Source organism: Primulina eburnea, chromosome 13 (genome assembly GCF_022965805.1).
Source record: "Primulina eburnea isolate SZY01 chromosome 13, ASM2296580v1, whole genome shotgun sequence".
Lineage (NCBI taxonomy): Eukaryota > Viridiplantae > Streptophyta > Magnoliopsida > Lamiales > Gesneriaceae > Primulina > Primulina eburnea.
In genome coordinates, this window is record NC_133113.1 from 31,971,370 (window position 1) to 32,452,039 (window position 480,670).

At 35.3% G+C, this 480,670-nt stretch overlaps 67 protein-coding genes, 6 long non-coding RNA genes and 9 pseudogenes across 121 annotated transcripts; 52 read left to right on the forward strand and 30 right to left on the reverse strand.

Annotated features, from left to right (window-relative positions):
- The first annotated feature begins 11,747 nt into the window (after window positions 1–11,747).
- LOC140810489 (cytochrome P450 76T24-like) lies at window positions 11,748–13,835 on the forward strand. Its single transcript, XM_073168339.1, has 2 exons — window positions 11,748–12,706; window positions 13,233–13,835. Exons 1-2 carry the CDS (start codon window positions 11,813–11,815, stop codon window positions 13,833–13,835), a joined length of 1,497 nt encoding a protein of 498 aa, XP_073024440.1. The 5' UTR covers window positions 11,748–11,812.
- A 2,488-nt stretch (window positions 13,836–16,323) lies between these two features.
- LOC140810491 (calcium-dependent lipid-binding protein-like) lies at window positions 16,324–21,936 on the forward strand. Its single transcript, XM_073168340.1, has 13 exons — window positions 16,324–16,669; window positions 16,896–16,997; window positions 17,185–17,235; window positions 17,417–17,537; window positions 17,821–17,942; window positions 18,097–18,195; window positions 18,382–18,462; window positions 18,571–18,656; window positions 18,741–18,966; window positions 19,486–19,650; window positions 19,738–19,804; window positions 19,851–20,258; window positions 21,350–21,936. Exons 1-13 carry the CDS (start codon window positions 16,565–16,567, stop codon window positions 21,934–21,936), a joined length of 2,220 nt encoding a protein of 739 aa, XP_073024441.1. The 5' UTR covers window positions 16,324–16,564.
- A 2,227-nt stretch (window positions 21,937–24,163) lies between these two features.
- Window positions 24,164–28,424, forward strand: LOC140809652 (calcium-dependent lipid-binding protein-like). The gene is made up of 11 exons (XM_073167353.1): window positions 24,164–24,509; window positions 24,735–24,836; window positions 25,026–25,076; window positions 25,258–25,378; window positions 25,673–25,794; window positions 25,949–26,047; window positions 26,234–26,314; window positions 26,423–26,508; window positions 26,611–26,836; window positions 27,364–27,528; window positions 27,804–28,424. Exons 1-11 carry the CDS (start codon window positions 24,405–24,407, stop codon window positions 28,173–28,175), a joined length of 1,530 nt encoding a protein of 509 aa, XP_073023454.1. The 5' UTR covers window positions 24,164–24,404; the 3' UTR covers window positions 28,176–28,424.
- Window positions 28,425–31,903: 3,479 nt separating this feature from the next.
- On the forward strand, window positions 31,904–33,151 carry LOC140810715 (probable carboxylesterase 8). The gene has a single exon (XM_073168594.1). The coding sequence runs from the start codon at window positions 31,993–31,995 to the stop codon at window positions 33,049–33,051; it is 1,059 nt and encodes a 352-aa protein (XP_073024695.1). The 5' UTR covers window positions 31,904–31,992; the 3' UTR covers window positions 33,052–33,151.
- A 3,009-nt stretch (window positions 33,152–36,160) lies between these two features.
- On the reverse strand, window positions 36,161–38,882 carry LOC140810777 (gibberellin 20 oxidase 1-D-like). Its single transcript, XM_073168670.1, has 3 exons — window positions 37,261–38,882; window positions 36,822–37,143; window positions 36,161–36,593 (listed from the first exon to the last, which is right to left on the reverse strand). Exons 1-3 carry the CDS (start codon window positions 37,758–37,760, stop codon window positions 36,336–36,338), a joined length of 1,080 nt encoding a protein of 359 aa, XP_073024771.1. The 5' UTR covers window positions 37,761–38,882; the 3' UTR covers window positions 36,161–36,335.
- Window positions 38,883–45,604: 6,722 nt separating this feature from the next.
- Window positions 45,605–51,174, forward strand: LOC140809672 (agamous-like MADS-box protein MADS3). Its single transcript, XM_073167370.1, has 8 exons — window positions 45,605–45,899; window positions 47,804–47,882; window positions 48,047–48,108; window positions 49,744–49,843; window positions 50,047–50,088; window positions 50,299–50,361; window positions 50,607–50,746; window positions 50,856–51,174. The coding sequence occupies exons 1-8, from the start codon at window positions 45,718–45,720 to the stop codon at window positions 50,941–50,943; spliced, it is 756 nt and encodes a 251-aa protein (XP_073023471.1). The 5' UTR covers window positions 45,605–45,717; the 3' UTR covers window positions 50,944–51,174.
- Window positions 51,175–55,591: 4,417 nt separating this feature from the next.
- LOC140810761 (subtilisin-like protease SBT4.14) lies at window positions 55,592–59,021 on the forward strand. Its single transcript, XM_073168644.1, has 10 exons — window positions 55,592–55,695; window positions 55,796–55,890; window positions 56,049–56,146; window positions 56,257–56,400; window positions 56,543–56,648; window positions 56,762–57,275; window positions 57,361–57,683; window positions 57,787–57,895; window positions 57,972–58,185; window positions 58,304–59,021. Exons 1-10 carry the CDS (start codon window positions 55,630–55,632, stop codon window positions 58,852–58,854), a joined length of 2,220 nt encoding a protein of 739 aa, XP_073024745.1. The 5' UTR covers window positions 55,592–55,629; the 3' UTR covers window positions 58,855–59,021.
- A 768-nt stretch (window positions 59,022–59,789) lies between these two features.
- On the forward strand, window positions 59,790–66,501 carry LOC140809222 (phospholipase D gamma 1-like). Of its 2 annotated transcripts, XM_073166753.1 has the most exons (10): window positions 59,794–62,208; window positions 62,916–63,032; window positions 63,240–63,434; window positions 63,762–64,010; window positions 64,111–64,179; window positions 64,267–64,414; window positions 64,646–64,794; window positions 65,049–65,219; window positions 65,293–65,490; window positions 66,025–66,501. In XM_073166753.1, the coding sequence occupies exons 1-10, from the start codon at window positions 60,451–60,453 to the stop codon at window positions 66,316–66,318; spliced, it is 3,348 nt and encodes a 1,115-aa protein (XP_073022854.1). In that variant the 5' UTR covers window positions 59,794–60,450; the 3' UTR covers window positions 66,319–66,501. The 2 variants fall into 2 exon arrangements, with proteins under 2 accessions (XP_073022855.1, XP_073022854.1); XM_073166754.1 differs by lacking the exon at window positions 66,025–66,501 and having other exon boundaries at window positions 59,790–62,208; window positions 65,342–65,482.
- Window positions 66,502–67,055: 554 nt separating this feature from the next.
- On the reverse strand, window positions 67,056–71,742 carry LOC140809223 (ATPase GET3A-like). Its single transcript, XM_073166755.1, has 7 exons — window positions 71,366–71,742; window positions 70,142–70,266; window positions 69,305–69,455; window positions 68,010–68,120; window positions 67,606–67,744; window positions 67,398–67,513; window positions 67,056–67,303 (listed from the first exon to the last, which is right to left on the reverse strand). The coding sequence occupies exons 1-7, from the start codon at window positions 71,624–71,626 to the stop codon at window positions 67,127–67,129; spliced, it is 1,080 nt and encodes a 359-aa protein (XP_073022856.1). The 5' UTR covers window positions 71,627–71,742; the 3' UTR covers window positions 67,056–67,126.
- Window positions 71,743–72,300: 558 nt separating this feature from the next.
- On the reverse strand, window positions 72,301–75,826 carry LOC140810492 (UDP-galactose/UDP-glucose transporter 4-like; annotated as a pseudogene).
- A 3,921-nt stretch (window positions 75,827–79,747) lies between these two features.
- Window positions 79,748–83,558, forward strand: LOC140809206 (serine/arginine-rich splicing factor RS40-like). Of its 7 annotated transcripts, none has more exons than XM_073166713.1 (7): window positions 79,748–79,872; window positions 80,585–80,694; window positions 81,745–81,857; window positions 81,993–82,231; window positions 82,645–82,908; window positions 82,999–83,100; window positions 83,206–83,558. In XM_073166713.1, exons 2-7 carry the CDS (start codon window positions 80,586–80,588, stop codon window positions 83,243–83,245), a joined length of 867 nt encoding a protein of 288 aa, XP_073022814.1. In that variant the 5' UTR covers window positions 79,748–79,872; window position 80,585; the 3' UTR covers window positions 83,246–83,558. The 7 variants fall into 7 exon arrangements, with proteins under 7 accessions (XP_073022814.1, XP_073022816.1, XP_073022817.1 ...); XM_073166715.1 differs by having other exon boundaries at window positions 79,757–79,872; window positions 80,578–80,694; XM_073166716.1 differs by having other exon boundaries at window positions 79,771–79,872; window positions 80,575–80,694.
- On the reverse strand, window positions 83,289–83,745 carry LOC140809207 (uncharacterized). Its single transcript, XR_012113083.1, has 2 exons — window positions 83,484–83,745; window positions 83,289–83,424 (listed from the first exon to the last, which is right to left on the reverse strand). It is a non-coding gene; the product is annotated as an uncharacterized lncRNA (long non-coding RNA).
- Window positions 83,746–84,768: 1,023 nt separating this feature from the next.
- On the forward strand, window positions 84,769–87,389 carry LOC140810113 (peroxisomal membrane protein 11D-like). 2 transcript variants are annotated; one of them, XM_073167929.1, is made up of 8 exons: window positions 84,769–84,921; window positions 85,735–85,943; window positions 86,136–86,210; window positions 86,294–86,368; window positions 86,442–86,522; window positions 86,632–86,706; window positions 86,864–87,037; window positions 87,150–87,389. In XM_073167929.1, the coding sequence occupies exons 2-8, from the start codon at window positions 85,752–85,754 to the stop codon at window positions 87,183–87,185; spliced, it is 708 nt and encodes a 235-aa protein (XP_073024030.1). In that variant the 5' UTR covers window positions 84,769–84,921; window positions 85,735–85,751; the 3' UTR covers window positions 87,186–87,389. The 2 variants fall into 2 exon arrangements, with proteins under 2 accessions (XP_073024030.1, XP_073024031.1); XM_073167930.1 differs by lacking the exon at window positions 84,769–84,921 and adding an exon at window positions 84,939–84,963.
- Window positions 87,390–89,626: 2,237 nt separating this feature from the next.
- LOC140809878 (F-box protein PP2-A13-like) lies at window positions 89,627–91,331 on the forward strand. Its single transcript, XM_073167647.1, has 3 exons — window positions 89,627–90,257; window positions 90,339–90,457; window positions 90,607–91,331. Exons 1-3 carry the CDS (start codon window positions 89,946–89,948, stop codon window positions 91,049–91,051), a joined length of 876 nt encoding a protein of 291 aa, XP_073023748.1. The 5' UTR covers window positions 89,627–89,945; the 3' UTR covers window positions 91,052–91,331.
- A 38-nt stretch (window positions 91,332–91,369) lies between these two features.
- LOC140809877 (glutamate receptor 2.8-like) lies at window positions 91,370–94,858 on the reverse strand. Of its 2 annotated transcripts, XM_073167646.1 has the most exons (6): window positions 94,679–94,858; window positions 94,339–94,621; window positions 92,776–94,112; window positions 92,381–92,681; window positions 91,883–92,289; window positions 91,370–91,798 (listed from the first exon to the last, which is right to left on the reverse strand). In XM_073167646.1, the coding sequence occupies exons 2-6, from the start codon at window positions 94,598–94,600 to the stop codon at window positions 91,370–91,372; spliced, it is 2,736 nt and encodes a 911-aa protein (XP_073023747.1). In that variant the 5' UTR covers window positions 94,601–94,621; window positions 94,679–94,858. The 2 variants fall into 2 exon arrangements, with proteins under 2 accessions (XP_073023747.1, XP_073023746.1); XM_073167645.1 differs by having other exon boundaries at window positions 94,339–94,858.
- A 7,099-nt stretch (window positions 94,859–101,957) lies between these two features.
- Window positions 101,958–105,318, reverse strand: LOC140809668 (glutamate receptor 2.9-like). Of its 3 annotated transcripts, XM_073167367.1 has the most exons (6): window positions 104,932–105,318; window positions 103,407–104,737; window positions 103,003–103,303; window positions 102,518–102,918; window positions 102,331–102,430; window positions 101,958–102,240 (listed from the first exon to the last, which is right to left on the reverse strand). In XM_073167367.1, exons 1-6 carry the CDS (start codon window positions 105,191–105,193, stop codon window positions 102,179–102,181), a joined length of 2,457 nt encoding a protein of 818 aa, XP_073023468.1. In that variant the 5' UTR covers window positions 105,194–105,318; the 3' UTR covers window positions 101,958–102,178. The 3 variants fall into 3 exon arrangements, with proteins under 3 accessions (XP_073023468.1, XP_073023467.1, XP_073023465.1); XM_073167366.1 differs by having other exon boundaries at window positions 101,958–102,430; window positions 103,045–103,303; XM_073167364.1 differs by having other exon boundaries at window positions 101,958–102,430.
- A 6,034-nt stretch (window positions 105,319–111,352) lies between these two features.
- Window positions 111,353–117,282, forward strand: LOC140809008 (homeobox-leucine zipper protein ANTHOCYANINLESS 2-like). 2 transcript variants are annotated; one of them, XM_073166452.1, is made up of 9 exons: window positions 111,353–112,363; window positions 112,464–112,681; window positions 112,760–112,877; window positions 112,987–113,679; window positions 113,863–113,964; window positions 114,061–114,264; window positions 115,353–115,527; window positions 115,891–116,255; window positions 116,582–117,282. In XM_073166452.1, exons 1-9 carry the CDS (start codon window positions 112,145–112,147, stop codon window positions 116,906–116,908), a joined length of 2,421 nt encoding a protein of 806 aa, XP_073022553.1. In that variant the 5' UTR covers window positions 111,353–112,144; the 3' UTR covers window positions 116,909–117,282. The 2 variants fall into 2 exon arrangements, with proteins under 2 accessions (XP_073022553.1, XP_073022552.1); XM_073166451.1 differs by having other exon boundaries at window positions 111,355–112,363; window positions 115,888–116,255.
- A 3,016-nt stretch (window positions 117,283–120,298) lies between these two features.
- On the forward strand, window positions 120,299–123,623 carry LOC140809580 (E3 ubiquitin-protein ligase At1g12760-like). The gene is made up of 5 exons (XM_073167258.1): window positions 120,299–120,869; window positions 121,804–121,923; window positions 122,032–122,164; window positions 122,936–123,100; window positions 123,207–123,623. The coding sequence occupies exons 1-5, from the start codon at window positions 120,313–120,315 to the stop codon at window positions 123,381–123,383; spliced, it is 1,152 nt and encodes a 383-aa protein (XP_073023359.1). The 5' UTR covers window positions 120,299–120,312; the 3' UTR covers window positions 123,384–123,623.
- A 4,360-nt stretch (window positions 123,624–127,983) lies between these two features.
- Window positions 127,984–129,629, forward strand: LOC140810593 ((+)-neomenthol dehydrogenase-like). The gene is given in 6 exon segments (XM_073168436.1): window positions 127,984–128,098; window positions 128,168–128,417; window positions 128,494–128,571; window positions 128,882–129,061; window positions 129,175–129,348; window positions 129,350–129,629. Coding segments are annotated over 6 exon segments (915 nt in total). The 5' UTR covers window positions 127,984–128,075; the 3' UTR covers window positions 129,560–129,629.
- A 5,070-nt stretch (window positions 129,630–134,699) lies between these two features.
- On the reverse strand, window positions 134,700–137,196 carry LOC140810199 (bifunctional protein FolD 4, chloroplastic-like). The gene is made up of 5 exons (XM_073168067.1): window positions 136,863–137,196; window positions 136,137–136,459; window positions 135,611–135,847; window positions 135,361–135,528; window positions 134,700–135,221 (listed from the first exon to the last, which is right to left on the reverse strand). Exons 1-5 carry the CDS (start codon window positions 137,065–137,067, stop codon window positions 135,051–135,053), a joined length of 1,104 nt encoding a protein of 367 aa, XP_073024168.1. The 5' UTR covers window positions 137,068–137,196; the 3' UTR covers window positions 134,700–135,050.
- Window positions 137,197–137,880: 684 nt separating this feature from the next.
- Window positions 137,881–139,848, reverse strand: LOC140810919 (LIM domain-containing protein PLIM2c-like). 2 transcript variants are annotated; one of them, XM_073168843.1, is made up of 5 exons: window positions 139,452–139,848; window positions 138,860–138,959; window positions 138,732–138,757; window positions 138,509–138,598; window positions 137,881–138,401 (listed from the first exon to the last, which is right to left on the reverse strand). In XM_073168843.1, exons 1-5 carry the CDS (start codon window positions 139,587–139,589, stop codon window positions 138,093–138,095), a joined length of 663 nt encoding a protein of 220 aa, XP_073024944.1. In that variant the 5' UTR covers window positions 139,590–139,848; the 3' UTR covers window positions 137,881–138,092. The 2 variants fall into 2 exon arrangements, with proteins under 2 accessions (XP_073024944.1, XP_073024942.1); XM_073168841.1 differs by having other exon boundaries at window positions 138,732–138,760; window positions 139,452–139,844.
- Window positions 139,849–144,688: 4,840 nt separating this feature from the next.
- LOC140808969 (acetyl-coenzyme A carboxylase carboxyl transferase subunit alpha, chloroplastic-like) lies at window positions 144,689–148,698 on the forward strand. Of its 2 annotated transcripts, XM_073166386.1 has the most exons (11): window positions 144,689–144,855; window positions 144,966–145,356; window positions 145,493–145,567; window positions 145,857–145,964; window positions 146,041–146,201; window positions 146,448–146,562; window positions 146,711–146,865; window positions 147,018–147,069; window positions 147,152–147,220; window positions 147,365–147,442; window positions 147,544–148,698. In XM_073166386.1, exons 2-11 carry the CDS (start codon window positions 145,000–145,002, stop codon window positions 148,564–148,566), a joined length of 2,193 nt encoding a protein of 730 aa, XP_073022487.1. In that variant the 5' UTR covers window positions 144,689–144,855; window positions 144,966–144,999; the 3' UTR covers window positions 148,567–148,698. The 2 variants fall into 2 exon arrangements, with proteins under 2 accessions (XP_073022487.1, XP_073022488.1); XM_073166387.1 differs by having other exon boundaries at window positions 144,705–145,356.
- Window positions 148,699–149,386: 688 nt separating this feature from the next.
- On the forward strand, window positions 149,387–155,761 carry LOC140809144 (DEAD-box ATP-dependent RNA helicase 6-like). The gene is made up of 9 exons (XM_073166638.1): window positions 149,387–149,746; window positions 150,575–150,635; window positions 151,429–151,663; window positions 152,156–152,394; window positions 152,846–153,097; window positions 154,123–154,303; window positions 154,885–154,973; window positions 155,055–155,128; window positions 155,209–155,761. The coding sequence occupies exons 1-9, from the start codon at window positions 149,469–149,471 to the stop codon at window positions 155,285–155,287; spliced, it is 1,488 nt and encodes a 495-aa protein (XP_073022739.1). The 5' UTR covers window positions 149,387–149,468; the 3' UTR covers window positions 155,288–155,761.
- Window positions 155,762–156,598: 837 nt separating this feature from the next.
- Window positions 156,599–160,003, forward strand: LOC140809037 (uncharacterized). Its single transcript, XM_073166493.1, has 6 exons — window positions 156,599–156,944; window positions 157,240–157,787; window positions 158,698–158,890; window positions 158,989–159,053; window positions 159,144–159,354; window positions 159,467–160,003. The coding sequence occupies exons 1-6, from the start codon at window positions 156,753–156,755 to the stop codon at window positions 159,827–159,829; spliced, it is 1,572 nt and encodes a 523-aa protein (XP_073022594.1). The 5' UTR covers window positions 156,599–156,752; the 3' UTR covers window positions 159,830–160,003.
- Window positions 160,004–162,315: 2,312 nt separating this feature from the next.
- LOC140809973 (FT-interacting protein 3-like) lies at window positions 162,316–166,359 on the forward strand. Of its 4 annotated transcripts, none has more exons than XM_073167762.1 (2): window positions 162,316–162,450; window positions 163,362–166,359. In XM_073167762.1, the coding sequence occupies exon 2, from the start codon at window positions 163,420–163,422 to the stop codon at window positions 166,354–166,356; it is 2,937 nt and encodes a 978-aa protein (XP_073023863.1). In that variant the 5' UTR covers window positions 162,316–162,450; window positions 163,362–163,419; the 3' UTR covers window positions 166,357–166,359. The 4 variants fall into 4 exon arrangements, with proteins under 4 accessions (XP_073023863.1, XP_073023865.1, XP_073023864.1 ...); XM_073167764.1 differs by lacking the exon at window positions 162,316–162,450 and adding an exon at window positions 162,456–162,535; XM_073167763.1 differs by lacking the exon at window positions 162,316–162,450 and adding an exon at window positions 162,485–162,583.
- On the reverse strand, window positions 166,258–167,547 carry LOC140810493 (kiwellin-1-like; annotated as a pseudogene).
- Window positions 167,548–168,516: 969 nt separating this feature from the next.
- LOC140809976 (kiwellin-1-like) lies at window positions 168,517–169,480 on the reverse strand (annotated as a pseudogene).
- Window positions 169,481–169,671: 191 nt separating this feature from the next.
- LOC140809977 (kiwellin-1-like) lies at window positions 169,672–170,406 on the forward strand. Its single transcript, XM_073167768.1, has one exon. It carries the CDS (start codon window positions 169,837–169,839, stop codon window positions 170,404–170,406), a length of 570 nt encoding a protein of 189 aa, XP_073023869.1. The 5' UTR covers window positions 169,672–169,836.
- On the reverse strand, window positions 170,372–173,996 carry LOC140809975 (uncharacterized). 2 transcript variants are annotated; one of them, XR_012113213.1, is made up of 4 exons: window positions 173,258–173,996; window positions 172,997–173,056; window positions 172,394–172,846; window positions 170,372–170,534 (listed from the first exon to the last, which is right to left on the reverse strand). XR_012113213.1 is itself a non-coding variant. In XM_073167766.1 (3 exons), exons 1-3 carry the CDS (start codon window positions 173,717–173,719, stop codon window positions 172,460–172,462), a joined length of 909 nt encoding a protein of 302 aa, XP_073023867.1. In that variant the 5' UTR covers window positions 173,720–173,995; the 3' UTR covers window positions 172,274–172,459. The 2 variants fall into 2 exon arrangements, 1 of the variants encoding a protein (XP_073023867.1); XM_073167766.1 differs by lacking the exon at window positions 170,372–170,534 and having other exon boundaries at window positions 172,274–172,846; window positions 173,258–173,995.
- A 410-nt stretch (window positions 173,997–174,406) lies between these two features.
- On the forward strand, window positions 174,407–177,573 carry LOC140810968 (kiwellin-1-like). Its single transcript, XM_073168904.1, has one exon. It carries the CDS (start codon window positions 174,731–174,733, stop codon window positions 175,289–175,291), a length of 561 nt encoding a protein of 186 aa, XP_073025005.1. The 5' UTR covers window positions 174,407–174,730; the 3' UTR covers window positions 175,292–177,573.
- Window positions 177,574–177,817: 244 nt separating this feature from the next.
- LOC140810969 (uncharacterized) lies at window positions 177,818–178,792 on the reverse strand. Its single transcript, XM_073168905.1, has 3 exons — window positions 178,637–178,792; window positions 178,439–178,500; window positions 177,818–178,132 (listed from the first exon to the last, which is right to left on the reverse strand). The coding sequence occupies exons 1-3, from the start codon at window positions 178,692–178,694 to the stop codon at window positions 177,992–177,994; spliced, it is 261 nt and encodes an 86-aa protein (XP_073025006.1). The 5' UTR covers window positions 178,695–178,792; the 3' UTR covers window positions 177,818–177,991.
- Window positions 178,793–178,918: 126 nt separating this feature from the next.
- On the forward strand, window positions 178,919–185,930 carry LOC140810966 (protein pleiotropic regulatory locus 1-like). Of its 2 annotated transcripts, XM_073168902.1 has the most exons (17): window positions 178,919–179,194; window positions 179,315–179,339; window positions 179,846–179,963; window positions 180,187–180,274; window positions 180,519–180,581; window positions 181,098–181,182; window positions 181,327–181,419; window positions 182,439–182,502; window positions 182,581–182,666; window positions 182,747–182,848; window positions 182,929–183,012; window positions 183,580–183,640; window positions 183,726–183,792; window positions 183,902–183,979; window positions 185,236–185,300; window positions 185,438–185,515; window positions 185,598–185,930. In XM_073168902.1, the coding sequence occupies exons 1-17, from the start codon at window positions 179,058–179,060 to the stop codon at window positions 185,768–185,770; spliced, it is 1,467 nt and encodes a 488-aa protein (XP_073025003.1). In that variant the 5' UTR covers window positions 178,919–179,057; the 3' UTR covers window positions 185,771–185,930. The 2 variants fall into 2 exon arrangements, with proteins under 2 accessions (XP_073025003.1, XP_073025004.1); XM_073168903.1 differs by lacking the exons at window positions 178,919–179,194; window positions 179,315–179,339 and adding an exon at window positions 179,342–179,473.
- A 1,966-nt stretch (window positions 185,931–187,896) lies between these two features.
- On the forward strand, window positions 187,897–190,718 carry LOC140809469 (rop guanine nucleotide exchange factor 3-like). Its single transcript, XM_073167110.1, has 8 exons — window positions 187,897–188,058; window positions 188,338–188,692; window positions 188,940–189,056; window positions 189,163–189,317; window positions 189,413–189,487; window positions 189,576–189,878; window positions 189,994–190,338; window positions 190,428–190,718. Exons 2-8 carry the CDS (start codon window positions 188,377–188,379, stop codon window positions 190,542–190,544), a joined length of 1,428 nt encoding a protein of 475 aa, XP_073023211.1. The 5' UTR covers window positions 187,897–188,058; window positions 188,338–188,376; the 3' UTR covers window positions 190,545–190,718.
- Window positions 190,719–191,610: 892 nt separating this feature from the next.
- On the reverse strand, window positions 191,611–194,437 carry LOC140810957 (protein DETOXIFICATION 34-like). 3 transcript variants are annotated; one of them, XM_073168888.1, is made up of 8 exons: window positions 193,871–194,437; window positions 193,326–193,602; window positions 192,977–193,217; window positions 192,714–192,770; window positions 192,387–192,625; window positions 192,188–192,306; window positions 191,917–192,003; window positions 191,611–191,787 (listed from the first exon to the last, which is right to left on the reverse strand). In XM_073168888.1, the coding sequence occupies exons 1-8, from the start codon at window positions 194,198–194,200 to the stop codon at window positions 191,749–191,751; spliced, it is 1,389 nt and encodes a 462-aa protein (XP_073024989.1). In that variant the 5' UTR covers window positions 194,201–194,437; the 3' UTR covers window positions 191,611–191,748. The 3 variants fall into 3 exon arrangements, with proteins under 3 accessions (XP_073024989.1, XP_073024988.1, XP_073024987.1); XM_073168887.1 differs by having other exon boundaries at window positions 192,977–193,220; XM_073168886.1 differs by having other exon boundaries at window positions 192,977–193,602.
- Window positions 194,438–201,382: 6,945 nt separating this feature from the next.
- On the forward strand, window positions 201,383–203,227 carry LOC140810494 (uncharacterized; annotated as a pseudogene).
- Window positions 203,228–203,356: 129 nt separating this feature from the next.
- LOC140810614 (uncharacterized) lies at window positions 203,357–205,822 on the reverse strand. Its single transcript, XM_073168464.1, has 9 exons — window positions 205,641–205,822; window positions 205,367–205,447; window positions 204,746–204,835; window positions 204,449–204,615; window positions 204,260–204,329; window positions 204,016–204,095; window positions 203,861–203,923; window positions 203,686–203,762; window positions 203,357–203,600 (listed from the first exon to the last, which is right to left on the reverse strand). Exons 1-9 carry the CDS (start codon window positions 205,716–205,718, stop codon window positions 203,500–203,502), a joined length of 807 nt encoding a protein of 268 aa, XP_073024565.1. The 5' UTR covers window positions 205,719–205,822; the 3' UTR covers window positions 203,357–203,499.
- Window positions 205,823–206,604: 782 nt separating this feature from the next.
- LOC140809581 (origin of replication complex subunit 5) lies at window positions 206,605–209,510 on the forward strand. 4 transcript variants are annotated; one of them, XM_073167261.1, is made up of 5 exons: window positions 206,605–206,666; window positions 206,820–207,694; window positions 207,784–208,203; window positions 208,719–209,031; window positions 209,122–209,510. In XM_073167261.1, exons 2-5 carry the CDS (start codon window positions 206,856–206,858, stop codon window positions 209,170–209,172), a joined length of 1,623 nt encoding a protein of 540 aa, XP_073023362.1. In that variant the 5' UTR covers window positions 206,605–206,666; window positions 206,820–206,855; the 3' UTR covers window positions 209,173–209,510. The 4 variants fall into 4 exon arrangements, with proteins under 4 accessions (XP_073023362.1, XP_073023363.1, XP_073023360.1 ...); XM_073167262.1 differs by having other exon boundaries at window positions 206,645–207,694; window positions 208,719–208,802; window positions 208,902–209,031; XM_073167259.1 differs by having other exon boundaries at window positions 206,645–206,719.
- Window positions 209,511–210,251: 741 nt separating this feature from the next.
- LOC140809582 (uncharacterized) lies at window positions 210,252–214,317 on the forward strand. 2 transcript variants are annotated; one of them, XM_073167263.1, is made up of 9 exons: window positions 210,252–210,349; window positions 210,593–210,661; window positions 211,306–211,367; window positions 211,938–212,023; window positions 212,499–212,605; window positions 212,826–212,875; window positions 212,994–213,076; window positions 213,162–213,254; window positions 214,085–214,317. In XM_073167263.1, the coding sequence occupies exons 2-9, from the start codon at window positions 210,604–210,606 to the stop codon at window positions 214,140–214,142; spliced, it is 597 nt and encodes a 198-aa protein (XP_073023364.1). In that variant the 5' UTR covers window positions 210,252–210,349; window positions 210,593–210,603; the 3' UTR covers window positions 214,143–214,317. The 2 variants fall into 2 exon arrangements, with proteins under 2 accessions (XP_073023364.1, XP_073023365.1); XM_073167264.1 differs by having other exon boundaries at window positions 210,265–210,338; window positions 214,085–214,316.
- An 8,598-nt stretch (window positions 214,318–222,915) lies between these two features.
- LOC140810579 (pumilio homolog 12-like) lies at window positions 222,916–224,873 on the reverse strand. Its single transcript, XM_073168422.1, has 5 exons — window positions 224,587–224,873; window positions 223,800–224,415; window positions 223,554–223,719; window positions 223,291–223,457; window positions 222,916–223,219 (listed from the first exon to the last, which is right to left on the reverse strand). The coding sequence occupies exons 1-5, from the start codon at window positions 224,840–224,842 to the stop codon at window positions 222,919–222,921; spliced, it is 1,506 nt and encodes a 501-aa protein (XP_073024523.1). The 5' UTR covers window positions 224,843–224,873; the 3' UTR covers window positions 222,916–222,918.
- A 2,261-nt stretch (window positions 224,874–227,134) lies between these two features.
- Window positions 227,135–230,762, forward strand: LOC140809880 (uncharacterized). The gene is made up of 3 exons (XR_012113189.1): window positions 227,135–227,400; window positions 227,503–230,055; window positions 230,300–230,762. It is a non-coding gene; the product is annotated as an uncharacterized lncRNA (long non-coding RNA).
- A 352-nt stretch (window positions 230,763–231,114) lies between these two features.
- Window positions 231,115–233,843, reverse strand: LOC140809047 (zinc finger CCCH domain-containing protein 12-like). The gene is made up of 2 exons (XM_073166514.1): window positions 232,298–233,843; window positions 231,115–231,562 (listed from the first exon to the last, which is right to left on the reverse strand). Exons 1-2 carry the CDS (start codon window positions 233,079–233,081, stop codon window positions 231,294–231,296), a joined length of 1,053 nt encoding a protein of 350 aa, XP_073022615.1. The 5' UTR covers window positions 233,082–233,843; the 3' UTR covers window positions 231,115–231,293.
- Window positions 233,844–234,431: 588 nt separating this feature from the next.
- LOC140809337 (ferric reduction oxidase 2-like) lies at window positions 234,432–238,640 on the reverse strand. Its single transcript, XM_073166932.1, has 7 exons — window positions 238,273–238,640; window positions 237,980–238,082; window positions 237,577–237,768; window positions 237,160–237,394; window positions 235,897–236,471; window positions 234,980–235,686; window positions 234,432–234,890 (listed from the first exon to the last, which is right to left on the reverse strand). Exons 1-7 carry the CDS (start codon window positions 238,436–238,438, stop codon window positions 234,751–234,753), a joined length of 2,118 nt encoding a protein of 705 aa, XP_073023033.1. The 5' UTR covers window positions 238,439–238,640; the 3' UTR covers window positions 234,432–234,750.
- Window positions 238,641–243,052: 4,412 nt separating this feature from the next.
- Window positions 243,053–244,834, reverse strand: LOC140809427 (probable receptor-like protein kinase At5g24010). The gene has a single exon (XM_073167047.1). The coding sequence runs from the start codon at window positions 244,765–244,767 to the stop codon at window positions 243,298–243,300; it is 1,470 nt and encodes a 489-aa protein (XP_073023148.1). The 5' UTR covers window positions 244,768–244,834; the 3' UTR covers window positions 243,053–243,297.
- Window positions 244,835–245,844: 1,010 nt separating this feature from the next.
- On the forward strand, window positions 245,845–249,121 carry LOC140808725 (protein BPS1, chloroplastic-like). 3 transcript variants are annotated; one of them, XM_073165925.1, is made up of 2 exons: window positions 245,845–246,045; window positions 247,916–249,121. In XM_073165925.1, the coding sequence occupies exon 2, from the start codon at window positions 247,928–247,930 to the stop codon at window positions 248,990–248,992; it is 1,065 nt and encodes a 354-aa protein (XP_073022026.1). In that variant the 5' UTR covers window positions 245,845–246,045; window positions 247,916–247,927; the 3' UTR covers window positions 248,993–249,121. The 3 variants fall into 3 exon arrangements, with proteins under 3 accessions (XP_073022026.1, XP_073022025.1, XP_073022028.1); XM_073165924.1 differs by lacking the exon at window positions 245,845–246,045 and adding an exon at window positions 246,054–246,216; XM_073165927.1 differs by lacking the exon at window positions 245,845–246,045 and adding an exon at window positions 246,239–247,573.
- Window positions 249,122–249,347: 226 nt separating this feature from the next.
- Window positions 249,348–251,959, reverse strand: LOC140808724 (probable polygalacturonase). 2 transcript variants are annotated; one of them, XM_073165923.1, is made up of 6 exons: window positions 251,761–251,959; window positions 251,256–251,597; window positions 250,792–250,912; window positions 250,506–250,680; window positions 250,322–250,392; window positions 249,348–250,144 (listed from the first exon to the last, which is right to left on the reverse strand). In XM_073165923.1, exons 2-6 carry the CDS (start codon window positions 251,595–251,597, stop codon window positions 249,444–249,446), a joined length of 1,410 nt encoding a protein of 469 aa, XP_073022024.1. In that variant the 5' UTR covers window positions 251,761–251,959; the 3' UTR covers window positions 249,348–249,443. The 2 variants fall into 2 exon arrangements, with proteins under 2 accessions (XP_073022024.1, XP_073022023.1); XM_073165922.1 differs by having other exon boundaries at window positions 251,256–251,959.
- A 2,188-nt stretch (window positions 251,960–254,147) lies between these two features.
- Window positions 254,148–262,467, forward strand: LOC140810703 (uncharacterized). Its single transcript, XM_073168584.1, has 10 exons — window positions 254,148–254,620; window positions 254,717–254,815; window positions 254,964–255,175; window positions 256,063–256,256; window positions 256,944–257,049; window positions 257,145–257,461; window positions 258,519–258,842; window positions 259,573–259,654; window positions 259,750–261,312; window positions 261,924–262,467. Exons 1-10 carry the CDS (start codon window positions 254,553–254,555, stop codon window positions 262,073–262,075), a joined length of 3,117 nt encoding a protein of 1,038 aa, XP_073024685.1. The 5' UTR covers window positions 254,148–254,552; the 3' UTR covers window positions 262,076–262,467.
- An 878-nt stretch (window positions 262,468–263,345) lies between these two features.
- Window positions 263,346–266,712, reverse strand: LOC140810658 (protein REVEILLE 6-like). 3 transcript variants are annotated; one of them, XM_073168523.1, is made up of 8 exons: window positions 266,306–266,711; window positions 265,920–265,977; window positions 265,264–265,387; window positions 265,011–265,142; window positions 264,843–264,926; window positions 264,305–264,414; window positions 263,934–263,993; window positions 263,346–263,611 (listed from the first exon to the last, which is right to left on the reverse strand). In XM_073168523.1, the coding sequence occupies exons 1-8, from the start codon at window positions 266,554–266,556 to the stop codon at window positions 263,540–263,542; spliced, it is 891 nt and encodes a 296-aa protein (XP_073024624.1). In that variant the 5' UTR covers window positions 266,557–266,711; the 3' UTR covers window positions 263,346–263,539. The 3 variants fall into 3 exon arrangements, with proteins under 3 accessions (XP_073024624.1, XP_073024623.1, XP_073024625.1); XM_073168522.1 differs by having other exon boundaries at window positions 265,011–265,148; window positions 266,306–266,710; XM_073168524.1 differs by lacking the exon at window positions 264,843–264,926 and having other exon boundaries at window positions 265,011–265,148; window positions 266,306–266,712.
- A 749-nt stretch (window positions 266,713–267,461) lies between these two features.
- On the reverse strand, window positions 267,462–270,849 carry LOC140810893 (uncharacterized). 5 transcript variants are annotated; one of them, XM_073168800.1, is made up of 7 exons: window positions 270,501–270,849; window positions 269,770–269,860; window positions 269,620–269,682; window positions 269,503–269,550; window positions 269,358–269,441; window positions 268,714–268,765; window positions 267,462–268,616 (listed from the first exon to the last, which is right to left on the reverse strand). In XM_073168800.1, the coding sequence occupies exons 1-7, from the start codon at window positions 270,584–270,586 to the stop codon at window positions 268,558–268,560; spliced, it is 483 nt and encodes a 160-aa protein (XP_073024901.1). In that variant the 5' UTR covers window positions 270,587–270,849; the 3' UTR covers window positions 267,462–268,557. The 5 variants fall into 5 exon arrangements, with proteins under 5 accessions (XP_073024901.1, XP_073024899.1, XP_073024898.1 ...); XM_073168798.1 differs by having other exon boundaries at window positions 267,462–268,601; window positions 268,708–268,765; window positions 269,770–269,868; window positions 270,494–270,849; XM_073168797.1 differs by having other exon boundaries at window positions 269,358–269,411; window positions 269,503–269,682.
- A 1,250-nt stretch (window positions 270,850–272,099) lies between these two features.
- Window positions 272,100–276,128, reverse strand: LOC140809474 (uncharacterized). The gene is made up of 9 exons (XM_073167113.1): window positions 275,985–276,128; window positions 275,058–275,325; window positions 274,881–274,982; window positions 274,629–274,711; window positions 274,418–274,534; window positions 273,593–273,695; window positions 272,912–273,515; window positions 272,500–272,696; window positions 272,100–272,254 (listed from the first exon to the last, which is right to left on the reverse strand). The coding sequence occupies exons 1-9, from the start codon at window positions 276,119–276,121 to the stop codon at window positions 272,132–272,134; spliced, it is 1,734 nt and encodes a 577-aa protein (XP_073023214.1). The 5' UTR covers window positions 276,122–276,128; the 3' UTR covers window positions 272,100–272,131.
- A 3,637-nt stretch (window positions 276,129–279,765) lies between these two features.
- LOC140810495 (uncharacterized) lies at window positions 279,766–282,522 on the forward strand. The gene is made up of 4 exons (XM_073168341.1): window positions 279,766–281,601; window positions 281,668–281,822; window positions 281,969–282,410; window positions 282,505–282,522. Exons 1-4 carry the CDS (start codon window positions 279,766–279,768, stop codon window positions 282,520–282,522), a joined length of 2,451 nt encoding a protein of 816 aa, XP_073024442.1.
- Window positions 282,523–287,125: 4,603 nt separating this feature from the next.
- On the forward strand, window positions 287,126–288,908 carry LOC140810741 (WRKY transcription factor 22-like). The gene is made up of 3 exons (XM_073168624.1): window positions 287,126–287,705; window positions 287,816–287,926; window positions 288,072–288,908. Exons 1-3 carry the CDS (start codon window positions 287,230–287,232, stop codon window positions 288,532–288,534), a joined length of 1,050 nt encoding a protein of 349 aa, XP_073024725.1. The 5' UTR covers window positions 287,126–287,229; the 3' UTR covers window positions 288,535–288,908.
- A 633-nt stretch (window positions 288,909–289,541) lies between these two features.
- Window positions 289,542–293,724, forward strand: LOC140809113 (uncharacterized). 3 transcript variants are annotated; one of them, XM_073166596.1, is made up of 10 exons: window positions 289,542–289,954; window positions 290,825–290,961; window positions 291,047–291,220; window positions 291,542–291,778; window positions 291,879–291,979; window positions 292,063–292,135; window positions 292,282–292,350; window positions 292,510–292,617; window positions 292,833–292,958; window positions 293,405–293,720. In XM_073166596.1, exons 1-10 carry the CDS (start codon window positions 289,564–289,566, stop codon window positions 293,597–293,599), a joined length of 1,611 nt encoding a protein of 536 aa, XP_073022697.1. In that variant the 5' UTR covers window positions 289,542–289,563; the 3' UTR covers window positions 293,600–293,720. The 3 variants fall into 3 exon arrangements, with proteins under 3 accessions (XP_073022697.1, XP_073022696.1, XP_073022695.1); XM_073166595.1 differs by having other exon boundaries at window positions 291,590–291,778; window positions 292,282–292,617; window positions 293,405–293,724; XM_073166594.1 differs by having other exon boundaries at window positions 292,282–292,617; window positions 293,405–293,722.
- A 1,745-nt stretch (window positions 293,725–295,469) lies between these two features.
- Window positions 295,470–296,372, forward strand: LOC140809477 (late embryogenesis abundant protein At1g64065-like). Its single transcript, XM_073167117.1, has one exon. The coding sequence runs from the start codon at window positions 295,574–295,576 to the stop codon at window positions 296,240–296,242; it is 669 nt and encodes a 222-aa protein (XP_073023218.1). The 5' UTR covers window positions 295,470–295,573; the 3' UTR covers window positions 296,243–296,372.
- A 4,299-nt stretch (window positions 296,373–300,671) lies between these two features.
- Window positions 300,672–302,020, reverse strand: LOC140809509 (probable membrane-associated kinase regulator 6). Its single transcript, XM_073167164.1, has 2 exons — window positions 301,181–302,020; window positions 300,672–301,073 (listed from the first exon to the last, which is right to left on the reverse strand). The coding sequence occupies exons 1-2, from the start codon at window positions 301,884–301,886 to the stop codon at window positions 301,066–301,068; spliced, it is 714 nt and encodes a 237-aa protein (XP_073023265.1). The 5' UTR covers window positions 301,887–302,020; the 3' UTR covers window positions 300,672–301,065.
- Window positions 302,021–307,227: 5,207 nt separating this feature from the next.
- On the forward strand, window positions 307,228–311,897 carry LOC140810855 (uncharacterized). Its single transcript, XR_012113330.1, has 3 exons — window positions 307,228–307,446; window positions 307,753–307,779; window positions 311,867–311,897. It is a non-coding gene; the product is annotated as an uncharacterized lncRNA (long non-coding RNA).
- A 2,112-nt stretch (window positions 311,898–314,009) lies between these two features.
- Window positions 314,010–316,701, forward strand: LOC140810659 (protein ABIL1-like). The gene is given in 10 exon segments (XM_073168525.1): window positions 314,010–314,335; window positions 314,833–314,915; window positions 315,192–315,264; window positions 315,266–315,343; window positions 315,419–315,518; window positions 315,609–315,698; window positions 315,786–315,870; window positions 315,980–316,032; window positions 316,137–316,213; window positions 316,366–316,701. Coding segments are annotated over 10 exon segments (873 nt in total). The 5' UTR covers window positions 314,010–314,257; the 3' UTR covers window positions 316,522–316,701.
- A 973-nt stretch (window positions 316,702–317,674) lies between these two features.
- On the forward strand, window positions 317,675–320,730 carry LOC140810666 (uncharacterized). The gene is made up of 9 exons (XM_073168533.1): window positions 317,675–317,923; window positions 318,017–318,082; window positions 318,180–318,285; window positions 319,254–319,296; window positions 319,616–319,688; window positions 319,931–320,018; window positions 320,099–320,155; window positions 320,251–320,329; window positions 320,448–320,730. The coding sequence occupies exons 1-9, from the start codon at window positions 317,853–317,855 to the stop codon at window positions 320,459–320,461; spliced, it is 597 nt and encodes a 198-aa protein (XP_073024634.1). The 5' UTR covers window positions 317,675–317,852; the 3' UTR covers window positions 320,462–320,730.
- Window positions 320,731–327,681: 6,951 nt separating this feature from the next.
- Window positions 327,682–329,198, forward strand: LOC140809550 (F-box/kelch-repeat protein At3g61590-like; annotated as a pseudogene).
- A 1,717-nt stretch (window positions 329,199–330,915) lies between these two features.
- LOC140809869 (uncharacterized) lies at window positions 330,916–334,467 on the forward strand. Its single transcript, XM_073167634.1, has 3 exons — window positions 330,916–331,836; window positions 332,380–332,496; window positions 332,714–334,467. The coding sequence occupies exons 1-3, from the start codon at window positions 331,480–331,482 to the stop codon at window positions 334,205–334,207; spliced, it is 1,968 nt and encodes a 655-aa protein (XP_073023735.1). The 5' UTR covers window positions 330,916–331,479; the 3' UTR covers window positions 334,208–334,467.
- A 1,412-nt stretch (window positions 334,468–335,879) lies between these two features.
- Window positions 335,880–337,264, forward strand: LOC140808934 (eukaryotic translation initiation factor 1A-like). The gene is made up of 2 exons (XM_073166323.1): window positions 335,880–336,210; window positions 336,929–337,264. The coding sequence occupies exons 1-2, from the start codon at window positions 335,956–335,958 to the stop codon at window positions 337,109–337,111; spliced, it is 438 nt and encodes a 145-aa protein (XP_073022424.1). The 5' UTR covers window positions 335,880–335,955; the 3' UTR covers window positions 337,112–337,264.
- A 303-nt stretch (window positions 337,265–337,567) lies between these two features.
- On the reverse strand, window positions 337,568–339,786 carry LOC140808933 (uncharacterized). Of its 4 annotated transcripts, none has more exons than XM_073166321.1 (3): window positions 339,654–339,786; window positions 338,394–339,187; window positions 337,568–337,850 (listed from the first exon to the last, which is right to left on the reverse strand). In XM_073166321.1, exon 2 carries the CDS (start codon window positions 339,133–339,135, stop codon window positions 338,401–338,403), a length of 735 nt encoding a protein of 244 aa, XP_073022422.1. In that variant the 5' UTR covers window positions 339,136–339,187; window positions 339,654–339,786; the 3' UTR covers window positions 337,568–337,850; window positions 338,394–338,400. The 4 variants fall into 4 exon arrangements, with proteins under 4 accessions (XP_073022422.1, XP_073022421.1, XP_073022420.1 ...); XM_073166320.1 differs by having other exon boundaries at window positions 338,394–339,211; window positions 339,654–339,752; XM_073166319.1 differs by lacking the exon at window positions 339,654–339,786 and having other exon boundaries at window positions 338,394–339,625.
- A 3,539-nt stretch (window positions 339,787–343,325) lies between these two features.
- Window positions 343,326–347,683, forward strand: LOC140810156 (common plant regulatory factor 1-like). The gene is made up of 12 exons (XM_073168002.1): window positions 343,326–343,554; window positions 344,397–344,482; window positions 344,715–344,759; window positions 344,876–344,968; window positions 345,076–345,156; window positions 345,482–345,642; window positions 345,808–345,865; window positions 345,972–346,020; window positions 346,315–346,541; window positions 346,734–346,811; window positions 346,941–347,066; window positions 347,230–347,683. The coding sequence occupies exons 2-12, from the start codon at window positions 344,423–344,425 to the stop codon at window positions 347,359–347,361; spliced, it is 1,110 nt and encodes a 369-aa protein (XP_073024103.1). The 5' UTR covers window positions 343,326–343,554; window positions 344,397–344,422; the 3' UTR covers window positions 347,362–347,683.
- Window positions 347,684–350,688: 3,005 nt separating this feature from the next.
- Window positions 350,689–354,156, forward strand: LOC140809563 (putative glucose-6-phosphate 1-epimerase). Its single transcript, XM_073167233.1, has 8 exons — window positions 350,689–351,832; window positions 351,997–352,071; window positions 352,324–352,380; window positions 352,468–352,631; window positions 352,831–352,965; window positions 353,153–353,255; window positions 353,348–353,447; window positions 353,618–354,156. The coding sequence occupies exons 1-8, from the start codon at window positions 351,722–351,724 to the stop codon at window positions 353,824–353,826; spliced, it is 954 nt and encodes a 317-aa protein (XP_073023334.1). The 5' UTR covers window positions 350,689–351,721; the 3' UTR covers window positions 353,827–354,156.
- A 1,705-nt stretch (window positions 354,157–355,861) lies between these two features.
- LOC140810048 (ubiquitin-conjugating enzyme E2 28-like) lies at window positions 355,862–358,639 on the forward strand (annotated as a pseudogene).
- A 1,606-nt stretch (window positions 358,640–360,245) lies between these two features.
- LOC140810647 (ethylene-responsive transcription factor CRF6-like) lies at window positions 360,246–361,583 on the forward strand. The gene has a single exon (XM_073168507.1). The coding sequence runs from the start codon at window positions 360,436–360,438 to the stop codon at window positions 361,378–361,380; it is 945 nt and encodes a 314-aa protein (XP_073024608.1). The 5' UTR covers window positions 360,246–360,435; the 3' UTR covers window positions 361,381–361,583.
- A 191-nt stretch (window positions 361,584–361,774) lies between these two features.
- On the forward strand, window positions 361,775–366,435 carry LOC140810646 (mitochondrial carrier protein MTM1-like; annotated as a pseudogene).
- Window positions 366,436–366,706: 271 nt separating this feature from the next.
- Window positions 366,707–367,341, reverse strand: LOC140809750 (uncharacterized). Its single transcript, XR_012113164.1, has 2 exons — window positions 367,028–367,341; window positions 366,707–366,892 (listed from the first exon to the last, which is right to left on the reverse strand). It is a non-coding gene; the product is annotated as an uncharacterized lncRNA (long non-coding RNA).
- A 650-nt stretch (window positions 367,342–367,991) lies between these two features.
- Window positions 367,992–369,732, forward strand: LOC140809733 (uncharacterized; annotated as a pseudogene).
- Window positions 369,733–370,977: 1,245 nt separating this feature from the next.
- LOC140809346 (mitochondrial adenine nucleotide transporter ADNT1-like) lies at window positions 370,978–375,736 on the reverse strand. The gene is made up of 8 exons (XM_073166940.1): window positions 375,360–375,736; window positions 374,554–374,602; window positions 374,295–374,458; window positions 373,682–373,719; window positions 373,017–373,129; window positions 372,811–372,924; window positions 371,822–372,169; window positions 370,978–371,420 (listed from the first exon to the last, which is right to left on the reverse strand). The coding sequence occupies exons 1-8, from the start codon at window positions 375,515–375,517 to the stop codon at window positions 371,337–371,339; spliced, it is 1,068 nt and encodes a 355-aa protein (XP_073023041.1). The 5' UTR covers window positions 375,518–375,736; the 3' UTR covers window positions 370,978–371,336.
- A 6,300-nt stretch (window positions 375,737–382,036) lies between these two features.
- On the forward strand, window positions 382,037–386,078 carry LOC140808909 (jasmonoyl--L-amino acid synthetase JAR4-like). Of its 3 annotated transcripts, none has more exons than XM_073166254.1 (5): window positions 382,037–382,202; window positions 382,830–383,184; window positions 383,262–383,363; window positions 384,085–384,872; window positions 385,420–386,078. In XM_073166254.1, the coding sequence occupies exons 2-5, from the start codon at window positions 382,889–382,891 to the stop codon at window positions 385,956–385,958; spliced, it is 1,725 nt and encodes a 574-aa protein (XP_073022355.1). In that variant the 5' UTR covers window positions 382,037–382,202; window positions 382,830–382,888; the 3' UTR covers window positions 385,959–386,078. The 3 variants fall into 3 exon arrangements, with proteins under 3 accessions (XP_073022355.1, XP_073022354.1, XP_073022353.1); XM_073166253.1 differs by having other exon boundaries at window positions 382,847–383,184; XM_073166252.1 differs by having other exon boundaries at window positions 382,868–383,184.
- Window positions 386,079–393,603: 7,525 nt separating this feature from the next.
- Window positions 393,604–395,416, forward strand: LOC140809065 (uncharacterized). The gene is made up of 4 exons (XM_073166530.1): window positions 393,604–394,451; window positions 394,547–394,607; window positions 394,696–394,919; window positions 395,207–395,416. The coding sequence occupies exons 1-4, from the start codon at window positions 393,604–393,606 to the stop codon at window positions 395,274–395,276; spliced, it is 1,203 nt and encodes a 400-aa protein (XP_073022631.1). The 3' UTR covers window positions 395,277–395,416.
- A 12,004-nt stretch (window positions 395,417–407,420) lies between these two features.
- On the forward strand, window positions 407,421–408,948 carry LOC140810791 (hydroquinone glucosyltransferase-like). The gene has a single exon (XM_073168683.1). The coding sequence runs from the start codon at window positions 407,470–407,472 to the stop codon at window positions 408,856–408,858; it is 1,389 nt and encodes a 462-aa protein (XP_073024784.1). The 5' UTR covers window positions 407,421–407,469; the 3' UTR covers window positions 408,859–408,948.
- Window positions 408,949–411,671: 2,723 nt separating this feature from the next.
- Window positions 411,672–413,503, forward strand: LOC140810679 (NADPH HC-toxin reductase 1-like). 2 transcript variants are annotated; one of them, XM_073168550.1, is made up of 5 exons: window positions 411,672–411,863; window positions 412,099–412,265; window positions 412,363–412,575; window positions 412,746–413,136; window positions 413,234–413,329. In XM_073168550.1, the coding sequence occupies exons 1-4, from the start codon at window positions 411,746–411,748 to the stop codon at window positions 413,118–413,120; spliced, it is 873 nt and encodes a 290-aa protein (XP_073024651.1). In that variant the 5' UTR covers window positions 411,672–411,745; the 3' UTR covers window positions 413,121–413,136; window positions 413,234–413,329. The 2 variants fall into 2 exon arrangements, with proteins under 2 accessions (XP_073024651.1, XP_073024650.1); XM_073168549.1 differs by having other exon boundaries at window positions 411,673–411,863; window positions 412,746–413,116; window positions 413,234–413,503.
- A 536-nt stretch (window positions 413,504–414,039) lies between these two features.
- Window positions 414,040–415,690, forward strand: LOC140809982 (uncharacterized). The gene is made up of 3 exons (XR_012113217.1): window positions 414,040–414,129; window positions 414,247–415,351; window positions 415,538–415,690. It is a non-coding gene; the product is annotated as an uncharacterized lncRNA (long non-coding RNA).
- Window positions 415,691–416,131: 441 nt separating this feature from the next.
- LOC140810078 (probable WRKY transcription factor 53) lies at window positions 416,132–418,088 on the reverse strand (annotated as a pseudogene).
- Window positions 418,089–432,557: 14,469 nt separating this feature from the next.
- LOC140810701 (histone H3-like centromeric protein CENH3) lies at window positions 432,558–436,376 on the reverse strand. The gene is made up of 7 exons (XM_073168582.1): window positions 436,267–436,376; window positions 436,135–436,166; window positions 435,983–436,022; window positions 435,586–435,710; window positions 434,253–434,327; window positions 433,142–433,217; window positions 432,558–432,916 (listed from the first exon to the last, which is right to left on the reverse strand). Exons 1-7 carry the CDS (start codon window positions 436,319–436,321, stop codon window positions 432,861–432,863), a joined length of 459 nt encoding a protein of 152 aa, XP_073024683.1. The 5' UTR covers window positions 436,322–436,376; the 3' UTR covers window positions 432,558–432,860.
- A 1,205-nt stretch (window positions 436,377–437,581) lies between these two features.
- LOC140809120 (uncharacterized) lies at window positions 437,582–438,651 on the forward strand. The gene is made up of 2 exons (XR_012113079.1): window positions 437,582–438,229; window positions 438,523–438,651. It is a non-coding gene; the product is annotated as an uncharacterized lncRNA (long non-coding RNA).
- Window positions 438,570–441,729, reverse strand: LOC140809118 (rhodanese-like domain-containing protein 4, chloroplastic). 2 transcript variants are annotated; one of them, XM_073166604.1, is made up of 8 exons: window positions 440,839–441,729; window positions 440,233–440,335; window positions 440,050–440,124; window positions 439,833–439,907; window positions 439,684–439,758; window positions 439,372–439,452; window positions 439,046–439,220; window positions 438,570–438,908 (listed from the first exon to the last, which is right to left on the reverse strand). In XM_073166604.1, exons 1-8 carry the CDS (start codon window positions 441,438–441,440, stop codon window positions 438,901–438,903), a joined length of 1,194 nt encoding a protein of 397 aa, XP_073022705.1. In that variant the 5' UTR covers window positions 441,441–441,729; the 3' UTR covers window positions 438,570–438,900. The 2 variants fall into 2 exon arrangements, with proteins under 2 accessions (XP_073022705.1, XP_073022704.1); XM_073166603.1 differs by having other exon boundaries at window positions 439,014–439,220; window positions 440,839–441,728.
- A 2,638-nt stretch (window positions 441,730–444,367) lies between these two features.
- Window positions 444,368–446,470, forward strand: LOC140809146 (protein WHAT'S THIS FACTOR 1 homolog, chloroplastic). Its single transcript, XM_073166640.1, has one exon. The coding sequence runs from the start codon at window positions 444,565–444,567 to the stop codon at window positions 446,173–446,175; it is 1,611 nt and encodes a 536-aa protein (XP_073022741.1). The 5' UTR covers window positions 444,368–444,564; the 3' UTR covers window positions 446,176–446,470.
- An 8,520-nt stretch (window positions 446,471–454,990) lies between these two features.
- LOC140809430 (phospholipase A1 PLIP1, chloroplastic-like) lies at window positions 454,991–458,009 on the forward strand. Its single transcript, XM_073167051.1, has 5 exons — window positions 454,991–455,858; window positions 456,012–456,530; window positions 456,724–456,783; window positions 456,877–457,293; window positions 457,451–458,009. The coding sequence occupies exons 1-5, from the start codon at window positions 455,235–455,237 to the stop codon at window positions 457,859–457,861; spliced, it is 2,031 nt and encodes a 676-aa protein (XP_073023152.1). The 5' UTR covers window positions 454,991–455,234; the 3' UTR covers window positions 457,862–458,009.
- Window positions 458,010–459,438: 1,429 nt separating this feature from the next.
- On the forward strand, window positions 459,439–467,150 carry LOC140810830 (uncharacterized). 3 transcript variants are annotated; one of them, XM_073168727.1, is made up of 9 exons: window positions 459,439–460,399; window positions 461,031–461,219; window positions 461,813–461,905; window positions 462,031–462,213; window positions 462,299–462,401; window positions 462,491–462,676; window positions 463,082–465,540; window positions 466,012–466,592; window positions 466,715–467,150. In XM_073168727.1, exons 1-9 carry the CDS (start codon window positions 460,172–460,174, stop codon window positions 466,773–466,775), a joined length of 4,083 nt encoding a protein of 1,360 aa, XP_073024828.1. In that variant the 5' UTR covers window positions 459,439–460,171; the 3' UTR covers window positions 466,776–467,150. The 3 variants fall into 3 exon arrangements, with proteins under 3 accessions (XP_073024828.1, XP_073024829.1, XP_073024827.1); XM_073168728.1 differs by having other exon boundaries at window positions 459,440–460,399; window positions 466,009–466,592; window positions 466,711–467,150; XM_073168726.1 differs by having other exon boundaries at window positions 459,440–460,399; window positions 466,009–466,592.
- A 1,540-nt stretch (window positions 467,151–468,690) lies between these two features.
- LOC140808620 (DEAD-box ATP-dependent RNA helicase 31-like) lies at window positions 468,691–474,255 on the reverse strand. Of its 4 annotated transcripts, none has more exons than XM_073165740.1 (10): window positions 472,817–474,255; window positions 472,508–472,614; window positions 472,045–472,100; window positions 471,393–471,617; window positions 470,709–470,915; window positions 470,553–470,639; window positions 470,375–470,467; window positions 469,497–469,712; window positions 469,108–469,247; window positions 468,691–469,013 (listed from the first exon to the last, which is right to left on the reverse strand). In XM_073165740.1, the coding sequence occupies exons 1-10, from the start codon at window positions 474,124–474,126 to the stop codon at window positions 468,932–468,934; spliced, it is 2,523 nt and encodes an 840-aa protein (XP_073021841.1). In that variant the 5' UTR covers window positions 474,127–474,255; the 3' UTR covers window positions 468,691–468,931. The 4 variants fall into 4 exon arrangements, with proteins under 4 accessions (XP_073021841.1, XP_073021843.1, XP_073021840.1 ...); XM_073165742.1 differs by having other exon boundaries at window positions 468,691–469,038; XM_073165739.1 differs by having other exon boundaries at window positions 468,691–469,038; window positions 469,108–469,290; window positions 472,817–474,253.
- Window positions 474,256–480,670: the final 6,415 nt, after the last annotated feature.

Below are 480,670 nucleotides of genomic sequence, written 5' to 3' on the forward strand. Positions count from 1 at the left end.
ATTAGCCTTGGTGGTTTAATAACATCAAAGATAAACTCGTGAGAAGCAGTAAATTCAAATGCAAAATACTCGAAAGATAGGACCGCAAGAACGAACAAGTACTGAGCCCGGGCAGGCGCGCTGACGGGGGCGAGCACTCAGCGCTTGGTTGGGTGAGCGTGGCACGGCGTGGGCGAGGGGCGAGCACTCAGCGCTTGGTTGGGCGAGCGTGGGCACTTGGCCAGGCGAGCGTGACAAGGCGAGCAGATGCGTTTGGGCGAGGGTGGAGCGGCGTGAGGCGAGCTGGGGGTGCTGGACGAGCGCTTGGCGGGCGAGCGTGGCGCTCGGCGAGGACGAGCGCTGACGGGGTCGAGCACTAAGCACTTGGTTGGGCGAGCGTGGCACGGCGTGGGCGAGGGGCGAGCACTCATCGCTTGGTTGGGCGAGCGTGAGCGTTGGGCCAGGCGAGCGTGACTGGGCGAGCAGACGTGTTTGGGCGAGGGTGGAGCGGCGTGAGGCGAGCTGGGGGCGCTGGGCGAGCGTGACGCTTGGTGAGGGCGAGCGCTCGGCTGGGCGAGCAGGCGTGCTGGGGCTGGGCGAGCAGGCTATGGCAATAAACTATATATTATCAAAATTTTACTGAAAAAGATACCGACATATAAAATATATGGTATAAATAACACAAGTGTGAGAAGTGACATTTTCGGTGGGTAATAATAAATTAATTGATTTTCTATTTTTATTTCTTATTTATCCGAAAACATGGCTCACAAATCGAACCAAGTACTTCTATTTCCTTTCTGGAGAAAATGAAAAATTAGAACAGATGAGCCAAGTTTGCTTGCTTTTATATGTCCCAAGTAGGGATGACAATGGGTAGGGTATGGATCAGATTTCATACATCCATTCGCATACTCATTTATTAAATTCATCCTCATACCCATCCCCATACCCATCGGGTATTGAATTTCATCATCATCCCCATAACCATCGGATTATCGAATACTCATACCCTACCCAAATACCCTATTATCATATACAATTGAATTTTTTCAAAATTAAATTGTTTCAATGAAGTTATGAATATTTAAAAAATTATTTAAATGAACAATAAGAAAAATTATTAATGATAAAAATTTGCAAAATAAACTTTATAGAAAAAATAACAAAATATTAAAAATAATTTATATTAGTTGAATAAAAGTACGCAATTCAACAAAAATAAAGTATTTTTCAATTTTTAAAGTCAAACATGAAATAAACTTACCAATGGAGAAAATGAGAAATTGAATGAAAAATAAAAGAGCGGTAAAACTTTGAAACGTAAAAGTGAAAGTGAAAGGGAAGAGGAAAAAAAATATCGATATACTTGGATTTGAGAAGATGAATCTTTAATATAAATAAATATAATTACTATAATATACATATATACATATATATATATATATATATATATATATATATATATATATATATATTTATTAATTTAAACGAGTATTCGGGTCGGGTGTGGGTCGTATTATATCAAACCCGCCTCCATGTCCGAACCCGAAAATCCCCATATTCAATTACCCAACTATTTAATCAGGTCTAAAAATCCCTCCTTACCCTCTTCTATTCGGGTCGGGTATCGAATCTTTCAACGGGTTCGGAGGAAATTGTCATCCCTAGTTCCAAGCCTTTTGAGATCTCATTCTCCAAAATAAAAATAAAAAAAACAAATTTAAACACCCTTTTTCGAACAGTTCTTTTCCGATAATAGTCTTAAACCTCTTAAAAAATAGTGCCATATAAATCACTGTGTTTCTAGATTAATTCACTAAAAATTAGGATTTGAAGATTAAGTGTAGTGACCCGTTCCAGAATCACCTACTAGTTGAGAACTAAGCATGCAATTAACTTAATTAATAAAAATCAGAGATAACAGCGGAAATATGGTTAACAACAATAGTTTATACAACCCAATCGAAATCCAAAATACTCAACTAACTGAAAGTATCTGCTACAATCATATCAAATCAAATGGAAAACACTGAAAACTAAACCAACCAGCTACTCAATGTCCTCCTCCTGCTCCTCCTGAGCCATCCAACCTGAGGCCTGCCCCGTGGAATTGGGGTGTCCAAGATAAACAAAACCTAGGACGTGAGCGATAAGAACGCCCAGTACAAAAGCATGAGTATACAAACCTATATGAAATGCACATGCTATGATATGATACCAGGGTAGTCAAGAAACAGGAGTCACAAAAGATCTCAAAATGCTCAGTCTAGAGGCGCCAAGTGGATAGTGCCGCGCGGTACTACCTCTGGGTCACTGCATCCACTGCAAGAACAGACGTGGACCTAAAATGTCCCGGATCACCGAAGCCCTCCGGACCCGTCGGCCACTGTGTACTCTCGGTGTCCATGCGTCCACAAGACAAGACAGGGCTGAGCGGCCCCACAAGATATATATAGCTTATCTCGAAAGGGATACAGCTCAACAGTAAAGGCTATCTCGAAGGAGATACGGCTCAACATGAAATGCAACATGCATCATAAATCGTGACATAATAGCATGCATCATATGACATATAACAATGCACCACATAATCATGCAACACATATAAGAATGTATACTCGACCAGGATATCTCGGATAGTACTTTCGTACCTCTATCACAGCAAGCCTAGCCTTACGCAACACCTCTACTCAGGTCTAGAACAAGCCTATGCATCAAGTGAAAACCATCACTAAAACTTATCTACCAGCCTTAACTAGATAATCCTGAAATAATAATGATACAATTCCAAACCTTCGTCCGTCGCTAGCCCACTGATGCCGCTAGCTCCCAACTAGAGCACAGCTCCGCTACAAGACCAGCAGCTCCCCGCTAGTGCCCGAACCTCGGAAAAAGACTAGAATCTCACAGAAACGACTGAAATGCTATGGAACTCTCTGAATTGGCGAGTCACAAATGAAGCCTCGCGCCTCTATTTATAGCCAATGTTCGGACGATCCGAACCATTTCGGAAGCTCCGATCCGGCACACTTCGGACGGTCCGAACTCTGATCGGACGATCCGATCCTTGCATGACTTCCACGAGTACAGCCACCTGTCTCGGACGATCCGAACCCCAATCGGATGATCCGAACCTTACCACGTGTCCAGAACCCTTCCACGTGTCCAGCCACCTGTCTCGGACGGTCCGACACTGGCTCGGACGATCCGAACTCATCGGACGATCCGAACTCATCGGACGATCCGAACTTGTTCGGTCCTTCCGATCCCACCGAAAATATAATTAATCCGATAATTAACTCAAATTAGGAATCGGGTTACTACATTCTCCCCCCCTTAAAAGATTTCGTCCTCGAAATCAAGTTTATAGGATGAACAAAACTGAAATAACAACATTGTTATTACATCTCAATTGTTGCCAAACACAACTGATAATTGGATTACAACGGAAAACATACATACATCCATAGTACAACTACAGTACAACTCAAAAGAGCTCTGGATGCTCCGAACGCATACGACTCTCTAGCTCCCAAGTGGCTTCTTCAGTGCCTCTACGCTGCCACTGAACTAAGACAAGAGGAGTGATCTTATTCCGCAACACCTTATCTTTGCGATCGAGAATCTGAACTGGTCGCTCCACGTAAGACAAATCCGATTCAAGTTGAACTTCAGATGGATGTAAAATGTGTGATTCATCTGCCACATATCGTCGCAAAAGGGATACGTGAAACACGTCATGAATCCCAGACAGATACGGAGGTAATGCTAACCTGTAAGCCAAATCTCCCACACATTCCAGAATCTCAAAAGGACCAATAAATCTCGGAGATAGCTTACCCTTGAGACTAAAATCTCAAAATCCTGCGAAAAGGCGAAACTCGGAGAAACACTTTCTCACCTGGCTGAAAATAAAGAGGTCGCCGCTTGGTGTTCGCATAACTAGCCTGTCGATCCTGGGCAATCTTAATCCGCTTCTTGATTACTGCAACTTTATCAATAGCCTGCTGGACTAACTCCGGTCCCTCAACATGTCGTTCCCCAACTTCATCCCAGAATAATGGAGTACGACAACGTCGCCCATACAACGCCTCAAATGGTGCCATACCAATACTACGATGGTAGCTGTTGTTGTACGCGAACTCAATCAAAGGCAAATGATCCTGCCAAGCGGGTCCGAAATCCATAACACAGGCTCGCAACATATCCTCAAGCGTACGGATAGTCCTCTCTGACTGACCGTCAGTCTCCGGATGATAAGCAGTACTCAGACTCAGTGAAGTGCCCAATGCTGACTGGAAACTACCCCAAAATCGTGAGGTAAAACGAGGATCCCTGTCACTAACAATACTGACTGGCACTCCATGCAAACGTACAATCTCTTGAATGTACAAGCGAGCCATCCGATCGAAAGTGAAGTCACGGTTATAAGGCAGAAAATGAGCAGACTTGGTGAGTCGATCCACCACTACCCAAATAGCATCACTATTCCTCGAAGACAATGGCAAGTGAGTAATGAAATCCATCGTGATATGCTCCCACTTCCATTCAGGAATAGGTAGATTCAACAATAATCCTCCAGGTCGACGGTGCTCTGCCTTAACCTGCTGACAAACAAGACACTTGGAAACAAACTGATAAACACTGCGCTTCATCCCTTTCCACCAAAATCGTGTCCTCAAGTCTTTATACATCTTATTGCTTCCTGGATGGACACTCAACTTGCTTCGATGAGCCTGAGACAAGATCTCTTCCCTCAAATTATCATCCTCTGGTACTACAACCCGATTAGACAAACATAGAAGACCATTAGACTGATAATGGAAACCGCTATCTCCACCCGCTAACCGAGCTAATCTCTGAGTCTTCAGATCAGACATCTGAGCATCTTGAATCCGAGCGAACAAAGCTGGCTCAGATAAAATGGTAGCAACACGAATGCTCTCCATACCTTTCCGATGTTTGAAGTTAAATCCCAACGAACAACAATCCTGAATAGTACTAATCATAGCACTGGTCTGAAGTGCAGAGGCTCTCACCTTACGACTAAGAGCATCGGCTGTGAGATTCGCAGAGCCTGGATGGTACTTGATCTTGCAGTCATAATCTTTCAGTAGATCCATCCAACGACGTTGTCTCATGTTCAACTCAGCCTGAGTGAACAGATACTTCAGACTCTTGTGATCAGTAAAGATTTCAAACTTAACCCCGTACAAGTAATGACGCCAGATCTTCAGTGCGAACACTATAGCTGCCAACTCTAGATCATGAATAGGGTACTTCTCCTCGTTAGATTTCAGCTGCCTGGAAGCGTAAGCGATCACATGACCATTCTGTGTCAACACACACCCTAAGCCTTGAAAAGAGGCATCGGTGTAAACACTGAAACCATCATATCCTGACGGTAACGCCAAAACAGGTGCAGAAGTCAGAAGTCGACGAAGCTCTCTGAAACTATCTTCGCACTCAGATGACCACTCAAATGGAACATCCTTCCGAGTAAGTTGCGTCAAAGGTCTAGCTACCTGGGAGAAATTCACGATGAAGCGACGATAATACCCTGCCAGACCTAGAAAACTACGGATCTCGGCCACCGTCGTAGGACGTGACCAATTCAGCACTGCTTCAATCTTGCTGGGATCCACAGAAATTCCTTCCTTGGAAATCACATGACCAAGGAATACTACACGATCAATCCAGAACTCGCACTTACTCAGCTTAGCATACAATTGCTTCTCGCGAAGAATCTGCAACACAATCCTCAAGTGTTGGACATGCTCCTCCACACTGTGAGAATAAATCAAGATATCGTCGATGAAAACCACAACGAACTGATCTAGAAAATCACGAAAGACTCGGTTCATCAGATCCATGAACACCGCTGGCGCATTCGTCAATCCGAATGGCATAACTAGAAACTCGTAATGCCCGTAACGAGTACGAAATGCAGTCTTGGAAATATCATCATCTCTGACTCTCATCTGATGATAACCCGATCGCAAGTCAATCTTGGAGTAAACAGAGGTACCCTGAAGCTGATCGAACAAGTCATCGATACGAGGTAATGGATACTTGTTTTTGATCGTCACACGATTCAGCTGGCGATAATCAATACACAATCGCATCGATCCATCCTTCTTCTTGACAAACAAAACTGGAGCTCCCCAAGGTGAAACACTCGGGCGAATATAACCTTTATCAAGAAGATCCTGCAATTGCTGCTTCAGTTCCCTCATCTCTGACGGCGCAAGACGATAAGGGGCACGAGAAATTGGTGCAGTCCCTGGCATTAACTCAATGCCAAACTCCACCTCTCTAACCGGAGGAAAACCAGGAATCTCATCTGGAAAAACATCAGGAAATTCACAAACCACTGGAATATCCTCTATACCAACACTACCCGTGGATGAATCAATCGCATAGATGAGGTAGCCTTCCCCGCCCGACTCTAAAGCACGACAGGCTTTCAGAGCAGATACCACTGGCATTGGAGGTCGCGCTCCCTCACCATAGAAAAACCAACTAGAGCTCTCAGTCGTACGAAACTGAACAAGCTTCTGGTAACAATCCACGGTAGCTCGGTAGGTAGTCAATAGGTCTATACCTAGAATACAATCAAAATCTTCCATCTCCAGGATCATAAGATTCGCAGTCAACTCGTTACCCTCAAAATCTAAAAGACAACCCATCACTAGACGCTTGGCTAAAACCGAATGACCCATCGGGGTAGAAACAGAAAGAATAACGTCTAGAGAAACATACGGCAACTTATGACGCTTAACAAATCGTGCAGAAATGAATGAATGTGATGCTCCGGTATCAATAAGAACAAAAGCAGGAATACCGCATAAACAAAAAGTACCTGCTATGACTCTCCCGGTCTCATCTGCAGCCTGATCCTGGTTCAGCGCAAACACCTGACCTTGGGCACGAGGTCGAAGATTCGAACTACCCACTGCCTGACCCTGCCTCCTCTGCTGAACAGTCGTCTGAGATCCAGAACTGGATCCTGCTCCACCTCGCAACTGAGGACAATTCTTCTTAATATGCCCCATCTCTCCGCACTGATAACAAGCTCCTGCGGCTGCTCGGCATTGCTCCGATGGATGGTTCTTCCCACAATGCGCACAAGATTCCTTCTTCTTACCAAAACGGAAAACACCGCTAGATCGAGATCCAGATCCAGAAGAAGACGAACCAGATTTCTTGAACGACTGAGATCGAGGCCTCAAAGTACTCGGAGGTCTAGAAGAAAGAATAGCCCTACCACGCTGGAGACTGATCTCTGCCTGGCGACACCGGTTCACTAACCCATCATAAGAAGTAGGATTATCACAGACAGTGACTCGGTCAAAGATCTCCTGGTTAAGACCCTGGAGGAAATGGTCATACTTGGCCTCAGAACTGCCACTGATATGAGGAGCGAAGGGTAACAACTCGAAGAATTTCTGCTGATACTCATCAACAGACATACTCCCCTGCTTAAGGTTCAGGAGCTCAATCGTCTTCGCCTGGCGAAGGGCTGGAGGAAAATACAGCTGCATGAAAGCTGCACGGAAATCGGCCCAAGTCACCCTACCCTGGGACTGGACTATCGGCGCAGAAGTCGATCGCCACCACTTGCGCGCACGGCCCTCGAGAAGAAAGCTAAGGGTCTCTATCTTCTGCTCCTCGGTGCACTGAAATGCACGGAAACAACTCTCCATGCGCTCTAACCAGTCCTCAGCATCATCGGGAGTCTCTCCACCGACTAGAGGCTTAGGCCCCATCTGAATAAAACGATGCAACTCAAAACGCCTAGGACCATCCCGACGATGACGATGCTCACGATGACGCCTATGATCATCCTGGTCGCCCCAACGACCTACACTCCCCTGACTACTCTCGTCATCAAAGTGGTCAGCCATCGCTACAAGATAGAATGGGATAAAATGGTCAACGAAAATCCCAAAACAGAAATCTATATCCCAAAATCGTAAGCATGCTCTGATACCATAAATGTAGTGACCCGTTCCAGAATCACCTACTAGTTGAGAACTAAGCATGCAATTAACTTAATTAATAAAAATCAGAGATAACAGCGGAAATATGGTTAACAACAATAGTTTATACAACCCAATCGAAATCCAAAATACTCAACTAACTGAAAGTATCTGCTACAATCATATCAAATCAAATGGAAAACACTGAAAACTAAACCAACCAGCTACTCAATGTCCTCCTCCTGCTCCTCCTGAGCCATCCAACCTGAGGCCTGCCCCGTGGAATTGGGGTGTCCAAGATAAATAAAACCGAGGACGTGAGCGATAAGAACGCCCAGTACAAAAGCATGAGTATACAAACCTATATGAAATGCACATGCTATGATATGATACCAGGGTAGTCAAGAAACAGGAGTCACAAAAGATCTCAAAATGCTCAGTCTAGAGGCGCCAAGTGGATAGTGCCGCGCGGTACTACCTCTGGGTCACTGCATCCACTGCAAGAACAGACGTGGACCTAAAATGTCCCGGATCACCGAAGCCCTCCGGACCCGTCGGCCACTGTGTACTCTCGGTGTCCATGCGTCCACAAGACAAGACAGGGCTGAGCGGTCCCACAAGATATATATAGCTTATCTCGAAAGGGATACAGCTCAACAGTAAAGGCTATCTCGAAGGAGATACGGCTCAACATGAAATGCAACATGCATCATAAATCGTGACATAATAGCATGCATCATATGACATATAACAATGCACCACATAATCATGCAACACATATAAGAATGTATACTCGACCAGGATATCTCGGATAGTACTTTCGTACCTCTATCACAGCAAGCCTAGCCTTACGCAACACCTCTACTCAGGGCTAGAACAAGCCTATGCATCAAGTGAAAACCATCACTAAAACTTATCTACCAGCCTTAACTAGATAATCCTGAAATAATAATGATACAATTCCAAACCTTCGTCCGTCGCTAGCCCACTGATGCCGCTAGCTCCCAACTAGAGCACAGCTCCGCTACAAGACCAGCAGCTCCCCGCTAGTGCCCGAACCTCGGAAAAAGACTAGAATCTCACAGAAACGACTGAAATGCTATGGAACTCTCTGAATTGACGAGTCACAAATGAAGCCTCGCGCCTCTATTTATAGCCAATGTTCGGACGATCCGAACCATTTCGGAAGCTCCGATCCGGCACACTTCGGACGGTCTGAACTCTGATCGGACGATCCGATCCTTGCATGACTTCCACGAGTACAGCCACCTGTCTCGGACGATCCGAACCCCAATCGGATGATCCGAACCTTACCACGTGTCCAGAACCCTTCCACGTGTCCAGCCACCTGTCTCGGACGGTCCGACACTGGCTCGGACGATCCGAACTCATCGGACGATCCGAACTCATCGGACGATCCGAACTTGTTCGGTCCTTCCGATCCCACCGAAAATATAATTAATCCGATAATTAACTCAAATTAGGAATCGGGTTACTACATTAAGTGGTTAGTTACTTGCTATATGATGCTAATATTACAATTTTGAGAGTTATAATAACTATTTTATAAAATATCATGAATGTTGCATATTTTAATAAAATTTTATCAATGTAAGGGTTATAATTTAATTTATATAATTTTTAAGTAAAGTTATATAAATTTTATTGTCTATATATAACAAGAAGTTTACGTTTTTATTAGAGAAATGAAAACAAGGATCGAGGGTATGTCTGTTTTTAATGGAAAAAGTCAAAATAGAGTGTATTTAACAAATTATAAATGGGATGTTAATATTATATTCCAAAAATATATTATTATAAGAAAAAGGTAGAATGTGGGTAAAATTATGTCAAGAAATACATGTTTAGTAGAAAGAGAATTAGGATCAATATAATTTCAGTTCCTAAGCTAGTGATCCTTTAAAGGCCATTAATTAATAATGTTTTAAGTGGGAAATGGTTTAAAGTGTAATTAATGTCTAATATAACCAAACATAAAATAAAGATGAAATAATTTAATCTTGTTGATTCGATTTTCTCTTGTTTGTTTAGTTTTAATAATTAACTCAATTGTGAAATGTAAAACTGAAAACAAAATTAAGAACATAAGCAATTTTGACTTGGTTTGGTCAACAGATCTACATCCACAAAATCACGTTGAGCTATCAATCAAATTCGCTTAATATAAATTTTATGATCATACAATAACTTATTAAATAAAAGACTATATTTTTTCTAACGTCGTCTCTATAACGTATCATTTTAAAGGTTATTTTACATTTCTACGAAAATCATTTTCTTTATCATTTACTTACTAATCATTAGTTTATTTTATTCTTCAAACCAAACGCAGCCTAATATTATTACTTTTTATTGTGAATATGGGTAGGGTTGACCCGTCTCACAGATTAAGATCCGTGAGACGGTCTCACACGAGACTCACTCATTATAAATATATACACACACATTATCATCTTATTTCATTCCACCAAACACGCTCTTAATATTTTAAATAAAATATTATTGTCATGAAAATTGAAATCACTTTGTAATTATAATTTATACTTGGATCAAATAATTATTTCAACGACAGAAATTTAGTATCATATATTTTGTTAGTCAAAATTTTATCTTTCTCCAATATGAAAGTATACTTGATTATCTTAATTTCCTGTACACTCGATTGGCGAAAATTGAAATTTTAGTCTTGAAAGTTGATATATTTTGAATTTTATTATTTCAAATTATCAAAATTTGGTTTTCATATAATAACAAGAATTTTTTTAATCCAAAACCAATAAACCTATCGACTATGATTTTTTTGACATTGATTATCCTCTACGTAATACATGTGGAGAGAATAAAAGATCATATTACTCACATTAAAATTCACCTGATAAAAAGTTTGAAAAATACATCAAAACGACTTTCAATGCTTCAAAATAAAGGAAAAATGTTTGTCGTTTTTTTATTTTTGTTTATGTATATTTTAATGTGTATAATATTAGCTTTATTTTTATCACATCCTCTATGTTGGGGAGTATCGGTGTCAAATAACTAATATTCGACGAATTTAGTGATTTTTGACCACATAAATCAAGACAAAAAAGTTCAAATTACTATATGAAACCAAATTTTGCTAATTTACTAAACCATAACTCAAAACGTACTAATTTATAGAATTAAATTCTCAATTTTTCCCACTTGTTGGCAAGATCACAAGCCTCTGACGATAGAATCATAATAAATTCGTTCGTGTATTACATGTTTATCCCCGAATCTTCTCCGTCGGAAATTTTTTAATCGAAAATGATAGATTAAGAGGCAACATTTTAATCATTTTCATTTTTTTTAATATTAAATAATAATAAAAGTCCGCCGTCTATAATAGGAGGGTATTAGAGGTGCCGGTGGAATGGAAGGAAGAAGGAAGATAAAGTGAAAAAATAGAATCAAGCAAAATATGATAATAAATTGAAGGATTGAATTCGACCCGAATTAATTTTATTCGAGTTTAGCCCCTTTCTAAGTTTGAAAATTTAAAAATTGTTGGCTCGAATTAAAACTCTAGTTCGAGTTTGGCTTGAAATATTCAAACATGTTCGCGAACTATTCAAAATAATACTTTAAAATAAATAATGGGAAGGTTAAAACATAATTATTTAATATATAATATATTATATTAATAAAATATTAAAATCACCAAGTGTAAAACAATTTTTTTTTTTTTTCATTTCGATTCGAAAACTCAACTAGTAAATCAAACCGAATGTGATATATGCTTAGCATCTGTCTATAAATAGCAGAAGCAAGTCTTTCAAATTTCATCGGAGAAGAAACTAATATATATGGATTTAATATTCTCAAGTATCCTCCTTCTCTCTTTCGCGGCCTGGGCGTGGATTCTTCAAATTCTGAAATCAAAATCCAGGAAACCAGGCAAACTCCCTCCAGGACCGAACCCATATCCCATAATCGGAAACATTCTCGAACTCGGCCAGAAACCCCACCAATCGCTCGCGAAACTCTCCCAAATCTACGGCCCCTTGATTCATCTGAAACTCGGAAGCTTAACAACTGTAGTTGTATCCTCTCCTGAAATGGCCAAACTCTTTCTGCAGAAACACGATCAATTCTTCTCCGGCCGACACCACCCCTGCTCAATACAAGCGCTGGATCACCACAAGCTGTCGCTGGCGTGGATCCCAGCAGAAAACCAATGGCGGAAGCTGCGGAAAATATGTAGAGAACAGATGTTTTCGGCGTCGAGTCTTGATTCGAACCAGGGTTTGAGGAGGGACAAGTTGCAGAAACTGTGCGAGTATGTGCGTGGGTGTTGCACCAATGGCAAGGCAGTGGATATCGGGAGAGCTGCATTTACGACGTCACTTAATCTGATGTCCGCGACCCTTTTTTCTAAGGAACTTGCTGCTTTTGATTCGGGTTCGTGCGATGAATTCAAGGAACTAGTGTGGGGAATCATGGAGACTATCGGGAAGCCGAATCTTGCAGATTATTTTCCTGTGTTTAGAGCGTTGGATCCGCAGGGGATCTTGAGGAAGAACACCGTTTATTTCAGGAAATGTTTCGATATATTCGAGGAAATCATAGAGGAACGGGTGAAAACTAGGGGAGGATCGGTTAAGGATTCGAGGAAAAATGATATGTTGGAATCTCTAATGGATATTAACGAGAGAAATGAGTCTGATCTGACTATTCTAGACATTAAGCATTTACTTCTGGTGAGTATCCATAAATACATACTTTTTTTTTCTTTACAAAAATTATGCATAATTTTAAAATAAATAAGAGCAAATACTGATAGGGTATTGATTAAAAAACTAGTTAGTTTGGTTTTTCCATTTGAATCCAAATATTTTTTTTAAAAAATAAATAAATATTTGTAATAAAATATGATTGTAATTTTATGAGTTTCATTCAAAATTCTTAAAAACTCATATATAAAAATAAAATTTAATATTTTACAAATTTTTCAAAAATATTTATAAAAATTAATAATTATTATTGAATATAATAATTTTTAAAAAATACATATATCAAATTATAACTTTAAATCATGAATAAAAAATGAAAAATCATGTCAATTTTCCTTCTGGATTTTGGTTAAAATCACATAAGATAAAACAAAAGTTGGCATTTAGAAATACCTCAAAATATTTTCATCCAGCTAAAATTGAACAAGTCTTTCCTCAAAGCTCCTCTATACACTACCTCGACATGCTTGTATCTAACTAGTTGCCATACAAGGATTTATTTGTTGCAGGTTCAGACACAACTTCAAGCACGGTGGAATGGGCTATGTCAGAGTTGCTTAGGCATCCAGATGAAATGCTAAAACTAAAAAATGAATTAAAGGAAGTGATTGGAAAGAATGAACAAGTTACAGAATCAGATATTTCAAGACTTCCATATTTGAGAGCAGTGGTAAAAGAAACTTTTAGGGTTCACCCGGCGGCCGCTTTGTTGGTACCTCACAAGTCTCAAGAAGATACAGAAATCAACGGCTACATCATCCCGAAAAACGCTCAAATTCTCATTAATGCATGGGCTATTGGCAGAGATTCAAGAACATGGTCGGATTCTACGTCGTTTACCCCTGAGAGATTTTTTGAACGTGAAGCTGACTTCAAAGGTCAGCATTTCGAGCTCCTACCATTCGGTGCAGGTAGGAGAATTTGTCCAGGCTGGCCATTGGCGAGTCGTATGGTGCACCTAATGGTTGCTACTTTGGTGCATAACTTCGAATGGAAACTTGATGGAGGACTAAAACCAGAAGAAGTGGACATGGGTGAAAAATTTGGACTCACGCTACAAAAGTCTATACCTCTCAAAGCTCTGTCAAGTATATAGCTACTATTGTCTGCTCCTTCTGTTGATGTTGTATGCTTGATATCTCAATTGTGTTGTGATCATTTAGTTACTGTTGTCCACTCCTTTCGTTGATGATGAATAAGAGAAGTTATCTATCTATTTGTGTAAATTGTCATGTCTGGACAAATTTCTTTTTTGTTTTGGAAAAATCTAAAATCCCATCATACATTCAAGACAGAACCATTCAATAGCAAAAAAATCACCTCACAAGAATTATATTCATCCACAAAACCATGGTTTATGAGTAATTTTGAATTAGGTCGTGGTCCACATCTAGAACAAAAGAAACTCTAAAATGAGGGTCCTCGTACATATGAACAAACCAAAAAATTACTAAAACAAATTTCCCGACCTTCCACCCACCAGAACCCTGCCTTTTTTGTGGATCAGAGGGAGAGCGAAAAAGAGTTATAACCAGAAAAAATAGGTTCCTCGGATTTATAGGGACGAGTACAAGTTGCACAACCCCATCAACAACAGTTAACATCGCCTTGCAGTTGCTTCTATACGATAATAATGGTGATCCAAGGGGAACCAGTGCAAATCTCCCGGCCAAACTGACTTTCTGCATTGAAAGGGATCTAGCCTTGTCCACCTTGAAAGGGATCCCGCCGAGATGTGATCTAGCCATCTGACGTCAACCTTTATCCTACTTATATCGAAAACACACGCATTAATTACCGTCGCAGTATATATCCTGCAGACGTCAGGTAAACTCCAATTACTTCTCCAGCTTTGGCTCAACCACCTCGGACCTCTACATTGAGCTCGGACTTATCCCTTGAAAACTCAAACCCAATCTAACTCGAGTCATGTCTTGCCATTAGCTAGATAACCCACCGAGGTATCACAAAGGTTTTGTTAATGTATGTCTTGCATCTCGTTTTACGTAATTATCTTTTTGGCGTCATGAGATAAAATCATATAAAAATAATTTTAGCATATCAGTAAATCTTCGATGAAAATGAAAAACAAATAAATGAACTGACTCAGCGAATTTTTTCATATCTTTGCAAAATTTTATCCAAAAAATAGTTCAAAACCTGAGTTTTTTTTTCTTTTCTAAAAATTAATTTTCACATCTCTCAACATCTATACTATCTATTAAGTGTGAGGCATTGATAGTAACTACCTAGAGAGGACACCAACTTTTCTTCCAATTTTACCCCTTATGTGATATTAATATTACACTTTTGTTTTTTTTTTTTTATTTCAACACACACTTTTATTTATATTTTTTTTATTTCAACAATTCAAATATCAATTTAGTCTCTCTTTGTCAAATTTCACTTTAGTCCATCGATAATGATAAAAAAGATTGTACACACACGCATCGCGTGTGCCGAGTAACTAGTAACTATTAATTTTAAATTAATTTAACACTCTTTTCAAAAAATATTCTATTTTCTAAAAGCTGAGTTTTTTTAAAAAAAAATTAATTTTCACATCTCTCAACATAATTATTAATTTTAAATTAATTTAACACTCTTTTCAAAAAATATTCTATATTCTATTATGATATTTTTTTAACAAATATAGCATATTTTAGTATATAAAATATCCGATATTATATTAAAAAATCAATCACTCGATGAAAATACGATGTCATCGCTATAATAAATTGTGGTTCCCTTCAAACATATAATAACCCAATATATATTTTAGTGAGTGAGTTTCATGTGAGACCGTCTCACGGATCTTAATCTGTGAGACAGGTCAACCCTACCCATATTCACAATAAAAAGTAATACTCTTAGCATAAAAAATAATACTTTTTCATGGATGACCCAAATAAGAGATCCGTCTCACGAATACGACCAATGAGACCGTCTCACACAAATTTTTGCCATTTTATTATTATCTTTAAAAAAAAAACTTACGTTTGAAAAAAACCTGCGAAAAATACCAGACTATATTCAAACAAAGCCTAAAAGTTTTATGCATACATTAATATAAGGGATTTTTTTAAAAAAAATTAACAAGGAAGATTAGAAAAAATTAAAGTAGAAAATTGTAAGTTTAGTCGTATATTTGTTGTTTTGTGATTTTGTTATGAGTTCAAATGATAGGCTTAGTTTTATATCTTTCAATTTTTGAGACATCGAAAATGTATTTGTGTCACGTCAGAAAAATAACTAAATTTAGTATTAAAAAAAACAAATATAATGATCGAATACTAAAATTTTTCAGTACATAAAATCGCAAAAACGCTATCATCAAAAAAAAAAAAAAAGAAGTGATTTTCCCTGAATTCAATGGTCTCTATTTGCTCCGATCGAACTTTCAACCTTCGAACCCTCCCGCCTTCCGGGGCTTTAGGGTGACCTTGCAGCCCAAAATTTTTTAAAGGTTTTACGCAGAAAAAAAATTAAAAAAACAATAATAAAATAACCAACTTAAATTATAGTAATAAAAAGGCACATAGATCAGTAATGCGATCAAGGCCATAATTTTCCGTAATGCAACTCATTGGCTCATTTTTACATCTATATTTTCATTCACGCCATCTCCATCGTTTCCTTTACTCTAGTAAATCACATCTCGGCGGATGTAATGGTGTGATCATGTAGAGATTTTGATCTCAGATTGACAGTTTTTTGCTGCATTAATTAGTTTCCAATACGGTATTGCCATTGCTGGTTGTTGTAACGTGCGAGTGCGTGTGAATTCATATTGATCGGGTCTTCGAAATATCAAAAAGATCAAATATGGGTTTGATATCGGGAATGTTTATGGGCTTTCTCTTCGGGATCGCGTTGATGGCTGGTTTGCGGGAAATGATGCACTACCGTGGCAGAAAGCGTATTACCAAGGTTCTGTTTGAGTCGCGCTGTAATAAAATTTATAAGTGTTTTGGAGGCTTGGAATGCTTTCATTTTCATGTATTTTTTCCCAATTCATGAGCAGAATGCACAGTTTTTTGTCGATTGGACTGAATTTTTATATAATGCACGTGATTTGTGGAGCAAAGCAAATCTGTTGCATGCAATGGTATACTGACTATTTGAATTTTTTTCATTTTCGGGTCTGTGTGGACAGGCAGCTGATATTAAATTACTCAGCTCACTGAACAGGGATGATCTAATCAAAATCTGTGGTGAAAACTTTCCAGAATGGATATCTTTTCCTGTTTTTGAGCAGGTTAGCATATTGATGTCTTTTCTTATGACATACTTGCCAAATATGTATTTCTTTGCTTCCCTAATATTAGCTTTCGGGTTTTCACTTCATGAAATTTGTTTACATAAAAATGTTCATCCTTCTCCTTCTTGGGTATGTAGAATTGGTAGTTTTTATTCAACTTATCTAGCTCAGCTTATTCTTTTAGGTTAAATGGCTGAACAAACAACTGAACAAAATGTGGCCGTTTGTTGCTGATGTAAGTTCTCTTGTTCCCATAATAAGCCGGGAGTTGATTAGTACTTATTAGTTTTTTTCATTATCCCTTCATTCCAATACGTACGAAAACTTTGATTTCATCGTGATGTTTGACTTGAGTTTTACAGGCTACAAGATTGTTTTATTCACATCGCGGTATTTGTTGGTGGCTTTTTGGTCAGGCTGCTGAGGCTGTCATCAAAGAATCTGTCGAACCCTTGTTGGAAGAATATCGACCCCCGGGAATTACTTCCTTGAAGTTCAGCAAACTGTCTCTTGGAACCGTGGCTCCAAAAATTGAAGGTCCCAATATATAGGACAAAGTTTTAATATACCATGTGTAAAGTTTTATTTTATCCTCTTTGACGGCTTTAATCACTGGCCAGAGCTTACATTCTTCCTGTTTGGCTTTTTTTGTAAGTGTTACTTGATTATTGTTCTGTTATGGAAGTTCTATTCTCTAATCAACCTGTTGGGCTTTTCATTTAACGAACTTTGTCTTGAAGACGCTTTTCCCTATTGATTGTCCTATTTATGACCTATGTTTCTTTCCTTCAATTTATTTAAATTATTTTACATGACACAGGGATTCGTGTCCAGAGCCTTAAACAAGGTCAAATCATCATGGATATCGACCTCCGATGGGGTGGTGATCCGGATATCAGTCTGGCTGTTGAGGCTGCACTTGTTGCTTCCATACCCATTCAGGTTGGGAAGCCAACTGCACAACAGGAAACTTATGTTTTCTTGCTGCTGTAGCAATTTTTGTCGCTGCTGTAAAATATACTTTTCCCGCTGTTATTTATGAATTTGTTGGATGATGAACTTAACACAGCACATTCCTTTTGTGTGTCATTTTCAGTTGAAGGATCTTCAAGTTTTTACTGTAGTTCGTGCTATTTTCCAACTTGCAGATGAAATTCCTTGCATCTCCGCAGTTGTCGTCGCTCTGCTTGCTGAGGTAAACGTTTAGATTGCAAATCACCCATCTCACAGTTGTCTAGGTTCAAATAGATATAGAAGTCACTAATCAAGCTATGCAAAATAGTACACGACACTTTATTTTTCAATTATCTTTGTTTTTCCACATCCTTTCTTTTTTGGCATGATTGAATAATTAATGTGATTTGTGCTTCATGTTATTCAGCCAAAGCCACGGATAGATTATACTTTGAAAGCTGTCGGTGGAAGTTTAACTGCAATTCCCGGGCTTTCAGACATGATAGATGTAAGTTTTGTATATTTTTGTCGGCGAGATTTTTCATTTTACCTGGACTGATTATGTTTTTCTGTTCTTTTGTTTTTTTCTTGTGTTTATTTTGTTTTTTTCTGTAAGGATACCGTTAATTCTATCATAACAGATATGCTACAATGGCCCCACAGAATTGTTGTTCCTATTGGTGGCATACCTGTAGATACCAGGTGAATATTTCTGCCAATTTTACTCTAAAAATTCATTTCATATTCTTGGATCGGCTTGGTACAATCAGCTGAGTTTCTTTGCAGTGAGTTGGAGCTTAAGCCAGTGGGGAAGGTTACAGTAACTGTCATGAAGGCAAACGAACTGAAAAACAAGGAGTTGATTGGAAAATCTGATCCCTATGTTGTTTTGTACGTCCGTCCATTGTTTAAAGTCAAAACTAAGGTTATAGAAAACAACCTTAATCCTGTCTGGAATCAGACATTTGAGCTAATCGCCGAAGACAAGGAGACCCAATCGCTAATCGTTGAGGTTTTAACCTCTCTGCTTTAAACTTCTCTCCAAATCATAGATTCTTAAGATTGATCATGCCAAACTCCTTGGTTTTGGGGAAGCAAGATAGAAATTATGAGGAATGCTGGATGTAGTGAAATTATTGAAATTCATGCATGGTTGAGTAGTAAATAATTTCATCCTCGAATTTTTTTTTATCTTTAACCTGCATGATCTATATGACATTTATGTTTGGATGTTCAATGAGCAGTTGTTATATATCATTCGTCTTTCTTAGCCCAGTGATGAAACTTGAGCTCCTGTGTTTGCAGGGGTGAGGGGGAAAGGGTAGGGGATATTCAATGATGTTAACTTTTCATTTTTTTCTTTTTCTCGATCTGAAATATTAGTCACAAATTATCTAAGAAATTTTTGGATAGTTCATCAGCTTCTGTATTCCTTTGAACTCCTCTTCAGTGTATGTTGCTGTTTTATTGTCTGGAAAGCTGCATCAAGTGAATGCCAATTCTTGTTTTTTATCCTGTATTTCACGAACAGGTTTTTGATAAAGACATTGGGCAAGACAAGCGATTGGGTATTGCGAAGTTACCTTTAGCAGAGCTGGAAGCGGATACAGCAAAAGAGAATGAATTAAGGCTGCTACCATCTCTTGATATGCTTAAAACTAAAGATAAGAAGGATAGAGGGACAGTTACTATTCAGGTAAGCACTTTGTAATTCGGACAGAAAAATCCGGCAGATGGGTTCTACAAGAAATTATATGCATTCATTCTCTACTTTATGAAAAAGATTAACCCAGTTTGTTATATAAATCCATTATATGCTCTTATAAATATGATGAAGGATCGTGGAAAAGGTGTGAATAACTTTATCTCCATTCCTATTTACACTTTGCATTGAAGTTCTTTCTCGATCGCTGAAGCGCATGTCAAGGAATGTGAGGTATGGTTTCCACCCTAAATGCAATAATCTACATATTACTCATTTGGCTTATGCGGATGATTTGTTACTACTTTCCCGAGGTGATGTTGATAGTGTTGGCTTGGTGATGAAATGTTTGAATGCTTTTGGTGACATGGCTGGGTTGAGGGTGAACTTATTAAAATCGAATATCTATATGGCTGGGGTGGATGATAGAAGTAAACAGGATATTCTTCAACTCACTGGTTTCGCTCCTGGTACACTACCTTTTCGATATCTTGGTGTTCCCTTAGCGGCAAAAAAACTGCGATCATCTGATTATTGCAAGCTGGTAGATGCGGTTGCTAGTAAGATTAATTCTTGGCCGAGACACTCACTTTCTTATGCAGGTAAGATTGAGTTGATCAGATCTGTGGTTCAGGGTATTGAATGTTTTTGGCTAGCAATTTTGCCGGTACCATTTTGTGTGATTAATTCCATTTACTCGCTGTGCCGAAAATTTGTTTGGCCCACAAAACACCCCCCGATAGCTTGGAATATTCTGTGTAAACCATTGGAAGATGGGGGCTTGAAGAGCGTGGAACAAGGCTTTGATTGCTAAGACGCTGTGGAAAATACACCTGAAGAAAAATAGTTTATGGATCAAATGGGTTAATCACTACTTCAGTAGCTTCGGTGATGTTTGGAATTGGGGTTGGCATAAAGATGAGTCTCCATTGATCAAGCAAATTCTTTTAATTAGGGATGAGCTTATTGAGTGCACATGATCAAAGAATGCAGCTGCCATTACATTGGAGACATGGTTTGGGAAGAATGATAACCTCTCCTTAGCTTATGATTGCTTCTCAAACAAGCGAGGTAAATGGCCTTGGAAACCACTACTCAATCGAGCTTTCATTTTACCGAAGCATAGATTCACACTATGGATGATGGCTCATACGAAGCTACTGACAAGAGATCGATTGCCATTTGTTGTGGATAAGTCATGCGCCCTATGCAACGAAGAAGCTGAATCAATCAATCATCTTTTCTTCTTATGCAAGTTTTCAAGTGCAGTGTGGGGTGAAATACGAAATTGGTTGGGTATGATGAAGATGATGCGCTCACCAGCAACTGTCCTAAAAGCTTTCAGAACTTGTTACCGTGGGAACTCATCTATATCTCGGATGCGTTTATCATCGCTAGCGGCTACAGTTTATTGCATTTGGACTTCTCGCAACAGGATGATTTTTAATGATGAAAAGCCGAAGGTCGAAGCTTTAGTGCATAAGATTAAAATTATTGTTTTGCGTTGTATTCCTACGTCGGTAGATGTGTTTCATTGTGTAGAGTAATTGCTTGGGCTATTTTTATTTCGCATTCATCATGTCGATGAGCGTCTTTCTTGTACTTGAACTTTTTACCCACTCTTTTTAATGAATTAATTTCGTTAAAAAAAAAAAAAAAAACTAGTTGCCATACAAGGATTTATTTGTTGCAGGTTCAGACACAACTTCAAGCACGGTGGAATGGGCTATGTCAGAGTTGCTTAGGCATCCAGATGAAATGCTAAAACTAAAAAATGAATTAAAGGAAGTGATTGGAAAGAATGAACAAGTTACAGAATCAGATATTTCAAGACTTCAATATTTGAGAGCAGTTGTAAAAGAAACTTTTAGGGTTCACCCGGCGGCCGCTTTGTTGGTACCTCACAAGTCTCAAGAAGATACAGAAATCAACGGCTACATCATCCCGAAAAACGCTCAAATTCTCATTAATGCATGGGCTATTGGCAGAGATTCAAGAACATGGTCGGATTCTACGTCGTTTACCCCTGAGAGATTTTTTGAACGTGAAGCTGACTTCAAAGGTCAGCATTTCGAGCTCCTACCATTCGGTGCAGGTAGGAGAATTTGTCCAGGCTGGCCATTGGCGAGTCGTATGGTGCACCTAATGGTTGCTACTTTGGTGCATAACTTCGAATGGAAACTTGATGGAGGACTAAAACCAGAAGAAGTGGACATGGGTGAAAAATTTGGACTCACGCTACAAAAGTCTATACCTCTCAAAGCTCTGCCAAGTATATAGCTACTATTGTCTGCTCCTTCTGTTGATGTTGTATGCTTGATATCTCAATTGTGTTGTGATCATTTAGTTACTGTTGTCCACTCCTTTCGCTGATGATGAATAAGAGAAGTTATCTATCTATTTGTGTAAATTGTCATGTCTGGATAAATTTCTTTTTTGTTTTGGAAAAATCTAAAATCCCATCATACATTCAAGACAGAACCATTCAATAGCAAAAAAATCACCTCACAAGAATTATATTCATCCACAAAACCATGGTTTATGAGTAATTTTGAATTAGGTCGTGGTCCACATCTAGAACAAAAGAAGCTCTAAAATGAGGGTCCTCGTACATATGAACAAACCAAAAAATTACTAAAACAAATTTCCCGACCTTCCACCCACCAGAACCCTGCCTTTTTTGTGGATCAGAGGGAGAGCGAAAAAGAGTTATAACCAGAAAAAATAGGTTCCTCGGATTTATAGGGACGAGTACAAGTTGCACAACCCCATCAACAATAGTTAACATCGCCTTGCAGTTGCTTCTATACGATAATAATGGTGATCCAAGGGGAACCAGTGCAAATCTCCCGGCCAAACTGACTTTCTGCATTGAAAGGGATCTAGCCTTGTCCACCTTGAAAGGGATCCCGCCGAGATGTGATATAGCCATCTGACGTCAACCTTTATCCTACTTATATCGAAAACACACGCATTAATTACCGTTGCAGTATATATCCTGCAGACGTCAGGTAAACTCCAATTACTTCTCCAGCTTTGGCTCCACCACCTCGGACCTCTACATTGAGCTCGGACTTATCCCTTGAAAACTCAAACCCAATCTAACTCGAGTCATGTCTTGCCATTAGCTAGATAACCCACCGAGGTATCACAAAGGTTTTGTTAATGTATGGCTTGCATCTCGTTTTACGTAATTATCTTTTTGGCGTCATGAGATAAAATCATATAAAAATAATTTTAGCATATCAGTAAATCTTCGATGAAAATGAAAAACAAATAAATGAAACGAGTCAGCGAATTTTTTCATATTTTTGCAAAATTTTATCCAAAAAATAGTTCAAAACATGAGTTTTTTTTTTCTTTTCTAAAAATTAATTTTCACATCTCTCAACATAACTATTAATTTTAAATTAATTTAACACTCTTTTCAAAAAATATTCTATTTTCTAAAAGCTGAGTTTTTTTTAAAAAAAATTAATTTTCACATCTCTCAACATAATTATTAATTTTAAATTAATTTAACACTCTTTGCAAAAAATATTCTATATTCTATTATGATATTTTTTTAACAAATATAGCATATTTTAATATATAAAATATCCGATATTATATTAAAAAATCAATCACTCGATGAAAATACGATGTGATCGCTATAATAAATTGTGGTTTCCTTCAAACATATAATAACCCAATATATATTTTAGTGAGTGAGTTTCTTGTGAGACCGTCTCACGGATCTTAATCTGTGAGACAGATCAACCCTACCCATATTCACAATAAAAAGTAATACTCTTAGCATAAAAAATAATACTTTTTCATGGATGACCCAAATAAAAGATTCGTCTCACGAATTCGACCAATGAGACCGTCTCACACAAGTTTTTGCCATTTTAGTATTATCTTTAAAAAAAAAAAAACTTACATTTGAAAAAAACCTGGGAAAATTACCAGACTATATTCAATCAAAGCCTAAAAGTTTTATGCATACATTAATATAAGGGATTTTTTTAAAAAAAATTAACAAGGAAGATTAGAAAAAATTAAAGTAGAAAATTGTAAGTTTAGTCGTATATTTGTTGTTTTGTGATTTTGTTATGAGTTCAAATGATAGGCTTAGTTTTATATCTTTCAATTTTTGAGACATCGAAAATGTATTTGTGTCACGTCAGAAAAATAACTAAATTTAGTATTAAAAAAACAAATATAATGATCGAATACTAAAATTTTTCAGTACATAAAATCGCAAAAACGCTATCATCAAAAAAAAAAAAAAGAAGTGATTTTCCCTGAATTCAATGGTCTCTATTTGCTCCGATCGAACTTTCAACCTTCGAACCCTTCCGCCTTCCGGGGCTTTAGGGTGACCTTGCAGCCCAAAATTTTTTAAAGGTTTTACGCAGAAAAAAAATTAAAAAAACAATAATAAAATAACCAACTTAAATTATAGTAATAAAAAGGCACATAGATCAGTAATGCGATCAAGGCCATAATTTTCCGTAATGCAACTCATTGGCTCATTTTTACATCTATATTTTCATTCACGCCATCTCCATCGTTTCCTTTACTCTAGTAAATCACATCTCGGCGGATGTAATGGTGTGATCATGTAGAGATTTTGATCTCAGATTGACAGTTTTTTGCTGCATTAATTAGTTTCCAATACGGTGTTGCCATTGCTGGTTGTTGTAACGTGCGAGTGTGTGTGAATTCATATTGATCGGGTCTTCGAAATATCAAAAAGATCAAATATGGGTTTGATATCGGGAATGTTTATGGGCTTTCTCTTCGGGATCGCGTTGATGGCTGGTTTGCGGGAAATGATGCACTACCGTGGCAGAAAGCGTATTACCAAGGTTCTGTTTGAGTCGCGCTGTAATAAAATTTATAAGTGTTTTGGAGGCTTGGAATGCTTTCATTTTCATGTATTTTTTCCCAATTCATGAGCAGAATGCACAGTTTTTTGTCGATTGGACTGAATTTTTATATAATGCACGTGATTTGTTGAGCAAAGCAAATCTGTTGCATGCAATGGTATACTGACTATTTGAATTTTTTCATTTTCGGGTCTGTGTGGACAGGCAGCTGATATTAAATTACTCAGCTCACTGAACAGGGATGATCTAATCAAAATCTGTGGTGAAAACTTTCCAGAATGGATATCTTTTCCTGTTTTTGAGCAGGTTAGAATATTTATGTCTTTTCTTATGACATACTTGCCAAATATGTATTTCTTTGCTTCCCTAATATTAGCTTTCGGGTTTTCACTTCATGAAATTTGTTTACATAAAAATGTTCATCCTTCTCCTTCTTGGGTATGTAGAATTGGTAGTTTTTTTATTCAACTTATCTAGCTCAGCTTATTCTTTTAGGTTAAATGGCTGAACAAACAACTGAACAAAATGTGGCCGTTTGTTGCTGATGTAAGTTCTCTTGTTCCCATAATAAGCCAGGAGTTGATCAGTACTTATTAGTTTTTTTCATGATCCCTTCATTCCAATATGTACGAAAACTTTGATTTCATTGTGATGTTTGACTTGAGTTTCACAGGCTACGAGATTGTTTTATTCACATCGCGGTATTTGTTGGTGGCTTTTTGGTCAGGCTGCTGAGGCTGTCATCAAAGAATCTGTTGAACCCTTGTTGGAAGAATATCGACCCCCGGGAATTACTTCCTTGAAGTTCAGCAAACTGTCTCTTGGAACCGTTGCTCCAAAAATTGAAGGTCCCAATATATAGGACAAAGTTTTAATATACCATGTGTAAAGTTTTATTTTATCCTCTTTGACGGCTTTAATCACTGGCCAGAGCTTACATTCTTCCTGTTTGGCTTTGTTTTTAACTTTTAAGTGTTACTTGATTATTGTTCTGTTATGGAAGTTCTATTCTCTAATCAACCTGTTGGTCTTTTCATCTAACGAACTTTGTCTTGAAGACGCTTTTCCCTATTGATTGTCTTATTTATGACCTATGTTTCTTTCTTTCCTTCCATTTATTTAAATTATTTTACATGACACAGGGATTCGTGTCCAGAGCCTTAAACAAGGTCAAATTATCATGGATATCGACCTCCGATGGGGTGGTGATCCGGATATCAGTCTGGCTGTTGAGGCTGCACTTGTTGCTTCCATACCCATTCAGGTTGGGAAGCCAACTGCACAACAGAAAACTTATGTTTTCTTGCTGCTGTAGCAATTTTTGTCGCTGCTGTAAAATATACTTTTCCCGCTGTTATTTATGAATTTGTTGGATGATGAACTTAACACAGCACATTCCTTTTGTGTGTCATTTTCAGTTGAAGGATCTTCAAGTTTTTACTGTAGTTCGTGCTATTTTCCAACTTGCAGATGAAATTCCTTGCATCTCCGCAGTTGTCGTCGCTCTGCTTGCTGAGGTAAACGTTTAGATTGCAAATCACCTATCTCACAGTTGTCTAGGTTCAAATAGATATAGAAGTCACTAATCAAGCTATGCAAAATAGTACACGACACTTTATTTTTCAATTATCTTTGTTTTTCCACATCCTTTCTTTTTTGGCATGATTGGATAAATAATGTGATTTGTGCTTCATGTTATTCAGCCAAAGCCACGGATAGATTATACTTTGAAAGCTGTCGGTGGAAGTTTAACTGCAATTCCCGGGCTTTCAGACATGATAGATGTAAGTTTTGTATATTTTTGTCGGCGAGGTTTTTCATTTTACCTGGACTGATTATGTTTTTCTGTTCTTTTGTTTTTTTCTTGTGTTTATTTTGTTTTTTCCTGTAAGGATACCGTTAATTCTATCATAACAGATATGCTACAATGGCCCCACAGAATTGTTGTTCCTATTGGTGGCATACCTGTAGATACCAGGTGAATCTTTCTGCCAATTTTACTCTAAAAATTCATTTCATATTCTTGGATTTGCTTGGTACAATCAGCTGAGTTTTTAATGTTTATTCTTAATCTTTGCAGTGAGTTGGAGCTTAAGCCAGTGGGGAAGGTTACAGTAACTGTCATGAAGGCAAACGAACTGAAAAACAAGGAGTTGATTGGAAAATCTGATCCCTATGTTGTTTTGTACGTCCGTCCATTGTTTAAAGTCAAAACTAAGGTTATAGAAAACAACCTGAATCCTGTCTGGAATCAGACATTTGAGCTAATCGCCGAAGACAAGGAGACCCAATCGCTAATCGTTGAGGTTTTAACCTCTCTGCTTTAAACTTCTCTCCAAATCATAGATTCTTAAGATTGATCATGCCAAGCTCCATGGTTTTGGGGAACCAAGATAGAAATTATGAGGCATGCTGGATGTAGTGAAATTATTGAAATTCGTGCATGGTTGAGTATATAATTTCATCCTCGAATTTTTTTTTTTTATCTTTAACCTGCATGTATCTATATGACATTTATGTTTGGATGTTCAATGAGCAGTTGTTATATATCATTCGTCTTTCTTAGCCCAGTGATGAAACTTGAGGACCTGTGTTTGCAGGGGTGAGGGGGAAAGGGTAGGGGATATTCAATGATGTTAACTTTTCATTATTATTTTTTTCTCGATCTGAAATATTAGTCACAAATTATCTAAGAAATTTTTGGATAGTTCATCAGCTTCTGTATTCCTTTGAACTCCTCTTTAGTGTATGTTGCTGTTTTATTGTCTGGACTCTGGAAAGCTGCATTAAGTGAATGCCAATTCTTGTTTTTTATCCTGTATTTCACGAACAGGTTTTTGATGAAGACATTGGGCAAGACAAGCGATTGGGTATTGCGAAGTTACCTTTAGCAGAGCTGGAAGCGGAGACAGCAAAAGAGAATGAATTAAGGCTGCTACCATCTCTTGATATGCTTAAAATTAAAGATAAGAAGGATAGAGGGACAGTTACTATTCAGGTAAGCACTTTGTAATTCGGACAGAAAAATCAGGCAGATGGGTTCTACAAGAAATTATATGCATTCATTCTCTACTTTATGAAAAAGATCAACCCAGTTTGTTAGATAAATCCATTATATGCTCTTATAAATATGATAAAGGATCGTGGAAAAGGTGTGAATAACTTTACAAGAATGTGTAACGTATTTTGGGTGAACTCTATATAAAACAAGAATAAATGCGAGTAATTGCTAGCAGCGCAGTGTTCTTAACGAGTAGTGACTCAACTTTTCAGGTGTCATATCATGAATTTAACAAGGAAGAGCAGCTAGCTGCCCTTGAAGATGAGAAGAAAACCTTGGAAGCAAGAAAGAAGCTTAAAGAAGATGGAGTCATAGGGAGCACTATGGATGCTCTGGATGACGCTGCCTCTATAGTCGGTTCCGGAGTTGGTTTGGTGGGCACGGGTATTGGTACCGGAGTGGGACTTGTGGGAAGTGGTTTGGGTGCTGGAGCTGGTATTGTTGGTAGTGGATTCGGTGCTGTTGGTAGCGGCCTTACCAAAGCTGGAAAATTCATGGGCTTTGGCGGGTCTAAGAGAAGTGGATCCACCACGCCAGTTAACTCTATCCAAGAAAATGAAGGAGCAAAGCCTCTACAGACTTGATTATGTACGTGAGTCGAGCAAGCTCGTTCTGATCAGTTTCATGATTCTTATTTTTCTTGATTGCGTTTCCCATATGCGATGAAAGCATCTGTTCGTTCTTCTGTTATTTGGTAGAATTTTTTCGGTACAGAGAGTTTTAACTACTCTGTGTGGCTTTATTAGAAATGTTGCTCGATTCTCCGATCCTTGCTTTTAAACAAAAGAGATCAAGCAAGCACCTTTTCCAATAACATTCTATTAAATCCGCAATGCAACTAATATATTTTCAAATGAATATTTTTTCCTCAATCTAAACGTAATCTTAGTTATTTATCAACAATAGCCACCAAGATCAATGTATTAGTTTGACTACATTTTTTCTTACTTTAACGATCATATAATACTAGTACATCTACGCACGCATTCCGTGGTTGTACGATATTTTTTTTATAATTTATTTGATTTATATTTAAATGAGGATCAAAATATATTTATAAAAAATAATGGGTGGCTACATTGTAATTTTGATATATGAACTAAAAAAAGGAATAAAAAATACCCAAATAAGAATTGAACTTGCAACCCAAAGGGGAAGCTCTCTTGTCCAGCTAGGAAAAGAAAATATTAATTAATATACTATATATATATATATATATATATATATTAAAAGTTTTTCGTAATAAATATTTTTTATAAATTTTATTTTATAATTTGTAAAAATAGTTTGTAATTAATATTTTTAAAGAAAGAAAATATTAAGATATTTGAATTGGGCGTGATGTTCATAAAAAAAAATTTGTTTTGGGAATTTTGTATTATAGCTAGATTGATTTTCTTTCTTTTTTTTTTTTTGACACGACATCGATGACAAGACGAGAACTACAAGAAAAAATCTTGTGAACTGTTGATGTCCTTAGGCAATCTCCAACCCATAAATCTATTTTGGTGCAATTTCTGCACCAAAATAGTGCAGTTTCTGCACCAAATATTACATTCATCTCCAACCCATTTACTTCAAATCTTACACTAAAAAGTATATTCCTAGAATCTTTTTTTAGTTTACTATTTAATTATAAATTTAACAATATAATTATAATTAATGTTAATATTAGTATTATAATTATAATATTTTTTTATTAATAGTTAATAAAATTTATTATCTTCGGATTTGTATTCCAATTTGTATTTCAAATTGCATTTGTATTTCAATTATCTTTTTCATTTTAGTTATGAATTGTATTGTTATATTAATATTTTGTATTTGTATTAAATTATTTTAATTAAAAATCATTAAATCAAATTAGTTTTTAAATACTAATAATTAATATAAATAAATAAATATTTTAAAAATCAACAATTATATTTTTAAAAATTTTTAGGATTAAATATCTAATTATTAAAATAAATATTATACTTTTATTTTATAATATTTACAATTTTTAATATAACATTTACAATTTTTAAAACACAAAATTAAGAATAAATACACATTAAAAAAATTAAAAAATAAAAAAAAAAAAAATGACCCCTGCGCCAATTTGGCGCAGTGGTCTCTCCTTGCGCCAAATTTGGCGCAGGGAGAGAGGGGCTGCGCTATTTTGGTGAAATAGCGCAGCCCCGTTGGAGCTCCAAAAGCTGCGCCAAAATGGTGTTTTACACCATTTTGGCGCAGCGTTGGAGTTGCCCTTAGTAATTTATCATAATACAATCTGATGGATAATGATTCAATTTAATTATTCAATTTATTATTGAGACTCAAATTAATTATAAAAGCACAAACCCGCTATATACTCTAAAAAAATCTATAAATAGGAGATGATTCTCACTATTCAAGGGAGGATGATTTTATACTTAAAACTTTTTAGTTTTAGATTAACATCTTTAAATTATTTTCTGACTTGAGCGTCAGAGTTTGCTCGGCGCCTTTGACGTTTGTTTGTGACGCATGTGATAACCCACAAGGATTTCTCTCTACCAACTACTTGGACCTGTTTACGAACCTGTTCAGTAATTCTGATAATCACCATTTTGGCTATATCACAATCAATAATAGAACATTACAATTATTATAATTAACTTTTAAGCATAAATACAAACAACTCCACAATAATATCACTTGTTATGTAAAAATGATTTGAACAATTTCTTTTATTATTTCAAATTTAATTATTTAATGTTGTTGAAGCTATGCGTTGAGTTGAACATGGAGATCTCATTTTTATTGAATAAAAAAAAAACTGAATTACAGTTAACTCTCTAACACTATTTATAGACCTACGATAATTGGAAAAGTGCTAAGTCAATAAAAACGCTTTACTACACTTTACCATACTCAACAAATGTGAATTATTGAAAGTGGATATAATAAATCTCTTCAAAAAAATCCAATAAAATTGCTTTCGTACAAATAAATCCTCACCATATTCAGATGCTATCATATATTGTTGTATCTTAGATTTATAGCCTCAAAATACATGAAGTACTAAAGAAACTAAAACATGTTCCACTGAATTTTTTTTTTTAATAGAAAACATCAAATATCAAAGTTCAATTACTATCATCCTTGTTCATTACACTGAATATTATTTCATGATGCAATAAGAGTATAAAAAAAAAATCATTTTCTCCCAAGTTCATCAAAGGTACATAACAACCACCACAAATATAACTGACTTTTGTGTGCCGACCTAGTCATTATTTCTTAGTAAAGAAAGCAAATCTTTTGAATTTGTATATCTCTATTTTCGTGAGAAATGATAGAACACAACCCAGAATAGGAAACAAACTTTTCACATTAATTCCCAGTAACTCAAAGTATGAGTTCTTACATCTCTTTGTGATTTACGCAAAGCATATCAACTTTTTAAGACAAAATGTTTTCTCAGACTGAAAACATGTAAGAAAATGGAGAATTGTATGGAGAAGTTCCTGTTAGAAAATGTTTTACAATTTTGCAGAAGAAGAAGAATTGCGGTATGTGAGACCACGGAAAGAAGCAAGGGTATAATTGTAATAACTATTCGTATGTACAATATTTTTTATAATTTATTTGATTTATATTTAAATGAAGATTAAAATGTAATTATAAAAATTAGTGAAAGATTATTAATTTTAATATATGAATTAAAAAAATAAATAGAAAAAATAAAAGAAAAAAAGCAAACTAGGAATTGAATATACTGTTTTCCATTGAGTTACATGTAATTTTAATTACATTAAAATTTTAACATTTTATTAATATATATAATTATTAAAAAAGACTATAACATCAAAAGTTAGTTATTCTAAGTGTCTTAAATTTAATAATATAATATATACTAGTGAACTGACGCATTAGTTGCGTGTTTGTATAATATTTTTATAATTTATTTGGTTTATAAATAAGGATAAAAATATTAGTATAAGAAATAGTAATGGACTATATTATAATTTTAATATATGAATTCAAAAAAATAAAAAAAAATGAAAAAAAGACCAAAGTAAGAATTGAAGTTACATCTTAATGTTAAAAAAACAGAAACTTTATACATAAATGTAATTTGCATTAAATTTTTACCAATAATTTATATATATAATTATTAAAAAAGATCTTAACACCAAAAAACTATTACTATAATGATCTCAAACTTAAATAAATATATATAGATTTGTTAGAAGTTACGAAGGAATGTTCAAATTGTACACGTAATGTGTAAAGTATTCTTTCGTTTGGGAGGTTACCGCCATTGTTTACCATATCAAAATTAATAAAATAATATGATAAATGTGAAACAGTAGCGAGAAAATTGGGGCCAATAGCTGCCAACGACCACGCACGCTCACCTCGTACCTTCTGTATATGACCATAGCTTCAAAGTCTACCTTTAATCTTCTTCATCTCCTTTGGCTCCAAATTGTCAAACAAACAACAATGTCCTCTGAGCAACAGACTGCTCCGACACTTCCGTCCATGAAAGACGCCTACAAATTCCTAAATCTAGTCCCGAACCCAGACGGTACACTCACCAGGCCCGATATTCCAAGCGTCCCCACATCTCCCGACCAGACCCTCTACAGAGACATACCTCTCAACCCAACAAATGCAACCTTCATTCGACTCTATCGTCCCTCCGCCGCTCCTCCAAACTCCAAATTACCCATCGTTGTTTACTTTCATGGAGGAGGGTTTGTGATTGTCAGCGCCACGTCCAGCGTTATTCACGAATTCTGTACTGAAATCGCGGAGCAGGCCTCTGCCCTCGTCGCGTCTCTTGAGTACCGTCTCGCGCCGGAGCATCGTCTGCCGGCGGCGTATGAAGATGGGGTCGAAGCCATTTCGTGGGTCAAGACCCAAGCAACAATAGATGGGGAAGACGGTGCGTGTGAGCCTTGGATGAAACAGTACGCCGATTTTTCTCGGGTTTTCGTGATGGGCGGCAGCGCAGGCGGGAATCTGGTGTACCACGCGTGCCTCCGCGCGCTTGACCTCGATTTACAGCCACTCAAAATCGTAGCGCTGGTGACGAACCAGCCCTTCTTCGGTCGGGTACGAAGGACTGAATCGGAGCTCAGGTTCTTCGACAATCACGTCATTCCTCTGCACGCGACCGATCTGCTGTGGTCACTGGCACTGCCGGAAGATACCGACCGAGGGCACGAGTATTGTGATCCAACGACAAAAGGGTCCCGCGATGGGAACATCGGACGGCTGCCAGTGTGTCTGGTGAGAGGGTATGCAGGAGACCCGTTGATCGATAAACAGAAGGAATTCGCGAAGATGCTGGATTCACATGGAGTGCACGTGATAGGGCAGTGGATTGATGGAGGGCACCATGGCGTGGAGATATATGATCCCGTCGTTGCTTGGGCACTCTACCACGATTTTAAGGACTTTATTTGCTCTTTTCAAGCTGCATAATTTCCTTCCAAAATATTCTTTCACCTCATGTGTAAATTTATCGATTGAACATGTACTAATAGTAACTAATAAATCCTTAATTTGGTGCAATGTTCGTGTTTATTAATCAAGGGATACGCTTATTTAATAAGTTGGTATCTTTAAATCGTTGAGTAGACATGTCAAAACTGGCTGATCGACACACATTTTTGACCTGTCGAAAATCATCGATCCAACTCATCTAATTAAGGTGAGACCTAGTCAATTTTATGTGTAATTCGATGGATTCGGTGGAGTGGCATGCGACCCACCGGTGTACCTAGCCCGTTTTTACATCTCTGTTTTTATGTGACGATTCCCATATTTCAAGAAGAGTTCCGATTTATGATTTAAGTTTCAATAAATAATTTTATGCACCAATGAATGAAAGTTTAGTTTTGGCCCAAAGCCCAAAATATAAAAACCCTGAAACAAAAGTAAGCCCAAATTTACTAAAACTAGGCTCGATAAAGTATCCATTAGCAGCCCAGCCCGACGGCTGTACAATGTGATTGCTTCATGTCACCACAAAATAAAATAAAAATACTTTTCATTAGTTAATAATTTAAAATGACATTATAGATTACAAAATATGAAATGAAATCATTAATTAATAAAAAAAAATTTAAAAGCAATTTCAAGTTTTCACATTTTTAACTTGAAAAAGCACTTTGTCAATTATACTAATGAAATATTTTTTTTTCAGTTCGAACTATTTTTTGGCTACCTATAAGGTATAGATGCAGTCAAATTACTCTTTTAACATTAAGATTTATTTTTCCGAAAATTTATAAATATGTTATTATTTACAGAACATTATAATTCAAGAACAATTAATATTTCAGTTACATTTTTATTCAAAACTATTTGAAATTTTAATGAAAATATTATTTCAATAATTTATTAACATTAATGTCCTCACTACTCCCAATGAATTATTCACTATATTATCTGTCCATGTTTTCACAATTTGGAATTATTATGCCTTTTCCAACAGCTCAAATTTGTTTCATCGTATGATGACAACCAAATAAAACATTTAGCCGCATCACATTGACCCTTGTACAATATTAAATTGATTAAAAAGATTTAATTCTGTCATGTTCTAGTTTAGGAATATTACAAGAAAAAAAATTGATTCAAATTTACATTTTTTTAAAAAAAATTAAGTGCAAAATTTGGAACGTTATTTTATTTTTAATCGTATTTGTTTATACTTAGGCACTATGTGAAAAATGATCACGAGTTTTCATATAAAATATGGTCCACGTGTATAATGGGTAAATCTACAATTAAATAGAAAGTAGGTCTCTTGTGAGACGATTTCACGAATATTTATCTGTGAGATGGGTCAACCCTAACGATATTTACAATAAAAAGTAATAATCTTAACATAAAAAGTAATATTTTTTCATAGATAACCCAAATAAGAGACCCATATTAAAAAATACGATTCTTGAGACCGTCTCACACAAGTTTTGCCTTCATTTAATTGAGATTAAATCAATTTTAATAAACCAATATAACGTAAAAAAAAAATCTGCAAAAAAATAACCAACTCTCATAAGAATATATATTTTTTAAGATAAAAAAAGTATGAAATATTGAGATTTAAACTTACTTAATTATAAAAACAATCGGACCCCGTATTAATCTCAATTATGACTCGATAATGTGACAAAGCAGTTTCTTGTTTTATTACAATTGGATTGGAACTTGAAAATTTGGATACAGCTTGATTTGATTGGCATCTTGTTCGCATATCACAATGGAATCTTCACAAAATCCAACATTATATATATAATTATTTAATTACGATTATTTAAACTCTATCAAGCTATGGATTAATGGACTGTTGCCATCGAGTTATTCTTTTTAGTTATTTGTCACTTAGCTCCGTGTTCAAATAATTAATGTAATTTAAAAAAATGTGATCGGTGTAATAATTTCAAGAACGATCGAATTATATCGTTATCATCAATTATAATTTTATTAAAATAACATATGTTCGATTGTATAAATTATAAAACAAAAATGATATTAAACATCCCAATATGCAACTGGTTGCGACTTATTCTTATGAATCCAGAATTAGATAAGGGTTCGCTGTCAAATCTTTAACGAAGAAAAGTGATTGTCGTAATCTCTAACTTCCTGGATTTTCTTTAATTCATGGATTTATTTTTTTAAAATGTTATTAATATTTTAAATTTTTATTCACATTCAAAAATATACAACAAATATACCCATTATCAAAAAAAAAAAAAACTAACTGATACACAGACACGACACACTTTATATTGTCTACACGCTCACAACTATGGGAGGAGATGTTATTTTATAATTAAAATAAATAAGACAAAAAATTGTGTGAAACGGTCACACGAGTCTTATTTTGTGAGACAGATATCTTATTTGGGTCATCCAAGAAAAAATATTATTTTTTATGCCAAGAGTATTACTTTTTATTATGATTATCGATAGGATTGACCCGTCTCATAGATAAAGATTCGTGAGATCGTTTAGTAATAGACCGACTTAATATGATTGTTTTTCCCCCCAAAAAATTTGAGTGGAGATTATTTCTTTAGGCTTTGTGGTATCTATATATGTGTGTGTGTGTGTGTGTGTGTGAGAGAGCACCGATGTGATGTCACTCATCTATTAGATTCGCAATTTTTTTATATTTCATCACATCCAATGGATGAGGTGACACCTCATCAGTGCTCATATATATATATATATATATATATATATATATATATATATATATATATATATTTACATTTTATTTTGTGTGATCTATATTTCATTTTATATTAAATGTGTCAAATTTATTCAAACATGAATAAAGTGTAAATATCAACTTTAAAAAAAAAAATAAAAATACTGATTCATATAAAAATATGTGTAGACTGTAGTTGAGCCATAGCTTGTTCTTTGTTTGGTACTTCTTTTTTTCATTAATTGAATTTGTTGATAACTTATACGAAATTAGGTTTTAAAATTAGTATTCGATTTTGATAGCACAATATAAGTAATATCTACTTTATTGGAAATTAATAACATAAACGATGATGACGAAATCAAATAATCTAATAACATGCACGATATTATTTCTACGTTATTGATGAACAAAATTGTTGAAAATCTCAAAATCCAGACGACTGTGCACAAATATGCTTATTGCATGGCTTGCCTTGTTTAATTTTCTACAATCGATCCTCCTTTTACCTCTAAACTAAAGCCGACTAACCCTTGCTCCATTAATTAACACCTAACCATGTGACAAAAGCTTGGAGAGTTTTCATGTCAGCCCGGTAATGTTTCTGCGTAAATTCGAGTAGAAGCTGCCACGTGAAATCTGGATAGTTTCTTGGGTTTTCTTCATCCACCAGTTGTTCTGGAGGGCTCACGATTTTGTTCATTCTTGGGCTGAGGAAGAATGCGAGAGATTTTCTTGGGTGTCTACTGTTTACTACAGCTCTGTGCAAGCAGCTCTTGTAGATCCCATTTGATAGAGCCTGCAAGATTTCATTCGTTAGTTTAACATATATGTTAATATATAGTTTTTTTAAAACAAAAACATAAAATGTACACCTCATTTTTAGATGATGCATCAAGTTATTTAGAAAAAGATTTGATCGAAATCGAAGATATAGAAACTTTCCACACTCGTATATTAGCAACATGGAGTCCATCACAATGATTCAACCAGCACTTACAAACATATAATGCATTTTTGAACTTACCATGAACGTGTCTCCGATGTTGACAACAAAAGCTTGGGGATTTGGAGGTATGGAATGCCATTTTTCATCGACAAACACTTCAAGTCCACCAACTTCATCCTGATGAAGAATTGTGAGAGAAGTAGGATCGCAATGGGGTCCTGTCCCGAGAGCAAGATCAGGTTGTTGACAAGGAGGATAATAGTTCATCCTCATTATCGAATCATTTCCTTCAAAGAATTCTCGAAAATATCTTGGTCCAACTCCAAGGCTCATTCCAAGAAGCTCCATAACATTTAGAGAAAGATTACTCATGGCATCACAATACTTCTGGTTCACCCTCCTGAGAAACATTAATCAAACATGCATCAATGTATATTTACACACAACAAACTACGGAACTTTACATACACACGCACGCAAAAGTATATAGGCTTTTTTTTGGGGATTGGATGAGTACCCAAATGTCACGTAATCTTCGCCCATTAACTCCGAGAAATAGCTTTGAATGATGTGGGAGAGATGAGAATCCGCACTATAACGAAAAGATAGCGTCTCTTTCCATGGAAGTTTTGACGAGAATCTGTTGGTGAAGCTACTAGCATAGCCACAATGGTCCCCTGGTTTTCTTAAAGCTTTTTGTTTCTCCTCTAGAGGTTTTCTAAAAAAGAAATCTATGCCTTTATGAGCTTCTTCAATGAGCTTCAATTCAGTGCCATGGTTTATGACAAGAAAGAAGCCATGCTTTCGGCAGGCTTGATCGACTAGTCTAGCAGCATTAGATACAGCCTCCGGATCACCGGACAGAAATCCTCCCAAATCTATGGGCGGCACATCAAGTATAGGAGGGGGCTCCGAACACGGTTTTTCGTGATTGGGCCATACGAATTGTGGTGGTATGTGCGATTGGTGTTGCAAGATCGATGCATCAAAGATAAAGGGTTCACCTTCAAATTGCATTATGTCTTACGAAGTTTATTGTTTTTTTATGTTAAGATGTGGATGCTGAAGGGAGAAAAAGTGCGTAAACTTTATAGTGAATTGGAGGGAAATGAAGTGAAAAAAGACATGGAAAGAGTTGTAAGAAAAAAATTGGTTGAGAAATGCAAGTGGGAAGAAAAGTCAAGGATGTTCATTAATAAACTAATGTTGGAATCTTATATTTTGTAGTCATTCTTGCGTCATTTAACAAATGATTGGAAGTTAAACGAATTAGTACTGTTACTTGATGTACCTTTGTTTAAAAGATTGCCAAGATTTGACAACATCTTTTATACAAAAATTCTTACCTCAATCATACGTAAGAATGTAACCTCTAATTTTTCCCAGAAAATAAGAGACGTGTGACTAAGGTTGAATGTAGATATTTATATTCTATGATGCACAAGTGTTCAAGATTTGGTTTCTTAAAAGTGTTTATATAGGCCCCGTGAGCAGAAAACTTTTTCTATTTCTCCCATTTTTACTCGAATTCATAATCTTAAGAAATAGGCAAGAAATTCATGCAATGGACACGATATAGGAGGAGAATTTAAACTTTTGGAAACCGGGGAGCAGAAGAAATCCACGAGAAATCCTCGGTGCACATTCTGCTTTGTGGAAATGACCAATAAAGTAGATCCAATGGTGGTGGACTGAAAAGGGATGTCTTATTCTATAAAGATAAGCAATTTGGAGCAATAAAAATATGCAAAAATGCAGAATAACATCACATCATGCAGAAGAAGAATAGAGTAAAAAAAAAAACTTTAGCTTTATTGCAGACATCGAGTAAACATATAAAAGAGAGGGGGGGCCTAACCTGTGCTTAGTTATATGCTGGATCTGTCAAAACACAACTAAGTACGTGCAGCGGCGGCGTGTTTACGCACAACGTTCATTATAACGGTTATTATTATTCGATTCCAGTTCTTAGGAGCAGAATTATATATGTAAGTGCACATGGCACTGTAAGCATCAGAACTGCAGCAACAGTCAGTGCCAAACAAAAACTAGATTTTAACCAATCAGTTGCTTGAGAAAAATTATAGGTCAATACAATCACCAAGCAGCAGGTTCAATACCCTGTAATTCTAATGCTCATACAATCACCAACCAGCAGGTTCAATACCCTGTAATTCTAATGCTCATACAATGAAGATTAATCGTAAATATTCTACCAAGATCTACAATTTTGTGGAAGTTAAACATGTCACATCAAAGGTGAAAAGAGACAATCGACACTCCTTTTCTTTTAACAAGTTCAGTCAAGTAGCCAACCAAACTATTTGCAAAAGTTTACACCTTCGTTAACTCTTACAAGACCAAGCGCTAAAAAAAACGCAGCAAACAGACTGCACTTTCCCAGCATAAAAACAACAAACAACCAAATTTCATAAAGAACTATTCAGAAATACGCACGTAGAGGTACCATGGACCATGCAAGTGTCTGCTTAGCTGCCGCTAACAGGAAGGCAATCGCAGTGATATTGATTTGATATCTCACATAACCAAAACTCGGTTACAAACTTCATTGCATGGCTCCACTTTTCACACCTGCATAAGTCTTTGAATTTTGTATCATCGTAATTTTAACTTGAAAGAAAGGTCAGTCCTTTCATAGATTTACATCCAAAATAAACAAGCTGACTTTGGGGTAACAACCAAAGGATTTAGTCAGAATGGTGCACATGAAAAAATGAAAACATGAGAAATATACTTTAGAATTATCGAGATTATTGACATATGTGCACACACACACACACACATATAATCAACCTGCACATCTCAAATAATCTACGAAAGTTCTTAAAAGCACGCCAGGCATGATCAAATTTCGTGAATTAAATGAATAAACAAGGAATAAATAACAGTGCATGAAACGGGCAAGAAGGAGAGTCAAGAGTTGTCTCGTTCGACAACTCAAACGACGGAACGAAGAAAACTAATAATATAAAAATGATGGATGTACAATATCTGTATAGAGGCGGCTGCACGAGATTTCGTCGTCCAACTGGCCGGAAAAGGAGGCGGCGGCCTTCTGCAGTCTGCCGTGGATACCAGCTTGCCCTTTATCTGGGCCGTTATAGTACATGCAGTCTTGTTTGGAAAGGCCCAATAGAACCCAATCAGAGCTTGACAAGACTACCAAAACCAAAAGAATCAAGCCCACTACACTTTTGTCTATCTTGTTACTGACATTAGATTTTTGAATTTGGGACCAAGTTTCGAATTTGTTACTCAACAACAACATAAATCTTTTTGCTCAATTAAAAAAATTTAATTTTATTATTACTAAATAAAAAATTAAAAATTTTCACATATTTTATAGATATTTATTATTATAAAATGTAACCGAGGGTCATTAGCACAATCTTTGAATGAACTAAAAGCCGCACAGAAGCAACTCAAAGATGTCAACTTTTGGTGTAGAGGGAAGGGAGGGCCCTTCTGTTTTTGCGTCCTAAAAGTAGTACCGTTCACCAATTGGTTAGTGTCGAAAAGTCGCATTGCTACATTTCCCGATTACTATTTAGAACTGACGGAATGAAACAGTAGGAGCGGGTCAGACTTTCGTACGGACGTTTCGGAAAGAAAGAATAAAATAAAAAAAAGCTTTGAAGTTCCAAGAAATGCTTTCGGCTTCCTTTTCCATTGCAACACTATCAGAAAAGTTTGCTCAAACCGGCCATCATATCTTTGCAATATCATAGATTTTTTTAATAATGTATATGTCAATCCTGTACTTCATATTCACAATAAAATGTAATATTTTTAGCATAAAAAACAATAATTTTTCATGGATAACCCAAATAAGAGATTCGTCTCACAAATACGACCCGTGAGACCATCTCACACAAATTTTTGCCTATAAAAAATCTACCTTTAATACTAACTAACTTGGTCTCTTGATATGACCATTTTTTTAAATTTAAATACTACCTTTATCTAATTCAAAAAATTAATTTTCAAATGAAAATACTACCACCACCGTATCACAAACAATACGTCGTCAATTTTTTTTTTTTTAAAAAAACAACACACGATCCACACTATACTTTTAAAAATAATAATTAAAAATGTTTTCAATGCAAATTTTTGGTAATATAATAAATATTAAACTAACTCAAACAGCAATTATTCAATATACACAAAAACTCTTGTGAGATAGTTTCACAAATCAATTTCGCGGGTCGAATATCTTATTTGGGTCATATATAAAAAAATATTAATTTTATGCTAAGAGTATTACTTTTTACTGTGAATATCGGTAGGATGTACCCATCACACAAATAAAGACTCGTGAGACCGTCTCACAAGAGACCTAATCTTCAATATATATCAAAATTTTTAGTGGTTAAGTGGGAAATTTTTTTTTATCGGAGTTAAATGGGAATTTTTATTGCTCTTTTTCCATAGTTTTTTTCCTTTCTTTTTGTTGTTTTTTTTTTACATTGTGTCAGTTTTAAGACAATGTCTTGTTCAAATAATTTTCTCAACTCAATAAAAATTCCCATTTAACGCTGATTAAAAAAATAAAAAATTCCCACTTAACCACTAAATTTTTTCTTTATTTAGGAAGTGACTTCCACGACAGCCTAGCAATACCCCACTATAGATGGAGGACTAAACGAATATGGCTCATCAACCTTCAATGCTGTGGACCACAAACTTTTATACGTACACCTCTGCTTTTATAAATTTTAAAAATAATATTACGTAAAATTCTTCAAAAATTTACTTCCAACGTTATATTTGGTCAAAGTCTTGTTTCCGCATGTTTTCTTCCGAATGAAAATTAATTTTTTCTGATCCTAGCTTGGTTTTTAAAGTCAATGTAATTCCGAACAATAGTTTAATTATTCCTTCGATTTTGAAACATATTCCAACCCTTTGTAGTAAATTTGAGATGTGATCGCACACTCTAACACGTTGTCCAAATGTAAAAATATGGCATTGCCATGGGGACAAATTGGATATTCTTAATCAGGTGAAATGGTTGCAAAATGTTTTATTTAATTTATTAAATAACAATGACGATAATAATCAAATGAACATGGTAGGTAAATTAAAAAGGTCATGTCGAATATATATTTTAACTAAGTATTCTCGATCGATCGATTCATATAACGAGCAGAGATCGTCGTCCTTCTCCGCAAATCAAAATTTCTGGATCCTCTTTCGATTAACCTTCACGAGTCTTATTGATGTTATCCAAATCTTTTTCCTGAATTTTCAAGGGCTGAGAATTAATTTTTACAATCAATTTACGTACCACGTACATAATGTTGATCTAATTACATATATAAATATATTCTCAAGATATCGAAGGAAATATAATGGATCGTGAAACATGATCATATCTAATTGTTGTATTGTACAAAAGTGTAGTAATTTCAAAGAGAAATAAAATATTTAAGCTTAGCATATTGTCCCAATAATTAAGCACGATGAGACTGCACCAAAATTTTCAAGCAATTGGAAGTCACATATATAAAAGCTATTTCATAACTTCGTAACCATAACAGTAAACTAACTATAAGTGGAATACAAAATAAAAAAAAATAGAAAAAAAAAGACTAAGAAAATCATGAGATAAAAAATGAGGTTTTTAGGAAATATTATTTCAATTAATATTTTTTGACTTGAAAAAAGCAAAGATCACTTTTGATTTCGTTATTTAATAAGTATATATATATCAACCCAATGATGTTTAATTAGATATTTTATATGTAACATATGTTTTGATTAATTTTTTTTTTTGTAAAAAAATCCAATAACATGTGATATATTTATAGTTTATTCTCAATTTTTTTCTGAAATAAATATTCTAATATGAATTTATATTTATATCCATATCCATAATTTATAAAAGAAATTATATTCCATATAAAATGAAATATACATGTATATTTATGGAACATTGACAGCTAAACTTGAGCAGCCTTCCTGCACATCCCTGGTGAGTTGGTTTAGCTAGTTTTGATTTCTAGTTGTATTCCTACCTAACATTCTTTTCTATAATTCTATCCAAATTTATTATCACCGACCGAGTACTTGATTTTTATTGATGGAATATTTGGAACATGTATGAGTCATATATATATTTCATCCCATTATATATGAACTATTTTTTTTTTTAGAAAATTACGTTTGGCTCGTCCTTTAGCAGTTAAGTTTTTCTGCTGCTGTTAGAATTAATATTAAGATAAATCAATTATTTCACATAAGTTTGCATAATTCTAACATGTTGCCGACAAAATATATAATCTCTTGCAGTATAAAATATATCGTAAACCTATAACATCTATATCTTGATTGTCGTCTACAAGTAGAAGATATAAACAAATGCTATTAAGATTGGAATTTGGACCTAACTCAATCCCAAAACCTAGCTCAAGGGGAGAGGATATACCACCCAAAGGTTATTCATTCAATCGATGTGGGACAATTAACACACCTCTCTCACGCCCAGGAATGAACATATAGAGCGTGTAGTTTACAAATGACCCAATTGTGGGTAGAACGGATGGCCTAATTATAGACAGTCCAACACATAATGGTGGAACTCGGGCTCTGATACCATGTTAAGATTGGAACTTGAACCTAACTCAACCCCAAAAGCTAGCTCAAGGGGGGAGGATTGTCCAATCTCATATATACCACCAGGGCCGTCTTCAGAAATTTGGAGGCCCTAGGCTATTTTTTTAGGTGAATGTTTTATATAATTTTTTTAAAAATTAAATATACAAATATCACATAAAAACTGATAATTAAAAGCCCAAAACTAAAGCCCTAATTATATTAGAGGCCCTAACAAAAAGAGAGGCGCCTAGGGCGCCTACCCCTAGAGCCGGGTCTATATACCACTCAAATGTTATTTATTCAACAGATGTGGGACAATTAACAAAGGCATGTAAATAAATGTTAACAGATGTGCATTAAACTCACAGCATTGAACCAAATACATGTCCACGTGCAAATTAATATTCAGAATACAGGTTGAGTTAAACCTACCCTAAGACACCATTTGCTTCAAAGAGTATCGAGATGATAAATGATATATAATATATGGATGATAAGGACTGCACGTGTGGAAATAAACAAGGATCATTTGATGCAAACATAAGATAATATCATAATGCTAGCATCTTATGCCAACACATTTTACGCATTATGTAATCGAGCATGGACAAGGAAAAATAATCGAGATAAAATTCGTATTGAACTTGAAAACATATTTTTGGATCATATAATAAAAACCTCATCAACTACTCATTACCATATTTCAACTCCCATCTGTAAATTGAGGCATCTTTCATATCGAATAGGGTTCTTTGATGAAATGCGACGAATGACGTCTAGGGGTGGGAAAAATATCGAAAATTTCGGTATGCCGCACATATCATACCGACACACACCGAATAAACCAAAATTAACGGTATACTGAAATTTTCGGGCATTTTAAGATTTCAATTTCTATTTTGTTGTGTTCGGCTTCAGATATTTCGGTATATCGATATTTAGGTAACTTACTGATATAGTGCCGAAAGTTCGGTATTGGTATATATTTATTCATTACCGAAATTCGGTTCGATATCAGTATCCGATATTCCAATACGTATTTTTCGGTACAGTATTTGGTATTGTTTGGAAAATTCGGTATGCCGTACCAAACCACCCCTAAATTGACTTCACAATGACCTATGGGTGCGATACCACTATTGACTCATAGAACAACTCAAATGTCTACTGGGGAATTGATGTTGTGCAATCACACATTAAATGTGAAATTAATTTTTAGTTCGAAATAACTGAATTTCTTCATATTAATCTTCACAAGTTTTTAGACAATTTTCTTATTTGTTGGTAAGCCCAAATCATGAATAAAAATAAAAATGGTGTTTGATTTGATTATTTTTTTTAATAAAAAAATTGTTTAAAAAGGTCAGAAGTAAAGAATGTGGATTTTAGAATTCGTGATTTTAACCAGAATTTCTCCTCAAAATTGTAAAACTTTTCTTTTTCGGTACTTATAAAATACATTTTCTTACAAGAATCTACATGGTACATAACACAAATGAAATATCTAACTCCACATTTTAAAAGAAAGAAAATCACCAGCCAAATTAATACATGATTGATGATATTTTGTTTGCAAATGATAAAAATAAAGCCACACACACACACACCCCTGAAATACCTAACTCAATACTCTCCTTTGAAAAGAAATACAACTAGCTAGGCTCCAGCATTACTAAAACGGCTAAGTACTTGTCAAGTTGAATATCATCAAACATTCTTGTTTTTCATGCAAATATATGAAATCATCCTTAATTTGTGCCCATTTTCACATGGCCAGGCCAACTCGCTTTAAATTTTCAAACCACCATTTACTTTTTCTTATTTCGTATAAATGCCAATTGTACTGCTCTAATTATATTCCTACAATGACCAGTAGCCAAGAAGTGTACTGTATTATTCAGGAGTTACAAGGAAAGAGCGCGCGTGAACGTCAGTCTTTACCCAATAAAACACTGTCACACGAGAAGACTGAGTCTTTTTTCAGAAGAATTAATGGAAAGACAAAGAACACAAGTAATGTTTTGATCATGCATCTTCCATAATATGCAAAAAATTGTTGCTAAATGTGAGAAAAAGAAAAGGTGTGAAGATTAAGAAAGAATTATTTGTTTACCATTTTCTTGCGAGAGTAAAATCCAGGAACTAAGAGTTCCACGTTTAAAAAGAGAAGGAATTTCAGTACGCTTTACTTTATTACATACACATACAAATATACATACACTCAGACTCGATATTATTATATCCCACCTCCATCTTCCCTCAATTCCTTCTGCTATATATACATTCACTCGTCACACACAATTTACACAGATTTTTCTTGTAACACTGTGTGAAAAAGCAACAAACGGAAAAAATGGGAAGAGGGAGAGTGGAATTGAAGAGAATAGAGAACAAAATTAACAGACAGGTGACATTTTCTAAGAGAAGAAATGGGCTGTTGAAGAAAGCATATGAGCTCTCTGTACTTTGTGATGCTGAGGTTGCCCTAATAATCTTCTCTAGCAGGGGAAAGCTCTATGAATTTGGTAGCAATAGGTATATATACTATATGCATATAATATATACAAACATCTTTAAAAACAGGCATAACTCGCATAATTAAGGTTATTATTCTATGTGTGTACATCAAAATATCCATTCATATTATTTACATATATATGATGATTGTGTTGAACTTTGGTTTTCTGGTATGTTTTCGCATGTTTGATCAAATGGGCTTTCTATAAAATACCTAGAAACGCAAAAGATTGTAAATTGTGTCACAAAAACCTTCACAAAACGAAGAGATAACAAGAACTCCAGATCATGTCAAACTGGAGAACTCCTGTTAAGCTTTTGCAGCCATTTTCCCTGGGTATTGCTTTATTTCTTTAATTTTGTGTTGAACGTACCGCTTCTATTGTCTTCATCCACTTGTTTGGTTTTTGGAATTATATTTTTTCTTATGGTTTCAAGATTGATGCTTTTTCCTGTAAATCTTCCAATGAGAGATCGACACGTTTCATGGGTTTTCTGATAATCCCATGGATCAAGAGATCACACTGACGAGGTTCGTTGTGATTGTAAGGTGGTTGTTTAGTTTTGCTGAGGAGACTTCTCCTTGGACCTCTGTGCAAAATCTAGGGTTTCTCTCTCTCCTCTTTCTCTCTCTGTATTCTCCCCCTTTTCTTTCCTCCTCAGTTCTTAACATTTATTAGGGTTACCCAAAAAATGAAGCACTTTTCAGACCCTCTACAGAAAAAAGCTTCAGATGTTCTTCTTTCTTTATAATCCTCAGATTCTAGAGTTGATCTCTTCACGGGCTTTTGCCCTTTAAATCATGCTCTAGCACTTTTATCCATCGTTACATCGTGTACGATTATCAACAACCTGCATATTTTTATGATTCCGAATTAATAATTATTAAGACGGAGACTTGGACCTAACGCAACCCAAAATTAACTTGAAGATTTGTGTCCATATATAAAACTCTCGGAAATTTTATCCAACCGATCTGGTTCAACTAACAATAATTTGACCATGTTTTTAGAACGATTTGGATCTTTCAATATTAAAAGAGTTGAATATGCGTGTCTTGTGTGCTTTGTGAAGCAATGATTTCTGCTGTTACATTTTTTCCACATCTATCAGAACAGAAGGTGAGTGTTTTGGATTTCAAACAAGAACTTTAATATTTATACGTTAACAGAGTCACTGTGAAACGAAGTCATGTTTCCTTCCCCCTCCCCCCCCTGCCTGTGAATCGAAGTCATGTTTCCTTCCCCCCCCCCCCCCCCCGGCTATTTGATTTTATTTCCAGATTTTCAAGCCAAATTATGTTTCGGAGAAATATTTATCCCTTTTACTTCTTTTTTTTCTTCGGTTTATATATGGAATGTGATATTTTTTCATCATGATGAAAGAATGGGAATGGGAAGGAGGGCAATTCCGGCGAGGAACCCTCTCTCTCTATTTATCATTTTCTTATGATGGAATGCACATATTTTTTCCTAAGAAAAATATGATTTCTACCTTACTTTTTAAAATATAACTTTTATTTCATTCCTCTTTATTATATTTCTGCTCCTTTTTCTCGGGAGGGGTGTATGCTCCAGTTATTCTTACTTCTTTTCTCAGAATTTCTTGTTCCTCGTATGGATTTAGGCAACTTATTCACTCACTGGTTTTTGTCACACATTTTAGGATAAATTACCCTTTTTTTCCTGAAGGGAGGAAACAAAGAGAGATATGAAGCTAAATGTTAAAATGGTTCATCGTATACATATTTTTTAGTTTAATTTTTTCATCTCCTTACATTATACAATATGCTTTTGTTTTCTCTTCCATGTAATTCTCAATATTTCTCGTATATTAATAAATTAATTTATAGGATGTCAGAAAATTAGTCTTTATATCATTAATAATTTGCGAATACTGAAATAATATTTTATTTTTTGCAGTATCATGAGTACCCTTGAACGCTACCAGCGATGCTGCTTCAATCCTCATGACAACAGCATCGAACCAGTTCAAACACAGGTTTGCTTTAATCTGAACTTTCCTTTATTAATTTAATGCAATGATATATATTTTTTTTATAGTAGAAAACATCTGAGGTTGATAAATATTTTACATGGTTGAACTAATTTCATCATTTTGAATTTCGAAATTCTCGTTTAATTTATTTTGCGGTGTCAATACAGAACTGGTATCAAGAGGTCGCAAAATTAAAGGCCAAGTATGAATCGCTTCAACGGACTCAAAGGTCGTGTCTACGATTCTGTATCTATTATATTTATTTCTCTTTCGAAATTTTCTTAGTGTAATTTATCACTATTTTGCTATTTAGAAATTATAATTAGTAACGAGTTCAATTCTTCAAACAATATTAAATGACGACAGAAGCAAAAATTCCATTGAGATTTGAAGTTTTTACATTAATCATGATATAATCGATAAATTAATTAATATAGTAAAATACCTAAACTAAGATCATTAAATTCCTGCACAACTGAAACTCCGATCCCTTAAGGTGCATGTGCTTTTATATGTACATGAAATTATCTGAAACTGTATTTCTTAAAGTTGAAAATATTATTATAAATGAAATATATAGATTAAAATGTGAATATATTTAATCCTTTTTCTTTGTTTTAATTTTACCATAATCTCTGTATGAAAATTCTTGAAGCTTTTTTTTACAAGTAAATTCTTAAAGCTTTTGGTGTGCAGTAAAGTGATGAAGAAAATATTCATATTTCTGCTTTTATTATGCTTAAAATGATAATTTCGACATTGATAACTCTTGATTATATCATAGAGTAATTTCAGGTGCAGTTAAATAAAAAAGACATGTACTACAAAAAAAAATCAGTAGCTATTTAGAATTTGTTAATTAAAAGTTGTCTCCCTATTTAGTTCCTAAATCTTATAATTGTTTGTAATATTTTTCGGTCTTGGTCTAGTCTCCCACTTATAAGTTTTGTTTTAGCTAGAAGAATCAAGTAGGGTATTGTTTGGTACACTGGGTAAGAAAGTGATTGATAAATAATCATCATTATCCCACATTTGGTAACTTTTTAGAAAGCCCATGATAATATTATGAAAATGTGATAACTAATTTTATACAAGGATAAAATATCACTTTTATGATATGTGATAATTTTAATTTAATGATAAAAAACACCACAAATGACTTAATTGCCCTCAATATATAAAAATCATAAACACTATCGTTCTATTTTGTGAGTCAAGTCAAATATCAATTTTTAATGTTAATCGAGTGATATAAATAATTTTATTGATATTTATAAAAATCATTTATATAATTATTTCGAGTTCATTTATATAATTATCATATTATATAATATATAAAATTAGGTAGAAATAAATAAATCATGCAAGCAATGTCGGCGCATGAACAAATATGAAATATGAACTCAATCAACACCTTTGAAATTATAAAATTTATTATGATAAGGTTAATTTTGTCGTTACGATCTAATGTATAAATTTAATCACTCTTATTAAAATCATATCAAACATTAAATATAATATCCTACATCTTATTTATCCTTAACTTATCTTTATATTATATATCATATGTTTATCCTATCATGTATGTATAGGGATTTGCCAAACTCCCGTGCATTCGATGGTGGTGTTCTGCTGACTTATTAGATAGCAAAGTCTATATAGTATCTAATAATTAAGTTCTTTACGCACCCTCCCTAAATTTTTCAATACATACAGAACAAAAATTTCCTAAGAAATATACTCATGATTAATGATGCACATTAAGCAAAACCAAGTACTTAATATAATTGATAATTTTAACTCAATATTAATGTATACATATATGTGTGTGTGGGTGTGTTAACATTTAAACTAAATAATGAAGGCATCTGCTTGGGGAAGATCTTGGGCCATTGAGTGTGAAAGAGTTGCAGAATCTTGAAAAACAACTAGAAGGAGCTCTTGCCCAAGCCAGGCAAAGAAAGGTACTGATTATTATTTGCTAGGCGCTATGAGCTAAAGATCATGAGTTAAATCGCGATGAAATATATAATTTGATTATTTTCGAATCTAGAAGAAAATCATCGATCAAAATACCAATAATAAATAACATATAACAAGAATTATTTATTTATATAAGTGCACTTGATAATGAGTCTCTTGTTCTCCTTTCATAAAACATGCGCAGACACAAATTATGCTGGAACAAATGGAAGAGCTTCGCAGAAAGGTGATCCTAGGAAAATTCTCACATTGTTACTCCACTTTCGTGTTTCAAAATCTTAGATTTATTTCTAGTCGATCGATGAACAACTTATAAAGTATTTTCACGGGACAAAATCTATGCTGGAGATTAATAAATCTTTGGTTCGCTAGCGAAATTCCGAAACATCATCTACTACAAGCCAATGTTAACGATAAACTTGACTGATACTTGCAGGAGCGCCAACTAGGAGACATGAACAAGCAGCTCAAGATGAAGGTTTCACAGGAAATGTCATCGGTATATGAATTTTTACTGGTTACGTTATAAGTAAAATTAATTACGAAAATATCTACACAAATCAGTTTTTTACATGAATGAAATAAATTAAACCAAAATTAAACTACAAAAATATTTTATTAGATATAACTTCTTAAAATATTTTAATTTTTAAATGAAAGTAAGAATAATTTTCTATTTGGATGTAACATATAATTAACATATAATATAACTCATGTATCGGCTTGCCATTAATGCAATTGCAGCTAGAGGCTGAAGGACAAGGTCTGAGAACACTCCCCTTCCCATGGAACACCGACCCGCCGGTTGGAACCAGCAATTGTTTCGTTCAAATTCCGGCATCCAACCCTATGGAAATCGAACAGGAGCCTTTCCTCCAAATAGGGTATATTCAAATGAGTATATACGTAATATGTGTGTGCACATATAAACCCTACTTCTATATCTGTTGTAGGCGATCGACGAAAGGATGACCCTTGAACTTTTTCTTATAGGTATCAACACTATAATCTTGGAGAAGCATCGTCCGTTCGAAGAAACATGGATGTTGACAATAATATTATCCAGGGGTGGACGCTCTAATAAAATCTGGTTAATTTAATTTTGAAGTATTAAAATGCTTGTGGTTATGAATCCCATTTGACTGCTTAAATGACTGGAATGTATTCGAGTCTTTGTTGTACGTAATTATGATCAAGCAGCATATATATATAGAATATTGTTCTTGTGAACCGAAGAATGAATATTTGGCTTTTGAATAATCAAGGAAGTTGGTGACCCGATGACAGAGGAGCCGGCTGCCAAAGCCCCGGTGAACGAGTTACGTTGCATCTAGATCATTAGACCCTTCTCTTAGAGTTAATCACTACTCTTCGTGCCGGCGCTGGCCAAAGCATCAGGATGATATGACAATTGTTCCGGCACCGTGTACCACCAGATTTTACTTTCATATAATTTGTCCTTAAAGGTCATAAATTTGTTGGGTTGAAATTAATCTTAACTAATTTAGTATACATCCCAAAGGTACATGCAAAACAGGCCGTGCCAAATATTTTTGTTTTCCTCTCAAAATTAATAATATCGTCCAATGGAATTAATGCCATAACATGGAAAATACATTTTCATAAGGCCAAGAATTAACATGCATGGAAAATACATTTTATTTATATAGTATTATTATATATTAAATACAATAAATTTCCAGGCTTTCGTGTACTTATTTTCGAGCAATAGTTCGTGAATATGTTTGAATATTTCATACTGATTCAAATTCGAGCTTTAATTCGAAACTAATTAAATGATTTTTTTAAAAAAATTCGAGATTTGAAGCGAGCTCAAACTCGAATCGTTTAAATCTGAGTCGAATTCGAGCTATAAATTTTTCGTCATATTCAACTCGATCCTTTTTTTTTTCACAACTTCAAATTGGTTCACAGTTCTCATATTATTTTTATGACAAGGGAAAATTGTAGTTTTAATCTTATAAATTTAGCTATTTTGGATTTTTTATTATGTAACGTGTCAAAATTTGAATTTTATATAGTAATTTAGATTTTTTTGGGTTTAGTTTTTACACGAAGCAATTAAATATATTGAATATTGTTTATTTGACACTAATGCTTTCCTAGATGACTTATGTGACGAGAAATGAGAATAAAGCCTATAAAGAATGATGTTACACGACGCTTCGATCAAGATTATCTTCTATAAGCATATAAAGAATGATGTTTGTGGTATATATGCCAAGTTAACTTGTAGCTTGAACAAGTAAAAATCATTTAAAAAAAAGTCACTAATTCCTATAGATAATACAAGTAATTGCATTTTCTTATCTGATAATCGGCTTGTCCTAATAAAGTAATATTCTTACCAATTGAATCAAAAGTTGTTACGACGTATCATCAATACAAAATATATGAAGTCAATTTCATTTATTAATTTAGAAGAGAAAATTCCAAGAAATATAATTACACATGATAAAAGTAGGTTTGCGTTATATAAAAGAAATCGATGACTTGTTCCACTCGTCCTTGCTAAATTCTCCCCCCTAAGCTCCTTGTTTGTTTTCTTTTTCTATGTAAATTTTGTGTTTGCAAATGCTTAATTTTATTTATTTATTTTTAATAATGTATGTTAAACCTTTCAACCTAAATTATGAGATATCCATCGTTATCCTAGAAAATATTGTTAGCCAATTAAGGTTATCGAAATATTATCTTGACTATGGTTTTAAGTTTGAAGCAGCAGATTGTTATTGCTTGAAAGTTACTGCAAAATAAATAAAAGATAAAATTACAATTTTGGTATCATATGTTTGCTTCGTTGAGAATTTGGTCTTCAATTATATCAAATTTCAGTTTTAATCGTCCATCTTTTTATTTTTTTTTACTATTTAAGTCATTTTTAATTTGGAACGCCGATGTGACATTACAAATATCAACGTCGCACATGTGTTATATCGGGAAAAGAGGTTAGGCTACAAAAAAAACAAAAAAAAAACAAACAAACATAGCGGACACAAATATAATTTGATAACATAAACCAAGAAAATCGCAAAAAGACATATATAGGACCAAAACATACAATTTTCCCGATCATATATATTTCTTGTCTTTTATTTTTTAGGAAAAATTACAATTTTAGTCCTGTAAGTAGGCTTATTTGTGCTTTTAGTCCTTTAACTTGTTAATGTTTGGTTTTAACCCAATAACTTGAATTTTTTTTGTCTTTTTTTTTCACTTGCAACCACTAAATCTATTAAATATTACATATTTGACATAGATGATATCCTACATGGTTCATATTGCTAGAATAAAAACTATATTATACACATTAAAAATGTCTAAGAAAAAAATAAAAGGAAACAACAAATTTTTTTCTTCTCATTTTGAAATATTATTTATCGTTTTGCTTTATTTTTCCTCTTTTTAGGAAATCATTAGTGCCAAAAAAGCAATATTAGATGTGTTTAATGACTTCTAGCCTGTGAAAAAATGACTAAAAAAAATTCATGCTATTGAATGAATATCAAACATTGTTAAGCTCCGGACTAATTAAACTCAAAATATGCCAAATTACAAGACTGAAGTGCAATTTTATTTTTGTTTACCAAAGAAACGTCAAGATGGGATTATTTCGAATCCTTTGAACAAATACTTACGTGCATTTGAGTTGTGGTTATTTTTCACATAATTAACATTGATTTAAATTTGGAAGTCTCTTTCTGAAATTTTATGGATTATTCTGTACGCCTTAATATTACTTTCATTTTAATCCAAGTTTTTCTCCGATAAACTAGTTCTTTTTTTTTTTTAAATATTTGTGTTTGATGTTGGATTTGTAAGCTTTGATTTTGTTTTTCAAAAAATTTGTGACTTTATTTTTAGCACATAGTTTGTGATTAATATGGCTATTGATTTATTTGATGCCAAAGTGACCTATTTATTTTTACATCTTCATTTCTATATAAATGCTCATAAACCCAAAAATAAAGGGTTGTAAATTTAATACACATGACTTTGATATGATATAATATTTTAATATTCTTTAACTAAACAGATAAATCTTATTGCTACATCATGACGAAAAAAGGGTTTTGAGTGCCTTTTGTACATGTTAAAAATTAAGAAGTCACCTGAGGTTAATGATCATAATTTATACTATATATAATGGTAGGGGTCCGTAGTGATACGACTTTGTAACACAAATTAATTTTTATGAAAATATCATTATCTATTTAGATAATTAATTTTTTAATATAATGTACTTATAACTACAATTTCTATTTCACTTAAAAAAATCAAACATTCATATATTATTTTTACAAATTATATGTTTAATATAATTTCATTATCTTTATCCAAATAATAATTAAAAAATATAAATAAATTTTATAATTAACTCAATCTATTAATAATAACGATAATTATTCATATATATATATATATATATATATATATATGTAATAATCAGTGTGTTTATATAGTATTAATTAAGATTGTGTCAACTGATACAAACTCTAGGCTCTAATCCCGTACATTTTATTTCTCATTCTTATAATTGACACGTACAGAGAGATACATATATATAGCATATCTATATCTATATAGGATTTAGGGGCATGCCGATACTTTTTCTTCCCAAAATAGCATTTCCCCTTTAATATTTTTTGGGAAAATAACCTTTTTTTGTTCAACAACTTATTTTTTTTTAAGTTTATCAACTTTTCAATTTTTGGTCTTGGATAACTCCTAAATTTTGGTTATTTTGATGATCTATCTACCACTGGAATGTTCATTTTTTGTCCAAAAACACTGATTAGACGTTGGTTAAAGCCAAAATTGCAAAAAATTTGCAGATTTCTTTATTTTGAAGGAAAATCAATTTATTTGGAAGCTAATTGACACAAAAAATATAACTAATCAAAGAAACTTTTTAAGTTTTATGCATCCATCAGAACCATACAAAGTTTGTGACAACAAATTGTGCTTTAATCATCATAAAATCAACGATTTTTTACGAGAATTGAACATTTCAGTGGTAGATGAATCAAAACAGCCGAAATTCAAAAGTTTTTATACAATTAAGATTTAAAAAAAACTGAAAAATTAATTAACCTAAAAAAAAAAAACAATTTGCTGGACCATAAAAATATTTTCCCTTGTTTTCAAAGGAAACAACATAGGTATACTATTTTATAAAGCTTTTAATTTCTTCCCAAAATACTCTTTCCCCCACAACAACATTTTCAAAAGAAAACGACATAGTAAAGCAAAAAATGAAACTGAAACATTAATTTTGCATTAAAAAGTTTACTCTAACCACGCTATAATTTCACACAAATATTATATACAAATTCATCTTATATATTTTATATTAAAATTTAATCTACGTGAATGTATATGAATTTATTATATTTACAGTACTATTTTGATATAAAATTTATTACGTATTTTACAATCGTTTATGGTTGCAATATTGGATCAAATTATGGAAATGAACAATCAGGATTGTGTAGGAATTAAGAGCTTAAAGATTACTGTCCCCTCATAATCAAGCTTTATTGATCTTTCTTCTAAGGTTTCACAATCCTCTTCCTAATCTCTTTCAATGCATGACTAAGAGTAAAGCTATAGTCTAATAGATTACTGTTCATGGAAAGTTCTGTTGCTTCTTCCCCTGTAATTCCTTCAAACCATATTATTTAAATGCCAGTTCGTTCACTCTTCAACAATAACATCCAGGGAGATTTGAATTCAAAGGCTAAAAATGTATCTTTTACTTCTCTTCACCTTTACATGTCTTTTACCAGCAAATTATGGGAATGTGCAGAAGGTCGTCACCTATTGCAGCTTCATTTTCTTGGATGATTTAGTGTTATTTTCTACGTTTTGTGGGATTTGCCATGTTACGCCATGTGTTCTAGTTTTTGCAGGAATTCTACATCGTTTTCTTGAAAGACCATCCGGTGAGTGGAAGATCGATTCTTGACACACATCTCAATGTCCTCTCGTCCATAAAGGAAATTAGGTGGGTTTTTCTACTAGTCCCTCTCCATGTTCAGGTGGTTTTCATGCAATTATACATGCAAGAAGCTTCTATTATATCACATAATTGAGCGGGAATGTCCAAATAGACTCGTTGTTTAATCATCTTATTATTTACATCAGTATGTTTCGCTGACACAGTGAACAAGGTGCTTCCGAGTCTCTTGTTTATAGCTACACAAGAAGTTTAAATGCATTTGCAGCTAAGCTTTCTGAAGATGAAGCCAGGAAGTTGTCCGGTATGTGACATATATATATTTTTGTGTGGTGTGTGTGTACCGTGTGTAGTACATCTTGAATACGTATTTTTTGTTACACCTGTGTTGAAACGGCTGCGGGATATTTTTAGACATGGATGAAGTAGTTTCGGTTTTTCCTAACCGATACCGGAAACTACACACCACCAGATCATGGGAATTCCTAGGACTGACCCCAGATTCGAAAAGGAAGTTAGAAGTTGAGAGCGATGTCATAGTAGGCCTATTAGACACAGGTAAATTTAATGTCATTTCAACAATTTTACTTTTTATGTATCATCATTCAATCTAATCCATGTGTCGACATGTTGCAATTCTAAGTAGCACATGCCGCTGAGTTAAGACATTGAACAATATGCAATCTCACTTCTGTGCCAGGAATCACCCCACAATCTGATAGCTTTAAGGATGATGGTCTTGGCCCTCCACCAGCAAAATGGAAAGGAAGTTGTAAACATTTCACAAATTTTTCAGGATGTAACAAGTAACTTCATGCTCATCTGTTAATTCATTTCGATTTGTCGTATTTAGATTTACTTCGAATATAACATGCAATTTTTTTTTCATATTTTATGAATTTATAATGTGTCCCTGAAGCAAACTTATTGGAGCAAAGTATTTCAAGCTAGATAAACAACACGACCCCAATGATATATTGTCGCCGGTAGACGTAGATGGCCACGGCACACATACTTCATCTACTCTAGCTGGTCGTCTCGTTCCAAATGCTAGCGTTTTTGGGCTACGACAAGGCACAGCGCGTGGGGGGGTGCCTTCTGCTCGGGTGGCTATTTACAAAGTTTGTTGGGCGAACTCGGGATGTGCAGATATGGACATTCTGGCTGCGTTTGATGCTGCTATTAGTGATGGAGTAGACATAATTTCCATCTCAATAGGAGGGGCAACGGCAAGTTACACAAACGATTCAATATCAGTTGGAGCTTTTCGCGCCATGAGGAAAGGGATTCTTACTGTGGCTTCGGCTGGGAATGATGGACCGAGTCGTGGCACTGTTGCAAATCACGCGCCTTGGATCCTAACAGTGGCTGCTAGTGGGATCGATCGACAGTTGAGGAGCAAAGTAGTATTAGGCAATGGCCTGACTGTATCAGTAAGATTAGCATCGATAAATATAGTTGAAACAGCTCAAAAACCATTCCTCAAAACGTAAATCTGATCATGTATCATGTATGCAGGGAATCGGGGTAAACACGTTTGAGCCAGAAAAAAAGTCGTATCCTCTAGCAAGTGGGGTCGATTTGTCTATGAATTCCGAAACTAAAGAAGAGTCGAGGTACTGTCTCGAAAATTCGATGGATCCGAGAAAGGTAGAAGGGAAGATTGTTTATTGCAAGCTACAAGCTTGGGGTGCCGATTCTGTGATCAAACGTTTGGGAGGGATTGGAACAGTGGTCGAGAGTGACTTGTTTCAGGACGTGGCACAAATATTCATGGCTCCGGCGACTATGGTGAATACGACCATAGGGAAGCAGATCAACGACTATATTCGTTCGACAAGGTAAATAAATACATTAACTTGTTCTGATATCAACCAGAAAGCAAAAGTTTGTAAATATTTTTAAGTCTTTAGTTTAGAACAATGTTACTCTTGCCGATTACAGATCAACGTCTGCTGTTATATACAAATCGGAGGAAATTGAAATCCGTTCTCCTGTCACAGCCTCATTTTCGTCCAGGGGTCCAAATCCTGGGTCACAACACCTTCTCAAGGTATGAATTGAATATATGAAAGTTGCGTAGTTTATGGTCTTTTTTTGTAACTAGCTTCTGATAAAACAAGGAACAGCCTGATATTGCAGCTCCTGGAATTGATATCCTAGCATCATATACTCCATTGAATTCGCTAACCGGATTGAAAGGCGACACCCAACGCTCGAAGTTCACCTTCATGTCCGGTACCTCGATGTCATGTCCACACGTAGGTGGCGCAGCTGCCTATGTGAAGTCATTTCACCCTGACTGGTCCCCAGCAGCAATTAAATCTGCCATCATGACTACGGGTATATCTTGAATCATTTCTTTGCATTTTCGACTAGCTAGCAACTAATCCACGCGCAGTTCATTATCAAAGTTCACCCCTGCTTTCATTAATCGTCCAACATCGATTCCTCTTTGCAGCAACACAAATGAGTTCAAGACTAGATAAAGATGCAGAATTCTCATATGGGTCAGGCCAGCTCAATCCCACCCGAGCAAGATCCCCTGGACTAATATACGACTTGGATGCAATCTCGTACATTCAGTTTCTGTGTCACGAAGGCTACAAGGAGTCGGAGTTAGGGACTTTACTCCACCAGGGACCGATAAATTGTTCAAAACTGATTCCACCAGATGGGGAAGATGCTCTAAATTATCCCACCATGCAACTTTCATTGAAGAGTGATAAGGATACAACGATAGGCGTTTTCCGAAGGAGGGTCACCAACGTTGGGCCGCCTGTTTCTGTGTATAATGCCACTGTCAGGGCTCCATCAGGAGTGGTCATAGTGGTGAAACCAATGATTCTGTCATTCACTCGGGCGCAGCAGAAACGAAGCTTCAAAGTGGTGGTGAAGGCGAAACCGAAAACGAATCCCCACGCTGTGCTTAGATCAGGTTCACTTACATGGAGAAGCTTTCATCACAGTGTGAGGAGTCCCATTGTCATTGCTGATACATTGGATGAATAGATATATATATCTATGTGTACACAAGGCCTATCAATATTTGCAAGTGACATGAATGGCTCTCTTGATTGAAGCTGCTTTTACAAAAATCAGGCAATGTTTGGTTAAGCCATTTAAAATCTTAGCATTTTCCCTATCAAAAACAAACGAAGATCATTTACTATTTTCAATATGTCAATTAAGTACAAATTAGTAAATAAGAATTATTTGATATGTGTTAGAATGAGTAATTAACTTTTAAATATTAGCTTGTCATATTAGATTCATTTCATTTTTGCTTCAAATATTTTTTCTCAATCTCAATTATTCAAGCATTACTAATGAAGAAAGTGAAAAGTACTGTTAATCAATTTTGCAGAATAAAATATGTAAGATATTAGTAAAAAAAAAACCGTTATGCAAATCTTAGATAAAAAATATATTTTGAAAAAATTTAAAATAATCTACATAAAACAAACAAAGATTATTATCCGAAATTATCCATTATTTTAGAAAAAATGCAAAAATTTGTGTGAGACAATATCACATATCGTATTTTGTGCGACATATCTCTTATTTGGATCATCCATGAAAAAATATTACTTTTTATATTAAGAGTATTAATTTTTATTGTGAATATCAGTATGGTTGACATGTCTCACATATAAAGATTCGTAAGATCGTCTTACAAGAGACCTACTCTTACAAAAGATAAACTATATACGAAATTTGGAATATAAGAATCAAATTTGTTTTTTAGTTAAAAGAAATAATTGTTACATTCGCATTTTAAATTCGAAAACTCGTTTCAAACTTGTGACGATAAAAGAATTATCGAGTCCGTTAAAATTTGAAATATATAGTCGAGAAATATCATTTAAATAAAATATAAAAATTGTTATTACGTAAACAAATGTGTTACTGCTTGTGATTACACGTCACACACGACCTGGTTTCATATTACCTATTTAAAACCCGAACGATTTGTTCAAATTCATGTCGCTTTTTCCTCCTTTTGGGGTCCTGGATCTCGTTGAAAAGTACTCATTTCCTTTCCGATCAACTCAATAGAGGAGTAATTATCGGGTTATTGGAGGTATTTAGAAAGTCCCTGTTCGATTTACGTTTTTTTTGGTGTTCTTGATTCCCTCAGCAGAAAAGATTTTGTCATTCTGCCATAGGCATTTATTGTTCTCCATTTATCGGGATCATTTGTTCCATTTAGGTTAATTCTATCAAGGAAAGATTATTCTTTGATGGGAACTTTTGTTGAATGTGCAGTTCATTGAGTTTTGTAGGATCCAGTTTGATTCTTTTGCCAGGAAAGATCACCCTTGGATTGAAATTGAGACAACCTTTCGACAAATACTGAGATTTTCCGGTTTTGTATTATCGAGTTAGTAATCATTTCGCAAGGAAAGTTAAATATTTGATTTAAGTTGTTAGAATATTTTGATTAATATTCAGTTTGTTTACTTGTGCATGATCAAATTAACAATATGCTCTTAGGAGCTATGAGACCCATTTGATTCGAATTTTTTCCTTATCTTTTCTTAATTTAATTTGTAATAGTTTTGCCTGTATATAAGAATAAAAAATTAAGAACAACTTTGTGCATAAATGGATGACAACAATAATAGTTACCCTCCATCTCCATACCCTTACAATCCCGCCTATGGTTATACTCATACTCCTGTGCCTCCAAATCAGTACCCACCTCAACCTTTGCATCTTCCTCCTGCTTCTGGTTCATACCCGTATCTACAGCATTCACATTATCCTACCACGCATAACACTATACATTCCATGCCCCTGAACTACCAGTATCCTGGTTCAGCACCACCACCGCCACCTCCTCCCACTCCTGCACCTTACCACCCACTACAGCATAGTTCCTATCCTTACCAGTACCATTCATACGCGTCTCCTCCTCCACCACCATCCGCTCCTCCTCAGCCGAACCCAGAGACCTTTGGGAGTTTCCAAAATGGTTCGTTTAGTTACCTCCATCATCAGTCATCTGGGAGGTTACAACTTCCAGACATTCAATCTGATATTCCTCCTAGAGTCAGCAGCGATTACTCCACTCACCATCAGTATCAGCATAGTTCATCATCTGTCAGTGATTCCATGTCGCATTATGATCATCAAAACGATAGTTCCCAGACATATCCTCCGCTTTACCCACCTATTGACGATCAATTGGCGTACATGAATTTATCTGATGATCACAGTAAGCCATCTGTATCTGCATCCCCTCCAGCCCCTTCATCTTCATCTAACGCCACCCCCCCGCAAAAATATCACTCGGGACCCTTGCCAATGACTGATAAATTTGATGGTTCTGGGATAATTTATGGGTATCCTAATACCTCATTTTCAAGTTTGGAAACATCTCCTGTCGCCCAGGGGCTGCCCTCTCATCCAGTATCATCACATGTATCAACACACTCAAATCCGTCACATGGTCAGGGTATGCAGCTAGTGCAAGTCTCACCCACAAAAACATCTTTGAAGGTTTTACTTTTACACGGGAACTTAGATGTATGGATATATGAAGCGAAAAACCTTCCAAACATGGATATGATTCACAAAACATTTGGGGATATGTTTAAATTTCCTGGAAACACGAGCAACAAAATTGAGGGGCAAGCACATAGTAAGATTACTAGTGATCCCTACGTCTCCATAACATTAATCGGAGCCACTATTGGAAGGACCTTTGTTATTGAAAATGATGAAAATCCTGTTTGGAGGCAAAATTTTATTCTCCCAGTAGCTCATTATGCTGCTGAAGTGAGCTTTGTTGTTAAGGATAATGATGTTGTGGGGTCACAGCATATAGGAACAGTGTCTCTTCCAGTTGAGCACATATATGGAGGAGGAAAACTTCAGGGGCAGTTTCCAATCCTTAATGCTAGTGGTAAACCCTGCAAGGCTGGAGCTGTTTTGAGTTTATCAATTCAGTACTACCCAATAGAGCAGCTGAGTATTTACCATCATGGAATTGGAGCCGGTCCCAATTATCAGGGAGTTCATGGGACATATTTTCCTCTTAGGAGAGGTGGGACAGTCACCCTTTATCAAGATTCACATGTACCTGATGGATCCCTCCCAAGTCTAAAACTAGACAATGGAATGCAATTCATAAATGGAAAGTGTTGGCGTGACATTTTCGAGGCAATACGTCATGCTCGGCGCTTCATTTATATAACCGGATGGTCAGTGTGGCACAAAGTTAGACTAGTTAGGGATGACAGTTCTATCTCTGATTCCACTTTGGGCGAACTGCTGAAGTCAAAGTCACAGGAAGGAGTAAGAGTGTTGCTTCTCGTATGGGACGACCCTACGTCAAGAAGCATATTGGGCTACAAAACAGTAAGCTTTACATTGCTCCAAATATTTAGAATAATACTACTGAGCTTACACCATCTGTAATGTCTCAAACAAATATATGAATTTGATTTTCTTTGCTAATTTTTGGGCACAATGCATCATTATTGTGGTTTTTTGCTTTCAAGAAAATCTTAAAATATATGGTTGTAAGGTTAGGTAGTCTTTAATATTTCTCGCCTTGCTATATAAGAATTGTGGATTTTCTAACATGGAAGCGAAAATCACAAATGTGCTATAGGTCATGGTGTAACCGTCCAAGATTTCTTTTAATTGATTTATCGAATGCTTGAAAATTGAGATGACACTAAAACAGAACAAGAAGCAAAATAGCAGGTTGGTCCAAGTAGACATTTTTTTTATTTAAAAAAGAACTGAACTCAAAATACTATTTTGGAGATCCTCATTCTCCTGGAGAGATGGATAAAATATTCCGACCTAGTGGCATTTTGATACCACCAGCTGCAAGTAAACAAAATTATAAGTAATCTAAAAATTGAAAAATTAAATCTACTATCCAAGGTTAATCGGTGTGCTTTGCTTGAGTTGCTGGCACGCATTGGCTTTTAGGGTATCTCCTACGGCTTCATTGAGTTTTCATTTCTCATACGCAATTTTTTAGAGGTCAATTTTCCTTACATAGTTTATTTGAAAGTTATCTCATTCTTTATAATAATATTCGGTGTGGGCAGGATGGAGTTATGCAAACTCATGATGAAGAAACTCGTCGATTTTTCAAGCACTCCTCTGTTCAAGTGCTACTTTGTCCTCGAGTGGCTGGAAAGCGTCACAGCTGGGTAAATCAGAGGGTATGTTTTCGGATGAACGAGTTCACTTAAATAATTTGTTATGCCAAATGCATTTGCAGCAGTCAAGTCTGCTGCTTCAAAAAGTTGTGTATACTTTATGTCGTATTTGAAATTTTTGGTGTTATAAAACTATAGATTTTGCATTGTTATAGTGGTCGTTCATATTGTGCAAAGGCGAACTGTAATTTTTTACAATTTGTTGACTAGGAAGTTGGAGTCATTTATACTCACCATCAGAAGACTGTGATTGTGGATGCTGATGCTGGAAACAACAGAAGGAGGATCATAGCTTTTCTAGGAGGACTGGACTTGTGTGATGGACGATATGATACTCCTCAGCATCCTATATTTAGAACACTTAATACTTTGCATTCAGACGACTATCACAACCCCACTTATACGGTAATTCATGTTCCTGTCTTCAGTGAATGTTTTCTCTGGGCATCTTAGGCTGCTATTCACTGCTGTAAATTTTTGTCTATTTACCAAATCTATGAAAAGTGGAACACCTTTAGATTCCCTTTATAGTCTTTCGCTGTTTTGTCAAGGACTGATTTTTATTATCCCATTTACATAGTAACCATTACAGGTGTACCCACTTGTCATGAGCTTTACCTGCCTGAAATTGAGACTTGTGTACAAGCTTGTAAGCTAATACGTGAAACTTTTGTGATAAAATGAAACGTTTTGACTTTTGCAATATGTTGGTATGAATTTGTACTTGAGCAGGGAAGTACTACTGGTTGTCCAAGAGAACCATGGCATGACCTGCACTGTAAAATTGATGGTCCCGCAGCATATGATGTTCTGACTAATTTTGAGGATCGGTGGAGAAAGGCTTCGAGACCCCATGGAATTAAAAAACTGAAAACGTCATCTGATGATGCTTTGCTCTCTATAGAAAGGATACCTGACATATTGGGGTTGTCCGATGCTCCTTGTGTAAGTGACGATGATCCTGAAAGTTGGCATGCACAGGTACATAATCAAGAAATTTTGACAGATTGCAAAAGTACCTTTTGTAACCGCCTACCGGTAATATGGGATCATTGTTATTGTGCTGTGATATGTTATGCAGGTATTTCGGTCCATCGATTCAAATTCGGTCAAAGGATTCCCAAAAGATCCTAAGGAGGCGACAATGAGGGTGAGCTGAAAACTAAATTCCTTGTGCTCAAATTATTGGTTACATATATTTTTTTACTAAATATTTTGTTAATTTTTTTGGAAATAGAACTTGGTATGTGGAAAGAATGTTCTTATAGATATGAGCATACATACAGCATATGTGAAGGCTATCCGTGCTGCCCAACATTTCATCTATATCGAAAATCAGTACTTCATTGGGTCCTCATACAACTGGAGTTCATACAAGGACATTGGTGAGAAACTGCCTTTCTTGTGTCGTTTTCTTAGCCCAAAATGTTCAGATATGTTTATTTATGTCACATGTTGCACACTCTAGTTAAAATTAATCCTATTGAAGTTTTACATGACACGTGTTCTGAACTTACCTCTTCCTGCCTGATCATGTGCCTGATCATGAGTTTGCGATAACCAGCTTGACCGTGATACCACAGCTATGGACATTAAATGCGTTGTCTTTCATGCAGGTGCTAATAATTTAATTCCAATGGAAATTGCTCTTAAAATTGCTGAAAAAATTAGAGCACATCAGAGGTTTGCTGCTTATATTGTTGTCCCTATGTGGCCTGAAGGTAATCCAACAGGGGCTGCAACACAGAGGATTTTATTCTGGCAGGTATGCACTGCCTGTAGTGATGAACTTTTATACAAATCAAGAAGATCAAAGTTTCATCAACACTTTCCGATCATCTAAATATGTGTGGCTTATGCTTGATTCCTAATCATCAGGGTTCGAATAAAAACATTTTCAAATTTCATGTGTCGCTTCGCCTTTCTAAAAAATTGTCTCCCTCCCTCAACTAATCTATGGATCTGCAACCTATAATCATTTTGTGTGGAGTTCTGTTAATTGATGATCTTTTTTCCCAGCATAAGACAATGCAAATGATGTATGAAACTATTCACAAGGCTTTAGTGGAGGTTGGGCTTGAGGACGCTTACTCGCCGCAAGATTATTTAAATTTTTACTGCCTTGGCAACCGAGAGACTCTCGATTCCTGTGATCTCTCTGAGAGTGTTACCTCATCAAACACTCCCCAGGTACTCCATTCTCTATGATATTTCAAGTATTATGATTTTTTTTATATTGAAGTTTTATTAACTTCATTTCCAGGGACTTAGCAGGAAAAACCGAAGATTTATGATTTATGTTCATTCTAAAGGTATGATAGTGGATGATGAATATGTAATACTGGGATCTGCAAACATTAATCAAAGATCGATGGAGGGTACTCGAGACACGGAGATTGCAATGGGTGCTTATCAGCCTCATCACACATGGGCAAGAAGATTATCGAGCCCCCGTGGACAGGTATCCTCATAAAATCTGAATGTACACTGCTCACAAATCTGCATAATATTAACGATGGGAAAGTTAATCAATATGCTAAAAATCTGTGAATCAAGAAAATTTATCAAAGTTGGCCATTAAATTGATTGAATGCTGATGAGTAAAATAGAATACCAGTTTTTATCGAAAAAGGTCCTTGGGTGACCCCCTTTTCTTGGTGGTTCTTGCTGTTAAGAAAACCGAGTGGGGAATTCCTTGTATGTGCTTATTTGTGCCTTGGTCGAGTGCCCCCACCCTGTTTGCTTGGTTGTGAAATTTAATAAATGAGACAAAATAGAGGTTCTAGAAAATTAAATTATGGGCCGGGGAGTTATCAGTTTTTTCTCCTTTTCAGTGTAGCAGAAATGTACACCTCCATACGAAAATTTAGGAGGGCGGCAGCCCCTTTTGGTCACCCCTTGTTTTTCAGTGGCCATAAGCCACCAAAGCTTCAGAATTAAATTAAATTGCATCTTATTAGACTCTCACTCGTACTTCGCGTGCCTTTTTCTACAGATATATGGATACAGAATGTCTCTGTGGGCTGAACATATTGGAGTACTAGAGGACTGCTTTACTCGACCCGATTCTCTCGAATGTGTTAGACGTGTTAGATCGATGGGGGAGGCTAACTGGAACCAGTTTGCATCAAATGAGGTATCAGAAATGAGGGGACACCTTCTTAAGTATCCAGTTGACGTTGACCGGAAAGGCAAAGTGAAGCCGCTCCCCAACTGTGAGACATTCCCTGATGTTGGAGGGAACATAGTTGGATCGTTTCTTGCCATCCAGGAAAATCTGACGATTTAAGACACAACGCCATACTTAATTGGAAAGCAGCGTCCTTTTTGGTTGGTTGTACGCTTCTCTGGCAGCAGAAGTGTCGAGGATGCTTTCAAGGGAAAAAAGTTTCAACGTTACATTTAACTTCTCTTCTGAGTCTACTGTGTAATTAATCTCTACTTTCAGGAAAATTTCTTATTTTTGCATGAATGATCCAAATCTTGGTTATCCCGGATTGAATGTTTTGAGTATTGCCAAATTTTGACTAAAATGATTGGCAAAAAATGCATCCCGATCAAATCACTGCACTGTTTTACGTGGTTTGGATCTGCACTCAAAATCTCAGGTACCGTCCCTTCGAAATAAGCGAGGTAGTCCATGCACCACCGAGTTAAATTTTCTCTTATAACTTTCATACGTTGATTATTCAAGTACTAAGATTTCGCCGCATCCGATTATGCTCCGGCATCACAAAAAAAAAGGTACCGCAAATGAGATATTTAGTTTCAAGTTTATACGTCCTGTGATCATCATGAACGATCATCAACCGAGACTGTCGACACCCTAAAAAAATAAACAAATATTAATTGTTCGATTTATTAATAATAACAAAAACAATAATGTTGATGATTAATAAACCATTTCATGATGATAAGAACCCCGATTTATTGTCCTCAAAAAATTTAAGAATTGATAACTAGTTTCGACCTTGGTTTTGGTATGAATTATACATATAATATATGATGCCTTCATAATTAAATGTCGACACAAATTGCTACTGTGGCAGTGAACATTTGCGTTTATCTGATATTGGAGAGCACTCGTTTGCTTTTTATCAAACCTTTTGTTTCCCCTTCTTGAGTTTATCAAGTTCTTCTTCAGCATTCTGCAGCTGTACTCTTAGACTTGACACTCTCTGCTCCAGCTCTTCTACCGTTCCTCGAGGTATGGATGGTTGATAAGGTGATAAGAAATGTTGTGAAAATGCTTTCAAGGCCTCAATCCCACAAACCTGTTGAATATGGAGACCGGTCCATCACAGAAATATTAGATGAATTAAATAAAATCAATCTGGAAAAAACTACGGTATTTTGTTATTTATCTACCTCTTGTGGAAGCAAAGGTAACTTGGTTATGTTAAAATCGTCATATAACATGTAAAACTGATGCATGTACTTTTGTTGCATTCGCATTCTAGCTTGTAGCAACTTTGATTCGACAGCTGAAAAAAAGTAAGACAGAACAGGAGTGATTTTAGGTAGTTAAAGTTTACTGTTTAAACTAAAGGACTGCTCCACCATGTTTCAGCGGTACCTTCTTCATCAAAAATTACTTGATTAATGATGATATTATGTGTATCAATCTCAAATTTAGTAAGTTCTTGAACAAGCCGTTCAGTTTCGTACAAAGACAGGAATTCTGGTATGCAAACGCAGACAAAAGTAGTCAAATCCTGCAAAAGACAAAAAGAGGCATCACTTCGAGGAATAACTGAATGCTACAAAAATGAAAATTAACTGTGAGCTTCGCCTACAGGATGATGTCTGGTCAAATTTTAAATTTTCAGCTACTCCAAAGAAATGATTAATTAATATGCATAGAATTGTGGAATTCATAAGTTTTAACTGTTGTACGACCCCAGATTCCACAAATCACTTTCTATAGACATTGTGATAAACCAGAAATGTATATCCCGAACAACGCAAATATCATCTTACAGGATCCTTGAACTGCTTGTTCACTTGTTCAATCACATCTTTCATGCCCTCGAGCTTCCCTAAAATGGCATCTTCACCAAATTCATCATCAACACCAAAAAGGCGAGTCATCTGCCAATTAAAAGATTGAAGCAACTTATTAGCGTATCAAAGCAAAAAAAAAAAAAAAAGATAGTAATGAAACACCTGATTCTGAAAAAATGTAGCAAAACTCATTTTTAAATAAGAGCTATAAAGGATGTAAAATAAAGAAAATTGGTTGTGCTCATCCTGGACGAGGAAAAGCGATATAATCTATCAACCAAGCCATGGGTGTTTGAGCGATTGATAAATGTTGCTAGTGTTTCAATGTCAAGAGTCGTCCATTAATGCGACCCAAAACAAAACCTTAGATCATTATCATCAATTTGTATCACCAATATTTAAGACAGAAACAAATGCATTAGGCATGTTTTTGCAGTGTGTGAAAAAACCAGATTTAACTTTCGGTCTTACTCCCATTTACACGATTAGCATCATCTGATGAGGTTACCATAAGCATACCTCAGAAATTTCAAGTTTGGGAATGCATTATAGAAAAAACTGAACTTGATTGACCTTCAAATTAAACTTCACCAATTCGTTTTATACATCATTAGCTTTCCTTGAAAATTCAGGTTTGCCTTTCATCTTTGTTCTAATTGGGTAAGTGTCATTTAAAAAAAAATATTATGTGTCATCTGTCAACAGAAAAAGTGAATATCGAGCTCAAACCCCTAAAAAGCTCAAGATCCATACAAAAAGAATCATAATAAACCAAAGAAAAGATGGTGTATTTGCAAATCTTGATTGGAGGGGGAAAAGACAAACTTTGGAGAGGCTGGATTGATCCCTTCCATTAACTGTACTCACAATGGCCCACACCCCACTCCAAAGAGAAGCAAAAACAAAATAAATTTGCCCTTTATTATCATTTTTGGCCTTTCGGTTCCATCTTCTATTTGATTTCATCAATTTCATCATATATGCAAAACCTCCCAGCATTACCACAGAGAACATGAAAAAAAAACTACATGCCATGAGTATGTATATGTTCAAATAACCTGAACCTAATACAAAAGCAGTCAAGTACACAACTACTTCAAACATTTGGCAAACATAAACTACTTGATCCTTGAAGAATATGAGTTGCACTCACATGTAGAACTACATTTCGATTTCAATGCATGAAAACTCTTTTAGAAGAACATTTTGGTGTTAGTTTGTGAATATTGACCAACTGTCTTCGTGTTAAAGCTATTCTAATACAAGCTCACCTGACTCAACAAGCCACCAAATTTATTTTTCAAACTCATCATTTTTGCAAGCCCTTTTTCTAGTGTTGAAGGAAATTGTAGCAGGCGAAGAGTATGGCCAGTTGGAGCAGTATCAAACACTATCACAGAATAATCCATAGTTTGCACTAACCTGCATAAGATATTTCAGGACAAGTTTGAAATATGAGATGATCGATAAACAAAAATAATATGTGATCCATGATAAATATCCAATTAATAAATTGCAGCCCAAACTTGAAATTTGGAATATTTCAAAACATCAAATCAAACAATCATCACGCAAACTATTTTCAATCAAAATGTAATAAAAGGCAATAGATCAGATAAAAGAATCTAAAAGGCTTCGTAAGAGCAGTACATAATGAAGATAAATGTGGCTGGCCAGTATACAAGACAAAGTTGGAGTTGACGTCATCTTATTTTTAACTTGATATCATTAACGACTTGAGCTACACATTTTTAACTTCACACGTGGAAGAAAAACTTACAAGGAGTGCCAATTGAATAAAATTCCATAATTCTTGTCAGATAATTTCAAAATACAGGCACTCCATCACAAGATCTAATGTTTGTATTGAAAAATTTTCAGCAAACAACATGAACAAACGAGGTCAGGCAGCACATACTTCTTTGAAAAGAACTTCATGAGAAAGGACTAAGATTAAAAAAAGCCCGAACACACAAAACTCAAAACTGAACTGCATAAAGAATACGTGAAAGTAGAAAGAGCAGACCAAGTTGTGGTTTCTAATTCACTCAAATATATCCCAGACATCAAAAGTTTATAATTTCGAAGCACTAACAACGTGAGCTTACTTCAGCATTTCTGCAAAACTCATAGCCTCATCGATTCCTGGGATAGAATTTGCTAAATCTGATAAAAATCCATCAGTCATATCCGACCCGAGACTTTCATCGTGTTCCACGTTTGGATCAACTTCCTAAAGAAAGAGCACACTTAATCACACTTTAAGAAGCAATACTTTGCAGAAACCCAGCCATACCCAGACAAACACAACGCGCGCATGAATTTTCTGCATGACAGACTGAACCAAACCAGATTACTTCTATTCTACACTACAGACTGAACCAAACCAAAATCTAGTTTGATACAATAACTTGCCTTCTAAAATCTATCCAAAGACATGAATTGATCCAAGAAAAAGGTAGGAATTACTCTTGTTTGTTGATTAAACCTTGTTAATGATTAATATGTTATGGCCCACAGAACTCAACTCGAATATAAAGAAAATTTTCAAGCAAAGAAATATCAAAAGCAAGAATAACAAAAATAGAAGTTTTTTTTGGGAAGGGGCAATAATTGCCCCTATATCAAGAGAGTGGTTGATTACGGTGTTTGAACTGCTATATGATTTATCGAGTTGTATTGTATTGTTACCATTAACAATAATTTTTTTATTAAACAACAAGCGTTTGATTCTGTAATCGGTATTAGAGTCAAGTCAATGGTTCGATTCCTATAAATTGCAAGTTAGTGCAATCATCGGGAGTTGTATTATCAGTTGTCACTCTTGGGAGGATTAATGAAATTGGTGATCATACAATTAAAAAAAATCAGTTGTACTGCCATTACCAATTACCAACTATAGGTTTTGATAATTCAGTAAAGGTTTGGTCTTACTGCTTTCCAGGTAGTAATCAACCCAAATGTGATAATTAATTACCGCATCTTTTAACAAATTTGCGACTTAAGAGAGGAAAAATTACTTAGATTTATGGGCAGAGAAAGAATCCTACTTATCATAATTTAAAACTACAAAGCTTGGGGACCAACCAATCCAGTAAGAGTTTTAGTGATCCACAACAAGAGGAAAAAACTAAGCCAAGGGAGGGTTTTCCAAGAAAACAAAGAGAAATGGAGACACGAAAAATAAAAATTTAATTGTGTCCAAAAAAATCAAAACCTCAAAAACTAAAATTTCGATTCAATGTCACATTTCCACATCTCCAGATATCAAACCAACCTAACAAACGCCGAGAGTTTTATATTCGTATAAAAGAGAAAGAAAGGTAAATTACCATGGCGTACAAGTTGGAGTAGCCATTAACAAGGGTAGGGGTCTTGGTAAACCTCTGCTGGAACGCATCACTCAAATTATGAGCAGGATCGGTGGAGATTATAAGCACAGAGGAGCGCACCCGTGCAAAAAGGGTAGCAAGAATAGAGCTACATGTGGTCTTCCCGACGCCGCCTTTCCCCCCTACGAACACCCACTTCAGCGAATCCTGCTCCAATATGTTCTGCACGGTTCCCTCCGGCAAATCTTCGGTGGAACCCATCAATCAATTTCGATCGAAACACGATGATTATCCTGCTCCGCGGATGCTGGAAAGGCTCTCGTTCTTTGCAGTTCGATAAAGATTTTGTAGTATCCGAGTTAGAGAAGGAAATTTCAGAAGAGAGTATCATCTAATTATACAATTAACAAAAAATTAGTTTAGATTAATTATTTAGGAGATTATTATTTTATAACAATGAAATTTGGTCATAAATCGAATCGATTTGTCTACTTTAAGTCTTTAACCTAATGATAAAAACTTGTGTGAGATCGTATTTGTGAGACGGATCTCTTATTTGAGTAAATACATGAAAAAGTATTACTTTTTATGCTAAGAGTATTACTTTTTATTATGAATATGAATAGATCCGTGAGACGATCTCACGTGACACCCACTCTTAACTATATTAATTAAATTTCGAAAACATTATTCAACAATTTTTTCATCGACTTTACCTTAAAAAATGTGATATTTTTCTTAAGATGGTCTAGAATAATTAAATTCCCAATTATTCATTAAGAAACTTCAAATATTTAAGTTGAAAAATAAATTAAATAAAAACATTTTTAAAAAATAATAAATAAATACGTATATTTGAATAGTCATAAATTTATGATGTAAGAACAAGTGTTCTATTAAACTTATACATTAACGCAATAATAAGTATATAAAAAATGTTAGGATAATTGCATCCACGTATTGGACATTATACGAAAAACTGAACACAATTCTAAAGAAAAGGATGTGAAAATAGCTCCATGACCACTTCATGTAGTACCTTGACAATTGACATGGCGAATAAATGAAAGCTAAGTTACATTACAGGAAATGCCAGTGAGCAATCAATTTCAAACCAAAGGTCTCTTTTCTTCGTCTTCTTGAATCCCGGTTTGAAATGCGACATCTTCCCTTGGCGGCGTATTTTCAATCTTGGCATGGGGAATTAGATGTTGCACGCTCCTCTGAAGGCTTATAATCAGGCAACATCTTTAACACGATGCCCATTGCTATCAGCAATATCCCACTTATATGTTGTTCGATTAGAGGTTTGGTGAAAATCATATACGATAACAGTAATGTCACAGCTTTTCTAGCAGTCGTTATCTGTATGAAGTTTGTTTCGATATGAACATGAATATCATCAAAGACTAAGTGTGGCAATGACTGGGAAAAGAAAGGTCAAGGTACAAAAGAGTAAGATGGCATGGGAGTGAACGCAAAAAATGATTGCAAGTGTTAATTTAGATACTTCAATTTATTGTATTTTGAAATGTAATTTCATAGGAATCTGACCTTTCTTTTATAAAATCTATAAGAGAGGACATTTGCTCGCCCCCTTTTAGTGTGATTCTTTAGTTAATGGGTGTGCTGAACTGTTCAAGAAATGGTGATACAAATGTATTTGGCGATGTCGAAACCAACTATTTTTGGAAAAAATATGATAGTGTTCCAAAATATTTAGACTGAGAAACCTGTCAGCCGCCGCCTGTGATACGCATGTCAACAGTTGCTCATGGTTGTTAGATCAACAGACCGTGAGAGTTGCAAATTGAAAGTAAAGAAGCGCGACTTTCACGTACCATGGCAGTGGTGGCAGCACCAAACAGAGCAATGAGAGAAAGGACGGACACTTGTCCAATAAAAGTGGCCATGGCTTCAAACACAAGAACTCCATATACATAAAGATGCTGTATTGAAAACCAATATAAATGAAAATAAATACCATTTAACTTGAATACATACATGCCTTTGTTCAGGAAAATTAGTTAGTAGTTAAATAATCCATACTTCTGAGCACGCAGTCCAGGCCTTCAATAGTTCTCCTGTGACCAGCATTGGTGGGATCAAGAAAGGCATGCCAACGAGGGTCGAGCAGAAGAGCATTTCTGTCTATTATAAGATTGGATTGATTAACAAAATATAAATGATTATTTATGGTCGACAATATGCATGACCACCAAAAAAGGAAAAAGAAATTACATTGACAATGTACCTTACCTGCATTGTATCAGGGTTCATGGTAAAGATAGCTTCTTGTAAATTCCCAAGAAATGAATCCATAATCAATGCACTAGATACCATCATGCAAGACACCAATCACACTGAAGTTAGGAGACGTTTGGGCATCTGCTAAGGTGAAAAGAATCAAGTCAACAACCAAAAGTACGACGGATAAATATTCTTGAGGCGGATACTTTCGTCTAAGTCCGGGAATGAAAGAGCCCATTATCATCACCGGTATTACCTGGAATTCGTAAATAGTGGATGAGGAACGAGTGGACATGATAAAAAATTAACAAAAAATATCACATCAACAATGATAAAAGAGAGATAGACCAACGTTTCAGCAAAAAACAGTCAATTTCATTGGACTGTTCAATCTTTCAATTATCTCGGACAACACAGCCCCAATTTAAGCCATAAAAAATGTTTCTTCAAGTAATAGAAAAATAGTTATTTTTCACCTTAGTTGATTTGAACATGATTTGTGCCGGATAATTGCAGAAAAGCAAGAGAACCTTTCGTAAGTCCATTGGAACCCATAAGCACGGCAGAGAGCTTCACATAAGTTTCCACGGATTCACCATTTTCTTGGTGGTCACGACGATTTTTCACCGTCGTCTTTAGACGTCTACGACAATGGTTTTTCACCATTGTTTTTTACCGTACTTTTAACCACGGTCTCTTTAACAATGGTTTTACAAGACCTACGACAACAGTTTTTCACCGTCGTCTTTGATATCTACGACAACGATTTTTCACCGTTGTCTTTGAACACACCATTTAACAATAGGGGACTTTAACGACAGTCTATACAACAAAAACCGTTATCTTTCGTCTTTTTTCTTGGTGCGAAAACCCACTTAAGAACCATGCAAAGATTAGATTTTAAACCATTCTCATCAATTCTAACTCAGCCCAGAACGTACAACCAGCATTACCAACTAGGGACAGGTCTCGAACGAAAAAAAGGAAACCGAATTCAATAATAAAAACTTAGTCCAGCAGATAGTTTTTCAGAAACGAACAAAAAAAAATTATTTTCCTTTCTTGGTTACCACACTTACTGGTCAGCACTCAGCAGTCTGTGCTCAGTCTAGTAGAATCGAAAGCTAAGAAACGGCGGAGACAGAGAAGTGATGCAGGATGAGAGAGAGATGGGTCTCGCTGGCACCGCGATCATTTTACTCCTGTGAATATGTTTACTCACTCAGCAAAGACTCGCGTTGGTTCTCCCTGCCGCCGCTCTATTGGTTCAAATTTATCCACATTAGGAAATGTCCGCCACCTGTAGGGTGACAATTAAAAAAGGCTATAAGGCTATAATTCTTTTTTTTTTTTTGCCCTTTTGCTTACAAAAAAAATTACGTCGATAGACTAATTCACAACGATAATGTATAACTTTCATTTCATGGCCGGCTTTGGAGTTCTTGATAAGAATCTGATAACTTCAGTCCATGCACCCATTTTTCATTTCGTCTGATCCCGTTATACTGAGTCGGATTATTTACAGCGTAAATAACGTTATCAGAGAACTCCAAATTATAATTTTTAATTATCATTACAATTAACAGTCATGTTGACAAGTTAAAGTTAATTAGTTTATAAATCATATTTTAATTATTTTCAATATTAAAATTCAACGCAGCCTTGATCAGAAAGCTAGAGAGACGTGTTGCAATAACATTCATGTGAATTGTAAGCTTCTTTTACATTTTTCTGATGGATTTATACCATACTAAAATAACACTACAAATTTGCGCAGATTTTCTTGTTTGAGGATTCAGACTTCTTTCTTGGACCATAAAAGATTCAAAATGGCTTCCAAGCCTTAGGCAGTCGAAACCAGGTCTATTAAATGAAGGGATCAGAAGAGGAATTCATTTGAGCTGGAACGTGTTAATTTTTTTTATTTTTTTCTCAATCACCATGGATCGGAGACTCGGTGCTGAATGTTGGTGGAACAATGACAGAAGAAGAAACCTTGAATCTTTTACTTCTACAGCACTGATCATTCCCAATCCCACAACTTGTAATCCACCCAACCATTTGATCCTTACAGACTTCTCCCACTTCCGATCCCTTTGAATCCAACCCGAATCCAAAATACGGGTCTCTGCTGTAATTCGGTCCGCTAGAGCTCTCCCCATAAGCTTTGTCATCGCGAACATGAGGCACGATCACACTCGGTTTCACCATATTATGATCGATGATTCTCTTGATGTCAGAAGGGTTTTCTTGGCACATGATTATATCCCTTGACGTGAAAAATACTAGCAAAAGTGAAGTGATCGCTTACCCTGCTTCTATTCGCCGAGTTTCTGGCCATGACACTCTGCAGATTCTTGCTGAATTTGGCCTTCAACGAAGAGAAACCTAGCCCATATTTGGTATCAGCCTCGTCATCTCTCTCGTTTGCATTGGTGAGACAGGGTTGGTTCCTCTTGGGATCCGTCGCCACGAAGTTGGTGCGTGCGTTTTCTCCTCGGATGGCACGAGCAGCCTCATCATAGGCTCGTGCGGCTTCTTCGGGTGTGTCGTATGTCCCGAGCCATAGCCGGACTCGTTGAGACGAGTCTTTGATCTCCGCCACCCATCTGCCGGACGGCCTCTGCCTTACGCCAATGAATCGACGTTGTGATGTATTAGATTTCGCAATCTTCGCCGTGGCAACTGTAGTTTTGACTATGTCGCATCCAGCCATAATATTTCAAAGGCTTTTTGAAGTATGTGTTAAATTTAAAAAGCCTCGTGCTCTGCGTTCATACTAATTGGTCTCTGTATATGTAATAATCCATCATGAACATTAATATAAAATCTCGGATTTTCTATTTTAATATAACTTTACAATTTATCTATAAATGCATGCGTAAAACAACGACGATATGTTCTAATTTATTTAAAAATGATGCGTAAATCTTCTCCATTATTTGTTTTTTGTACCTATCCTAGTTCCTAATATACCAATTTTCTTGTGCTTAATTAAATTAATCTCAGTCGCTATCATCTTAATTGGCTTTTGAATAGCAAAATCGATAATCAGACAAAGGTCATTATGCACAAATTTGGATTAGTGGATAGTTGGCTAACAAGGAACATAGCTAAACAGAAGATATTAATTCCACTATTATATATTATAATAAAAATTGTAATTAGTTCTTCCAATATAATACTATATAATAATTAATTACCTTGATTTAAATATTTGTCATGTATCTTATATAATTACGTATGCCAATAATTGAATCAGAACCCGAATTAAGAAGCATCAAGTGCTCAGCAAAAGTTTGAACTTTATTATTTAAGAAGATCCAAATTAAAGAGCTTAAACAAATAAAGGAATCAGTGAGACAATAGAGACAAGTTAGCAAGAAGAGGTCTTCTTATTTTATTATTTTACTATACATATGAAGAATGGATTTTGGAACGTTAATTAAGATTAGTAAATTAATTGTGGGGTTAACCAATTTTTTTTTTATTTTTTTTAGCTACTGGAGATGTAACTATTTGTGGGATTTCGAAACAAAGTATTTGTCTTTTGTGTTGTTTTTTATTATTATAATTAAAGAAGAATTTTGTCCATTTTCTTGAAATTTGCTCATTTAAGGGTGGAAGAGACATATTTGTCTCTAGACTCTAATTATTGTGGCACTAATTAATTACAAATACATGTCATTAGTCATTAATTAACTTTGTTGCAAAAAAATACATGACATATTTTTAAATTTTTTTTAAGGTGAAAATCACTGTACAAACTACTAAGCATCATCACCACCGCCTGTATTCCAATTATGGTAGAATAAAGCTTTCATTCTGATCCATCCAATGGCTTGCAACCAAATACAACCTTTTGAGGGAAAATTCGATGCTGCCCGTGCAGGCAGGGCAGATCCAAGGGCCAGAAAATTTCTGGCCCATTTTATTTTATTTTTTTAAAAAAATTTCACCCCCCATGATTGAATCTTGACCCTTGATTGGGTGTGGGGGCACTGCCCCCACACCCAGGATCGACTTTACCCCTTTTGAGTCACTAAATAATTAAAGAAACAAACCATTTTAATCACTAAAATTATGTACACTCAAACACTCGTGGGTACAAAAACTAAAGGTGAACTTGGGACGCAGATTTGAAATCTATAGATTTTGGTTAGTTTGTCTGTTTACAATGAAAAAACAGATCAAAGTTTAAATATATGTCTTATTTATTTACATATTAATAATACAAAATAAAATGAATTTCAAATGATACAATTATTGAGTGAACTTGAAATCAGTTGTCTTATTAACATGAAATAATATATAAACATATAAATGATGGATTTGAATTTTATACTCTTCCTTCTCTAAATAGCAAAAAAACATTTTGAAATCTATGACTTTTGAAATCCATCAATCAAAACGCAACCTAATACACTATATATTTCACTAATTAAATTAAATATGTGTAATGTGTTTAGAGGCATTTAGGGAGTGCTTTTGCCACAAACTTTATTTTTAAAAAAGTCCACGGTGTTTGATAAATAAATGATTATAATATTAAATTTTTACAAGAATTACTTTCGTCATAACAAAATCAACATTCAACCATCTTTTGTACTTCGATCAAATTAAACAAAAGGTTAACGTGAAATCCGAGTTTTAAAAATACAATGAACTGATTTTTTTTAAGCTAAAAGCTAATAATCACTTATTTTTAATTATTACAAACACTTCTTTAAATATATCTCGACACCAACAAAACCATTTACCCTATCGATTAATGTGATAAACAAGTAGAACAGTATGAAAATATATATTTATATATATAATTACTACTAATATATTACTATTCTATATAAATATGTGAGTATTAATTGGATCTTTTATTTTTTAGAATTTAATTATTAAGATGAATCGAATACATTAAGGGGGGTGTATTCAACGTGGGAAATTTATTGACTTTTGTAGATTTTAAAAATCTAGAGGTATTCAATCAAGACTTTTGCATACTCTATAGAAGTCTTGTGGTATTCAAAATAGACTTTCATGGAGTTTTAAAAAGTCAAGTGATATTCAACATTGACTTTTATAAACTCTATAAAAGTCTACAGGTATTCAAATTTTCCATGGACTTTTAATAACTCCATGGAATTCATTGACATACAAACATTAAAGCCTAAGGTACAACTACAAATGGTAAAAAATTGTATTTGGTTCACCTCAAAGATTTGAATGGATTTTTAAAACTTCTCTCTCTGTCGCTTCACATCACATATCTTCATATCTTCTCTCCTCTCATCTATTTCTATTACTCTCTCAAATTTTCGAAGTGTATCTCTATATATATTTTCATCTTTCTTTTTCAAATTTTTCATTTTTTGACTGATTGTTCATTTAATAATTTTTTATTTTAATAACACGGGGAAATTTTGAATTATAGAATTAATTTTGTGATTTTTAATTTATGATTTATACAAATTAATGTAATATTCAATAATAATAAAAGATGATCAAAAAAATGTTGTTTAATTCTTAATAATTGAATAGTTTCGTAACAACAATGATTTTTACTTCATTTTCGTATTTTTAATTAATATGTAAGCTATGATATTTTTATACAAAATTATATTCACACAATAATAAATAATATTATTTTTACATTTATATTATCAATTTAAAAATAAGATTACATGTTAATCAATTGATGTATTTTAAAAAATTTACAAACATGCATATAAACCCACATATATATACATGTAAGGATTAAACGATTTAACTTTTAAATAAGTAAATTTATTTATTAATATAAATATTAAAAATAATTTCAAATTGAATATGTTATATATGTCAATTAATTATTAGTTCAAATAAATTAATAAAAAATCACATGTTATAGTTAAGTACAAAATTTATAAAATTCTATAAAAAAAAATCTACAAAAGTCTATAAAAATCTTGCAAAAAAGTCTACATAAATCTGTTTATAAATCTGTGAGATTCCATAAAAGTCAATAAAAATTTATCAAATCCATAAAAGTCAATCATTTAAAAAAGTCATTAAAAGTGATCAAAACTCTGAATTGAATACACCCCACTAAATTTAAATTATATAGCCCGACCCGTTGCAGGACCGAACATTCAACGTAACGTGGGCTGACCCGATTGAGTCACCAAACGCTGTCGTTTAAACCCATGCAACTCTCAACTCTTTAACCTTAACCCTAGGGTTTCGGGCGGCGCGACCGTCTGTTGCAGAAAGCACGTAAGGTACGTACTAACCGCTACCATTTTCTTTGTATTTATGTGTAGAGTAAAGGTTTTTCTGACTGATTCATTTCTCCATGGTCACTTCTTCGGATTATTTGAGTCGAAAGTTCAGATCTTTAAGTTGAAAATCTTTTATATTGTTGGTCTGTGTACAGATCTCAGGTTGTCGTTAAACGAAATTATGTTTTTTCCCGTTGTGGAGGAGAATTTTGATGAATTGTTAATTTGGTGCTACCGTTTTAATTTCTTGGTTCGAGGATTCTTTTGTATTTATATTGTTATTGTTTTATATGTTATTTTTCTTATGGGAGGGGAGTGGTGGAGCTCTTAGTTGCAAGAATTCGGGACTGACATGATTATTCACAATTTTTTTTAAACTCGTTATCGAGCAATGTTGCTCAGAGTAGAACTCCTGCTGTCTGTATCCATGAATTTCATCTGAAGAGCTGGATTTAGAAGATTTGAACGTCCTTTTTGGCGGTTCCAAATTAAATTACGCAACCAGTTTTCGGATCTCGACTCTGTGGAGTTGTAGATTGAATATTTTTCATATTTTTTTAATAGTTTTGCAAGTGAAGGAGTGAGAATTGATGAATTGAATTTTTCTCGATTCATCATCAATATAAAGTTTTTGCTTTCCCCTTTTTTGGAACAACTGCTATTTCTTGTTCGAACTTATGATGAAAAGCTAACTTTTTTTAGAAGCTTTCAGAATGATGAGGGGCATATTTTGTGGGAATCTGGAGTTTGATGCTCACCAGTCCGATGTTGAACGACTTTTCAGAAGATATGGGAAGGTTGATAGGGTGGATATGAAATCTGGTAAGTTCACATTTATTTCTACCCAAAGATTTTAGGAATTTACATATAAAAACAGAATGCTTTACAAACTCAGTCTGCAGCTGTACTTGGTGGTCTGCACCACTGGAACTTAACTGGTGAAAAATTTGAGGGGGCAAACTGTTCTGGCCACACTGTTTGGTTTAAATGATAGTAGTAAATGTTGTTCATGTTCTGTTGGCAACTCTTGTCGAGTAGATTTTCCATAACACTGAATTCATGTAGCAAGAGTGATGGACGATGATTAATGAAGTGAATTTGATGGTATGCATTGGTATCTTATGCTTCCCACGTTGGCTGAAAGGAAAAAATAGCCTGGCATTTTTACCTTCTAAAGATTTGCTTTTTGGTGCCTGGACAAGGAAGCTTTACAGATAGGACAGTTTTTGTTGATTAAATTCCCGTTATTTTTGAAGAAATCCTTATACTGATACCTCAAAGGATAAACATATTTTTTTAAAATAAATATTATATGAATATTTAATGTGTTTATTTTTCTAAAAGGGCGTTTTTGCTGTAGTGAAGCCCCAAAGCTCAATAGTTTCTTTGATGCAGGATTGTTTGGATATTCCATGATCTTCCTGGATGATGGATGGTTCTCTCCGTTTATTTTCTGGCTTGTGCCCAAGATACATGTTATTGTGTTTGTTCAAAAGAACCAATATGATCTGCCATTGTCATACCATCCCACACTTTCCTGAGACCTTTGCCTTTTGCATTCCTCATGAATTTGCCCAATCTTCAGTTTCCGACATGTTTCAACATAGATTTCATGTTCATTCCGGATCCTGTGGCAGGTGTTGTGTTTCCTTCATAAAAATTTTCCCCTGCTCTCTTTCTCTCTCATTTGCAGGGGTTTTGGATGGTAACATTTGTTTAGTTACAGTATGTTGTAATTAATTGTATCCATTCGGAGGCATATTACCGTCACCTTTTGATGAATGTAATATTTTTTTATCTCTCTGCCTATCGAGCATCATTCTGGTTTGGCTCACTTCTCTTCTCTCTTTTTACTTTCTTTCGATTTTATAGGCTTTGCTTTTGTCTATATGGAAGATGAGCGAGATGCAGAGGATGCAGTACGAAAACTCGACAGGACAGAGTTTGGTAGAAAAGGACACCGACTTCGCGTCGAGTGGACTAAGGTATTAGGACGCTCCTCGAGGTTGTGATGATATACTTCATAGATCTACTTCAATTGGAGTTATATCTGATCGAGTTTTCGTTTTTCTATTTCATTAGCATAATATCCTAATGACTTCATTGAGTTTGAACTGTAGCAAGAACGGGGTGGCAGGAGGTCGTCTGATAGCTTGAGAAAACCTTCAATCAACACAAAACCTTCAAAAACTTTGTTTGTCATCAACTTTGATCCCATCCATACCAGGACAAGCGATCTCGAAAGGCATTTTGAACATTATGGAAGGGTATCAAATGTGAGAATCAGAAGGAATTTTGCATTTGTGCATTATGAATTGCAGGAAGATGCCACACGAGCATTAGAAGCTACTCATATGAGGTTCGTGTGTAAAATGATTTTTTGTTGATTATGCTAGTAGCTTGAAGCAATGTTGCATTTCTGTGGATCCGGGTCTTTCTTTCATGTGGATTTGACGTTTGCTGCAATTTCGCTTTAATACTCACGTTCTTCTTTAGGTTCGTGTTTTGCAGTTAATATACCTACTAATTTCACTTTACACGATGGTTGAAATGTTAGGGAGAAAAAATAGGCTTTGGTGGTGTTGTGGAAAGAAAATTAAAAATCCCAATATTGGTCTTTTGTGATAATATAATTCATTGGTGTGATTTCACGTGCTTAAACTATTTCACAATTCATGTCGTGAAGCAATATAAATGCTGTCACACCTGGGGATGTGCCCAAAAAACACTCTGCCTGAGATTCTCAGTTGGGATCATCCGACTTTGATGCAGTAAATTCATGGATCGAGTAATTTCTGTTGAGTATGCCATTCGAGATGATGATGACAAGAGAAATGGATACAGCCCTGATAGAAGAGGTCGAGATTTGTCCCCTGATAGAAGAAACTATGGTCGGGGACATTCCCCAAATGACTATCGCAGGGACAGGGATAGCCCTGATTACGGACATGGATCTGTTCCAAATCCTAGATCTGAACGGAGGGAGAGTCCTGATTATGGCAGGGCAGAACACCCAGCCAAGGACAAGTATCGAAGGTTAGTATTTTCTCTTTCTTTATTGTTTTGAACATTGGATTCATTGTTCTCGTAATCTTGATGTTGGTCAATAATAATGCTTGTTGATAGCCCTGATTACGGACATGGATCTGTTCCAAATCCTAGATCTGAACGGAGGGAGAGTCCTGATTATGGCAGGGCAGAACGCCCAGCCAAGGACAAGTATCGAAGGTTAGTATTTTCCTTTTCTTTATTGTTTTAAACATTGGATTCATTGTTCTCTTAATCTTGATGTTGGTCAATAATAATGCCTTTGTTCTTTCACCGATCATTCAGCCGTTCGCCTCCTCGTGAAAGATCTCCATCTCAAGAATGAAGAATCTATTTGATTTATTCGGAAACTTCAGCTGAAATTACTGTGTGAGAGTGGACGGTATTCTGGTTGAATGTAGTAGTATGTAGCCGGTATTGGAGATGAAATAACATTTGTTTTGTAGTGTGGTCTATCGAATTGAATCGTTACTCATGTGTCTGAAGTTCATGATTCAGTCATGTCTCCTATGGTGATGCTGTCATTTGTTCCAATTTGACCACCTCCGGCTACCAGTGACCACTGGCGTTCTGGGTAAAATGACTGTTGTCCCCAATGTACAAGTACATGTCTGCATGTTTTTTTTTCACTGTCGTCTGATACATTGTGTCGTATTAAAAATGGTTTAGCCCTGGGATCAAATCAAAACCTCTCGTGATCTCACTAAACCCTCCTCCTCTCCAATACTCCCGGATATTCGTCAGGTGTCTCTTTGTTATATTCATTTGCTCTTGATTTCTTTGTTAACAAAAGTTATATATCTATTGATGGTAATTTATACAAAAATTACTTTGGTTGATTAATGAAAAAGCAATTTTCGTTGGATAAATAAGGCTTTTAGGCATAGTTTGGTACGTATAATAGGATAAACATGTGATATATAATATAAGGATAAGTTAAGGATAGATAAGATGTATGATATTATATTTAATGTTTCAAATGATTTTAATAAGAGTGACTAAATTTATATATTAGATTGTAATGATAAAATTATTTTATCATAATAAATTTTATAATTTCAAAGTTGTTAGAGTTAATATTTTTTATCTGTTCATGCGCTGATATTGTTTGTATGATTTGTTTATTTTTACTTAATTTTATATATTATATAATATGATAATTGAGCCTTTGATTTTGTGAGTCAAGTCAATATCAATTTTTAAAGTTAATCGAGCGATACTAATAATTTTATTGAGATTTATAAAAATTATTTATATAATTACGTCGAATTCATTTATATAATTATTATATTATATAATATATAAAAATAAATAAAAATATTATTTAATTTTAATTTGTAACTATTAAGCATAGATTTATAAAAATCATTTATTAATTATTAATCTCTCTTATCTCATATATCAAATTATACTTTAAATCATTATGTATCAGAAAAAGAAAAATAAGAAAATGCTTGAAGTATATGATTGAAGTAGATTGGGTTTATAATAACAATTTTAGAATTATAATGGACTGGAATAAAGTACATGGGCACCAAATTGGAAAGGAAGTGTCGATGCTAGCTGTGGGGTAGTGTCTCACAAGATCTGGACCGTTGATTTTAAAGAAATTGATGGATCTCGCATATGAATTGGTGGACCTCGTATATATGTGATTAAAAGTGGGTTTTTGATCTTCTTATGTGGACAGTGTCTCATGAGTAGGGTGAAATATTCCCCAAATTGGACCCTTGAAATCCTATCCGCAACCGAAATCTCCATTTAAGTCGATAATTTCTGAATTAATTTGTACTTTTTCTTGTGTTTTTTTTTTAAAAAAAAAAGTATAAATGAAATAAAGAAAAAATTCGAAAAAAGCAGAGGACCAAACAAGCCTTTTATCTTCTCGGCCTCTATCTAATCATCACCGCAATGATATGGTACACTGCCTTTGCCATAATACAAAATTTCCAGAAAAACATATTTTGAATTTCCAGACAAAAGGGCTCGTTGCAGGTCCCGGTAATGATCACCCCTGTAACTGTTTATATGTAATCTGATGCTGTACGTACAGTTTTTCATGTAAAGCTTGAATCTTTTACTCTTTGGCTATACATAAATTTACTGATATTGAGCTTCTGATATTTGGTGATTTTTTTGTTGTTGTACCGTGCATAATTGATTAATATACTGTTGAATCAAGTTTTATAGAGTAGCTCATTGAAGATTTGGGGAATCCAATTTTCCTCTTGCTGAAAAGTTGTCGAATATCCAGTTATTTGTTTAAGATTTTACACACGCAGCTTGATTTTTCCGAATGGTTGCGCTAAATTGTTATCATACTTCAAAGTTACGACCAAAAACTTCTGCTCAGACTACTGTAAAGGATTGTCTTTTCTTCCCTATATTTGACCTCTTATATTGATGACTATATATTGGGATTAGCATAGTTTTTCCTTTACTAAATGATGATATATGTCTTAAAAATTGAAAATGGAAATGGAAAGACTGAAATGTTTTATCATCTGGACGAAAAATTGTGGCTGATAGATTGATAAAAAAAATGATTGGATGTTCTACAAAAGGGATTGTTTATTTAGTGATTGTGGCACCAATGATTAATCTTTTAATGTACAAATAATTGCTTTGAAGATAGGTTCCAGTAGTTTGTCTCATACCTTCGATTCGTCTAGCTTTTTTTTATTTTCGTTGGAGTAAAATTGCTTAACTGCTTATGTGGTGTCATACAAATCTCTGATATAGCCCGATTCTAGAATTTTTCTGGCAAGGTACTGCCAAATGTATATTAATTGATTTGGTAGCTGGATCTTTTAGGTTCATCGATATAAAACATGAGTGCATTGGATGTCACCAGAGCAGAACTTGCTCTTGCTGTTTTGTATCTGAACAAAGCGGAAACCAGGGATAAGCTATGCAGGTCAATACAGTATGGTTCGAGGTTCTTGAGTAACGGGGAGCCAGGAACAGCACAAAATGTTGAGAAATCAGTCGCCTTGGCTCGAAAAGTTTTTCGTTTGTTCAAGGTCGGCACTTAAATAGGTTTTCTAACGGCGATAAATTTTTATTGTGTTTTCATTTCTGCTTCTTTAACTGTAACTTAAGTTTTTCTGTTTATTCATATTTGTTCCGAATTGCCAATCATGTCTACGCAGCAAGCTCAAACATGCATTGTCTATGGTCTTGACCAAGTTTCTCTCTCTCTCTATGTTTTATAGTTTATCAATGATCTCCATGCTCTCATTAGTCCAAGTGCTCCAGGAACTCCAATTCCTTTGATTTTGTTGGGGAAGGTATTTACTCAACTACGTTTGTTTGCTGAATCCTTCTTTTTTTTTTTTGGGTGTCTTAACGTTTTTCTTGGTGTCTGCTTCAGTCAAAAAATGCGCTTTTGTCAACTTTCCTGTTTCTTGATCAGTTTGTGTGGCTCGGCAGGTCAGGCATTTACAAGGTATGGAATAAACTTCGTATTGTTTACATTCTTAGGAAAATTTTTTGTGTAAGCAATAGGTTTTCACATGCAGAACAAAGAACGTACTGAGTTAATCGGAAGGATCTCTCTTTTTTGTTGGTTGGGCTCTTCCATCTGCAGCACTTTAGTTGAGGTATGATGACTGCCTTCCGTCCCTAGTTCGATAGTTATACTTTACAACTGTGCCGTCCAATTTTTAGATATATGAATAATGAATTTATGTGGTGTGCTTATTTCTCCAGATTGGTGAAATTGGAAGGCTTTCGATATCAATGAAGAATCTAGAGAAGGAACTGAAGAACACTAATAAATATAAGGTTAGCTACTGTTACATGTCATTTAACACGCCAGTCATTTAGATTATATTCTCTTTTCGGGGCTCTATGGCCTCGTTGTTCTGCAACGACTTCTAATTATCTGGCAAGCTATCATATTTCTTGTGACCTTCCTTTCTCTTTTGCATCTTCATCGCAGAACGAGCAGTATAAAAGCAAGGTTCAAGAGTCGAACGAGAGATCTCTAGCCTTTGTTAAAGCAGCCTTGGATATAGTGGTTGCAGTTGGCTTGCTTAAACTGGCACCCAACAAAGTCACGCCTCGTGTCTCAGGCGCTGTCGGATTCGTGAGCTCTCTTATCTCCTGCTATCAGGTATTACCTGTCCTTTCCATGCTTCATGAGCATTCTTAGGTTCCACTTACTCATCAAATATCATTTCTTGTCCCTAATTATGCTAACAAAACCCTTTCATGGTACTGGGCAGCTGCTTCCATCGCCGCCGAAGTCGAAGACTACATGAAGGATGGCTTAAGTTTGTCAGTAGACAAAAAAATCATATGTATACTCGAATGCTAAATGTCAACTTCTGTGTGTATAATAAAGGAAGCTGGCAGATAAAATTCAAGCATATACCTCGGAATTGAAATCAAGTTACATTGGCTTAAAGATAAAATATGTATGCAAGCTGTTTTGGTTATATATAATTAGCCAAGAAAATGCACAATACAGTGTATTTCACCAACGGTTTTGAGTACCATAAGAGAAAATGGATATAGATTCATCAAAAAATTTTATTCGATTCAAATCGTACTTAAAATCATCTCTCAAAAATGGAGATTGAAATATTCCTATAGTATCTGATGAAATTATATCAAAATTATATTTTTTGTCGGTCATTTTAGTTGTGGGCATAGTTGGTGAATAACATAACAAAATTATGATATCAGTTATGATATGTTGTCCACCAACTGTGCTCACTTCTAGTGACCTATTGAAAATTGTACATCAACTAGGTGAATGTTACCTAAATGATAGATAGAGAGGTCAACACGATTAATAAATATTATATCAAAATTATATATGTTAGTTATGTAGGATAAAAAAATGTAAGAATGATTGTTCCTTTGTATCCCACAAACATACAAATTGTTCACGTTTTATACGAGAGACATTAAATTCCACTTGTGGCCTTGAATTTCATCTGACTCAGCTCCACGATGGAAATTTTCTTTATTATATTTATTTTCAATGCCAACTACTTAGTTTCTTGTCGCCTTCACAATATTCAAAAGTCCACTAATTAAGCTCAACTTTTTGTTTAATTCTCTTTTGTGTTTTCCAATTTGTTTTTTTTCAAAAAAAAAGATAAAAACTTGTATGAGACGGTCTCACGGATCGTATTTGTGATACGGATCTCTTATTTGGGTCACCCATGAAAAAGTATTACTTTTTATGCTAAAAGTATTACTTTTTATTGTGAATATGAGAAGGGTTGACCTGTCTCACAGATTATGATCCGTGAGACGGTCTCACATGAGATCCACTAAAAAAAATAGTGATTTGGAGGTCCGAAACATTGATCAATTTGGTGGTTAAATTAATAACACACCCCTTTTCTAAAGGGAGAGAAAAAGTGCATTATCAAATAAGAAGAAAGGAAAATATAACCAATTTTTCAAAAAAATTAATCATATATTATTCTCCTAAATTCGCGGACCACAAAATTTGGATAAGACGATATTAAATGCTGATTTTATATTCATGCTTATCATCGTGGCTTGGCACGATATATTTCAAAATTTTAATTTCTTATATATATATATATTGCAAAAATATATATTCTTTAATAATCCCAATTCGATGTATTTTATTTACACCATTTAAAAATTGTTATTTCCATAAATAAAGAATTTTTGTTGTTCAATATCCTAGGTACTTTTGTCCTATCCAGCCGTAGCAAATGTTTTCAAATTAACTACAATTTTGATTTGATAATGATATTAGATTAGGACAAAAACTTGTGTGAGACGTTCTCATGTATCGTATTTTATGAGACAAATTTTTTATTTTGATTATTTTAAAAAATATTAATTTTTATGCTAAGAGTATTACTTGTTATTGTGAATATCAGTAGAATTGACTCGTCTCACAGATAAAGATTCGTAAGACCGTCTTATAAAAGACCTACTCTTAGGTTCAATTTATTGTCATTTATTAAAAAGATTTGGTTAGTAATTAGATAAATAATTTAGGTATTAAATGTCATATTTAAAAAAGGATATAGAAGAATATATATAGCCATTAATTAAAAGAAACGAAAGAGTGTCACTTTATTTATTTTCCTTTTTCAACGTTAGCCAACTGGACTACTAATTTTAGAATTTTTTCTCAACTTTTATCGCACGTCACTTCGGACCCATTCACTTCTACTTGCATATGAGAGCGTGGCAGCACCTTCTCATGCTCGCACCCGAGAAACGAATGCACGCTCCCTAATTGCGCGTGACATTATGACACACGTCATACTATACTGGATAAGAACATTTCCACATCCATGTCAGCATTCCAAACACAAACTGATTCCGCCCCTCTGCGCTGACATTCTCTGCAGTTCACTCCGATTTTCGCCATAAATTTTCGATTTAAATAAATAAATATTTTCACGTCGTTTGTCTGAATCAGACATTCATATTTCATACTATACTGGATTTAAATAAATAAATATTTTCGATATTGTAAATCATGACTTTTCGAGTTTTTTTTAATGATTTTTTTTTTCCTTTCAAAAAAAGTTTGGCGAGATATTTTATTATCTAAATTATGTTAAATTGGGTGGAGTTGTTCTAATAACTCCGTTGAATCTACGCTTCAGTTCGATTTATACTGAATTTGAGTATCGTATCTAATTGGAATCGATTATATTAATTTACTTGGACTTGATTCATTATTGTATTCTTATTGAATTTTGATCTTGATTTTTCTAAAAAAAATTATGGCATTTGAACTATAGTTTTTTCCCCTTTAGTTTAATAACAATCGAATAATTATGGCTGTTTTAGGCCTATGGGGTCAGGCTGGATGACAGCCTTTGGTGCACGTATTTAGAAAAAAGAAGAAGAAAGAAATGAAAGGATCAAACTTGGGAACTGCAGGAAGAAACCGTAGTGAGTTGATTCCCCGTAAATAATATATAAAAGCTCAGTTCTTTTCTTGATCCCTTTCTCATTTCTCTCTGGAAGACCGATTCTTGAAAATCTTCCATCAATCCGAATCTAAAGAAATGGGCGCCAATGCGTCTGCTTTATCGGGTGAGGAAAACGGGCCGGGGCCACTACGGAGGACCGAATTGGAGGACATCCCGGAGTCATGCATGGCCCTGATCCTGTGCTACTTGGACCCCCCGGAGATCATCAAGCTGGCAGGACTGAATCGCGCTTTCCGGGCGGCGTCCTCAGCTGACTTTATATGGGACCAAAAATTGCCATCCACTTACCCCTTTATTCTCAGCAAATTGACGCCTGATCAAGGAAAGAGTATGATGGATATCTACATCAGACTATGCAGGCCGAATCCCATTGATGGTGGCACGAAGGTGGGTGATTTCTTGTGGACTAAGTTTCTTGGGGGTTTTGGGATGTGAATCGGTACTAACTTGTGCTTTTTGTGAAATCAGGAAGTTTGGGTTGACAAGAAAACAGGAGGGGTCTGTTTGGCGATTTCTTCGAAGGCAATGGCGATTACCGGAATTGATGATCGGCGGTATTGGAATCACATCCCGACTGATGAGTCTAGGTGGGCTTTTCCTGTCAAATGTGTATGATAGCATGGAACTTTACACGAGAATAATTCGATTTCTTTTTTTCCAAATATTTGGTTCTAAGAGATGGATTATTCCGTATGAGGTCTTCATTAACTAATTTCTTTAATTTCTCTTTATGTAGATTTCAAACTTTTGCCTACTTACAACAGATGTGGTGGCTGCAAGTAGATGGAGACCTCGAGTTCAAACTTCCAGCCGGAACTTACAGCATGTTCTTCCGACTCCAACTTGGAAGAATATGCAAGAGATTGGGCCGTCGAGTATGTAATTCAGATAATGTGCATGGATGGAACAAAAAACCTGCACATTTTCAGTTGACAACACATGATGGGCAGCGTGCTGAATCCCGGTGCATATTGGATAACATAGGAAACTGGTTACATTACCACATTGGTGATTTTTTTGTGAAGGATCACGATTCATTGACAAAGATCAAATTTTCTTTGACTCAGATCGATTGTACTCACACAAAAGGGGGCCTGTGTGTAGATTCTGTTTTGATATGTCCCGTCAGTTTAGGAAAACAAATGTTTTCTGTTGATGGTCAATTGTGCAAAATGTTTTAGTGTACAGATTATGAGAACCGATTATTTATCTTAGTGGCTAGTTGTAACGATGCAAGGCCTATCCTTATTGTTACAGCAACCAAAATACATGTTTTCATTGTTTTGACAGCGTAAACATTGACGCTGGACAATCGGGGTAATTATTGCTTTCCGGCAATATCATTCAAGGACTCGCTTTTTGAGGAGCAGAATTTGTATATGAGTAATACGAGGATCTTATTTACATAAATTACATACACATCCCTAAATTTTGTTTCAACTCACAACTTTTCATCGAAATTCATAATTAACCGTCTTTTCTGCGAGAAAATGTGAAGATTATTGTTGAGCAGCACTGTTTATCGCACAAACACCATCTTCAGTAACTACTTGGAGTGCAACCTCTTGTTTTTGCAGTATTGGAACAAGTTTAGAGTTGCTTCGCTTCAGGGCACTGCGAAATGAATGAATTCTTGAGTTGGCATTAGCCTTAAAACCCGACATCTTCTGAAGCAAAACTCCCTTCTTATGTAGATCAACGAGTTCTGAAACTAGCAGGCATGCCAATGTAACAAAACCTGAGAAAATAAAAAGCACCGCAAAGGTTTTCACTGTGACTGTAGTTGGGGAGCCAGGGCTTCTATCTGGAACCAAACATGTTGCATTACTAATCAACTGTTGAACAATCTCTTGAATGGCGTTGTTTTCGGTCAACATAACTATGGCACGCGAGACATCAGAAACTAAGGGGGAACCTCTGGGAAATGCCTGCACATGACAAAAAAAAACAAGATGTGAACAATATGTTGATGCAAACTGTGAACGTAGCTTCTTGAGTCGACAGATGCTTACAAAAGCGAAGCCTTCGGTTCGATAAGTTGGCTCAATTGTCATGTATTTGCCACAGGTTTTCGACAACAAGAGCCTAATGTGGGGCACAACATCACAATATGCTGAGATGCCTCCATTTTCACTTCCCAATGTTAAATTAGCTTCACAGGCATCTATAGAACTATAATTACGTATATTTGATTCGAGGAATCCTAAATTTTTCAGGAAACCAAACAAAAACGATCCTTCTTGGCACCCAACACGGTATCCCTTCGCGATAAGTTGATTCACATCTGGAACAGTAGGTCGAAGACTCTGTACTACGAGTGTTGATGATAAGCTGGCAGTAAGAGTTGAGTTCAGCAGGCATGCGACAGAAGACCATGCCACCAAAATTAGACAAAGCAAATTGGCATCGAGTCCTTGACCTACATTCGAAATAAACCCTTCATCAGATGAAAGACGCTAGAATTAAGACAAAAGTGCAATGCTAGAAAAGAGTGAAATATATGTTTTCACCAGGAAAACATGGGAAATAGCAAATCATGCCAGGATGCTGCCCAGGTGGTTCCCTGGCATTAGAGAGGATCCTTCTTCCAAGAATCCAAACAGCTAGAGCACCAGCAAGATAGAAGACAGCAGCAGTCATCCACAGTTGTTTACTCAGCAGGGTAAAAATGGTAAACTCGTTATTCGCGTCTTCATAAGCAATAGGGACTATACAGCTCACACCTCCTTCAGCATATGGCATGGTGAAGTCTGCGTTTATGGATCTTTCATATGTAACAGTAATGTCTCCCATCGCAGCATCAAATTGCTCCTAAATATGAACCCGCCAAAAAAAGGAGAAACAAACCGCGAGCACGTCAATTTTAATTCTCCTTAGGAAACTCAAAGTTTAAAACAAATATCACCTGCTTAGATACTTGATACACGAGATCATTATAATTCCCGGCTGCTGAACCATTTGTATTGAAGAATCGGTAGGGGACATATTCGAGAAGTACAGCATATGGTAACGCGGCCATGACAGACTCAAACACGTGTTTGTGGTATCCGCTAACTTGCACTGCATTAGTTGTAGGATTAAACTCCAGTTTCAAGAATTCGTTAAAACCTGGTTTTAGTGGTACCCCGACTCGCAGGTGTTTACCACTTACTGGCATTTGCCATCCTTTCGGAGCAACCGTTAAATCCCCAGGCCATATGATACTCCTGAACTTTACCTTTGAAGTAAAGTCAGAATTGGTATTATTCAAGTTTCCTTTCGTATGATTTTCAACATAAGGTCTCCAGGTGGCCACCTGTCTCTCATGATTTCCATCAAAATTAACTATCTGATACGATGTCTGCTCCAACTGTCCCTTTACGAGCTTAAATTCTCCAGCAAGACCAGTAAACCTCGTTTCTAACAATGCTTGGCGAAGTTTAGGACCCGTGTCTGAACTGTCTATAGCAAAAGGATTAGCATAATTGCCACTGTTTTTGTTCTTAACAAGATTTGGTTTAATGCTTCCAACGCTTTCCGCTGCCATAGCAAGAGCCCACAAAGTATCATACGCCCAAAGCCCAAATATAGTAGTCTCAGTTACTTTCAAATCCGAATTTTCCCCAAACGTCCTGATCCATCTACCAGAAAAAGATCGCAGTTCTTTAGACTTGGGGACTGAAGGTTTAACCCCAAGAAACCCTTGCATGGATTCAACAACTTCGGAATCCATCATATGAAATAATTCTGTTAGCCCACTCGTGACAATCCAAGCATATCCAGCACTGATCATTTCTAATTCTCTCAACTTTAGAAACAGCCTTGTTCCAAGAAACTGAGACGCGTGCACCACAAACACTCGAGTCTGCATACCCATCATTTTGTACAGTTCTTGGCTTATGAAATCATCAGACGCTGATTCCGGAATCACGCTTCGATACGAAATTCGAGCATGGACATCGTTCAAGGCATTCGACAGATAAGGGACGATACCATTACCATAATCCGTGTCTTCATTAATAACGACAACTTGGTTCCATTTGAAGGCCTCAATGATCGAAGCAATAGCCTGGACTTGATAAGCATCGCTTTGTGATGTCTGAACGTAAAAAGGAGCTCGAGGAACAAGAGAAGGACTCGTAGCAGAAAAAGAAATAATGGGCACACGAGCTCTATCTCCGAGATTCATCACAAAGTTGACCTGTGCCGAGTTTTGTGGACCAATAACGGCATCCACGCTAACATGTTGCAGAAGATCAATAGCTGAGAAGGGTTCGCATAAAAGTACAAAGCACATTAGTTAGACCATACGTTCTAAATGTGTGAACGTATTTAAAAGATAAAACCGCATATATATATATATATATATATATATATATATATATATATATATATATATATATATATATATGATCGTGATTTAAGATCGAAGAAACCAATCCACTCTAGTTCAAGATTCAAGATTTTTAATGCGATGGCTGAAACTTACCTGCAGCAGCAGCATCAACGACACTTTCATTTGAGTCTTTGAAATGGAGAACCAGTCTAGTCTTAAAGTCTTTGTGAACCGAATAAAAATCGGTAAGAGCCATGGATATGCAGCTCTCACCTATACGCCCCACGGTAGAATTCAAATCAAGAATGACACCAACGTGAAAATCAACTATGCTGCTGTTGCTGGAACTTTGTGCAGCACGAAGAGGAAGTATGAGAAGACTTATAATGAACAATTTAAGTAACAACGAACCCATTCTTGAAAAACAATCTTACCACTAAACCTCGGGAATTAAGCAACTACTTATTGTATTTATACGATAAATCCCACACACAAAAAAAAAAGGTTGCTACTTTTCAGGAACTGAATAAGATAGTTCATAGAAGGGATGTAGCAAAATATTTTGAAAGTAGGACATATATAGTTGTCTTTAGCCGTAGTTCATAACCAAGGCAGACTTGAGTGATTTCCAACTTTTATGTATCGATTCATGCAAAAGAGTTTTAAGGGAAAATCATTTTACATTTTTGCTCACCCATATTATTACATCTCAATTTCATTCATGTATCTTTCGATTTTAAGTAATTTTAATATTTTTCATGACACCAATACTTCAATGGTGTCACATCAGCATCTCATCATAAAATGACTAAAAAATTACCCCAAAAAACAAAGATTTGACGGACTAAAAGTAAAAATCGACAACATAAATAACAAAAAAAAATCAAAATACAAACATACGACACAAACAAAACAAAAACAAAAACAAAAACAACAAAAAAACCAAACAAGCAGTTTTCTCTCTTTTTAAAATATCTACAAATAAATAGTATAACTTGAAGTTTTCCCTTTTTGTCCCTTTTTCTTTCTCAGAATTCATTCTTCTTCTCAAATTATACTTTACTATTTCAAACAGGAAAAAAGAATTAGAATTCCAATTGGTGAAATTTTAAACTAGCTACCAATGTCACGTCCACGACTTATAAATTTATTGAACGAGCCAAGGGGGATTGATTCAACTATGTTGGAAATCCATTTTAATTTGATATCATCTGCTTGGATCCCACGGCATATAAAAGCAAATTATTAAATTTGGTTCGGCCTGTATAATGCACTGTCTAAATAAAATTCAGAAAAATCAAACGTTGAATACGCGTAAATTATTTATATTTTTTTAATAGAGAAGAACAATGAGAAGCCCAGTCCGTCGCTTCTCAAGAAGGATAAAAACCTAGCTCCTAAGATAGGAAATATTACGGAAAATAATTTTATAAGTTGATTTATTTAGTTTTCTAGGTCGTCGGAGTTTGATTTCAGTAGAGTTTAATAAGTGGTTTCTTTTACTTTGATTTTTTTTAGATAAAATTCTGACTTGGTGGCAAGAGAAACCATCTCGCCGGATGATTTTTTTCCCTTAATTTTCTCCCTAAAATATTCGTCTATGTTTTGATGTGTGATGCCTCATGACCAGTGGCGGAGCCAGAAATATGGCTCCGCCTGAACTAAAATTTTAAACTCTATAATTTTTTAATATATTAAATTGATTTACTCGGACTAATATCATTTTATTTCAAAATCATTTAAGATTTACATATAATTTTGTTAAAAAAAAATTGGGTCACCCGGACTATAGGAGCCTTGGCTCAAGGCTCCGCCCCTGCTCATGACCTCGAGTATTTGACTCCTATAACAATTGAGTTAAACTATTTATGAAACTAACTTGAATACAAATAGTAGTTGTTATGTTGGCAAAAACTTGTGTGATACGATCTCGCGGGTCGTATTTGTGAGACGATCTCTTATTTGGGTTATCCATGAAAAAGTATTGATTTTTTATGCTAAGAGTATTACTTTTTATTGTGAATATATATGAGTATGGTTTACCCGTCTCACAGATTAAGATCCGTGAGTCGGTCTCACATGAGACTCATTCTGTTATGTTACAGAAGTCTGTTGTGCATTCGTTCTTATACAGACCTGAACAGGAAGTATAACAAGACGAAGATATCTTGCTTGAATATTTGTGAAAATAATTTTAAAATAATCTCAATTGTTGCATATTAATGTGAAAAGTAAATAAACTTAAGTATAGATGACATTATTCATTTAAATAATTTAGCTATAATTTTTTTTTCTTTAATAACCATCTCTTAATTTGTTTATTATTTAATATTTATATATTTTTAGTTATTCAAAATATTTTATGTAATATCGACAATGAATAAAATTCCTATAATACACAATTATATATACACATTGAGTGAGTCTCATGTGAGACCGTCTCACGGATCTTAATCTGTGAGACGGGTCAATCCTACTCATATTTATAATAAAAAGTAATACTATTAGCATAAAAAATAATATTTTTTAATGGATGACCCAAATAAGAGATTCGTCTTACAAATACGACCCGCGAGACCGTCTCACACAAGTTTGTGTCATACACATTAAGGTCACTCAAAGTCAACCCTAACCCTAGTCAAAGTCAACCCTAACCCTAGTCAAACTATGCCCCAAGTTGAGAAAAGGACGTCGACGGCAATTAAGATACCAATTAATCAAATCAAAATATTTTAAAAGATAAGAAACTTCCGAGAAATTGGGATTGGCAGCAACATATCACAATTGCAAGAATAATCCCTTTCCAATTATCTATTATATATTAAATGAGAAGTGTGTCATTAATTCTGGGGTCTCATGTGACCTCCACTTTTAAATTATTTTTGGATTGCTCCTCTTACATTGAAGTCACTCACTAATTCTATAATTATGATATTATCTCGATTTTAATATAAATCAAATTAATTAAAAAACGACGGTATAACATGACCGTCACTTTGAAACTTATTGATTCTGCTCCATCACAAGAAATTAGGATTAAGCGCGTAAGTTTCAAAGTGGCGGTCATGTTAAACCGTCAAGAAATTTTCTCCATCACAAGAAATTATGTATCTATCAGTGGTTATAAGTGCGTAATTTCTAGTTTCCTCCTTACAATAATTGGGATTCGAAAGTTGCTTTCAGTGCTTAAGCCAGTCAAGATTTCTAACAAGCTAAAGACTTTTGGATAGGATTCAGATTCGGTCTCAGATGCCATTGCCTCGGTCTTCGTTCTCATCTCAACTATTAAAGCCATTTATTCAAAAATTTAAATAAGCAGTAGGAGAAATGAAATATATCTTTAGTTCATATCTAACTAGTCGATATCACTATGAGTCTTGTATCTATATACATCAGGATCCCCATTCATGGATCTCTCGGTTCGAGAAATCAAGATAAGAGGATCGAACCATTTCTTCTGACTCTTTGAGAATAATCAAAAATAGAAAGTGTTCGATTATAACATGAAACGTGACTAAATTGGTCCTAGTTAGAGTGGAAGAAGGGAGGGGATTCTTGAACGCAGAAAAAAACTTTTCCATGAGTTGATTGAGGTCGAAGATATGTTACATAAAATTGATCGTGGGACGATCTCACATGAGTTTTTATAAAATTTTAAATAAAAAAATAAAATATTAAGCACTTGCATGAGAGGAGGCATCCAGAATGCGGTTGAGTTACAGAAAATGGGCATCTAAATTGTTACTAGAGCACATTGTATTTAGTAAGGAAAGATTGAATAGGAAAAAATGGATTTGCCTATTATATAAAATGATAAAATAGGTCAGACATGTTATATACATTGTGTAATGAATCATACATAATCCATATAAGATTAATTCAATTTGGAAAAAAAATCAAGGGTCATTCGTATTTTGCGACATAAGATGGGCAGCATGCTGAATCCCCATGCATATTGCTATATATAGATTTGTGTAAAGAGTTTTGGTGTAAAGATTTTATAACCGAACACTTGTTGTTATATATGTATGAAGTAATTACCGATGATAACGACACGACCTCTCTTTTTTAGTTATGCAGTGGCCCAATTGTCAAGGTTTGATCTTTCTGCTTTCTGCCACGTGAACAGCTAGCCAAGACAGTCTAGGCCATTGTTGCTTAACAACTAATATTATTCAAGTATCCACTTTTTGATGAATAGGCTTTGTACAAGCTTGAGTTATATATATTAATCTTTGACTCGGTTTTGTACCAGTTGTTTTAAGAGATTCGTTTTATTCGAGTGATGATGTTGTTTATATGTTTCATAGTTTCAGGAATAAAAGCTAGTTCCAGTACACGATTATTGTTGTTTCCTTCATGATGCGATCCTGGTGAAATGGGTGAGCCGGGTCGGGAGCTCCACCGGATCTGCTATCAATATAATGATGGGAATAAGAGCAATGAGATATATCTCCGTAATATGGCTTCAGCTGTAACCTGCACACAATGAAAGGAACTCGTGAATGGGCGCCGGAGGGGTGTCCGGCGTGACCACTCCGATGCTTAAGTCAGCAGGGTACTCAAGCAATAAAACCAATGTAGCCAAGTGATGGCTGTGTGATTGGTGTGAATGAATGAATGAATCCCCTTCAAATGTGAAGAGAAAACCTGGTATTTATAATATGAGGAGTAATGATGACCTCGTTCTCCGTGCTACCTAGCTACTAATTATAGTAGGACGGCTGAGCACACCCTATATTCTGACATGTCAACTCATCGGCACGGTGTCAGAGATGGGACAGTCGCCCACATCCTATTCTGTTAGTATACTCGAGTGCGGTGCTCATACCGAGGTGGCCGAGTAGAATGCCTCCCTGGAGATTTATACAAGAGCCCGGGCCTATGACTGCCCGGAGAGTCGAGCATGGGCTTGCACCTGCCCGGCTCCAGAAGAATCCACCTGCAGACTTACTCGGATTTGGGAATCCATTTGATATTCCGGGTCATCCATGACCCGGGCTCTTACAAGGGTATCATCACACATCCCTTAAATAGTCGGGCTAGAGTCATACTCGCTGTCCCGATCAGTCATGCTTGGATTCCCAAAGAGACAATCGATTTTGTTCTATAAAAGCATCGGGGGCTTCATGTCTCCTAGAAATGAGAAGAAATGCCGGAGTATCGTGCCTCATGGACTTGAGATAAGATGCCGAGGCCTTTTGTCTCTCGGACTTACTGAATAACCAAGGTGCGGAGCCTTGGGCCGGGGAGCAGGTCCCGGGACTTGGAATGGTCGAGGTGCGGAGCCCCGAGCCAGGGTACGGATCCCTGGACTTAATAGATAACCAGGGTGCGGAGCCCTGGCCTTCATAAATGGTCGAGGTACGGAGCCCCGAGCCAGGTTTGAGAACCCTGGGCTTATAAATAACCAAGGCGCGGAGCTTGGGCCTTCATGAATGGTCGAGGTACGGAGCCCCGAGCCAGGTTTGAGAACCCTGGGCTTATAAATAACCAAGGCGCGGAGCCTGGGCCTTCATGAATGGTCGAGGTACGGAGCCCCGAGCCAGGGTGTAGTGCCCTGGGCTTATCAATAACCAAGGTGCGGAGCCTTGGGCCGGGGAGCATCTATTGTTGCGACGCACGTAAATTTATATAGATTTTCTGGAAAAGAGGCAATAAAGCAATAAAAAGCAATAAATTTCTCATTACATAAAGAAGCGGCGAGCAATTATGTCATCCATTACAACAGACACAGAATCTCGCCATTCTGTTATCCAGTTAGTCAGCTCGTGGATTCGAAGATTGACAAAGGTTTCATTGTGCATTATCTTGGTTAGCGCATGCCATTCTTTCCGCAGCATCATGTGTAGTAGAACCTGGTCATTAACCAGGTCTGTAATCCGAGCCACTGCAAATTCTCGGATATACTTCCTCGCTCTTGCTCTTTGTGCTCGAGTAAGAACGAGACTGTTGCGGTAGGAAAAATCCAGATCGTGGGCCTTATCTCGTACGGTCATAACTTTCCTCCACACGCTCTCCTCGATGCCTCTCTTCAGCTCCTCTAGATGAGGACGCATTGCCGGGGTCACCAAGACGTGTGTGCTGCTGCAAGCACTGGAACCGCCTGAACTCGACATGGTAAAATGGGAAATTGTTTTTTGTGTTCACCCTCTTACTTATAGGCAAACGTCCTTAAATGTGGGGGAAATCCAAGAGTCTCAGCCATGCGAAGCGTCTCCTTTATTATTCAAAGGCAAGAGTTGATCATAGCCATCAGATTTGGACAGGTGTATGATCAGGATGTCCCTCGTAAATTGCGCGGAGCAGACGAAAGGATCTGAACAGCTATCAAAACGTCAAGTCTGAGGTGCCTCGAAATACGGAACGTTTTTGTTTGGCAGGAGTTCAATAAATCTCATATTATTATGGCACCACGTCAGCAGACCGGGGGATTCTTGGTCCCTGTTTATTCCTTCTCTCGGACTACAATCTCGAGATCTCAACATAACAAACTGGTAGACCGAGACCTCATTGGCCTAAGCATTATTATCTAGGGATTATTAGTCATGTCAATTTTCATTATTTAATTTCGTTTAAGTGGGTTTCGCTATTTACCAGATAAGTGCTAGAACGAAAACAAAAGGACATTTCATTATTAAAAATGAGCACGAATTACACGGAGATGTTCATCCTCTACAGCAACCCTCCATTTGTGCAGCCAACCGCTAAGATCTCCGGTAGCGGTCTTGCCAAAGCTATCTGACCCGGCTATGTCTTCCAGGATCTTCAACTCCTTTTCTAGCATTAGTGCGTAGACACCATGGTGAGTAAATATGTCCACATACTCCGCAACACAAAGACGTTCACGGTACTTCTGCATACGAGCCACGTTCTCAGGAGCAGGAGCCCCTTCTGCGTACTGAGAAGATTCCAGCTCGTACAATCTTTCCCAAAATAGGAGTATTTTGTGGAAAACTTCGTCTTCCAAATCAGTCTTCCGTCTCTCTGTGACCGCACGCATAAATTCCCGTTATTGAGAGTATAGACTCATCATTACCTTGAAAAACGAGCAATTTTCAGTCGCATCCTCATTAATGTATTCGATCGATTCTCTCGAGAATAGTGATTATCAGACATCGGGGAGTCAAGGATATGGGATACGAGACACTCCAAAAGTTCCCTTGTTTAAATATTTGTTCACAATTGCAAAGAGTGCAGAAAGGATCAAATCGGGACAGCGAGTCAAGCTCTAGCCCGACTATTTTAGGGATGGGTGGTGATACCCCTAGTAGGATCCGGGTCATAGTCAGGGTCGATTTCAGGAGTATCCGGGTATAACTCCTCTTCCCGGATGGTATAACTCCTCTTCCCGGATGGATTGGTGTTGTACGCAATTCTTTATTATTTACCCGGGCTCTCATAGAGTTGGTCGGGTGCTTCTCCCCTGACCGGGTAGTGTTTCCCAGTTGCATATCCACTTTGGCAACCTCGAAAATAGCGTTACCTCGACAAGTGAGCCACACTTGAGTATAATCATTACATGCCATCTAATCTGCCAGAGCAACTTGGGCTTGGAGTGTCCGAGAAGTCATCAGAAGCTAGGAAGGTAAACCGACTTAGTAGATGTCACGGAAATCGAGAAAACTACTCATTCCTCCCCTATAAATAGCAGGTCAAGATTGAAGCCATATACCTTGTTCATTTTCCTAAACAACACTACAAATACTTGATTCGATCCGGTGGAGCACCCGACCCTGCTCATCTATTTCGCCTGGATCGCATCACTTCACTTTCTTTGTGCACTAGCGAAAAGGAAACTTTCTTTTGAGTGATACAAGAAATTGGTGAAGATTATGGATCCATCTTCTCTAACCACTTGGAGTGCAACCTCTTGATTTTGCAGTATTGGAACAAGTTTAGAGTTGCTTCGCTTCAGAGCACTGCGAAATGCATGATTTCTTGAGTTGACATTAGCCTTAAAACCCGACATTTTCTGAAGCAAACTCCCTTCTTATGTTGTAGAATGTATATCCACGAGTTCTGAAACTAGCAGGCATGCCAATGTAACAAAACCTGAGAAAACAAAAGGCACCGCAAAGGTTTTCGCTGTGATTGTAGTTGGGGCGCCGGGGCTAGTATCTGGATCAGAACATCTTGCATTACCAGTCAAGTTTTTCTCGATATCCCGAATGATCCCATTTTCTGTCAACTGAATTATGGCACGCGAGACATCAGGAACCAAGGGGGAACCAATGGGAAACGCCTGCCCATGACAAACAAAAACAAGATGTGAACAATATGTTGATGCAAATTGTAAACGAATCTTCTTGAGCCACAGCTAGATGCTTACAAAACCGAAGCCTTCGGTTCGATAAGTTGGCTCAATGGTAATGTATCTGCCACAGTATTTCAACAACAAGAACCTAATGTGGGGAACAACATCACAATATGCTGATATGCTTCGATTTTTACTTCCCAATGATAAATTAACGTCATCTATAGAACTATAATTCCTTATATTTGATTCGTGGAATCCTAAATTTTTCAACAAACCAAACACAAACGACCCTTCTTGGCAGCCAACAGGGTATCCCTTCGCTATAAGTTGATTCACATCTGGCACAGTAGGTCGAAGCCCCTGTGTGACGAGTGTTGATGATAAGCTGGCGGTAAAAGTCGAACTCAGCAGGCTCGATAAGGAAGACCATGCCACCAAAATCAGACAAAGTAAATTGGCATCGAGTCCTTGTCCTACATTCGCAATAAAACATCATCACGTGAAAGAATTGAGAAATTAGACCGAGTACAATGTTAAAAAAGAGGGAAATATTTCACCAGGAAAAAATGGGAAGTAGCAAATCATGCCAGGATGCTGACCAGGTGGTTCCCTGGCGTCAGAGACAATCCTGCTTCCAAGGATCCAAATGGCCAGAGCATTAGAAAGATAAAAGACAGCAGCGGTTATCCACAATTGTTTACTCAGAAGCTTAAAAATGGTAAACTCGTTATTCTGATCTTCGTACATAATCGGGACTACACAATTCACTCCTCCTTCTGCATATGGCATGGTGAATGCTGCATATAATGATCGGTTATAAGTAATTGTAATATCCCCCAAAGCAGCGTCGAATTTTTCCTATCAACCCCGGAAAAAAGGAAAAAAACAAAGAAGAAAAGAAACCTTGAGTAAAATAATTACAATTCTTAGTAGAAAACTCAGAGTTTAGGTCAAAAATCACCTGTAAATATACTTGATACACGAGATCGTCATAATTCCCGGCTGTTGAATTATCTGCATTCAAGAATGGATAGGGGACATATCGGGGAATTACAGCATATGCAGCAATAACAGATTCAAACACCTGTTTATGGTATCCGCTAACTTGCACTGCTTTAGTTGTAGGATCGATTTCCACTCTCAAGAATTCGTTAAAACCTGGTTTTTGTGGAACCCCGACTCGCAGGTGTTTACCACTTACCGGGATTTGCCATCCCTTCGGAGCAACCGTTAAATTCCCTGGCCATGTGATATTCCTGAACTTTACCTTTGAAGTAAAGTTAGAATTGGTTTTATTCAAGTTTCCTTTCTTATGATTTTCAACATATGGTTGCCAGGTGGCCACCTGTCTCTCATGATTTCCATCAAAATTAACTATCTGATACGGTGTCGGTTCCAACTGTGACTGTAAGAGCTTAAACTCTCCAGCAAGACCAGTAAACCTTGTTTCTAACAATGCTTCGAGAAGTTTAGGCCCCGTATTGGAACTTTCGAAAGCAAAAGGATGAGCAGCATTTTCATGCTTTTTGTTCTTGACCAGATTTTGTTTAGTGCTTCCAACGCTTTCCGCTGCCATAGCAAGAGCCCACAAAGTATCATATGCCCAAAGACCAAATATACTTGTCTCAGTTACTTTCAAATCCGAATTTTCTCGAAACGCCCTGATCCATCTATCAGTAAAAGATCGCAGGTCTTTAGAGTTGGGAACTAAAGGTTTAACCCCAAGAAACCCTTGCATGGAATCAATAACTTCGAAATCCGTCATATGAAATAATTCCGTTAGCCCACTTGTGATAATCCAAGCATATCCAGGACTGATCATTCCTAATTCTCTTAACTTTAGAAACAGCCTTATTCCAAGTGGCTGAGACGCGTGCACCACGAACACTCGAGTATGCATACCCATCATTTTGTGCAGTTCTTCGCTTATGAAATCATCGGACGCTGATTCTGGAACCACGCTTCGATAGAAAATTCGAGCATTGACATCGTTTAAAGCATTGGACAGATGAGTGACAATGTCATTACCATAATCCGTGTCTTCATTAATAACGACAACTTGGTTCCATTTGAAGGCCTCAATGATCGAAGCAATAGCCTGGACTTGATAAGCATCGCTTTGTGATGTCTGAACCAAAAAAGGAGCTCGCGGAACAAGAGAAGGGCTCGTTGCAGAAAAAGAAATGATGGGTACATGAGCTCTTTCTCCAAGATTCATCACAAAGTTGACCTGTGCCGATTTTTGAGGACCAATAATGGCATCCACACTAACATGTTGCAGAAGATCGAGAGCTGAGAAGGGAATATCGCATAAAAATTAGATACTTAGATTTGTTCTAAATGCGCGAAATTGTTTGTCACCATATATATGATCGTTGAGTTGAGATCCGAGAAAACAAGCCACACCAGTCATTACTAGTACAACATATTCGAGATGTATTCTAAAATGATGACTCAAAAAAATCAGGTTGGCTCTAAGAACTTACCAGCAGCAGCTGCACCAACGACACTTTCATTTGAATCTCTGACATGGAGAACCAGCCTAGTTTTATAGTCTTTATGAACCGAATAAAAGTCTGTAAAAGCCATGGATAGGCAGCTCCTACCTATACGCCCCACGGGAGAATTAGAATCGAGAATAACACCGATTTGAAAATCAACTGCGACGCTGTTACTGGAACTTCGTGCAGCACGAAGAGGTAGCATGACAAGAATAACAAACATTAATGGAAGCAACAACGAACCCATTCATACAAAATTTCGAAAACGCACGACTATGTATATTCTACGAGGCCGCAAGAAATCCCACAAAGATTGCTACTCATAATCAGGAACCGAATACGATAGAAGTTGATACATTAATTTAGTAGGTTGTTAAGATGCAGATTAGTAAGAGTTTATTATAGCACAGAAGGAGTAAAGTTTCACGAGGAATTTATAAGCCAAGGTGTACTGTACTACAAATAGAATATACATAGTTTCTATCTGGGGGAGATTTGGGTTTTTAAATTATTGAATTATTTATCTTTTTAACCCAAAATTGAACTACGACTGCTCCTCTTTTTCTTCTCAAATCTCAATAAAAAATTTAGTCAATTTTCTATAATACAATAAGATAAATCAAAGACGAAACCGATTATAAATAATTAATTTTTATTGTTTTATGCCGTTTATAATTAAGTCCAACCAAATTTAAAATATCTATTAAAGTCAGCATGCATGATACATCCATAGGAATGGAGTTAAAACAACGTCATTTAGTGTAAAAACTCGAGTCATTCGTACGTTATTTGTGATCTCAATTCCGTATGGTTCAATCCGATCCGTTCGCTGTCGAATTAGGATTTGAACCATGTTCTTTAAATCGCAAATGGAGCTAAATTATATGGTTCTAACGTAAAACCAAGTTCAGTTTATTGGATTTTTGGATCTCAAATAAGGATGATTCTCGATCGTTTATGGCGTGTTTCGGCGTATTTTATATGTATACACATATAATTCGGATTTGAATCCTCTACTGTGTAGAAAACACAATATGAGATAAATTTAAAAAGTTGTCAGATTAAACGAGATGATCATGTGATCATCTCATGTAAAAAGTGCACAGCACTTGGTGTTGTGTTTTCAACACAGTAGATGATCCAAATCACATAGTTCTCTTGATATATATTCATAAATAATTATGAGCGGCTAAAACATATGTCTTGCCACATGATTCATGCATTAATTAGCATTTTGATCGTTAGTCACCATTTCAAATTATTTATTAAAAAAAAAACATCGATTTGTTGAAGGTTACATGGCTGTTTGCCTAAATTTAATTGGTCGAGAGAGTTTCAAATCCATCAATTTTCATTTTAGTAGTAGTTGTGAAGGATTTCTTTTTATCCAACAGTCTCTTTTAACTTAAAATCTCTTCTCCAAATCAGTTACGTACTCAAATCAAATCATTTATTCTGAATCAAATATTTTCCATCGAAACGTTTGTAATCGATACATTTGAAAATTACACTAACAATTTGAAATCCTTTTAAGTACTTTCGTCTATTTTACAGTGTCACATAAACAATTAGACCAAAATAGTTGAAAATTAAAAGATAATGTACCAAAAAACAAACTTTGAAAACCTAATAAACAAAAAACACAAAATTGAACAAGATAATATAGAAGAAAAAAAAATTCCCCATATAAAACTATCATCTAGTCAATGCATACAGGATTATTGATTAGGGTTTACTCTGAAGCACTTTTAAATCAATACATGAAACTTCCGGGGAAATTGGGTTGACAGCAACCACTAGGGGTGTGTTTGGTTGAGTGGATTAAATAAGGATAGATTAATAGTCAAATATTTATCGTTAAAATTTTAAGTTGTTTTAATAATCATTTTGATCCGGTGTAAGATCCAATTTTATGGATAACTATTTGATTAATAAGATCTTAAAACGGGTCAAAATAATTATTAAAACATCTTAAAATTTTAACAATAAATATTTGACTATTAATCTATCCTTAGTTAATCCACTCAACCAAACACACCCCTAGGGTATTAGTTGAAGAAACTCGGGCACCCCAAAAATATCAAAATTGTAAGAATGAGTGTTACTCAAATGAGGAATTTTTAAAATTTTAATATGTAAATATGTTTTTATATTAAAAAAAATGAATTTTCAACGCTCATAATATATTAGATTGCAACTAAACAAAAAAAAAAAAGCAGACAAATAATCATTATATTAACTGGGAGTTCAACAATAATTCATTGATCGATAATGTCATGTAAATTGATTGAATTTAGACCAAAATTTAGATAAATAATCAACGGTTCAAAGTAGTGCGCAATTAACTTAGACATCAATTGAACAAGTCATAAGTTTTCAACTTGTACGCATTAAAATTTTAAGAATGCCAAAAGTGAGAAAATTGCATTTTTGTCATCTACGTTTTTCTATTTGTGACTTTGATTTTTTACGTTGTCAAGTTCAGCCTTAGTCCATTGTCTTTGTTTTTTTTAAAAAAAATTAGTTCTTTTCTGACGAGGTGTTTATATGATATAAATACGCTCCTGATGTGTGTTTTGTTGTATCAATACTAGCCAAAAATAATAATAATAAGATATAAGGCTAAAAATGAAATTTGACAATACAGATTATTAAAATCGCAGAAAAAACAAACGTAAAATACCAAAAATACAATTTCTTATGCCAAAGAAATACATCTCTAAAAAAAATTTATATATTGTCGAGCAATCGCGTTTTAAATATACAATTTGCAAACACTTTTTAGATTTATTTTTAATAATATTTCATATTTTTTATTTGTAGGTTAAATAAATTACGAAATGCTATTTAGAAAACAATATTAGAACATTACTTTTTTTTTTATAAATCAAGCTATTGCATTAGGTCATATATAATGATCGATGAGAGAGTTGTCGATAATCTGTATTTAATAAATTAGAATTCATTAATCGCAAAGTTACTGGATATATTATTTTTAATATTTTACATATATGGAATCTTAATTAATTTTGGATTATTTATGGGACATTAATAAGTTTTAATTTATAGGATCTTAAATCTGGAAGTTTTCAATCATTTGAATTTGATCGAGTAATTAATATGGAGTGTACTACTGGAGCAAGAAATTAAAGCTGAAAAATAATTTAAAATATCGAGTCAAATAATTTTAAACGAACAATACAAATCATGCATTTAGCTTGTACGTATTAAATATATAACCGATAAAAATGTATTAAATCGATAGGTTTAATTGGATATTAATATTTGTAGCTGTAATAAAAAAAAAAAAAAAACTGGATATCAATATTTTGGGCAAGCCGGCCAGGCAAGCCCTCTCAACAGGTCGAGAAATCATCAGCCCAACTCAACCCAACGTGGGTTGCGGGTTAAGCGGTCAGCATGCGAGCCAACCCATCTAAACAATAAAAAAACTGTATAATTCATTGAATCTGATCATTTCATAAATAATATTTTCTATGAAAATCTTAATAAATGTAGTTCTTGATTTTATAATTCTACTTGTTAGCCAAAGTAATTAGTACAATGAATTCACAACTTTTACAACAAAAACATATTTTTTTCTTCTCAGCTCTTGGATCAACTGGCTAACCGCGTGGGCCGACCTGTTTAGGCTCGTCTTTAAATAAGTTTGTAAAATTTCAACACAACTCGCTTAAATTATTTGGCATCACTGACTAACCCAACGGACTCAACCCATATCTACGTCTCTACTAATCGCATGCTGCTTAACATTACTTTAATGAAGTTTGATTTAATTTTAATTCAATTCTTTCTAGAAAAATAGTTTAATTCTATATATTGGTTGTTCAACACAAAATTTTTATATGCGATATGATTGATTATATGCTTTGATTGCATAAAAATAGTTTTAATAGAATATAGCATAGATATTTCCATTTATTTTCAAACAATATATTTATGCAATTTAAAATAATAAAAATAAACATCTTTATGCAATTATTCATTTTATTTAACTATTTTATGTAGTGATATTTTAAGTCTGTTTTAGTAATTATTATAGACTAAAATAATATCATATATCGCAAATCAAATATATATGTGCACCGAAAATAAATAAATAAAATGAAAACAAAGTGTATGCTATTTAGCATGTGATTTCTAGTAAATTAATAGTTAATTAACTAACAAAAAATGGAATTAGTCTAAGCCTAACGTGCAGTGTTAGCTCACCTTAGGTTGGGTAAAATGTTAGTCCCAGTAAACATAATGCGCAGCCCAATTACGACCTATTCGTAGATACCGCCGTTTTCTTCGGTTCTTATTCGGGGTGGTTTCATTTTCATCAGCACGTTCATATTAGTATACCCAAAGACAAAAAGTAATTTGTATTTGTATATTAAAAAGATATAAATGATATACTTTAGTAACAAGAGCTACCAATATATCAAACATTAATTATATCAGTCGGGCTAATTGTATCCATCCACATCCTCTTTTTTTATGATCCGTGAAACTGTCTCGTATGAGACTCACTCTAATTATATATGTGTGTAGTGTACATGCAATCTAATTATATATTTCTTAACTACGTGAGATCGATCTCGAACCAATTTCGATACTAGATTAAAGTAGTTCTAATTCATTTTGAAACAACTCAATACAATTTATTATTGGTGTTAGAATTTGATTCAACTCATAACCAATTATATTGTTTCAGGTTGAATTGGGCATGCGGATCGATTTCAGATTGATTCAATCTGTTAACCATGTTTATTTACGTTAATTATAGATTTAGAGGAGATCGAGTGATTTATAAATGTTAGAGGGATCATGTTGTGAGGGTGTTACCATCACTGTAAATCTGATTTTATAAACTGTAATTGAAGTCAACTATTTACAACACATGTATCTATGATCGAGATTCGATTCGAATATATAATTACATATATATACTAGTTTGTTAATTTGGAACCACTGATAAATTTAATTATGGTATTGTTGATAGGATTATTGAACCGAATTCGGATCGTTTTCGTATTGGCTCAATCTGTTACCCATTTTTATTTACACGAGTTACAGATTTAGCAGAGATCGACTGATATAATAACGGTTAGTGAGATCTTGACGTGTGGATATTACCCTCATTACAGATAGAATCGTGGAACCATAATTGGTCCGAATTCAGATCGATTATTTATTGGTTTAATCTGTCAACCATGCTTATTTACATGAGTTATATGCTTGCAGAGATCGATTGGTTTTATAACGGTTAGTGAGATCCTGTCGTTGAGATATTACCATCATTACATAACCGAATTTACAACCGTTACTGAAGTCAACTATTCACAATATATGTATCTATGATCAGGATTCAAATCAAATACATAATAAGTGTGCGCGCACACACACATCCCACCTTGTTAATATGGGATCATTTATTAATTATGGTATTGTTGATAGAATTGTGTAGGCGTAATCGGACAGAATTCGGATCGGTTCCGGATTGATTCAGTCCATTAACTATGCTTGTTACCGGAGTTATAGATTTTGTGAAAACAACTGATTTTATAACGATTAGTGAGTCCTATCCTGGAGTAATTCCCTCAGTATATCAACTGTTTACATTACAATCATATCTGCACCGAGTAAGAAAGCTGGTGGGGAAAAAAAGGTAAAACATTTGTTCAAAAGATGGTAGCGATAAACCAAGAGCGAAACAGATGTTTATACACTTGTCAAGTGTATCTCACCCAGACTAGTCCTAATTTCAATTTTCAACCTTAAAAATGGATCCAAAAAATCAAATTATTTCACAATTGTAACCATTTTATCCGAGGGATAAATTCTCCACAAACAATAAAAACTTCACAAGTAGACTCTAAATTACTTCCAAAAATCATTAGTCATGAAAAACAATATTCTGTTTTATATTCTTTAATTTAATAATAAAACCATATGTTTTTGCTCCACAAATTTACGTGCATATATAATCGCAGTTATTTTTTTTTAATAAAATTAAACTATACACACAGGTTTTATTTTTATTTTTTTTGCTTCAAAATGTGTGTAATATGTGTGTGTGTGTGTTGTTATCTCTGTAATAAATCCGTGGGCCAAGCAGGTGCACTAAATGCGTATGAGTGGGGACGAAGGACGAAATTTACACAACATTTTGAAGCCTAGACAAACTGTAAAAATAAAATATCTTGTTCAATTTCACGTACTTTTACTGTTTTACGGCGTAAAGAGGTACTCAAAAGGGAACAAATAAATCCACTGCCAGAAAATTTCAAAGGAGAGAAATCAGAAAAGTCCATTTCTACTGTGTCTGTATTCGAGAGAGTCAACTGAGCCTTTTTCTCTGCGTTTTTGGTCGCATGTATATGTGGACTTCGAATACTCCACACAGTGTAGCGGTATTATCTTCGTTTTCTTGCTTTTTATATTGGCGTTTTCCCCCTCTCTCCTCTCTCAGCGAGGAAATAATACGAACCTTTTTAGCCATTCACGTTTTTTTCTCTCTATTTCTTTTGTTTTTCTGCTTTTTTAGGACATGACAACTAGCTTTTTGCAAGTCAAGCATGCAGATATATGAAGGAATAGAAAATAAAGAAAGGTCCTCCAGACTAGGGTTTTCTTGAGGCAAAGGGACCCCCCGTTTTTCTCTGAAAAAAGATTGGATTTTTGAGAGATTTGGGTTGGGGGAGAAGACGGAGGGGATAGAGAAGGAAGGGGTAAGCGGCGAAACAGAAGGTTTTTTCGCTTGCCTTTTTTTGTCTCTCTTTCTCTCAGTTTTGTTGGTTCATATCAAATCAGAAGGCTTGATTTTATGAGAGAGGGAGTTGGAGACATTTGGATTTAGGCCTTGTGTCTCCTCTACCTCTCCTTTATTTTTCATCTCTTTTTTGTCCCTCTTCTGCTTGTGATTATTGTCCAAGCAGATTTCTCGTGTTTTTGGTGTTTGATTTTGAAAAATAAAAATTGTATTAATTACGTTTGGAACAACTGAAGTCCTGCCGCCTGATATACCAAGTTTCTCGGTAGTTTTAATGCTGCTTCTGAATCTTGTGGTGAGAGAAGTGAAGAGCCACTCCAGAAGGAATATAGGGAGGTGAAAAGGCAAGAGCCAAATCTAGAAAGAGTGAGTGAGGGGAATAAAAAAGAAAGGAGACTTAATTAAAGCGCGTATTAATTCATGAATTTTGGAGATTTTCTTGATAACAATTCTTGTGGTGGTGGCGGTGCAAGAATTGCCGCGGACATACCCTATAGCGACAGCACCAATATTAAAACCATCACTTTAACAAGCAATATCAACAGCATGCCCACTGGTGCCATCGCTCAGCCCCGCCTTCTGTCTCATTCTCTCGCCGCCAAGCCAGTGTTCAATTCTTCCGGCCTCTCTCTAGCCCTTGTACACTCTTTTTTCGTTTATGTAATTGTATATACTAGTGGGGAAGGTTTTATATATTTTTAATGGTTTTCTTTGCCTGGGCTATTATTTTTTTCGGCAGGAAACAGGTGCCGGAGCTAGTCAAGGAGCGGTGGCGAGAATGGGGGAAACTTTTGAATTTGGTAATGTCAGGAAAATGAGAGATGAAGAGCACGAGAGTAGATCTGGGAGTGATAATATGGAGGGAGCCTCCGGAGATGAACAAGATGTCGCGGACAAACCGCCGAGGAAGAAAAGATACCACCGACACACTCCTCAGCAAATCCAAGAACTTGAGGGGTATCGATTATTTGTCGCTTTTGATGTTGCTTTTGTATGTATTTTTTATTAATCTTTTGTTTTCGGATGTCTCTTCAGTCTCTTCAAGGAGTGTCCTCACCCTGATGAAAAGCAAAGAATGGAGCTCAGCAAACGGCTTTGCTTGGATTCTAGACAAGTCAAGTTTTGGTTTCAGAATAGAAGAACTCAAATGAAGGTATCAGGAAAAGCCTCTTCACCTCTTTAATTTGCTGTGTATGTTTTGGAGTCTCTTTGTTTCCAATAGGGTTTAATTTGATTGAAATTTGAGTTCTTTATTCGACCAGACACAACTCGAACGCCATGACAATTCGCTGCTCAGGCAAGAGAACGACAAGCTCCGTGCCGAGAACATGTCGATAAGGGACGCAATGAGAAACCCAATGTGCACCAACTGTGGCGGTCCGGCTATAATTGGTGACATATCCCTGGAGGAGCAACACCTCAGAATCGAAAATGCTAGGCTAAAGGATGAACTGGATCGTGTATGTGTGCTTGCCGGAAAGTTTTTAGGCCGCCCCATTTCTTCTATGACTGTGTCCATGGTGCCACCAATTCCCAATTCTAGTTTGGAACTTGGAGTTGGGAACAATGGTTTTGGTGTCTTAAATGCCGTACCTTCGTCGCTACCATTAGGCTCCCCTGATTTTTGTGTTGGGATTTCGAACCCTTTCCCTTCAGTGCCTTCAGCTAAAGCTAGTATGAATGTTGCCCCAATCGAAAGATCTTTGGAGAGATCAATGTACTTGGAGCTTGCTTTGGCTGCTATGGATGAATTGGTGAAAATGGCTCAATCAGATGAGCCCCTTTGGGTTAGAACATTGGAAGGTGGGAGGGAAGTGCTCAATCATGAGGAATATTTAAGAATTTTTACTCCTTGCATTGGCATGAAACCGACTGGTTTTGTATCTGAGGCCTCGAGGGAGACCGGTTTGGTGATCATAAACAGTTTGGCTCTAGTTGAGACGTTAATGGACTCGGTGAGCATTATTGTTAAAATGTTTATAATGCATCACTTAGCTTGAAAGTAACTGATGTAGTTTTTTGGAGTTGAAAACCATTTTTTTACGATGATGTTATGATACATGGTTCATGTTTCTCGATTTTGAGTATCTTCCTTGTTCTATTGTTGTGAGTAATTGAGGTTTCCTTATATCTGGTAGAACAAATGGGCAGAGATGTTTCCTTGTATAGTCGCCAGGACCACGACTTTGGATGTTATATCAAACGGTATGGGCGGAACAAGGAACGGTGCTCTTCAACTGGTAACGTTCATTCCGGTTGGCACACCATTTTTATGCTTCCTTTGTGCATCTGAAAGACTGATTCTTGAAATATGTTGCTTCATTATCATGTATTAGATGCAAGCTGAAATCCAAGTTCTGTCACCATTAGTTCCGGTTCGAGAGGTCAACTTTCTTCGGTTCTGCAAGCAACACGCCGAGGGTGTGTGGGCGGTTGTAGATGTTTCAATCGACACTGTCGGAGAAAATTCGCATATGCAGAACTGCCGGAGACTTCCCTCTGGATGTGTGGTGCAGGATATGCCCAATGGCTATTCTAAGGTAATTATTTATTTCTCCTCATACATGCATGTATGCCTTATTTTGTTGGCTTGTTACTTATTGCACACAGCTCAATACTTAGTTATCTTGACATTTATTGAGCCTCACATAGGTTGGTATCTCTCACCATATCGTGTTAAATAAGTTTGTTGAAACAACTGCACCTTTGGGACTTAGTTGAGAACAATAAATTTTGAATACCTCCCACATTAACAAATCGTGCATTTTCTTGATTCAAGAGACCATGTCTTCTTTGTTATTCGAGATTCAAGAAATAACGACTTTTACTCACGAATAGCTTGACTTGTCAGATGTTAATTGTGTGTATGTTTAACTCCGATGTTTAGGTTAAAGTCACATACAATGAGATGTTTCCCTTGTGGCATGACTATTGTTTAATCTAGTTAGTTTAATAATTATTTTTGACCTGGGCTCTCGTAAGATTATATTAAAATGAAATAGATCCACATGGGATAATTGTGGTAAACCCCAACAATTGATATAAACAATAGTCGATAAATAATATAAATAATTTAAGCCTCCTGCTATTTTTGCTTCTTGGGTTACATTAATATCATATGATTTTGTATTAAAGGCTGTAATTTAAGAATTTGATGTTTCTATTCTAACGTCTGATTCTGTCTCGATCATCCCCCACACCCTATATATTATATATATATATATATATATATATATATATTATTCATAATGTTATAATTTATTTATGGAACTGTCTATTACCTGTTTCCAGCTCCATAATGTACTTGTTTCTCTAATCAATCAAACCTTTGTCCGGATCTCACAGCCTCGTGCCTCTAAATCTGTCATAATTTTGTGTACCCTATCTACATATAGGCTTCTATTATATGTTTTGGTGGACCCAATTAGTTACAAGTAGAAGTGGGACAGTTGCATTTGCATCCAGCAAAAAGAAAAAAATATAAAGTTTTTATTGATAATTTCTTATTATATATCGTGATTTCTTGGGATTGTGACAGTTAAAATAAAATAGTGCCACTCATGCCAAGTGAGTTTATTTATGTTTCAAGAAATTAAGCGTAGTAGATTAATGGCTTGCTATTGTGTAGGTTACATGGGTGGAGCATGCTGAATATGATGAGAGCGCTGTTCACCAGCTTTATCGGAATTTCATCAGCGCCGGGATGGGCTTTGGTTCGCAACGATGGGTCGCCACCCTGCAACGCCAATGCGAGTGTCTCGCCATCCTCATGTCTTCCGCCGCCCCCTCTAGGGATCCAGTTGGTAAGCTGGCACGATAAATTTCTATCAAATATTTATTGCGATATAAAAGTCTAATACAGATTTGAAAGAAGCTAAACTTTTACTCTGTAATTGATTGTTCTTATTTAGAAAATTATCTAAACAAAGTACTTTTTAATTATCATATCTTTATGATAATCCCATTTCTTTAACTTTAATTTTTAAAACCAAATTATAAAAAGCCTATATTAATATTACCAAAATTATTAAAGTCAACTGATTATTTATTTTTTACATTATCAGATAATATGGAAACAACGTACTTAGTTTTTTAACATTATCTTGTACAACGGCCTAACCTGTCTCTTGTAATGATGAATGGGACATTAATTCCACATGCAGCAGTAAGTGGTGCGGGGAGGAGGAGCATGCTAAAGCTAGCACAGCGCATGACCACCAACTTCTGCGCTGGTGTGTGCGCTTCCACAGTTCACAAATGGAACAAACTTCGTACTGACAGTGTGGGCGAAGATGTCCGAGTCATGACTCGGAAGAGCATCGATGACCCTGGTGAGCCACCTGGTATCGTGCTTAGTGCCTCGACTTCCGTGTGGCTGCCGGTGTCGCCTCAGAGACTGTTCGATTTCCTTAGAAATGTAGGGTTTAGGTGCGAGTGGGATATCCTCTCAAATGGTGGACCAATGCAAGAAATGGCGCACATTGCCAAAGGACAGGATCATGGCAACTGCGTTTCCCTTCTACGTGCAAGTGTAAGTCCCTCCAACTTAATTCTAAAAATAACAACTCTTTGGGTGGTTTATTTTAATATTATATTTTATATGAACACACAGAATTTAGTGGATATATTACCATCATCGGTCAAAAGAATTACGTTGTTAAATATTTTATTACACCTTGTGTCTACGTATTAATAAATTCAGTTTCTTTACAAATAATATATTAGAGAAGTAGATTTTTTGTCAAACAAATGTCAACGCCTTAGCCGACGTCAATTAAGAAAAAGTCAACTATTGAGTTGACTCCCGCGACAAAACTCTGCGTAATACTGAAGGGGTTTTCTGTAATTTCCACTCAGGCAATAAACGCAGACCAGAGCAACATGTTGATACTCCAGGAGACATGCATAGACGCAGCGGGGTCGCTTGTGGTGTACGCGCCAGTGGACAACCCGGCAATGCACGTGGTGCTCAACGGTGGAGATCCTGCTTACGTGGCGCTGCTTCCCTCTGGGTTCGCCATCGTAGCCGGTAGAGTGAACGGGTCACTTCTGACCGTGGCATTTCAAATCTTGGTGAATAGCCTCCCCTCGTCCAAGCTCACCCTTGAGTCCGTGGAGACCGTCAATAATCTCATATCGTGCACAGTGCAGAAAATCAAGGCTTCCCTTCACTGCGAGCCTTGATTTCTGATGTAAACTTCGTTAATTCGTTGTGGTGTTTAATGTGTATATCCTCCAGTCGCGATTTAGGGGGGTTGATCGAGTCAAGAACGAACCAAGTGTCGGAACACCTGCAGGCTCTGCCATCGTCTTGCTTTCTTGCTTGGTAGGCCGTGGTAGGCGGTGGTTCGGGTATTGACTCAAGAGTACCCCTTAAGTTGGCTTTGAGTAGCATTTGCGTGTGGTTGTGTGTTTTTTGTTGTCAGTTTCTTCGACGGTTGATGTAGCTATGTTGAGTTTGGCTTCAATCGTCTCGACTGTTTTTTTATGCGCTTACATTATTTCTGTGTTTGTACTTTTATCCAACACTTTATTTTATTTTATTTGTTTTTATATAATGGGGTATATGAATTTTTTTATCCAATTTAATACCATTTTGGGACACTATCCGACATTTTATTTTCAGCTGTCCAAATAATTCATCTGAGACAAGTAGCCGTCTTCATCTACGACGAAGGGACTCGGATGCAATTGCAGTAAATTCCAAATTATATCAAAACACGACTCCTTCAATCATTAGAAAGTATGCCTCTTTTTCTCATTTATGAATGTTGCACGTAAATATGAACGTGAAAACTTTTTGTGAGACAAGTAGCGCCCAACTTTGTGAACGAGTTGAATTCGACTTCTTAAAAAGTTTCACGAAGACTTTATAAAGAAGGGTTTTGAATTGTAGCCTCTTTAAATGTCGATTCGGTGTCCAAATTGACAGATTCAAAATGGCAACGATTTTCTTCGAAATTAGTCCGACCAAGAATGGTTTCAACTTCCGAACGTGAAATTAGGACTTCAAATTGTTGCTTTGTTTTAAGCATTTCACCAGCCAAGAAAGACTGTCTAGACCGGCAGTTGGTTGGTTGACAAGTGGGGGTAGTCACCATTGCTATTTCTTCCTTTTGAATTGAATATTTTTTTTCAAATCTCTGTATTGTTTTCAAAATATCGTTTCACGTGGATGATAAAATAATCACTAATTGTATATCACGACAAAAATTTGTGTACGACGGTCTAATTGGTCGTATTTTATGAAACTGATCTCTTATTTAGATCATCCATGAAAAAATATTACTTTTTATTGTGAATACTGGTAGGATGGACATGTCTCACATACAAAGATTCGTGAGACCGTCTCACAAGATGCACCTACTCTTGTATCACACCCTCAACTATATACCAAATTGCATGTAATTAATTTGGGCTTTTTGAATGAAGCCAATTCAAACCCATCACATGAAATTGGGCCCAAATAATTTTGAGTCCAACAACGTCTTTCTGGTGGGAACAAAAGGGCGACGTGTCCCATCCCCGATTGTGACCCTGTCAAGAAAGAAGTAGAATTTGATAACATCATAATGATGAAGGCGATGACAAATCCATCGGCCCTTGAAGTCCGTAGTCAATCTAACTGTAACCTAAATTTTGTATTTAATATTAAATATAAAATTTATATATAATTTGTAAGAATAGCTTTTTCTCATATTATATATATGACAAAAAATATGTGTACAGCAATCTTTGAGTCTTTGTTGCCGGATCTCCCGGTTAGCATGCGGGAAGAAATAATACTATTATCAACTAGGCAAAAACTTGTGTGAGACGGTCTCACGGGTCGAATTTGTGAGACGGATCTCTTATTTGGGTCATTCAAAAAAAGTATTATTTTTTATACCTACAGTATTACTTTTTATTGTGAATATGGGTAGGGTGACCCGTCTCACAAATTAGTATCCGTGAGACGGTCTCAAATGAGACTCACTCCTATCAACTATAGAACGAACTGAATATCAATCCAATATATTGTATCAAAATATGGAGATGTAATTACTTCATGTGTAGTTTTAGATAGATCATAAAACAAGAAATTACTTAATTTGATTCGTGAAGTTAATGCATGTATTCATCGAATCTTTTAATATTGTTCAATTTGACTTAATTAAGGAAAATGGACTTCCTCGTGTATGTCAAATAATTAATTATTGACGAGATCATTTTTTTAAATTAAGTCGGTGGCCGAAATTATTTTACAACATTTTCTCAATAAATAATTAATGAATCAAGTAGAAACTGCATATAGTAGCATCTTACAAAGGGATCGGGAGGCTTCTACATTCGGTGGACTCGAATCTTTTAGAGACTATAATTAATTTATATCAGTTTTACTTCATAAGATAAACTTATACACATATAAATAATATATTAAATAATCAATAACACACATATCATACCCATTGTAAATAATACAGAACAATAATTATAATTATCAAACTAGTTTTAAAAAAAGTAATTGTTTTATTAGTCAAATCCCTGAGGGTCTACTTCAGTTCTCTTTTTTTAAATAATAATAATAATAATAATAATAATAATAATAATAAATTAATTAATAATAGTAATTTTGATGTGCTTTATCAACTGCTTTCCATATGCTTCTTGGACTTGATTTGTAAGTTATGCGGGAGTTTAACTAGGAATTAGGGTTCAATCAAACTCCAAGCCCAAATAGAAGCCCAATCTCATGCCCAACCAACTAAAAGTATTGGTTGGAGCTATGGCATACATACGTACAATTTAATTTTCTGAGATAAATATCCGATTCGATTTAATTTATGAAAATATATTATTTATATTAAATATAATATTTTTCAATGTAATTATGAACAAGATCAATCCGTCTTACATATATAAAACAATGAAACCGTCTCATAAAACTCTACTATAAAATTAGGCGGTCAATCAACTCCCTGCTAGTTTGAAATCATGTTCCTTTATTTTCCAAACAAATTTCATAACACATCATTCTTTAGTGATATTGACAAAACAAATCGAATATAATTATACACATTAAATAAAAATATATTAGTAATATATTTTATTAATTACAGACGACATGAAGAGAGTAATTTTTCAAAACAAGGAACTTTTTAATTCAGACATAAAATTCTTTGTAAATCAAATCGGTGCCCAAATATTCTTGTTCCAAGCATCTATTTTCACTAATATATAAGAAAGCAAAACACATTTCATCCTAATATTATTTTATGAGAAAAAATAGTGTGAATTATGTAATTGATGAGACAAATAAAGTATTAATAATTAATTTTATACAAGTACTTAGGCGATAATATATATATATATATATATATATATATATCCTTTAGTTCTCAAAATAATTTTATGCAAATCATATATTATAATGTATACGATATTTTGTACAAATACGCATTCTATCTGAGATTTTTCTGTGACACAAACTTGATCTTCAACTCCCACCGTCCGATCAAACATTCCCCAATAAACACGAAGCACGAGACACGGTACTAAAAAATTTAGTATACAGAAACTTTCAGAAACGCAAAATCGGCCATAGAACGATGTCGTCTGATAGCAACACTTCATCGCCTCCGGCGGCTGTGGATTCCACGCCGTTGCTCGATGACCAGACCTTCCGCCCTCGCCCCCGCTTCCTCCGCCGTCCTCCAAGCCTCCGCGGCGCTGCTCGCTTCCTCCGGAGGGCCAGCAGCCGCAGCAGCGTCATGCGTGAGCCGTCCGTTCGTGTGCGTGAAGCTGCTGCCGAGCAAATTGAAGAACGGCAGAGTGATTGGGCTTACTCTAAGCCGATAGTGATATTGGACCTTATTTGGAACCTCGCTTTCGTGATTGTCTCGATTTCGGTGCTGATTATGACACGCTATGAGATGCCGTCCATGCCACTGAGGCTGTGGGTTGTCGGCTATGCTCTGCAGTGCATTCTGCACATGGTGTGCGTCTGGACGGAGTATAAGAAGAGGTATTCGCAGCGGAATTCGGAGGGGAGTGATAGGGGGCAATTTAGGTATACTCGTAATTTCTCGAATTCGAGCTCCGGAAGTGATGATGCGGAGTCTGGTGATTACGATACTGATCGCCGGCAAAGTGATGATGACACTAGGTACTCGGTTCTCGGGGGGCTTTTGTGGTTTGTGTGTTATTTTTTTGTTGAAATTTTATTAGGTCTTTCAATTTAAATTGAGAAACATATCAATGTAGTATATGTAGTTAGTAATATTTCACATGTCACGTCTGTATAAATATCTAGGACTAGTTCTAACGTGTAGTTTTGAGCTGTGGAATTGTATATGCCACACATGGGAAAGTGATTATAGACTTGATCTAACTGAATATAGTTCTGCAAGAGACTTAAAATGGTTTGGGAGGAGATAAATTGTTGTATGCTGCAGCTAATGTTAGGTGGATTTTGCTGAGGATTTTTTACTTGACTGAATAGTAACGATGAAGCTTTTGCATAAATTGATTGGAATAGGAAATTAGGTGATTTGAATTTATCTCATTTGTTGACGCAAATGGAGAACTTTTGCTGCAGTCTGATATGTTTTTCAACCCTTTTAATAATGTGGTAATCACTTTCCAATGGTTCGGTGATCTAGTTCTTGTTAAATTTCAAGAATAACCTTTGCCTTTTCCACTCATCGAAAGCCATTAGCTGAATAAATTTTCCTAAACATTTCTTATTTTCATTGTTCTGAATTCTTATGTGGGGTTGCTTATGTAAAGTGATACGACTCTAGAGAATGCATATTTCCCCCTCAAGTGTCCCCCTTATTTTCTCTTTTCCAATCTTTTCCGCTTTTGAATTGAATGGTCTTGATTTTATTCAAACAGCACCAGACCTGCACAGGCTTATATTATCAGCACGTTATATTGATTTCCTTTTTATTCATTTGTCTTTTTCCTTTCTTGACGGAGGTTTAGTTTAATTTTCCAATTAAATATTAAACACCAGCAAGCATTAGATTGAAAGTCATGTTTAATGTCCGGCCTTGAGAAATTTGGTTAATATGATCTCTTGATGTTTCTTTTCGCAGTGTGGCTAAACATCTGGAGTCTGCAAATACCATGTTTTCATTCATTTGGTGGATAATTGGGTTCTATTGGGTTTCTGCTGGTGGGCAAAGCTTGACTGCTGAATCGCCTCAGCTTTACTGGTTCGTGCTAGTAAATCTAGATGGATTGATACTGTTAGCAACCTTTCAAATACATTTTTGTTTCAATATAACTACATGAGTATGGCCGATTATTGATTTCTGTTGCAGGCTTTGTATTACATTTTTGGCCTTTGATGTGTTCTTCGTTGTTATTTGTGTTGCTGTGGCATGTGTCATTGGAATTGCTGTTTGCTGCTGTCTACCCTGTATTATAGCAATCTTATATGCAGTAGCAGATCAGGTAACTGACAGTCGAATAATTTATACAGCTAACTTCTTGTTTCAGTTGGTACTTCGAGTTGTATCCTTCCTGTTTTTACTATTAGACTATGTTTTATTTGGTTGGTTGCTTTAACGGATAATAAAGTGATTACCACGAGTCTTTTGACTAACTTGGGATGTATATTTTCTACTTGTCATTTCCCTAGGCGGGGACATAACAATGATCTGCCTTTATCTGCTTGGCAATTCTGTTGTTACTAGCATACATTTTGTATAGAAAGAGTAATGATAACTTTTTTATGATAAAACCACAGCGTTGTTGATATCCTACAAATTTTTTGTAGTTGCTAGTAGTTACTCTAGGTTGACCATTGTATGATTCCAAATAATGATTACAAAAACGAAAAATAAGGGGGGGGGGGGGGTGGGAATGTATGTTGTCAACGGTTGAGAGGTTAAGTACGCCTATGATGTTAACAGTTGACTTATCCTGCACACTCGGATCAGAATAGAGATAAAAACTAATGTTCAACCATCTGCCTCCCTGCGTATTATAACTTTGAAATATTTTGCCTGTTTTATCTTTTTTGACTATGTGGTGCTGTCCGATGTTTTTCACTTGATTTTCGTAGTTTCTAATTTTGCAAGTTGATTTGCGATAACGCTGATTCCATGATATGGTGAGATGCGCTGGTAAACCTAGGAAAAGAACCGATTTCCAAAGCTGTCCATTCACTGCAGTAAGCGATATTTTTTTTTTACGTTTTTGTTTCTTGCTTTATGGCTACAGGAAGGAGCTACTAAAGAAGACATTGAGAGACTACCTAAATACAAATTCAGGAAAATTGGTGATTTTGAGAAGCAAAATGGAGAAATACAAGAATCATTTGGAGGGATAATGACTGAATGTGAAACTGATTCCCCCTCAGAGCACGTTCTTCCTCTAGAGGATGCGGTATGTCCGGCTATACTGTCTGTACTTCTGTCTACAATTTTGTGGATTCAGTCAAAATCTTCTGCGTGTCCTTAATCTTTGAGATTCCTCTTTTGTTGGATTGCAGGAATGCTGTATTTGCCTGAGTTCCTATGACGATGGTACTGAACTGCGTGAACTCCCTTGTCGCCACCATTTTCACTCAGCCTGCATCGACAAGTGGTTGTATATGAATGCCACCTGTCCTCTATGCAAGTTCAATATACTGAAAAACGGTAACCAAAGCGGCAGTGAAGAAGTATGATCGATAAAAGAATTAACCAATCATCCAGGATGCTCGAGTGTTTTATCCAGCTTTGAGGAGGCAATGACTGTTTGTTTGTATATATGTTTTTTTTTTTCAAAATAATATTATTAAGGAACTTCTTGTTTCTCTGTCACTTCAGAAATGGAGTTGATACTTGAAACTACTATCATATTCCGAAATGTATGATTTGTATGTAATGTTACTACTGTTTTTGTGTTGTTAAAGGGAAATTACATGGTACTGATGCATATAAACTTTGGATTATCGACAACGATCACATGTTAGAACGATGATATATGAACGTGGCAGTGGTAACGTGGTTCAAAGTCAAAATCTAAGTTATGAGAATGGGATAAGAAGTTGGCCGCACGCGGGTGGATAGGTTAAAATCGCGTTTGGCGAGTTGACTTGTTATGTATAAATCGAGCGTCGATAAAAAAATCGTTCAAAAAAGCAGGTGGCTCAGGAGCGCACCATTTTCATCCGCAGGCAGATGATGCGGTGGACCAATCCTTCGCGTCGGCGCAGCTGTCATCTTTCCCGCCATTATTCTGGTGACGCAAACCAGAATCGAATACCGACGATCATCCTGGGGAAGGAACGACAATTCCCGTTAGACTACCAAATTTGCTTTGGATTTTGCTTCGGGTCTTGCGATATGCAGAGGAAAAAAACTCTTGAATAATGTATTTATATTGAGTCAATTTACACTATTCAATAATAGAGTTTTTTTTTAAAAAAATTATGAACCCCTCGTGAAAATGTATCTGAGTTGGTGACTTTCTTGTCTCTTAATAGGCACGACCCTTTATATTTCGATGGAAAATTACAGATTTTATAATGTATATCTATCTCTTTGTTGTTTTGGTATGCACATGTACAATGACAAAAGAGATATTCGTTCATTCTGCTAAATAAAAAATTAAGGCTAAGACGAGATTGTGGAAAAGCTTTTCTTTTAAAAAATAGAACACATTTTAGGAACTAAATTTGAAAATATCTTTACTGAATGAAAGAAAATAGTGAAAATATGTTCGGTTGTGTTTTCAGTTTTCTCAAAGTATAAAAACACATTTTTAGGGACTAAGGGCAACTCCAACGCTGCGCCAAAATGGTGGCGCAGCTTTTGGAGCTCCAACGGGGCTGCGCTATTTTGGTGAAATAGCGCAGCCCCTCTCTCCCTGCGCCAAATTTGGCGCAAGGAGAGACCCTGCGCCAAATTGGCGCAGGGGTCATTTTTTTTTTAATTTTTTTAATGTGTATTTATTCTTAATTTTGTGTTTTAAAAATTGTAAATGTTATATTAAAAATTGTAAATATTATAAAATAAAAGTATAATATTTATTTTAATAATTAGATATTTAATCTTAAAAAAATTAAAAAATATAATTGTTGATTTTTAAAATATTTATTTATTTATATTAATTATTAATATTTAAAAACTAATTTGATTTAATGATTTTTAATTAAAATAATTTAATAAAATACAAAAAATTAATATAACAATACAATTCATAACTAAAATGAAAAAGATAATTGAAATACAAATGCAATTTCAAATACAAATTCGAAGATAATAAATAATTGAAAATTACAAAGATAACAATGCGAATAAAAATATAAAAATGACAAACAAGATAAAAAAAATATTATAATTATAATACTAATATTAACATTAATTATAATTATATTGTTAAATTTATATTAAATAGTAACAAAAAGAATATTCTAGGAATATACTTTTTAGTGTAGATTTGAAGTAAATGGGTTGGAGATGAATGTTATATTTGATGCAGAAACTGCACTATTTTGGTGCAGAAACTGCACCAAAATAGATTTTATGGGTTGGAGATGGCCTAAATTTGAAAATATCAAGAGTGTTTACTCTTTAGTTCAAAATTTTAAAATAAGATATTTTTCCTGCAGCTGTCAGATCATATCATAATTTCTTGTGTATATATTTTTAGATACTATGCATTTATTTTAAGGATATAATATTTTTTTTGTAAATATAATGAAATATAAATATAAATATATGAATAATAATAGTTATGAGAATTTTAAAACGCACCCATTTAGTTTTTATTGAAAGTAATTGTAAAATAACGACTCTACTTAATTTATTTTAAAAGAAGAATATTTTCAATTAAGAGAAGAAAATAGTTTTCGCACGTTTCAATGAGTGAAAGGAGGGGTTCTGGTCTTCAACAAGTCCTGCCTCTATAGTTCTTTTATCGGGATTTTTGTTGGAGAAAATTTCTAAGACGACAATTAACAGCTAGCTATAAGTTGACACTAGTGTTCAACAATATATTTTGTGTCCTCGTCCAAAACGTGGATCAATTTTATTTATATGAACTTATATATAAATAATTCTATTAAATTAAGTTCAAAATTAAAATGATCGATTAAAATTTTGACTGCTAAGCTTTAATTTATCTGATAAATAGATTGCGTGTCTTTAATGTATAGACATATAAATGTACATGGAACTAAAATAGAAATATCAGAAAACAATGATAGATATTATCTACTGTTCGTCCACAGTATCACATTATGTTCCCTCATTATAAGTATTTTGTGAGACAATATTTATTGGTCATCATGAAAAATATTATTTTTATACAGTATTACTTTTATTGGATCGGTAGGGACCGAGATAAAGATCACGTCCACAAGACGATTTTCCCGATCTATGTGTTTTGTAAACATTTTATTTTATTTATTCTTTTTTTGAGGGGAAGAAAAACGATTCCATTAGCAAGAAACAACAACTTTCAACTTATCTAAAACAATTTCTTGTTTATTTTAATAAATTTCCTCTTTGAAATTTAATAATAAAAAATGAAATTGTTAGACATAAATCTATCTTCATTCATCATTTTATATTAGCTATGCACATGGTTTATTAAATGTTAGGGCCAAGCGATAAGATATGCTATATATTTGTAAAGATTTGGTCGATTGAGTAAACCCCTGACAGAGCTCATGGCAGTTCATCTTTACTTTAAATACTATTAAATTTGAGGAATTAATTTGCTGTCATGACACGTAGAAAAAATTATCAATTTTTATGTTTTTTAATAATAAAAAATATAACTAAAATATGATTTATATTCATTAATTTACAATACTATCTCGGTCTTGTCCAAATCAAGCCGCAATATTCGGTCAAATCTTCTCCAAATTCAACTTATAATATCATTTTTAACACAAAAATTTATTATAAAATTTCATAAACTTACAAATATATGAGATTAACATATTTCGTTTAAAAAAATAAAGAATTAAGTTGGCTTTTTATAAGTTAGATTTTTCATGCACATTTTTTTATGTTAAATATTTTTTCATTACATATTATATTAAAATCAAGAATTTTAATTTTTGATCAAACAATTATTTAAGTAGGATAATATTTATTTGTTTTTAAAACTGATGATGCTTTCTGCCAAAACAAAATTTTATGATGTTTTCATTTTTTTATCTTTAAAATATAAAAATAAAATAATAATTTTGTGATTACATGGTAATACTATATTTTAACCCACGGCCACTCTTCTATTAGCGTACTTGACCGTGGCAGCATGGATAATCACGTTGTTGTTCCCCGTAGGTTAATGGCATGCAACCACGTGGACACGTTTTATCGCATAAATTTGCGTGTTACGTGTGAATTTTGTTAGATAAATTTTGTAAGTTATTTATAAAAAAAATATTAATTTTTATGTCAAAAATAATATTTATTATTATAAATATCAACAAGATGACTCAACTCATATACATAAAACTGTCTCATAAAAAACCTACTATCATATTATTGAACATAACAGATGTAAAAATGAGTCATTCTTATTATTTTTATTATGATAAAGTAAATATAAATTTTCAAATTTCAATTATATGTTTTTAAGAATGTTTTATTTTTAGTTAATATGAATCAAATTACTTACAAAAAGAATTAATTAGCTCCAACGGTAACTATCTAAAATTTGATAGGTTTGGCAATATAGAAATCGTAATACATGACATTGATTTTAATTTTAATATAAATCACAATAAGTAAAAAAAAAAAATTAAGTTCAAATATTTTTTTTAAAAAAAATCAACTTACAACGATGCTATTTAGTATTAATTTAGTAGATATCACAACGGTCTCACAAATCTTTATCTATGAGACGAGTCAACCCTACCGATATTCATAATAAAAAGTAATACTCTTAGCATAAAAAATAATATTTTTTCATAAAATGATCAAAATAAGAGATTAATCTCACAAAATACGACTTATCACACAAGTTTTTGTCATAAAATTAAGTGATTACATATAATGGATTAGGGCAAAAACTTGTGTGAGCAGTCTCACGGGTCGTATTTGTGAGACGGATCTCGTATTTGAGCCATCAATGAAAAAGTATTACTTTTTATGCTAAGAATATTAGTTTTTATTGTAAATATGGGTAGAGTTGACCGATCTCACAGATTAAGATCCGTGATACGAGGCCACCCACTCAATGATTAATATGTTATTTATCAAATATGTATTTTTTGTGGATCTGATTATTTGATATTAAAATCAAATTCGAGTCCTCAATCAGAGTCGAGACCCAATTATCGCAAATTATCAATCTATATATACACTTCTCAGCCAAAACAACACGGACCCAAACAAAAATCTAACCATTTTCATCTATGGCGGTGAACTCAAACAAGAAGTAAGTAACAGAATGAATTAACGCCATCTCCAGTATTCTTTAACCTTCCGTTGATCCATGCTACTGCAGGTATGCTGTGGTTACTGGCGCCAACAGAGGGATTGGATTTGAGATCTGCAGGCAGTTGGCGTCTAAAGGGATCACTGTAGTGTTGACGGCTAGAGATGAGAAAAGGGGACTCGAAGCTGTCGAAAAGCTGAATGAAGAATCCGGGCTTTCTGCTTTCGTGATTTTTCATCAGCTCGATGTGATGGATTCGGAAAGCGTTGCTTCGCTTGCTGAATTTGTCAAGTCTCAATTCGGAAAGCTTGATATTCTGGTATATCGGGTTTCCATGAAAAAGATATGCAGGAAAATATTTCTTTTTTTTAATGAATAAATTATGATGGCTGCAGGTGAACAATGCAGGGATTCTTGGAGCCATAGTCGATAGGGATGCTTTCCGGGCAGCAATCAAGGCCGTCCGCGCCGGGGTCCGTTTGTTTCCTCCTCCCCTGCCCCGTTTCGTATTATTCACTGAAAACAGGGGATTCGATAAAAGAGGACTACTTCGATAGCTTTTGTAAAAATAAATTATGTCTTCTAACCCATTAGTCGCCTCTGAAGATAGAGTTTGTGTTGTGAGATGCTCCACATCTCTCTGTGTAGATATTATAAAATAATACAACTTTTCGTAAGAAATCAAGAAACTGAAAAAGGAGATTTCCCACGTATATCATCTCTTGGTTTCATTCATATGTTGCCCCTGACCCCGTTTTATAATTCTGGGAATGAATTGTGCAGACAGACAGAGCAAAAATCAATTGGAATGCCAAATCTTCCATGACTTGTGATCTGGCCATGGAAGCTCTTCAAACAAATTACTATGGTGCAAAAAGGACCACTGAAGCTCTGCTTCCCCTTCTCCAGTCTTCTCCTTCGCCAAGAATCGTTAACGTTTCGTCTTCAATGGGCAAGTTAAAGGTGCGAAAACTATTGTTCAAATAGCCGACCGGTCGAACAAGACTCCATTAAATGCGTCATTCAGCTAAAATCTTGTATAGGTTACTGATTCAAACACATCATTGTTGTTTCAGAGCATACCGAATGAATGGGCTAAAGGGGTACTCAACAATGCTGAAAATCCCACAGAAGAGAGGATCGACCTAGTATTGGGCGAATTCTTGAAAAGTTTGGAGGAGGGGACGTTAGAAGCTAAAGGCTGGCCGCAATTTCTCGGTGCTTACATTTTGTCGAAAGCAGCCATGGGTTGCATATACGAAGATTTTAGCTAGAAAGTACCCAAGTTTTCGGATAAATTGCTTGTGTCCGGGATTCGTCTCGACAGAACTTAACTTCAATACCGGCATATTGACGATCGAAGAGGGTGCGGAAGGCCCGGTGATGCTGGCGCTGTTGCCCGATGATGGCCCGTCTGGCTTGTTCTTTCTCCGCAAAGAAGCGTCGTCTTTCGAAGAATGATTCTCTATTTGGATGTCTTTTTAGAAAGGTCTATTTTTTAACGTTGAATAAGATAATTCCATGGGATGTATCATGTACGTGAGAATAATCAATTGAAACGTTGTATTTGTTCCAAAAAAAAAGAAACTTAATATTTGTAGTCCAAATCTGAATAGAAAGTAATATTTTGTGATTAAAAAAATATTTTTCATGAGTCAAATCAGATAGGAGGCTCGTCTCACAAAATTGATACGTGAATGATAAAGATAGATAGATGTTAAATTATCATCACCTTCCGATTGAGGTTGATATTAACATTCTATTTTGAAAAATGACCGTAGATTTATTAACGTTTTATTTTGAAAAATGTTCCATTCCGATGTAATGAAACACATTAAGGATTATTTAGTTAAAAAAAATTACATCGGGGATTATTATCTTTCAAAATAGAAAATGGAGGACCGAAAATTCTAATTCCCTTTTTAAGCTTTAAATTGTACAATTAATTAGAAGTGGAAAAATACCGAAAATTTTGATGTTTGGCAATATCATAGCGACACATACCGAACAAACCGAAATTAACGGTATAACGAAATTTCGGTCACTTATAAATTAGGGGTATTTTAAGATTTCAATTTCTATTTTGTTGTGTTGAGGTTTATATTTTAATTTAACAATTTCGATTTTGTTGTGTTGGGCTTGAGACTTTAATCCAAATTGGTATTTGGATTTGTACTTGATGATCAGTTTGCATGGCAAGAGCATGTAAAAGTTTTTTTTTTTTAAATATAATTTTGGTATCAATAGTAATTTATCGATATCATGCCCACATTTCGATATATCAATATTTCGGCAAAATATCGGTATAAATATATTAATTATCAAAATTTCGTTACTGTATCGACATCCGATATTCCCATACCGTGTTTTTCGATACGATATTGTTTGGAAAACTCGGTATACCGTACCGAACCAATTAGTAGTGATCACTTTTGGTGCAATAGAAATTCACTTTTACGATTGATTTAGAAATATTTTATTTTAATTTCTAATGCTTAATACTGAAAAATTTGAGATAAAATTATACGACCAAAAATATATTTCTCCTCATAAAATTAAGAACTAATTCTAATTCCTTTTTCTCCTTGAAGCAAGCAAATCACACGCCAAGCACGCATATTGCTATAACCTATTTCCAATTGAGGTTCAAGTTTTTGAAGCATTTGTTGCAACTTATTCATGTCTCGACCAAAACCTAATGCTCAGTGTATCTTGTGGTTAAGTTATATATTATTGTAGAAAAAATAAACGTAAAGTTGAAATGCTTTCATTTCAGAATTGATCAATCGACTATTTCCAGGCCGCAATAGCTCACCCTTTGAACTGGTTTTATAAATTTTGACAATCAGAGCAACTCGAACAAAAAAGAAGAAGAAGTCACAATTGGTGTTTTTGGAGGTTTTGATCTTATTAAAATATCATAGCAACTTGGAAAATAGGTTGCAGATGGTGTTGTTGGAGGTTCTGACCTTGTTAATATATCAGAACAACTGGAAAAACATATTGCAGTTGATGTTTTTAGAGGTTCTGACCTTGTTAAATTTGATATTTATTGTAGAAAAAATTACACGCAAAGTATTCATTTCAGAATTGAATGGACTATTCCCCACCTGCAACAGCTTACCCTTTAAACTAATTTTATAAATCATGTCCTATTTAAGATATCATAGCAGTTTGAAAAAACATATTTGTAATGTCCGATATTTGAGTACTGTAATTAGAAGTTGATTAATTGACATAATTGAGATATCAGGAGTTAAAATAAGACATGAAAGAAAAATCGGGCGTTGGTGCATAACAAGTCAAGAATTTGGGCAGAATATGTGGCGCCCGAGCGGTAGGAAAAGACCGCCCGAGCGCCAATGCATCACAAGATTGAAGTCTGGACAGAAAGTCTGGCGCCCGAGCGGTAGTTTGCGACCGCCCGAGCACCAGTGTGTAAACCGCCGAGGCTTGGACAGAAGGTTCCGCGCCCGAGCGGTAAAGATTGACCGCTCGAGCGTGAATCATGCAAAACGAAATCAAGCCACTTGCCTTCATGCACGATATATATATATATATATATATATATATATATATATATATATATATATATATATATATATATATATAGACACACACACACACAAAGGCAAATCATTCAGAATTGATAAGGAAGAAATGAAAAAGGAAGCACGAGAAATTCTCCAGAAAATCTTTACGCCTTTTGTGAGAAATTCGTCTGTTCGATTTTGAATCCGACTTCAGTACTGTGTTCCTATCAACGTAGACTACAACTAGACGTAAGTTTAGTTACGTTTAGACATGATTTGAATTTATGATGTTGTCAGAATTGAATACGAATCAAATATGATGTTTCTGCTACAGTAGGCATTGTATAATTGAAGTCAGATTAAAAAAATAGACTGTTTATACAATTGTTATGATTTTCAGAGTTGAATTAATTGAGATTTGACATCAGAGTGTGTTATTACTGATTTTAAGTGTACCGATATTGAGATTATGAATTGTACTGATACTAATTATGAATTCTGGTATTATATCTGTGATGTTGAGATTGACGGGATTATCAAGACTGTATTATTATGCCGTCGAAACATCAGTTGATTTAGATTGATCAGATTCAGTAATGATTTCGGATGTATCGTGATATCGTTGATATGAATTAGATTGTACCTTGTTCAGATATGAATCAGATTATATACTGATTTGAGTATTGATCAGAACATGTTTTGAATTGAGTTATGTACTGATATTGTATTTATACGATTGTCATGCCAGACTGGATATGGACAGACCAGAATACAAGACTTCGTCTTCGTCAGACCGGGAAGACAAATGTATAAATAAATGTTGATTTGGGATTGCACAACTCGAGTTAGGTTGACTTGAGTTTCCCTAAATCACATACTTCATTTATTGCATTGATATTTGCAGATTATCAGATTGATATGTTTAGTCTATTGAATGATAGCAGAGCCAGAGTTTGAGTCTAGGACAGATCAGCCTAGCTAGGGCAGAACCGCCGAGTCTTTGTCAGAACCGCTGAGACTCTAGACTTACGGTGTATCGATGAGCTTAGATGTAGATCGACGTCTATTGTAGACATTCGATACAACATACCAAAGTCTAAATTAGATCGGGATCCCTAGATTAGAATGAGAGATGAGTTGAGTCTTAGATATTGAGACTAGAATTTGATTTACAGATCCGTATTAATTTATGTACAGATTCGTATTGATTTATGTGTCGTAGATTACGATTCATGTTTTATTTGCAGATTAATATTGATACATGTTGTTCGATTATGATACATGTGAAAAGATATAATTCATCTTTTATGTTAATTCAGTTAATTGCATGTATACATTGTTTATACTGAGATATTTATATCTCACTGGAGTATCCGGCTGTTGTCTTGTTTGTATGTGTGCATGACAACAGGTGGAGCAGGATCAGGGTCAAGAGGATGATGAAAGATCGAGATTAGAGTGGTGATTCCGGACTTATTGTAGACTTGGTTTAATACTTGAAATTTAGTAGTTGAACCTTAGATTAGTTTGAATAATTGTTGTACATTATTGTACTTATATACTGAGATGTATATTAGTTACATTCCGCTACATTCCGCACTTGTATTTTAAAAAGAAAAATTTTTAGACCCTATTTATCTTAATTGATAATTGAATTAGTCCCAATGACGATTAAGAAGATGATTAGCGTCCGGATCCCCACAATATTGCAGCTGCGGATCTCGTCAAGGATCTTAAGATATCAGTGCAACTTGGAAAAAGTTAGGTTGCAGTTGGTGGTGTTAGAGGTTTTGACTTTGCTAAAATATCATTACTTGTAAAAGCATGTCACAGTTGGTATAAGAGCACCCACATAGGCATGGATAATGTCCATTTAACACCTTCTCTTCGTTGTGAGTGCGCATAGGAGAAAATAATGAACGCAGCCCCCTCTCTCGTTTTTTTAAATTTTTTTTATCTTTTTTAAAATATTTTTTAATATTTATTTTCTAACGGTTTTTCTTGGATTTTTTTAACTTTTTAAATTAAATTCGAATTAAATTTTAAAAAATCCATAAATAATATAAACATTTTTATTTAATATGAAAAATTTTAGATGATTGAGTAGACTGTGAGACCCATAAATAATGATTTTTAATGTTAAAAAGAATGTGAGTGAAAGAAATATGTTGTTATAATAAATATATGACAGTGAACCCCACGATTTTTTTATGAGTAACACCCACCATTGCAGATGCCCGTTATAATGTTAAAATGAGTAACATTCGCATTTCGTCGCAAGGTTCATTTTGAGTTGTAGGTCATAGGGCGGGCAGCTTTATCAGCTCAAGAGGCCCCAAACCCCAAACCACACCCCGAGCAGGTTATTCCACAAGGCTGGGACAAGACATATTGCTTGAGACACCTTAATGAAATTAACTTCTTTGGAGACAAAGACATGGTTGGTTCGGAAATATTTTTTCATGTCTATCTTAATTGCCCTAGTTGTACAACTAATCCACAATAGAAATTGTTCTCATACCAGTAAATCGCACGCGTGTCACATACTGATACGTTTAGAATCTTATAGTTGAAGATGCAATGAATACAAGTTAGATATGATATGATATGAAATGAAAAATTCAGAGTTGATATTATGACGTTAATCTTATTAATCCTTTCTTTTTTCCTTAAAAAGGTTTATTGTGTAATGATTGATATTTGACAACGTTAATTATTTTTTCTTTGTTTAGTAATGATGAAATTATAATCAAACTCATCCTGTTGGTTAGAATCAATATTTGATCTTTTTTTTGCTCCTTTTATCAACTTTTTAACCATTTTGTTTGTTTTATTTTGGGTGACTACCATTAAAGAAAATTAGATGAAAGTTTTTATTTTTAATTACATGAAGTATAATAAATGTAAAATAGGAAATGTGAATGTAAAGACGTGTACCAAACATATCAACGATTTAGTCGCAGACATTAACAAACGCATGATAATACTACTAATTTAACACTACTGGAGGAGGATGGAAAGTAACAAATATAAAATGCACGAAATACATTTGGTTAAAGCCATGTTGATGTTAGAATTCATCTTTGAAGAGTTGGTTGCAACCTATTCATGTCATCCCTCCTCCACATTAACATCATGCTTGGTGTCTCTTTGAGATTAAATTTTATATTTATTGTAGAAAATTACACGTAAAGTTGAAAATTTTTCGTTTCAAAAATTGAATGGACTGTTTCCCAGCTGCAATAGGTCGTCCTTTCAACTAATTTTATAAATTTATCACAAAGATTGAAACTTGGCCTTAACCAAACTGCACTGCTTTAATGGTAAGGACGCGCATAGTAATATACCAGCCCAGTTCTGCAGAAACGGAAGAATCTCAGTCAGATGAGAAGGAATATGCCCTTGTGTGATCATAGATGTCATTTGAAGTTGTTAGCTCTCTTTGCTGCGACAAGGGTGTTTAAGATAAGCATAGCTATAGTCATAGGGCCAACTCCCCCAGGAACAGGGGTTATAGCAGAAGCCATCTGGCTTGCCTCCTCATAACAAACATCGCCAACAAGTCGATAACCTCGAGGGCTCGTAGCATCCTGTAGCATGAGAAGGCACTAATATTGTTATAATTCATCATGTATGAGGTAACAAGAAAAGATGATTATCAGTCGTCACTGTCTCGGCCTGACGCACTATGGGACGAGTTTAACAAAAAATCTGAGAAAATATGCGCACCTCAACTGGATTTATTCCAACATCAATGACAACAGAGCCAGGCTTGATCCAGCTACCCCTCACCATGTTTGGCTGCCCCACAGCTGAGATAACGATGTCTGCTTCTCTTGTGATCTCCTCTGGGTTTTTTGTTCTTGAATGGACAATAGTGACTGTGGCATCTTCCCTCTGCCAGAAGAACAAGCTAGAAAATTCTAAATAGGACAACAAAATGCATTAAACTGCTCAATATACTTGAGGATCATCATACTTGCAATAAGAGGGCAGCAGGCATCCCGACAATATTACTCCTGCCAATTACAACCGCCCTCTTCCCCTTGATCGCAACACCATATCTACGCAATAACTCTATACATCCTTTGGGAGTACAAGGAACAAATAATGGTTCTCGACCTCTCATGGCTAGACGACCAATATTAAGAGGGTTGAATCCATCAACATCTTTCTCAATACAAACAGCATTCAAGACATTCTGCTCATTCATATGCTGCACAAGAACATACCGCAAAATTAAAAAATCATCCCCATGATTGGAAACTATTAAAATGAAAGTTGCTGTCATCAGATGAACTCACAGTCACAGGATATTCTATTGCACTAGGGATTTATGGTTCTATCGATTTGTTGTCCCAAGGGAGTAGTCTGATTAATCTTTACAAAATTCATTCACATGTTTTTGCATGTATCCTCTTGCTATATATGACGAGTTCATAAGCACAATTTTCAGCCACGTAGAGTATAACCGAAAATCAAATACTCAGGTATAGGAGGCTTACAGAAGGTAGAGGCAACTGAACAAGGATACCATGAACCGAAGGATCATCATTGAAGCCTGAGATATACTTGAGCACTTCTTGTTCTGAGGAGTCTTCAGCCAAATGCACTTCATATGACTTGATCCCAACAGATTCACAGGATTTCTTCTTGTTGCGCACATAAGTAGCAGAATCCTTCCTGTCCCCGACGAGAATGACTGCCAGTCCAGGAACGACCCCTATGGACTCTTTCATCCTAGATATCTCAATAGCAATTTCATCTCTGATTTCTTTGGCAACTGATTTTCCATCAATGATCTTCGCAGAAGCCGTGATGGTTGCAGCTGCAGAACCCCCCGAATGAGAAAGATAAACACACTGAAAATTATCAAAATGAAATACAAAAACTTGCAGACAGAAATTAGAAACCCAGTTTAACACATGCAGACCAACTTTATAAACCCATTTTTTATTCCACAGTTGCCAAACTACAAATTTTAAATAAATTACACATAAAAATCATAGTCGTTACAGTTTGGGATTGTCTCTGGCTCCGGGACGAACTCATTTGGTATGGGCAAGCCAATTTAATTTTTTCATACGACGGAAAGTTGATTTTTTGAATAATGGAACTCATTTATAGCACAGTCATTGTCGTAGCCAGCCAGCCATGGACTGCCCTTTAAAATAATTGATCAAGAAAAAGTTGATACGGAATAATCATTCATCACAGCATTGTGGGCTTACTCTTCGTAAAACCAGAGAAGGAACACCGTGAGGCGGTGGTACACGCATTAGTATTGATCGTTCTTACACTCTTAAAGGCGGAGGGCCGTCGAGTCGAGGCCACCTGAAGACCAGTGATTCGGAACACTCTTTTGGCCACTTGATTGCAGCAATCGGTGGTGGAGCTGAAAGCGGTGGACGCTGATGTTGTGGCGGCAGCTGCCATTTCGAGACCGATAATGTGGAGCCTATTTTCAGCCCTATGCTAGCTTGCTAAGTATCGACGGTACGCACCGAGACCGGTGATCATAGCTAGGGTTTTAGTAGTCGTGGTGGAAACACAGCACTTTCACTTTTAAGGAAAAAGCGTGTTGAATGAAAAATGGAAAAAGAAAAAGAAAAAGGCGCACCCAAAGTGCGGTTAACGAGATCCTACCTATGTGGATATTATTCTCACGGTAAGATCTTGACACACATACAATTTCAAAAAAAAAATGGGTCCTATATATGCATGGACAAATCTTGGACATCCATCTTATCATGGAGACAATGCCTACATGGGTAGGATGAAATAAACCCTCAAGATGCAGCCACTAAATCACAACCAAAAGTCGAGATTTTGTCCATCTCCCCCGAATTCGATTGAGGTTATAAATCATTATATATATATTATCGCAAAAAATTTTGTTCCATAATTTCACGAATCAATTTTATGAAATATATATTTTATTTGAGTTATAGATTAAAAAATATTACTTATTATTATTATTATTATGAACAGAATTGTCTTGTTGACAGATAAACAAAAGACCTACAAATGTATTATTACGTGTATAAATTTATCGTCTAATATTTTCAGATAGCAAAAATATTTCTATGGAGTATGTACAGATTATTATTTTTTTACCTGTAGTAGTGACTAGTATATTGGAAGCTCTCTTAAATTTGATTTTAGTTTTAAAAATTATAGGTTTTTAGAATATATCCCTATTATATGTTCTTATGCAAATGTATCACAAAGAGTGATATATATAACAAATTGTACAGAAATCTCCCAATACAAATAAAGAATACAAATTCTTGAGCACTATGACAGATTTTAAATAGTGCATATGATTAATCTGATCATAATAAAATACAATACAATATAATCTGTCAAGATTCAAGAATTGAATACAAAGGTGAAAAGAAACTTGTAAACTTTTATAATTTAAAACAAAAAACCGCAAAAAACACATTATATTTAAAGATTTACTGAGATTGTTCTTGTGCCTTGTCGGATTCTGATTCATGTTCAGATTTCGCATCGCTCTCTTCCTCCTTTGGCTTGTTGTCGTGGGCGGCCTCAGCCTCGGACTCCACGAGCTCTACACCACTCCTTTTATTCGTGGCAGCATTTATGACATGTTGGTAGTTTCCTTTCTCCATGAATAACTGTTGAAAATGGACCTTGCAGTATAAGATCCCATCCAATGCAGCATAGGACGAATGCGTGAGAGGACAACCTCCATGTGCACACTTGAAGCATGACTTGTGAAAAGATTCTCCCTCCATTGTCATCTGCTTGAGGAAAAATGGATTCAAGTCATGATTAACACCTTTTATATATTTTTCTTTTCACAAAATTAGATGGTTTATTTTTGAAATAAACTTATAAAATTACTCGCCTTCTCCAGAGGGTAAACAACTTTATTACAAGCTGGACATTTATCTACAGTCCCAGAGAACATGGCAGAGACCTTGCTAGACGCCCTTGTCTGCATAAATTCAAACAAGAATTGGAAAATATCAAGCTTTCATTATAACAATATATATTTTATTACAGTTTTTGCCATTTGAGAGTATTTCAATGACTGCAGAAAGACTAACGGAGGAAGATAAAAGGCATACCAGCGAATTTTCTCTCTCAGGTTTTGCTGCTGAAAAATTGATTAAATATCAAAAGAATAATTAAGTGTCTGAAAAGTAATAATGTGGCAACTAAAAGGGTAGATAGATTTCAAAACAAGGTGTATTACAAGTTTGAAAATTCTTGCTAAAGTTTCCAGACTCCTTGAAAAGTTGTTCAAAATGTGGCTTGCAGTACAGAACTCCATCCATTGAAGAGTAGTTGCTCATCTGCAGCATAACATTGCAAGATAAGATGGTACATCTATTGAACCATACAACAAAAGCATTAGCAACAGAGCTTCTGAAGTAACAGACCCCCGTTAAAATGAGAAGGAAACCAATGCAAGTCACCCCGTTTAAAATCATATCGTTTCTATGTTTATATAGCCCTATTTGTTGCAAATCCTAAGGTCCAGAACTGAATCACATTGAGCAAAACAATGACAAAAGGACCATAAAATACGACGGTTCATGTTAAAACTTAATGCAGCACAAATATAATCTAAGGAAATATCAGAATTCAGAATGCAAAGAATATGAAAAAAAGACGGAGATAAGAGAAACACAGGAGGCGAATGCACATTTACATGTACCGTCAGAACCACCCAACAAGAACCAATAAAAGCAATCACCTTTTCTTGCCCTTTGGATAAAAACTTAAGATCCATCAATTCACACAAACATTACAAGAAACAGGATATTTGGAATAACATCACATACCACAAGAGTTCCTTTGCAGTGGCTGCATTTGAAACACGATTTATGGTAAATTGCTCCATCCGTAGTCAACAAATCAATGAAATAAACCGTCTTTTCACAAGCCTTGCACTTATCCAAAGTTCCTGTAAATGCTGCCATTTTTTGCCTTTCCTCCCTTTCTTCTCAGAATCTCAGTATTCAAACTTCTGGTAAATAGGCCAAAGATTAAGGGAAAAGCAATTTTACACCTCTCGTCTCCACAAACACTCTTCCCTTAAAGTTTTGTTTAGCGATTTTATATCGGCCCAACAATATAAATTTTCAGTACTTTTTCACAATAAATGAAAAGGTTTGAAAATCTACTATGAAACCGATGATTCTTGGATGAGTGATTGGAGATCCCATTGTTATGAGGCAGTGGGGGATTATTAATGGGGTGAAAAAATATGTGGAATCCGACTAAAATGGAGGGAAAATAGCTGATTTCTTCACTTCTTTGGTGGAAAAATATGTGGGAGGAAAAGTATTTACCTTCTGTGGACCACAGAAGTTATGTTAGTTAGAAATGGTTTGTTGTCATTTTTTTGACCTCTTTTTTTCATGCAGTCAAAGATGTCTTCCTTTCCTTGAGAAACTAAGGACGGTGTATTCAATCTAAACTTTTAATGATTTTTAATGATTTTTTTTAAAAGGTGGACTTTTGTGGAGTTGATGGATTTTGATTGACTTTTATAGAATCTCATGGAATTGTAAAACATATTTCATAGACTTTTATAGACTTTTTTTCAAGATTTTTGTAGACTTTTGTAAACTTTTATAACTGTGATTTATTTTTTTATTAATTTCTTTTAAATAATTATTGGACATGTATAACCTATTAAATTTTAAATTTTTTTTATTTCATGAAAATGTAAATAAATTTTACTTATTTAAAGGTTAAATAAATTTAATTTGTGAAAAACGAAAAATGAACTATCCAATTTATTGAAATCAAAATTTCAATTCTTTATGTCAATTCAACATATTAATGAACAATATTTTTATAAGTTCATAATAAAATTTTATTAAAATGAACAATTTATGAAATACAATAATCATAATGATTCAAGAAAAAAACAACAATTCATCTATTTTTACACATAAATATTGGCAATATAATAAATTCAAGATTGACCAATCATACATTTGAATAGAAGAAATTTTTTTGAGAGAGTGAAGAACCCTAGAGATGACTTGACATAGAAGAGAGATAGCGTATTTTTCAAAAAAGAAAGTCCATCAAAATCTTTGGTATATGTGGAAGAATATTTTAGATTTTCTGCAACTGTACATAAGGCTTCAAGGTTTGTACATGAATAATAAAATAAGAATCCTTGAAAATCTATGGATTTTTTGGATACCTCTTGACTTTTGTAGAGTTTTAAAAAGTCAAGTTTGAATACCACATGACTTTTTAAAACTCTACCAAAATCCATGTTGAATACCACTAAACATATATAGAGTCATTAAAAGTTTAGATTGAATACCTCTAGATTTTAAAATTCCATAAAAGTCATTAAAAGTTTAGATTGAATACACCCCCCTAAGGCGGAATTTTATGGACTTGGAAATCAAGATTTTGGGTGGGGGATAAATAATTTGTGTATTAATTTTGGTTCCAACAGATAAGATTAATATATGCGGAAAGCCTAATTTTATGAAAATTGAAATAAATCATTGGTGGATAGTGCTGAAATTTTTTTAAAAAATTAATTTAATTTAAAGATTAGAGATATCAAATGGTATGAGCCAGCTTCCAACAAAAAAAATATATTATTTTATTATATATTTTTGAGTTGAGAAAAAAATTATTATAATTTTGCATCGAATTCGAAATATCATCGTAAATTAAAGACATTGATGTTATACACCCCAGCTTGATAATCCATTCATGACGAAAACTTGTGTGAGACGATGTCACGGATCGTATTTGTGAGATAGATCTCTTATTTGGGTCATCCATGAAAAAATATTATTTTTTATTGTGAATATGGATAGAGTTAACCCGTCTCATATATTAGGATCCGTGAAACAGTCTCACATGAGACATACTCTCCATCCATGTTGGGTGCATATTTCATATCTCCATCCATGTTGGGTGCATATTTCATATGTACATCTTTTTATATACACTAGCAAGAAGCACGTGCGATGCACGTAAATATTAATTATTTAATAAAAATAAAAATTTGATTTTTTTAAAAATAATTTGATTCAATTTTTTATTTATATTGATTTAGTCTTTTGTCATATTAGACGAATAAATTAATTAAGAACTTATATACTTTACTTTCAAAATTGTTTCTCAAATTGAAATTCAAGTCGTTAATTTTATGTTATATAATAAATTATAATTAGCATAATATATAGAATGAATTAAACTGAAACAAATTTTGAAAATATATATCTAAGAACCACGTATAAGGTATAATAACCTAAAAATCAACCAGATTATGGATTTTATAAATGCATAAATCATAATTTATATAAGTGAAGCACACTAAGGACAAATAATTGTCAATTTAAAATATTTATGACTAACTCGTCAAAATATTATCAAAACTAATGAAATAATAATAATTGATAATAAAATATAACCTATAATACTCAAAATTTGCTTTTAAAATTTGTTTTCAATCATTTTTACACGGTTGAAAGATTTTCTCAAACGGTTATAAATATTAACCACGTGAAAAGTGTGAAAGACGGTTCAATATTTCTAATGATATTTTCAACCAGTTGACAATCTAAACAACAAGATATAGTTTGAAGAGTTAGTCTCATGTAAGACCGTCTCACGGATCTTAATCCGTGAGACGGGTCAACCCTACCCATATTCAAATAAAAAGTAATATTCTTAGCATAAAAAGTAATACTTTTTCATGGATGATCCAAATAAGGGATCCGTCTCACAAATACAACCCGTGAGACCGTTTCATACAAGTTTTTGCCTAGTTTGAAATGTAAAAACTTGTGAATAGTAAAGACACGGGAATTTTATGGATGTAAAACACTCACACGTCACTTCTTCCTCTGTAAAAAGGATTCCACTAAAAGACTTTGTCTTATATATATATATATATATAAATATATATATTTATAAGTGCGACTAAAATATTTAAACTTCTTATTATAGCTAACTATTTTAATTTTTCTATCAGATTCGTATTTTATGATATTATTAGTATATTAAAATTCATAATTATTGATATAAATTCTAATAAATAATTTATTAAATTCTTTACTTTCAATTCTTAGTTAAAAAATAATAAAATATATTAGTATTAAATTTCATATTATTATATTATTATATACTTATCATGTTATTGTACTATTGCATATATAATTATTTTTTTCTTATATCTTCATGTGATACTATAATTTATTACTTAATTAGAAACTACACTAAAATATAATTACAAAATTGCATTAAAATAATAAAATAACATGTTGAAAGAAAATTAAAAGGATAAAATATTTAAAATTAGTATAAAGATGAATTATTTGAGAAAAGTAATTTAGGAATTATATTTTATTCTTGAAGTGATATAAATTATTACAATCAATGTATATTGTAGTGATAATTCATTAGCAATTGTTAGACTATTAATTATATATGATGTGGAATAATTAGGCTACTAATTAATTATATATTAGGTGGAATAAATAAAAAAAATTGGTATTTTCTTTTTACACTTACAACAATTAGAAATTTACAAATATATCTTTATTGAATTTTTGGATTTGTATTGATGAGGATGTCATTTTTATCTTTTGACAATTGAAAAAATTGTCAATTATCTACACTTACGTAGGTTTATAGATAAAAAAAATATATTTTTATTATCAAACATATATTCATTTTTAATGCATAGATTTTCCATAAATTATGTAGAAAATTTTCATGCAATTAATCTAACAACACACAATTTAAGGGGATGGTAGAAAATTTACAATGAAAAACTTTGTTATTATTTTTACACTTTTATAAGTATAATAGTTAAATATATATTCTTTTAATATTTTTAATGATTTTTTAAAATTAAAAAAAGCTATTGTTTTAATATTTTTTCTAAGAATTATGTATCAAGAAAATATTATTTCTCTAATGTATTTTTATTATAAAATATTTATTCAATTTTTATGTAACATTATTTTCAAAGATTCTTATGTTGTAATTTTTTATTAAAAAATAAAAACACTATTTTAATCCTTATGTATTTAATGATTGTGTAATTTTCATGCAATTAATCTAACAATACACAATTTATGAGAATAGTAGAAAATTTACAAGGAAAATTTTGTTATTCTTTTTGTACTTTTATAAGTATAATAGTTAAATATATATTCTTTTTAATATTTTTTGTAAGAATTATGTATGAAGAAAATATTATTTTTCTAATATATTTTTTATTATCGAATATCGATTCAATTTTTATGTAATATTATTTTCAAAATTTCTTATTTTACAATTTTCTATTAAAAAAATATTATTTTCAAAATTTCTTATTTTACAATTTTCTATTAAAAAAATAAAAACACTATGATCCTCATGTGTTTAATGAGTTCAAAAAAATAAATACCTCAATTAAATACATAATCAATACATTACAAATCCATTATCCCAAATTTGTCCCTAAATTTTATATATTTTTTCCACCAATGCCCATGCAATTAATACAAACAATGCATAGTTTTTGGGCAATGTAGTAAAATCACAATCAAAAAACTTTGCCCATCATCCACACTTTTATAGGTATATAGACTATTGCATGACAAACTTTTTTTTTTCTCTTGCTTTTATATTTCTCAACACAAACCATACTTTTCATTCAACTCTTCATCATTTCAAAAATATTTTATAATTCTGTTTTAATTTTTTAATTTAATCCAATATATCAAAATTTAAAATATATAAAATTTTATCAAAATAATAATTGTATTTGATAAAACTTTTTACACGGTATGACATTAACACATTATGCGATAGAGTATACCAAAAGTTATTTCCCAAAACATCCAAAAATACTGAATAATATCGACATAATTTAAATATTTTTTTGAAGAAAAATTTTAATATTTTATAAACTTATAGAACAAATAAATAAAGCATTTGTATTGTAAGTTTTGCTGTGGAGAAAAAAAGAACAAAGACACTTTATCCCAAGTACGTGCAATCAGCACGACATATTTATTTGCAGTTAAAATAATTAAATAAATGTATCTGAACCGTTGGTCTCAGCTTCTCAAACTACTCTGTTCCCTTCAGTTTACTCACGGAATTTCTTGGTCACAGGAGACTTCACCAAATCTCACAAAAAAGGAAACAAAACAAAACAAAACCCAACCCTTCTATGATATAATCTGTAAGTTACGAGTTTCTTAGGTAAGTGTGATTCATTCTCTATTCAAGAATTTGTTTTGTCAAAGGAATATTAATCCTATGTTTGCTGCTACTAGTTTCTTATGACGGATTCACTGTCAACTAATCTGCAGTTTTTTAATTAGCCGCATCACGGTATGTTTTGATATGAATACCTTATCTATTATATCTGGGAATGTCTGGAGATCCGAAAGACAGGACAAGAATTCAGGAAATGGGATGACTTTGCATTTTGCGAATTGTGAATTTTTACCAAGAACTTGTAGTGGCCCACCTTGTAAAGATTTGAAAGGTTCAAGGTTAAGCAATGGAAGAATTTTTCGTATTTCCGCGGGGATTAAAAAGTGGAAGAAACATGATTATCCATGGCCGGACAACATTGATCCTAATAGCCCGACGCCCTTAGCTTATCTTTCAAACTTCAAGCCTCTCGAGGAGAAACCAAAGCCGGTGACGCTTGCTTTTGAGAAGCCACTGATTGATTTGGAGCAGAAGATTATTGAGGTTGATTGATTTCGTTTTGCTGATATGATTGTGTCTCGTGGTTTTAAGTAATTTGGTTTAATTTCGAATTTTTTCAGATTACAGTGAATATTCTTATTCATTGACTCAATGTTTCTTGGATTTGGATTCTGTGCAGGTGCAAAGAATGGCTGATGATACTGGATTAGATTTTACAGACCAGATCAATGCTTTGGAGTTGAAGTATGAACAGGTGTATTTTTATGAATGTGTTTGATATCCATTTTCGAAGTGAAATTATGTGAAAAGCTTAGACTTTTAGAAAGTGGGCGAATAATAGTTCTATAAGTTAACGATAGAGTTAATCGTCTAAGGGCATACATGTGAAGTGTTCATGTTTTCTCGGTTTCCTCTAGTTTCTTGAACCGATTATTGCTAAAAATTATCTGCTGTTTTTCGACTGGCTTCAATATTTTCTTCAGCATATAGGGTGGCTGATGTTCATATTTTTCCAAGTTTTAGATTTTGAGCATTTTTTCCAGGCTCTTAAGGATTTATATGCACATTTGACTCCCATCCAACGACTAAACATTGCTCGACATCCAAACAGACCTACCGTACTTGATCATATCCTTAACATCACAGAGAAGGTAAATCTAGAGTGAGTTCTTTTTGAAAGTGTGTACTTTTTTAAATGTGGAGTTACTGAATTTGTGTCTAGAATAGTGGGTGGAACTCCATGGAGATCGTGCAGGCTATGACGATCCAGCGATTGTGACTGGTATTGGAAGTATAGAGGGTCGAAGCTACATGTTCATTGGCCATCAGAAAGGACGAAATACAAAGGAAAATTTAATGAGGAACTTTGCAATGCCTACTCCTCACGGGTACATTTTAGAAAGGCTGTTTATAGCTGAATCAGTGCTAGTTTACCTGAATGCATGTTGTTAGTGATTAGCTGCATTGAAGAGCATGTGAGGATTTAAAAATCAAAATCAAATTCTAAGCACAAAGTTGCATCAAATCTCATTCTTGAAGCTGTTGCAATTGGACAGTTCTTGATATCATTGTTGTTTGTTTGGCTTATTAAGTAATTGAAATGTCAGTTATAGTATCATTTCGATATTTTGCAGTTATAGGAAGGCGTTGCGCATGATGAAATATGCTGATCATCACAGACTTCCCATCGTTACATTTGTAGACACTCCTGGTGCCTATGCTGACCTGAAATCTGAGGAACTTGGCCAGGTAAGTGAGCAGTTTCTTGGCTGAGTGCCAAGCTCTACGCTTTTTTTTTCTCCTGGTGACAGTATTATGCCTAATAGTTGATACGGGTAATTGATAAGATGATAAATTTTGGCTTGAATTTACGTGGTTCTCTTCCAAAAAATTCCAGGGTGAGGCAATAGCCCAAAATTTGAGGACAATGTTTGGCCTCAAAGTACCAATCATCACTGTAGTAACGGGTGAAGGTGGTTCCGGTGGTGCCCTGGCAATTGCTTGTTCCAACAAGTTGTTGATGCTCGAAAACTCGGCGTTCTATGTTGCAAGGTTGGTTTGGTTCATCCTTGTATTTCTAGAGGATATTCTTTGATTTCTAACAGTTACTTGTCCCAGTTGAAGTTTTCACATGTTCTTCTCTGTCTTTTCGACCTCTATGATCGTCAGAATATTTCTAATCAGCAATAAACTTTTCTTTCCAGTCCAGAAGCTTGTGCTGCTATATTGTGGAAGTCCTCACAGGCGGCTCCCAAGGTAGGTACATATTGAGGATTCACGACCCAAATCTATTTTTGAGTAAAATCTTTTGCAAAACTTTCTACATACCATTGATCAGGCAGCTGAAAAATTGAGGATCACTGCTCAAGAACATTACAAGCTTCGGATAGCCGATGGTATTATTCCTGTAAGAACATTCACTTTCACTTATGTAATGGTGTTCCATTTCTCTTGGTCCTAGCAATTTGTGTTGTCAATTTTTCCCCTAACTTGAGTAGCTTCTGATCTTACTTTTGATTTTTTGTGAATCTGTCGTATAATATTCATACAGGAGCCTCTTGGCGGTGCACATGCTGATCCTGTATGGTCATCTCAAAGGATCAAGGATGCTATTCTTCAAGAAATGGAGGTGAATCACTTCATAGTTCTAGGCGAAGTTAAATATGGACTCGAATTCTGATGCAGTTTCCATATCTGTTTAACCTTTGACCGAGGTATCTTTTGACCCAGGAATTAACAAGGATGAACACTGAAGAGCTACTGCGACACAGAGCGCTCAAGTTCCGTGCGATTGGAGTAGGAGGATTCAGAGAAGGAGTCGAGGCAGAACCTGAAAGGAAGCGCAATATGAAGCCATCTGAGGTAAATACGCCCATGTTTTCTGACATAGAATCCGAGCTCGAGGATCTCAAGAAAACAATACTCAAAGCAATGGGACCGCCTAAGTCTGATCCAGTCACCGATCAAAAACTCAAAAAGCTCGAAAAAGATCTAGACCAAGAAATGACGAAGGCATTCATCTCAATGGGGTTGGTCGATCAGATTGAATCCCTTAACTTAGAGCTAGCTAGATCCACCAATATCGATCATTCCACAAACCAAGAATTAAAGGAAAAAGCAGATAAAATCGTACTAGAATTCAAGAAAAAACTCTCCCGCCCCGGTGCGTATCTTGGCCTGAAACAAAAGCTCCAAACGCTGGACATGGTCACCAGGCTTCTCGAGTTGAAAGAAAAAAACGAAAAGCTAAAAATTGAGCTTAATCATAAAGTTTTACCAGACGTAAAAGCCAAGATGGACACCTTAAAGATCGAAAGAGACAAGCTATCAAAAGGGGATTCATTGGACGAAAATCTTGAAAAGGAGATAGAACAAGCCAAGGACGGGATCGAGGAGCTCCTTAGATCGGCTAACTTGGAGCTCGTGGGAACGACGAAAAGAGGAAGCATGACTCCACGTACCGAATCGAGTGAAGCAATCTTGAAGGTGAATAGAGAGATTAAGGAGGAGATTGAGAAGGTTATACATGAAAAAGGACTCGTTTGGAAAATGGATGAATTGAAAGTCGAAGCTGCGAAGGATCCTAACTCAGAAAGAGTGATGAAACTGGGAGAACAAATAAGGGAAGCTGTCTCTGCTGCTCTGAATGAGAGTCCCATTAAAGAGAAGCTCGAGAAGATGAAAATGGAGTTGGAGACTTCGGGCATAGAAGTCGTGGAAGGGACAGTTGGCGCAGACAATGGGAGATCGTAGGACGATCGATTCAGCGAGCGGGAATATGCTATATGTATGTTTGTAATGTTTTGTGTTTGATGTTGAGGTTGAGTTTTGCATGGCTTTTTATCAAGGGATATATATTATGCTGAATGTGAGAAATTTTGAGACTCTTGAGTTCTTGATTATAATAAATTTGTGTATTAAAAATAATATAAATTATCTAAAACTTCAAAAGTTCATATAAAGATAATAAAAAATATTTTAGTTGTTTTAAATTTTTTAAAAAGAACGTCTCAAATGTAATAATATAAGTATAAAAATATAGATGATGCAATAATAGTGACCAAATTATAAGTTTATAATTATAATTTACTCTACAAAATCAAATTCATTTCCTTTCTAACATACTCTCATTGTTTCAATTTATGGGTTCACCTTCATTGCAGGTCTTGTTTGTCGTAAATCAAATTTGTTGATTTACTTATAATAATTAAACAACAAATATTGATTTTTCAGACATCTTGTCATAAAAATGACTTTTAATACAAGTTATTTTGATAAACCTCAAATTGTCTTTAAAAGCAATATAATTTGCTATCACATTATCATAAAACATGGTATGTATATCAAATCTTAGAACAAAGCCACAAAATCCAGACAAGGTGTTAATAATCTCAAAACAGACCCACAAGTTATAGTAAATTACGTAGTGGTGCATTCTTTTCCCTAAATGCAGCAAATCACTCTCCCCTGCAGCCCAGCTAACACAGAAAGTTTCAAGTATCCCGCAGCAGCATCCTACTTTGTAGCTTCAGAATTGTTTATTGTTTTGTACAGATATAACGCGTTATTGTTTGTACAGATATAAACGCAAGAGATTAGCACGAATTTTTGCTTTATGTGAAATTCGATCAAGTGTTTGTATTTAGGGATTTGTGATGAATTCGAGTGCGAGATATCCGCCGCCAGGTATGGGCGGCCGCAGAGGGGGCGGAATACATTCAAATGCGGGGATGAACCCTGGTTTTCAGTCGAGAAACCCTGCTCAGCAGTACGTACAGCGTAGTCCAGCTCCGAATAATAATAATAATCAGAGCAATCAGTTTTTTCAAAACCCTCAGCCACAGCAATGGCTGCCAAGAACTCAGCTAACGCCAGCTGATGCAACTATCGACGAGGTTGAGAAAACTGTGCAATCTGAAGCCGTGGATTCGAGGTTCATATTTTTGTAGTCATAACTTGTTCTCCACCCCCCCCCCCCCCCCCCCCCTCCCTTACTTCAAACTATATTAATTTCGTTTCTGACGATGTGATTCACTAATAAATTGGTTGTTGGTCACTGTTCCTCTTAAAGGCCTCCTGCACGTCCTTTTTTTTGTCTTTATAACGAATAATTAGAGTGAATTGGATCTTAAAGATTTTTGTATTTCACCGGGCTATAAATTGAATTGACGATGCTACGAGCTGGAGTTTAGGCATTGGAATTTTACGAGAAATAAAATAAACTTGTATAACATATAGATATAGTGTCACGTGAAAACAATATGCTGGAACCAAGTACTCAATCTTTCAATGTGTGGCTGGCTTAATTAGTGTTTCTTACTAAAAATGCTAACTTTAGAATTGTAATATCTCCTAATCTTTAGAACTGTAATGACTCCGGTAGTTGTTATTCGAGTGTGTCAGAAGGTCTATTGAGATCAGATTGCAGTTATGAATTGATTGCTACATGTGAAACTGCATTGAAGTTTTTTTTCTTTTTTTCGTATTTGTCGGCCTCTTTGGGGCATGAGGCTTGTGGTTTGTCTCGGATCTGTTTTGCTTTGTTCCTGCATGGTGCCAACATGTTTTTGGGAGGACCTTTATTCAGTAACTCCTGGATAACCAATGCTGTACAGGAAATTTTGTTATTCTGCCTCCCCCCAACACACACATATATTTCTTGCATTGACATATATCGTTCACTTATCTATCGTCCTAGTAATCTCTGACTTACAATAATTAACACAAATATCTACTTTCTATTGCTTTTCTTCTTGACTAGTGCTCAAGATTGGAAAGCAAGCTTAAAGTTACCACCTCAGGACACCCGTTTCAAAACTGAGGTAATATTTTTTGACGATTCTTGTTACTTTCAAGTGTCCATACAAAGTCAATTTCATTGGTTTATCTTGTATGCCTTATTGTTAAAATAGTTTGGATATTTTCCATCAAATTAAAAGTTCAAGATGGTTAGGGTAGTTATCACGGTCTTAATCACTATGTTATTTTACGTTAGGAAAGTTCGACACATCGCTACTGAATAAAATCAGTCAACAAGCACTTGAAACATGTTTTAGTTATTATGTTAGTGGATAATCATGGAGGCTTCTGCTCAATCACTAACTTGTAATTGTCCTTTTTTGAACATGCCTCGTGATGCTTTTACTCACCAAATATTATGCCATGATGTTAAGAGACCCTTCAGAAAGAGCCTCAGGTTAATCTAGCATAGGGAAAACTTTTGTTACGAGTGTTGCCTGAATTGATTGTTAAGTTGCTCGGGAAACCTCAAGAGCCTAGTTTGTCATCAAGAGCTACTATATTACTGAAAATAACAGAAATCGATCTCTTCTTCTCTTTCTTAACCAAAGTATGTTCTTGAGTAAATGCAGTTTGCAGTTTGGTAGCCCTCAAATTTTGGATGAGTAGTCTTTGAAGTTGATTATAGAATATATTCTTTTCGTGGATGCCCTTCCAGATTGTTTATTTGGCATTTTTTGTTTGGACTGTTGTATTATTAGACATGAATTAAGGAAGTTGATCATTCTTCAGCATTCATTGGCACTTTGTCTGGTTTTTCTGTATGCATGAATATTGGTAGGTAAGAATTCCTGATTGTCATTTGTTTGTCTTTAGGATGTTACTGCCACGAAAGGAAATGAATTTGAAGACTACTTTTTGAAGCGCGAACTTCTTATGGGAATATATGAGAAGGGTTTTGAGAGACCATCCCCAATCCAAGAGGAGAGCATACCGATTGCTCTCACTGGCAGTGATATCTTAGCTAGGGCCAAAAATGGAACTGGAAAAACTGCTGCCTTTTGCATTCCTGCCTTGGAAAAAATTGATCAAGATAAAAATGCTATTCAAGGTCCATTATATTTATTTAATTGTCGTCACCTTTTATCATCTCGGATCTCTTTGGATGTACTTTTTAAGAGAACTAGGACCTTGTATTATGCTTATGGTAGCTAGACCTTTGGATTGTGAGAGCTGAAACCGAGGATAAGTCAATGTGCTGTAGTACATTTTAAATTTCCTTTTGAGAAAGAGTCACCTGATTTTTTCCATTACATGATATGGAAGGGCTTTCTAAGATTGTAGGTAACATGATACTTACATTATCACTTAGTCTTAATCCATGATACAATTAGATCAATCATAGGGGTTATTTGTCTTACAAACTACTTTCTTTTAGATCTATACATGTTTATTTTGTTTCTTCACCCATATCCTTTTTAAATGGTTCATATCAGTCTGCCGGCATTGTCTCTGTGGAGATACATATGGGTGTGTTTGTTACGCAGATATTTGCAGTATCCGGTTATTTTTTGTGGTGTTTTACATACGAGCATCTTTGCAGTTGTTATTCTAGTACCGACCCGAGAATTGGCTCTTCAGACATCCCAAGTTTGCAAAGAACTTGGGAAGCATTTAAAAATTCAAGTCATGGTAACTACTGGTGGAACAAGCTTAAAAGATGACATAATGCGGCTTTATCAACCAGTTCATCTACTTGTTGGGACTCCTGGAAGAATCCTCGATCTTGCAAGAAAGGGTATTTGCATTTTGAAAGATTGTGCTATGCTAGCAATGGATGAGGTATGGACTGCCAGCAGGCCAACATGTTTTGGTTGCAGTTGATTAACTATTGAAACCATAATTGACTGCAGTGTGCGTGTTATGTAGACAATATACTTGTATCCAACTTTGTTTTAATTTTTTTCTTAGCTTCACATGGTCTATCCCCTTTTTCTCATCTTATGGACCTGGGAATTAGCAGTTGTAATATTTCAATTGTTTTGTTAAATTGCATATATACATTGAGCATGGGGAATTTGAAAATGCAGTGATGCTAGCTACATTAGATGGCCGCTCCTTTTTCAAAACTTTCTATGAGATCATGCAATCCTATTTTATAAATTTTTGTGTTTCCTATTCCTCCTTATTTCAATTTTGGAAGTAATGCAGCCATGAAGTCCTAGATGTGTTGAAGTCCTAGATGTGTTGGAAAGTGGTTAGATCTTATTCTCTTTGTTCTGATAAATTTCAGGCTGATAAGCTTTTGTCACCTGAGTTTCAACCTTCTATTGAGCAGCTGATTGGCTTTTTGCCTGCAAATCGTCAGATTCTCTTGTTTTCTGCTACATTTCCTGTTACAGTGAAAGATTTCAAGGACAAGTACCTGAAAAGGCCTTACATTATCAACCTTATGGATGAGCTTACTCTCAAGGGTATAACTCAGTATTTTGCTTTTGTGGAAGAAAGACAGAAAGTTCACTGCCTCAACACTCTATTTTCGAAGGTTTACAAGATTAAGTATATATTTAATTGCAGTGCATTTGTTTTACCTTTTCTGGTCATTTAGTTTTTTTACTAATGAAAAGTTTGGGTCAGCAGCACTTAATTTAAATATAAGAACTTTATTAATCATGATTCTTATGTATTTTAGAGAAAGTATTTTTATGTTAAGACGTGATAAAATTTTAATGATTTAAGTTAAGGTTCTAAAATTCGCTAGGCAATAGCCAGGTGCTGCCTCACGCTGGGATTGGGCGTCACGAAGCGAATTCCACGTTATCAATATAATAAATCACATACTATAATTCCAACATAATAACATCAAATTTAAAATACGTTTAAAACTACACAACTAATAGAATATCACAAATTTACTCCACTCATTCTCCATAATTTTCAACAACTTGTTCGTCATCAGACAAAACTCAATATAATTTGTGTGATCCTCCTCTTCTTCTCGGATGCAAAATCATCCTCAAGAAGTTATCTCACGCTAGATCTCAGACGAAAATGAGGTTTGGTGTCTTAGGACAAGCTAACAAATTGTATTTCTTGTTAGACTTTGGTTCAAGACAAATAAAAATATTATGTTTCATTTTTTGTAGTTGGGCTTTTAATTTAAATTAAAAGCTCAAAATTTTTTTGTTTAAAAAAACCCAAAAACAGGTAATTTTGCTGTCGGCCAGCTCCTAGGGCCGCCTAGGCTGGCCGACTAGCACTTTTTTGTTGCCGAATTTTAGAACACTGATTCAAGTATAAAAGGAAGTCTCGAAACCACATTTTCTGAATTTTAAATTTTGGCATTTTTAAGTGCTTTCATGTATAATGTCAACAAATATGACTTTAGGTTTTCCCTTCAGCTTCTTTTTCAAGAATTAGGAAAAAAGGGTGTTTCATCACCGATCAATCCAAAGACAAATTTATATCTACTTTTTTTAAAACATATTTAACCAAGTACTTTTGTATACAAACTAGCGGAACTGCTCCATCCAGACACTCTCTAACAGATTTGTTGTCTTTCTGTTGCAGCTTCAAATAAACCAATCTATTATTTTTTGCAATTCTGTGAATCGAGTAGAACTTCTTGCCAAGAAAATTACAGAGCTTGGCTATTCTTGCTTCTATATTCATGCTAAGATGCTTCAAGATCATCGGAATAGAGTATTTCATGACTTCCGCAATGGTGCCTGCAGGAATCTTGTTTGCACTGGTATGCTCTTTAGGGCTTATTGCCATGACCATGTTTTGGTTTTTTGTTTTTAGTTGCCTTTCTCTTGGCGCGGAATAAACCATATCCGCAGTAAAGCATTATGGTGGTGGTTTGGTGAGTAGTAATTTTGATACCAGTTTGCTTTAAACAACAGTCTTTTGTACTTACCAGAACTTTGTGTTAATTGTTGGTTTTTAATTTTGATCTGATTCATTAGATCTTTCGATCTTCACAATTAGGAAAGGTGTGATACAATAGGATTGGGGTGATGAAGTGAAATTATTTCACATGATGGCAGAGTTTGTGAATGAATTATTTTTATATTGTTTAATTTGAACTTAGTTTTTTTTTTTGGTAGTAGACCTAGCATGCACTACTTCATCCTTTGACCATTATTGTTTTCTCCTAACTATCCTGCCTCTAGACCGCAATATAACTTTTCTAGAAATTTATTGTTTCTATTATTTAATTGTGTGGACTGCTATATCAAGTGTGTTCATAGTTCTAATTCCATTCCAATGCTCTTTTGTCTCCTATCCGTGATTACATTGTTTTTTTTCATTCTTGTGATCAAATTGCAGACTTATTTACAAGAGGGATAGACATTCAAGCCGTCAATGTCGTTATTAATTTTGATTTTCCCAAAAACTCAGAAACATATTTACACAGGGTACCAGATTGGATTTTTTTTAATCGGTGTTCTTTTCATTCTAAGCAACTATTTCCTCATAAATGTTCATGTTACACGTAGGTTGGTCGATCAGGAAGGTTTGGACACCTTGGGTTAGCCGTGAATTTGATCACCTATGAGGATCGCTTCAATTTGTAAGATTTCATTCCTGTGTATGGACGGAGTTGTTCGTTTTAGTTATCTTCTGACCTTGATGTGTATCTTGATCTTTCAGATATAGGATTGAACAAGAACTAGGAACAGAGATTAAGCAGATCCCTCCACAAATAGATCAAGCTATCTACTGCCAATGATCGGTAGTATGGGGTAGTTGCTTCATGGTTGGGAGTTGCTACACGGATGATTTGTGCTATCTACATGTATTGATTCACATGAATGTTTGGTTCACCAAGAAAACTGTGTACATGAGTCTGTTCAGCTGGCTGTTCCCTTTCTTTGTTTTGAAATCTTCGTTCTTTAGATGCCTCGGGCACGGGAATAGTAATTCGGCAACATTTGGTCCCTCCCTGTTTTAACTGTCATCTTTTTTGTGTCAGAATTATTGTCGCCTGACAAACAGTTTACCCTTGTTTCTGGTGAAGGTTTGTATGACATCGTTATCTTGGCCATAAAAGACTTTGTATTTGACTCGCGAGACATATGATGCCAGATTTTCGAATATCTTATGTTTATGTCCTGACCGTTTCATAGTAAAAGACAGCCATCCACTTATTGTGAAAGAACCCAAGGCTTTTTTTCTTTGTTTATGTAGGATTGAGTTAAATCAATTTGCATGATTTGAATTATGAGAGTTATAAATAGTTTTTTATCTTCCAATTCGACGGCATTTTTCACATTCCTTGATAACATACGTAAAATAATCAATTACACTTCAAAATTTGAATGATTTTCATCTGGGAAGCCTCTCATTCCGTCATCGAATCCTCCTGGAATAAGCATGTATCCTAAGCATAAGGTAAGCTCGGGAGTGGCGTGAGACCTAGTCTACTAAAACTTCTCGACACTAAATTTGTTTCATCACGTGCAATAAGTATCTGTACCGCTCGCTATACGGCATCAATATCCCTCGAGGAATCCAAACAAGAACAATTTCCCAAATCCCTTGACAAACACCATTTTATCAAAAAAAAAAAAAAAAAGAAGAAACAAAAATTTATGTATCCTTGATTATAAGATGCTACTGGCAATTTTTAAGCTGTAAAGCTCCCAAAAGCTTTCCTAGGAGTGTTCCCAGTCGCGATATTTAGCTGCTTGCTTCAACCATTAAAAAAATAGCTGTTGGGATGTTTTTGTATTTCAGAAAGTAAGATTCGTGCCATGTTTGGGGTACATGGCAACTATATATTGTTGTAAACATAGTTGTTGGTCTTAAATATCAATCCAGGAATTCAGGTACAATTTCACAAGATTCATTGGCCGTCACATAATTTATCAAAATTACTAGAATATTTTTTTCTTGGATGAGTTGACTTAAATATTGATACATGGCATGTGACAGAGAATCGCGTTTTGAAGTGAAACTAATAAGACAAGGTTAATAAGGACACTTACAATTAATGACAGCTAATACGAACAATTAATATTATTTGTACTCGCACTCAGAACTTTCAAAGATCAGATGAGATACATAAACCAATAAAATCAACCTTCTCCTCTCGTGGGAATCTTAGGTTCAATACATGTTTACAGACAAGTTTATGATCATATATATTTGGTGATGATTAAGTAGTTAAATTTGAAGATTAATTAAAGTAAAGCATGAGTACTGGAGTTGATCAAGAAGAGAAGTCGATGAAGATATCTGCTTTCGATGATCAGATACTTAATTTTCAGCTACAAAAATGGTGGAAATCGCTGAAGAAGAAGTCCACTTTGACTGCTACAGCGCTTCTTGTTTTCTTCTTCCTCCTCTTACTTTCAGGGCTGGTTTTCTCCGGCTGGCTTGACCTGGTATATATTCTTCCCAATTTTTTACTGTCAAATTTTGATCTGATTTTAGGCAGGGATCATATCCTCCATATACATGAACTCCATTGGTTTGATTAGATTTAATAAATATTTGAATTGAGATGATATGTTCACTCGATCTTCTGCTTTAATTTTTTTTTTTTTTAGTTGAGAGAGAGAGAGAGGATTGTTACCATTAGTCTCGAATTCAAACATTCGATGTACGATAAGATCGGCCTGTTTGGATTCTAGAACCACCATCGAATTTATATTGTCTGAAGATGATTCTTGCACGCAGGCTAGATACGCAGGATTTTCCTCTAGAGAACCTTTTCCTACATTAAGCGCTAACAAAACCACCCTCCAGTTTCCGCTGGACTGCAACACATGGAATAGCACCAATGCATGTCCCCTGAGGAACCCTATTTCGCAAAAATTCGCCTACAATCCCTCGAAAAATTCACAAACCTGCCCCGAGTACTTCCGATGGATCCACCAAGACTTGCGCCACTGGAGGCAGACCGGAATCACGCGTGAAATGGTGGAGAAGGCGCGGAACACCGCGCATTTCAGACTCGTGATCGTAGATGGAACAGTTTACGTGGAGAGGTTTAGGAAGTCTATCCAGAGTCGTGCTCTGTTCACGATATGGGGAATTGTGCAGCTGGCGAGGTTGTACCCAGGGAGATTACCGGATTTGGAGCTCATGTTCGACAGTGATGACCGGCCCGTCGTACAAGAGAATCAATTCCGATCACCGGGCTCGGAGCCTCCGCCGCTGTTCCGGTACTGTTCCGATTGGCGGAGCTTGGATATCGTGTTTCCCGATTGGTCGTTTTGGGGCTGGTAAGACTTTTTTCTCCGCAGTTTCGTTGTTATTAGCAAATATTCTTTTGCAAAATCTAAAACAAGTGATGATTGATTTTTTTTTTCAGAAAAAAAAAATCAATCATAATTTATTTTTAGAAGAAGCAGATATTCTCTAAAATCGGCATGGAACATTGGGTCCGACCCGGTTAACCCGTTTGATTTCAACTCGAAATATAAATTCAATATTTTAACTAGACTCAAAATACTTGGGAAGTTATGTAATAATTAGTCGATTCAGAATACTTACAATCTTTTTCTAGAATCAATGAAGATAAATATATCTAGCATAATAAAATGACTTAATTAAATATTTTTACATATTTGTCTAAAACATACACATTCTCAACTATTTTTCGTAGGCTCCCCCAAAAGTCAGAGGCGTGTCCCTTCGGTAATGTTAGAGACTTCCAAGAGTTAGATGTGTATCCCTTATTTAATATGTTCCTATGGACAGATAAGATATGGACACTGCAGTCAACTGAGTCACGATCTAATTTAATTAGAAATTTTTGACAGAATCCATATACATATTTGACAAGGTTAAATTAAATAAATCCCTTCTTTCCTCCAATAATAGGATTGAATGTTTTTTTTTTTTACTTAAATCGAAAATCATGGGTGGTCGAGGGCTGTTGACTTTTGGATAATTCTTGGGTTATGGATATATTTATATATTGGATATGGCGTTGCATCAAGAATTTAATCAAGACAATGATAGGGGTTATTATATTCTAAATTTTAAGAAGATAATGATAGGGGTTATTTTGAAATTAAAGTTACCATCGAGGCCTTTTTGCGAATTTTTCAAACATATTGGATTTTGTTTAAAATAAGAACATTAATTTGGAGCTATTACCAGTATTTGTTCATCATGTGATTGGTGCAGGGCAGAGATAAATATAAAGCCATGGAGAAGTGTATTGGAAGAGATAAAAGAAGGGAATAAGAGGACGAAATGGGAGGATAGAGTACCCTACGCCTATTGGAGGGGAAACCCACATGTTGCCCCATGGAGAGGGGACCTTATGCAATGCAATCTCACTCAACAAAATGACTGGAACACACGCCTTTATGTTCAAGTATCACCACTTAAAAATATACGATATAGATTTTGCATTCGATATGAATTTGGTGAAGCTGTATATATATAGTTCTTATTACAACTTTTGGTTTTCAGGATTGGGTGGCGGAATCCCAACAAGGGTACAAACAATCAAGTCTTGGAGACCAATGCACCCACAGGTCTAAGAAAATTTATAAAATTGAAAATTAGCATATAAATTTGGCACAAGGTTCAAATTTTGGCTACTCGTATTGTATTTTGTATTTCAGGTACAAGATTTATATAGAGGGATGGGCATGGTCTGTGAGTGAAAAGTACATCTTAGCCTGTGATTCCCCAACTTTGCTAATGACACTCCGTTGGTACGATTTCTTCATAAGAGGAATGATCCCTCAGCATCACTATTGGCCAGTTAGGGAAAATGACAAATGCAAGTCCTCCAAGTTTGCTGTTGAATGGGGAAACAATCACACTCAGGAGGTTATTCTTTTCTTACCATACTAGTTTTTGCACCAAGTAAAAAACAACGACAATATCTGATAATATTTGAACTACTTTTGCATTTGTCTTTGTTTTGTAACATGTTTCTCAGGCGAAGGCAATCGGGGAAGCCGGGAGCCGCTTCATCCACGAAGATTTGAAGATGGAGAATGTGTACGATTACATGTTTCACCTGCTGAATGAATATGCAAAGCTCTTAAAGTATAAGCCCACGATTCCTCCAAATGCAAAGGAGCTTTGTTCGGAATCGATGGCGTGCTCTGCAGATGGGAATTGGAGAAAATTCATGGAAGAATCATTGGAGAAGTCCCCAAGGGATTTATCTCCATGCACTATGCCTCCACCTTATGAACCTCAAGAATTCAAGGCTTTTATTGATGAACAAGAGAAGGCAACCAGAGAAGTTGAAGCATGGGAGAATGAGTACTGGAACAAACAAAACAGCAGCAAATAAATCTCTATAATGGCCTCAATTCAGATCTCCCGTTTCACCTCTTAGTTCAAAGTACATAGAATATTGACGTACACATTTCTAGCTATGTCTTAAAGCTTTTTGAAGGCCAAGTTTAACTGTTTACAAATATACAAGTAGAGATCAATTAACAAATTGTAACGTACGATTTTTTTTTTATTTTTTATTTTTACTTTGTGGATATTGGCAAATAGTTAACTTTTACTAGTTTGTGTGCTTCAAATATTCTATATACATGGAACTTATGGGAGAATGAGTCACGTTTTTTGCAAACCTTCTCATCTCCCTTTTAACTATTTACAAATAGTTTTTAATGGAAATTTCTGAAACTTCTTGAAATGTTGAATACTAAGAGCAACCTACGAGTACCAAACTCGAAACTAAAAGTCGTGGCATGATTATTTTAGGGGTTCCATTCATGACCGTTTCTTATTTGACAACATCTGTACTTTTTATATTGAATAAATAGAAATATTACTTTTACAAAAATAGAAATATTTTGTGAATATTATATTCATTTGCTCATCAAAATTCACAAACTGTAGAAGTTCAAACTCTAAAAATGGTGTATTTAGTTTTTCAATAATTTTTGAAGGGAAATAATGTTTTTCAAGTTTTCGATTAATATAATTAATTATTTCCCTGATATAGTTTCCTTATTGTTTTGATTGACTAAATATTTGTTTTGATTTTGCATTCCTTAGCTAATGAGATATTAAAAGATTAACTAAAATTAAAGAAAATAATTAAAAATAAAATGTTATATAATAATTAATAAAAAGATTAAATTTTAATTATGTTTTTAAAAAGTACAAATAAAAAGAAAAATATAGATGAGAAAAGAATGAAAGTTTTTTATTGAATTTGGGAGATTTCTCAATTGAATGTATATCCAAATCATTAGGTTGAATAAAAAACTTTTGTTGACATTTTATTGTTGGACCTTAGGCTATAATTCTTGTACTTAATAGAATTCCATAGAGTCATTAAAAGTCTATTTACATTTTGAATACCTATAGACTTTTGTAGAGTTTTGAAAAGTCTAGTTTGAATACCACACGACTTTTTAAAATTCTACAAAAGTTTACGTTGAATACCACAAAACTTTTATGGAGTATATAAAAGTCTAGTTTGAATACCTCTAGACTTTTAAACTCCATAAAAGTCATTAAAAGTCTATAACCAATAAAATAGCTTTAATCAAAATAACTCCTGATTAATTATGTACAAATATAAATATCTTTCACGCGTGTTATTTGCAGATGTCTTCAATAATCACAGCAACACGTAAAATAAAACTCTTGAAAATAACAACGTTCTTGTGAATTATTTTTCTCTGAAAATCACGACGTCCACGAGTGCAAAAATGAGCCGTCACCGAACATCCAAGCAAAACTAAAACGTCAAAAATCAAAAGTCTTTTTCCTTTACTTGCTTATCTTATTTATAGTTTCGTTATTTCATGAGGTTTATCTCTAAAAAAAATCCTATATAAAAATGAAGAGTTTTATCAGAAATAATTTTTTAAACTATAATATCATATCATAAATATCATATTTTAAAAAAATCTTTAATTAAATATTTCACAATCTTATAAATAAATAAAAAATTATTTTAAAAAATAAATTATATATTGAAAATCAAGAATAATTTTCTTCAGATATGTGAGTGAATATGTGGGAACCTCCGTTTGTCGTATTCATGGACCCCTGTCGTAGACTTTCAACCATCTTCGGCGTCTTCTTTGATTTTTCCTCTTCTTTAATAATAATACTAGATATTTTGCACACGCGATGCGTATGTATAATTTTTTTTATAATTATCTACGAACTAAAGTGAAATTTGATAAATTATCGAGGGACTAAAGTGCTATTTGAATAATTGTAATTTAAAAAAACAAAAATGTTTTTTGAATTTTTTAAAAAAAATTAAAAACAAAAATATAAATTTGATATCAAATGAGGACAAGATTGATAAAACAAAAAACAGACCAACTTTTTGTATCTGTTAGGAAGATTCTTAATAACAGTAATAGATATTTGATAATATATACAATATAAAAATAAATAAGTACAGAAAATATGCTTAAAATCTAATATTTTATGATTATAAAATAAGAATGCGTGTTAAATATAATTTTGTAGAATTAAATAAAATTTTTAAAACAAAATACATGGAATTAAATACATATTAATGTATTACTGTGCCAAGTGGCAACTTACTATAAGTTCATGTTATCTATTGATTAGGTACCTTGTGTGAGACGGTATTACGAATTTTTATCTGTGAAACGATCAACCCTATTCATATTCACAATAAAAATTAATAATTTTAACATAAAAATAATACATTTTCATGAAAGATCCAAATAAAATATCTATCTCACAATCCGTGACACCGTATTACACAAATTTTTACCATATTATAATCTAATACTATAAATCTGTGCGTATTAATTTTTCTGTGATTGCAACCAGCGAGGTGGTGCTTTAATTCTTTCCCACATCTTTCCTTTTCAGTTTCGTCTGTGTATCTGTGCCTCAGAATTAAAGATTTTTCTTAGTCGAAAATCAAGAAGTTATGGAATAACCAGAAACCTGAAGGTACGCACCTTTTCTGGCCTTTTGTGTTTCTAAATCCTCGCTCTTTCTCCCTCTCTCTAATTCCTACATACGTTACACTTTAAGGGTGTGTGGCATATTTGTGTTTTATGGCGTAAAGATCCCTTTTTTAAATGTACTGAAAATGATGTATGAATGTAAAGTTTGAATATGGGGTGTGGATTTTTTGTGTTGTATTCAAGAATGTAAAAGTTTAATGATCTATCTGGGCTTCTTGATCAGTTTCATGTTTTTGTCATGACTCAGACTAATTTAAATAAAAGTGAAAAAATTGTACATTTGATTGTTCTGCTTTGCAAGTATGTAGCACAGAATGGACATTTATTTTGTTGTTGTTGAGAGTTGAAGCTGGAATTTTGTGTAGTTATTTTGTGTGCCTCTTTAGGAAGTCGGTGTCTACTGTCTCAATTGCAAAGACTGTATTTCAATATTTTTTTGGTCATATTTTTGTTATGTTCATTGATAAATCCCAGATTAGATTTCATGCCTTTTGGGAGGTAAATACATTAGAAAAGACTGATTCGTATCTAGTCGAGCTTAACAAGGGACACAATGTAAGTAAAAGGCTAAAAGTTCTGTTTTTTGCCAAAGATTAGTTGATGTTGAACACACAAAGCTCAGGAATATGGTATCATTTGGACCCTGTTTTGGGTCATGGCAAACTTAATAATTTAGTTGAGATGAAGTAACTTTATGCATTTTGGAGGGAAAAAAGTTCAGGCTTCTATTAGATTAAGTAGTAAAAAAACTGAAGCCTTTTTATTACTCTGAGTTGTATCAAAATTAGGATTCTATTTGCTAGTCATTTTATTGATTCTTTCGTATTTTGTAAGTTTATCTGTTGGTCCTCTGTTAAGAGATTATTAAAATTTAGCAGCATGTTTTGCAAACAGGTAATGTGATTTCTTTCACTTGTATTCGCCAAGGATAAGTATTTGTTAAAAGTCAGCCATGAGCAAACTCAAGTTAGCTGTTGAAGTTGTGAGAGCCAGCAACCTTATACCTACAGATGGACAGGGTGCATCCAACCCTTTTGTGGAGCTTCACTTTGATGGTCAGAAATTTCGAACCACCATCAAAGAAAAAGATCTTGACCCGTTCTGGAATGAGACCTTCTATTTTAATGTCTTTGATCCAAATGACATGCATAATCACATGCTGGAGGCTCATGTTTACAGCGCCAACAAAAGCATTAAACATAAATCTTCCCTAGGGAAAGTTCGGATAGCTGGCACATCATTTGTTAACCAATCTGATGCTGCTGTTTGTAACTACCCTTTAGAAAAAGGAAGTGTTTTCTCACGTGCACGTGGGGAGGTTGGCCTGAAAGTTTTCTTGACTGAAGAGCCGAATATCAAATCTACATTTCCTCTTCCTGAGATGGCTTCTCCGAAAGTGGAAGACGTCATCTCAGAACCGTTGACTAACAGCAAAAGGGGTGGTATAAGGCGTGCATTTGATCACCTCTTCAACTCAAAGAACCAGAAACAAGAGCCTCCACCTTCCGGCATCTCCAACGAATCAATAAAAGATGGCATGTACTCTGTTTTATCCTCACAACCTGCTGGCTTTATGCTTAAAGAGACCAACCCTGTTCTTGGTGGCGGTCAAGTTGTTGGGGGAAAATTTAGAGGATTAGGGAATCCGTTCAACATGTATGACCTGGTTGAACCAATGCAGTTCCTCTTTGTTCGGGTTGCCAGAGCTCATGACCTTCCTTCCAAGAATCTTACAGGGAGTCTTGACCCCTTTGTTGAAGTAAAACTCGGTAACTATAAGGGGGTGACAAAGCATTGTGAGAAAACACAAAACCCTGAGTGGAATATGGTGTTCACCTTTTCTAGAGAAAGAACGCAGTCCTCTGTCTTGGAAGTCGTGGTCAAAGATAAGGATATGTTAAAAGATGATTTTGTTGGGCTTATTCGGTTTGACCTTCCTGAGATCCCAACACGAGTTCCACCAGATAGCCCTTTGGCTCCAGAATGGTATCGACTTGGAGACAAGAAGGGGAAGAAAAAGAAAGGAGAACTAATGCTTGCTGTCTGGATAGGAACACAAGCTGATGAGGCTTTTCCAGACGCTTGGCATTCAGATGCCACTGGCCCTGTTGATGGCTCAGTTTCGTTAACTCACCTCCGTTCAAAAGTTTACCTCTCCCCAAGGTTATGGTATGTTCGGGTTAATGTGATTGAGGCACAAGACTTGGTTGTAGTAGAGAAAAATAAAGTTCCGAATCTCCTTGTCAAGGCACAGATTGGTAACCAAGTTTTGAGAACAAAATCAGTGCAATTGCAACCTTTGAAAGTTTCATGGAATGAAGAGTTGATGTTTGTTGCTGCTGAACCATTTGATGATCATCTGATACTTTCAGTGGAAGATCGTGTCAGTCCAAACAAAGATGAGATTCTTGGTAGGATTTTCATTCCATTATCAACAGTTGAGCTACGGGCTGATGACCATGTTGTTCATCATCGATGGTTTAACCTTCAAAATCCGAATTCAACTGATGTTGGGGATTCGACAAAAGACAGGTTTGCTAGTAGGGTCCTTCTTCAAGTCTGCCTTGATGGAGGTTACCACGTCCTTGATGAATCTACCAATTATAGCAGCGATTTAAGGCCAACAGCAAAACAGCTCTGGAAGCCACCAGTTGGTATATTGGAATTAGGGATTTTAAATGCTGAAGCCGTTACGCCCATGAAGATGGTAAATGGTAAGGGCACTTCCGATACATTTTGTGTTGCAAAGTATGGTCAGAAATGGATTCGAACAAGAACGATTGTAGATTGCTTAAATCCCAAGTACAATGAACAGTACTCTTGGGAAGTTTTTGATCCAGCCACGGTTCTTACTATTGGTGTTTTTGACAATGGCCAAACAGGCGAGAAGGCTTCAAATGGTAACAGAGACATTAGTATTGGGAAAGTTCGGATCCGGATATCAACTCTTGAGACTGGTCATGTGTATACTCATTCTTACCCACTTCTGGTACTTAACCCCTCTGGTGTAAGGAAGATGGGGGAGTTGCATTTGGCGATTAGGTTTTCGTGCTTATCAATGGCTAATATGATGTTCTTATACTCAAGACCTCTCTTGCCCAAAATACACTACGTGAGACCATTGACTATGGCCCAGCTTGATATGTTGCGTCACCAAGCTGTCAATATAGTGACAGCACGATTAAGTCGTGCTGAACCCCCTCTCAGAAAAGACGTAATCGAGTATATGACCGATTCTGATTCACATCTCTGGAGTATGAGGCGAAGCAAGGCTAACTTTTTCAGGTTGATGTCAGTTTTTAGTGGATTGTTCACCGTTGTAAACTGGTTTAGAGAAGTTTGTACGTGGAAAAACCCCAACACAACAGTTCTAGTGCAAGTTCTCTTTGTCGTGCTAATCTGTTTCCCCGAGCTTATGCTACCTACCGCATTTCTGTACATGTTTCTAATCGGTCTCCGGAACTATTATTACCGGCCTAGATACCCTCCTCACATGGACACAAAACTGTCATTTGCTGATGCTGTGCATCCTGATGAGCTTGACGAGGAATTTGACACATTCCCAACCACATGTGGTACAGACCTTGTAAGAATGAGGTACGATCGGTTACGAACTGTAGCTGGTCGAATCCAGATGGTGGTAGGTGATATAGCATCTCAAGGGGAAAGGATTCAGGCATTATTGAGCTGGAGAGATCCACGGGCTACTGTAATATTCATGGTTTTATGCATATCAGCTGCCACTATAGTGTACGTCGTACCTCTCCGGTTGTTGATAATCTGTTCTGGATTATATTTTATGAGGCATCCAATATTTTGGCATAAGCTACCATCTGCCCCATTGAATTTCTTCAGGCGGTTGCCTGCTCGGACTGATAGCATGCTGTGAGTTCTCTTCTTCTGTTACTGCCAGTTTTGCTAGCCATTTAGTTTGCCTATGTTGTCAAGATATCAAGTGTATAAAATGTGTGCTTAGCACTCTCGATACTCTGTTTTTGGTATGATTTGAACACAGATTGTTAAAGAATTCTTCCTATTACCAACTGGTGACATTTTTAATGCACTTCTGAGTTTTTCTACTCCAAGATTAATGGAGAAATCTCATGTGCATGACATATGACAATAAATCAGGAATCGAAAAAGATTCTCGAGAACTTTCGAGACGTTCCGTGAAAATGACCTTTTTAGTATACCATCAACTCGCTAAATTTAGCTGCTGAACGTTATCAGTTATTGCAGCAAAAAGCGGTCCGATGATTGGGTGGAATCTCCTATCTTCCGAAATAGCAAGCCAGGACTCACTGTCTCAATCTAGAAAATAAATGTAATAACAATAAATCCCCCCGTTCGCTCATTTTTTTTAGTTTGGCAATATCCAGAAGATATCCAACTCACCCCAATCTCTTTTCGGCATGCCTAACGCCTTCCAAACTGCCCTAGAGGCATCAACAATGTGATTACGGCATGGAGGCTGGAAATCGTGCTCAGCATGACACCCAATAGTTGAGTCACATTCTTCAACCACAATAGCCTCAACTCTCCTTCCATTATGGGTTTAAGGCACCGTTTCTGGTTGTTGAACCATCCTGTAGACAATGCAACCACTGGGGTGTCATTTGAGTGAAACTTGTCGTCACATTCTGATGGCCCTCCACCATCAGCACCTGGTCCAAAACCGTTGAGTGTTAAGACAGCTTGGTACGATTGGTCACTTCAGGCGAACACTTGAACGTGGCATAAAGTTGTCTTTGTACACCGCATTCCGAACCATTCTGTGAGTTGCATTACCCTGGAGCAGGTTTCTTTCCCCTAAGGACTCTAGGTCTGCAAGGCTGAGCTTCGGTTTTTGCTAAAACACAGAAAAACAGCAGGACAGTCACACTTAAGAGGAAATGTTTCTTCTTTTAATGAACTTGACAGGTATTTTTGAGATTTTGATTTGAAGAATCTTGAATGAGTCGGGTACGTATTTATAGGCATGAAAGACCACCCTTTTCATTAAAGCTATGCACACCCCCACTCCCACTGACCTATTCAAGGGCTTGGCTAGTGACTCCTTGCCATTAAACTTATGTAGCATTTATTTCCCTCAAATAAAAACACTCTCTCTGTTCTTGAATAGAACTTCATTTTTGCTTTAAGAAAAATATTTTGAAATAATTCGTTGCAACTGGATTTGATTTTAAAAGGTAAGATCTAAAAACGTTTAAGATTAAGAAACTTGGGTTTCAGAGAAACCAAAGAAATCATTTTTTAATATAGTACTTCAACTTCCTTATAAAAAAACATATTCGAACTCGCCAATTTGAAGTATTAATTTGTTGCCATGGAAGAATATGATCAACCCAAACACAAAGTTCGTGCTGTAACAGAACAGAATAAAACCATATTCTACTTGCTAGTTGCTATAGTTTGACTAGTTCATAAGGTAAAATCAAGCTGCACGTTATATTAGTCCAATTATTCACTGTGCAACTGATGCAAAACATGGTTTATCCCCTTGTCTGACATCTTCCTACCCCATAATTTTTTAATGCTTTAGGAGGACATTAACTAGCAATGTCGTACTGATCGATCATTCGTTCGACTCGCCTCCGCTAATGCTGTCCTTTTTTTTGGCACGAGCCTCGATATCTATATACTTCACACGGTTGGGTCTGGCATACTTTGACGTTAATCAATAAGGAATGCTTCAGAGTATTAATTATCTTCAGATTTGCATGTTATTGGTAAACACTGTTGACTTCAACCGATCCTTCTTGTGTATTGCCCCGATCGTTTATCCAATAATCAACGTTTATTTTACTAGTAGGTCACTTGTGACACGTCTCACGAATCTTTTTGTTTTTATAAAACGTGTTCTTAAAATATGATTTGTTTTAATAAACTGTGGAGTATTTTAAAATTATCAAAGACCCAACCAAATTCCATATATATTTCAGCTTCTACCCAATTTGATAGGTTTAAAACTTTAACAAGTCTTATACGGGCATTTGTTAGTTCTTCCTTGGCTAATTACCTCCTCATATATTCTCTATCACCAGACTGTTGATTTTAATTTTTCAGGCAATTGACAGTAAATCTTGCAACATGAAAGCTATCAAAGTTGGGTAAAACTTAAAAGAAAAACTGACAATGTATATTCTTAACATGCTTCAATAGATACGTTGTATATGAACAAGTATGATCACTTGCATCAAACAGAAGTGCTCCTATGCATCAGACCATGTGATATCCAACTCGCCCCGATCTTCTGGAACCCCCAAGGCTTCCCAGACAGCCTTTGACGCATCGACAATGTTGTTAGGACACGGAGGCTGATAATCGTGATCTTTATCACACCCCATCGTGGAATCGCACTCGTCAACCACCACTGCTGTCACGGTTCTGCCATTAGCACTTATCTTTATGTTGTTATGACATCTGCTGCCTCCGCTGCACCATCCGGTTGATAGAGCCACCACTGGCGTGTCGTCGGAGTGGTACTTGTTGTCACATTCAGATGGTCCTCCAACATCTCCACCTTTCTGAAAACTATTAAGGGTCAGAACGGCCTTAGTGCTTCCAGAGACGGGAGGTAAGCACTCATAAGTTATAAATATTGTAGAACTCTCCTTGCTTACAGCAATCTGAGTCATTCTCCTGGTTACATTGTCCCAGCGGCGGGGTCTTCCCTTCTATTCTGCTGCCACTTGGCTTGCATCCGTGAAGTCTAGCCTCTATGCGATAAACAGCTAGATGTAAAAGCAGAAGAGATGAAACCATGCTCAAATTATTCGTCTTCATTCTATATTAGTGTTTAAGTTGTGTTGGAATACAGAATATTGACACAGAAAATTGGATAATCAATCTGTGTTTATAAGTTTTATTTAGGGAAAATTCCAAGAAAGTGCTCAAAGAACAAAAACTTGTGCAAATTTACTAGTTGGTAACTGTTGTTAGGGGTTCTACACAAAAAGTGGATAGTTCTGTTGACACTTCCAACCATAGGAATGTGCACTTTGCTGGATTACTTAATTTGCCGCGACATTAATTTACTCAATCTTGAACACGAAAAACTTATTATTCAACTGACTCGCGCCATAATCTCAAATGCCGATATAATTAATTTGGATTTGAATTTTAAAAATCCCATCAAAACATCAGATGCAAGGTAGCAACTTTGTGAAAACGATACACAATAATAAAATTCAAAGATTAAAAAAAGCGTAGCTGCTATGGAATAGTGAGGAGTGCTTGAAACGCTAATCTATCAGAAAATAATTTAAAATAAATTGCACGAGCCTTGATCTGGCGTATTCAACATTGTGAGAGTACAAATACGCAGATCCCTTCACCAAACTCTTCAGATAATTAATCGAGAATCAAGATGAACAACACAAGCTTAAGCACAGGAGTAACTCTGCTTTTACTGATGCTTCTTGCTTCTTATTCCATAGAGGCTAGGATTCAGGGATGCAAGCCGAGCGGCAGAATAGAAGGGAAAAAGCCACCTCCCGGGCAATGTAACCAAGAAAATTACTCGGACTGCTGTAAGCAAGGAAAGTTCTATACAACCTACGAGTGTTCGCCTTCGGTATCTGGAAGCACAAAAGCAGTTCTAACCCTTAATAGTTTTCAGAAAGGAGGAGATGGTGGAGGACCATCGGAATGTGACAACAAGTACCACTCTGATGACACCCCAGTGGTGGCTCTATCGACCGGATGGTACCGTGGAGGCAGCAGATGCCATAACAACGTACAGATAAGTGCTAATGGCAGAACCGTGACAGCAGTGGTTGTTGATGAGTGCGATTCTACAATGGGTTGTGATGAAGATCACGATTATCAGCCTCCATGTCCTAATAACATCGTCGATGCATCAAAAGCAGTTTGGAAAGCCTTGGGAGTTCCCGAAGATGATTGGGGCGAGTTGGATATCACATGGTCTGATGCCTAGAGTAGGTGCTTGTTGGTCTTTCTGTGCTTCATCAACTTCTAGTCTAAATATGTTTTATGTTTTCTTATGTACTACTTGTCTTCTTCCTTTGTTGTGGTTTCGGGATGGTGTTGTTGGACGGCATATACCTGTGAAATATGAATGTTATGATTCAACAATTTACCAGAGTTTATGATATGCTGGTTTCTTGAATTTCATGATGCATCCAATTCAATTCACGAGTTTATTTATGGATCCTTTTTTGGGGTAGGGTTATTCCTGGATCTTCAAGCGTGCAAAATTACGATACAAGAACATGTTTATAATCACGACGTTATACTGAAGGTGCAACTGAAAAGATGAAAAATAAATTTCAATATTTTTTAGCTAGTTTATTTCACGCTCAATCTGACCAATACTACAACCAGACAAAACAAAAAGGACGAACGTACATTAGTTTTAGACTTATTCCGACCAATGAATTCTCATTTATTTTCTAAATTTTAAAACCAAGTTAACCAATAAGATCTCTTATGAAATCTTGACAAAGTTTCGCCTTTACCATTACGAGAATTGAAATAAAAATTTATAATGAAAACAAGGTGACCATTCAGGACAGAACATGAGGCACGAGCTAATGCTATGGCGAAACTCAAATTTTTTGCCTAAATTTAAGTTTCATTTGTGATACCATATAATATATAAACAGCAAAAGCAATTGCTACGCACACAAAACCATTAAGAAAATGATCTGAAATGATTTCTTAGTGGCTTCAGCAACAAAGTTCAATGGGAACACATTCCAATTTGTTAAACCTGATTCAAAGACAACGACAGGATACAGATCGCATGAATTTTAATCCCGTTTCTATACTAAATGCAATACCGTAGAGTTAAAGTTGATGCAAAAAATATTATAGGTATGTAGTCCCGTTGAAACCTCAACTGGATCATATAAGAAGCAGCCAAAAGTTTAAATGAGAGCAATCCTGGCATTTTCTTGGGTTAAGCTGTATAGAAACAAATGAATAAATCTTATCTCCATCTAATTAATTTTCAAGACTTGAACTTTAACGCATAAAGGAACTGATAATTCTTATGAATAACTTGAGCTTTACTGTCACGAAGATTACTCTATCTGCTGCATTAAAGGAAGGAATTACATGACCTACGAGTGTATCTGGAAAAACGTAGGCAGTTCTCGATGTGAACAGTTTCAAAGAAGGTGTAGACGGAGGGAAGCCGTCGAATATGCTAATAAGTATCATTCAGACCACACACCAGTCCTTGCATTATCAACTTGATGGTATAGTAGCGGAAGCAGGTGCCTAAAGAACATTAGCATAAGTGCTAAAGGCAGAAGTGTGAATGCTAGGATTGTTGACGAGTGTGATTGTTCGATGGGGTGCAGTAAAAAACATGATTATCTGCCTCCGTGTGATAATAACATTGTTGATGTTTCTCAAGCTGTTTGGAGAGCCTTAGGGGTGCCTTTAGAGGACTGGGGTGATTTGGATATAACGTGGAGATGCATAGTGGAAATTATGTTTTATTTTATGTTCGTGTTAACATATATTGAGTTTAATATACAAAAGAATATAAAGACTCAGATGTAAAGTCCTAAGGAAAAATTCTGCTGTATAATAACCATGAAAGTTTTTTCTCTCCTCCTCAGTATCAAAGAACATCATTCCTTCTTAAGTTTTTTACATGCCAAGACGAAGTGTAGCACTCTTTACAATTGTTGAGAACATTATATCATCGAATTTTTTTATCTCTGTACCAAGTGTTACTTTCGAATCCATATCCAAATACTGTCCACGTAGTGCCGAAATGTGTACAAATTCAGGAATTAGAGAACCCACTAATTCATTCAGGCAACGACATGTAATCAGATAACTGTACTTGCTATTCATTTTTTGCAGCATTCAACTATACCTCTATCTCACAGCCAAATTGTGGGACAAAAACTAGTAAAAATGGTATCACAAAATCACAACAATTTTACCATCTAATCAGCGACAAGAATGGTGGATCTTAAATTCTTCAGCCAAAAGAGAACACAATCAAGCAATCAGTCTGTGCATATACCGAGAAACACAGGCAATCTTTTTGTCGAACCTGTACCGTACAGAAGTTTTTGTATCTCAGCCTCCAAATCTTCTTTCGAGGGATTCTTTTTTCTTTCACTTAATCCAAGTGGTAACATAACCTCAAATCCATCATCCAGAGGTAACCAATTGGAACCTAAAAGAGCAGGATGAGGGTCTTTTCTCTCATTGATGGATCCAGAATTGGATTTGATTTCGACAGTAGATGTTAATGAAGTCATTGGTGTGGGCGGTATCGGCAATAAGAGGGTTGCTGCAGTGGAGGCGGCGATGATTTGGTTAACTGAACAGCTTTTCCTGCCATGTGATGATGAGCTTGATCCACTGGAACTGTTGTATGGTTTAAAGATCTATTTGCGAGGAAATTGCAAAAGTATTAGAAATCACACACTAAATCTTGCGGTACGAAGACGTACAATTCAACAGTTGGCCAATATGTATGATATAATATTATGCAAGAAAAGTAAAGCAAAATGAGAAAAAGAACGTATCTTTCATACCTCAAGCTTGTTCTTGTCAGAGAAACGAGGAGGACGCAGCTCCTCCTTGCCGTGTGCAAACTGTTACGATCCAAAGGTGAAATCAATAAAGCAATTTACTCAGCGATTCCTAAATAACACATTTAGCCATATATGTTGATAGGAAGCAGTGAGCTTTTCGGTACTTTTCCTCTCAAATCATAAGCAACGACTTTACCTTTACCCATTGCAAATATTGAAAGAAAACATGAACCAAACTTTTGATAGAGAGAGGTAGTTGACCTGGCATTTGGAACCAAAGCGGCATATGGCAAAATCCTTCCAATGACGGCAAATATCCGCCTTGTTGGAATTGCCATTCTCAGCTGCGACACCACCTGGCAGTGACGAAGTAGAATTCAAATTCAATTTCAATAATGTCAGAGCTGACCTTCCTCTCGCTGGGTCACATTTATTGGATTTTGGCACCGGAATTCCATCCATAACGAGAACATCCTCCTCGACCTTCAGAGGCGTAGCGAACACCGTTGAGGATGGGACAGTGGTGGCGCCGAGCGCCGGAGCTGCGGAGCATAGGTACTTCATCAGTGGAGTTGGAGAATCCGAACTGTCAGATGCGTACGGATCGAAAATCGGACTCAGAGGCGAGTGGTGGTGGAAGCGGCGACCGGCGACATTGATCGGCGAGATGACGCCGTCTAATGATTTCAGTTTCGGAACTTTGAAATCGCGCCGATTTTCCATGGAAATGCTCTGCAACTGATCATAGCAAACTCAGGAAGAGTAATTCTGACGATTCTCAGTTCCATTTAGGGAACTTCAAATATAACTCTAATCTCCATAAACAAAAACCGCGTTTGGATTTGGACAAGAAATCTAAGAGAGGAGAAAAACGAGGGCTGGTTTCATTTTGCGCTCCCTCGCTTCCAAGATTAACTCTATTTGCTCCTAGCTGGGACGACATGGTACGACGGATGCGGAATCACGCGGTGATCAATTTGATGTTTACCCGAACGACCTCGGGTTTTCGAGATTAAAGAAGAGTACATTTTTATTATGGCATTTAAAAGTAAGATGATTAAGGGTAATCTTGACAATTTGTAATGTAACATGTAAATAATTCAAAGACATTGTGTTGGATGAGTTTTAACTTTTATAACTAACTAAATTTTTAGAGTGAGAATAATGTGAGACCATCTCACGGATCATAATATGTGAGACGAGTCAACCATACTCATATTCACAATAAAAAGTAATACTTTTTAATAGGTGACCCAAATAAGAGATCCGTCTCACAAATACGACCCGTGAGACCGTCTCACACAAGTTTTTGCCAATTTTTTATTGATAACACAAATATTGTTATTTAAAATGTAAAAAGATTTCTTCACGGTGACAACTGGGACAGAGAACCCATTAACCATTGTCGCCAAAAAAATAAATAAACATAAAACTTATCTGTTTGTCATCACTGTCTCGAAACTACAATGGACTATAAATTTTGCAGGTAGAGACACTGAAGTAGACGTAATAAAATAGCATACGTAGCTTAACCAACACGGCTTAGTAACTTCGGAGGAAAAAATGTTCCGACTCCTTCAATAGAGTACCAAAGTCGCAGCTAATTAAATTTACAAAAATAGGAAATTATAAGTTGTGAGCGTTGAACACTTTCTCGGCTTTCTACAGGGAACGGCTTATATAAACAGGTACTTCATCCTACTCCACATCCAGTATCTAGTAACCCAAAACGATATGAAGAACTTGGGAATTGCAGCTCTTCTTCTGTTAGTTCTGTTTGCTTCTCTTTCCGTAGAGGCTAGACTTCAAGGATGCAAACCAAGTGGCAAAATAGAAGGAAAAAAGCCACCTCCAGGGCAATGTAACCGAGAAAACGACTCGGACTGTTGTAAGCAGGGAAAGTTCTATACCACATACAAATGTTCTCCCCCAGTGTCTGGAAGCACCAAAGCAGCCCTGACAATCAACAGTTTCCAGAAAGGTGGAGATGGTGGTGGACCATCGGAATGTGACAACCAATACCATTCTGATGACAAGCCAGTTGTTGCGCTATCGACGGGGTGGTACAATGGAGGAAGCAGATGCCTGAACAATATAAAGATAAGTGCTAATGGTAGAACCGTAACAGCTATGGTTGTTGACGAGTGTGACTCCACAATGGGATGTGATGGAGATCATGATTATCAGCCTCCGTGTGCTAATAACATAGTTGATGCATCAAAAGCTGTCTGGGAAGCCTTGGGGGTGCCAGAAGACAATTGGGGCTATTTGGACATTACTTGGTCTGATGCCTAGACAAATGAATTATGTTTTTAAGTGGTGTTGTATATATGTTGTGCGTGTAAATCTTGTACAGTAGCCACGAATCCTTGAAAACCACAGCTTTCATAGATAAAGACAACCAATAACCTCATGCAATACACGCCTTTAAAAAGAAAATCATAAAGGTAACTAGGGCGTCATAAGAAAGTGAGTCACAGCTTTCATGAAAGGTAATATTTGATATGAATATATTAAATGATCAAACAGTAGCTCATATGTACAAAATACAAGTCTGAAACAGAAATTAGAAATACCATATTGTTTTCGAGTTGACAGAATTTGTAACTAGATTATCAAAACTTTTCCTTGCCCTTGCAGTCCTCTTTTGATAAAGAGGTTTTATCGCATCATAAGCTCCCAAGATAGTCCTCTTGATAAAGATTCTTTGTTACATCATAAGCTCCCAAAACGACACACTTCCAAGTGAATAAACTATAATACCTCTCATTGTCTTTAACATAATTTTGGCATTTTCCTTTTGCTAAGATATACAAAAAGCAGATTCCGAGTCCATGTTTTCTGCACATTCAAAACAAGCACCAAACACGAAGAAATGCGTAGGGGCATTTGTGTTGGTACTTACATTCTTACTACTCAATCCACTCTTGCTAGACCACAGGTTTGCAAACCTAGTGGAAAGGTAAGAGGGAAAAAGCTCCCTCCTGAGGCACGTAATGATTGCTGTGAAAAGGGGAAGCTATAGAACACGTATAAATGCTCACCTCCTGTGTCCAACAGCACTAAGGCGATTCTAACCCTCAACAGTTTTGAGACAAATGGAGATGTGCCATCAACATGTGATGACAAATACCATTCCGATGTCACACCGATTGTTGCACTCTCGATGGGTTGGTTCAGTGGAGGCCGGAGGGCGAAATGGCCGGAACATTAAGACCACGGTGATTGATGAGTGTGATTCTACAATGGGATGAGATGCAGACAATGGATATCAGCTCCCATGTGGTAATAATATAGTTGAAGCTTCAAAAGCCATCTGGGAGGCCTTGGGTGTGCCGAAAGATGACTGGAATGTGTTGAACATCACACCTGGTCTGATGTCTAGCTAGCTGCTGCCTGCTAGAGCAATTCATAACTTTTCACTCGATGATTTTGAAAAGTTGTTTAGTAAGAAAGCAGAGATATATGTATTAATCATATGCCATATGTACTAAAAAAATCACAGGTTCCTGTTTCAGTGAGCTTGTCTGCAGATTTAATAACCTTAATTAAGTTTTATTTTATGTAACCAAAATAAACAATTTTTATTTGTTCCTGAAGAATCACTTCTTTAAAGATTAATAAGAGCCCCATCAGCCTAATAAACTAAATCATCACATACTACATGAGCAGATAGCACCTCAGCCAACTAACACAAAATAATAAGACTTTTAATTATGTGTTTGACAGGCTAATGAAATGTTGAGAGAAATATGAAAACAATGTAACTATATTTTCTCATCATTAGATTACTTACTAGATACGTCAATATATAGCCTGGGTATTTTCTTTTCTAAGGAGTTTACAAGGATATCCGCTTCCTGCTCACTATTTGGACGTAGAAATGGACAGCTCCAGAGTCAATCTCATGCTTAACCATTAATTGGAACTCGTGCAAATGCTTCTTGCAGATTTACCACCGATATAAAGCTTCACAGGTTCCAAGTATGGAAAAGTAAGGTTCGTTAGGTGTCTCTCAAATAAGTTCCCATGTACTCCATGAGAACTGCACATATTCTACTTACTGCATCGCTACTTGGAGCAACAACTTATTGCTCTCTGCTCCATGTTTATCCCTAACTTTGTGAAATGCCGTAATATGAGTTTGCTACCTTCAACAATTCCAATCCAGTGTGCATTGATACATCTGTCTACCATCTTGGTATAAAATTTTATCGAGTAGTATTCCTCTGTATGGAAAACTTGCAAATATCTTACAACTTGGTTGGCTACCTATAAATGCCACTCGGAAGGAAATTCAAGAAAGTGATTCAAGACCTGTAAGTTGTTTATGCCGGGATGCTACTTTTTTTACCTTTTAGTATCACTTGTTGAAATCTCACTCTAAATCGATCGGCTGTCCTCATTTACGACAACGGCTACATTGATGTTTAGGAATTATAGTATTTCGTCATAAAAGATCCGATGAGCTTAGATGTGTATTAACGTGTTTCGTTAGCATTATTGAATTCATAATTGCAGCTGATTTTAGGTTAAACAGGATCATAGACGTGTCTTTGGATTCTCTAGGTCTCATTCTCTTATATAATGATCGAAGTTCAGTGTTTTAAGAAATAATAGAATGGAGAAACAAATTCCTTTCTGTGGTTCGCTGGCTCGCTGCATCATGCACTAGGTCTTTATGACCAACTGTCACCAAATTTAGGAGCAACTAATTTCCACTCAGAGGTTAAATTTCTCCCAACAGAACAATGATTTATCTCCAAAGGAAACAATTAAACAGAAAGTATATGTAATTTCCATACCTGACAAAAGTAAAGAAAAGAACCTTAACTTCCACCCAAAAGATGTCAATATTAATAGTTAATCTAAATTAAATTTTCATAATGTGAAAGCAAAATGAAGAGCCCATGCTCCAAGAAACAAACACCACTGACTCAATGAAAGGACGATGATTTTTCATTTCCCATTCGACGAATTTCCTAGATAATAACCTCAGTTGTCGATCTCCATTGCTTGGGCAGCTTTAGCTTTCTCCAATGACGTCAATTTCGTTTTCAACTTTGTTTTCAACTTTTTCTTGCCAACTTGAAATCCACTCCCACCTTTCTTCTTCTTACTGCTGGAACCATCAACCTAATCATGACACAAATCAAGTTCTTTTTAATCACATGTCATCCCAAGTATTCAAAACAATGAAAATTACAATCCCAATTAGCACTTAAACAAGGGAACACTGAGTCGAGATGCAAAAGTTGCAATTTTTCTTTTTTCAAAAAATAGGGATTGCAATTTTGAAACTTCTCACATAGCTGATAGCCCCTTGATTCCAATGGATTAGCGAAGCAAAAAAATCAAACATATAGAACAGATAATTCCCTCCATATATTATATCGAGCAGAAATCGGGAAAAACAAAAAAATAAAAGAAGGAGCACTTTACCTTCATCTTGTTTTTCTTGGCATGAAGCTTCTTCTCCCTCTTCTCCTTCTCTTCTTTCTCTTCTGTTTGCTCCACCAACTCCAATCAGTCAGGATAAAGTTCGAAGCAATAGCATCCAAACAATTGCACACCAAAGTATACAAAATAACAGGATATCACGCAATTACATTCATTTAAGTCTAGGGCAACACTACTCACTTCTTAGTTCGTATTCGTGCAGCCTTTTTCTGCGAGCAAGATCATTCTTCTTCGACATTTTCTCCCCGAGGCTTGTTAATACAAAACCTCACTTTAGGTTAGGGGTTAGGGTTTAATAAGAAAAATTATTATCGTTATACGTAAAACGACGTCGTGCTCTGATTTTTCTCGCCGAGTAATTAAAAATGGAAAGCCCCGAATCGCCATTATGGACTCAGTTCATACTCGGCCCATTTAGAAGCAATTGGACTCTACGAGTCGCTTATATCGAATTGGATGATCTATTTATAAACCACAACGGCCCACGACGCCAGTCAACCACCGCCTCCGCCCTTTTTCGGCGGAGCTACGTTCTCACGCTGGAGCATTGTATTTACTCCTCTAGGCTTTCCTTTCTTTTCTGCACGCAGTCACATATCGAATGCCGGGGCCAACAATGGAAACGGAACTTCCTGTGGAGCCGCAATCGCTTAAGAAGCTGGGCTTCAAGTCTTTGAAGCGAGCGCTTGACCTATTCTCTCCCCTTCATGGACAATTTCCTCCACCGGATCCAGAAAGGTTTTTTAAAAGCTCATTCTAGGAAATCTTTCTTTAATTTTATCGTGTTTTGATTATAGGCTTGGTGATTACTGATGCTTACGTGATCTTTTAAATCCCCGTTTCTTGTCTGGTTTGCAGCAAGAAGATTCGAGTTAGCCACAAGGTTAGTGCCTGTTTTTTTCTTGAAAAATGGAATTTCAGATTATGTAAACATATCCAGTAAATTGCACGACCGTGAGGAATTTTGAATTAATGGTGCGGGAAGAAGAAAAAGTTGATGGCTTCAAGTAAAAATAGGTAAGTATGTGGGGCGACCCAGTTCGAATGGTTTTCCCTTCACCTACCAGTATTAGGTGCATGCATTCTAATGGGACCTGTAATACGAGCACAGGTTATATTAGCTCATTTCTAAGTCACTCTTTACGATGCCTAGATTCTCAACAATATTTGGCCATAATTTCAAGAAGAGAGGCTAAATCCGAAAAAAAAATCCCCTTTTAGTTAAGAGAGCAACTCAAATATAACAGACAGCCACATTATTTGGCCAGCTGATGTGGGACGTAACAGTTTGTATAATATGTGGAATATTTACTTCATGATGTTCACTTATAATGTGGAATTATTATATCCTTTATTTTGAATGATGAAGAAGTTTTCGAATAATTTTAGTTAAATACCGAGTATGGAGGGCTGAAAGGCATGGTATCTGAACGTCCTAGTGATTTGCCAGCAGCAAAAACTGAACTACAGAAAGTTCCTGCTCCTTCCATTGCCCTAACACTTCCAGGTATACCCTTTTTGGGTTTCCAAACTTCCATCAGTGGTATTGTTTCATAAAAATTCCCAGTCAATCACTCAAATAAATATATTAGTGCCAAATCATGTTCTTTGGTGGCACTTGACAAAGCAATAGTCATCTTTGGTGTCTATTTTAGAAAGATAAGCATACATGACAGTCACTAAGAATTTGTTTCTTCTTAGTTAACAATGAATATGTATTCTTCATTCAGGTCCTGAAAGATCAAATGATATCCAGCAGGGAGGGTCCCAGACTGATTTGGCGATTAGTGTAGCTGCGCAACCCAGGGGCCAGTCTGTGTCAGTTTATTTTCCCTTTTTTTCTGTTGGAAGATTGTGTCACATCAAACTAGTTATCTTAATTGTCATCCAGATATTAAATACTTTTTGGGGGAGGTAGTGGTAGAAGATGTGAAATGTCACAATATATGCATACCGGCTGCATCTCTGGAACACTGGACATTTTAGATCTTATTTTCCCATGATTATGCATGATTGTATAACACCTTATTCTATTTATTCAAGATTGAATTGTTTTGTGCAGAACTGACGTTGGTTTTCAAGGCAGGAGTGCAGCAGTTGTCCCTTCTCATGGTTCATCTGAAAGGTATATTTATTCTTTGTTGGTTTCTTTCTTGAAGTTTACAGTATGCATTCTTACCTAACTATAAATGTCTTTTTTTAAGGTGGAGGAATCTTGCCCTATATTTTTTTATTCGTTTACTTAGTTCTATAGTGCTTACTCTCCATGCATGCAAATAGTTATTTTTACTGTGTTATTCACCAATCTGAAATCCCTAATCAAAGAAAAATATGATGTTCTTAGCGAATGGGTTCTTCACCAGTTTCATCTAGTGGTATCTGTTCACCTTTTGCTACTCTATACAAAAAGGTAGGATTAGCTCTCTTGCGGCTAGCCATTGTTTGAGCTCGACATTTGACACATTGTCGACTGGAAAATAGTTTAATCTTAGTCTCTTTACGTATCATGTATGCACAGAATAATTGTTTTTTTAACCTCTCTATCTTTATTCTTTCAAGTATTGGGATTATTGATGGTAAGGATAAGGGTAGCTGTTGAGAGCCTGTCTGACAATGAACCATTGCTTGCTTGTCCTGGCAGGAATCTTTCAACATCAGCCATTATGGAAAGAATTCCAAGTAGATGGCCTCGCCCTATATGGCGGGCTCCATGGAAGAATTACAGGGTAAGAAGATTCTCTGAGCTAATAAGAAAGTTGTTCCAGAACTTGAAAAGATGATAATGTTTTAACTATGAATATTCTATCATTATTATATCTTATTTAATCCCTCCTTACTTTGTCTTCACCTACCAAACTCTGACTGCATAGGTTATCAGTGGCCATTTGGGATGGGTGCGGTCCGTCGCAGTTGACCCGAGCAACACTTGGTTTTGTACTGGATCTGCTGATCGAACAATCAAGGTTAGATATTGACATTCTTGTTTTCTTGGATGCAGCTCACGCATTTTCTGAAAAGGAGAAAATGGAGGGGGTTATGGAAACAATCCACTTGTGAATGATTAATGTAACTCTGTCTGATATGGAACTTCAAGTTCTAAATATCTATTAATCATCTCTTACTATATTATTAAAAATATCACTATTATATTAACTACTTTCGGTAGGTTAGTATATCAACTTACTTATTACAAAAACAACCCTTATTTTTAATTAATTTACTATTTATTTCATGTATATCTTAACCCACATAAAACTTAAAGATTGAGATTGAGAAAACCGGCTACACGATCCTTAATTGGTGGACAAAATATTTTTGACCGAGTAATTATTTTTTCACACGCGCAATGCGCGTGCCAAAAGTACTATTTTAGTGTAATTGGCATGCAAGTACTAAGTTAGATGAGACAAATGTTGAAATTGCAGCGGCTGTCTGGAATGATTTCTTTGACCAAGTTCTCCCTGTCTATGAATGATGATTTGTGGGGAACTTGATATATGCTTTTTTTTTATATATATGTGATAGATGCTATTTTTGTTTCTAAACTAAGTGGAAAATTCAGATCTAATTGTTGTTAGTGACAGTCTATTGCCTTGTTGTATTTGTTGACATTTGACTGTGGATAACATTTTTTATGTGAAAAATATTTGCCAGGATTTAAGTGAAAAATACCGGCCAGAATTTTAAGTTTAATTATATTTCTCATGGGTGAAAGTTGCCACTCGATTTAACAGGCACCGAAGTATTTTCATATGTTATTTTGAACAACCAAATATTCGTTGAACCTTGATAATGACTAACATCTCCAATGTTGAGACGGGGTATCTTTTGACAGAAATTGATTTTGGATATGATTTATTATAATTTTAAACCAGTATAATTTTTTTTGGTTTCTTTAGATTCATTAACATTCGATATTTCTGTTTTTTTTGTGCATCCTTCGTTTTGTGTCATCAGAAGTTTCTTTTTTTGTTGCATCTAGATATGGGATTTAGCAAGTGGGAGGCTGAAACTTACACTTACTGGTCACATAGATCAAGTGCGAGGTAGTTTATTTTCTGTTGAACTCTTATTTTTTGAATTAGATTACAGTATGTGCATACATTAACCAATTTTTCTTGCAGGTCTGGCTGTTAGTACCAAGCACACTTACATGTTCTCTGCTGGTGATGACAAATTAGTTAAATGTTGGGATCTAGAGCAGAACAAGGCTGGTGACATATCACCATATCTGTTTTCGTTTAGGTGGTTCTATCTGTGCATGCAATAACACTTTCCATCTGTCTTCAGGTCATCCGTTCCTATCATGGTCATCTGAGCGGTGTTTATTGCCTGGCTCTCCATCCAACCATTGACATTTTGCTTACTGGAGGCCGAGATTCTGTGTGTCGGGTATGGATGAAGTTGTATGAATACCACTTGTCTGCATGCATATTTTAGATTCAGACTAATTTGTTTTATGATAATTCTAGGTGTGGGATATTCGCAGCAAAATGCAAATTCATGCGCTCTCTGGACATGAGAATACAGTTTGTTCAGTTTTCACAAGACCTACGGTGAGTGCTTATCAAGCATAGGTTTTCTTCTGCTTAATTGAAACATGATGTGGTGATGCTGGGATGCATCTGATTAGTCTTTTGAATTTGTATTAATCAATTTTCAGGAAGCAGAGTGTCTATAATTTATTTAAAAGGGAAAAAATGGTTTATGCCTACGCTGGTTCATTTTAAAGATACTGTATCTTGCACAGTTTATTGATTTTTACTACTATTTAATCGGGAATCCGATCGCTAGAAATGATGCATAATGCTATTTTATCTTGTACCAAAAGATGTTTAGAAATATACACGTGTGTACATCTAAGAAGTTAGTAAATGCTAACGTAGCAATCAGTGTTATATTCCTTTAGTTCAAAAACACTTTGAATCCACAAACTCTTTCTTCTGTGTAGACACTTTTTTCCCATTTTGAAACTTACAATTACCCCTATGCTACTAATAGGAATAATGAATTTTACATAGATTAAGTGCTGTGCAAAGTGAGGTTTCGAGTTGCTTTTAGTATTATTCTTATTATTTTTTTATCTTGTGATCAAATCTCATTAGTGTAGCTTGAATTTGCAGGATCCACAAGTAATCACTGGTTCTCATGATTCAACAATAAAGTTCTGGGACCTTCGATATGGTAACATGTTACGAATATTCATTTCGTGGTTCATTATTAAATCTCAATTTCTCTCTTTGAAGGTCCAAGTTTTTGTTCCTTCCAGGTAAAACTATGTTAACTCTCACACACCATAAAAAATCTGTGCGTGCAATGGCTCCACATCCCAAGGAGTGAGTGTCTTCTTTTTGCATTGCATCTCAAATTGGAAATAAATATTTGATATATGAATTGTACTTTATTCATTGTCATTAGCTCAGTTGATTTCGCCACAATTTGCAGGGATTGTTTTGTATCTGCGTCAGCTGAGAACATAAAAAAATTCAAACTTCCGAAAGGAGAATTTATGCACAACATGCTGTGAGTTTTATCGAATTTGCCACATCTGATATATGATTCTAGGAATTGTATGATATTCTGTTCAGTACTTTTCCATGCTTTTATTTTTTAGCATAGCAAATGTTACTAGTTTTGACTGACATAAAGTTGTTTTGATGTGTTTAGTTTAATAAGCATGGAATACTACATTGGTTCGTTTGGGAGGAAGAGTGTGTTGTTTTCTTGTTTCTGCTTGTTGAAGAAATTATTTTTCTAATTTTTGTGAAATAAATTATAGGTTTCTGTTTGGGAGTCAAAATTTTGGAAACCGAAACAAGTGTTTGAGATGATCGAAACAGACATAATGAAGGTGTTATTTTAATTTAGATAAAAATAACTATTATTTGTATAATTATTAAAGTAGTAAAATAATAAATATCATAAAGGTTTGAAAACTAATAAATTTTTAATAGGAAAAGCTTGTAGTTATAGTTTATACGATAGATAAAATATAGATTGGATTGTGAAATTATTAAATAATAAAATTAGAAAATGGATGTGAGGTAGTTAAATAAAAGTAGATAAAAGAGGGGGAAATTTTGTTGTGTGAATGATAAAAAGGTATTTGATTTTGTACAAACAATAGAAAAAACAGTCTGAAACAGGGGTAAGTAGTTTCTAAGTATTGATTCTACAAAAAACAGATGCTACTAAACAGGACTATTTTACCTGCTTTTGTTACCGAGGCTCCCAAGCTGGACCGGTAAATAATAGCATACGATGTGTAGGTGAAGCCTTACTGATATTTAGTCTAGCGAGATGGGGTTGTGATCATTTCAACAGAAGTCAATCATTGGTTTGTTCTGATTGAAGTTAATCGGGTATCACCATTTTCTCATATACAGTGGTCTGTGCAAACAGATACGACCCTCTTATTTTAGGCCTCTTTTTCTACACTTAGAACATGGATTATTGTATGGACCTGATTTTTTGAGCACTTGGATGCATAACATCACTTCGACATGCTGCACGGACATTATTCTACTTCTTAGGAACATATGCATGACTCGGAGTAGATAATCTCGTTCATCATGCACAAGATATATCCTCGCTCAGATTTTTTAATCTGATTCGAGGAGTTTGGCATGACTCTTTTTTTATATACTTGGAGTAGCAATTGGTCTGCGACTATGAACTTTGCTTTGTTTTCCCGGTTTGTCTTCGTCCACATTTAGGGGGAAAAAAAATCTTTTCCAAAATCTTGTTACTATAGCTGACACCATGATTTTATCATACAGCTCTCAACAAAAAACCATTATTAATGCAGCTGCTGTCAACGAAGAAGGTGTACTAGTCACAGCTGGTGAGTTTTATCGTATCTCTCTCCTGCCTGTCACTTTATCTCCTCTCTTTGGGCCTTTTCTCTTTTCTTGGAATTATATATTTCTTGTACCATGATTTTAATATTTCTCATCATTCTTCTGGTTTCATTTGTTAAAGGTGATAACGGAAGCATGTGGTTCTGGGACTGGAACAGCGGTCACAATTTTCAGCAAGCTCAAACAATCGTGCAACCTGGTATTTAACCATGAAATCGAGCTATTTCCTCGCCGTTTCCTCTTAGAGGGGCTATATAAACACGGTGATTTCATTATGTCAGGATCACTGGACAGTGAAGCAGGCATCTACGCTCTCACATATGATGCAACTGGTTCAAGGCTTATCAGTTGTGAGGCAGATAAGACTATCAAGATGTGGAAAGAGGATGAAAGTGCCACACCGGAATCTCATCCTCTTCATTTTAAGCCACCAAAAGATATCAGACGATTCTAATGTTTTGGATTTCTTTCTTGAAAAAAGAAACGCAATCTGATGTATGATTTGTGAGTGTAATCATACTTTCTGCACTGGTATTGTTATTGCCATTAAATTCAACTTTGTAATATAACAAGATGCACGGGAAGTGTTGAGAAGGTTACTTACAATTAGTCTATATATTTATCTTGTGCTTATTTTTATTTTTGGAGGAAAACAGTTATATTTCCTTTATGCACTCGGCTGACAATAATGACAACCAAACATAAAATTCCAAAAATCAAAGGTGGGTATTTTCCTGTGTTTGATAAAAACAAGAGTGTATGTGGGCGTACTAACACCATGAAACTAACTCCAAAAATATGTGATCATATGTGTAGATGATCTATGATTCTATATTCAACCAGCACATGCAGTAAGGCACTCCACAGGAAGTTCTGTCCAACTCGAATAACGATCGAATAATGCTGTAAAAACTCTCATTGATTTTACTGGAATTGGGTGGTCTAGTTCGAATAAAGTCCAGAATTATATTATGTGAAGAAGCTGAGAATTACAGTGTATCATGCTGCCTTTTCTGGTATAACTATACCCGAGGATAGCACCAACATAACTCTGGATCACGTTTCATAGATTCCGTGACTGGAAAAAATGTTTAATTTGGGCTAATTTACAAACATCATGTGTAACCAAAAATCAAACTCCAGCAACAATGTCATCTACATGGGATTTCACAAGCATACATTAACAGTACGAACGCTCTTAATTCTTCAAAATTCGTGACTAACATTTAATTTAGACGAAATCAAAATTTTGTCAAATATTAACAAAACAAAAATCATGGAAGCGCTTCTAACAACTAACTGTGACGGAATTTTTCCAGCAAAACGAAAGAAGCATCATAATGTAAAATTCCAATTTTCATCAGTCTTCCAAGAAACCATTTTTCAATTTATTTCAGATTCATAATCATAATCAAAATATGGCATTTCAATCCAATCCAACAAATTAAACGTACGACCTTGCTAATACAAAAATCAAGGTGTATTGAAAGGTCACGGATAGAGAATATTCATCCATATGCATAATATCAATTTTCATTAAAATTTAAAATATAGACAGTAGAAATAATTTAATACTGTTGAGATAGGAAGATAATCAATGTCAATGCTTATTTCCTACTAAGGTATTCAATACCAAACATTTGTTCAGGTGAGTATATGCTAACTAATATGATTTATCGGCTACTGCGTTATCACTAAACCAGTTGCAGGTTTCATCGTCATTAAAAAAAAAAAAAAAACTTATATCTAACTTAGTTTGTATATGGACATCTGCAATAACATCAACATACATCCAAAATTGGTATCCGGCTCAATATTTTATATTACCGTTTCGGCCCATTCAAGGTGGGCAACTCCGCCGCACGTCGATAATCGTGTTTACCCATATCATTTAAATTGGTACCTATTATTGGGGCGCACGTCTATCCACGCATTTAATCCAACCATGTTTCCATATATCTACATTTATTTAATTAAAACAAATGAAAAAAAAGGGTGTGTATCTATATATAACTCGTTTTTATATAATTATCATATGTGTATAGATATGTATTATTTAATTTTTTTTAATAAAAATGTGTGTGTATACACGTATATAGTTAGACATGAATACGATATGGGAAACAAGATAAAAGAGTAGGTCACAATATGTGAGGCAGGTCAACCATACCGATATTCACAATAAAAAGTAATATTTTTTCATGGATGACCCAAATAAAATATATGTCTCATAAAACACGATTCGTGAGACCGTCTCACACAAATTTTTGTGCAATATAAATTTGAAAAGTAAATAAAATAATTGCTCATTTATTATTTGAAAATTTTGTATAGTGGAAAATAATAACCTTTCATAAATGATCTTTAGAACAAGAAAAAAGAAACATATATTTTATTTAAAAAAATATTAATAGGAGTAGCCCAAAGGGTGATGAATTTTATTACTTATTAAACCACTTTGTTATACAATAATCATAAATCATTCCCTTTGATACCCGACACTAACATTTAATCCAACGCACGTTCCATACTCAGCATTCATGCTTTGTCTTTCATCCAAATTCAAAATTTATACATCCGCAGCAGATTTTCTGGACCAATGGCCTGTAATATATCAAGATTTTAGCCATTAACTTCAAAGAAAGAAAATATGGGTAATTAATGGAGAAATCTGCAGAAGATGATATATGGCAGTGTGAAGAAGATGATTCGCAAGGAAAAGGGATCGCTTTTTTTCTAACGGTGCCCTCCAAACTTCAACTGTTCAAATTCAAAATGACGCCCTTAATTAAATTATAAGAATTGATTAATTTTGTTACCGTTGCTTTCTTTTTTCCCGTGTATTTTCACCGTATCTTTTCCAACGGTTCGCTCTACTTTTTTTCCAAGAAAGTTTATATGCATGCAGCACAGAATCAGTCAAAAGTTCTGATACAAACAAATATACATCTCCTATTATTCTTGAAAATTATTGTTCTTTATTTAGATATTATCGTAGAACTTTATTGAATTTCTCTGCAGGATTAAGTAAACTAAGAGAATCAAGAATCAAGATCAAGAATGGACAGCAGCACTTCAACTTCTGATGAAAATGTCTACTTGGGATATCAGCTTTCACCTTCTTCCATGGATCAAACAGATCACTCAGTTACGGAAACCTCGATTTTCTCGATTCAGAGCTGCGATTCTTTTGCACACTGTAGGACTAATTCAGAGACTTCGGCCTACTCGGAGCACACAGATGATTACAGCTTTGCAGAGACATCCTCTCCATTCTCGTGGCAGGGCGGCTTTAAATCTCCGGTTAGAGGGAAACATTCAAGATTAGGCATGACGCAGCATAAAGATGGAATGGATGAAGGCATAATGGATTTAGGTGACTTTCATTTGCAGACATTTTCTTGCCAAATGCTTGAATATTACATTAATTCTAGTCTTGTTTGCGAGACATGTTCTTGTAGGCCCTGGAAGGTGATGGCTTTTCTTATATGGGGCAATTCTTGATTATTGATATGTTTTGGATTTTTGTGTAGTTATGAATGGATCAAGATTTGGATTTCCACGTTTTTGTGGTAGTAACTGACAGCGTAATTATATGGTCTTCTCTGATATTTCTAATGCAGAACTGGAATTGATGAAGGAGAGATTTTCAAAACTATTGTTAGGAGAAGACATGTCTGGAAGTGGCAAAGGAGTCTGCACTGCTGTTTCAATCTCAAATGCTATTACCAATCTTTATGGTATATATAGATTTTCTTACCTTTCTTTTGTGTTATATATTTCTTGTTGAGCACACTGAGTTTTCGAGATCAGATCTGATATAATGTTTATTTCGAAAATGTGCAGCTTCTGTATTTGGTCAACACCAGAGATTAGAGCCATTGAGTCTCGAAAAGAAGTTAATGTGGAACAGAGAAATGAACTGCCTCTTATCAGTATGCGACTACATAGTAGAATTTACTCCCACGTTGCAGCATTTCAAAGATGGAACTACTTTAGAGGTGAAAATGTTTCAACATCTTTGGGTAAAATTTCCATTTCATTTTTGTACCATATCCCCATGGTTTTTAATAGTTAATTACATTTTAACTTACAGGTGATGAGTAGCATCCCAAGATCGGATATTCATCTGAACCTCCCGGCCTTGAAGAAACTTGATGCAATGCTCCAGGTGAGAAAAAGGAAAAAAGAAAAGCGATTTGTTGCTAACGGATTATGCCATTATGGTTGTGTAACAATGGAACAATTTTGTGTAACAGAATATGCTGGAAAGTTTTAGAAAGACTGAATTTTGGTACGCTGAAAAGGGCAGCATGTCGGGGAATTCAACTCATTTTGGATCGTTCAGAAAATCGGTTCAGCAGCAGGCTCAGCGGAAGGAGGAAAAATGGTGGCTTCCTGTACCTTGTGTTTCCCCTGTGGGTCTCTCCGAGAAATGTACGAAGATTTTGTGCCAAAAACGCGACTGTGCCAACCAAATTCACAAGGCCGCAATGGCCATTAACAGTGGCATTCTTACCGAAATGCACGTCCCAGAATCTTACATTGCTTCCCTTCCCAAGGTACCTGTCACTTCTTTTCTGTGACAAAATCCAATAGACACTAACATTGTCTTTGTAAATTGTATATGTACTCACCACCCTTTACATTTTCACCTCGTTTTCTTCTTAAAATTAGAGTGGAAAAGCAAGTGTGGGAGATACAATCTACCGATACATGTGCAATGCGGATACGTTCTCGCCCGATCACCTTCTCGACTCGCTCAACATAGCCTCGGAGCACGAAGCCCTCGAGTTAGCAGACAAGGTTGAAGCCTCGATGTACACGTGGCGACGTAAAGCGTGCATGGCTCACTCAAAATCATCATGGGACTTGGTTAAAGATCTCATGTCCGATGTTGATAGGAGTGACAAGAACCATGTCTTGGCAGAAAGAGCAGAAACCATGCTACTATGCTTGAAACAAAGATATCCCGAACTCTCACAAACTTCATTAGATACGAGCAAAATCCAATATAACAAGGTTGAATGATCCAAAATGATGCTAAATGGGTTTATTGTAAAAATTTATATATCTTTTTTGAAAAATCATATATAATTCTGTTTTTGCAGGACGTGGGACAGGCTGTGTTGGAAAGCTATTCAAGAGTGTTGGAAGGTTTAGCTTTCAACATTGTTTCTTGGATCGAGGATGTACTTTTTTTACATGAAACCACGAAACAAGATTAGCTCGTTCTAGTCATATGATGATTCGCAGGATTTTGTGTGGCAAGAATACAACATTTCACATATTCTTATTTTTTAAATAGGCTTATTTGAATGGGGGACAAAATTTTCGGATGTATATCGGTAATTTTTTTTATGCCACTGCTTTATTATGCAGTCATTCTCGACTTACTTTTTTGTACCATTAATCCAAAGTACGCATGTAGTGGGTCTCATGTGAGACCGTCTCACGGATCATAATCTGTGAGACGGGTCAACCCTACCCATATTCACAATAAAAAGTAATACTTTTAGCATAAAAAGTAATACATTTTCATGGATGACCCAAATAAAGATCCGTCTCACAAAATACGACCCGTGAGACCGTCTCATACAAGTTTTTGCCTATTATTATTTACAGACTTGCTAAGTTAAGATTCAGCTTAGCGTGTAAGAGATTAACGGTTGGATCGATCATACCTTTTCTCTAATTTTTCAATAAATAAACCAGATAATATAAATTATTTAATGATTAGAATAGTTTTAAATACTTTTATATTTATTTTTTCCTTTCATACAAATTAAATTAATTACATATGATTACAAACTTATAATAAAAATTGTATTATATGTATAAATAAATATATATTGATGCAATGTGTGTGCATTGAAAACTAAACAGCTAATTGAGGGGTGGGTGGATTCTGGAATCACCATCTTATAACTATGGGACAAAATTTGTTAGTAATTATTTATTAATTTGAGCACATCATATTAATTAACTTTGATATGTCAATGTGACATCAAAGCTTTTTTTACGGTTTTACTCTTCGCAATATTTGTTGGTTAATTTTGTCGTGAGTTTATTATTAATTCCGTATATCTCTCTATCTTTTCCTTTTTTTTTTAACTTATCCAAACAAAATAATATATATTTTTTTACACAAAAATTATCAACATAAAAAAAATTTAATAGACCACTAAACACTAGTTTTCTATAATTTTTTGAGATTGTGTGGTGTGGCTACGATTTAGAATATTTTTTTCAACACAAATTAAAGATAATTTTCTAAATCAAGGGACAGTGCACTATCTTAAGAATTTTTGTTTATTATATATTTATAATCATATCTAAGATAGCTCGGGCCTCCCTGTGTCACGTCACTAATACTTACCGAATTAAATATCATTTCCATCCTCAGCGAATTTCTACTTGACCATGCCCTCATTACGTCCACCTACGCATTCTTTCTGAAGCTTGTGCCACCTACAAATCAAGTGAAACGATGTTGTGAATGGGCTTAAACGTAAAACTAGACTACGCATTGTCCATCAGAGAATGTGTATTTTTTCTGTTGAATCATATCTTAGGAATCAACATCAGAATATTTATTACCTCTTCGTCCCAATTCGTTTTACACACGATAATTAAAAGAATCAAAGTTTGCAGAAAAGTTCCAAATATCATACCAAGCCAAATTCCCTGCAAGCAACCATTCATCATCAGTAAATTCTGTACACTCGAGAATACTAACTTGCTGACGATTTTATCTGTACTTTATTCAATTCCCTTGTTGTTTAATTTCTGTGGATATATATGGTTATGTTACGATTCAATTCACATGCGCGATTAGTCCTGCAGACTGAAATGAAGACCCTTATATTACCTGCACTCCAAGATTAGTTTTATAACCCAGAAGGAATCCGATTGGGAGCCCTATGATGTAATAACAAAACATGTTAATATAAGCCACAAGTCCTTGCCATCCTCCTCCTACAGCAACTCCTGCAGACACGTCTTTAAATAAAGATTCCAAATAGAATATCTATATTATTATGATTATCACAATATAACCTGTATTGAACCTGAAATCACTGGCTGAATGCTATTCAGTACCAGGGTTATAGCTAAAAGGTGTGCTAAATCGGAGACCGCCTTTTGCATTTTTTCGCTGCTGGTAAAAATGATGGCAAAATGGTCTTTTGTTGCCATTATTATCACCACGCTCAGGAGACCTATGAGTACAGATTCGGCAACAGTGACAATGACTGAGAACTTGGCAGCTCGAGGACGTCCTGATCCAAGCTCATTTGACACGCGAACGCTGGAGGAACATAGGATGAAATGAAGCAGAAAGACAATAATTGATTCAGGTGAGAATAATGTATTCCTTTTCCCCCCCATTTTTTTACCTTATTGCTGCATTAATCCCAATGAACAGCATACCTTCCCATCCATTCAGGTTCATGCTGAATACAAGACAATAGATATGTGATAGAAAAAATTAAAATTGAAATACCTCCCCATCCCCCTCCCCTTTTCTGTTCCACACATCTTGGGTACCCATATGCTAGAATTATCTTGTACGTATTGCTATTTCAAATGGTAGACGGGATCAGGAAGTACGGGTAGGAAATAGCATTGAATTAAAATTTGAGCGAATACGTGATATTACCAGATAGAAAGGGATCCAACAGCCAGGACAGGATCCTCTAGATGTCCAGTGAGAACTATTATACTCATAAAATACCATATCTCTAAGCAAATCATAACGGCTGAGGCAATCGAAAGCTTTGCAAAGCCCCAGATATCCTTAAAAGCGAGCCACGACAATCCGTTCCAACTATCTTGGCACCACCCAACTATATACACAACCTGAGCTATAGCAATACCCCATGCTGATACATCATAGGCTGCTGCTGCACCAGCCAATCCCCATTCAAATACTTTAACAAACAAAAGCAACAAACCTATGTGCAAGATAAAGGCCACTAAACCAACCCATGCTAGAGTCGCCACCTTACTTTGAGCTTGCAGGAACTTCTGTGTAGGAAAGTTAATGGCCAGCGAAAACATTTGTGGAATGATTTTTATTGAGAAATTTCCTGCTATTTCGGCAATGTCGTGTCTTTGTCCTAGTAGCTTTAGCAAAGGTGTGGCATAGATATAAAGGGGTGAAAGGCAGAAACAAGCCGTTGTAAGTATTATCCACGATCTTTGCATGTAAATTTCCAACATTTCTGTTTCTCCAGCTCCAAACGCCTGTCCACATAACGTCTCGAGTGCACTAGCCATACCAAGCTGTTAAATCAAGAAGATATGATATGAAATGCTTTGATGTTTTGATCTCCTTTAATTTGGATAGATCTGGAATCCATAGAGGGGATGAATATGGGACAAGGGAGGCGAGGTGGGACGACTGGATAGATAGATATTGGGGGATGACACTTGTAATGCCATAAAAATTATACATTAATTTTCATAAATTCTTTTCCAAGGATACAATTTGTCCTCTGTCGGATCTACTATTGCTTTGAATTACTCAAAGTTTGAAACATAATAAGCTTACCATGAAGCCGAAGGATAAGTTGGCAATTACTGATAAACAAATAGCGACTGCAGATAGCTCTATATCCCCTATGTGCCCCACAAAGATGCTAGTAAAAGAATTGATGCCATAATTGCACAAAATATTGAAGGCAATAGGAGCTGCAATAGACCAAAGCTTGATGGATTCTATGTTAATCACATTTTTCGCATCCTCGTAACTTCTTACAGGAGGATAATCATCTCCCTCCCCATTCACCAACAAAGTTGACGGTGCCTCGTGGAGCAACGCATTTTCATCTAAGTTTGGCTTATAAAGAATTGTTGGTTCATCCAATTCCAAGACAGCCATTTGACTCGTAGACAAGTCCAACGGTGACGATACTGTTGAAGAGGCTGAGCCATTGCTTCCCAATGCTCCTCCTCCATTATTTGCCGTGCTACCCGCAATCTTTACGCCTTGTGCTTCACCCCACGCTGTACTGAATTGATATTAGATTGATATCTTCTTTTAATTAGTAGAATGTGCTTCCTTTTTCAGAAACTTTTGTCTTCTTCATTTTTTTTTTTGGGTTATGGTTATCAGAGTCTGTCATCTTATCATATATGCTTAATGATAGGAGATTTTGACTAGTGGTAGTTAATTCTGTTATGTTATTAGCTATAGAGAGGAAGGGAGAGGACAGAGATTTGTTCTTGACCCTAGAATTTAGTTAAAAAAATTCGCTTTTGTTTTATTTTTTGGGGTGTGGAGAATCCACGGTTCCTGATTCCTTTTACTTGAATTTTGAGTATTTAGTTTGCCTTCTTTTTCATAAACAAACTCTTTCTTACGGGTTTTTTTTTATGCTGCCTGTGGATCTTTCGAGCCATCCATAAAAAAGTGAATCACATCGCCCGTAGCTGACTGCACTCGGTCCAAACCCTATAAATTAAATTTTAATAATATTTTGTAATATAATGTCGAATAATCTACTTTAATGGAAACCAACTGTTATAATCTGAAACCGGAATATCTATGTATTGAAAAATAAAAATGTGAAATTATATTTTTTTGACCAATTAGAAATTATTATAGACAATAAGGATTCTGTTGTGAAAAAGTAAAAATTTATGGTAAAAAGTAAAAATCTCAAACTCTCAAAATTTACCAAACTACACACTTTATAATATTTTTCTCTCTACTCAATTGTGATTTTCTTCACAAATGAGAGATCTATTTATAGAGTTTCATTACACATAATCCAAAAATAAAATACATCATTACCTACATCATCACACACAAATTTCTAACTTTACAACTCTTATTTTCAACATTCAAATATTCAACTATTACTTTTCCATATTAAAATATATTATTTCAACACTCCCCCTTGTGATGATGATCATGATACGATGATGTCTTCATTACGTGTTTTGTACTGCCTCGTTAAAAACCTTACTAGGAAAAACCCATTGGGATAAAAACCATAGTAAGGGAAAAAGAGTGCAGTCACGTGAACTCCCCCTCATGTTGACACGAACAACTCTTCACAAATTTCGTAGATTGCGCATCCCAATATTATATATGTGTTTTCTGAATATTGACGTAGGTAGTGCCTTTGTGAAGAGATCTGATGAGTTTTCACTTGATTGAATGTGACGAACATCAATACATTTATTCTTCTCAAGCTCCTTGGTGAATGCGAAGAACTTAGGAGGAATATGTTTAGTTCTGTCGCTTTTTATGTATGCATCATTATCTTCATATAGTATCACAGGCTTCTCATCAAATGATAATCCGCATGAAATTTGGATATGTTGGGTCATTGATTTTAACCACACACATTCACGACTTGCTTCATGTAGTGCAATAATCTCGGCATGATTTGATGAAGTTGTTACGAGCGTTTGTTTCTGTGAACGCCAAGATATTGCAGTGCCTCCACGAGTAAATATATATCCAGTTTGGGAACGTGTCTTGTGTGGATCAGATAAGTATCCAGCATCGGCATAACCAATTATACTTGGATTAGCATCTTTTGAATACAAAAGTCCCAAGTCTGTCGTTCCTCATAGATAACGGAATATATGTTTAATTCCGTTCTAGTGTCTCTTTGTTGGATATGAGCTAAATCTTGCCAACAGATTCACGGCAAAAGATATATCAGGCCTTGTACAATTTGTAAGGTACATAAGGGCACCGATGGTACTTAGATATGGTACTTCTGGACCAAGAATATCTTCATCATCTTCACATGGACGGAATGGATCTTTTTCTATGTTTAATGATCTAACAACCATTGGAGTACTTAAAGGATTTGCTTTATCCATATTAAAACGTTTAAGGATCTTTTCTGTATAATTTGTTTGGTAAACAAACATTCCACATTCTTTTTGTTCAATTTGTAAACCCAGACAATACTTGGTTTTTCCAAGATCCTTCATTTCAAATTCTTCCTTCAAGTATGACACAACTTCTTGAATTTCCTTATTCGTTCCAATGATGTTTAAATCATCAACATATACAGCAATAATTACGCATCCGAATGTTGTTTTCTTAATGAAAACACAAGGGCATATTGAATTATTTACATATCCCTTTTTCATCAAGTGATCACTTAGTCGATTATACCACATTCGACCTGATTGCTTTAACCCATATAATGATCTTTGTAATTTCACAGAATAACATTCCCTGGGTTTTGAACTTTGTGCTTCAGGCATCTTAAATCCTTCAGGGATTTTCATATATATATATATTACTATCAAGTGATCCATATAAGTAAGCTGTAACAACATCCATAAGACGCATTTCTAAATTTTCAGATACCGCCAAACTAATCAAATACCGAAACGTAATTGCATCCATCACAGGAGAATACATTTCTTCATAATCAATTCCAGGCCTTTGAGAAAAACCCTGTGCAACAAGTCGAGCTTTATATCTTACTATTTCATTTTTCTCATTTCGCTTTCGAATAAAAATCCATTTGTATCCAACAGGTTTTACACCTTCAGGTGTAAGGACTATAGGTCCAAAAACATTACGTTTATTTAGCGAATCCAATTCAACCTGGATGGCTTCTTTCCATTTTATCCAGTCCTGCCGATTTTTACATTCACCAAAAGATTTTGGTTCATGATCTTCATTATCATTTATGATGTCGATTGCCACATTATAAGAAAATATATCATCAATTTCATCTATATCTTTTCGATTCCATATTTTTCCAGTATTAATGTAATTGATAGAGATTTCATGATTCTCGTCAGTTTGTGGTTCTGACAGAACATTTTCATCATCATGTGTTTCTTCAGGAACAACATTCTCTATTTTGTGATCATCATGTTTCTCTATGAATTTTCTTTTTCGAGGATTTTTATCCTTGGAACCGACTGGCCTTCCACGCTTCAGGCGTTTAATGACATCATGAGTATCTTCCATTTGTTTCTTTGGAATTTCAATTCGAGCAGGGGCATTTGCAGCATGTATATATGATTTAGTTACCCCTTTTGTGTCTGCAAATGCATCTGGTATTTGATTTGCTATTCTTTGCAAGTGTACAATTTGTTGTACATCTTTTTCACATTGTTTTGTTCTTGGATCCAGATGTAACAATGATGATACATACCATGTAATTTCTTTTTCGGTATGTTTTTGTTCTCCCCCTAACATTGGGAAGATTTCCTCATTAAAATGACAATCAGCAAAACGTGCTGTGAACACATCTCCTGTCTGAGGTTCAAGATATCGAATGATTGATGGACTATCATAACCGATATAAATTTCAACCTTTCTTTGAGGTCCCATTTTCTTTCGTTGTGGTGGTGCAATAGGCACATACACCATACATCCAAAAATTCTCAGATGAGAAATGTCTGGTTCTTTACCAAATGCAATCTGCAATGGGGAGTATTTATGATATGCACTTGGTCTGATGCGAATTAATGAAGCAGCGTGTAAAATTGCATGTCCCCATATAGAAATAGGGAGCTTTGTTTTCATAATCATTGGTCTAGCAATCATTTGCAGACGTTTAATCAATGACTCATCCAATCCATTCTGTGTATGTACATGAGCAACAAGATGCTCAACAATGATTCCCATAGACATACAATAATCATTGAAAGTCTGGGAAGTAAATTCACCAGCATTATCAAGTCTAATTTTCTTGATTGTATAATCGGGAAATTGATTCCTCAATTTTATTATTTGAGCAAGTAATCTTGCAAATGCAACATTTCGAGTTGACAACAAACATACATGTGACAATCTGCTGGAGGCATCAATCAATACCATAAAGTATCTGAATGGTCCACATGGTGGATGGATTGGTCCACAAATATCACCCTGAATACGTTCAAGAAACATTGGTGATTCAGTTTGGATTTTGACTGGTGATGGTCTTATAATAAATTTTTCAAGAGAACATGCTTTACATTGAAACTTATTATTCTGAAAGATCTTCTGGTCTTTCAGTGGATGACCATGTGTATTTTCTATAATTCTTCGCATCATTGTTGAACCAGGATGTCCCAATCGATCATGCCAATTGGTTAATATCGAGGAATTATCAACTACCATGTTTGATTCAATGGGACTTATATGTGTATAATGCAATCCAGTAGGGAGCATTGATAGTTTTTCAATCACATATTTCTTTCCTGATTTATATGTGATAAGACACATATATTTCTCATTCCCTTCATTCATTGTTTGAGTATCATACCCATGGGAATATATATCATTAAAACTCAACAAATTTCTTTTCGATTGTGGTGAATATAAAGCATCATTGATCAAAAATTTTGTACCATTAGGTAACAAAAATTGTGCTTTACCACATCCTTTAATCAAGTCTACAGGACCTGATATTGTGTTCACCGTTGTTTTTGTTGGTTTTAGTTCCAAGAAATATCTTTTATCTCGGAGGATAGTGTGCGTTGTACCACTATCGGGTATGCAAACTTCAGCTTTGCTCATAGCATTTTCCATATTTGAACTTCAAAAAAAATATGCAATGAAATAAAATTACTGACAATACATATATAAATATAACACATATCATAATTGTACAATAAAACATTATTATATGAATACATGAAAAACAAATTATTGTACATTTATATTCTACCACTATATTGTTCATTTTCAGAAAAATCATTGAGAAAATCTGCAGCATCAAAATTGTTCATTTCTATCCCACCAACATGTTGATCATTTCCAGAGAAATCATTCATAAAATCACCAGCATCAAGATGAGTTGAATCACTCAAACGGTCACTGCGTTCAGTGAAGTTGGTCTCCTTTTCTTTCCCCTTTAATGATTCTTTATAAAGTTTACAAAGGTGCTCAGGGGCTCGACAAACTTTGGATCAATGTCCTGGAGTACCACATCTGTAACAAGAACTTTCATATCTTTTTGAGTGATTCTCATTAACACTTGTATTCTCATAATGTCTTTTCTGTGGATGGTTTGGGACGCTCTTTTGAGATGAGTTATAACTATCTCTATTATTTTCAAAACCATGGCCGCGTCCACGACCACGACCAATTCCACGTCCACGTCCACGTCCACGTCCACGACCTCGACCTCGACCTCGACCAAAACCTTGTCTTTGAAATTGATTTTGGTTTCCAGGTATAAATTCATTTTTACTTACAGCATTTACTTCTGGAAATGCTGTTGATCCAGTGGGTCGGGACTGATGATTTCTCATTAATAGCTCGTTGTTCTTTTCTGCCACAAGAAGACAGGCGATGAGCTCAGAATATCTCGCAAATCCACGTACTCTATATTGTTGCTGTAGAGTAATATTTGATGCATGAAATGTGGAAAATGTTTTTTCAAGCATCTCAGATTCTGTGACCTCATGTCCACAAAATTTTAATTGCGAGATTATTCTATACATCGCCGAATTGTAATCACTGACTTTTTTAAAATCTTGGAATCTCAGTGTGTTCCATTCATCCCGGGCGGTCGGAAGTATAACTTCCCTTATATGTTCAAATCTTTCTTTTAATCCCTTCCACAAAGCCATGAGATTTTTTTCAGTCAGATATTCACATTTCAATCCATCGTCGAGATGTTGACGCAAAAATATCATGGCTCTTGCCTTTTCTTGTGACGTGCATATGCCATTTTCTTTAATGGTCTCGCTTAGACCCAATGACTCAAGATGCATTTCTACATCTAGAGTCCATGGCATATAATTTTTTCCCGTGATGTCGAGCGCAATAAATTCGAGCTTTGTTAAATTTGACATGGTGGTACTAAAAAAAATTACGATGCATTTTATTAGTTAATAAATATTGCAATACAAAGTAACGGATAAACAACAAGTACAAGTATTTGTAAAAATAAAGAAAACGCACGAGGAGGATATTCTCCGATAAATACAAGACTCGTGAGTATGATAACCAAAATAATTAAAAATATCCTTGAGAAAGCCATCTTCTTTTTTCTTCGAAAAATTTGATGATGAATAATTTTTAGAGAAGAAGAGAAAGTTGGAGTGATTGAATGTGTTTGTGAGATGATATTTATAGGGCAAAAACTAGACGTTTGTTACCGTTTATGACCGTTGGTGTACAAAAAATAAATGTATGTATTTGTATAATTTTATGGTAATAATATGATGTATATAATATTAGACATGTTTAAATAATTATGTATATCATATCATAATATTATAATGAGTGTCATAATTTATTTTGTTTAAAAACCTTATAGGCTTTTATACTTGTCGTATCCCTTTCCGGGAGTGTGGGATGTCGTCTTAACATCCTCCCAGGATTTATAACAAGTTTATGAAAAATTTATTTTTATTATTTCTAATAATAAAATTATATTGTATATTAAATAAATACACAATAAATAAATAACAGTAAAATAAATATTATTACTTTTTGTTTAAAAACCGTATAGGCTTTTATACTTGTCGTATCCCTTACCGGGAGTGTGGGATGTCGTCTTAACATCCTCCCAGGATTTATAACAAGTTTTATGAAAAATTTATTTTTATTATTTCTAATAATAACATTATATTGTATATTAAATAAATACACAATAAATAAATAACAGTAAAATAAATATTATTACTTTTGTTACCTTTTTCTTCTGTTTGGAGCTTGGAATAGTATGTAGGACTTTTAGAGCTTCGTGCTGATAACGTGTTGTGAAAAAGTAAAAATTTATGGTAAAAAGTAAAAATCTCAAACTCTCAAAATTTACCAAACTACACACTTTATAATATTTTTCTCTCTACTCAATTGTGATTTTCTTCACATGAGAGATCTATTTATAGAGTTTCATTACACATAATCCAAAAATAAAATACATCATTACCTACATCATCACACACAAATTTCTAACTTTACAACTCTTATTTTCAATATTCAAATATTCAACTATTACTTTTCCATATTAAAATATATTATTTGAACATATTCTGAATTTTATTTTTGAAAATAGTGTATCTTTATATTTTAAAATAGTGTATCTTTCAAGTGCACACGTTAAACCCCCAGCGCGCAGGATTACCGTCATAAATCTCCTCTTTGGTAGGCGGAATTGACAGGTTTGCGGAGGCATCGAAGTGGAGAATCCACGTAGATGATGATTTAGACGACGTCATTGACGATGAAGCTTGGCGTGAATGGGGCAAGAAGAAAAAACCCAAATTCGACCCGCCACCAACGTGTTTTCCCGGGACGGGTCTTCAAGACACGCAGGAAGAATTGATGAAGCGCCAGTTTGGACCCGATTTCGGCTTTCTCAAACTCGTGCCCGGAACTCGCCGAACACCGGTAATCAACTGGTTCATTTATTTCTCTGAGTGGTGATCGAATTCGGTTGCTGTTTTGTTGCGAGTTTAATATCATTTTGTGGGCTGTTTGTTTGGATATTGGATACAAATCGCATGAGTTCTATTTGAATTAACAATTGCTTGATCAATGGCGGTTTGGCAAATTAGGACTAGCGAAGTTCACAAAACACGGGGATTTTTGGGGTTTCCAGAATAAATTTGGGTGTTGATCGAACGTGAATTATGTGAGATGTAGTTATAACGATTATTTTGCTCTGTAGATGGGGAAACCCGTATGCGCATGGCTTAATCCACGTTATCAGCGTTGTACAATTCAAAACTGATGGATCCCGTTAAAATTGGGATGTGGTTTTTGAAGTTGCTTGGATTTATTGGCTCTGCATTGAAATGTAGCCTGCCAATACTGGCGTCTGTTAATTAAATTCTATATTTCCATCGCATCACTGATGATTCATTGACTAACTCGTACAGATTCAGGTGTTTTGATTTTTATCTAGTGCTATCAGTAATTCATTACAATGATCTTGGCTTTATTGACGAAAGTTTGTGCAGGAGACGGCATCTGACATTGCCATGAAATGGACAAATGTAGCAAAAAACAGGTGCAATTGAGGCAAAATTCGTGGGTGTAGGTTTGAGCACCATCATGGTCACCATGCAAAAAGGTCAAGATTCGCCGGAGGTTTGTTTTGATATTTTGTTAATAAACGTCAATTATAGTTAAATAGTTTGTTAATTTAGTAGCAATGTTTCTAGTGCTGAGGAAGTGCTTACTTTTCATCTGTCTTGCATGCATGCTCGCTCTTTGCACAACTTTCGTCAAACGTGTGATAAATGGCATTCATCTATGTTCATGTTCAAGTCATGTTGGATAGATACAGAGCAATTTCCAAACTCTTAACATATCGTTTGAGTGTTAAAGACGTTATAGATCCTTGTCAGTTGCTGCGGATGATGTCGAACTGCAGTTGGATGAAAGAATTTGGAAGCTTAGAATTTGATTTCAAATCCATGTTCCAAATTTATTGCACCTGTTTGAATACATAGTTCTGATGACTGTTCAAATCCTTTAATCTACAAATTTGAGCTCGTGGATGATTTGAAATTTATTCAAAATCCGTATCCCAAAACTTATATAATAGAGAGCACTACATGATATCCAAATGCAACTGAAAGTATCACCTTGACGCCACTAGTAGTACCGAAGATGCATGACTTAAAGACACCATGCTATAGGATCTCTTGATCACACTTTAACCAGCTACTTACGACTTAGAAATATTGTATCCCATTGTCACACAGTTATTTCTTCTACGGTAAGAGACAAAAAAGAAATGAGACTCGGATTTCACATCCATCTGTTATATATTACGCCATTTGCACATTTTCTATCCACTAAATTTTCCAACTTTTTTCCAGTTAACAGAATTCATGCTGAGTCAATCGGATGCATATGAGATTAAGATAGGGGATCAACTATTCAGAAGACCTGGAGATCCCAACTTTGAAGAGGTTTTTGAGAAGATCCAGGCTGAGAAAGATGAAAGGCACCGGGAACCTTAGCAATGTAGGGTGTTACAAGCTGCAATTTTCACGTTCTTGTAAGTTGTTTGCTTGTCTCAAATCCATTCTATGAGGTAGCTTTGTAAACTATCCTGTAACTAAATTCTTGCAGATATCTAAAGATGAAACAATGGCATATTTTTTTCAAGTGATTTTGCATGGGATCATAAATTTATCGTGTGTAATCAGTGGCTACAACAGTACACAAATTTCGTACAAAAGTTACAATAAAACGATGGTTGCAAGAGTGATATTCACTCATACATAATGGAAAGATCATTTAAGTTTCTCGTTAAAGTCACACAGCTGAAGAAGATGAATTCTGGGAATGCCTCCAGCTTCCTCTCTTTCTTTCTGAGTGTTGTAACCCCAATCCCCTGCACCATGAAATTTGACTTAAAAAACTTGAAGAATTTATGAGATCAATAGAATGGTATACAACAAAAAAATTACAGGAATTACCAAGATATAGGTTCCAGTTGTTCAACTCTGGCTCCTTGATGACATTCTTTAAAGTCGCAATACGGTCCTCGACAAAGCTGAATTTATAATAGCAAATAAGATGACTACTTAAAAGCTGAAAAATAAATGTTGAATAGAACTAAAGAAAAAAATTAATAAGGAGTCAGGAACTCACTGCAGGGCTAGACCCTGATGTTCTGGCATATTCTGAAGCTTCTTCAGCACTTCTACCTTAGGACTGGCAGATTTCAGAAGAAACATTTAACTTTAAGAAAGACTACTCAAGGTCTTTCTTTCCATGATTGTTTAGATGTTCAGAAATATTCTCACCCGGTTCCAAGACCATAAATTCTTTCAAGTGGAATAGCGACTCCAGCAAGCTCTCGAAGCAACGCATCAGCAAACCGGCTCTGTAAACCAAAAATGCAATAACTGGGTGATAACAGCAAAAAAGGAAAGTGATATAAAGCAATGCAGTCAGATTAACAAACCCTTCGTAAAAAATTGACATTTTGCTAGAAATCAGAGAAACCGTATCTAATTTTCGTGATGAGAAATCATAAATTGGGTAAACCTGTTTTGTGGTCACGATATAGAGCTTCGAGCTTGCAAACTTTAGGGCGTCCGGAACACCAGGATATAATCTGCAGGTAAGCCACATTTATCAGTATTCACAGGGTAAAGGCCATAGTCTCGATAAAAGTAAACCAACGTGCAACAAATCATAAATTTAAGAACTCCAAAGAATAAAAACTAATTTTACCTATTCGCTCCTATCCAACCTGCCAAGTCATTGTCAATCCATTCATCCCTAACCTTTCCAAAAAGATCGATTAATAGGTCCCTTTTCTCATCCCATTCTGCCATAATCACGGGTTTTATTTTGAACCAGTTATCCAATATTCCCTCAACTGTGAGCCCCTCTGCCACCTTCCAATCAGACCATGAATAAAGCTGAACATTAGCTAAGAGAGCACCCGACTGGTAAACTCCAGAAATCAAAATGGATTGGAGCTTCTGCCAACTGGAAAATAGAAATAGTTGTGCTTTAGATACCCACCGAAGACTTCCTTACAGAAGGAATTTTCATCTCCAGCAACAACCTCACAAGTAATAGATTTTCATATCCTGTTTCTACAACAGGCCGGACCTGAAACCAGTTAAACACTTCATCATCTACAAAGATGCATAAAAAGGAACACCATCAAACTCAAAACTGCTTCAGGAGAGTTTTTAATATCCGTGTAGCGTGTCAGTTCATAAAACATGTGTGAGAGACCGATAAGATTATTATCAACTTCTATTGAATCAATAATTTTCTTAAAGTAAAAATGAATATGAAATAGTTACTAGCAAAGTTCATCGAAGTGAAATATCATTTATCAGGTTGTGAATGGGATGTGGCAAAGACCAGATGAAATCACAGAGAGGTGTGAACCCTTTCTGTGATAATAACTAATTCCTCAAACAACTTAGTTTAATCGATTTCTTAAAGTAAAAAGTGGACTTAGTGGAACCCTTCGAGTGGTGTGCCGCTTCTCTGGAGGGGCAATCCCAGCATAGGCCGGCTCCCGTTTCATAATTCCTCCCCTTGTTTCCATCGTTGTGCTTTTAATGAAGGGAAAACAAAATATCCACTCAATCAATAAGAGCTGACTTAGAAAGATGAAGGAAACATTACTGTATACATCTGATCAACAACCCAATCCTCCAACGATGAATCCACTCCGTCGAACAAACTTGGCCATCTCACTTTAGCTGCCTATAATATCGGACAGAAGCCAGTGGAAGTCATAAAAATCCACGATTTTTAACATTTGATTAAATTATACGCAAAACCCATGAAATTCTCAACGTATAAGAAACATAAAAGAAGCAAGTCAAATCCAAGATTGTGATTCATCGTTCATCGTCAAATTGCAAGGGAAAAAGCCATGAATTTTTTTAAAAAAAACCTTGACAGCAGAAAGAGAGCTCTCCCCGCAGCTGTCGCAGATAACCCCATCAAAATCCAAAGCGTAGAGATCCCCCATTTCTTGTTTGGACGAAGTCAATTTAGAGAGCGGATAAACGTCCGTTTCGTTACCGCCACACCAATACAATACTGTCCGGAGCTACCAGAACATGTGCTTGTCAAGTATTTGCATACAATAAATATTTTTTTTAAAACAAAAATTAGTTATTAATTTTTTTTAAAAAAATTGGAAAAATAAGAGAGAAGAGATATGTGCAAAAAGATTGCTTTTAGTACATTTTTTTTAAAATTACTAAAAAGTTTTATCAATTCATCAGGATTTCGTTAATATAGGAGGTTAAATTTTAATTTAATATACATACCGTTTAACTTCGATCAACTATTTAATTAAAAAAATGACCTCTTATATTTAAAATATATATGAAGATGTCATTTCTTAATTAAATAGTTGATTGAGATTATTTTACAAATTTTCTCATATATATAAGTATGCATTGCAATGTAATTTTTTTAATTAAAAATATGTAGACAAGAACACAACATTTGTGTCGAATAACTATTATTTATAATTTTTTTATATTATAATAAGAGAAAATTAATTTTAGCGGATATATTATATAATTGCATTGTTGATTTATATATTTAACAATAATTCTTATTAGTATGAAATTATTGTTGTTAATGTAAAGTGTTTACAATTGATGGATGGTTTTGGAAAAATTTGCTATTCATATTTATCGTAAATAATAGAGTGATTACCGAGATATGATAAAAATTTGTGTGAGACGATGTTTTATAAGACGGCTAAGATTATTATTTTTTATTATGAATATCAGTAGAGTTGACCGTCTATAAAGATTCGTCTATTTTGGTGATATATTCCAGATAATATACATTTTTAATTTGATGGAGAGGCGGGAAAACAGCACGCTTCTAGAACCCTAATAAGCAACTGAGGCGTGATATCAGATACTGTCGCGCCATTCTCCACCTGTTGAGATAAAAGGTGAACTGTCTCGTACAATTTCCCTGAATCGCCGCTATTCAATTAGGAACTTTGTATGCTATGGTGTATATGTTTTTATCATTAGATTAACATTTTGGTAGAGTTCGGTTTTTTTTTGTAAGTTCGATCAATTGTTCTTTTTCCTTCATCCAGATTAACGAGGAGTTCGTGATTTTGTGCTTATTAGAAATGAGTGAAGTGGAAAGTCCCCGAATCAACCGAAGAACCACGAGATCGTCGTCTTCTTCCACCCCGAATTCAAAATCTGCAGTAGAGGCTTCGAAAACGAGTAATGACACACGGAATTTGTCTATAAATGACCTTGTGTACGATAATGAACCAATAGCTTTTGATGAGTTAATTGATTCATTTCCTGGAAGACGTTCGCAGATCAATGAATTGGTTAATCATTTGGGACCTTTGAATTCCCCGATGATCCCATTATTTGTGTATGGAGGTCCTTCAAGGGGAAAGACAAGTATCATGCTTCAGATATTTAGGTTCTTGAACCGTCCATTTATATATTCTAGCTGCATCACCTGTTACAATCCTAGACTACTGTTTGAATCCGTCTTGAACCAGGTTTCTCTTCATAGGAAGCATGTGGGCAATGGTTATTCGAGCGCGAAGCGATGTGAAAAACCATCTGATTTTGTTAATCTGTTGCGTGAAGGTTTGGCTACTCTTATGGAGAGTCTTAAAGGTAAAGTGAGCAAGTCTGGCGATAAAAAGTCGTTATCCCAGGTTAATGGGAGGATGATTTACTTGATATTTGATAATTTAGAGCTTGTTAGAGAGTGGGATAAGAGTACAATCACATTATCCTTGCTATTTAATTTGTGTGATATCCTCAAAATGGCCGAGGTGGGTGTAATTTTTATTAGTAATACCTCCCCTGATATGTATCAATCAGACACAGGTTATGTTGAGCCCTTTCCTGTTTATATTCCTGGATTCACAGAAGACGATTTACGCCAGATTTTCATGAGAAACCAAGCAAATCCCAAGTTATATTCCTCTTTTCTGGAGTACGTATTGCATTTCAGTGCTTGTCACTCTGTTTATGGTCTTTGATAAATAATAGTTGTATTTATTCTTTTGGTTCCTGTTAAAACAGTATGGTGTTGAAGCCTTTCTGTAGAATTACCAGACAAGTTGACGAATTGGCTACCGTCTTTTCACCTTTATTTAAGAAATACTGTGAGCCTCTTGATGATTTGGGAGCTGTTCTGAATGAAGATACGAAGAGGAAATTATTTAGTCATCTTCAACCATCTATCTCACTATACTTGAATGAGGCGTTTAACATTACTTCTCAACCTTTGATGAAAACCTCAGACAACAAGGAGAGGACTTGGAGGAAGGGCATTACGAAGAAGTTTGGTGATGAATCTTTAGATGAGATCGACTTCCACATGTCTACTTCTGCCAAATATCTTCTTATTTCTGCATTTATTGCTTCAAGAAATCCAGCAACGCTTGATGCTGCACTTTTTGATTCAACTGGAGGATCTGACAATCATAAAAGAAAGAGAAAGTAAGCCAGTTATCAAGCTGATATGAGATATCTGATACAAACATTGGATACTTTTAACTTGTGAAAAATATCTTTTTGTTCTTTATGTTCATTTTTTTGGTTTTAATTTGAAGTTTAAATGCCATTGCATTCCATGTTCATATCCTTCCGGATAATTGAAATAAACATTACTTATTTGGCAAGTGAGGGAGTACAATTTTGTTGTCTATAAATTTATATACCTAAGTTATCTCATAATGTCTTGTTTGATCGATATTGAGACGGTTATAGGTTTATATTTGTCATCAAGGATTCATGTTAGAAGGATGTGGAGTGCTGCTCGTGCAAAAGAAGTTTAACAATTAAATCAGCATAAACTTTGAAAATCCTCAGAATCTCCTTTTTTCCCTTGATTGAGGAGGAAATATTTACAAAATTGCAATTTCTTGCGAAAGCAATCTCAACTTCCTTATCTACTATTAAAATAAGATTGTGTAAGGTTTAAGTGATTTATTTTCCATTTGTGGTCTATGCAGGAGCTCTGAAAAATCAAAGGAGCAGAAGGAAACTAAAGAACAAGAGCTACTCAATAAAGGACCTGGAACTTTCCCCCTTGAAAGGTTGTTGGCTATATTTCAGTGTATAACATCTGTTGGGGAGTATTCACCCGGTTATGAACTGCAAAGTGGTGACTTTGGAGGTGAATATAGTGGTAGCAGGTTCATGTCCGACATTGTTTTGCAACTTTCTAGTTTATGCGGTGCCAATTTTATTACTAAAGGAGGAACCTGTCCATTGGAAGGCTCAATTCGGTATCGATCGACAATCTCTGAAGATTTGGCTTTGAAGGTAGTATTTTGAATCCTGCTTTGAATGACCTACATTCTTTCAGTTGCTCTTTGGATAGGTAGTCATGTGGTTGTATTATGTCCTTGGCAGGTAGCAAGGAGTCTGAAGTTTCCACTGTCAAAATACTTGTATAGAAGATAACACTTCCAGGTGGCCCAGTTTCCTCATATTCTGAAAGTAGGCTTTCTGTTAATATCAGACGGAGAAAGATGGCCCTTCATAGAGCATAGATCTATTGACTATTTGATTACATGTAGAAAATATGAAATTCAGTATGCCCACAAATGGTCAAAAGTTCCAAGTGTGTATGTCATGTATTGGATTGGTGTTCCCTTATTTAAGTTCAGTAATATTCAGTAATTCACCAGAGGTAAAGCCATGGAGGAAAAAATATACTTCGGAGTTAGTAATAATTGTGTAAGCATTATTGTATTACTAACTGTATTGATTATCCAATTTATTGGTTTATTATCTTTGGAGCTGCGGCTGTGACATGGAGATAATTACTATTTCGGCATTGTTTATTTCTTACAGGATAGTCAATTGGTGAAAATGTGATCTTCATTCTTCGCTCGTATTTATGGGTCACTTTTTTAAATGTCCGGTGTCCATGGACATAATCATTGGTACAAGTTGTTGGACGTGTATATTATTGTGGTGATGCAGTCAAGTGTGAAAATTATTGTGTGTTTTATTATTTTTAACTTTGTCTATGATAACGAAGTGGAAAACATATCATTTGATACAGAGGATTTAGATTGACTGCATATCCTTATGTTTTAAATCTCACAAATTCTTTTTGATTGCATCAGTATGCGGCCCCTCATAATCTTCTCTCTCTTCCCATGCTTTGTTTTGGTCGAAAATAATGAAATCGAGTTCGACATACAGTCGTAACAATCTTTAAACTCAAAAAAAAAAAATCTTTATTAAGGTATGATGATGATACTTAAAAGATGATTTATTAATACAATTCTTTAAAGATTATTTTGAGTTTTGATTTAATTAGTTTGTAATTAATTCCATATGTAAAAATATATTATCTTGTATTTTCTTTAATCAATAAAAAATTAACGATTGATTGGGCTACTGCCTACTGAGCAGGCCTTATTTCAGATCGTCAAAATATGATGGGCCTGGAAAAGTGGCCCATTAATGGTGATAGCTCTCTGCCTCTCTCACATCTAAAAACCGATACCTGTTTCCACCTAAGAAGAAGTAATCGGCCCGACTTCCTTTGTCTTGCGTAGAAACGACGCCGTCTTTTTGGTCGCTGCTCCGTGCCGTGTGTTTGAACTGCAGCTCCGGTGAGTCCAGGGTGAACCATTCCTTTCCCGAACGATATTGAAAATTGTTCACTTGAGCGGTAATAATGTTAAAACTGTCCCTTCCCGCATCGCGAATGTAAGTCCATAGTCCATACCTAGCCAGGGTAGAACGCTGCTCAGAAATATCGTTGTATTTTTAGTGCTGATGATGCAGTCAGCAATGCTTGTTTTTAGCTTGCGGCTTTACGCCTTCACCCATTGATCCATGTTTCTTTTGTATGGAGCTTTTACAGGGTTGAAGAATATGTTCGTTTCCAGGTTTTATAGGCTAGGATCCTATGCAGTCCAGAGACTGGTAAAAGGTTTGTTGTCACTCCTTTCATTAAATGTGAAAACTTTTAAGAAGCTATTTCAGTTATACATATTTATTTCATTTGGTCGGACAGCTCAAGATTGACTCGAAGCAGGCGCACAACCTTAGTGCAGAAGTGAATCAATAGATCTTCCCAGGGCTTTGTAGCATTTTAAATTTCTAAAATGATTAATTGTTTAAGAAGTGTTTGCTTAATCTGTACTCTAGATGAAAGGAGAGTTCAAATCAATCTATTTGTTTAAACGCTATTCTGTGACCTTCTTTCCCTTTAGCCTTAAATTCCTCTGCGTCCATTTCCTGTACCTGAACACTCTGAAATGCTGCATTTCCTCTTTTTCTCCTGGTTAATCCAACTCAACAATCTTTTCTTCATAGCAACTGACAAATGTCCTGGTAACACTCTGAAATGCTGCATTTCCTCTTCTCCTCCCTGGTTAATCCAACTCAACAATTTTTTCTTCATAGAATTGACAAATGGCTTGACACCTTTGCTATAGTTTTATTTACTCATAATATTTTCTGATAGAACCAAGGTGTCTTCCTTGCACTCTTTGCATCTCGATGCTTAAATTGTTTGAATGACTTTGATGTTCATAGAGTTTTCTTTAATGATTGCTTCTTGTTTCATTACAGCTTCGGTTTTTAGAAGGCCTTCTGTTCTGCCTGCGATTCATCATCAATATTTACAAACGCAGGTTAGTTTGTTTACTTTCCAATATAATTTTGAGCTTTTGTTGGCAGACTTTAAATGTTAATGTTTAAAATTAGCATGTCATTCACAACTATGTTGTGTAGGCAATATATGGCAAGGTGAGAACTTGAGCTAGAATTGTGCATGTTGTTAGGCTAGAATATTTGAAGGTCATGATGAAGTCTGCACAAATAGATGGAAAAAGGTGTTGAAGTTGCATGAAACCCCATACTTTTTCCTTTTTTATGGTTTCTTTCCAGACAGTAATATGGAATTAAGTAGCTACACATAACAGAGTCCGAGGAAAATGTAGATCATTGGCGTAAGAAATCTGAGGCTTCTAACAGTATAATAAAAAAGAAATGCGCGAAGGACTAGGAAAAATTTGCAGTTCCTTTTTGTCTTTTAGGTTTTCCTTGTGTCCCAAGAGATAGTAATCACATGGGACAGGACGGGTACTATCATTCATCATGTCTGTGCAGACAAGGTTGTTCTTTGTGTTTTGCATTTCCCACCATTTAAATCTGGCATTATGACTTCCTGTTGTCCGTTTTATGTTCTTTCTGTTTAACAGTGTGGGATTGGGTACCAGAGAGATGAATTATTTAGCACTGCAGCAGCTACACTGGATTCCGATGAGGGAAATGAAACGGAGCAAAAGTAAGTCTTTCAAGCACAGCATCAAAACTTTTACCCTCTTTTTCGTTTCTTCATATATGACTAAGAAAACCCTCATTGGTGCTCTTGAATTAAGGGGAATAATGTATGTATTCATGCAAGCAATTTTCAATATTTTGCTGTACAGAAAATAGTAGAAGTGCCAAGGAGTTCGTCCATATTCTTGTGAAGAACAATGCTCAACAATAAAAAAAAATATGAAACTGCAATTTTGGTGTTTCATTGAGTTTATCTGTTGTTATCAGGCATAATCTGTCTAAAATCTTCACTAGAAACTTTTTTTCCAACTGCCAATGGTACGTACCTGGTAATGTTGCTCGAAACTGCTATCAACTGTGTAGAATTGATGCCTCGGGGTGCAAAAACCTTATATACCAATCATGCATACGACGTTAAAAGCTGACATACATGTGGAGTTCCATATATGATTTTATATTTTTCCTCATTTCCACTCCAGGATAACCGTAACATTTGTTGAGAAGGATGGAGAAGAGACGAATATTAAGGTCCCAGTTGGAATGTCGATGCTGGAAGCTGCTCACGAGAATGATTTAGAACTTGACGGTAAACTGGGAATTTTAAATTTTTGTAGTTCCTGAACTCGTTAACCTTAGTGGATGTTTGCTCTCAGTATTTCAATCGCAAGTCAAGTGCTAATTCAGTTTGATTTCTAAATTGTGATGGAATTACTTAACGTGGAGATTTGCAAGTCCTGTTATCTCAGGATTTTAGCAATCGTGTTTTTTAATTATTATGCTTGCTAAAATAAGCAAATTTATTGCAGGTGCATGTGAAGCATCACTTGCCTGTTCCACTTGTCATGTTATTGTGATGGTAAGTTACCATGCGCCAGTCTCATGCTTCCCATCCTCCATTTAACTTTGAAAGAATGCCACTGGAAAATGGGTAAGAAATCATCTTCTGTTGTCAACTTGTTTTTTTCCTTCGACAGGACATGAGCCAGTACAACAAAATACCTGATCCAACGGATGAGGAAAATGACATGCTGGATCTCGCCTTTGGCCTCACTGAAACGTAGGTTTCTTTCTTGTGTTCGTACGCAAACAAGAATTTTAGTCTGTTTAGCTACTTGATATGTTTTTCCCAAATTTTTCTACAGTTCTCGTTTGGGTTGCCAGATAATTGCCGCGCCAGAGTTGGATGGAATTCGCTTGGCCATTCCTTCTGCCACTCGGAACTTTGCTGTTGATGGGTATAAACCTAAACCACATTAAATAATTCTTTGCATACAGAAGATGAAAGAAGCCTTTTTGTTGTAGATTGAATGGGGTGAAACAATTTTGTAGTGTATTTTAGCTTAGGAAGTGGAGGGATTCAGAGCCCTTTTTAGTGAGCATACACGGTAATTATTTTCTATTTGCGAGTCCACTTTCTAATGTAATCAAATAATCATTACGTGGCGATCCAAAAGCTATGATTCAATTCAATATGCAATAAAAATATATTTTTGGTGAATTAGCTAATTTGTTACAGATCACGCCTTAAAACTTAAAAGTTCATTTGGCAAGAATCAGCTCATTTACTGATTAAATTTTGAGACCATTCGATAATTTGGGAGTATTAATAAACATTGTTTGTCAATGCTTATATCAATTTTATAATATTAAAAAAAATTCATAATCTCTATTTATAATTCAAATCTTAGAAAAGTATAATTTTTTTCAAATTACACAATTATTGAATCAACTTGAAATTTATCATAATTAAGATAAAATATTATATAAAAATATAACGATTGAATTTGAATTTTAAAGTATTATTTTTCTAAAATACATATGAAATCTATAAATTTGAAATTCATCATTCCAAAACGTAATCTATCGATTCAAAAGCCGAAGAAAAACTTTACATAAGAGCTACATGAAGTCGTAAGGTGTAGAATATTAACATATTGCCCAACTATCAGGCGGCACGATTATGCATGTATCATCAACTGTATGCAATATGCATGTCACGAAACTTGCATAGACAAGACAACTGGGGCATTATTTCAAGGATGTTGCTGCCATTCTATTATTGCAGAGCGGAGACTATGGTTTGGCACCAGATTGCAGTGTGGAAGCTTGAGGTTGGTCATTAGGGGACGTATCATTCCCTCTATCGATCCAGCCTTTGAGTGCTTCTGCCTCGTACGTGAACCCGTCTGCTGAGAAGACAGGGTCTCGCATGATTTCCTGTCAAGAATGATGAAGTTACACACAGAAGGCAATGATTCTGGCGTAGAATGTTGATACATATACATATTATGTTTACCTGCTACCAAGGAAGGAATGGAAGCATGTAAGAGTGTCTCTCAAACATAGGTACTATCCACAAGAAAGAGGTCGATGTGTTATTTGCAACTTGGAGTGCAAATGCAAATAAACCGGAGATCCTGCTCATATTTATGGAAAATTTAGAGAGTAACATAACAAATCCACCAACCTGAAATATTGGACAAATAAAGTAGGATTGAAATTGTGACAGTCTTTAGAAGCAATCCTGGACGATGGAACCCCACAAGAAACTCTCATTGGCTCAAGAACCCTCCAGACTTCAGAAGCAAGATCAGGCCGGTCGAAGTCCACGATTCACATCAGAGCAACTTATTGCAAGGTGAGCCAACTGCAGTGGCAGGCCTACATGGTCCTGAAGGGGTGCGATCGCCCAAATAATTTGAGGATTAATATACAAGTTTTAATCAGAAATTTTTCATATCTTTCGTATGTATCAATATATGGGGTAGATGCAGTGGCAGGCCTACATGGCCCCGAAGGGGTGCAATCCCCCACCCTGAATTTTTTTTTTTTAAAAAAAATTAGTAGTATTATATATATATATATATATATATATATATATATATATATATATATATATATATATATATATATATATATATCCATTTTAAATACAAATTTAATTTTACGATCTCCCTCTTTAAATTTATTACTATCGATTCTTACCTTGGTGTTCATGAATTTTTTTTTTCTTTCTCCAATTTTAAAATCTCTCAATAACGAAGAGTGACCACCACTTTGAACACCATCATCAGCTTTGAATAAATAGCAATAAATACAAATTTGGAGATCACAACGAAATACCGAAAGATCGCGTTGCCGTTGAGATCACAACTTCAAGAGTTGAACACTTGCTTTAATTAACGAGGTGAACATAAAATTTTGTTATGTATGGCTTGTCTTGATCTATCAAATTCATTTTGTGCTTATGATAAGGGAAAATTACTTCTGCTTTCTCTCTGATGGAGCTAATGCATCTTTAGCATAACCTTGAAAAACTTATTTTTGACATGCGAAGTAGCAATCAATTCTCTGAGATTGCAGGAATTAGCAAGCTTGTTAAAAGGATGGTTCAATAGAGGAAATATCAATTAGATTCGTTTTTAGTATATTTAATTTTGAAATTAGTATTGTTATTACCTGTTGCAATTGCAATTGTAGAAAGAGTTTTTTCAGAAATGTAAATCACCAAACCATCACTTCGTAATTAGTTCAGAGATATGTAAAATTATTGTTTGGTTCCGTATATTGAGTGAGACTTGTTTGATAGAATTGATAATGAAGCTATCATTCAGCTTTTTCAAATTAAAGCATGAAATCTTGGAGTGTGTTAATTGTAAAAACATATTAAATTAATATATGACATTTATTATACATTTTGTGTTGATTCCTTAAATCTACTGAATTCGCTCCATCTGATTGAAAATCCTCAGTACGTACGCCATTGGATAGATGAATTTCATTATATATATGTTTGGTTTATGGTTTCAGAGTAATGCTACGTACACGTACAACTAAATGTGTATTTAAAATTCCTCATTGTTTTATGACAATAATAATAAAACTACCCAACAACTACTTCCACAAAATCCTAGTAAAAAAAAGCAGTTTCACCCTCTAAGGACAGAAGAATAAGTTTCGTATCCATCCATGCAATTGTATGCATGCCTTGTCCAAAGCCAGTAACTTGATGGTATAATGTAAGGCATGCATGGACAAAATTAATAGACTGGCAACTTGCAAGATTATCAAATCATTTTCCACTTGCAGAAATATTTAACCAACCATACTGTACCAAATTTTCTGAGAAAAATAAATAGATAGATACAGAGAGATTGTGTGCGAATGTTAGATATATATTTGTGTGTGGGGGGTAAATTCTCTTTATATTTGTAGTGAGAGAATAGAGAATATTATGTTATTTATTAGTCATCGGTTGCCATTAATGGCTCTGGTTCTCTTTTTTTTAGGGTTTGGTACTCCTCAGTTTTAAATGCACTCGCCATTCTTCTCTCTTTTTCCACACCTTCGTCTTTCTTTCTTCTTCCTTCCATTTTTTCACCCATTTTTCTCTGTGTTTTCATCAAGAAAGTGGGAAAAATATTGTGAGTTTTCTCTCCTTTAATCCATTTTTCTTTGGTTCCTTTTTTTTTGTTGTTTTAGGGTTTCATCACAGTTCTTGTTTCATCGAGTGGACATAATTTTTTAGGCTAAAGGGGTGAAAATCGGATACGCATCGATTCTTTTTCTTTGGGAAGAAAATTTAAAAAAATGGGATAGAGGGTTTTGATATTAGTCAAAATCTATTTGCTTTTACTACTAAGTCGAGTATCGAAATCTTGTCGGGAAGATGAAAGGGAGTGGCGTGTTTGGGGGGACTCAAGAACACTCGTGGAGTGTCTTTCAAATAATAAAAAAATTAAATTTTGTGAGCTTTTTTCTAAAAAAAATGTTTTCTGCCATCATAATATATATTATTCGATCCCTTATAGCTAAAATTTTTAGTTCTTGAACCAGATTACAATCTCCGGCCTTTCTTGTAGCTTCTTCTTCCCTTTTTCTCCTTTTCTCTGAAGAAATTATATAGAGACGATCATATTGAAATTATCACTACGATGTTGTCTCGGTTCACTCAGAGATATTCAAAATGATTTCGAGTTCTTGAATAAGATTCGAAGTTTGTGTTTTTGATCTTTTTGATTGAGCCGTGCCAATATCTCAGTGCTTTTTCAAAAAAAAAAAAACAACTACTTGAGGACCAAAACTCCCATAATCTTCCCATCTTGAATTTTTTGTGTTCATTAAGTTTATTTTTTTCTCCATAATAATTCCAAAGAATATTTCTCAAATGCAATTTTCTATTGTACAAAATCACGAAGATATTAAATACTGATTGAGTTATGGTCAGGTCCAGTTGGTTTTTCAATATTAGATCATAAATTGCATCGAGCAGCAACGTTAATTATGATGATTCCAATAATTACATCGAGTTTGACTAATGGAAAATGAGTAAAAGTAAAAACAAATTAACTAAAATGTAATTTCAGAAATATTTAGTACAAGATTTTGGATAATTTTTGGATATTTTCCCTTTTTTATAGTATTTCATATAAATATTTTTCTTGGGTTTGAAATTCTTATGGGATAGAATTGAACCCTCTCGATAAATAAAACCTAAAGCATTTTAGTTGCAAATTAATGAGTTTAAAGATTAAATTCCTAAATTTTTATATGTAAAATAAATTTCCACACAATAAATATTTATATTAAACGAGTATACATATTTTTAAATACATGTTTTTTTAATAGTTTTTGTTTTGATGTCCTAATAGTACACAAATAGATTTACTCAATAATTCGTTGAATTTTCGTCGGTCATCAATAAATATTATAGTAATATGGCAAATCCTGGTCAAATTATTGTCCATGTTTGTTTATTTTTCTTCACAAAGAGAAAGGAATGGACTTAGTTAAAGTGACCTTTCCGTAGCCATGCCCACTCTATTTCGACATGGGTCAGCAGAGCACGATCATTCCTAATTTTTTTTAAAAAAAAATCAATTTTTTTATATAAATTTAATCTCGAATATATAAAAATATCCCAAAACTTTCAAAATTCTCAGGCTACATTTACACACGATAATTCACAAAACTATATGTAGAGGAAATAAAAAAAAGTATAAGATTATAATTTCAGAATTGTGGTGTTAAACCGTGCCTGAAACCTAGAAGACTTTTTTAAAATCCAGATTTTTGAGGTACAATCATTAATACAAGGATCGATTGTACAACTTTAATCTACGACACACGTCATGTTTAAGATTAAATTTATATATATATATATATATATATATATATATATATATATATATATATATATCTGTGTGTGTGTGTATTTTCGTATGTATGATTGTATGTATGTATGTGGATGGGATATTGATATTTCAAATGTTTTATAGTAGTTGTTAAGGGGAGTAAATATTGGAAGAAGAAGAAGAAGAAGAAGTGGGTGAATGATCATAAATATGAAGGAACGAGTTACACTCTCTGATATCAAATCTCTGCACAAATTGTTTGCCCAACAGAGAAAAGGAGAGTGCGCAATTTAATTCTTTGCCATAGACAAAGATTCCCATATTAACTACTCTCCTCATTTATTATTCCACCGGTACACTTCCAAGCTACATCCAAATAATAATGATAATAATAATGATGTGATTCACTCGTGTGAGAAGTGATCGCCATTGCGAGGTTGCACGGATCAATAGCGACTGTTGGTATTTTTTTAGTCAAAGTAGAACATAAATGAACCGATCTCACACTGGACAACGAATGATTTCAAGACGTTATAGATATGAAATTATACAGTCGAGGATAATTTAAAAATATTTAATATGTATTATTCATATAAAAAATGTACACCTTTTTCAGAGCTTCACTTAAAAACTTCAATGTTAATCTTGTTTGACCTGTAGCAATTATGAGATTGGATGACCCTTGACATGTGATTTGTCCAAATAATTGTCTCCATTAACTTCTTACAATCATTGGATAAAAGCAAATATGTTTGGGAGATTATTCGGACAACTCTTTGAATTGAAAATAATTTCGTATTAATTTTTATTTGATCAAAATAAAAATAATAATAACACTTACAACAGGTGCGCATATTTTATTCATTTTGATGAAAGAACGATGTGTTGCTTGTTCGAGTACTTTTTTAGTGGAAAATGTAAAAGTTATTTATTGAACATAAGTACATGTCTTTAACATATGCTCGTGTGTTCGTATTGTGTGTTCCGATTATGCATTCCAGAAAGTTGATGTAAATCGGGATGTCTACTGGACATGATTGACACCGGTATCCCAAGATAACGAAGAATTCCTTTTATGTGCAGTCATGCAGTGCGAGAGAAATCGTCATTAATTTTATAGGTTGTGAAATGTTATAGTCAACATGTCATCGGATTCACTGAAATGGTTGACGTTACATCTATACATGGAAAAAAAAAACTAAAAAAGTAAGAAGATAAATTTGTTGTCATGATAAGACCGAATTTCGACAATGACAAAAACAGATTCGTAATGCACAATAACACCCAAAAAAAAGATTGATCAAGAGTTAATGTTCCCACACATATCTTGCAAAACAACTCACAGACAATGCCCCAAACACCAACAAAACCCATATTTGACATTCCATGAAATTTCTAAATACATAGAATTTCAAGGCAGAGGAAAAAAAGCATAATATATACAATTTCTTGAACGAGAAAACTGCTAGAGCAGGTGGGAAAAATGCAAAAGGATTCAAATGTAATGAGGTTGGGACAATTGTGATAGAGCCATAAGATTTTGAGAATATGCATTGAACATTAAGCTCAAGTTTACAAGGATAGGGGCTAGATTCTGTCCTCACTTAGTGGCGTATCGCAAAAAACGAGTGTATATTGTTCGACAGATACCACAAATAATAAAAATAACATAATAGGATGTAAAATAGTGAATTTGTGTTTAATCAGAATTAAATGTTATGCCAGATGTTACAACATCTCGGACAACATGCAGCGACGATTTTAACTCAACCGTAGCTAATAGCGACGGTTGTTGATAATTGTCGCTAATAGCGACTGTTTAATAAACCGTCGTCGCTAAAAGCTTGATGGAGGTTTCTCCTGCTTGTTTAAAGAAAAGAGGAGAGGTACTGATCGAAGTTTTTTTTAAACTAAATAAGCGCCGCAGTCATTTGCTACTATCCAGAAATTCGATTTTTGGTGTACTAACAAAATATATTTAATAAACAAAAATAACATCTTATTTGTTGCAATCATGCAACACGGCAAGAATTAAGCAAGAATTAATGCTAACTCATTTTATATTCTTAAAAATATGCAAAACTAACAATTTGAGCACATAGATTGAGCCGTTACTTTATATAGATCCCATTTCTACTACCATATGATGGGTTAGTTCGATTATGGGTGTGGGGGCAGTGCCCATACCCCATATGAGTGGTTGAGATTCCACCTCATGGGGAAAAAAAAAATTAAAAAAAAATAAAATTGGGCCAGAAAAAATTCTGACCTTTGGATGTACCTCTGCAGGCACTGCCTGCAGGGGTAGGATGAAATAATCCCATATGATGTGTAATGAGTGAATCTTCTGAATAATATAATAGTCTGCAAATCATGTTAGTGTGGTAAATTAAATTAGAAAAAATATATGTTATAGACTCGATTAAGAAAATATTGATAAGACAAATCAAATAATGTGACTCTTGTTTTACGATTAGATCTATACTCCGAGGACAACATCGAAACTAGCCGAGCAGCATCAAGCCAGGATACATGCCACCAACCTTGAATTTGAAAAGGGAAAACATCAAACAACGAATCGAATAGAGTTAGATATGACCACAATGGTCAAGAAAAATCAATAAAATATATTATTTGAAAGTGATATAATAAAATAAATAATTTTTTTTAAAGATGGAGTGTAAATTTCATTATCCTACTATTTACTGATTTTAATTTCTAATTATAGCTTTCAAATGTACGTGTTTTGTTACATCATTGAGTCTCATTCTTCGTTCGTTCATTCATTGTGTAGTTTATGTGCACGAACCACTCTTCATGATTGTTTTTGATTTATAGGCTAAAAGTGGTGTTGTGCCTAAAATATAATCCAAAAAGCCCACTTTGAAGCCCATGAGCTGTAGCCCAACAGATAAAGCCCAGTGGAGTTGCAGTTGGCCCAGTGAAAGAACGTTGCGGCCGGTTACATCCATTACCCAAGATGGAAGACGTGGAGTGATCGTGGAATATGGTGGAAACTTCCCTGTGGAGTGTGACAAAAGCAGATGGAGGAATCAGAAAAAGTACCGACAAAATCATCCAACAAATCTACAGCAAAGCTCTGCAGAATTCCTCTCAATAGTTCATCTTTTTCCAATTTCCAGTATTTTAGTTCCTTGAGATTTTTACAAATTCCTTCAAATTTCTTGTAATAATGTCGTTCAAATTCATAGCAACGTAATTAAATTTGATGTTGTTCATGGATTCCTCATGTAATTTTGTCTTATTCCTCATTTTTGTTTGCGTTTTTGAGCCATTTCGAAGGAGTTAGAACTTACGACCGAATCGAGACTCGCAACACTTGGTAAACGAAGTCAGATTATTTCACAATTTTGGCACAAACACGTGCCTGGCACGTCCGCAATTTTCGTGACATACAAGTGGCAAAAAGATGAACTAAAGGAGTTAAGAGTAAAAGTATGGACAACAAGAGTCGTGTTAGGGATGCGAAAAGTTACAGCCCCAGTAAAAATTTGTAAAGAATGTAGGCAGCACGCCCTAGCGTGAGTAAAAGAAAAAATGGCCGGAAACATAGCATGTCACGCTAGGGCGCACAAAAAACTTCCGCCCTAGCTCGAGCCGAGAAGAATTCTAGTCAAGGGAAAAAGAAATCGCGCCCTAGAACGGTGCGATGAAGAAATAATATTATGCGTAGATTTCGTGAGCCGAAGAAGGGAAGGATGGACTCTTGGATGCACATAAAAGGGAAAAAAAATCCCTAGGGGAGTCATCAAATAGAGAAGATCGTGAGAGGAGATACATCGGACTACATGGAAGCAACGCGAAGAAGACAAGATTTTGCGCATAGTTTTCTCTTTTTGTTTTTTGTTTTGTTTTGTTTTTTTCTCTTTTAGTATTTTCAATTCATATACTTCATTAGAACATTGATTTTTCTACTTTCAACGATGAAATTATATATTTAGACTCTTAATTTTGTTAGGATTTAGGAGATCCGATCCCAAACTTTGAACCATGATGATTTATTTGTGACTTGTGACAAGTGCTTGATTGTGTTATTGATCTTATTCCACCTATGATAAATAATTGAAGCTATTTAATTCTTTCGTGGAGTTAGAATTAGCTTAATATAACTCGAAAGAATATATTAATAAATCAGAGAGTCTCGTCAAAAGCATAGATTAATTGTTGAAGTTAATTATTTCTTTCAATTTAGGAGAAGGTGAACCAAAATCCCAACATATTTATTTGATTTTCAAATTTCCTACGTACTAGAGTCTCGGTGTTATTTGACCTTAAAAGTTCATAAATTGTTTATTTTCTAATAGTTGAAATAAATATATCTCACTTTTCGTTGGAATTTGCTAAAGATGTATGCTACGAAAACTAGAAATTGTGTGATAAAGTCTTTGTGGACGATATTCGTATTCATATGTTATATTATAAGTACTTCATTCATACACTTGAGATTATTTTGAGCATAAATATTATAATTATTTCAATATTTCTTTTCAATGAACCCATGTAAAGAAATACAAAACGTTACGGAATAAGTGAATCGTTAATAGAACATATAAAATACATAAATCAGATCACACAAATCAATACAGTCTATAATTAGTCGTGTATAAATACCAAAAATCATATAATTAAGAGATTAAAGAACAACTCATTTAAACAATTAAACTAAACTAAATCTTCAAGCAAACACCTATATATATATATATATATATGCCTCTTGCTTTCCTTGTTTAGCCCACGGGGATGCCTATGCAAAGTGATCAAGAGTGCTTGCCAACGGTTCCTTGTGTTGTTCGTTACGCTTACCTGTATTCCTAGCAGATTGGACGAGACGACTTAGCATCGCGCGCGAGCAATCGGGACTGCTAACGATCTCGTCGATGATTTGAGACGAGTGTTCTATCTCGGACGCCTCCATCAATCTCTCTACTACATGGATGCCATATTTGTCCATTGACAGGTAGTCGAATTTCCTCGTCAGGACACCTACCATCGCTGCCGTCAAACTAGCTGACCCTATCCCTATTAAATGCTGCACCAAGTAATTCCTGAAAGCAGAAACAAATTAATCGTCGGATTTCAATTTTATACGTGGTAAATGTATGTGTGTGTTCCCTACCCGAATTGATTTATAGACAGATCAAACAAGTTTTCCATTATCGCTGCGACGAGACGCTTTTCGGTAGGAGTTACCATGCCTTCCGACAGGAGGTCTTGCAGAAAGCAGCATCCACTTTGGTTGGTGGCGATTTGGCGACAATTAGATACTATCACGTCGAATATTGGCTGTGAAATTAATTAAACCACTCTGTTAAAAGAAGCTGGATATATATATATTATATCTGATATAGATGAAATTCGTTTCATTGATAAATTAAATACTTTGGTATCTTTTTCAGAGAAGATGTGGAAGCAATACTGAATAAGTCGGGCACCAATCTCGTCCTTTAGGAGCCGAATCGCAATTTCTTTCAAGGCCGATATCATATGAGCTATTTCCTCTTGTGTCATGAGATCTGAGTAGAGAAGTTCCATCAAGAAATGAGATCTGCAAAACACGAGAAATCACATAATTATTATAATATATATAAATAATGTTGTTCTAAACACACACACACACACACATACCCTTGAGAGTGGAGACAAAGAGCCTTGAATAAATGGAAATCAGCAGTCACCGAAGAAACCAAATATCTCAGCTTTTCTTTTCTGCAGTTTAAGAAAAGCTCTTTCACGACATGACGACCGAACTGATCAAACATCAACAGGCATACACGATCTTTAACCTCTGAAAAGATAGCTTCGGTGTCTTCCGTTGTCTGTTTTTCAATTTGCTGGCATAAGAACTGGGAACCGTGTTGATCCATTGCTACCGAAAGCACCTTGTCCTTCAAATCTTCTAGAGAAGAATAAGAACCTTCTTCGCCAGTTGGGCTCTTGTATGATGGTCTGTTGTCGTCCAATGGAAAACGATTTCTTTGTTCTTGCATCTGGGAACGATGGTTAAATAGGTTTCCAGTGACAGATTTAACAGCCGATGTTCCCTGACAAATGTCGGTCCAAGACCAATGGAGGGAGGAACAACGATTGTCGGGCCGTGCAAGTATAATCTTGTACCCAAGACCGCTCAGTCGACTCACAGAATGGGAGAAATCTTGATCTTCATAAATGAGTACGTAAGTGGCTCGCGGTGGATTACGAAGTGCCCATAGCCACATGTCTCCTATGATTTGCAAGTTAGACCCTGAACAGTGAACACATACATCAATCAGCATATAAAGCAGAAACAGTGTCAATAAAGATTATTTAATCTAAATAAAACAAAGCGATCCAATCAGAAAACTTACCCCCGGCACAATTATCATTGTTATCAAATATTAGATCTTAATGAAATTCAAAAAATCAGAAAACTTACCCTCAGGCTCATATATCGTTGTTATCCCTGTCTTATGCATCGACTCTATAACGCTCTCAGGAATCATCTTCTCATTTCCATAGACGGAAAATTTAATAGGACCATAGAGTCTCAAATTCTTCAGGGCGATAATGATGTTGTTTACTATCAAACCACCGTCGGCATACTTGGGTACTTGGCAGCTCTCGTAATGCCACCATACAGAAATCTTGGTATTATCCGGCCACCCATCTTCATCCTTGGAGTCGAATGTCATTTTCGGCGAGAGAGATCGGTAAAATCAACCAAAATCTTATGCTCTTGAATCTTTCTGATCTCTTGTTACTTGCAATGAATACCACATCATTCGTAACTCCTTGAAATTGTTTGGTATATAAATTAATTAAAATGGGTCATGCAATCAAATAATTTTTGGGACGAAGATATTCCTTCCATGTTTTAAGATTTTTTATGCCATATATATTACTTCTTTAATTTATATCGATCCCTTTTCATAAACATATACAATCAAATAATTTTTGGGTAAAAGATTGTGTTAAAATTATATGTATTCTTTTGCTAAATTTTTCCGGTTCTTTCCTTTTGTTTAAGTATATTTGGTTGGTTGTAAATATATTCTATATATATAAAAATAGTTAATCTAGTGTCCTTTGCACACTTGTATAAATTCTTTTTGTCTTAATTAATTTTTGTGTTAATTTCAGGATGATATAATGAATTAAATATTCGAAAGTTTAGATATGTGCATGTATATAATTTTTTTTTGCGTTAATTAATTTATAAAAACTCATGTGATATTAACAATTTTGTGATATTGACCTCCTATTTGATTCGCTCTTATAAAAATATCTTTTATTTAAATATGGTTATAGATGACTCGTCTCACGGATGAAGACATACTCTAATTAATATTTGAGTTAATTTCAAGATGATACGATGATTAAATATTCAAAAGTTTAGATATGTATGAAATAATATTTAGTAGTTTAAAAATTAGATCCGATATTCTAATTATAGCTAATTTACAAATAAATTAATTACTCTACATCCTTAATATTATTAATATATTGTATGAGGATATCATTGTATTTTTCATTTAGGATTCTCCAATATCTTATACTTTAATTAATTTCATCACGTATTTAATTTAATTTAAGTTTATTATCCGTAATTTTAATCTTCTTGTATGTATAATTCTTATACATATTAAAATGATTGCTACATCCAATAAATTAGGAATTTTGTTATGATATTTGTGACAATAACATGTGAATATGTTCAATATAAAATGTCACTTCTATTATTAATAATAAAAACATAATATTATTCCAAAAGGTGAAATCGCTCACTTTAGGTGCTCCTCACTCCCGATCCGACAGGAATGTGAGAGGAGGTAAATCATGGTGACTCGACCAACCACCGACCGCTAATAAAAACATAATATTGTCTGGGAGCCTCACATAAAGATGATGTTGCAATATTTGACATTAGAGACACAATTAATTTTTTGGTCTCTAGTTAGGGACTGAAATTAAGATTGACAGTCCCTAAATGGTTGGCGGGTCAAACAATTAAATGGATAGATTTGTGATAGTTGGGTTGAAGCCCAAACCGACCAAAAGAGAAGATCAGTTTAATGTCATATGTTTACAGTGAGATACACGATTTTGTTTATATTTATAATAAAAAATAATAATTTTGATATAATTTTTTTTTTTTTACGCGTGACTCAAATTAAAGATCCATCTTACAAAATTTAGGGACTTGGATCTCTTGGAATATATATAAATACTTATATATTTTTTATATAATTCTTGAAAAATAAAGAAAACAGAACGTATAGATGGCGACTTATTTTTATAAATAAATGGTTGAGCCTCACATGTCTTAAACAAGCTTAATCATATATTATAGTTATTATAGATACTAAACACACGGACCAAAATAAATGTCTTATAAGATGTAATCATACAATAATTCATATTAAAAACATATGATTTTATTATTAAAATAAATTATTTTTATCAATACAAATAAGTATTATTAAATAGTAAAAATTAAATACAATAATATTATTTAGAGCACATTGGTGTTAGTCTAATTACAGTCCAAAACCATAAACGAAAATGTTTATGAATTTAAAATATAAATAAATTTATCCGTTTTTATGAATTATAATGTTATAATTTATTTTACAAAGTTGTAGCAATAAAATTAAGATGGAGAAAAGGCCCTTTCAGGTTTTTTAAAATATCAAATACTATATTTTAAAACCCATGCATTATGATAGTTTATTTAATTAACATTAAAATATATTATATTATTTTAATTTAAGGTAATATTCCTATTTAACAGGGGGACAAATTATTTGTCTTACATTTTTTCTTTCCGTTGGGCTTCCAAATTCGAAGTCTTGATTTCTTGATTTCGATTTTACCGTTGTACCGCTCTCGCTGAAAATGGCTTTCAACTCCGCTAATCCAAAAATGGGCTTTCAGGCCACCGATGAAGATTCACTTATCTCGCTGAAAATGGGTTTCAACAACCCCAAAGATGGAGGTCTCACTGCTAAACCAAAATTGGGTTTCAAGGTCACGGGTCCATCTATTTCGGTATGGTGGGATTATGAGAATTGTGAGGTTCTTCGGTCTGCAGACGCTATATCAATTGCAAACAACATCATTGCAGGACTGACTAAGTTGAGGCTGAGTGGTCCTCTCACATTATCGGCTTATGGAGACGTGGGAAAGATACCGCCGGAGGTTTCATAAGCTCTACACAGGACTGGTATTACCATGATCCATGTGCCACCTGGTAGGTACAACAAAGTTAATGTTTTGTTTAGATAGTTTTGAATTTGAAGTGTTGACATTCTTAACTGAATTCATACGTTGTGTTTGGTTTATTCTTAATTAGGTCGAAATTCCACTGACATGAGAATGATTCTAGACATGTGTCTATGGGCAGTTGAACACCCACCTCCTGCCACGTATATGCTGATATCAGGAGACAAAGATTTCTCAACTTGTTTGCACAGATTGCGGAATTTGGGATACAATATTCTACTGGCAGCCTTCCAAACCAACTGCTCCTCCCATCTCGTCTCTGCAGCACATCATTTCCTGCCTTGGACGGACATTTGCCTGGGGCAAATGTCCGAAGTCAATGGAGGAGCACCGACATCCACTGTTAACTACTCTTCACCCACAGCCACGAAGGATGATGCGCATCAGAAAAGTCTCAAATTTGGATCGCAAGAACCTACCAAGAAGTGGATACTGAAGAGTCCACAAGATCAAAAAGAAACTTGAGAAGATTTCATCCACAAAATTATCTTCATCTCGAAGATTCCGCTTCTAACCATTGATCCGTGGATGCTTTCTTGAGAGGTTTTATCTGCGTATTTGACGAAATTGTACTTAGATAATATGGCTCTTGATTCTGAATTTTACTGATATAGAGAAACACGAAAAAAAACATATTACAAATTTTGGCAATTGTCCTACTTGTTCTGATTATCTTGTTGCTTGATTCTTTACTTTTAATGTCAGATTTAGTCACCGACCTTTATCATAATGCATCAAAATCTGGCGGTAAAGAAGTTTAATATGTAGTTTAAATGCTGAAAAATGGGAATGTATTGAAGAATTTGATGAAACTACTTTTGATATTAGTGGATTTGTGTTTCTTTTCCTGTTTTAGTTTAGTGAATTTTGACCAATGTGGTTAGGCTTGAGGATCCTGATTCTGAGGAGACCAAAGAGTTCCTGGAAAAGCAGGTGAAATTGACTGATTCTGTGCTAACATGTGAAACTCGAGAAAAACTTCGTGCATGAGAAGATTAGACTATGTTATAGGATGGTTTGGATGGAGAACCACAGGTTTTGCTTGATCATAACACATTTAAAATCCATATATTTTATTATAATTTTCACAAATTTTTTTACCCAATAACTGATTATTTGATTGTATATGTCTGTGAAAGGATATAAATTAAAGAACTATGATGATAATACATATGGCATAAAAAAAATTAAATGATGGAAACAATCTCTTCGTTTCCAAATGCTAAATCGATCCCAGATGCAAGAACAAAAAAGCCATCATGGAAATCGATTAACAACAGGCCACAATCCATGAACCCAACTGACGAAGAAGGTTATTATTGTTCTCTAGAAGATTCGAAGACAAGGTGTTTTCGGTAGCTATGGATCAATAAAGTTGCCAGTTCTTATACCAGCAACTCCAAAAAGGGACAACAGAAGACACCGAAGCCATCAGTTCATGCAAATTGCTATAAAGAAAATGCATTCATAATATATATTTCTCATCCACTCCTTTTTTATTTGGAATCTGAATCAAAGTGCATATTCTTTGAGTTTTATGTTTTACATTCTTTTGGGTTTTTGTTATTTTCTTGTGGAAGTGAAGGTTTGATGGGCGACAGTGAGAGCTGCAGCAGCCGGGCGACGGAGTGTTCGCCGGGTCAGTGCTGGGAAAGAGCCTGAAAGTTGAAGTATTTCAAGAAGTGCGGCATATATTGAAGGAATTGGAGGTTGAAGAGGCTGTGGAAACAGGCTTTGAAGATGAGTTGGGGGCTCATTTTTGTATGCTTCCTCTTCAGTAAGATTTCAATCTTTGTTACTCTTTTTTTTGAATATTTGATCGTTAGATGTAGAGCCATATGTGTCTTGGGGTTATTTTTGGTTTATCTGATCAGCTTTGGGAAAGTGGAGATGGATAAGCGAAATGATTTGTTTGGAACTGGGGCTGAGAATTTGAGTTTACTAAAGTTGAAATATCATGGTTGTAGTGGATTTAGTAGTGCTTATTTAGTAAAATTTGATCTTCTTTATGGTTTAAGTTCATGATGTATTGAAGCCCTTTTGTTTCTTGCAGTGAAAATTTATGCAACTGTACTTTGTGTTGACATATTCCTTAGAACTTGCATATTTGAGGTGGTCAAAATTTTGGTAAAATTTTTTTGCTTGGATAAGTGATGTTTATACTTTTTGTGTTCTATGGTAGGCAAAGTCATATTTGAAGGATAAATATAGAGATATACCATATCGAACTCTCGAATCTGTGCATCAGAGATTCAAATGTTGCAACAATGTTGAGATATGGCTTGATCTTAGTGGGTACAGAGACTAGAATTAGATGCTGGATCAATTAAATAATTAAATTAAATATGTAGACAGCTACTGGCATCCGAATGCAGCATGGTTGCTGGATGATAATTTTGTCAACCACTTGCAAGCAATTGATTGTAACATGAAGAAATTTATACAATTACAAGAAACTCCTCCCATTCGCGGACCTAAGGTACCTTCTCTGGTAGAGATGGACAACTACCTGGACCTTTAGGTGTTTAAAGTACCTAGAAGATTTTTTCAAAAATGTCTGCATATTTTTCACTTGCAGGCTGCCAATTTGTGGCCCCATACAGGAAGTGTTTTTCCATACCAAGTATGTATTCATGGCTTCCCTCATCTGCTCTATATCTTGCCTTGTATTAAATCTATCACACAAAAATCTTCCAAAACATATCACTCCAAACCAGTTCTGTTTAACATGCGAGATTCAAGATAACTACAAAATTATGGCAACTTTTTTTGTGTTTCTCTACCAAGATTGTAATTTTCTTGGTATTTTATTGCAATCAATGTTTTTTTTCCTTGTTTGTATTGCACCAAGGCATGTGAAAGCACAGCAAGCAAATTTTGGTGCCGAAGGATGAAAAGGGCAGATGGACGTCAGCAAAACACAAGCAATCAACTTTCGAATAGGAACAATATCATTAACCAGGAAAAAGTCTTGTTGAATTTACTGGAGCTATATTACAAAATATATTGCTAGCTGCAGAAACCTCAACTGGCTAATAGTACATGGATATTGATGTAGGAACGGGAATGGTGAGTATTGATTGATGCGGATGAGGAGGAGCTTGATGGAGGTTTCTCCTGCTTGCTTAAAGAAAAGGGAAGAGGTACTGAAGTTTTTTTAACTAAATAAGCGCCGCAGTCATTTCCTACTATCCAGAAATTCGATTTTTTGGTGTACTAACCAAATACATTTAATAAACAAAAATAACATCTTATTTGTTGCAATCATGCAACACAGCAAGAATTAAGCAAGAAACCATAGAACAAAATTTGGGGAAACAGTTTTTTATATTATTTTCTTATATTGCACTTATTATACATGTCAAATTGTTTATAGATTAAAAATTATATTTGGGTTTAGCTTCGATGGTGATTAGGAGTAAAATCTTTAAAAAAAATTAAAATATAATATATTTATTCAAAATACAATATAATAATTTTTAAAAGAGGCGAAAGAATTAGGAGGAAAGATTGTCATGAAGTGCAAAAATTAATAAAAAGGAAAGCTTCCGAAAAATGATACCGCACCAATAAAAAAATCATTACCCAATTAACCAATTCAAGTACTTAACCACCATTCGAACTAAATAATGACTTGGCTCATTTAAATCTGTAATCGATGCACATAAAATTAAGCACAGGGTACTGGAAAGCCAACCAAATATTGTTTTGCTTGAAACACAGAGTCATACGAAATACAAGGAGTAAGTTTACAAGCTGCAATCTAATACAACATGAAGCTATGAGGTTACACTTGATTTGATGTCTTCTATTTAGCAGGGAAGTATTGTCATTTTCATGATGATAGGATTCAAAACCAACTCAGAGGTCATCGATCCAATCACCATAAATCTTGCTAATTTTATCTGGACCTTTCCATTTCTGAGTTGGTCTGTGCCCCGTCTTCTGTATTACAGCAGGCAACCTTTGCGATGGAACTCCAACATTATACACATCAGAATGAGGAACAGAAGGGACAGTTGCGACGGCATCAACTGAAGTTCTAAGAGAAGCTGTTCCATGCTTGGCATCAGGAGTAGAAGAATCTACGGCTTCTGCATCTGATGCTCCTCCACCATAACGATGCAGTTCTGTCTCAGGATGGTTCAAATGTAATGTATAAACTCACAGACTCGTACAACAAATTGACAACTACGAAAAGAAAAGAGGATATTTTTAAACTGGAAGTGGGTTGCATTGCCATGGTTTTAAGATGAAGTTCTGAGGATGGTATAGGTTGGTTTGATTGATCATTCAACAACTGACAAAACGGGAAGAGCTTGGGTTCAAAATAATTCTCTAGTGAAACATGTGCATGTCATCAATTCATCAACTCTTTTAACCGATTAATAGCTCAAGACTCAATACCATGACATTTGTAAAACCTGGAGACAATATTTAGATCGTAAATGTTTGAGCAATAAGCTGAGGTAGACATATCAATCGCTTGATCAAAAGCCGATTCTTACTACCACTTGAAGGGTTTCGTGTGGGTGTCACTTCAGTAATTTAATCAGATGGCACGACACAAGACATTCATTATGAAGTCCCGACAAGGATATTTTGTGGTTTCCATAACAGAGCAAAGAGAGATTCAATTTTTTTTTGTCATAAAAGGCATACTAAATTACACGATGCAACAAAATTCGAGCTGAACTACTACACGTAGAACAAAAAACCTTAACAAAAAGCATGAAATGCATTCCATCAGTATTGAAAATAGGTAAGAAAATCCCAAATTCATAGCCAAAAGCAGTAAAAAATCAGTTGAAACTGAATTTGATGAGCTTTCACTTGGGATAGAAAATGCTAATATAAATTTATACCTGCAGCTCCATGAGCAAAATGACACTTGCTGCCAAAGGGACAATACCCTGTTAGTTCCCACTTGTTACAAATCCTCGTTTTCCAATTGGAAGGCTTCAAGTTTGATCCACTTCCATTTCCACCATATCCACCACCACTTCCAGGGCCCAAACTTATCGTAACACTTTCACGGGATTTTGATTGCTCATCGTGAAGGAAAGTACAGTTCTCACCATATGGGCATCCTTCGTCGGTATAAAATTTTTTACAGTGACGCCCTTTATAAGACCTCTGTGCTTCGTCACTAACCCCAAATATTGGTATCTGAAATTCCTCCCTTGATTCTGACAACACGGGCCGTTCATCATCATTGCCGGCCACGATTTCTTGCCAATTCGGGGGAGGTTTCCTAAGTTCTTCAATGCTATGCGCAAAATTGCAGTTGGTGATATATGGACAAGTGCCAGCTCTAAATTTGCAACATAGCTTGGTTTTGTAGAACATCTTTCCAATGGCTCTCGACCGATTAGAAGCTGCCACATCCCCCGATTGGGCATTCCTAGATCTTTTACTCGGAGGTTCACTTCCTGATCGAGATTGGGATGTCCTCCCCTCATAATTCAAATTTGTATTCATTTCCATAGAGGCTTCTCCATTCCACATCCCATACTCATCTTCAGTTGCCCAAATCGCATAATCAGTGGACCCAGGACTCCAATTCTCATCGACACAATTTCCGGAGTTTCCAGTTAGTATTTGCACATCATTTCCACCAGAAAATCCATTTTCTCGGCGATAATCCATTTCCACAGAATAACGCCGCCACTCAAATTTATATCCAAACAAGTAAAGCTAATAGGAACTAAATCTAAAAAAGGTGAAACACACAAGAACCTTGGATTCCTTATGACTCATTCAGTGACCTTCGAGGTACATATATGGATAAAGAGCAAACTCTTGATACCAACTGACTAAAAACTCCAAATTAGAACATAAGTAGGAGAAATAGAAACAAAGCAAGATTATTAATAAACTTCAAATTACCTACTTTCCTCAACTGTAAATCGCACATTTCAAGAACCCAGCAGATTCACAAAGCGGATTCTTCATATACCCTATATGAACTCGAGAAAAATCCAATCTTTATAAAGAAATACAGCAGATGAACGAAACGATGCAGCAAATAATCAAGAAACGAAGTTAAGATGTAAGATTAGTGACCAAATCGCAAGTGGGTTTCAGATCTAAAAATATGAAGCTTCCTCTCAAGAAAATAAAGTAAACTATTAATATTAACTGCAATTAACTGAAATTACTCGGACCAAAACTGAAACCTTATGCAACAGGAATATGAAAAGGATAAGAGAGACAAGAATTTGGTAGCGTAAATGAAAAAGAATTGTATAAAAACTCCCACAAATTGAAATCTTCAAACAGAAGTCTATCCTCCCATCTCATCCACAATCGATTCAGGTTGGAATTACCCAGTACTCTAGCAACGTGTCGGCTTGCAGGGGGTTGTAAGATATTTTGATTGTTTTTACTGTCTTTTTCTTCTTTTTATTTTATTCTTCGGAGCTTTCCCTTCCTTTTTTTTAAAAATGAAATATAACATTAATTAAATTATAAATAATAATATACGATTTTAAGGTTATTAAAATATTTATAAAATAAAATATTTCGGTGGTTCAACTATATTTAGAAAATACAAATTTAAGATTCACTAAAAAAAAAAAAAAAAAACCTCGAGTTCTGTTTAGTTTATATCTGTGGTATATAGTCGTACATCAATTATGGATATTTGAAAATTTAATTAGCCATGGAATATAAATTCATGTTGTAAATACGTAAATTTACGATTGACATATTAAGACATGTTTTTTAATATTGTATTTGACTCTTCGTGTAGTCCTGAAATCAATTCATTCCAAGACCATATTCAGTCTGATATATCTTGATTTTTCCGAGGTTTTACCAATAAAATTTACTACATAATTATGAAAAGTTAAAAAAGAAGTTATAACTTACTAATTAGTAATTAAGAATGTTTGATACATGCAAGATTATCAATTAAGTTCCTTCCTCGGTTAAACTATAAATTGAAAGTTCACGTATTAATGACGCTTGTACAAATCTATCATCTATGCATGAATGTGATTCGAATCTAAGCTTAGAATATCAGGAAAAAATAGTAAAATAAAGTAAAAAACACAGAACAAAGACGTACAAGTGAGATTTAGTCGTTTGGTTTCACAATTTGATTGCAAAAGAGTGATAATATTATTGATATATTTGATTTTACACAGGGAAGGTCTCATGCATGCAAGTCTTCCAATTTATGTAGTATGAAATTTGAGTAGAACCCAAAAATAAACAAGAAAATTAAACAATCCCAAGATTAACAAAAACATATATATGCCCTTTTCAGATTCCATTACGTGTCTTTTTCCGATCGAGTATGAAATTGTCAAAATCACCAGCTGAAGCTGATGGATTCAAAGTGCAGATTCTCTGCCAAACCAGATGAACATATTTTCGCTACTTCGTGTCGGAGCTTCTTCGGCCCGCTAACAAGAACCCCAACGCTTGACTCTTTGCGTTCGAGTAAAAATCCTACAGAAAAAAACCACAAGATTATGAGAATTCTGTTCAAGGATAAAAGAAAGAAAATTAAATGATCATAGTATATTTCTGCAACGTACTTTTGAGATCAGGCCTTTCGCCATAATGCACGTTGATAGATTGCGAAAGTGACTGCTGAGGCAAGCTCTCAAGTTCCCTATCTGCATTATAGAAGAGTGAGTTTGGTGAAGCCTTGGGAGTTGCCCCTTCCATGTTCTGAATCTGTGTCGTTTCCTTGGAGTTCCTAGTCTTATTCCACAGGAAAGCGGCAGTTGACGCCGTGATGATGCCGAAACATATGAACAATATGTGTAGCACAGTTCTTGAGGACGATGAGAAGATCTTATTCGAGTTATGATCGATAGGGTATATGTAGAATCGGGTCAAAATGCCAATGAGAATAAGGTATATTATGAAGGAAGAAGCGATTATGGCACCAAGACAAAGCCAGTTGTTTTGGCCTAAGATTGGAGTTATGGGAGCATCAGAAGGATTCGGCTTGAACCACACTGTTCTAACTCCCTTGGTTTCTTGAATGGTTGGTTGCTTTTCACGTGTCACGTAGGCCTCGACCTGGATCCCCAAGTCCGAAAACCTGGAGGGTGCACCAGATATGGGGAGGATGAGCTCTAGCATTGTTAAATCCGCAGAGTTCTTGAATGCTGTGATGAGTAGAATTTCCGGGGTCTTGAGTTTCATAGTTTGGCTCTTGTGAATGAGCTCCCGGATGATGGAAATGAACGGTGTTATGCCACTGCCCCCGCTCACCATCACTAGCAAGTCATGCCTGCATAAACACAACTCGATCCCTCAGTACTCATCTCAACTATAAAAGAATTGCACTACATATTTCAAGGTGGCAGGAATGCAGTTACACCATTTACGTGGTTCCGCGGTCCATCACATAATTTAGTTCACAATAATCAATAGTTTATAGGGGTGAAATTATTATAGGAAAATTTCTACGCAAAAAATTAGATAAAGTACGTTGGTGTACCTTAGGAAATTTGTGGAAGCAGGCCCATAAGGTCCTTCGACAGAGACGTCTAGACGATCAATGGGAGGAGAACCTGAAGAGAGAATCTGATAGAGCTTTTTAGACCATTTTCCTTCACCTTTGATCATGACACTGAGCTTATCAGATTCCAAACTGCTGCTGGAAGTTACGGTAAATGGATGCCATTGCAACTTAGAAATGGTGGGCAAATTCAAGAACATGATACTGGTTGGTGAGTATCTTAAGCCTGTGCTTTTCGAGAAGTTGAGCTCGACTGTTTCGCAGGGCAGAATCCTAGCAGACACGAGACGCACCCCTCGTCTTGATTGCAAGAATCGGAGATATCGATCGATCATGAAGAGGTAGAAGCCGGGGAGCATAATGGAGGTGTAGCTTATGCCGACATGGAGTACAAAGAAGAAAACAAAGAGAATGTACAGGTGATGTGTGTAGAAGAAGAGCTCAAATATCTTTCTCCTTATTCTCGGTAATGTTGTAGCCCACAAAACCAATCCTGCTAGTAAGGATAGCTCTCCTGCTACATTGGACACGCCAGTGTTTTCCCATTTCAGCATCTGAAATTTACAGCTTCGACAAGTTATTCCTATTACATGTATTTTACCTTGTTTTTTATGTTAACTTTTGAAGTTGAGTTGAATTTAAATCTCAATCTTAACCTGATATAAGATCCAAGACACACAATGTCTTGTAAAATTCAAAGTCTAATCTTTAACAATTTTAAACACCAAATTTGCATGGGATCTTGAGTTTCCCAAATTTCAGTTTTAAATTGAGCTCGAATTCGAACCATCTTATCTCGAATATATATCTTCATGTACTTCCGTTAAACGTTGTGTGGACTGTTTTAATTATGGTATCTTTGGGACCATTATGCCACATTTTCAGTTGACCTTTGGTATTGAAAAGTTGGTATATTTTACACCGTAGACGTGTCAACTAAATAAAGGTGATATTTTCTTGGGGAAAAAATAAAAAAATCATTTGCATGTGCTTTTTTATCCAAAAGAAAAGGTCAAAACCATTTCCCACCGTGGAACGAAAATTTTCTTCGGAATGTAAAATTTTCAAAATATGCTAAATCGTCCATATTCTTTTTTTTCTTGGAATTAAATGCTTGTTGATGTTGCCAAATCAAGAAGTTTAGATGAAGGGGATGAAGAAATTTTAAAATAATTTTGAGGGAATCGATTTAGTATTTGTAACAAACTACGTACAAAACGATCAGAATACATTTATATATACCTCCGATAATTCATGTGTGGCAGCCCAAAAGATGATGTAGCAAAGGCCATGGGCAGTGAAAAGAGTCATCACAATATGTCCTAACCATATGTGATACTTCACACTGGCTTCCGATGTAAGGCCGAATATCGGCAACACAGACGAGCCACGTGTCACCGGGAAGAATAGGAAACAGAGGGCTATGTTTCCGGTCAGTCCTAGGCGGAGCGCCGCGGAGTCTAGCTTTGCTTCCCACCTGTCATGCACCACATCCACTTGAAATTAATGTTTAATTACGAAATTTTATATTATATTTTTGTAGATATTAAGCTATTATATATGATCACCAAGATGGTCACCTAATGATCATTTTATATAATTAATGTCTACATATATTTACGATGTGTTGTGAATCTTGTGATAATATTAATTACTCACACTTTCTCTCGACTTTTTGCTGCAGAAAAGGGTGTGATAGTGCGAAAACTGAGAGTCAAATAAGTAGCAAAGTTCCAAAGAAGAAGAGCAATAAACATGAGGAAAAATGCAAGCTCAATCCGAGACACTATTCCCAATCCTTTGACCATCACTGGCCTCCTCCATACTCCCAACTTGCTCTCTCCAGTCGATCTGCATGCATGCATGAATGTTGCATTCATCAAAATTTCTTTAGAGAAATCAATAGTAACCCTATGGAACAAATGCATGTCTTGGATTTGATCGACTCGTTCAAACTCGTAAAAAAAAAAACCCAAATTAAAATAAATTTGAAATCCAAAGTTTCGAATTTCTTCAAATATTTAACATATATTATTGATGTTTTGTTTGCGTAAACACGTACCCTTTAGTATGATTCTGGCTTGTTTTCTTTCCTAAATGGAGATACACACACCCCAAGGTAGCAATGAATAATATCGGAAACGTGAAAGCTAGATAAGTCGCACCTGCAAACGTACACGGAAATGAAGTCGAATGTGATATGCATATTGTCAGTAATTCAAAACATGAGGTTTCATATATATATTTTTTCTACGAAATTAATTTCTTTATAATTTCTCATGACTAAATAAATATAAGTATTTAAAAGTTCGATTTTTAAAATGAAAGACGACAAATAATATTAAACACGGGTACCTTGGGTGGTTCCAAAGTAAGTGGAGGAGGTTCGCGTTCGGAGGTCCGTCAGCCATGTCTGTCTAAAAGTATTTGTTGGCGTCATTATCCACAATAAGAGATATCCGGCTAAGATTACCAACACCACGGCGAAGATCACCACCCTCGCCATGTTAGAAGAAGACATATTTAATTACTTCTCCTCTAATAAACTTATGTTCCTATATTTTTTTTAAAAAAAAAAAATCGAATTAAGGATTTGGCGGATAATAGAAACTGGGTAGAATTGTTTTGTAACTGAGGGAATGTTAATGGAATGTGAGGCTATATATATAGGGAGGAATTTGTACGTGACATAAAGTTGTATTTGAACACAGACTGAAAGTATATAGTGGACTTGAAAATCTAGCTAGCAAGAAGCATGACTCGGCACACTTCCGCAGGAGAAAACAGATGACAAGTTTCATTACAATATGACTTGCATTTATTATATTGACAAGTTTTTTCAACCCTTAATCAAATTTTTGGGTTTCTTTAATAAAATGACATATATATATATATGTGTGTGTGTGTGTGTGTATTTTTGGGTTTCTTTAATAAAATGACATATATATATATGTGTGTGTGTGTGTGTGTGTGTGTGTGTGTGTGTGTGTGTGTGTGTGTGTGTTTTTATGATATCAGCGGTGAGCTCGGGGTACATATGCGGGTCAAGTGAGATGGAAGATGGTACGTGGACTGATTTAATTTCATAAATTATAGAAATAAATTTTTATATGAAGTTAATTTTGAATTTTTTTTATAGTTTCGATTTCGTGCACATTGTGCCCAATGTCCATGGTTGAAAATGAACCGAAAGTTGACATTTTTTCCGAAGGTTAAATAAGTACCACATAGATTTTGTTCACTCCGTTGATTGAATGCATGTTTCATGCGACGATTGTACGTCATTTAGAGGTTTTTATAGCACCTTTTTGGCAACTTTGGAAGTTTATGTCATTCTTCATGTGAATAATTAATCTTTATTATTTTAAAGTCCTATACAAAAATCAAAATATTAAACATTCCACATAGACATGGGAAAATAACATTTTTTGTCTCGTAACTCGCACAAATTTTTTTTTATTTTTAGTCATGTTATTAATCAATTTCAATTTTACTTTGTTAACTCATACTATTTTCAATTTTAGTTCTTTTTTCATCTTAGTATTGATGTGAGCAATATCTGATGTCACGCCAGTATTTTCCGGTGTTATATCAGTATTTTTCGATTTCATGTCAGCGGTTTGATGAAAAAGACAAATTGAAAAAAAAATGTGAATTGACCGATAACATGACAAAAAAAGTGTAAAATACTATATCAAAATGTAAAGACAAAAAAAATACTTAACACGCATAAGGAATGTTTGTCAATAATTTAATGAAGGGATTGTCTAGTACGCATGATAGCACAAAATAATTGGAACCCTAAAGCGAGAATTGATTTTATATACATATATATACAGGTTGACACAAGCATTATAAATTAATGTCAACTCTTTCATTAACAATTATTATACATATGGACCTTCCCGAGTTCCGTCGACCTCAAATATTCTTTTTTTGTTTGTAAAAAGTGGTATTCTTTTTGGAATGGGATGCAAGAATACTGTTGAAAAAAGTGTGTGTGGCTTTGTGAATCCAAGAATCATCGTATGCGTGCTCGATGTGTGTCACCACGTGTTTGGTAAACAATCCATTTTTCTTTTAATTCATTCATTTGAATTTTTTGAACATATATATTTTATACACAAAAACTTTTGTTCGACGAGCTCATATGTCAATTTTGTGATACATATATTTTATTTAGATCAATAATAAAAAAATATTAATTTGTATTGTAAATATGTGCGACCGTCTTACGAAAAGCCTATTTTATTTTCCAACGTATAATCGATACAATAATTTCGTACGCTTCCTCAATGAAAACTCCGCTCACGAAAGATGCCAGGACTTCCCCTCTTATTTTTAAGAGAAGAAAAATCGAACCTAAACTTTCCAAGAGGTAAATCGTAGTGTAAAATATGCGTAAGCCATTTGTTGCGGGGACTGGTCTGTTCCGACAGGATTGCGCCAGCGGGTTTATCTTACGCACAAAAGAACTAACAAGAAACGGAGCTTTTTTCTTACCTAGTTTTAGTTCTATTGAAATTTGTTAGGTAACATACCATTGAGTTCTTTGGGGAGTGAAGTGTCGTGTAATTGTTTGAAAAATAAAGTCTCTCAGTTGATCACAGAAACAAGTGCGTTCTTGAAAAGTATAGTTGAAACCAAAATTTGGCTGTTGATATATAGAAAAAGACACGAGTAAATAATATTTTTGTGTATGTTTCTCTTCCAAGTAAATAAAAGCAATTTATAAAACATTTAATAATTATAAAAAAATAAAAAAATAAAATATATATTTATCTGGTTCTGATTTTTTTTTATTATTCTTTCTCCATAAATAAGTTATGTTAGATGTTTTTTTTTTTTATTATAACTCACGGAAGGAGGGGGGATCGAACTCGGAGAACCGGCTAATTCGACCAGAGGTGAGACCATTGAGCTACAAGCCTGGTCTCAAGTTATGTTAGATGTTTGACAGTTCATTGTTTCGAGATATACAAAAACAATGAAAAATAAAAAAACTTATTTTTTTAATTTCAGAAACAGGGCCATTAAAAAACAAATAGAAACAACCTATTTTATGTCTAAAAAATATCGTTATAAAAAATAATATTTTCTATTTTTTAAAAAAGACTTTTGCTTTATTATTAATCTCTTGTATCTCACAGATGTCATCTATTACACCAGATCGTGAAAAATGGCTGCAGTACCTTACTGTAGTGGTGAATGTGGAAACCATATCCTCCACCATGAAAGAAAAGTAGAATTCAGAAAACTTTAGGCTACACAGCGAGGGCCAAGAAAAAGATGACATTATGCCATTAAAAACAACCAGAATCCGATATGATATGATTAACGGGGACCACATTCGAGATGAGTAGTGGATGCTAAACGATTGATGGTTCCAAACAAATTCAAACTTCTGCCAGAGATTTTTCCATGTTACACAGTGACAACATGGAGATGTTTATCCAACCATGAACGTAAATTACAGTGTTTTAAAAATCCACCTGGACGCTAGGCGTCGACAGACTGCACTAAGACGGCCAAAAAATTAGAAGTCCAATTTAAAAAATGAAAAGTAATTTTTTCATATGTCATAAACCAAAGTCCAACATTAAATGAGAGTGACGATGATCACACTAAGTAGAAATATACCTTCCGCTCTTCAGAATAACAATGATCGCACTAACAATGATAATACTAGAAAAAATTAATTGAACGTACAAACCACATTGAGGTTTAGTTAACATCTCAAGGGTATCAATGTAATAATTCAACACAAAAACTCGATGTGAGATGGTCTTCCGATCAATTTTATGAAACTGATCTCTAATTCCACTCAATTAAATATGAATCAGGTTGACCCGCCTCATAATTCAAACATTGTGGCTATATATATTCTTAGAACAAAATTTCAAGACTACGTAACTTAACCGTAAGTAGGGATGTAAATGAACCAAACGGTTTGTGAGCTATTCGAAGCTCGGTTCGATAAAAAGCTCGTTTGAGTTTGTTTGTTAATCATATCAAACCAAGCCCAAGCTCGATTTTAAGCTCGAAAATTAAATAAAACCAAGCTCAAGCCTAAGGATATTCGGCTTGTGAGCTCGCAAACATGTTCGATAATAGGCTCTCGAGCTCGAACTCGGCTCGTTTAGGTGGCTTGTACTCGAGCTCGAGCTCGGCTCGTTTAGATAGCTCGCAAACATGATTTTGGAATGTTCAATGATATACTTATTTATGTTTTTTTTTGCTCTTTATGTCGTTTTTGTTATTTATGAATGAATTTACATTTTTATGTCTGATTTAAAATTAGTTTATAGATATATTTAATTTTTAACAAGCTCGATTCAAACTTAAACTCGAGCTCAATTCTTTGCTTATCGAGCTCGAAAACGAGACGAGCTCAAGCCAGGCTTGTTAAACATGTTAAACGAGCTATTAAGAATCAAGCTCGAGCCTGGCTTGATTAACATGCTAAACGAGCTTTTAACGAGCCGAGCTCGAGTTTGACTTGATTAACATGCTAAACGAGTTTTTAACGAGCCGAGCTCGAGCTTTTAACGAGCTCAGTAATTTCAATACAAACCAAGCTCGAGCCTGATAATAGAAGCTCGAATCGAGCTCGAGCTCGAGCTCGAGCCTCAAACAATTTTAAACAAACCAAACTCAAGCATGATACTGTTTGGTTTAGTTTGGATCGTTTACATCCCTAACCGTAAGCATTAATTACGGGAACAACAAACTAATAAAGAGCCAAGCTTTTGCACCTACCCTCAGGTTAAATACTAACCCTGATCAACTTTCCCCCATATAATTCGTCACAATGCGGGGGTGACCAATGTTGTTCTCCCCAATTTCTCCCATCCTTCTAAACATGCACGCACAAAAAAAAACGGAGAGAGAGTATAAAAGGGTTTGCAACCGCGCGGACAGGAGCAAAGACACAACCTTGTTACAATCAAGTGAAATTAAATAATTTAATTTGATTAGAAACAATTCCTGTGCTGAAAGGGCGAAAAAAATAAAAGAGATGTAATTCATCAGCAACTTCTTGATATCTTCTAAATATGCTTGCTTCCGACTAAAAATCTCAAGCAAAATCAGCTACCATACTTGCATAAAGAGATTCCATGCTTCAGAGCATTCGGAACATAAAGAAATATGCACTCACCGGATAAAGCACTTGTATCTGATCAACATATGTATCTCAATACATTCATTACAATACATAGCAGTTAACATATCATACACGCCAAAGAAACAACACAACAGATTGAATATGTAATTGCATCTGTTATGACTACTTACAGCAAAAGACAGCAGCAGTATTTCACACGACAGCACCGTCCAATCTTTTTGTGCAGAAAAAAAACGGTTGATTCTACAAGGTTGTCAAGCTTTAACAGATGAGAACTGATTGACAAACTTCATATTAGTTTCAGAAACATCTACAGGCAAGCGCGACCATCCCACATAACCATTCTTTTTCCTCACCACAAGAACAGAGGCGGTAAGCAGCAAGAATACAGCAGCAGCCAAGGGAAGGAAAACACCAGCATGTCCCCTTCTCCAGCTCCTCCACACATACTCTGCAGAAACCTCTTCACCAAAACTGCCCATCGAATTGTTCATCTTCCACACCTCAATTCCATTGACGAGGCCATCAACCGCATGCGGCAAGCTCATATTCGATGGCCCTACACCGATGACCAAATTTCCCGATATCCCCCCATCAACCACAAAATCGGCATAAAATGGTGAAGCCAGCAGTCTATTTGTAACATCCGACAAATCAAGATTCTCATAAGCTAAATTCCCATTAATGTACACATTGAAATAAATCATGCCTGAGGACACGCTAGCTATATCGCAAAAATGCAACCGAACCATATAGCTATAACCCTTCTCCACTTCAAATGCCAGCGTTATGTTTGAATTTGGAGTGGAATCACCTGAGATCTTTATAATCCTAGCAGTATTATAAACATTATCAGGCCCTACTTCTCGACTAGCCCCACCCATTTGATACTGGATTCGACCACCAAAATGAATTTTTTCTGAACCATCTCTCACTTGTAGGTACTTGTCATCAGTTACCCAAGTCCTCCACAAAGAATCGTTAAAGGGAGTCACTTTAAACCCCCCAACATTCACTCTATGCACAGTTTCAAACCCATTTCTCAATAACCCATCAATCCACTCAACTTTTCCGCCATCAACGTACTGTGCTACATCAGCAATCAAATCTTTCGGAGCAGATATCACTTCTATCGCATTCACAAACCCGAATTTCGAATCTTCTGAGGGGATAAACGTAATTTCCAGCTTTCCCAATTCAACAGGGATCACAAACTCCTTAATAATGGGAAGACCGTCACCTTTCAGCACTCGAAAGTTATTTAGCAACAAGAATCCGTTCGCCACGACATGGAATTCAACCTCAAAACAATTATTCGTAAAACGTGGATGAAAATGGAGGCGTACCAAATGATGGGTCCCACGGTCTGAAATCGGGAACGCGTAATGCGCTGGACGATTGAAGGCTCTAGCTGTTTGATACAAAGGAGAGGATGAATCAAGCTGTGGATCAGCTTTCACCAAATGACTCGTCCGTGTCGAGATGAGAAATCCGCAATCGTCCCCGGTGAAGACTCGGTGGTCCGGGTCCGGGGTTTCGGCAGCACTTGAGCCACAGTTTACAAGAAAATGATCGGCCGGAGAGAAGGCATTGACGATGCATACGAGCGAGAGGGAGAAGATGTAGAGGGAGAAAGTGACACATATGGAGTTTACCGCCGTCGCCATGGCAGGGAGCTTCCAATTTGGTAGAATTGCCTTCGGAAATTGGAATGCAGTTGGCATGAAAAGCAAAGACCGGGCCACGCGTAAATTCGAAAGTGGGCCAACCCGACCCGAAACAGATCGAAAATTGATGGTTATATACGCGTTATTCACCAAACACTCGTTGAAATATAAAAAAATGTATACTTTTTTACGTGAAAATTAAGTACATATCATAGACTTTAAATTTTTTATAAAAATTGTCCGAAGACCTTCTGTATCACCCAGAAATCTCCCGAATTGGAGTGTTTTGATAATATTTCATATATTAATAATCAAAATAATCATCTAGCAAAATATTTAGAAAGAGATTCAATTTGCTACGAGTCATATTTTAGGCCACTTAGACTAGTTCGGACGTTATCTATTTTAACGGACACTGCTGATTGTTGTATATGGGTCATCTAGTTCAATTTTGCAACGTATGGTTATCAAAGATAACGTCCGAACTAGTGTAACCGACCTGAAATATGACTTGTACAAAATTAATTTTTTTTCCGACAGTTCTACTGTCTCATCATTTTGATAATTGTTACTGTTATATGATATATCATCAAAAAAATTCAGTTCGCCACATAACATGTGGTGTAGAAGGTGATCATGCAACTTTTATAAAATGTTAATGTCTAGAATGTATATTTAATTTTCACAATGGTGAAATGTGTATTTTCAATATTTCACGTGGTGTATAGTGCAAAAAAAAACCCGAATATGTATGTGTATATATAACATTTCTCAATCTCGAATCTAAAATATAAATAAGTTGATGTATTCAATAGTGGAGAAATGAGTGCAGATTGAAAAAGTAATTTAAGTACGAGGCCATTTAAAAAAATAGTTAGAAGTCTTTCATAATTTTTTGTGAATCAAGATTAAATAAATACTCATGTATCTTTTAAATATTCGTTTTATCAAGGATATTTGAATCTAGTGATAAGATTAATATGATTAAAAAATCCCCCCACCACCGGCATAAAAAAAAAAACATCCAAATTTTCGTAAATTAAAATTTAATAGGAGATATATACTTCCACTTTTTCCAAGCAAACACGCCTTAATCTGACCTTACCAAGTTGCCAACTTGCCAACGGTCAGCTTCCACCCACCCGGATCCTCTACATGCTCAACCACCGTAACCAAATACGTTAAAACTTACTTCCACTCACTTTTCACCACGTGTCTCATGTACGAAACGGTCATTGCCTTGCCCTAGATTTTCTTTAAATGCAGCAACACACGAAAGTTGCCTCCTCGGATATTTTCTTTGAAGTTTCAACCTGTCCCCTGGTATTGTTTTAGGTACGGCTTTCCAGTCTGTATATTTACGTAATTGTATATGTATGTTAGTTGTTTTTCGTGTGCTGTGATGTATATGCGGCTAATTATCTCCCAATTCCTGAGCTTAATTGGGAATATCATGGAAAATCATGGTATTTTAGCATTCTGATCGGTGTAGATCTGACAGTTTTGGTGAGTATTTTGTCTGGTTTTCGTTGTTTAACCTTGTGTGGTTTATGTTAATGATTACGTATGTATATTCTTGTTTTTGGCCATTATTTCAAAAAATATTATAGTCGTTCGAATCGTATTTTTCAGAATTAAAAACTCAGATTGATTTTTAAAATTATGGGAGAATTAGGCGTTGACCTTTCTAATTCGTGAAGATCTAAAGCTTTGTTTAGTGTGCCAGAAGTTTTTTGATTATTTTGTACTTATTGTTCATTTCTGTCTTGGATTGGATCATTGAATATTTTGTTATGGACGTTTTAGATGCGTGTAACTTTTTTATTAGCTGTAAATTATGTCATGAATTAAAGTTATGATATTTACACGATTTATTTCCTTTATATGATTCATATATCATCCTTCAGCACATACATAGCCCTTGACGCACAATGGTCATGGAGCCTGAGGTGCGAGGCAAGACAAGACATGCATCTTACCGAAGCAAGGCACATATTTTTAAATTTTAAAAAATATATATTTCTATTAGAATAATTATATTAAATATGAAATAATTAGGTCACAATGTCATACAAAACAAAAAACAGTTAATAAGTTCATAGAAATTAGTAAAATGAGAAAAATTCATCAATCATCCAAATCAAGTTCATCTTCTTTCATCGAATCATCAGAGTCCCCAGAACTTTCGGACTTGTATCCACTTGATCTTCATCAATTTCTTGATCAACATCAATTTTTTCTTCATCTTCATCCAAAAGATGTGAAATCGATCTTTTTGGTTGTTTCAGATGTAGATGTCATCACCTCGTTCTTCTATTCAGAGCTCTCTTATTCTGATTCCGGCATGGGGGCGTTGGGTTGTTGGTGTTTGCGTTTGAGCTTTTTGTTTTAAACAAGTAATTAAAAAAAATTCACTCAGACGTACTTACTTCCAAAGCTGGTCCACGTAAGTGTCTGGGCGTCTCGTCTGGTGGCGCTTCTCGCCTTCGCCTTTGACAACTATGAGCACATTGATCTTTTTTGTGTTTAGTATTTATTAACTGTCTCTTTCAACATTGTTTTAAGGACTATGAAAGTGTCTTGTGCTGCAATATTCTGGCTGATTCCCATAATAGGATTGGGGGGGGACCCATGGTTCACTGGAATGCCCCTACATTTGGATAGAATGGGCATACGAGGATACAGTATAAAAGGCTAATATCCATTGTTCGGGTGTATAGGGTGGGTGGGTGGGTGGGTGGCATCGCAATGTCAGCATCCGCTCACATGGCCACGGCAACCTTTCCAGTGAAACATGAGGAAACCTGAGTTGTTGGGGTAGACAAATTGAGTCTTACAAATTTACTGCCCAGACAGGATGGAAGTATTCTGGCTTATCCTTCAACTTGGCTTTTCCTGATTTGAGAATATGCTGCTATGATTTGTTCTTGGAGCTAGTGAACATTTGGTTTTGTTCGTTCGATTGTACTTTTTAAGCTGTGCCAAAATTACATGATTCTAATAGTGTTTGATAAAAAACTTGAGGTGAAATTATACCTGATAAGTTTAATTTCTTGCAACTTTTTTTTTTGCTTTACTCCATCATGTTCCTCTCCTTTTGCCGTGCCACCCTCCCTTCCCCATATATATATATATATATATACAGTTGGTTAGAGAACTTGGCTTGCTGCTTTTTTCATTCGTGTTTTGTTGTTTTATTTTGCAGTAAAATTTTCAAATGAGTCGTCCACAGGAACCACACAAACCTTTTCTTTCTTTCGGAAATCCCTTCCGAGCAATTTTACCAAAGGGTTCGTCGTACCTTTCTCCAAAGCTCCTTGCTTTGTTGAATGATTTCGAGGAGTCATTGGCAGAGAGGCTTAAAAAGCTCAAGCCAGCAGATAAGGAAGATGTCCTCCACCTGTCATGGATGAGAATGGCAACGGAATCGCTTTGTCAAATTCATTCCGACATAAAATCACTTATCATGGCCCTTGAACTTCCTGTTTGTGATTGGGAGGACAAGTGGATCGACTTATACTTCTCTGACAGTGTGAAGTTACTTGACATCTGCAATTCTTTCAGCTCTGAAATTAGTCGACTAAAACATGGCCATCTTTATCTTCAATGTGTCTTGCATCACTTGAACAATGCTTCTGCAAATCACTTCGTTCGAGCATGTTCCTCATTGGATGGATGGAGTAAGCACATTGGCTCAAAGAATCCGAAACTTGATAACTGTTTCTGTGCCATGGACTGCCTCTCCCAAACGTTAGACCTGCCAAAGATTAAGAATTCTTCAAAGGGAATGGTTTTGATGCGAGCTATGTATGGAGTGAAAGTGATAACCCTTTTTGTATGCAGCATTTTTGCGACTGCATTCTCTGGATCCTCGAATAAGTTGATGGACCTACAGGTTCCAGATACTTGTTTGTGGGCTACGGCTTTTACAAAGGTTCAGACTTTTGTGAATACTGAAATAAGAAGCATATATTCTAATGGAAATAAGACGGTATTGAAAGAGCTAGAAACTGTTGATATGGGTGCCAAGAAAGTGCTCCCCTTTGTGCGAGATGGTGTTGAATCTGTTGAATGCGAGGGGTTGAAAAAAGCAGCATTGGTTTTAGAAAAATCAGCGAAAGAGTTTTCACATGAACTTGATCTGCTTGCTAAGGTAATAGACGGTTTCTTCGAAATTGTTCTCACTGGGCGTGACACTTTACTTTATAACCTTAGGACCGACAGTAACATCTTTGACCAAGTTCCGCATAAGAACAATATAAAAAACCAAGTTATTAGGTGATTGATGAGTATGAAAGCTCCTCTATATACGTAAGTGTATAGCGTTGTAGTTTTTTTTTCTGGTTTTATGTATTAAAAAAATGTATGGTGCAGTGATTTCTTATGGTGCTATTAATATTCACTTGTGATTTCTTATGTCTTTGTTTTGTAATAGTTAGGACTTTTTTATCTAATGTTATTGAAATTATAAATTATGTTTAAGGTCAACTTGAAACAGGTCTGGATTGAAGTTATATTTAAAACGCATTAGGCGTGGCATAATGAATCACAGAAATTCTCTTAAAATAAGTGTGATGAGTCGGAACGTCAATTTTTTTTACTTCCACCATCAAAAATCTGTACTGAGACATTCAAGATTTCCATAACCAGTAGTTCATTTTATTCACTCACTTTTAAGGTTACAAGCAAGATAGCCTTTATGAAATGAGCAAGAAATGTTGCCTCCCTTCAGTTTATCCTATATAAGAACATTTCTGCAACTCCACAGCTTCAATAGCCGAACTGTCTGCGGGAATATCACACATCCCTACTATCCCTACACCCTGATCCACCAGAAGATTACATGGACGCGGCACTACGCCACTGCTAATTCCCTTCACATCCTCACAGCCCCATGGATACTTCTTCCCCTTCTTAGCCATCCCTATCGTCACGTTTGAAATACAAATCCCGGTAAATGTATCACCCGAAATCCCCTGCATCCTTCCAGCCATTGTCACGTTCTCCGCCACAACGTCCCTAAAATTAATCCCTTCAATCTCAGGCAATGCTTTCGGATCATAATGAGTGTCCGCGTGAGAGCCATAGTTCCCGGTGATCCAAAACACCCATTTCATTGTGTGTAAATTCATGCCTTTCACATATACGTTTTTCACGTAACCCCCTCTACCTATTGCTGTCTTGATTCGGACTCCGGACTCGGTATGAATTGCTGTGATATCCTGTGCTCTCACATCTTCAATTCCACCTGACATTTCACTGCCTAATGCTATTGCAGCACTGTATGGTGAAGTGCAAGTGAGTCTCCTGATGATGAGATGTTTGGTTGGCATACCATAGCGGATACCATATTCGTCCCACCCACTTTTGACTGCTATACAGTCATCTCCAGAGACAATGTAGGTATCCTCAATTCTTGTGTTTGTGCAAGAATCTAATGTAATGTGTAACCAAACATCAGCATTTAAAAAACTACGTTGCATTATTATGTCAAAGAAATTAGAAGCCTGAATTCAAGAATTGGTGTGTTCTGATCAAATGTTGAAATCAAAAAGTTGTTGACTTTTATCTTTTTCTTTTTCGTTTTTTTTTGTCTGAGAAAGTCACAAACCTGGATTTATTCCATCAGTATTTGGAGATGTTACTGGAGCTAGGATTGTAATGCCTTGTATAATTATGTTGCTGCATATATGTGGCAAGCGAATGAATAATGATATGAAACTTTTAAAGACATGGTAGGCAACCCGCAAGCAATCCAAAATTGAACATTGATTCAAGCCACTTAATACGAGTACCTGCTGTAAACAGGATGAACATTCCATGATGGAGAATTCACAAATGTTAAGTTAGATATCTGGATTTTATCTGAATGCATGATCTCAATAAGGTAAGGTCTGGTGTATTTAAGTTTTTTCTTGTGAAACTGCTGCCACCACAGAACACCCTGGCCATCAATGGTACCATTCGCTCCTGAGATACATACAACGCAAAAGGCATCACAATCTCCAAATTCATATCCTCCAATTCCACCATATATATAAGGAAAAGCAAAGTGAAGCAAAAACACGTGCACATTCATACCTGTGATAACAACATCAGTAAGATTTGTTCCGAATATAAGACTGATATACCTCCCCCCGGCTGCATCCCTTCCATGACCATATGATGGTAAAGGAGCGACCACTGGCCATGCCTTGACGTCCTGAAAGATCACACATGAAACTCGAATTCTCACATGGTGTCACCTTCTTTAAACTAATACTTGTGATTAAAAACAGAACGGAATCACATCGAAACAGAACATATCTGATTTTATCTCGGGTTCTTGACAATAACTCAAGTCTACACTTAATGACCGGATGCTCAGAAATAATTGCGTAGACCAACTAATTGAAGTATTGAATAGAAACACGTCCAATAATCTTACTGCATACATGCAACCTCCTTTGCATGATTCATCTATTACTGCTTCTTTGCGTTATATCCGGAATGTCAGTTGTCCCCAACAACTTAATTTATACAGTTTCTGGCAAATTCTAACTCACCTGAGATGCAAGAAGGAGAGCATCCCTTTGAAGATACAATGTAAAATGACTGGTAAGATTGAAACTTCCAGTCAGCCATTTACCAGCAGGAACAAAAAGCTGAGCCCCACCATCTGATGCGTACTGGCTCAGGTGATTTACTGCTTTTTTAAAAGCTTTTGTGTTGTCTGTTTTCCCATCTCCAACCCCACCAAAATCCACTATTGATGCACTGTGAACTCTGCAATTAATGGCGGTATACTCAAATGAGTTCAAAATTCTTGATTTCCTGCATTCGATCCCATTCAGATTCAGCAACCCAAAAACAACCACAAGTAACTGAATTGCCTTGATGATCATCATCTATCAGGAGCAAATAAAGATTATTGATCATTAAAACATAAAAATATGTCCCCAAGTTAACGACGATAAGGGAATGTTTAAATTCGAAATTTGGTGAAACAAAGAGGAAAATTTGTGCCTGAACTGGATATGAGGTTTTGAAAAATGTGCAGTGGCGACTTACTTGAAGTGTTGCAAAGGAAGTTCTTCACGAGAAACGTTTGATGATACAAACAAGAATTTATAAAAGCACCAAACTCGTTGTAAAATCAACTAATGCATCTTGTGAAACTAAAAAATTCAAATATATTAATAGTTTTTGTCCCTTCAACCGTCCATTATCTTTTTAACCTTTTCTTTTCTTTTCTTTTCCCACGCTTCGCATGCAGTTCACAAACCATGCCCATGAGTTGAGCACACAACAAAATACATGGCAACACCAAATCTTTACCAACCAACATGCATTACAATAATCTGGCTAAGTCGACTTTAAAAATGGAGAAATTTTTCTTAAAAACTATAATTCATTGTGATTTTCTAAAAAATAATTAACCAATCGACTGATGAAAATAATCAGAATATTATCCAACTCCTAGAGCCTAGCCGTGATCATCCTCTAATGGAATTACTGCCGACCCATTTGGAACGTGCGTACCCCACCACCACAAGACCAGCCATTACTAAAATCCTCACGCCATATTTGCTTGTCTTTTAAGTTTGATAGTGCAAACTTGACAAGGCTTACCGAGAAATCCATGATTATTATAAAACACTTGTTATAATTTAATGGTTTTATGGTGTTTTGGGGTAAAACTTTTACTATAAAAAAAACTTTTACAAAATTTGGAGTCTTGATTAAAGACTGCTTGGGTAGGTGAATTTAAAGCCAAAAAAGGTCAAATAATTATATCTTGTTGATGTTGCTTCTTGATTTTAATTTTAGGTTGCCATGATATCTTCTTTTCCTTCCAACCCACGCTTTAGAATTCTAGTAAATTTGCTGTAACATATGCTCGTAGAAAATTTTGGAGACCATTATTTGTTGATTTGGTCGCAGCTTGGTTCGTGGATAGAATGATGCATATTATAAATAAGTATATTAGATAAGATACTAATGTATGACATTAATCATTGATAGAAACATATATGAATAATCAATAAATTTATTATCATCTACACGGAACGATTTCCTGAATAATAAAAAAAACTCAACTTTTTAAGCAAAACCTTGTTATTTACTACAAATTCAAAAATATTTAGGTATAAAAAACAAAACAAAAAAATCAAAGTTATTAAAACTTGATATTGTGATAACTATGATATTTCATACTTGATACTCACTTTGCGCTCTTTATAATATACTTACTATATATAATATTTGGGCTCAATAAAGAGAAACAACTTAATATTATGATACGTCATTCTATTCAATCACATCCCTTATAACTTCGAGCTTTACTAAATTACCCTTATAAATTTTGATAATTACCTTATTTTAGTATTAATTGTATTTGTTTATTTTTAGGGGTTTTCGACCGTAGGAAAAAATTACTTAAAAGCACAATCTTAAGTTTGTTCGAGATAATTCAAGCTTCACCCCTGCGTGTTTTTTTTCGATTTATTTATATTAAGAATACCGTTTGGTTCGCTATATTATTTATCCGCATTTTTATCCAATCTAAGATCATGTTTGATGTACCATATTATTTATCCATCTATCAATCATTTATCACAAACTATTCAAATCATTGATTGAAATTACAATATTACCCTTAATAAATAATATTATTAATATTTTCAAAAAGAAAAAGAAAACGGTAATATCACGTTATCACAAATTTAATCAAATTAATCAATCAAATCAAACATTATATTAAATATCAATTTTATATATTTTATTATCGAAAAATATTACTTATCTTCTTACTATTTGTCTCATATCAAGAACCAAACAATGTCCAAACTTATAATTTCAGATAATAATTCAAAAACTATTCAATATATCATCCCAATACAATTATTTTTCGACAAAAACTTGTGTGAGACGGTCTTACGGGTCTTAATTGTGAGACGAATCTCTTATTTGGGTCATCCACAAAAAAATATTACTTTTTATGCTAAGAGTATTACTTTTTATTGTGAATATGAGTAAGGTTAACCCGTCTCAAAGATTAATATCTGTGAAACAGTCTCACAAAAGACTCACTCTTATTTTTCTCCCTCTCGTATAGACAATCATTGCATTACTTCAAACTTTTATGAATGGTTTAATTCAAATTTTATAACCAAACATCAATTTAATCTTATATTGAAAATTTGTACAAATTTTTAATTCGATCAAAGGTCAATTATATATATATAACATGGATTATTATTTCCATGGATTTTTTTTGAATCAACAAATATCATTGATTTTTGTACACACAAAATGCATTGATTTTGGAATTTGGATATCGAAATTATATTCTATCCCGATATGTGTGACCTTCACGTCACTGTAGAGCGCGTAAACGATCTCTGGCCTTTTGAGCGTTTTTATGTATTGGTTTTGCTATTACTTATTCATGTTTATACAAAAGATATCACTTCTTCTACGCTCTCTCCTCCATTTTACAAACAAAACCTAAACATACGATTATAAACATACATACGGATTCGAATATGTATTCACCGATACATACATATATCAATAATTAGCATGTATACGCGTGGATGTGCTGGTGATTTTGACTAATTTTTTCCGAAAAGTATGAAGAAAAGATTGAGGGAATTCTGTACTGTAGTTATTGTTTTCCGTATTTCTATTTTCCTTCTTGTAGCCGAACCCTAGGTTTGAGATTTTGTATACATTAGATTGTAACTGTAGCCGAGCCTTCGGTATTTGTTATACTCCATTGGATTAGATTTGGTGAATTCGACCTGAGAATTCATTTTTAGCTTGTGGAAAAGTTTGTTGCAATTTTTTTGAACTGCAGAATGAGCGTAGAAAATGAAGATCAAAGCTGCCCGCACAATGCTTCTGGAAATTTCAAAGTAGATTTAAAGTAATTAGCTCTTTCTATCTGCTGAATTTGTTTGTCCCTGGTTTTTTGTTTTATTGTGTTTGGGATTAATAGCCGAGGATTATTTTGATGATTCAGGGGTCCTAAACTATCATACTCGAGGGAGTTTATTGTGTCTTTGAGTAATTTGGATATCTGCAGAAAGCTGCCAAGTGGATTTGATGAATCATTGCTGAGGTGAGAATTGAATGCTAGTTACATCATGGAAACCCAAAAATAATATTCTTGGTCAAATTTTTTACGTTGCTTGTTTGAAATCTCTATCTTCTTTTTACGCATGTTAGTAACTTGTTTTAACTATGTATACATGTTGGGTTCGATGTAGTGAGTTTCAGGGCACCTCAGAAAGCATACCAGATCGACCAAGAATTCCTGGGAGCTTGCCCTTGCAGAGTTTCAGACGGAACCAGTATGGCTCATCTCCACCCGCTCAAGGGGATTCTGGTGACTACTCTAGAGGCATTAATGGAAAATGGGAAATCCGTTCCTCAGGAAGGAGTGATCGAGACAATGATTCCCAATCTGACAGGGATTCAGGTTCTGTTCAACATTTCTTCATAAGTTTAGTGGATAAACGGTTTTATGCTATCAGCTATAGGCTGTCTCCATAATTAATTTTAGCAGTATTTCACTTAGAGGTTACTTGACATAATAAACTATTTCTTGGGTTGGTTTAGCATTAGTGCTTTGAGAGGAGATCTTGGAAAGGGCTACTAGTCAATGCCCATAATATAGCTAAAATCTGCATTACAAGTCGGATGAAGGTGCATGCAACACATACCTGTTGGTGAGTGAAACTTGTCCAACATAGACAGCCATTGGATATACCTTTTCATGGTGTGAGCAATGTTATTTATATTTCATTGTCTCCACAAGCAATATTTGAGTGTTCCTTAAGCTGGAGAGGTTCTACTAGTATACTAGTTTTGAGTTGGACTCCTCAATTGGGCGTTATGTCCTTTTTTTACTTGTATGTTGGTTATTTTACTTTTATACGGTAGAGAGAAAAACGGGCTTGCATTACTGTGATCATATTTGTATTTGTCTGTTGGTTATTTTAGTTTTATACTCGAGGGATAAAAACATGATTGCATTACTGTGAGATCTTTCTGAGAGGTCTACTCGGACTAGTAACAACAAAGCCGTAGTTGTAATCTAAGAGCGCTACCTATTTTTGTGTTTGATATGCGGACTGCTTCGTCAGGAACTATGAGAAATAGAGAGTACTTGGAGTGGATGAATGCTAGGCATATTTTCTATCCTATATTTATTTTATTCTTAGTCCGAAGCCTGCAGTGAACTTTTGTTCTTCTCTAATTGTCTGTTTAACCTTGCTTCCTTTTAAGAAATAGCAAATTTATATTTGGTCCCATCATTTGTGGGTAAGGGTTTCAAAAAAATTTATTCATCCGTTAATCATATAGAATCTGGAAGGCGTTTTGGAAATCAAGCTCGAGGGTCTTGGCAAACTCATGAACCTGATGGGCTCCTTGGTAGTGGTTCATTTCCGAGACCATTTGGAAATGCGTATGGGATGTCGGCCCCAAAGATAAGAACGAATGAGCACTATCAACTTAGTAAGAGCAATGAGCCATATCATCCACCACGACCATACAAGGTTAAGTAAACACACACACACCCATATATATCTGTATATACATATACATATTATAAAGCATGATGGGCTTAGAGTAACTATGTCAGAATTTTAAAATACCAAATTTACTCATCTCAGATTACGAAAATGTTCATTTAATACAAATATCATAAAAATTTCTATTGGTATTTGTAGCTCACTAACTACCTTATCTCATGTGCTTTTCAATTTCTTCAAGATTACTAAAATATTTCTTTATCTTTATTTATACTTTTAAATTATATATATATAGACTAGTAACATACAAATCTATTATAAAAAATAATAAATTTTTAAATAACAAAATATATAATATTTAAATAAATATAAAAAATCTTAGAAAAATTATTTTTAAAGTTTTAAATTTTATATAATTTCTAGATTTTTTAACAAACATTATTTCACGCCAAAAAATTGTGCATGCAGCATGCCAAGGGATACATGACTCCAATTTTTTTTTAATATATATGCATACATCGCATGCCAACGGGTACTAGATGTAAATTATTTAACAGGTTCCAATAACTCATATTCACACAGGTAGTATTGTTTTAAATTTTCTCTTGCTTTTTTCCCATTTGGTATTTTTGTTAATTATTGTAATTCTCATACCGATAAATGATCTGTGTATGCCTTTGGCTGATCTTGTATGACTTCTAATTTTTTCAGGCTGCTCCTCATTCGAGAAGAGACACAGACTCCTTCAACGACGAAACTTTTGGTTCAATGGAGTGTACTAGCGAGGATAGAGCAGAGGAGGAGAGGAAGAGAAGAGGTATTGTTTTGTAATTTGTTCTTATTGGAATCATGTATAGCTCTATGTAATTATGCTATCCTTTTTCCATAATTTCATTTCTGTTAATATTTCAGCCTCTTTTGAGATGATGAGGAAAGAACAGCGAAAGGTTCTTCAGGAGAAGCAAAAATCGAATCTGGAGAATCAGAAAGATGATATCTCAGACCTTTGTGAAGATTCGGATGATAGCAAAGAGGAAAGAGGACATTTTGTGACCAAAAATGAATTGGAGGCCTCTGCTGCAATTCCGATAACTAGTGATGATTTTGAGAAATCTTCTTTTGCCTCTCTCTCTCCTGCATCTAGACCACTTGTGCCACCTGGTTTTCAAAACAATGTTCTTGATAAGAATTCTGGTGTGAAATCCTTAGTTCATCCTCCTTTGTCAGAGGTATGATAGTCCAACTTTCCCCTTCTATATTATTTCTTGGATTAAAGATACAGATATGCTTTGGAACATCTTCAAGTGATTTTCATAATATTCATTATCTCTATCTTGGGCTTTTTATATGGATTTATGTGCCCTTTAACGTGTGTGAACATCTTCAAGTGATTTTCATGATATCCATGATCTTGTTCTTGGGCTTTTTTTTATAAAGATTTATGTGTTCTTTGACGTGTGTGATTAGATCTCTCTTTATCTCGTTGATTAGATGTTTTGTGTTGGAATATAAATATGTTCTTTCCATATTACCCCATGTTGCATGGATACGAGTACGGGTATTGTATCGAATACGATACGGATACGGCGATATGGAAAATTATTAAAATACAAGACATGATACGGTTAAGATATGACAATTATTAAAAATATATATATAAATATTTCATATATATAAATTTATTATTAAAAATTAAAAATTGCATAGATAAAAATATTTATATAAGTATATTGTAGAATTATATATACATATTTATGTAAATATATACAGTGTACATCTTCAGAGCAGTTATCTAAAAAGAAAAAGCCAAATACAAAAAAATTCAACTTTTTTTTTGCCACAACGTGTCCGCGGCGTGTTCTCGTCGTGTCCTGACTAGTCAACTCTAAAAAATCAACGACTCGGATTTTCTCGTATCCGACACGTGTATTTGCGTATCGTATCTGTGTCCGATACTTCAGAATTTTTTTAAGATGTTAGCCTCCTTGATATGTGCTGATTAATTTGTTAACTTAGGTAGTTGGAGCTCTTTCATTGCAAACTAATGTTCTCAATGAAGATTAAGGAGTAACCACTTATTTTATGCCAACCGTGATACCCTAAGTGATTCCTCTTTCCCTTCCCCTTCCCCCTCCCCCTCCCTTTTCTTTATGGTCCCAGTTTCCCTTGTTTATGGTAGGTTTCTCGTAAGATACCGTTCATACTCTTCTTTAAATTTTAGACCCGTATCACAAAACAAGTGAAATTGGTTGTTCTGAATAGTCAGATCTATTTTGCATTTTACAGGTCAGGAAACCTGTAACTGGGGTAGGCCTCACAGAACCTGAAGCCAACCTTGTCAAAAATAATTCGAAAGATGGTTTAGAGCAACAGCTGTCTCAGGAGATTAATTTAGTTGATGGACAGCCTGCAGAGAAAAATCATCTATCCCACGGATCTAGTCATTCCAATTTTCATGGAACCCTGGATGACTTTGGGATAGTCGAACTTGATACCAAAGTATCAGAGGATATTGTTAGTGAATCCAATCAAAATTATTCTACTTCAGCGTTGGAGAACTTTTTTGGCAGCACATTATCTATGAATTCCTGTGGTTCTACTTCATCTGAGGTTATTCATAAATGCATTCCTGTTGCATGTGTCTTATCTGATTACTGCCAATCTTTCTGTAAAATTTACCATCTCACTGTGTTTCAAGACGAATGCTTATGTATCTTGAAATTTAAAGTAGATAATGTGTTCGCAAATTTGAAAACCGGGACTCTGTTTTCTCTTTAAGAAAATTGCATGCAGAGCAATATGCACACATGAGCAATGCAATGGCTTGTGAAAAATTTTGATATTTACAAAAAGTTAAAAAACTTTGTTGGAATAAAGCTGGACTGTGGATGGATGAATGGTCAAATGAATCTTGAACTGACCTGCAGGTGTCCCATTATCATATGTTACCCTTCTTGATTCAATCATCTATTATTGCGTTTTCTTGTTTACCTAAAAACTTAACCATATGCCACACTGTGTGCTGTGGCATTATTAGTAATCTTTTAACAGTGTTGTAACTTACCAAATTTTATATTAAAACAGGTGTCATTTTCTGTATCGAGTTTTTTTGTGCTCATGTTTACCAGTTTATGAGTTGATATAAACTGTTGCCCTTGTTGATTTATTCAGTCTAGTGCTTTTTTCGTAAATTCTGTAATCCCGTCTTTCTTTATTGTAGTTGGGTATGTAAGTTGATTGATCACTTCTAGGTGTAAAAAAGGCTGTTTACTCATCTTTGCACGTGATTTTTAGTTGTTTGAACTGTAGCTTACTCTACTTTGGATGTATTTTGGTTCAGCATCATGATAGTAAACATCATGATACATGGCGCCCCGACTCTGTCCAGTCTTCGAAGTTTGCCCAATGGTTTTTCGATGAAGGTGTGAATCTTAAGTACTACACTTTCACTATTGGAAAAAAGTTCTGAAGCTGTTGTGTTGATTTGATTTTCATTTTCTATTTCAAAATCTTGCAGAAGTTAAGTCTGTTGACACGTCATCTGGGAGACCAAATGATTTATTATCACTAATAATCAGTGGTGATAAAGGTAGATGTCATGTTTCTGATTCAGAAGCAGCTGAGCGCTTTCCACCTGATTTCTCTTCTAAAATATCTGAACAATCAGATCCGTTTAAACTAGACATCACGACTTCTGATAATGGGGTCGCTAACCAGCTAAGCGTTAATAACGATGAGGAGACTATTCCGGCCGTGCTTACCTGTGAAGACCTTGAACAATCAATTTTATCAGAGTTCAGTGCAAAAAGTACAGTTGGGCTCTTAGCATCCAAAGGTTGGAGTTCAAGTTGTGCAAATACTGAACAACAAAATGTGCATGTCGATGGCCATGCATCTGTTCACCTGCTCTCTCTTTTGCAAAAGGGAACTGAACGGATTGTAAACTCTGGTGTTGATATCGATTTAGGAGATAAAATAGCAGGTTCTCAAGAATATAATGTGGAGACAACAGTCAATAGACCTAAATGGGATGAGAACAATAGTAATGTCCCCATTTCGGTTAATACCCTGACACTTGAAACACTCTTTGGAACTGCTTTTATGAATGAGCTACAATCAGTTGAAGCACCTGTTTCTGTCCAAAGAGGCTCAATCGGTTCTGCTCAAGTTGATGCTTCAGACCCTCCTGGATTGCCCTTTCCAGTCTCAGATGATGGTCTTTCTTCCCCTAGACGCAATGAATTTGGCTTGCAAAGACCAAGTCATGACTATGGTATTTTGGCTTCAAATCACAAACAGCAGATAAATATGAGTAAGGCTGAGAACTGGAATGGCTTTGATAATCCATTAGCTGATATAACTTCATCAAAGCATCATGCCGAAGCAGCTCCATTGCACATTGGTTTTCAAGAGGGTGCTGAAACTCAGCTGCCTGAATTGAGCTCCATTTCTTCAAGCGATCCTCGTGACCACTGGATGTCAAGATTTATGTCAATTGGTAGTTCGAGTAATAATGTGAACTCTTCTTTAGATGGACATGCTGATATAATGGACAAACTGGCAGCTATCAGTTCTGTTAAAGATCAGCAACTCATGGGAGGCTTGGAAAAACGACACTTCGTACGCGATCCTTATGAACAAATGGAGCCTCACAATCCCTATCGCAGCATTCAGATGCAGCAATCTTTACCGCAGTTTCAGACGCCACAAATGTCACAAGTGAGGCCGATATATCATCACTTGGAGTCACATCCTGCTCATATGAATCCCCAGATGAGGTTACGGGGTCCTGAAACCATGTTTAACAATGATTCTCTAGCCAGTCATCAAAGTCAGTCAAATATGAGCCGACCTTTTCCTCACCAGAATGTTAGGGTCGCAGGATTTGAGATTCCATCACATCATTCAGCTTTGCATCAGCAGATGCAAATATCGCGAAACCATCCTCCTCACATCTCACCTGACTTTGCAAGGGGTGGCAATCAAGCAGCTTACTTTTTGCCGGAACTGAATAAGATGCAAAATTACCCTTTCGGGCATCATACGCCAAAAATTGGCAGCCGTGGGGTGCCTTTTACAGGTAATCTTTTACAAATCTGATGTTACCACTACAGGTGAAACTGGGGTACCATCGTCTTGTCTTTTTAACTTGAGGTTATAATGGTTAGGGATATGTCCAACTTCAACGAATGAAGAGAACTGTAAGAAAAACAGTTTATCTACTGGTGGCGAATACTTTATATATTTTTATAGGTTGTTCTAGTGTGTCATTTCTCATCAAAAATAGTGACAAGAGTTGGTAGCTGAACTCGTGAACTCGTAAAAATAATGAAGATTTCGCTTGGCTGTACACTATTTATGGGACTTGCTGTTTTATGCATTTTCTATTTTTGATCTTAAAGATCTAAAATCTTCTCCCAGGAAGCAGTTCATGATATAGAAAGTTGCTAATTTTTAGATTTTAGCAGGACAATTAGTTAACGTCTCAGCCTACTCTTCTATAGTTATTTTTCATCATTTGATTCGTCTTTAGTTCCTAGTTGACCTAACTATTACTGTTGTGCATGCCTCAGTAACTTGCAATTGAAAACATCATCTAATCTGCAATTACTTTTTAGTAGTAACATTCATTTTCTTTGAAGTTTTAGATTCTTATCTCAATCTGATTTTTCGCGATTGAATTGGTTCCAGATATCAATTCTGGAGGCAATCCTTCTGAGGCTCTTCTGAGGTTAATAGAAATGGAGCGCCGTGTGAACTCAAAGCAGTCCCACCCTTTTGCCACTAGCCATAACAGTGGAAATCATGGGTATGAACCAAACTTGGATTTCCAATATAGATAGTTGAACACTACTAAATATGGGGCGATCCATGTTGATATTGGAAAATGCCATCTTTGCAACACGATTGGTACACACCCTCTTGGTGAGCAAACTTGTAGAATATGGTTTCATTCCTCTGTAACTTGAAATTATATCGAGAATGGGGTTGGAGAATACAAGAACTTCCTCACTTTGTTATGGATATGATGATTGTGACAGTTGAATCTTATTTTCTCGTGTTTTTCCTGTTATACTTCTTTGTTTAGCTATGCCATGACTGTTGATCACTACGTTAGAGCTGGTCTTTCTTTCTAGTTAGGTAATCAACGATCCATGTTTTGTATGATGAATCTTCGCACTGAGAAAATTCTCTCTTGTAGATTAATCACAGAAGAACACGTACTTTTGTTTAAGCTAATTGTAGTTTTTAGAATGCATCCTTGTGAAAATTATGTATCCCATTAAGTCGTTACTGCATTATTCAAATCCACATATTTTTGAACAATTTTTTGGACAAGTGAACTACCATTAGGCCCCCTAACCACCTTAAGCTAAAGGATTATTTTCTTCGGTCGACTTCATTTTTCGTCTTCATTTGAATTTAGAACACACGAATTTTGGCGGTAGTTTTTATCCTCTTTTTGTAAGCTTTTGTGTTTAATTTTGACTTGTACTCAGCGTCAATGACATGCCTCTTTTCTGGTGGATTTTGGACTTCTCCAATACTATTGGACGATGGAAGACGAACTTTTCCATCCTTATTTTGTGGCCCAGGGCGAGTCCCGAAGGATTCTCAGGTTGCATGACATTATTGTGGATTTCACTACCTGTGTTGTTTGAGCCTTTTGAGGTGTACTATTTTCATAATCTCCTCGCACCATATTTGTCATCATCTTTCGCCTTGCTCCTTATACGATGAAATTCGCCTTTTTTATTTAGAGGTAAAACTAGACATTGTGTACGTATGTTTTACTATTTACACACAGCTAGCTCTAGCCAAATCTCTATCTCGATAGTCCTTTATTTATAAGAAAAACTATAAGAACGGGACCGAATTGAATTTCAGTCCTATCTATGCAATCAAATCAATAAATATTATAGTACACGCCACATAACAGACTGAGTCTTTACGTTTTCAAGTAGTCGATTCAAAAGTTTAGTCCGACCGTAGATCAAGTGGATGATTTAATGAAGAGTTTGTGAAAGTGCGTGAAAGAGAGAGAATTTGATCGATAAATTTTGAAAAACGTATAGAAAAAGGAATTATAGGGAGAATATACAGACGCGCTCATGCACGAAGAGAAGAAGACCCGCCTTTTATGCTACACAATATACACACGAATATGCGTATAAATACAATATATACGGTTATATCACTTGTTAGCAGGAAGCCAAAGACTGCAAGTGTTTTCCCACGTTGCTTGCCTGTAGAGATCATCAATAAACAAGGCATTTCGATTGAAACCGTCTCGCTTTTCTCGATGGTTACTCAAATTCTATCGTGCTTCCCATGTAATGAGTTCCAGTGCTTACTTGGTAGGATGATAGCACCCTCCTCTGTCATCGGGAAACAGATAAAATAAAAACTTGTTAAAATGCAAGATGTTTGACCAGTGGCGTAGATTAGACTCCGTATAATTGTTGTTGCTATCAAACATTCTTTAATTTGAGTTGATTTTTTTTTTTTTTTAAATTTTTGGGGAGGGTGGGGGAACATTTACGGTTGAAAACTTCCAGATGACACTCGTAAAACAACACTGCAATATTCAAGGCTTTTTGGGAGTAATCAGGAAAAATCAAACGGCTTGAAAGTTGCATGTAAAAAGCTCTTCAAAATATACAACAACGAAATTTGAGATAGAAAATGTCGGTAACTTACATGATCCTCAAATTCAGGGCTCGCCAAATTTATTGAGAGATTCTTCATCAACGTGAGTACCTAAAGAAAAAGAGGATGAAACACCTATAATAACCAACTATTGTTCTTAAAAATTTAAGAAACGACTAATTGGTCAATCCTAGGACATTTCTCAGTTATATAACCAAACAAATAACCAACTCCTATGGTCTTCGCAACTGAGCAACAATGTTGTCATAAATCTTGATTCTATATTGTTGTAGCAAGACCACTGGTTGCTTACCCTATTTATAATGCTACTCATATTAGCAGACAAAAGGGATGAAGAACACCTGGCTAAGTGTCGGAAAAACAATAATATTACTGTCCTTAGAGAGTGAACTTTGACTAACCGCCTGGAGATTTATGGGATCCATGTTTTTGAGCCTCTGCAAGTGATCGCTGGCACTATTGTCAAAAAGACTGCCTATGAAGCCATAAACTTGAGCAAAGTCTGGCATAACTGCAACAACAATTGATAGTAAGTTTGATATAGGGCGATTATGGCCTGTGAGATAAAAAAATCGGGCAAACAAACAGGTAACAGAACTACTAGTTTAAATCCCAAACAACTCCTAAACGTGGACTGCAAAATGCTCGATCTCTCTTAGGACCAACTATGTCTAGCAGTCTAGGTCAAGAGCAGACCCCAACATTGTGGTTAATTGGAGTGATTTAATATATCTGGAATTCTGGATTTTATAAATTTTAGAACAATTGAACATATTTTTTTATGTAACAAAGGACAATTGCCTTTCTGTGGAGTGAAAAAACCAGTATCCAAGAAGTAAAAGTAAAACAGCAGATAAAACCCAAACAAGAGGAGATGCTGCGGGACATTGGCGTTAAACATCCACTAGTAAACCAAAAACAATAGCACAAAAAACAGACCTCCAGATCCTTTGCATAGTTTTTTCAATCCGCGACGCATCGCTTTGTTAGAGCTGCTACATTTTTGAGCCATGGTACCACCAGCTGTTCCAATATAATATGAAGCACAGTCACAATCATTTCACCAGTACCACTCTAAAAGAAGACGGAACAACAACAGAAATAAACCTCTTGACAAATTCTCTGTTTCCATCCAAGGAGAGAAATGTATACTGCCAACTGGATTTGAACGTACTGATGATGAATCGGGCTGTACGCCATGCGCAGAATCGAGAACAGCATCTGATGATTGCACCACTCCTGTAGCTAGTGAAATAGCTGCATTGGTTTACATTCTAGTACGAGCACTGAGTAATTGAATTTGACAAGACATCCAGCGCACAAAGTCAAGACATGCATGGATAAAATAGACTATGCGCACCATTTTTTGGAGCTTTGTGTGGGTAAGGATGATTTGCCTTTCTCTTCGGACGTGGAGGAGGTACATGTTCACTTTTTCCATTCTTCAGCACCTTCTGAAAATATTTCTGGGCGTGGCTACGAATCTGCAACAGATAGCACATCGTTTAGTCAATGAAATAACAATTAGCTTGACAGACAGAAAAATCTTAAAAATTCATTTTTCACTACATATAATGTTTAAGAGTGGATATTTTCACCAAAATAGTAATGAAGCAAGTAAACTCTCCTATAAGGTTCGATCCTCCAAATCGTACCTGTGCTTTGGCTATTTAAATACAGGCCGGTGTGCTCGGCATTTTTACATTTGTCTGGGAAAAAAACATTTAACCTAGAAAAACAAGAACTTCAAGGCAATATAATCAAGCAAACACTAGTTGAAACAAAATTGATAAATCATTTTGTAGCTAAGAACCTCCAATGATGCAAAACACAGGCCATATAAAACACAACACAAAATTTTCAACATCGCCAAGAGACATTAAATTATCAATACAAAAAAGTCAGTCAGAATGATGGCTCGCATGCGATTTAAGGGCTTCAAGAAATTTGTAAATTTTAACTTAATCAAAGCATGTACACAAAGATCATCGAATTGGGAAGTAGCTAAAAGTTTACCTGGATAACAGTCTTTGACCCGACAAATGCCTCAATCTTCTTCCAGTCACGATCAAATCTGGACATCGTAAAGTAAACCAAAACGGAAATATAAACAGCTGCGTATAACACACCATAAAAACCTTACATCCACCTTTCAAGTTCATTATTTTCCCTTTTTAAAGTAGGAAACACATTAATTTTATAAAACTACACAAGCATTTGAGAAACACTTTATATGACAACCTCATCATTTCCTGCTAAAAACGATCAAGTTCAGAGGACAAAATGAGTCATACTTCGAAGCCAGGAACTCCGTAATTTTAACACCGCCGACGTCAATTTCGGAGGAACAGAAAAAAAAAAGTTGGAATCATTTGGAACCAAACCGTCACATACACACTTACAATTGAAGGGCTTCGAGGAATTTGTCATGCTCCTTCTCACTCCAGCTCTCTCTTGATTTAGTAATCGTGTATGGCTTCCGGGTCTTCTTATTCGGGTCCTCCGCACCACCCGTATCCGTATTCCAGCAGGACGAAGATTCAAGTAAATGAGCATTGATCCCAGTTCTCATCGGATCCCCGCCCATATAATAACAACCGTAAAAGTGGGGAAAATCCTGAGACGGAGAGGGATTAGGATACACTGACACCATGCGTTCTCTCTCTCTCTCTCTCTCTCTCTCTCTCAATGACACCTCGCGGTTTTTCCTGTGATGCGAGGTTAACGATGTTTGGAGGTTTATATCGGGGACAGGAAGGGAGATCGCGACCTTACACGTGGCTGGCGGGGGAGTTGATTACAAGCTGGGCTGGAGTTTGCTCCATTTGTTGTTGTGAAGTGTCTGAAATGTGGTGTGTGGTTGGCTGAAAGCTATTGGAACATCGAATCGTGGCCTCTTATTTTTATTAGTAAAGACTAAAGACCACGTTAGAGTAGCACATTTTTATTTTTTAAGGAAAAAAAAGAAAAGAATTTCACTTCCAATCTTTTATATTATTACAAGTCATGCCACGCTTGAAATCATAGTCTCTAAATATTAATATTTTTTTAGCAAATGGTTTGATTCGAGAAATCATGCATGAGTGTGACATGACACGCCATTATAGTGTTTTTAATTGGAAAACTTTGAGTACTTTTTTTTTGTTAATATGATTTTGGATATTTTAGATTAACTTGTTTTATTTTTACGATAAGAAAATTCTGAATCATCGGTACCATTCTTAGGTGATTTTACATTACATAACTTTTGAGATATCATTCATCGTTTGAAACCGAAATTTGTAGTTGAATATTTAGGATATCGATCAAAACTTGATAGTCACGGTTAGAACAATGGTTCGGATACACACGAGCTAATCCTCCATTGCTCTAGTTAAAGATTGTACCACCAATATGATTTGGGATCTGTAAGTTTAACATAAATCATATTTGAATTTTTATATATTGTATATCTCAATATAAAAAAATATTTAGGCATTCTACGAAAATATGTTACCTACAAGTTCTTCCATTAAAACAAAGATTAACATACATCACATTCCAAACACCAACAAAAAAAAAATCAAAAGACAAGCCTTCAAAAACATCATAAACAAGCCCAAGCATAGCATATAGATATATGGATATCCCATTGCTGTAACGTGGTGATGTTAAAGAATTTTTTCCATAATTTTTAACAGCTCCATCTGTTTGTTGGTAGTCTTTTTCTGTAGATAGAAAGTAGAGAAGGGAAATAGGGAATTTAATTTTGGAAAACAATACAGCCTGTAAGAAGTAGACTGTTTGAAGGTAGTTTGTGTGTGGCGCGCACAAAGGTCAACCACTAGTATTTGAGGCTGAGAATCAGTAGGCTATTAGCTTTCAAGTCATTTACTCACGTGGGTTTGGAGGATATAAAACTAACCCAAGAAACACGACTCGACATATATCGTTTAGAGTAATAAATATGAGTAAAAAAATTCATATAGATTTGATGTATTTTGTTCTGTCTTGGTCACAAGCAACAAACGGAGACCAATAACAGCAAATTGTATGGTCTCAATCGTTGGTACAATTTTTGAATGCTTCAAACACAAATGATTTTTTTGAAACAAAATCATGAGTAAGATTCCTCGTTGATATAGAATGTTGGGATTCATAAAGGTTGAGCAAGAAGTGTGCAGTATCAACAATCCAACAGAAAATAAGCGGAGGAGCAAGGAAGCAGAAAACAAGTTCAAGTTTTATTGTATTCTACTGTCTTGTTTTTTGCTTCTTCTTTTTCTGCTCCATGATTTAGTATTTAGGATCTCAAAAGGGGTCTCAAAAGGGAAGACAACACCACAAGAAGCCCATGTCCTTGATTCCAGTATTAGGATCACATGCTGTAAAACTACTGAGACACTGATGATGCCCCAACAACTGCAACAGTTTCAATACCTAGAGAATATAGTGAAAAGAAGAAGAAAGTAGGAGAGATGACTCAGTGTTCATTTGACAGTAGTGAAATAGTCTACAACAAGAGTAAGCTGGGATGTAAGATGGGTCGATCTGGAAAACATAGCAGCCGAAAGTACAACTCCACGAGCAGGCATTGATTAATCATCGTCATTTATTTATTTCAGCATGCATGAGTTCCCGACTCCTCTGTGACCACAGGATCAATAGCTTATTTTCATGAACTTGTGGTTCCATCCTCTGGTGGGGCAGTATTTCCGTCTATGCGCAGAAAAACTTTTTCTCCCTCAGCATACATGCAATTTCTTTGATACAGCATTTCTCTAGTAAAAGTTGAAACATGGAAAAAAAATAGCAAATCATGCACCTTCACCTTCTGATGGAGCACAAGGAGACTTGCAGTACCGAGTTTGCTGTTGAGTTGGCTGAAACATCACATGCGAATAAGGCATTCTCAGCAGAAAGGCAAAAGTGATAAAAGAAATTCATTAGCGACTATTAATGCTCAAGGGGCCAATGTCAATTCTCAGAACATGAAATTTAAAAAGCATCGTAGTGCTATTAATTTACTACACGGGAGACTCTTAGTGCTCAAGTGCTAATGTCAATTCTTAGAGCATGAAATAGAAAATGTATTATAACGCTGTTAATTTACTACACCGATCTCTCATAATTGTTGTGCACAAGTAGGTAGATCTTAACATGCAGAGTATGAACATAGCTCATAGCATCTCAGTACAGTCACGATCAATTCCTCACTCTTGTTCATGAATACTTTTATCTTTGTTGCATCCGCTTTGGCATTGCAATACCGTTATGAACAATATCAATCAAGAAAATCCTACTACTACTTGGATGGGAAAGTGACTTCCAATTTTATTTACCTCTGTAGTCAAGTATAGATAACATGCATTGTGTACCAAAAGTATACTCAGCAGAATACTTAGTATGTAAATAAGAGACCTTCTAAATTCCATAGCATATATCACCTGTAGATTCCTTCATATTGATAATTACCTGTAATTTAGGCCGGAGGGCCTCCAGTGGTCCTTCCGGTTTCTCAACACCTTGCTGTGGCCATGTAATATCAATGAATACTAGCTAAAATGCATTTCAGGTTTCAAGGGTGTAAAAATAGGCGCAGGTTCAAAAAAGCAAGTACCTTCCCTAGAGCCCAATCAGCAGAATCAAAATAAGCACGCTCGTGATCCTGGCATCGCATATTACATTTGAGAAAAGAACTGTCGAGATTCTTTTGACAGATATGCTGTAAGTTTACCTTAGAAATTAGTGGTGGTTTCTTGGGGATTATTCCTCCATATTTCTTTTTAACAGCTTCCTCCTGCAAATAACAAAACATAGGATTCATAAGGCTTGAATGAATAAGAGGTTGAAAAGTACCCCAAAATGAACGTAATCTGAGCACAACCTCCGGGTGTGTTGATGGCATGGACTTGTCAGCATCCTCCATGGCACCATCTATTAGCTCTTTGACTTCCTCGGTTCCTGACATAATCTCCCTATAAGCCTACAAAAATTCCTCCAGAACAAATCACAAAATTTTCATTAAAAAAAATATTTGAAAAATTCACCAAGTCAAGATGGAAATACCATTTCAAAAAGAAAACTAGTACCATTTTCACTATCTCATTCACAAGACAAAGTCAACAAATTTCATCAGTGGTTTCATAAGAAAACTAATCTTTGAAAGACAAGACAAAGTCAATACCTGTAAAGAAATAGTACATATACAACAGAAAAATTTAAAGTCTTCCTACTATGGCTCACCCATAAAACTCACAGATCAGAAACTGATGAATTTCTCGACCATAAAATGATCATACTTAACAAACTGGTAAAAACACTCTTCATTCTCATAAACCATATCTAATCATTCTCAATACTTCGGCTTCTATCCACCATCTTCAGGAGAATCCTCTCATTCACCGCGCTCCAAGAATCCAGAAGTCAATTTTTTTCAAAGAAAAAAGCCATAATTTGCACTCTGGAGCTACATAAAAGCAATTTGATTGAGCAAAAAATAATTACCTAGTTCGCAGGAAAGCTATCTTCTGATGAACTATCATCACTTGAAAAAATATCTCTGGTCTAATTCATTAAAGATTCATTCGTTGAAATTTAAATAAAATCACCATCCACAAAACCGCCGCCGCATATTCGGCGGCGTCATTACAGGTCCCGTTAGATCTCAAGCAAAAAAAGGAAATTAATCTCCGCGTAATCATACAGACATGCCAATGAAAAAAACAGATGAGCAAATAATTAGCAATCAATCACACTTTATGCCGAAAATTTGCTGATTAACAAATATATGAATTGAGAAAATAAGAGGCTAAAAAGATGAATTTTAAACAAACATGCGAACTAAAAAGATCAAATTCACCTCAACTCTCAAGTCTGCCGCTCCGATTGTGTTCGTTTCCGTGCGTGCGTTATGATGGAATGAAAACGGAGAACAAGTTACTTAACAATGAAGAAAGAGCATGTGAGAGATTTACACACGTGCCCTCGAATGCCTTTTAGTAAATTATCCGGTGATGTTCAAGGATTAAAAAAAATTGTGCTACGAGAGTCTGAATTTTTGTAGAGTATATAAATATTTTATTAATGATTAAAAGTTCAATTTTTCAAAACTAATATTTTATTAGATGAGTTTGTCACACAAAATAAGTCGAGTGTTGTTTATTTGGCTAACTCCCTACCAACACATACAACACATTCTTGAATAAGATATTATTACACAACGTTTATCCAGTGTGATTTGTCTAACTAACCCTTTACCAACACAATCTCAGGTAAATTTTTCATACAAAACTTGTGCAGTGTGCTTAACTTGGATAACGTGATTTACAAACTATTTAGTTAGTATGAAGTTTACTCAATTCGTACTAAATAATAATCGCAGAATATGATGTCGTAAAAAATATTTACTTGTGATATGTTTCAAATGATAAATTAAAAAGTTTATTTGAGGTTAAGTTTAAATTTTATTTGTGATCATTTTGAGTAATATAAAGTTGTGGACCGTAAATTTCGCATTATATTCTCTCTCAAATATATAAAGAATTGTTCGTTTTTTACAATGAAAAAAATAGTATTGGAAAAACCAGCTAATGTTTTAATTATAACACAAAAAAAAATGTGAAAGTAACTGATGTATTAAATAAAAATATATTAATAAAAGAATAAAATAAATTCTGAATAAATGTAGAGAGTAGACTCTAGGTAAAAGTTAATGTATTCAAACAAGTCAAATATATTTTAAATCATAAATTTGAATAAATTATAGTGTCTTGCATATGGTGTAGTTGGATAATTTGAAATTCGATTGGTGTTTGTTTGAGTTAATTTTAATTTGATTTGCATATATTTTTAGAAAGTGAGGAAAAATTAGTTAATTTCAATAGTTATACTGGAAAGCGTATATACAAAAGAGGAGTTACTTTTGGGGGAAATTAAAAAGGGATGATCGTATTGTGTTTTGTCTTGGAAAAGAAAAATGCATTTTTGGAATGAAACAAGACATACAAATTCCCTGATGTTCTAGTTTTGGTTATTTTTAGCTTGGATAAAATATTTTTACAGTACATTCGAAAATCGACTTTTTTTTTCACATCGAGACGACCACAACTTATAATGCACCCTCAAAACATAAATTAAGGATACGTGCAGCTCTTTCTCCGACAGCTTCGTACATTAAAGAACACAAATCTGTACCCGAGCTCCGCATAGGTGGTAGGCTTACTAAAATTATCGCCAATCTGGCTAGATCATTGGCCTGATTTTTGGAAGAAATGCTCGATCTGCAGACATCCTTGAGGCTGCAACCTACTTGTTTTGGCACCATGTTTGCACTTTTTTGCCCAAGAAAAGGTGTCATTATTCTCTGGTGCCTATATCAACAGGAAATTTTTTGTACATACTTCACTTCGATTCATAACTGAGTTATAAAGAACCCCACGGTAAAACTAAGAAGACTTTGCTAGAAACGTTCGTTCAATATAAGATTGGATGTCGCACGAAGTGTGATAGAATCGAAGAGCATAGTGATAGAGTTCACAATTTGATGAAACTAACTGATTGATGAATGAATGCAGAATCTTGTTTTCATCGTGATGAAATAGGAGAATGAGTTTACCGATGATCGATCAAGAGTTCTTAGGACTTTGATTCTACCACCTCTTCCATCAGCTCCAACAGCAATTAAATCACCAGTTGCTGAATTTGATCCTTGCAACGATGTAGATCCTTTGTTTTGAACCTTCTTGCCCCATTTTCCCAAATGCCAGTTGGTTCCATCAGGGCCAAGTACCCCACCTGAGAGGCAATTCTCTCCTGGAAATGACAGGTAAAGAAGGTTTAGTTGATTAGGTTTACTGCAACTATGCTGCTCCATGCCTAGTTGTACTAAAGTTTGGAAGGATTTTCATAGTAATCGCCTAATCTTTTACATTGAACTCCGCTGATAAATTTATGCAATATATTAGGTGGCTGCAATTAAATATGCGGGCCGGTGAATCACATGAAAGTTTGATTCAGGAAAACTTTACCTTTAGAAAATGGCATTGAAGATCTAGCCTCTTTAGTGATGCGAAGTGAGGTTTGCACAGGATTTCCTTTGTCATTGTATATCACCTTTTCATCCATTTCATGTGGTGGCTTATTGCACTGATCAATCTTTCTCACAACTCGAGCACAAGACAGTCCGTCGAAGTCACCAGATCTTCGAATCTCTACTCCATTTTGTACATCAAAATTTGCATCTTTTATTGACATATGGTTAATCTGGGCATCATGGTCATTATTCAAACAAGGGGTCGTCTTTTTGCTTGAGAATCTATGTGGTCTAATAGAAGACTGCATCATATCATTTCTATCATTGATGAAAGCACTTTTCTTCTGGTCGTTTTGTTCAAAATCACTTTCAGTTGTAATATCATAAATGGTGCCTTTTGTACTTACAATCTTCGAAAGTTCTTCCCTTGGGAGAAACGAGTTAGTGGGCATTTCATTGACGTGTTCTAAATCGATGTGATTTTCCAAATCTTTCTTTCCTGGAGAATTGGTGTTGAATTTGGAATCCTGATTCTTTAGCACTCGCAAAGCTTCATTTTCTTTCGTTTCAGCAAGAGTCTCCAGTTCTTGAACTTTGAGCTGAAATGGTAGGCATTGTAAAGACGTTAATCAAAATGAGCAAATGGAATTGGTTAAACGATTCTTGTTTTACTTACTCTCAGTTTCATTATCTTCTCATTAGCCTTTTCGAGTTTATGAAGACACCGAGCCTCCCCTCTTCCTAGAACATTGCACTTGACCATCAGTTCCTTGTAACTCCTAGAGAGCAATGCAGCATCAATAACATGACATTTAGAATCAGAAGGACTACAAACAAATCAGATACGTTTCACGAGCAAGAAAGTGTCCATTTCAATAAGTAAAGCTGATAAACACAAGTACTATTTTGCCGTAAAACTACTCGACAAACATACAAATGAACCTCTTTGTACTACTGAGAAAATTGGCATACCTGATGAGGTAAAGGAACTATAGGTGTGTTTGGATTAAATCATTTTGAAATCATAATTTCAAATTCATTTTATTTGTGTGGATGATTTTGATATAGACCTAATATCAATGTCATATGAAATCCGTACTTCAAATCACTCCAACCAAATCAAGTACTTCAATCAAATCACAACATAAAACAGAAGAGGACAAATAAAAAGCATTCTGAAAGCTATGCCAGTTGGCATATCAATCAAAAGTGACGAGCTTTTGAAAAGTTGGGTCTGATTTTGAATGGGACGTGATGGCTTTAGGTCTCCTGCTGAATGCAGTTTATATGTCCAGTATACAATAGCTTTATTCTAAAAATTAACAGCAATAACGACATAGAAGCCAAGTAACTTAATTTTTTATCCTATGGTTTAAAATCTCTCTCATTAGTTTGTTGCCTCGTTATTTATACAAAAATAGAAAATCGGATTACAGAGAGACATGCAGATTGGTTACTATATTTATCAAAGAAAATGTAAAAGTGGCACGGTATATATTACTTGTTACGGATTATCAGTGACTTTCTCAGAACATCGACAGTTTCTTTGCTTCCAGAGCCATTGCCTAATGAAGCAAGCTTCGTAACCTCTTCTTCGTCCAAGTTCAAATCAGCGGCCCTGCATCAATAGAAGTCAAACAGATAAAAAAAAACATTTCATATTATGATGATAAATGTAAACTTTAGAAAAGCCTTAACTGGCTTCAACATACAGTTTAAGTGCAGCAAGCTCCTTGGCCAAGGCCATATTTCTCTCTTGCGCTCTCATAGATTCCAAAGTTGATTTATCTAGCTCCTGTAACATGATTGAATGAACTAGACAGTAGATATTAATAATCAGGAAACTAAGTAAGAGAATCTTGCTCAACACCACAGATTCAAATGCTTGGTGGAAGACACTTCTTTAGCATGAATATTGATATAAGAATGTTAGCCACAACATAAGCTAAAAACAAGCAGTTTACCTCAGATTTTACACGAAGCAACTGCTGGATGGTTGCCTTCTGAGTTAGAGCTTCAGTTTTCTGAGTCACTGCTACCTTAAGTTGCTCCTCACATGCAAATAACTACAGTACACTATTAGCACAAAATGGGATTCTATACTCTCCTTGTCATAATAAAGAACGGGATCAATTCATTACCTGGTTCTTCGCTTCCTTAATTTCTTTTTGTTGTTGTTCCAAGGTAGACTCAAGTGCGACAGCCTTCCCCTCCAACCTAGTGACTTTGTTTCGTAATTCCTTGGGATTTTCTTTGAAATCGAGCGGCTTTTGAGAAAGTGATGAATTGTTCGTATCGCCAATTGACTGGAAATAAAGACGCCACACATTTGCATTTGTACATGTTTGTTTGCATACAGGACAATTCTTTTTCTTCCCTTTTGGACAGTACTCAAACCATTGTTGAAGACTATGTTTTAAAAAAATGTAATATGTCAGAATCACTCTTCATTCAAATTAAACAGACTAATCCATAATTACTGGATAACCAAACTTTGTATGACACAACAACATCTTATAAGACTTCCACAAGCGCCAAGTTTGTGGACATTCTAAATAATTGGTTCTATCCCAAATTGGATATGATGTTGTCTGAAAAATTTTGAACAGAAAGATTCTTCAACACTTGTTTTCTAAACTGCCCAGATAATCAGACATCAATAAATTCAAAATCTAAAGGCTGATAATCTTTAATATCTTCCATACGTAAGCAGATAGGAGAGTTTAAAGAAAGAATTATAGCTGGTAGAGTTCCTGGAACCACTCTGCCGTTCAAAATTCCTATACATTCCACTTGATAAAAACTGCCCACTTTCTCTAAAAGTTAAGACGCTGTATCCATTTCTCCCTCCCATTGCATCGAGTCTTGATAAGAACACTAATGATAGATCTTAATCTCAACAAAATTCTTTCAAGCTACGTATTACGCGATACTTCTCGTGTGACACTATGCCCAACTCGTATCCGTATATCGAAATACAGAAAGACTATAGAATACATACAAATATCCTAAACTTGAAAGATAATGGCGAACGAAACACGCCCAGAAAAAGGAAACAGTACACGGACCAGAGCTCGTGAAAGACGTGGCCGCAAACAGAGATGGATTGTAAATCTTCGGCTATGGGTTTGAGATCCTCGTAGCAGATTGAGCAAATTGTTTTTGCAAACGTACTAAAATCTCCATCATCGCCGTGTCCAGCCATGGCTGCATTCTGAATATGCTTTGTTTCTGCTTAAAGGGATGGAGCGAATATTTGAATATAAATGGAGGGAAGGAAGACGCGGGAATTCCGACGGAACGTTTTTTTTTTCTTGCGAATTTATATTAGTTTAACGAAACCGAATTAAACCATATTAAAACATAATTAAAATCAATATTTTATTTCTCCCAATAACTATGTGCATAAAAAAATTATTTGTGAAAAAATTTATGTACGAAGAAAGGTGATTATACGTACTTATCATAATTTAATCCAACATTTGATGTCAGCATCAACAATATCTAATATTTAGAAGTTATCAAAATATGAAAACAATTGTTTGATTGTCGTCGTGTTTGGCTATTTCACGATATGAATCATATCGTGTATGAGGAACCCCCCACCCCAAGCCCCGATCAAGACATCCCATGTAGTTTGTGTGTCTTCCCTTTCATTACAGTTGGCATTCTTGCATCAAAACGAAGGACCCTCCACTTAGGAAGGTATTATTCGACTCTCTCTGTCTGGTATTGCTTATCGTCACTTAAAAAACTCATTTCCATTTATTTAAGTTGAGATTTAAAGGTTTTTTTTCCTGCATATATCCAGACTAATATAATTAATCTAAAAAAATATTATGCGCCGATTTTTCTCGACATATATAAAAAAAATTACGTGACAAAGAGGGGCGGAGCTACATGGGTTTGTACCCGGGCGGTCCAATTTTTTTTGAAAAAATTTATAAGTAAATTTTGTATAATTTTGGAATAATATGATATTAGTTCAGGTATATCAATTTAAAATATTAAAAAATTCTAGACTTTAAAATTTTAGCCCGAACGGAACCATATTTCTAGCTCCGCCACTGATGATGGCGAGCCATAATCAGTGCCAGTGGCAAAAACTAGGGAGATTATAGCCACCAGAGAGAAATTTATATACTGTTGAATCTAGAAGTTTATATTGATCCCGTTCAGTGTTAATCGGTCTTATGTGGCGAAATAGATTAACCTTCGGATACCATTAAATGGTCAACATCGAATTCACAATCCCTTAGCATCAAACGATAATTTTATGATTATATTAAGACAGTTATGACATATATGTCATGATAACAATATTTAGTATAGACGAGGGATGTGAAGACCATGCACCAGCCGAAATCACTCCATACACCAGCCGAAATCACTCCAGCCGAAATCAAGCCATCGGCGTCATTCATGGAGCCATCAACACGGCGTCATTCAGGGAGCCATCAACGCGGCGTCATTCAGGGAGCGACTGGAGCCTACCTTGTAGAAGGTTTTCTTGTGCCTATATAAAGGAGGGCTCCTCATTCGAATTGGCATCCACTCTCGAAATCCTCTCTAGCAACGCTGTAGTCTCGAAGCTCTTCGCCCTCTAGAAGCTCTGCCGCAATCTCGCCGTTCGTGTTTACGTTTCTTTGAGCAATCGAAATACTGTAAGTGGTTTTGCTACTATTTCAATTGGCATAATATTTTCGAAATATATTATTCGAAATAAGTGGGTTCTTGACTACTATTTTCGAAATAGCTATGACTTTAAAAATTATATCGGCATGATATATTCGTTCTACGTCGTATGTAACCTTTCTTGGAAATTTCGTTCATTGAAAGTATGTTGAGTATTTGTTAAGCACTGTAATGATTCGACTTAGAAATGGTAAAGGAAATTCCGAACTTTGAAATCTTTGTTTAGGCCCTGATGCGGTGGGTTATAATAACCGTTCCTTTGGCCTCACCCCTTAGAGGAGTAACATATAGGGGACTGATCAGTTAAAAACCATCGAAAATGAGATGATTTCAGTGCTGTATCCGTTTTCTTTTATTTCGACATACTAAATATTGACATTGTGATAATTCGTTTATATGTATAACCTCGATATTTTTCGTGCACGATTGGCCCCCATTTACTGAGTATTTCCCCCCAAAATACTCACCCCTTACCTCCCCTCCCAGATAAGAATGAGAAGCAAATTGAGGATGAGGAGCAAGAATACTTTTGGGGATGGTGAAGAGCAGTCTATTTCGTGATCGATTGATTATTCAGTCTTATGATTTCAGTATTATGTATTTACGATTTCAGTATTATGTATTTACGCTTCCGCATTTTAATTCTATCGCATTGTAAAGACGATCATTGGCTATGAAAAAGACTGGTTATTTTGATCTACTACGAGGCTTGTTGTTTTGCAATTATGTGATTGCGAGATAACGCCGGTGTCGACTAACCCCGGTCTCGGGGCGTGACATTTAAGTGGTATCAGAGCAGCCAGGTTCATAATCCGGTTGGGAAAGGAAAATGTTCAAAAAAATTTCGGTGGAATTTTATAAATCGGCCAATGCTATCCCCTCCGAAACGGCCCAACGATCAAGACTCCCCACCCTATAGGGAGCCCCAGCGAAAAATCGCGAAATTCCTTCGTTTAGGCCTCCGAAACCTCGATTTTGCCGTTTTAGGAAGGTTTCGTAACTCCTATAACTTTTCGTAGGAAACTCCGAATTTGATTCCGTCAACTGTTCTGGAATCCTCTCGACATATGCTTCGAACCCATATGTCTATCTCGAAACTTTCCATTTTTGGAAATTTTCGAAAAGTTTTCTTTATTTTCCGTTACTTGACTCTATACGACTCTGACATTTTTATTCTGGCCTATTTTTGATATTCTGAGCATTTCTCTTCTTTTTCCAGGAAATGGCTCGCACACGTTTGACTGCCCGTAAGAGTGTAGCTTCGATTACCCATAGAGAGACGTTCCAACTAGACAGTCCCCGACCTCGCCCGCACGCCCAGTCCCTTCTACGTTTAGATGAGTTGGCTCCAGCACTCCACGATAGGACGGTTAGGAGGCTGAGAGCTAGCAATCTGCAGAGGAGGAAGCAAGTGGAGGATCTGACTGCCAAGCTATTGGCAGCAGAAAAGAGGATCGATCAGGTATATGAGATGTTCCAACTCGTTAATGAAGATAACGGCGAACTGCGAGAGTCGTTACAACTGACGAGGGGCCAAACCAAACGAACTATGGACGAATTGGACCGACGTACCGTAGAATTGGCTGAAGCTCGTCACGCACGGGTGAGAGATAAGGAAAGAATGGAAGAATCGTGGAAGGTGGTCATACAATTATCAGAAAATAACCAAAGGCTATCAAGGGAGATAGACGAAAGGAAGGCAAGGGAGAAGGCACTCATCCAGAAGGATCAAGCAAATTGCGCGCGTGCAAAGAATGAGTTGGACGACGCGATAGGGAAGATTCTGACTCATAGGGAACAGATTGCTGAATTAGAATCGGAGAATCAAAGTCTGCAGATGCAGCTGGCAGAGTTTTTAGACCCGGAGATGCCGGAGGAGGATTCTGAGGAGGAAGAAGCCCCACCTGACGTAGCTGTGGGGAATGGAGAGATATCAGATTAGGATATTTTAGTGAACCATTTTTTTAGTTTATTTCCGTTGTCGCCATTTCCATTCCAATAAATTCTCATTCAGTTGTTTATGCTTATTTGAGAAATCAATAAAAGTTGTTATTTCGATTACTTGTTGGCATCAATTTATTTTCGCACAAATTATTCAATGCATTCTATCAAATTGTGCAACAAATATCTTAGAAACTTGTACGCTTGTAGGAAATGGCCGGAAGACCTCCACGAGCCAATCGCAACCCACGGTACGCCAACAACCACAATGACAATAATGAGAATCCGAATCCTGACGGAAATCCACCGCCATCACCTCCCAGAATGGGCCTGAGCCAAGCAGATTTGATGGCTATAGCCACCATAGTGGCAACAACTATCCAGGGCTTGGGAAACCCCAATGGTAACGGTAATCAGCAGCCTCAACCACCACCGGCACAGAATGGAATCAAGTACCATTACGAGTCCCTTCGTAAGAACCGTTGCCCAGTGTTCAAGGGAGACGCCGACCCTGAAAGTAGCCAGAACTGGTTGAAAAGTGTGGAAACCCAGCTGCGATTATTAGAGATACCCGAGGCACTCAAAGTAGATGTAATAACACCATTCCTGGAAGATAAGGCGAGCAAGTGGTGGGAAACAGTCTCACCTACCCTGACAGCCGCCGGAGCAATCACTTGGCGACAATTCAGAGATGTCCTTCTCAAACAATATTTCCCAGCAGAAGTCAGACTACAGAAATTGAGTGAGTTTGAGAACTTCTCGCAAACCCCAGACATGTCAGTGGTAGATTACACCTCCCGATTCAATGACCTTGGAACTTATGCCCCGACAATCATGGCAGATGGGGTTCTGAAAATGCACAGATACAAAAAGGGATTGAGCAGCCGTATTCAGTCATCCTTAGCAGTTTACCAACCTACGAGCTTTGCGGATTTGATGGGAGCAGCAATAAGAGCTGAGACAGACATCAAGCGTCGGGAGGACGAGAACAGGAATAAACGGCCTCTTACTGGACAGCCATCTCAAGGGAAGCCACCATTCAAGAGACCAAATCAGTCCAACGGGTCATTCAAAGGTACCTCGTCCCACTCAACTTACCAAGAACCAAAGATGTGTCCCAAATGTAATAACCGTCATTCTGGAGAATGCCATAGACAGACAGGAGCATGTTTCAACTATGGGAAATTAGGGCATCGAATCGCTAATTGTCCCGAGCCATTGAAGAGAGGCACCAAGCCTAATGCTGACGCTAACCCCAACAAGCCAAGGGAAAATAAGCCCAACGCTCGTGTGTTTGCAATAACCCAAGAAGAAGCAGATGATGCAAATGATGTCGTGGCAGGTACTATTTTTGTCAATGAAATGCCAGCTTATGTGTTGTTTGACAGTGGTGCTACTCATTCATTCATATCTAAAAGATTCACTAAGAAACTAGGGCTTACACCTGAATTACTAGTTGAACCATTTAGAGTAGCGACTCCTACTAGTAAGACAGTCGAAACACATAGAGTGCACCGAAAGTGTAAAATTTGTATCCATGAGCAACTATTCCAGGCAGAATTGATACAACTAAACATGGTGGAGTTTGACGTCATCTTAGGAATGGATTGGTTAGCAAGAAATAACGCGATGGTCGATTGCAAGGGAAAGAGTGTCAGACTCCGAACCCCGGACCAAAGAGAGGTCGTGTATCATGGCAAATCCAAGGAACGGAAGTCACTTCTTTCCGCATCCCAAGCATGGAAAGCCGTGAAATCCGGAGCAGATATCTATCTAGCAATGATTAACGTAGTGAAGGAGGAGATTGAACTTAAACCAGGGGATATCCCTATCGTACGAGAATTCCCAGACGTCTTTCCGGAAGAACTACCAGGGACAATCCCGGATCGTGAAATTGAGTTTGAAATCAACTTAGTGCCCGAAGCAGCACCCATCTCCAAGGCACCATACAGAATGGCACCAGCTGAACTTAAAGAGCTAAAAGAACAACTTCAAGAATTGCTAGACAAAAGGCAGATTCGACCAAGTGCGTCTCCATGGGGAGCTCCAGTACTTTTTGTCAAGAAGAAAGATGGGAGCATGAGACTGTGCATTGACTATAGGGAATTGAATAAGATCACTATCAAGAACAAGTACCCTCTTCCGAGAATAGACGACCTGTTTGATCAGCTTAAGGGAGCCACAGTGTTTTCCAAACTGGATTTGAGAACGGGCTACCACCAATTGAAGGTCAGGGCTGAAGACATCCCAAAGACGGCCTTTCGGACAAGGTATGGACACTACGAATTCACAGTGATGCCTTTTGGTCTGACGAACGCACCAGCAGCTTTATGGACCTAATGAACAGAGTATTCAAGCCGTTCCTGGACCGGTTCATAGTGGTATTCATCGATGACATCCTTGTCTACTCTCCTAGCAAAGAAGATCACGAAGAGCATCTCCGCCTCACCCTACAAACTTTAAGGGAGAAAGAACTCTATGCCAAGTTCAAGAAATGCGAATTCTGGCTAAGCAGTGTGTCCTTTTTAGGGCATGTGATATCGGAAGCAGGAGTATCAGTAGATCCAAAGAAAGTGGAGTCAATTCTAGATTGGCCGAATCCGAGAAACGCCACAGACATTAGGAGTTTTCTTGGATTGGCAGGCTATTACAGGAAATTCGTTGAAGGATTCTCTTCCATAGTCATACCATTAACAAGGCTTACTCAAAAGAATTCTAAATTCATTTGGGATGACAACTGCGAGAAAAGTTTTCAGACATTGAAAGAAAAGCTCGCGTCTACACCAGTGTTAGTCTTGCCCACGGAAGATAAGGATTTCACCATCTACAGTGACGCATCGAAGGAAGGGTTGGGATGTGTACTCATGCAAGAAGGAAGAGTGATTGCCTATGCATCAAGGCAGTTGAAGCCGCATGAACGAAATTATCCCACTCATGACCTCGAACTGGCAGCAGTCGTCTTTGCTTTGAAGATATGGAGACATTATCTCTATGGCTCCAAGTGCGAAATCTTCACAGACCACCAGAGCCTCAAATACTTGTTCACCCAAAAGGAATTGAATATGAGGCAAAGACGATGGATTGAGCTGTTGAAGGATTATGACTTGACTATAAGCTACCATCCAGGCAAGGCAAACAAAGTAGCTGATGCTTTGAGTCGGAGGAATATGGGTAAGGTTACCTTAGCTGCACTCTCCGCTCAACCATGTCTGCGAGAAATCGTCAAGTTGAACCAGGATCGAGACCCAGTTCTAGTAAAACTTAAGGAACAAGCTAAGGAAGCAAAGTCTCAAGATACTCAGATCGACGACAAAGGAGTCCTTTGGATGAAAGGACGATTGTGCGTACCAGACGTGGATAACCTTCGAAAAGAAGTAATGTCAGAAGCACATAAGTCGAATTTTTCAGTTCATCCTGGCAGTACCAAGATGTACCAAGACTTAAAGAAGAATTTCTGGTGGAGTGGAATAAAAAAGGATGTTGCGATATTTGTTTCCAAATGTCTTGTGTGCCAACAGGTCAAAGCTGAGCACCAAAGGCCTGGGGGACTTCTTCAACCTCTAGAGATTCCAGAATGGAAATGGGAACACATCTCCATGGACTTTGTGGTTGGGCTACCAAAGTCTAGACAAAGCCATGATGGCATCTGGGTAATCGTAGACAGACTCACCAAATCTGCGCACTTCTTACCAGTCCGCATGAACTATAATTTGGACAAGCTAGCCACGTTGTACATGAATAATATCGTACGATTACATGGAGTCCCAGTCAGCATATTGTCAGACAGAGACCCGAGGTTTGTATCTCGTTTTTGGAAAAGTTTTCAACAAGCCATGGGAACTAAGGTCACCCTCAGTACGGCCTACCACCCTCAGACCGATGGTCAAACAGAGAGGACAATTCAAACTTTAGAAGACATGCTGAGAGCATGTGCCCTAGACTTTAGCGGTAATTGGAGTGAACATCTGCCTCTGATTGAGTTTGCTTACAATAACAGTTTTCACAGCAGCATCGGAATGGCGCCGTATGAAGCTCTGTATGGGCGAAAATGTCGGTCACCACTATATTGGGATGAAGTAGGAGAAAAGGCCATCACTGGACCCGAATTGATCCAAGAAACAGTGGATAAAATCGCTATAATCAAGGAGAGACTCAAAGTTGCCCAAGATCGACAGAAAAGTTGGGCTGACTTGAAAAGAAGACCAGTGGAATTCATAGCGGGAGACAAAGCATACTTGAAAGTATCACCAATGAAAGGTGTGGTTCGATTCAACAAACCCGGGAAACTGAACCCTAGATATGTTGGACCTTTTGAAATTCTAGGGAAAGTGGGGACACTTGCATACAGATTGGCACTCCCACCGAGTATGTCTAGAATCCATAATGTTTTCCATGTGTCACAACTAAGAAGATATGTTTCGGATCCAAGCCACATCCTCGAAGCTGAACCACTCTTAATCGAGGGAGACTTGAATGAAGGCCTTACTTATAAGGAAGTCCCGATCAGAATTGTGGATGCCAAGGACCAAGTGCTAAGACGACGAACGATCCCATACGTCAAAGTACAATGGTCCAATCACACCGAAAGAGAAGCCACTTGGGAACTCGAAGAGAAAATGAGAAACCATTACCCTTACCTTTTCGAAGGACAAGAGGATCCAAGTTTCGAGGACGAAACTTACATTAAGGAGGGGAGAATGTGAAGACCATGCACCAGCCGAAATCACTCCAGCCGAAATCAAGCCATCGGCGTCATTCATGGAGCCATCAACACGGCGTCATTCAGGGAGCCATCAACGCGGCGTCATTCAGGGAGCGACTGGAGCCTACCTTGTAGAAGGTTTTCTTGTGCCTATATAAAGGAGGGCTCCTCATTCGAATTGGCATCCACTCTCGAAATCCTCTCTAGCAACGCTGTAGTCTCGAAGCTCTTCGCCCTCTAGAAGCTCTGCCGCAATCTCGCCGTTCGTGTTTACGTTTCTTTGAGCAATCGAAATACTGTAAGTGGTTTTGCTACTATTTCAATTGGCATAATATTTTCGAAATATATTATTCGAAATAAGTGGGTTCTTGACTACTATTTTCGAAATAGCTATGACTTTAAAAATTATATCGGCATGATATATTCGTTCTACGTCGTATGTAACCTTTCTTGGAAATTTCGTTCATTGAAAGTATGTTGAGTATTTGTTAAGCACTGTAATGATTCGACTTAGAAATGGTAAAGGAAATTCCGAACTTTGAAATCTTTGTTTAGGCCCTGATGCGGTGGGTTATAATAACCGTTCCTTTGGCCTCACCCCTTAGAGGAGTAACATATAGGGGACTGATCAGTTAAAAACCATCGAAAATGAGATGATTTCAGTGCTGTATCCGTTTTCTTTTATTTCGACATACTAAATATTGACATTGTGATAATTCGTTTATATGTATAACCTCGATATTTTTCGTGCACGATTGGCCCCCATTTACTGAGTATTTCCCCCCAAAATACTCACCCCTTACCTCCCCTCCCAGATAAGAATGAGAAGCAAATTGAGGATGAGGAGCAAGAATACTTTTGGGGATGGTGAAGAGCAGTCTATTTCGTGATCGATTGATTATTCAGTCTTATGATTTCAGTATTATGTATTTACGATTTCAGTATTATGTATTTACGCTTCCGCATTTTAATTCTATCGCATTGTAAAGACGATCATTGGCTATGAAAAAGACTGGTTATTTTGATCTACTACGAGGCTTGTTGTTTTGCAATTATGTGATTGCGAGATAACGCCGGTGTCGACTAACCCCGGTCTCGGGGCGTGACAAGGGAAACATGAAGTTATATATAAATCATATTTCGGTCGGCCTACCTAATCTATCTTATCTCACGACTCGTTCTTGATTGTACTGTAAAAAAATGTTGTTGTGCTGTGTCGTAGGTGATTCTCAAAATGTGGGCCAAAGAAAAGCTGAAAATCAAACCTAGATTACTCCAAATTCGGGAATACTGACGGTGGAAGTTGCGGAACCGAACGGAAGTAGAACAAAATTAGTGACGGCCGATTTTCTGGTTGTGCCAAAACTTGAAAAAATTGATATGAAAAGATAGCTCTCGACGTGGGATCTCTAAATCCGGGCTCGGTTTCAAATTTCGATTAGCATCGATGGAGATATCGCCAACCGATTTCATCATAAATTTTTAAGAAACACTTTAATATGGTGCAAAAACATATAATATGTCACAAAATTTCCGAAAATATGAATACTTTTAATTTTTGACAACAGGTGATAACGAAATACAAATAAGAGGTACTGATAATGATTGAACAAAAAAATTGAAAAAAGAAGAAGAAGAAAGGTGAAGAAAAGATGTGAGTTTTTAAAATTGGCAAGTGACAACGAATAAAAAAATATTTTTTTTATATTGTTTTGTTCAATTTAACAAATATACGAACTAACATTTTTTAATATTTAATCATTAATTAATTTATATATATATATATATATATATATATATAATTTTTTTTTCTCTAGCCTCGTGCCTGCTTTGGAAACACAAATGTTCAAACGAATATTATATAAAATCACGTTAATAACGTAAATCACATTTAATTAATAATGTATAATGTTTCAAATTTTAAAAAAAAATTAAACAATTGACCTTTTGATAAATGTCTACCGTATGAAACTATCCTATACACACTTTGCGAGACACGGATTGCGTTCTCCTACCGTATGAAACTATCCTATACATAGATGTATGTCATGCTATCCTCATTTCTATGTCATGCACATCACCACCCAGCAGCCGTCGATCACATTCTCTTTGCTGGGCATGGCCGTTGATTTTTTTGGAATAGGTCAATCAATCTCGTGAAAATATTTATTAGTATATATATATATATATATTGAAGAACACTTATCCACGTACTTGAATTTAAAAAAAAAAAAAAAAAACAGAGAAGGAGAGGAAGCCACCCACGTGGCTGTGCCTCCTTTTTCTGTGTCGGCAAGTGCAACACACGAAGCACAATGCACTCTGTTTCCATTTAGTAATGTAATTTGAACAAAACCGCGTGGACTTTGGCGTCTCTCTCACCGCTTTGACTTTAAACAAAGTCAACCTACATCCCAGCATCTGATTCAAATATCTGTTTTTATCAACTTTTTTATCTATTAGAAAAATAATGATAATCTTTAGTTAATTATTATTATCTTATATCTGTATTAACATATTATTCCATTTTACACCTTTGCACAACTCAATATAGAATAATATTTTTTATTACATATCTGAGTTGATGAAGCAAACAACGAAGGTGAAATATATGGTCATAACTTCGATTATTCCTATTTCCTATCAACACTATTTAGGTTGAGTATGTCGCACATGTAAATTCCATATAAGTTGAAATTGGACCTTATGTTTTTTTGTTCGAATAATGCGATAATTATTTTTTAGTGTTATCTTAAAATTTATAATTTATTAAATGAAATATTTAGTTGGGGGCAATTTGCACATCGATTTGTCAACCATAAGTGCTGGCTAGCTCTCCATTATTATTATATATAAATTAAATTGTTATCTTTTCCTTCTGCATTATTCTCTTTCCCCACTTCTCTACCACACCTCCAAAAGTCAGCGCCTTCTTTTTTTACTTTTCATATCTGACCCAAGAGAAAACAGAGAAAATGGAGGACGATTGGGATCTGCACGCAGTGGTAAGAGGCTGCGGCTCCACCTCCACCTCCACCCCCACAGCCACCGCCAGCGTCCAAACTCCCTCGGATGATCTTCTTACCGCTAACTTCCAACAAAATTACAACACCTCGGCTGCTTATAATTACCGTCAAGATCTGTTTCAACCAAGAAGGGAGAGCTTCATTGAAGACCTGCATGATTTATGCAAACCCTTTTTCCCAAGATCACAGCAGCCAGCTTCACGAATAGGATCGGTTGTTTCTCCAAAAAGTTTACCTATTTCACCGCTCTCCGTTCTTGGGGGTTTTCAAGGGCTGCCATCGTCGGAGCAACAGCAGCAGCAAATGGCGCGGCAATTACTCCAACAGACACAGATTACGCAAAAGCAGCTACCCATATCTGTTCCTAATGCCTCAAAAGCTACTACTGTTTCGCAGAATCCTACTTCGAGGTCGGCCAAAAGAAGGTAAAATTTGTACAAGCGAAGTTGAAATTATTTATAGCTTTATCGGTGATAACGGTTCGATTTTTTTGCCTCCGAGCTTTAGTTTTTTTTCCCGGTTAATTATTGCGTAGGAAGAACAATTTGAAGAGGGTTTGTCATGTCCCGGCAGAGAACTCATCATCTGATATGTGGTCTTGGAGAAAATATGGGCAAAAACCCATTAAAGGTTCACCCTATCCAAGGTTTGGTTCTTCAATTTTCCCTCTTTATTTTTCGTTAAATCCGATATCTCATAAGATTATGTTTTTATTTTTATTGCCTATTTTCAGAAAGTTGGTGTTTCTTGAATATTTGATGGTCGTTTCTTTTTTTGGGGTGCACAAACAGGGGCTATTATAAATGCAGCACCTCAAAAGGCTGTATGGCAAGAAAACAAGTGGAGCGGAATAGATCCGACCCGGGAATGTTCATCATCACCTACACAGCCGAGCACAACCACCCTATTCCTACCCACCGCAACTCACTCGCCGGGTGCACACGCCAGAAGCCGGCTGCGGCGAATCCCGGCTCAGAAAACCCGGACAAACGGTCTTGCTCGCCTCCAACGTCACCACCAGAAGACCTCTCTCTGACGCCTGGAAAGTTAGAGAGCAGCCAGGAGGAGTTGGCAGAAGCTGAGGATGACGATTTAAGCGTTTCGGACATGGCGTTAGAAGATGATTTCTTCGAGGGTTTGGGGGATTTAGCTGGACTCGACCCCGGCGAATGTATCGACGATCAGTTCCCAGCGAGCCTACAGTTCCCTTGGCTCGACAAGAATACAACGACCGCCGGCGGTGGCGGTGGTTGACTTCGTGAAGGGAAAAAAAGGTCTTACTTTTCCTCTGACATTGTGCTTTTTTTCATTTTCCTTTTTCTAGGTTCCAGAAGCTGCCGTAAAGAATCTCGAGATCACAAATTTTATGTTGACATGTAAAATTCTTTAACATAGAAGCCTTTGATTTTTTTTTTTCGTTAATTTATTTATATAAAAAAGGGAAAAAAAGGGAAAAAAAGGAGTAAAGAGCCTTGCTGATGTAAAAAATTTATTCGATTCCATATGTATCTCTGGTGATGCAAAAATGGTTTTAGGTCGTGGGATCTAAGGTTCTTGCCGACCCATTTTCACGAATTTTAGACTGTTGATTTGAAACTTACATTAAATTTCTAGATGTTTCCTTGTTTGTCGGGTTTGCTTTGGTTTATGAACTCAATAAATAAAATAAACAAATAAATAATTTACGTCAAGTATTCTCTCGTTAACTTGTGCCTTTCATTTACCCTCCTGAAGCGTGGTTACATAATTTTTCTACTCATCGAAATTATGACAATAGATTCTCGCGCATTTAAGGTTTTTCCCCTAAATCTCAAGTCCGGGAAATTAATTCACGATAACGTTAGGTTTAGTACCGGTCGAGAGTCTTGAAAGATTTTATCAACCAACTAAGATAATATAGATGATAGGAAGCGTATTTTATAAATGAATCGAAACGACAAAAGTGAAAATGAGTCACGCCATTTGATATCGACTCAAAATGTTTTTCAAGAAAAAACCCAAAAGCCTACGCCAACATCATCTAAATGAAAAAACCCTGAATTGTACTGCCCAAACAAATTAAAAGCGAGAAAAAAAAAGCTATTGAATTATTTACGAGCAGATTGTATGGTCTTCGAAGCTACGAAGAACAAAAGAAAATGGCGAACTTGCAATTCTTTTCGAACTATGACTAATCCTAAAAGATATGATAATAAAATAAAATTAGTACTAATCTTGGGTGTCCCAATCCCACAAATCCAAAAAAAAAAAATCATATTTTTAAAATTTTAAATTTTTGTTGAGATGCAGTTTTACCTTCTCATGCAGACCGCAACAGCGTATAGCTCCCCAGCTCTCTCCCCGAAAATACGGGAACACCTACCATTGCTTACGTCACACCTCCAACTTCAGATTTCCCCACCCCCAAACCCTCCCGCATTTTCATTCTCTGCACTGCGTCTAAGCAAAGTTTTCCACTTTTACCCCTCCAGCAGATCGCTCGCGAAATCCATGTCCACTGTAGACGCCACCGCAGCCTCTGCCACCGGCGGCGAAGGTGCGCGAGTTACCGGGGAGTGGTTCTCAGTGCCGGAGCTCCGGCTCCGTGACCATCGATTCACAGTACCACTCGACTACTCCCTCGATTATTCTGCTTCCCCCAAGGTCTCCGTCTTTGTTCGCGAAATCGTCTCTGGTAACGAAGCTACGACTTTCCTGTTTCAGTTGGTTTTCCCCATTTAAGCAGATACACCCTCTCACACACAATTATGTTGAAGAAAAAATGATGATTTAAAATGTGGTGATTATACTGTAGTCACATATAACGGTGTTCGGTGTTATCCTGTCGTTGGCTGCGTTCTTAAACATGTAAAAATTCCAGTTTCATGTGCAATCTTTGATAAAGTTCGACCTTTTCTCTACAAATACGTTTAGACCAACTTAATAGTATCAGATTGTAATTTGAACATCTGAGCATGACTTCGAGACCATATCATAAATCGTTGGTCCCAATAACCTGTGCTCGTTTAATAGGTCTTCTATCCATTAAATTGGCTTTGAGTGTGTTTTTATTCCTCTTTACTGGTATGTTTGTTGCTACTTGCTATTGGGTGGTTAGCCAGGTGCTTGTTAGTTGTGGCTTATGAGTATAAATGGGCTAAATATGTCATTCTTAGAGCAATAGCAAGAAATGTGTACTTCGTTGTTTTTTCTCCTTTCCGTGATAGTTTATTCTTTTCTTTATTAATGTTAGCCTCTATATCTCTAGGTATTCATTAATTTAAAGATGGTGAATGATAGTGCCAGTTACACGAAAATTGAAACATATTCTGTTATTTCCCTTTGCTCAAACCTTGTATAACTACCATCGGTTACAGTTGCAGAAACGAATAAAAAGAAACAAGAATGTGGTGGGTACTTAATCATACAGTGTCAACATGAATATTCAAATCAGTGATACATTAATACATACAATTCACCTTTCCAGTGGCTTGATTCTCTCTTAACCAATTCTTCTTATGGCATCAAATGTCATTACTAATATAGCGTGCACCATGCCGCACAGTTGGGAAGGAAGAACATATCCTCCCATTCTTATTGTACTTGCAGGGTGGGCCAGGTTTTGAGTGTCAGCGACCAACTGAAGCTGGTGGATGGATAAATAAAGCATGTGAGGAATTCCGTGTTATTCTAATGGACCAGGCAAGCTATTTTGATACCCTTTTTATGTTCCTCAGTATTTTAATTGATTTCAATCTTCTTCGCTGCTGATATGTTTCTGGCACAGCGTGGTACAGGTTTGTCAACACCTTTAACAACATCATCAATGTCACAGTTTAAATCAGCGGAGGATTTGGCTGACTACTTGAAATATTTCCGAGCTGACAATATAGTGAATGATGCTGAGTTTGTTCGCAAACTACTCGTTCCCAATTCCAGACCCTGGACAGTGTTGGGGCAGGTAGATGATATATTGTGAACCATTTGTCTTTGTGTGTTGGTATTCAGCTTGGTCTCCTTTCTTTCATGTTGAGCAGTTATATTCGGACATTTGTTCAGTTTTTTTTCCTGAGTAAGCTCTTTTGTTCTACTTAAATTCAGTAATGGTGGTCTTGATGCATCTCTCTCTGGTCCTGGGCAAATCATAATGAATGCAAAGTTCACACACCTATTGCATCATAATGTTTCTTATTTTGTGGACCTTTCGTGTATGATGCACAAATTTGTTTAGTGAACTGTCTTCATATGGTTACATCTTGGAGACAATTCTTACATCCTGCAGAGTTATGGAGGCTTCTGTGCAGTTAGTTACCTGAGTTTTGCTCCACAGGGACTGAAACAAGTCCTTTTAACTGGTGGAATACCACCAATTAGAAGTGGATGTGCTGCAGATATTGTTTACAGAGCTTGCTATCAGCAGGTTATGACTCAAAACGAAAAGTATTACCAGAGATTCCCCCAAGATATTGAGATAATACGAGAAGTAGTTGATCACTTATCCGAATCTGATGGAGGAGGGGTGAGATAAATATAACCAAAAAACAATGTAACTGGTAGAACTCACGTCTAACTTTACCTCACTTCTTCCATTTCCTTTACGTTTTTTTCTTTTTATATAGGTACCTCTTCCATCCGGTGGTATCTTAACACCTAGGGGGCTGCAGCTCTTAGGTTTGTCTGGTTTAGGAACTAGCAATGGTTTTGAACGTCTGCACTACTTGTTAGTCTCTACAGATTCATCTGCAGAATGTCTTTGTTATGCTTTCCCAATTTTTTGGTCTCTTATTTTATTGTTGTTCACAGGTTTGAGAGGGTGTGGGATCCTGTATTAGTTCCTGGTGCACCGAAGAAAATCAGCTATTACTTTTTGAATGCTGTAAGCTAAAACACTGTCTATTCGGTATAGACATGCCTTAACATTCTAGTTCTTTAGTGTGTGTGATTATCTGTTTGTGTTTTTTTCTTTGGATCAATCCATTGTTGTACACCGCAATTCAATGACATGTATTTACATGCATTCAGTATGAGAGGTGGCTGTCTTTTGATACAAATCCTCTATATGCTCTGATGCACGAGTCCATATACTGTGAGGTAAACATTTTGGTAGTCACTGCCTTCACTAATATTTGGAAGCACCTTGTTCTCTCGAGGTTGTCACTGCCTTCACTGATATTTGAAAACACTTTGCTGTTCATATACCTGTTTGTTCTCATGCCATTGTCTAACTGCTTCGTTATAAGTGGACTTAAGGGTTCGTCTTCAAGTTGGTCTGCTCACAGAACAAGGTCAGAGTTTGATAGCCAGTTTGATGCAATAAAATCTGTCAAAGAGGGACGTCCAGTGCTGCTTACTGGAGAGGTATGAAAGAAAGTGCTTATATTTGCTTACCAGGAAAAAAAGCTTTTAAAGAAAAAATAGGTTTGCGATTTTATACTTTTTCTTCAGAGGTTGTCCCTTTCGGTTTGTGTACAGAATTGATTAGCCTAAATAGCATTTGATCGCTTCATGTTTATCATAGCTGTTACTATATTGCTGTAACCAGTGTCCATTGGCGCTGAATTTTTTTCCTTTAGATGGTATTTCCATGGCTGTTCGATGAGATTCAAGCCTTGAAATCATTTAAAGATGCTGCTCACCTATTGGCGGAGAAGAAAGATTGGCCTCCTTTATACGACATTTCAACTTTGAAAAATAACAAGGTCCTGTGCCGAAAATCTTTCTGGTCTCATGCTATTTGCAGTCAGCTTTTTTTTCCCTTAAGGATTGCTTTATTTCTACTGTGCTATCTGGATAATTTCTGAAAGCTACTTGTTTTAAATCTATCAATGATGAATTCAACCAAAATGAAATTTGCCGATGAAGACTTTATGTCATCTCACCACCACTAATATATTCATCTAACAAGTTTCAGTTTTAATCTAGTTTCGGTTTTCCGAAGACTATGAAACATACTTAAGCGTGTTTCTTTATACAAATGAATGTAAAGATTGTTAATTGTAGATGAAAAACAAGTTGATAGTTGTTCACACATGTAAACAGGTATAAAATATCTGCATGCGTAGATATTAGAATATTATGTTTTGGTGCTGCTCCAGGCCACTTTATGCCTTGAGAAACAATAACTTATTGGATCTTTTGTTTACAGGTGCCGATTGCGGCTGCTGTGTATTTTGAAGATATGTATGTTAACTTCAAGCTTTCTATGGAGACAGCTTCTGGGATTGCCGGAATTCGTTTGTGGATTACTAATGAATACATGCATTCTGGTTTGACAGACGGCGGTGGTCTGGTTTTGGAACATTTACTAGGCATGTTGAATGGAAAGAAGCCTATTTTTTGACCGATGCTATTCTATATTTGCGTTACTTTATGGGAAGGAATTCATTTAAGATTTTAGTCTTCTTTACAAAGAAAACAAAACCAATAAATTATTTTAGAACTCTTAAAAACAAAAAGAATCAATTCTATCAATTACGTTCTTTCTCTCAACTCAGTTCGTATGCGGCCCTACTTGTTTGCTGAAACTTACAAATTTTTATGGAAAGATTGGTATGTGTAACTCCCGAACTAATTTTGTAGATCCAACTGGTCCCTTCTAGATGTAAAATAGTTTTAACCGTACAAAGATATGATTCCATATTTCTTAAAAATTCAAATTTTAATAGTTGATTGTAATGATATAATTTTAAGTAACAATATGGTATTGCGGGCGTTATATTTTTAAATATTTAGCTGTGTCTGTTATACAACAGACTTCTAATGATCATATTGATTTGAATTGTGGAAAATTGTACATGATTACGAATGGGTCGCTATCAAATCAAATCAAGTTAGTTGAACAACAGTTGCCCAGGTCAGTATGAATGCAGTTTGAAACAGAGTACGCGAGACGATGTTGCATAATTTGAACATCAACTTGGTATTTTATACCAAAAATCAACTGGAAAATCTAACATTTTCCGTAAATTTAAGTCAAAACTTCGGACAATCATGAAAAGTTGAATTAATTTGCTTACATCTTGTATGTCGAAATAAAAGCCCTTTTCTAGTCACCCAAAATTTCATATGAATATCAAATGTCAAAAATGGTTGGGCGTTGGATTCTTTCATTTATTGTGATGTTCTTGTAACCGTTATCTTATAGATCTTTAGGCCAAGTCTGAAACCAACATATGATTGATATGATTACACACAACATTCGATTTAATACCATCTTGATCTGTATATGTATTTTTTGACTTTCTACATAAATTTAGCATCATGAATAGTGACGAAATAGTTAAATGATTGGTAGTGCCATACTCATTTAAGACATTTTACTAAATTAAGCTTCATTTTTTCTCTTGATATACTTGTAAAAACTGTTTTTTTTATAGCACAGTAATTTTTTTTTAAAAAAAAATCAATACAAAAAGGTAAATTTGTCGACTATTACTCTATGTTTCTTCAAACATGTGTCGTATAAATTTTGGAAAAACAGGCATCATATAATACGTGTCGTGTGCCGTAATTAATATCGTAGACAAATGGTTAGTGACAGAATCAATCATATTAATGTTAGCGGGCACTCCACTTACCACAGCTTTATATTGACCAAGAATTATGAGTCTAGCTAGTTTGTTCCGAACCTATCCTTAGTTTTTTATTTTATTTAATTGTTACCCATGTCGATTTAATATTACTGTAGCTCGGTAAGAAAAAAATTGGGGAAAGTAGATTATGCTGTAAAGTTTTGTGGAGCTGAAGAATCAATCTTTTAAAAACTTACACCCATCGTTTATCGTAGCTTTCATGTAAGTTTTTAGTTTTTTTCAAAAAATATAAAAACGATCATCTTTCTGTTTCTTTTCCGTTTTCATATTAAAAATAAGTTGGCAAGTGACATCCCGATGGAAAAAAATGGGTAAACAAAGTACAGCAGCACACTGAACACAAGTCAAGATACATAATCAAAGCATTTAGCCAAAATTTCAAATACTTTAGGCCCCACCACTACACCCATTTTTGTATAGCTTTCTACTTAATGCGTTGCAAAATTTTATTAATACTAAAATGAAAAATATTCAAGTGTCAAAAATCAGATTGTGCTAAAGGTTTCTATACCAAGAATCAAATAAACGTACGAAAATTTCATATTACAAACTCCATCATATGTATATATGGAATGAGTTTAAGAAATAAAACCCCATATTTTTGATAATTCATGTTACCTTTTGCCATATAAGAAGTATTTTGTAGTGCATTTACACGTCAACTTCGATATATAAAACCCCGTAACCATTTCAAATTCAAAACACCCTCCCCGGCTCGCAAAATGCCAACGCCGATGGAGTCATCCGACCAAGTCCACCCACTCGCTCCCGCCGCTGGTCGATACACCGGTAGCGACGAAGACGAAGCCTCAGCCAACAAAACGAACCGCCGAAGGTGCATCAAGTGCTGCGGCACCATCACAGTGCTCCTCCTCATCCAAGCCATAGTGGTAGTCGTCCTAATATTTACCGTATTCAAAGTCAAAGATCCAGTCATCCGGATGAACGGGGTTACCATCGACAGTATCGAGCTACTCAATGGCACCACCACTCCGCGGCCGGGGTCTAATATCACCCTGACCGCCGACGTCTCCGTGAAGAACTCGAACTTCGCGTCCTTCAAGTATCAGAACACGACGGCCACGCTTTTCTACCACGGCGTGGTGATCGGAGAGGCGCGTGGTCCATCGGGTAGGGCGAAGGCGCGTCGGACCATGAGGATGAACGTGACGGTGGATGTGATGACGGATCGGATCCTGCAGCAGCCGAATCTGAACTCGGATTTCAGTTCGGGTCTGCTGACGATCGGCAGTTACACGAGCGTTGGCGGGAGAGTGAAGATGATTTTCTTTAAGAAACACGTGACAGTGAGAATGAATTGCAGCATCACAGTTAACGTCACAACTAAAGCGATTCAGCAGCAGAAGTGTAAACGAAAGGTTAAGTTTTAATTACAACTTATTAATTAGATTTATGACGTGTTGTTATTACTGTATGTGTATATAGGCAAAAACTTGTGTGAGATGGTTTTACAGGTTGTATTTGTGAAATGTGTCTTTTATTTTGGTCACCCATGAAAAAGTATTACTTTTCATGCTAAGAGTATTAATTTTTTATAGTGAATATGAGTAGGGTTGACCCGTCTCACAGATTATAATCCATGAGACGGTCTTACATTAGACACACTCTCATATATATATATATATATATATATATATATATATATATATATATATATATATATATATATATATATATATTCGCTTGGTTTTGTTGTGATTTGCTTTTTCAGCCTAGAGTTCTTTGATTAATAGATAGCTGAAAACAAATAGTTAATAATTTTGTATTCGTAGTTTTTATTTTTAATTGGTTATCCATAAAAGTTTAATAATTTTGAACAGAACATTATTAAAGCAATTAATAATCATGTGGTTAATTAGAATAAACCTTGTGCAATACTAATGATAATGTCATGTTTTGGGCCTGTACTATCTTTGACAAAATGGCCCAAAACCCAGTATACTTTTTGTAGTGGCAACAGTTGACTTCATTCATACTATTACTATTTTGATAAACGAGATATTCATAATTGGGCCTGAAGTGTAGATGTGTATTTTAAGATGAAACGGCCACTGCAATCTTATTATTTTATATTACGAGGCCCTTTCCGGAGCGAATTATAGTCAAATTGTCATCGAAATAATAAAATATTAAATGGCCAGCATGGAACCATCCTCGATGTATGGATGGATCAACAAGTGAATAGAGAAATATATTCGGATCCAGATTTCCCTCAGAATATGGAGTTAAAAAAAGACAGGCTGTCTCGATACTTAAATTTGACAAATCAAAAAACGAACAAAACTGCATTCCTCTCGTCTTGTCCTGCATTGAAAAATTATGATACAATGTTGTCCTTTCCTGCAAAGAGGACCGAGCTCCATTCCCGTTCCACACTAGACATTTGGGAATCTATCCAAAACTTTCCTGACCCCCTTTTTAATAAAATATTACCGTATCAATTATGTTATTTTTCATTCGATCAAACTATGAGGAAATTTGTAAAATAAATAATTCACCAAAGTTAAAAAAACAAAAATACCTCTCAAACACTATTGGGATAGCACTGTTTTTTTTTTTAAATTTTATATGGAGACGTTTTCGATATTTCGTCTATGAATTATAAATCTATTAATTTTCTTAGATGAACAACATTCAAGAGATTTCCAAACAATTTCATTTCAAATTATAAAATTGATGTAATTCGTGGATTTTAATTACATCATAAATGAGTTTTTTTTCTTTGAATAAAATTTTTTGTTGTATTATAGTTTTCTTATATGTCAATTTGGAGATTATACGGGAGAAATAATTTTATATGGAAAGAAATAACGTGCCATGATGAGCATAATAATTAGGCCATGTTGGTTTATTAAATGAATTGCTGGTCGATATTCAAATAGTCTTAAATGTAGCAGCTCAGCACTTGACTCAATTTCCCCTCGATTTTACCTAAGGTAATACTTAACCAATAATCTGGGATTGAGACAAAAAATTTCACTCAAACTCCACCCAAAATATGTAAAGCTTGACTCAAACATCAAAATATTGACTCATATGTGAAACTTGATCGAAATATGAAAAGCTAGATTCACGTTCGAATTAAATGCGAAAACTTTTACCCAAATGACCAAAATTCGATCAAAATGTGAAAGATTAACATATATTTAAATCTTGATCTAATCTTTCATATTATACATACATAAATATTCAATCAAATATGGAAGTTGAAAATTGTAGTTGTTAAAAATTGTCATGTTTAATATATCAAAATTTTGTCTCTACCAAAAGCTAAGACTTAATAAATGGGTTTACAACCGAGCCAATTTTCTATTTTTTTGAACTGATTCGAAAATTATTTGATTTGTATTCGAGTTTATTGAAATCGAGTTGAATTTGAACAAGTTCGAATTTTTTTTCCAACCTAACTCGTGTCTCAAATTGTCTTGTCTAATAGTGTGAGAGATGCTTGTCAGTTTTAATATTGTATTAATAGGATTTTATTATGTATTAAATAAATAAATTTTGAGTTTTTCGAGTGTTTATTTTCGAACAATAATTTAAATAGTTCGTAAACATGTTCGAATTTCGAGACAAACTCAAACTGGATTTTAATTCGAATCGAATTCCTGTCAAAAGTTTTAAAATTTTCTAACTTCGAATCGAACTTGAATTTAATAGAACTAATTCAAACTTTTAAATATTAATTATATTCAACTAGATTCAATTTGTTTACACCTCGCTTGTGCCAGTATGAACGTTTGCAAGATAGCAAAGAAAAGTAATTTAGTTCATGTACCGGTCTAGCTCAATTTGACAGACACTGTTTGATATGTCATGAAAAATTTCAAGATATGAAACTATTGTACGATAATCCATATTTTGGACAAATTATCAATTCGCCTCTTTCATTTTTATTCGATATATTATATATACTGAAAAAATATTTCTTATCCGGTTCACATTTAAACGACAAATGCCTTGAACTATTTATATGTTAAGGAAAGAATGTCGTTTATTCATTTGTTAAGCATAAAATTAAATATCAAATACTATATAATATTATGCTTAAATTTCGGGCTTTCGGTCTTGGCAGAGCAGTAAAACATTTGGATCTTATCCCACAAAATCAAAATCAAAATCAATTACCAAGATTTAAGGAATTGCTCCATGTGACACCTAAAAGCAACAGACCCAAAATGGTCCTAAAATGAGTGGCCATGGATCCATATCTTAGATATTCGTCATGTCATGTTTATTTACTTGTATTTGTTTCTCCTGTTTACGTGTACTAGATATCCATGTCTCATATCTGTAATGTAAAGCTTGTTTGCAAATGCCTTGAATCCATTGAACCTAAACTCGAACAAGAACATCTGTCACGAGTAAACCAAGAAGATTTAAAGACCACCTTAGTTAGAATTGCCCTATATATTTCTGCTTCTGAAGCAAAAGTCGAAAGTCGCTATTTTAGACACGATTTGTTCTTTGTCATAACAATGTCTCTGGTCCCTGCTTTGCGCCATCAAATGTCTTTGTTCTTGCCAAGTAAAAGTTGTTTGTCTTAAGTTTTCACTCCAGAGTCATTTCACCGAAACTTGTTCAAATCAGTTCAATAAATAAAAATCTCTCGTTCGGTTGTTCTGCTTCAAATATTAACTTTCAATCATCCCTAATAACTCAAGTTTTGCGTCATAAAAATGTTTGTATTATATTTTTGACATTTATACTAATATATTCCAATATTTCCTGCTAAAAAAATGTTGATGAATTTAATTATGACAAGGTTATGACTCAATTATTAAAGTATGTGAGTGTAAAAAGATGACAATTTAGAGGGGATTTCACGAAAGAGGATATCACGTCAAATTGATTTTAAGTCTTTTCCCCCCTTTCATGAAATATATTTTATTCTCATCACATAATTTTCGACTAAAGTCGAGTCATTGTGCATGGAGACAGAGATAGAAGAGCATGCATTTATTGATGGCAAGTACGTGTTCGAGAGTTGGTCCCCTCAATCTTGGCTAATTTCATATGCTTTTATCATCAAATTATACATGATCTTGACTAATAATAGTGTTTGTTTCATCAATAAAGGATAAACATACACACCGTGTACAACAAGGATAGGCAAACAAAAAATGGCACGTGAAAACATAAAATGATGGTTTTTTCATGGCTTATTCTCGTAACATGTTCTCTCGTGGTCCTCTTTGTCTGTAGTTATCTTCTACTCAACCTGTGTTTCTTTTGCTTGGAGAGTCGGGAATCCTTGAACAAAGAAAAGAGTATTAATTTTGTAAAATTCATCATACTTCTCACTAGCTAATAAATAATAATTATAGGATGTGAAAATCCTTTGTAAACTAAAAAAGATGACTATACGTTGAAAAATGGACAAAGCGGGAATTGCAAGAAGCTCTTTGTGAAATTCTTGGTCCCAAACTTCCAACACCTTGTCTTGCTAAAGTATCCATTATCTTTGTGAAATTCTTGGTCCCAAACTTCCCACATCTTGAACCTGCGTGAGCGTGAGTATCTGTTTATTACACAATCAAACCGACGTACGTGTTCGGAATGTTTTATGGATAAAAAATTAAAATTTCTCGTCACCACAATTATAACTTTTAATACGATAATCCAACAGAATCTTTCTGTCGATTTCTTTTTGAAGTGGTGTATTATTGTTAGCATATATTTATGGATGAAATCAAGGTTTTGAGGATTAAGCATGAGATTCAACAAGGAAGCAAGGTCCGGATTTTCAACTATTATCCCATTTACCATAACAATTATCACATGCAAAACCAAAGCTGGTGGTCCAAATATCACTTTCTTTGAATGAGCTTCACGAAAAATGAATAACAATTCCCACAAAGTAACAAAAAAGAAAATAGAAACTTGCGAGGCCCTCTAAGCCGAAGGTATTCTAATCTGTTACAACATCTAATAAGAAACTATTCATTTTTTTTATTACCATTTTCTCCTGATATTAACAGTCGGAAGATTCTACAACGGATTTCTTTTCATTTTCTTCTCTTTTCTTTAGGGTGTGGGAATAAAGTTACTGGTTAACTGAGCCGTACGTTAAACAAGAAGGGCCGAAGACATGGTTCAGCAAGCATTATCTAAAACTCCTGCCTTGCATTTCTTGAATCTCTTTACACTCTTCTCCTTCACGTACGTTCTTCTTTCTTGTCCTTGTCCCATTTCATATTTCTGAGATGTTAGTAAGAAAATGTCACATAAATCAAGACTTGACAAGAATCTGCAAATAGAAAGTGAAAGCATATGAATAATCTGCTAAAATAGGTAGGATTTATTACCTATTGATCTTTTACAGTATAGAATTGCTTCATGGATTGAGCTCTCAACATCACACATGCTGAGAACATTACTTGAATTCGATGGACTTAAACGAGGCGAAGATTGCGGTGAACTGCTCAAACTCTTGACCCTTTTAAGCCCATAATAAAGATCAGCTTTCTTGCCAACAACCGAATAAGCCGAACTTGGTCTAGGTGACGACTCAAGTGAATCCCCACGCCTTTGAATTTCACTCACTTTTCTTTCAAGATCATCCACTCTACTGCTTTTCTTCGAGCAGCCTATCGTTTTGCACAGCGGCTTCATAAACCGGAAACAATTTTGTAAGATCGTTTTAGATGATTTCCTCCATTTTCCCAGCATGTAATACTGGTTCCTGTCAACTACAAATGGAGCACTTCTTGAAGATGAAACAGGCGAGGGAGGGGTAGAAAGCGGCATCTTTTTGAACGCTTCTGGTTTTGATCTGTCGACAAACAAAGGCATGATGTGCCCATCTGAGAAAATTTCATCGGCATGAACAAGGGACACAGGAAACGCTGTGACAGGAACATCAAAGTTGAAATTCTCCTCTTTTTCGCCTGATCTTTCGACTACTCGAGGCGTAAAATTGCCGAGCAACTCATCGATAGAAGATGTTTTTCTGTCTATTAACCAACTGTATGAAAAACTTTCAGTTGCCGTTAGTGATTGAGAATTCTCCATAGTGAACAAGAACCAAGTGTAGTGTAAAGCAAGAACGAATGGGGGACAGAAATGCTCTATATATTAGTATTTCGTTGGAAATTTAAGAGTGAAATGCTATAAATTGACTTGTATATTATAGCCTTTGCTCATGGTAACCCATAACTATTTGCTGCATATATATATATATATATATATATATATATATATATATATATATATATATTAATATCTAAAGTTAAGCAACTCCACATGGCATGTTCGATGATAATGTAGCAAGAATCTGGTAAATTGAACTTTAGTTTAGGCACACGCTTTGTTACTTATCATGCCTTTTTCTTTTTTTCTTTTTGTTACCACTTCATCAAAATCTAGCCACAAAAAATATTCTATTGGCCATCTTTCTCGCACGGTTTATTTTAATCTTTATTTTTAGAGAAAATAGCTTTGTTTCTTTCCTTTTTCAAAAAAAAAAAAGCTTTGTTTCTTTCCATAAACTTGTTCAAAGTTTTATTTTGGTATTCTAATTTTTAATTTTCCGATTATTTTGGTCTAATTCCTTATATGAATGTAACACCCTAAATTCGATGAATGTCCTCACTATACCAAAACGAGTCTTTTCAACCCTAAATTCGACGACTGTCCTCACTATACCAAAACGAGTCTTTCTAACGTGCTTATGTCCTCACTCACATGCAGCGTAGGAAACCTCCCAGGGGTCACCCATCCCAAAATTGCCCAAGTCAAGCATGCTTAACTTTGGAGTTCTTATATGATGAACTACCGAAAAGAAGATTCACCTTCTTGATATGAGTAATACATATCAAATCTTTTAAGTTCTCTTCAACTGCACAGTCTCATGCCTGAACAGTTTCGGAATCCCTCTCCGGTGTAAGATCGGTTCATCCATCTTCCCTCCGCCTAAAAGCCTGCCAGGAGCTGCTCATTGTCCGTACAACCTCATGGCACTGACGATCACCCTCCGCTCACTTCGGCCCCGGACCTCACAATGACATCGAGAAATAATGACGTGACACTAAAAAATACTTGTGTGACACATGAAAATGATAACATGACATCGGAAAATATTGTTGACCAGTTAGATATCATATCAATAATTGGATCAAAGTAACCGAAAATAAAAAATCGCGAACCAAAACTAATCTTTTATAACTTAATGGACCAAAATTCAGAAATAGACAAATTTATGGACCAAAATTCATTTCCCACTTATTTTTAATCACCAATAAAGGCCATTAATGCAGTCTCATGAGCTTCTTTAATTTAAGGAAAAAAAGAATATAATAATAAAGATCTATGAAATAAAATCTTTAAAAAATATATGACAAGTCAATGTTCACGTTCATGAATAAAGGGAAATAGAAACAGTAAATTTATAAGTTAATAAAAAATGGGGCATCCGCGCCAATCAAGGGACCTTAAATGTTGCCAGTAAATAATGTTGCTGCCATACAAAAAGTCACAGGTTGTCCAACCAATTTTACATATATAGAACAGATCCTACGATATTTTTATATCCATCAAATATTAACATATGTTGTTTTTTAATTCATCAACGTACTATCATATATCATTTTATTCAGTCGGTAAATTTTGGGTTTTCTTTTACGGTACGATTTCGAGTCGAAGGAACAATGGATTTGTGAATTGACAAAACGATAGAAAGAGATAATTTGATAACGAACGTATAATTTATTTGTCAATATGTCATGAAAGGTTAGATCAATCATTAAAACAGTGTATTAATTCCAGTATATTTATTTAGATGAAAGATTTGCGTAAGGGGCCATCTTGCTGATAGTGACCTTCCACGCCTCGAACATTTAATGTAGGAGAAGTTGCCATTTACATGCATGCTCCCAATATTTAGCCTAGTTAATATGTTAATAATTATATTTCTTATGAGACGGTTTTATATATCTTAAATTTTGAGACACTTGTCTATGTTTATAATAAAAAATAATATTTTCAACATAAAAAAATAATATTTTTTCATGATTGATCAAATAGAATATATGTCTCGATCACAAAATTCATCAATAAACCGTCTCAAATGAATTTTTATGTATACGTTATTTTGGGATTTTCAAATATATATATATATATATATATATATATATATATATATATATATATATATATATATATGGAAATTCAATGCATTTGCATCCACTTATATTGCTAGTGGTCATTGATTTGAATTTAGATTCATCACACAAATGTAAGAGTAAGCAAGGTCTTGTTCTTTTCACATTAAATTTTCAGTAACAAATTACCAAATACTTCTAAATGGAAAAAGAACAAAAGAGGAGACAGGGTTCCCTAGCTGTTTGTGAAATCCACAAAGGTTTCAAGAGACAAAAGAAAAGAAAGCAAACTGAAACAAAAAACAGGTCCCCCACTTGGTTTTCGACCAACATCCAACTATTGAGTTGTCATTTCATCTGAACTAGTGATTTTTGCTGATATTTGTTTCTGTTTCATGCTCGAATCCACACTCGAGAACTGGATCAAGCGTCGACACCTATAATTTTTACGGTATTTGGATCGGAGTTTTTATAGCACATTCGTCACTACAAGAAAAAATGCTTATGGTGACATTCATAAATGTCATCATATTCAATATTTAGTGGCATTTAAGTTTTAATGACACCTCCAACAAATGTCATCTATTCCAATGTCGTCTCAAACTTAATGACATTTTTTAATGTCATTATAAGATGTTGATGACAACTTCATATGTGTTACTAATAATTCATATAATGACAATTTTAAATGTCAGGAAAACTCATATTTAAATACATTTATAGATGCCTTGTTATTATAGTAATAATGACAAATTTATATGTCAGTTAAAATCATTTATAATGACAACTAAAAGTGTCGTGTATGTTATTTACAGTGACAATAACAAATGTGAGAATATTTGGGTTGGATAAATATAGGAGGAGGGAAATTAGATAAAATAAATGTGAGAATAAAAAAACATATTAGATTAGTTATCCTGACATTTTTAATTGATGTCATTTTTTATATGGAGGGAGACAATTATTTTCTCTCTTCCAATATTTATCTAACCCAAATATTCTCACACTTATTTATAGTGAAATTTTTTAGTTTTTAACGATTTTTTACGATGTGGGAAAATTTATTGTTTCCCTCCATATAAAAGATGACATCAATTAAAAATGTCATGATAACTAATCTAATATGTTTTTTTTATTTTACACATTATTAATTTTTTACAAGTGTCATTATTAAGTATTTGTAACAACATTTAATTAAAAGTGTCACAATAGCCATTTATTGTTGTTGTGCGTGTTGAATATCATCCTTCTATAAATTAAAAGATAGAAGGGGAATAATTATTTGTTGATAAGCATGTTACAACTAAGATTTCATGTTGATCAGTTGCTCTAGCTCGGGGAGTTTAAGTTATCCAAGTAAAAAAAAGGGCCTTGCCATGGCCTAGTAGACCCTCCCGATGGGTTTTTCTAAATTACACTTTACTCACTTAATTTTCTATATAATGTAATGACTAGTTAGAAAAATACAAAATACATTTTGAGATGAGTTGATCTGATCCATATTTATAATGAAAATTAATAATTTTAACATAAAAAAATATTTTTCATAGATCAGTCCTATAAAATTGAACCTTGAGTTTTGATATTTTTCTTCTTTTTACCCATTTTTGGTCCATCGCCAAGATAAGGCACACACAAAAGTACATAAAGTATGTTTGTATCTTGAAAATTCTAAGAGAGAAACTTATGACATTCTAACTACATATCAATTGGTCCTAATATTTTTATTTTTGAAAAATGAAATTGGAAACAATTTTTTATTGCCTATATTAAGCTGCATAATTGAAATAAGTAACTTTTTTAAAAAGGAAATTTCATTATCAGATTTGGACGCGTAGGTTTGGTAATGGCTACAGTACAATTGGAAAAAGTAATATTTAGCTAAATCTATTTGAATTCAGAAACCTATCAAGGTTTCATTAAGAATGCTCTAAAAGTAGTTTACTAGAATTAGTTAAACTAATATTTACTTAACGACATGATCCATTATTTCTATTTTCAGAGATTATGTACCTGATTAATAATAAATAAATATATATATGTATAATATATATATATATATGTATGTATATATATGTATGTATAATTTTGATAGTTTGTCTACTAACCGTGCCAACATCTGTGCTCACACGTGACATCCAAGTAGTTGTTATACATTTTTTATATTTGTCATCACGTATTGTAGATGAGTGTCACATCAGAGATGAAACAGACGTAAGCAATATATCCAAATTGTATATATGTATATAACAAGTATTTAATCCACTAATATTGTGATTTGATATGGTACAAATACAATTAAAAAAATCGATAAGATTTGATTTATTTCGCGTATAGAAAATCCAAATTTTCACTTCATTTCTCTTAGACACCAATAATATCAAGTGCCAGTACTTTCCTAGCTAGCAATTTATAAAAAGATGAAATTGGTCTATAGAAGCACCCGATGCGATGTACATTCAAACGTAAGTATTCATCAATTTTCGATGTAGGTATTCTCTATTTGACTCAATGAATGAGTAAATATTTGTAAATTTATAATCAAATTTTTATGAAGGTTTTCTTAGAGAAACAAGTGTTGGATTTAGCAAGTAAAAATGAATAAGTGAATATATATATATATATATATATATATATATATATATATATATATATATATATATATATATATATATATATATAGACACACACACACACTTTCTTTCGGGGTTTTATTGTTGTTAACAATTATTGAGAACTGCACAAACACATTATTTCTTGTTAGAGAAGAGTCAAAATGTGGAAGAAAAACTTGAACAAAAAATAGAAAAAATATATATATAATTTTTAGGAAAATTCAAAATACGCTGATAAACCATCCCATTTAGTTTCCTAGAGAGGCGAAAGATGGGTTAATTAAGAATTCGAACACACACACACACGGAAAACCTTGACAGGCTTTTTCCGAGTTCTTTCCCGCGATTAAATATTTCAAAGATGACAAAACCGCGGTCTTTTTTGGCTTGTTTCAATTATGTGATATATAGTTTCTTGATTCATACGCATTCCCGAAGGTTTGATGGGAAGTGAGATTCTACCCATAATAGAGTGTAACTAACATTCCACGTCCATTGCATGCATGCAACATCATAGGATAAAAATATAAATAGAAAACAATAAATTTAGCATGTGCAAAATGAGCTCTAATAATTAATCGGTTCCCATGAAATCGATCTTGGCTTTATTAAATGTTTTTTTTTTTGGGTAACTCATACAAGTGCAGATATAAAACATAAAGTACGTAATTTGAAATACGTAAATCACTACTTGTGAAATATAAAGCATCTTCAAGATTTTCTTGAATAACTTGTCCAAATTTATTTAGCCGATTTCTTTGGATAATCCAAGCCGTGGGAAGTCTTATTGCTTATAGTTTTCTACATAATATGAAGGGTAGAGGATGATCACAGAGGACTAACGACGTGGAGGTGGAGGTGGTGATGGGCAAAATATTGGTAAAGGAAATTTTGGAGGAGGTAAATGTGGAGGGTACACTATGCAAAAACGGGGTGGTGGGGGTGGTGAAGGTGGAGGTGGTGGGGATGGGGGAGGTGGGGGTGATGGCGGCGGCGGGGAAGGTGGTGGCGGTGACGGAGGTGGAGGTGGTGGAGATGGGGGAGGTGGGGGTGATGGTGGAGGAGGCGACGGTGGTGGGGGTGATGGCGGGGGCGGGGAAGGTGGCGGCGGCGACGGTGGTGGAGGTGGTGGGGATGGGGGAGGTGGGGGTGATGGTGGAGGAGGCGACGGTGGTGGGGGTGATGGTGGCGGTGGTGGCGGAGGTGAGCAGAATATGCCCAAAAAAGGCAATGGTATGCAAGGTTTAGGAATGATTATATTGTTTGCACTAACACCATTTATATTTGCACTAGCTAATGCGGTGAAGAGCAATGTTAGAACCCATAACTTGAGTTCTGTGAAGGTAGCCATTGCTGATGAATGGAAGAGACAAATGTGTTCGATATTTATAGACTTCATTTGCCCCTTTTTTTTTAAAAAAAAAATTCATTATTAATATATATATTTTTTTCTATAAACATATCGACATAAAGTCCGATGCTTTCATTTTCAACTCTTCTTTCTAAATAATATCCCTTAAATGATTTTAGACCTTTAAATGCTTCGTTTTACATCATTTTTCCCAATAGTACTACGTACTGCTCCTTCCCAAACCTATCGATATCCTGTCTCAAAAACATTATACACACACAAGTACGTGTATGTACCTGTGTCTGTATACATGACTATACATAAATTCATATTAATTTGTAATATCAAGTATCAAATCAGCTACTTTAATTAATTAACTTATTTGTTTCTAATTCCACCAATTTTAAGAACAAACATTAGAATTTTATGTTGTCTTTCATGTGTTTAAATACATAAAATACTCTTGTGTTTACGTTTTATGCACGGCGATTAAAAAAACAAGGGTCGCTTTTATAATGGTGTTTAGATAATATTTTGTATGGTGGCATAAATTAATTATATTTCATAATTATAGTCTCTTTATGAGACTTGAAAATTTCTAAAATAGAGATAGTCAGCGGTTTCTCTCTTACTAATTAAGGTTATCCTATCCATAGTTTGTAGGTTTGGCAATGGCTACAGTACAATTGTCTACATGTACATAAAGTCTTAGAAAGAGTAATATTTAGCAAAATCTCTCAGAAACATACAAAAGTTTAATTTAAAAGGTTTTGAACTGTCTAAACTAATTTAATACATAGTTGAAAAATAAAATATTAAACTTCTCAAATTATATACAACTTATATAAAAATTTGGAGATTTAAAATGTAGTTTTTTTAAAAAAATCTCATATAATTTTGCTTTGGAAATGAATTGAGTTTGACCGCTCTATATCATGTTAATTGTCCAAAAGAAGTAAAGATTATAAATTAATGGGAATAGTTTTTCCCTGTCACATATACTTTTCGAAATAAATTTCAGCAAAAAAATTGCCATTTTTCTCCATAGAAAATATGCATTTCTAGTTTTAAAATTTTCAGTCTTTTTTGCCGTTATTAATATTAATGCTCCTTCGAGTAGTGCGTATGTCTCGAAAACATTGTGTGTATGTCTATATGAGATATGGCGCAATATTCATGTTTGTAATATAAAGTATTAATTCTTGAGGTACTTTGATTAATTGATTAACTTATTTTCTTTCTAATTCTACCAAATTTTTGAACAGCTTAATATTGTCTTTCATGTGTTTCCACTCAAAGAAGAAAATAATTCAAGTAGCATTCAAGATAAGCGTAAATTAGCTAGCTAGGCATGATTCTTGAATCTCAATATGTATAATAAATAACTCGTTATTAAGGTGAAAGAATTATGTGCTTCACTTCACGTCGCTCTTAATTTGTGAGAAAAAAGAATGTTAATGAATATATCATTAATGTAAACCTTTAATTTCAAGAATATATATATATATAGTAGGTAACCTTTGTTACACGTACAAACACCTAGCTAGCAAATAGTATTCCAAATTTAGATATCTGACTTTCTTATTCCATTATAAATTATATTTTTCATGATATAAATTATATAATTTTATATTAAAACTAGTTTTCCGGTTTTTTAATCAATTTCTTTTTTAAAAAAAAACATTTATCAATCTACTGTGTTTTTATCATAATATTACTTTTTTTCCGAAACATTTATCAATCCACGGTGCCTTTTGGTGATTTATCAAATTAACGTGAAAAAATAATTGTAAACTAAAAAAATATTTATTCCCCATTGCCTCGCTTCTTGCATGGACAGGGAAAAATAATTCAAAACTTGAAATGTCCCGCCCGTGCTAACGGCAGGGCTAATATTTTTATTAAAAAAAAATAGCTGCCCCGACCTTGAAATAAGCGTGGAGCAAAAAATTATTTTTGCTCCTCTAGGATTACATAAATCATAATATATATATATATATATATGAACATGCATATAAATAATATATGATACAATAGTATATATAATAATTATAATATGATATGATAATACAATGTATGTACATATAAGGGCGGGGCATCTAAATTTTTTTTCGGGGCTGCCATTATTTTTTAAAAAAAATCTTTGTCCGTGCGCTGTCTGTCTCAGGCATGGATTAAAAGTTTTCAAAAATTTTAATAAAAAATGAAAATGACAAAATTTTGCCAATTTCTTTTTTAAAAAAAAATTTGCAAAAATTACCATCAGATTTGAAAATTTTTAAATAGATATATTCAACTATTTTTTTTACCAATTTATAAGGATATTCATAGTTTGTATGTTCGGCAATGGTTATGATAGAATTGTATAGTAGAATTGTATACATAAAAATTGTATATATGTATATAACAAGTATATAATCCACTTATATTGTGATTTGATATGGGACAGATACAAGAAGAAAATCCATAAAATTTGACTTATTTAGCTTATATAAGATCCAAATTTTCACTTCACTTCTCTTAAACACCAATAATATCAAGTACCAACACGTTCCTAGCTAGCAATTTATAAAAGAATAAATTGGTTTATAGAAACACCCGATGCGATGTAAATTCAAACGTAAGTATATATATGTTAATCCATTTTCGATGTAGGTTCTCTTTATTTGACTCAATGAATAAGTAAATATTTGTAAACTTATAATCAAATTTTTACGAAGGTTTTCTTAAAGAAATGAGTGTTGCATTTAGCAAGTAAAAAAGAAGAAGTGAATATATATTAACTGTGCATACAACCTATATTCATTATCTTTCTTTCGGGGTTTTTATTGTTGTTAACAATGACTGAGAACTGCACAAACACATTACTTCTTGTTGGAGGCGAGTCAAAATGTGGAAGAAAGAATTGAACAAAAAATAGTAAAATTTTATACATAATTTTTAGGAAAATTCAAAACATGCTCGTAAACCATCCCATTTATTTTCCTCCGTGTGATTCCTAGAGAGGCGAAAGATGGGCTAAATAAGTGGAATATATATATATACACACACGGAAAACCTTGACAAGCTGTTTCCGAGTTCTTTCTCGCGATTAAATATTTCAAGGATGACAAAACCGCGGCTTTTTTGGGCTTGTTTCAATAGCGTTTATGTGATCTGTAGTTTCTTGATTCATATGCATTCTCGAAGGTTTGATGGGAAGTGAGATTCTCCCCATAATATAATGTAGCTAACATTCCCCGTCCATTGCATGCATGCAACATCATAAGATAAAAATATAAATAGAAAACAATAAATTTAGCATGTGCAAAATGAGCTCTAATAATTAATTGGTTCCATGAAATCGATCTTGGCTTTATTAAATGTTTTTTTTTTGGGTAACTCATACAAGTGCAGATATAAAACATAAAGTACGTAATTTGAAATACGTAAATCACTACTTGTGAAATATAGAACATCTTCAAGATTTTCTTGAATAACTTTTCCAAATTTATTTAGCCGATTTCTTTGGATAATCCAAGCCATGGGAAGTCTTATTGCTTATAGTTATCTACCTAACATGAAGTGTAGAGGATGATCTTTTAGAGGGCTAACGACGTGGGCGTGGAGGTGGAGGTGGTGATGGGCAAAATATTGGTAAAGGAAATTTTGGAGGAGGTAAATGTGGAGGGTACACTATGCAAAAACGAGGCGGTGGTGGGGGTGATGGCGGAGGTGGTGGTGGTGGCGGCGGCGGAGGTGGAAGTGGTGGGGATGGGGGAGGTGGGGGTGATGGTGGCGGAGGGGAAGGTGGTGGCGGCGAAGGTGGTGGAGGTGGTGGGGATGGGGAAGGTGGGGGTGATGGTGGCGGAGGAGAAGGTGGTGGCGGCGACGGAGGTGGAGGTGGTGGGGATGGGGGAGGTGGGGGTGATGGTGGCGGCGGTGGAGGGGAACGACGAGGAGGTGGGGGTGGCGGAGGTGAGCAGAATATACCCAAAAAAGGCAATGGTATGCAAGGTTTAGGAATGATTATATTGTTTGCACTAACACCATTTATATTTGCACTAGCTAATGCGATGAAGAGCGATGTTAGAACCCATAACTTGAGTTCTTTGAAGGTAGCCATTGCTGATGAATGGAAGAAGCAAATGTGTTCGGTATTTATAGACTTCATTTGCCCCATTTTTTTTTAAAAAAAATTCATTATAAATATATGGCTTCTTTTTTTTATATAAACATATCGACATAAAGTCCGATGCATTCATTTTCAACTCTTATTTCTAAATAATATCCCTTAAATGATTTTAGACCTTTAAATGCTTCAGTTTACGTCATTTTCCCCAATAGTACTGCTCCTTCCCAAACCTATGGATATATATCGTGTCTCGAAAACATTATACACACACAAGTACGTGCATAATTACATGATAAAACCAGAATATTTAACTTTATTTTAATTTTTTTATAAATAGCTTATGCATTACTCGTCGCCTTACGAGTTTTGATGAATATCATTTTTTTTTTATTTTTTTACAAATTTTTGGTTCATCGCCAACATAGGCATACACAAAAGCACATATATGTGTATCTTGAACTTTCAAGAGATAAATTAATGACATTTAATTTCTAACTCGACAACATGATTGGTCCAGATTTTTTTTAAAAATGAAAATGAGAACAATTTTTTAATTACGTAAATTAATGCTGAGCGATTGAAATAAGTAATTTCTCTTTAAAGAAAAAATTATCATAAGACTTGAAAATTTCTAAAATAGAGAAGTCAGCGGTTTCTTCTTACTAAATAAGTGTATCCTATCCACAGTTTGTAGGTTTGGCAATGGCTACAGTACAATTGTGTACATATACATAAAGTCTTAGAAAGAGTAATATTCAGCAAAATCTATCAAAAACCTACAAAAGTTTAATTTAAAATGTTGTAAATTGTCTAAACTAATTTAATACATAGTTGAAAAATACAATATTAAATTTCTCAAATTATATAAAAATTTGGAGATTTAAAATGTATTTTTAAAAATATCATATAATTTTACTCTCGAAATGAATTGAGTTTGACCGCTCTATCTTATGTTAATTGTCCAAACATCATTATTTAATAGTCATCTTCATCTTATTTTTTTCAGCCATGTTATTATCATTTATATAAAACAACGATATATGCGGTGTTTATAAACACTTCAAAAATTATTGACAACGACTTCTTTTACAAATTTGCAAAATTTTGTTAAGAAAAAAGCTATAATCAATTTTTGTAACATTTGTAAATTCTATTTTAATAATTTAAAAATATTAAACTCGCGAATAGCTGTAGCTCGACTATTAATAACTAGTTTATCGAGTCTGGATCGAGCTCAGCTTGTTAAGCGTCTCATTTTCGAGCTCGTTAAACATCATTATTTTCCAGCTAGTTTTGAGCTAGCCAAGCATTCTCATCAAAATGTCAACTAAGATATAAGAATTAAGAGGGTGATATATCATTTTATAGTGTTTCAATCGCTTCTCTTATACTCAAATTTCATTGAGGACAATGCCGGTTATTATGGTACACTCAAGTCCAACAACTAGTCGAATTCGATCTCGCGAATAGGCTCGCGAGATTACGATTCGAATGTCCTTAAACTCAAACTCGGTTCAATAAAATTATCAAACTCAAAATCAAGCTTGAGCTTAGCTCGATCAGTTTAACGAACTATCTCGAACGTTTTTTTTACCGAATCTAGTTAGAAATAACTCACGAACAAATTACTTAGTTTACATCCTCGTAGAAACCATATGGAAAAATCTTGGTGATACATAAATAAACCTGAAATTTAGTGAATGGTATGATAGAGTAGAGAAGTCAATGGGAACGACGTCGCTTTCTTCCGTTAGCCCATCTTTCCAATCCAACTCACAACTACAAGACAAAAATTTACGTGAGACGATCTAGACGGATCTTTTATTTGGATCATCCATGAAAAAGTATAATTTTTTATGCTAAGAGTATTACTTTTTATTGTATACATGGATAGGATGGACCCCTCTCACAGATTAATATCCGTGAGATGGTCTCACATGAGACTTACTCCAACTACAACGCACTTCCCGGGGTTGCTTCTGCGACACACACTTTACCTGACCCACACACGTTTTAATACCTTGCTTAATTCCAAATCTATGCTCTTTCTTTCAGTTTCATTCGCACATTATTGCCAAATAAATGTGTTTTTGTATGAGTTCTTTTCTGGCTGATGAAGTAATCTGTGTAATGATAGCTGTCTGGCTTTGGTAGCTGGGTTTTGGACGAGGTTTCTGGAATTGTGAGTGTTTTTTTTTAGTTTTATGGAGATGGAGAATCAGACGAAGACGTTTGACGAGCTGTCGATGGAGAGAAGCAAGAGTTTTGTGTCGGCATTACAGGTAAATCTCTTGCATTATTATTGTTCTTATCATTTTTACTGGGAATATTGGAGCGGATCTGGGTTCGCTTTGTGCTTGAGTTTAGTTTGACTTTATTTTGTCTTTTTCGCTTCTAAGTGGACAGAAGGAAAGTAAATTTGAGTAATAGTTCTGTGATTGGATTTGGCGTTGAGATATGTAAATTTCCTTTGATTGAGTTTGACTCTGTTCAATTTTTTTGGTCCCGGTATAGATTATTGATTATTATTTTTGTAATTGCATGTCTGCTAACTGCGATGGGAAATTCGGACTTACGTAATCTGGAAGTGTGCAGTATTCTGTATCGCGTTAGTCGATTCAGATGACGATTTTGTTCAATTTCGGTGATAACATTTGTGCTTCTTTATGATATCGCGGTCTGTGTTTTTTATGCTCATGCATGGTTTCTATTCCCTCACAATTTTCAAAACTTTGGAAAAGGGTTATTCATTGTTTTTCATAATATCATGTCTTTGAAGGAACTCAAGAACCTTCGGCCTCAACTGCATTCTGCAGCAGAGTATTGCGAGAAGTCGTATCTCCACAGTGAGCAGAAGCAAATGTAAGACTTCAGCAGAATCATCTTATGTGATTTTTTCCCAACTTTGTTTGATGTCCTTCTGTGTTTTATCTACCCTCTTTATTGAGGGTGGAGAATGGAGAAATGGCGTGCTCTTATGATATTTAGTGAGAGATTACCTATTTCATTGGATGATCGTGTTTGAGAACTTTTTAGGACCACAATATTAGTCTTTATGTCTTCCTCTTTTGTTCGGAAATAGGAATAATGTTACTTTGCCACATGAATTTACCTCTGTATTCTCTTGCCGTTTGTTAGGGTGCTGGATAATTTGAAGGACTATGCTGTAAGAGCTCTTGTCAATGCTATTGACCACCTTGGTACTGTTGCTATACAAGTTAAGTGATGTTTTGGAGCAACAGACATTGGAGATCTCGTCGATGGATCTGAAAGTTGCATGCCTAAATCAGGTAGCGTTTTTCTATCATGTCAGTGAAGATTTTACTAAAAGATGATCGATGCTGAAATATGTTATTCTTTTTAAGCAACTTCTAACATGCCAAATGTACACGGATAAAGAAGGTCTTAGGCAGCAGCAGTTATTAGCTATCATTCCAAGGCATCACAAACATTACATTTTACCAAGTAAGATGAATGGTTGCTTTGGATACTGCTTGCTTTGCATAAGATTCAAGAATCTCTCATCAAATTCTCTTTTTGTGGATGCTAATCTAGACTCTGTCAGCAAGAAGGTGCATTTCAGCCCACAGATACAGACAGATCCTAGGCAACCTATGCAAGCAAGAGGTCGCCTTTATCCTTCAGGTGGTTGATTTCAAAAGTGTTTTTACTAATCTTGATTATATCAGCTTGTAAAACAATGTTATGTCTTCAAATTGCCTGTTGATTTAGGTGCTTCTGCTGCGACTTCTCTCTCTTGGCATTTAGCATCAGAAACCAAATCAACCTTGAAAGGTTTTCCACGTGGTATTATGAGGTTAGTCCTTGAAGTTTCTTGTCATGGTTTTGACTAAATGAAAATTCTCCTGTTTTTTATGAAGTTTGATCAAGCATGAAGGATGTGTAATATTTTCCTGCCCTTGCAGCACCGAGGACTCAAAAATGAGTGGAAAAACATCTAGTGCATTCAACTTGTCAGGTATTGTTAAAACATATTTTCAGTTTTACTTTGAATCTGACTGAAAGATGAGAGACTTCAATCTTTCAGTACTTATTTTGTGAAACTTGTTCTTTATCAAGTAGTTACGGATGAGAAAACTGGGATGAAATCCATGTCAGTTTCAACTGTGGCTATGCAAACACTAGGGGTTACACGGCAGGTAATGTCAGATCTCTATAGAAGTCATTCTTGTTTTCTTTCTTCTGTCAGTTCATTTGAATAATGGTAAATCATGGACTTCGGTGTTGTTGTTTAGCTTTTTGCTGATTTTGTCATAAACGGAGAAACCAACGGAAGAAATTTCTTTTGCAGGAGTCTTTGGAGGGTTCCAAACCTTTATCTCAGTTTAGATCCTTCGACATTCCGAGGGAGAATGTACGCCCACGTCCACCTGGTCGTAGCAAGAGCGTGCTTTCAGCTTTCTTTGTCAAGCCAAAGACCCAACAAAAGTTGAAGACTAATGCATGATCTAGGATAGTATCACACTCACCACGTATTTCACCATGTTGGTAGAAATTTGTTCATATTCAACGTGCTCCTGTGTCATTTCTTTATCAAACATTAATTAATCTTTGTTACTTGTGGATTAATCAATAAACCATCACTTGAAATATGTTTAAGATTCTTTTGAGAATATAACTGTTCTTGTCCATGCCACCTTGGTTCTTCCTATCGCAGCTTTGACATGACACTGTTAGGGATGCTAACACAAAACAATCTTACGTGTCTAATGGTGTATTTGTTCTAGAAAGGGGAAGATAAAAAATAGTACTAGAGTTCTGAAAGAGGCTACGATTGAATCCTTTGGGGAAAGGAGCTTCGCCCTAGGATGAGTGGGTTAGGCAGGTAGTATGTGCACTTCCTGCGAGTTCCAGCTTTGTAAGGGAGAATCTGTGTTTGATAAGTACCAGGTTGGATCCATCCGACAACCGCTGTTGACTGGACCAGTGTTGAATTTTCACGGTTTATTTCATCTTATTTATTTGGCATTGCCTCTATGATAGGATGGTTAGCTAAGATCTGCTTATGTATATATAGGACCCATTTTTTTTTTTGGAAATTGTATGTGTTACAAGATTTTACCCGTTGAAACGAAGTGAGGACAGTGCTTACATAGTTAAGATTTCATCTAACCATTTTCACTACGTTGCGTTATAGGGCCGATTTAAATTCGAAATTCTTGATTAGACCGACATATGGTAATGGATTTATTTATTTATTTATTTTTGAGATGATGAAAAATTATAAAGTTAAATTTTCCGCCTTTCTATTTTTTCAGTCAAAAGTTCAGCCAGAAAAATGATTTTTTTTTTCCATAAGGAAGAATATACATAAAATTTAAAATTAATTGCTTCAATTTATTCTAAATAGTAGAAATCTAAATTAGCTAAGAATCCAACCAAACATAGTGTAAGATTTATTAATTCATGATTTTTATTGTGGCTTGAAAAAAAATTCAGCTAACACTAAATATATTTTTTAAAGTCTCATTGAAAATTAAAAAAAAATTGTTATATATATAAGTGAAAATAAATCGCAGTATTTCAAGATGAGATAAATTGGTCTGGGCTGGTGAAAAGAAATGGTTTGGGCCTGACACTAAACGCGCCCCGTAACATAGATGCCGGGCTCTCTTCTTCGTCCAACCAACTCTTCTTCACAAAAATCAGGGTTCCAAAAGATTGGGATCTGGAGATTTTCCAATTTTGAAGAGATTACTCTCGAAAGTCTCCAGTTCTAACATCTTCTGAAAACCCTTTTACTTATCGTTAATTCCGTCTTTTCTGATTACTATAAAGATGGGAAAAGCGAAGAAAACCCCCAAATTTGCCGTAATGAAGAAAGTAATCTCCCGCAAAGCAATTAAACAGTAAGCTTCCATGTTTATATACGTTTATTTGTCTATCACAGTAATGATTTCTCAGAGGATTAGTTTTAATGTATTTCATGTCACATTATTCAGTTACAAGGAGGAGGTCTTAAACCCTAATAAGAAAGACTGGAGCAAGGAAAAGCTCCCGAGAAATGTGTAAGTGCTTGATCTAATTTATAAATGCTTTATTTGTACGTTTTGTTTGGAAATTTTTGTTTATAATTTTTGAGATGGTGCGTTATTTTGACTGTAGGCCTCAGGTTTCATCAGCTCTTTTCTTCAAGCACAACACTGCTTTGGGTCCGCCATACAGAGTCTTAGTTGATACTAACTTCATTAATTTCTCCATCCAAAATAAGGTCAGAGTTACAAGTTCTCTTTTTTTAATGTTAAATATATTTTCTGGATTACTGAGGATTTGGAGAGTTACCTGATTATGTGGTTAGATTCTTTTTTCCTGTAATGGTTATTTTGTACAGTAAGTGAATGATTTGGATGTTTGTTATTTGGATTTGACAAAGAAAAATATTGATAGGTTTTTAGAGGAAATTTAGGGATCTTTTCCACTTCTATTCTTGGCTACTTGAGAGAATATCAATGGAAGATCAGAATTGCACTGTTAGATGTATCGCTTGGAGAATTAACATTACAGTCGCCATTTTTTATTTAGAGTCGCCTGTGTTAGTAGTCTACCGGCCATTTATGACATTTACGGTCACCATTTTTTTTATCAAGGGTCGCCTGTGTTAGTAATCTACGGCCATTTATGACATTTTGTTGAAGAATTGTGGTGTTTTACTATAGTTTTGGTGAATTGATGCCATTTATGACATTTTGTTGAAGAATTGTGGTGTTTTACTATAGTTTTGATGAATTGATGTTCCAGTGTTGTAATGTCTAATAAAATTGCCTGATGAAGGTAAATTCACCGATTCCACATTAAAAGGCCCTGCTTGTACCTTTATGTGTATCATGGGCATCTTATCAAATTTCGCTTTCTATGGTTTCGATTGTGCAAGCTGCTGTGCATCTGATTTAGTGGTTAATCGATGTGCTCATAAGAAAAGATAAAGGCTCGCATTGCAGTTCTTTCATTTGGTTTTGCTTTATCTGTATCTGTTATGCTGTCTGAAACCATGTTGCTGTTTATTTTATTTTTTTAATGGGTTTTTGGTCATTCCTATCCAATTTTATGTGTCTACACAGCTATTGTTATTTTGCCTATTTGTTGTGTAGTAGTGCATATGAGCTTTTCCAGTATTTGCAGGTACTAGTATTATTGTGGTCATTGATCTCCTTGTTTACCTTCTCTTTGAATCTTATGCAGTTGGATTTGGAGAAAGGGATGATGGACTGCTTGTATGCAAAATGTAAGTTCTGACGAATAAGTTTCTTCTATTTGATGCATGTTGTTCTTCTGGTTCACGCACCCATCGTATAGGAAAGTTGTTCTTCTTCTTGCTAGTAAATTGGTTGTAGGTTTATGTCTGATAAAAATAATGTCTATTTATTTTAGCATACTAAGAATGCGATTTGAATTTGCAGTCATGTGATTCTCTTGCTTTTAATTAAAGCTCCTCTTTTGTATTATTATAGAAAATGATGTAATCATATTTCTAGCTTGCTCTATCCTTCTGTTTGACTTGTTGTGTTGAGACTTCCAATTTAGTATTTCACTCTTGATCATAGGTACTCCTTGTATCACGGACTGTGTTATGGCTGAGCTTGAAAAGTTGGGTGAAAAATACAGAGTTGCGCTGAGGCATGTACTTCACTTTCCCATTTATTATTCTAAGGCTATGCATATAATTTGACTCAAAAAGGCATGTTATCAAGACACAGGAATTATTTTATTACGGTTTGCATAGAAAGAAAAATATTTAATCCATAAACAACTGTTATTTCATACAAAATGATTTCGTTGTAGAGTAAAGATGAGCATTTTTTGTATTCCTTATTGTTTTCTTATTTACATTTTGCTTTTTTTCTTTCTTTCATCAACAGAATTGCCAAGGATCCTCGATTTGAAAGGCTTCCGTGTACTCACAAGGGAACCTATGCTGATGATTGCCTTGTTGATAGGGTTACACAGGTAGAACTGACTTTATTTGATTCTGTAATGTGCTTTCACTGCAAACAATTTAATCAACTCTCATGATACCAATGTGACAGCACAAATGCTACATTGTTGCAACTTGTGATCGAGATTTGAAAAGGAGAATACGGAAGGTTAGCTGAATTCTTGCATCTATGTTTTGATTACCATCTCCTTGTATCCTTTCGTCGGTCATGTTTACTTCAAATTATTTTTTTTTTATTGTAAGATACCTGGTGTACCAATCATGTATATCACGAAGCACAGGTACTCCATCGAACGACTACCCGAAGCAACAATCGGTGGAGGTAGGATCGAACATTGAGAATACATCTCTTTTATTCATTACTAATCTTCATTTCGATTGATGTACTCATATATCTGAATCTTTTGTTTGTATCTGCTGTGGGTCTGGGTTCAATGCAGCTCCACGATACTGATTCATGACCGATGTTTGGAAGTCAGAAGTATACGGTACTGCTTGATGTGAACAAGTAGGAGCTTCACAGCTGCCTGGAAACTTGTCATTTAAGGTGGCATTTGTTTGAGCTCTGCTGATTTCAACTCGAATTAGTTTAAAAGAATTGTGGTTCTTATAAAATTTATAGTATGATGTAGCTCCTTGAACAAACGAGCTCCTTGAATTTTTATGGTCGGGAACAGATAAATTATCATTTCGTTTCATTCTATAATAGTGGAAGAAGTGAAAAGACAAATCTTTGTACGTTGGACTACACAAGAGACCCTACCAGAAATCCGGAAAACCATAAAAAGGTGACAACTGTAATCGAGTTTCTATCACAAGGTGTTCACTTTGTTTCACGAGAGAAACTGAGTTTGATCCACAGAAGATCCCAGAAGCAGTTTGCAATTCAAACCGAATCAGAATTTCTACTTGATTTTAATCTAATATGGGTTTATACGTGCTAATTGCTACAAAATACGGGTTTATGCATATGACAGTTTTGTTGCGGGTTTATGCTGTAGGAATAATCATCATCTAAAAATGATATTTTTTGTTATTTTTAAATTAATAATTTTTATCTATTTTTTATTATTATTAATGATATAATCATCTGAAAATTACAAATATAGATAAATAAATATTTTTTAAACATTTTTTAAAAGTTAGTAAGATATGTGGGTTATTAATAAGTTGTAAGTTTTCGGGTTTTTATAATATTTTTTTATTAAATAAAAATTGAATGTTTTTGTAATTTGATATTAGTATTTTTGGTACTGAAAAAATGTGATCAAGACAACCAAAAGTAGTAATATAAGGTCGTGTTTTATACTATAAAATATATAATAATAACAAAATAATTATAGTGTGTGTGTGTGTGTGTATAATTTTCCAGTCTTTGAAATTATAATATTAAAGACTTAGAAATTTTGGAAGAAATGGGAAGAACAAGTTAATATTTACAATTCATTTCCAGTTATTTGTATTGTATTTGTAAATAAAAATGACATATATTTTACACATAAATGAAATATAAGTAACATAAATAGAGTTTAAATATAAAATGGGGGAAAATAATGTTAAATAATTGTTAAGTTTTAACGAAAACGCAACTTATGGTTCTGTTTTGGTTTCATCTTTTATAGTTCTGGGCTCGATTTTCTAAGTCCATAGAATAGAAGTTCGGCCCAACACGTCATTTTAATCAGAACCGTCCAAAACTAATCACATATCCCAAAGGTCTAAATGTTAGTGATTTCACAACAGAGCCCCCATATTCTGAGCTTTTTACTAATTAGTCCCATTTCTTCTTCCCCCTGGTTCTCTACGATCCGGTTCTTGATGGAAAATTAGCGACAAGGCCCTGATTGGTAGAGGCAAGAGAGAAATTATGGAGCCGCAGATTTTGGAGATTAACTTGATCTCAGCCCAGGGACTGAAGCCGCCTTGAACTAACTTGCGCCGGTTGCAAACCTACGCCGTCGCCTGGGTTAACCCCGCCGCGAAGCTCAAGACCAGGGTCGATTCACTTGGTGGTGAAAACCCTACCTGGAACGACAAATTCCTCTTTCGCGTCTCTAATAAATTTATTTCTGGCGATACGTCCGCCGTTTCTGTGGAGATCTTCGGGGTGGGGTATATTAAAAATTTCCTCATCGGAACGGTGAGGTTTCTGCTTAGCACGTGTCTGAAGAAATTGGATCCCATCAGACTCGGTGGCGGTAGGGGTTCTTCAGATCCGCCGGCCTTCGGGTAGATTCCAAGGATTTCTCAACATTGCAGCAGCGGTTTACGATTCGTCCGAATGTGGGTTCTGGATAAGGTATCAGCTGTAAGTTTCCGTGAACTGATGGAGAAGAAGGAGAGCGAGTCCCGGCGACGGCGAAGGCTGAGTCGCTCCGGGTCGAAGCAGAGCTCCTGTGATGAGTCATGCGATTTCTCGGACAGCGCCGACTCGACGGCTTCCACGGCCTTGAAGGATTGGAATAGTTTCCGAGAAATGGCGGGAAAGGAGAAAGGAGCCCATCCGGAGGTGGGGAATTGCTTTGTGGTTTGATGATGCAAAGGAAGTTTCCTTTCTGTCCGTCGGATCGGGATCTTGAGTTATGGGGAGATTCGTTCGAAGAGAATGGCTGATGGACGTTCCAGATTCGCGGTCAATTTCGATGCATGAAATTGACGGATGAGATTCGATAATGTAGCAGCGGACAGTTGTACCGAATTTGGAAATTCAGTTGGCCATTTAGCTCGAATAAATCAATGGTTATAGTCACAGAGTTATTTAAAATATATTATTTTGATAGTAACATTTATATTTAAATTTTTTTAAAATATTTATTTCCAGGAAAAAAAATGAAGAGTTAATTTTGTTTAAATAATATTGATATTCAGGTAATATACAGAAAACATTTTGAATGCGTCATACTGATACACCCATCTTTTCAAGAATGCAAATATTCAAATAAAAATAAGTAAACAATCTTATCTATTAAATTACTCCAAAAATTAAAATAAAATATATTAATATGAATAAGCAAAAATTAAAAGCAAAAACTTGTATGAGGAGGTCTCACGGGTCATATTTGTGAGACTGATCTCTTATATGGGTCACCCATGAAAAAGTATTATTTTTTATGCTAAGAGTATTACTTTTTATTGTGAATATGGGTAGGGTTGACATGTCTCACATATTATTATCTGTGAGACGGTATCATATGAGACTTACTCAAAATTAAATTAGCCTCCAAATGATTCTATCTTCCACCATCATTAATTGTTTATCATCTGATTGTTTGTTAGGTCACCGACAGTTAATAGATTTATTTATTGAATTAAACAAATAACTATTGTGATAATAGTCGGTTGAAAATTAATGATTTTCCATAATTAAGATCTCGAGTTTGAGATGCTGAATTTTTTAAAAAATAAATTAATGAAATTTTAAAGGCAAATAATGATCGAACCTAGTATATTGCATAAATCATGATACAACAAAATGTTGTAAAATATTTGAAAGAAATATAAGAAAACGAGAGTTAAATTATAGATTGAAAATTTTTAATTGTTAATGTAATTTGATAGTGATATGCGGGCATGGTTTTGAACTTGAAACCACTTATTTGTATCGATTGGAATTTAAAACTTATCCGATATTTATTTCAGGAAATTTTTAAATATGATATTTGAGTGGATGAATGTCACGCAGACCCCGCATATCACAATCACCAATAGCACGCCACTATATATACTTACATATATGTATAAATATATAAGGAAAGTTGGTGATTGTATATGAATAAAAATTGGAAAAATTAATGGAATTTAAAAAAAAAATCATTAAATATAGAGCTTGTCTCTTGATATCACTCGAATATTATATTATTCCCTGAAAAAAACAACGAAATAAAGAAAACATAATTATTTATATCTTCATTCACTTATGCAAGTCTAAATATTTTTTTGTTGTCAGTTTGAACGTGGATGTTTTTGTTTTTTTTTCTCGAAAAAACTTAGCATTAATTCTCAAAGAAATTAAAAGGAAAATAAAAAGATTTAGATTGGAAGGCATATTCCTCGAGCTTCTTCTTCTATTCTCCTTGTTGATATTTTTTTATGGGGACCGCCTAATGATCCCTAAAGTTAATAATATTAAAACAGTAAACTACTGTATATCAAATTAACTTAAAAATTAGGTAAGAATTTTGGTGAGACGATATCACTGATCGTATTTTGTGAGACAGATATCTTATTTGGGTCATCTTTTAAAAAAGTATTATTCTTTATGCTAAGAGAATTATTTTATTGTGAATATCGGTAGAGTTGATCCGTCTCAAAGATAAAGATTCGTGACACCGTCTTACAATATATTTATTCTAAAAATTAATGCCACTCCGAAATTTGATAACGATCATCTAGATTTTTATCTAATCCGTCCAAACCCTTCGACGTACGTAGATGACGGCAGCCATCCAAAATGTTGCGATGCTGACAATTAAATTTCTGTTTTGGAACAAACAAACAAATTAAAATTTTGATTAAAATAAAATATATCGATGTGATCGCATTTTCTGGTAAACAAAATTGCTTAGAATGGAAATGTTTATAGATTAATTTAAAGAATGATATTATATAGACTAGTGGAGTATTTAAGGAGCTGGAGACAGGCTAGCAAAGTAGACTAAACACAAATAATTTCACCTACCTACTTAGTTAGTTAGTCACGTTTTACTTTATTAATTAAAATTTTAACATGTAAATTTTATGTCATGCAAAGTCAAAATTATCATGGTAACCGATTTATTAGGTTATAAAAATAACAATTGTCAAAAACTCGTGTGAGACGATCTCACGAGTCGTATTCTGTGACTCGTCTCATAGATAAAGATTCGTGAGACCGTCTTACAAGAGACCTACTCATAATAATTTTTAACATTAGAAAATATATTTTATAATAATATAGTTATATGTAACCAGCAAGAAGATGAATCTCAGTGGATGTAGCCGAAGAGTTTGATGGAGATCGTGCTTTAATGCAATAGAGTTGCTTCAGCAGCAGGTTTATTTTATAGGGTTACAGAGGTTATTAATATATATTTATTCTCATTAATTTCAAATCGAGTACTAATTTTGTTTTCATATGTTTGGCAAATTATTTTTCTTGGTTTTTAAAATTTGGATGTCATATCGTAGTTATGTTTAATCGAGCATGTCATAGCTCCCCTTTGCACACAACGATTATGAGAATATAAAGTTCAAAATAATCAAATATCGAGACGTCACACAACGTTTGTGTTTTCATGTTTTCTATAACGAAAATTTGTATTGTTTTATTTTATATACATATTTGAGATATTCGTTTCTCATGTTCTCCAATTTTAGGTTTCCGATCTTGTGCGGATATATTGTTGCTAATTAATATTTTTTTATAAGAAAATTTAAAAAAATATTTTAAAATTTGATAATATATAATACATAGGATGTTGTCCTAGACTAGACTATACTAGATATTCAATTATTGCATCGAAAGTAAAATTGAGGTGGACAGAGGTTAGGTAAAGCGTGTCTATTGGACGAAATGGCATTAATTAACTAACAAATAATGGACTCCAATTCGCTAAACCAAAAAGGATCCAGCGCAACATTGTCCACGTTGCCAAAAGGAAATTTTATGCAGTTTATCTTTTAAAAATTATATATATAATATTTTTAAAATTTAAGGTGTGAAATCCCCTTCTCCTATTTCATCCCAGCTAGCTTCGTCTATAAAATAAATGAGCAAACAAAGTAAAAAGGAAGAGAAAGAGGAGGAAAAGAAACAGGGAAGAGGCATCAGTATTGTATTGTGTTGTCTTGTGTTGAAGAGTTAGACAGCATTCATTATTTGCCTTTTGATTATTATTTTTTTTGTATTTCATTTCATCCCATTTTTCTAGAAATCGAGTAAAATAATAATGTAAAATGTTTTGTTTTTGACATTCCACCCACGAAGTTTTTTTTTTTTGAAAAGCAGCTGAGGTCCCGTCTGTGTGAAGTTCACTCGCATTTGTCTACATCAACAAAAGCAAAAGCCCTATTTAAAGACGGACCTTCTCTTTCATTTCTCACTTTCTGTCGTTTAGGCTACATTAGTTAAACGTTAAAGGAAAAAAACCAAGATAAACAGACCCCCCATCTCTATCCCTATATGACATTTGTAGAATTCTAGTGATATTTAACGTATAAAGCATCTTACCTGGTTAAGCCGTCTCATTTTCTATTCAAGATTATTGGATTTTCCCCCTTCCCTTTGATCTTTCAGTATTTATTGAGCTTCTTTGCTCGGGAAAAAAATACTGGTTTTTGTGTTTACTTATGGGTTTTGACCTTTAATCTGGGAAATCTCGAGGACTTCCTGAGCAATCTGAGAGAACCCTTTTGTTACGAGGAGGGATTTTGCAGCAAAGGTACAATCTTGATTTGTTACGTGTGAAAAATCCTCTATTTTTTTCTTTGGAGCAGGTTTGTTAAGGTGTTCGTGAGATCTGTTCGTGCGGGAGCCTACAATTTTTTGCCGTTTGTTTGTTTGGTATCTGATGTTTCATTTGACGGTGTTTCTGGGTGTAATTTCTCTTTCACTAAACTATTGTTAAATCTGGTTTGCCCCCTCAAGAGATTATATGACCTTTTTTTCATCTTGATGTACAAAAAATCTGAAAAGTAGTTGCTCTTTATTAAATGCCTAATAAAATTGATGAAACGGTTGTCTTCTGAAAGTAAAATAATGCAATCTCATTGGTGCTGATATACATGGCGAAAAGGGTTGTTTTATAGCTCCATTGTGTGTAATCCTCCCTGAATGTTTTTTTCCTTTTGTGGAAAGAATCAAGTTTTTGCCTGTAAATTGTGATATGGGCTTGTAGGCAAGCTTTTTATTCAACCTCAAGGCATTGCTTGAACATTTGGTTTCTTATTCTAAATCTCAGATTATCTCTTGTATACTTATAAAAGCACGCCAGAAAAGGTTTTTGTCAATCTCCTACTCTGCATCTAGGTTCTTAAGTTGTTCTTTGCTGCCTTGAGAAACATATTTCTTGCTTTATTCTTAAAATAGTTACAAAACTTTGTGAAGGAAAAACGCATACTGATTTTTTATAAACTTTTGCAAACACAACTGCCTTGTTCTGCTATCTTACGTTCAAATTTTGATTATTGTGCTTCAATTTTTGTATGTCAAGGTATTCTTGTGTTTTGGTTATCTACTTTAATTTGTGTTTGAGTTGCCACAAACTGAGCTATTTGGGATTTGCGTATTTCACGCAAATCATGTTTAGAAAAAGTGCTCACCTCATTTTTACTTGAGCTCTTCAAATTTCCTATTCCCATTTCCGGGTGACCGTAACATTAGCAGGATTCAGTTTCTTCATTTTTTTTAGTGTATTTAATTCCTTGATAGTTGTAGATAGGTTGGGATTTCACATGTTATGGAAATCTTTATCCATATGAATCTGTTTTTCTCATTTCTTGTTATGTGTGGCATTTGTCCCTGAATCATTGCTTTTAATAGGTTTCTTCCCAGGCTGTATTTACTACTTAGTGTCCATTTTATTTGACATCTTATATGACACAATTTTAGATGTCAGAGTCCTTCAACAGGCTTTTTAAAATTTGAATTCTTTCAGTTTAATTATACTGGAGATTCTTGTTTCAATGTCGCAGATTCTTGGTCATGGAAGGTGAAACTTCATGGGTCAGTCATTGTGTTGATAACTTTTCCACTGACACGGCGGAGTTTGATTCATTCTTAGAGCTTAATGACGAAATGATAAAGAAGTTACCGCTGTTTCTGTTGATTTAATTTTACCTGATGATCTCTTAGAACGAATATTGGCTTGTCTTCCAATCGCTAGCATTTTTAGGGCAGGATGTGTTTGTAAAAGATGGCATGAGATAGTAACATCGAAAAGGTTTTTGTGGAATGGTTCTCATGTTTTGGCTCAGAAACCTTGGTATTTTATGTTCACTAGCTCGGATGAACCTGTTGGATATGCATATGATCCCATACTCAGGAAATGGCATGGTATTGATCTCCCCTGCATTGAGACATCAAGTTGGTTCGTTGCTTCATCACGTGGGTTAGTTTGTTTTATGGATAATGATAGTAGAAGCGAGTTATATGTATGTAACCCGATAACAAAATGTTGCAAAGGGCTCAATGAGCCTCCTGGTCCGAAATTTTCGGATTACAGTGCATTGGCAGTTTCGCTCAACCAAGTGTCTCAAAATTACATGGTTTCTATTGTTAAATCCAAGCAAGTTCCTGCAAACTTCTTTCAGTGGGATCTCTCTATCCATTTGTATGATTCAGCAACGATGACATGGGTGACAACTCTAACAGAGATTTTAACAGGGTGGAGAGCTGGCGATGAGAGTGTGATTTGTGATGGGGTTTTGTACTTCTTGATTTACTCGACTGGAGGTGGTGCTCCTGAGAATCGTCACGGGCTTATCATGTACAACCTGAGAAACCGATCCCCTCACGTTATACTAATGAGGAGTTTCATCCCAGTTCCATGTTCTCTGACATGTGGCCGTCTGATGAACTTGAAGGAAAAGTTGTTAATGGTTGGTGGCATTGGGAGACAGGATCGACCCGACATCATTAAGGGAATTGGCATTTGGGTTCTAAACGGGACCCAGTGGCAAGAAGTGGCCCGAATGCCCCATAAGTATTTTCAAGGTTTCGGAGAGTTTGATGATGTTTTTGCTAGCAGTGGCACAGATGACCTTATATACATCCAGAGCTATGGAGCACCTGCTCTTCTTGTTTTCAACATTAACCAGAAGCAATGGAAGTGGTCGCAGAAATGCCCTGTTGCGAAGAGATTTCCTCTTCAGCTCTTTACAGGTTTCTGTTTCGAACCGAGACTGGAAATCGCTCCCTAGTTCTGATTCGAGTTGAAATCGACATGGTATCACCAGCTGCCCTTTGACCTTTTATTTTCTTATATAAATATATGATAATGTTAATGATTTTGACTCCATGTATTTCCGGTTGATGATTTAATTAAGTCTTGGCAAGTCCTATAGAACGATGCTAAAGCTGATGACGCTGCTCAGATAACTATGTGAAAGAAATATCCTTAATTCTTTACATTCAGAACATTATTTGGCTGGATGGAACTTGTGAAATGAAATTTCTTTGCTCTTTCTCATTTGCCATGTCAAGTCAGAATTTAAATGTTACACAATCTTCAACTATGGTTAAATATTGTCTATACATTCGTAACTCGAATACATTCGTATTAATTAAACATTACAAATATTTAACTTGATATATTTTTACCCCAATTCAATGCTTCATAAGTCCCCATTGCCCTTCATTAAATTTTCTTGGTACCACTCGTCATCAGATCTTCTGGGTTACTGTTTACTGTCTTGTTCATCTCCAGCTACGAAGCCACTTAAACTTGGACCAGAGTTACGTGTGTTTTATGTGTCTATTTATTGTGCCATCGCACAAGTGATTCTCTCGAATATGGCATGTGTCTCTTGGGACCATTTCTATCATCAATTCAAGAAGTTCAAAATTCAAGAAGTTCAAAATTTGAGTGGGATTGGTCACGAGACTCGGAATGTGAAGTTTGTGTGTCTTATCTGGACCACTTTCAATTAAGATATATGATTGGGTTGGTCCCCGAAGTTATCGGTCTTTTTTGGTAGGCTCAACTCTGATAGAAACTCCCTTCAAGCTTTTCTATCCCCACAAAATGCCTGCATATTATGGTTTTCTTGCGCTACAATCATTGGTTGATTTTCAAAAAATTTACATTATTGCTATTGAATTTACACCTATAAATTCAATTTTGATAAATATTGTACTTGCGAAAAATATATCTATTCCTAAAGAAAAGGCGTATCATCTACTGTCTTCAACTATCCAAGTCTCCACTAATGTTTTTTTTTTTTTGAGTTGGATATGAGATCCTTACCATTTGGTTTTGAACCTAAGACGTCGTCTCAAATTTGGAATTCTGGTGTCTACAAGTTACGCACGTCCAGTGATGTTTTTTTTATTCTTGTTTTCATGCCGCTATTTTCAAGGCGTCTGGTCAAAATGAGTGATTATGGTTGGGAGAGTATTTGGTGTCATCATTTATACGAATTAATTGGCATTAAATCTCATTTTGTGCAACATAAATTTCAATATAGCTTATAGTTACTGTGATTCGATGTCAGATTTTACAAATACATCCTCACTCTCTCTCTATTATATTTTTGTTTTATATAATTTTGGTAATATATACTCCATTCAAGAGGTAAAGACAAAAAAAAACTTGTCAATTTGGTCAATTCTATGAATTAGATATCTGACTTGACCCAAATAATAAAAAAATATCAATTTTTATACAAAAAGTATTACTTAATGTGATAATTATGAATCGTTTCAACTCGTCTCAAAAATAAAGATACGTGAGATGGTCTTTAAGAGAATTAGTTTGAAATTTATTCTTTATTATATTTGTGATAGTTAAAAAGCTTATACTTAGTGATTAGTATGGGGAGTCGTAGAGTTTGTGGGTAAACAGGGAGCATAAATGATGTGCCTCACTTTCTTACGTTATCTACATATGGATCACATTTTTATATTCCGACATCGGGTGCCAGGTGGCGCTTGGATTAAGGATCCAGTTTATTTCGAATCCACAGATGAATCACGCTCTACTAGATTTCGATAATATGAAAATAGGATTGGGCAAGATCTGAACTTAAAATTGTTTATGCAAAAGCACAAAAAGTCCACAAAATTAATTTTGATTATAAAAATTTAAAATATTTATATAGAATTTTCAAAGTTACAATGTCATGCTGGAAATTATAAATTTGATTTTGATTGAATCTCGGTAACTTCAACTCTGAATACAGGCTTAAATTTGACATGTACAGTATTATGCTTTGATGGCGTCGCATGATGTCTCACTTTTAAAACTCTACACGTTTAGCTGTCAGGACATTAGATTCGGCAGGGGAGATTCTACATGGTTTCACGTGGGGCCTATGAAATTCAACGACAAATCCGATGTCATAGAACAGATATCCGTTGCAGATGCCACGTGGCATGCTTCAGCCATGCTTCCCCGGCCGCAAAGCTAGTGACATTATACAATTACCTTGTAATCTTACCACATAGGATTCTACCCTAATTTTCACTTTTGAGGCCCCTGGCAGGCATGACTTCTGAGCACATTAGCATGCAATGAATGCGTTCAAGAAATTTAATTTAATTTTAGAGAAAAGTACAGAGACAAATGGGGGGTTTAAATTGTAAAGCGAAACACAAGAATGTGAAGGCCGAGGAGAGAGAGCAAATAAGGGTGCTGTCGAAGTTAAAATTATTCAAGAAAACAAAAACCCGTGTCGAGAAAGAGATTTGTTTTGTGTCAGAAATCATGGAAACGAAGAGTCCCTGTCAATTTGCTGTCGGTGTGTGCCTTGTATAGAAACTGTGTTAATAATTTAATGTATGCGGGAGGGAAGATGAATAGAGAAGGGGGAGAATTTTTTATGGGGAGGTGGTGGAAACGCGGGATTTTGGTGGGTAAAAGGGAGGGAAGTTGTACCCCTACGCCTTCCTGGAATTTTGGGTTAATTAAACCTGACGGCTTGTTCATTCAAGATTCCAACTTCCCAACTAACAGAGAGCCAAATCTTTCCGCCAGAAAGTTGGGTGCCCATCTGTGGGAGGTGCAGTCTCAACCCAAACTCAGGGGGGCTAATATGAGCAGATATGGCCCCAGGTCGAATCAATTTGGAGAGGAGGCTTGTGGAGTTTTTAGACAAAGGGGTGAAGCACCGTCCGAAACTTTTGCGGGGCAGGTAAAAAACTGAAACCCTCTAATATATTTTAGTGCTTGATATATAATGTTTCTTGAAAACTTGCTGTCAATGGAGTGGAGATCCAGATTTCAAATGCAATTTGCGTTTCTTACACTTCGACTGTAGAGCCTGACGTGAGGTTAATTATCTGATTGGCCACGTTCTTTGTTGAGTTTTGCAGTGGAGAATCAGCTTAGCTGGTTCCGTATGTATGAGTAAACCATTAAATTCGTAGCTAGTTAGTGGCAGCTGGATGGTTGCCAATTTAAGAACAGTGTTTATCAGAATTTTACATTCGTCTCGCTCTGTGTTGTTTCATACTCTTTTTAAGTTTCTTTTTTTCTTTTTCTTTTCTTTTTTGAGCTTGTATTTGTGAAGTTTCTTGTTCAGTTCAAGTCGGAACGGACTGTTGTGTAGATTTTTCTTAACGCTAAAATACCCGGTTTTCTGCCCTGTTCGGAGTGTCACGACCTCTTTTGCTTTGGTTGTCTCCGGTATTCTTGCTGGATACCATGCTAATTTTCTTACTCGCGGATATGACAGCAAAGCAGTGGCGGTAGTTTGAGAAATCAAGCTGCATTCTTACTGGCGGAACGCAAAAAAAGGGTTGAGCAAGCTCAACAGTCTCTGTCTCCATCTACTTACCACAGCTCATTGGAGGTATATTTTGGCTTTCTTCAACGCCAGGGCTATCGTATTTTCATGATGTTCAAATATTTAGTTACTTCTTTGCTTACCTATCATTTTTTTTTAATTACAACCGGGGAAGGGTTATTTTTGCTCGTGGCACTTACCTATCATTTTAATTTCAATCTTAGAATGATAAGATATCTATATAAAAAATTCTTATGAGTGTGTAATCTTTTGCTTGCATCAGATGGTTCCCAGTCGAGCTGCAATCACTTCAAACTGTTCTCTAAACTCGAACAGTGAAATGGGAGAATCAAGTTATACGCTGAAGACCTCCACAGATTTGCTTAAAGTACTCAACAGAATTTGGAGCCTTGAAGAAAGGCATGCCTTGGATATGTCTATAGTAAACATGCTGAAACAAGAATTAAACGAATCCCGGGCACGAATCAAAGTACTACTGCAAGGAAAAAGAAGGGATAAACAAGAGTTGGATAACACATCAAATAGAGTGGCAGGGAATAAAGTTTCGAGGAAGAATAAGGAGCAAGATCGGGTCAAAGATCTTGTCAAGTCTGTGGAGGTTAAGTTAGAAGATGAACGGAAACTTAGAAAGTACTCAGAAAACCTTTGTTATAAGAGGGTTCGAGAACTTTCAGCAACGAAAGTTCTATTACGTGATGCTTTGAAAGAGCTTGAATTAGAGAGGAAAAGGCGGGCCATGCTTGAAGATCTCTGTGATGAGTTTGCAAGCGGCATAAGAAAATATGAACAACAGGTAAGGCTCTTGAAGCAACAACCTAGAGTGGATCAGATTGGTAGGAATGGCGATAATGGATTGATCCTTCATGTTTCAGAAGCCTGGCTAGACGAGCGAAAGCAGGTGAAGCTAGCAGACGACAGTAATGTACAAAAGACATCTGTTTTGGACAGGTTAAATTCTGAAATTGAAATCTTTCTCGAAGCAAAACGACCTGGTTGTGCTAAGAAATATGATCATGTATACTCCTCCAAAAGGGCTAGCAAAAGTAACATATTCAGGCATTCTTTGGAATCGATTCACTTGAATGACCCCTCGAGTGCTCCTTGGAACGCAAATGAAGAAGATGATTCTGATTTTGTTGGTCTCCATTTTTCGCGGTTTAACAGAGTGGCAAGTTCGAAGAATGAAAATGGTTTTAACTGCCGGCAAGAGGTGGAAATCACTTCAGATGACCATCTCAAAGAAACGGATAGATTAAAAATGACAAAGAAAATCATCCTATCAGGAAAAGCTGTCAAGGGTGGTTTCAATCGGCCTAGAATGCAAACTCGGTCACCAGAGTTTGTCAAAGAGAGGATGCACCAACTCGGAAACAACTACAAGGACTTATCAAAAGAAAGCCCAGGAAACACAGATGAAACAAACAATGCAAGAATACAGAGAAGAACTGCTGTTATGGAAAGAGCTTCCGCATCCAGAAACCTTTCTTGGGCATCAGAAATCAAGAAAATTCAATACGAGGATAATCACATGGATCATGTGTTTGATCTATCTACATTTACTGATCCTTGCAGTCCTGTAAAAAAGTGGATATCAGAGACAACAGCAGAAGATCCCAACGTTTCTGAATCGTCTACATCATCTCATCGAACATTAAAGCCCAATACATTGAAAGCGAAGTTGCTGGAAGCAAGGCTAGAACGCCAACGATCCAGTGCCAGAGCTTCCAAAGATTTGTCCCAAGTCGACCAAAGCTGAGAATAGAATGTGCCTGGTAGAAGTGTCCGAAGCTTAGGTGGAGGACAGGAGGAGAATTATAGATGAAATGAAGGTTCCCCGTTCTTTTGTAAAAGAGAAAAGGCTTTCCTTTTTTGCCAAGAAACTTTTTTGTCCATGGTGATGAATTTAGTAGAACTGCGAGATTTTCTTCTACTATAACAAAAAGACTGGGATGGATATTAGTACTTAAATTGTTAAAATTATTACCCTCCGGAGGAGACTTCTCCGTTTGATTTGTAGGATGAGATAATCAAAGTATCAGTAATTAAAGTGATTAAAAAAATGAGAGATAGTGATAAACAACACAGTGAAATAAATTATATGATTTTGTTTCAAAGTGAGATAAAATATATGATTTTTGTTATGCTTTTAAAATTGTGCATTAATTTTGTGTATTATCTTAAAATGATCAAAATATCTTCACTATGTGTATATAATCACTTTATCTAAATATAATAAACCAAAAATAAATAAATAATAAATAATAATAATAATAATAATAATAATAAACAAATAACTAATTAAAAAAAAATATTCGATTAATTCTTATTATTTTTTATTATTATTTTATTATCAATTCATTTCATTTTTAATATTTATTATATAATTATTTCTTATTACTTACAATGACTTTGTTTATTATAAGTTGATTATTTCTTATTAATTTTTTTATTATACAAATTCTGATATTAAGAGTAAAAATTCATTTTTTTAATTTTCTAAAATTATTTTTTTGCACAATTATTATTCTCGTTATAATTAATGATATATTATTTTAATTAATAATTTCATCATTAATTATAATTATAATTAATCAGAAATTTTATTATTCAATAATTTCTTATTAATTTAATAAATCATTATTTATTTTTTATTATTGATATTAATTTGTCTCTTCTCATTTATTATTATTATTTATTTTTATTATTTTGAATAATATAATTTGTGAAATAATTAAAAATTAATAATGAGTAGTAAATCCGTAAGTTGGGTTTAAGACGATTTTTAAAATTGTCCAGTTATATTTTATTGTATAAACTTTTATATTTTAATATCTATTTTGAATTCTTATCATAAATATTATTAAATCATATGTATAAATTTAGTTCACACTTTTAAAGTGTAAAACGGGAATTATGCATGATGTCACACTTTTAAGAGATCCGTCTCACAAATTCGACTCGTGAGACCGTCTCACACATTTTTGCTCAATGCTTATACCAAACGCGACAAGTGATTATTGATCAATCACATTTTTATCGTGCCAACCAAACTAACTTTAAATGGACAATTTATGCTATAAGGATGCGGTATGCCACAAAATGATAAACATTTATTAAAATTCAAATATACCAAGTATGGGACGATGCACTTTTGGCACTAAATTCAATATTTTTGGATAAAATCAATTTTAATCAAGGATTCTCATAATGTATGACTGTTGAAACGAAATCATATTTTACAAATTTTTACTTCGAATACTTCTTACTTTTTCTTTTTACAAAAATGATTTTTTTTAAAAAAATTGTCAATTAATTTATTTTCTTGAAGTAAACTAAATTGTTATCGACTCATTTAGACGTGGATGGCTAAACACAAAGCATATGTCATGATTGGGCCCACAAATGTTCCCATAAAACTGCAAACCCAGCCCGACTCCAGCAAGTGCCGTAACCAAAACGCCAAGCTAGAATTCCAGAAGGAGAGAGAAATCTCTGTGTGCTGCGATGCCGAAGAACAAGGGTAAGGGAGGTAAGAATCGCAAGAGAGGGAAGAACGAAGCCGACGATGAGAAGCGAGAGCTGGTGTTCAAGGAGGATGGGCAAGAATATGCGCAGGTGCAGCGGATGCTCGGCAACGGCCGATGCGAAGCTACGTGCATCGACGGCGCGAAGCGCCTCTGCCATATCCGGGGGAAGATGCACAAGAAGGTCTGGATCGCTGCCGGCGACATTATCCTCGTCGGACTTCGCGATTACCAGGTATGAGTTTCTTGTTCTCTTTAAACTTTATGAAGTGTGTTTTTTCTTTTGATTTTTGTGATGTTTGGTGGTTTCTGTTTGTGGGGGGGGGGAGTTTTAATGCCTGTTTTTGACGTGCCGATTTTGTGAGGTTGTTTGAGAAGTTCGTTCGTATTTGTAGATTAGGGTTTTTTCCCTTGTTGCAATGTTTGATTCCTGGAATCTATCCCAAGGCCCTAGTGTGTTTGTTATGTAATTGAACCTGAACGGACCAAAGAATGCCATTTTAAAATCGTATCTTTCTGTATGTATCTGGTCGAATTTGGTTCAGTTTGTTTCAATTTCATTTTGTTGATGTGTTTTGCTGTGGTTTTGGTTTAACTTCTTGAAATTCTTCGCCTTCTCTATTACTTGCTTTAGTCTTGGAGTACACGATGAGTGTTTGGCCAGGAAAATGTACAATTTTACACGCAGTGTCTGTGTCCTGTTTGGATTTCAGGCTGACGAGAGCAGTCAACTTCATTCCGTTTTAAATGCAAGAACAAAGTAAAATTATTTCCATTGCGTTAAAATTGAGTTTTTAAACTGGAATCAATCCGATTACGAAATTACTCTTCATTGTTTCCGTATAAGGAGATAAAGCAAAATATTTCAAGCGTTAGAGTTTTCGTATTTTGCTCGTTGATATATCGGGTATGTGATTGCTGTTCTACTCTTGTCCGTCCTTGGTTGCCAACAGGATGATAAGGCCGATGTGATCCTGAAGTACATGCCAGATGAAGCGAGATTATTGAAGGCTTATGGTGAGCTGCCTGAGAATACGAGACTTAACGAAGGTATTGCTGGTGGACTTGACGAAGAAGATGATGGTCCCGGTGATGATTACATTGAATTCGAGGATGAGGATATCGACAAGCTCTAGTGTGTTTTCTCTTGGACGTAGCAGCTTCTAATGTCTTTCGATATACCAAATTGATGGGTTTATGCATGTGTACTATTAGAATTTCGTTTGATGGGTTTCCATTTTAATGTACGAAACGTTAATGACGATCCAATAATATGTAGCTTCCTTCTATGCCGTGCATCAGTTTTTTAGTTATTTTGATTTCTTTTTTACTGGCAAGTTACATGTCCGCTAACTTCTTGAATATATGATTTGGTTTTGCTAACTCATGCACAGACGGTTCGCAAGCTACAAGTTCCAATTGTTTCTTGAATGTTAATGCTGAAAAAGGTTTGTCGATCAGGTCTACCTAAAACTTGTTTCTCTTTCTGCCGCTGGACTCATTTACTCGCAAAACGTGAAGATTTGCTTCACTAATCAGATCGCAAAAACGTGAAGATTTGCTTCACTAATCAGATCGCAAAGAAATGACAGTGTGACAAGGTTGCCTTCCCACTATATTGAAAATCAGACTGCACAACAAAAACTGAATACACATCAAGTTTCCAGGAAAATGCATAATTAAGTGATTGATGGGGAATGGGGATATCAATATTGCACAAACTTGTCATGACCAATATTTCCAGAATCATCCTTACAACACTTCTTCAAAACCTAACCCAAATGCACGAGAAATAATCATCGGTTTATGAAAGTTCCAATATTATTCAACTGGGGACTCTGTCCGACGGAAATTCTTCGGCACCCAACGGTTGCTCTGTTAAAGTGAGAAATTCGTCAGCATTGCCAATACTAAGTAAGCATTATGAATTAAAGGAGGGAAAAGAAGTATTTCAACGTCACATATAATAACTATTGAATATCCTCAATTCTGTAATTTTCATCACTTTTATCAACACTCAACCAAATGTTATGACACGCTATAGATTGGGGCTGTGACAAAGTATCACTGATACAGAAAAGCAGGTCGGAAACATCAAATTATCAAGGTAAGATGCAAGGGAAAAATCCTAGATGACTCGTGTTTCTAAGTTAGATATCGAACTTTTGTGGTCCGACTACAAGAGAAGATAATCGAGATTGGTTGTTGAGATCAAGGTACCAACATTTTGGCTGTTCTGAATTTTACTGTAATTAAAGTAATATGGTAAACCCATGATTCATTTCTCTCGTGAGTGCCTGCTCTGCTGAAATAGGAGTATAGGGCAGTACAGAATGAATTTTATTTATAGCTACACTAACAAAATACACTATAAAAATATGTAACACCCAAACGAATTAAAAAAAAAGAACTCCAAACCTCAGTGTTATCTGAGCTTCTCTTTGCCAGAGCCCTTCTTTGCTGCCTCGTTGATCTTCTCAACGTAGCCTTCAATTGGTGGTGTCAGTGTCGCCATAAACCGGTTAATGGGAAAAGGCGTCAAATCTGGAACCAAAGCAGCTCCCTTCAAGTGTTCAGGTAGCGCATCGATTGCTTCTTTTTTCAACCGCAGCAGTGTCGACTCTGCAGCCTGCCTCGCCCTATGCATCCTCATCAAAACCCGACTATACTCTTTGGCAAGCCCTCGCCCATCCTCAACAGTAAGCTCATACTTCGGAATTTTATCAGCATCAACTAAACCTAAACTGATCAAATCCAGTCCAGGAGTTCCCATGAGGAAGGGAGACTCGAAATCCTTTCCCAGTTTTTTTAGCTTGTTTTTTGCCTGCTCGTTACCCTTGCTCACTAGCCCCATTTTCTCTCGTTCAGCTTCCCTAGCTTTTTCTTTAGGTTTCATGAATCTGAGTGGTGGAGTGGCGGTCAAGCATTTCTCAACCATTTCTTCCAGTTCACCCCTCTTTCTGGGTCCTTCTTTTTCAGAGGAATCTGCAGCTGCCCCCTTTTTTGTAGTAACTTTCGATCTTTTCAATGCCTGCCCAGTTTTGATCTTACCTTTCCCCTTCGCTGTTCCACTGACGGAACATCTCTGCAAGAATTGGTAGCTAAATGAGTCCAGTGATGAACTCCCGGGCTTCCATTTCCTGATCAAGGTTGAGCTCATAGTCTTTCCCGTTTAACAACCTGGTAGCTATCCGAAACACCTCTTTTTCTACCTTTGTAAGAAAATAAGACGAGACCTTCAAATCAAATCCACGAAATACAAGCAAGTTCAATAAATTCATTAAAATTCAACATTCATATCACGACCACACAAAAAAGCGTGACCTAATTGAGCCGAGGGGTGTAAAATAGGGCAAAACTCGAGTTATACAAAAATGCCTGCCTGTCCTGCCCGCCTACCCACGAGCTAGCGAATAAAAAGGGAAAATGAAGCTCCTCTTCAAACATAAGAAAACATAGATTTTGACTATATAATAGAATTAACGATAAACAAAAGGAATAAGTAAGGGGTAACGATGGAATCTTTTCAGTATCAAGAAAAATTCAGCAGCGTTTCTTGCCAATCATTCTGAAAACACAGATAGGGCGATTTCAAGCAGAAATGATAAGTTATCACAGGAAAAAACTGCATAAAACCCAGAATCAAAGAAGAATATAGCATTCGGATGGAAAGATTACCGGCGAATCAGAGATTTCCAACGGTAGTCGGAAACTCGTACGAACACCTCCTGTTATTTTTTTGGCAGAGATCCTCGTCACTACGTGTAGGGTTTATTGAAAATATTGATATAAGATTTTTTTAAAAACAAATAAAAAATTATTTATTTTCAGGAGTGGGCAGGTAATGTACAGCGATATACTAATCTTTTTTTACACAATCTTTCCTAAATATAAAATTTAAATTTTGTGCATTTCAAGAGTTATTAATTTGGAATTTGTCAAATTTTCGGTGCATTTCCAAGTTCCGTAAATTTGTTTTTTCCAAAGTCCACTCTTCACTCACGTAATTTCAATTATGAAACAATCGATTAATTAAGCTAATAATTAAGCAAATTAGCAGGGGAGATTTTGATGGAAAACTAGCATTGGATGAATTAATTTGGATATAAAGATTTCAAAAATAATAACAAATTTTTGGTGTTCTTGAAAGCCATATATCTAAAATACATCCAGTTTATATTTTAATTTGTTAATTAACTAATTCATTAATCACTTTTTTTTTTTCTCAAATTCAAATAGTTCAATCCAAATGAATTCGATCCTTGGATTTTAAATCAAAACCCCAAATCCAAAGTCCCAAACGCACCGCACCCTTAGATTCCGTGTTGTTACATTTTGAATTATTAAGCATATGGTTTTACGAATGATTTTCTGAGTTTATATTTTCCTATTTTGAGAATAAAATTAGGAACAATTCTAGAGTCTTATTTTATTCGATAACTTTAGAAACAAAATCAATGGTAATATAATATTTGAGTAGAGTATTCAATGTTCTAACGTATATTATGATATAGATGTAATTGAATATCAGATGACGATGATGGAAATAAAAACAAATATAATAAATGCAGACGTGGTTGAAAAATATTGAATCATATTCAAATATGACTTATTGTTGGTCTATTTGATGGGACAAGACGAACATGATATATTTTGACAACTTTGTGTTCGCTCTCTGAAAATTATAACAGAGGAAGTGAAGTGGCAGTACTATTTATTTCAGTTTTTAAAAAATAATAAACCAACAATAACAAGAGATTTTATTGTTAAATAAAATAATAACTATTTCTACCTAAGACTTCAAATATCCCTTCCCCGTAAAATCCGATTGTATGAGAAAAAATAAAATAAAATATAATTTTTACATCTGACATAAAAAATTATCATTATAAATATTGCCGATTTTGTAATTGTTATTTTTACAGTCAAGTATGATTCTTATGATAGCTAATTTTATTCTCTATAGTACATATGAAAAATATAAGAAAATAGAAATTCTACACACAAAAAAAAAAACGAGAACGAGCTTATGTCCCCTGATAGTTGGGCTTATACACTCTAAATAGTGAAGGGGTCCAATAGAAAAAGATAGAGCCCATATAGGAAATGTTTGATCACGTGGAAATATATCATTTTCTCAAGTTTCTTAGTTGCTTCAAGTTAATATCAAAATTAAAAACAATAGGCCCCTAAATTTTGTCATTATTTGGAACAAATATTAGGCCCGAGCTTCCCCCTAACCCTTACCCTCTCACACCCGTCTACTCGCGCTCACCATGCTCGTCTCCGCCCAGATGGTTCAATTTTTTTTAAAAAAACTATTATTTGTAAATTTTGTATAGTTTTGAAATAAGATGATATGAGTACGAATAGATCAATTTAAAATATTAAAAAAATTTTAGATTAGAATTTTAGTTTGACTAAAACCATATTTCTGGTAATGTCACTGCACTCGCCATGCTCACCCTCGTCCCCACCCCTAACAGCTTGCCCACCTCTCTTCTTGGTTCTAGATCCTCACTTTCCCGATCTTTTTGAGAATTCACCAACTCCAACAACAATTAAAACTATTGCTGTCCTCAACTTGTATTGGCTCAAGTTGCCTGTTAGACTCGCTAGTAAACTTTCACCCCTCACCCAGAACCTTCATGACCACATCACACCCCTTCATTCATTCTCGTCCATTCTCCTTCACACTTGTGGCCTCAGGCCATAACCACGTGCACCTTCATCATCTCCCAACCTTCATGCTTACCCACCGGCCACCCCATCGCCTCAGACCTTCCAACAACCTCACCTCCTCTATTATTTTGATTTAAATTGGACCACACCTCCTCGGGAGGTTGTTCACACCTTGGGTGAGGACGTAACCTGGTGCACGTAATCTCAAGTACGACTATTTTATTTTGTGGCGCCCGCTCGTCACGTAACCGTTGTTACTGACGATTCCTTTTCGTGCCCGGTTTCAGAAGTAGACATTCCATCTTTTTGTACGCTCAGAAGCGTGGAATGTGGATCGACTCTAGCCGTTGGATCAGATTTGGGAATCTTAAAGCAACCAATCAAACATAAGTTTATGGAAAAAATGAGAATAAGAGGGGAAGTACTTTAATCTTATTTTTGAGTATCATATATAATGATTCATTGAAATAATGAGTCGTCATTGATTCGACATATTTGAGATCGTCAAATGTTCGAGAGTTCTTCTATTCAATCCATTTCTTTTTTCTTGTTGCTGGATATCTCGTTAGTATATATATGCAAGTTTGAGCTTGTTGCACATAATACTTAATTTAAACTTGCGAACTACGAACACTTACAGATTAAATGTTAATTTAATTAACTAATTATGAGAAATTAATTTATGAGAGAAGATTGCGAGGAAAGGGGTTTTAAAAATAATAGCAATTTAGATCTGTCTGCATTTAGGCTTCGAAGTTTGAGCATCTGGGAATAAAAATTTCTGTAACTGTGCATTTTAAATCGAAAAGTGATTCGTGCAACAAAGAATCGTGCGAAAACTTCAAAAAACTTTGAATTTGTATTTTTTTTGTGATTAACTCTGGTGGAAAAAACAGTACAGTTTGCTCAAACATTTTAGGTAATATGATGGATTTCGTATTTGAAAAAGCCGTAGAACTTGCTCAAGTATACATTGGAAAATATTTTTTTAATCGAACTACAATCACATTCACCGGGCTAAAGTTAGAGCGACGTCGTGTAAACCAGAGTCCGGATCCCAAATGCTCCATCAAATCCAGTTAATTTGACAGTTTCAAAATCCAATTCAGATACACACGTCACCACTTAATGCTGGAGTCATATTTCAATAAATGGATTACCAAAGAATTATCAAATTAAATACAGTGGGCCAAGCTTGATAGCTGGCAATAGGCCGTGTAGATCGAGGTGGATTCGGACACGTGTTCGGTACAAGATGAGTTGGAAAAAATATTAATGAGCCAGCTCGAATTTCTTGGTGCCAGCTCACCAACTTATCCGTAGTTTCCAGTATCTCTTTGACAATTTTTTAATTAAAATAAGAAAATATATTATATTATATTTGGCCAGCAAACACGTTCAGAGACCAGATAATTTATGATTTTATTTCTGTGTCTGACTATGAAATATTTTCGTTGACTATAACGAAAATCCGGAGTAATGTAATTTCATAATACATATTGTTTCAAAAAATGATATCTGATCTAATTTATAATATATGTCGAAAATAAAAGCATTTTTTTAAGAAAGGTGCTTTCACGGGAGTCGGGACATTTGCTCTTTGGATTTAATTTCTCGAACTAAAGCACTTCGATTTAATTTAATTATCTAGAAGAAATTAATATTGATATATTTATATTTACTGCAAATATTGAGCAACATGGGTGTATATGAAAGAGTTATTGCAAAGGTGACACGTATTGCGTGACTTGGTTTGGTGCCTTGGCGTCCATCTCTCTCTCATTTCAGTCTGGAAATAATCATACTCTGCTTAGAGAGGGAGAGAACACGTTGGCTGCAGTTTAGCAGCTAAACAGAATTTTTTACTGGGCGCTTGGGATTTTTTATTTGGCTCGAGGTAATTTAATTTCTGGGTTTATTTTATAGTCATATATTCTGTTGAATTATGGTGTAATCTGTGGTTTTCTTTTATTAATGCTGGCTGATCATGTGCGTTCTTTTCCTGGTTTAGTTCGTTTTAGACTTGAATTGGTGAAGATGTGATTTTGATTTGTCTGATGGGGAAGGAATATTTTTCATAGAACAGTTGATATGTAAACACGTAGAAGAATTGAAGTCGCTTTTTTTGTCTGGTCGTGGGTGTTGACAGTATGTATGGTGGGAATTCTTGCAAATATTTAGTTTTTGGAATTATGGTGGTTGATGAGGGTAGATATGCAATTACATCCTGGGTCGTCTTGGAGTGAAAGTCCAAAAGCAGTATATAGTTGGATGGAAGTGGTGGAAAGACAAGAGTCACCCCACCCCCCCGTGGCTCTGTAGTACGGTTATTGGGGGCACAAATGAAGACGGTTTGACCTTTGTTCATTAGTATATTATCATTTCAACCATCACAGGTTGCATGATTCGATGAATTTGAATAATGAGCGTGGAAGGACTTCAAACCAATGGATTTAATGTATGATATTTCTGAATTCTATCGTATGGATTGAAAAATGATGAAGGGTTTATCAAGGACTTGAAATCCAACATCTGTAGATAGATTGAGTGCGTAAGTTTGAAAGTCTGTTGTGGCCAGTTAAAAGTTTGTAACTTGGCTCAAATTGCCATAGTATAGTTGGAGTTTTGCGCATCTGATTTTACTAGGATTTGATTTTTTTAATCATGGAAACATATAATTTTGCAGAAATTGGCCCTTGTCATCTCATTCGACTATTTCATTTTGGCTACTGGATTTAGTTTGCAGGCTCCAAGTATCGGGTATCATGGAAGATGGTGAAGAAGGGAAGCCTTCCAACCCTGTAACGATAGCTGCACCTGCAACGGTGAGGATATTGAGTATCTTAGTAACTAAAGTCATACAGGACTTTCTTGTTGAAATTTGTCTCCATTTCCTTTTGGATGTCATGAAGATATTACTTTAGGCACTTGGGTGAATCCGAAGTATTCATGGAAAGACTAATGCTTTTAAAGTTTTTTGCTCGGTGATTGTTTTACATTATTTGTCATCGTTAGGCAATGATTTCTAAGTTGGTTTTCACTATTACCACGTTTCAGGACCAGAATGGCATTCATGTCTATCCTGATTGGGTTGCAATGCAGGTATCTGCTTTAGGCATAAATTCATTTTTCTTCAAATTGTGGTTAATGGTGTAAAAGGTTTCTTATAAGAAATGTTTAAGGATTTCTGGCAATGGTTACTCTCAATTAATTTCCAGGCATATTATGGTCATCAACTTGCTGTACCTCCTTATTTAAACTCAGTCGCTACCTCTCACGCTCCTCCCCCTTATATGTGGGCACCTCCTCAGGTATCACGCAGGCGTTTAGGGTGTAGAGGTCAATCTATTTTTAATCAAGTAGTAGTTTATCGATTAGAGTTAGTTATGAATTATGATTCATGGTTGAATTCTTTCAGTCTATGATCCCTCCTTATGGAGCTCCGTATGGTGCTTTTTATGCTCATGGAGGAGTTTATCCACATCCCGGAGTTCATATGGTAAGTTCCACATATCATTCGACTCAGAATTTTGGTGTCTTTCACTAATGAAAGGGTGTTCCAGAATCCACATACTCAGGGACAGAGCCAACAAATGGAGGTTGGGGGCAAAAAAAATTTAAAAATTTTAATGGGGTGAAGAGGGGGAAAGTGAAATATAATTATTTTTAGGCTTCTTGGCTCCGTCACTGCACCCACTCGTCTTTGGAGTGATACGGGCTTATTTTTTTTTTGTCTCACTAAGCCCCAGAGTATATGGTTGTGTGAGATAAAAGGTTAAAAGAGGTATATCGGAATATATCTGATGATACTCTGTGGTTTTTAGGGAGGTGCTGCTTTGAGTATGGACAAGCCTGCCAAAACATCCGGGAATATGGACGGAGACTTTGTAAAGAAGTTGAAAGAATTCGATCGTCTCGCGATGTCAATAGGCAACGAAAATAATAATAACGCTGACAATGCAGCTGGCCATGGAGTTACGGAAAGGTTTATGGACTACTGATTCAAGGACATTAAAATTTAGGGTTCATGTTTCACCAATAGTTTAGCATTTTCCGTAATTATCAGACACCTTCTGCTTTTCATCTAATGGTCTTTCCTAATTTACCTGTTAAATGTACTGAAGTGCCAAATTTGGTTCAAATCGTGCAGTGAGGAGACTGAATGCTCTAGTGATGGAAGCAAGGCAAGTAATAGTAAAGCTACATGGGTGAGGATCCCTGCTGTATTGAATTTGACCTGTTATATGGTTTTATGTGATTTATTTTCATTGTTTAAGTGTTTGACCTTTTTAGATTTTTCTGTTAATCTAATAGGATGGTCCAAGTGGCAAGAAAAGAAGTCGACAAGGATCTCCTAACAGCGGTGAGCTTTCTTATGTCAAAGCATATGTAGAGTGTAATCCATCCCATCAAACAAAACCTAATACCACATGGATCGTGTAAAATGGAGGAAAAAGCCTGTTGAAACTCTCCAGCCACTCTTCTTATCCTGATTTTATATTGAACTCAGACCTCTAAATATACAGGCTGCCAATCTGCCATGTTAGATAATCCCTACACGTGTTTCTTGTGATATTTTTAGTTGATCTTAGTTGAGGTGGCTACATAGTTTAGATCTCTTAGAATTCACACTTGCCAAAATGCCTTAACCTGACAGCAGCTGGGAATGGCAAAGGTCAGAAACAGAGGAGAAGTATAGTTCCTGGCGCTGCTGCTGGTCAAGGCTCTGAGAAAGTGAAAGATGTGATTCTTTCAACTAAGGTGCAAGCAGAATCAAATGTAAATGCATTGGAACTCAAGAATCCTTCTGATCTTAATTTATCCAGTCCCACAACTTCAGCCAATCTTCAGCAGACGTTGATCCCTAGCGAAATTTTGTTACAGGTATGTTTTGAAACTTTTATAGCTTCTCCTTGCCATAATCTTCTTTGAACGTGCCTCGTGCTTTAAATTTTATCAATGTTAATATTATTATTAGCAAAGCATGCATACGATGGTGTGTAGAGTTCCTCTGATTGCCACTTTTTGGACTTTAATTTTTAGTTTCATTAAATAAAACTGGAATTTCGGATGCAGAATGATCGAGAACTGAAACGGGAGAGGAGGAAACAATCTAATCGAGAATCTGCTCGAAGATCAAGACTGAGGAAACAGGTGGGGTGAATCACCAGCATCAGCTACTTTTAACAAGATCTATATGCTCCGCCCTCTTAAGTGATTCCTTTTCTGTCATATCTTCTGTGTTCTAGCTTCTAATATCACGTCAACATTTTCTATGTACAGGCTGAGGCTGAGGAACTATCAATTAAAGTTCGAGCCCTGGCTTCAGAGAATGCAACACTCAAATCCGAGTTAACCAAACTAATGAAGAACTCCGAGAAACTGAAGCTTGAGAACGCTACATTAATGGTACTGATTTTTTGTTGCACTTGGTCCTCTTTATTTATTGATTTTTAAGATTTTTGGTTAATGGTCTCTATTTATTTGATGATCAATCAATTTCATGTTACACACATTCATATATATATATATGTATCAAACCAAAATATAAGACATGGGTTCTAATCCGCAGGAAAAGCAGAAAGATGCTCAAAAGATGACTGAATTTAGGTTGAAACCGGTTAGCACGGCGAATCTACTCGCAAGAGTTGACAATAACTCTAATTCTACCGATAGAAGCAACGAGGACGGTGACTCTGTATGATAATACAAGTCCTGGAGCTTAGCTGCTTCTTGATACTTTCCCTAGGACTGATGCTGTAACTGCTAGTTGAGTTCCAAGAGCTCGGCTCTCCTAAATCACTTTTAACCAATCAAATGCAAAGCGGTATGAGAAAATCATAACTCTGATTTATTCAGTACCACCACCCTTTATCTTGGCAATCCCGGCATGCGTTTTTAAGGTCGGGATGCCAAATATTAGTTGATTTATATGTAAGAAGAGAAGATATGAATCTGATATCCTGTACTTATGATGTGAGAACTCTTGAACAATGGAGGTGAGTGGTTCTCTTGGGCTGTGCTAATTTTGCGTTTTTGTATGCATCATGATCGAGATTCTTGGGACTAAGTGTAGGGGTAGGTCAAAAATTTCAAGCTTAAGTGAGATTATCAGGCAATTTTTTTTTTTTTTTTTTTTACAATTTTACTATAAATTAAATTTAAGGTAAACAATAAATAAAAACATAGAACTATCATAAATTTAATATTAAATGATTGAATTTTCAAGTTCTGAAGAGCATACAAATATTAACTGCTATAATTGATAGTTTTTTCATAAATCTGTATAATGGTATAATAAAATAAGTTTATTATCAAGTAGTTCATGATTTATTTTATTTAATATAATATTTATAAAAACATATATGAAATTTTGTATTTTAAAAAGTTATTGTTTAATTGAGTTTAAGAGAGACTAAGCCTTTTAGAACAACAATCATGATAATCTTGGAACTATTTGGTTAGAAGGATAGGATAAATTAACTATTAGTATATAAATGATAAAGAAAATGATTGTGGTAGAATTGTAATATATGGTGTAAAATAATATTATGTTTGGTAAGATTTTTAAGTGTAGGATAATTTTGAATTTTTTGATGAAAAGACAAAATTGCCCTTCCTCTTCTCGGCGGCGGCGGCCGGCCGGAAATTTCGGCTGACGCCGAAATGGTCGGTCGTCGGCCGGCGGTCGTGGCGGCGGCGGCGGCGGTTGGTGGCGGGAAGTGATGGTGAGTTTGAATTTAGGATAAGGGTAAAATTGGAAAAATAAGATGAATTAAGAGTAAGATAAATAATCCTAGGGGGTGATGAGGTATTATTTTAACCTACCTAATATACTCTAATCATTCATAGGAGGGATTGACTTGGTTAAATAGTCACGCGTACCAAACGCCGGATAAAGTGGGATAAAATAATATATCCCACTTTATCATTCGAACCAAACGCTCCCTTTATCTTTTGTTGAATCTATTAATATCATGAATCCCGTCTGAAATAGGTGTCTTACAACATTCGACGTTGCATGTCTCACTCAAGTAATGGTAGATGTGAGGACTATTTGGATGGATCTTCATAATATCAGAGTATTATTTGGATTGAATGATTTGAAATTTATGAGAGTCAGATATTTTTTATTTATTTATATTTATTGAAAACATATGTATATATTGAAGCCCATTTGTCGGGTATTGGAAAAAAAATGTTCGAAAAAATAATAATAAAGAAACACATTGCAAGGGATTGTGGATGTGATAGACTTCAAAACCTAGGAGTTGGATGACAAAGAGAAACTTGAATCAAATTGGGTTGACCAGACTTGTCCCGCGGATTTTGTGTCTATCACGTGACTCTCTCCCAGCTGGCCACGATGTTGTGCTCAACTTCTCACGTGACATTAAATTGTTTATTGTAGATTAACCTAAATTGAGTCGGTAATTATTTCATGAAATAAAATATAGAAGATTCCTGTGACCAAAGCCAAGTTTCGCCTGTTTTTGCGGCGCATTGGATCTGGTTTCAGACTAGGTTTTTTTGTGAGACCATCTAACTAATTTTTATCTATGAAACGTCTCAAGTTTATCGATATTCACAATAAAAAGTAATATTCTTAACATAAAAAATAATTTTTTTTCCATAGATGACCCAAATAAAAAATCAGTCTCACAAAATACGACTCGTGAGACCGTCTCACAAAGTTTTTGCCCTGGTTTCAAATCAGGAGGCATGGATATATAAAGTCCTATTTTTTTACCATCGTGAAATTTTAAAATGATATCTATCAGACAAGAAGTAGCAAGATCATTTAAAAAGGCCAACCACGATCTGCAAAGCCTTACGTCCGTTTTTACTAGTAATAACATGTGTAATGACTGATTAATATAATCGTTCATTCATATATAATTTCTTATTTTAGCACAAAATTAATAAACTAATTGCGCATTAATCCCAATCAATTTATAATCGTGCCCTCGAATTATTCTTTTCCCAACTATTCTTGTCAAATTGGGAGATTCCAATTTTCACGGTTATATTTGTATTGTACTTAATTACAGACTAGCAATAACTAAAACCTACTTCCATGATTTATTTTGTACTACAACCTTTTTATTGCATGATATTGTCGTAACAGTATGCTTGGGTGGTAGGGTCAAATGGATATTTCAAATTCGAAACGTCCATTTCCTCACAATTAGGCTGTTTTCCCTCCAATCATTTCAATATTCTTATTATTTCAATCTATCATTTTTGTTGTTTTCAGAAGCTGGCAAATTTTAAACATTTTCCTGAGACATATAAAATTATATATCGTGATTTTTCGTCTTTTAAAAATTTAATTTGTTTTATTCAATCAAATTTACGTGATAATTTAGATATTATTTTTCGATCGAATAATCGCCGTGCACACTTTCAAATACATCATACATTTAAATGGGGCAAACTGCGAATGTCAAATCACATCAACATATAATAAATACCCGTATGGTATAGATTTTGTAATTATGTAATATTAATACAGATTGTAAATTTAAAAATAACAATATCATGTAAACAGTAGTAAAAATATAAAATCAAATTTAATAAAGGATAATCTTACGTATGAAGGAAAATATAATACCATAACGAGCAAATACTATACTTCACTCGACATGGAAGAAAATAAAATTCACTAATAAGACAATATTACAGTCAGATTAACTATATGAATAGGTCTTTTGTTAGACTGTCCGGTCAATCCTATCGAAACAGTGTCTTAGCATAAAAAATAATATTTTTTTATTGATAACCTAAATAAGATATCTGTATCCGTGAGATCGTTTCACGACCCGATTAGACTATATAACATTGAAAACAAGAAACACGCAGCAGCCATTCGTACGTAGACATCGAATAAATCAACTCAGTAGTTCAAACCATGTTTATTTAGCTTTCTCTTCAATTGTGCATAATATTATTAATTTTATACATTAAAAGGAAATAATAAATTGAATAAAAGGAAGATATGGATTACATTATTATTTATCAATCATGCATGATATTTTTAGGTAAAGAAAATCAAATTCGCTCGACCATTTGTACACACATGTACTTACACGTATATCCTCCTCGACTCCTCCTACTATCTCCTCACAGGAAATAATTTCAGTCAATCAAACATTTAATGTTTTTGAATGCATCTTTCACTATTATAAGAAGATCCCATTTATTTAATTATTAGGCACTTGAATATTTCGTTATTTAATTAAATTCAAGCCATCCCATGTTTCCACATTCATGTTTCTTGGCGAAGATGCTCTCACTCTGTAATTTTTGTTTCTGAATCTTGACTATATAATTACATAATTCTCGATGAACTCAGAGTTTACATCGCCCTTCAGTATTTTCGCGTGCATTGCATAAACACATATTTTGTGGTTCTTTTTTAGGTGGTTGGTTATTTTTTCGTTATGTTGAGATGGGCTTTCTTGAATTTGTACGCTTAATGTGAAAGTTTAAAGCTTTATGCATAGCTGCTAGTTGGGAACCCAAGTGCGGTTTCATTCAGAGTTCGACGAGTTGCAGTGAGATTTTTTGAACCCCGCGGAGGTTTTGCTTCTTGTTATGGGATTTGGATACTAATTTTGGGTTGGGGGATTTTGTTCCTCGGTTTTCTGGGTATTTTTGGAAGATTTCAAAGGGGTGCATTTGTTTGGGTTGAGTTTTGTGATTCATTTGATCGTTTAGAAGGGTTTTCTCTGGGTTTTTCACAGAGATCTTGGTACGACTAAAAGTTATGTGGGAAAATGCTCAATGTTATATTAGTGGGAAGTCTTGGTTGGTAAAGGCATATCTGTGAATCTGTGGCTTATTTGGGAAGTTTAAGGTCCAGGGGTTTTAGAGAATCACAGGTAGTTTATTGAAGGCAAGAGCAGAAAACTTGGATCTTTGGCGATAATTTTGCTTCGTTAGCTGGCAAAATTCTCACAAGAAAGGTGTTGAAGATAGCTTGTACCATTTGGTGTTATTATCATTCCAGAGGTTAATTAGAACTTTGGTTAATTGGTATCATAGCTTCTGCAATTTGAAGAATGGGGCATTCCGCAGCAGTTTGGGACCATAGAGTGGCATTTGAATTGACGAAGGACTGGAATGGGATTGACCAAGTTGTGCTTCGGAATCCTCAAGGAGCATCCGCTCGAGTAAGTTTTTGTGCCTCTTGTTCGTTGATACAATGTTTTATTGCGTTTGAAAATCTATGACATTGTATAACCTAAAGTTGATTCAATTGATTTTAACTTCAATCTGTTTGCATCACCTATTTTCTTGAACTTGTAGTTACCTCTGTAATCGTGTGAAAATTCAGGTCAGTCTGCACGGAGGACAAGTGCTGTCGTGGAGGAACAATCGAGGTGAAGAACTTCTATTCACCACTAGTAAGGTGAGGTTTCTTTCATAATATAGACCAACGTTTTTAATGCAATAAATATTTTCTAATATCCAAACCATGCAAAAAATGAAGATTTTTGGGAAAACCTTATCTAGCAAGCCCGGCAGTTAATATATTAACAAATGGCTTTAAAGAAGAGAGGTGAAATAGATTATTATATATATGTATCGATGGTTTGCCGTAGTTGGATTTTAGTGTTGTCAATAACATCATCCCACTTGTTGGCTTTTGAAAATTATGCAGGCCCTCTTTAAGTCTCCCAAAGCGATGCGAGGAGGAATCTCTGTTTGCTTTCCCCAGGTACAACATTGAACTTAATGTATTTATTTTGTATAATTTAAAGACCGTGTGATACGATTTGATATATGTATCATGAAAATGCTGTAGTTTGGAAACTGCGGTTCTCTTGAGCAGCATGGATTTGCGAGAAACAAAATTTGGACAATTGAAGATGATCCTCCTCCTTTGCTCCCAAAAGACTCTCTCGGTAAATCCTTTGTCGATTTACTGCTAATACCAGCTGAAGAAGATCTGAAATACTGGCCTCATAGGTAAATTTTATAGGTTGCCGTGGCGTATTAGAAACCTTTATAATTTGATCCGGGATTGTGATTGATTGTAAAGTAAGTGGACAATAATTTAACTTAGATAACACCATAAAAACTTTGCCTGGTGAGTTCATGTTTGATATGTGATTACGGTAGCAGGGGGATATTTCCTATCTAAAGATATCGATATCTTTTTGACCAGTTTCCAGTTTCGTCTTCGAGTGTCTCTGGCATCAAATGGAAACTTGATACTGATATCTCGCATCAGGAACTTGAACGGGAAACCTTTCAGCTACTCTTTTGCCTATCACACCTATTTTTCTGTTTCAGACATAAGGTAAATCAGTCCTTTATATTTCCCATTTGTTATAAATATTCCATGAAGATGCATCGTATGATATCTGTTCCAATTCATCATCACATTTGCAAACATTAATTTATGGGCTGCGTTTGAAATTGATAATGATTCTGTAAAAAATCTGCTAGGCATTATTATATGATATTCTTGTATGATCCGTACACAGTGAAGTGAGGATAGAAGGTTTGGAAACTCTAGACTACTTAGACAATCTTTGTCAAAGAGAACGATTTACAGAACAAGGCGACGCAATTACATTTGAATCTGAGGTACCATTCACCCTTCATAAGTTCCGATGCCTCTATCATTGCACATATACATTGCACAAACAGATCTTTGAGAATATTTTTCTGGCATTCAGGTAGATCGGGTTTATCTCAGCTCTCAACAATGTGTCGCTGTTCTCGATCATGAGAGGAAAAGAACGTATATAATGAGAAAGGCAGGGCTACCAGATGTTGGTAAGAAACAATATGTCTGTACACGTTGATGAATTTGTCATGCTGATAGCTATTTTCTTCATTTTTGAGCGTCAAATGGATAAAGAATAAAATTTTCGTACATGACAATTATCCTTTTCTTGAATCCTTAAAAACTAACCTCTCCCCAAACTATGTTATTTTTCGTGTAGCCGTGTGGAATCCATGGGAGAAGAAATCGAAAGCAATGCCAGATTTTGGCGACGAAGAATACAGGCAGATGATTTGCGTAAATGGAGCATCAGTCGAAAAGAACATCACTTTGAAGCCAGGAGAAGAATGGACAGGGCGGGTTGAGCTAGCAGCTGTACCATCGAGCTTTTGCAGTGATAACCTTGATCCCGGTCTCTGTTTTTTCTGACGACCCATGTAGATTCAAAACAATAAAAAATCTAGTACATTATAGCGTCAATGCTCAGGCCTAGTGAGCACATTCGCCTATAGAATGGAAGTTTCTGGTGTTCCGGGGGTGGTTCTGTTTGAGAATCTTGGAATTCATGAATCGTCAAAAGGGCTTTCAATTTTTTTCTTTTCTTTGTTTTTTTCGCCAAACTTTTGGTTTGTGCTTCTATATCTTCGTCTCCTCGCTCGATGCTTTGCCTAGTACGGTTGTGTGTTCGATCTTGAAATACCAGCAATTTCCAGGCCTCACTGTGCAGTTCTTTATGTGATTACTTTATTGTCCTGAGTTTCAAGTTGCCTTGTTCGATTGTTAATCTCTTCTATTTTATTGATGCGAGCGAGGGTCATACCTTTTACGAGGCCAAGAGAAGCCACCGTATCAGGGTCCCGGTCCTTAAGGAGTCCAACGAATATATTTTAAGTTAATGACTTGCTGAAATAATTTTTTTTTTGTTCAATATTAAACAAATGAAGAGTAATCTGATTATTTTTTATTTATAATTGATCAAACTCGATTTTTAATATCAAATTTGGTTTGAACAATTTAAATAATATTAAGAGAATTTAGGACATTTGTTGATTTTGGAGAAGTTGACAAGTTATTCTTTAATTATTTTGATGAAGTATTGTATAGAATTTCGACAATTTTTTTAAGATTCTATAGTATTTGACTAAACTAAATGATTTATTGTTAAATACTTATATAAGATTTTGTTAACTATTCTAGTTACAGTTCCATAAGTAAATTTTTTTTATTGAAATTGAAGTTAATAAACATTTATCTTCGATAAATAATGTCACAAAATAGACTAAATGAGTTAGCTATATTGTTAATTAACCAAAAAGGTATCCGAAACCTGGATTATACAAATTTGATATATATTTTTTTCTCTAAAATAGATAGAAAAGTATTATTTATGTAATTATTTTAAATATTTATTGACTTGTTTTTTTATATAATATATATTGTTTCTTGTGTATTTATTGTATTTATTATTTGCTAACTGAATTTTAACATTATTTATAACAACAAAATAACTCATTTTTAATTTTTTTCATTCAAGCTCCATCGAACGTATGTATAACTCTAATACCAGCCAACTGCCAAATTATATTTACTGATTCTTGAGTTTACGTGTAGTCAATATGTAATGACACGAGCCACGCTCTTACCGTGGCATAATCTTCTCTACACCGTGAGAAAAATTGGTGGGTGGGGGGTGGGGTTGGAGAGAAATTAAAGGATAAACATAAACGAAAAATGATTGTAATAAAAAAAACAAGTTAATGATAGGACACCGAACGAAAAAAAAAAGGCAAGGACGAAAAGTGACGCAGTCCATAGTATAACGGATTGAGTAAATAAGATGAACAGTTGCAAGAATAATGACATCCCAATTAAGGTTTTTAATTAATGCGGTGACTCATTTCTTACAGGTGCATCGCATCAACATATACGATGTAGGTGCATATCAAATCGTGAATTGATTGGAAAAATATAGCCTATTTAGTGCATTGAATATTACGATATATATATATCAAGAAAATGATTAGTGATGGCAAAGATATAAAATTAAATTTAGGCAGTCTTTCTTTTAATTTATAAGCAAAAAATTATTAAAATTCTATTGCGTGATACATCAATATACGTGTTCCAGGTTAAAACTAGAATCTATATTTAATACTAGAAAAATAGTAGTAAATATTTGTTTAACAACACGTGTTGTAAAATATATTCGCAGTCATTGATTCAATGTTTCGGAAGGTAGAGATCATCTGCGATATTGTTCGTTTTTTAATCAGGGGAAATCGTTGGCATGGATACATCAAATAAATAATACATGACAAGATAGACGTTGATGGAGAAAATCGAACTAAAGACTATCTATTCACTCGGTCCGTAAGGCTGAATGCCCAGATTCTTTGTAATATTATTATATGTTGTTTCGAGGAAATTCTAAATTCTTTATTACAATTTACAATGTAGTGTAATAATTTGGAAGGAAAACTGGAAAAGGTTCCACTGTAAAAATAATATAAGCATTTATTCAGCTTAAAGTCGTCTGTTAGCGTCAGGAATCTGGAGGGCCAGAAGAAAATAAAAGAAAACTTTGCCAAGCATTCAACATTCTCTTTTTATCGACACGCCTTCATACATTTGCAATCCTCTTGTTATCTTTCTTTTCTGTTTCGGGCTTTTGTTTTTTCTTTTGGTGAAAGTATCCAACAGATCGATTATTTTTGTAGCTTGATGGCTTCGAAACGGATCTTGAAGGAGCTCAAGGATTTGCAGAAGGATCCTCCTACTTCCTGCAGCGCTGGTAAATCTTGGAACCTTCATAATTTTTGTAATTTTTTTTTCGTTTTTGTGCTTATTTTTGTTCTGTTTTTGGTTGTGCTGTTTGACTTACTATGCTTTGATCCAAGACATTCTGAAGTTAATCCGAATGTATATTAACATTTTTTCCCTGTGGGTTTGCATAATTTTGTTGTTTTGACCATTTTTTGCAAGTCAAAAATGTTATCTTGGCCCTGAAATTATGTTAGTAGGACTTGGCTATGTTCAGTCAGTGTTTGTTAAGGTTGAAAAAAAAATTGTAAGCATTTGTTTGTGTGCATGTTCCTTGGCTGTGAAATTATTATCGCGCTTGTTGATATTTTTTAAAAATGATAGAACAAATAGCGATAGTATGTGCTTGTTCCTGTCATCCTGTGCAGGCAAACATTTCTGTAGGAGGGTGTTAATAGTTGTTTCGAAATGATTGATTTATTGAAATTTTGTTGGTGGGGTGTGTTGATGTTAAGTCTTCTTTGGCCCAACCGTCATTGTAAAAATCGAGTGAGAGTAGATTCAATTGAATTATATTTCCTTATCTTTGATCATAGAAAAACCAACAGAACTTGGTAACTTTGATACTGGATTTTTCAGAAAATTATAATTTGCTTGGAGGATGCATTTTTCATCCAAGTTACACTTACAATTCCTTGTTCTTTTTTAAACTGATTACTGAGTTGTAATCTCTCTCCTTTGTTTGCTTTATGAGTATAAACGCAGATATAGATGGTTTTAAGATTTTTGATTTAACTGTTCATGGTTACTCTTGCAATATTCATGGCAGAACAAGCTTTCAGGCTCGGCAACTGCAATTTCGTTTAAGTTTTTCCATTTTTTCTTTCTCGTTTCAGGTCAAAAATGTGATTTTCCTTTCTGTTGTAACAGGACCTGTTGGTGAAGACATGTTTCACTGGCAAGCTACGATAATGGGACCTCAAGATAGCCCTTATGCAGGAGGAGTATTCTTAGTCACTATTCATTTTCCCCCTGACTACCCATTTAAACCTCCAAAGGTATGGCATTCATCAGAAGTGTTTTGAGCTTTTTATTTGTTCTCTTACTATTAGCAAAAGGGAAGAAATCGGGCTTATATCGTTCATATGAATTGTAAATTTCTGTAAAAATGTCTGTTTACCTGTTGTTTTCGATACTATTTAGATGATGGTGGTGGAGGGAGAGGGCCGGTCACAGTCACACACACACACCCCATGCATATGTTCCATTGTATTTCGCCTTACAAACTTGAGCTCTTTGTTTCACATACACCTCGTTTGTTGAAATATTAACGAACATGCCTGTCCATTTGTTTGTGGTTGGACTCTTGCAGGTTGCATTCCGTACAAAAGTTTTTCACCCAAATATCAACAGTAACTGGTAGCATTTGCCTCGACATCTTGAAGGAGCAGTGGAGTCCGGCCTTGACGATTTCCAAGGTTTTTTAATCACTTGAATCCTTTTGTGTTATATGGCATTGCCAAGTTTATATTTACCATAGATAGCCTCTAAGTATTAGTAGATACACATTAAAATAGCCTCTGCACGTTTTGGTTATCTGAAATTCTCACAACATGGACAGACACTTCTGCCACAGGCATATATGAATGTCCTGCGTGGATTTATGGCTCTGGCATTTTTTCAGATCTTATATTTACAAGTCAATTATTAAGGCCCATTAGCGCTAGACAAGAAGACTGAGTAGGTAGAGATGGTAAAAACATTTCTAACACCTTATTGCAAATTTACACTTCATTAATATATATTCTAGAAGAACTTAAGATTTCAGACAGCCAGATGAACTAATAGTGGAAGGCTAACTGCATATAGGATCTAATTGGTAGCAATTTATCTAAATGATGTATGGATTTTACCATCTAATTACACGATGAATTATTGGTGGAAAAGCGTATCGAAATCTATTCTATATATGAAGGTTGCTTTCGAGTCATTATCTCTGATTCTTGAAATCGGATTCATATCTATTTCTTGTGGCATTGATTATGGTTTTCTCTTGCTTTATTTCCAGGTTTTGCTCTCAATCTGTTCCCTTTTGACGGATCCAAACCCGGATGACCCCTTAGTCCCGGAAATCGCTCATATGTACAAGATGGATAAAGTCAAGTACGAGCAAACTGCTAGGAGCTGGACCCAAAAGTATGCCATGGGTTAGTCTCGTTGGTTGCTGCTGGTTTGTGTCACTTTATTATAAGCTTGAAACTGATTCAATGGTGGTTTGAATTGTTTATAGGAAAGGTTGTTGGTAAGATTTGACCATCGGATATATTGTTTATTCAGTATGTTTGATAGTAAGGTCGATTTGAGACCGAGTGCTTGGCCCAATGGTCTCACCGGAATTCAAATTTTCAAAATATAGCTAGCCAAATGCTATAATACCCTTTGATTAGGGGTCTACACATGTTTGAATCGAGTTGAGTACCATCTTGTTTGAGATCAATTTAATTTAAATCATGAATGTCGAATTTGACTCGACTCATGTATACGTCGAATTATTCGAGCATGTAAGGATAAAATTATCTTTTAAATTTATATTTTATAGATACACAAATTTAATTAGTCAAGTAATAACTAAAATTTGAACTCAAACTGAGGAAAGACTCGAGTTACTCGAAAAGTCGACTTAAAATTTCTCTAATCATGTTCGACTCGAATTTGATCGAGTAGTTCATAAAATTTGGAAAATATGCTTTAAACCCCCAACCCATCTCCCCAATAGAAAAACCAAAGTAAAATCTATCTCAAAAATATTACTTTTTTGGGGTCAATTATTATTATTATTATTATTATTATTATTATTAGTTTATATTTTTGCTTGAATCCCAAGTTTATTGTAACATCAATTCAAATTCAATAAATCATCCGTACAACCTTACTCCTAGATTTTTTAATTCTATTGAGAAAATATAATTTCAGAAACTTCCAGTTGTCGGGCATCTTTGATTTCTCCGAGGACAATTAATGTTTGTGACCTTTAGATATTTTCTTAAGAGTTTGTGTGATAAAAATTAAATTCAAATTTTGTTGAATAAAATAAACAATTATTTTTTACATAAGTGTATTAAGCACAAAATATTAATTTTCCTACTTCGGGTGAAATTTATATTGTGATAATAATTTATCCAATTAATTAAATATCATTTGATACTCTCTTGTTGTATTAAAGAAAATCGTAGATATTATATGCACGTTTAAAATCGAAAGATCGTGAGTATATATGTATAATATTTAACCTAATAAGAGAATGGCATACTATATGTTGTATTAACATTTCAAGTTAATTGTTTCTAATTTGAACGTTGGATACGTGGATAATTCTCGGTGTCTCTGATGTTTGTTCGTAATGTAGATAACAACTCATAACATTTATCGTTGATTAGATACTTGAACTTGTTTACGAATATATCAAAATACCGATCGACGATCAATTAGATGATTCCCGAGGTTTTTTTTTGTTGTTGCATCAATTGAGTATTTATGCATGGCAAGGAACATGCTTGGGGTGCAAGTACGAATGATTCCAAACTACCAAACTTCAATATTTATTAACATATATTTTACCTAAACATACCAAATGATTAGACTATTTTTGGAAGACGATCGTGAAAAATTGAGTAAATAAATGATGAAAATATAATATAAAAGCACGCTTTTATTTGATTGAAAAATAAATCCTCGATGTTTCCTAAAGTCATAAAATGACATTTCATTCCATTTTAAAATATATTCCTACATTCACTAGTCACTACAACTCAAATCCAATGTCTAAATTTCAAGAAAAGTAATTTTTTTTTTCCAAATATTTTACTCCGATGTTTATTGAATACTATGTTTACATAACCTATATATTTTCTATATATTTTAGAACAATTCAATAAATCATCTCCATCAAATATGAAAAAAAAAAATAAAATATTTCATCACTTTCTTTTGAAAAATTCAAATTAAGAAAAATATATGAGCCAAAAAATACTGCCTACATAAATGGGATTCTGAATGCGTTCGTTACTTCTTCGTAGCCACACAGCCTTTTGACACTTTTAAATAAATTCATGCATCATCTCTTCTCGAAACAAAACTTTTTCTCAAATTTAATCCGTCTTTTACGTATTTACGTTACGGCCTTGAGCTCAATGATCTTCCTTGAAGATTTCATCCCATTTTATCTGCTTTTCATCTTCTTCATGTGATCGTTCAGAGGTTTTTCATATTCCAGAGGAAATGATTCCAAAAGACAGCAGCAAACGCATCAAATATTCAGTCCATACGACCATTACAACGAAGGTGGTGTCTCCGCCGCCATTGAAGGAGACATGCAAAGGGAGCTTCAGCTCCAAAACGCCACGTTTGGTGCGAATTTCCGTTACTGATTACGACGCTACTGATTCTTCGGGCGACGAATGTGAAAGGGACCACCATTACTGGCGAGTGAGAAAGCTCATCAATGAAGTTAGAATGGAGATAAGTGGTAATGACAGCAGTGTAAATGTGAAGAACAAGAAGAAGAAACAGAGGCAGATGCAGGAGGAGAATCATGTGGTTGGCGAGGGGAAGAAGTTCAGGGGAGTTAGGCGGCGGCCGTGGGGTAAATGGGCTGCGGAGATACGTGATCCGACGCGGCGGACGAGGGTTTGGCTTGGGACTTATGAGACGGCGGAGGAGGCAGCGATGGCTTACGACAAAGCAGCAATCCAAATACACGGGCCGAAAGCTTTGACAAACTTCATAACACCGCCGGAGAGGGTGGTGGCGGCGGCGAGTGAGGCCGGATTGATTTCTGTTTCTTGCTACGATTTCGGAAAGGATGAATCTTGTGTGAAACTACGCTCGCCCATCTCTGTTTTGAGGCTTAGCAAGAATCATAATTCGGAACGGTCCGCCGAAGATCCAGTTCGGTCCGAGGTTAAGAACACTAATGAAAAACGGGTTGAGCCGGGAGAAATGGATATGTTGATGGACGATTACCTACAGTTGGATCAATATTTCTCGAAAGATTACTTCGATTTTCGATCGCCTTTGCCAACTATATACGAGGAAATTAGCTTGGTGGAGCAGAAGTTTAATTGGTTAGCAAAAGATGATACGGGTGATGCTTTAACATGGGATGTGAATGAATTCTTCACAGACCAAGATTTTTGTCGTCTCGTGGATTATTATTCACAGTAAACAATGGGGTTGACGTATTTGGTTTTCAATATTGGCAAGTAAAGAGAAGTCGTTGGTAAATAATTATAATTATTTCTACAAATGAATAAATCTAATGTGTTATTCTGTTGTCAGTATTGAGTTTTAGAAATTGTATTTTGGTCGGTTGACCGTAAATGTATTTGTGATGTACAATTTCTTCTCCTCACATGCTTGGATCATCATATTAGACTTGTTTATGATGGGAATCAATTCTTGTTGCATTTCTTTTCATATTAATCCTTGTTTGACAAAATGGGGATATCTGAATTGCCCAAAATGACCTTGGAAGACAAGTGGAAACCTATGACCCGTCTCCTAGTGTTTGGCGCCCTTATTTCCACGCCACGAATCACACCATTCTTTTTTCCCAGATTCTTTTATTTCTTCTCCATGCAACATAATTTTGGAGAAAATTAAACTCCCACATTCTAAAGAAGAAAACCCATTAATTACGTGGTATTTGCTCATAATTTCCTTTTAACCTCTTGCAAATCTGGGGGAAAATATTTGATTTTTAATGGTAGGTTCAGAAAGACAAGGTCTGCCTTCATGGATTGGAGCGGTGACAGCAACAAGAAAAATGGAATTAGATGATAATAATAATAATAGTCTGGTGAAAGAGGAATCTTTAGGCGAAGGGTCCTCAAAACCAAAGATTTCTGATGCGGATTTGAGTTTCAGGGAGAGGGCGTTTTCTGCTGCCGGCGCCGCCTTGATATCTTCAATCATCGTCAACCCTCTTGATGTTGCCAAGGTGTGTGTTGAAATGATGCATTTCTCGAATTTTGTATTCGTTCATTTTTATGGGGAGAATGTGCAGTTTTATTGCTTTTGAGTATGCCATGGGGTTCAATTTACGAGCTACATGATGTGATACATTGTACTTGATTGTTTAATTGCTCAATATATACTTAATGTTAGTGAATGGCCATCAAGTCCCAACTTAGCCGGAGGTTCAAAATTTTTTCATGTGGAGTTTTCTTGTGTTTGAAGATATTCCCTGATTTCCTCTGTGCTAGATTGTTCATTTGGATTCATTTAACCTCTTAGTGTACGATACCTAACAGTGCACCCTATATGTCAGATTATCGAGTTCTCATGGGTTTGTTGGGGGTGCTTAAACGTGTTACTTTGCCCAATTTTTGGATTTTTTAATGTGATAATTGCAAAGTGGAATTCCTTTTGTTTTAAAAGAGGAAACTTTGTTGTTCATTAGACTTGATTTTACCTGATATTTTTGGCGCTTAGTTGATATCCGCTTTTTATCCAGGCGCTTACTTGATATCCGCTTTTTATCCAGGTTAGGTTGCAAGCTCAGGCAGCTGGTGTGCCCTATGATGGCTTTCAACAAATGGCATGCTTTGATTCAAGCACGGTATGCGAGCCTGCTTTTTTGGGTATATATCATCAAACCGTTCAAATTTCAAAGGCTCCCTACTCCAGAATTTGTAAACATGGTCGTGGCTTATCTTTGTAGCACACTAGGCTTCCTCATCAATGCTCGTTATTGGTTGCGTTCCTATGTTCTTCCACTTTACGGGGCATAGTTCTTTCCTTCCCTTCATCATAAACTATGTTTTGACAGTTGTTTTGACCCCGTACTTGGATTCAGATGCTACGAGACTGGAAATATATGCCATCATCTCCTTGCACCCAACCAACATGCTCACCCGAGTCTACCCGTTACAGAGGAACATTGGATGTGTTCTACAAAGTGGTGCGGCAGGTTGGTGAAGCAATTGTTTTTTCACTTAATTCATCAGAAGCATCTTCAAAATTTTCTTGGGATCTCATCTGAATTCGATAAATCATGCTCTGAAGTATTATTTTGGTTTGAAATAAGCAAATTCTCTTATCGAAATGGAAATTTAATTAAGTTAAAATCAGTATAATTCTGAAGTTTGCTGGTTTGAGGTTCTCCTAATTTTATACTTCAAACACCACATTTATACGAAATATGGTGTAAGAACTACGTGTCATTAATTTAACTTATGAAAGCGCTAAAATAGATGTTGGTTTTATTACTTTATCTAGAGGCTTTAAAGCATTGAGCACGCTCTTCCAAATTGACCTGAATATTATGTGTGCACACATTTTTTATTTCTACACTTCGATCTTCATTTGGTTAAATTACCCTAACCACGTGAAATCATCCAGGAAGGATTCTCACGATTGTGGACAGGAACTAATGCCAGTTTAGCGCTTGCAATCCCTTCTGTAAGTTTCCCTCTTAAATATTATGGTGCGTAGATTATTTTTTTACGACTTCATATGGAAGTCCTTCTGAGTATTATTTGCAGGTGGGAATTTATATGCCTCTATATGATATTTTCCGCAACTACATGGAAGAGCTTACGTCACAGAATGCTCCAACCATGACTCCATATACTCCTCTAGTTGCTGGTTCCTTAGCACGCTCTGTCGCATGCATAACTTGTTATCCCGTTGAGCTTGCTAGAACACGTATGCAGGTACTTTATATTTCATAACGGGAAAAAAAGAGCACATCTTTTCATGCTAAATATACAACCTACTTTCCCAATCATGTATATGTTGTATCGGAAACTTATTTTGGCAAAGACATTCTTTTAAATATATTTATGGCGATCTTTTTGGTAACAGGTATTCAAACACAACCAAGCTAGTGTGAAACCTCCAGGAGTGTGGGGAACTTTGATCGATGCTGTCTCTGACATCAAGAGTGCTAAGAATCCTCAAGCTTGTAGGATATATTTGTAACTTATATATTTATGTTTGTATCTGTTATATGTTTCATGATTGTGTTTGGAAGAGAATTTCCAGTTTCTTCCAACTGAACCGGAGTGCTTATGGTTTAAATTGAATCAGTTCAAAGCTACCGTATCCTATGGACTGGCCTTGGCACACAACTAGCACGTGATGTTCCGTTTTCTGCGGTTTGCTGGTCATTGCTTGAGCCAGTAAGAGCTTTATTTCTGTGATGAGAGTAATTATAATGTCATGATATTTTATGTTTACTCATTTTATGCAGCTCCGAAGGAGAATTCTGAGTGAGATGGGATGATGAAACCAGTTTACTCGGTGTTCTTGGGGTTAACTTCTGTGCTGGTTTTGTGGCAGGAAGCATAGCAGCTGCTAGCACTTGTCCTCTAGACGTTGCTCGCACCCGGAGACAAATAGAGGTTGATAGCTTTTTTTTTTTAAAGTAAATTTTTAGTGGTTGATTGATAAAATGGGTACGTGATTGAAATCAGAGAGTACATTCAGCATTTATTCAATGCAAGATTTTGCTAATGCATTTTAAGATTGAGACTTGAATCTATCTCAACCTTAAAAGCTAGCTCGAGAGAGAAGATTGTCCAGGTCCATACATGCACAACTCTCAGGGATTTTATCCAACTGGTACGTGACAACTAACGTACCCTTTCACGCCAAGTAATAGACACCTGGAAGCGTGAAATTTAAAAACGACCCAATTATGAGCAGAACTGGTGGCCCAACTGTGGACAATCCAACACATAATGGTGGAACCTAGGCTCTTATACCAGATTAAGATTGAGATTTGGACCTATCTCAGGTCCAAAAGCTAGCTTAAGGGGGGTGATTGTCCAAGTTCATATATGTAACTACTATCTGGGATTTTATCCAATCAATGTGAGATAATTAACACACCCGCTCACGTCCAAAAACGAACATCTGGAGCGTGAAGTTTACAAATAACCCAACTAGTTGGGCAGTCCAACACGACGGTGGAACCTGGGTTCTGATACCATGTTAAGATTGAGAGTTAGGCGTAACAATTCGAAAAGCTAGATCAATGAGTGATGATTGTCCAAGTCTATATATGAACTTTCAGGGATTTTGTCCAACCGACGTCGGATAATTAACAATGCATGGTTATCAATAACCCTGATTTTGCAATAAGTTGAGTTTTTCTACCTTTTTTTTGGTTAATATCCGTGTGTTTTCTTCGCTGCATGATGTTTTTGTGTGAGAAAAATCTGAGACAGGAGTCAATGTTAATGGCTAGTACAAAATGCAGGGGCAGTAGATTAGATCTATAGACGAAAGCTAAACTGATGGACAATATCTACTTGAATATGGTCTCTTTAGTGATTCCTCCATTTCTCGACTGTGATATATTTATGCTCTGCAGAAAGATCCCACACGAGCGTTGACGATGACGACGAGACAGACTTTGGTTGAGATCTGGAGGTACCAATCAGACTCTCTCTCACTTTCATTCTTGCATAACATCACGGCATTATAAAGTTTGAAAAGAAAGTCCTATGCATGGCTTCATTGCTACGTGCAGAAAAGCTTGGTACCTGATAGAAGTTTTTGGGCATTAATGATTTCTATTTTGATGCATGAAATTCAAAATTTCTGCCTCGGCTATTTCCATAAGCTGGATTCGTGAATGAACTGAATAATAGATGTTCCAAGAAACTATTCCTCGTAAAAATTTAATCCAACTCCTAATTATAATGACCAGCCGCAACAACATAGAAAAACATGCTTTTATTGATATTCTAAGGATTGGAAGGACAATCTCTCTCTTGAATTTTGCCACGGTTATCGTATATCACTGCCTAAAGCCTTGACTCTTTCCCTTGGCTTGTTGGTAGGGACGGAGGTATAAAGGGATTATTTACAGGTGCTGGACCTCGGGTTGCTCGAGTAGGTCCTTCGGTGGGGATTGTGGTATCCTTTTATGAAGTTGTCAAGCATGTCTTACATTATAGACAGTTGACGGAGTAGTCTTGGAAGAGATTGCTAACTTTTGAACAGTAACGGATGAAGGAATAAGTGACTGCAAATTGCATTTGTTTGAACATTCGGAATACTTGGTTTCATGCCAATTTTAAACTTCCGTTTGGAAGTTAGCCATATAAATGAGCGTATGGGAAGTTGGCTTGATTTATGAGTTGACAGTTGGATCATTGTCGTCGCATTGCTTCGTTTCATATCTTGTTGGATATGTAACGTGTATTTACAGTAAAGTGTTGTGCATTTATTTTTTGGTTGATAATGAAATTACAATCTTTTATTTCACTCTCGTACACTATCTTAGCACTTAAATAAGAACCAATAATTGCCTTTCACTTAGATTTACCGACACTGGATTTTATGTCTCATGAATCTTAGTATATGAGAAGGTTAATTCTATCCAATATTAACAATAAAAAATAATATTTTTAACATAAAAAAAATATTTTTCATGGATGACTCAAATAAAAATCTGTCGCAATTCATGTTCGTCTAACACAAGTTTTTACATGTTATATATAATGTGAAATATAAAATGAAGGAAAAATAACCAGCATGAAACACTATACGACGGCACTGGAAATATATGTTTGGCACTGAAAAAACAGGTAGGAAATGGATAGGAGTTACAGTCCAAAGAAAAAGGAGTAGGAAGATCATGAATCCATGAGATGGATCAGATACGTTAGCACTAGCGCCACCAACATCAGTACACAGGCTATCCCTTGATCAATTGCATAGCCTGCGAATGCTTTCAATCTCAATCACGGCATAAAAGAAAAAACGAAGTTTCGCAACACATACTGAATGAATAATTTTGGCACATAAAGATAATGAGATCCGGGACATATTTCGGGAAGCAAGATTTGGTACGTACCGTCGCTAGAAGGACCCGGAGCAGGAGCCAGATCCTGCGCTCGACAACTCGGAATGACATTGACGGAGAGAGACGCGAAAATGGCCATTAATCCGAGGTAGAACCACGCCATAGCCATCTGAAGATTCAACTAGGCAATTAATAGGGAAGCAACTCGAAGTGCGAAGATACTATATCTTGTTGGTTGAAGGGTTTTTTTTATAGCAGTGTTCCATGTTCATCATTGAGGGGACGGGCCCGCCATATGCCACCTCTCTCTCTCTCTGTCGATCAAATTATTTTTCATAATGCCAAGTGAGAAAATGCTGCTGTCAGAACAATTACCTTTTTTTAATAATAAAAAAAAGCCATTACCTTTTTACTAGAAGAACATATCCTTGACTTCAATATGGTTAAATTATGTTATAAAAAAAAAGTGAAAGAATTAGCTCTGGCAGAAACACTTCCTGTTCTTGCAGCTGATTAAAATAATTTCCAACAGATACGATTATAAAAGATTTTCGAAATTTGAATTTTAAGCTTATCATAATTATTACATTCATCCCACAGAGCCACATGTCTGGCTATACACATCATCCTTTCATTTTCATATATATGTTATTTACTATTTGCAACTTCAATTATTATTAAAAAAATGAAAACAGATGGAGAGCTTATTAGAATGGTAAGGATCGAAAAGACAACGTACCATGTATCACAAACCACCACCTTCATCGTGTTCCGAGAACTGTATGATATAATGGTTCGCCTGAACATCAAATTGGAGTAGTTGATTAGCGACAATTCTCGTTTTACCTCTGTTTGTTTTTTGTCTACTTAGAATTCAAGAACTCAAGAAACATAAAATATAGTGAATAAAATTTGTAGCAACAAGAAAAATAAAATTTCTTAGTGACGCAATGTAATTGAGATCAACCAATGAAATGGTTCGATTCTGAAATCACAACTTTCTCCCATTTTATATTAAAGATTAGTATTAATTAATGGTTCAAACATGCAAACTAAATTACATACTCCATCAAAACAAACTTTAGAATCTGCCAGGTGTTCTTTTTGGGGACGTACACTGAAAATCTCAAAGCCTGTTGCATTTCTTTCATTTCTTCGGATTTTAGATTCAACCAAGATCAAAATTCTATCTATACATATCCAACCTTTGATGCCATGCATGAATGAGGCATTTTATTCAAAATGAGCGCCAAGAAAACCAAATTTCTTCTCAATGATCGAGGTCATATTTCTGGTTGACTGGAATATAGATCCATTTCCGAAATTCACTTTTGGCATGTAGCCGATCCGAATCCATCATCATATTATTCTATCCTTAGATCTGTGTGAAATATTAGGAATGGAGCAATTCAGGCAGATTGGAGCGGCCGTGGAAGTTTAAATGCTCTGATGGCATTCAAAAACAACATATTTAACCAGAGGCAATGCTGTTTATTGGCTGATATGTTCAATTCAGGATATGACACAATCGCAGTGGAAATGAAACAGAACCTGAGATTTGAAGAGGAGCACAAAATGGAAAATCATTGGAAATCCATTAAGGGATCTGCTTAGAGTATTCAAAGAAGGAGAATTTTATGCCAGGCAGTGCTTGCAACCAAAGGACTGGTGGGCTAAAGCCATTTATCTTTATCAGAACACCGACCGAGTTTCATATACACAACTCGCTCAGTTGCATTCCTGTGGTGATCGAAGCAATCGAAATGGCTGGGGAGATATCGGGATGGGATCAAGATGAGATAGAGAAGAGAAAGGCTGTTTATTCTCTCAAGTATCAGAAAGATTGGAAAGACCCCAGAATTTTTTAGTGGAAATTTGGCAAAGAGTACTTGGTTTCTCAAGATTTTAGCACGCGATTGGATTCGGTTTGGAACGAAGATAGATGGTTACTGCTAAAGATGATTCAAGAAAAGAAAAGATCGGGTTCTTTAACTTCGAAGAGGGATAAACGGCTAGCTGATCTTCTTTTGACAAACTTGACTGCTTCAGAGACGACAGAGGATAAGTTGTTACCTTCCTCTACTTTAGTGAACTCCAATTACCAGGTGAGGAGGCGGTTGGGGAGTGGAAGCCCATATAAATAGATTCAATGGCTCGGCGAAAGCTTTGCTTTAAGGCACTTCTTTGGGGATATAGAACAACTAATTCCTGATATTTCAAAAGAATTAAGCCTTTCTCATCCGAACATAATGCATGTTATCTGCGGCTTCATGCATGAGGAAAAGAAAGAGTGTTTCTTGGTTATGGAACTCATGAATAGAGATCTTTCAAGCTATATCAAGGAGATAAGTGGGGCGAGGAAACAAATACCTTTTTCTATTCCGGTTGCAGTTGATCTAATGCTGCAAATAGCGAGAGGGATGGAATATCTCCACTCAAAGAAAATCTGCCATGGAGAGTTGAACCTTGCCAGCATACTTGCAAAAGCAAGAAATGGCAACTCGGATGGATACTTACAAAGAGGGCATCCGGTCATTTATCAGATTCCGAACTGTCCTGATCTGCCCATGCATTCAAATAGAAGTTTGACCCTTAACCGAAGTAGAGACTTTTGTAGGTGCAGCTAATGATTTCTAGCCATGCCATTTTTTATTCTTGAGGCTCTGGGTAGGAAATCAAGTAACGGGGACTGGTTTTACCAGGTGTTCCGTGCAATCTTAATGCTCGAAAATAGCCATCTTGTCTTGAGTTTATGACCTAAAACAAAATAGCCATCTTGTCTTGAGTTTATGACCTAAAACAAATGTACATTTACCCAAGATTATAGTTGAATAGGCTAAATTATGCTGTGTTCACACTATTTTTGGCCTCGATCGTAACATCAGAACATACGATGATGGCATTATGTCCTGCATTTTTCCTCTGCAGTTTATCGTAATGATTAATTAAATCAATACTTCTGCTGAATTGCGTGCTTGAAATTATCCGTACTTTTATAGAACAGAATGCTTGCAAGAAATTGGAGATGAATTTTGGCGAGTCAATTTTATTTTATCGGCAACCCGGTTTATGAGATCCTTCGGTGCGCATATTGCCCTCACTCTAGATGCAATAATTATCGTTGATTCAAATATTTGGAGTAACATACTTGATCTCATATAAAAATATTTTTCATGCAATTGTGACAATTGGATTTAGCATGTGAATAATACTTTACGCTAAGTTGAACTAAACAATATTACCCGTCACAAAGACGATTTATAGGCAAAATCTTATGAAGATTTGAAAATTAATAATAATAAAAAAAACCTTTTGGATCTTATTCTTTACATCCATGATTACATCTTCTTTCTTGTTAAAGAATATCTATCTAGTTCTTCCGAAAAAATTAGGATCTTCTCTAGAAGAAATAATGACTTCTAGTTAATGCTAAAATCATTCCATAAATTGTTAAAGTTCCCATAAAAATAAACCTCAATTCCAATAAATAATATCTTCTACCAAGACATTTTACTTGAGGAAACAAAGTTCTTTTGAAAGAAGCTATTCAGCAACACAAAGATCAGTTTCTACTTTAGGAACATTGACTATGTGATTTAATTCATTCTCATTAGCTATAAAATGATTAACTTGGGAGAATTTATTTATTACTAACATACAATTTTAATTAAAGTTCAACCCTAGATGACTAACTTCTTATGTTTATGAATTTTTTTTATATTTCCAAAAATACCATTTGATAATCCAACTCCATATAACACATTTATCTTCCTATTACTATTATGTCTTATCTCATATCGTTCAATTTTAAAAATACATTTTATTTTAAAATAGAATTGAAAAAAAAAAAAAACATTACTTCATTCTCAACTTTTTAATGTCAACTATACAATTTTAAAGCGTGTGTTAAATCACCTCATCCACCGATATAAAAAAGAGACTGGTCTCAACTTTGAAGGGTGAACTTCGGAACTTAATAGCTCTGAACATTACCCGAGACAGCGATGTTATGCCCCTAAAGCCAGGAGGCAGGACTATATAACCTTGTAAACCAAGCGTACGCAGATTTGTCAATTAAAAGTACAAAGCTATTCAGAAGCTAGCTACATACCAAGCAAGCTGGAAACAATATTTATTGCATTATTCTGTTCACACTAGCTTAATACTTAATCGAAACAGGCTTTCGACCAAGCGAATAAATTACCAACCCAGATGAAAAAACAGGCACTGTTAAACAGATAAAACAAGACTAATGAACATAAACTCGGATTAGGACCATCACCGAGAAGAGAAGAGGACGTATCAAATGATCCTTTTTTCTTTTCAACTACACTGAATGAAGGTCGAAGCTCTCTCTGGGTCAGTCAGATATTCTAATCTCTACCCCAAGTACTGCCTTCACTTGTTCGTATGTCACAAATGCAATTGCTATTGATGGGACAACCTGAACAGACATGGCAATATTTAGTAACACAAGCAATTGCTATTGATGGGACAACCTGAACAGACATGGCAATATTTAGTAACACAAGCAACTAGTGAGAATACCCAAATGCTTGATAAACTCGGATTAATTTTCACCTATGAAAATGCAAGGAAACTTTAACCAGAAATGGAGTTCTCACTCTACTACTAAGCCTCATACCATAAAAACAACAAGACTGTTTGCTTTTCAACAATAACACGCGATATAATCTAATTTGGCCTCCATTTTTCACATAGTATACGCAAGTAACAAGATGCTAAAGGCACTGATTTTTAAGCACGTAATGCTTTCATCCAAACCAAGATTCCTCATATAGCATAATCCCAGGAAGTTCAAAGTTTTTATAATTGAAGACTGACCTTCACTGAATTAGGGACCAAACCCCTGTATAATGCTCCAAAACCCTCATGCCTCACAGTTTTTCTGAAAGCATCAATCATGCCCGTATATTCAAGGGCGACCTTGCTCCTCCCATCACCAGTGACAATGGAAGCAGCATGATTCCATCCTACCATCTGCATTCTTCTACGAATAACATCGAGTGGGTACGCAACAGTTTGTCCAACTGTGCCTGCTGCAGCCCCACATGCAAGCCTTGTTGCAACACCTAATTCATCATCTTCGCCAACAAGCCCAAAGGTTTTGGATTTAATCAACCAATCTTTTAGAGATTCGTACACAGCAAAGTTGAGACCCACATAAGGAACCTAAGAAAAATAAAAGGAGAGAATAAGGTTCTCCAGAAAGGCAAGAGAAGGGGATATACAAAATTGCAAGAGAACGATGTTAAAGCACATCATGCAGTCACAATGACAATATTTCGTTTCAAAAGCCGCTTGATATCATTTGGAATGGGATACAAATCATTATATGGAGAATTAGGCAGTAAAATACGTTTCACATCTTTACAAGAGACACTCATTCCAAATCAATAACTATGGCACATCAATTTTAATTATGTGAACAAAAAAGAGTCTGTACAAATAAGTGTACTCTCTGTCAAACTACAAGAAAACCAAGTTCACGGAATCATTAGAAATGGTAAACACTAGTTCTTAACCTGCAAAGTCCAAACATTTTTCACCTTAATAGCCAATGTGAAAAGTTCAATCATCCAGGTCATATCATCTTGCGATTCTCTGACCACTCTTATATGCTAAATGCAGTCATTTAAATGCAATTCTGACACTTGTTTTATTTTGCAAGATATGATCTTGCTACTGGTTTTAACAAAATAAAACGTGCATGTTACATCGCCACTTTATCACATAGTGGAAAAGGAAAACTCTGTGGGAAATATTGTGGCAATACTCAGAGATACTAAAGCACATATGATGCCAGGACTTACAACACCAATGACAGAAGGGAGCCAACCCTTGTACAGAGCACGAAAACCTTCCTCGCGAAGAACAGTTGATAAAGCATGAAACATTCCTCTGTATTGGAAAGGAGATTTTTCAGTCTGCAGCATAGAAGAAAATAACAGTCATATAGCTGGACAAATTCGTCAACAGCAACAATCTCCAAAAAGCTCATCTTAAGGAGTGTCTGTACCTGTACGGTAATTCTGCCTCTAACCATGTCCATTGGGTATGTTGCTGACATGGCAATAATTCCAGCACAAGCTCCTGCTCCCAGCCGTAATAAAGGAGTCAGCTGAGCATCCTCTGCAAAACAAATAAGTAAGAATCCATTAATACATACTTCTTTGGACCTTGTAAATCTTGAGCACTAACCATGCGTTCCTTTTATAAAACTTATCAGCATGCATAAAAATTAGATAGTGTCCAGATTTTACGCCAGAAGTAGTTCACTAATTTTAGGATATTGAGATGGCAATAACCATGTAGATTGCTTGGATACCGAGACATTGTACTATTCAACTTAATATCAGTAAATCAATAGGAAATCTAGTCATCAATGTGGTGAAACTAGCCAGTCAAAAGCATCAACAGCTGAAGATTAGGTGTCCTTGAGACCTCATGGCTCACTTTCGGGTTATCCCAATTTTCACTTCTTCGCTTTGGAATTTAATTATATTTATACAATCATTGAAAGGACAATAAAGATAATTAGCAAAATATTTTCCACCCAACAAAATCAAAACTAGACCTCTGATTCAAATTGCAACTCCTAGCATAAAATACAGTGCCAGTATGTGTATAAGTGTGTGTAACTAACTACTTGATTACCAACTACGTATAGTAACAAAAGCATACCATTTCCAATTTGCTGCTGACACAGATATAATATTCCCCTGCAACAAGAAAACTAGCTCGGTAAAATAAAATGGAGAATGACAAACTCATCTTGTTCGGATAAAATTTTATTAGCACCAACTGTGTTGCACATATCCATGCCTATTACCTCATTAACTCAATAGCACAAAACCCTCATGATAAATCAAATTACACAACGCTAACAATCAGAAATTTTAACTAAAACTCTTCCATATTAGGTACACAAATGGAAAAGAGTCCCCAGTTATGTAAGATAAAGCACTATCACCAATCCTACACTCTGAATGAACAAGACCAGCTAAACGAGTTCAACATTCCAAGAACAACTTAATCGGAGAAGAAAGATAAGAAAGTTAAGCATGTCGACAGTTGGTAGTCAAGAGCCTAACCAAAAACCAAAACTGGTGACACCAATATCATGTTCGATCCAGAAATAAAAATTTACAATATTGAATTGGATAAACCAACAAAGGACAAGCTAAAGTGAATTTAAGTAGAAGACAAAGATCAGAACAATAGATGCGTGTTTTCAGAATATTTCAATGAGAAAAAAAACTAAGTGCATACACATTTTACTTTTTTAGGGCCATACTTGGAAGCCTGCTCATAGCTGAAGAACTTTACTGCTGAATTTGGGACAATTCGAGCGCAATTAGTGCCATTGCCTTTAAACATTCCTCTAAATCCCTCAGTTCTCCATATATACTTCAAGCCTTGAATAGTACCACAGTACTTAATGTTGTGTGGATTTTGAACCTGACACAGAGTTAAAACTTATGTTATGTAACTTTGTCACTGATTTGAGAGCTGGAGAACGATAAGAAAAGGTCAATAACTTGAACAAAACAAACCTGCAGTAAAATTTTCAATCTCTCTAATGGAGCTACAGCAGTCCGCGACCTGCAATATCATGCCACAAGTCAGTCACATGCGAACATTTAACCATCCATTAGAACTCGGTAGCTGGTCAATCAGAAAAAATAATAGAAAGGAAAAGAAATCCAGCAGCCAGAGAACGGCCAACAATAAGCATGCGCCTTTCAAATTACTGTCTTCTCTCAGGATACACCTCACATGTAGAGAAACTATATCTTCTCAATTGGTTATTTTCAGATGTGTACTTCCAGTCCAAATGTACCACAAGATTGAGAACATAATCCATCCACTTCAAGCAACTAAAAATTTATATTACCCATTCATTGTTCCGTACAAAATAATTTATCTCAGCTAAAGAGAGGACAGAGTGATCAAAGAGACGGGTACCCTTAATTGTGAGGAATGGTATAAAACTGAAAGCTTGAAAATTTTGCAGCTAATTATTTTAGGAGGGCATGCACATATAACTACGATTGTGCACTTTAGTTGTCTGTTCATTTGAGTCACAGTCGAGCAAGACTACTCCATCAAAGCAGTTCAGAAAGATGGATTTATGTGAGTACATCTAGTACAGACCTCTGTGGGTAACAATTATCCCAAATTTTCAACTCGATTATTATAAATATACACTTCCGCCATCTCTATTCTCTACCGAGGGGTCGAAGACCATCACATACATTTCATACTATAAACAAAAGAACACAATAAGATGATTATGTATCCAACACGCTCTCAAAGGACTATAAACATACATTTATGTTAAAAGCAGAGAAACACTTACACGCCTCCAGCAACACCACCAGCAATTAGAGATTTGCAAATACTGTAAAGTTGATACTTGGTAGGCTTGATTTCTTCCTTGGCGAGTTTCGCCTCCTCCGCCAAATTGACAATCTTAGACACCGCAGATTGGCTCGTCTTCACCTCCTCCGACGCCATCGAGTCCTCCAAAAGAATTCCAAAGCAATAAATAAAATTAAACAAAAAATCCTCCGATCGGTGATCAAATCGAAGTGTTCAATCTACGCGAAGATGAATAGTACGTCGCTGTCGAGGATGCCGGCGCGGCGGACGATAAATCAGGGCGGGCACTATTGCACGTAGTAAGTGTGTGTTTCAGTGTGTCTGGGCATTTATAAGTGACGGCGATCTGCTTTAGTGTCAAAAGCTTTTTCATTTTTGGTGGCTTCGTTATCTGCTTTCAATATTATTATTATTATTATTATTATTATTATGTATGATTCCTTTGAGTTTTATGTTAATTTTTTATATTTATTTCTTACTGCTTTCTATCATTTTAAAAAGTGTATCGACATGAATTTTTGGTATATTGATTATACATAAATCGTTATTGTTGTTATTATCTAGTTAATTAGAAATTTAATATAAATATTTTTTAACAAGTCGTCAAAAAATAATTAAACATTTTAAACAAAATTATTCATCAAATTAATGATAAAATTTTAGCTTTTTGAAAATATTTATTTATTATTTAAAATTTTGGTAAATAAAATAATATATAAATTTTAAAATATTTTAATAAATTGTTTTTATTTATAACAACACTCCATCAATATAAAGAAATCAATTTCACGACAAAATATTATTATTCATTTGAGTGTTATCTCAGATTTTTTATATAATAATACTTAAAATTCAAATATAGTTATTATATTATATGAATAATTTTAAATAATTATTCAAATACTACTAATGTCAAACATTAAATATATAAAATAAGGCAATATAATATTTATTAAAAATTTGTGGTGCTCGGAGATTCTCATCTCTCGGGGTTGGCCCTCCGTTACATGCAAATAGTCCACGAATATATTCATTGTGTGACCACAAGTAAGTAGTAACCACGACTTTTTAAAAAAAAAAAAATTATATAATTAATATCCGTTGTTTGAAAAACAGGAGTACAAAAAACCAGGAAGGTGCTAGCTATATATACAAAATGCCAACTCGTGGATAAGTTTCTCACATCATTTTATTTGTAATAGTTAATTGGGAATTTTGACGAGCAACACACAAATTGTTACAACCAGAGATTTTGGATTATGAAGTTCGACGCTACTACATTCATTTAACATTTAAAAAAAAAGTTTATATAATCTCTTTATCCCGCAGAGTGCAGACTTTCAGAGAGATGGTTAGGCCAACGATTTTAGTATAGTTTGCTATGATGATAAAACATTAAGGCAAAAACTTGTATGAGACGGTCTCACGGATCGTATTTGTGAGACCGATCTATATTTGACTCAAATTTCAAATTATTAAAATGATTTATAATTATGTATCATTATCATTTAACCTACAAATCAAACGTGGATAAAGTCTAGCCCATGTTATTTTAAAATCTTATTCTGAAGTCCGATATGTATATAATCCATAGAAAATCGAGGCCCAAAGTAGGCACTCGTGAGCCCAAACCCATAATATCAATTGAATCCAATTTCTTGCAACCAAGCTTTGAAAAATTTATTTTTAATGTAAACTAGTCTAAATCATTGTCGAATCCCCGACTTCCCAAGTATCCATCATCTTTCTTTGTCGTGATACAGAAACCGGCCAAAGAAATTATTCTACAAATAACCAAAGCCCATTCATGTATCTTTCCTATTTCAATTTATTAAAATTTAGGATACGATGGAAACGGTCAAAGACACTAAAAAATATATTTATTTTGAGTGACTCTCATGTGAACATGAGACCGTATCACGGATCTTAATACGCGAGACGGATCAACTCTGTCGATATTCACAATAAAAAGTAATACTTTTAGCATAAAAAGTAATACTTTTTCATTGATAATACAAATAAGAGATCTGTCTCACAAATACGACCCGTGAGACCGTCTCACACAAGTTTTTGTCATCTATTTTTGCTCATTCATTGTGGACAAATTCACCAAAAAAATTTATATCAAAATGACAGTGCAATCTCTCACTATTCTTTATAATTATATTTTGATTCTAATTTAAATATAAATCAAATGAATTATAAAACATATGTGTATCGGTATACTAATTTCTATTAAACTCGCTCATAATATATCGGCACGACTTCTTTTGAGTGGAACATAGTGAAAGCGTGAATTGATTTCCACACACACCATGACCATATAAATTACATGTATATCCATGGTCCACACTTTTAATCATAATATGTATTTTTGAGTCAAAAAGCTTTAATGGATTGTAGACGTACCCACGAGATGAATGACATGTATATCTTAAATAAAGAGAGCCTTTTTCAATATAGATCACGATTGGGGATTTTAAATATAATAATATAAACAATAAATATATACAGTTTTGATATAATACATATTCACCGTGCACACTTGTTTGAGTACCAATAAAATGACACTCTTCTGTTAGATGTTCAATTTTTCCATGTTTTATCACGTCCAATGAATAAGTGTATAAGATAGTGTATAACATATCAAAATTATATTATAGATAGATTCGGAAATATCCTCGAGAGACTAAGAGGAGTTTTATTATAGGAAGTTTACAAATTAATAAAAAAGGCCAGTGTTGACAAACTTTATTTTGCACATGGTGGAAAGGGAAATAGTTTGGCTTCCCAAAAACCACATAAAATAATAAATGTTTTTTTAATTTATATTTTAAATTAAAAAGATAACGGCATATGACAATTATATTACCTTGAACTTTTCCGACGGAGCGCACCAATTTTTTAACACATCCCATATTATCGAATTTAAGTCAAAGGCAAAAACTTGTATGAGACGGTCTCACGAGTCGTATTTGTGAGACGGATCTCTTATTTGGTCCATCCATGAAAAAGTATGACTTTTTATGCTAATAGTATTACTTTTTATTGTGAATATGGGTAGGGTTGACCCGTCTCACGGATTAAGATCCGTGAGACGGTCTCACACGAGACTAACTCTAAGTCAAAAACTAATTTCAAGTTATCTGTTCGCCCGGATTGATGGATGGTAGAGTCGATGTTATCTGTGGGGGCAGTGCCTTACAGGATCTGGGCCGTTGATTTTAAAAAAATTGGTGGACCGTGCATATGAATTAGTGGACCCCGCATATGTGTGGTTAAAATTGGGCCTTTGATCTTCTCATGGAGACAATGCCCACAAGGTAGTGTGAATATTCCGGGATTGTATTAATTGACAGTTTCGATGGAGACTTGCTTTGTAATCATCAATAATAATAAAGTTTAATATGTGTCTAGTGTATGTCGTGTCGAAATTTTCTTTGCGTTTTATGATTCATACAAAAAAATGTTTTTGTACTAATCGGGTCCACAATTATTTTTCATATGAAATTTGTTACAAAACATTAAAAATCTAGAATATACATGTGATATTGCAAAACAAATTAGTTTAGATCTGATATTAATTTTGAGTATAAAATTGAAAACAGTTATATTAAATATAAATACTTATTACACTTATTTGTGTGTCAATATCATATATTAGTACCCGATCTGAAAGTCATTATACTAAAATATCATATATTAAGTACTACATCTTTAATGTTTTATATCAATTTTCATCCGGAAAAAAACATGTCATTAATATCAAAATTTGATATGTATGTTTGAGTACGTAAAAATTATATGTTATTGTCAAACATAAAACATTTAGTTCCGAAATATCATATTTTTGTTCCATATTTTCAATATTTTGTATAGAATTTCATTCGAAAAAACACATATAGACATAGAGAGTGCGTAAACATTTTTCTTGGTTAGTAAGAGAGTGAATAAAAAATGGGTCACGATAATTATTAACATGAAGGTTTATCAATCATTCGCTCTAGTTTGTATCTTTGTTTATAAATATATTTTAAATTAATATATCTCATTAGTTTAATATGAATATTCTATTGAATCGAATTTAAACTCAAAATTCATTTAAATTAATAATTTAATTTTATTTAACTTTAAAGATAAATATTTAATATACAATGCAAATAAATTTTTGAATATCAAATAGCTATTAGGTCACCTAACGTGGCATGTATGTTAGAGATTACAATTTAGTTACACAAATAATTTGTAGCTCATTCAGTGCCACCAAGACTTGATTATAACAAAACTCGAACTCAAACCAAAAAGATAATGAAAGTAGAAAGTTGTGTTTTTTTGTATTATATGTTTCGACTTTGATCATCTTTTATCATTAGTTTTCAATTTTAGTTCGTTTATCTTGTTTTTTTTTATTTTATTTTAGTCGTTTTTCTGACGTTGGCGTGTGTAATGTCATATCAACATTTCCGAAAAAAATGACTAACATTGTAAAAAAATAAAAGATACACGACTTAATAAGACCGACATAAATGATCAAAATAAGAAAACTTAAATATATAAAAAATAATAATACTGTTTTCCATCTGTATCTAAACGGCTGCATGCATTTTCTTTGCTTCCTTTTCGTTTTCTTGTTGTTATTATCCGTCCCGAAAGCGAAAGGCTATAAAAGCTATATAGTAATAAGTAATAACCTCTTGTCCAATTTTGTTTCCCTCCCCGTTTCTTTAGTCAATGGTCGGAATATATGTTACTGAATATATTTATTTAAAATTCAAAATCGTTAGCCAATGCTTCAAAAACACGTGGAAATAGGCAATTGAATAATTTGTCGAGAGTTCTGTAACAATTTTTCAATATTCACATTTTCTTGTTATAATCTCTAAACTTTGTTACACAAATGAAATTACATATTGCAATTTGAAACGTATTTTTTCATGGAAATTAATTTAAACTCTTAAATGTGAGCCGCATTTTTATCAATGGACCTCGGATGTCAATTTTGTCGGTCTTCGACAGCAGAAAAATTGGCAATTCAATTGATTCTAAAAATGAATTGTCATTGTTCCAAAAAAAAAAAATCCATGTCGGCCATGGCGTATAATTATGATATTTTACTAGATTTTATAATTTTCTTATTATTTCTATTTATATTTGAAAAATCCCAAGAAATATTTTTTTATAAGATTCTGGAGGGACCAGATTGAATGCCATTGGTGACTATCAGTAATCGGTTGCATTACAAGTTTATTGTGAACCATATGCAGCCGTCTGTTTAATACAGTTGCTTGTACAAGTCGTGTATCATACAAGACGTATGTTAAAAAACCGTCGTTTTGAGAAGACGACGCACACTTCTGTGTTGGACTTTCAAACCGTCGTTAAAACCGTCGTTTTACCCTTATAGCGACGGTTAATTGTTTTTTTTTTTGTAGTGTTAAGAAACTTAACTAATAATAATGGATAAAAGATTCCACTCGAGACATTGATCCTCAGACAAATATGAGCAAAATCGTTGTCTGATTTGAAATAATTAATTATGTTCTTTATTTTCTGCGAGTGAACAGTGACGGAGTCAGAAATATAGCTATATCCGCACTAGAATTACACTAATAATGCAAGCTGTGATTAGTAGTTTTTAAAATGTTTGATATCTCGTGACATCTATTGTTTCAAATCAGCATGCAATTATTGGTTTGGTTTTGGAAACTGATTTTTTTTTTTATATATAAGAAAATGAAACAGACAGTAATTAATGAATACGTTATGAATTAATTTATGTCGTCCATTGGGTCTCAAGTCTGAAGACAATAATTATGTATATATGTGAACACGAGCGAGTGAAATTAATGCATGTCTTGTTCGATTAGTTATGCTTATACAAAGCGTAGCCACATAGTATGTACGAATTAAAAAGGTTTGACCATCTAATAGCTAGAATATATCTGGAAATCCCAAATTTTAGGGGTTTTCGAGTTCTAGAATTCTACGTTATTTTCAATCTATATATGAAAAAATTGTCTGTAAATTTTGTCAAAAAATGTTCCAACTAAACATCTGGCATCTAAGTATAACAATTTACATACACAAGACTTATAGAATCGTTTTACAAATCAATTTTATGAGACTATTTTTAACTCGATCTGATTCATAAAAATATTTTTTTTATGTTAAAATTATTAATTTTCACACTAAATATATATCAAATTGATCAATCTATAAATAAAAAAATCGTATTTAACTTTTGTCAAAAAATGTTCCAACTAAAACATCTTGCATCCGAGTATAACAATTTACATATACAAAACTTATATGAATCGTCTCACAGATCAATTTTTTGAAACGATTTTAACTCGACCTGATTCATAAAAATATTTATCTTTTTATGTTAAAATCATTAATTTTCACATTGAATATATATCAGATTGATCAATCTCGGCATAATATATATGCCGGAATATTACTACTATTCATTTAGAATCATTCAAGATACGCGATTGTATATAATTATGAGAATTAGAATGAGTTTAAAATTTCAATAGTGGTGAAACACATGGACTACTGTTCCATCAATGCAGACAAGGTCATTTTAGGTATTTCACTGTCCCACAAACACCTCTCCCTTGTGTGCATATATATATATATATATACACGCACATTCACCTCCCATTGGCAACACACACCATTTTCTCCCAATCCTTAGTCTTCTGAGCTCCGTTTCCAATGAAATTTCCAGCTCCTTTTTGCCTCTAACTTTTCGTTTGTAAGAGAACCCACGAAGAAAAAACTGATCTTTTTTCTTTTAGCGCGCATTACTAACTCTGTAAGTGGTTTGTAGATGGACTTTTCTGCCTCTGTTGTTAGATTCTTGCTCAGACCTTTTTATTTACAAATTCAAAGATCATTCTTTCTTTCTTTTTCTGTGTATATACGGTATGGGTTATCCTCTTTCTTACAGTCGTTTTTAGTGTATTTAGATTAGATTCATGGGAGAAGCACTTAGGTTGTGTACGAGACTTTCTTGAATTTGCTTCGTTAAACTTCTTTCTGGAAAAAACTTTTGGACTGTTTATGATTCTATGTGAGTAGAAATACATGATGGATTTTTAAAGTTAGATGTTTTTCTTTCCGGATTTGATTTTCTCGACAATTCAAATGAAATCGTGTCGCTTTCATGTGTTGATGATAGCTAGAAGCTAAATTCCATAGCCGTCTTTTCTATTCGTTGCATCATGCGCCCAATCCTTGGAATTCTTCTCGTTTTATTCTCACAACCTATTACGAAGCACTTATATGTATGGTAATACAATAATTTACCTTTTCTGTTCCTCTGCACCGACTTCTCTTTCTACTTTTTCCCATAATTTTTCACTGTAAAGTTTCATAATTGCTATTTTCCCTCTCGCATGTCTAGCTAGCTACTTATAAATTTTGCTTTTCCCTTTTGAAGATCTTGATTTCTTATAGGAACCGGTGTCTAAATTGCAGTTGCTCAATTGAATTGTTAATATGTTGGATACAATGGAGCAAGTATTCGATCCTGAGGCAGTCATAGAAGAATTTGAAGCCACGACTAGGGATGCTGGAGAAGTTCAGAGGGAAACTCTAAAGAAAATATTGGAAGAAAATGGTGAAGCTGAGTATTTGCAGGAATGGGGTCTCAATGGAAGAACTGATCCTGAAAGCTTCAGGGATTGTATCCCCCTTGTCACTCACAAGGACTTGGAATCTTACATTCAGCGAATCGCCGACGGCCAAAATTCATCCATTTTGACTGGCAAACCAGTTACCACCATTTCATTGAGGTACCCATTTGCCCGCTCTTCTGATTCATTTATTGATTTTTATAAGTATCAGGTGAAATTTGAGATTCTAATTGCAGTTCTGGCACGTCACAAGGGAAGCCAAAGTTCGTGCCTTTTAATGATGAATTAATGGAAAACACACTACAGATATTCAAGACTTCTTTCGCGTTTAGAAACAGGTAATTTTGAAGGTGTCCACTGGTCCCCGACCCCTTTGGTTTTATTTTCTCGTTTGCCTTAATTGAACCTTATTTTGTTTGGTATTTGAATTTATACATGAGGTCCTCGGACAAGACAAATTTCTTTCGCTTCTTGAATATCCTAGGTGTGCAGTCAGAGCTCCTACTCACGCTTGGCTGGACAAAGAAAAGTAGCACTTGTGTTATAACATTTTATTTTCAAAAAGTTCTTAATTTTTCTTACCTACCCAGGCTCGGCTGGACAAAGAAAAGTAGCACTTGTGTATAAAATTTTATTTTCAAAAAGTTCTTAATTTTTTTTAAAAAATTAGAATATATATTGAATGATTCATCATCAAATCAAGAATAAAATTGTAACAAATATTTAATTTTTGATAACGTGCTCTTTGTTGGAAGTATAGCCTTCAGAGGACCAGACTTGACATTATCCATCAAGATTTGCCCTTTTGTCGATCTTTTCAGGAATTTAAATTATATTTAGCTTCTTATACTTTTGTTCTGTCGTTGTGGCAAAATGTGAGATGCATATTTGAGGTGAAGAAGTGTCTGGCATCAATATAGTTGCTTCTGATGAGAATAGAAGCTGGTCGCTTCCACCTTGTTTAAGTTATTAATTTTATATGTATTGTAACTAAGACTAGTGTCTTTCTGATACTCATATTCCATACTTAAGCTTGAGTGGAACAATTTACTTTTGCAGAGAATATCCAATCGCGGGTGGAAAGGCTTTACAGTTCATTTACAGTAGCAAACAATTCATGACAAAAGGGGGCCTAGTAGCTGGAACCGCCACCACTAATGTGTACCGTAACTCAAAAATAAAAAAAACAATGAGGGAAATGCAGATTCCATTTTGCAGCCCCGATGAAGTGATCTTTGGCCCCGACTTCCACCAGTCTTTATACTGTCATCTTTTGTGTGGGCTAATCTTCCGAGACCAAGTTCAAGTCATTTCATCCACATTTGCCCACAGCATTATCCACGCCTTCCGAACTTTAGAACAAGTTTGGGAAGAACTTGTCAGTGATATCCGAGAAGGGGTTCTCAGTACCCGAATCACGGTCCCATCTGTTCGAATAGCAGTGTCCAAGATTCTTAAGCCCGATCCTGAATTGGCGAATACAATTTCTCACAAGATCTTGGGATTAAGCAACTGGAATGGATTGATCCCAGAGCTGTTCCCAAATACAAAATATATTTATGGAATCATGACAGGTTCCATGGAGCCTTATCTAATGAAGTTGCGGCACTATGCTGGAAACTTACCGTTAATAAGTGCTGATTATGGATCTTCTGAAGGATGGATTGGAGTGAATGTCAACCCTAAGTTACCACCAGAACTAACCACATTTGCCGTGCTTCCAAATATTGGTTTTTTTGAATTTATCCCTTTGAACGAGGATTTTAACAGCGTTGAGCCGAATCCTGTTGGACTAACCGAAGTAAAGGTTGGTGAGGAGTATGAGGTCATTGTCACTAATTTTGCAGGTGCTTATATTGTCTGTCTCTTTTCTTAATCACGCCTCTCTGTTTTTTATGTTATCTGATTACTGGTTAATATGATAACTAGTGTACTAACTCCTGATACCACTTGCCAGTTGCCATGTGGTTATTTTACTCTTTTCCTGGTCTTGGTGTTCCCCATAGTTTATTCTTTATTATTAATCATATATAAGAATGCTTCACGTGACAAAACCAGCTCTGTAAGTAAAACTATTGTTGTTTCAACATTTTGTCCTTCTATGAACCATATAGTATGCCATTCTGGTATAGAAAGCGACATCGCATGAATAGCATAGGTAGCATCTTTTGTTCTTTACATTTGTGTTCTTCCGCAGGCTTGAACGATTCCTACCGCACAAGAAGTTATAACTAGCATAATGCTACCGTTCAGATATTTTAATTTGTTTAGCGGCATAAGCGAACATTACTAGTCTGTGGTAACAGTTATTCGAGCGGCTGAAGTGTACCATTGGTTTGTGTGACAACCGCAAAGTTTGTTGAAAGATGATGCTTATAAATTGCACTCTCGCAGGGCTGTACCGTTACAGATTAGGAGACGTGGTCAAAGTTAAAGGATTCCACAACTCTTCTCCGGAGCTCCAGTTCGTTTGCAGAAGAAATCTTCTTCTCACAATCAACATTGACAAGAACACCGAGAAGGATCTACAGTTATCTGTTGAAGCTGCAGCGAAGCTGCTAGCCGCGGAGAACCAAGAAGTCGTAGATTTTACGAGCCAGGTAGATACATCAACTGATCCTGGCCATTACGTGATCTTCTGGGAAATGAGTGGCGACCCGAAGGACGAAATTCTCCAAGAATGCTGCAACTGCTTGGACAGATCATTCGTGGATGCAGGATACATGAGTTCTCGGAAGGTGAACACCATTGGAGCCCTCGAACTCCGAATCATGAAGAGGGGTACTTTTCACAAGATCATGGATCATTACGTGGGATTAGGATCCGCTGTTAGTCAGTTCAAAACGCCGCGATGCGTGGGGCCAACAAACAAGATTGTGCTTCAAATACTGTCTAATAATGTCGTCAAGAGCTACTTTAGCACTGCATATTAATTCGAATTATTAACAAGTTGCTGCTTTCATTTAGTTTATCTATCTGCGTGTAAAATTTGTGGCTGTATCTTAGTAGTAATAACCTTGCTTTCATACGACAATAAAAGATCAATCACACAATGTAATTTGTCACTATGTCGTTTATTTTACTTTCGCAAGGTTTTTCACAGGGTAACTTTTAACTTCAGAATCGTATATACCCAAGATTTTGAAAATATACAACGGTTTAATTAGATCCTGAAAAATTGCAATGATGATTATCAGACTTATCACGAGGATAATGCACTCAAAGTAGGTTGAACGTGGTATGATGATCGTGATTTTCGTTTTTGCTCTGGGGACTTGCGTGGCTTATTGTGGTGTATAATGATGGCTGCATTCATTGTGAGATTAATGCATTTGTTTCTATCACCTTTCGTTGTGTTCTGGTCCCCCTGGACTCGCTCTTTTATCATATAAATTGTTATATTACGTTTCCTGTTTATCTTTGGAACAGACAGCAGTACGAGTTGAGACAAGGAAAATCTTTTTCCGCAAGACGAAATTGTCCGTGTTCACGTTCATCCCCAAGATACAACAACTCTAATCCAGAAATTACAGCACTACAAGTTCGGGATGCCAGCGAACAAAGATATGGCGGAGCTTTCAAGTTTGGAGCAAAAGAATGCAACGAAAATGTGAGGAAAAAAGTGTCTTATGAATGCAAGCAGAGGGACTATTTAAAGTGTGAGTCATACAAGCCAGGAGACATATCCAGAGGACACACCCTTCTGCGATAAGTCATGGGACGCACCCTTCAAGGCACAGGACACGATTTTATGCAAAGGGACGCAGTGCAACGCCAAAGGACAATTACAAGAGACACACTGTTCGAACTGAAACACCACATTGATTCGGACTAAGCAATGATTGAAGTGTGCAAACATTGGACTGTTTCGAAGAAAAATTATTTTTCCAAATAAACTTTGTCCAAAAAGATTAACATTGACAAGACTTTTGACACATTTTCCAATGTTCATTCACTCATACTTATCTAACAATAACGTGATATTCTTCTTTGTGTACTTTGTTCTTTAGTCACGATTTTTCTTCCTCCCTTTGTTTTTTCTTTTGTCAATTTTGATTCCACATGTTTTTGGACTTCTGATTCTCTTTGTTGTTTGTGGGTGTTCTATTGTGTATGATTCATGCATTTGTATTTGTTTCTTATTCTTCGACTTTTAGCACAAATAAAATTCATGTGTGACATATTCCTTGAAGGAGAGCTAAGAACATGGTTCAACCTGGACTATATTTTTAAATTTTAAAACTTTTTAATATTTTAAATTGATTTACTCACACTAATATTAAATTAATCCAAAATTATTTTTTGAAAAGAAATTAGGCCTGGGCTTAGCCCGCGTGCCAATAAATATGGCTCCGCGGCTCAGCATTGCGTCCACCGAGGTTGGCTCATATTAATATTTGGTCGTCGGATACGGGAAGGAAAATGGTGAAATTTTATTGAATTTGAATTCCAATTCGTTTGCCTTCATCGGTTAAATACATATTACATTTTTTTGATGGAGAGTTTTCAATTTAATATTTATAATCCAAACATGCATTTGGTCGCCAGCTTAGCTTTGAAATTCTATTCAGAGTTATACGAGGTCATTTTCTTAAAAAAATAGTTGACCTAGGTTAAAAAATAAAATATCCAGTCGAGAATCGTATAAAAACAAAACACGCCATCTGTATGGTCTCCTTCTCAACAGATTATATACAACTTCAAGAAACACTCTAAATCAGATACTGAAGAGAGTATATATGGAGGAATCACTTAACATAAAGATATGGGATTGTGGGGAGTCCTTTATACTATGCATACGAATTGATAGCAATGAGTAATTTAATGGAGAGACATTTCATGATATTACCTCACCTCAGTGAATCAAGAAAGTTGAAAAACCCGATCATCAATGTGTGTATCACCTCCAGTACTGAAATCTGCAGCTGCTTCATCAACAGATTATCATGATTCGGTGTTGGCGTCGCCGCGTAATGGTAAGCGAAAAGGCTCTTCAGTTGAAAAACTTTTTACAAGAGAAGTGTGAATTTTTATAGGTTTCAAAATGTGGAACTTCACATTTGGAAAAGATTAAAGTGTGGAATTTTGGAAAAGCTTAAAATTCTCATTCCACTTTGAACGAATATATACAATATACAAGAGATCATAAGCCTGATAACAAACTAACTACTAAGACGACCTCACGCATTATATATTGTTAGACAGATCTCTTATTGTGAATATTGGTAGGGTTGACCTGTCTCACAGATAAAGATTCGTGAGACCGTCTCACAAGAGACTTAATTTTTTTTTTTTAAGAGTTTTAAAATCGCCTTTCCATAATTTTTTTTTAAAAAAATTGTATTCCTACATCTCCCAAAAATTATATAACTATTTTATTTAAAAAATTTAAATAAATCATGTGCTATCAAGAAATTAACCATGCGATTGAGACAGTTTCATGATTTATATATATGATATGCATCGACTCGATCCACACCTAATATTAAAATAATATTTTCGATATAAAAAATGATATTTTTTTCATGAGTTGAGTTGAAAAGCTTTCTCGTGAAATTAACCGTGCAAATATCTCACAAGAATTTTTTAACAAATTATATTACACGACTAGATTACTAAAATAAATTCTGTTTCGTCGAGATATATCACTTATCTGATACCACTAAAATTGTTGGTAAAATGTGTAAAAAATAAAATTTGTTGGTTAAATTTGGAAAGAATTCGTTTTAAATCTTCCAGACAACTAAAATATATTTAGAAGGACTAGATCTCAAATGAATGAGTCGAAAAAACACTCAGAATTTTATTTATATAAATATTTACTTATTTAAATGAAGATTAATAATTAAAGACCGAGGCAAAGAGAAGGACACAACTTATTAGAGCATTTTTAATGGTGTGAGAAAATTGTTGAGATGAAGTTTCATGTCAATGTCATCGTTGATAACTTCATTGTATGTTCTTACAGTGACGATATGATGTTGTAAAGATGATGTTGAAATATTAATTTTTTTATATTTAAAAATAATATAATAAAATTTAACATAATTTTAAAAAATAAAATTACACATAATTAAAATTTAGAACTTACAAGTAATTTTTAAAAAACGTATAACATAATTAAATTTAAAAAACACACACATGTTTGAAAAAATACACATATTTAAAATGAGATTTATTTGTAGACAAATATTTGAATTTTAAAAGCATAGTTCCATGCCCTTGTGGACAGTGCGCAGATGCACCGAGGTCAAGTCAACGCAGACACTGATTTCTTATTTAATTTAATAATTTAATTTATATGTGGCTAGTTGGATCGACCAATGGTGTCCCCCAAACATTTGGTCAGAATATTGCAACAAATCATTCACTTTAATTCTCCATTACTTTACAAATTGCACGAAAGAGTTTATTATGACGACTTATCTCCAATATTTCTAGCAATAATCACAGAAAATTTAAGGTCTGATTCTAACAAGTATCATTAGTCTATACACAAGTTTCGAAATTGTCCTGAGCCTGAAATCATGAATAAGACCATTAGAAGGGGGTTAGGAGGGTGTCCCGGCGTAACCCCTCTGACGCTCAAGTCAGAGATTGAAGATATAAGTAGAGAGCAGTTAAGGGTGATGCTGAAAAATAATATCGTGAATGCTCAATTAGACACTGGTTGATATTTATAAAAGAATATTTGGATCTATCATAAGCCTTTCATCTACGATAAGGAGGGGCCCATTTATGGGTATCATCCCCAAATTTTGATTAAAATTTTCTATACTTTTTATCATTAAAGTTTCTAGAAACAAACATTTAATCGATACCTATAATATATAGGTATCAAAAGATTTGTAACAACTATAAGATCCAAACAATGGTGAAGGCCAATAAACATTCATTTGTTAATATATTTCACACACACACACACACACACACATATATCTATGTATATATAGTAATTGACAACTTTGCCTATAATTTTCTTTCCATTTTTTGACCAAGTCTACGTGTGTGTGGACGATTTCTTGCAAGTGAGTCAGTGACAACCCCAATATGTTACGGGCATTCACACCTTTGTACAAAGGCCAAAGCCATGCTTTCGTTTCTCTTTCACCGTACTGTCGCCATTCTTCTTCTGCTTAACCTGACAAATGTCATTATTTAATATACGGGAACAACTCCAAATATTTAATAATGCCTATAAACTGATAACTAAATATTATACAAAAAATGTGAAGTATGTCGAATGTTTACGTTGTCTTTATGACCAAATTATTATAAAAACATAAATTATTTAAACATTCTTATTTAGAAAACTTCCAGTGTCTCAATAGTACAAACCAAGAATCCCTGCTAAGCAATAAAAATTAATGGAAGAAGATATGCATGAAATTGAATGTCCCTCAAATATATCCAAAAAAAATTAATGTATTATGCACATTACACAACAATATTCCAAAAAATGGAAAACAAAAAACTTGTCAAATACTTCTCCCCGTTTTTATTAGCGATTTTCAAAACATAGTACATTTTTTTTGGGATTTTTTAATGTTTCGAAGGGTCTAAAATTCGAGTGAACCTCAGCAAAACGGAAGTAGTGGTATCACATGATATTTGTGGTACCTTCAGATTCTCCCTGTGAAAAGATTGCAACTATCTTTTATTCTGCACCGCGGTACATTTCCTTCCATTTCTACATTTTTTTCCTGTAAATATTTCAAGAAACAGGACATAAGGAGACCTAAAACTCTTGGACTAACATTTTTTTATGATGTATTATGTGGAGCTCTATGTTTCATTCTTCATATGATTGAGTTCTATAATCGGATGAGTTTTTCTTGGTTGTTGGAATATTTCTCCGTAATTTCATTATTTTTTAGCGCTGGAAACGTAGAAAACTTGGTGATGCTGAGTTGCTTCGTAACTTTCGTTCTTTGATTTTTTCTCTGTGGTAATGTTTGACTTTTTAGCCAAGAACAAAGCTGTTGACGTTGACAAATTATGAGAGAAACCTGGTGACGAAAGGACCGTATCGACACTTTCTGATAAATCTGAGAAAGTACATGTTTCAGCGAATGGACATGAATGATGATTCAGAAAGTGATGTGAGATCAACTCTTAGTTCTTCAAGTCGAACATGGTGCTCAAAATCATAGGATTCATATGACGAACAAAGAGGAGAAGTGGGACTCTGAGGCTGATGCAATCCAGGAGAAAAGATCAGACGAACCCCCAGCAAAAACTGCTCTAGATTTTAAGTATTTGGCAGTACGTGATGAGAAAAAAGAGGTTGGATTTTGGAGATCAAAGCGAGCTGCGGATGTGAGAAACGCAGATATAAGTGAAATGAATGGTTTTCGGAGGGCTCAGAGAATGTATGATGAGGGGATGAGATACTCTGCCGGTATGAGCAACAAGGGTAAAGAAAAGGTTCCTTTTGGTGTAGCTCATTCAGAACCATATGTATCTGAACATTCTAATGTCGATACATCATTGGGATTGAATAGGGGAGCTCTCCAACACTCACATACCAATTCACAGATTAGAAGACCGTCTTATCAAAGTCAATATGATGATCCACCTTCTTTAATACGAAGGCAAGAAATGAGTAGGAGTGGATACTTTCCTCCACAATACCTTCGAAGTCACGATCAGGGTTATGGGGATCCATTAAGGTCTCAAATGCTAAGAGAAATATTCCTGAACGCTGCATGAGAGATGGCATGGTTTATACGGATTCAATGGATACATATGCTCCTATGGTTAGCCGTCACCATCCATCTTGCTCTTGTTTCCAATGCTGCAACAACAGAGAAGTTCCTCTCCATTTTCAGTCCTCTGCATATAATGATAAGTTTTCTGATGTTCGGAATGACATTATGTTTAATAATCATGGCAATCATGGTTCATTTGGTCAACGAGAACATAACCGGAGAATGTCCAATTCATCATCTGTGAGATCCCAGAATCTACAGTTAAACACCAGATGGCCTGGTGATGTAAAACCTGAAGGTAATGGTTTTGTTCGATCCGGTCCTCACAGGGTCCATTTACCTTCTGGTGGACGACACTGTCATCCTATAGCTGGCGGCGCTCCTTTTTTCATGTGCCACAGTTGTTCTCATTGTTCGCCGGAACGGTTGCGGTGCTTGGAACGGCAACTACCGTTCCAGTTCCAATGTTATATTGCGGAACGGTTGTATAAAAAAATTAATAAATTCAAAAAATTGGTAAAAAAATTAAAATATAAATTACTTCATACTAAAAAATAAAATATATGAAGTTACTACAAATTAATATATCAATACAAAACTATTTTACAATAATAACACAATTATAGTTTTTCGTCACGACGATTATAGTATCCGAATCCACGATACACAGTAGAACTATCAGCTGTATTTGAAGATCTATACTCGGGACCATGACGTCCAACACCCCCCCTCCCATATAGATGATGAAGATTCATTGTATCTATCACCAATATATTGAGACGACCCATAATCAAATCCACGATGTCTAATTCCATGTGTACCAGATGTTAAAAAATCAAATGATCTATCAAAACATGAAAGTTATAGCCTTATATCTTATCTTTCTAATGGAAGTAGCCTCACAACAATTGGATCAATATACAAGACATTATACTAAAAACCATAACTACTGCCACATTTTTCATACAGTTTCTGCACTTCCATTTCCTATTTGGCTCAAGATCCACTTTCTATTCTATACGTTTATTTCCATAATCATCAACAACTATGAAATATAATACCAATAACATAACCATTCTATTACCATTCCAATAAACATAACCATAAACAATAATCATTACCATAAGAAATATCATTTAAATAGAATATTTGATGTAAATAAGAAATTTAAATATTTTTAAAATTTTATTAACAATTTATTGAACACAATTTACATCGTCATTATATTTAAAATATTTTCAATCATATCAAAAATTAAATAAAATATAAAAAGTTATTTGTATTTAATTAATTAAAACATTAAAATATTTTCGATTGGATATATATAAATTCGCACAAATTTGAATCAATTTAGAGTGATTGACTAATAATAACCATCAAATCTTATATAAAGTGATGTTACAAATTATTTAACATCAATTAAAATAAAAAAAATTTATAATTAACTTAGTTTTTTTCACACTTTCTAATGAAAATTTCTCAATAGAAATAGTTGACTTGCGGATTCTTGAATCCGTGAACCTTTATTTTTTTTAAATTTCAAACGGTTTTAATAAAACCGTCGCTATATTAGCGACGATTGTCTTAAAACCGTCGCCGATGTAAATCGGCGACGGGTAAATAAAACTGTCGCTACATACATAAAACCGTCGCTAGTAGCGACGGTTGATACATAAAACCGTCGCTACATACATAAAACCGTTCCGCTCCACCGTTTCCGTTCCGTTCGCCCGTTATGCGGCCGATAAAACATCGCAGAACACCGTCACAAAACAACAAACGATTTGGCCTGGAACTTTGGAACGGTGGCCACCGTTCCCGTTCCGTTCCGCCCGTTCCGGCCGCATAACGGCCGTTCCGGCGAACCATGGTCACTTGTTCTGAGTTCCTCCAGCTGCCTAAGAAAATTTTATCCCAGAATAGTGATAGAAAGAAAATGAAATGTGGGGCGTGTTCCCTGGTGATTTTTTTCATAGTTTCGAAAAAGAACTTAGTTATTTTAATTGATAATGTGGAGGAAGTGGATGCTCCTGTAAAAGTTGGTAACAATACAGTCTTGCTGCCGACACACGTGGATGGTCGTGTAAACCAAGTTAGGACGATCTTTTCATCTAATGATTTCGCTGATTCTCGTTTTGATTTCCAGTCTATGGATCGAGAACTAGGACAACTTTCAACTGGCAATGGACGAGATAACAAGTTTATGGATCTTACAAATCGTCATTCTAAGCCAGATACTGAAAATTCGACGGTAGCACCAATAGGTTCCAACTCGATTGAGCTGCCAGATAGGAGCAAAGGAACTCCACCTCCTGCTGGCTCACTGGCTGGAGAATCGTTCGGATATTCAAATGAGTATCATGGTGTGAACAATTTTGGAGAAAGTGACAAAATATGGCCAAGCAAGACATCGAATGGCCAGATTTCGATGAACGATTCGTCACCAGTGACTGAGATAGATATATCAACCAATGAGTATGCTAATACTGGGACAACTTTAGGTTCGGGTGAAGGAAGCAGCAGATTAGGAGGGCGTGGAGCCGAGTCGTTTTTTGCTGGCATTAAAGATAGGATCTTTAAAGATTCAAATAATAAAACCAGTCAGACTTATGAGCCGGAAAAGGCCAGTGTCACTGTTAACGGGAATCTAATTTCGGATGCATTAATCAAGAAAGCTGAAAGACTTGCTGGACAAATCCACCCTGGTCATTACTGGTATATATTGCACGCTCATCCTCTGTATCAAACACGTTCAGCTCCCTTTTGTTCTTTCACTTTGTTTACTTAAATTGATAATTTTCTTTCACTAGGTATGATTTCCGAGCTGGATTCTGGGGCATTATGGGTGGTCCTTGCCTTGGCATAATTCCTGTAAGTTAACTATTTTTTAGAATATACCGTGACCTGAAATTCCGTAACAGCTTTTTATCTTTTCTAAAATGTATATATATACTTGCAGCCATTTATACCAGAATTTCACCATCACATGCCTGAAAATTGTTCTGGTGGAAACACACGCGTGTATGTAAATGGTAGGGAACTCGGCCAAAAAGATCTGAATGTGTTGGGAAGGAGGGGGATGCCAACCGAGAGAGACATGTCATATATTCTTGAGATATCTGGAAGAATTCTGGATGAGGATACCGGTCAGGAGCTAACCGGCCTAGGCAAGCTTGCTCCAACGTGAGTTGCTCTTTGCTTGTGTGGAGTGTATCAAAAATCTCTAATTAATCTTTCATGTTTCTAGTTTCCACCGCATGAAGTAATTGCCAGTTGCTGACGACATAAATATCATGTAATGTGGCATCACCATAGCCTGTGCAAGTAGAACTCATATCAGTTTGACAGTCTCATGAGAATATTGCTACTTAATAGTTTTAATAAATATATCCTTATAAGTTGAAACAGTTTGCAATTTGCATAACCAACGTGGGCCATTTCGATGATTTATTAACTTAAATATCGTGCAGTGTGGAGAAGGCAAAGCATGGATTTGGCATGAGGGATCCCAATGATGCTGCACAAACTACAGCTGTATAAAGACTTGGAGGCTTTTCGACTACTACTCGTACGCATGAATCCTCCTTGAAAAGCAGTTTTCTTTTGTCAAAAGAATAAGATTGCAAAACACCAAAAATTATATATATATTTGGTTTGTGACGAGTATATATACGTGTGCATGAATGTCACGCCCCGAGACAGGGGTTGGTTGACACCGGCGTTGCTCTCAAATTTACATTCGAAACCAACAAGCCTCAGAAGTACGAAATTCAGAAACCAGTCTTTTATTCATAAATACTGAATATTTCAATGTCTGATACAAACTCGAATAATTAATGTTTTACAGCGAAAATGTAAAACAAACCAGACATCACAATGTCTTACAGACGCAGCGGAAAACAACATAAATAAAGCTGATAATTAAGAATCTTTTTCACCAGCCCCAGAACTGGATTTGCTCCTCTTCTTCTAGCCTTTCTTCATCGTTCTTATCTGAGATGTTTTGGTGGGTGAGTGATATGGTTGTCACTCAGTAAGCGGGGGCGGGAATAACTCTCAGTTTTCGAAATCATTTCCATACAGAACAGTAATACGAAAATATACAGAAATTCTTATTTTTTATAACAGAAATCAGTGTTCAGAAATCAGTAATCAGTATTCAGTAATCGGAAAGCAGAAGTTTATCAAATAAGCACTGAGCATGTTCGTGAATTTCATGGCTAAACTGATATCAGTCCCCTATATGTTCTCTCCTCTAAGGAGTGAGGCCAGTAATCAGTAATGTTCAGAATATATATTCCTACCATTAGTTCACTAAGTTTCAGTGCTTCGAAATCAGATATCAGGTTTCAAGAATATACTTTGCTTTAAAACAGAAATCATCAAACGGTTTTTCAAGATATTTATACATAAGCCCACTTACCGTAATTTGCTTAAAGAATTTCGGTTGAGGTTTGGAAATCTGCTTGCCTTGCTACTGGATTTTACAGCTTCGAAAATGCACTCTCTTAGCTCTAATTTCAAGTGATAACTCAAGATTTTGGTAAACCAATTCAGCTGTTTGAGGGTGCTATTTATAGGTGAAATTCTGACTGTTGGCCTCCCAATTAAGGCCATAATCTGACATTAACACTCTTTATTTCGTGTTAAATGCTTCAGTTACAAGTTTAAGCTGAATCAGTAACTGTCTGCTGGAATTTTCTTTTCTGCTGCTGGATTCTAATCTGCTGGATTTTGGTCTGCTGGAAAATGCCATCTTCTGAAACATGAGTTGCTGCTAATATTATGCTATCTGCTGCTATTACTGGAATTTCAGGTTCTCACAATGAATGCATCAAGTCGTCTCCACGATGTTTGAATGTATGCTGTAAAATTTCTTCACCTTTATTGAGCTTCCAAGATTTGTGACACAATGCAGTTCTTTTCTGTGAAAACAAATGGCACTGCCTCGTTCTTTATCAATCCAGGACACGACGAATATGCAATCGTACGTATCCTGGAAAAGATGAAGATAATCAGATGTTTGGTCTTGTTTTTTCAGTTTTGCCAAGGATTTTGTTGCTAAATATGATTCTGTGTACTTGGGAATTTCTTGAAATTTAATGTGGATCTTTTTGTCTGTAAACCGTGTAATATTCGAATTCTGTTGAGAAGCATTTCGTTTTGCAGTATCAATGATAGAATTATGTTGTGTATTATGTTGAAACCTTTGAATAAAACCAGAAAATTACTTTTAAAATATATCTGTTAATTTCTCATTAAGATGAAATCGGGTTCAATTTGTGTTTTGAATATTCTTTTATGAAACTATTAGCAATACCGGTATACTCGTTAATGCTTTCGATAAAACGTCCATGAGCAGCACATATTATATCAATTTAATGCATAAAATGTTTTGATTTGATGGAATAACACACTGGAAAAATATATCTTTCATACTAAAAGATATATAAATGTAAATTAAATATATATAGATAATATTTATAACCTTAATTATTTGTATGATTAAATTAATGTTGGACAAAACAAAAGAGTAGGTCTCTTGTGAGACCGTCTCACGAATCTTTATCTGTGAGACGGGTCAATTCTATCGATATTCACAATAAAAAGTAATATTTTTTCATGGATAACCCAAATAAGAAATCCGTCTCACAAAATACGACTTGTGAGACTGTCTCACACAAATTTTTGACAAAACAAAAATATGTCAATCATCGTTCACATTACCTACCACATTGATATCTGAGCTAGATAATAAATATAGGCCTGCAAATGATGATGCTAACATCTTGTGTACAATATTTATACTATCAAGTAATGTAAACGTTACATAATATAATATATTATAGTGGATAATATTTGAACAGAATGGATGCTTTTAAAACTTTGGATCAAGTTAAATACTTGATTATAACAAACCTTCCCCCAAACTAAAAGCAAACAAACAACTCTTCTGGTTTCACCTGGAGGTGGTTGGTATGATATATCTTACCAAAATTTTAGATACAGTATATCGAACAGAAAATATCGATATAAAAAATGATACCGTTAATGTACCGACTTTTCGATATACCTAAAAATCGGTATGCTGAAGTTTTGGTACGGTATCGTTAAAATATGTCATACTGAAAGTATATATAAAAAATTTCATTCTCTTGTAATTTCAAGGACAGTGAGCACCAATATTAAACAAATCCCTCAAGACAATCAAAGAGACCCATATATATAAAACAAATCCATCAACACAATAAACACCAATCGCAACATGTGTGGAGATCCAAGACATCAATGAATACCAATAAACTTCAACAACAACGTGTGCGACTTTTTCATCCGCTATCTTTGGAACAATGTTTAAGGTCCAGTGATTTCTGAAGCATGTCAGTTTTTTAACAAGTCGAGACCAACATCCAATCCTCTAGCTAGTTGTAAGGTTAGGCGACAAAGATAAGACTTCCAACAGTTTAAATTCTTTACTATTGGTCGAGTTGCTTCACGAAACTTTGATTTGGACTATTCCAACATGATGAGTCCAAACAGAAGTTAAATTATTTATTTTGATACGATATATATCGTCTTATAACAAAAAAATACCTTATATTTTTTAAAATTAACTTTATTATTTAAAAATATTATATATTATTTCGATATTTCGGTATATATCGAAAATTTCAAATTACATATCGATATCGTACCGAAAATTTCAGAATATCAAAAATTTCAATAAATTCGATATTTATCAATACGATAACCTCAATATATTAAAATTTCATATATTTTTTTCATCCCTAATTTCACGTGTCCACAAATGTTGACCTCCTTTTATGTAATGATGTCCTACTATTTGAGGAGAACAAGGAGTTGTGCCCCACATGTTCAATTTTATCGTGAAAGCCAAATATGATTGTCGAGTTTATCTCCTCCATTTATTAAATAATGTTGAAATAATATATTTTAATATGGAAAAGTAATAGTTGAATATTTGAATGTTGAAAATAAGAGTTGTAAAGTTAGAAATTTGTGTATGATGATGTAGGTAATGATGTATTTTATTTTTGGATTATGTGTAATGAAACTCTATAAATAGATCTCTCATTTGTGAAGAAAAACACAATTGAGTAGAGAGAAAAATATTATAAAGTGTGTAGTTTGGTAAATTTTGAGAGTTTGAGATTTTTACTTTTTACCATAAATTTTTACTTTTTCACAATACGTTATCAGCACGAAGCTCTAAAAGTCCTACATACTATTCCAAGCTCCAAACAGAAGAAAAAGGTAACAAAAGTAATAATATTTATTTTACTGTTATTTATTTATTGTGTATTTATTTAATATACAATATAATGTTATTATTAGAAATAATAAAAATAAATTTTTCATAAAACTTGTTATAAATCCTGGGAGGATGTTAAGACGACATCCCACACTCCCGGTAAGGGATACGACAAGTATAAAAGCCTATACGGTTTTTAAACAAAAAGTAATAATATTTATTTTACTGTTATTTATTTATTGTGTATTTATTTAATATACAATATAATGTTATTATTAGAAATAATAAAAATAAATTTTTCATAAACTTGTTATAAATCCTGGGAGGATGTTAAGACGACATCTCACACTCCCGGTAAGGGATACGACAAGTATAAAAGCCTATAAGGTTTTTAAACAAAATAAATTATGACACTCATTATAATATTATGATATGATATACATAATTATTTAAACATGTCTAATATTATATACATCATATTATTACCATAAAATTATACAAATACATACATTTATTTTTTGTACACCAACGGTCATAAACGGTAACAAACGGCTAGTTTTTGCCCTATAAATATCATCTCACAAACACATTCAATCACTCCAACTTTCTCTTCTTCTCTAAAAATTATTCATCATCAAATTTTTAGAAGAAAAAAGAAGATGGCTTTCTCAATGATATTTTTAATTATTTTAGTTATCATACTCACAAGTCTTGTATTTATCGGAGAATATCCTCCTCGTGCGTTTTCTTTATTTTTACAAATACTTGTACTTGTTGTTTATCCGTTACTTTGTATTGCAATATTTATTAACTAATAAAATGCATCGTAATTTGTTTTAGTACTACCATGTCAAATTTAACAAAGCTCGAATTTATTGCGTTCGACATCACGGGAAAGAATTATATGCCATGGACTCTAGATGTAGAAATGCATCTTGAGTCATTGGGTCTAAGCGAGACCATTAAAGAAAATGGCATATGCACGTCACAAGAAAAGACAAGAGCCATGATATTTTTGCGTCGACATCTCGACGATGGATTGAAATGTGAATATCTGACTGAAAAAAATCTCATGGCTTTGTGGAAGGGTTTAAAAGAAAGATTTGAACATATAAGGGAAGTTATACTTCCGACCGCCCGGGATGAATGGAACACACTGAGATTCCAAGATTTTAAAAAAGTCAGTGATTACAATTCGGCGATGTATAGAATAATCTCGCAATTAAAATTTTGTGGACATGAGGTCACAGAATCTGAGATGCTTGAAAAAACATTTTCCACATTTCATGCATCAAATATTACTCTACAGCAACAATATAGAGTACGTGGATTTGCGAGATATTCTGAGCTCATCGTCTGTCTTCTTGTGGCGGAAAAGAACAACGAGCTATTAATGAGAAATCATCAGTCCCGACCCACTGGATCAACAGCATTTCCAGAAGTAAATGCTGTAAGTAAAAATGAATTTATACTTGGAAACCAAAATCAATTTCAAAGACAAGGTTTTGGTCGAGGTCGAGGTCGAGGTCGAGGTCGTGGACGTGGACGTAGACGTGGACGTGGAATTGGTCGTGGTCGTGGACGCGGCCGTGGTTTTGAAAACAATAGAGATAGTTATAACTCATCTCAAAAGAGCGTCCCAAACCATTCACAGAAAAGACATCATGAGAATACAAGTGTTAATGAGAATCACTCAAAAAGATATGAAAGATCTTGTTACAGATGTGGTACTCCAGGACATTGGTCCAAAGTTTGTCGAGCCCCTGAGCACCTTTGTAAACTTTATAAAGAATCATTAAAGGGGAAAGAAAAGGAGACCAACTTCACTGAACGCAGTGACCGTTTGAGTGATTCAACTCATCTTGATGCTGGTGATTTTATGAATGATTTCTCTGGAAATGATCAACATGTTGGTGGGATAGAAATGAACAATTTTGATGCTGCAGATTTTCTCAATGATTTTTCTGAAAATGAACAATATAGTGGTAGAATATAAATGTACAATAATTTGTTTTTCATGTATTCATATAATAATGTTTTATTGTACAATTATGATATGTGTTATATTTATATATGTATTGTCAGTAATTTTATTTCATTGCATATTTTTTTGAAGTTCAAATATGGAAAATGCTATGAGCAAAGCTGAAGTTTGCATACCCGATAGTGGTACAACGCACACTATTCTCCGAGATAAAAGATATTTCTTGGAACTAAAACCAACAAAAACAACGGTGAACACAATATCAGGTCCTGTAGACTTGATTAAAGGATGTGGTAAAGCACAATTTTTGTTACCTAATGGTACAAAATTTTTTATCAATGATGCTTTATATTCACCACAATCGAAAAGAAATTTGTTGAGTTTTAATGATATATATTCCCATGGGTATGATACTCAAACAATGAATGAAGGGAATGAGAAATATATGTGTCTTATCACATATAAATCAGGAAAGAAATATGTGATTGAAAAACTATCAATGCTCCCTACTGGATTGCATTATACACATATAAGTCCCATTGAATCAAACATGGTAGTTGATAATTCCTCGATATTAACCAATTGGCATGATCGATTGGGACATCCTGGTTCAACAATGATGCGAAGAATTATAGAAAATACACATGGTCATCCACTGAAAGACCAGAAGATCTTTCAGAATAATAAGTTTCAATGTAAAGCATGTTCTCTTGGAAAACTTATTATAAGACCATCACCAGTCAAAATCCAAACTGAATCACCAATGTTTCTTGAACGTATTCAGGGTGATATTTGTGGACCAATCCATCCACCATGTGGACCATTCAGATACTTTATGGTATTGATTGATGTCTCCAGCAGATGGTCACATGTATGTTTATTGTCAACTCGAAATGTTGCATTTGCAAGATTACTTGCTCAAATAATAAAATTGAGGAATCAATTTCCCGATTATACAATCAAGAAAATTAGACTTGATAATGCTGGTGAATTTACTTCCCAAACTTTCAATGATTATTGTATGTCTATGGGAATCATTGTTGAGCATCCTGTTGCTCATGTACATACACAGAATGGATTGGCTGAATCATTGATTAAACGTCTGCAAATGATTGCTAGACCAATGATTATGAAAACAAAGCTCCCTATTTCTATATGGGGACATGCAATTTTACACGCTGCTTCATTAATTCGCATCAGACCAAGTGCATATCATAAATACTCCCCATTGCAGCTTGCATTTGGTAAAGAACCAGACATTTCTCATCTGAGAATTTTTGGATGTATGGTGTATGTGCCTATTGCACCACCACAACGAAAGAAAATGGGACCTCAAAGAAAGGTTGGAATTTATATCGGTTATGATAGTCCATCAATCATTCGATATCTTGAACCTCAGACAGGAGATGTGTTCACAGCACGTTTTGCTGATTGTCATTTTAATGAGGAAATCTTCCCAATGTTAGGGGGAGAACAAAAACATACCGAAAAAGAAATTACATGGTATGTATCATCATTGTTACATCTGGATCCAAGAACAAAACAATGTGAAAAAGATGTACAACAAATTGTACACTTGCAAAGAATAGCAAATCAAATACCAGATGCATTTGCAGACACAAAAGGGGTAACTAAATCATATATACATGCTGCAAATGCCCCTGCTCGAATTGAAATTCCAAAGAAACAAATGGAAGATACTCATGATGTCATTAAACGCCTGAAGCGTGGAAGGCCAGTCGGTTCCAAGGATAAAAATCCTCGAAAAAGAAAATTCATAGAGAAACATGATGATCACAAAATAGAGAATGTTGTTCCTGAAGAAACACATGATGATGAAAATGTTCTGTCAGAACCACAAACTGACGAGAATCATGAAATCTCTGACAATTACATTAATACTGGAAAAATATGGAACCGAAAAGATATAGATGAAATTGATGATATATTTTCTTATAATGTGGCAATCGACATCATAAATGATAATGAAGATCATGAACCAAAATCTTTTGGTGAATGTAAAAATCGGCAGGACTGGATAAAATGGAAAGAAGCCATCCAGGTTGAATTGGATTCGCTAAATAAACGTAATGTTTTTGGACCTATAGTCCTTATACCTGAAGGTGTAAAACCTGTTGGATACAAATGGGTTTTTATTCGAAAGCGAAATGAGAAAAATGAAATAGTAAGATATAAAGCTCGACTTGTTGCACAGGGTTTTTCTCAAAGGCCTGGAATTGATTATGAAGAAACGTATTCTCCTGTGATGGATGCAATTACGTTTCGGTATTTGATTAGCTTGGCGGTATCTGAAAATTTAGAAATGCGTTTTATGGATGTTGTTACAGCTTACTTATATGGATCACTTGATAGTAATATATATATGAAAATCCCTGAAGGATTTAAGATGCCTGAAGCACAAAGTTCAAAACCCAGGGAATGTTATTCTGTGAAATTACAAAGATCATTATATGGGTTAAAGCAATCATGTCGAATGTGGTATAATCGACTAAGTGATCACTCGATGAAAAAGGGATATGTAAATAATTCAATATGCCCTTGTGTTTTCATTAAGAAAACAACATCCGGATGCGTAATTATTGCTGTATATGTTGATGATTTAAACATCATTGGAACGAATAAGGAAATTCAAGAAGTTGTGTCATACTTGAAGGAAGAATTTGAAATGAAGGATCTTGGAAAAACCAAGTATTGTCTGGGTTTACAAATTGAACAAAAAAAATGTGGAATGTTTGTTCACCAGACAAATTATACAGAAAAGATCCTTAAACGTTTTAATATGGATAAAGCAAATCTTTTAAGTACTCCAATGGTTGTTAGATCATTAAACATAGAAAAGGATCCATTCCGTCCATGTGAAGATGATGAAGATATTCTTGGTCCAGAAGTACCATATCTAAGTGCCATCGGTGCCCTTATGTACCTTACAAATTGTACAAGGCCTGATATATCTTTTGCCGTGAATCTGTTGGCAAGATTTAGCTCATATCCAACAAAGAGACACTGAAACGGAATTAAACATATATTCCGTTATCTACGAGGAACGACAGACTTGGGACTTTTGTATTCAAAAGATGCTAATCCAAGTATAATTGGTTATGCCGATGCTGGATACTTATCTGATCCACACAAGGCACGTTCCCAAACTGGATATGTATTTACTCGTGGAGGCACTGCAATATCTTGGCGTTCACAGAAACAAACGCTCGTAACAACTTCATCAAATCATGCCGAGATTATTGCACTACATGAAGCAAGTCGTGAATGTGTGTGGTTAAAATCAATGACCCAACATATCCAAATTTCATGTGGATTATCATTTGATGGGAAGCCTGTGATACTATATGAAGATAATGCTGCATGTGTTGCTCAAATGAAAGAAGGATACATAAAAAGCGACAGAACTAAACATATTCCTCCTAAGTTCTTCGCATTCACCAAGGAGCTTGAGAAGAATAAATGTATTGATGTTCGTCACATTCAATCAAGTGAAAACTCATCAGATCTCTTCACAAAGGCACTACCTACGTCAATATTCAGAAAGCACATATATAATATTGGGATGCGCAATCTACGAAATTTGTGAAGAGTTGTTCGTGTCAACATGAGGGGGAGTTCACGTGACTGCACTCTTTTTCCCTTACTATGATTTTTATCCCAATGGGTTTTTCCTAGTAAGGTTTTTAACGAGGCAGTACAAAACACGTAATGAAGACATCATCGTATCATGATCATCATCACAAGGGGGAGTGTTGAAATAATATATTTTAATATGGAAAAGTAATAGTTAAATATTTGAATGTTGAAAATAAGAGTTGTAAAGTTAGAAATTTGTGTGTGATGATGTAGGTAATGATGTATTTTATTTTTGGATTATGTGTAATGAAACTCTATAAATAGATCTCTCATTTGTGAAGAAAAACACAATTGAGTAGAGAGAAAAATATTATAAAGTGTGTAGTTTGGTAAATTTTGAGAGTTTGAGATTTTTACTTTTTACCATAAATTTTTACTTTTTCACAACAAATAAATAAATTTTACCCATTTACTTACTTTAATTAAATTAAATATTATTTTTAGCTTATGGCGTTGGTGATATATATAGATGGAGGAGATTTTGTATATATCCACCCGTTAATTATGTGTTCGCGCCTAACTTGTTACATTAGACATAGGACTTGTTTATATATATATATATATATATATATATATATATATATATATATATATATATATATATATAAAACTTGTGTGAGACGATCTCACGAGTCGTATTTTATGAGATAGATATCTTATTTGAGTCATCCATGAAAAAATATTACTTTTTATACTAAAAATATTACTTTTTATTGTGAATATCAATAGAGTTGACCTATCTCACAGATAAAAACTCGTGAGATCGTCTCACAAGAGATCTATAAGTTTGTTGACAAAATAATTGCAAATAAACAAAACTTGCAATTGATGTCGTAATTCATATTGATGGAGCTCACATGATGATTATTTATCGAAATGCATAGTTAATAAAATTATATAATAATAGCTATTTTCGATTATTGGAATAAAAATTTATGATAAAAAAAAAAAGTTTAGTTTGTGGACTCCACGTTACTTGTCGACTTGTAGCATAGCTTTGTAGGGGAAATAGCCTTTCGCCCTTTTTCTTAAAGATTATTATATATGTATATATAAATTTTTAAATGATTTTTAGAATGCGAACCTATTAGGGTAGTTGGGGCTTGGTAATTATGCCAAAACAAATACTTCTAGACTCTTTGGGTTGCGTTTCAAATTTGAATTGGCCTTTGTGTCCTTTCCAAATCCAATTTCTCATTGTTTTAAGGGTAAATCAACTATAAATTTAACTTAGAAAAAAACAAACGAAATTGAAAACTTTAATTAAACTACACTATCATTATCTATAAGTTTATCACATAAATAATTTTTGGGTAAAAAAAATAAATAACAAGGGAATTCCAATGTATTATTTGGATTATTAGCTAGTTTTGTTAAAAGACAGATGATTTCTTGTCTATCAATCACATGCTGAGATCGACCAACCGGGCTGCTCATCGGATAGCTCGTGAAGCTTCTTATGTTTCTTTTTTTGTTGTTTTGTGTTCTGGTGACATACCATTTTGGTTACTTATATTCTGAAGTAATGAATTTGTTTTTTTAAAAAAATGATATCTCGAAAATTCAGGATCTCATTGAATAAGAAGATATATGGGTGGGAAACAACAAGAGGTTCCTTTCATTTTTCTAAATTTAGGTCGAAGATAAGAAAATAATGATAAACTCTCCTTTTATTTTGTATAGTTTTATTTTAATTATAATATTTATCTATTTGATTTTTTTTTAATCTAAATCCTCAAATCATCATCTACGGACTAACCCTTTTTAAATGTGTTAGTCGATTTGTATATAGAATTCGATCTAATATTATTTTATTTAAAATTATAATCTTCCAACTGAATATGTTAATATTTTAAAAACATTAGAAAAATATTAAAACAATAGGATTCGGTAGGAAATCCGTTAGGTTGGATATTAGTTTTCTAATCCATTTCCTATCGGATCGTCGGGATTTTTCAAGATGGGAACGAGGTGTTGGTTCGGAATTTTCAATTTTTTGTCAGTCCTATTGTTTTTGTGTGTAATAATTACAGCTGAGCGAACACCAATGGTGGTTGAAATGAGTAATTATTTATTATTACGTAAAAAGGGAGTGAACAATTTAAAATACTCCCAATGATTTGTCTTCTAGAAAAAAAATCGTACCCATCGAATGGAATGCACGTTTTGCAATCGAAAGACCAAAGCACCCATGCCGCCACCACATATGTCCAATTGTTGTTTCTAGAAAGAATTGAGTTAAGTAGGTAAATCAATTATCACTTTCGCTACTTTCCAAACACAAAAAAACGGAATAAAATATATTTGATGATTTTAAAATATCAAAATTGAAGCACTCACGAATATTCACGATAGATAGATAGATAGATACATGGAGAAAATTGATAGTAAAAATTAAAATAATGCAATTTTTATTGTCGAATATAAAATAGTCACGAGTTCAATTTATAATTTTTTTAAAATAAAATGTACACAAATAAATAAACGAAAACAATGGGCGACTTGACCGTCCCTGGACTGCTTGCTACATACACTTATTTTGTCGATTGGATTGGCCCAAATTATAAGTCATGTTTGTAGATTTGACTTTGACAGTTGTTTTGTGCGGAGATTCGCACCAAATGGAATCGAAAATGCAGCGACCATTTCAAAATTCGATGCATAATTAATTCCTAAAATCGACATTTGGAGGACACCAAAAAAACCATTTGTTTTGTTAAGTGGGCATGGCCCCACGGACTCCACTGAAATATTATATATGTGAAGCCATACTCTACGTCTTTTTCACAAATCATCCTTCCAAGAACACACTCGCTATCATGGAGAACTCAGCCATGCGCATCGCAATTGTCCCAACTCCAGGCATGGGCCACTTGATTCCATTGGTAGAATTCGCAAAAATACTACTCCACCGCCACAACTTCTCCACAACCTTCTTCCTGCCTAACAACGGGCCCCTCTCCGATGCTCAGAGATCCTTCCTTTTCACCCTCCCTCCCGCCTTACACTTCATCATCCTCCCGCCAATTACCTTCGATGATTATCCTGGAATTATCAAGTCCGAGACCCGTATGGCACTGACGATCACTCGCTCCCTGCCGTTGATTCGCGATGCGGTTGGGTCTTTGAATGGGAGCAACAAATTTGCCGCGTTTGTTGCTGACATGTTTGCGGTTGATGCATTTGATGTGGCTCGTGAATTCAAGATTCCGCCCTACCTTTTCTTCCCATCTTCAGCCATGACTTTGTCTGTTTTCTTTAACCTGCCCAAGTTAGATAAAACGGTGTCGTGTGAATATCGGGATCTGCCGGAGAAGTTGCAGATTCCAGGCTGCGTCCCGATACATGGAAGCGATCTTTTTGATCCGGCTCAAGACAGGAAAAATGACGCCTATAAATGGATCTTGCATCTTGCAGATAAGTTCAGAACGGCGCCTGTAGGGGTTATAGTGAACAGCTTTAAACAAATGGAGCCTGGTGCATTGGAAGAATTAGAGAAAAAAGAAAAGGGCAAGCCAGATATTCACGCAATCGGCCCATTGATTCAAATGGGTTCAAGTTCTGGAGTTCAGAATTCATCTGTATGTTCAAATTGGTTGGATGAACAGCCAAACAGTTCTGTGCTGTTTGTTTCTTTCGGGAGCGGTGGGACTTTGTCTCATGCTCAAATAACCGAACTTGCATTGGGTTTAGAGATGAGCAATCAAAGATTCTTGTGGGTTATCAGATGCCCAAGTGACAAATCTCCCTCTGGTCTCGATGATCCTTTATCATATCTGCCGGAGAAGTTTATCGACAGGACCAAGAACCGTGGCCTAGTCGTGCCTATGTGGGCGCCGCAGGCACAGATCTTAGCCCACGGTTCCACCTGCGCGTTTTTATCTCACTGTGGATGGAACTCAACACTTGAGACTGTGGTGAGTGGGGTACCGTTGATCGCGTGGCCTCTGCACGCTGAGCAGAAAATGAACGCCGTATTGCTGCATGAGGGTGTCAAAGTGGCGTTGAGGCCCAAAGCTGGTGAAAATGGGTTGGTGGGAAGGGTTGAAGTTTGTGATGTGGTAAAGGGTTTGATGGAAGGGGAAGAAGGGGAAGGGATTCGGAGTCGAATGCGGGCGCTTAAAGAGGAAGCGGCCAGAGCTCTAAATTCTTCGGCGGGCTTGGATGATTTGGCTAAGAAATGGAAGGGTGACGTAGCTGCTAGATAGTTGTTTCAAGGGAGATAGACTACCTTGGGTGCTTGATGTTTGGCAAATGGTTGAACTCGTGGCTCGTGATTCAGTTTCGGTTGTTAAGAATTTTAGACTATTGTCGAACAAGTTTGTGTCTATTGTAAATAAAGTGTTTAGCCACCTCCAATGCTTCTCCTAGTCCCAACCATTTTCTATTGTCATCCTCCAAAACAGAGGATGTGACTGGCATCTCCAACCATCTTCTATACCGAGAGGATTCCTCCATTTGCACTCTCTATTTTGGATAGTGCTATAGTGATCTTTTAAATATAGAAGTTCAATGCGCATTTAGAGTACAAACTAGATAATGATATAAATTACAAAAATTTCATCATCCAAAATTACAAAATGTTCCTTAGTATTTTTTTTCCGTCCATTTCATATTTTTGTTATTTTAAAATTTATAATAAATTTTAGTGTTAATTTTTTTAAATTTCTTTTAATGTATTTGAATTATTTTATTATTTTTATTATATAATTCTAATTTTACTATTTATACTAAACATAAAATTAAAATAATGAACAAGGTCATATCGAAAAAAATACATACCACAATTTATTACAAAAACTTATTATCGATTTAATTTAACTTGATAAACATGTAATTTTTTGGACATAAAAAATAGACAAAAATAAAAATAAATGCATTATTTCATATTTATCGAATCAATTAAGTTCAGTTGATACATTAAATAATTATTTAATTAATATATTTGTGTGTGTTTGAAATGAAAAACAAAAAAATGGACTATTAATTCGGTAACATTTTGAGGATATGAGTTGGAGAACGTTTTTGAAAATAAAGATCAACGATTTCTATTTTAGAGTATAGAGGTTAAAAAATAGATAATATAGGTTGAAGATTGCCTTAACGACGATATTGAGCATGCATATATAAAATGAGAGATGAAAACGATAATAAGAAAAAAAAAATTAGAGAGAGAAAACTGTATTGTCTATTAATGAGTTGATTTGAGATGCAAAACGATAATTTATGTGAGAACTTTTTTAGTGGAGTTTTTAAATGGATCGATGAAATTCCTGGATTTTTTTAACTTAGAAGGAGATTCTATTTCTATATTGATAGATAAATAATGTAGTTTCTTCTAGTGATATTGTCTTCCATGGCTAAAAGAGACCTCCGATATATATTAATGCAAGAATCGCATACAGTTTAATCCACAAGCTCCATAAAAACATAAGTACCCTTTCTTAAAAAATTCTCAGTGAATGCTACACATCACCAGATTATGATGTTTAAGATTTCGAGAAAGCGGGGACAAGTTACATACTTTAATTTTATGTGGTGTCTTAAGCTCATAATTTTCCATATATATATATATATAGTATTTAAATATATATAGGGTCGAACGTTTATCGCTTGTTCAAAAATTATAGCTGATGGTAATGGTACAACTCATATCTTTTAAACGACACAGGAGTTCAAGCTCTACGGTTTGATCATTCAACTAAAATTGAACAATTATTGCACCCAACAATTTCTCTTCCAATAATTGCACTTTTTGTAATTAATGGGAATCAAACCGGTGATCTTGGCTCTGATACCAATTTTAAGATCGATCGCTTATCGCTTTACCAAAAGTTATAATTGAAGATAATGATGCAACTCAAATTTTTTAAACTAGACACACAGCAGTTCAAATACCACGATCCGATCGATCTACCAAACATAGATAATTATTGCACCCGACAATATATAAACCTCTGAGATATATTATCATAAATCAATTACCAATTTTAAAATCGATCGCTTATCGTTTTACCAAAAGTTATAACTGAAGATAATAATGCAACTCAAATTTTTTAAACTACACAGCAGTTCAAATACCACGATCCGATCGATCTACCAAACATAGATAATTATTGCACCCGACAATATATAAACCTCCCTTTAGATATATTATAAAATATCTAAACGGAGCACCTTTGATAAAAATAAAATGTTTTTTTTTGTTTACCACGTAAAAACGTGTTTCTTCCTATATTATAATTTTTTTAAAATTAATTTTAACTGATTTTAGTTCTAGTTAGATATAAAAATTAATCGAGTGACAACTGAGTTATTATTATCTATAGTAGGTATCGTTTAATGCTCTATTAATTTGGAAAAATGGGCCAGAGCCTATTGGATGCTTAGTATACGTTTGACCAATTAAATTGTGTTCGGTTTGGGCCGAATTGCGTTGGCGACAATTTGATATAGCTAATTCAATAAATTTTTTGCATAATACAAAAACGTTTCTCAAAGTAAGAAAAGTTTAAAAAATAAATCCATGAAACATTGCAAGTTTAGAAAAAGACAGGGAAAATTGATTAAATAACATCGGTCAATTATTTTTTTAAGAAAATAATCTCTTCAAGTGTATTCGAAATATACCAGAGAAGGTCAATTTCTAAAAAAAAAAATAGTTGACTGAGGTTAAAAAATAAAATACCCCAAGTAGACGAGGATAATCTTAAAAAAAGTATCCCAAAAACCGACCGGTTTATAAAGATATTGCAGAAGTCGGGTGGATCCTTTTCCTCCCGTTACTGGATCGGTCGGTTAGACAGGCCATGATGACCAGAATCCCCGGTCCGAACTCCGATAAACGGATTTGTTTAATTTTCGATAGTGGTTCAAATCCAATCTGGCTTTGGAGCGATAACTCAGGCAGCATTAGTTGTAGGGCACAAATTTTGTTTTATCATTTGCGTGGCACTGGATTAATACTGACATATGAGTCTATTTATTTTCTGAATATTTTATTATTTTAAAGAGGAACTCTATCTTATCACTGTCTGACTTTGGATATACAAATGCGTGGCACAATTGCAAGCTCCGAAAATCAACCAAGAAATAATGGACAAGGGTGGTTGTGTGGTTTGTGTGACCGGAGGCTCGGGTTATATCGCTTCTTCGTTGGTAAAGAAACTACTTGATGAAGGGTATACTGTACATGCAACACTAAGGAAACTAGGTGTGCGCGCGCGCGCGTAAATTGCTACTATACTGTTCCTTTTTACAGCTTTTTATTGTTGATTTTGGGTAGAGATCAGATTCATGTGAGGCTGTTGGAATTCTTGATTTCCGGGGAGACACGAGCACACACTCGATCTATATGTATATCCTTGTAACTATTGTCTATACATATCTTTTTTTTACCATTTTTTGTTTTTGTTGGTTCTAATGTTACGAATGGATTTGATTAACAGATGATAATCCAAAGATAGACATCTTGAAGAGCTTTCACGGGGCAGACACAAGATTGAAGCTGTTTGAAGCCGATATTTATAAACCTGAGGAATTTGAGGAAGCAATCCAAGGTTGTGAGTTTGTTTTCCATGCTGCAACGCCATTGCTCCACTCCCCGGGATTCAAGGTTTTCTCTTTTTAATAAAGTAAATGCAGTTTTCTATTTTTGTTCTAACATTCCATTTTGTTCAAGAGATTTAAGATTGATTTCGACAATAAAACAGCATGACAATATGGTGGATGCCACTGTTGATTCAGCCAGGAGCATTGCAAGTATTTGCATCAGATCAGGAACAGTGAGGAGGCTTGTCTACACTGCCTCTGTGGTTGCTGCTTCGCCATTGAAGGAAGATGGGAGTGGATACAAAGAAGTCATGGACGAAACTTGTTGGACGCCTCTCGATTTCTCTAACACTTGCAGCAATATTGTTCTTCAGGTAGATGACCGGCTTCTCAGATTATGTTCTTTTTGAGTACTCGAGTGGTTAATTGTATGTGTTCTTCAAAATTTTACATAAAAACTTGAAGTTTTTTAGGGTGAACGATTCGACGTTAGAGTGAACGTGTTCTAGCCAGGAAATAGGAATAAAACCGTGAACTTTTGTAGGAATACGCACTGTCAAAGACATTGGCTGAGAAGGAAATTTTGAGATCTGGCAATGGCAAGATAGAGGTGGTAACACTGGCCTGTGGCCTTGTGGGTGGCGAAACTCTAATGACAAGCACGCCCGGAAGCATACAGACAATTTTAGCGCCGCTGACAAATGATGAATCTGCGTACAACTCCCTGAAATTCTTGGAAGAGCTGCTTGCAAGAGTCCCAATTGTTCACGTTGAGGACGTGTCTAATGCCCACATTTTCTGCATGAAAGAGGGCTCTATCAGTGGTCGATTTTTATGTTCCAACGGATATGTTTCCATAGCTGAAATCGCCAGCTACTACCGGAGCAAGTATCCAGAATTTAGCATCAAGAAAGAGTAAGTTTTTACGTTTGTAAGTACTAGGCTTTAATTATAGTTCTTGTTTCAAGCAGGTTAAGGGCATTTCTGCGACCCTAATCATCGACTAAAATTTGTAATTTGTTCTGTTTTCAGGCGATTTGAATGCCTGAAAAGAGAAACCAAGTGCGTTTCTACGCTGCTTACGAGAAGAGGTTTCGAGTATAAATTTGATTGGAAAATGGTTTTGGATGATAGCGTCAGCTGCGCAAAGAGAAAAGCAGATGTTGGGCTATAAATTTATTCATCTGGGATCTAGCTAGTTTGTTCAAAATTACCCACTTTGAAATCTGTTGCTATTTGTTTACTTGGTAATCTTGTATTTTCTTGAGCAACTGGTGATAAATTAACTGGCGATCTTATAATGCACGTTCTTCGACGCTTTCCGTTATGCTTTGATGTACTACTGTCTTTGTCCTTTTCCACTGCCCACTCATGCATCTTCACACACCCTACGCATCATATCCATTAAATTTTTCGGGTCCTTAATGGCGAATAGTAGAGTTATCTCATTAACCTGATGAAATAAAAAAGGGAAATTCGTGGCTGGCCTCAATATCTAACTGCATGTCCAAAGTAGGACTCTGATATATGGGTAGCATCGAATTTCCTCTTGAAAATCAATTATTATCATAGCAATACTGAATTTGTTGATGACTGATGTGAATTAAAATAATTTTTATTGTGTGATACCCCATGGATGGTCCACTACTCTTGGCTCATCTCAAGTCCAAATGGAAGACAAACTCATCAAGGACTCATGTATTCTCCTATAAATATCAGGTTTGAGTGTTCAGTTATAGTTATTCACTATATTGTTTTCAGCAGCACCTTTAGCTGCTCTCCATATATCCTCAGTCACTGACTTGAGCGTCGGGGGCTACGCCAGACACCCTCCTGTCCGGTTTTCTTCGTGATTTCAGACTCAGAACAATTTTAAAACCCCGCGTCTGTACTAGTGACACTTACCGGAATCGGACCCTAAATTTCTCGTGAATATCAATTTTGTATATTATTTAATGTATGAATAGTATGTTTAAAAGCAACCTATGGGTTGGTACTTCCGGGTCAACACAGAGAAATGTTTGATGCTGCTTGCCTGAAAACAGATGAAGAACATGAGAGAAGGGGCTGGAGACGTATTCCGGTGTATTCCATCCAACGTTCAAGTTGAATACTGGAAAAATGACAAGTGTATATTAAGTGAATATCGAAGAAGATTCTCATAATCATAAATCAAACCTCGTATTTATATTGTAGAAGGAATACCATTTATGGTCAATTTTGAGTGTAAACGCCCACCTCTGAAACATGTATCCCCCAAATCCGAGTAAAAACCCTGATTTATGGGATACTCCATCTGCCGACGGAGTAGTTACTTTGTATTAAGTTGGGAGGTCGCCCGGAGAGGGTTGACTTTGGAGGCCGGGTTCAAGGCTGGAAGGCAAGTCCTTTTCCTTATGGTATTCTCGGATGGGGCGCTTGCCTCGTCGCTATCAAGCGAACAGATACCTCCCAATAACACCACATCCCCATAATGATCTTCCATGCTAAAAGTGAGTAAGAGGTTCAATGATACCGACTCTTAGATCGATTTGATTCCATTATTGGCAGGATATTCCGTTGATCTGTTCTATTCAATCCGGCCTGTTCACGAGGCTTCAAACATAGCGACCTATTAGTCCTTGGGCGATCTATGGTGGGGTCCGACCTAGTTGGACGATCTCTAGTAATGGATGCTCTCAACATAGCTATCTATTAGCCCTTGGGCGATCTATGATGGGTTCCGACCTAGTCGAACGATCTCTAGTAATTGATGCACCCAACATTGCAACCTGTTAGTCCTTGAACGATCTGGTTGGGTCCGACCTAGGGGCGATGGACCCAGTGGCTTGGCTCGCTCGGGGCCACAAGAGTTTGGTATCAATAAAATCAAGTTGTTTATCCACCATGCACCAATCGTCTTATAAAACTAGTAAGGTTATTTAGATTTATTTTTCCTATATTATATGGATTTGACATTTATATTACTAATCAAGTGTAAAAGTTTTAACATGCCGATGAAAACAAGTTTTAAATACATAAAATGTAGGTAACGTGAATGCAAATTACTTATATTTAATAATGACGATAATAACAATTTCAACAACGATATAATAACTTTTTATTGACAATAAGATGGCCCCAAACATTACTCCCCATATATTTGAGTATGTGTCTTGTGAGATGGTCTCACGAATCTTTATCTGTGAGACGAGTCAATCCTATCGATATTCACAATAAAAAATAATAATCTTAGCATAAATAGTAATAATTTTTCATGGATGACCCAAATAAGAGATCCGTCTCACAAATACGATTCGTGAGACCGTCTCACACAAGTTTTTATCCTATTTTAAGGTTAGCGAAATGATATACAATGATGTGTAACATTGTTATACTGTCATTTTTCTTTAGGAAAACATAAATTTTATAGAACTTATCAACAAGACATGTCTGGTTTTACAACACCACTAAAAAAGATATGGCATGCCCCGTGGAATAGGACAATTGGCTGAAAAACGTTAAAATCTGCTTATCTACGTTACGGGGCGAAGTGGGCCTGTCCCGCAACTTGGTTGCATTTTGGGGTAGACCTATCTATTTTTCAAGATTGGGCGAGCCTTAATCTGTTTTGATAACTCTATAGGTCAGCGATCCAATTTAAACATTGTTTTGTTCTATTTCATCTACAATATCAAAAAAATGCTTCACGTCAATTACAAAAATAGACTGATTTTTTTTTAAATGATATTTTAAAGTGGTTTTTGATGCTGCATTTTGGATTCGTGGCTGACAAGTTTTAATTAAACTTGTTCCCTTTGCTTGCTAACATGTTCAAGAAAATGTCAACAATATTGCATCCCTGAAGGGCAAGAATTAACATGGATTGTTCATCTGACAAAGCGCGCATCATTCAGTTGCATAAACAAAACAAGATCCGTAGCAAAAGAATAAATTAAGGATGTTTTTATTTACTGTCAAAACTCCTCAACAAGAAAGGGTGGACACATGTTCTTACCCCATCTAATTATCAAAATTCCAATTTCTTACAACTAAAAAGATGACATAATCAATCACATTGAGACAGGGAAAAAGAAAAGAAAAGAAAAGAAAAGGAAAGAAAAACTCGGTGAACTCCCTGTGGTTTCAAGAGTCAGAGAAGACTCCACAACACAAACTGAAGGAATATAATCACATTAGGAAGCAGAAAAAATTATTTCTTTGTCACCAAATACTGCGTGAGGGCGAAGCTGTAAACTGTGTAACTTTATTAGAAGCAATCAAAGGCATCACGGAAAAGGAGTGTCAAAATCAACAAAGTCGATCAAGAAATCCAAGTCGCCGGGTGGGAAATCTGCCAAGGGAGTTGGGTTTGGGATTATCTCAGTTAAATCTGATTCTGAACTCGGTAAATGGTGGTCAATCCCAAAATCATTCATCTGCCTTGGAGAGAGTGAGAAATAGGACTCTGGTGTTGCTGGAGACAGAAACGGAGTCGAATAGCTCGATTCAACGAAGCTCCTAGGTTCCGAGCTGAATCGCATTCCCATGTTTTCACATGCAACTGGGGTAGTAGGAAACGAAAAATCAAGAAAATTCTCCTCCTCATTGTACTTTTGTTGAGTTTCAACTTTAAGGTCCGGTTTTGTGCTCTCTTCTTCTTCTTTCCTTCTGAATCGACATTACCATATGCTTCATCATCTCCTGCCTACATGTGTGTTTACCCCTGTAAATTACATCAAAGGTTTCCGGATATTCATCGGTTCGTTGAACTTGTTTTGTTGCCAGACATCCTTGTGTATGGCGATGAGTGCATCTAAAATATGCCCTGCAAATTTTAACACCTTTGTTACATGTCATGTCACCACCAAATACTCATGGTATGGTCTGGTCTTCACTGAAAATAAGGTTCTGAAGTTCTTAGTAGTCATCGAAATGAGTTCTTGGGTATGGCCCAGTAGACATCAAGATGATAAAATCACTCCAAAATTTCTCTCAATCAACGTAGTGTTATAAATGAATTTCTACATTTAGCTATTATCCAAGAAACAAAAGGATTTAAATACAATAACACTAAGCCAACTCTACATGATGTCTCACCTTGGATGAGTAGTCCCCTGAATATCTTTCTGTCCATATTTCCTCCAATTATAGCCGTCATTTCCAACTCCTGTCTCGGAGCACACCCGCACTTGTTCACTCAATTTTGGCAGTGTCTTTCTGTAAATGCCCAAGAAAAAAATATGAGTCAAAATAAAGATATTAAGATTGATCCAAATGTAAATCACCAATAAAGGGTTAATACCTTTTCTTCGAAACGCGGATTTGATCATTAGAATCCGTGTCCGATGCTTCACTCCGGTGGTTACCCTCAGACGAAACAGGTGACTCCAATACACTGAAAGCAGAAATTTTCGAAGGGCGTTCTCCATATCCAAGTAAAGCCATGTACTCAAGCAGAGTCAAAGCATTATCGTAAGAAGAAAGTATCCTCTGCAGTAGAAAAGCACAGGCCTCTCCTGAAGTAGCAGGGGGATTAAGCTCCTTTTGCAGCTGATTTGCATATTCCCTCCCTTGAGTTAGCTCACAGATCACACTCTCTTGATCCCAAATTCCCACTTTCTCCATTCCAAATAATAAAGAATAATAATACTAGTGTTTGGGCTCAACTGGTTCTGATCAAGAGAAGTTGAAATTGGGAGTTTGATTCTAGATTACATCAATAATAAAATGAAAAGCCTTTTTTCTTTACCAAGAAAATGTGGGAAAATTGGGAGTGAAGATGGTGAGAGATTTTCTGAGGTATAAGTGGAAGCTTCTCTTAGAACGAAGGAGAGGGGAAGGAGGGATTTATAAAAGAACAAAAGGTGTGGAAAATAAACGAAAAGATGGTTTGGATGGTATGCGAATGGTGGTGGGAGAACAGAGATAAGCTGACCACTTCAAAACGCCACCACATTATAGATTTTTTTATTCCAAAAACTTTTATTCTAATATATTAATTTCATGATATGAATCTTTATCTATTTATAAAAAAATATTATTTTGTATATTCAAAATATTACTTTCATGATAGATATAAATCCGTATTCACAAATACTTTAAAAATGTAATCACAAAACGTAATCCGTTCTTTTGTCATATTCTTAATAAAGTGTTTGAGTTGGTGGAGTATGTGAATGATTAGCTAATGATAAAGAGTTCGATTTTCCTTGTCAACACATTCGCATTTGAACTTGTCACGTATGACTTGTCGAATATGATTTACCTTATTAACTTGATTTGCAAACTATTGTCGGATTTAAGGTTTACATCGTGTGTCACGTCACTAAAAAAATAGATAATGTGGTGGCGTCGATTAACAGCCATCGACAAATAGTGAGAAATTATTAAGTTTCAAACGAAAAAAGAGTGATGTTTCTGCACTTGATTATGGGGCATTTTCTTGGCAACTCGTAGGTATACATAAATTCTTCGCCTAAATATTTCAAAGAGAAAATGCCTTTAAATTAGTGGAAACAAGGATCTATATTATTCGAAAATCATTTAATCTAAAAAATAAATTTATCCCTTATAATGTCTGAATCGCTTAATCAATTACGTTTTGAGTTTTGTGGTATTATTATACAATATAGTTTTGTTTGTTTGTCATTTATAATAATAAAAAAATATATAATTTTTATAAAAGTCAACATAACGAACCATTCAAAGATTCTTTTCTTTTAACCCTTGGCTTCCGCGTCATAACTCCTCATTATTTTCGCACGATTTTTAAATAAATAAAACGACACGTTGCTGACGAACTCTTATCATCGTCATGGAGGAAGTGACGATATTACGTCCAATCATATTTTAGTATTATTTCTATCCAAAAGATTAGATAAAATCTATTCCGAATATCTAATCTGCTAGTGATAAAAAAAAAATTATTTTTACTTGGATATCATTTAGATTGCTCGAAAATTCGAAATACCGATCCAGTTTACAATAATTTCCATCATATGTCTTTTTTTAAAAAAAAATATCAATTAAAAACCACAAAACGATATCGTTAATCAATTTATGATATCGATTTTTTATTTGGATCATTTATAAAAAAAATATTAATTTTTATTGTAAATATAAACATGATTTACATGTCTTCACGAATAACAATCCGTCTCATCGGAAATTTAATCAACAAGATTCACTTTGTTTTCGGTTTTTCAAAATAGACTGCGACACAAAATTTGAATTTCCAACTCATCCATGACCGTATATATCCTTGTATCTCTCTTGGACGTCTTCATATTGATTTTGATGTATCCAATGTCAGCCGACGTCGTATTATATATGTCCGAAATATATAAAGTTTGTTTAATTTTTAACACATATTAAAAAGAGTAGGTCTCATGTGAGACCGTCTCACGGACCTTAATCTGTGAGACGGGTCAATCCTACCCATATTCACTATAAAAAGTAGTACTCTTAGCATAAAAAGCAATACTATTTCATGGATTACCCAAATAAAGATCCGTCTCACAAAATTTGACCCGTGAGACCGTCTCATACAAGTTTTTGCCTATTAAAAATATTAACTGAAAAATATTATAAACAAACTTCATATTTTATATGTTTTTGAGATAATCGAAAAAATGAAAAATAAAAAAGAAGCCAGTGTAATCGAAAAAGAACATAGGCAGTAATTAATTAGGACACTCTATAACATCCACCACCTCATCAAAAATCGTGGGTTCCACAAAACCGTCGCTAAGTGTGCAATTTTTTTAAAAAAATAAACTGACACAAAGACGTTCATACAGATGAATGCCTCACACTCTCTCTCATGTGAGTGAGTGTTATAACGCCCACTCACATGTAAAACTCAATCAACATAATTTATTTAGAACAGGTCTCTTGTCAAACGATCTCACGAATCTTATCTGTGAGACGAGTCAATCCTACGATATTCACAATAAAAAGTAATACTCTTCGCAGTAAAAATTAATATTTTTCACGGATAACTCAAATAAGAGATCTGTATCACAAATAAATACGACCCGTGAGACTGTCTCACACAAGTTTTTACCTTTATTTATCTCTTAATTAAATTATTTGATTACTAATTAGTCCCTTCAACAAAAGAAGACATAAAATTTTAAATTACAAAAAAAAATTGTGGCTACCGAGGACTCTAAGGCATAGTTTGGTACATGGGATAAGAGAGGGATTGATAAATAATCCTCTTTATCCCATGTTTGGTACATTTTAAAAAGCTCATGATAATATCATGGGCCCTTGATAATAATTTTTTAGAAGGATAAAATATCCCTAATAGAAGGTGTGAGTATTTTAATTTAATGATAAAAATACACTACAAATGTACCTTAATTAGTACCCATTTATATTTATTTTTATATATTATATATTATGGTAATTATATAAATAATTTTTATAAATCTCAATAAAATTATTAGTATCACTCGATTAACCTTAAAAATTGATATTTGACTTGACTCACAAAATCAAGGTCTCAATTATCATATTATATAATATATAAAATTAAGTAAAATTAAATAAATCATGAAAGTACTATCGGCACATGAACAGATAAAAAATATTAACTCAAGCAACAACTTTGAAATTATAAAATTTATTATGATAAGGTTAATTTTGTCATTACAATCTAATATATAAATTTAATCACTCTTATTAAAATCATACCAAACATTAAATATAATATCCTACATCTTATTTATCCTTAACTTATCCTTATATTATATATCACACATTTATCCTATCATGTGTACCAAACTATGCCTAAAAGGACAATTACCCTGTCTGTCTATGTACAACAATATCCCATTTATTTATTTATTTATTAATTTCCCAACATCTTAGATCCGATAATAATCAATATTAAAAACAATTCGTGGAGATATTTATTTATGTGTTTTCTCCTTGAAGACTTTTCCATACGCGTTTAATTTTTTTACGAATAAATCACGCAGACCATCATTAGCAAAAAATTCCACATTGATTTGAAAATTAATGACAATTAATTGATTATTTAGTTTTAGCCAGTTTCATAACTCACATGTCTCTTTGTAATTTCTTTGTAAATATTGAGTTTTATTTCTAAACTATTCACTGAATTGCACAGAGCTTTGCGAGCGAGTTGAAAAAAAAAAATAATTAATACAAGTCGGCGCGAGATTATTTTTTAATTAACTTTGTATGGCAATTAAAAATGTAGATTATTGATACATTCAATAATTTCAAACCTCTCATTTTCAATCACATTGTGTATATTTTAATCAAAATTTCATTATATAAATACTCTCTTAATCTTATATCAACTTGGAAGCATGAAAACACCCTTCATGTTTCAATTTAAATTCATGTAAATCCTTTGACTGAAAATAAAATAAGATTTTAAGAAAATATGAAATTTTTTATTCATATGAATTGAAACTTTAAAAATAGTAATAAGAGGAAATGCAGTTTTGTATGTCATACATAGAGGATGTTACTTTCGACGTGTTTTATACAAGATGTTTGTGTGAATATCTGAATTCAAAATAAAAAACATCGATAAACTTCATATTTTTTGTTTGTATTTAAAGGTTAGGACGGATATCCTATATAAAAATATTTTCATGCCGACAAAAAACAAGCGGTGTTAATGCACAGAAGCTGATAAATAATAATGGGATCCAAAATTTTAAAAATATGTTTGGAAGATTATGTATGATATGATAGAAAATTGTGATAAATGGATTCTATACACTACGATGGAAGAAATTATATATATATATATATATATATATATATATATATATATATATATATATATATATATATATATATATATGATGGGCTCAAAAAATGCGCATCCATAAAAATACCTTGAATCGATAATCACGAACCAATTCTTCAATATATCGAATCAAACCACTCCAAAAATATAACTGTGTATCAAAGAAAACGTGTGAGATGACTCCGCTAATTGTACATGAAATCGTACCTTGATTAGGGTTTAGGAGCCCTTTATTTATAGGTGTAGAGTCTTAGTTGATATAGAATTTTGTAATACATGGTAACTAGATTTCTGCATATCCATATAATATTTTGTGACACCTCTAAAATATAATTAATGATATGATAGGATTTTTACCATATCATCACTAGTACCCCCCGCAAAAAAGTGACGACGAGTGAAATGATGGAGGAACGTTAAATGAATGAATTATATTTTAGAGTATGTAAGATAATATTCTAGTTGCATGTAATAGTGTCCTTTGAGCGTTTGTTGTGGAGTGTACTTTTTGAGGTGAGCCAAACAAACGGTCAACGTAGTCATCTGTTACTGAATTGGTAGTCAAATATATGCTCTTTCCTATTGAGTCGCTAGAGAGTCAAAAGAGCCAAGAGTGGCTATACTCTTAATAAAAACCGAGTCAAGATGTTGAGACCAGCATAAACAAGAAGTTCGAGATATATCGACTACTGAAAGTCAAGCTCAGATGAAGAGCCATAAAGAATATCCTGCTAATAACCGAGCTAAGTATAAATAAGATCCTATTGAAAATCGAGCTCAAATGAAGAGCTATAGATAATATCTTCCTGAAAATCGAGCACAAATAAAGAGCTATAGATCAAAGACTGCTGAAAACCAAGCTCAAATAAAGAGCTATAATCCTCCTAAAAACCGAGCTCAAATAAAGAGCTATAAATAATATCCAGCTGAATACCGAGCTCAAATAAAGAGCTATAGATAATAGTCTGCTCAAAATCGAGCTTAAATAAAGAGTTATAGATAAGATCATGCTGAAAACCGAGCTCAAATAAAGAGCTATAAATAATAGTCTGCTGAAAACCAAGCTCAAATAAAGAGCTATAGATAATAGTCTGCTGAAAATTGAGCTCAAATAAAGAGTTATAGATAAGATCATGCTGAAAACCGAGCTCAAATAAAGAGCTATAGATAATAGTCTGCTGAAAACCAAGCTCAAATAAAGAGTTATAGATAATATCTGAGTGCCGAGCAAAGTCGAGCTTATGTAATTGCATTGAGGTGCCGAGCAAGGTCGGGCTTACTGAGGTGCCGAGCAAGGTCGAGCTTACTGAGGTGTCGAGCAAGGTCGGGCTTACTGAGGTGCCGAGCAAAGTCGGGCTTATGTAATTGCCAAGCAGAGTTGGACTTACTGAGGTGCCGAGCAAGGTCGGGCTTACTGAGGTGCCGAGCTGGGTCGGGCTTACTGAGGTGCCAAGCAGAGTTGGACTTACTGAGGTGCCGAGCAAGGTCGGACTTATGTAATTGCATTGAGGTGCTGAGCAAGGTCGGGCTTACTGAGGTGCCGAGCAAGGTCGAGCTTACTGAGGTGCCGAGCAAAGTCGGGCTTATGTAATTGCCAAGCAGATTTGGGCTTACTGAGGTGCCGAGCAAGGTCGGGCTTACTGAGGTGCCGAGCTGGGTCGGGCTTACTGAGGTGCCGAGCAAGGTCGGGCTTACTGAGGTGCCGAGCAAGGTCGGGCTTACTGAAGTGCCGAGCAAGGTCGGGCTTTACTGATGTGCCGAGCAAGGTCGGGCTTACTGAGGTGCCGAGCGATGTCGGGCTTACTGAGGGGCTGAGATGGGGTGCCTGATAGTGAAAATCACATGAGTGGAGCCCAGGCACGGTGCATCGAGCATGCTGTAGGACACTGCAATGAAGCACAAAAAACGAGACAAAAGAGAGCAGAAAATAATTATCTCAAATATTTGAATTGGATGATGCAACGTAAGAACTTTATTATAAAAAATCCTTGTTCGGATAATGATAAAATCTCAAGTACATGAAACTTATCCCATTGATAAAATATTATGAGCTTTGTAAAGCTTCAAATATAGTGAGAGAAATATCGTGATTTTAATAAAATCGAGCATGACAAGTACTTGATGAAATTATGTATGAGGTTGGGCATATTTGGCTCAGATTAAATAATTCATCATAAAAATCTAAAATATCACATGAAATTTGATCTCAAGCTCATGCAGCTAGTTACGAGCTAGTTACATTAAAAATAAACAAAACAATATAGAGGTCATACTAAATTGAGTCAGCATAGTCTCAAACATAATAAAATTCAGTTGAATCATCACGGCTCTATCAACTAGACAATGGAAACATGGAGTAAAAATTCAGCATACTTTAGCTATGAAGATCCAAAAAGTCAATGAATCCCAATGAATAATATGATTCCCGAAATCAATAAGTGAATAACCCAATTCGAAAAATTCACCTAGCTCGATTTAGGTGGTTCAAGGCAAATAAATTATCATAGACGAGTAACAATGGAGCGATAGGTAATCTTACACAACCTGCAAGGGAGTATCCTAGCATAATGATAAAGGTTGGCTCTTGAGACATTCTAGATTGTCAAAGAATATGCATAAGTTGGTTAAAAGTAACTTAAGGATATTGTTGCAGTCAACCAATTCATTACTTCCTTCTAAGCTAACTAAAGAAACCCTTAGCTTCTCTAAAACTCACTTTTGCTAAAATAATTCACAAAAATATAGTCATACGAGTGCATATAACAACATTAATGAATCTCGGGCGGTTGTTCAAGAAATCTTACTTTTTAATGCATACAACTCAAAACCGAGTATACATAGTATAATGTAAAATTAACTACATAATTAATTTGTTTCGAGTGGCGAGATCAAAATATCACATGGAAAATAAATATATTATGTGTTTCAGTCTTTTAGGATGTGAGTGGGTGTATCCATATTTATCAAATGATACATGTCCCTTTGTCAACAATGAAACAAAGTTTATAAAATAATATTTAACATAATTGAGCAGTAAAAACAATTAACACTTATCTTCTGAAGTAGCGAGCCCATAAGTGATGCTTCGAAGCCACACCATTAGAAAATATATAATGCATGCCTCGAAGATGGATTCTCAGCCTAATCTTTGATAGAGTATTATGAGTGAGGAGGACGGTGGCTGCACACGGTGATGAAATTTTCTTGTTTTCCCCCGGAAACTCCATTAAGTGTAAGAACACATTTCAACCTATAAAGTCAGGAGAATCAAAAGATAAAGGCAGCCCCTTCAATTTCTGCAACCAAGCCCATAAGTTCGAACCAAGGAGCAAGCACTCGAACGAAACATTGATGGCCTCTAGAAGAACAAGGCTGATAACAGTTCTTGAAAACCTTCGATTGAAAGAACTCAACTCGGGGTTTTCAATACCACTCCGGCTTAATTATGGCTGCCAACAAGCATAGATTCATCCTTAACACCAATCTGAGCACCGTAATTCTGTCAAATCGTTGAAATCTTTCATGAGGTATGCGTGTCTGAGATCGGTTAACTCAAGCATTCCATGGAACAATTAGAATGCAGCATGCGAGAATTGAAAAACAAATCACAGATCTCGAGGAGACATGATCATCGACTTAGTGACAATCCAATCAAGAAATCTGTTGGGTCCATAGTTATGCGGCTGAGATGGCGAAGCGAAGAGCAAGACTGGTGCTTAACTGAACAGCGTACGGTGAAGCATGCTTGTGGGTCGACAACTCGAACTGTGGTTCTCGACAGTGAGTGTAATAGCGAAGGATCGAAAGTGACGAACCGTTAAGGAGCGGCGATGTGGGCTTTGTGGTGGGGAGACCTATGTAGTTCACGTGGCAGAGTTCTAGAAAAAACGTGGCATGGAGGGGGGGTTCAGTGACGATCGGATATGCGTTGGGGAATACATGTCTTGTTTGATTTTTCCGGCTGGTTAAGAAATCACGAGTGGGTATCTGGCGGCTTGGTGGGGGAATTGCAGTGTATTTTGTTCCATGTATATGATAGGGTGCGGTGATGGGTTTTCTCTTTGTTCTTTTTCTCAATTCAACCAGTAGATCCAATCATGGGAATAAATTTCGTTCCCACAGACGGCGCCATTGATGGGCTCAAAAAATGTGCATCCATAAAAATACCTTGAATCGATAATCACGAACCAATTCTTCAATATACCGAATCAAACCACTCCAAAAATATAACTGTGTATCAAAGAAAACGTGTGAGATGACTCCGCTAATTGTACATGAAATCGTACCTTGATTAGGGTTTAGGAGCCCTTTATTTATAGGTGTAGAGTCTTAGTTGATATAGAATTTTGTAATACATGGTAACTAGATTTCTGCATATCCATATAATATTTTGTGACACCTCTAAAATATAATTAATGATATGATAGGATTTTTACCATATCATCAATATATATATATATATATATATATATATATATATATATATATATATATAAACATATTTGAGGTATTAAGCGGAAATGAAGAGAGAGAGAGATGGGGAATATTTCCTTCTCTGAATTGAATGAATCAGAACAATCTGTTGTTTACATGAATATAAGCCCACTAACTAACTAACCAAACTAACAACCACTTAACTGCTATGTTAACAGAATAATTAAAAATCTAAGCTACTGTCTAAGCTAATATGAGGTAATAGAAAAAATAAAAATTATGGCTTGGATTAAATTTATTTATTATTTAGAATTCAAAGTTCCAGGAAGGCTTTAGGCAATCAAGGTTTTTGTCGATATTCAGTCCTTTAGACGTGTGGGGCTTCAAATTCACTGATGCTTACTTCAACTTAATTTTGTATTAATTATAAAAATAATAGTTTATATTTTTTAGACCTAGTCAAAAGGAAAATGGCATCGAGCAGGGTCTCGGGAAAACTCCACCACTTGAAATAGGAAAATATATGGATAATTATGAGATCGAAATTGTATTGATTTATCGGTGAAATTGAAAGATCTGTACAATATATACCAAATAAACTTTTATATGATGCGATATGCACAATTAAAAATCATCTATCATAAATTAATATCCAAAAATACATTTTTACTTCTTCCCAAATAAAAATTCCTTTAAAGAAAAATCAAACATTACGTATTTTTTGGTTTGTTGCTTCCATCGATCTCAGTTTATAATTTCAGATTCAAATAAAAGTTTTTATATTTTATTTTAACATAAAAATACAATTTAAAAACAGCAAAACTGTAACTGATCTGCTATACATATTGCAAATAAAGTTGGAATTCATTTTTAAGAAACATATTCATTTCGAATATGAATCAAATATATTAAAAAAAAAAGAATGTATAAATTTGAAAATATTGGTATGGAAACACATTTTTTTCAGTTCTCAGGCTATGTCACATCGAAAGTGAGTATCAGTCGGGCTATAATTTTTCAATGTTTTGATAGAAAAATAGCTAAAAAAAGCATTTAATTAGAATTAATAAACTTGTTCATACAATTAATATGTGGAAATCCACCACATAAACGACCAGATTTGAAGGCCCGGGATCTTGATTGCTCTGCAACCATGGGCAGAGGCAAGCCACCACCACCGTAAAAGGCAAAGAATATGCTACACCCCACGAGCAACCCACCGTTCATAAAGAGAGGATCCACACATTTTGCGAGGGTCACGTACCAAATCCAAATGCTACAACTAAATCAGGTGTATCAGCGGAGATGAAATCATCTGCAATATTTAGTGTTTCAAACTGTGTTACACTTTGTTCAAATTAATCAAGCTTGTACAAATTATTAAAATTTAAAAGCACTAAACATCATGGATGAACAAAATACAATTGATATTTGATAAAAACACTCGATTCATCTCTAATTAAAAAATCATCAATATATCGTTTTAATAATTTATATGTTTGAGACATCGATTTATTTTTTAAAATTAGATGAATATAATGTTTTATCAATGATTGATTGTATTTTGTTCATTCATGATATTTAGTGTGTTTAATTTTTAATAATTTGTGCAAACGGAGCTTGTTTGAGCAAATTGTAGCACAGTTTGGAATACCAAATGTAACATAATATTTCGTCTCATATTAGTTGTAACGTTTTTCAATAATAAATTCAAGATCATAATTAAAAAAGAAAAAAAGTTTATCTCCAACTTGATTAATAATTAGCTATGCTGTGATTTTTTACTAAAATTATTTTAATTTCATTCAATATAATACTTTATTTTATCAGTTAGTTGTATATTACGTATTTATCAGTTTTATTTTACGCCCACCAAACGACCAATCATGTTTTAAAAGCCCAAGGACGTGAAATAAATAAAATCTCATTTTCAACTTCTTTCTTTGGGAGAAATATAAAACAAAAAATTGTATATAGTTCAAATTTCGACGTCGCGGACTCGTGCAGTGGGATAATTTTCAAGGCGAAATTTTATTTTATATGATTAATTTTTTAAATAATTATTTTACATTCTTTTTTTATAGGTAATTAATTTAAACTAGTATCATTGTACACGTGATGTGTATGTATAATATAATATAATATCATATATATATATATATTTAATATTATATGTTACATGTAAATAATATATTTTTATTTTCAAATATTTAATCTGGTTATGATGTTTATATATATTAAAAAATAAATATCTCAATTACTAAATTTAATTATGCTTTTTATATCTATAATAATATATAGGATGACAATTTTGGAGAAAAAATTTTGATCTCTGTCTAATAGAATTATTATATATAATATAGATTGCTAGTAATTTTTCAAACGACTCTATGAATAAAATAATTATTTTTCTAAATTATCAATGTTAATCACTACTGTTGGAATTATGGTTTTTATTTATAGTGAAAATTATATGGTTTGTTATAGGATATTTGAGGTTTTTTGTTTATGTGATTTTTTTCAGTATTTTTATTTTGGATTAATTAGTTAATATTTCGAATTTGATACAAATTATTTTTTTTTTTTTGAGAAATGGTTGATTTCCTCATGCTCAGTTAAAAACAAGTGTCGATTGAATTAGGTTTCGTTTGTAATTTTTTGGGTATTAAACTAAATGCATCTGTAACTAATTAATAAAAGTATTAAATTGTAATAATATGTAGTACGATATTTTCGTTTGCATTTTTTCTGAGGCAAAAACTTGTGTGAGACGATCTCACAAGTCGTATTTTGTGAGATAAATATCTTGTTTAGGTCATCCATGAAAAAATATTACTTTTTGTTCTAAGAGTATTACTTTTTATTGTGAATATCGATAGGATGAACCCGTCTCACAGATAAAGATTCGTGAGACCGTCTCACAAATGACCTACTCTTTCTTCTGAGATCATTACCCTCGAAACATCCTACTTGCTTTATTTTCAATTTGTTGCATGCTAAAACGACAAAAAAATGTTTCGTCATTCTTCTTAAATCAGTACCCCAAAACAGAGTGAGTATGTCTCTTGTGAGACGGTCTCACAAATCTTTATATGTGAGACGGATCAATTTTATTGATATTCACAATAAAAATTAATACTCTTAACATAAAGTTTTTTTTTTCATGGATTACCCAAATAAGATGTTCGTCTCACAAAATACGAACTGTTTGATCGTCTCACACAAATTTTTGGCAAACATTATACTTGCTTTATTTTATAACTCTATATTGTCATATTCACCTTAATATTAACTATTTAATGTAGTAGCAACTAAATAGAACAAATACGTGTGTGTAAGGTCAGCTACACTATTATACCTGAAACGACACTGTCTCATGATTTAATATAATTCACCAAATATATCTCCGAAACAATGAACATGCACACAGGCTTTCACTCTTTAATTTACACGATATTTAGTGGATTTAGGTTTACTAATTGGCGTGGTAAAATACGTAGATTGGCCACCGACAGGGAAGTACGCCCGCCCTCAGCTTTGAAGGTTGCTGTCCTCTTATAATATCGACCCTTGAATTCACAATTAATCTCATAATCCAAGTGTCACTGTTGGATTGATTGCAAAGTTCAACCAATTTCGTACCATCAATTTAAGTGACACCAACCTTTCGTCAGTATTCCCCAAAGGGATTACATATTTAGGTGGAGTACGTACGTAGCAAATTTCCCTTGATCTACATTTCAAAATACATTTATTTTTTAGTTTCAAAAGTTAATGGCATCTTACCTTTGTGCTCTGGACCTTTTTCGTTTGAATACAAACTAAACTCTCCTACTTATTTCTAGGTGAACATAGTTAGGGTTTACTATATTGTTCATTGTTTATTATGATTTTATGATTATTATCACATGCACTGATAGATATAAAACGTCGAAGCTCCGTCTGTTCCATTCTCAATTTCATTTTTTTAACATGTTTATATAGTATTTGATGTTAATTAAGATGAATTTCAAGTTCAACCAATGATAACAATGTCCATTTAAATTCATTCTACTTTTGTAACTAATGAGTAAAAAAGCAAGATATATGTATCTAAGATTTTATCTGTTGTCTCATTTATTAACAAATAAATTGTAATCGAAATTAATGGATTTCGAATTCATCTCTCCAAATACACCGTATTTTTTATACAAAGAACATATAATCATAGATTTTGATTCCTAAACTAAACATGAACAAAGCTTTTCGTTTAACAGAAGGGATCAATGAATTCAAAAGGAACAATAAGCCATTAATTAGACAATTCATATATAAATCAACACGATCACATACAACATTTATCATAATATGTAAATCGAAACAACGAACTTGGTGAGCGTTCAGGATCATCTGTAGACGATTCTATTTGGATCACCCATAAAAATTATGGCTTTTATGCTAAGAGTTACTTTTATTAGAATATGGTAGGGTGACCGTAGATTTGATCGTGAACGGTTCAAATGAGACCTTAAAACCAAATACAAACATTAATTTAAAGGTACGTACTAATAGTAATATTATACATCACAGCACTCAATCCATGGCCACCAATGTCTGTCCCTTTCTTCCCTTTGGTCATCTTGAACTGTAGTTGTTTTTTTCATCATCCAAGTACGCTCTCGATCTCCTCGGGTGTTTTCGACCCGGAAACTCTCACAGCTACTCAAAAGCCCACCTGGATCATTAATTAAAATTCACAGAAAAGAAGCCTAGATCATAGGACCACTGGTAACGTAAACCTAGCTAGCTTACATGAACATAAACCTATCTAACAGACATTGTATTACACTGTCGCGGAGTTATTTTTAAATAAGGACTGTGTTAAGGGACGACCCATCACCGGCCGCATGCTCAAGTCCTGTTTTTCGATCATGCATGTTAATTTTTTAATCTACAGCAGTAACAGTAAAGGTCTTGAGCCAAAAGAAGCATGGAGTTGGGTTCTCACTTGTCTCCCACAAGCCTGTGCATTCTCGAAATGATATCTTCTTCTTGCTCATTCATGTCCACGAATTCCCATTCGATACTGCTCATCTCTGCACCAAAAATGGTTCAACAGACAACAAATAACTCAACGATGCTTAGAATAAACCTAAAACGTAGAGTAGATCTGAAAGATCACCTTCAGAGCACGCAGCATCTTGAATCTTGGGTTGATTTTGCCGACACTTGTCCATACAGGAGTAAAAGGGAAAAAATCGGCCGTGGAAAAAATGGAATCTTGAAATTGGGAATTGTTTGAAATTATTTCCCTAGAGATAGATGGCGTTAAACGGAAAACATGCCTTATGTAGACTATACATATATCCATAGTACATGGATATAGATGTAGTCTATGTAGATTTGAAGTTTCATGATTGTAGGATGGTCCTAGAAATTTAATGGGAATAAATATGAGTGCTAGATTTGAGAATGGTATTAATATTTCAAATATTTTATATATGTATAATTTCAATTTTTTTAATGAGTTCCAATATTTATTTTTGACGGATCGATGAAATTATATATGTAATGAATTTATAGGCATGTGGTTTCTTGTAACATCAAATGGGTCAATCCACGATCGAGTTTATTTAGTTGCCTTAAAATTTAGTAATTAATTATATTGCAGAAGATGCTACGTATACAGAGAACACCAGTAATGTCTGGGAGGATTTTTCCAAGATTGTTTGGCGAAAAAAAGCTTATTATTATATTCCCGATTAGAAAGGGTATACTAACAAAAACAGAACAATGTTTATAAGTGCTAGCTCCAACTATCAAAATTAAAGGAGGAATCACTTTCCCGATGTTTTATAACAAAATCCTACGTTTGGGTTCTTTAATTTTTGTGGTATAAAAAAAAGCTAAAAGGAAATGACGTTGACATAATTTGAACCAATACTTCCGAACTATGTTCGTGTTTTTATCGGGTGCAAGGACATGATTTATATGTGGACAAATTTATTTTGTAGTAATTCTTTTTACAACCATAAAAATATTATATCTTGATCACCAAAATGTTTAAAAAGTTTTGCCATCTAATTAATTTATGAATGAGACGTGTCTAAGACAAGAAAAATCATAGCCCCAAGGGTGGAACGAAAAAAGAAGCAAAAAATAAAAACCCAGTGTACGACAGGAGAAAACATAACATTGTCGAATTTAGATGGCATAAATGTTGAATTACAACAGAGAAGTCAGCAGACCAAAAAAGAAATACAGTGAGAAAATTCTCTCCAATCTCAGTTTCACAAAAATGAGCACACCAACTAGTATTCAATGAAGTGAAAGCTAACTGTGCATAATATTGCCTAAGGATTAGATGCAATTCTACATTGAATAAATGCTTACAATTTTCCAAATGAGGGGGGTTGTTATTCATTTCATGAACAGCCATCTTGCACAATAATGAGGTGACACACGCTTTCACCATGGCTGCCCTTTACCTCCAATTCGACGGGCCAGCTCAAAATCCTTCTTCACTGAGCAATTAAAAAATTGGCATCGAATTAGGAGTACTAAGTAAAGAACGGATTTTCAGCGAAAAACATCGAACTAAAGAAAAGCACTTGGTTCAAGCGCTTGAATCAATAAATTGCCTTGAGATTTTCTGTGTGGATTTCAATACATTATCACACTCATGCAAACTAATTTAGGCTGACCATCCGTGTAAATCATTTATGACAAGTTCAAGGATCAAAACCTACTTAGTGTCACGCGCTTTGCATGAATTGCACACAGCATTGCCTCTTCAAACATTTGAACTATGAAATCCTCTGCGGCCTACAAGAGCAAGCTAAAAAGAATCACAAACAATAGCCATGTTAAAATAAGCAGAAATTTAAGATTTCATCTATGATTCCCCATTCATTTCATTCGGTGAGTTTTGATATGAGGAAATTTCAAATTCACCATCTTTCAATTTAAGCTTTTGCACCAACAAATATTATGGAGATTTCAAATACATCCAAACTTCAAATCCTACTCCAAACCATCTCACACCACCCATTGATTTCAACCCCTCAATCCAAACTCAAACTAAGCCGGAGATGACGTGCAAGAAATCGATAGTATTGCTATTGCAGCAGACCCAGAGATCCGGTATATGATTATCTAATGTGAAAGGATAAACAGAGTAGTTGACCAAGAAAGATGTATTTTAAACAAGTCTACCAAAATCTTACAATCAAGTGATCAACTTGTATGGTGATATTAAATCTTCCTTATAATCTGAAAGTCAGATAATCACCATCGTCTTAGCTGAGTTGATTCTGAAAGACCGTGATCAAAATCAGGAATGAAGGAAATTTATAAGGAATCAAAACCAAAATTATTATTAACTAGTTGCTCCGAGAAGTGAACACATTTCAGAAGTGTCACTCATGCAGCAGAAATCCATCATAAGATTGTGCCAACAAAAGGAAATAAATTCAGAGAAGGCCAACTAAGCCCGCAAATAAAATTATCTCAGTGTGAGGTAATAGTATTTCCACCTCTTTCTTACTATGTCTACGAGTGTTTGATTTGATTATGTTGGATGACTCACTCGAACGTGTAGGAGGATCCATATAGCTGACCCCACTCAGTGAGATTAAGGCTTGTGAGTTGTTGTAGTAACTGAATCACTCGAAAGCTCTCTTAGGATTAATGACTTAGCCTCAAAAAACTGGACAAAATCTCTTTAATAGAGATTGGTGTTACAAGGTGAGCCATCCAATGAAGCTATTTAATTTCTAAAAAGTAAAGACCTGAGTATATCGCAAGGATTCAAGCTAGAATGTCTTCAGTCAAGATGCAAAATATTACAAGTATTAGTACCTCCTGAAGGGCCACCAAAGCTTCTGCTTGCCAGCGAGAGATGTCTGGAGCAATTGACAATGTAACCTCTCTCACCTGTTACTCATTTGGCAATGGTCAGTTCACCATTCCAGGTTTATTTAAAAAGAAAAAAGCAACACACAGGAAATGTAGCTTCAAACCTTGCAATATCAATGCAAATTTCAAGCCAAAAGTTGATTTTTAATAATTTTACAAACAACATGAAAAATCGTACTATTAATGTCATATAACAAAGGCACATCATATAAGCAATCCCACGAGTAAGTCTGTCCTTATGTAATACATATCTATCGGTTTTATATTATCACAAGAAGTAGAATCTCACTGTAGAAGTCGGAAGAAAAATAAACATGAACGTATGTTTTAGCGGAATGTGCATTAACAATGCACACAACACCAAATTTGAGGGAGAAAAACCTACACCTGAGATACTAAGTCAATCACAAGGAAAATAAGTTTGAACTTTTTCCATCTGACAAATATAGGACAAATTTCCACAAAAGTTAGGTGGGTCAATTTTAATTCTCATGAAACAAATAAAGATTGTCAAATAATGATTCTTTCAGTGCTTCAGTGCCAAGTAAGATGACAGTTCAATGTTCTGCTTTATCTACAGAGCCAAATAATCAATTTATTGCAGTTACCATCCCTGGACATGACACTGCAACCACAGAGACTCAAACACCATTTAAGTTGCCAGCATTTAAACACCCCAAATACTTTCTGTTGTTAAGTGGTTATCTATACCTATGTATACCATTCTCGGCACAACATTGTTAACATCATGGCATCCAAACGAATAAAAAGATGTCAATACCAAATTCAATTAGCATATTAAATCCATTGAGTTCCAAAAAGTGTTCAAAGCAGGTCCTCCGAACTAGTTACTCAAAAAAAAAACAAGTGCCCTTCAGTACGCCTGTTCCAGTCACTAGATGACATATACTCACTTATAAACAACCAGATAGGGCCCCAAAAACAAACTCTAACGAAGCACAGACACTATAATATTCAGTAATCCATTTTTTTTTTATCTACGTGGCCAGCCTTCAAAAGAACAGCCTTGGAATGACACTACTTATACCATGATTCAAAACAACAAAAAAATATAAAGGCAGCCGATATAAAATTCAATGAATTAACAGTATGCACTGGGTTCCATAAACGGTCCAATGAAATCCCTGTTGATTATTTAATCCAACACCAGTACCCTCGGCACCACTGCTCTGATTCTAGACACATATCCTAAAGAACCACAAGATAAGACTGAAAACAAACTATAAGGAAGCATGTGCATGATGTTAGATATTACAGTTCTAATGAATGGAGCAGCGGGTATTAGAAGGTTCCAGGACTTCTGATATTTCCGGATCTCTCTAAGAGCCACAGTCCCTGGCCTGTTCCGCCGCTTCTTTTGTGCACGCCCAGCTCTACTAGCTGAAAAAATAAAATAAAAAGTAACACATCACACTCCATAAAAATTAAACTAAAACATAAGTTATGCTAGACCCCCAAGCAACAATATTAAACCCACGCAAAAATAGGTTCTACTAGCTGGGCAAAAAGAAAGTAAATGTAATTATCTTCGCTCCTAAAGATTAAACTACAAAATAAATTTTACTAAACCTCTGAGCAGCACTATTTAAACTTACACACACATAAATATCAGTAAAAGGCAAATACACAAACTCCAAAAGGGAGAAACTCACTTGGTGGAGCACCGCCAGGGCTCTTTGTTCCAGAGGAACGCTAGAGAAATTAAAACCTCAGAATTAAACAACAGTCAACATAGTTAAAAAAAATCACATTTCTGGAAAAAAAAAAGTCGAATAGAGAGAGATTTAGATGAATTTCACCAAACCTGAGGAGTTGAAGTTGGAGTACCTCCGGCCGCTGCAGAGAAACGATACCATAATTAAAAAACTTAAGAAAATATAGGGTTCCGAAAATTCTGATAAAGATGAAAAAAAGTTTCGCCTATATTGACGCTCACCGGCGGATTTACGTCGGCCGGTTCGGCGCACAGCGGGTTGTTTCGTTCTGGCCATTTAGTTTTTTATATTATATTTTCTTGAGTTTATTTTTATAATGTTTTCTTTTGCTAAACTTTAATTTCATTTTGGATATTCCGCCTAAGTTACCGTTTGAAAGTCGAACGACCTTTCGAAAACGCGGCAACGCGATTTTTCAATTTGAAGAAACGGATTTCAATTCTATTTATTAGTGTTAAGCTCCATAATTTGTTAATCATATTTTAATTTATTATTTTTTTCTAATCAATCATGATTATCATTCAATCTTCATTTGCAAAAGCTACTTATATATTTTTTCACATCGACTATAATAATTCTATTTTAACTTTGGGTGAGATTCATGTGAGACCGTCTCACGGATCTTAATCTGTGAGACGGGTCAATCATACTCATATTCACAATAAAGAGTAATACTCTTAGCCTAAAATGTAATATTTTTTCATGGATGACCCAAATAAGAGATCCGTCTCACAAATACGACCCATGAGACCGTCTTACACAAGCTTTTGTTTTTAACTTTTAATTATAATGACCTCATTCTTTAATTATTATAATTTAAAATACACCTTGAATTTTGATATGGCTTATACATTTGATTTAATTTTCAATAGTTGATTGGACCAATTTAAGTTTGCATTTTGGTTTGTTTCATTTGATATATTGATTACTAATCATTTTATGCACAGTTGTTAATTTTTTTTATTTAAATAGTTAAATATGCCAAATATATGAAAGTTATAAATAAACATTTATGTTGTACATATTTTAAACCTTTAGTCTAATTATTTTGATTAATGGAATTAAACTTTTGTAGAATAACCAATTAATTCTACAATGTTTTTATAGCGTATTTAAACATGTTGGAATAATAATATAATTTAATTAAAAATTATAAATATATTAATATATTTACATTTTTGTTTTGGAAAATCATACTAAGGTTTTAAATAATATAATATAAATATATATATATATATATATATATATATATATATTTTTATTTTGTGTAAGATTAATAAAATTTTGTACAATCCGATATTTTTTTGTATATTTTGTTAAAAAAATTAACAAAAATGTATTTATCCCGACTGAAATTTTGGATAATATGTTTGTTATTTTATTTGTATATTACAAAAAGGATATGGCAAAATTTTAAAATAATAGTTTTTTAAATAATTTAAAAAATTTGTGAATGTTGCCTTGTTATTTACTCACGTTGAAATAATAGATGCTTTTTTTTTAGAGAAATCTGCATACCTTGTTATATTATATCCGTCCATCTGGGCACGTAGCCAAGCCATATGGTTAATGAGCATGTTCTAATATGGGGATCACAAACTTATGTTGCACAATCTTAGGCAATATGACCAATCACTCCACGCGTATAACAGTAGCCTGGAAGTTTTTCATAATGGATACTTACAGAAGAGCCAACTAGCCTGGCCAAGTCGCCATAAAAATACCAACACATCAGCCCTTAGAATCAACCTCAACTGACCAAACCGTCCTACTAGCCTGGCCAAGTCGCCACCCGATGCCGGAAGTCGTGCCCTCAGGTGGAATATGAAAAGCTTGAACCCAAAACTGGGTATACTGCAAAAGCCCCAACTCGCCGGAGACAAAGACCTCAAACTTTCTAACAACCAATAAAGCTCGATTATAGGACCAGGGTTCCATGCTGAGAACCCGAGATCAATATCCCCAGGATGTTCAAAGGTGAAGACAAAGTGATTATTGGCTAAAATCTTGATATCCACCTCTTTATACCACCACCACTGTAAAGTGATAACAAAATTATTTTTGCCGACTAACCTTCTTGCGAGGAGCTTCTCCACCAACCCTATTGGCACGAGTTGGCGCCCTTGTTCCATGAGTTCAGCACTAATTTCAACAGCTTGGCTTTCCTCAGGCGTAAGAGAAAAGGTCTAGTTTACCCACCATATCCCCCATCTACCACTTATATTCCAAGAACCCACAAGTAAAGCAGCAAAACGTAACAGAGCAGCTTCACATCCCCGGAGCCAGAAACTTGATCTAAAAGATAGAAGAAACGAGAACTCTCATAGAAAAATCTAGAGAGATTCATTATTCATTTTTTTCATTTTAGCTGTTTTTCTATATTTAGGTTCCTTCTATCAATAATATGTTATGTTATTTATGACTATTTTGCAATGTGTCCCCGATCCCGACTAATAGTTATCAAAGCCAGGTAAAAGGAATTTGAGTAAGTAATTGTCTTTTTCAGAACAAAGTAGTAGTAAAGTTGACATGGTAACACTACCACTGTAAAATTTTATTGCTGGAGTCTTCAGAAAACAACTCCACACCATTCGAGAGATTACAAACCCGAAATTCAGACATACTAAGATGGTATTAAACTTAGTGGAGACATTTCAATCTGACAAACAAAGAATGCATCAAACAAGACACATTCTGGCAGTAACATAATATATATTGTTAGTGGTCTCAAAACCTCTTGTAGAAAGGATTATATGTTCTACAACTCCAAGAAATCTGACCCAAGTATCTGTGCTTTGTGCGCACATGTTCTACTCTATGGCTGCGAAGGTATAGGAGAAGATGGAGGCTTGTAATCAGGATACTGTCATATATCAACAAAGAATAGCAAGAAAAAGATATTAAAAATATATAGAATTGAAACAATAGCAGAAAACTGGTAAAACATATTGTATTCTAACTTACTTACATTAGGATAGGGAGAGAGTGGCCTCGAAATACCCGGAAGAGACTCATCTTCAGCTTCCGCTTGTGGGATAGAATTGACCTCTGGAGTTGCTTCTATTTTTGCTGGTGCGCTCTCAGGCCCTGGCTCAGATATCTGGATGCCACTTTCAACAGGAGCGGGTAGAGCCTTACTAGTCACAGACGAGGGTAGAATGGCCTTCCCGATTTGCTAAAAGATTTTGAAATCAAAATCATATAAGAAATTAGTCTCACGATGTGGATTCAATGTTTTTTTCCTGTAACGAACTGAACCTTCACTAATACGACAAACATAAAGGTATAGCCCGTCAAATATGAGGAGCTTTCATTATGGCAGGTACCTGTATGTCACCCACAAGTTCTTTTGCAGCGACTTTTGTGTTCAAGATATCTTCAATTTGCTGTATAGTCTGCTTTCTATCCTGTCGATGAAAATCACCAAACTTGTTTCAGTATGATAATGTTCAGAATGATAAATGTCTGACTGATGTACCGAGCAACAGTATGATATTTCAGTTCCATATGCTGTTGTATTGGCATGTCATTTATCAAGTTTTCGATAATCGGATAATTTCACAAGAACTAACATTCAATTATTAACGTCAGAAATAAAAATGCGCAAGAAGAATCAAGAAACTAAATAAGAAACAGACCTCTGCAAAGAGGAGTTTCTTGCTTATAAATTGAATAAGAAAAGCAGAACCCAGAACTTGGAGAAGTACTTCCACCTGTAAATAAATTGAAAAGATAAAGCAATAGTCCCCTAACATCATAAAAATATCAAAATTCCTCTATCCCCAACCTCTGTAAAAGACAAAATCCCAATACCAGCTGCAGCCGCAACACCAAGGATCAGAGGCAAAGCATCAGAAGCATCCTGCAAATACACTAAAGTCCTCAGCATTTGTTTTGGATAAATTAAAGAACACGGTACATTTGAACTTGAAGAGATCTTTAAATTATTCTTACTTCTTAACTAAAATATCCGGTACATAATGCAAGACAAGACAAGACATTACCCCAACGGTGCCCGTCAAATCGCTGAAGTCAAGGCTCCATGTTTTACTTGGAACTATCCAGGGAAGGCCACTTTTCTGCATAATTTTTATCATTTATAAGTTAAGTTTCAAACCAGAATCTCTGAATAATGTTGTTGAATTTTGCTTTATCAAATTTTAATGAGAACAAAAGTGTGTAGGCACCATCCATCCCCCCGATCCTTCTGCACCATCTCTGATTGCATAAGCAGCTTTAAATCCATTTGCCGTTACCAGCTCTGCTACTTGTTTGGCATTTCCGTCGAATCTGCTTCATCACAATTCAAAAACATCAAATTGGGCTAAGATCGGGCCATTGCACTTGCAACTGCATATTGCTTAAGCTCAAAACACCCATAATGCGAAGGTATTAACCAAGTAGTTATTTTTTGAATAAATTCCATGATTCATCAATGATTTATTATCCACACAAATCAAGAATTCGGGAAATGGCACAAAGGGGGTTCACATTATCCATGAAGAGCCAATCACCACGAGATGATACCAACAAAATGACGATGCCTATAAGCGGCAGTAGATAATGAACTTCGTTGAGCCGTATCAAATATGAATTCTTTTGTTTATTTGAGTAGCTAATAGCTAGCCCTACTCGCGCACGCTAGAACATCTCCTGGTATTATAATCCTATCTTCAAAAATTTAAGTTATGTATAACATAGTACGAACAACTTCCCCAAACCGGAGAGTAAACTATCGATAGAAGCTGTGAACTTTCAGAGAACTAAAACACAACACATGTCGCAATTCTTACTTATCAAGTATAAACAATGTGGTGCTTTCGGGTTCTTTAAACTTCAAAGACAGCTTTTTCAAGAACCCTGACTTGTCTTCACCGTTATACACCACGACCACCGGCTTCTTCTTGAAACTCCGGATATCCGGGCTCCCCGTTTGCTTAATATCCTGCGGTGCTCGTATATCAAGTAATTGAGCCTTATCATCGTCACCCAATTTTGAATAAGCAGTCTTCGCACTCTCCACTCCCCAGTTCTTGGATTTGCTGAGCAGCTGAGAAACCACCACGGGAAACGCCAGCAACGCCACTCCGCCGCCAGCGATTATGGGATTCTCCGCGGCAAAATTGGTAGCATTACCAAGAACTCCACTGAAATCAATATCGGGGGCCAAATTGCTCACGGATTGCTGCAGAGTTCCATCATATGTCAACGCTCTTGCTAAATCAGTACCCAAAGCCGAAGATAACAGCACTAGACCCCCCGCCATACATCTTGAAACTGAAAAGGATTGATTCTTGAATGGGGAAACAGTTGCCAGCGACTGATTTTTTCTGGGCCCCGGTCTTTTAGCAAGAACCGAAATTGGAGTCAAGCCAACTACATTAAGGGCCTCCATTACACGATTCGAATCACGGTATTTCCAGTTCTTTAAGCTCTAGGAACCATGAGAAGCGTAAGATACAACAGTAATAGCTAGTCTGATGTTCTGGAGTTCATGTGCTGTGCAATCGGATTTTGGCAGGTGGGGTGGTGATAATGAGTCGAGGTACGTTGGTGCAAACGTAGAAGGGAGCTGAGAAGTGTACACAAGTGATGGATGACACGTTCCACTGTGGGTAGATGGATTAGGGGGACTGTTTCCGCTCCAATTATTGTGTGGCTAAGGATATTGTGAGCGAGCTGTTTGGAGAAGTCTGGAGCATGTTCAGTAAAAAAAAAAAAGGAAAATTACATTCAGGTACTTACCGGCGCGCGGACAGGCTAAGTATGCACATTTTCATTTTTTCCTTCTGCCTCCACTTCTCTTCGGCCCTCCATCTCTTTGAATGTTTGACTCGTACAAAAAATTAAAACAATATAGAAGTGGAGCTTAAACGTCATTATTATACTTAAAGATTTTTTTTAGTATATATCGATATCATAAAATTTAATTTTGTAAATATTTGAATTTTTAAACAATTGTTTATTCTGTGAAGTAATTACTTGTTAAGATTATTAGATTGCTAAAATTAAATATTTAATTTCATAAAATAGATTATCATATTTAGGTAGAACCGTCAATATGGATTGTGTTTGTGTCTGTCAGTTTGCCCGTCCCCCAAACAAATTAAGTTGTGAAGTTTTTGTGCTAATTATTTTGTCTTCTACGTGAAGATTGAAATCAAGAATTAAAATTTCTATTAAGATTTTTCTAGAAATTTTTATTTATAAAATATCAAATTCAGTAATTTATATATATTTTATTTTATTATGGTCGGCTAACCACCTAACCCGCATCTCACATTGAGTTGGGCTGAGTGAGAATTTCTCAACCCGCTAAAATGGCGGCCATGCCTGCCTCATCCCGTTGGACGATGGGTTTTTGGCGGGTCGGGTGTTGGACCGTCTCATCCCGTTGGATGATGGGTTTTTGGCAGGTTTTTGTTATTTATTTACATTAAATTTTATTAGAATTACGAATTTTTATTTAATTATTTTGTTAAAGAATAAAAGAAAAATATTGTATATTCAAAAATCAATTCGGATTGGTTGGATTCAGTTTGAATTTAAGTAAGGATATGTATTCAGCACATTTTCTTCAACACGACCCGAATTCACCTGACCCACCCGAACTGGCTCCCATAGGCGTGGGACATTACCCAAAGATATATACAAGAGTTTACATTTATCAATTCATGTGGATTTCAATGATAATCTAACGTGTATTATTTAATAGTCATCCATAAATGCACCCTTTGGTCAGTACCAAGATTAGCTCGAAATTTTCCTCTATCAAAATGTCCATTGGTGATACTTCGGAAAGAGCCTAGGTCATCCTCATACTATAGTAGAGTAAGATATTGGGAGCATGGGGGCTACGAGAGAAAAACAGTTCGGATAAAAAGAGTGTTATTATATAAGTCATCCCTAAGTATGCACAACTAGGAAAGCTGATTAAATTAGCATATATCCATACAACCCTGGGCTCCTGACCTAGTTCGGGCTTTGTAAGAAGGTTCTGATAACGAATCAAGGACTTTGTCTGTGCCCTCACATCAGGAACACTACCAGAGCATCTTGGGACATGCATCAACTCTGGGCCCATAAGTACAGATCTTCATGCTTCGAAATCATTAGTATATCAATCAATGCACCTGAGAGCGATGTGACAAGACTGGAAACAATATGTTGTCAATCGTAACAGTGTTAGAGGGCATTGAGTATGTAACTATTTGATCATTAGGAGTGGCTGATCACTGCAAACAAGGTCGTCATTATTTTTTTATCATTTAGATAATCAAGTTTGCTCGATCATTAAGGATATTCACTTAATATTTACACAAGCACCCAATATATATTCTATATACAACACTTTCCTTTGCGTGGATACTCAACTTACTTGAGTGTCGGGATAGCTGCGTTGGAAAACCTTCCGACGCCCCACTAAGCTTCTTTGCTTTCCAAGTGTACGGAACAATTAGCACGAGATCATTATGCCTCGTTTCCAACGATCCCAGGAAAGAGACATAACTCGACCCGATAATAATGAAGCTCGAGCCTCAGTGGCCGATCTCTCTTTAGCTTTTCGGGCCTCAACGACCGCCCGGGCTTCCTCATCTACTTTCTTGGCCAAGCCTTTCTTTTCGACAGCGGCCTTCCGGGCTGTTTGTTTTTCTGTGCGACTGCATTTTTCGTCGCTTGCCTCTTAGCAAAAGCTTCTTGCATCTCGAGCTTATCTGTAAGAAACAAACAGGTGTTTATGGCAAAATAAAAAGAATTAAAGGAATTAAAAGAAAAAAAATGTAAAAGAAAGAGATATCGGGTTGACCACCTGGCGTCAAACTCATCAATTACCAATCTATATGATCCTCAGTCCGACCACTCAACCCGTAGACCACCAAATTTTCCTCGAAAATCAATAGAGAAGATAAAAATTTTGCCCCTCTACAAGCTCCTAGCTCCGAGTATAAAGCTCCTCAAACTTATATGACCGGGAGAGTTTGGGCTGAGAAAGATGGCTGGATAGAGAACTAATTCGACATTTGGTTGGTTCTCATTGCAGTGACAAATAAAATAGTAACGAAGAATGCGTGGGTGATCAAAAGATTGTTCATTTTGAAAAACATGAATATTAAGGTATGCAACAATTAAAAAAGATTATTAAACCGATAAGCTTGTGCTTCCGGCCTAATCGATATGTGTAAGAAGGCTATGATAACGAAAGAAGCGCCACTAATCCGGTACGTGAGCTAGGGTGAGTTGAAAGTCGCATTCATTATGAAAGAAGCGTGACTGTTCAATCTTATCTTTTCTTTCGCTAGATTTCGTGTACGCAGACACACAAAAGGAACAAATATCTTCGGAAAAGGGTTTTGGTTTTGCAGATAAACCCAGACTTCTCGAATTGCTTGTGCCTTGAGGTCAGTCAATTAATTTCGTGAATCCCATCACTCCCATTTGCCATGAATGGTAATTGTTAGTGTGTTCCGCTGTATTATGATATATTTCCGTTTGATTCCACGAAGAAACTAGTGATTACTATGGAACCAAAGTTGTTGATCTCTACCCACAAAGTTTCGTCTTCAGGTTGTGCATTTCCATTTTTTCTTTCATATAAGTCATCACCGCTTCAAAACCCCAAGTTTTGTTGTAATGTTTATTCATCATTTTGTGCTAAACAATCGGTGAAGACTCCGTTTTTGGGGAAAAAATTAGTCTTTCAGGAAAAGAATGAATTTTTCTGGAGTACGAGGAGATATCATTTGCCTTTTCCTGTAATAAGAGCGGGTGTTGTGAAGAGGAGGAAAGAGCTTCCCTTTGATAACGTGATTCAGAGGGACAAAAAGCTTAAATTGGTTTTGAAAATTAGGAAGATTTTGACGAGTCAGCCAGATAGAATTATGGCACTTCGTCATTTGGGTAGGTTTAGGAAAGATTTGGGGCTACAGAAAAGGAGGCGGTTTATATCTTTGTTGAGGAAGTTTCCTGCTGTGTTTGAGATTGTGGAAGAAGGGGTTTATTCACTTAAGTTCAGGTTGACACCTGAGGCGGAGAGGCTATACCTCGAGGAGATGAGGGTTAGAAATGGAATGGAGGATTTATTGGTTGTTAAATTGAGGAAGTTGTTGATGATGTCAATGGAGAAACGGATTCTTTTGGAGAAGATTTCTCATTTGAAAACTGATTTAGGACTGCCTTTGGAATTTCAAGATACTATTTGTCAGCGGTATCCACAGTATTTCAAGGTTGTTACAACTGGTCGAGGGCCGGCCCTTGAGTTGACTCATTGGGATCCTGAGCTTGCTGTATCTGCAGCAGAGCTCGCGGAAGATGAGAATAAGGAAAGAGAGCTGGAAGAGAGAAATTTAATTATTGATCGAACCCCAAAGTTTAACAGAGTTAATCTACCTAGAGGGCTCAACCTTTCCAAAGGTGAGATGAGAAGAATTTCTCAATTTAGAGACATGCCTTACATATCACCTTATTCTGATTTTTCAAAACTGAGGTCTGGCACGCAGGAAAAAGAAAAACATGCCTGTGGTGTTGTTCATGAAATATTGAGTCTCACTGTTGAGAAGAGAACACTTGTAGATCATTTGACCCATTTTCGAGATGAATTTAGATTCTCTCAGCAGCTCAGGGGGATGTTTGTAAGGCATCCCGACATGTTTTATGTATCTCTGAAAGGGGATAGAGACTCAGTGTTCCTACGTGAAGCGTACCGAGATTCTAATTTAGTAGAAAAAGACAAATTGTTGCTCATCAAGGAAAAACTTCGTGCACTTGTTAATGTTCCAAGATTCCCGAGAAGAAATATTTCAGAGGCTCATTCAGATCAAGCAGCAAGGATAGAAGATGAGGTTGAGTCAGGTGAAGATGATGAAGATGAATGGTCCGATATTGACAATTTAGGAAGTGACGAAATTGATGATATTGTTGATGGTGCTGATAAGGATTTCAAGGATGGTTGGAGTGATGATGATGGTGGTGATGATGATTTGCCTCCAAACTTCAATAATGAAGAAGATGATCCATTGTCAAGTTTTGAACGGAGCAAACCAACTATTAAGCAAGTTAATGGCTCAAGGAAAAGTGATGAAAATTATCTAATTCAAGAGTTTCCGGATGGAAAACCTCGGGAACGTTGGTAAAATGAAATTATCATAGTTACATCCAAAATGGCCTGACTCAAGGCTATCAGCTCTTTATTCTACACCATTCGGAATGGAGGTTATTTTTTAGAAATAATCGAATATAGAAGCTTGAATGTTTCTCAATGTGGATCTCTGTTGGACACTTAAATTTTAGAGACAACTTGAGAATATTTGAATATCCACTTCTTGTTTTAATCTTCTAAATTTTATTGTGATTTATTTTGTGACGCGTTGTGCTATGTTGTACTATGTTTCATCTATACAAGATAGTTCTTTCAATTCAAATGCATAATCTGGGTATCTCTAAAAATTTGAAGTCTGTACATTTTAACCTAGATGTACAATTGTGGGTTTTATATGTTTCGTCTTGAAAGTGAAGTAATGCTTTCCTGTTCTTGGATCTTGTCATGTGCATTTTGAAATCATCCACCTTTTTGCTCCTATATTTCTCTCTTCCATTGTGATAGATATTATAGGATAAATGTGAGGTTCTTTATTCTCTAATGAATTGATATTCGTTGGATATTGTTAAAACCGACATTTTATCTAGCATGCCAACGATATTGAAGTTTCAAAAAGAAGCATGCAAACTTGGATTTTGTATTCTAATCGGTTATCTTCTTTAGTCTATGTTACCCCACTTGCAAGTGAGTCACAGATTAGCGTCTTGAATAGTTGAAGCTTAATCGGAAGAGAGATGACAAAGTTAAATCCCTTCGGAGGACTTCAATTGATCTGCTGCAACATTTGGCGGCCCTTTTTACTTTTTCTTTGGGATACTGTTTACACAGCTCTCAAACTCAAGATCTTCTCCTGTATTGGGAATTGGGTGATTGTGCTAAGAGACACGTGACTATCATTCTCACTCTTTCGTCTACGCGTTTTCTTGATAATTGATTCAACCACTTATTCATTGCAAAGCTGATACAGTTACGTTCGCCTGTCATGACTCACATATCACCGTAGTCTGTCACCCAGTTCTTCTATTTGTCGGGTGGATCGAAACTTGCAAGATAATAGATTGAAAATCGACATTTGGATTGATCAAGTGAGAATATCTCAACTTTCTACATGATTTTATAATTGTTTATGGAATCAAATATGTGGCCGAGGAGCAAGATTGGTTCACACCGTTAACTTCTTGGTTCTACTACGGGTGTACGTGCTTTATTTTCAAAAAATAACGTGTAGACAATTAAATTTATTGGTAGTATATGTCAAGTACAAAAAATATTAAATATCGATGCAAATTTTTATTTATTTATTTGTAAATTAATAAATAAATAATTAATAGATATTATTATATATTTTGTGTGTAAGTTAATATCGCAAGCTAAGATTGCATAAATATTAATATTTTTAGTATTTGAAATCAAATTTTGTAATTAAGATAAATAATCACCAAATCTTCAAGTATAAGTGGGAACAAAAGACCAAAAAAAAAGTGTGCAGAGAAGCGGGGAAGAATTTCAAGGCAGAAATCCTCTCCATTCAAGTTCAAGAAGATAATTGAAGTTCAAGACACGATTCAAAACATTCATCACTTAATTTTTTAAGTTTTGAGATTTAATTCGATATCAAGGTGTTAACTTAAATCATCGTATCGAGGTTATTGAAATATCAAATCCAATTCCAAAAAGAAACTCAAGAAATCCAAATCTCTCAAAAAATTGCTATTGAAGAAAATAAATAAGTGAGAGATGGCTATATCAAATCTTTATTTATTCATAAAAATCAAATTTGTATCCGACTTTTTTTTAGATTCCAAGAAAGAGAAATTTGTGTTACACCACGCCTCCAATATCATTTATAAGTGACACGTGTCACCAATAATTCAATAATTAGCAAGGGTTTAATCTTTACTTTAGGTAGGACTCTACAGGAGGGGACCTCTAAAAATGGGTAAGATGGTTTTATTTTTCTTAACGTGGAAGTCTCGTAATGAAATATGTAAAAGTTTTTAGTAATTTTAAAATTTAGTATAAAAATATTTTAAAATAATTAAATTTCACTTTATATATTCCGATCGATCGTTATCTCCTCTTGTTTATTATATTTGCCTCTCACATCAAGGTGTACGGAAATAATCTGATAAAGATGAATGGGCAAGCATCATATTATGGCACTCTGAACAAATCTTTTGTTTTTACTAATATAGTAATTCGGTTTATTCCATCCTATCCACGTGAGTATTGCTCTTATGATAAGATAGATGGCCAAAATTTGCTCATACATATATATATAGGACCCACTTTTTTTTTTGAAATTGAAGTGAGGGTAGTGTCCACATAGATAGGATCTCATTAATCAGTTATTCTAAAGTATTGCCATCCTTTTCACGCAAAGTGCGGGACCACAAGATTTACAAAAAGCCGCAGAACCCAACCAAAGAAGATCGACAACTTTTTATCGCTTTATTATGATCTGTGTTAGTGTTGAAAGTATTTGCTACAGATAAAATTTCAGGAACAGAAGAAGATAAAAATATATAATATGGTGTTTTTAATATAAAATTCATTATACACTTATCATGTTTTGTGTTACGTTTTTTCTTTACAAAGTTTAGATTGTTGTGGGTTCCATATATATTCTGAATTCCACGTCGTACGTTTTCTACAGCAGAACACGGATTTACCTTAAAAAAAGAAAGTAAAATTTAACCTTATTATTTAATGTACGTGAAATTTCTGTTTCATAATGCATGCCACCAACCCCTATACAATAATATATCGATTCCTTCTCTCAACGGAATAATCTGTAGCTTTCAGCATCAAAAGGCCAAACTGTGAGACGCGGTGCACTGAAGTGTACAGAACAATCATTCAGCTATATATGAAGCCAGATTCCAATTTTTTTTTATATATAAATTTAATTTATAGATATTCGATAAACAAGGATCCTTATTAGAGTTTATACATGTATGAGAATTCTTGCCGCAGATAAGCCTCATATATATTTCCATGCATGTTTGGATTTTGAGACGATGTATGCCACTTGCTGCAGTCCTGCGATACATCCAATAGTTTTCGCAACACTTGGTTGTGTGTGTGCGCGCACGCGAGACGAATGATGATCAACTAACATCTCGTATGTAGAATATTCGAAATGGGTTGAAATGTACGTGCATGAAGATAAAATTATCAGAAGGAATCAAATGTCGGAAATAATTGATTGGGTAAGATGCTATATTCTTGGTTTCGGATGGTTGACTTTTGTCTTTGAGGGCCATATATATATAAAGTTTTGATATGCTGCACATATACCATATATATCTATGTGAGCACCGATGAGGTGTCACTCATCTATTGGATGTGATAAAACTGTATATATATATTTGCATGTTCATACGGGAAGGTAAGTAGATATACAAGAAAATAGATGCATTTTAATTTACTGAAAGAAATTCGACATGGTTTGTTTTTGAACTAGCAAACCTTTATTTTCGAGCATTCGATTCAATACAAACCATTAAATTTATATTTTAGTTTATCTGTATCATACTTCGACCTTTCACCAAATTATAAAGCACAAGAAACTTAAAAGTGAACACATTTTTTTTCCCAATTTTGCCCGGAAAATCATACTTGATATACATAGATTCCATTCCACGAACTTATTAGTAATTTTAACCTCTCTTGCTAATTTTTTTCCCTGCATTTTCTCAACTTACTCTTACACAAATTTTAGATGTAGAAAGTCATAACTTAATCAAATTTTTAAAAAATATTATTTTGTATAATAACTATGACAATTATTTAAGAAATAACACATATTATGTATAAACAACACATATATTCAATTATTATATTAGGACATCCACATCGATCGGTGTGAAATCCAAATTATGCCACATACATATTATATTAACATATTCATTTTCTCACATCCATTTTAACATTAACATTTATTATTTGTGAGTCTCAATGTACACTCATATAATATTATTATTTATATTAAATAAATACATTTTCGATTTTATATACCTCGTTAAATGATTATTACTTAAAATAAATAAAAATATTTTTTAAATTTTGTATAACTTAAAATTATTTTACGAGTATAATTTATTTAAAAATAAAAATTTTATTATAAATTTGAAAACATCGCTCTTAATTATACTTATAACACCCTAATAAAATCTCCAATGTGGATGATATTATATACACGCAAATACGCAATGCATGATACTAGTATATATAATCTAGGTGGCCTGTATAAACACGACGTGTACATTTGGTAGATTATTTTGTTGGCTTGTTTTATTTTATCCGTATTAGATATGTTAGTTTGTTTAAGAAATTATAGAAAGCATCCTTGCAATATCAAGTAGCAAGAGAAAAAAAAATCGGTTTTAAGAAGGATTTAAACTCTAGAAAATTTCAAATAATGAAATTCTTCAAGATATGAATTTATTTAGAAGATGGTCATTCTTTAGTTTTGAAGATTCACAAAAATGTACTTGATTATGGTGAGATAGTATACTATCTCAAATCCAGAATTTCAGTCAATTTTGTTGCAATAGATTAGGCTACGAAGTCGTATCAGCTCATTACTTATAGGAGTACTACTGCTTATTTGTTTCGAAACACAGGCAAAGCGGGATTTTTCAATACATATTACTCATTTTACAGGACTCGTTTATACTTTCTTTGAGAGAAAGATGAATTATAGGGAAGAATGATCCTTTTATCGAATGGATCGAATTTATAGTAATTGATCTAAAGACGAGTAATACTCGACGAATAAAGACCTACTAAGTGCATTAATCAACTTGAATCAGGAGTTAAGAGGTAGCTTTTCGTATAAATCCATTAGTATTTTGTAGTACTGTTTAACTTAGACATTGGATAAAATCATATGAAATAGGACCAGACAAAATCCGAACGGTTCATTAATTGGAGGGGAACTCAAATCATGGATCTATTTAAGCCATATATTCATGTTAATTTCCCACCTATTTGACGAATAGTACTGGCCTGTCAAGTGTTATATATATATATATATATATATATATATATATATATATAAGATTTGAATAACAATGGCCGAATTTTATTAGGGTCCCACAACTTTTTCCCCTTACAATTTCTTTAATTTTTTTGCTATAAATAGGGTTTTTACTCAGCTTCAGATGATCAAACCAGCAAAAGTACCCTTTCATTCCTACGAGAAGTCCAAAGGTGTGATTGTTACTCTCCCTCAAGGGCTTCTAGCTAGCCTGCTGTATTATATGGTACTCCATCAATGATGAAATGCAGGCAGAAATGTTACTAAATTTGACTTATATTTTATAAGCACGCGGCCGGCAAGCTAGAAGAGCTTGGGGGAGAACTAACAAGTTTGCCTTTGCTCCCAGAAGCCAAGTTACAACACGGTGTTTTCGCCGTGGCCGCCTTTGTTTCTCTCCCTTAAAGGTTTCTGGCGCAGCATCGATATATATTGTGTAAAAGCCGGAAGCCTTTGAGGGGAGGAACAAATTCTGTCACGGTTTTTTTATCTGCGGCATTTTACCTATGGGACTTTATATACCCGTTTCCCCCTTTCGTTTTTGCTTTCAAGTATCTGGTCAAAATGCGTTCTCTGTGGGAGTTGAAGTATGAAGAAATTGAGAAAGTCTTTTTAAATCCACTTAGAGACTATATTATTAATTGTTTTTTTCTTTTCAATTTGTTTGTTTTTGGTCTTTTCTTCTATCTCTATTCAGATTATCTCTAGCTAGTTTTTTAGTTTAATTTGAAATTGGGTGAACGACGTTGTAATTATTTAAAAAAAAACGCCATAGTGAACATAATTCAAAATCATGTTTGGTTTAATTTGTAAGGCCTACGGTCTACCTCAGACAAGTTCTCTTCTTCCTCGTAATTCATGAAATTAATCTCACTCGTGTCTTAAAACTTTTAGAAACATCTTTGATTGATAGTGCATGTGCACCCATAATTAATTAGTCGTGGATTGGATGAGCACTCAGATTGATTAGCCACTACATTGTACGTCTTGTCTCTTCTTTTATTTTATTCTAGCTACTACATATATGTGTATATATGCACGGATGGACTAAATAGATCAAGGTTTACAAAAATAAAAAGAAGTTCATTTTGTCACGAGTAGATGGATTTCTCTCAAGCTTTTTAAAGTTATATCCTTCCTATGTTTTTATGCATATGCGCCAAAAATTGACAAAGCTAATGGACTAAATAGACAAGGTTTACAAAAATTGATGCATTTGACCTCAAAAAAGATGCTAGGTCTTTGGCTAACAAAGCTAATCGAAAATGGTTTTTAAGAAAATGTCTTAGCTAAAAAACGTTCATGGACAACGGTTGTCAATACCTAAATAAACCGTTGTCTATTTGTTGTTGTGTATGAGCATATTTGTTGTAGTTATGTCATCGTCATTTCTTTTGCTTGATTAAAATTTTCTATATGTCCTCCTACTTTGTGATTATCATTCTGGAGTCTTTTATGGAATAGTGACGGAACTAATTTTTCTGATTTTTGGTGGCCATATGATCGGGACGCGATTCGGGCTCGATTCATGCCAATGATTGAAAACTTGGTTTCATGCCGCACCCCATGTTGATAAATGCGAAGCCACCTATTCTTTTATATGAACCGTCACTGGAAGCAAGGACTCGATAATCCGGGAAAGCAACGTGCTTGATGGCAGCTGTATTACGTCTTGAATATGAATGGGCTTATGAATTCATCTAAATTTAATAGATATTCTGGGCCTAAATTAAACACGTGTCAAAAGGTGTTTCAATAGGCCCAAAACTGATTCATTAAAGTCAAGTCCGAACAAAATAAAATTGAAATTTGCAGAAAAAATAAGAAGAATTGCACACACTATCCGGTGTGTCGCCAGGTGTCTCCTTGACTTCATGTACCCACCCAACTTCTTCTCCGATATGTCAATTGCCGTGGCCAAAATGCCCTTGGCGTGATAATTTAAATATTATTAATAATTAGCTCTCTTCATCCACTATTTTTTGGGGGGGAAATAAATTATAATTAATCTCGACATAACCAGCATTCGCAAAGCTGTATCCACCCTTGATCATTGGTAGATTTATTAAAAAAGCATGGATAAAATTTGAAAATATTTGTATTTACAAACAAAATTGCTGATTTTTTAAAGTGCATATATGCATGCAAGCATGCATCAATTTTAGTTAGTACTAATGATGGAAACATTGAACCGAATATTAATTTCATCGGGAAATAAATGTACGTAAAACAGTTGATCATACACTATGAACACTGGACCAAAATCACAATCAATCATAACCACTAATTCATAAACAATTATAGCTTTGTATTGGTATCTCCATTTCGAGAATGAGTTCAAAGTGATAATTAAAGATTTTTCCTTTGTGTATTAGATAAATACCGAAGATTTTATGAGCAAATTAATCTTCATATATTTGATTAACAATAAATTGCGCAGTTCTTATTGGGTTAGCATTGAATGCAATTGGGGCACGTATTACCACTGCCTCGATAAACCAGAAATAGGGGGAGGGCTATATATATAAATAAATAAATAAATAAATAAATAATATATATATATATATATATATATATATATATATATATATATATATATATTATATTTATATTTTAATGAGTAGTGAAACGATCGAGTGGAAGAACCGCTTGTGAAAATAATGTGTTGTAGTAATTAATTTCAATGGTGAAGCCTCCGCATAGGCCATATAGGTTTGAATTTAATTGGGTAAGGGACGGATGAACCGATAAAGGATCTTAGTTTAGAACGTTAGTTGGAAGGTTTATTTATTCGAATCAAAAAAACACTATATGCAAATATTATTGTTATATATAAGTTTAGAGAAAATTTCTTCCTTTTTCTTCATGGTTCTGCTTCTACGTGTTATCAAATCTCAATTTTAGTATCGTATCTTCTTAATTTTGATAATTTCAGTCAACAACATTACATCAGTTTCATATCAGCGTCACGTCTAAAAAATGATTAAAATTGTTAAAAAATACGAAAATAACTGATTAAGATTGATATTCGACAATATTGAAGATTAAAATATGACCAAAATTACATTTTTCACTTACTTTTATTATGAATGGTGGCGAGTTTGTAAAAAATATTTTAAAGACTGTTCTGAATTACATCTTGTATTGATTTTGCTCGATAGGAAAAGGCCAAAAACTATACGATATTAATGAGAAAAAGGCCCTTGATATGTGGAATGAAATCGAACACTCTGTTACTCTCCAAAAATTCAAATTTAATACATTAGAAATACAAAAAACTTAGGATGAAATTTAATTTTACACGAAATTCTATAAATTTCCATATTCTATTTTGATATATATATATATATATATATATATATATATATATATATATATATATATATATATATATATATATATATATATATATATATATATATATATATATATATATATATATATATATATATATATATATATATATATAGTGGTCTGATCAAACCGCTGTTTACATTTTACTTTTGCTTGTGAAATTGGTCATCAATTTTTGGCGAGATTTCTTGCTAGCCGACTACAAAGTTTGGTCAAACCTAAAAACCAAATTTGCGGTTGATAAATCAAAGAATTGATAATAACAAGTTTTAAAGGAAATAGACAAAATGTGACACACACGAAGCTTTAATTTCAAGACTGGGACTGCTATGTTAATTTAATACGAGGGAAGTTACCAATAGACAGACAGACAGACCTCTCGCATACCCCATCATAAAAAGAAGGATGGCCTGGTTATTCTAGTCAATTCACATCCCTTTTACTTCTATTTTCCTCTGCTTCTCATGGTAACTTTTCTCGTTTCAGCATCATAATATTTTGAATTTGTCTTTAACGGTTGGTATCTTTTTCAATCTCCTCGTTGCAAACAAGGTGGGATTTTTGTCACTTGTGGCTTCTTTAAAACCTTGGTCATAATGTACGAGTTTGGTTTCAAAAGAAACTTTTTCTCAGTTTCGTAGGTTTGGAACACTACTCCTCTCCCTTGTAGGAAACTGGGAGGTAGAGTCGCGGCCATGGCATGCTCTTTGTTTCCGGTTACGAATGCCACACCAACAGATCATGTAAACAACGCGAGTGAAAGGCTTCGTCCTTTGTTATCGAACAATGAATTGTTTGGAAAAACTGGACTACAGAGATCATATTCTGAAAACCGTCTTTGTTGTTCTATCAGCCGGATTCGGGCGTCCACGATGGAACCAAAGCTAAAGAATAGTCGATCAGGGTTCTTCAACATCCAGTTGTCGAGTGCCATGATTCCGGATTCGTTGAGGTCATTTCTTTTTTATCCAGACATAAGTAAAGACATGGATGTCATTGGAGATAGTGATCCTCAGGAGGAGATAGATGTCGATGAAGGGAAGAAGAGGGCGAATTGGATCGAGAGGCTAATGGAGCTCCGGAACAAATGGAAAGAGACACAAGAGAAGGATGAGGAATATGTTGGTGACGGCATTGAGAGTTGTGATGAAGATGGAGGCTGTGAAGTGGAATATGAAGATGATGCGGAAGGAGAGGCTATTACTGTCGATAAAGACGTTTTTTCCTCATTGTTGAGGGATGTATCACGGTCAGATACTAAGCTTTACGCGCAGCTGTCTTTCTTGTGCAACATGGCTTATGTGATCGAGGATATCAAGGTATTGTGTAAACGAGCAAACTTTTTAAGGTGTAAAAGATTTTCAGACAACTAGAGCTTTAAACTGAAAAAAGAAAAAAAAAAAGAAAGTGGGGGGGGGGGGGGGGGGGGGTGGTTGTACTATATCTCAATAATATTGTTCCATGTCATGCAGACAGAGGATCTGAAGAGATATTACGGCCTGGACTTTGTTACATCATCACTGGAAAAGAAGGCAGAAGCAGCAGCTCTTAAAGACAAAATTGAGCAGGATTCCACGAGAGTGCATGTTACGGATCATCCTGGATCAGAATCAGCAGAACATTCTACACAGAAACCACGCCTTCGATCATCAGCTGCCTATCGTGATATTGCACTATCTGCTGCATGTTATGTACAATCTCGATCCAAGGATTCAACAAATATACGGACCGAGTCTAAATTTACAAAAGAGAGTTCGTTCTCATCTAATGAAGACAAGTGCCCGACAGAGGAAGATGGGATTTCTTCGCCACGAATATACAAGTCGGAGATAGCTGCATGTGTAGCAGCCTCAACAATGACATCAGTGGTTGCTGCAGGGGAGAAGCAAAAGGAGAAGGCCGCAAAAGACCTTCAATCACTTCACTCCTCGCCATGTGATTGGTTCATTTGTGATGATTCCAGCATATATACTCGGAGCTTTGTCATCCAGGTAAATTTCTCATCTCAAGATTAAAACAGCAAATCATAGCTGACTTAGAAAAATTTATTTGACACCGACGAAGTGGACAATTGTGACATTCTCTACTTAAAAAAGAATTGAATAGTTAGGCGTAAGGCGTCACACAACAATCAGTATAACTTTGAATGCAAACAAGTTTTGTAACTGAGTAATTGAATTGCAGGGGTCTGACTCATTGGCTTCCTGGCAGGCAAATCTCTTTTTTGAACCAACCATATTTGAGGTGAGTATCGACACCGAATTCCAAAATAGCTTTGAAGTCTTACAAAACATAAATGGATGGGATTCATTTGAGAAAAAATATCAATTTTGGCAGGGAATGGATGCTCTAGTTCACAGAGGAATATATGAAGCAGCAAAAGGCATATATGACCAATTCTTGCCAGAGATAAAACAACATCTGAACAGATTTGGTGATAGAGCAAAGTTTCAATTCACGGGGCACTCGCTTGGTGGCAGTCTCGCTCTACTGGTCAATTTGATGCTGTTAAGACGGAAGGCAGTGGAACCGTCAGCTCTTCTTCCAGTGGTCACCTTTGGCTCGCCATTTATCTTCTGTGGAGGCCATAAAATTCTTGATGAACTAAATATAGATGACAACCATGTTCATTTTGTGATGATGCACAGAGATATCGTCCCACGAGCTTTCTCGTGCAATTACCCCAACTACGTTGCCCGAGTACTCAAGGGTTTAAGTAGCACCTTCCGGTTCCACCCTTGTCTAAATAAGAATGTAAGTAACTATTCTTTCTATAAATTTCTCGCTTATTCTACACATTCGGAATCACGTGTTGGGCAGCAGTTTCCTGAATCAGACTTGTGTATACTGTATAGAGTACCAAGGTTTTTTCTCCGACAAATCTAACTCGTCTTCTTGTTAATTTACCCAGAAATTCTTATACTCTCCAATGGGGAAAATATTCATCCTCCAGCCGGATGAGAAGTCATCTCCACCTCACCCTCTGCTTCCTCCGGGCAGTGCTCTGTATGCCTTGGACACCACCAACGGTTCCCTAAGTAAGAATGCTTTTCGAGGCTTCCTAAATTCTCCTCACCCCCTCGAAACTCTAAGCGACCCCTCTGCCTATGGCTCTGAGGGTACGATCATGTGGGATCATGATTCAAGCAACTACTTAAAGGCCATGAATGAAGTTATACGACAGCATACAAGACTGAGAGTCAAGAAAGCAAGAAGACAGAGGAACCAGCTATGGCCGCTCTTAACTTCACGATCACCGCATGCATGGAGCCATACACGTGATACATCGGAAACGACAAAAAAGATATTGACCGGTGTCTGACTGAGTACTTTCCAATCGATCACACTGTATCTTAAGAGTGGATATGGATTGTTTTATACTGTAAATAAATTGAAAAAGAGATTTGCTCAACAATATGCATGCTGGTGGGATAGCTAACGATTTTTAAATCTTGATTGTCATAGAGTTGTCAGAAAGCACCTTAAAATAGATTGCTCTACCGTAATAATGCCATAATTTCTTTCCATGACTCTGTACTAGAAACCTTTCGTCCCGTCCACATTCGGATCCCCCTTTTCCGAACAGTTGTTTCATAATTTTCGAGTACGAACCAACTAAGCTACAAGTTCGATCTCAAAAGGAAGTCCACACTGTTAGAATATGGCGACTCCGACTCGGGTTTTTTTTGGAACTTAAGGCCAAAAAAGTATAAGAAGTAATTTGATTAAAAGAAATTTCTTCTTAATAATATTTTTGAATTGTTAACCGCGGCATGCAGATTATGTATGTACACACATGATTAATATACAAGAACATAATAATAGGTTGAAAATATTACTTTTTCTAACTATAACTAAAGCAAATTTTGTTCATATCTAATTTGTATTTTTAGATCTTTACTAAGAAAAAAAACAATTTTTATTTTATAAATAATTTCAACAATTATGTGGATGACATGATTATTTTAATAATTTAAAATGCAATTTTAATATACTCTAGTTGATTTTCAAAATTTGTTATAAAAAAAATAATAGTATATGAGTATTTTACATGTAATATAGTATTGATACTACGTGATTAGTAAATAAATAAAACCAGTGAAGTATCCAATAACAGCGAATTAATTCTTTTGGGCATAGTTTGGTACATGAGATAAGAGAGGGATTGATAAATAATTATTCTTATCACATGTTTGGTACATTTTTAAAAAGCTCGTGATAATATCACAGGCCCTTAATAAATAATTTTTTAGAAGCATAAAATATCCCTAGGTGTGATAATTTTAATTTAAAGATAAAATAACTACAAATGACTTAATTACCCTCAATTAATAAATGATTTTTTATAAATCTATGCTAGTAGGTAGAAATTAAAATCAAATAAATATTTAATTTATTATTATATATTATATAATATGATAATTATATAAATGAATTCTAAATAATTATATAAATAATTTTTATAAATCTCAATAAAATTATTAGTATCACTCGATTAACCTTAAAAATTGATATTTGACTTGAATCAAAAAAATCAAGGACTCAATTATCATATTATATAATATATAAAATTAGGTAAAAATAAATAAATCATGCAAGTATTATCGACACATGAACAGATAGAAAATATGAACTCAAGCAGCAACTTTGATATTATAAAATTTATTATGATAAGATTAATTTTGTCATTACAATCTAATATATAAATTTAATCACTCTTATTAAAATCATACCCAATATTAAATATAATATCATACATCTTATTTATCCTTAACTTATAATTATATTATATATCACATATTTATCCTATCATTTGTATCAAACTATGCCTTTGAAAATAATTAAACTGACTTATCTCTCTTCCTTGTGTTGATATTCCTCTATCATCATTTTACCCAGTTTATTTCCCTATTTCCATACACACAGTAAACACACACGCATTCATTTTAGTTAAATCAAAACCGAATCAAACCAAATTCCTCGAAATTTCAAACAAGTTTCAAATTTCCCCTAATTTCCCAGTTTTCTCAAACACCCAATCAGCACCCCGAATTCCCACACCAAAGAGTTGATTTTTGTTATTATAAGCTCCGACAATCAATATTACAAAGGATAAAAACCAACGCCTTATCTGCGTCATTCTATTTCTGGACGATCTTTTATTTTCTTCCCTTGCCTCTGCAGTATTTTGATTTGTGCAAAAGGCGAATCGACTGTTTCTGTTCAAGTATTATATGATTTTGTTTTCAATGCAGCCCATTTTTCGTAGTTTCAATTAGGGTTTTGTTTCATATTAGTTGATCAACGATTTGTTAGCTGGGGTGTGTTTTTAGTTAATATTTTGAGGGCGTTAGAAGTTCTACGTTGAAACATGGAAAATTAGTGTTAACTGGTATTATTATCACACACTTGTGATTGTTTAGAGTGCATTGTTTCAAAGTTGACGTCTTTACTCTTGTTTTCCTTCATATGGATTTTTTTTTATATTCCCATTGTCCTACTTTCTGGGGATCGCAATCTGTGTTTGTATAGGCTGTTCTGAGGGAAAGCTGGTTTTCTTCTTCCGTTGCGAGAAGGAATTTATTTGGTTTTTTTATGCTATAAGCTACCGTGTAGAGAAAGGTTGTAGTTTATGGGAGAAAATGAGGGATGGTCTGAGCCAGGTGGGCCGTTGCCGAATGGGCTTTTGCCTGGTGCCGCCCCAATAATGATGGCACTCGACACTGAACGGTGGCTGAAAGTAGAGGAGAGAACTGCAGAGCTCATTGCTTGCATTCAGCCCAATCAGCTGTCTGAGGAGCGCAGGAATGCTGTTGCTGATTACGTGCAGCGACTCATTATGAAGTGTTTTCCCTGCCAGGTGTTTAGAACGATTCTAGATGTTTTCTTGTAATATTGCGACTTGCGGGTGGATGATGATTTTTAAATGATCGCTTTACGAAGTGGATGCTTTAAATGGTGGCTTTTGAATTTTCATAAAGATGGAAACATTTCTATTTGGTATATTTTTTGGATTAGACTTATTTAACTTAGAAGTTTTCATGATAGTTCAACAATATTATATACTCGGTGATATATTGATTGATATACTTGGGGTTCATGATGTAAAATTATCTTTGGTGGAGTTGACATTATGTGCTATTAAATTTCAATTACTACAATGCACATCTAATGACTCAAACACTACATCAGTAGAAGTGAATCTGTGAAAGTTGCGTGAGACACAAAAACTTAATTTGAGGGGGTTATAATACTTAGTGGCTTCTGTGAGATGGGAAAGATAATAATCCTTTATGGTTGAATGGCTGGTTACTTGTATCACTTATTATGAAGTTCAGAGATGATTGCCTATTATCTCTCAGGGCAGCTGATTGGTATTTTTTTGTTGATGAGCCTATATTCTTAGAACAACGTTTCCTTTCAATTGTATTGTTGATAGATCCTCTTAATCTTGTTGATTTAGTTATTTGACGCTCTTTACATGACCACAGGTCTGTACATTTGGCTCTGTTCCTTTGAAGACTTATCTACCTGATGGAGACATCGATTTGACGGCTTTTAGCCATGATCAAGTTTTAAAAGATACATGGGCCAATCAGGTGCGTGACATGTTAGAGAATGAGGAGAAAAACGAGAATGCTGAGTTTCATGTGAAGGAGGTTCAATACATCCAAGCAGAAGTATGTCTTATTTTATTTATGTCTTTGATTTTTCAGCTCCATTTCGTTCAAAATAAATCTTTTGCTGTCCTTGTAATCTATTTTTAGCAACATGAAGCCGCCACCTACTGGTTCAAAAAGTCAATTTCCAATTTGCTGTATTTTAATACACGCCCTTTGTAGTTGTCATATACTCTTTTTGTCAGATGGGGTCCTAGATGGGATCCTAAGACATTGGTTTTATCAACCTTCTGTAAATTATTCTGTCAATCTCTCCAAATAAAAATCTATAGCTTCTCTTGCTAAATTATCCCATCTTAACATATCTTGCTTTCCATGTAAAATCATACTGCGGACTTACAGTAGTCATATGCAGTGACTTTGCGTGCTGTTAGTTGTTTGTTAGTTGTCCAAGCATAGTAGAAACCTTATTTGTGAATGAGCATTTGTTTATTGAATATTATCTTCAATATTGTAATTAATTGCAGTCCACCTTTTACGTTTAAGTTTGTCCCAAATTAGTTTCTTAGAGCCTATAGATGAGTGGATTGTTGCTATTTCAACTGCTTCATTTTCATTTTGTTGTTGTATGATACTATGATTATATATGTCAGGTGAAGATAATTAAATGTCTTGTGGAAAATATTGTGGTGGACATATCTTTTAATCAAGTTGGTGGGTTATGTACACTATGCTTTCTCGACGAGGTGAGAGGCTTTGAATCAAGTTTTTATCTAATGAAAATGTTTCAGAATATGTCTTCTGATGATTTCATCAATTTTGACTGCTAAAAAATAGCTTTCTAAAGAAAACTTGCGGTTTTTATTTACAGGTTGATAACCTGATAAATCAGAATCATCTGTTCAAGCGTAGCATAATATTGATCAAGGCCTGGTGCTATTATGAAAGCCGTATATTGGGTGCTCATCATGGACTTATATCTACTTATGCTCTGGAGACCTTAGTTCTTTACATTTTTCATGTGTTCAACAATTCTTTTCATGGACCACTTGAGGTTACTTCACTCTTACATATATCTCTTTCTAATTTTGTTTTCTTCTTTCGAGTGTTCTTCTGAAGCAAGTTATGTAAACTTGCAGGTTCTTTATCGTTTTCTGGAATTCTTCAGCAACTTTGACTGGGACAGTTTTTGTGTTAGCTTATGGGGACCTGTACCAATTAGTTCACTACCTGATGTAACTGGTATTAAGTTCTCTGAATTGTCAGGTTATGCTTATATCTATATATTCTGGTGTTTCCTGATTGCAGGTATAATTTCCCCAATTTTACAGCTGAATCTCCTCGGAAGGACAGCGGAGAATTGCTACTCAGCAAGTTGTTTCTTGATGCTTGTAGCTCTGTTTATGCTGTATTCCCTGGTGGCCAGGAAAATAATGGACAACCATTTGTTTCCAAACATATTAATGTAGTTGATCCTTTGCGCGTGAACAACAATCTTGGGCGTAGTGTTAGTAAAGGTTAGTATTGTTACATTTGTGTTTTTCCATCTTTGTTTGGTCACACTTACCGACAATCATTCTATCTAGTAATTCTATTTGGTTTTCCTGCCTTGGTCTGCTGTTATTTTGTAGTTATCTTATGATTAGTGAAATCTTTTGGCATGCAGAGGCTTGTTCTTTGGTGCTAGAAGGGTTTTAGATTTTGTGTGTTGTCCTGTGGAGTTTGTTTTTCATTTAGCTAATTCATTAATTTTATCCACCTTGAAATCACCATCTTATTTTGTATGCTTTCAACCATCGCTAGTTCTCATTGCATTGTGCGAGATCCAGTTTTTTCCTGCATAACATTGGAAATGTATTGAGATTTCATTCTCAGATTTTTCTGTGGTTATGAATTATGAATTTATTTCTTTTCTTTCTCAGGTAACTCTTTTAGGATAAGAAGTGCATTTGCCTATGGAGCTAAAAGATTGGCTAGACTACTCGAATGCCCCAAAGAGAATTTAGTTTATGAAGTAAATCAGTTCTTTATGAATACATGGGAAAGGCATGGCAGTGGTCATCGGCCTGATGCGCCTGGGGCTGATTCATGGCGCTTGAAATTATCAAATCCAGATGGCTTCTTTGATTTTGACAAGTCTAAGAATATTTTCAGTGTGAAAAGGATTCATGAAAAGTCTTTCCTTGAGACAGAGAAGCAGGGAAATTCCCGTGGTGTTTCCTGTGAAAATTTTAAAATTTCTTCTTCAATGATACCACCGAGTGAGTTTTCTGCAGCTTCTCACACACAAAGCTTAAAAAGTCAAATCAGTTTGAACAGCTTACAAAGTACTGATCGAATTGGAAGAGACCCCACTTTTGATCAGGCCGCAATTAATATTAAAGCTGAAAAGGACCTGAAAACCAATAATTTGACTAATGACAACCAGGGACGGTTTCTTTTTGCCAGAACACGCTCTAGTCCTGAGCTGACTGATGCATATGGTGATGTGTCATCTCAGGTGTGTCACAATGTACAAGCAGAAACTGCCAATTCTCATACCCCTTCTGTTTGGCTTGATAATTGTAATAGGACAAAGAATATTGGATCTGAAAGTTTGGCGAGGCCTAAAAGTCGTTCTTCCAATGATGACACTCCGTCTGTGAGGCATGTTCCAGCCCAGCCAACTCTGGATTCTACAGCTGACTCCAACAGCAATTCAAATAGTCACAACCGAGATTTTGGTTTAGATTCATTGGATGAGGGTTTTTCATCCACCCCCACTGCCCAGGTGATGCACCAGGAAGAACAAGATATAGTGAACATGATGACATCTGCTTCACTTCAAGGTTTCAACGGCCAAGTTCATCTTCCATTAAATCTAACATCACCTCATGTACCTTTCCAAATCCATCCATCCTATCTTGCCTCAATGGGATACACTGAAAGAAATATGCCTGGATTTGCTCCTTCTAATTTTCCTTTTATGGATCCATCTTTTTCAAATATGCAATTTGCTCATGGATTAGTTTCACCTCAAATGACCCCTTATTTTCCTGGTGTCGAACTGAGGTTACCATCTGAAGATTCTGTTGAACAAAGCATTGAAAATTTTGGTTCGGTAGAAATGAACTCCAGAGAAGACAATAATGATACCTGGCACGAGCAAGATATTGGTTCCTCTGGCAATTATGAACCCGAGAGCAAAAATTTTGACTCAATACAATCTGATGATAAACCACCAGAGGTGTCGTCTGGTTTAAAATATATTCCTCCATTTCGAATAAGTGGTGCTACAAGAGTTCAGAATAAGCATGCGAGGGGAAAATGTGGATCAGTGCTGGAAAATAGTGATAGTTTCGATAATCACGATATTAGAAATAGTGAGGTTTATGCAGAAGAAAGATCAGCAAGTTCTAGGTTCTCGTCAGCAACTCATAGCAATTCTTTGAGAAGTAGAACTTCTTCAGAAAGCTCCTGGGATGGATCATCAGTGAAGACTCCTAGATCCACAAAAGAAAAACGGGGAAAGAAAGTATTTTCTACAGATCAATCTGTCAGCCATGGGAAAGGCAAGAATATGTCTGAGCATATACCTAATCAGGCTGAGGATGATGTGCGGGAGTGGGGTGCCTTGTTAAATTTGGAGAGTGAAATTGTAGAAAGGAACCCAGGATCTGAGCAAGATTCTTCTTTACAGATTCCAAGGCATCATCTGTCTGGCTTGGAACTTGCTCAAACTAGTGGATCTGACTCGATGATGCCCTTTGCTCCAATGCTCATAGGTAATGGGTCGAGGCAGGGGATAAATGATAATTCTGGGTTGATTACCTTCTATCCTACTGGTCCGCCAATCCCATTTTTGACAATGCTTCCACTATATAATATTCCCTCTGAGACAGGTACTTCTGATGCATCAAGTGGCCATTTTGGAGGAGATGAAACTTTAAATCAGAGCGAATCAATGCAGAACTGTATTTCTGAGGAATTTGATCATTTAGAGGATTTCAACTCCTGTAGTTCTTTGAGAGGAGAGACTATTACGGATACTTCTGATGGGCAAAAGTCTGATATTCTTAATAGTGACTTTGCTAGCCATTGGCAAAATTTACAGGTTGGAAGATTCTGTCAAAATCCAAGATACCATGCTCCATTGGTCTATCCTTCACCAGTGATGGTCCCTCCTGTCTATCTTCAGGGTGTGTTTCCTTATGATAACACTGGCAGAACGCATTCAACCAACACAAACATCTTCTCTCAACTTATGACTAGTTATGGTCACCGTCTGGTTCCTATAGCACCACTTCACTCAGTTTCCAGTAGACCTCCCCATGTATATCAACGTTACATGGATGATATGCCAAGATATCGCAGTGGGACTGGAACTTACCTGCCTAATCCAGTAAGAATGCTTGTGATGTTTGTTTGTTTGCTTTTGTATATTTGTCTATTTTTTTGCCAGCCTGCGGTGAATGATGCAACCGACAAAAACACAATTAGTTTTATAATTCTGTAGCTTTGACGTGTCCATGTGAAATAGTCAGCACCTCGTGTGCAAGAAAATTTGGAAAGTATTAGAACCTGTCATTCTACTCAAACATCAAAGTAATGGGAATACGGAGAGGATGAACAAATTAACATACGTTGGCGGAGTGCTTGCCATGACATTTGTCCTTGTTTGATTAGTTGCTTTAAATAGTGGGTGTAATTAACCAATTTTAGGATTTGGATTTACTAGCATAGCTTGTCTTGTTCTCAAATTTAGAAGCATGCCCTTATGTTTGCTATATGCCCTTGTTTGGCTTTGGCTGCAAAGTTACTTCAAAATGATTTTCCAAATATACTTTTAACATTTATCTCGTTGCTTCAGAAGCTTTCTGTCAGGGAGCGGCATTCATCTGGTAGCAGAAGGGGAAATTACAACCATGACAGGAATGATAATTATGGTGACAGAGAAGGTAATTGGAATGCTAATTCAAAATCACGAGCTGCTACACGCAGTCACAATCGCAGTCAAGCTGATAAATCAAACACAAGAACCGATAGGTTGGCTCCTAGTGAGAGTCGTGCTGAGCGGTCATGGAACACATATAGGCACGAGTCGATCCCTTCTTACCAGTCGCAGAATGGCCCTTTGCACTCAAATTCTAATCAGAATGGCCCACAAAGTGTGGCTTACAGCATGAATCCCATGTCAGCCACGAATCGCAATGGCGTTTCTAATGGACCTTCTGTTCCACCAATGGTGATGCTGTATCCATTTGATCACAATGCCAGCTATAGTTCTCATGTTGAACCACTTGAGTTTGGTTCTTTGGGTCCAGTAGCTTTTCCTGGTGTAAACGATCAATTACAACGAAATGAGGGAAGTCGAGCCAGGATGGACAATAGACTTAATGGGGGCCCCGAACACAGGCCATCACCTGATCAACCATCATCCCCTCATCATCACAGGTATTGCCACGAACCAAAATCATCTGTAGCATATAACTGACTTGTTTTTATGTTTTTCAAAAAAAATTCCTCTCTTATTTGAATGATATGTGACGGACATGTTTCTATGTTTTTCCAGGAAGATGTGAGAATTTTCCCAGATCAATGGCCCATGTTAACAATGTTTTGAAGAATGAAAATTAAGGCTGAACGGACCACTTCCTTCCCAGTAGAACCGGCCCAAGAATTATCACGCTATTCATTACATGTATGTAAAATAGCTAAGCCAATCTCTTACCAGTCACCAACATGCATTCTGAAACCTGGAAGCATCAAAGGAAGTAAGTAGTAGGAGTTGCTCGGATTTTTTTGCCTTTTATTACTGTCTCAGGTCCAACATATTGTAATTCTATCAAACTAGAATTAGATCTTAATATAATTGTCATTTAGAATTGCTTTTTGCGGCAGGTTTTCTTAGCACTTGGAAATATGCAATCTCTTTGTACTATTATCATCAGTTGATTCTTATCAAGATGTTAAAACTGCCCCATAAGAATGGAGTCACAAAATTTTAGATGACCTATATATTGTAATTCCGTGCAAGTTGCCCCTCAATACTGCACAAGAAATGGACCGAGTTGCAGCTGGCTCCTGGGAATATTCTGTGTATACTTCCAATGTTTTTTTTTTGTCATGTACATAACTTAATAGAACTATGTCTGCCTTAAAATGAAACGTTATTTTTCGAAACGAAAAAAAAGGAAAAAGATTCAAAATCCTTGCCGTCCATAGTCTATGAATATTGACTTGCATTTCTTAATTAATCAATGAATTACACAATTAGTGTACTTTTATAAATTTTTGTAAAGTAAAAGTAATGTCATATTTAAACTTTACTTTTATAATATAAACTATACAAAAGTCCAAAAGTATTCAAAAGATCAAAAAAAATTTAATAACTCTATGCAGATTCTATCAAATACAAGAATTAAAGTCTAAGGTAAACTATAAAATATCACAAATTGTTTTTTATTTAATCTAAAAATTTAGATGAACATTTAATGGAGAAATGTCTCAACTCACACTTCATTTCATTTCCATTAAAAATAATATCAATACAAATACTAATCAATTCATATTTTTTTTTTCATCCATATGTTATTCATTTTCTCTAAACTTTTTAAAAATATATTTTTTATACGAACAATAGTTTAATATTAAAATTATTAATATCGTTCATTTATTTTTCGAGTTTTGATTACAAAACATCACAAAATTTAAATTATATTTATTAAAATTTTAACAAGAATTTATTGTTTAATAATCATAATAATGTTTAATAAGTAAATTTTAGATTTTTATTAATTATAATATAACACTTGATGTTTAATTTTTTTTTATATAATTTTAGTTAATATGTATTTTAATTTTGATTATGACTCAAAATTCATACATATAATAGTGAATAAAAAATATTATTCACTTGAATATATATAATGTGTGATTGATGTATATTTAAAAATCCATGAACGCATAAATATAAATATAATCATATGAAATTAAATATATTAAAATTTTCAAAAATTACACTAATTATAAATAATTTAATATATTTATTTTTATTTTTAAGTATAAACAATTGTCTTTTTTTTTACATATTTTTTTAAAAAATGATATATTTTCCATATAGAAATTTACTTAAATGAAATTATTTTAGGAATTATTATTTATTAACATTACAAATTATAGTTACGTATTTTTAATAATAGTAATTAATTAAATAAATTTGTTGAATTGACTTGAATAATTTAAATTTGGTGGCATTAAATTTAGTACTGAATTATTTATCGTATTTCATAAATGAAATGAATACAAATATCTATATTTTTAGATAAAAATATTTAAAATAAATAAAAATTACTCACATTCAACCGTTAATTCAAAATAATTCAAAAAATCACAATCCTAAATTACAAAATGAATAAGATTCAATGAAAAGTTTCCAAATGTCAGATAAAAATCCAGCAAAATAAATTTTACAAAATTATGTGAAATTTTTGGAAATCGGTGATATTCTACAAAACTAAGTAGAAATCTATTGACTACACAAAATTTGTTATTTAAATTTTTTTATCAAATCTCTGCAATTAACGTACCTTTTTAAAACTGGTTGGCGTCACCCTCTCTCTATTGTATAACAGAATTTGTAGGGCGGATTGGCGGAACATGACATTATCGATTACTTCGAGCGCAATCCAGGTATATTCTTGAGTCCCATTTTGCCAAGGATCGGCCTAGGAAGGGCTGGAGGGTTGTCGAGCCCCATGCTTCGACTAAACTCATTTGCTAGCTGTACGAGTCTATATTTGTCTCGACCAACATTTTTGTTTGAGTTGTAATAACCAAGCCACGCTTGATATGCTGCTTCTTTGTTCTTCATTTCTACATGGGATAATGCACGTTCGACCTGTGAAAATAAGGAACCAGATTTGTCTCTCAAATGAGCTTTTCTAAAAAAGATGAAGACAGTGTTTACCTTTTTTCTGGTGTCTGGATCAACCAATGGTTCAGATGCCTTAGATATTGGCAAGTCCTTAACATCGGACAAAAAGAACTCCTCCCAAGGAGCCAATAACAAAACACCTTCTCCTTCTTTTCCCTTTCGCCCAGTTCGACCTAATCGGTGTATATACTGCTGTCTGTCAGCTGGAACTCCCATCTAAATACAAAAAATAAGTCGCTTCTACAAAGTTCAAGTGTGCAAAAAACCAGCTCAAGCTCACTTGTAAAGTTAGGTGCAATTAACACATTATAAGTTCCAGATTATTGAATTCTAAAGAACACAAGGTGATCTTGTTCAGCAAGAGAAAATAATTTTCTTAATAAACATTAAATGATTGGTAAATGCAGGTCAAATTGAATAACCTGTACGACAAGAGTTACATCTGGGTAATCTACTCCGCGTGCAGACACATCAGATGTCACCAAGATAAGACCCTTTGATTTCCGAAATTCATCAGAGATTCTAGTTCTGTAACTTTGAGGTTTTCGAGAATGAATTTCCCGGACATTCAAGCTAAGCTCACCAAGAAGCTCAGCAACAAGCCTCGTTACCATGGCAGTTGTGCAAAAAACAAGAATCTATGGCACATGAGGAAGCATGCCATGATCATCATGCAGACAAAGAAATTATTAGACTAATGAATGCTATTGTGATAAATGAAATAAAATTTACAACTCGGGGGGGGGGGGGGGGGGGGGGGTGGTGGTGGTTTGGGCGTGGGGGCGCATAATATAAAATGGAATAAAAGATCAACACTGAAAACAATGAAAATTATAAATAGTTGATTAAGTTTCTTCGTCTAATTTGTCTAGTAACACAAATCCTCCAAATCTTCTCTGCTTAGTTCCATTGAGCATATGTCTGTGTCATTTCTCGATAGTTCAATTTACAGTCCAACAACATTGGCAATTTGTCTTGAGTCTCGTGAGACTTTGCTGGTTTTAGACTGTCACAGAGTATTTCCTTTTGCTCCCAGAAATTTTCAAACAAGCAGAAGGGCATTTTCCCTTTCGCTCAATTAACATCATGCCTTGACAAGATTTCTAAAGATTCAGGTTATAAGTAACTAAAATATCCTAGAATGCTCAATGAAACTGTCATGTAGTATTTAAGCAACTCTTGTGTACCTAACTACATACATCATCAGGGATATGCTTTTTCAGAAAAGCATAAAGAAACGATTAAAGCTCGTCGAACTCAACAAAATTACCATAAAAAGTCAGCATAAACCATGTGTTACCTTATAATTTACATCAGTGATATGCTCTTTCAGCAAAGCATAAAGAAGTGAAAAATGCTTGTCCAGAGGAGCAACAAGATGCATTTGTCGGACCTGAAAGAATTAATATCAAGACGAATGTAAAGCTCTGAGGGACAAGTAGCAAGATATAAAAGAAAAAAAAGTTGAATAAGTCCACCTGTGCATGTGTATCTTCACTCCCTTCTTGAACAGTGTTAATAAATTCATGATCTCTTTTTAAAGCAACATGGCATATTTGTCGAACCTGCATTACTGATGTTTAGAATATACCAACCCTAAACCAGCACCACAGCGGGGAAAAAAAGACAATTACCTCTGGTGGAATAGTGGCAGAAAACAGTAGTGTTTGACGTTGTTTTGGAAGAGCAGCTATAATTTTCTCAATTTCTTTGCGGAATCCCATATCTAACAAATGATCAGCTTCGTCGAGAACCAAAACCTTGACACCCATGAGCCGAGTTGCAAACCCAGCAGTATTCTCTACGTGATCTCTAAGCCTTCCAGGCGTAGCCACAAGAATCTAGGTTTAAGATATAAATTTAGTACAACAATTACCAACAATAAAAATATTATGCACTCAAAATAGCAGGTTAGAATGTTGACAAGCTGCACATGCTTTGAGTATCTCGTTTGCACAGAAGATAACCTAGTTCAACAAAAAAGCATGATATCTAAAAAATAAACATATATAATAACAGAAACAAAGGCATACTGGGCATTGTGCCAATTACACGTGCATCACTCCGAGATTGGAGCTTCCTTACAAAACTAAAGTACAGTGGCAAACTTGAGTAGAAGAATCCATGCAAACAGATCAACTCCAGCAGATTAGTACTCTAAATACCGAACATCAGATAACCACAGAATACTGACAAACACAGTGCAATGCAGACTAAATTTCGAATTTCCAACACATGATATTGCATTTTCCAATAAGAAGCCAGAAACCCTCTCAAATGGGAGAATTCCCTAACGATAAGGTAGAAAATTCTAGTACCTGGCAAGGATTGCCTTGCATTCGTTTTTGTTCTAGAGCAAGCCTCGTACCTCCTATGACAACTTGAACACCAATTGAAGGATGATACTTCAACAGGGTGTTGGCCTCCCCAGCAGCCTGACTTGCAAGCTCCCGAGTAGGGCATATCACGAGGACGAATATCGGAGGTCGCTTTTGATCACGAGTAATTGGTGGTGATTGTAAAATTATTTCAATCGCCGGGAGCTGAAATTTAGATAACAAAAATGAGTATGCTCACATACTGCATCATCTTCTACTTACACCATAGACCAATATCTAACATTCTAATAATAATTTCAAAATGCCACAATGAGCTTTATGGTGAGTCAGTGACTGCCCATGCATAAAGATAGCATCATGTTCGACAATTAAATACAGAGTGCAGGTGCAAGAGGCCACATGGTCTAACCATAAGCTCTTAATCATATACCTTAAAATGGTAAAGTTACACCTTACACCAAGAAATCCTGATGATACTCAAAATGTAGCTCCTAGGAAAACTACATTTGAGCTGTGATAAATCACAGACACACAAAGGACAAAGTCCAAGCCTTTGACAAGTCAGAGACTCTTGTAACAACAGAAGTCATCAAGAAGTGGAAATCATAGTGCAAAAGGCAAAGGCTTTTACCAAAAATGCTACAGTTTTTCCGGTGCCAGTTTTTGCCTTGGCCAGCACATCCTTACCTAGAAAAACACTGATTGTGGTAAATTGTCACCAGACAAAATACACAGATAAAAAAAAGCGCCGGTATTCAGACTATAACAAAAAGTAAGTTAAAATGGAAGAAGTTATGCTAGTGAGAACAATCAAATAAACCCTAGTACTGAAAATCAAACTGCATATAGAGAAGAAATTAAAGGTCGTTACTCGTTACCACATTTTCTATCTTTCGTCCACATCTGCTAAATGAATCCACCATGCAAAACTGCCTCTTTCATAGGAATAGAGTTCTACTTTTATCAAACCATCATAAACAACTTAACAGATATAAAGAGGACAGCAAGGAAGTTAAAGTAAATCATCTAAGCTTACATGTACCATGGGTTCATTAATCCAACCACAGACTACACTAAAGAGCTTCTAAGCGTACCTTTCAGAATGACAGGAAGTGTTGACTCCTGCACCAGAGTCATTTTTTCAAATCCTGCATCTTTAATTCCTTTAAGGGATAAAAGCGAGATGGAGCATTGATCAAACCTACATGACATACATATAAGTAGGTCACTGAAGAATTCGAGAAAATAACAGAAGCTCACGTGGCATACAAATCCTTCAAACATAAAATTAACAAATCCTTCAAGCACTAAAAAAACTTCGACTTTGGACAGAATGCTCTTGTACGTGCAGGAGCCAATTATCAGTAATTCAAGTCAATGCAAGGTGGAAGTTTTATAATTACCGGCTTTCACTTAGATATGAATCACTTCTTCTAGGTGAGTTATGCTGTAACACAGAAAAATCACTTGCTTTGTCAAATAACCCATTATCTTGTTCTCCATCCTTTTCCTCAGCCAAGTCCGTGTCATCATTCTCGTCATCGTCATCCTCCTCATCATCCACTCCATCAGTATCAAGCAATTCCTTGAAACTTCTATAGCCCTTCTCTTCTTCTTCTTCTTCTTCCTCTTCTTCTTCTTCTTCTTCTTCTTCTTCTTCTTCATCCTTGTCATCCATAATAGCCATGCCCCTTCTTCCAGCCCCTCTCTCTTCTCTCCTCATTGCAAAATTCCCATGATCACCACCTCCACTCCTTCCATTCCATGTACCTTGCACTCTCCCTTCTCTCCTCATTGCAAAATTCTCAGGATCACCACCTCCACTCCTTCCATTCCCTGTATCTTGCACTCTATCTTCTCTCCTCATAGCAAAATTCCCTCGATCACCACCTCCACTCCTTCCATTACCTGTATCTAGCACTCTTCCATCCTCATTACTCCTACACCTTTGACTCACTTTTGAATCCCTTCCCCTGCCAAACAGACTATCACTATCTTTTCTTTTCTCATCGAACGCCCTAAACCTCCCTCCTCCCCTCCCATTTCGCATTTCTGGCCTTTTCTCTCTGAACAACTCATCTGTCCTCCGTCTGTCGCTTGAATCCAAACCATCTCCCTCGCTAAAGAAACGACCATCCCTCATATTCTTCTCCTCCAAAGTCCCCCCAAACTTCCCTCCCTTCATCGCCAGGAATTTGTTAGAATCACTACCTTTACCTCCCCCGGCAAACAAACCACTAGTGTAATTCCTCTCGTTCCTCCCCTCCTTCCGGTCAATGTTTTTATCATATTCACTCCCTCGTTGTCTCTTCCCACCCCTTTCTCTACTTCTGTAACCTTCATTATTTACATTCTTATCCTCGTCGTTTTCACTATCAGTGTACACTCGAGTCTTCTTAAACGAGTTGGAACTCAACCCACCACTAACCCAGTCGCTGAGCTCGCTCTCATCCTCGATCAAACTCTTTGATGCCTTCATCCCCTGACTTGCACGGGTCGTGAACTTTCTAACACCAGATTGACCTCCATTCAAAACCTGAATTTGTGAAAGGCGAGTTTTTACATTAGGGGCCCCGCGAGTGTAGTACTTCAGCTTGTGAGGGAATACTCGGGAGAAAACGGGTATGACCCTGGAGTGTCTGGGAAGAACCAGGTCTGATTTCATGGCTCCGGGAAAGAAACGCAGGTGAAGAGGGAAAATCTTTACTGGCATAATCCGCACAAATATGGGCGAGAGAGTAAAGATCTTTCCCACTATCACAATGGTTTTCCTGTTGATGAGGCGAGGGTTTAACTCCAAGCGATGAAATGCAATGTTAAACCCTACCCGTCACGTCGACGTCGTTTTATGTCTGGCTCCATAATCATTTATTAATACTAATACAACAATACACCGAACCCAACACATGTTTTGTACGATGTTTTTTATAATTAATTTGATTTATATTTAAATAAAAATTAAAATATTATTTATAAAAAATAGAGAAATATTACTATTTGCACAATATTTGGTGTTGCGGGCGTGTCAAGTGCGAAAGTGCACCGATTTGTGTAAAAATGATAAAAATCTAACTTCTAAAAACAAACGAAAGTGAATTCTAAATTTGACCGTCGGTTCTAATCTCCTAAAACAACTATAACGCCAAAATGAAGAAAACTATTGAAATTTGAGGAATAAATCTCTGACATCGTTTATATTTTCAATAAACTGTAGAAATTTACAAGACATAGAAATATAAAAAATAAAGTTTCTGAAATCTAAAGCGATAAGATCTAGAATGCTAGAAATAATTGGAACGCTTGAAAACTAGTGCATAAAAGACTGAAAATTTTGCAGAGAGTATTTGCAGATTTGTCTGTAGAGTTGAGTTTGTTGTAGAGTTGTTTCTGTGCTTGCCGATGTCTTTTTCTTCCCACTGTTGTGCCGTTTCTCTCCACTCCCCCATGAGCTTTCTCATTTATGCCACGATTTCTACCTATCTTCCCACGTTCTGCTTCCTCTTCCGCGCTCAGTGACCAGTTTTGAATCGATTAAGAATTAGTTCATCATGGGCTTATTTTTTTAATTGGGCTTCATAATTTAATGCATGCTTTATAATTTAATGAGGGCTTCTAATTTAATTATTTTAGCCCAAACAATTGCCCCCCGCAAGCATTGGCCCATTAGGCCAAAATGCTTGTTAGTTATCTTAATTCAAATTCATCCATTTACAGAGGCCCACAATCATTTTTCTGTAAATTGGACTTGTATTGATGGGCCAAGCTCCCCAGCCCAATTCGTATTGAGCTTTTAAACAATCGGGATTGCTTTATTCTCTTTTCAATTCAAACTTTGTAGCCCGTTTTTTTCTTTTCCTCCTTCATCCCTGTAGTCAGAGAACTACTTTTCTGTAGTCTTTTCCACCCAAAGAGAGATTGGGTAGCTAATAAACTCAAAGTGCTTCTCGACCAAACTTTTCAGCCTGCATTCCTCAAGGTATTCCAGCTGGTCATCTTTTAGAACTCCCCATGTTTTCATAGGAAGCATATCTGGTAACAGTGAATGAGTCACTAGCTTGGGACTCTCATACATATTGCTCATCATCATTGTGTTTTGTAGTTACTGTAACCTTCTCACCAGCCAAGTAAGCTGAGTAGAAACCAACACCAAGCTTAACTCCCCGTCGACCATGACCAATACCGTCAATCCCTACCAGGTAATTGATGCATCTTATGTTAGTTGTTCCAACCAAGAAGTCATTCTGCTCATCACTGCGCCCTAATGGTGTTTGTGAATTTGTTCCAATGAAATACATTAACATTTGCAAGACCCAAACTTGTTCTGATCATGAAGCCTTCTTGCGATACCATCACGGATATGCCATGTATGTGCAGCTACCTCTTACATCTATGTCATAGTTCTTCCTCTCCGGTATCCAACTGAGGTCGTCGCTCAAGCTTCAAGCACGAGTCACCACTGTCCGCCACTACTCATGACTCAAACCTCTATGGCCATTGGTAAATGTACTGCCCCTTTCTTGAATCTTATGCAATACAATTTGGTTTCTTCTTCCTGCCTTGTATGATTAACCTTGAGGCACTTTGACTCGCCTAGAGAAATTTGAGGGAATGATGACTTGTTTTGCCACAATCTTGATCACTGTCATGTTACTCTATGTCATTTTTATGTTGGCTCCTTGTAGATGTTTACATGTCACTGCCCTTTGTTTCTTTGCTAGTATCGAGTTCCTGCGGGGAGTTGGATGGTTTTGTGCACCCCACCGACAAACAACTGATTCAAGCCATGTGTTGGCATAACTCCCCGCTAGATCACTAGCTCCCTTGTTCAATGAACGTGCATATGACCATGAATTGACAGCCAAGAGGTAACTCTAATATTTTCTTTGTGTGTTGCACTATCACTTGGGTCACATTCCCCCTACCCAAGCAGCCATTTGCATGCATCGCACTTTAGTTGGACCTCTTTCCTGCATACACGTTTACTTGTTGTTCTTGCATGGGGTGGATCCGCTTTATATTTGTTGACTGTTGGTTTGGTGTTGTGGTTGTTGGGAGCTGGATGTGGAATGAAGGTGGGTTTGTATGTGATGTTGTGTATTGGATGTTGAGAAGGAGTTTCTAAACCATATGTTGGCTTAAAGCTCCCACTCGAGAGTATTCTCTTCCTTGATTCTCTATCGAAACACAATGAATCCAATATGATAAAAGTGGCCTACTGGCCAACTTTAATCGATCTTCCTCGTATTTTGAATTATAACCAACAAATATTTACATTAGTGGCTGTACGACCTACTTAACATAAAATCTTACAACATGAAGCTAAAACATATAAAAATGGCTGGTTAGCCTATTTTTCTTCGAAAGTCAACTTCTGGGTCCTCTTAGGGTTCGCATAAAGCCCTTGTTCTCTTCTGTTCTTCCTTTATTACTCGTTTTTCCGATCGGTGAGCTCAACTCCCCGCTCAGTGTGTTTCTTTCCTGCCATATTCTAAGTGGCCTGAAGGCCTACTTCACGGTCTGCCACTGCACATGCAAACAACCAAATTATATAATTGCGGTACGGTCTACTTCACCATGATTTCTCGTAACATAAAAACATTGGAAATAAGTGGCCATAAGGCCGACTCCCTAGTGAAACAAAGGGCCTTCAAAATAATGAATCCGATCAATTTTATCGTTGAATCATAAACAACAGATATTTATTTCAGTGGCCCTAAGGCATATATCACATGACATCTTGAAATAAGGAACTAAATATATACAAAAGTGGCCCCGAAGGCCAACTCCCCACTGAATAAGGCCAACTCCCCACTGAATATTAGCCTTCGTGTTTGCTTCACTCGCTAGTTTTTTCCATTTCCTCCCTCATACTTGGAAAATAAGGCTTGAGATACTTGCCATTTATGCATCTTTTGTGTGGATGGCCATCTAGACTTGATAGCCAATATGCATTTCCGTCTAACACCTTATGTACTTTGAATGGTACCTCCCAATTGGGAGACCACTTGCCCAGCTCCCTATCCTTTGTTCCTAAAGGCAATATAGCTTTCCACAGTATTTCCCCTTCATGGAAGCTTTTCTTGTTAACCTTTTTGTTGTAGATTCTTGCAACTTTCTGTTTCTGTAACAGCAGAGCATTGTACGCTTGGATTCTCGGCTCATCCAGTTCTTCTAACTCCAAAAGGTCTTGTACTTCGTGTTGGCCATCCTCCATTTGAGATGGCGCCATCAATAATTCATCAACTTGGAGTTCATCATCTTCGTATTCTTCTTCTTGGACAACCTCAGTTCCATAGGTGTCCCATGCTTCCTCTTCTTCTAATTTGCCCAGTACTTGCTGCACATGCGCCTTCCATATAGAGGTTGCAGCTACCTCTTTTCCCTTTTGGTTCGTTTCAATCATCAACCTCCTCAATCAGCGGTTTAATTATCGGCCTAGGCGGCACGAAAACAGTAGGCTTGAGGATTCTCTCCAACACCGAGCTTGGAGTTGGTGTTTGCATGTACAGTTGGCTTTCTTTCTTGCTATTGCCACGAATTTTTATAGGCCCAAAATCCCCATTGTAATATCTGGCATCCACTGCACTTGCACTTGTTTGGAACGGCTGTCCATCCGCTTTTACAACCTCCACATCATCCCCTTTCCAAAATAACAACAGTTGGTGCATTGAGGATGGGATGCACTGATTTGCATGGATCCAATCTCTGCCTAACAATGCTTGGAAGTTGGCGGAGGAGTTCACCACAAAAAATGCACATAAAGACGACATGCTCCTTACAGTAACATCAGTGGAGAGTACTCCAATGGTCTTGGTGGTTTCTCCGGTAAACGCAGCAACAGAAATCTCAGTAGGGATCAAATCTTCTTCAGTTTTGCCCAGATTTCTTAACATCTTTACTGGAAGAACATTCACAGTTGAGTCATTGTCAATCAAGACCTTAGACACTGGCTTCCCATTCAAGTGGGCTTTGATGCACAACGGCCTTATGTGCTTGGTCATGGCCGGTGTAGGCTTTTCAAGTATCACTTGTTATTCGGGTGATCTTCCTCGATAATCACTCTTGAACTTCCTTCAGGGAGTTTGTTTGCATGCTCTTTCTTTTGCACTGATTTTTGGGGCATCAACTCCCCATTCTCTTCTTCTATCATTTTAAATCTCTCGGGTAGTATCACTACTCCTGTGGCACAGTCCACGGCGATGTGAAATTCTCCAACGCGAAAATTAATTGTTTTTCTTGCTTGATCATCCTCTTCGCTTAACAAGTCATCATCATCTTCCACAAACTTATCTTCAGTATCCGATCTTCCAAACTTAAATTTACTCCCCACTGGCTCCCTGGAGATTGGAACATCAATTGTGGGTTCATTTCGAAATTTAGTGGACTCCTCTCTTCTTGCAATAGCTCTTTCTCTCAACAGCCGTCTCTTTTGTGTCCTATTCGGTGGCCTAGGGAACTTTTTGTGTTGGTACACTCTCCAAGACTCACCGAACTCCCCTCTAGCTGGAAGGACGTATCTGGGCTTTGCTCTCCTGCTCTCAATCATTTTTCCTTTTGAGATTTCATATGCACGTCGTTCTCTGCCTTGATCAGCTGATACTTTCCTGGTTTCCACCCTTCGTGACTCAACTTCATATGTATTTATCCTGTCCAAGTATCTTTGCTGATGATCATGAGATGATTCCCCTCTGAACTTTTGATTCTCAAGCACTGATCTTTCAGGAAAATGTTGGTTCCTCGGCCTAGAGGCCGTGGATTCGCCAACATTCCTAGTTAAACGCTGCTGAAATGTTCTTAGTCGATCGGTATTATACCTTCCAGTAACTTCATACAGTTGACCTTTTGGGATCCAGCATTTCTTGACTATCCGCTCTTTCACAGCAAATGATCGGTTTCTTTTCTCATTGAGAAGATCCCTCAAATATGTCACATTCACATTGACCAAAGCTACTGGGAGAAAAAGATCATCATCCACCGCCATAGACTCTTGTTTTTTAGGGAATTTCACAACTTCCTTGTTAATTCTATCCTGCAAAATGTTATTGAACGCCCAACAGGATTTAGTAGCATGATTGTAGGAGTTGTGGTACTTACAATACTCTCGTCCTTTCAGCTCTTCTATGGGTGGCATCCTGTGATCAACTGGAAAAGTGATGAATCTTTCTTTTACCAAGAAATCAAAAACTTCCTCGGTCTTTGATACATCAAATGTATACTGCATGTCTTTGGGGAGTTGGGAGGTGTTCTTCTTTTCAATTTCTGTTGGCTTCTTTTTTAGCAGGGGTACTGTGCAAGACCCAACTGACTGAATCTCTGCCAATGCCACGTCTTCCACCTCCTGATAATAAGACCCCATAGCAGTTTTCTTCTTGTATGACTCTTCTCGCAAGAGTTCTTCGTATTCAGCCACTTTGGCGGCTAGCTCAAAGAAACCCCTGAACTCCATACCTTGGAATTTCTTCCTTAATTCAAAATCCAGCCCCTTTTGTGCCATCTTCACGAACTCGGTCTCAGGTAGGAATACCTTGCACCTATTCTTTATCTTCTTGAACCTGTCTATGAAATACTCCACAGACTCCTCTTTCTTTTGAGTGACTCTGGATAAGTCGGCAACGCACACTTCTGGCTCTGTTCTATAGAATTGAATGTGAAATTTTCTTTCCATCTCTTGCCAACTCATCACTGAATTTCTGGGGAGTGAGGCATACCAAGCGAATGCAGTCCCACTGAGGGAATTCGGGAATAGCCGCAACTTTAGATTGTTGAAATTCTCCAAGTTGGCTAATTCCCCGCACTGGATGGTGAATCTGGCTATATGTTCCATGCTCGATTGGCCATCCTCCCCGGAGAATAAACTGAAATCATGAACTCTATGACCCCTTGGGTACGGGTTATTCAAGTCTATGTAGTCTAGATAGGGTTTGTGGAACTCTGGGCGGCCAATATGTTTCAAGGCCGGCCCATATAGCTCTTGAACATCATCTCTCACCATTTCTGGATCAATCCCGTGCATGTTCCGAGCGGAGAGTTGGTGATGGTAGTAATTTGCCCCCCGAGCTTGAAACCCTGCATTTAAACCAATATTACCTCCTGGGAAGCTCCCATCCAATCCTTGATAATCCATGTGCGATATATCATCATAAGCTCCTGGTTGGTATAGAGGATTTGTCACACTGTACACTTGAGTAACCGGTTGTTTCGAACTCCCCACTCCATGAGCACGTGGATATGGCTGGGATCTTCCTCCTAAGGTTTCT

Bases quoted from the DNA above. Each gene is read 5' to 3' on its own strand.
- LOC140809652 (XM_073167353.1), top strand. From the start codon at position 24,405: ATGGGTTTGATATCGGGAATGTTTATGGGCTTTCTCTTCGGGATCGCG. The intron at 26,509-26,610 runs GTGAATCTTTCT...TAATCTTTGCAG, and splicing joins GGCATACCTGTAGATACCAG to TGAGTTGGAGCTTAAGCCAG. The intron at 27,529-27,803 runs GTAAGCACTTTG...TCAACTTTTCAG, and splicing joins GAGGGACAGTTACTATTCAG to GTGTCATATCATGAATTTAA.
- LOC140809118 (XM_073166603.1), bottom strand. From the start codon at position 441,440: ATGGAGGCCCTTAATGTAGTTGGCTTGACTCCAATTTCGGTTCTTGCT. The intron at 439,908-440,049 runs GTAATGTCTTGT...GTGTATTTGCAG, and splicing joins ATTTGACGGGCACCGTTGGG to GATGCTTCTGATGCTTTGCC. The intron at 439,453-439,683 runs GTCTGTTTCTTA...TTTCATCGACAG, and splicing joins AGAAACTCCTCTTTGCAGAG to GATAGAAAGCAGACTATACA.
- LOC140808620 (XM_073165739.1), bottom strand. From the start codon at position 474,126: ATGCCAGTAAAGATTTTCCCTCTTCACCTGCGTTTCTTTCCCGGAGCC. The intron at 472,615-472,816 runs GTAATTATAAAA...TATGTCATGTAG, and splicing joins TCATATCTAAGTGAAAGCCG to GTTTGATCAATGCTCCATCT. The intron at 470,468-470,552 runs GTGGACTTATTC...TAATTCTTTCAG, and splicing joins GTGAAGATACACATGCACAG to GTCCGACAAATGCATCTTGT.
- LOC140810968 (XM_073168904.1), top strand. From the start codon at position 174,731: ATGAAGAACTTGGGAATTGCAGCTCTTCTTCTGTTAGTTCTGTTTGCT.
- LOC140809977 (XM_073167768.1), top strand. From the start codon at position 169,837: ATGAACAACACAAGCTTAAGCACAGGAGTAACTCTGCTTTTACTGATG.
- LOC140810969 (XM_073168905.1), bottom strand. From the start codon at position 178,694: ATGTCGAAGAAGAATGATCTTGCTCGCAGAAAAAGGCTGCACGAATAC. The intron at 178,501-178,636 runs GTGAGTAGTGTT...TGGAGCAAACAG, and splicing joins GCACGAATACGAACTAAGAA to AAGAGAAAGAAGAGAAGGAG. The intron at 178,133-178,438 runs GTAAAGTGCTCC...TGTCATGATTAG, and splicing joins CCAAGAAAAACAAGATGAAG to GTTGATGGTTCCAGCAGTAA.
- LOC140809223 (XM_073166755.1), bottom strand. From the start codon at position 71,626: ATGGGTTCCACCGAAGATTTGCCGGAGGGAACCGTGCAGAACATATTG. The intron at 68,121-69,304 runs GTGAGCTTGTAT...TTTAATTGGCAG, and splicing joins TTGGTGGCTTGTTGAGTCAG to ATGACTCGCCTTTTTGGTGT. The intron at 67,304-67,397 runs GTAGATAAATAA...CATATTCAACAG, and splicing joins TACCTTTGCTTCCACAAGAG to GTTTGTGGGATTGAGGCCTT.
- LOC140810741 (XM_073168624.1), top strand. From the start codon at position 287,230: ATGGAGGACGATTGGGATCTGCACGCAGTGGTAAGAGGCTGCGGCTCC. The intron at 287,706-287,815 runs GTAAAATTTGTA...ATTATTGCGTAG, and splicing joins TCGAGGTCGGCCAAAAGAAG to GAAGAACAATTTGAAGAGGG. The intron at 287,927-288,071 runs GTTTGGTTCTTC...GTGCACAAACAG, and splicing joins AAAGGTTCACCCTATCCAAG to GGGCTATTATAAATGCAGCA.
- LOC140809047 (XM_073166514.1), bottom strand. From the start codon at position 233,081: ATGGATTATCGCCGAGAAAATGGATTTTCTGGTGGAAATGATGTGCAA. The intron at 231,563-232,297 runs GTATAAATTTAT...ATCCTGAGACAG, and splicing joins TTTTGCTCATGGAGCTGCAG to AACTGCATCGTTATGGTGGA.
- LOC140810579 (XM_073168422.1), bottom strand. From the start codon at position 224,842: ATGACATTCGACTCCAAGGATGAAGATGGGTGGCCGGATAATACCAAG. The intron at 224,416-224,586 runs GTAAGTTTTCTG...TTCACTGTTCAG, and splicing joins AACGATATATGAGCCTGAGG to GGTCTAACTTGCAAATCATA. The intron at 223,220-223,290 runs GTAGGGAACACA...TTCTGCTTTCAG, and splicing joins CTGTCTATAAATCAATTCGG to GAATTACTTGGTGCAGCATT.
- LOC140810919 (XM_073168841.1), bottom strand. From the start codon at position 139,589: ATGGCAGCATTTACAGGAACTTTGGATAAGTGCAAGGCTTGTGAAAAG. The intron at 138,761-138,859 runs GTAATACACCTT...TCAATTTTTCAG, and splicing joins TAGCAAGAATTTTCAAACTT to CAGCAAAACCTGAGAGAGAA. The intron at 138,599-138,731 runs GTATGCCTTTTA...GAATTTATGCAG, and splicing joins CTGAGAGAGAAAATTCGCTG to ACAAGGGCGTCTAGCAAGGT.
- LOC140809037 (XM_073166493.1), top strand. From the start codon at position 156,753: ATGAGTACTGGAGTTGATCAAGAAGAGAAGTCGATGAAGATATCTGCT. The intron at 159,054-159,143 runs GTCTAAGAAAAT...TTTGTATTTCAG, and splicing joins GGAGACCAATGCACCCACAG to GTACAAGATTTATATAGAGG. The intron at 159,355-159,466 runs GTTATTCTTTTC...CATGTTTCTCAG, and splicing joins GAAACAATCACACTCAGGAG to GCGAAGGCAATCGGGGAAGC.
- LOC140810113 (XM_073167929.1), top strand. From the start codon at position 85,752: ATGAGTGCATTGGATGTCACCAGAGCAGAACTTGCTCTTGCTGTTTTG. The intron at 86,369-86,441 runs GTATGGAATAAA...TTTCACATGCAG, and splicing joins GCAGGTCAGGCATTTACAAG to AACAAAGAACGTACTGAGTT. The intron at 86,523-86,631 runs GTATGATGACTG...TTATTTCTCCAG, and splicing joins TCTGCAGCACTTTAGTTGAG to ATTGGTGAAATTGGAAGGCT.
- LOC140809144 (XM_073166638.1), top strand. From the start codon at position 149,469: ATGAATTCGAGTGCGAGATATCCGCCGCCAGGTATGGGCGGCCGCAGA. The intron at 152,395-152,845 runs GTATGGACTGCC...GATAAATTTCAG, and splicing joins CTATGCTAGCAATGGATGAG to GCTGATAAGCTTTTGTCACC. The intron at 155,129-155,208 runs GTAAGATTTCAT...TTGATCTTTCAG, and splicing joins TATGAGGATCGCTTCAATTT to ATATAGGATTGAACAAGAAC.
- LOC140809477 (XM_073167117.1), top strand. From the start codon at position 295,574: ATGCCAACGCCGATGGAGTCATCCGACCAAGTCCACCCACTCGCTCCC.
- LOC140810199 (XM_073168067.1), bottom strand. From the start codon at position 137,067: ATGGCAGCTGCCGCCACAACATCAGCGTCCACCGCTTTCAGCTCCACC. The intron at 135,529-135,610 runs GTATGATGATCC...TTCTTCTGGCAG, and splicing joins CTGCTGCCCTCTTATTGCAA to AGGGAAGATGCCACAGTCAC. The intron at 135,222-135,360 runs GTGCGCATATTT...CTCATGCTACAG, and splicing joins TTGGAATAAATCCAGTTGAG to GATGCTACGAGCCCTCGAGG.
- LOC140809975 (XM_073167766.1), bottom strand. From the start codon at position 173,719: ATGGAAAATCGGCGCGATTTCAAAGTTCCGAAACTGAAATCATTAGAC. The intron at 173,057-173,257 runs GTCAACTACCTC...GGATCGTAACAG, and splicing joins GCTTTGGTTCCAAATGCCAG to TTTGCACACGGCAAGGAGGA. The intron at 172,847-172,996 runs GTATGAAAGATA...CCTCGCAAATAG, and splicing joins CTGACAAGAACAAGCTTGAG to ATCTTTAAACCATACAACAG.
- LOC140810647 (XM_073168507.1), top strand. From the start codon at position 360,436: ATGATTCCAAAAGACAGCAGCAAACGCATCAAATATTCAGTCCATACG.
- LOC140810701 (XM_073168582.1), bottom strand. From the start codon at position 436,321: ATGGCCAGAACGAAACAACCCGCTGTGCGCCGAACCGGCCGACGTAAA. The intron at 436,023-436,134 runs GTTTGGTGAAAT...TAATTTCTCTAG, and splicing joins CTCCAACTTCAACTCCTCAG to CGTTCCTCTGGAACAAAGAG. The intron at 433,218-434,252 runs GTACTAATACTT...TTGCTCTTGTAG, and splicing joins CTTTGGTGGCCCTTCAGGAG to GCCGCAGAGGATTTCATAGT.
- LOC140810715 (XM_073168594.1), top strand. From the start codon at position 31,993: ATGACCATAGCTTCAAAGTCTACCTTTAATCTTCTTCATCTCCTTTGG.
- LOC140808724 (XM_073165923.1), bottom strand. From the start codon at position 251,597: ATGATGATCATCAAGGCAATTCAGTTACTTGTGGTTGTTTTTGGGTTG. The intron at 250,681-250,791 runs GTATGAATGTGC...TATGTATCTCAG, and splicing joins TACTGATGTTGTTATCACAG to GAGCGAATGGTACCATTGAT. The intron at 250,145-250,321 runs GTTTGTGACTTT...ACATTACATTAG, and splicing joins TACTGATGGAATAAATCCAG to ATTCTTGCACAAACACAAGA.
- LOC140809474 (XM_073167113.1), bottom strand. From the start codon at position 276,121: ATGGCTGGACACGGCGATGATGGAGATTTTAGTACGTTTGCAAAAACA. The intron at 273,516-273,592 runs GTAAGTAAAACA...CTACCATTTCAG, and splicing joins AGAAGATAATGAAACTGAGA to CTCAAAGTTCAAGAACTGGA. The intron at 272,697-272,911 runs GTAAAGTTTTCC...TGTCATTTCCAG, and splicing joins TTCAATGCCATTTTCTAAAG to GAGAGAATTGCCTCTCAGGT.
- LOC140809065 (XM_073166530.1), top strand. From the start codon at position 393,604: ATGGTCACTTGTTCTGAGTTCCTCCAGCTGCCTAAGAAAATTTTATCC. The intron at 394,452-394,546 runs GTATATATTGCA...TTCTTTCACTAG, and splicing joins ATCCACCCTGGTCATTACTG to GTATGATTTCCGAGCTGGAT. The intron at 394,608-394,695 runs GTAAGTTAACTA...ATATACTTGCAG, and splicing joins CTTGCCTTGGCATAATTCCT to CCATTTATACCAGAATTTCA.
- LOC140810777 (XM_073168670.1), bottom strand. From the start codon at position 37,760: ATGCAATTTGAAGGTGAACCCTTTATCTTTGATGCATCGATCTTGCAA. The intron at 37,144-37,260 runs GTACTCATCCAA...AATGTTTCTCAG, and splicing joins GAAGATTACGTGACATTTGG to GAGGGTGAACCAGAAGTATT. The intron at 36,594-36,821 runs GTAAGTTCAAAA...GAAATCTTGCAG, and splicing joins ACATCGGAGACACGTTCATG to GCTCTATCAAATGGGATCTA.
- LOC140809582 (XM_073167263.1), top strand. From the start codon at position 210,604: ATGTTCGTTTCCAGGTTTTATAGGCTAGGATCCTATGCAGTCCAGAGA. The intron at 210,662-211,305 runs GTTTGTTGTCAC...GTTTCATTACAG, and splicing joins AGTCCAGAGACTGGTAAAAG to CTTCGGTTTTTAGAAGGCCT. The intron at 212,606-212,825 runs GTAAACTGGGAA...AATTTATTGCAG, and splicing joins GAATGATTTAGAACTTGACG to GTGCATGTGAAGCATCACTT.
- LOC140810495 (XM_073168341.1), top strand. From the start codon at position 279,766: ATGGCCGGAAGACCTCCACGAGCCAATCGCAACCCACGGTACGCCAAC. The intron at 281,602-281,667 runs GTACTTTTTGTC...GAATTGAATAAG, and splicing joins CGTCTCCATGGGGAGCTCCA to ATCACTATCAAGAACAAGTA. The intron at 281,823-281,968 runs GTATGGACACTA...CTACTCTCCTAG, and splicing joins AAGACGGCCTTTCGGACAAG to CAAAGAAGATCACGAAGAGC.
- LOC140809469 (XM_073167110.1), top strand. From the start codon at position 188,377: ATGGACAGCAGCACTTCAACTTCTGATGAAAATGTCTACTTGGGATAT. The intron at 189,318-189,412 runs GTGAAAATGTTT...TTTAACTTACAG, and splicing joins AAGATGGAACTACTTTAGAG to GTGATGAGTAGCATCCCAAG. The intron at 190,339-190,427 runs GTTGAATGATCC...CTGTTTTTGCAG, and splicing joins GCAAAATCCAATATAACAAG to GACGTGGGACAGGCTGTGTT.
- LOC140808933 (XM_073166321.1), bottom strand. From the start codon at position 339,135: ATGAGCTCAACCTTGATCAGGAAATGGAAGCCCGGGAGTTCATCACTG.
- LOC140809580 (XM_073167258.1), top strand. From the start codon at position 120,313: ATGTCGTCTGATAGCAACACTTCATCGCCTCCGGCGGCTGTGGATTCC. The intron at 122,165-122,935 runs GTAACTGACAGT...TTATGGCTACAG, and splicing joins TATATGCAGTAGCAGATCAG to GAAGGAGCTACTAAAGAAGA. The intron at 123,101-123,206 runs GTATGTCCGGCT...GTTGGATTGCAG, and splicing joins TTCTTCCTCTAGAGGATGCG to GAATGCTGTATTTGCCTGAG.
- LOC140809563 (XM_073167233.1), top strand. From the start codon at position 351,722: ATGGGGCATTCCGCAGCAGTTTGGGACCATAGAGTGGCATTTGAATTG. The intron at 351,833-351,996 runs GTAAGTTTTTGT...GTGAAAATTCAG, and splicing joins CTCAAGGAGCATCCGCTCGA to GTCAGTCTGCACGGAGGACA. The intron at 352,381-352,467 runs GTACAACATTGA...AAAATGCTGTAG, and splicing joins TCTCTGTTTGCTTTCCCCAG to TTTGGAAACTGCGGTTCTCT.
- LOC140809146 (XM_073166640.1), top strand. From the start codon at position 444,565: ATGGAACCAAAGTTGTTGATCTCTACCCACAAAGTTTCGTCTTCAGGT.
- LOC140809113 (XM_073166594.1), top strand. From the start codon at position 289,564: ATGCAGTTTTACCTTCTCATGCAGACCGCAACAGCGTATAGCTCCCCA. The intron at 291,779-291,878 runs GTGAGATAAATA...CTTTTTATATAG, and splicing joins CCGAATCTGATGGAGGAGGG to GTACCTCTTCCATCCGGTGG. The intron at 292,618-292,832 runs GTATGAAAGAAA...TTTTTCCTTTAG, and splicing joins CAGTGCTGCTTACTGGAGAG to ATGGTATTTCCATGGCTGTT.
- LOC140810966 (XM_073168902.1), top strand. From the start codon at position 179,058: ATGCCGGGGCCAACAATGGAAACGGAACTTCCTGTGGAGCCGCAATCG. The intron at 179,340-179,845 runs GTTAGTGCCTGT...GAATAATTTTAG, and splicing joins AGATTCGAGTTAGCCACAAG to TTAAATACCGAGTATGGAGG. The intron at 183,013-183,579 runs GTGAGTGCTTAT...TTGAATTTGCAG, and splicing joins CAGTTTTCACAAGACCTACG to GATCCACAAGTAATCACTGG.
- LOC140809509 (XM_073167164.1), bottom strand. From the start codon at position 301,886: ATGGAGAATTCTCAATCACTAACGGCAACTGAAAGTTTTTCATACAGT.
- LOC140809581 (XM_073167261.1), top strand. From the start codon at position 206,856: ATGAGTGAAGTGGAAAGTCCCCGAATCAACCGAAGAACCACGAGATCG. The intron at 207,695-207,783 runs GTACGTATTGCA...CTGTTAAAACAG, and splicing joins TTATATTCCTCTTTTCTGGA to TATGGTGTTGAAGCCTTTCT. The intron at 208,204-208,718 runs GTAAGCCAGTTA...TGGTCTATGCAG, and splicing joins AATCATAAAAGAAAGAGAAA to GAGCTCTGAAAAATCAAAGG.
- LOC140810791 (XM_073168683.1), top strand. From the start codon at position 407,470: ATGGAGAACTCAGCCATGCGCATCGCAATTGTCCCAACTCCAGGCATG.
- LOC140809206 (XM_073166711.1), top strand. From the start codon at position 79,907: ATGTGTAGAGTAAAGGTTTTTCTGACTGATTCATTTCTCCATGGTCAC. The intron at 80,016-80,574 runs GTCTGTGTACAG...AACTTTTTTTAG, and splicing joins GAAAATCTTTTATATTGTTG to AAGCTTTCAGAATGATGAGG. The intron at 82,909-82,998 runs GTTAGTATTTTC...GCTTGTTGATAG, and splicing joins GCCAAGGACAAGTATCGAAG to CCCTGATTACGGACATGGAT.
- LOC140810614 (XM_073168464.1), bottom strand. From the start codon at position 205,718: ATGGGGGATCTCTACGCTTTGGATTTTGATGGGGTTATCTGCGACAGC. The intron at 205,448-205,640 runs GTTTTTTTTAAA...CCGATATTATAG, and splicing joins GCTCTCTTTCTGCTGTCAAG to GCAGCTAAAGTGAGATGGCC. The intron at 203,763-203,860 runs GTGAGTTCCTGA...TTATAAATTCAG, and splicing joins CATCAGGGTCTAGCCCTGCA to CTTTGTCGAGGACCGTATTG.
- LOC140810489 (XM_073168339.1), top strand. From the start codon at position 11,813: ATGGATTTAATATTCTCAAGTATCCTCCTTCTCTCTTTCGCGGCCTGG. The intron at 12,707-13,232 runs GTGAGTATCCAT...TTGCCATACAAG, and splicing joins ACATTAAGCATTTACTTCTG to GATTTATTTGTTGCAGGTTC.
- LOC140810830 (XM_073168726.1), top strand. From the start codon at position 460,172: ATGGGAGAAAATGAGGGATGGTCTGAGCCAGGTGGGCCGTTGCCGAAT. The intron at 462,402-462,490 runs GTATTAAGTTCT...CCAATTTTACAG, and splicing joins TTCACTACCTGATGTAACTG to CTGAATCTCCTCGGAAGGAC. The intron at 465,541-466,008 runs GTAAGAATGCTT...TCGTTGCTTCAG, and splicing joins GAACTTACCTGCCTAATCCA to AAGCTTTCTGTCAGGGAGCG.
- LOC140808934 (XM_073166323.1), top strand. From the start codon at position 335,956: ATGCCGAAGAACAAGGGTAAGGGAGGTAAGAATCGCAAGAGAGGGAAG. The intron at 336,211-336,928 runs GTATGAGTTTCT...GGTTGCCAACAG, and splicing joins TCGGACTTCGCGATTACCAG to GATGATAAGGCCGATGTGAT.
- LOC140809337 (XM_073166932.1), bottom strand. From the start codon at position 238,438: ATGTCTTCTTCTAACATGGCGAGGGTGGTGATCTTCGCCGTGGTGTTG. The intron at 237,769-237,979 runs GTACGTGTTTAC...GCATGCATGCAG, and splicing joins AGCCAGAATCATACTAAAGG to ATCGACTGGAGAGAGCAAGT. The intron at 235,687-235,896 runs GTACACCAACGT...GTGTTTATGCAG, and splicing joins GCTTCCACAAATTTCCTAAG to GCATGACTTGCTAGTGATGG.
- LOC140809222 (XM_073166753.1), top strand. From the start codon at position 60,451: ATGGATGACAACAATAATAGTTACCCTCCATCTCCATACCCTTACAAT. The intron at 64,180-64,266 runs GTGAGCTGAAAA...TTTTGGAAATAG, and splicing joins CTAAGGAGGCGACAATGAGG to AACTTGGTATGTGGAAAGAA. The intron at 64,795-65,048 runs GTATGCACTGCC...CTTTTTTCCCAG, and splicing joins AGAGGATTTTATTCTGGCAG to CATAAGACAATGCAAATGAT.
- LOC140809346 (XM_073166940.1), bottom strand. From the start codon at position 375,517: ATGGCGTCGGAGGAGGTGAAGACGAGCCAATCTGCGGTGTCTAAGATT. The intron at 372,925-373,016 runs GTACAGACACTC...TCTATGCTGCAG, and splicing joins GAGGCAGAATTACCGTACAG to ACTGAAAAATCTCCTTTCCA. The intron at 372,170-372,810 runs GTAAGTCCTGGC...TATTTTTCTTAG, and splicing joins TCCCTTCTGTCATTGGTGTT to GTTCCTTATGTGGGTCTCAA.
- LOC140810156 (XM_073168002.1), top strand. From the start codon at position 344,423: ATGGAAGATGGTGAAGAAGGGAAGCCTTCCAACCCTGTAACGATAGCT. The intron at 344,483-344,714 runs GTGAGGATATTG...ACCACGTTTCAG, and splicing joins CGATAGCTGCACCTGCAACG to GACCAGAATGGCATTCATGT. The intron at 345,643-345,807 runs GTTTATGGACTA...CAAATCGTGCAG, and splicing joins GGCCATGGAGTTACGGAAAG to TGAGGAGACTGAATGCTCTA.
- LOC140809973 (XM_073167762.1), top strand. From the start codon at position 163,420: ATGAGCAAACTCAAGTTAGCTGTTGAAGTTGTGAGAGCCAGCAACCTT.
- LOC140808909 (XM_073166254.1), top strand. From the start codon at position 382,889: ATGTTGGATACAATGGAGCAAGTATTCGATCCTGAGGCAGTCATAGAA. The intron at 383,185-383,261 runs GTACCCATTTGC...TTCTAATTGCAG, and splicing joins GTTACCACCATTTCATTGAG to TTCTGGCACGTCACAAGGGA. The intron at 383,364-384,084 runs GTAATTTTGAAG...TTACTTTTGCAG, and splicing joins TCTTTCGCGTTTAGAAACAG to AGAATATCCAATCGCGGGTG.
- LOC140810703 (XM_073168584.1), top strand. From the start codon at position 254,553: ATGAGCGTAGAAAATGAAGATCAAAGCTGCCCGCACAATGCTTCTGGA. The intron at 254,621-254,716 runs GTAATTAGCTCT...TTGATGATTCAG, and splicing joins AATTTCAAAGTAGATTTAAA to GGGTCCTAAACTATCATACT. The intron at 257,462-258,518 runs GTATGATAGTCC...TGCATTTTACAG, and splicing joins TTCATCCTCCTTTGTCAGAG to GTCAGGAAACCTGTAACTGG.
- LOC140808725 (XM_073165925.1), top strand. From the start codon at position 247,928: ATGAGTCGTCCACAGGAACCACACAAACCTTTTCTTTCTTTCGGAAAT.
- LOC140810761 (XM_073168644.1), top strand. From the start codon at position 55,630: ATGTATCTTTTACTTCTCTTCACCTTTACATGTCTTTTACCAGCAAAT. The intron at 55,891-56,048 runs GTGGGTTTTTCT...TCGCTGACACAG, and splicing joins TCGTCCATAAAGGAAATTAG to TGAACAAGGTGCTTCCGAGT. The intron at 56,147-56,256 runs GTATGTGACATA...GGATATTTTTAG, and splicing joins TGAAGCCAGGAAGTTGTCCG to ACATGGATGAAGTAGTTTCG.
- LOC140809877 (XM_073167646.1), bottom strand. From the start codon at position 94,600: ATGGGTTCGTTGTTACTTAAATTGTTCATTATAAGTCTTCTCATACTT. The intron at 94,113-94,338 runs GTAAGTTTCAGC...AACCCTTCTCAG, and splicing joins CGTTGATGCTGCTGCTGCAG to CTATTGATCTTCTGCAACAT. The intron at 92,682-92,775 runs GTGATATTTGTT...GTTCATATTTAG, and splicing joins TGTATCAAGTATCTAAGCAG to GAGCAATTTGATGCTGCGAT.
- LOC140809430 (XM_073167051.1), top strand. From the start codon at position 455,235: ATGGCATGCTCTTTGTTTCCGGTTACGAATGCCACACCAACAGATCAT. The intron at 455,859-456,011 runs GTATTGTGTAAA...CATGTCATGCAG, and splicing joins ATGTGATCGAGGATATCAAG to ACAGAGGATCTGAAGAGATA. The intron at 457,294-457,450 runs GTAAGTAACTAT...TAATTTACCCAG, and splicing joins ACCCTTGTCTAAATAAGAAT to AAATTCTTATACTCTCCAAT.
- LOC140810957 (XM_073168886.1), bottom strand. From the start codon at position 194,200: ATGGCTGTCTTGGAATTGGATGAACCAACAATTCTTTATAAGCCAAAC. The intron at 193,603-193,870 runs GTAAGCTTATTA...TTGATTTAACAG, and splicing joins ACTTATCCTTCGGCTTCATG to CTTGGTATGGCTAGTGCACT. The intron at 192,004-192,187 runs GTAATATAAGGG...GGTTGCTTGCAG, and splicing joins AAACTAATCTTGGAGTGCAG to GGAATTTGGCTTGGTATGAT.
- LOC140809869 (XM_073167634.1), top strand. From the start codon at position 331,480: ATGTATGCGGGAGGGAAGATGAATAGAGAAGGGGGAGAATTTTTTATG. The intron at 331,837-332,379 runs GTAAAAAACTGA...CGGATATGACAG, and splicing joins CCGAAACTTTTGCGGGGCAG to CAAAGCAGTGGCGGTAGTTT. The intron at 332,497-332,713 runs GTATATTTTGGC...TGCTTGCATCAG, and splicing joins CTTACCACAGCTCATTGGAG to ATGGTTCCCAGTCGAGCTGC.
- LOC140808969 (XM_073166386.1), top strand. From the start codon at position 145,000: ATGAATACCTTATCTATTATATCTGGGAATGTCTGGAGATCCGAAAGA. The intron at 145,965-146,040 runs GTAAATCTAGAG...TGTCTAGAATAG, and splicing joins TCCTTAACATCACAGAGAAG to TGGGTGGAACTCCATGGAGA. The intron at 146,202-146,447 runs GTACATTTTAGA...GATATTTTGCAG, and splicing joins GCAATGCCTACTCCTCACGG to TTATAGGAAGGCGTTGCGCA.
- LOC140809672 (XM_073167370.1), top strand. From the start codon at position 45,718: ATGGGAAGAGGGAGAGTGGAATTGAAGAGAATAGAGAACAAAATTAAC. The intron at 47,883-48,046 runs GTTTGCTTTAAT...GTGTCAATACAG, and splicing joins TCGAACCAGTTCAAACACAG to AACTGGTATCAAGAGGTCGC. The intron at 49,844-50,046 runs GTACTGATTATT...AAACATGCGCAG, and splicing joins CCCAAGCCAGGCAAAGAAAG to ACACAAATTATGCTGGAACA.
- LOC140810666 (XM_073168533.1), top strand. From the start codon at position 317,853: ATGGGAAAAGCGAAGAAAACCCCCAAATTTGCCGTAATGAAGAAAGTA. The intron at 318,083-318,179 runs GTAAGTGCTTGA...TTTTGACTGTAG, and splicing joins GAAAAGCTCCCGAGAAATGT to GCCTCAGGTTTCATCAGCTC. The intron at 319,297-319,615 runs GTAAGTTCTGAC...TCTTGATCATAG, and splicing joins GGACTGCTTGTATGCAAAAT to GTACTCCTTGTATCACGGAC.
- LOC140809668 (XM_073167364.1), bottom strand. From the start codon at position 105,193: ATGGGTTCGTTGTTGCTTCCATTAATGTTTGTTATTCTTGTCATGCTA. The intron at 103,304-103,406 runs GTGATTTTTGAC...CGGGGTTGATAG, and splicing joins TGTATCAAGTATATTTACAG to GAAAAATTCGACGCTGCTTT. The intron at 102,919-103,002 runs GTGAAATATTTC...TTGCGAATGTAG, and splicing joins CTACTTCCCATTTTTTCCTG to GACAAGGACTCGATGCCAAT.
- LOC140809427 (XM_073167047.1), bottom strand. From the start codon at position 244,767: ATGCCAACTGCATTCCAATTTCCGAAGGCAATTCTACCAAATTGGAAG.
- LOC140810893 (XM_073168797.1), bottom strand. From the start codon at position 270,586: ATGATTACGCGGAGATTAATTTCCTTTTTTTGCTTGAGATCTAACGGG. The intron at 269,861-270,500 runs GTGGATGGTGAT...GTAGGCTTATAG, and splicing joins GAATATGCGGCGGCGGTTTT to GGAGATTATGTCAGGAACCG. The intron at 269,683-269,769 runs GTTGTGCTCAGA...TGTTATTTGCAG, and splicing joins TGCCATCAACACACCCGGAG to GAGGAAGCTGTTAAAAAGAA.
- LOC140809878 (XM_073167647.1), top strand. From the start codon at position 89,946: ATGGGCGCCAATGCGTCTGCTTTATCGGGTGAGGAAAACGGGCCGGGG. The intron at 90,258-90,338 runs GTGGGTGATTTC...TTGTGAAATCAG, and splicing joins CCATTGATGGTGGCACGAAG to GAAGTTTGGGTTGACAAGAA. The intron at 90,458-90,606 runs GTGGGCTTTTCC...CTCTTTATGTAG, and splicing joins ATCCCGACTGATGAGTCTAG to ATTTCAAACTTTTGCCTACT.
- LOC140810679 (XM_073168549.1), top strand. From the start codon at position 411,746: ATGGACAAGGGTGGTTGTGTGGTTTGTGTGACCGGAGGCTCGGGTTAT. The intron at 411,864-412,098 runs GTGTGCGCGCGC...TTTGATTAACAG, and splicing joins TGCAACACTAAGGAAACTAG to ATGATAATCCAAAGATAGAC. The intron at 413,117-413,233 runs GTAAGTTTTTAC...TTCTGTTTTCAG, and splicing joins GAATTTAGCATCAAGAAAGA to GCGATTTGAATGCCTGAAAA.
- LOC140810491 (XM_073168340.1), top strand. From the start codon at position 16,565: ATGGGTTTGATATCGGGAATGTTTATGGGCTTTCTCTTCGGGATCGCG. The intron at 18,196-18,381 runs GTAAACGTTTAG...CATGTTATTCAG, and splicing joins TCGTCGCTCTGCTTGCTGAG to CCAAAGCCACGGATAGATTA. The intron at 18,463-18,570 runs GTAAGTTTTGTA...TTTTTCTGTAAG, and splicing joins GGCTTTCAGACATGATAGAT to GATACCGTTAATTCTATCAT.
- LOC140809008 (XM_073166451.1), top strand. From the start codon at position 112,145: ATGAATTTTGGAGATTTTCTTGATAACAATTCTTGTGGTGGTGGCGGT. The intron at 112,682-112,759 runs GTATCGATTATT...ATGTCTCTTCAG, and splicing joins CAAATCCAAGAACTTGAGGG to TCTCTTCAAGGAGTGTCCTC. The intron at 115,528-115,887 runs GTAAGCTGGCAC...TTCCACATGCAG, and splicing joins CCCCTCTAGGGATCCAGTTG to CAGTAAGTGGTGCGGGGAGG.
- LOC140810658 (XM_073168522.1), bottom strand. From the start codon at position 266,556: ATGGTGTCAGTGTATCCTAATCCCTCTCCGTCTCAGGATTTTCCCCAC. The intron at 265,149-265,263 runs GTGCGCATAGTC...CTATTTCACTAG, and splicing joins ACACAAAGCTCCAAAAAATG to CTACAGGAGTGGTGCAATCA. The intron at 263,612-263,933 runs GTAAGTTACCGA...TCCCGATGACAG, and splicing joins GCCCTGAATTTGAGGATCAT to AGGAGGGTGCTATCATCCTA.